Source organism: Lepidochelys kempii, chromosome 3 (genome assembly GCF_965140285.1).
Source record: "Lepidochelys kempii isolate rLepKem1 chromosome 3, rLepKem1.hap1, whole genome shotgun sequence".
NCBI lineage: Eukaryota > Metazoa > Chordata > Testudines > Cheloniidae > Lepidochelys > Lepidochelys kempii.
In genome coordinates, this window is record NC_136382.1 from 3228646 (window position 1) to 3763491 (window position 534846).

General features: G+C 50.3%; 5 protein-coding genes, 1 long non-coding RNA gene and 1 pseudogene across 14 annotated transcripts; 4 read left to right on the plus strand and 3 right to left on the minus strand.

Moving 5' to 3' along the window:
• Positions 1 to 29716: 29716 nt before the first annotated feature.
• On the plus strand, positions 29717 to 212128 carry LOC140908271 (exostosin-1). The gene is made up of 11 exons (XM_073335225.2): positions 29717 to 30510; positions 196880 to 196973; positions 197167 to 197274; positions 198747 to 198866; positions 203289 to 203421; positions 205547 to 205665; positions 206376 to 206471; positions 206872 to 206961; positions 207869 to 208029; positions 208650 to 208821; positions 210986 to 212128. The coding sequence occupies exons 1-11, from the start codon at positions 29717 to 29719 to the stop codon at positions 211169 to 211171; spliced, it is 2073 nt and encodes a 690-aa protein (XP_073191326.2). The 3' UTR covers positions 211172 to 212128.
• Positions 212129 to 228007: 15879 nt separating this feature from the next.
• On the minus strand, positions 228008 to 263801 carry LOC140908429 (interferon-induced very large GTPase 1). 2 transcript variants are annotated; one of them, XM_073335498.2, is made up of 3 exons: positions 263735 to 263801; positions 241124 to 241359; positions 228008 to 237418 (listed from the first exon to the last, which is right to left on the minus strand). In XM_073335498.2, the coding sequence occupies exon 3, from the start codon at positions 237357 to 237359 to the stop codon at positions 230088 to 230090; it is 7272 nt and encodes a 2423-aa protein (XP_073191599.2). In that variant the 5' UTR covers positions 237360 to 237418; positions 241124 to 241359; positions 263735 to 263801; the 3' UTR covers positions 228008 to 230087. The 2 variants fall into 2 exon arrangements, with proteins under 2 accessions (XP_073191599.2, XP_073191600.2); XM_073335499.2 differs by lacking the exon at positions 241124 to 241359.
• A 21124-nt stretch (positions 263802 to 284925) lies between these two features.
• On the minus strand, positions 284926 to 330923 carry LOC140908431 (interferon-induced very large GTPase 1). The gene is given in 4 exon segments (XM_073335505.2): positions 284926 to 292345; positions 292348 to 293754; positions 305516 to 305601; positions 330887 to 330923. Coding segments are annotated over 2 exon segments (7320 nt in total). The 5' UTR covers positions 293753 to 293754; positions 305516 to 305601; positions 330887 to 330923; the 3' UTR covers positions 284926 to 286430.
• A 14663-nt stretch (positions 330924 to 345586) lies between these two features.
• Positions 345587 to 369006, minus strand: LOC140908430 (interferon-induced very large GTPase 1). Of its 5 annotated transcripts, XM_073335501.2 has the most exons (4): positions 368836 to 369006; positions 364985 to 365359; positions 355290 to 355443; positions 345587 to 354913 (listed from the first exon to the last, which is right to left on the minus strand). In XM_073335501.2, the coding sequence occupies exon 4, from the start codon at positions 354909 to 354911 to the stop codon at positions 347583 to 347585; it is 7329 nt and encodes a 2442-aa protein (XP_073191602.2). In that variant the 5' UTR covers positions 354912 to 354913; positions 355290 to 355443; positions 364985 to 365359; positions 368836 to 369006; the 3' UTR covers positions 345587 to 347582. The 5 variants fall into 5 exon arrangements, with proteins under 5 accessions (XP_073191602.2, XP_073191601.2, XP_073191604.2 ...); XM_073335500.2 differs by lacking the exon at positions 364985 to 365359; XM_073335503.2 differs by lacking the exons at positions 364985 to 365359; positions 368836 to 369006 and adding an exon at positions 364437 to 364967.
• A 10021-nt stretch (positions 369007 to 379027) lies between these two features.
• On the plus strand, positions 379028 to 437797 carry SELENOI (selenoprotein I). 4 transcript variants are annotated; one of them, XM_073335506.1, is made up of 11 exons: positions 379138 to 379218; positions 412508 to 412680; positions 413431 to 413499; positions 413854 to 413962; positions 420960 to 421034; positions 421585 to 421847; positions 423308 to 423416; positions 424871 to 424919; positions 426010 to 426190; positions 427136 to 427318; positions 431376 to 437797. In XM_073335506.1, the coding sequence occupies exons 2-11, from the start codon at positions 412522 to 412524 to the stop codon at positions 431490 to 431492; spliced, it is 1314 nt and encodes a 437-aa protein (XP_073191607.1). In that variant the 5' UTR covers positions 379138 to 379218; positions 412508 to 412521; the 3' UTR covers positions 431493 to 437797. The 4 variants fall into 4 exon arrangements, with proteins under 4 accessions (XP_073191609.1, XP_073191611.1, XP_073191607.1 ...); XM_073335508.1 differs by lacking the exon at positions 412508 to 412680 and having other exon boundaries at positions 379028 to 379218; XM_073335510.1 differs by lacking the exons at positions 412508 to 412680; positions 413854 to 413962 and adding an exon at positions 407785 to 407855 and having other exon boundaries at positions 379132 to 379218.
• A 4249-nt stretch (positions 437798 to 442046) lies between these two features.
• Positions 442047 to 446784, plus strand: LOC140908091 (uncharacterized). The gene is made up of 3 exons (XR_012157747.2): positions 442047 to 442143; positions 443896 to 443953; positions 446714 to 446784. It is a non-coding gene; the product is annotated as an uncharacterized LOC140908091 (long non-coding RNA).
• Positions 446785 to 479691: 32907 nt separating this feature from the next.
• LOC144930375 (uncharacterized) lies at positions 479692 to 489773 on the plus strand (annotated as a pseudogene).
• Positions 489774 to 534846: the final 45073 nt, after the last annotated feature.

Sequence of the window (534846 nt, forward strand, 5' to 3'; positions counted from 1 at the left end):
CCCCACCCCAGCCCTGGTGCGCTGTCACACGGCACCGGCCCTGTGGAGCAAGGATACCCTGGCCTGGGCATGGGACCTCAGCCCCCCGTGGGGCTTGCAGCGTGTAGCAGACGGCCTGGGGCACAGGATCGGGTGGCCCAGCTGTTAGCACATTAACCAGGGACATAGCAAAGCCAGGGCACTTCCTGTCTCTGCCAGATGCCCTGAGCGAGTCCCCCAGCACCTGCCTCCCTGGAGAAATACACGAAAGACCAGACACCAGGCCATGCAGGGGCCATAGACACACTCTAGACAGACCTCCCCCCTTCTTGGATCTTGAGTAGGGCGCAACCTAAGCAGATGCACCCTGTATCCTCCCTGATGCTGCCCCGCCGGGCGTGGTCTGGGAAGGCTCTGTGCCGACGGGCCATTGGCCCAGGTGCCCGCCCAGCATGCCACTGCTGCAGCTGTGTGTCGGAGGACGGAGGGTGCACGTGTGGGCACGGTGATTCGGCACCGTGTGTGTGTCACGTGGACGTTGCAAACCAGGTGCACGCGGCTCGTGATCCTACTGCGTGGGTGCGGCACGTGGCTATACGGGGTCTGAGTGTGCAGCGTGTAGGCAGAGGCATCAACTTCCCAGGGGGTCCTCAGTCCCGGCTCCACCCCTGGCCTCCCCACCATTCCCCTCCTCCCCCCAAGTCCCCACCTCGCCTCTTCCTGCCCCTGCTCCTCCACGGTCCTGTAAGCACCCCCTGAGCAGCTGATCGCGGCAGGCGGGAGGTGCTGGGGGGAGGGGGAGGAGCCGATCCGCAGGGCTGCTGGTGGGTGCTGAGCACCCACTCATTTTTCCCATGGGTGCTCCAGCTGTAAGTACAGTGCATGCGGCTGTCAGGGAGTGTGGGGGAGTCCGGGCCCTGCACCCCCCTTCCTGGGATTCACTGAGACTCTCAGCCAGCCAGTAAAACAGAAGGTTTATTAGCCAACAGGAACACAGCCCAAAACAGAACTTGTGGGGTACACCCAGGACCCCTCAGTCAAGTCCTTCTGGGGGAGCAGGGAGCTTAGACCCCAGCCCTGGGGTTCCCTGCGTTCCTCCACCCAGCCCCAAACTGAAACTAACCCCCCCCCCCCCCCCCAGTAGGTTCCTTGCTGCAGCCTCTGTCCACATTCCTGGGCAGAGGTGTTACCTCCCCCTCCCCCTCCTGGCTCAGGTGACAGGCTCTCAGGTCTCCCATCCCCAGGGCCCATTCCCAGGTCAACACTCCCCCCTCCCTGCTGCTTCACAGCGGCACAGGGCCAGGGGAGGCAAGATCAGGTGATCCTGATGCAGCTTCTGTGCATGGCCCATGCTGCTGGCTGGCAGAAGAATGGAGGGACCTGGCTGGCAGGAGATTGGAGCGGATCTGGGCCCAGCAACCCCCACGTGAGGCCAATGGCCCGTCAGCACAGATCCTTCCCAGACCACGCTCGGCGCCAGGCTGGCTCTGTCTCCTGAGGACACAGCGTCCAAGCTGTGCAAACCCTAGGGAGCAAACAACCTTTCCTTGATCGTTTCCATGTGTCAGTTCCAGCTGCCGGGAGGGTGAGGACCTCATCTGCTTGGGAAACTCGGTCCCTGGCGAAACCCAGGGCACCTGGGTTTAAAGGGACAGGCCTGGGCTAGCCCCAAGGTGCCAGGCATTTCCAAGCCGGTCCTGATGGAAGCAGCTTCTGCTCCATCCGGTACCTGAGGCCTCTCTCACATCATCCAGCCTGTCCCAACATAGAGGAAACCAAAAATGCGCCAGGGGAAGTAACCAGGATTCCTCTGTGAAAAGCACCCCAGGTATGGGACTGGGAGCCAGGAGTTCCTATGCTCTGACCCCGATGTGGCACCTGCCTCAGTTTCCCTTCTGTGAAACGAGGCTTTTCCAGTGGGGACAGAAGTGAGCGCCCTGACCTCCCCGGGCACAGGCCTCCGCATGCCCAGCCGACGGGACCGAGTTGTAGCCCCTCGACTAGATGTGAACTGGTGACCCGGAGGCAACAGGCTCCCTCGCTCCCTCGCCCTGTTGGGGCAAAGACCAAGACTGGCAAAGGCACCCTCAGGGCTGTTGGGGGCCATCCCAGCCTTCCCATCACCCCCTGCCCTCTGAGGGTGCCTTTGCCAGTCTCAGCCCAGGGCTCAGTGCGCGGTGGCGTGCTGCATCTTCCCCACTTCTCCAAAGGGCAGAGCACACGGCACTTTTCTAGATGTTTAAATACTGATTGCTAGTCAGGCGCGCCCCCTGCCCCCCAGCCAGCTTCTCTGTCTGCTGTGGTCTATGGATGGGCCCGATTCCTGGGGAGGGAGAGGATCCTGGAGCTCAGAAGAAAGGCGGAACTCACCGCGGCTGGAGCGTCTCCGAGGTTTTCCTGCGTGTGGAGCTGGAGGCTGGGGCCCAGGACCAGAAGGCAGGGCAGCGGGATGCCAGAGCAGCCCATCGTGAGTCTGTGGTGGGGCTCCCCTGGCAGAATGGCCTCTGGGGAGCTGGGGCCGAGGCGTCTGGCTCAGAAGTGCAAATTTCCTTGGGGCGAGTTCCAAGATAAAAACAGGATATGCCGCAGGGGCCGGTTTACACAGAGATCGGGGTGAGCTGCTGTTGGGAATCAGGGGTTAATCATCTCTTCCTCTGTGGGACTGGGGGGCCAGGTCTGGCCTGGGGCCAGCCAGGCCTGGTCATTAACCAGGTACAGCTGATGCGGGCAGGTGTTCCCTTCCCTGTACATCAGGTGTGCAGAGCTCAGAGGAGAGCAGGGAGGGGTCCCGGGAGACGCCTGTGAACCCAGAAAGACCTGGGAGCCTGTCAACCCCTAGGAAAGGGCCAGCGAAGCCTGGAAAGAACAGCCCACAGGGATCTGTATGTCCTGTGGGTTGGGTGCATAAGGGCCATTTACATTGTGTGGGACACCAAACCAGTCCCAGGGAGGGGTGAGATTGGCCATTAATGAATGTGAGCTGGAGTCTTTTAAAGCACCGGAGAGGGGAAACTGAGGCAAGCGGCCCAGCCGTGCTGTGGTGCTGCCATCAGGGGGTGCCCCATCCAAGGTTGCCCCAGCTCAGATTCCAAGCCCCACTGAGACTGTAACATGAAAGCAGCTGCCCACGTTAGCAGCACAAAGAACTTCCCAGGCGAATCAGGATTCGTGGGAGTCTGTTCATTACTGGTAACTGGTTGAGGGGGTGGGGGAACGAGGGGCTGAGAGGGGTGCGGGGAGAGGAGCTGTGGGGCTGTCAGGGGGAGAGGGACACGGAGCAAGGGGCTGTGTGGGAAGTGAGCGAGGGGCGGTGGGGCTGTCGGGGGTGGGGGAATGAGGGGCTGTTGGGGGTTGGGGGAGAAGGATGTGGGAGCGAGGGACTTGGGGCTGTCGGGCAGGGGTGAGGGGAGAGGGACACGGAGCGGGTGAACAAGGGGCGGTGGGGCTGTGGGGCTGTCAGGGAGCGAGGGGGAGTGAGCGAGGGACGTGGGGCTGTCGCGGGGTGGGGAGAGAGGTTTGGAGAGTGAGGGGCTGTGAAGGGGGGTGAGCAAGGGGTGGTGGGGCTGTCGGGGGCCATTGGAGGCGGGGGGCTGGATGGATTTGAGGGCTCAGGGTTGCACCGTACCCACGCGGGGCAGAGCAGGCTGGGAGGAGCAGCGCCAAGAGGGCTGATTTCCCCTCCAGGATCCGCGTTGCATGCTCTGCCTGAGGAGCTCTGCCCCCTGCCCCGGTCTCTGGGCACCCCCCAGGTACGACCAGGCTGAGGAAGGCGCCTGGGGCCCCCCCGTGCCACTCCCTGCGGGTGGGTGGGGCTCTGCTGGGGCCCTGCTGGCTGTAACAGGGAAGCAGCAGTGGGGGGTGGGCTCCAAGGGGGCAGAGCCCTGGGGCTGGGCTGCTGCAGAGTGCACGTGGGGGAGGGGGGGGACTGGAGGGCTGTACAGCTGTGGGGGGGGCCCACTGGGCACCCAGCATGGCCCTGCTGCCTGCCCCCAGAGCAGGAGCCCCTGGCCCAGCTGGGCGTCCTGTCTGGGCCTGCTGGGGTGGGGCAGGGAGGGCCGGGGGAGGTGGTGGCGAGCCAGGGAGCTGATGTCATTTCCCAGGTGTGTTCAGACACTGCACAGGGCCCAGGAGAGCTGGGGCATGGGGGCCTCTCCTGGGGCAGAGCCTTGGCAGGGCAGAGCCCGGGTAATGCCCAGCCCCTGAGCAAAGTGCGGCCAGCCGGCCGGGACAGCCCACCCCGGGGCGTGCACCTTGGCGGCTCCCTCACTCCCCGCTGGCCTGCAAACCGGACAGGTGAGCAGCTCCTTCCAGCGGTGTCCTCCCCACTCCTGGCAGCATGCCCGCCCGGTGCCACGCAGCGGGTGAGGGCTGCTTTGATTGCTGATTGCTGGCCCAGCAAGGGCGAGACACGGCCCAGCCTGCTGTGGGATCGGCCGGCCTGCTCCGTGCCCCAGCCGGACAGGGCTCTGCCAGCAAGGTCCTTACCCAGCCCCTGCCTGCCAGCCAGCTCTCTGTCTGTCTGGGCACCTGTGCCAGGCTCATGGGGGGGGGGGGCGATCCCAGCTCCCTGACATGAAGGAAATGTGGAGGGCCTTGATCCCTCACTCCCGGGCTCAGCTCTTACATCCAGGTGGGCAGGGGGGCCAGGGCGAGGGGAAATCTTGCCCCCCTGCTACCCAGGGACGCCAGTCTGGCACCTCCTACTGGCATGGCACAGCCATGCTCTCCCATCCCAGCGACCGGCAGGACAGAGGGTGATGGGCTGCTCGGTCATGCCCCAGCGTCCCCACATCTGGTCCCCACGCGGTTGTGCCAGGGTGATGCGGTGCCAAGGCATGCCCTGCCTGGGGGCTCGTGCCAACGGGGGGCTCTGGCAATGTGGTGCCAGGTTGCTGAGCTGCAGTGCTGTTATGCCAGGGCGCATCAGCACCAGGGCGGGAGCCCCACAGGCGTGGCCTGTCATTTCCCTGAGGGCTGGTGCTGCATCTGGAAGTGGCCCTGAAAAGTGGGCTGAATATCAGACCAGCCAGTTCCTCTGATGGGGGGTCGCTGGCAGCTCCGAGGGAGGGACCTGCTGGCAGCTCTTGGCCAGGAGTCCTGCTGCGGGGTGGGGTCCTGCCAGTGGCTCGGGGTGGGGGGTCTGGCTGGCAGCCCTTATGGGGGTCTGGCTGGCGACCCAGAGCCTCCCCAGTTAACTGGCTGGCATGTTTCAGGTCTGGCCAGAAGTGGCCCCGTCTCCGCTGCCCCACATGGAGAGCTGGGCCCACAATGGCACAGAGGTGAAGCCCGTGGGTTCCCCCTTCACTGAGATCGTGAGTCGGGGGGGGGGAGTTTAGAGGCCCTTGATGGGCTCCCCCCATGTGGAGGGCAGCAGGGCAGAGCCAGGGCAGTTGACTTCTCCCAGGGCATCACGGGCAGAGGCCTGGTGAGCAGGGGTCCCTGGCCAGAGACCCATGGACAGGCTGGCACAAGGGAGCCCCCTCCAGCCCTTGGGGGAATGGGAACAGGGCCCAGCCGCTGGAGGGCAAGGGAGATTCTGGGGAGGAGGGGTTGGGAGATTCCAGAGGGGGCCAGCTGGGGGGTAGGATTGTGGGGCTGCACGCTGGGGCTGGGTCGGGTGGGTAGCCTGGGGACACCGGGGTTGGCTGTGGGGGAGGGAAGAGTCACAGGAGGGCCAGATCGGGGGTGGGGTGAGAGATCTGGGGCCGGCTCAGGCCATGGAGGGTAAAGGGACGGGGCTGGGGCTGAAGGGACAGGGCTGGGGGGTGTCCTCGGGGAGCGGAGCCTGTGGGGTGTGGTGCCCAATCCCCCTCCGCATGTGGAGGTCACGGCCCGCAGGCCCTGTCCCTGCCCACGGCACTCACCCCCTCCCTGGTGCTTTGCAGGACGCAGAGGGGGCCCGAGCGGCTGGGCCACGGGCTGGCCGGGGGCAGGAAGCCGGGGGCCCAGTGGACGGTGCCTGAGGTGTGCGCCTGGCTGAGCAGCGGGGCGTTGGGGGCGCAGGGCCCACTGGTGCAGGTGGCCCGCAGCCACGCCATCTCGGGGAGGGTGCTGCTGAGTGGACGGAGGGGGCGCTGCCCAGGGTGGGAGTTGCGCCCGGGCGCCTGCGCCGGCGGCTCCTGCAGGAGGCGCTGCAGCTGAGCATACAGCAGGAGGGTGCAGGAGCTCCTGGACATCGCTGATGGTGAGGGGCTCCCCTCGCGGGGGGTCCGCCCTGCAGGGAGTGGGGGTCTCAGCCCCAGCACTGACGGGAGGGGCTCCCCCTGCAGGAGACGGGGGGCTCTGAGCCCCAGCACTGCTGAGAGGGGCTCCCCTGCGGGGGGATTCTGAGCCCCAGCACTGCTGAGAGGGGCTCCCCTGCGGGGGGCTCTGAGCCCCAGCACTGTTGGGAGGGGCTCCCCTGTGGGGTAGGAGGGCTGAGCCCCAGCACTGATGGGAGGGGCTCCCCTGTGGGGTAGGAGGGCTGAGCCCCAGCACTGATGGGAGGGGCTCCCCCTGCAGGAGACGGGGGGCTCTGAGCCCCAGCACTGATGGGAGGGGCTCCCCTGTGGGGTAGGAGGGCTGAGCCCCAGCACTGATGGGAGGGGCTCCCCTGCGGGGGGCTCTGAGCCCCAGCACTGATGGGAGGGGCTCCCCTGTGGGGTAGGAGGGCTGAGCCCCAGCACTGATGGGAGGGGCTCCCCTGCAGGAGGTGGAGGGCTGAGCCCCAGCACTGATGGGAGGGGCTCCCCTGTGGGGTAGGAGGGCTGAGCCCCAGCACTGATGGGAGGGGCTCCCCTGCGGGGGGCTCTGAGCCCCAGCACTGCTGAGAGGGGCTCCCCTGCGGGGGGGCTCTGAGCCCCAGCACTATGGAGGGGTCCCCCTGTGGAGGAGGGGGGGCTGAGCCCGGCCCTCGGGGTCAGGGGCCGTGGGTGAGGGGAAGCAGGCCCCCCAGAGCCTGGAAAGGCCCCAGCGAGATGAGACCTCTCACACAGTCCCCATCCCTGCCCCCGCCATGGAGGCCTAGCTCCGTAGCGGTGCGCAGGGGACGCTGGCAGAGCCGGCTGTGCCCAGCTCCTGGCAGGCCCGTCTCAGGATAAACCCTGATAGCCCTGAGCTGGGGAGGTGCCAGGGCTGGCTGGCCTGCGCCCGGGGTGCCCTGCTCTCAGCCCCACTGCAGGTTCTCCCCGAGGCCCCTCCTCAGCCCCAGTGGTTACAGCCCGGGTGGCGTTGCAGCAGGATTTGTTCTCCCCAGAGTGACGAGCCGAGTCTGCGGCCCCGTGGGCACAGGAGCCGGGCCGCGGCGGAGCAGGACAGGAGCAGCGGCTCGGTGCGTGGCCTGGCACTGGGGTGGTGTCATGTCCCCAGGACGGGGGGCTCAGCTGGGCTGAGAAAGGACCATGAGGCAGCTGGGATCAGAGCCCGGGCTGTTGTCCGTTAGCAATGGCAGGAGCGCTGGAGGGGACTCAGACTCTGCCTGCATTAGGTGCCCTTTGCTCTCCGGCCGTACACGCTCCAGGGCTGCAGAGGATGACACAGCATCAATGCATGCAAGGAGCTGCAGCCTCTCCAGGGGGACGTGGGATCCCACCGCTGGCAGCAACGCTGCTCGGGGCCCGCAGGTTTGGCCTCAGCGTGCTTGGGGGAGGAGACCCGGCTGGATGCTGAATAGCGGCTTCCCATGCTCGTTAACTGTGGGGTGTGTCGGGCTGTGCCCAGGGCCCCAAGAGACGTGGCCCTGAGCAGTGGGTGGGGTTCAGAGAGGCTGTGTTCATGCAGGGCTCCCCCTCCACACCCTCGCATTAGAACTGGGCAGGCTCAAGGGGCTCATGCAACCTCACTCGATTTATTCCACCTGAAACCCCCTGGCACCCCCGTCCCTGAGATGTGAGTCCAAAGACCAGGCGTGCTTGCCACACTGGCCAGCCCTCCTGGGTGACCCTACTGTGACGGTATGAGTATAATATAATCTCTCATTGCAAGGTGACACAGGGCCAGAAAGAGTTAATGAACTCCCAGAAAGAAAAGGAGTTCTTGTGGCACCTTAGAGACTAACCAATTTATTTGAGCATAAGCTTTCGTGAGCTACAGCTCACTTCATCGGATGCTTATGCTCATGAAAGCTTATGCTCAAATAAATTGGTTAGTCTCTAAGGTGCCACAAGCCCTCCTTTTCTTTTTGCAAATACAGACTAACACGGCTGTTACTCTGAAACCTGAACTCCCAGACTGACCTGACCCAGGGCCGAACTTTAAAGACTTGTCAGGAGGATCTGTAAATGAACAGAGCTGTGAAAAGCAGCCGGCATTGTTAGAGAGAGAGGGGGAGCTGTGCGCTCAGGTCTTGTGATGTCAGCAAACAAGTCTTGTCTATTGCTATGGCTTTGATTCAAAGATAAAAAACAAGAAGTATTAATATTTAGGAAGACACTTGAGTGAAACAGTATTATTGGCTATATGGCTCTTTGAAGGTTGTGCTCACCGGTATCTGAACTGTTTAATGGATAAATTACCCTATGCTAAGTGCCATGTTTGGGAGACAGAAAGTTAAGCCTATTGTTTTCTCAGGTCAAAAGGCTGCTGGAAATGTATAAAAACCCGGGGACAGGATCCTTCTTCATCTCAGATTTGCTTTGGGTTTCAAGAAGGGGAAACCCTAGGCCATAAGAATTGAGATCCCCAGTCACTGACTGGCGTCACCCTGAATATGGACATTGGACAATAACCTATGGACTATTTCTAAAAGGACTTTGGGCAACTACAAACTCCCCATCTCTGCTAGGTATCTGGACCTCAAGAAATTGAACTCAAGTCTGTATGTAAATTGATCTTTCAACCAACTTTCCCTCTTTTCTTTTTTAATAAATTTTAGTTAACAAGGATTGGCTATAAGCGTGTATTCTGAGTAAGATCTAAGTTATAATTGTACCTGAGTGTCTGGCTGATCCTTTGGGGTTGGGAGAACCTTTTCTTTTATATGATGAGAGAAGATTTTCAGTAACCATCATCACATCTGACGTGTGTGTCTGGAGGGAGGCCTGAGGCTGGGCCCTTGAAGGGCACTGTGTTGTTTGGACTTCTGAGCAATGCTTCTATATAAGCACTGCTGGGAATTTTTCACCAGATTTGGGAAATTTTTAGGTTGGGAAAAGTTGGCATCATGCTATAGAAGTACTGCTTCTGAGTAACCAGGGAGGTACTATAGAAGCTGTTTTGGGCTGGCTGGGTAAATCTAAGTATTGGAATATCCACCAGCTTTTGGAGTGTGTCTGCCTCGTTTTGTTTGCAGTTCACCCTAATTGAGTGACCTCAGCTGGCTCCCACAGGCAGCATTGTTACACCTACAATAACAAACCACTGTGCGCTCTGCAGCCCTCCTGGGTGACCCTACAATAACAAGCTGGATATGAGTCAACAGGGTGCCCTTGTTGCCAAGGCCAATGGCATTTTGGGATGTATAAGTAGGGGCATAGCGAGCAGATCGAGGGACGTGATCGTTCCCCTCTATTCGACATTGGTGAGGCCTCTCTAGAGTACTGTGTCCAGTTTTGGGCCCCACACTACAAGAAGGATGTGGATAAATTGGAGAGAGTCCAGCGAAGGGCAACAAAAATGATGAGGGGTCTGGAACACATGACTTATGAGGAAAGGCTGAGGGAACTGGAATTGTTTAGCCTGCAGAAGAGAAGAATGAGGGGGGATTTGATAGCTGCTTTCAACTACCTGAGAGGTGGATCCAAAGAGGATGGCTCTAGACTGTTCTCAGTGGTAGCAGATGACAGAATGAGGAGTAATGGTCTCAAGTTGCAGTGGGGGAGGTTTAAGTTGGATGTTAGGAAAAGCTTTTTCACTAGGAGGGTGGTGAAGCACTGGAATGCGTTACCTAGGGAGGTGGTGGAATCGCCTTCCTTAGAAGTTTTTAAGGTCAGGCTTGACAAAGCCCTGGCTGGGATGATTTCGTTGGGGTTGGTCCTGCTTTGAGCAGGGGGTTGGACTAGATGACCTCCTGAGGATCCTTTCCAACCCTGATCTTCTATGATTCTATGAAACCACTGTGCTCTCTCCAGCCCTCCTGGGTGACTCTACAATACCAAGCGTGTACATGTAACAACCAGGTTTGCTTTGGAAACGGCCGGCCTCTAAGGGACCTTTACAAACCACGTTAATGCTATTTTAATAAAAAGAATTTAAAGAGAAGCTTGCCAGGGTCCTGTGAACAGCCCCGTGTGCCAGTAGGTGGCGCCGTGGCCTCCTGCTCCGTGGCCCTGCCTCTCCCAGCAGACAGGGCCCTGGGAAGTGGAAAGTGACCCCAGAAGGCCGGGCCAGGCTGGGCTGCTACTCACAAGGGGCACAGCTGCCTCACCTGATCGCCTCTAACCCCTCCGCTTGCCCCAGGCCCGTCCCAGCTCCTGATCTCCCTCATCCCTCCCCCTGCTCGTCTCCTTAACCTCACTCCTCTGGCTTGGAGCCCCATCCACTCCCTCCTGTCTAAGGGATACCCACCCCACCCAGACCCCACCGGCCTCTCCACCAACGGCCCCATCTCCCTTCCAGCTCGAAGCTCATCGAGCGCTGTCTACCATCACCGTCCGAAGTTCCTCTCCTCCAACCCCATCCTGCGCCCCCCCCTCCCCGCCCCCAGCACGGCCGCAGTCCACTGACACCGCCCTCCCCAGTCTCCGGTGACCTCTTCCTCACTATAGCCGAGAACCTGTCCTCCGTCCTCCTCGACCCGGCAGCCGCCTTCACCACCATGGACCACGCTCACCTTGAAACCTTCTCCTCCCTTTGGCTGCTCCTGGTTTTCCACCTACGGCCCCATTCCCATCGCCCTCTCAATGTGTGTGTGAATTTCCTGCCCCACCCAACCCATCATTCCTGTACAAAGGGGCTATGGCCCCCACACCTGAACCCAAATTGCTCTGCTCCCAGCCTGGATCCCCTGGCAGGGGAAGAACACCCTACCCCTCGGGTCCAGCTCTCACCTCTTCCTGATGCGGGTCGCCTGTGGGAGGAGAGGGGACCAGGCAGCGTCCCTCCGCCGCACACCAAGCATGGCTGCTGCTGGGGGCTGCGGCAGCCTGGTGCATCTTGTGTGCTCCTCTCTGACGGCTCCATGCACCTGTTCCACTTCCCCGAGCGGCGCCCTGCCAGCAATGCCAGGGCCACCTCCTGGAGCTTCCCTCCTGCCCTGGTGCCCAGCTGCCCCTGCCCTGCACTGTGCACCAGCTGCACGGTCACCTCCCCACTCACTGCCAGCACTGGGGAGTCTCTGCCCCTCTTGGGCTCCCGGGGGGCAACGGCACTGCTGGAAGGGGGCGCTGGCGCTGCTGGAAGCACGGCGGGGGGTGGTATCCCTGGCCCTGAAGGACTCACTGCCCAGGACGCGGGAGCTCAGCTTGCGCTGATTCAGCTACAGCGACACCCGCTGGGCAGTGGGAAGGCTCAGCGTCCTGCTGGCCTTGCCCAGGGGCCAGCTGGTCATGCTGGAGCTTGTGGGCAAAGCGGCTGCAGCCCCAGGGGTGCTCTGCGGCTAGCATGAGCCTCCTGCTGCCCACACCAGGAACTGACGTGTCAAGCCCAGGGGTGCCAGGGCTCAACCCTGGCAAGCCCCAGCAGAAGTGACGCATTGCCCAGGGGTGCCAGGGCTATGATCTGGATCAGGGCACCTGCATGACTGGAATCCCCTGGGGGAAAGAGCAGCCCATCCCTCGCGCCAGGGGATCCAGGATTAGGCCCAGCTCTCACCTCCTCCCGGGAGGGAACTCAGCGGAGATGGGTTTGTTACAGGAGTGGGTGAGTGAGGTTCTGTGGCCTGAAATGTGCAGGAGGTCAGGCCAGACGATCACGCTGGGCCCGTCTGGCCTTATAGTCTCTGAGGCTGTTGCCACCCCTGCAGTATTTGCTAACTCAACAAAGTCACAGGCCAGAGGCCAGATGCTGCCCCAAGTTACACAGCTGGAAACGTGCCCTCCCGTGTCACCGACAGTGGAATCAGGTCCTGCAGCCCTGCGGGCCCATTGGAGCCAGCCCATGCCAAGGCGTCTCCCTCCATGCGCCTCTCCCCAGCTATACAACGAGCTCATAAAAACGGCCAGACGGGGTCAGACCAAAGGTCCATCTAGCCCAGTATCCTGTCTTCCGACAGTGGCCAGTGCCAGGTGCCCCAGAGGGAATGAACAGAACAGGGAATCATCAAGAGCTCAGCAGCTAATCGGCGCATTCATTACTTTGTGTATTAAAGTGTCAGGAAAGTTCATTAACAATAATGACTCTCAGCAAGGCCTCGTTCATCAAAGTGCCACGTTAACCTTTCCCAGGGGCTAGCGACCAGTTCTTGCCACACCGCCCGGCGGCCCATTCTTCTCCTTTCCCAGCACTTTGCACTGAGCTTTCCCATGGCTTGTGAAAGCCTCGGAGTCCAGGGATCATGGCCTAAGGCTCAAGTAGCATGGCCAGAGGCTGGGTGCTTCCCCGCGAATTCTCACCCACCAGTATTTCCTGATGCACCCACACTTCTCACCATGGCTGTTCAGAATATTGGAGCAACAGCTGGGCCCCGACCCACATCCTCACGGCCTCTCTGTGGGGCCTGTCTGCCACTCGAGCACCACGAGACTCTCCGGGGGCTAGCAGTATAGTGTCTGTGACACGCAGTTCTGATCCTGTCCCGTAGCTGGCAGCGGGGCACGCACACAGTGCGTTACATTGCCCCAGGTTTGGATGGACTCTGGGCTAGCAGGGGAATGCTATCGGTGCAGCTAGCCGCTCCATGCTCTGTGGGGAGGAGAGCGTTATAGGAGTGGTGTCTTCCCTCCCACCGCAGAGCCCCCAAGCGCTTTACAGCCCATCTCACAGCAGTGAAATGCAGCCCCTTCTGGGGCGCAACACAGCAGCTGTTTAACCACCCACAGCAACGCAGCACAGTTTAGGATAGAAACTGAAGACGAAGCCGCATCCATTTGGAAGCGGCGTGTGTGTGTGTTAGCTGCTGGAGGCAAACTGAGTTGGAATTTAGCCCGACACCAGAGTTCTCACCTGTGCCCATGTGACAATGCCACAGGATCCCCACAACTGGAGTGGGGTTTGAGGAAGGACAGCTGGGGGTAGCACATGGGACCTTGCAATGGGGCGGTCAAGGTCAGAGCAGATACCACAGCCCTCTGGCTCGATGCTCAGGGGGATGCTGGGATTTTGGGCAGCACTATCTAGGGGAGATTGCTTGTATTTTGCTCCATCCCAGGCTCTCTGCACGTGCTCCCTGGGAGCTTCTCCTCCTGGAATGGATCACTTCTTGCAGACCAAAGAGGCCGGTTAGCTCCCTCGGGACACCCCTTTCCTGGCCAGTGCAGGAGCAGGCCTGGATGAGCACCCCCAACTGGTGCACAATCACCACCAGGCTTTCGATGACCTGTATGTTTGACAGGATCTGCTGCCACATACACGCCCCACTCCATTCGCTTGGCAAGGGTGCACATGGGGCAGGATCTGGGCCAGGGGTGGGTCCATCAGTCCAAGCAAAATACAGACTGCAGAGTAATATGGTAACGAGCAGGCTAGTGTGATCCACTGCCCACTAGTGGAATCAGGCTGCCTCTGCCCAGTCATTGCTCTGTACCCCAGTTCCCAGTTGTAAGATGCGGGTGAGGATGCTTCCTGAGCGGCTCAGACAGGATGCTGCTGGGGGCCACAGAGGCAGCTAGCCAGACAAGGCACCCACTGGTGCTCAGGTAGCGAATGGTCAGTAGCTAGATGCTGCCTCACATTCCAAGCAATGGCTCATTTCCATAAGCCACAGCAGCACCTGGGGTTGGAAATGCAAAGGGGCCTGTCTACACTGCAGTTAAACACCCACAGCTGGAGCATGGCAGCTGGCTGGGGCTCAGGCTTTGGGGCTGTGGTCACTGGGCTCAGGCTGGAGCCCCAGCTCTGGGACCCTGCGAGGGGGGAGGGTCCCTGGGCTCCAGCCCCAGCCCCTACACTGCAATTTTATAGCCCGGCAGCCCGAGCCCCCATGAGCCTGAGTCAGCTGACATAGTGTAGACATACCCCCAGGGTGTCCTGGCTCTCTTAACCTTGTGTTTTAAACTCCAGGAGAGGGGCAAGGCAGAAGAAACTAGACCTGAGGGGCTAAGGAGGGAAATCCTGGTTTCGTTTCCAATGTCATTTGCATCTTGGACCTGGCATCAGCTACACGAGGGTAACAGATCCAGGGACATCTAGGAATGCTGCGGTTCTGTCATTGCTCCATGCCATGGCCTTGCAGGATTTCATAGCAACAGTGGGGCTAGAACTGGGATCCTCTGGCTCCAACAGCCCCAGCAGTTTAATGTGTAACGAAAGAGGTGCCGGGGCTGGAGCAATTTTTTTTTTTTTTACTTTCCTAACTTACACGGCAGAGGTGCCAGGGCCATGGACTGAGCCCAAGCCCGCCACTTACATTAGTAGAGGGCTTATGATTAAGGTGCAGATTTTGTCACAGTTATTTTTAGTAAAAGTCATGGACTTCTGTGAATTTCTGTTCGTTGCCCATGACCCATGTGACGAAGTGGGACTGTTTTTAATGTTTCCTCTGAATAGTGTGGGGGTGCCTCAGTTTCCCCTAGGCAGTTCTTAAGTATCTAGGGGGTGGGGTAAGGGTGTATGGTCGTTGCAGAGCCCTAGAGGGCAGGTGTGTGCAGGAGTCTGGACACAGAGAATGGCCGACACCCCATTTCCTGGCAACTGATGGCCTGGGCCCTTCCCCCCTGCAAGGTGAGAGCTAAAGGGTTGGAGAACAAAGGAATCAGGTGACCTCCTGGCCCGGGAAAGGAACAAAGCTAATAAACCTTCTGTTTTACTGGCTGGCTGAGAGTCACGTCTGACTGCGAAGTTGGGGGGCAGGGCCCTCTGGCTTCCCCAGGACCCCGCCTGGGCGGACTCGCTGTGGGAAGTGCACGGAGGGGCAGAGGATGCTGAATGCTCCGAGGTCAGACCCAGGAAGGTGGAAGCTGTGTGAGCTGTGTGTCCTGAAGACAGTCTGCTCCCAGAGAGGAGACTTCCCCAGAGTCCTGACTGGCTTCATGGGGAGCAGTTCCAGAGCATCGCCAGGGACTCCGTGACAACCCGTCCCTGACTTTTACTAAAAATAACTGTGACCAAAGGCAGGGGGTCCAGTACTTACCGCTGCTGCAGCTCTGGGGTCCTCCAGGTGCCCATGGCAGCTCAGAGCTCCGGGGCCATGGGAGCTGTGGGGCCCCTGATCACGGCGCTGAGCTCCAGAGGTCTCCTGCTGCCCGGGATGGCTGGGAGCTCTGGTGCGGCTGGCTCGGAGCCGTGGGGGCCCCCTCCGGCTAACAGCTCCAGCCTCACCGCCAAAGCAGAAAACGTCATCTGGAAGGTCTCTGGAAGTCACAGGTTTTGTGACATAGTCTTAGCCTTACTTATGCTGCACAGGTTTCAGGGTAGCAGCCGTGTTAGTCTGTATTCGCAAAAAGAAAAGGAGGACTTGTGGCACCTTAGGGACTAACCAATTTATTTGAGCAAATAACCAAATGATTTGAGCTGCACAGTTTGAACTGCACAGTTCTGATTCCACCCTGCAGAGGGCAGTGGCCCCCCCCACACACAAGGCCAGTGAGTTGCGCGCAGTTGTGAGGTTAAAAGCTTGTCCCGGAGGTTTTAGCAGAAGAGGGCACATTGCATGTGCAATTGGGGACAAGAGCTTAGGTAGACGAGCCAGAACAAGGAAACACCTGGTTTCTAGCTTCAGTTGCATGTGTGAAAGTGATGGTGTTTATTTGCAAGCATGACCCACGTGTTCGCATTGCAGCATTTAGAGGTGTAAATACAGGAAGAAGCAGTGGGCACTTGGGAAGGAGACAGTTTTTGTTTTGGGGGAGTCTGTGGCTGCAGACTTGCTTGACTAGGGTGCAGTGATGGCTGGATGGGCCAGTCATTCGGTATGGCAGGCTCTGGACATACTTATCTGTTTGGAGCTATGTGGGTGATTTCCATTATGGGCAAGCAGTCTGGTAGGACCTGGGCAGCATGGCTGTCTGAGAGTGGAATTGTAATGGTGTGGCACCCACCTCTCACGAGCACCCCCTTCTGGTCAGGTGTGTCCGTGGTGTTTAAACAGTCCCAACCCCGGTATCGGGCTAACCCCCCCAGGGCTTCCTTCTTTGGGGCAATGGCTTTGCCCGCTTAGTCTGTTCTGGCCCCAACTCTCCAGCTGGGCCGCTTGACAGTTCAGTCCCGTTGGGGGTAGGGGTTTACTCCTGTCCAGTTGTAGACCCTTCCCCAGTGGTCTAAGGGGGGTAGGGGGAATCCAGGCCCACCCACTACTCCGGGTCCCAGCCCAGAGACCCTAAGAATAGCAGCTGTGCACCATCGGGTCCTCTAGCAAACCTGCCTTCAGTTCCCTGGGCCGCTTTTCCACCACCCCAGCCGCCTTACCCCTAGCTTGGGGCTCTTCTAAGTTCAGGTCCAGCAGCCAGCCAGGAGCTCTTCCTCGGTCCCTACTAACGCTGAGCTGTCCGTGGTGCACCCACCGCACACCACCAACTCCAGCAAGCAGCTGCCTCTGCAGCACTCCAGCTCCTTTTATTAGGGCCCTCCTGGGCCCTGATTGGCTGCTCCCTGCAGCCTCTCCGATTGGCTGCTTCCCCTGCAGCCACTCTAGCCTGCTTGGAGGACCTCTCCACTACGTTCCCGGGGAAGTGTGTGGCAGGACCCTGAGGCCTCCAGCAGGGGTCTCTGGGCCTCCTCCAGTCGCTCACAGGAACCAAGGGGAACTCAAGGGGTGGGAGAGGAGTTTATAAATAGGCGGAGTGGGAACCAGACGATTGAAGGACTCAGTGGTAGATAGAAAAGGAGTACTTGTGGCACCTTAGAGACTAACCAATTTATTAGAGAATAAGCTTTCGTGAGCTACAGCTCACTTCCTCAGATGCATATCGTGGAAACTGCAGCAGACTTTATATACACACAGAGAATATGAAACAATACCTACTCCCACCCCACTGTCTTTATCTTTAGATATCTTATCTTTAGATAAGCTATTACCAGCAGGACAGTGGGGTGGGAGGAGGTATTGTTTCATATTCTCTGTGTGTATATAAAGTCTGCTGCAGTTTCCACGATATGCATCTGAGGAAGTGAGCTGTAGCTCACGAAAGCTTATGCTCTAATAAATTGGTTAGTCTCTAAGGTGCCACAAGTACTCCTTTTCTTTTTGCGAATACAGACTAACACGGCTGTTACTCTGAAATCAGTGGTAGATGAGTGCAAGGACCAGCGGGGTCAGCTGCAAGCACCGTGTGCCAGGCACTTTGCCAGTTTTGTTGGATTTAGACTACAGGCTGCCTCCCACCCTGGCCCACTGGAGAAGAAAAGGGGGATTAGCCTTTCTGCAGGCTGTGCAAATTGTGGTATGTCCTTTCAGAGACCCCAGGGGAGCTTGGTAGAGACTGGGGGACAGTCACTTATTTCCCAACATAAGGACCCCACGTGTCCTGCCGGGAGATTGAATGCCATTCCCCTGAGAGGGGGAAATCCTCCCAGAGAGGAGCCCTAGGGGAGGGTACGTTTGTACATACTCATAATTACACATTGTATTTGACTTGCAGAAGTAACAAGTATTAAAACATAGGGACAATGCCCTGTCAGTGGTATCTGAAAGGGATAGTTACTGACCAGAGTCACAGTTGTTTCAAGGGTTTTAAGTCAACTGTTTGGCGTTCGTATACAAAGATTGTCTACGTTTTCTTTTAGAGATGGTGTCACTCCCCTAGCAGAGATCTAACACTCTCTCTCTCTGTATCTCAAAGTCCTACCACGACTAGACTGGTTTCAGAGTAGCAGCCGTGTTAGTCTGTATTCGCAAAAAGAAAAGGAGTACTTGTGGCACCTTAGAGACTAACCAATTTATTTGAGCATGAGCTTTCGTGAGCTACAGCTCACTTCATCAGATGCATGCCGTGGGCACTACAGTGCTAATAAACAATGGTCACATAAACACCACCCTATACCGGAAACCTACTGACCGCTATTCCTACCTGCATGCCTCCAGCTTTCACCCTGACCACACCACACGATCCATTGTCTACAGCCAAGCTCTACGATACAACCGCATTTGCTCCAACCCCACAGACAGAGACAAACACCTACAAGATCTCTGTCAAGCTTTCTTACAACTACAGTACCCACCTGCGGAAGTGAAGAAACAGATTGATAGAGCCAGAAGAGTTCCCAGAAGTTACCTACTACAGGACAGGCCTAACAAAGAAAATAACAGAACGCCACTAGCCGTCACCTTCAGCCCCCAACTAAAACCCCTCCAACGCATTATTAAGGATCTACAACCTATCCTAAAGGATGACCCAACACTCTCACAAATCTTGGGAGACAGGCCAGTCCTTGCCTACAGACAGCCCACCAACCTGAAGCAAATACTCACCAACAACCACATACCACACAACAGAACCACTAACCCAGGAACTTATCCTTGCAACAAAGCCCGTTGCCAATTGTGCCCACATATCTATTCAGGGGACACCATCACAGGGCCTAATGACATCAGCCACACTATCAGAGGCTCGTTCACCTGCGCATCTACCAGTGTGATATATGCCATCATGTGCCAGCAATGCCCCTCTGCCATGTACATTGGTCAAACTGGACAGTCCCTACGTAAAAGAATAAATGGACACAAATCAGATGTCAAGAATTATAACATTCATAAACCAGCCGGAGAACACTTCAATCTCTCTGGTCACGCAATCACAGACATGAAGGTCGCTATCTTAAAACAAAAAAACTTCAAATCCAGACTCCAGCGAGAAACTGCTGAATTGGAATTCATTTGCAAATTGGATACTATTAATTTAGGCTTAAATAGAGACTGGGAGTGGCTAAGTCATTATGCAAGGTAGCCTATTTCCCCTTGTTTTTTCCTACCCTCCCCCCACCCCAGATGTTCTGGTTTAACTTGGATTTAAACTTGGAGAGTGGTCAGTTTGGATGAGCTATTACCAGCAGGAGAGTGAGTTTGTGTGTGTATGGGGGTTGGGGGGATGTGAGAAAACCTGGATTGTGCTGGAAATGGCCCACCTTAATTATGCACATTGTAGGGAGAATGGTCACTTTGGATGAGCTATTACCAGCAGGATAGTGAGTTTGTGTGTGTGGTTTTTGGGAGGGGGGTGAGGGGGTGAGAGAACCTGGATTTGTGCAGGAAATGGCCCAACTTTATTATCATGCACATTGTGTAAAGAGTTGTCACTTTGGATGGGCTATCACCAGCAGGAGAGTGAATTTGTGTGGGGGGGTGGAGGGTGAGAAAACCTGGATTTGTGCTGGAAATGGCCCACCTGATGATCACTTTAGATAAGCTATTACCAGCTGGACAATGGGGTGGGAGGAGGTATTTTTTCATATTCTCTGTGTATATATAAAGTCTGCTGCAGTTTCCACGGCATGCATCTGATGAAGTGAGCTGTAGCTCACGAAAGCTCATGCTCAAATAAATTGGTTAGTCTCTAAGGTGCCACAAGTACTCCTTTTCTTTTCACGACTAGACTGTGATCTGTACCCCAGCAGAGAAGTAAGCTGAGGTACGGGAAAGGGGAAAGATACGGCACACCTGACATTAGCACAGTGCTTGCCCCAACCCTTTTACACAGGCACAAGCCACGATTTCTAGCTGGCCCCTGTGCTCACTTGTACTGATGGAAATGATGGTGTTTATCTGCATGCCTACTTGCTCCTGCCGCATGCTTTGGGAACGGGAGTCCTGCTTTCCAACCTGCTATGGAAGAAGTCTGTAAGCTGCTGTCCCACAGCCAATCCAGACGAAGCCGAGGCCCTGTCATAGAGAGGGGGCGTTTGAGAAGGGCTATTCCTCTGCTTCAGAAAGCTGAGTTCGTGGAGGGCGATATCAGGGGAGGGCTGCTGCAAGCCAGGGCCTGGGACTAACGGGGTAATTGTCATGTGCCTATTAAATACACACCGCTTATGGAGGCCTATTTAGTGATCTAGAGATCTGCAGCTGTTCAATCTCCATGAATATGTATTTATCCTGCTCCCAGTGATTGCCCCATTAAATGGAGCAGTTACATGCAAACAATTATTTCCTATAGGACAGAGCAGCGTGAGACTCCTAGGGACTTCGCTGACTGAGCTGAAGTTACTCCTAATTTACACTGAAGCAGCCCCAGTAAATTTCAGTCCTTCAGGTTGAAGCTTCAAACTATGAGGCAAGGAACGTATTCCGGACACTCATTTGCCCTCATCCCCCACAGCCTGGCTGTGTTAACTAGAGCTGAGTTACTGTCACTTACGGATTGCTAGATTTTGAAGGGTTGGGGTACGGTAGGGGTTGGGTTTAGGGTTTTTAATCAGTACATGTCAATTTCAGCAGATACACATGAACTGACGACAAAATATTTCCATCAATAATTATCAAAATGTTCATACAGGGCAAAGTAAGACAAATTCTGCTTGAGAAATTAATAGTTTGATTTCAGACTAGTTACCTGGTATATGTTGACATGTGAAGACGTCAATGTGTGTTTTAACAGCTGTAAAGCTTTATCTTTATGAATCTCACCATCTGCTGTCATTAAATAATTATCATCTGATTTTCCCCCCATTTCCTGCAACTGTGAAAATTTAAATCAATTACAAATAGAAAAATGCAAAAAAATAAACACGGATATGATCTGTCAAACTAATAAAACAATAAACTGACTTCTGCAGAGCCTGTGCCCACGAGAAGCGATTTCAATGATCGCGTTGCCCTACATTGCATTTGTATGGCAGAGGGTTTGATTCTGATCACACCTACGCAAGTATAAACCAAAAGCAACTCCGCTGGATTCGGTGGAATTGCCCAGCTGTAAAACTCGTGTGAGAATGTGCCCCATTGATAGCGCAGGATGGATCTCTGTCCCCCTCGGGTGGGTGGTTTGTAAAAGGAGCTTGCTCTGGGCTAATTAGGGCTCGTAGACTTTCAGCTCCAGTGGCAGAGGCTTGTGCTTTCAGTACCAAAGGGCCCGGGATTCAAACTCTGCTCTCAGTCTAGTTGGGGTCAGTAACAAGCTCAGGATGACAAATTATGGCAAGTGTTTACAATGGGCAGGGGTAATTTAAAACAAATTTTAGGATGGTAAGACCTATAAAAGCAGCTCTCGCACCACCAAGTATGCATTTTCAATTTACAGTTATAAGAAACAGAAGCTGCTTAGATTTTTAATTTAATATTTAACCCAAGAGCTTCCAGGATTCAAGATAAATTCATAGAATCATAGACTTTAAGGTCAGAAGGGACCATTATGATCGCCTAGTCTGACCTCCTGCACAACGCAGGCCACAGAGTCTCACCCGCCAACTCCGGTAACAAACCCCTAACTTATGTCTGAGCTATTGAAGTCCTCAAATCATGGTTTAAAGACTTCAAGATGCAGAGAATCCTCCAGCAAGTGACCTGTGCCCCAAACTGCAGAGGAAGGCAAAAAAAACCCAGGGCCTCTGCCAATCTGCCCTGAGGGAAAATTCCTTCCCGATCCCAAATATGGCCATCAGCTAAACCCTGAGCATGTCATAGAATCATAGAATATCAGGGTTGGAAGGGACCTCAGGAGGTCATCTAGTCCAACCCCCTGCTCAAAGCAGGACCAAGCCCAACTAAATCATCCCAGCCAGGGCTTTGTCAAGCCTGACCTTAGATATTTTTAAGGAGATTCCACCACCTCCCTAGGTAACGCATTCCAGTGTTTCACCACCCTCCTAGTGAAAAAGTTTTTCCTAATATCCAACCTAAACCTCCGCCACTGCAACTTGAGACCATTACTCCTCGTTCTGTCATCCGCTACCACTGAGAACAGTCTAGAGCCATCCTCTATGGATCCACCTTTCAGGTAGTTGAAAGCAGCTATGAAATCCCCCCTCATTCTTCTCTTCCGCAGACTAAACAATCCCAGTTCCCTCAGCCTCTCCTCATAAGTCATGTGCTCCAGTCCCCTAATCATTTTTGTTGCCCTCCGCTGGACTCTCTCCAATTTTTCCACATCCTTCTTGTAGTGTGGGGCCCAAAACTGGACACAGTACTCCAGATGAGGCCTCACCAATGTCGAATAGAGGGGAACGATCACGTCCCTCGATCTGCTGGCAATGCCCCTACATATACATCCCAAAATGCCATTGGCCTTCTTGGCAACAATGGTACATTGTTGACTCATATCCAGCTTCTCGTCCACTGTAACCCCTAGGTCCTTTTCTGCCGAACTGCTGCCGAGCCATTCGGTCTTTAGTCTGTAGCTGTGCATTGGGTTCTTCCGTCCTAAGTGCAGGACCCTGCACTTATCCTTGTTGAACCTCATCAGATTTCTTTTGGCCCAATCCTCCAATTTGTCTAGGTCCCTCTGTATCCTATGCCTTACGTCCAGCGTATCTATCTCTCCTCCCAGTTTAGCGTTGTCTGCAAACTTGCTGAGGGTGCAATCCACACCATCTTCTAGATCATTTATGAAGATATTGAACAAAACCGGCCCCAGGACCGACCCTTGGGGCACTCCACTTGATACCGGCTGCCAACTAGACATGGAGCCATTGATCACTACCCGTTGAGCCCGACAATCTAGCAAGCTTTCTATCCACCTTATAGTCCATTCATCCAGCTCATACTTCTTTAACTTGCTGGCAAGAATACTGGGGGAGACCGTGTCAAAAGCTTTGCTAAAGTCAAGAAACAACACGTCCACCGCTTTCCCCTCATCTACAGAGCCAGTTATCTCGTCATAGAAGGCAATTAGATTAGTCAGGCATGACTTGCCCTTGGTGAATCCATGCTGACTGTTCCTGATCACTTTCCTCTCATGTAAGTGCTTCAGAATTGATTCCTTGAGGACCTGCTCCATGATTTTTCCAGGGACTGAGGTGAGGCTGACTGGCCTGTAGTTCCCAGGATCCTCCTCCGTCCCTTTTTTAAAGATGGGCACTACATTAGCCTTTTTCCAGTCGTCCGGGACTTCCCTCGATCGCCATGAGTTTTCAAAGATAATGGCCAATGGCTCTGCAATCACATCCGCCAACTCCTTTAGCACTCTCAGATGCAACGCATCCGGCTCCATGGACATGTGATCGTCCAGCTTTTCTAAATAGTCGCGAACCACTTCGTTCTCCACAGAGGGCTGGTCACCTCCTCCCCATGCTGTGCTGCCCAGTGCAGTAGTCTGGGAGCTGACCTTGTTCGTGAAGACAGAGGCAAAAAAAGTATTGAGTACATTAGCTTTTTCCACATCCTCTGTCACTAGGTTGCCTTCCTCATTCAGTAAGGGGCCCACACTTTCCTTGACTTTCTTCTTGTTGCTAACATACTTGAAAAAACCCTTTTTGTTACTCTTAACTTCTCTTGCTAGCTGGAACTCCAGGTGTGATTTGGCCTTCCTGATTTCACTCCTGCGTGCCCGAGCAGTATTTTTATACTCTTCCCTGGTCATTTGTCCAATCTTCCACTTCTTGTAAGCTTCTTTTTTGTGTTTAAGTCTCACCAGCCAGACACGCAGGAAAGAATATTCTGTAGTAACTCAGATCCCACCCCATCTAACATCCCATCCCAGGCCACTGGGCCTATTTACCACTAATAGTCAAAGATCAATTAATTGCCAAAATCACGTTATCCCATCATATCATCTCCTCCATAAACTTACTGAGCTTAATTTTGAAGTCAGATAGGTATTTTGCCCCCACTACTTCCCTTGTAAGGCTGTTCCAGAACTTCACTCCTCTGATGATTAGAAACCTTCGTCTAATTTCAAGTCTAAACTTCCTGATGGCCAGTTTATATCCATTTGTTCTTGTATCCACATTGGTATTGAGCTTAAATAATTCCTCTCCGGTATTTATCCCTCTGATATATTTATAGGGAGCAATCATATCTCCCCTCAGCCTTCTTTTGGTTAGGCTAAACAAGCCAAGCTCCTTGAGTCTCCTTTCATAAGACAGGTTTTCCATTCCTCGGATCATCCTAGTAGCGCTTCTCTGTACCTGTTCCAGTTTGAATTCATCCTTCTTAAACATGGGAGACCAGAACTGCGCACAATATTCTAGGTGAGGTCTCACCAATGCCTTGTATAACGGTACTAAAACCTCCTTATCCCTACTGGAAATACCTCACCTGATGTATTGTGGCTATTGCTACTCATGTTGTTGCTTGCGGTCTATATTCCCAAGTAGTAAGAAATCTCCCCCCCCCCCACACACACAATATGAAATGCCTGTTGAAGGAACCTTGTTTCTAATCTATAGATCACCACAAGTCATGCAAACAATGTTACAAGAGTCCCTCCAAGACCCACGTGCAGTATTTACAAGAGATAAATGAAGATCTACATCAAAAACATCCAAGGAGACATTAAAATGATTAAAACTGTTTGTAGAGAAATAATTAATGTTATACAGAAGGCCAGTTGGGCCCTAGAATAGAAGGTACTGCACTCCACAGTGAAACACAAAGTGAAAATGGATAATAGAAATATTAGTTAACATAACAAACAATTAGCTTGTGGAACTCACTGCTACAGGGTATTATTGAAGCAAATATTACTACAAGGGCTATCAGTCCTTGTATTTTAAGACATAAAATGATAACTGGCTTGGGTCAAGAACAGCATCCTCTCCCAATAATACAGAATTGCACAATTAGGTATATTTGCTCCCCCTCCACCCCATATTCACCCCTGGAGGTGTACGGACAAGAGGACATTCACAAGTGGAGCAGGGCCCTCATGGTAATGGGGCCATGTTCCAAAATCAAATAAGCTAATCGGTGCTGCATGAGCGGGGTGTGCGGCGGTGTGTGAGCCCTCACATCAGGCTGCGTCACTCTAACCCTCTCCAGGGAAAGGAAGGGCTGCAGAAAAGCATTAAGTGGTGAGCGGATGCAGTGCGCCAACACCAGCAGGCTGCTGGGCCGGGTTACCCCTGTTTAACACATTCCGCACCGCGACTGCCCGCAGGGGTAGCCACGGTGCACTTTCTGCTGTTCTCGGCACAGCTGCTCAAATAATGAAGTTTTATTTCCAAATAATTATTTGACCCAAAGGTGCCAAAATCCACAACAATTATTATTCATAGCGAAGGAGTGGACCAGCTCTCATTCTCAGAGCTGGTTGGGCTGTCAGGCAGAATTTCCCTTTTGGTAACCTATCTGCAAGGCTTGTCTTTTAACTGGAGAAACCCCCGTGGTACAGCACCATCATGAGTTGCCCAAGAGCACAATGACTTGGAAAAGTTGCTGATCAGTGCATGAGTTTACTCATCCATAACATGGGCCTAACAAAAGTGTACCTACCTCCCGACTTTTCCTGTGTCGATTCTTGAGGCTTATTGAATTAATATTGGACATCTCAGCTCAGATTCCTCATACGCAGATGGCACGAAGCATCACTAACCTTCTCGTGCTTTTTCTGGTGGCTCCCCATCAGTGCTTGCCCCTTGCTCATGGTTGGGCTGCTGATCTTCGCAGGGCTTTTCTCTTCCACCGTGTCCTGTTGTAGGTCAAATGGCTCTGCTAGAAGTCCATATTTTTCCTACATCTTCTAGTCTTCCTTAAAGCCACGTTTTCCCATCCCCTTCATATCTATCCTGTCTGGTCTCTCTTCTAACCCTTCCTGCTCCATCCAGTCTGGCGCCCTTGATTTCTCTCAGCAATTTACACCATTGCCTGAGCCCTTCTGCAATGGAAACGAGTTTCCATTCTGCCCCCATGTAGCCCTTTTTGTCTTTGTTCATAAACTGGACCAAGGTTTCTTCTGTTATTATTTCTTACTTAGAGGGGGTGTCTTCCTGTGTCGGAAGCTGTTAGTGTCTGCTAGATCAGGAACAGGAAACTGCTAAAAGGATTTTGCTAAGGACTTTCAGAATGTCCTTTTTTCCTTCAAAAGGAACCACTTACCTCTGTTTATCCACCCAGCCTTTAGCTCCCATTCCACTCAAACTTCTTATTAGGAGGCCCTCAAGTTTCCTCTTCGCTTTATAGCTGCCTTCCTACAACCTGCCTCTTGAAGCTTATTGGGGGGAAAAACTGCTAGAGAAAAGTATTTTTATTATGTTGTTGTAGGACAGTCAAGTATTTGCATGGGCAATTCAAGTTCTTAGTCAAATATTACACAGTGTGTTTTAGTTGTGAGATGATTGTCTAAACAACAACACGGAAATTATATATAACTATGCACCTTCTTTAAGGTTCATCTACATTGTACAGCCATGCATTGCCACTGAAATAACTAAAATACTGCTTTGGGGATCCACTGAGAAAGGAAATGCCTTTGCTAAAAGGGACTGTCAATCAGAAACAAATAAAAAAGGGTAGAAGGACCTTGCCACTTGGGTAATACTAATCCCCCTTCCCAAGGCAGTCCTGTTTCTCAGAAAAAGACTTAATAGCAGAATGCGGAGGTGAGGTTTCATATCACTAAAGTGTTCATTACTTTTACAAAATATACTTCAGACAATTTGCTATGAATTATTAGAATAAATACCAAATTGGTTGCCAGTTAAGTGATCAGAGCACATAACATGCCTTCTCATTGCTACCTGAATTTACTTCACATTTGAACTTGCAGGGTCAGCAATTTGTACTGGGTCTCCCTAGCCATCAGTGCACAGTAGTGAATTTTTGCCATGGTTACAGGCAGCTGACTTTGAGGCAGGACATCTGGATTCTAGTCTTGCAACTTCCACAGATGTTATGTGAGACACTGTCAGTGAATCAGTTAACTTTCCCCACCCCCATGCCTCAATTTACCTACCGCATCTGTAAAAATGAGGGTAGGAATACCTATCTCATAGGCATCAGGAGGTTTATTTCATGGAAGTTGGTAAGGTCCTTTGAGATCCTTAGATGAGAAGTGAGAGAAGGGCATAGCATTATTAAATTACTCTGTTGGCTCTTCATTGGTTAAATGAATGCTTGCTTCAATGTTCTGTATTTTCTTTGTTTAGCTGAAAACTTTGCAATTATTGTTACAGTAAAACCATTTGGAAAGCCACCTTTTCCCCTAAATGCCTCTGGATTTTCATGTTCATAGTCTTGTCTTACATTCACGTCTCAAAATGCACTTCCTTACAGGAGAGGTGGAGACAAGACTATGGTGTACAGAGGTGACATTGCAGAGGTGGGCTTGCTGTCACGGAAACGGGAGACAGAAGAGTTCCAGCGGCAGCATAGGATCCCAGTGACAAACAGGAGCTCTGACTTAAGGAGGGATCCAGGGGAGATGGATTTATGCTTGAGGATGCTCATTTTGACCCACAGACACTCTTCCCCCAGAAGCATTTTGGTGGAGATGAAAAACAAAAGCTAAATAAAGCAGCATTCGTTTTTCTAATACCCACCAAAACCCACCAGGCTTGTCTCATGCCATGGCAGTGAAGTAACAGCAGGACGCGCTTTCCCTTCTCAGAACAAAGGGACTAACCCAGCACTTCTAGGCACGTGATCCAGGCGATGTTTAGGACCGATTGCATTGCACTGCACCCTTCCAGCACCGGCCTGCTCCAAAGCTGTGTTCATCTCACATTGCCTGTGGTGAAAACGTGTGTCTGTCCAAGTGTGATTTTTACCACCACAGACTCAAACGGGTCCCCTCTCCTGAATTCCTGACATGGCTCAGTTTGTCTTCTCCTGCCGAGCTGTCCAAAAGACATGACAGAACCATTCTACTTCAGACATAACAATTGTAACAGTACTGGGAATAACGAGAGGCAATTAATTGTCACTCCACTGAGTCTCCATTGGTGTTTAATGACTGGAAGATGTCACACGCTGGCCAGTCATTAGCTGAAAGGAGCCCTGTGATTGGCCACCAGACAGCTGGCATTCTTTCTTTTTACAGAGTAGAGTCTTTGAGTGATTTTTGAGATATTTTCAGCGTCGAAGGGACGATAAGTATTATTCCTCTGTGAGGGCTGAAGAAGAGAGAGTGTTATTCTCTCAGCTAGAGCGACTGGCTCTTTCCACCTGCTTGAAAACAGCAAGCTGACTAAACAAGCAAAAAATTAAAGGGACCAGCTGTGTCCTTGCTCCTGGAGTGCTGGCGGGCTGCACGGGTGAGAAGCTCAGAAACCAAGGAACTGGGTGGGTATGGTACAAGAACTTGAACAGAAGGGAATGGAAATGCAGGTGCAATGTCATAAGAGCCACTGGCGAAGCGTGTGTAGCCGGGGGAGGGCAAGCACCCTCTAGCTGGGGATCCAGAGGATGTATGAGAGACAGGTACAGCTCTCCTACAGAGCACTCAGCCCGTTAGCACTGCCAACCCCACGGGTTCAAAGAGTCATGAGACCGGCGTACAGAGCATGAGATCAACACCTACCATCTTTAGATGCCTTGAAGAATCTGACCCCCCAAAATCACAACTGGTCTAAGTCATGATATTATTTTCCAGAAACAACAGCTGTTGGGTTCTTTTTCTTTGACTTCTGGTTTCGGCGCCCTCGGAGTAGTTTGCATTTTCAGGCTTTTCGCTACAACAACACAAGGCTAAAAACTTAAAACAAACAAAAAACAAAAGCTGAGATCCTAAGGAAATCATTTGCCTGCAGGAAGTGGGGCTTTAAGAACACCAAATACCACAGGAGCTGGCAAGCCTGAGGCTCACGCTTCGGCTCTGGGTCAAATCGCCAGCAAAGAGCAAGCTGACTGTCACCCCCCACACTTGTACTGTTCACACCTGCTAGTGAAAAGCGTGACAAATGCCCCGGCCAGCTGCAGCGTCCTGCTGCGGCAGCAGACTACTAGCCAGGCCCACAACATCCTAATCCACACGGCTCCTGAGGGACAGGGGTGCACGTGCGGGGCACGGCCTTCCCCCTTGTACCCACTTGCCCCACCTGCGCAGGGTAAGTTCCCTGTGAAGAACGTTTTCCCCTCCTTATGGGCGAGGAGGGCTGATCCACACCTCACAGGACAGGAGTGAGCTGTGAACCCCACAACAGATCCAAGGAGGGGAGCCCTCTTTCTCCCTACAAATAGCTGCCCCCTGCGGCCTTTAATCTTCCCATCCCCTTTCTTGGCCATAGAAGGATCAATGCTGCACAGAGCCCCCCCCCCCCATGGTCGGAAGAAGCCGGGCTGCCTCTAGAAGCCAAAGTCTCCAATGTCAGCCTTGTTTTACAGCGGGGGGACGGGGAGGGAGGAGAAAAAAAGAGGACGGGCAGAGAAGGAGGAGGGGAGGAAGACGGGCAGAGGGGGGATTAGTGGGGGGAGGAGGATGGCTCCCCTGCCCCCGAGCTAGGCTGTGGGATGTGAATGCGGCTCCGGTAGGATCTGCCCGCCTAGGGCTCCCTTGGGAGAGAAACCCCCAGAGGCTGTGTGGCTCTGGGATCCCGCTCCCGGCCCCGGCAGACCGAGGGACCACTGACGCCCCTTCCTCCCCAGACCGGTGCGGGCAGCGGGCGGGGACCCCCCGGTGCCCGGGCTGAGCCTGGCCCCCGGACAAGGGGGCGGGCGGGTCCCCCTGCCCCGACTCCCGTGGGCTCGCCGTGCAGCCGGGATCCAGCCGCGGGCAGGAGGGAGGAGCCGCCGGCGCCCGGGACCCCCCGCGGGAGGCGGGGGCAGGGCTCACTCCTCTCCGGCACGGACGCGGGGCCGGACGCGGAGCCGGGGCAGCGGGACCCCCCCCGCTCCGGGGCGATGAGCCGGGCGGCGCAGGGGACCCGGCTCCCCGCAGGGGCGCGTCGCTGAGCCAGCCCGGCCGGGAGCGGCGGCGGCCCCATGCAGGCCAGGGGCCGGTACCTGCTGGCGGGGCTGGCCGCCTGCCTGCTGGCGGGTCTCTACCTGCGGCCGGGGCGCCGGCGGGCGGCAGCCGCCTCCCCGCCGGAGCCGGAGCCGGAGCCGCGCCGGGGCAGCGCCCTGGCGGCGGGGCCGGCGGAGGCGGGCGGCGGGCGGCGGGCGCGGGGCGGCGCGGGGCCGGCGGGCGGGCGCTGCCGCATGGAGACCTGCTTCGACTTCAGCCGCTGCCGGCGCCACGGCTTCCGCGTCTACGTCTACCCGGCCCGGGGCCGCCTCTCGGAGCCCCAGCGCCGGGTGCTGCGCAGCCTGCGGGGCTCCCGCTTCTACACGCCCGAGCCCGGCCGCGCCTGCCTCTTGGTGCTGCCGCTGGAGCGCGGCCCGCGGAGCCCCGACGCCCCGGCCCGCCCGCCCCACTGGAACGGCGGCCGCAACCACCTGCTCTTCAGCCTCCACCGCGACGGGCCGCTGGGCTTCGAGCCGGGCCAGGCGCTGCTGGCCCAGGCCGGCCCGGGGGCGCCCGGCTTCCGGCCCCGCTTCGACGTCTCGCTGCCGCTCTTCCCCCGCCGGCTCCCGCAGCGGGGCGGCGCCCGGGCCGGCCCCTTCCCCGCGCCCCGCCGCTACCTGCTGGTCTTCGAGGGCCAGCGCTCCCCGAGCGGCCTCGGCGCCCAGACCCGCGCCGCCCTGCACAACGGCCGCGACCTGCTGCTGCTCACCGCCTGCCGGCCCGGCCCGGGCGCCCGCTGCGACCGCCCCGCCGCCGCCGCCGACGACGCCCGGTGAGCGCCCCCTGCCCGGCCGGGCCGCCCGCGCTGCGCTTCGGGGAGGGGGGCGGCTTTCTCCCAGCTCCCCGGCCCCTTCGCACTTCCCCACGTCGGGGAGTCGCTCCCTGCTGGCCAAAGCAACGAGGAGCCCTTGTGGCGCCTTGGAGACTCACACCCTTGTTTGGGCACAAGCTTGGGTGGGCTGAAATTCCCTCCAGAGCTGGGTTTTAGCCCGCCAAAGCTTATGCTCAGATAAATGTTTGTTCGTCTCTAAGGTGCGACAAGGACTCCTCCTTGTTTTTGCTGAAACAGACTCACCGGCTTCTGGTCTGAAGCCTGCAGGCCCTTCTGCCTGGCTGGGCATTTGCTCCCCCTGGACTCCACCGGGGCAGGGTTGTTGACAGACCAGGTTTAACCAGCCCCCACCACGTTAAGCCCATTTTAGCAGCTCCTGTAGATGGGGCAAGTGGTGTTTAAACACAGGTTAGCTTGAGGTAGCTGTGTTTAAAACCCTCTTAGGTTAAGTTTAGTCATGGTTAACAGTCACCGCTTGCAAGGGGGCTGGAACCAGGGTGGCTGCCGCACCCTGTGGCTTGAAGTGGTTGCCGTCCTATCCAGGGTTTACAGGTTTGTTCAGTGGCTCTCAGCCCCTCTCTGTAAAAATTGTTCCAACCCACTGCCCACTAACCTATTTGTAACACCCCAGGACTTGTCCACCCCAAGGGAAAATAGTGTTTAACATCTTGTTAAATGCCCCCCATTGCAGACAGGTGAGGCATTTCTGTCACTTCACTTTGCAACTCAGGCGAGGTGGTGTTCTTGGAGGCTTGGAGCGTGGCAGGCCGAGAAAACAAACCTGTGAAAGGAGCACTTTGGGAGGGGTTATTTTTCTCCTGATCAGCTGCATGGCTGTCAGCGGAGATGATCCAGTGCTTCTAAGCCCCAACGACGCAAATTCAGTTAAAGCTCAACCCGGAGTTGTGGGGAGAGGGAAAGACGCTATTAGATTCAAAGTTACACATAATGCACCCAAAGAAAGGGGAGCGCTGATAAACCTGGAAAGCCAAGCTCTCCCAAACACGCTAGTATGAGAGACCCAGGAGCTTTAGGCAGTTCTTTGATTTGAGTTTGAATCTAAACTTGACATCAGAGCTGTCAAAAGAAATTGCATTGAATTAAACAGATACACTGATATGTGTTAATTTACAAAGCGGAGACTCTCTATGCTTAGTGTCCCATCCTGTTGAGTTTTCTAGTTCATTGAGTGGTCTCTGGTGATAAATTTCCCTGGTAAACTCCTGCTGTGTGTTGGCAAATTTAAAAGGAATCAAGAGAGCTGACTGGTGGGGAGAGGGAACGGTTAGAGGTCAAAGAATATTCAAACGGAATTTCTAGTGTGATATGCGTAGTGGGTCTGTCTACAGCTACACACAGCATCTACACAGTCTGTTTCTAATGCTTTATGGCTATAGCCAAAGGCAGAGTTAGCTGTAAAAGGATCAGAGCTCTTGCCCTTGTGAAAAGTTGCTTGCAAATAACATTGAGAGCACTTGTGGGTTTTTTTAAATAGTCATCTAATTATGTGGTTCTTTGAGAACTTCCCCTCACAGATGCTTTCTGCCGTTGGCTGCAATCTGTGACCTGGTTGCTAGCAGTGACCAGTGGAGCGATGAGCTCTGCATGCCTATAAAGGGTGCGTGGTTCCCAAACACATCAATTCCTTTCCACTGCCCGACCCCTCCTGGCTCGGGATTGTCCTGCACTAGCCTTTGTTTAAGGTACTTTTCATGTCTGCTAGCATTGGTGTTGTTTAATTGTGGTTTGTAGCTTCAGGTGTCTCTCTGGTGCAGTTTATTAGGCTGCCAGAGCCTGGTCTCAGGTATGGGGGAGTGCTGGGAGTCAGATTCGAGCTTTGGGAGTCCTGTAATGCCGCTCTCAGCGGAGGAGCCAGAGGTCTAGCTGCCTCTGCTGGGTTGGAGAGGGATACGCCCAGTGATGAGCTGCCAAAATCTGAACAACCGGTTCCCTCCTCACCCCACGAGGGGGTAGTGGCCCGCCCCCCTGGGACTCCTGCCCATCCAACCCCCCCCCCCCGTGTTCCTTGATGCCACCCCCCCCCGGATCCCTGTCCCCTGACTGCCCCCAGAACCGGGCAGGAGGGTCTCGTGGGCCACCGTAGTGGGTGCCCACCCCGCCCCTAAGAGCCAGAGGGACCTGCCAGGGGCGAGGTGGGGAGTCCTGGCGGTGCTTACCTGGGGCGGCTCCCGGGAAGCATCCGACAGGTCCCTCTGGCTCCTGGGGGCAGGGTAGCATAGCTGGGGGGGAGCAGGGGGAGTGGCTGCTCCCCCCACTGATCACCTCAAAAGTGGCGCTTTAGGCAGAGCCCCCATCGGCAGCTCCCCGCCCCAGCTCACCTCCGCTCCGCCTCCTCCCCGGAACGCGCCACCCCGCCCTGCTTCTCTGGGCCCCCCCCCCCCCCCGGCTTCCCGCGAATTAGCTGTTGGCGTGGGAAGCCGGGGAGGGCTGAGAAGCAGGCGGCAGTTTCACACTCAGGCTGAGGGTGGCAGAGGTGAGCGGGAGCAGTTCCCCTATGCCCCCCCCCCCCCGGTTACCTGCTGCAGCACGGGTGGCCCTCCTCATGCCCCCCCTGCCCCAGCTCACCTCTGCTCCGCCTCCCTGGGCCTGAGTGGGAAGCCACCGCCCGCTTCTCAGCCCTCCCAGGCTTCCTGCGTGAACAGCGGATTCTGTTTTTCCCTTGGGTGCTCGAGCCCCGGAGCACCCACGGAGTCAGCACCTAAGGTGCCACTTTTGGCCGGTTGTAAGGGCTGCTAAATTTAACAACCGGTTCCCGCGAACTGGCTCCAGCCCACCACTGGATACGTCGCTAGCCCTTGCTCTGCCTATGTTGCAAAGGCACTGGAGGATAGAGCCGGCCAATGAGATCTAGAGTAGTTCCCCTCTGAGACGTCCTTTGTGTCCCCAGCAGGACCCTGTAGCTAAAGAGAGCTGATAAAGGGCACATGAGCCCAACTGGGGAATCCTCTCAAAACAGGTTCAAGGCTCCTGGTACCCGGAAGCATTCAGTTCTCTGTAAACCCACAGGCCTGAGCCAAGTACGCTGTTGGTGCCAGATCAGCATTTAGTGTCACAGAGGGGCTTTGTCCTGTATCTTACTCACATAGTGATAGGGGCTTTGTATCCCATAGTCCCAACGCCTCCCTGTCCCTCTCCATCCTTATGGACCCAAAGTCCTTGGCTTTGGCTCTGGACTATTTCTGAGCCTGATGCCCCATCTCTTGGGTCCCTTGGAGAAGCTGGCCTGGGAAGAAGTGCAGACCCCATCACTAACGCACTAAAGGACAACTTGCTTTCTTGTTGTCACAAGTGTGTCCCTGACTGTGCTACCAAAGGATCCTTTGTAGTCTCATGTGAAATTCTGTAAGGTGTAGCTCATGACTGCAACAGTCACTGCTGGTAAATGGCCCTGGACTTGAGGCAAGACATTTGTCTCCCAAAGTGGGGGGGTCTGTGAGGGCAACACGCACAAAGATGATCAGTTAGTTCCCTATCCTGCAAGGAGTTCTGTCAAGTGGTGAGACCTGGCCATTCAGAGCTCACTGCAGGATCAAGCCTTCAGTAAGTAACTTCTCCTTCTATAGCTGACACTGTCCATGCACTATATGCATGTTGTCTAGTGGTGCTTGTTTGTGATGCTTGTGTTCGAATTTAGTAATGTGGATAAAGTTGGGTGCATAGATTCATATTGTGAGCATACTGACATATGTCTGACTGTTTCTTGAGTTTCAGTATGTGATGATTTTGAGACCCATTTCTCCGGAGCAAGTGGGGGTGTCATTTAGCAACAATAATTTTTAAAAGCGTCTTTAAATAGTAGTGTTTTTCCTGAATCGTTTTAAATATGAACTTGGTATTTTATATTGAATGGAAATCAGAAAGACAGTTATTCTTTCAGTTATTTTATAGTTGGGTACGGATAGAAGTTGTACATTTTTTTTAAGGGGAAAAAAGTGTTTATTGTTCGTTGTTGAGGACTCGGTCTGAATTTGTGCTTCTTAAAAGGAGAGCGACTCTAGGCAATAATAGCTTTAGGAAGAGTTTAAAATGACTTGCCAGTTGTTCCCACATCTGGAGAGAATAAAGGTTCATAGGTTGATTTTTAGTATATGTAAAGCTGTGGACATGTTTCCTATTTGCCTTAAACAGGAATGGATTGCAAAATTGGGTACATATATATTACATTTCTCTAGTACATTTTCCATTATAAATTCAGAAAGCCAGTTTGATAAATAATGTGGGTGGCTAACTTTTTACCTGCTCTTATCAATAAAATGAGACACATGGAAATGAAGATGGAACAAAAGTATGGAGGGGGCGATACAGATACTTACTGGGAAAAAAAAAATCTTGTTTTCAGGCAACAAGATTGGGCAATGTAGAAGAGTTGAGACTCACCGGTGTGGCGCCTCCTGCTGGTCATCTGGGAATTAGCTCTTTCCAGCCTCAGAGCACCTCCTTCTGGCTGGTCCCTCACCTGCTTCAGGCCCCGTGTCCCTCCCGGACCCCGGTGCCCCTTTACCTCAGGGTTCTGCCCCAGCAGTAACCCCACGCTCTAGATCTCCCATCCCAGGGGAACCCCCAACTCTCTAACCCCCACCTTGCCTCAGTGGCTACTGCCAGTCATCATCTAGCCCCCTCTCCCTGGGGCAGACTGCAGTCTGTAATGGCCACTCATCACTGGCAAGGGGGGTAGGACCTGCTGCCTTTGCCTGTTCTCGGGCAGCCCCAGTACCTTTCGTAGGCCTTCACCAAGGCCTCCAGCCTGGGAGTTTACCAGGCTGGAGCTCCTCAACTCTGCTTTGCCCTTCCCCAGCACTGCTCCGCTTCAGGTACCTTGCTCCCAGGCAGCTAGGTTCATCTCTCTCCAGAGAGAGAGAGACTCTTCCCAGCCCCTCCCTGGGCCCTTATAACAGGGCCAGGTGTGGCCTGATTGGGGCGTGGCCCCAGCTGTGGCTGCTTCCCCAATCAGCCTAGTCTTCTTTTCTTTCAGGAGGGGGGTAACTGCCCCGCTACAGGCAAGCATTCAAAAAATGCTACCCATGTCCTCTTACTGTGTGCATCTTCAACCTTATTGTAAGTGTATTTTTTAGAGTTCAACAATTGATTTTACAGTATGGAAAAATTAAACCCTGTTAAAGATGGAGCCATTCTTGCACATGAATATATATTGAAACAAGACCAATCTGTTTCTAATAATACTGGTTCTGTTGCTGAAAAACCTACGGTCCTTTGAAGGTGAGCACTTAACAATAAATTCTGTACCTGGGGCTTTCATTACCTCTGTGATTGAAAATTGCATTCCAAGCGTAGGTCTTATTTACTGTAGGACACCTGGAATGATAGAAAGGCTGTTCTTGTGGAGAAGATGTCCTGGAAGAGGAAAGAGATCCATGAGTAAAACCATCAGAGATGTATAGGAGAACCTCGGCGTTATGAACACCTCTTGAATGGAGGTTGTTCATGTCACGGGGTCCCCGGGCGATGCTCTGGAACTGCTCCCCATGAAGCCAGGAAGGACTCTGGGGAAGTCTCCTTTCTGTGAGCAGCCTGTCTGCAGGACACACAGCTCACACAGCTTCCACCTTCCTGGGTCTGACCTTGGAGCATTCAGCATCCTCTCCCCCTCCATGCACTTCCCACAGCGAGTCCGCTCAGGCAGGGTTCTGGGGAAGCCAGAGGGTCCTGCACTCCAACTTCGCAGTCAGACGTGACTCTCAGCCAGCCAGTAAAACAGGTTTATTAGACGACAGGAACATGGTCTAAAACAGAGCTTGTAGATGCAGAGAACCGGATCCCTCAGCTGGGTCCATTTTGGGGGCAGTGAGCCAGACAACCACGTCTGCACTTCACTCCATGTCTCCAGCCAGCCCCCAAACTGACTCTCTCCTGCCCCCCCCTCCTCTGGGCTTTGTCCTTTCCCAGGCCAGGAGGTCACCTGATTCCTTTGTTCTCCAACCCTTTAGCTCTCACCTTGCAGGGGGGAAGGGCCCAGGCCATCAATGGCCAGGAAATAGGGTGTCGGCCATTCTCTGTGTCCAGACCCCTGCACACGCCTGCCCTCTAGGGCTCTGCAGTGATCATACACCCTTACCCCACCCCCTAGAGACTTAAGAACTCCTAGGGGAAACTGAGGCACCTCCACAATATTCGGAGGAAACATTTAAGAACAGTCCCACTTTGTCACAGTTCATTACTCTGAAATGTCCATAATTCTGTTCTTTCAAAAGTTTACAACTGAACAGTGACGTAATTCAACTTTGAAACTCTACTGTGCAGAAGAAAAATGCTGCTTTTAAACCATCTGAATTTAAATGAAACAAGCACAGAGACAGTTTCCTTCCCTTGTCAAATCCTTATTTTTAAACTTTCCCTTTATTTTGTTCATAGTTTATACTTAACACAGCACTGCACTGTATTTGCTTGTGTGTGTGTGCGTTTCTCTACTGCTGCATGATTGCGTGCTTCCGGTTCCAAATGCGGGGTGGGGTTGACCGATCAGTTCGTAACTCTGGAGTTCGTAACTCTGAGGTTCTACAACCCCAGGTATCTGGATTTCTTGCGATCCATCAGACTTTTGAATCCTGTTGCCTTTTTAGATTCACCCCACTTGCACAAAGAAGAAAAATGCACTTACATGTATTTGTTAGACAGGCAAATGTTCCTAGATCGCTCCTTAGAAAGGCATTTGGCAACTACCGTTGAGTAATACTTTTGTTTTGAAAAATTCTTCTTGTGACCGTTGCTCAGTTCATTAGCGAATATTTGAACAAGTGCTTTGAAATATAAAGCCCTCTATGTATTATCGCCATTTTAAGTATCCGTGTCTCATGCTGTCTCATGGCATTGATGGAGCATGAGATCTTGTACCCCACTTGTCTCTTAGGGAATTCCCCTTCAGGCCTACCGTGCCATCAGGTAACTGGTTTGGTAATTGGTGGCATTCTGCATAAGTCCTTCGTCCTTTGAAGCTCTCCTAGCGGGATGGCTGAACACACAATGAGAGATTTAACCTGTGTTTATGGGCTTGATAAATGGCAGTTACTCTGGGTAAACAATTGTGTTAACTCGGTAAACAATTTTTAATGCCGGTCTTTTTTGCATGTTAAGAATGAGCTCTGTCAGGAAAAACCTTAGTGCATACACGTAGTTATTGCTGAGCTTAAAATATCAGTATCCACATTTTATTATGAACTTTTTCCAAGCTAACAATTTACCATATAATCGTGCTCTTTTATAATCAAGTTAAAGTATAAGAAGGTCTCAAAAGTGGGAGTCTTTTTTTTTTTTTTTTTTGGTTATCAATTTTTGGGAGGGAGGAAAATTTCCATTTTATCTACACTGTGACTTTGGCCGCTGTGTGCCTCAGTTTCCCATCTGTACAATGGGGATAATAGCACTGCCTGCCTAATAGGGGTGTTGTGACGATAAATTCATTAAATATTGTGAAGCGCTCAGATAGTACAGTGATCGGGCCAGATAAGCACCTAAGATAGTTAGAAGGCCTGGTCTAAACACAAAGATGCCCCAATTAAAAAGTGTGACTTTAAACTGATTTAGTTAAACTGGTGCAGTTCTTTGTGTGGATGCTCTTAAATCAGTTTAAGTGTGTCCACATGGGGGGGGGTTGGACTGATTTAACCTAAATAGTTTTCTAAACTAGTTTACTTCCATCAGTAGACAAATTGTGTGCAGCCAAGCCGGAAAGGCAGGGTTGTTATTATTTAACCTTAAATGCACCAACAACTTTACAGTTGAATTTAGTGGTGGTGAAAGGTGCTGGATTGAGAAATCATAAGAGTCTGAAGCCTTCTGCTCATGGAAGAGGTACAGCACAGACACCGGAAATGCAAACTGCACCTCACATGGCCTCATCCTCAGTAGCTGGCAGCCCTGACCTGGGAGGGCTGAGGCGGGATTTGGTTTCCAGGCCTAGTCACCTCTGGGCACCTCTTTGGAGTCTTCTGACAAGGGGCACTGCCATGTAACGTGAGCCTCTGCAGGTTAGTGCGTGGCTGCTTGTCAGCTAAGAACTGGACTGAGAATATCCGTTCATTTCAAGCAGGCCATCGAGCAGCCATCGGATGGCCCTAACCTTTGGTCACTGGGATGGATGATCTAGCAGGGATGCAGTGTATCCTGTCCTCCCAGTCTGCTGGAAAGCTTGTTTTAAAATTCCATATGGCCAAGACAGAGTGTCATGAATGTAACGACTGCATTTGTAGAGTCTCTGCTGTCTATAGAGCTAACACTGGTTTTAAAAAGGCAGAAATAACAGCATATGAATGTTGCTACATGGGTTAAAACCCCTGATTTCAATTTGATCTAATTGAGCTACAGCTTGTAATCGTGTTTTTCTGAAATGATTTTATTTTTTCCTATCGCAGATGAAAATGTGAAGCATTTTTCATTAGCAGAACCTTACTGAGCTTCCACAGCTATCTGGGGCTCCTATAAGATGATTGAAATTCTGGTATTTCTCTGTCAGTCGGGAAGGTTAATGCCTGATGATTATATTCATTGTTTGATGTCTCGGCCGTGCCAAGAACTAGTAACGGGAAAGTTTAGAATTCTTCCTCCACCTGCCAACGAGGCCCTGGGAATGTTTCCAGTTTTACATTAGTACAGATAGTAGTTCTAAATTTAGAACACTTTCCCTCCAGTTACCGTGGGAATTTAGGACTTGATGCAGCAAGGTGCTGAGGTACTTTCTCTCTTGACAGCAAAACCAAACAGTTCCCCCTCCCCCATGTCTTTCCTTAATGGGTTCAGCTTGTCCTCTTCCATCCTGGAACTCTTTGGCTCTCAGGACAGATCGGGGCCTCTAAACCATCTCTAGGCTAAACGTCTCATTCTTCATGGTCATTACGCCAGCTAGGAGGGTCTCAAGTTTTAGGAACTAATGGCCAATCCACCATATTTCACAAAGACTAGGAGGTATTTCAGCCTCACCCCAGATTTCTTACCCAATGTATATCAGACTTTCACTTCCGACAGCGTATACCACTGCTTGTGATTTTTCCCCAAGGCCCCATAACTGTTTTGGGGAGGCGAGGTTTCATATTCTGAATGTTAAGAGCTGTTAGCTGCTACCTAGATGGACCCGGACCATTTAGAGAGTTAAACAGACTATTTATGGCCTTTGAAAGGAAAATCTAAGGGTCAAGTCATCTCAGGTCCATCACAGTGGCTACAACTGTGCATCTGCTGGTGGTCTGAGCTAGCTTGTACCTTGGTGCTTGACTGCCTCAGTGTTTGCTCAACTCGGCTTTAATGGCATGTATACACATTGTACCTCGTAGGGTTGCTACTTGGAATTTGTGAACTACTGTCTTCTCGACTCTGCATCAAGGCCAGACGCTGGGTCTAGGAGGGCTAGTTCTTCACTCGCCGTTCAGCTAGAGGAGTTCCTCAGCCCGCCTCTTCAGGGAGGTCACTGTTCACTAGTGTCCTACCTTGGGGCTTGATGAAGGCTGTCAGGAAGGAAGGAACAGGGTTACTCACCGGGAGGCGCTCTCGCTCTCTGAATCGGTTGTCTCCACAGAGTCGCACTCACTGCTCCCCTCTACTTTGGAGGCCAGCTACTCACAGGGTTTCTGCGGATGGAAAGGAACTCGGAGGCTGGTAGAGTAAATGGGGTGTTTCTACCCTCAGTCTATGGAGTGTGAGTGTCCCCCCCCCCCCGCCCCCAGCTGCCACTTCTTGCTCAAAAATGATTCCATGGCCAGCCACGACACCTGAAATATGGCTCTGTGGAGCCCGTACTCTCGGAGAAGAAGAGTTACTGCTGGTAAGTAGCCCATTTCCCCCTTCTCTGTTTAACTTGTTTGTAGCACTCCTTGGTTTCGATCTTTTCCCCTTGGCAAACGCTGATTTATTTTTCCCTCCTTCCCTTCCCAACGATGCTTTGTGCTTGACTTTTTTTTCTTTACTTCAGTATTTTCCGTTTGTTTTTAAGAAAGGGCAGTGGTAAATGGTGGTGCAAAAATTTTGCACTGGTCCTGCCCTGGAGTTATTTGGATGGGCAAGAGGTTATTTAGGATGGGTGACATCAGTGACTACTGATAGCCTGACATCAGCCTGCAGTGACAGAAAAGTCTCTAACACAGACTCCCTTTCAAATATTCTCTGGCTTTTGAGACACCAGCAAAAGGCAACTGGATCTATAACAAATCTAAGTGAGTTAGGTGACCTTTAAATGTTAACATCGCACTGTCTTTTTGACCAGACAAAACATGATGGAGTCATTTCCTGACATTCATTTTACAAAATTATTAGGTATGAGTTAGACTTGAAAGACGGGTTCAATAATCCACCAAGCCACCTTGCCCTTAAGTTTGAATCTTTACTGCAAATTGTATTATAAGCAATGATTATCTCCTGAGAAAAGAAAAGGAGGACTTGTGGCACCTTAGAGACTAACCAATTTATTAGAGCATAAGCTTTCGTGAGCTACAGCTCACTTTATGCATCTGAAGAAGTGAGCTGTAGCTCACGAAAGCTTATGCTCTAATAAATTGGTTAGTCTCTAAGGTGCCACAAGTCCTCCTTTTCTTTTTGCGAATACAGACTAACACGGCTGTTACTCTGAAACCTATCTCCTGAGAGGTGCTAAATCAGTGGAGTTGATTGCTCACCACCTTGCTTAGCAACGATTTCATAAGGTGTGTGGGCATGTGCTAAATAATGTTTTAAAGTTTCATTGGGCATAAGTGTTCATATTTAAAAGGGAAGGAGTACTTGTGGCACCTTAGAGACTCTAAGGTGCCACAAGTCCTCCTTTTCTTTTTACGGATACAGACTAACACGGCTGCTGCTCTGAACCCTATTTAAAAGGGGATACACTGAAATGTTGCACCCAGTGTTCACTTTCTGCGTGTGATGGAATTATAATTGAGTCTCAAGGTCTCTGTCCCGCATTACTGGAGAACTTGGCAGGCTCTGTTTATGCTGACCTGCCATGCAGACCCATCACAGTACTGCACTAGATGCTAATGATCAGGTGCCAAAGTAATAAGAGAGGAGGAGATTTTTTTGTGACTGAAATTGTTGGAAGTTGATGTCACACTGCATGGTGTGGTGGCTTACACATGCTGACATGCACATACTGAAAGCTTACATGCATTCTCCTTAAAGGACTTACGGTGCGATTGAGCGGTGCATAATTGGTTTGCTGGCCCTCTGCATGGTGTGAATTTCACCCTGCAATGGTTTAGAGCAGTGATACTCAGACTGAGCCGTGCGAGCCGCAAGTGGCTCTTTAATGTGTCTCCTGCGGCTCTTTGCAGCACAAGTATTAAAACACGGTGTGATTGAATTATTAACCAATCAGGATGCTTATTCTATGTCGTCAACCAGTTGTAGTTGATAAAATAATAATACTTGGTCATTTCGTGGTGAGAATTAAATCTATATATAAACTAAACATTTCACACTCCTGGGGCTCTTTTGGTAATGTCGATCGCTAATTTGGTTCCTGAACCACTGAGGTGTGAGGAGCACTGGTTTTGAGGATCTGTAATTGGCGATAGTGAAGCCTTTCAGTTTGAAGTTACTGGTTTGAATCTGGACTAATCCAGTGTTGGTTGCGGATTGTTACTATCCGACAGTTAGTTAGAGGTGGATGTAGAAAGAATCGATGTTCTCAGTACAGTTGCTAGTGGCATCTGTGTCACATGTGACCATTATTATTAATTTGTATGGTCCTAGTGCAGACTCATTGTAGAGGCCAAGGGCTGACTGGGTCTGGAATGCGAGCTCATTGACTGGCTCCAGGTGGTCCTTCGGGTCAGAGGTGATAGGGCAGGATAGGAGATATTTGTGCTGCTCTTGCTTGCACCAGTTCTAGGCGTCGTCTCTGTAGATTGATACAACAGAAAAATGAAGCAATTTGGTACCTTTCACCAGCACACAGATCCCACTCCTGCCCCACAAAATATCAAACCCTGTCGGCTTGGCTAGCTGGCCGGCCTCTAAGCAGATGCTAGTTCAGGTTTAATGCTTTTGCAACTGGGGAGACAAGTGTCATTTTAAGAGTGATGCTCATTGTTTTTGGAGACTGTCTGTAAGACCATTTTCTAGAATTTCTCTCTTCCCCACCCCGTGTCTGTATGTGTTCCCAGGCTCCCACAAACTATAGGATGGATGCCTTTCAGGTGCTAGTCCTCCCTTCCCATTAAATTAGGCAAATATGCCTTTTTTTTTATAGTGACAAACCGTATAGCAGGAATTTTCTCACACCTGCTCTCCCTGAGTCATTTGAGTGGCATTGTGTGCGCAGCGGGAATTGTAACCAGTTAACAAAAAAAATTGTAAAATACTGCAGCACAAAATTTGAATCCGATGCAACTAATCAAGCAAGAGGCAACTGCAGAGTGTGGTGGGGAAGGGAATTTTGCCACTAATGGGTGTTTTTACAGAAAGAGAGGAGCTAAGATCGGGGTCTGAGACGTCCATAAAATTCCAAGACCCTGTCTAAGCTGGCCTGAGAGAGCTGCTCGTGGCAGCAACAGTGGAGGTGTCAGTGGAGATTGCTGGGCAGAGCTGCCCTGAGCAGGAGCTGATGGCACTGCGTAAATTGCTGGTGGCTGCCTTGGGCCCCGTCTGCACTATGTTTGTTCAACTCTTGCCATTCGTGAAGTGGGGTGCTTTTCAGAAAAAAGGCTGGCGGGGGAGACTCTCTTAGGGGGAAAGTTTTAGCCCTGCCTTCTTTTTTGCACCCGCTATTTTCCGGTGCAGGTAAAGCCACGTGGATGTTCAATTACTTCCATTGCATCTCAAAATGCAGATGCAAAAACAGAGACCGTCTGAGAATCTGACCCTTAAATGAACCCTTGGCAGGGTTTTTCTCTTTCGGTGCACAATACCGCTCGCTAACGTATGCTGTAGTTTCCTTGTGACCGTGTAATTAAGGCTGTTTCAATATATTTAAAATAATTTTCATTAAGCAAAACAAGACAGGCACAATTATGGTTTATAAAAATGGCTTCGTTTTCGGATAATGAGGAGATGGGATGGAGCATTTTTATTATGCTCAGTTCTAAAAGAAGCCAAGTAGCTATTGAGGAGTTAAAGGGTTTAGTTAAACTGCTTGAAGTTACAAGCAAGATCTGTCTTTGCACTGTCTCTTACACAGTGTTGTTTGATCTATAAAACAGCCTAAAACGATAACGATAACTGTGGCATTCTAAAGTTGGTTGCTTTTAAAGTTTGAGAACGAGGTTCCCTTTGCAGAAGGCAGTGGAGCCAAAGATAAGAAATTAAGCTGTAGTGAAGCATTTTAAGAGTAGTGTAGTGTATTCTAATGTATGGTAATACCTGCTCTTATCCCCGTTCTGCCCAAGGGGGGAAAATCAGCATTTTCCTGATGACAAGTTGTGTAACTGAACTCACGTGGGTTTCTGACATTTGTGAGATTTCATGCTGCCATTCAGGCTTCTGTCAGGCATGGGGAATTGTCAGGGGGGTGATAAAAGGTAGAAACAACTTTCTTCGTCTTTTATGGCTGTTATTTTCAGTGTTAGAGGTGGGAGAAGGCGTTACATGTTTCAGGCTTTATGGATGGTGACAATTTTAATGAGTGCAGCATGTTTCCTAGCAAATTTCCTGCTGTATCGGATGAAGTCCTTTGTCAATTAAATAATTGGCTAAGTTGTTCAAGTGCTTATTTTTAGATCTAAGAAACTGAAAGCATTTTGATACTTAATTGCAGATGTTCTGTAAAAAAAACAAAACAAAAAAAACACCCCAAACCCTTCAACTTAATTCCTTAGAACGCTTGTGGGTGTTCCGTGGCACACAAGCGAAAGTGAATCAAGATGCATCCAAACCAAGAAATGTTGCAGCATTCACATGGATTCAAAAAGCACCAAAACACGTTTGAGGAATTGTGGGGATATGAAGCTATTAGCCCTGTTTCGTAGGGCTATGACCGTGCTAATTGGGTTTATTTTTCAGCCACACCATCTGATAAAAGTTACCTCTTTCTTGTATGCCAGCTCTCCTAAACTTATTGGCCTAGATTCATTTCTGCCATTGGTATGTGGCCAACAGACCCTTAGCAGTCGAGTCACTGTGGGGTAGGCTGTCCAGAGTTCCCGCTCCATTGGGCTACCTAGAATTCGCTGTGCTTCCCAGAATGAAGTTGAGGCCAGGGCACCTGAAAGATGTGCCGTCTCCTGGGGTAAATCAAGCCCCTTGCTTTCTGTGCCTCTCAGGGTGATGCGCTGTCCTTAGTGCTGATGACATGTCCAGAGCTTCCAAGGTACCTCAGGAAAACCTTTAAGTTGGCTCAAAATTCAGAAAATGCTCAAGTGAACGTTGCATCGGAAACCGTCGCTGAGTCCCCGTATGATTCTACGTCCTACATAGGAGGTTGGACTGGTTGATCAGAATGGTCCCTTCTGGCCTTGGAATCTATGAATTTACCATGATCTTTAAGTACCTCATCATGTACTTTTAAATAAATATGACAATATAATATCATACACATTTCCCCATGAGACTTGATTGCTAGGTATGTGTTCTGGGCCAGATTCTGATCTCTGTAACTCTGGTGTAAAGCTGGAGCAATGCCACTGAAGCTGGAGATGGCCAGAGAATAGGTGGAGGGGTGCTATGTAAATGCTTTAGCTAGAATCTGGTCCAGAGATGACCCGGACCTGCCGATCTTGGGGGATAGGGCAGTGGTTTCAGCAGATCATAGAATCATAGAATCATAGAATATCAGGGTTGGAAGGGACCCCAGAAGGTCATCTAGTCCAACCCCCTGCTCAAAGCAGGACCAATTCCCAGTTAAATCATCCCAGCCAGGGCTTTGTCAAGCCTGACCTTAAAAACCTCTAAGGAAGGAGATTCTACCACCTCCCTAGGTAACGCATTCCAGTGTTTCACCACCCTCTTAGTGAAAAAGTTTTTCCTAATATCCAATCTAAACCTCCCCCACTGCAACTTGAGACCATTACTCCTCGTTCTGTCATCTGCTACCATTGAGAACAGTCTAGAGCCATCCTCTTTGGAACCCCCTTTCAGGTAGTTGAAAGCAGCTATCAAATCCCCCCTCATTCTTCTCTTCTGCAGGCTAAACAATCCCAGCTCCCTCAGCCTCTCCTCATAACTCATGTGTTCCAGTCCCCTAATCATTTTTGTTGCCCTTCGCTGGACTCTCTCCAATTTATCCACATCCTTCTTGAAGTGTGGGGCCCAAAACTGGACACAATACTCCAGATGAGGCCTCACCAATGTCGAATAGAGGGGAACGATCACGTCCCTCGATCTGCTCGCTATGCCCCTACTTATACATCCCAAAATGCCATTGGCCTTCTTGGCAACAAGGGCACACTGCTGACTCATATCCAGCTTCTCGTCCACTGTCACCCCTAGGTCCTTTTCTGCAGAACTGCTGCCTAGCCATTCGGTCCCTAGTCTGTAGCTGTGCATTGGGTTCTTCCGTCCTAAGTGCAGGACCCTGCACTTATCCTTATTGAACCTCATCAGATTCCTTTTGGCCCAATCTTCCAATTGGTCTAGGTCCTTCTGTATCCTATCCCTCCCCTCCAGCGTATCTACCACTCCTCCCAGTTTAGTATCATCCGCAAATTTGCTGAGAGTGCAATCCACACCATCCTCCAGATCATTTATGAAGATATTGAATAAAACCGGCCCCAGGACCGACCCTTGGGGCACTCCACTTGATACCGGCTGCCAACTAGACATGGAGCCATTGATCACTACCCGTTGAGCCCGACAATTTAGCCAGCTTTCTACCCACCTTATAGTGCATTCATCCAGCCCATACTTCCTTAACTTGCTGACAAGAATACTATGGGAGACCGTGTCAAAAGCTTTGCTAAAGTCAAGAAACAATACATCCACTGCTTTCCCTTCATCCACAGAACCAGTAATCTCATCATAAAAGGCGATTAGATTAGTCAGGCATGACCTTCCCTTGGTGAATCCATGCTGGCTGTTCCTGATCACTTTCCTCTCATGCAAGTGCTTCAGGATTGATTCTTTGAGGACCTGCTCCATGATTTTTCCAGGGACTGAGGTGAGGCTGACTGGCCTGTAGTTCCCAGGATCTTCCTTCTTCCCTTTTTTAAAGATTGGCACTACATTAGCCTTTTTCCAGTCATCCGGGACTTCCCCGGTTCGCCACGAGTTTTCAAAGATAATGGCCAGTGGCTCTGCAATCACAGCCGCCAATTCCTTCAGCACTCTCGGATGCAACTCGTCCGGCCCCATGGACTTGTGCACGTCCAGCTTTTCTAAATAGTCCCTAACCGCCTCTATCTCCACAGAGGGCTGGCCATCTCTTCCGCATTTTGTGATGCCCAGCGCAGCAGTCTGGGAGCTGACCTTGTTAGTGAAAACAGAGGCAAAAAAAGCATTGAGTACATTAGCTTTTTCCACATCCTCTGTCACTAGGTTGCCTCCCTCATTCAGTAAGGGGCCCACACATTCCTTGGCTTTCTTCTTGTTGCCAACATACCTGAAGAAACCCTTCTTGTTACTCTTGACATCTCTGGCTAGCTGCAGCTCCAGGTGCGATTTGGCCCTCCTGATAACATTCCTACATGCCCGAGCAATATTTTTATACTCTTCCCTGGTCATATGTCCAACCTTCCACTTCTTGTAAGCTTCTTTTTTATGTTTAAGATCCGCTAGGATTTCACCATTAAGCCAAGTTGGTCGCCTGCCATATTTACTATTCTTTCGACTCATCGGGATGGTTTGACCCTGTAACCTCAACAGGGATTCCTTGAAATACAGCCAGCTCTCCTGGACTCCTTTCCCCTTCAAGTTAGTCCCCCAGGGATGTTACTGAACATGCTCAGTCCAAGCCAAGCAGCAAATCTGGGGGGCACATGACCCTGCGTGCTCCTCCCCCCGTGTGTCGCCTCTGATCTGGTCCTTTAACTTTAGCTAACGAAGGTACTGATCCTACAAAGGCTTCCACGTGTGAGTAGTCCCATTGAGTTCAGTGGGGCCATGCACACAATTAGAGCGAAGCTTGTCTCTGTGGAATAAGGGCCTACTTGTGCTCTGAGATACTCAGACTACAGCTGGGAGTTTGTCTCTTTGACAAGGTGAGCTAAGGCTCCAGAGAATGGGACGTGGAGCAGCTGAGAGGTAGAGCTGGCAGATGCCATGGAATGCAGGTCAACAATGCTTCATCTCTCAATGGGACAGGGAGCTGACTACTAATTTTCCTCTTTCTCCAAGCCAGCAGGAGAGTGGTGGGTGCAGAATGAGTCACTTCAAACAAGGAACTGCAGAAGGTGCTAGTGTCACAGAGTCCCCGGGCGATGCTCTGGAGCTGCTCCCCATGAAGCCAGTCAGGACTCTGGGGCAGTCGCCTTCCTGTGAGCAGCCTGTCTGCAGGACACACAGCTCACACTGCTTCCACCTCCCTGGGTCTGACCATTCTCTGTGTCCAGACTCCTGCACACACCTGGCCTCTAGGGCTCTGCAATGATCATACACCCTTACCCCACCACCTAGATACTTAAGAACTGCATAGGGGAAACTGAGGCACCCCCACACTATTCGGAGGAAACATTAAGAACAGTCCCACTTCGTCACATCTCTCCCCCCTTCGAGATTGAACTGAGCGGGGTCACTTTACCCGGTGACCTGGGGAAGTTCGAAGCCACCAACGTTCCCATGGATGCCCCAGCGTCTCTCCCATTCCTTGGTAGGAGTTACACCAGGCCCTTCCAGTTTCACGCCCTCCCTTAGGTCGGGGGTGGTCGATAGCACTAGCAGGCCGCATGTGGGAAGGTTTCTGCGGCCCGTGCCCTTTGGCCACCCCAAAACCCCAGGGGGTCAAACCGGGATTGGGTCTTCTCCCCAACAAGCTGGCCAAACACAGCCACTTGGTTATAGGACTGTTTAACTTTCTTAACAGCTTTCACTTCATCTGAGACCTTCTCAAAGCTCTCCACACTGGGTCTTTCAACAGGACAGTCAGTGGATCCATTCACAACAGAAAATTTCTGGCTGCTAGGAACTGAAACTTTCTTGATTAAATCACTTTCACACCCTTCAGTTGCAGTAAACTGCTTGCAAAGACTCCATGAGGATTCCTTTCCCGAGGGCTTTTCTATGCAACAATTCACCCCTCCCAAAAATTCTGCTCTTACCCTCTTTACCTAGGGCTTGCTCTAGGGGAACACTTTCCTGAGCAACAACAGACTTTTTCTGGGTCTCCCTTACATCCAGAATCACCTCTGGCCCATCAGGCGGATTCCTACACAATCCCCTTTCAGGCAAACTTACAGACTTCTTAGATAAAAGGTTAGAAGCATTCTCCTTCCCTTCGCCACACACAAGTTCAGGAATCTTTTCCTTCTTGCTACAGGTTTCCACACCCTCAGTAGGTAACACAATCACACACCTTCATGCTCTCCTTGTGCCCTGGCTAGGATCTCACCCTGATTAGACAGAGTTGCTCCACCCTTTCCAACAACACACTAGCAACAGGCAAAATACAAGCACCAAAATTGTCTGGTCTCGGGGATTTTACATAGACCCTAACTGGATGCGACCTAGTTACCGGGCCATTCTCCCGAGCAGACACAAACTTAGGACCATTCCCTTCCTGGGCTTTAGCTGAATCGAGAACAAACTCTGAGACAAGGACCTAGACCAATTGGAAGATTGGGCCAAAAGGAATCTGATGAGGTTCAATAAGGATAAGTGCAGGGTCCTGCACTTAGGACGGAAGAACCCAATGCACAGCTACAGACTAGGGACCGAATGGCTAGGCAGCAGTTCTGCAGAAAAGGACCTAGGGGTGACAGTGGACGAGAAGCTGGATATGAGTCAGCAGTGTGCCCTTGTTGCCAAGAAGGCCAATGGCATTTTGGGATGTATAAGTAGGGGCATAGCGAGCAGATCGAGGGACGTGATCGTTCCCCTCTATTCGACATTGGTGAGGCCTCATCTGGAGTACTGTGTGCAGTTTTGGGCCCCACACTTCAAGAAGGATGTGGATAAATTGGAGAGAGTCCAGCGAAGGGCAACAAAAATGATTAGGGGTCTGGAACACATGAGTTATGAGGAGAGGCTGAGGGAGCTGGGATTGTTTAGCCTGCAGAAGAGAAGAATGAGGGGGGATTTGATAGCTGCTTTCAACTACCTGAAAGGGGGTTCCAAAGAGGATGGCTCTAGACTGTTCTCAATGGTAGCAGATGACAGAACGAGGAGTAATGGTCTCAAGTTGCAGTGGGGGAGGTTTAGATTGGATATTAGGAAAAACTTTTTCACTAAGAGGGTGGTGAAACACTGGAATGCGTTACCTAGGGAGGTGGTAGAATCTCCTTCCTTAGAGGTTTTTAAGGTCAGGCTTGACAAAGCCCTGGCTGGGATGATTTAACTGGGAATTGGTCCTGCTTCGAGCAGGGGGTTGGACTAGATGACCTTCTGGGGTCCCTTCCAACCCTGATATTCTATGATTCTATGATTCTATGAACTGCACGACAACCATCACAGGCTGAAAGGCCCCTTCTGTCTGCTCCACAGACCAAGAAGAGCCAGACACACTTTCTCCTTTACCAGACTCACAGCTTGGGATCTCATTCCCCTTGTCTCAGCACACAAGGCTGGTTACAGACACCTGCTTGGAGATCGGGGTAGCTCCCTCCATAGGCAAGTCAATACCCCTGTCAAGGTTCCTCCCCCACTCTGAACTCTAGGGTACAGATGTGGGGACCTGCATGAAAAACCTCCTAAGCTTATCTTTACCAGCTTAGGTCAAAACTTCCCCAAGGTACAAAATATTTCACCCGTTGTCCTTGGACTGGCCGCTACCACCACCAAACTAATACTGGTTACTGGGGAAGAGCTGTTTGGACGCGTCCTTCCCCCCAAAATAATTCCCAAAACCTTACACCCCACTTCCTGGACAAGGTTTGGTAAAAAGCCTCACCAATTTGCCTAGGTGACTACAGACCCAGACCCTTGGATCTTAAGAACAATGAACAATCCTCCCAACACTTGCACCCCCCCTTTCCTGGGAAATGTTGGATAAAAAGCCTCACCAATTTGCATAGGTGATCACAGACCCAAACCCTTGGATCTGAGAACAATGAAAAAGCATTCAGTTTTCTTACAAGAAGACTTTTAATAAAAATAGAAGTAAATAGAAATAAAGAAATCCCCCCTGTAAAATCAGGATGGTAGATATCTTACAGGGTAATTAGATTCAAAAACATAGAGAACCCCTCTAGGCAAAACCTTAAGTTACAAAAAAGATACACAGACAGAAATAGTTATTCTATTCAGCACAGTTCTTTTCTCAGCCATTTAAAGAAATCATAATCTAACACATACCTAGCTAGATTACTTACTAAAAGTTCTAAGACTCCATTCCTGGTCTATCCCCGGTAAAGACCAGCATATAGACAGACCCACAGACCCTTTTTTTCTCTCCCTCCTCCCAGCTTTTGAAAGTATCTTGTCTCCTCATTGGTCATTTTGGTCAGGTGCCAGCGAGGTTACCTTTAGCTTCTTAACCCTTTACAGGTGAGAGGAGCTTTCCCCTGGCCACGAGGGATTTCAAAGGGGTTTACCCTTCCCTTTATATTTATGACAACCCCTGACAGACACAGGCACATTTCCTTCACTGTCCCAATTCTCCACCCAGCTAACAGGTAAGGTCCAGGGACTCTCATTTCCACTGTCCTCGCCTTCCCACCCTGCTGACTGGACAAAGCCATCAGATCACAAGGCTGCCTAGGCTCATCCAAACTTTCCTTACCAAGCACCTTGCCACTCCCCACAGATCCCCTGCCCTGCCTGTGTCTCCTCACACTCAGCTGGGGTCTCAGCTCAGCACTGCCCTTGCTGTCCCAGTGGGGGCAGGCCACTGCTTTCCTCAATGCATCAGAGTCAGCGAGAGTCCCCACTCTGGTGTGCAAGGGGGCAGGGAGCATCTCTCTGTCCCACCCAGCCCCAGGGGTCTGGTTACAGGCAGGCAGGTAGCCTGAGCCTAGCCGCTCCTCCCCCCTGCCAGCCAGGTCATCTGCATTTTCACTGACCATTTCCCTCTCCACCGATTGGTTCCCTGGATTCAAATTCAAACCCTTGGCAGTTACAGGAACAGGGCCTGGATCCTGTCCCAAAGAGACACAGTCCCCCCACAACACGGTCTCGCAGCTGGTGTCCTGGAGAACCCCAACGACCAGCCAGCCCCACCCCTCCTGGGTCTGCACAGGGATCTGGGCCATAGGCAGGGCGAGGGGCTTCGTCCCTGGGACCCTCACCCAGCTCACACAGCCTCTCAGCATCTGAGGCTGCACCACCCAGGGCCTGACAACCATTCTCTCTGTCCCAGGATCTCGCCACCCCAGGAATGTCTCCCCATTGACCATCACCTTCCGCTCCCACTGGAGGTCCGAGGGGCCTGGCCGCAGGAAACTCCACACAGACATATAGGTTGGGGTCAGGAGTGGGAGCCTGTCCACACCCCCAACCATCTGGTTGACGGAGTCTATGGCCTTGGGACCCAGCAAGGGAGCTAGACACCGGGGCTTTTCCGCAGGGTCCCCCTGGTTCAAATCTCCAGCCTGCTCAAAGGCAGTGAGGTGGGCATCCACATCCCCCCCCCCCTTAACTAGGGGCAGCAATTTAGTCTCGAGGTTCCCTGCGGAACTGGCCCCCCGGGATCTATCCCCACTCACCCCGGGGAGGTCCCCTAGGCCTCTCCGCTCCCCCACCGCCAGTTCATGCTGCTGCTGCTTCTGCAGCTCTTTCTCGGGCTCTCGCTGTCTCCCACAGTCCTCTTGCTCTCTCGGACTCAGCTCCAATCCCGTCCGTCTCCGATCCCCCGATGGGGAACCCGATCGTGAAGACCCTCGTCTGGTCAGGGACAGGAGTCTTGGCGATGCCTGGCTCCCGCTCCAGCTGCTCCCAGATCCTGCTATAGCCCCATTTGGGGTCAGGAATCTGCTCCTTAGAGCGGTCATCCTCCTCCAGCTGCATGATTAACTGTGCTTTGGTGAACTTTCCAATGCGCAACCCTCTCTTTTTGCACAGGGTTACAATGTCCTTCTTAAGGAGACGGTGACAGACCATCACTCCGCTCCTGCCAAGTTGTTGTGGACTTACAGGCCCGTGTGCTCTCAGCTCCTCACGGTTTCCAGGGAGAACATCTCGTGTGCCAGCCCTTCTCGAGGTCACCTCCTCTTTGCCAGGGTCGAGCTGCAGACTCCTCCGCCCCTTGGACTGCTCGCTGCAATCCCCAGGGGAACCCTGTTACTGCAAAAGTCCTTCTCTCTCCCCGGGCCAAGCTGCAGGCTCCTCCGCCCCTGAGACTGCTCATCGCAGTCCCCAGGGGGACCCCATTACTGCACAGTCCTTCTCGCTGGTCACACACTCCCAGGGGTTAACCGCCCCCCCGAAACTGCTCCTCTCTGAGCCTTCAGCATGCCTGGGCCTCGGCGATCTCCCTTCGTGTTACTGCTCCCCAGTCACTTCCTGCAGGAAGCGCCATCCACGGGGTGCAGTACATCCCACCGCTGCCACCAGTTGTCACGGAGTCCCTGGGCGATGCTCTGGAACTGCTCCCCATGAAGCCAGGCAGGACTCTGGGGCAGTCGCCTTCCTGTGAGCAGCCTGTCTTCAGGACACACAGCTCACACAGCTTCCACCTTCCTGGGTCTGACCTCGGAGCATTCAGCATCCTCTGCCCCTCCGTGCGCTTCCCACAGCGAGTCCGCTCAGGCGGGGCTCCTGGGGAAGCCAGAGGGTCCGGCACCCCAACTTCGCAGTCAGATGTGACTCTCAGCCAGCCAGAAAAACAGAGGTTTATTAGATGACAGGAACATGGTCTAACACAGAGCTTGTAGGTGCAGAGAACAGGACTCCTCAGCTGGGTCCATTTTCGGGGGGGGGGGGCAGTGAGCCAGACAACCACCTCTGCCCTTCACTCCATGTCCCAGCCAGCCACAAACTGACACTCCCTCCAGCCCCTCCTCCTCTGGGCTTTGTTCCTTTCCTGGGCCAGGTGGTCACCTGATTCCTTTGTTCTCCAACCCTTCAGCTTTCACCTTGCGGGGGGAGGGCCCAGGCTATCAGTTGCCAAGAAACAGGGTGTTGGCCATTCTCTGTGTCCAGACCCCTGCACACACCTGCCCTCTAGGGCTCTGCAATGATCATACACCCTTACCCCACCACCTAGATACTTAAGAACTGCATAGGGGAAACTGAGGCACCCGCACAATATTCGGAGGAAACATTAAGAACAGTCCCACTTCATCACAGCTAGGGATAGGATACAGAGGGCCCTAGACAAATTAGAGGATTGGGCCAAAAGAAATCTGAGGTTCAACAAGGACAAGTGCAGAGTCCTGCACTTAGGACGGAAGAATCCCATGCACCGCTACAGACTAGGGACCGAATGGCTCGGCAGCAGTTCGGCAGAAAAGGACCTTGACAAAGCCCTTGCTGGGATGATTTAATTGGGGATTGGTCCTGCTTTGAGCAGGGGATTGGACTAGATGACCTCCTGAGGTCCCTTCCAACCCTGATATTCTATGATTCTATGACATAGGGGTTACAGTGGACGAGAAGCTGGATATGAGTCAACAGTGTGCCCTTGTAGCCAAGAAGGCCAATGGCATTTTGGGATGTATATGTAGGGGCATTGCCAGCAGATCGAGGGACATGATCGTTCCCCTCTATTCGACACTGGTGAGGCCTCATCTGGAGTACTGTGTCCAGTTTTGGGCCCCACACTCCAAGAAGGATTTGGAAAAATTGGAAAGAGTCCAGCGGAGGGCAACAAAAGTGATTAGGGGACTGGAACACATGAGTTATGAGGAGAGGCTGAGGGAGCTGGGATTGTTTAGCCTGCAGAAGAGAAGAATGAGGGGGGATTTGATAACTGCTTTCAACTACCTGAAAGGGGGTTCCAAAGAGGATGGCTCTAGACTGTTCTCAGTGGTAGCTGATGACAGAACAGGGAGTAATGGTCTCAAGTTGCAGTGGGGGAGGTTTAGGTTGGATATTAGGAAAAACTTTTTCACTCAGAGGGTGGTGAAGCACTGGAATGCGTTACCTAGGGAGGTGGTGGAATCTCCTTCCTTAGAAGTTTTTAAGGTCAGGCTTGACAAAGCCCTGGCTGGGATGATTTAGTTGGGAATTGGTCCTGCTTTGAGCAGGGGTTGGACTAGATGATCTCCTGAGGTCCCTTCCAATCCTGATATTCTATGATTCTATGATTCTTGGTCAGGTCTGTCAGTCCGTTGCTCAGGGGATGAACCAGGGTTGGTATGCTTTCCGTGAGCTCTTGCTAAGCTGCAGTAATTCAGCTCATTTGTGATGTGACAAATACAGAACTTAGAACTTCACTTGAAATGCTGTTGTGGCATTGCTCTCCTCGGGAGCATAGAATATTGATGGAAGGGACCTCAGGAGGTCATCTAGTCCAACCCCCTGCTCAAAGCAGGACCAATCCCCAATTTTTGCCCCAGATCCCTAAATGGCCCCCTCACGGACTGAACTCACAATCCTGGGTTTAGCAGGCCAATGCTCAAACCACTGAGCTATCCCTCCCCCCGTCATCATCAGGTGCCTGCAGAGGTGAATGTGGTGAAAGAAATAAAACGAGGGAAACATTCAAAGTTGAGCTGGTGGCATGTTCCTCTGCGTGCGTGGTTCCTTGACATACACGTCTCTAGGATGGAGTAACTGCTTTGCATGAGAACGGTGCTTGACTGAGGGGAGCCTCCGTCCCCATGCTAAGAGCAGTTCTAGTACTCACCCTGACGGCCTGAATCAGTTGGGCAGTGCTCATTGTCCAGGGCCTAATGTGACCTCTGGCCATACTCAGCCATTGTTTTGTCATGGTGCAATCATCCTATTTCAAGACCAGTCGATGACGTAGGAGAGGGACTGTGCCCCATGGACACAGCAGTCGCTTTCACTCACCTTTCTCTGTCTCCCAAATGTCATCCCTCCTGACCTCTGTCATTTACATTAAAGACCCAGGGGAAAGAGGAAAGATATTTATCTAACAAATTTGATAGAAAAATGATTGTCGTCAACATCCTGATTACAATCCTCCTCCCAACCTGGCAGTCTGTAATTAGTGCTTTCTCCTTCCCCTGTCTCTACGAGTGTGGAGTTCAGATTTTCTCTTTCTTTCTTTCTGGGTAGAATCCATCTAGTTGGAAGCCTCTTCTATCGCTTGGGGACCTTGGCTTGTGCCCCAACATTTCCTTGGCAAAGAGGATTCACCTTCTCGTGGGAGAACATGAATTTGGGGCCGCGCCATGGTGCCGGTCGGCCATGCTTTACTGGGTTTGAAATTGGATTTACATTGTGGCTTTTCCTGTATGTTAAACTCAGCACATCTTGCTCTTAAAACCTTTTAGTATTTTTATTGGGCAGGTGAGATTAAAACCGCAAGTATAAATTCTTTCCCCATTTAATTAGTGTTTCCCTCTTTCATTCAAACCACTTGGCACAATTAGAGCAGTCCCATGCTGGGGCAAAAGGAAATGGGAAAGAATGGACACGGGAAAGAAGAAAAAGGAAGTGGAGAACTTTCTCTTGTCTGTGCTTTGAGCTGGAGATGCAATTTCCAGCTTGAGGAGACACATTCCTGCTTGCTTGCTAAAAATAGAAGCGTAGCCATGCTGGTGCGAGCGGCTAGCCGCCCTGTGTACATGTCGGAGACCCTACCTACGTACTCATGTGGCTTGCCTCTCCTGTCATCTGTGCCACCATAGCTACATTGCTCTTTGCAGCAGGCTGGCTCAGCCAGAGCTCTTGTAGGGATGTCTGCTGGGGCTGGAATTCACATCTTCAGCTGGGAGTGTAGCTCTACCCTCTGACTGGCAAGCCGGCTCCTCCCTTCTTCCTTCCTCTCTTCCTCCTCAATCATCCGTCTAGGTGGCTCCTCTGGTACTTTCTGAAAGGGCAGATGGACATCCAAACCGCGTTGTGTCAAAAGGAAGCCGTCCTCGTTCAGCAGCGAGGTTGCTTTACAATGGCCTCAGGCAGTTTCACCGTACCCACCCATTGAGCGTCTAGTAGACCTCACCGGTCCGCAATTATCTCTCAAACGATCCTTTCCAAGAATAAAGGCTCAGGGTAACGTTTACGAAAGCACCCAAGTATCGGCTTCAAACGTGGCTTATTTTCTATTCATATGAAGTGTTTAAAAATAGAAGTTAAACCTGTTATCTTATCGGTCCTTCCGGCCGCACCTGCTCTGCTAGCAGAACTGAGGGATTTGTGGTGCTGCTCAAGGACCATTTCCAAACGTCCCGTCTCCTGTTCCAGATACCCAGAGCGTGGAGCTGGAGCACCAGAGTGTAACCAGGGCTGCGCTGCCCCTTCCATGACCCTTGAAACCTTAGTTATTACTTTTGCTTTCTGTGTAATTTTACAAGAACGCTGTGCTCCTCCTTCCGTCTGATTGCTGTTAAATCGGCAGATCTTTGTGGAGAAAACAGCAGTTACAGAGTGGGATGAAAATGAAATGCCAGGCCTGAAGAAGAGCTCTGTGTAAGCTCAAAAGCTTGTGTCTCTCACCAACAGGAGTTGGTCCAATAAAAAATGTTTTCACCCACCTTGTCTTTCAAATGTCAAACCTGAGCTCTCCAGAGATTATAGTTTATTATATGCACTTTGCTGTAACACCAGGAGCGTCCATTGCTAATGGAAATTAAGATTCCTGGCTCCTGTGTGTGGACTAATGTATTCAGAATCCAAACGCAGCCACTCAGTGTGTGTCCCAGAGTGTTACATCAGTGTGCAGGGCTTCCTAGGGAATGGATCTGTGACTCTGCATGTTTTCTAGCTATTTGCCTTCCTGGGGTTTAAAACACCGGCCTTGTTTAGCATAAAAGCGTATTAAAACATCCCAGTATCCAAGGCAAATAAACCATAACGTAATTTAGATGTGAAGCAATTCACTTAAGTCTTTCATCAGCCTAAATTTTAGTAAATAAATAGAACTTTGTAGGCTGAATTTATGGGCAGCGTTTGTCAGCAGAAATGTAAATTGTATCCGTTCATTTATTTTAATAACAGCTGCAGATAATGGTAGCTTAATTCACTCTCAGTCAGGTAAAGGGATGTCACAATAATTGACCTTAATAGCTTGCTGAAATGGTACAGGGAGGAAGCGCTAATTCATCTTACTGGCTGGGGAACAACAAATTAAGTAGATTTTCCATACCACCTACTTCCATCAAATGAAAACAGAAGATGTTCAACAGAACCATATAGGGCATGTGGCCCTCTGCCTGTGGGGACAAAAGAACTAGGTTGTCTTCTCGTCTCAGATAGTCTCCTCTTTGGAAGAAGGTGAAAGCTCCCATGGGGTTTCCTCAGCTGCCTCTTCCTGAGGTTCCTGAATTAGAGATGTTTCCGAGTAGCAGCCGTGTTAGTCTGTATCCGCAAAAAGAAAAGGAGGACTTGTGGCATCTTAGAGACTAACTAATTTATTGGAGCATAAGCTTTCGTGAGCTACAGCTCACTTCATCGGATGCATTCAGTGGAAAATACGGTGGGGAGATTTATATACACAGAGAACATGAAACAGTGGGTGTTACCATACACACTGTAACAAGAGTGATCAGGAGAGCGGGGTGGGGGGGTGGGGGGGAGGGAAGCTTTTGTAGTGATAATCAAGGTTCCCCCTCCCACTCTCCGGCTGGTAATAGCTCACCTTACCTGATCACTCTCGTTACAGTACGAGAAAGATGCACCTTTCCGCAATCTACACTGCTCCAGTGCACTGGTCCGATTAACCCATAATAATACGGAGATAGTGAGTCATGCTGAAGGCGGGAAAGGTAGATCTCGTTTAACAGAATCATGACACATCTTGTAGGCTCTTAGAGAAGCAATCTTTATGCTTTGCTTTTATGCCTAACCAAGTTTGGTATCTCAAATGAAGCACAAAAGGGGTAACGCTGAACTTTGGGATTAGGCAGTTCTGCACAATTCTTTTGATTGATTTCTGTAATCTATAGCCTGAATTTACCTTTTTGTTTTTGCCTTTGCATCTGACTATTGAACACAGCAGGGTCAGCTATGCAGAGCAAGATATAAATGGTAAAATCAGCATTGAAGCAAATCAAAGAGTCCCTAGTGTGGCGTACATTACTGGGATACCAATGGCTTGGTTTTCCAGTACAGCATATATTTATAAAATACATAGAACAGCTACAAATTATTTTTTGTTGAGCCTTTCTATTCTCTAGTTTCCTAAGGAAACTGCATTTAATACAATTGAATTCAAAGTGTGGGTCATACAAGTAACTCAGACCCTACATTGTGGCAGGTCACACATTCTGTAGAGACATTGTTGGATGTAATTCACTGGAGCATTACTCCAATTTTACATGGGTCTAGCTCTGTTGAAATCAATGGAATGGGGTAAAACTGGAGTAACATACTGGTGAATCAGGCCCATTGGGACCAACTTGGCTTGTAAGAGAAAGTAGCAACATGCAAAAAAGACTTCAGAAACCTGACTTGAAAGCATTGGGTTAGTAGCTTCACATGGGGACTCAGATCTGTCTGTGTCGCTCGTACAGATCCTACATCTCCCCAGATCCAATACCCCTAGAGTCTACAAGAAATAGAAGGGTGCTGGTACTGTGTTTTTTCAAACTCTGCAAATCCCAGCCTGCTGTGGTTTTGTTTTTACCACGAGGATCTGGTTCAGAAAGCATAGTTTTATACAGGTTTTTCCAGGTTCATGTTCTCATATCTTCATCTCATTTTTCATAAGAGAACTCCACATGTTTCAGTCTCCACTTTTAAATGAAGAGGGCTCTAGACTGTCTCGCCTGTCTGAAAGCTTGTGCTTAATTTAAATTAGCTTGGAGGAAGAGCTGGTAAATATACCACAGGGAACATTCTTGCCTTGGCTGGGTGGAAAAGATGACCTAGTAAGGTTTTTCTGTCTCTACATTCTTTTGTTAGTGCAGAAGCTCCATGCACTCCAGGCAAACCAAGGTTTGCTTCACCCTTTGGATGACAGAGTACTGAAAATCGAGGAGGGCTACAGTTCAGAATAATAGCGATGATGATTTTTAGCACTGAAAGTGCATGCCGCTGACAGGCAGCAAGCTGCAGCGCGAGGGGCTCTGCACAGCAAGACCCGTAGGGGGTGTGCGTGCTGCAGCTGGACGTGGCATTTCCAGCTCGGGCAGACGTACACACGCTAGTTTTCGCTGAGCGGACACGCTAAGGATGGCAGCGTAGCCACGGTGATGTGGGCGGCCGATCTTGGGTGGGATCGTACTCCGGCAGCGAGCCCGCGGTGACGACGCTGCTGTTTCTGGTGCGCTCGCTCAATCAAAGCCAGCACGTGTAGGTCTAGGCAGGCTGGGAATTACACCTCCAGCTGCAGGGTAGATACCCCGATTGTGCCGTCAACCCCTCCCCCCCCCACAGTTCAACATGAAAACGCTAGATGGCAGGGGTGCCGGTGGGGAACCGAGTATACGTTAGAGGGCTTGCCAAGGTTTTGACTTGCCTCTTTCCGTTTTTAAGGCTGCTATACCAGGGGTGCTGGAACAGTTTTCATAGCAGGGGTGCTGAGAGCCATTGAACCAAACTGTCAACCCCCAAAATAATGGAAACCACTTCAAGGCAGGGGGTGCGGCAGCCTTCCTCGTTCCAGCACCTCTGTGCCAGACCCCCGTAGCAGCCTTCGAATGCAAACCGTGTAGCTGAATACACATCTTCCTCCCCACCTCCCCCGGGGAGCTAGCTGCCTGCCCGCCCGTAGCGGAGAGCTTCTGCGCCCTCGGAGCTTGCCCTAGCTCTTCTAAAGTGTTGTACAGATTTCTACTAACACAACCCTGGGGGAGTCAGCTCTTTGGAAGTCCCCATACAGAGTTGTGGGTGCTCGGCCCATATGAAAATCTTGCCTTAGCCACATCCAGTGGGTGCCCCTAATTAGAGCTCGCTCATAAAACTGGAGGCCTAAGTGAGTTCTCCAAGGCCACAGAGCTAGTCAGTGGTGGAGCACAGCCCTCAGGAGTCTCTGGCTTCCAGCCCTGCGCTGAATCCAGCTGCCTCCCTTAGCTCGGAGTGTAAGAAGTCACTGCCCTCCATTAAGAAATAGATGCTGACCTGAGCTGCCAAGAAAACATAGACCGGCGTAATTGTTAAGAAAAGTTCTGTGCGTGGCATACCCTAATGGATGGAGTGGTGTGTCCGGTCTGGCGCGCTCCGTTTTTCACAGGCGAACTCACTCGTTCCCCTTGCTCGGTAACATTTACGGCCCTCGGTTGCCCTAACAACCTGTGATTAGCACGTTGCTGATGCCCTACGTCTGCATAAATCCCCAAAATATCCTCATCAGCTTTAAGTGGTGCATTGCAATATATATTTCCCAAACATCAGCTTGTAACACTTCTGTTACTGGAAGTGCTTAATCTTGTGACATAGGGTCACTCCTCAGTTAGGCTGCCGTGAGTTGCTATCAAGGCCTAGGGCCTTGTTTGGCTAAGCTAATGGTGTTATAGGCCCGAGACCCATAGACCCTGTGTTACAACATTAATTGAAACTTCTCTTTCCCTTCTGTATCCAAACTACACCCGATATCTTTTATCCTTGGCTGCGGTAGCCTAGAGATGCCTAGGGGTACGTTGAAATTGCAGCCACACGCTGCCCAGGAGCACTCCCCATAAGCACCAGCAAAACAAGCTACTGCTTGGGGCTCTTCTCTGTCATTCCGTGCAAGCTCTGCAGCTCCCGGGCCAGTCCCATGAATCCCCAGATGATTTGGGACTATCGCCTTGGGTGCGTTATTAGTCTTTTCCATTCTCCAGAGCTTCTCAGATGACACTCATCACCACAGCATCTGAGCTCTATGAAAACTTGTTAGTCTTCTCCTTTGCCTCCTTTCCTCCCTGCTTCCTTCCTTTTGGTCTCACACTTGTATGTTACCTTACATTCGCCTGAAAGCTCTTTAGATAGAGTCCGCCTTACTCTGTGTCCGCATAGCGCCTAATACAACAGGGCCTGGATCCTGACTTGGGCCTTCAGATGCTACTGCAGTGAAAATGACAATTATCCCACCTCTTGGCTGTTCAGTGTCCTTTAAGCCTTTTTTCCCTTTGTTACGACCCTGTGGGCTAGCAATCCAGGTGTCCGTGACTGGGGTGGTGGCCGTGTCTCTAAGTTCCCTGCGGATTGTGAGACCACGGTCTGCTACTAAGTGAGATCAATACAAGGTATTCATTTCTTTATGCTTGTTAACAGGTTCTTGCGGCCACCCTCTCTCGCAGGCTCTTGCTAGCCGTCCATTTAGTTTTTGTGCCAACCAGGAATTGATAACACAGTTTAAAGGTAATGGCTAGGAAGAAAGGCAAACTTTATTTCTGCATTGCATGACCGATGAAATGGCCCCTCCCCAAATGACATCGGTAAAAATGTTTAAAAATGTTGACTATGATGGCTATTGTACAGCTACACTGGTAACATTTTTTAAAAAAAAATTATGGCACATTTTCTTCAACATTTTAGCAGAAGCCTGGGCGTTCTTGGTTGCTTGAATTGTCTGAATTTAAAAAATAAAGCCCTTTAATCAAGATGTCAGTGAGCTTTAGGTACGTGATAAGTTGCCCCTGAAGTAGGTACCTTTCTACTTCCTGGTTTGAAAAAACCCTTAAACGTTGCACATTGTGCTGAAGGTCTCGTGAGACTTTTGTGTCAGATCCCGGCATGGAACCCAAGGGGCAAGTCTGCAGCTGGTGTCAGCTGTCACAGCCCCATTGACGCCAGCTGAGCATCTGCTCCACGCTGGTCTTCTGACTCTTTGTTCTGATTCAAAGCGTTGCCAACCCTCCAGGATTGGCCAGGAGTGTCCCACAATCGGCATTGATCTCTCGGTGGCTACTGAAAGCAATCCAGAAGATTAATAGGATAGTTCAAGAAAATGACATTACATCATGTTGGGGGGGAAAAGTCTCCCAGAATAGCTTCAGTCAGAGTTGGCAACCCTAGTTCTGAATCCTAAAATGTAACTCCCCCATCTGGCTGTGACGGGACAGACGTTCTCTTCTTTTGGGTGGAGCTGGCACCAGTGTGGAACCCTGTGACTGATGGAGGTTGGGGGGAAGGAGCACAGCCCAGGCTCAGGGGGATGGGGAGCTGCTTAGGGATCAGGTTGTCCTTTCCCTGGAGGTCATTCCACCACCCCTGGTCCTGAGAGTGCTCAACCCCATGCAGATAGGCCTCTGCTCAAGGCAGTTTCCACTGCAGACACCCTACATCAGTGCAGGCCTCTCCTCGCTCCTTTCCCGTTTGGAAGAACGTCGCCTGTGGAATTCCTGCGCTCAGTATTCGCATCCCGCTCATGTCTGCTGTGATCGGTTTCACCAGTATTTCTGCCACTGTACTCCGTGGGCCTTTTGTTCCAATCACCTGCCCTATGATTCCATTGCCCTAGGAGCTTGCCTCGTATCTCCTGTGCTGTCTTCCCTTTTCCTTTTCTCCCTCCTGCCATTTTTCTGTCTCATTTCAGAAGCTGACACAATCACCCCTTTTGTCTCTGTGGATGCACAGTGTTTATAGAATTGCTGGTAAAAACCCCTCTGTTCTCCTCAGGAGCTCTGGATCTGCTCTCAGTTACCGAGTCCTAATGCTCCCTGGGAGAGCACACCTGCTGTTCTCCATTTGTCCTCTGGTCTTCTGCTTGCTCCTGTTTCTCTTTGGAATGTTCTGGGTCATGGTAACAAGGCATTTCCCACGCCCTCCTGGGAATCTCTTTCGGTAATAACTTCCCCGGTTCGGTATGTTTAACGCTTTCCGTGCTGTCCTCTCTCTTCAAGCTCGCCTCCTCTCTGTTCCCGTTTGTTTTAACCAAACACTGCGTGGCTTGATCCCCCTGGTTTCGGGTACTCTCGTTGGGTCCTTTGACTCACCACTCAGGTTTAGTTTTCACAATTCTACCTAAGCTTGGAATTGTTCATCTGCAGATTGTCATGTCTTCCTGGCAGAGAGCAATATAAAGGTAGATGGCTCAGACCAGCAGAAATAATGATATCCACGCTGTGGGAAAACAAGTCCTGTTTGTTTTCCTCGAGCAGGTCATTAACAATGCCTAGCAACCTCTCCACGCCTGAGGCTGGAAAGATTGTCTAGCTGCCCTTCAGTCTGTAGAGAGAAATTTCATTTCTGCTGCTGACTCCCCCCTTTCGCTATTCAGTCTGAAGCTGCCCATCAGAATGGTTATTATGAAGGTAAATGTTAGACAAATGTTTCTATTTTTTTTCTTTTACAGCAGTTTTGCAATTCCCTCCAGAGCTTCAGTGTGGGTACAGCTGCCACTCTGGGACAGGTTTTGTGCACTTCCCACTCCCTAGATACCTTTTTCTGCACCTCGGAAGACCTGAGGTGCTTCTGCCTTGGTTTATTTTTAAGGAATCACATGCTGCCTTTTTTGCAGCTGCATCATACTGATGATTCCAATTCAGTGTGCGATCCACTGTAACCCTCAGATCCTTTTCAGCAGTATTTCCACCTAGCCAGGTATTCCCCGTTTTGGAGTTGTGCATTTGATGTTTCCTTGCAAAATGAAGTCGTACAAGGGCTTTGCGATTTGGGAAAATTCTTGAACGTACCTTCAATAGTAGATGAAGAAGCCTAGCAGCTTGCAAAGTTCTCCTCTGGTTGGTTTCTGTGCAAGAGCATGAACAGCCATAGTATCCACTGGATACATCTCATAACCTTCAGCAGACTCCCTCATTCCCAAGTAATGTCTGTCTGTCTCTCAAAGAGGTCACATTTTAGATGCTTTTGGATTAATTCCAAGAATCTGTAACTGTTGGAATGTTCTCCTTACATTCTCCACGTGTTCTTCCAAAGTTCCTCTGCACACAAGGACATCGTCCAGGTAGGGAACTGTCCACCTCTGCAAGGTGCTCTTCCGTATGCTGCTGGAAGGCAGCAGGTGCATTTGTTGAAGTGAATGGGATTCTAACCCATTCATATAGACCTCATAGAGAGATGAAGGTTGTGAGGTGACGCCTTTGTTCAGTCATGATAGTGCCTTGGTGATTGTCTTAGATCCAGCGAAGGACTGAGAACCAAGATTCCCATCCTAACCCATTCAGAACATCTTGGATTCAAGGGATGGGTTGTCTTTTTGGTATAGTAGAATCATGTGACTGGAAGGGACCTCAAGAGGTCATCTAGTCCAGTCCCCTGCACTCATGGCAGAACTAAGTATTATCATGTTTTAATTCAATTCCTGATCGCCTGCACAGACTACTATCTCTCTTCCAGACACATACCACTGGTGAGGAATAGGATCTCTGTGACCCCATCCCCTGTTTAGGAGACCTTGCAGACTTTCCTTTCTCTCTCCATATGGTGGATGAGTCCCTGAGAAGTAAGTTTTCTGCACAGGCTGCAGATCATGTAACTTGATATGCATTTGCAGACTAGAGATCTGTCCCAAGCCTCCATCATCTCTGGAGAAAGCTTTGGTCTCCTGTTTCAGCATTTGCTGGGCCATTTTCCTTTGCGTTTTTGATAAATGGCTCAGGTTTACTGCTGATTCAAACAGGTCTCAATCTGCTTCGAGGCCGTTCTCCACTTTGTTGACTTAGGGCAGGGGTCGGCAACCTTTCAGAAGTGGTGGGCCGAGTCTTCATTTGTTCACTCTAATTTAAGGGTTCGCGTGACAGTCATACATTTTAACATTGTTAGAAGGTCTCTTTCTATAAGTCTTTAATATATAACTAAACTATTGTTGTATGTAAAGTAAATAAGGTTTTTAAAATGTTTAAGAAGCTTCATTTAAAATCAAAGTAAAATGCAGAGCCCCCGGACCGGTGGCCAGGACCCAGGCAGTGTGAGTGCCACTCAAAATCAGCTCGCGTGCTGCAGGTTGCCTACCCCTGACTTAGGGTATGTCTACACTGAAACCGCTAACGTGGCATAGCTGTAGCACTTGAGTGTAGATGCTATCTACGCCGACGGGAGGGGTTCTTCCGTCAGCATAGGCAATCCACCTCCCGGAGAGGTAGTAGCTAGGCTGAGGGACGAATTCTTCCGTCGACCTCGCGTGGTCTACAGGTCGGCACAGCTGCGTCTCTCAGGGGTGTGGATTTTTCACACACCAGAGAGATGTCGAGATGCTGATGTAAGTTCCCAGTGTAAACCAGCCCTCAGTCCTTGATCCTTGGTGCGACCGTCTCTCTCTTTTGACACTGATGCCGTCTGTGTGGATTTTATTTGCTGAGTATCCACTGGAATTTCAGATTTAATCTGCTGCAAATTTCCCCGCACCGTGCATCCTTTCAAAATGGTGTCATGTTCTGATGGGTACTCACAGGTATGTTTCTCTGGCAAGATGATCCTTTAGGTATTTTGACAAAGTGCTTTTTTATATCTAAACCTTCAGGCCACTGAGCAGTGGCATCTGGCTCAAATATTGCTGTTAAACTTTCAGTGTCCCGGCCTGCGTGAGCCCAACATATTACACTGGTGGTTTTTCCTTGGGGGACAATTGCATCCCTTCTCTGTACTTTAAACATGCCCAGGTTGTCTGAATTGTTCTGAAGAATTTCACATGAGCTTCCACTTTTGCCATGCCAACATGAGGAAATGCATGTTTCTATGATGAATGAGGTTAGGTGCTGGTGCCTCATCCCGTGAATGCAGCCATGGTGTTTGAGTATCACCTCAATGCCACTGGGGTCAATGATCAAGTTCTCCAATTTGTGTGGACTCAGCAGCAGTCCAGATGGCACTCTCTTTGTCTAATTGGAACTGGACTTCAATCCACCCTTTGTCAGGGATTTGAGTTCCACTGGCAGCTTTAAGATCAAGCCCATCTTTGACTTCCAGGTTTCAGAGTAGCAGCCGTGTTAGTCTGTATTCGCAAAAAGAAAAGGAGGACTTGTGGCACCTTAGAGACTAGCCAATTTATTTGAGCATGAGCTTTCGTGAGCTACAGCTCACTTCATCGGATGCTCACGAAAGCTCATGCTCAAATAAATTGGCTAGTCTCTAAGGTGCCACAAGTCCTCCTTTTCTTTGATTTCCAGTAATCCTTCAAGCTTTCTAAGATGTGTCCCTGGCAGCTTACTTCTTGCAAACAGTTAAATCTTCCCTGGCAGCTTTTACTGGAGCAGTCTGCAGCAGCTTCTAGGTAGGTTTGTCCTTTGAAGACATTGGATCATTGCAATTCAGCCTCTCCTGCCTGGCTCGCCAACGTTACATTACCAGAACAGGGACGATTTTAAAACTGGAGTTTTATTAAACTTAGCGTAGAAAAAACAAACCCACCCAGGCTGCCAGCTTGCACAAACCCCATTGCTGCTCTGGTCTTTCCGAGCACACCCAGCTCTGCTGAGGCTAGAGTTGTCTCTAGTCAGCACCTTAGCAGACCTTCAGTTCTTACAGGGAGAGGGCACAGGTAAGTCAGTCTAACCCTGACGTTCCCTTTTGAGCACTACAAAAGCTCTTTCTAGTCACATAAATATAGGGGAAAAAATTAGACAATCTTGACGCTCCCCTGATTCCAAAGCCTCTCAGATCCCCTGAAGGCTGTAGACGGTCCCTCGGGATGGCCCTCAGGGGTGGGGCGCAGCACCTGGAAAGCTTGGTTGATTGTACCTCGGCTCAGGGAGGTTACTAAACGCTCCAAGGTTAAAAAAAGGAAGTCTAAAATCTCTCTTAACTCGATCCCCTAGATGTTGTCATCTTAAGTGATACAGCAACCGAAGTTCTTTCTTATCCCAGAGCACCCCTGTTAATGGGGTACCAAGTCATACGTTGTGCCTCAAACCCTGGACTGGGAATTTAGCATTGAAGCAGAGATGGATAGCTTTGTCCTTCCACGGTCATAAGCTGTTGGGGCCGCAGCTGGGTGCCATTCTTAAAGAAATGGGTGCTCAGTGAGTAGTTCTCTCGGAGAGCCGGGAAGCAATGCCTCGGCACCCACACTTCACCGAGCCAAGATTTTCTCAGGGAAAATATTTCCAGATGGTTTTCTTTACAAATCCAAGTGCACCAGAAGCTATTCCAATAACTATTCACTAGATGGGACAGGTGGGGGGACATGTGTTTGTGAGAGAGAGAATCCATTTCCTTTCCATTCTTCCCATCAGCCCAGAGAGAACTGACGAGACTGATTTCCTGCTTCCGTTCAGTGGTCGCTTTCCTGCATAAAGCGATGGGAACAGAACGCTGACAACAAACGGGCACGGCCCATCAGGACAGGTTATTTTCTGGAGTCTTTCCTACTCAAAAGGATGCTTATATCCTATTTCAAAAGACATCCAATAATGGGAAGCACTGTGACTCTCAGTACAGCATTAGGTAGATTGAAAAGCAGTGGTCCCGCTCCCAGAATCCCAAATAGGGCTGGGAGCTTATTCTCTGTACTTTCTAGCCCAAAGGGAAACCAGAGGAATCAGGCATATACAAGATCTTATATGGATCAACTACCGGGTCCTTGCTACAAACAAGTCCAGTTAGACACTTATGCTTCTAACAGTGTTATTGCAGCAGCAGAAGTAAGATGTTCCTTATTAGCGTCTGTTGATTTATGAGGTGCTTCTTACTTGTCTGTTCCTGTAGCAGAAAGTCATTGTCACATCTTTTGCTTTGCAATGCCCACTGCAGTCCTACAGTGATTGAACCCACGTACTGGTCAGCACCCAGGAGCTCTGTCTTCATTTCTCTTCAGAGCCTTTTGGGCTCACATCTGTCCCCCCACCCCACTTGTGTGGAAATTCTCAGTGAGTCAGCAGTTAGCAGAGGGTCTGAAGTGAGAGCTTTCCAAGGCTTCTGTCTGCTCTTTGGGCCCGTGCAGAGTAACGTTCTGAGATTTACGCTTCCCTGGTTCGTTTGATGAAACAGAAAAGTTTTGAATTTCTCCTCTTCATCCCGAGTCAAATATTCTTCTGTCATCTGCTTAGCTGAAGGATGTGGGTGACTCTCCCACCTGCTCGGATCTTTCCCTTTTGAAACCCAGGTTCAAGTCGTGCTTAGATCGGAACCATTCTCGCCATCCTTCACGTGGATTCAGAAAGAGGAGGGGGGAGTAGCCAGTACGGAGCAGGGGCAAGGTTAAGTAGCTATGCCTGGAGTCTTGGCAGGTGCTGCGGGCACTCCTTGGCTGTGCCCCCCGTCCCCCCCCGGGAGCATGTTCTCACCAAATTGGCCCATTCCTAGCACTCATTACAGCTTAGGCCTCACGAGCTCACCCTGGGACTCCCCCATGTCGGCATGGAGTAGGGGGGTTCCGCTGCACAGACAGACCTTTCCAGAGTAGTGTGTACGTGTCTGGTTTCCTAATGGGTCATTTGCAAAGTCTTCAGCTTCTGTGAGAGAGGAGTAGGGCTTGTGGCCTCTTGGAAGAAGTGTGTTCTTAAGGTGCCTTGTGTTTGTGTGTGTGTGGAGGGATGGGAGTGGGGACCTACAGGACAGGCACGGCCAGGTAGGTCAGGGAGACGGTTCCAGCATAAGGGAGCCCTGTGGAAGACGGCAGAGAGAAGACCATGGCAGAAGGACTGGAAGGAAGAGGTTGCCACTTGTAGTCTAGAGTCCCGCTGGACCAGTGTTTTCTAAACTAAGTTGATATCTGCACCAAACTCCATAAGCCTGGATATAAGATTTAGAGTCCTAGTACCCAGGCTTCATACAGTCCTCATTTTCCTGGGTTTCCTGTCCCCTTATAAATGTGGCCAGCGAGTACTGGCTCCAGGTATTGGTGGTGGTCCTGGGATGGTGCAGGGCTCACCAGCACTGATGTGCACAGCTCTGTCTGTGGGGTAAACTGCGTGGCTTGCGCGTAGACAGTCTACTTCCGGGGTCCCAGAATAGCTAGCGGGGGAGGGCAGCTTTGATGCATCATCTGAGTTCAGCTGCAAGAGAAACCCTTGACAGCTCTCTTCAGTGGGGAGGAGAAAACCCTTTGGACTTCCTGGGACGGAAGGGGAGAAAGAAACTGGGGTCTGCCTGGAAGATTCAGTAGAAACACTGTGGGGCATGCCACCTGCTCTTCTTGCCATCCTTATTTCAGTTGTTTAGTACTTAGCAAACACACATTCATTCGTGTTCAGACTCCTGGGGGACTGGGGGCATTTCTGCACTTTGTCCCAGGCCCTGTAATGCCTGACTACAGCCCTGGAGGAGCAGGCAGAGTGCAGGTTAATAAAGCCCGATTCACCCTATCTTTTTGTCGCTGGGTCGTCGCTTGGGGAACTTGTGGCCTCTGTTTCAGGCAGAGAGTCCCTCTTTTCCTTCCTGTTTCAGCTCAGCAGGACAGGGGTAAATTCAGCAGTGGTGGCATGGAATAAAAATCAAGGTTCAAAATAAATTCCACAATCTGGAGCATCAGGATAGAAGACACAGCTGCAGTCGGCAGCAACACTTGCTGAACAGAAATGTTGGAGCCAGAGTTAGCCTGGTCGTATGGCTTAGCCCTGACAACCCCCAGACTTTCTCTGCATGATACCGCGAGGCCAACGGGCCAAATGCACAAGATTTCCTTTTCCAGCTGGAGCCCCGATAATCCCAGAAACGCGCTCAGGGAACTGAAATTAACTCCAAGCGGGTCTATCACCGCTTCGTGCACCACGTTTAATTCATAGTCTGAGTTGACTAGAGATTTCATTTCCTTGAAGGGTTTTCTTTTTCTTGTGTTTCTTCTTGCTGCTGCTGAAGCATCCGCTCAGAATCGGAGAGCAAACTGTAAACTACTAGCAACGGAAACAGGGGCTGCCCTTGAAGGCTAATGTGGAGATCCCGACGGAGCTTGGGGCGGAGCTGGTTTCATTAGTTGTTGTCATAACCCCAAACCAGGAATTTCATGGGTGGGGGTTGGCATTTTGTGTCTAGCTTTTGTTTCCTAGATTGGTTATTGCAAGGAGATGGCTGGAGCTGCTAGACAAGGAGCTCTCGGTCAACTGAGGGTTATTTGGGAACCTACTGTGACGAAGCGGGACTGTTCTTAATGTTTCCTCTGAATATTGGGGGGGGGGGGGCTCAGTTTCCCCATGCAATTCGTAAGTACCAAGGTGGTGGGATAAGGGTGTATGATCACTGCAGAGCCCTAGAGGGCAGGTGTGTGCAGGGGTCTGGACACAGAGAATGGCCGACACCCTGTTTCCTGGCAACTGATGGCCTGGGCCCTTCCCCCCTGCAAGGTGAGAGCTGAAGGGTTGGAGAACAAAGGAATCAGGTGACCTCCTGGCCCTGGAAAGGGACAAAGCCCAGAGGAGGGGGGGCTGGAGAGAGTTTCAGTTTGGGGCTGGCTGGGGACCTGGAGTGAAGTGCAGATGTGGTTGTCTGGCTCACTGCCCCCCAAAATGGACCCAGCTGAGGGGTCCTGTTCTCTGCACCTACAAGCTCTGTTTTAGACCATGTTCCTGTCATCTAATAAATCTGTTTTACTGGCTGGCTGAGAGTCACGTCTGACTGCGGAGTTGGGGGGCAGGACCCTCTGGCTTCCCCAGGACCCCGCATGGGCGGACTCGCTGGGGGAAGCACAGGGAGGGACAGAGGATGCTGAATGCTCAGAGGTCAGACCCAGGAAGGTGGAAGCCATGTGAGCTTCTTGCCCTGCAGACAGGCTGCTCTCAGAGAGGAGACTTCCCCAGAGTCCTGCCTGGCTTCCTAGGGAGCAGTTCCAGAGCCCAGGGACTCCGTGACACCTACCGTGCAAGTATTATGATTAATTCTGTTTATTCCAGTAGTACCTGAAGACCAACCACGAATGGGGCCCCACTGTGCTTGGCCAGGGGCTCTTGCAACAAATGTTTTGATGGCCTCAGAGTGTGGCCACCAAGTCTTGCTGGTAGCCGCACTGACACTTTTAGCCTGAAGTTATTTATTTTACCTAAAGTTAATAAAGTAGTATGCACATCTGTACATCCAAATCATGGTAATTTATTGACGTCAGGTTTTGGGTTTTTTTGCAGACTCAATAATAAAAGTCATGCACAGTTCTCTCTATTCTTTCCTGGATCTAACAGAATAGAAACACAGATCAAGTGCTTTGCACGTTCTTGTCTTTTTTATTATGGATTCTTTGGTTTTTTTGGTAAAAGTGGTCGTGGCTTCTCTGGGAGGGGGGTTTGTGGCTCCAGCCGCAGGTGGGGCAGGGGCTCCGGCTGCTGGGGTGTGTGTGGGTGGAATGGGTGGAGTCGGGGGCTAGCCTCCTCCTCCGCTGTCCATGCGCACAGTGCTTGCCTCCTCACCCTCCTGCCGCAGACACCCCCCTGCAAGAACCCCGCTTGCTGGTGGCTCACTGCTCACCTCCTCACTCCCCTGCTTGCAGCCAGACCCCCCCACCCGCCTGCCTCCTCACCGCTCGTCTCCTTACTCCCCTCACCAGGCTCCCCCCCCCCGCCTGCCGCTCACCTCCTCACCCCCCCCACCTCAGGCAGTGTGTGTCTCACCTGTGTCTCCAGAGAGGCTGCAGGAGCGTTGGGGAGGAAGGGGAAGGGCTGATGCTCCCCTCCCCGCCCACTGCCCAGGAAACTGCCCTGGCCGCATGGAAACCCCTGGTGCCTGCATTTGAGAAACGGTGGGCTCGGCACTGTGAATACCAGGTGTTTCATTCGACGACACTCCCAGATTGAGCTCTGAGTGTGCTTTCCTGGCATGGTCGTTAATGGTCACAGGTGAGGTTAGAAAATGAATAAAGAGGAGTTGTTTTTCCCCCTCCAGATTTACTGAGCCTTCCCACTCATCACGGGGGCACAACTGCCCTGCAGTGCCCCCTCCTGGTTTCCTCAGTTTCCTCCTCCTGCCTCAGTTTCCTCCTCCTCAGGGTTTTCTGTGGCTCAGACCTCCATCTGGGTCACCTGAGTTCAGTCCCCTTTTGGGGTTACAGGAGTCTAAACAAAACCAAAAGTACTTTCTCCCCCTTTGGGCTCCTCTTCAGACCACCTGGTGGGCTCAGTTCCAAGGCTCTTCGCGGTTACCATTCAGCGTCTCTGGGACAGAGCCCTGATTGCCAGGGTTCGTCCCTGAAATTCCCTTCCAATCTCCTGTCCCAGAGGCCTGCCTGCCTGCTCTCTGTTGGCCCGCTCTCCAACTGAGTTCTCAGCCCTTTTTAAAGAAGTCACCCAGCTGATCAGGACCAGCGGGGGAGGGGGGGAATGTAGCCAATCTGACAAAAGTGTGGGTGGGTCCACCCCCCCCTTTAAAGAGCCAGGCAGCCTGTGACACCCCCAGTTTTAAAACACCGGTGTGGTGAGTTCCTGACATGCCCTTTGAAGGCACTGGGAGGGGCAGCTGAGTTGAGGCTTAGAAGTGGCTCCTAAAATTTGACTTTGTTGTGGGAGGTGGTGGGTGCGATAAGAAAGCAACGGTGGAGGCTCTGGAGACTATAGAAAACTGGGCCAGGACCTGTGGTAGGAGACTTGAAAGATAAGTTTTCAAAAGAGCTTGTTCTCGGCCCGTGGCCATCAGCGATTGCAGAGCGCGTTAGGTGCGACGCGGGCAGGGCTGAGCTTGGAATGAAAGGGGGGCGCTGGGGCTCGAGCAACCGGTTTACTTTCGTAACTGACACGCCGGGCCCAGGGGCGCCAGGGCTCAGCCCTGGCACGAATCAAGCACTGGACTCGGGGTATATTTATGCTGGAGCTGGAAGTGTAACTCCCACCGCAGGTCGATGCGCCCACCTAGCTCTCTTGCTGGTCACTTGCTGGAGGATTCTCTGCTCCTTGAGGTCTTCAAACTACAATTTGAGGACTTCAATAGCACAGAGATAGGTGTGAGGTCTTTTTTAGGAGTGGGTGGGTGAAATTCTGTGGCCTGCGTTGTGCAGGAGGTCAGACTAGATGATCATAATGGTCCCTTCTGACCTAAATATCTATGAATCTATGAGCTCTCAATGGACTAGCATGTGACTCACCAGCGCGGTGCCTCCTGCTGGTCACCCTGGGAACTAGCTCTTCCAGCCCAGGGCGCCCTCTGCAGGACGGTGTCTCGCTTGCTGCTGGCCCCCGTGTCCCTCCCAGACTCCAGTGCCCCTCTATGTCAGGGTTCTGCCCCCAGCAGTAACCCACAATCTGGGTCTCCCCACCCAGGGGAACCCCCAACCCTCTATCCCCACCTTGCCTCTGTGGCTACTGCCAGTCACCATCTCGCCCCTGCTCACGGGGGTGGACTGCAGTCTGGAAACCACTCATCAACGGCAAGGGGGTTGGACCAGTGGCCTCTGCCTATTCCCAGGCTGCACCTCTGTAGCCCCAGTACCTTTCCTGGCCTTTAGCGAGGCCTGCAGCCGGCGGGGTTTCCAGGCTGGAGCTCCCCAGCTCATCTGGCCTTCCCCAGCCCTGCTCCACTCCAGGTACCCTTTTCTCCCAGGCAGCCAGTCCTTCTCTCTCAAAAGCTAGAGAGAGTGTCTGCCTGAGCTCCTGGCCCACAGCCCTTTTATAGGGCCAGCTGTGGCCTGATTGGGGCGTGGCCCCAGCTGTGGCCGCTTCCCCAATCAGCCTAGCCCCCTCCCAGGGGCAGCCCTTTCCCAGGGCTGTTTTAACCCCTTCTGAGCCAGAGCTGGGTGACTGCCCCGCTACAGCGGGCTAAAACCAGACGTGTAGCCGCAGCAGTGTGAGCACTAAGATGGGCAAACCGCCCCAGCTACAACCCTCACTACATGATCTGGCATTGTGGCTGACGACTATCATTAGCACGCTAGCTGGATCAGAGCAAGTGCGGGTACATCTGTTCCACCCGGAAATCGCACCTTCCAGCTGCAGTGCAGACAGACTCTAAGATGGATGTTTTTAACAGTGGTTCTGGATTTGGAGTTACTGGGACTGGAATTGCAGGGGGACTTTTTAAAACCTTTGAACTCTTCTGGTTTGCAGATGAAATATTGCTGTGCATAACAGTTATACCCTAAGCTTAGCCACTAAGATACTGTAGATAGCAAGGAAGATTTATATCCTTGCAGCAGAAGGCCAGAGGGTATGTGCTTATTAGCCCATTGGTACGGATGATTTATTGCTGATGACCAGGAAATCCCAGACTGGAGCACACTGGGGTTTTGGTTTTTGATTTGATCGTTGCGGGAAGGGGTACTGTGATCAGTTTCAAGCAGGTGGACCTTGTCTTCATCTTGATCTGAAGGTATTGCAGATTCCTTGGCTGCAGAGTACTTCAGGCTACCAGACAACGGCTGCTGCCCCAGAAAATAACCCAGATGGTTCCACAACCTCTTCCTTCCGGAACCCTTCTGCCAGCTGGAGCCAGCAGCAAACAGGGCCGGGTCCAATGGCTCCGGGTTCCTTTCCATTGATACAGCACAGAACCGGCTCGAGCCCCCACCCAGTAGCCTGGGAAATGTACACACCACCCCTGGGCGCCTGTGCGAGGCGATAGATCCCCACTCACAAGCACGGAGTCTGAAAAGAAACGTTTAATTAAAGGAGGGAGGTAACTCGGCGTTAATTTGAGAACACACTGAAACCAGGGTTCATAAACATAAACCACACTTAAAAAACCCACCCCCTAGTAGACTGGGCAGTGTCCTTTTCCCCTCAGGTTCTTACGTCCAGCAACCCAAAAGTCCCTTTCACGTGCCCGACCCTTCTCTGCACCCCACTCACAGTTGCTGTCCTTGGTCAGTGCAGACCCAGAGTTCAGGGGTGCATCTGCAGAGTGCCACCCTGCCAGCTGCCTGCTCGCTGCTTCCCCTGTCCACCTGCTCACTGCTCTCGCCGCTGCCCTGCTGGCTGCCTACTCACTGCTCTCATTGCGCCTCTCCACCAGCCGCCTGGCTGGCCGCTCATTGCGCCTCTCCACCACCCCAGCCAAGTGTCAGTCGCCTTCTGCCTCTCTGCTGTGCCCTCTGCACATCAGTCTCTTAGTGATTTTCAGCTCTTTGCCAGCTGGGCAGAGACACTGCCCCATCTCGGGTGATTTCAGCTCTGGGCAGGCATGGCTGAAACACCGTCCTACCACAACTGGTTTCAGCTCTGATGGAGCAAATAAAATAACAAAGAGGCTCCTAATGAAGCCTGTTTAGCTCGATTGGTTGAACAGTGGGGAGGAACAGGTTAAACCAGTCTAGGGAGGACCCTTGAGCACGTGCAGCCTTCTGGCTGGTATACCTGCTCCCACCACGCTTACTTTCACAGGGCTCTGACATTCGAGCCCCTGGCTTAACAACGTTCTTTCAGCTGAAGGTGGTCCCCTCATTTGGGACAGGTTAAGCACAATCCTGCTTTCCTGTATTCCTACAATAATTACAACATTCACAACCAAATTTCACTGCCCCTGGATTCAGTACTAAGGTCATTTGTACCCAACACCAGCCAAAGTTGATCACTTTAGCACTGCTGAGTCTGCTGAATATATAAGCAGAGCAGGAGCAAATTGTATTTACATAAATGCACCCAAGTCTCTCCCCCTCCCAGCTAGCTGTCAGGGAAGCATTTGTTCAGACCCTGCTTCCACTTCAGCCTGGACCGAGATGCGCAATAATGACTTGTCTCTGGAACAATGGGACTCGGGTTCCCCGAGGGCAGGCTCCGTTGACTGGAAAGTCTCATCAGGGACATGTGGCACAGGCTTTGAACATAACTTGAACATCACATTTCATGGCTCATTTCCTGTGGTGTATTCCTGGGGAGCTACAGCCTTCTCGCGGGAGGTGCAGCCTGTGTCGTGTGCAGCATTGTCAGACTAATTGTCTGCTTCTTGAGGGGAGCGATGCATCTGTAACGCTTTCATGGACTTGCAAACCAGTCTCCTGCCACCAGCATCCTAGAGGAGGAGCCCAAAAGGATTAAGCAGGCCCTAGAGCTACAGTGAGTGTCTTATTTGGATGATCTTTTCCATCTGGGCCACATTCTGTGATACCTGCCAATGAGAGATGCATCTATGGTGCATATGAACATTATTGTATATGAAGCTCCTCCCCTTCTTAGCTGGTTGCTTAGAGCTTCATGCTGATCCAGCTTCCTCTGTAGAAATCCATGGAGTAATTTCTGATTTATATTGTGTGTGTGAGAGCAGAAACAAGTTCCCGTGATACACAGCTGGGCTTTGCCAATGCTGCTGTTTGCTCTTCTGTGCCGGTTTCTGTTGCATTTTGCAAACTGAGCTAACACCTGGGGTTACAGAGCTCCTATTAATACCAAAGACATCACAAGCTCCAAGGTGTCCCTAAATAAGGGGCATTTGACCTTGGGAGACCTGCAAATATTCCAGCATCAGGGAAGTGTCTCAAGAGTGTCCTATGTAAGGTAATTGTCCTGTTCTATTCGGCACTGGTGAGCCACATCTGAAGTACTGTGTCCAGTTCCAAGTGCCACACTTTATGAAAGATGTGGACAAATTGGAGAGAGTCCAGAGTAAAGCAACAAAAACTGATCAAGTTTTGAAAACCTGATCTATGAGGAAAGGTTAAATAAATAGGGCATGTTTAGTTCTAAGAAAAGACAACAGAGTGGGGGGGAATGGATAACAGCCTTCAAATACGTGTAAGGGCTGCTATAAAGACGAGAGCGATCAATTGTTCTCCATGTCCATTGGCAGTAGGACGAGAAGTCAGGGGCTTAACCTGTGGCAAAGGAGATGCAGGTTAGATATTCGGGAAAGCGTTCTAACTCCAAGGGGAGTTAAGCTCTGGAACTGGCTTCCACAAAAGGCTGTGGAATCCTCGTCACTGGAGGATTTTCAGAACAGCTGGACAAACACCTGTCAGGGCGGGTCTAGGTTTCCCTGGTCCTGCCACAACGCAGGAGGCTGGACTTGATGACTTCTCAGGTCCCTTCCAGCCCTACGTTGCTATGATTCTACGATAAAAGACATGAGCCCAGAGGGGTCAAAAGCAAGGGCCAGGCTCAGTCGTGGCCTGCCTCTGAACTTCCACCCATACAGCTGCAGTGACTTCAGCGTCCTTATTCCTGTTTTCTGCTGACGTCAGGAGAGCAGAATCAAGGCCATATTGCTATTCTTCTCCCACGTTGTTTCAGTTCCCTCAGAGCGTAAGCAGGTCTTGTACCCTCTCCTCCTTCCCCTGCTGTTCAGTATTGCTTCAACCTGGCTAGTGTCTGCCCCTTCCCTTGCTCCCCCTGGATTGTCTCTTTCCCCTGTGGGTTGCCCTGAAGGCAGAGCCGAGCAGCTGGAGAGCAGCAGCTGCTGGCTGGGAGCCCAGCCCTGAAGGCAGCGCTGACTGACGCCAGCTGCAGTGCAGAAGTGAGCATGGCATGGCATGATTTCGCTGGGGATTGGTCCTGCTTTGAGCAGGGGGTGGGACTAGAGACCTCCTGAGGTCCCTTCCAGCCCTGATCCTCTATGATTCCATGGTCTGGTGTTGCCACCCTTACTTCTGCGCTGCTGCTGGCCATGGCACTGCCTTCAGAGGTGGGTGCCCGGCCAGCAGCCGCCCTCCGACTGCCCAGCTCTGAAGGCAGCCGCACAGAAGGAAGGGTAGTAATACCGCAACCCCCCTACAATAGCCTTGCGATTCTCCCCATTGAAATTTACGATTTAAAAAATCCTGTGACTATGAAATTGACCAAAGTGGACGTGAATTTGGTAGGGTCCTAGCCATGTGTAAGAAAGATGAACTCAGACTGGAATAGGTGCAGAGAAGGGCTACTAGGATGATCTGAGGAATGGAGAACCTGCCTCATGAGAGGAGACTCAAAGAGCTTGGCTTGTTTAGCCTGACCAAATGAAGGCTGAGGGGAGATACGACTGCTCTCTATGAATCCATCAGAGGGATAAATACCCAGGAGGGTGAGGAGTTAAGCTAAGCGCCAATGTGGAAACAAGAACAAATGGCTATAAACTGGCCATCAACAAGTCTAGGCTTGAGATTAGGCGAAGGTTGCTAACCACCAGAGGAGTGAAGTTCTCGAACAGCCTCCCAAGGGGAGCAGTGGGGGGCAAAACACCGAACTGGATTCAAGACTGAGCTTGATGAGTTCATGGAGGGGATGGTACGATGGGACTGCCTATGATGGCATGTAACCACTCTGCGACTCCTAGCAGCAAATGCCCCCAACGGCTCAGTGATGGGACACTAGATGGGTCGAGCTCTGAGTTGCTACAGTGAATTCTTTCCCAGGGTCTTGTCCACATGCTCAGGGTCTAATTGATCACTAATTTGGGGTCAAGAAGGAATTTCCCCCTGGGTCTAATGGTAGAGACTCTGGGTTGTTGGTTCTTTTGCCTTCCCCTGCAGCATGGGGCACGGGTCACTTGTAGGTTTAAACTAGTGTAAGTGGTGGATTCTGTGTAACTTGAAGTCTTTAAATCATGATTTGAGGACATCAGTGACTCAGCCAGAGGTTGTGGGTCTATCACAGGAGTGGGCAGGTGAGGTTCTGTGGCCTGCAATGTGCAGGAGGTCAGACTAGATGATCACGCTGGGCCCATCTGGCCTTAGTCTATGATGTGGCGATGCCCTGTGCATCTGTGGAACTGGGCTCTGCAATGTTCAGTGGGTGCCCCCCATGTGCGTTGGTGTGTAGAATTGTGCCCACTCCTTGGGGCTGTGCTGGCTCTGTGTGCCCACATAAGGACTTGGTCATCAAACTGTATTTTTTAAAATTAAAAGCGAGTGCGTTAGTTCCCTGTTTGTTGCTTTAACAGCAGTGCCAGAAAAAACATTTAACAAATGTGTGAGCTATACTTTCATGGATCCCAACCCAGTCACTTTGTGTATTTTTCTCAGGGAAAATAAATCTGGAGCTCCTTCCTGCTCTTCCAGTTGTATTTTGGGTGACGTGGATTTTCACGAAGCACGTCCATTCTGCTCAGCCGAAAATGGCAAATCAAGTCTTTCAGGAAAAAGCTGAACTTCATTTGTTGGGCTTTTTTTTATTTATTTACTTACTTATTTTCCATTCAGCAGTAAAATGCACAAGGAACCTGTGAGACTAGTTTTGGTTCTGCACCAGTTCTGCAAGAAAGGATATTAAACCCAGCCTGGGGCTATCCCTGGGCGCTTTGAAATAGAATGTAACTCACTGCTAATTGATTTTCTGAAGGCTGGCTTTAGAAAATCTTTAATAATTTATCGATATAGTGTTTGCCTTTGAACTCAGCTTGAAGGAATAATACTCGCCGAACCCAATCGCTCTGCCACGCAGAGCTAATGAGTTATTGGATTTTACACGCTCGCCCTTTAGGAGGATTTGTACGTTTCCTTTCCTCGGCTCGCTTATGACCTAGCTGTATTCGGGTGCAGACTGCATGCCCTTCGGGGTCAGAGCATGGCATGTTGCAGACAGGTCACCAGCAGCCAGACGCAGGGTGTTACGGGATGGCCAGGAAATCAAACATCATCTTGCGCGGGCCTTTTTCTGACAGTCCCAGCACTGGCAGGCAAGGAGTGTGAATCTGTTACAGCCGCTCTACATTACCCATAACAGGATTGCACTTTAACCCATTTTCATTTAATGATTAGCTGCCCAGGTGCGATAGGGGTAAGAAACAGGGAAAAGATAAATGAGCGTACGGATGACCAAGAATGAAATGTCAGCACTCCCGTTTGATCAAGATTTACAGTTTACCGGCATTTCTAATAGAAGACATGCTGAGGGCTGCAGAAATACCTCACACGGTTAATGACGTTGTTCCGTATTCGTTGTCTGTGTCACATCTGTTATTTTTATGGGCTGTAATTCCATCATCTGCTCTGCTGTAAACAACCTTTAAAGGGGGAATTTCTGTTTTCGAAACTTACTCGCTTGCATGTTTTAGAATCCACTGTGGAGACTTTATAATAAAAACCTTTGCCTCTTATTTGGGCACCCTGGGATGACCCCGCTGCTTGGAGAAAGGCCTTTCGGCTCGGTGGCATTTGAGAAAATGTACCGAAGTATCAGGGCGGTGAAATGGCAGGAAAATCTTACGAAGGGCCCAATTTAAATCTCTACCAGATAGTAGCTTTGGAGTTAAGGCTGCTCGTTCATCTTCTGCTCAGCCTCATGGTGCCCTGAGCTTGGTGTTTGTTTATGGTGCTGGTGAGAACCTTCCAATGAAAAATGGGGTGTGTGTGGGGGTGTGGGGGTGTCCTCCCTCCCTCCCCCCCTCTCTGGTCCTGCAGATAACACCCTAGATCGGTTAGTATTCCTCTGACTGGTACTGTTACTTAGCAGCTGTATAGAACTTGGTGGCCAGATTCGCTGGTTCCCTCTGGCTGCTTTGAACTGCTCTGGTGAAGGCCATCCATAAATGCAGCTTTAGTTGTCAGAGTGGGGCCGAACAGCCCGATCATACTGTCCCAAGGTGCTGCAGCGACATCAGTCTTGCATTGCCTCTAGCTAGGGGCGCTTAGAAAGCCGTGTGCTCTGGGCCCTTGTGACACTTGGCGGCGTTCCCTGTGAGCGCAGTTGATAGGCCGGGAATGGAGCACTGTCCAACTACAACACAGGGCCTTTAGATGGGAGTGGGACAGACTGGGGAGAGCCCCAGAGCACTGTCCCTTAGGCAGCAAATCATTGTTATAAAGCAGCAGTTCTCAAGCAGGGGTACGCGTACCTCAGGGGGTGCACGGAGCTCTTCCAGGGATACATCCACTCGTCTAGAGATTTGCCTAGCTTTACAACAGGCTACATAAAAAGCACTAGCGAAGTCAGTACAAACTAACATTTCATACAGATGTAACCCTTCTGCCCATCAGAGCTGGCAGCAACAAGGGCCGGGTTCAGGATCTAGGGGTTCCATTCCAATAACACAATGCAAACCGGCTCGAGCCCCGACCGAGTGACCTGGGACAAATATATACCACCCCCGCTGGGCGCCTCCAAGAGGCAATACTTCCCCTCTCGCAAGCACAGAGTCTGAGTGTAGCAAAAACCTTTTAATAACAGAGAGAAACCATGTGGCATTATGCTGGGGAAACACCACCAACAGGATTCATAACACAACCCATGAGCAAAAAACACACCCCAAGCAAATTGGGGCATGTCCTTTCCCTTTGGTTCTTGAGTCCCGCAAAGTCACCCGAAGTCCAACAACCCAAAAGTCTCTGTCCCTGGTCAGTGCAGCACCAGAGTTCAAAAGTTTATCTGCAGAGTTTTACCTCCCAACCTGGGTGGAGAGTTAAGGGGCACCTTACATGGTCCAAAGCCAATTGCCCCACCTCTCCATGGGGCTCTGCTCCACCAGCCATCCCACAAATCGCTCCACTCTGCCAGCCGCCCCCATGAGCCACTCCAGCCGTGCCACAAACTGCTCTGCAATATATCTCCAGGCTCCCCCTCTATTTAATACAACACTCAGAGGAGGAAGTGCAATTAGCATGTAAGACACTCCCCTGGGGGCCCATACCACCAGATATTAATACCTGTCCCTAACCTCTCTCAATTCACTGAGTTTTGGAACCCATGTCCCTTGCCTAGCGAGTGCTACTTAGTTGATGGCGAGTCTCCCTCCCACATCATAACAAAAGGCCAAGTACAGTTCCACTGTCCTTGATTCACATAATCAGGGTAATAACAATTTATTCTTCCTGCCCCAATAACAGAGACACTGGGGATCCTACAGCAGCCAAAGTGACCATTTGGGCAGCTATGGCCTCATTCTAGGCGGGGTGGGTGTGCCTATGCAAATGAGATCAGCCCCTGAAATTCTTTTCCACAACTTGCCACACCTCACCACCAGATGTCAGGGTGGAGCTCATCCTGACTCTGCTTACACAGGGAATGACTTGTTTGTACTGCTCTGGGTACCGTAACCTGAAATGTAAGTACAAGAGTTGATGTATTTTATAATTATATGGTGAAAATGGGAAAGTCACCAACAGTGGACTGGGACACTTTTGCGTTTTTATGTCGGATTTTGTAAGCAAGTCGTTTTTAAGTGAGGTGAAACGTGGGGGTCCGCAAGACTAATCAGCCTCCTGAAAGGGGCACAGTAGTTGGGAAAGGTCTAGAGCCACTGGTGTCAGGCACTTTGCTCAGACTTTGCCATGGGTCTCAGAAGCCCTTGAGGAATTCCACCATGATTTCAACAATTTCCATCCCACCATCAACCTCAACCTGGACCAGTCCACACGAGAGATCCACTTCCTGGACACTACGGTGCTAATAAGCAATGGTCACATAAACACCACCCTATACCGGAAACCTACTGACCGCTATTCCTACCTACATGCCTCCAGCTTTCACCCTGACCACACCACACGGTCCATTGTCTACAGCCAAGCTCTACGATACAACCGCATTTGCTCCAACCCCTCAGACAGAGACAAACACCTACAAGAGCTCTATCAAGCATTCTTACAACTACAATACGCACCTGCTGAAGTGAAGAAACAGACTGACAGAGCCAGAAGAGTCCCCAGAAGTCACCTACTACAGGACAGGCCCAACAGAGAAAATAACAGAACGCCACTAGCCGTCACCTTCAGCCCCCAACTAAAACCTCTCCAACGCATTACCAAGGATCTACAACCTATCCTGAAGGACAACCCATCACTCTCACAGATCTTGGGAGACAGACCAGTCCTTGCCTACAGACAGCCCCCCAACCTGAAGCAAATACTCACCAGCAACCACATACCACACAACAGAACCACTAACCCAGGAACCTATCCTTGCAACAAAGCCCGTTGCCAACTGTGCCCACATATCTATTCAGGGGACACCATCATAGGGCCTAATAACATCAGCCACACTATCAGAGGCTCGTTCACCTGCACATCCACCAATGTGATATATGCCATCATGGGCCAGCAATGCCCCTCTGCCATGTACATTGGTCAAACTGGACAGTCTCTACGTAAAAGAATAAATGGACACAAATCAGATGTCAAGAATTATAACATTCATAAACCAGCTGGAGAACACTTCAATCTCTCTGGTCACGTGATTACAGACATGAAAGTTGCAATATTACAACAGAAAAACTTCAAAACCAGAGTCCAGTGAGAGACTGCTGAATTGGAATTCATTTGCAAATTGGATACAATTAACTTAGGCTTGAATAGAGACTGGGAGTGGCTAAGTCATTATGCAAGATAACCTATTTCACCTTGTTTTTTCCTCCCCCGCCCCGTTCCTCAGACGTTCTTGTTAAACCCTGGATTTGTGCTGGAAATGGCCCACCTTGATTATCATACACATTGTAAGGAGAGTGGTCACTTTAGATAAGCTATTGCCAGCAGGAGAGTGGCGTGGGGGGAGAAAACCTTTTGAAGTGATAAACTCCCATTTTTTCATGGTCTGTGTGTATAAAAACATCCTCACTGCATTTTCCACTTTTATGCATCCGATGAAGTGAGCTGTAGCTCACGAAAGCTTATGCTCAAATAAATTGGTTAGTCTCTAAGGTGCCACAAAGTCACCTTTTCTTAGAACGTTCTGGAAAGGCTGCTCCCCCCCCCCCGCCCTCAGCTGGTGCTGCTGATTGAGAGAAGGCTTGGCACCTCCCTTTCCCAGCGGTCCCTGAGGCACTCTGGGAAATCTCCCCTGGGGTGTCTTTGGGCCAAATGCCAGTGATGCAGGAGGTATAAAAGGTCCATGGATGTGCATGCCCCTCGCTTCCCCTAGACAAGCTGACGGCGTGTTATGTCTCCTGAAAGTGGGGTCATGGCGAGCCAGTCTGTATCGTGCTGGTGAGCAAACTTTATTAGACCCCAGAGTATCTTGTTAATTAAGTCTAGTCTCTGGAATGCGTGTTGTGATTTTATATGTAACCATTTGTTTTCCATTCTTCTGCTTGCTATCACGTAGAATCTCTGTGCTTCGTGAAACACACCGATCTGTGATTTCACTGTAAATGTATCTAAGTGCTGTGTGGGGAACGGAGCGGTGACCTGAGGTGTCACTGAGATTGGGATGATGTTTCTTTGGAAGCAGTGGAACTGTGATCGCTGTGAGTGTCCAGTGGAACAGGAGCTGGTCACTCCAGGGGGACACTTAGGGGTGGCAGCGTGTCTGTGGGTCCCCCCTGAGGGCATCACTTGGACCATGGGCAGTTCTTTCCTGACTCCTTACTCAGCGTCTGCATGATGCTATTCCCCAGCCCCTGGGTGCCCTAGGTAGCATGTGGGCCGCCTGGAATGTGACTGTGCCCCTGGAAATGGGCAGCAGAGACTCGGTCATGCCTCGGTTGGGTCCTGCGTAATTGTAAGAGTCATTTCGCCGCCCTCTGCAGTAGCTGTTTAATGATGCCCAGCAATAGCTAAGGTCAAGAAGTGCAGAATGCTCTCTCCGGTGGGAAGAGTGTCATTTGGTTTGCAATTTGGAGCCAGGCTTTGCACCTCTACCCTTGTGGCAAGGGCCGTGGGATGTTTAATTACCATGAGTCGCCAGGACCTAGGTTTTATGTATCAAATAGAAAACAGCACGTTTAGCAGCCCGGTGCCCCACCACACTCACCTGGAGGATCATTTCAGTCATGCCTCAGCAACCAGTCCCACCTACCACTCCATGCAGCATCCCTAAGTTTTCGTGGGAGGTCTCTCATCCAAGTACTAACCAGGCCCAGCCCTGTTTAGCTTGAGAGCTGAGCAGGTCGTAGACCAAAGCGGATCACCTGCTACCCACTGGGATAGAGAATCTGACAGAAGGCCTTCCCTGGGGAACACCAATCAAGGCATGCTGTACTCAGATTAACGGGGTGGCAGCTGGCAGCCTGGGCCAGAATTCTGAGCCATGAGCATCACTTGAATACAATAGGGACCAATGAATGCAATTAGAGTTCCAGTATTTCTCGGTGATTTCTGAATGTGCACTAGTTCCCTGTCACGTTTAAGCTGATGGCTTAGGAAGGAAGGAAGGAAACCTGCACAACACCTTCAAAAGATGAGCCTGGAAGCTTAAACTGAAAACTCTGCTAGACACCCAAAATTGTGGACTCAATAGAGACACCAGTTTCATGTCTCCTTACAACAATCTGTAACCCACTAGCTCTCCTTTGTCTTGGGACTGTAGGGGTGTTAATTGCCCACCTAATTTGGAATGGTTTCTTGCAACTTATCATCTCCTTAAGCTTAACAATCTGTTCTGTCTTGTATTTAGCTGTGATACTTTGAGCATCTTTCCCAGCCCCAAGGAAGATCTCTCTGGAGCTCGAAAGCTTGTCTCTTTCACCAACAGAAGCTGGTCCAATAAAAGATATTCGCTCCCCCACCTTGTCTCTCTCATAGGCTGAAGGAGGCTGTTTAACTTGGATCACGGAGAATTATTTTTCTGCTCTACCTGCAAAAATCACCGTTTTGTCAGGGGAGAGAGTCGACGGAAAGCAGTGGTTTTCACGACTTAGAAACGCAGGGTTGTTTTCACCTGTAAACTAGAATGAAAATTGTGCTTTGGGGGAATGACGCCTTCCTTCCAAGTCTGTAACTAGAAAAACCAGGCCCTCTGATCCATCACTGAATGGCAGTGGTGCTTCCCATGTAGGCTGCACACAGTGTGAAGAGTTCTGACTGAGGAGGCAATTTCACTTTAAGCCCCGGTTCTCAGGTGTTTATAACTTTCCCAAGAGGATTACCCTCTGCGCTAAGGTGTGACAGGCTTGTTCTCAGGCCAGAGGTGAATTGTTGTGGAAAATTTGATAATATGCTGGCTGGCCACTTCGTTTAGTTCTGTTTTTTTTGTCATCTCCAAGCATGAAAACTCCCTGCTTTCCATCGGTTCAGAGTGAGTAAATCACTCATTGATCCTTGTTTAGTGCAATTTTTCAAACCTGTAAATGGAACTGAGTGAGCCCCTGGCATTGTTTCCTGCTGGTTTTAAAGGTCCCAAGGCAATTTTATATTTAAACAACCTGCCATGCTTGATGTAAAGAAAAATGCAGTCGGAGACGTGTCTCTGTCCTGACGGTTTAGCAGTTGCAATAGTCTCAGCTGAGTTTGCTGGTACCCAAAGAGTAATAAAGCAACAAGATAAGATATGTCACAGCCAAGCAATCGTAAAATGGATTGGCACATCCTGGAGGTGTCACATGATTACTTGTATAGTAACTCAGTGTAATGACCTGCACCAGGAGTTGTCATCCGAGTTTGATCCTGTGACCTTCAGCACCAAAGCAGAGACCTCCTGCTGCTTGGGCTAAAGGAATAGCTCCATCAGCTGGCAGCAGTAGATTCATAGAGTCCGAGGCCAGAAAGGTTGTACTCCTAGTCTGAGCTCCTGGATAGCACAGGCCAGAGAACTGCCCCAAAATAATTCCTAGAGCAGAGCTTTTAGAAAAGCATCCAGTCGTGATTGAAAAACATGTCAGTGGTCAGAATCCACCACGATGCAATGGTTAATTATTCTCATTAAATTATTCTCATTAAAAATTTACACCTTATTTCCAGTCTGAATTTGTGTAGCTTCAACGTCCAGCCATTGGATTGTGTTAGACCCTTTTCTGCTAGACTGAAGAGCCCCTTACCAAATGTCTGTTCCCCATCTGGGTACTTATAAATTGTGATCATGTCACCCCTTAACCATCTCTTTGAGCACCTTGAGTCAATATAGGTTAACGATGAAGTGAGCTGTAGCCCACGAAAGCTTATGCTCAAATAAATTTGTTAGACTTTAAGGTGCCACAAGTACTCCTTCTCTTTTTGCGGATACAGACTAACACGGCTGCTACTCTGAAATCTATTACTGTAAGTCATGCTTTTTATTCCTTTAGTCATTCTCGTGACTATTCTCTGAACCCTCTCCAATTTATCAACGTCTTTCTTGAATGGAAGACACCAGAAGTGGCCATAGATGCTTCAGAGGGAATGAACACAACAGGCAGTCATCAAGCAATCCATCCCCTGTCGTCCACTCCCAGCTTCTGGCAAACAGAGGCTAGGGACGCTCAGAGCATGGGGTTGCATCCCTGCCCATTTTGGCTAATAGCCATTGGTGGACCTAGCCTCCATGAACTTATCTGCCTCTTTTTTGAACCCTGTTATAGTCTTGGCCTTCACAACATCCCCTGGCAAGGAGTTCCACAGGTTGACTGTCCGTTGTGTAAAGATGTACTTCCTTTTGTTTGTTTTAAACCAGCTGCCTATTAATTTAATTGGGTGACCCCTAGTTCTTGTGTTATGAGAAGGAGTAAATAACACTTCCTTATTCACTTTCTCCACACCAGTCACGATTTTATAGACCTCTGTCATATCCCCACTTAGCCATCTCTTTTCCAAGCTAAAAAGTCCCAGTCTCTTCAATCTCTCCTCGTATGGAAGCTGTTCCATACCCCTCGTCAGTTTTGTTGCCCTTCTCTGTACCTTTTCCAATTCTAATATCTCTTTTTTTGAGATGGGGTGACGAGAACTGCTTGCAGTATTCAAGGTGTGGGTGTCCTGTAGCTTTATATAGTGGCATTATGATATGGTATGGTTCTCCTGGTCATCACAAACTGAACTATCTATATTTCTAATGATCAAATCCCCCATTCCTATTACCTGCCTCCTCCTAATAACAGGGGTTCCTTCCCCCGGAGGGGTATTCTTAGGGCGAGAGAGGGGGAGGGATAGCTCAGTGGTTTGAGCATTGGCCTGCTAAACCCAGGCTTGTGAGTTCAATCCTTGCGGGGGCCATTTAGGGATCTGGTGTAAAATTGGGGATTGGTCCTGCTTTGAACAGGGGGTTGGACTAGATGACCTCCTGAGGTCCCTTCCAACCCTGAGATTCTATGATTCTATGACATCACCTGGAAGGAAGGTCCCAACTATGGGATCATTTCCTTCTGCTGCAGCTTGGTGTTCTCCTTCCCCAAGACTTTCATCCTCCTCAACAGCACAGAGGCTGTCAGACCGGGGGTGGGACCATGCTGCCATGTCCCAGAAAGTCTCCTCTGTGTACTGCTCTGTCTCTCTTACCTCCTCCCATTCAGCCACTCTGGTCTCAAGGGCCCATGCTCAGTCTCTGAGGGCCATGAGTTCTTTGCACTGAGTGCACACATATGCTACCTGCCCACAAGGCAGGTAATCATATATGCGGCATTTAGTGCAATAAACTGGATAGCCCCTGCTCTGCTGCTGGACTTCTGCCTGCTTTAGTTTTACTCTTGCTGGGTTTTTTTTGTTTGTTGTGTGTGTGTGTGTGTGTGTGAGTTTGCTGCACCTGTTTGCCAGCTTTAATTCCATTGAATGTGTGCCATGTTAATTCGATATTCTAGTTTTTAATCAAAATGTCAGGTGGCACCAAGTCAAACATACTTACAGAAGTCTAAGTATATTACATCAACACTATTACCTTTACCTCCCAAATTTGTAATTTCATCAAAAAAGCTATCAAGTTAATTTGATGGGATCTATTTTGCATAACCCCATGTCGATTGTCATTAATTATATTACCTTCCTTTAATTCTTTATTTATAGCATTCTGTATCAGCTGCTTCTTTATCTTGCCCGGGATGGATGTCTGACTGACAGGCCTATAATTACTGGGGTCATCCTGTTTATTCTTTTTAAATGTTGGCAAAACATTAGCTTTCTTCCAGTCTTCTGGAATTTCCCCAGTGTTCCAAGACCTATCGAAAAAGCAACATTCATGGTCCAGTGAGCCACTCGGCTAGCTGTTTTAGAACTCTCGGGGGCAAGTTACCTGGACCTGCTGATTTAAAAATGTGTAACTTTTGTAGATGCTGTTGAACATACTCCTGAGAACTAGTGGAATAAAAAGAGTATTATCCTATGGTATGAATACATCATCTGTTTTTTTTCCCCAAATACAGAAAAGAAATATCTATTGAACACTTCTGCCTTTTCTTCATTATTGTTGATAATTCTATTATGTCCACCTAGTAATGGATTGATACCATTGTTAGGATTCTTTTTGTGCCTTATATACTTAAGAACAGAAGAATGGCCCTGTTGGGTCAGACTAATGATCCATCTAGCCCAGTATCCTGTCTTCCAACAGTGGCCAATGCCAGGTGCCCCAGAGGGAATGAACAGAACAGGGCAATTATTGAGTGATCCCCTGTCGCTCATTCCCAGCTCCTGGCAAACAGAGGCTAGGGACACCATTCCTGCCCATCCTGGCTAATAGCCATTGATGGACCTATCCTCCATGAATTTATCTAGTTCTTTTTTTAACCCTGTTATTGTCTTGGCCTTTACCACATCCTCTGGCAAGGAGTTCCACAGGTTGGCTGTGTGTTGTGTGAAGAAATACTTCTTTTTATTTGTTTTAAACCTGCTGCCTATTAATTTCATTTGATGACCCCTAGTTCTTGTGTTAGGGGAAGTAGTAAACAACACTTCCTTATCTACTTTCTCTACATCAGTCATGATTTTATAAACCTCAGTCATATTTCCCCTTAGCCTTCTCTTTTCCAAGCTGAAAAGTCTCAGTCTTATTAATCTCTCCTCATACGGAAGCCGTTCCATACCCCTAATCATTTTTGTTGCCCTTTTCTGAACCTTTTCCAATTCCAATATCTCTTTTTTGAGATGGTGCGACCACATCTGCACGCGTACCATGGATTTCTGTCCTATTATCTATCCTTTTCTTAATTATTCCCAGCATTCTGTTCACTTTTTTGACTGCCGCTGCACATTGAGAGGATGTTTTCAGAGAACTATCCACAATGACTCCAAGATCTCTTTCTTGAGTGGTAACAGCTCATTTAGACCCCATCATTTTATACGTATAGTTTGGATTATCCTTTCCAGTGTGCATTCCTTTGCATTTATCAACATTAAATTTCATCTGCCATTTTGTTGCCCAGTCACCCAGTTTTGGGAGGTCCTTTTGTAGCTCTTCGCAGTCTGCCTGGGTTTTAACCATCTTTAGTAATTTTGTATCATCTGCAAATTTTGCCACCTCACTGTTTAGCCCTTTTTCCAGATCATTTATGAACATGTTGAATAGGACTGGTCCCAGAACAAAGACTCCTGGGGTACACCACTATTTACCTCTCTCCATTCTGAAAACTGACCATTTATACCTACCCTTTGTTTCCTGTCTTTCAACCAGTTACCAATCCATGAGAGCACCTTCCCTCTTATCCCATGGCAGCTTATTTTGCGTAAGAGCCTTTGGTGAGGGACCTTGTCAAAGGCTTTTCTAAAATCTAAGTACACTATATCCACTGGATCCCATGGGTCCACATGCTTGTTGCCCCCCTCAAAGAATTCTAGTAGATTGGTGAGGCATGATTTCCCTTTACTAAAACCATGTTGAATCTTCCTTAACAAATTATGTTCATCTATGCGTCTGACAATATTGTTCTTTATTATGGTTTCAACCAGTTTGCCCAGTACTAAAGTCAGGGTTACAGGCCTGTAATTGCTGGGATCACCTCTGGAGCCCTTTTAAAAAATTGGTGTCACATTAGCTATCCTCCAGTCATCTGGTACAGAAGCTGATTTAAATGATAGGTTAGAGACTACAGTTAGTAGTTCTGCAATTTCACATTTGAGTTCCTTCAGAACTCTTGGGTGAATCCCATCTGGTCCTGGTGACTTATTGCTTTTTAATTTATCAATTCATTTCTAAACCTTCTCTAATGATACCTCAATCTGGGACAGTTCCTCAGACTGTCACCCAGAAAAAATGGCTCAGGTTTGGGAATCTCCATCACATCCTCAGCCGTGAAGACTGATGCAAAGAATTCATTTAGTTTCTCCGCAATAGCCTTATCATCCTTGAGTGATCCTTTAGCATCTAGATCATCCAGTGGCCCCACTGGTTGTTTAGCAGGTTTCCTGCTTCTGATGTACTTAAAAAAAATTTGCTATTACTTTTTGAGTCTTTGGTTAGCTGTTCCTCAAATTCTTTTTTGGCCTTCCTAGTTGTATTTTTACACTTCATTTGCCAGTGTTTATGATCTTTTCTATTTTCCTCACTAGAATTTAACTTCCAGTTTTTAAAGGATGCCCTTTTGCCTCTCACTGCTTCTTTTACTTTGTTGTTTAACCACGGTGGCTCCTTTTTGGTTCTCTTACTATGTTTTTTCATTTGGGGTATACATTTAAGTTGAGCCTCTATAGATTCCGCCGTGTGTCCCTTTACTTCCCTTATCAATTTTCTATAATTCCTAGCTTCTGATTTATATGAATTACTGTCAACTTCCCCTTTCTTCCCTTTGTTTATATATTATTTTTTATTTTTTTGTAGCTGCCTTCACTTCCCCTCTAAACCAGGTTGTTATTTTTAACCAATATGGCCTTCTTCCTCAACTGTAGGATTGCTGCTGATCTTGTCTATGTGGATTATCCAGTAGATGGGCATGACTCACACTTTGACTTTAGGGAAGTGCTATGCCAGCACACTATAGCCCTAGTTATTGATCACTCTGAATGGGTTTGGCTTGGCACAGTGCCCCAATAAAACTCTTCCTATGCAATTCAGCAGGGTGTAAGTTGGAGGAAGGCATTGTGGGATAAAAAAACATGCATAGCCAGCAAAGTTGTGTATGCATGAAGGGGAAGCCAGGGAGAAAGCCTAATAAATATAAACATGCCAGGGGATTTGGTACAGCAAACTGGGTTTTGGGGCCGCTCAGCTGGGCTGAGGGCTGATGGAGTATGTGACTTTAAAACCCCCAGTTGAGAGCTACTGTACCGGGGACAAGAGAATCACTAATGAGTTAAAATAGCAGAGGATCTCAATGGGCAACTCTCAGGTGTTAACTTGACAGACCATGACCTCTTCCCTGCAGTGGCTTTGCTGCAGTGACTGGAAGATTTTTTGCAGTAAATCTGGCATCTTTACATGACTGGCCCATGAGCAGAGAACGCATGTTGTAGAGGGGTAAAAATACTGAAGCTGGCATTTGCCTAGAGGCACCTCTCTCTGTCCAGGTAGCTTAGTCTCTGACGACTTTTTAGTGGTTCTGATTTTTGCTCCGTTCTTATTTGTACAAATCTATTCCATGGGGAATATTATGGGCTCTACAGTGAGGTCAGCGTTAAGTACTCTACTGATCCCATCAGGAATGATTCTCAGGTCTCTGAACATTCTTGCAATTCTCCTACAGCGCCGTGTGGCTTTGCATTTTACAGTTCAAGCAATAACGGTTTCCCTTAACGCCTGCCCTTTGGTGGAAGTTAAAGCTAGAGAAGACCTGTTCAGTCAGTGCTCCATCTCCGCCCTGCCCGGAGAGGGGGCTCTGCAGAACTGCTCCCGACTGTGCATTCATTTCTGTTCTTCTTGGCAGCCCTTTGTATTGAGTTAGTTTTACTGAGATCACTAATGGTTTTAAAACATTCATAGAAATCTAATCCCAATTCTTTTAACCTCAAGTCTGATGCCTGGATCTTAATTCCAGACGGGTCTCAAGCGTTATCACTACGATAATTCTAGAATGGGTGCAATTGGAAATGAATGTGTCATTTTCTCTGCTCTGATAATTCCAGATAGTTTAGAATTGGTGTATGTCCTGGGGTGCATGACTCCGATTTAGAACAACCGTTAACTGTATTGTGTTCCTCAGTCACAAGTATTTCCACTAGACTTCATGCAACGTGAATGCATGTGGGTAATTTCATAGCTCATATTCCTTTCTGTTAAACTTATTACTTAAGAATGGCTATACGAATAAATTAGTTGTTTTCAGACTTTTAATGCATTATTTTAAAGATATTGGTGTAAATGTAGAGTAACTGCACTGACAGAGGGGTGCTGGAACAGGAGGGGCCAGGGGGCCATGGCTTCCAGCCCTTTCTACTGGCCGTAAGTGTGGACGACGGGGGGAGAGGGGGCAGGGACAAGTGAGCGGGGGGCGGGGTCTTGAGGGGAAAGAGGTACTGTGGGAGGGGGCCTTGGGGGAAGGGGTGGTGCCAGGGCGGGGCCTCGGGGGAATGGTCAGCATGGGGGGGTGGGGCCACGGTTTGGACTCCGGTGACCCCCCCCACCTTTAAGGGACCTTCCATCGCTCCTGCACTCACAGCACTGGGATTACTCCAGATTCACATCTGTCTCAGTGTCATAGTGTTTAAGGCCAGAAGGGCCATTAGAACATCACATCCGACCACCTGCCAATCACAGGCCATCGCATTCCACCCTCCGCTGAGCCCAGTGACTTCAGATGAGCCAAAGCGTTTCAGCCCTCAGGTGGCTCAACTGGTGTGAGCCGCAGGCAGAGACTGAGGCCCCTGCCGTGGCCGTGAATTGACCACGTGGCCGTGAATTGAGTAGGTGACACGTACCCAGATGATTCCAGCAGGCAAACCATGTCCCATGTGTTACAAAAAGGTGAACCCCCCCGCCCCAAGTCCCTGCCAGTCGGCCTGGTGTTCATTCCTTCCCAAGCGCAAATCTGGCACGATCAAGAACCGAATTTGGCCCAAACGCCATGGAAGTAATTATTTATTGGGGAAGACAAAATTCAAGTATTTTTAAAAGAAATTCCATCACTTTTTTTGGTTTGTTAGATAAATTTTGTGTCCCAGAACTGAATGAGCTCTGCTCTTCCCTTCCAGGAGCACCCGACTAAGGCCGTGTTACGCTGCAATATTGTGTCGACCTACCTTATGTCAGCCTTTGGTCACCGCAGTTGTTCTATCACGTGTGCGTGCACACTGGGCGCCTTGCGTCCATGGTGCGTGTCCTCACCAGGAGCGCTTGTATCGATTGTGTTGTCAGTGGGGGCATTGTGGGACGGCTCCTAAAAACCAGTCACAGTTGATGTAAGCAGCTGTCTACACTGACACTGCGTCGACCTCACTACGTTGACCGTGGCTCTACGCCACTCGGGGAGGTGTAGTGACTAAATGGGCGTGGAGAGGCACATGCGTCGGCGGGAGCCAAATTGAAGTGAAGACACAGCTAGGTGGACGCAAGGCAGCTTACGTCGACCTAACTGGGTAGTGAAGACCAGGCCTTAGTTCTTATTTCTGGCACTAACTCTACAAGGCTTGTAGCATGACTCACATCTGTCCCATTCTCAGTCTAGCATACCTCAGCGGGAGCCCCTCTCGACATGCGGTTTCCCCTTGATACGCACTGCATGACCTCTGTTAACTCCAGAGCGGGCCCATCTCAAGGGAGGTGCGGCCATGGGCTGCCGCTCTGTCCAAGTTCCCAGAGCTTGCCCATCTCTGTGTTGTGTGAGGCTAGAGTGCAGGAGATGTAGGCCGAGTTCCCAGGCCTCCTTCCCTGTACTGAACGTCTAATAACCATGTGTCCTCCTTTTCTCATGCACAACACCAGTGAAGGTTGCTAAGGGACCTTACACTTGCCACCTCATTTACGAAATCCAAGCGTCTGTAAGCAAGGAAACGAATTGTTAAGGAAATCTGAAATCTTACCTTGCCCACTAGCTAGGTATCAACATGTTGGCCCTGATTCTCCAGACCTTCCCATCTGCTTTCTGCTGCTCTTGTGGCCAGAGCAGCCCTAAAACCAGCAGATCTGGCCACTTGCGGATTCCCCGCTACGGTGCTACCTCGAGGAACCCTCAGTTTCCTCAGAGCTGCTGTCGTGCCAGTCTGCCTGCTTCCTGGTTGCTGTCATGGCCATGCCCTTGGAGACTATTGACAGCTGGTGCGAGATACAACAGCTTCTGGGCTGCTGTTCTTTGCACCCGAGACTGGTCACGCAGTCGTGCTAAGATCAAGGAAATGCCTCCCCTTTCCCTCCTCCTGAGAACTCAGGCAGGTGCTGCGACTCTAGCCCAGTGCGCAGAAATGCACGTGTGATCACGCCACGGCAGCTTTGACTCTGACCCAAAATAAAAACTTCCTGCATCAGTTATCTCAAAACGCCCCGCACCCCGCAGCGCCTTCTGGAAAGGAACCGCAGAGCTCCTAGGGGCCGTACATATTGTGGCAAGAGCAGGTTGGAGCGCTTTTGCAGAAAAGCAGTTTTGCTGAAATATGCTGTTGTGTTGAAATGGAGCTGTCTCTCTGAAATTTTTGTGGAGGGAGCCAGGGAAGAGGAGAGAAAGAGTGTGTGTGTGTGAGACAAAGAGATCTGGAGCAATCTGAATCAGACCGACCAGGGCCTTGAACCCAGGCCTCGCCCCCCTGCGTGCACGTGTTCTCACCCAAACGTTTTTAAGCTTCCCTTTGCTTTCCATCGCAGAACAAAAAGAAACGTGGAAACTTTGGCAGCTGCCATGCCACGGAACGGTTGTTGTCCGCCGTGCTCATGACCGTGGCATACACAAGCCCCCACCACGCGCACGGTTTTCCCTACGTGGGCACCGATTGGCAGCTTTCCGGTTAAACTCCTGCCCAGCGCTGGGCTCCAGAAACAGCAGCTAGAAGTGTATCCACAAACCTGGACTGTGGATTGCTGAATACGTTGCGACAGGGTTTCTCATGGAACCACGTCCCTTCGAAGGGAAATATTTCGGCCCCAAAATCACGGAGTTGGGGCCGGGGGCTGGAGATCACCCCTTCCAGAGCTGCCTTTGGGGTGGGATGGCTTTGAAATGCCCCGCAACAGCGCCCCACTGTCTTTAAAAGGACAGTCTAGCCCTAGACCACCCTGGTTGCTCTCTGAAGGCCCAGTGGCCGTGGAGCACATCTGCCCAAGCTGTGCCTTTGAGCTGCTCTGCTGGTTTCTTCTGTACGCTGCAAGGCAGGTAATCTGCCGTGCTCTTCGAGCAGTGCCTTGAGCTGGCGGCCAGAGGCCTGGGGCGGCCCCTCCTCCTGGCTCAGGCGCCGGGGAATGATCTATAGTTCTGACCTGGGATCTTTCCGCTCTGCAATTGAAAATCCACCAGGCTGTCAGCGCGCTGCGACACGGCCATCGATTCTCCTGTAATTGAACGGCCTCCACAAAGTGCCTGCAGCCTTGCTGGGTCATTTATTCAGCACGTGTTTAATGCTCTGTTAATTTGTAGCCGATAGCAGGAGCAGGGATGGTGCTTCGTTAACAGCCTCGAACTTACCTTTACGTAAAAAGCCCATCAGTTCCAGTTGAAGGGCTGTCTCCTCCGCGCACTGCGTTGAGAGAGATCGCGGGCACAGGCAGCTTGCAGGAAATTCTTCTTAATCCTCCATGGAACGAAGGTGCACAGGGCTGGCTCATGCTTCACCCATAGAAGGGACACCCTTGCATAGATCTCACCTTCTCCAGCCAAGGGAGGCCTGGGGGTCTCTGCAGGGGTCCTGGAGGGGTGGCACTCCAGGAATGCCGCTCATTCCTCCTCCCACCCCATGGAAGTTCCTTGCAAAGGGTAACAAAGCTAGGGTCCCTGGGCCTACCTTTTCCTTGGAGACCCCACCCTGGGGCTGCCATGGACGTGGGGGGGGGGGCGTATCCCTGGCATTGTGACTCAGGGGTACCGGAACTGGGAGGCCAGAGGGCCATGGCCTCCCCACTTTTTAACATGGGCGTGGTAGCCTTGGGTAGGTGCGGAGCTGATACGGTAATCAGCTCCCCCACCACAAAGCACAGCCCCTGCTGGCAGTGCCAGCCTCTTCCCGATGGGGGGCTGAGGTGGGTTGTAGCCCCCTTCACCACGAGGCCCCACCCCCTGCTCCTCCTCATCCCCTTGAGGCCCTGCCCCCGGCCAGGCTGGAAGCCAGAGCTGGGCCATGGGAAGAGCCACCCAAGGACCACAAGCCCCTATGGGGAGCCCCAGACCCTCCACCTGTCCCGGGGTTGTGCACTCTGGGGGGCCGAGACATGGGCTGGGGGCTTCTCTCAGGCCCCTCAGCCTCCCACCCAGGGCAGGTGGAGGGTCCAGGGCTCCTGTCATGACTCCAAAGGAGCTGTGGTTCTAGGGACCTTAAGTGGCCAGCAAGGGCCAGAGCCGATGTGGGGGTACCGGCTCCGTGGCGTGTTTGGGGCAGGCCTTTCCCTGGGGCTCCTCATGCGGTGGGACAGTCTGGGCCCAGTATTCCCCTTACCGAGGGGTGGAGTCTGTAATTCTGCCTCCTCTTGCCCCAGTTATCCCCAGATCTGGACCAGTGCCGGTATTGTGACCCCACATCCCCATGCACAAGGCTGCGGCGAACGCCCCTCGCCTGGGCAGAGCGGCTCCGAGAGCAGTTCGTCCAAATACAACGTGGCTCAATTCGATCGTGAACGGAGCCCGCAGCACGCAGCCTGCGGCAGCTCCGGGGGCACGGCTGGGTTAGCAGCTGGGCAGGCAGGTGTGGGTCCTTGGTGGGCAGAGGCATAGCCCTCGCCCGACGGCCTAGTGCACCCCTTGCCCAGGACTCTGCCCAGCCCTGTGTGCCGGCTGGAGTCAGAGCCTTCCCAGCATGCCTGCCGAGGAGTGTGGGCTGACTCAGTGCTGTACTGTTCTGGCGGACTGCTCCACAACGGGGCTGGGGAGAAGAGGTGGAAGCCAGCTAGGTCCAAGCTTCCCTCTCCTGACAGACGTTATTCCCCAGGGAAGGGTGTTCTGGCCCTGCTCTCCCCTATTGGAGCTGCGGGGGCGGGAGGAGGGTTACTGTGCCCCGGCGGGGTGAGGGTGGATCAGTATAACCCAGCTAAGAGGAAAAGGGAGCTTGAGGGACTGAGTTGCCTTCAGTCTTCCGAGCATCACACCCACCCGTTCCCCACGTCCGTCCCCAGGAGCAGTCAGCCCAAGGGGCTCGTTTACATTTCCTGGGTGCTGTGCCCAGGTACTGCCCCTAAACCAGAGCCAGGGGCCACCCCGTGAAATCTGTTGTGTAGATTTCACACCTCCTTCCTCACCGTAGGATCTGGCCCCTGCTGAGCGAGTTAACATCTTTCCTTGGTGGCGTGTCCGTTCTCTGCGTACGGGTTACGGCAGGGCTGGCAGAGCTGTTAGCCCCGTGGCTGAGCCACATCAAAGCCCAGAGGCAGGAGGGAGCATTGTACAAGGTGCCGCTTTGTCTTGGGGCCTAAAGCCACGTGGAGCTTAACCAACCGCGGTGCTGCCTTGCCGAGGTTCAGGCTGGCTCGTTACCAGGGAGCTGCTGAAGAACAGGTCGGAGAGGATTGTAGAGCTGCACGGAGATGGAAGCGAGCAGCAGCAAAGAGAGTAACCTCTGCATCCAACAGTGGTGACACCTTATGTCTATCACAGTAGGGCCCAGAGGCCCCCTTGTGCCGTTATAAGACAGGCGGAGGAGCTCTGCAGTTACATGGGAAGAGAGCTGCAGCCACATTGCCCTTGTGACCATGTAGCTCCCACGGAAACCGAAGGAAAGTGGTTTAATTACTTGCATGGCAGGGGTGAGTGGCACCAATATAGCACAGCAGGTGGGTGGACCCCCGGCACTGGCGGCTGGAATAAGGAGAACTCTGCAGCTGAGTAAATCCCATGTCCGTAAACACTGATTTGTTTGCCCCTTCCCCTGATAATTATAACTACACCGCCTGAGTGCCAACGTGCCATCTGCCGCTGTTCCGTGCCGCCCTCCTGCAGGACCGACGCCGGGAGGAATCTGTGGTATTGCCCCAAAGAAACCGAGCGCTTATGTTTATCCTTTAATGTGCTTGCACAGACCTCGTCATTTCACAGCCTGCACGAAACCCGCCCGCTGAATAGGTGCCCTCTTTGGACCTAGGTACTGCCGAAATATTGGGAAGTTCTCTCTCTCTCCTGACTTATCCCAGCTAAGGGAGCGGGGCCCCTGGAACTCCAGCCTGGTCTCCGTGACGCTTTCCATCTCAAGCTCACCTGCTGAGGTTCTTGTGTGACCCTCGTCGCTGTCGTGATTTGAGCGTATGTACTGCCTGATTCCAGAGGCCCACCAAAATCAGCAGAAAGAATCCCGTTGGCTTCAGTGGGCTTTGGATGAGGCCCCCAATGCTGGGATTTAGGGGACGCATTTGGGGTGAAATCCTGGCCCCATTGGTGCGAATGGCGAAATGCTTGAGTTCACCCCGGCAGCTTGAGAGCCCTTCTATTGAAATTTTGAATTGCTGCATTTTCTCATCCGTTTCAGTGTGTCTCTGGTCAAGGCTGGGAGAGGATGGGACTGTGAACTCTCCCTCCGTGGTTAAAATAATACCTCCTGCAGCTGCCAGCTGCCATGGCATGTCTGCACAGCAGATGAGAGGGTTCCTTCTCAGCATAGCTGGACAGACGTGGGCTAGCTCTGCCCAAGCGAGCGTGCTAAAAATAGCAGCGTGCCTGCGATGCCAAGGGCTAGCTGCCCATGTGTGTGCCCAGGGATCTGGTGGTTTTGTACTAGGCAGCTCGCCGGTGCAATGCCGTAGCCACGCTGTGATTTTTAGCACGCTAGCTGGAGCTGAGGTAGTGCATGTCTGCCTGCCCAGGCTGTGTAGACGCACCCCGAGTGGCTAAAGTACCGGCGACAGCCAGCAAAGCCAAGGGGCGCAAATCCAGTTGGGATAGTGCATCTGCGAACCTTGCCATTCGCGCTTTTTTTCTAAACATCCGTGTGGTGACGGATGGATTGACTCTGCCCACTCTTCTTATCTCCTCCCCCAGCAAACAACAATACGCCTAGACAGCGGAGAGCCATAGCGCTGAGTGTCCAGGACCACACTGTGTGGCTTTATTCCAGGTGTGTCTAGCTGCAATTAAACAGCCCCAGCTGGCCCGCGCCAGCGGACTCAGGCTTGTGGGCCTGGGGCTGCAGGGCTGTTTAACTGCAGTGTAGACATTCGGGCTCAGGCTGGAGCCTGGACTCCAAGACCCCATGGGGGGAAAGGGTCCCGGAGCTCGCACTTGGTCCATTAGCCTGAACCCCATGAACCAGAGTCAACTGGCACGGGCCAGCCGCGGGAGTTTAATTGCAGACTAGTGTAGACGTAGCCAAAGAGCCACAGAGGTTTATTACAGATCTAGTGCAGCCAGGTTAATCGCAGGCGCCCACGTGACCACCGCCAGTCCAGTGTCCCCTCCGGACCTTCAGCCTGATCTTCAGCACTTGGTGCTTGGGGACTTTGTCTCCGAGGCGGGCAGCATGCTCAGGAAGGGCCAGCCAGTGGTGGCCAATGATGACTTCAGGCCTCTTGAGGCCAGTTCTCCATGATACATCCCTATTGCAGATAAAGTCAAACCATCTTATAGCCAGTAGCTGCTGCTGGCAGTGCATATGAAATGCCTCCAGCCTCCTGGTGGCTTAAGCAACGTCCATGTTTCAGATCCATACAAAAGGATTGGACGTAAAGATTTGATGAATCTGTGCCTTTGTGCATAGCTGCCCCTTCCTAACAGTCAGGGTGGTTCAGCACTGGAATAAATTGCCCAGGGAGGTTGTGGAATCTCTGTCATTGGAGGTTTTAAAGAGCAGGTTAGACAAACACCTGCCAGGGATGGGCTAGATAATCCTTAGTCCTGCCCTGAGTGCAGGGGACTGGACTGGATGACCTCTTGAGGTCCCTTCCAGTCCTATGATTCTATGATTCTTTTGGCTCCAGGCCCAATGTAGGTCCTTCACAGCCGAGGCTGCTAGACCAGTTCTCAGGGTGGCCAGAACATTTCTCATGTATTACTAAATAAATAAAAGCCGAGTGATTCCTTCCATATTTCAAGCCAGTTCTTTTGAATTTTTCCTGAAGTGGCCCTGTCCTGTGTTCTGGGCGCAGGTACAAACACTCGAAAAACGTAAACTGGAGTAACCTGAATAGCACCTCTTCCAGAGTGCCCCAGAACGAGTAACTTACAAGCCACCAAAGAAAGCCCAGGGAAAACCAGAAAGACGTGACCGCTATAAAAGCAGCTATGTAAAGAGAAGCTAGCTTGTTTCACTGTCAGCTTATTCACCCTTTTCCCCTGTTACAGAACTGGGGCCATGTTAATCAACAAGCATAACCGCTCTTCATCTGACGCTTTCTCCACCAAATCCTTTTTAGTGGCTTTGAAACAGTGCTGGAGCTGCTCCAGAACTATTTGGCAAAAACATCCGTTAATGTACACCTGTAAAATCAGTCCTATAATAGCGCTAAGAATTGCTTTTCTTCTCTTAGCCGAGTGCCAGCGGTTTAAATGACATGTAAAGGGTGAAATAAAATGTTAATGTCACCAGTGAATACAGCATGTGCTAGACAGCACAGGCTGGGTGGCTTGAGTGTGTGGCTAGTCTCTGGGATTTTCAGCAGGGCTAGGAGGAGTTGGGTAAGTGTTTCAAACCCTGCTGGGACTCTCTCTTTATTTTCCTGTTCTGTCTAGGTCCCTATACTGTGCCCATCACCGTGGTATTTCGGCACCTTCCCAAAATGCTCTAATTGACGAGTCTGACGTCTGTGGCTGATGTTCCTCTCCTCTCTCCAAGGGGCTTTGCACCTCTCCTCTTGCCAAAAGTGGGATCTTTCATTGCCCTATGTGATAAGGGTCTTGCTTGTTCCCGTGTCCTGGGACGTGATGTCTCCAGCAGCCTGGTGCGCTTCTATCGCAGACGTGGGCGCAATTGTTGGCTAGCCCCGGGGGGAGAGGGGAGAGGAATGCCCCCTATTGAATCGGAGACACTGCTTCTTGCAGCGCTGTGGCTGTTCTTCCAATTACTGACCAGGCCTAACTCACTTAGCGTCTGAGCTGTGATAAGGTCACAGTACAGACAGCATAGCGGTGGGAGGCCTCATTAAAATGAAATTGCTCCCCGAGCAGGAGCTGGACTTGGTGTTTTCCTGTATCCTTCCTTCTATAAACATGACCTTTCTTTTCTCCAATCCTTGTCCCGTACTTCCCCTTCCAGCACTTGGCCGTGATGGGGTCTGTCAGAAGAGCTGGTCCTGTCTTATAATGAAATGTCCCCATCTTGCATTTTGATAGTGAAAGAATGATTGTTTTTAGTCGGGGCTTCAGGAAGTGGATCCCAGAGAATCTAGTTTGTTACACTGTATTGAGCTCTTGTCCCTGGCACTCATTAGCTTCCACATCTCCCTCTCTTTTTCTTCTCTCTTCTCCTGATTGAATTTACAGGGTCAAAGTGAGATCCACCGGGCCTCATAGCATGTGCCACTGTTCTGGTGTAATTAGGTTTCAGCAAAAGGTGCCAGTCGGCAGTGTCTCACTGTGAGGCTGGAGTGAGAGATTGTGTTGACAAGACCCTCTGGGGCACTCGACGTGAGACAGAGGTGGAGGGCCATGGTGCCATCCTGGCCACGATGGCGCTGATAGGAAGGGACAGTGATTAATTTTCTGCCATCGCCTCTCTCCAGTGTTCTTTGCCGGGTGAGATTTGCCCATGGCTTCTTTTGGCACGACAGATGAAATTTACACCACTGTGGAAGAGATCCTAGTTTGGGGCCCAGCACAGAAGTTACTTTTCTAACGCAGAGAGAGCCTGGCTTGTTATTATTAACTTGTGACCTCTCATGGGATCTTCAAATGCTGAACGGGGGCTGTGTGGTGAGAGGCAGGAATGCAGGATTCTGGGTACCATCAATAACAGCGTGTCTCCTACCCTCTCTTGCTTTGCTTTTGTGCTCTTCTGTTTTGGAGACCTGGCCCCCCAGTGCATTGGGTGCATGACCGGTCATGGATCATTCGATAACTGCCCTGTTCTGTTCATTCTCCCTGAAACACCTGGCACCAGCCACTGTCAGAAGACAGGACACTGGGCTAGACAGGCCATCGGCCTGACCCACGGTGGCCATTTGTGACAGGACGTCATCACTCCTTGTCTCTGGGAGACCACCTGGTCCAACGCCTTGTGCAGGTATTGACGGTGTTCCCCCACCACCCTTACAGACTGGTACAGTTCTGCATTCACAAGCAGCCAACCCTCAGCTCACTCAGCCAAGAAGCGGGGAGCCAGATGAGAGATCTCTCCTGCTCTGACTCTCTAGCTCCTGCCAGTCTCTCTCCTTCCTTCCTGAGCCTGTTCTACTTTCTGTGAGGAAAGCCGGACAACTAGGTAGGTTGGTTGGTAGGCTCACGAGAGCCCAGGTGCCTTGCCTGAGAACTGCCCTTCGACTGCGAGCTGGCCCACGGGCACTGAGCGAGTGTTAAGGGAGCCCAGGGTGCTAGGAGAAGATGCTAAGGGTACCAACTCGGCTGTCACACGGCTGCGGGCTTTGGGGTAGACCTGCTCATTAAGAACTGCTTTGAGACTGCCAGTTCATTTTGCATACTCTGTGCCACAGGACAGCCCTCCGATGGCTGTGGGTTTCGGTCTCGGAGCCAGCCAGATCGCCTCATATGCTGATATCTCAAACGCCCTGGCTTACCAGAGGTGCCGGGGTGCCTGCCCCGTTAACCACACGCGAGCGGGTTTCTCTTGACTACGCTGAGTTACTGGGTGACCGAGTTGCTGTGTCCTTCATCCTTTCACACCCCTTCCTCTCCCTCGGTGTGTCCCATCCAGAACTTTGACTGTAGGCTCATAGGGCTGGGGATTTTCTGCATCTTCTGTGATGCATCTAGCGCAGTTTGGGTGCTGTAAAATAACAGCAACAATGACCACAGAAAGCCAAGGATTCAAAGTGGAGTTTTCCGGGGCTTCCCCAGACAGCCAGTGAGGGGGTGCAGAAGACCGGGCGCGGAGGAAAAATACGGACCTTCCCAATGGCCACAAACAAGAATGGAATGGCTGTTACCTAGCAACCAGGGTTCCACTCTTCATGGCCTAACCCAAACTCAGTCCGCATGCCCAGGGAATTGGATCCATACACAGATCAGCTAGATGCCCTCTCGAATGGACAGATGGACTGTACCGTGGCCTCAAACCAGACTCCTCGGTTCATAGGAGGGAAGCCAGCTAGCTGCCGGCCTGCACGGGGAAGGAAGCGACAAGTGAAGAAGAGAGAGGCTGGAAGCCTTTGCGGCGTGCTATCGAACCCGCTCTGTGGAGCAAGAGTCCCCTGGAAATCAATTAGCATTATTATTATAATTCATACAGTCCTGTCCAAGCACTGCTGCAAAACTCCTCGCCATGGCTTACCGCTCTGACCACAGCACCCCCCTTTGCATCCCTGCATTGCCTCCCCCTTCTTCGCTGCATCAGGCACAAACAACTTGTCTTCACTTCCAAGGCCCTTCATGGCCTAGCCCTGCTCACTGCTTATGGCCCATCAAGCCATGGATTCCCATCTCTGATTTGCCTTGATGCCAGCCCAGTTGTCAGTTTTTCCAACAAGCACCTTTGTGCTTTCTCCCATGCTTAGCTGCACAGATGTTAAGGCGAGATGTGACCATTAGATCGTCCCCTCTGACCTCCCGTATAGCTCAGGTCATAACATTTCATCAGTTACCCCTGTATTGAGCCCAATGTCTTATGTTTGACTAAAGCATCTTCCAGAAAGCCCAGTTCTGCCCCTTATGCATTGAGGAACTTAGTGTAAAAATCCACAAGGCTGCAACACCCTCCTTTAAATCTCTCCTCATAACCCACCCGCAAAACACTCAACAGCTCGGCAGCGGGTGAGCCGTGGCTGCTGCGTATTCCACTCGTCCTAAATATCTGATTGCTGTTCGCATGTTCTCTCCCTGTCTGTTTGTTGTATCCACTTAGCCTTTGTCTACACTACAGACCACTTGGGCTACGTCTACACTACAGACCACTAAGCCCTGGTCTACACTAGGTGGGGCGATTGAGCTAAGTTACGCAACTTCAGCTACGTGAATAACGTAGCTGAAGTCGACGTACTTAGATCGACTCACCGCGGTGTCTTCACTGCGGTGAGTCGACTGCTGCCGCTCCCCCGTCGACTCCTCCTGCACCTCTCGCGGCGATGGAGTACAGGAGTCGGCGGGAGAGCACTCGGCGGTTAATTTATCGTGTCTAGACTAGACACGATAAATCGATTCCCGCTGGATTGATCGCTGCCTGCTGATCCGGCGGGTAGTGTAGACTTACCCTCAGGCTGTGTCTACACTGCAGACCTTCCCTTCTGTCAAAGAGCACAAACACCCCAGGATCAAGCTGCTGAACTCCGGCTCCCAGTGCTCATACAGTCGTAGCGTTGCCTGCGGGTGTGACGGGAAAGGAAGGGCTCCTAACGGCACCTTTCCTTGGATGGGAAAACCCAGCACTGCCATTTTTTGCTGCTGAAAATCATGCTAGAAACGTGGTGGGGCTTGCAACCTACTCTGCAGCGCTCTGCAGCGGGACTGGGATCCCATGGGTCCCGCAGGACCCACTGCCATTAGCAGCGGGAGCGGGATAAAATGTACTTTGTTAGGGGCAGGATTGGGTGGGCAGAAAAACCAAACTGTGAGAATTTTCAGGAAAACACTAAATGGCTTGTCAGTTTGTCCTAAATAGAATTTCAGCAGTGTAAAGCACGTTTCTTTTTTAAAAAAGAAAGGTTTTAATACTTAAATTTAAGTGAGGGATAGAAAGAGATTTGATGTCTATTATGACAGGAGTTCAAGTATTATTTTACATGGGTTAAGCAAAGTTTGTCTTATTCTTTTAGTGGTAAAACTTGTCTGAATTCCGTTTCTCTCTCTATATTATTTCTATATCTATATAAACTGACTTTTAGGTGGTTTGGTTTTAGTAGCATAGGGGAATGTGTCTCTCTTGTGGGATTTGCAGGCTCTATGGTTGATGTGGGAGGGAGCGGGTGGCAGTGGGTATTGTGGGGGGGACGGGAGCGGGATTAAAAACCAGTCCCACGCAGGGCTCTAAAATACGGTGGTCTTGCTTGGGGCTCTGCTGGCCTACAAAGCTCTCAGACCTCCATTTCCCCTCTTACCACCCGAGCCCTCAGTCACTTGTTCCTTTGGCGTTCTGGGGGATACCTGTGGCCCTAACTAGGCTGGGAGCAGCAGGCGTCCTGATTAAAACTGTGGAAAGGCAAACGGGAGACGGCTGAAATTAGTACTAAGGCAGAGCAGAAGGACATAACTGACCGTGCTCCGGGTAGAGCTTATCAAGGGCGACACAAGACACAAGCCTGTCTTTGATGAACAGTGCTTCCCAGTCATCAGTGTATCTGCTGCACCGGCTTCGACCTGGAAGAGGTGGGGCGCCTGCCCCCTCCCTGAGGGAAGCGCTAGGGTTGGAGGGTAGCTTGTGTAACAAAGAGCTTTCGGATGAACGGGCATTGCTGGAGCTCCGAGATGTTTGCTTGGAACAGGCCCCTGTTCTGCGGACTTGCGGTTCCAGTGATATTTATTGTGTATTCAAATTTTAAAAAAAAGAGATTATGTACGCACAGCTGTGCCTTCTGTTCTCCCCGTTATTCTTGGCCTAAAAGTATCAGGTGTTCCATACGCAGTTCTCAAAGCATGAAATATTGCTTAGCTAACTGCTGCAAACCCTGCTGCTTCGCTGGCAGAACAAGCCCTTCTGTGTAGTGAACGATTCAGCGCATTCGCCATGGCGTGCTAAACAAATGAGAAAGCAAGAGCTGCAAATGCACCCTGGGACAGAGGCCAACTTGATGATCTGCTATCTCGCATAGTGCAGGCAGCAGGACTCCTTGACTTTTTTCAAGTTAACAGCAAATTAAGACACTTTGGTCTGAATGTTTCCTGAGTGGAAAGATGGTGGAGATGGAAGTGGTTTGAGAGAGGAGCAAGGAATCTGTTGCATCTTCTTCTGAAACCAGCGTCTTCTTACTGACGCCAGTGTTCATCCTCTGCCGAGTACTAGCAGATGTTCGAGGCCTTGCAGGTCTGTTTCCCAGTGGAGAAGAAATCAGTGATGGAGAGTGTGGGTACTAAGTGTAACATGCTTCATTTACACACATGCTCTAGTCCTGGAACACAAGTGGTCACAAACCTCATGCAGATAATCCCCTTATCCAGAAATCTCAGCCCACGCGCCAGTGACTGGCTCCCAGGAAGCAACTCTGCACCAAGAACTGTCTCTAGAAGAGAACAAACCCTCTAGCTGCTTGCAACAGCTTCCTCCATGCAGAATGTTGCATCATCAACCCAACAGCGATGCTGGCATTTCTTCCAAGACAAAAAAAAAAAAAAGCTGGCAAAGAACTTGGAAGTCTGCATGTAACAGCACCCCCTAGTGATGCCTGCCGTAACAGCTCAAAGCCAGTGCCACAAGAGAGTCCCGGTGGTATTAATAGGGCTTTCAACAGCCTGGTTAACATCACGGGGAGCCCAAATCCAGGCACAAAGCCTCCACCGAACTAAATTTAAAACAGGTTAGGAAGGGGTATTGCTAAAAGTGTAACCAACAGAATTTGACTCTGTCACAGAGTCCCTGGGCGATGCTCTGGAACTGCTCCCCATGAAGCCAGTCAGGACTCTGGGGCAGTCGCCTTCCTGTGAGCAGCCTGTCTGCAGGACACACAGCTCACACGGCTTCCACCTTCCTGGGTCTGACCTCAGAGCATCCAGCATCCTCTGCCCCTCCGTGTGCTTCCCACAGCGAGTCCACTCAGGCGGGGCTCCTGGGGAAGCCAGAGGGCCCTGCCCCCCAACTTCGCAGTTAGACGTGACTCTCAGCCAGCCAGTAAAACAGAAGGTTTATTAGACGACAGGAACATGGTCTAAACCAGAGCTTGTAGGTGCAGAGAACCGGACCCCTCAGCTGGGTCCATTTTGGGCCCAGTGAGCCAGACAACCACGTCTGTACTTCACTCCATGTCTCCAGCCAACCCCAAACTGAAACTCCCTCCAGCCCCTCCTCCTCTGGGCTTTGTCCCTTTCCCGGGCCAGGAGGTCACCTGATTCCTTTGTTCTCCAACCCTTTAGCTCTCACTTTGCAGGGGGGAAGGGCCCAGGCCATCAGTTGCCAGGAAACCGGGTGTCAGCCATTCTCTGTGTCCAGACCCCTGCACACACCTGCCCTCTAGGGCTCTGCAATGATCATACACCCTTATCCCACCCCCTAGATACTTAAGAACTGCCTAGGGGAAACTGAGGCACCCCCACACTATTCAGAGGAAACATTAAGAACAGTCCCACTTCGTCACATCCTCCACTTGCAGTTTGTCATTAAGAACGTGCAAGAGCCCAACTAACCATGCATAGCCAATTTATTATTCCAGGTAAAGTAGAACAATATGAAAAGGAGACACACATACCACTTCTTTCGGGAGGCGCATAGAGTCATAGACTAAGGCCAGGAGGGACCATCGTGATCATCTAGCCTGACCTCCTGCACATTGCAGGCTGCAGAACCTCACCCACCCACCCCTGTGATAGACCCTTAACTTCCAGGTGCTTTCTTATCTTGCAGCAGGTTCACCTTACACAGGAGGTGTGCTTCAAAGCTACACCTTCAGAATCACCTCTGTTTATAACAGGGTTGTTTAGAAGCTAAACCCCTCTGTACCTCAGCTAAGATTCAGCCCCGCCAGTTTTGACCTGTTTCTCTGGTACCATGATGGTACCACTCTGAGCTTTTGGTTTGAACACAGCAGTCCAGGTACTAATAGGTGGGAAGACACCTCCTAAGCTTGTACCAAGGGCAGAAACTCACTTGTCTTGGGCAGGTTTTACATTCGCGAATGCCAAAAGCTACATTCCACTTTGCAGAGCATTGTGGGATCTGTGTCTCTTGACGTAAGTGAGGGAAAGTGCCCACATAGCTGCTCGCCTGCCGGACATAACACACTGTGAATGCTGTGTGCCCTGTACCTAACACATATGGATTGGCCAACTCAGAGAGACACTCACCAACTACCTGTGCACAGCACTGTTTCTTACGGTGGTTAGCAGTTTCTTTGGCAGTCTGCAAAGGTCCTGACCAAGCCTGCTCAGCTCACGAGAGTTGCTACGTCCACATACTCTGCGGTAGTGTGACCCACAATCACAGAGTTCTCGTTCCATATTGGCAAGGGAACCAGAACAATGCCAGAAAGGGATGGAAGGGGACGGCAGAGTGCATCTGACGTGGGGAGGGGAGACCGCTGGGGAGGAGTTAAGCAGCACTGCCGGAAGGTGGAGGAGGGTGACGCATGTGAACAGGGCCGTGGGGAGAGAGAGGAAAGCAGGTTGTAGATACACAGATCTGCCCTGTGGTCGCAGTAGGTGGTAAGGTGACATGATACGTAATGGAGAGTTAAAGGAGCGAAGGAAATGAACGTGCTGATTGCAGTGTTAGCAGGGGGGATGGACGGCAAGAAAAGAAACAGGAAAATGTAGTCCAGAACTGGTGTATTATGGACAAGGATTGATCAAACCTTGGGCCTGGTCTACACTGGGGGGTGGAATTGTTCTAAGTTACGCAACTTCAGCTACGTGAATAACGTAGCTGAAGTCGACGTACTTAGATCCACTTACCACGGCGTCTTCACTATGGTAAGTCGACTGCTGCCGCTCCCCCGTCGACTCCCCCTGCGCCTCTCGCCCTGGTGGAGTTCCAGAGTCGACGGGAGAGCGCTCGGCGGTCGATCTAGACGCGATGAATTGATCCCCGCTGGATCGATCGCTGCCCGCCGATCCGGCGGGTAGTGTAAACATACCCTAAGAGTATAATGAAGAAATAGCTGTCCTTTTCGACAGTTCTCGCTGTTTTCTGCAATCCATATGCTGTGCTTAGAATATTGCTTTAGAAATGCTGACAGAGAGCAGATGAAACAGATGGACAGACAAGGTATTGACAGAAGCAGAAGCTTGTTGATTTTATCTACATCTTCATGTCCATTGTAGATTCAGAAGAACCAGAGCTTGGCAGGGTAAATAAAAATCAGTGTTGTGAGGTTTTCCTTTCCCCTCCCCTCTCCCCCCACCCAAAACCAGGTGGTCTTTTTTATTTAAATAATTTCTTGATTTTTAAATCAGATTTTTAAAATTTGTTATTTAAAAGTAACTTAGCAGAATGTCTCATTTTCAGGAGAATTGAGTGAGTAGGAACTAAAGCTCCAGTCACGTTCACTTAGGCACATTTGAAAATTTTCCCTGGGTGACCTGGAATAACCAGTTTAAGTCACTGACTACAGTTAATCCCTCCGTTTACTACATCATTTAGTTGCAGATGTGAACCATATGTTGATAAGAGCAGTTTATGTATCTCAGCTAAGATTTTGTCTAATAGAATAAATTGTATTTGCTGTTTTTGTGTGTTTAAATTCTAGTTACCGTCCTAATGCAGCTTGACACGTGTCATGAGCAAAAACTTATCTAGTAAAGAAGCAATATATCTTTCCGTATTTTCTAGCATACTAAAAATGTACAATTAAGACAAATCTGAAAATATAAAGCTATCTACTTGATTTAATAAGTGTGTATAGTTATAGTGTACACTCCTAGGCAGCAAAGAGATGTACCACATGGAGTGTAAAGTCTTTATTTAGTTGTAAATCGATATGTTTTAATAGTTCTATCAATCAAGGAGAATGCACCTTTCTTTAGAAAATTACTGAAGTACAAAAGGAAAAGTTGATTAAAATCCATGATTTAAATGGAGGCTTTCCGCTTGGTGATTTAAATTACCTTGATTTAAGTCAAATTGATTGTTTAATAATTTGTTCCAGTATCTTTCCAGGTATTGAAGTCAGACTGCCTGGTCTGTAATTCTCCATGTTCTCTCTGTTCCTGTTTTTTAAAGACAGGTCCTGTGTTTGCCCTTCTCCAGTTCTCTGGGATCTCACCCGTCCTCCAGGAGTTCTCAAAGCTAATTGCTAACAATTCTGAGGTTGCTTCAGCTGGTTCCTTAAATACCCTGGAATGAATTTCATCAGGCTGTGCCAACTTGAATACATCTAACTTACCTCAATATTCTTTAAGCTGTTCTTTCCCTAGTTTGGTTTGCGTTCCTTCCCCCTTGCTAGTATTTATTGTGACGAGTACCTGGTCACCATTAACCTTTGGAGTTAAGACTGATGCAAAATAGGCATTAATCATGTCAGCTGTCTCAGAGTTCTATCCATTATTAACTCCCCTTTCGTGCTCTGTGCCCCAGCTTGTTCCCTTTGTCATGCTGTTCTTGTTCCTATTCATGGATATCCGCACATATCGGCCCGCGTTAGTTGTTTATTTCACCTGCTGTCTCATTCAATAGAAATTAGTCAAGTTTTTGTCTTTGTCACTTAATGTTGCAGCAGAATTTCTCCTACTCGCTATTGACCGTAGTAAATTAAGGAAACCCCAGGGCATCCTTAAGCCTTCTTCTAATCGTAGTTAATCACAGCAGAAGATGTACAGGAGATTGTGCTACATTTGACAGCCCGGGTGACTAGTAGGAGGAGCTGGCTGAGTCTCTGGTGTAAGGAACGTACTGTTGTTTCCATGTGCCAGTGAGTTGGCTCGTGGAACAGGTGGCTTTCCCGGGGGATGGAGAGCCTAAGGCAGCCCTGGGAAGACGAGGAATCGGGGGATTCTCGTATAAAAAGGCAGCAGGAAGCTGCAAGGGGGGGTGATTGAGAGAGCTGCTGAGACTGCCAGATCTTCCACGCTGTCACTGGGACATCACCATGGCAATTCCTTAATTGGAAAGCTCGTGAAAGGGGCAGGAGGAGCCACCCTGGGGAGGAAAGATGGGCTGGTGGACATGGCGTCAGTCTGAGCCTCAGAAGACCTGGGCTCAGTTCCTAGCTCTGCCAGGCACTTCCAACGTGATTTTGGGAAAGTCACTCAATGTCTCAGTTCCTCAGTTTTCCATCTGTACTAAAGGGATAGGATAACCGTCCTGCCCTACCTCCCAGGCAGCCGTGAGGATAAATTCACTCAAGTTTGTGAGGCTTCCGAGACAGTGCAGTGATGGGGCCATATAAATAGCTAGGGAGAAATCTTGTTTAGCAACAGCTCAAGCAGAGGTAGTGAAAGTGTAACGTTGCAAAGTATATGCTGTGTCTCCACTAAAGCATACCAGCCTACTACTGCTGCCAGCTAATGGAGTTAGTTCTTTAAGCTGTACTGGTAGAGGTCTTTGCTTTGGTGCTGAAAGTCTTAAATTACAAGATCACTTGCTAATTTTTACATGGGCCCCTGCTTCATTCAGGGGAACAACTTGAGATCAGGAGACAGTCTCCTTGCTTTCCGTTCCTGTGTCTGGCGCCACAGCATCCTCCTGCAAAAGGGCAGAGGAATTGAAGGGAAAGTCCTGCTCAGCCCCTGCAGCTCTAGGATGGAGCATGCTCAGTCACTCCACGGGGATGGCCGTGGGTAGTCCAGTCGCCATGTAGCAGCTGTGAGGGAATGGAGCATGCCCAGTGCAAATGGCATCTTTGGAGATTTTAGCTGCCCAACAAGTCTCTTCTGAGCATGTGCAAACTGAGATTCTTTTAGAGTTATAAGCAACGGAAAACAGGGTCTCGTAATGGAAACTGTTGGGCAACAGCAACTAGAGGTGTCACTTCTTGCACCCGCTTATAATTAGTGTGTGTGACACTGCTAGAAATTGTGCCGGACACTGCCCAGATACAGAGAAAAAGACAAGGGGCCAGATTCTGGTCCCATTTCCCCAGCAGTAAATCTAGAATAATTCCATGGTAGGGGTTGCACCTGGAAGGGGTGCGACCTGGTACTGTAACATTTCTGCCTTAATGCCTGATGTGCAGGGCAATTGCCCATGTACTCCAGGGGCCTGTGAGAGCCCAACTGCTCCCGGATGGGGACCCGTCCCCATGCACACAGGACCGTCCCCACTCCGGCAAGGCTAGAATGCTGACGGTTACCAGAATCCCGGACTTCGCTCGGCTCTGTGGCGGGGCAGTCGGGACAGTGCAGTTCTGCTCTGTGGAGCAAGGGCGATCTATGGCAGTGGTCCTCGACCTTTTTTCATTTATGGACCCTCTAAAACCATAGAATCATAGAATATCAGGGTTGGAAGGGACCTCAGGAGGTCATCTAGTCCAACCCCCTGCTCAAAGCAGGACCAATCCCCAATTAAATCATCCCAGCCAGAGCTATGTCAAGCCTGACCTTAAAAACTTCTAAGGAAGGAGATTCTACCACCTCCCTAGGTAACGCATTACAGTGCTTCACCACCCTCCTAGTGAAAAAGTTTTTCCTAATATCCAACCTAAACCTCCCCCACTGCAACTTGAGACCATTACTCCTTGTCCTGTCCTCTTCTACCACTGAGAATAGTCTAGAACCATCCTCATTGGAACCTTTCAACATTTCAAACATTTCAAATGGAGGTGCAGACCCCTTTGGAAATCTGTTGTCTGTATAGAGATTTGAATTCTGTTCAGTCCGTTTTCAGTCCAAGACTTTCACAGACCCCTTAAATCGAATCTGTGTACCCCCAGGGGTCCGCGGACCACGGGCTGAGAGCCGCTGCTCGATGGGACACTCGCTGGCAGTCTGTGCTGAGCTGCCCAGCCACCTCTTGCTGGCGCTCTGGTTCATTTCCAGCTGTGTCTCTGAAGTAGAGCCTGAAGCCCAGTCCAAGTAGCAAGAAACGAGGAAGAGAAGCCACCATGGGGACATTCTCCAGGGCCAGAACCGCTAGGGGCTGGAGCTGTCCGCCCCGGCCAGGAGATACGTCTGTAGGGGAGTCCAGAGGGAGGTAGCTGGGCCACATGGGCAGAAGAGCCTGGAAAGAGACAACCTGGGAGAAGGGAAACAAGCATCAAGGAAGCTGCGGAGCGGGCAGAGAGGGCCAGACAGGAGGAGAGCATGGGTCTGGGGAGAAGCCATCAACCCTTGACCTTAGAAAAGCCACTTTGCCTGTCATGTGCCTCAGTCACCCCGGTGAGATAGGCGCGAAGAGGTGCCCCTCAGTTGGGACCAAGCAGAGCCCACCTGGGGTTATGGTCTGATGGCAGCTGGACAGTTGCAATCGCAATTGAAGCCCTGGTAGGTAGCGTCTGCCCTCCCCCCCAGCCCCAGTGCACACACACTGGAATCCCACTCCCCAGGGGGAGTATTATCAGAGGGGTTTGTTTTTTAACAACTGCTGGCCCCCAGTCTGACTCCATGAGCCAGTGGTCCCCAAACTGTGGGGCCCGCACCCCTAGGGGGGCCCAGAGGAACATTCGAGGGGGGTGCGTCAGGCCTGGGCAGGCAGCGCCACCCAGCCCTGCTCTGCTCCCAGCTCTGCTCTGGCTCCAGCCCCAACTTCGGCTTCTGGCCCCGACCGTGGCCCAGCCCGGCCTCGGCCCCCGACTGCAGCCCGGTTCTCGGCTCCAGCCCCAGGTACACCCTGGCCCTGGCCTTGGCCTCCAGCTCCTGGCCCCACTCCCGGGGGGTTGGGGCGGTGGTGGTGGCAGACAGATTATGTTACAAGTAAGGAGTGGGTGTAACATAAATGTGGGGACCACTGGGTTAGGACCAAACTAAAAGCTGGTCTTCAGCCTAAAACTAAGCAAATTCGCTTGTTTTTTTTGTTTTTTTTAATTTGGTCTCTTTTAGTAGATTAATTAACAAACAAAAATGGAAAGCAAACAGACTGATAAGAACGGCCACACTGGGTCCGACCAATGGTCTGTCCAGCCCAGTATCTTCCAACCGTGATCGGTGTCAGATGCTCCAGAGGGAATGAACAGAACAGGGCAATTACCGCGTGATCCACCCCCTGTTGTCCAGCCCCAGCCTCTGGCCGTCAGAGACTTAGGGACACCCAGAGTGTGGGGTTGATCTTGTTTTTACATTTTACGAACAGCCTGGATTATGTCGTTTCTTTCTTTCAAAACGACGACGACAAACTCTGGGGCTTGAAAGTGCAAACGAGAGCCTCGCTGTTAATATGGGTAACAGCAAACATCCACCAAAAGCAGTGTGGTTCCCATCGGCGGCGAGATGAATGCATCTTGCTTGTTTACAAGCCTTTCTTTTCTCCACTGCGGGCACCAGAGCGAGACGCTTCCTGCGACGGGAACTGGAGCCTCCTTCCAAATGTCCTTCCAAGACAGCTTGGCTTTCGTGCCACATGTAGGAAAATACTGGCGATGTCTCTGGCAGTCTCTCTTCCCAGCAGCTTGCATGAAATTCTTCCAGGGTCCGGTTAGGCACCTGCGACTATTCGTTAAATATGTAAAATGATTCCATGGAAGTTCCCTCTTTGACGATCCCCGTGCGACTCCCGAGGCCTCTCTTGCCGGATTTCCGCTCTTGGGCTGTGCTCCTGAAGCTCAGGGCCTGGCCAGTTCTGTGCTCCCCAGGGGTGGGGGCTGAGCTCCCCAGGGGGACGTGACCGGCCGCTCAGCTGTCGGTCGGGGGCCAGTGCAGATCTTGGGGGCTGAGAGCAGACCCTGCTGCCCTAAGGCATGGAGCTCTGGTCTCACAGCCCTGGGCAGGAAAAGGGGGTCGGTGTGGGTGTGTCTGCCCTGCACTGGGAACCCGGGTCTGTGGGAGCCGGGTTCATGGCCTCGGCGTGTCCAAGCCCACAGCTGAGCATCCACACAGCATCCTAAACCTGGGCCTCACAGCCATGCTAATGCGTCCGTGCTGCACTATGCCGACCTGACTCCGGTCCGCGGCTTCACCCTGCGTCTACACTGCAAAGTGACAGAGCTTGGACCCGATCCCCAGTGGGACGTGGGCTCTGACACCCCACCCCACCCCCAGCAGGGTCTTGGGTCCTGAGTGCAGCTGACCCAAGTCAGAGTGTGTGTGGAGTCAGGGCCCAGGCTTAGCGTCCAGGGTAGCCAGACCCCAGGTTTGCTTATAGGGACCCTCTAAAGTAACTAGCTGGGGAAACTGCCAGCTCCGAGATGGTCGCTTTCAAGTTGTCCTGCATCCCCATTGCCTCAGCTCTCACACGAAATGTATCTCTCCCTCCCTCGTCAATCGCACATCGTCCAAGTCTGACATCTCATTACGGGAAACACCTGGCTATTACCCAGGGGCCCAATTCTCAGCGCGCATGCTGGGCTGATAAGGTCAATCAATCCATTAAGTCCCATTCTCGCTAATTGGCTCGGTCTGGCCTGTTCTCCTCACCGGTCCCCTATAATTTACACTCCTTGTTACTCCCATTAGTGCTCAGGGAAGGGAGATCAGGGAGGGAGGGGCGAGCAGTGAGTAGAAGCCACATGGTCCCAGCAGGCTCGCTGGTACAGTGATTGGTGTTGGCCTGGACACCTGCTTGAGGAGCAGTGGGGTTGAGGTAAGCTGGCTCGGGGACTGGTTGGATTCACGCTCTGTTGGCTCAGGGCCGATATCCTGCCCGTATTCGCTAGATCGCCTCAAATCTCCTGGAGGACGCTGCCCGTGGCGTGTCCCTCTCCCTCCCTGCAGGACTCGCATCCTCGGAGTCAGCTGAGCTTTAGAGCAGAAAGATTCGGTAAGGGGCACGGGGGAAAAAGGGGCAGGGCCACGGTAGCCAAACTGTCCCACCCTCCGTTTCCTTCCCCCGGACTCTGCATCCCGGAGGGTCTCTGCTTTCCCTGCCCTGCCCTCCCCTGTTCCATGGTCTCGGTCTTTGTAGCCCTTGTGAATTGGGTGAGGCTCTCTTTGGCGCCTGCAGGGGTCATGGCTGAGCCAGGCTATGCACACCCCCTCCCTGCACTGAGAGGAGCCCCTCCCTGCCAGCGAGAGTCACACACAGGTCTCCTGCCACATGGCCGTGAGCTGGGCCTGCCGCTTGCCGTGGTGTTCCCCGGGCCGGGGGTGATTGTTGGAGTCATGGAGTACTCGAGTGGCTGACGGGCAAACAGATTGACTGACTCACCTCAGCTTCCCACCCTACCTCGGCCGTGTTCCAACCCAGTCTTGTTTCACGCACTTGCTTCCCTGTCGCTGCTGCCTTCCACAGATCCCATCGTCTCGGCAGAGCTGCGGCTTACCTGGACGCTGCAGGCAGGGCTGCACTCTCAAGTGGTTCCATTTGGATATAGGATTTGCTCTCCTGCCTAAGCTGTTGGGAAGTGTTGCTTTACACTGTGAATCAGCTGCCACTTTTCACCTCAGAGGGGGCTGCATTGTAGTGGTGGGTGATAAGATTAATCTTATTTTTGATGTATAAAATGCATCCTACTGTCCATGTCTCAGGGGGGCTTGTGCATAATGCAGAAAGCACCCGGGCTTCCTTTTGGGTGAGATCGAACTGGGAGTTAATGGACCAAAGTCAACCCACAATTGTTTGTTACAGTTCTCTCCCCGTGCCGCATTGGCCCAGCTAGGGAGTCTGGCTCTTTACCTCAAGCTGCAGCAGGTTACATGTTTAGCTCTGTAGGTCGCAGGTTCAGTCCCCCAACCTGGCGGCTGTCAGATGGGGTTCTTGCCGTGTTTCTTCTTTCCGTGAACTGTCTCTTGCTAAAGCAGTTGTCCCCACAGTGTGCTGGGCCATCCACAGACAATATAGCCCAAAGCACGCCACTCGCAGAACGAGACCGGATGTATTTCTAGTGTCCCGGACTGCCTGAGATCTGCTTCTCTGCTGTAAATCCACATGCCCCAGCTCTGCTCTCCCACCAGTGTAAATCAGGAGTGACTCCGTTGGGTTCACACCGGCATTGCTGAGGTTAGAATCTGGCCCCTAATTTCCCACCACCTTGTTGAAAATAAATCTGTCTCCGTGGTGCTGGGATTAGTGTCTTCAGCAGTTTGTTCTGGGGCCGCTGCCTCGTCCTGGAGGTTTGGTGATGGAAAGGGGAGGGGGGCGTTGCTGCGGATCCACCAGTCAAGGGGATGCGACTCCAAGGCAGGCAGGTAGACGAGCCGCCCCAAGGAGTGGAGGTTTTCGAGAGCCCCCGGTTCGGTCTGAGGTGCCGCATTGCGGCTCCCTTCAGAATCCTGGCGAATGAAATGGAAGAAAGTGATTTTATTGCTTCATAAAGTGCCCTGCACCGAGGCGGGAGGTTTCCTGGTTTACGGAGGCGATAAAGCAAACCCGGGCGAGCTGCTATAGTGCGTCCCTGAGCAGTGAAGTGGGAGGCCTGCGCCAGCTCCAGGGCGTCTCGGGAACGAAATCCAAGCGGTGGCACCGTGCTGGGTTCTCTGGTGGAGAGCGGCATTGTGGGGGCGGGCGGGCAGCGTCAGCACAAGCTGGTGGGGCTGAGAAGCAGCCCAGAGATTCATGCTCCTTTGTGTGAAATGAGGCTTTCGGCTCACCAGCTGGCCTTCAGCTCGGGTGCCCAGACTGGGCAGAGGATGAAGTCATGGTGATGTCGTGGTGGGAGTCTGCTATAGGCCACCGGACCAGGGGGATGCGGTGGACGAGGCTTTCTCCCGGCAACTCACAGAAGTTACTAGATCGCAGTTAAATCCTATTGAGGAAAATAGAAAGGAGCATAAACTCTGGCAACTGAAGTGTAAAAATATAATTAGGTAGGCCAAAAAAGAATTCAAAGTTGATAAATGCTAAGTAATGCACACTGGAAAACATAATCCCAATTATATATACAAAATGATGGGGTATAAATTAGCTGTTTCCACTCAAGAAAGAGATCTTGGCATCATTGTGGACAGTTCTCTGAAAACATCCACTCAGTGTGCAGCGGCAGTCAAAAAAGTGAACAGAATGTTGGGAATCATTAAGAAAGGGACAGATAATAAGACAGAAAATATCATGTTGCCTCTATATAAATCCATGGTACGTTCACATCTTGAATACTGCGTGCAGATGTGGTCGCCCCATCTCAAAAAAAAGAGATATTAGAGTTGGAAAAGGTACAGAGAAAGGCAACAAAAATAGAACAGTTTCCATATGAGCAGAGATTAAGAAGACTGGGACTTTTCAGCTTGGAAAAGAGACAACTAAGAGGAGATATGAGAGAGGTCTATAAAATCATGACTGGTGTGGAGAAAGTGAATAAGGAAGTGTTATTTACTCTTTCACATAACACGAGAACCAGGGGTCACCCAATGAAATTAATATGCAGCAGGTTTAAAACAAACATAAGGAAGTACATCCTCACATAACACAAAGTCAACCTGTGGAACTCCTTGCTGTAGGATGTTGTGAAGGCCAAAAATATATCTGCATTCAAAAAAGAACTAGGTCAGTTTATGGAGGATAGGTCTGTAACTGGCTATTAGCCAAGATGGTCAGGGATGCTACCCCATGCTCTGGGTATCCCTAATTCTCTGACTGCCAGAAGCTGGGAGTGGATGACAGGGATCACTCAATTGCCTTGTTCTGTTCATTCCCTCTGAAGCATCTGGCGTTAGCCACTGTCAGAAGACAGGATACTGGGCTAGATGAACTGTTGGTCTGATCCAACATGGCCATTCTTAAATTAATTCTGATTAGTTTTCCTGAGAGCTTATCTACACGGTGGATACTGCACTTCACAGGGGGTGTGATTGCTTAAGTGCATTTCCGGCCCCAAACATTTGAAATGCCATGGGTCAGGCCCGCCAAATGATGAGATTAGCTAAAGAGTTGTGTGATTTTAGAAGCAATTCACCTTCTGACTTTTGTGCCTTGCGGGGAATCATGTTTTCAAGCTTTTCTCAGCAACCGCCAGAGCTAGAACGGTCCTTGTTTTTAAATGAAAGCAGATCTATGCATGTATCCACATGACTCCAGGAGCTGGGGATTTATAAATCGCTAGACCTTAGCACCAACCCCAGAACGAGGAGCCGTGAAAGGCAGAGCTGTACCCTGCAGCTTGCAGCTCCTGAAATTCAACAGAGAGGCTTCATGTCAGTTTGCTCCAGCCAGGTTTGTTTTTGAGGCTGGCCGATCTCTGCATCTTCTAGTTGCCTAGCGGCACCGCGCGAATGAATATGTACAACTCTCTGAAGGTGATTTTGTGTGAGGTCTGGGGAAGATCATCTCTGGGAGTTCAGCGGGATTGCATCCATAACAGAATCCTTCTGCAGTCTCAGGAACCTGAGAATAATGAAAGTTGCAGGCCGCTGCACTGCCAGCTTGGAAGTTCAGCCCAGTGTGCAGGGCTAGGGGGAAGTTTGAAGAGGAGCAGCCCTGGGGAAAATGGCTTGCTTTCTGCAGGTATTCCTCTGGCTAACCCAGCCTGAGGCAGACATGCTGCAGATGCCCACAGCCATATAACCGGCTGCGCACGGCTGATTTCACATGACACATGGAGACCATCTAAGCAGAAATAGACCATGGGTCACATTCATAGAACCATAGGGCTAGAAGGGACTGCAAGGGGCATCTAGTCTGACCCCCTGCCAAGATGCAGGATTTGACAAAGCCCTGGCTGGGATGATTTAATTGGGGATTGGTCCTGCTTTGAGCAGGGGGTTGGACTAGATGACCTCCTGAGGTCCCTTCCAACCCTGAGATTCTATGATTCTATGATTCTATGTTGTGTCTAAACCATCCCAGAGAGACGGCTCTCCAGCCTCCTTTTGAAACCACATTTTGGGGGGTTTAAACCTCTTGTTCTCCCCCGGGGGAGGGGTGAACCCTGATTGTCCCTGCAAGATGAGTAGTTCAGGATGATTGGAAGGGAACGGAATGGGGCAAAATCCTACTTGATGCCGTTGTCCCTCCCGGCTCCCAAGAGCTTTGATTATTTCAAGATAAATTACGAGTGTGTTTCTTCTTTCCCAGCAAGTGTGTGTCTCCCCATCTCACCTCCCCCAAGGTTCCCTGGGTCCTCCTAGCCTCGAGGCACTGGGCGGGAGAGTCGGCAGGTGCCATGGTTCTGTTTTCCTTGGTGCTGCGCCAACAAGCCAACCTGAATGCGTGGCTGGGTGGAGCTGCTGGCTCTGAGGCTAGGGCTGTTTCCCCTTTTCTCTGGCTCTGAGGTGCAGCAGAGATACCTTCTGGGAGCTGCGTTAGCATCGCTAGTGAATAAACCTGTCCTGACGGAGCAGCCTGTGATAAAGCTTTCTCCAGTACCTGGATCCTAGCGGTGCTAAAAGCCCCTGACAAAGGGCGCTTCGCGCTGTTCCTTCAGCGTGATAAAACGCCGCTGCCTGCCAAAGCGCTTGGGGCAGCTGGCGCCCCGCTCCGAAGATGCTTTTCCCCAGCTGATGTGCAGCCTCGCACAGCCATGCTGTGGCTGTGACAACTTTTGTGACGGCTGAAATCCGCTACATGCAGCACCCAGGTTCTGTGCATATTCATCCGCGCCGGGAACTCCGGCAGGTAGCTGAGCGGGCGTTACTTAAAACATTCATCAAACGCTTCAACTCTGTGGTCCTCGGAGCATCAGCTGCTTCTGCTGCGGCTGGAAAACCAGGGGCTCTGTAGCCTTCCCCTATTCTCCGGGGTGGGGCCGGCGTGTCTGCCTGTGGGTCTGTGCGGCGCCCAGCACAAGGGTCTCCTCCAGACTCCACCGTAAAGCAAAATCACCACCCCGTTCCAAAGGACGACATCAGAAGACCATTAAGGTTGCAAAGTCCAACACCCTGAAAATAGGAAAGGCCAGTGAAGGTTGCCTAGGCAGGCCATTCCGGTAGGCTTTCTGTTCGACCCTATCACACACACGGGCGAGCCCCACCACGTCCAGTGAAATGGGGACGAAGGGACGAGTGTGAGAACTGTCCTAGGTCTCTGTAAGATGTAAGCCCCCCAGAAGGGGAGGTCTGTGGTGAGTGATCCACAGGGGTATACGCAGGAGAAATGGGATGAAATGAAGGAAGGAGCAATATAGGCTGGGTATGATAAACCCTTTGTGACGCTGGCAGACCGGGTGCCAGCTCAGGCCAGAATCCCCATGTGGCCACTGAACACTGCCGATCCCTCGCTGGGACCAGTCTACCCTCGCCCCCCATGCGTTAGTGTCGTTAAAATAGATATAGAATTATAAGGATGTGTTTAGTGTTCAGACTTGGTGGAATGCTTGTGGCTGGCGGCTGGCATTCGTCTCACCCGTAACATCGGCATCCCATAGCGTAAGGTGATATCTGCGCGGCGGTATTGTGAGCCCCTGTGATTGTGCAGAACACCAGACAGGAGAGAGCCATTAACTGGTGGGAAGATGCTACGTCCTGCCCATCAAGGAAGGCCCATTAACCCTGACGGGCTGTTGTGGAACACGTCTTTATGCTGCTTGGATGCTGAGGGGCAAGGATTGCTAGGCACAAACAAAAGATTCCCAGTGCTTGGCCTGGGTGAGCCCTGAAGGACACACCGAGCTTGCTTAGTACAGAAGCTTCTAGTACTTTCTGAAACTTAAGATTGGAGCTCATTGATGTCTATCGGTGTTTACCTGCTTTAACCTTCTAAATAACCCTCTTGTCTCCGTTTCCTGGATAATACATTTTTAGACAGTTTATTATAGGATGAGCTACAAGTGTAGATTTTGGTGTGAGATCTAAGGTCCAGTCAACCTGGGGTCAGTGACTGGTCCTTTGGGACTGGGAGTAACCTGAATATAGCTGTGATCCTTGCCGTAAGGGACCCTCTATCACGAAGGCAGGCTCACCTGGGTGGCGAGACAGGTCTGCGTACCCAAGGGGACTGCCTGGGACTCCCTGTGAGGGCTGTTACAGTGTCTGGGGACTTTACACTTGACCACTGGTTGGTGAGATCTAAGTATAGAACTCACAGCCAATGTGGGGTTTGCGCCCCGGTTCCTAACAGTCGTCCCTGAGGTTGGTATTCGGGCTACTGAGCCGCTGCAGGACAGCTTGACACCCTTCCCTTCTTCAGTGCCTTGGTCAATGGAATGGGTCTAGCACAGGTGGTGGTGGGGGCCTCATTGCTTGGGAGGGGCTGGAAAAAGCCCTGGGGACTGTGTTCTCGGGAAAGACCCTGCACTGCACTGCGTGCGCTCGCATAGAGCCCAAGGCCGGAAGGGAGAGAGACCAGCCTGGTTTCACAGCCCTTCGAGGAGCTGCCTGGCCCTGGGGGCAGGGCAGCAGGAGCAGGACACTCCTGCCTCCCAGCTGTTCGTCTTCTGGGTTCAGCAGCTGCCCGGGCTGAGCCCGGGTGTACGTTCTCTCTCACCACTGGCTGGCTGGGCAGGTTCTCCCGGGAGGGGCAGCCCCCCTGCCTGGCTCCCCGTGGAGGGGATTGCCCCCACTCCGTGCCTGACTTAGTGTGGGGAGGTGACCATCACACAGGGCTTGGCTTCAAGCTAGGCTTGCAGACCTCACCTCAGTCAGATCAGCGACTCTCCCTTCAAAATGAGCTGCTCGGCTTTTCCCCACCCCTTCCTTTAGCCAAAGGGGTCCCCGAACTTTGGGGTCATTCAGCGGCATCCTCTCACTCTGGGTCTGAGCTGGTCTGACTGTGCCTCTGTGCAGGGATCAGCTTTCCTCCTATCTCTGCAGCTCTGAGACCGTTATCAGTGCGCAGTAAATAAGTCTTCCCCCACGGCCATCATTTCCTCCTTGGGGTTGAAGTTCTCCAAAATCTCCTGTTCTTCTTTGTTAGGGGGCTTATTCCTTCACCCGCTTACTTCCCTGGTCCTTCTCGCATGAACAGAGAGTAACAATACCCAAAGTCCAAAGGTGCAAACAATTTGATGTTGTCACGGAGTCCCCAGGCGATGCTCTGGAACTGCTCCCCATGAAGGCAGTCAGGACTCTGGGGAAGTCTCCTTTCTGTGAGCAGCCTGTCTGCAGGACACACAGCTCACACAGCTTCCACCTTCCTGGGTCTGACCTCGGAGCATTCAGCCTCCTCTGCCCCTCCGGGTGCTTCCCACAGCGAGTCCGCTCATGCGGGGCTCCTGGGGAAGCCAGAGGGTCCTGCCCCCCAACTCCACAGTCAGACGTGACTCTCAGCCAGCCAGTAAAACAGAGGTTTATTAGACGACAGAAACATGGTCTAAACCAGAGCTTGCAGGTGCAGAGAACAGGACCCCTCAGCTGGGTCCATTTTGGGGGGCAGTGAACCAGACAACCACATCTGCCCTTCACTCCATGTCCCGGCCAGCCCCAAACTGAAACTCCCTCCAGCCCCTCCTCCTCTGGGCTTTGTCCCTTTCCTGGGCCAGGAGGTCACCTGATTCCTTTGTTCTCCAACCCTTTAGCTCTCACCTTGCAGGGGGGGAAGGGCCCAGGCCATCAGTTGCCAGGAAACAGGGTGTCGGCCATTCTCTGTGTCCAGACCCCTGCACATACCTGCCCTCTAGGGCTCTGCAACGATCATACACCCTTATCCCACCCCCTAGATACTTAAGAACTGCCTAGGGGAAACTGAGGCACCCCCACACTATTCAGAGGAAACATTAAGAACAGTCCCACTTCGTCACAGATGTTTATTGGGGTGAACTTCCAGCAAGCATGATTCCAGTTTCCTTCCTTAGTGTCCCCCTTCCCAGCTCTGACACCACAGAGTCTTACCTGTGGCCCTGTTCCCATTCCCCCCACCTAGCAAAACTTGATTCCAATTTCCCCACCCCCATTCCCTGTTCCCATTCCCCCCACACACACTTCCTGATTGACGGCAGCCTATACAGTAAAACTTGAGTTCTGCTTAGCTATACCTTAACCAATCATTTTCCTGAAATTTAACTAACCAATCCTAACATATTGTAACATGATTATTTAGCCAATTATATCCCACCACCTTCATTAGTTTGCACCCAGCAAAATTAATTATACAGCAGACAGGAACAATCACAGAACCAGACAGGTTTCAGAGTGGAGGCCGTGTTAGTCTGTATTCGCAAAAAGAAAAGGAGTACTTGTGGCACCTTAGAGACTAACCAATTTATTTGAGCATGAGCTTTCATGAGCTACAGCATCTGAATGCATCCGATGAAGTGAGCTGTAGCTCACGAAAGTTTAGAACCAGACAGAGATTATACAACAAAACAATAGGGAAATGGGGACTACAGGGATAGAACAAACACAGAAGTGAGGATTTCACATCCCAGCTATTGATAAGTGAGTTCTTGCCAGACAGGATGCTATCAAACTAAGTTTCCTTTTACATCTTCTAGGCACTTCCCTTTCTCTGGAGGCGATAGGCACTAACAGGACAGGATTGTATCCTAACAGCCCAATAGCACCTTATTTCAATGTGACTAGTCTGGAATGGGAGGATGTGACCAGTCGCTTCCCAGCTTATGGCTGCCTCTGCTGCTTAGCCAAAGGCCTTAGCCTAAGCACAGGGCCTCAGACTGTCACAGTAAGAGACGGCCCTTACGCCGTCAGACAGTGATTTTGATTCTCTCTTTTATACCTCTATAACTAGCCAAGTGAGAAGAATACACCTACATTCTTAGAGTCTAGGCCTTTACAGACAGGCCTGAATATCTATATCCTAACACTCTTAATTAGGAGTTTCGATTTCATCTCCCAGAGCCCTCCCTGCTTCCTGCCACCCGCAAATGTAAATTCCACCTAAGAGAGGTGTGTGTATGAGAGAGAGAGAGAGAGAGAGAGAGATCTGATTCCATCTCTGCTAGGAACAGTAAATACATCCTTAAATCAGGGGAAAGGAGATAGCAATGGGTTTTTAATCCCACGGTATAATCTGATCGCCAGCATTACCCAAGAGGCATTTTAAGCCTCATTACATTGCACCTATTTTTAAATTAAATTCTAAAGTAAATGAACCACAAATGTAAACCTCCCCAAGGAGGATCCGAAAGTGAAACCAAAAGGTAGGTTTTGAAACTCTTGATCTTCTACCGGTAGGTTTCCATAAATAGATGTTCCTCATGAGAGTTTGGGCCCTCGCTGGACCAGCTCACTATCCAAGAGGCTGGGATGATCTGCTTTGTATAAAGAACAGGAGGACTTGTGGCACCTTAGAGACTAACCAATTTATTTGAGCATCAGCTTTCGTGAGCTACAGCCCACTTCATCGGATGCATTCAGTGGAAGATACAGTGGGGAGATTTGTATACACAGAGAACATGAAACAATGGGTGTTACCATACCCACTGTAAGGAGAGTGATCAAGTAAGGTGAGCTATTACCAGCAGGAGAGTGGGGGTGGGGGAGGGCGGGGGGAAGAAAAGCTTTTTGTAGTGATGATCAAGGTGGGCCATTTCCAGCAGTTAACAAGAACCTCTGAGGAACAATGGGGGGTGCAGGGGGGAACAAACATGGGGAAATAGTTTTACTTTGTGTAATGAGCCATCCACTCCCAGTCTCTATTCAAGCCTAAATTAATTGTATGCAGTTTGCAAATTAATTCCAATTCAGCAGTCTCTCGCTGGAGTCTGTTTTTGAAGTTATAATGTTATAATTCTTGACGTCTGATTTGTGTCCATTTATTCTTTTACGTAGAGACTGTCCAGTTTGACCAATGTATATGGCAGAGGGGCATTGCTGGCACATGATGGCATATATCACATTGGTAGAGATATATATATATATAACATTTGTATGTTAGGGTGAAATTGAAACCCTGTGCAGAGCCAGTGCAAGGCCTATGCTCTCCTGTCCTACTTAAGCCCAGGGCTGATGCAAAAACCTTGTGCCTGGCCCTTTGCCCTGGGGTCAGATTCACCCATGGAGCTTAGGGAAGTCCTTGCAAGTGTCATGATCTTAGCACCAGCCCATTTCCTGCTGTCGGATCCCAACCCCCAATCACTGTCTGTCTGGTGCTGCTTCCAGTGGACGGCCTATTCCCCACCCTCCAGCTACTCAGCTGAGGATGTGACTGTGAGGAAGGGCACTTGCCTTACCTTTCTCCGCAGGCCTGGACACTTGTGCTTGGGATGTGGGGGCCAGTCCTGCTATCAGTGACACCAGTGTCAATCCGGAATAACTGCACTGAAACGACGAGTGTTATGCTGGTGTAAATGTGAGCAGAATCTGGCCCAGTGGGGGTTCTCCATAGACAAGGCAGTAGTAACCCCGGGACAGTCCAAGGCAGCATTCCCAGGGCTTTTGTGGGGCTAGTGGACATGGTTGGTTCACTGGGAAACCCCCAGCACTGCAAAGTGACAGCTAACGGGTGATTCTCCATTCCGGGGCGCGGGATCATTTCATGCGTTCCAGGGAGCGACAGCTGCTCAGAGTCGGTTGCAGTGTGATTCACTGGTGGCATCTCTCCACGTCTGTTGTCCCGGTGGAAGCAGTAATAGCAATCCCAGGTGTCAGGGCATGAGAGCGCTTGAGGGGGTGAAATATGTTACAGCAGAGACAGCCAGCTGCTAAACGGAAGCTATTCCGCCGCTAATCCCCTTGGTCCATCAATTCATAATCCACCAGTAGCTCTCTCTGCTGTGCGGTAGCAACCCAAAGCATTCCTATTACCGCTGTCGGGGGGGGTTGGGTTCTTACACTTTTGGAGCTGTAAAGGGCTGAGTGTTGCCGTGCAGTGTTGTGGAGGGGCTGGGTGCTGTACAGCTGGCTAGTGGCTTCCAGAACCTTTTGCCCTCCGATTTCTCTTTGGCGACCTGTGCAGAGCTGGTTGGAAATTGACATTCTCGTCAGTTTCCTGGCTGCTACTCTCTGAATTTCACAGACTTCTTTTGCAAATGCCAAGTTTTTCTGTTTCCGAAATGGAATTTCCGGGGGGCTTCAGTTCATGAGAAATTTTAGCAAATTGCAAAATTTTGAAATTGCTTGTGCCCCCCCCCCGAATTTCGGCCAGTTATAGAAATGGGCTGGTGTCAAACGGCAGTTCCTGTCGGAGGGGAATCTGCGTCACAATTGGCACTGATTATCGCCGAGAGACCAAGTGTGGACCCAGCTCCGCTCTCACCCCCAGAAGTTGGTCAGGGCAGAGAAGCTCTGGGAGTGGCTGCTTTTGCCACATCTGCCCCTGCTTTATTTGAAAGAGGATCCTGGATTCTTTCCTTGTCCAGGGAGGGTGCGGGGCACTGGTTGTCAGAGCCAGATGGGAGCGCAGGCTCGTTCTCGCCCTGCAAGCCCTTGGATCTCAAAGCAGCATAGGCATCACTGTGTTTGGCAGGGGTTTCTCTTGCCCGAGTTCATTAGGGTGGTTTATGGGCAAAGCAGAGACTGACTCAGCACTTGGCCCGTTCTTTGTCATCAGCAGGGGAGCGTGACTGCCGTATGCTTAGCCAGATCCCAGATTCACTTTGTTCTAATGTCAGAGCGAAGCGGCTGAACAAATGATCCAGGAAGCTGCTGATTTGCTTTTCCATTAGCCCAGGCACTTTGTGCAGAACAAATGTATGTTCGCTTTCAGAAAGTTCTCCGGGCTAGACAGCAACAAACAGCTCTCTGCCAGGGCCATTTTTCCAGGCCTCAGTGGCTTTTGCTTGTGTTCACTGCTGAGGAGCACGATCTGCTGTGTAATGAGGCCCCATGGGAAATGGCTTGCGTCAGCGTGCCCTCACCCCGACCTCAGACGGAAGGAGCGTGAAGGGAGTTCGGTCTCGTTGCTCAGTCAGTCCTTGGTCCCTCTGTTGGGGCTGCCAATGCAGCAACAGTTCAGGACAGTGGCCTTATCTTGGGGACATGGGTCCATTAGACTCGGGGCTGAGGTACCCAACTCTTCTCATATAAGCCACCAACCCCAGACGTCCAAAAGCGACTGCCTCTGGGGCTTCCGTGTATTTTCCATCGCACCGGTATCTCTGCGGCTGGGTAATCCGGGATTCCTAGGTAGCTGACAAAGAAAATTCAAATGGATTTTCTCTGCATTTCCACCCCCTGAGAGTTCATTTCTTACAGCCCACATGGCTTGGCTTTGCTGTTTGTTGGAAGACGAGTATTTATTTAGCTGAGCTGCTCTCCCAGTGCGGCACCATCCTGGGCAAATAGTTAGAGAAGGTCCCTTCCCCAGGGAGCTGGCAATCAAAACTTGAGACAGAGGCAGGGAAGACAAATGAGATGGTGCCGCTGGCGGGCAGTGATCACGATGGTGGGCAGCGTGACACACCACAGATCATAGGGGGCTCAGAGGGTTCGTAACGCACAAGGGGTCTTTCAGGACAAGTTTCCCCAGGCCGTGGTGATGAGCACACTGCTTGTGGGTTTCGCTGCAGATGTGAGGAGGGATGTGAATGAGGGAAGAGGAAGGGCTGGTGTTCTGTGGCATTTTCTGGTCTCTCCTTTTATTTCCCCATTTACCAAAGAGATTTTTCCATTGTGGAACTGGAAATGCACGAAGGGTCCGTGCGCAGCTGGACAGACCGGCCCAGAAGCGGAGGGGGAACGACGGAAAGGAAGAGAGAGAGAACACGGGTGGTCCTCGTGTCCTGCACAGCTGAAGCAGCGGAAGGCCGGCCCCCTTGCCCCAGAGGCCTTGGGCATAGCTCTGCCCATGCCCGTCCGTGACGCTGTCCCCACGACAGCTACCCAAGTGCTGCGAAGGGCCCTCGGGGATCTGGCGGGGGCCAGTCCAACCCCCCGTGGGCTGGTCACACACTGTGTGCATTGTCCATTCCTGACCCAGGGGCAGGTTGCTCTATTGGGCAATGCCACCTCTGCCATCACTCTTCATTTCCCAGGGTCAGGTGTGGTTCTTCCTCCCCACTTTTCAGTGAGGTGGCTTCTATCCTACCGGAGGATTGTACAGCCTCGTAGGGTTTCAGGGCAGAAGGGAACCTTAGATGATCTAGTCTGATCTCCGGAATAGCACAGGCCAGAGAGCTTCACCCAGTCACTGCTGTGTTGAGCCCAACAATTTCTGTTAAACCAGAGCATTTCAGTCCTCAAGAGACTAAACTACTAGATTGTAAGACCAGAAGAGCTGCCATTCTGGGTCAGACCAATGGCCCATCTACCCAGTGTCCTGTCTTCCAACTGGCCAGTGCCAGAGTGTCAGGGGGAGTGTGCAGAACAGGTCAGATGGAATAATCCACCCCATTTTCCCTTCCTGCCTTCTGGTAGTCAGAGGTTAAGGATCATCCCGAGCATGGGGTTGCATCCCTGACCATCTCAGCTAATAGCCATTGATGGACCCATCCTCCAGGAACGTATCCAGTTCTTTTTTGAACCCAGTTATACTTTTGGCCTTCACAACATCCAATGGCAATGAGTTCCACAGGTTAATTTTTGCATTGTGTGGAAAAAGTATTTCCTCTTGTTTGTATTAAACCTGCTGCCTATTAATTTCATTGGGTGAATTTCATTCACGTTTCGTATTGTGGGAAAGGGTAAATAACACGTCTCTTTTTCCACATCGTTCATGATTTCATAGATCTCTGTCATATCCCTCCTTAGTCGTCTCTTTTCTAAGCGGAACAACCCTCATCTTTTTAGTCTCTCCTCAGATGGAAGCTGTTCCGTACCCTTGATCAGTTCTGCCATATCCTTTCTGAGACGGGGCAACCAGAACCGGACAAAGCATTCAAAGTGTGGGCATACCGTGGGTTTCTACTGCAGCATTGTATAGTGTCTGTCTTATTGTCTGTCCCTTTCCTAACAGTTCCCAGCATTTCTGTTTGCTTTTTTGACCGCTGCTGTGCATTGAGCTGGAGTTTTCAGAGAACTATCCCCAGTGACTCCAAGATCTCTCTCTCGGGTGGGTCCAGCTAATTTAAAACCGTATCTGTGTAGCTGGGATTCTTTTTTCCAGTGCTCATTACGTGGCACTTATCTGTGTTGAATTTCATTTGCTGTTTTGTTCCTCAGTCACCCAGCTTAGTGAGATCCCCCCTATTGTGTGTGATGGGCAGAGAACAGGAGAAACCAAGGTGCCACCTATGACTGGGGCCCTCGCAATGGACAATTAAGGAAATATCTTTCTTTCACTTCCTGACATGTCGGACATTGGAGTAGAAAATGCCTCTCGATCTTAGCGTATCCTCACTCATGTTGAGCGGCGTGCTACGTATGCAATGCATGGCCCAGCAGTGGCTGTGGCTGCAGGACCTTTCCGACTGGCCCCCGAACGCGTGTCGAGGATGCCATTTTGTTCCCCGCGAGGTCACCGCCTCCTGTGGAAGTTCAGCGTTGCACGCCTCCCTAACAGTGCCCCGGCGTGCCACAGCCGGTTACTCCTCTTGTTTGGCCTGGGCCCTGGGCCCCCCGTTCCCACCTCCCATGTCTGGGCACTGGCCGAGTCCGGCTGCATTTTGCATGCCTCCCCGCAGTGAGGTATCTGTATGGGGGGTAGGTGGGGCCGGGAACTGGAGCAGTCTGGTTTATTGCTGCTTTTGCCTGGCTCGTCCCTGTGACTCAGTGATGAGTGTTTTAAGCGCTGATGTGGCATTTTGAACCATTGTGCCCTGGGAGGGATGTTTACCCCACTGCTCACAGCTGAGAGAGATGAGCCAGAGATTCCTAGGTTCCAAGGCCAGCAGGGACCATTGTGGTCAACTAGTCTGACCCCCTGTACAGCCCAGGCCAGAGAATAATAATAATAATTAATAATTGCCCCACAATAACTCCTAGAGCAGAGCTTAGACAAACGGCCAGTCCTGATGTAAAACTCGCCAGCAATGAAGAATCCACCACGACTAGGGTGACCAGATAGCAAGTGTGAAAAGTTGGGACAGAGGGTGGGGGGTAATAGGAGCTCATATGAAAAAAAACCCCAAATATCGGGACTGTCCCTATAAAATCGGGACATCTGGTCACCCTAACCATGACCCTTGGGAAATCTTGGTTTACATCAAGCAGCTCAGACCCCGCAGAGATCCAGTTTGGGTCTCCGCCCGGAGATGATGCCTGGATGAGGACAGATGGAAGGGCAGCACGTTCGCTCTTTGCGACCCTGCAGGGCCCTGTGGTGGAGGGCGCGTGCTTGGCGCTTTGGTTGAGATGGCGGCGGTGGGGGGATATGCTGACAGCACGTTGCTTGTTTCCCGCGGCCACTCGGGCGCTGCGGGTCCAGCCACACATTACTTCTCCTCCCGGAGGGGAAGCTGGTTCCCGATGTCTCTTTTCGGTTTTAAGAGATTTTCAGGCTCCCGAGAACACTTTGCACCAATCCCAGCGGTTTAGGAAGGACACTAAATGGTCGTCCAGCTTTCTTTGCTCTGGAGCATTGACTAGGTAGGAAATGTCAGGGTTTGCCCTTTCACGTCTCCGGCTGTCAGTTTAAAGGAGAGTTGCGGTCTCAGCATAGTTCCCCCCCTCCCACCCCCCCCCATCTTGTCGGCATCACAAGACCACCGCACAAGTGACTGTGATTCTACATGATTTGCCGTGTGCTTAAGAGAAGCCCAGGACTGCAGCTCAGGATTGCGGGGCGTCAGCAGAGCTAGGCGGGGAGCCCAGGGCCGGACAAGCAGGGGATATTGCAGCTCGGCACATTGGCAGAGCTGGCGGGGGTGGTCCCAGAGCTAGAGGAGCAGGGAGGTGCTGCGGGTCGGGATTGGCGTGCTCAGAGGGTGCTGTGGGCATGAAAATCTCACCCGGGGGGATGCTAGTACTTTGCCTGGCTCTGGGCGTTCCTCACGCCTGGGAGCGCTAAATCCCTCACGAGCTGGAACGAACCAAAAGCAAATCAGCAGCTGAGACTGCCTTGCGGGAGCTCCAGGGCTCATCCCAGCCGGGGAAAAGCGCCCCTTCCCCCTTCCTTGGGCGGCCCTTTGAGATCACAGTGGGTGGCTCTCTGTTCTCCATGTAACATGCCCAGCTCACAGGCCTGCAGCAAAGGGAAGCGTCCTGCTGTCTCCTTTCCTGCTGGCACCATGAGAGCATTTTCGCGTTTCCATCGGCTGGTACCTAATGGCATGATTGTAATTTACTCCCCTGACATTTTCTGCTGCCTTTGGCAGCTCTGCTCACTCTCCTGCGCCCCTCCTTGTAGTTGTGTTTTCTCAGTGCTTGGATTGCTGGGGTCTGGCAGGAAAAAAACGTCCTCTGGCTTTGTTCCTCTCTCGCCTGCTTTATTCACCTCTCCTTTAACCACCTGAGAACAAAGCCGAATCCTAACAGCAGCTGTCGAACCACCCCATGCGGAGGAGAGGGAGTGTCGGGGACGGGGACGCAGGCCGTCTGGCCTAGTAGTCAGAGCAGGAGGGGAGGGATAGCTCAGTGGTTTGAGCATTGGTCTGCTAAACCCAGGGTTGTGAGTTCAAACCTTGAGGGGGCCATTTGGGATCAGAGCAAAAATTGTGGATTGGTCCTGCTCTGAGCAGCGGGTTGGACTAGATGACCTCCTGAGGTCCCTTCCCACCCTGGTATTCTATGATTCAGGTCTAGTGGGTGGAGCAGGCGTCCGGGTTGCGGAAGGAAGCTGAAGGTGGGCACCAGAGTCAGAACCAGGAATCGGAGCCGAGGTCAGATACCAGACACCAGAGCCAAGGCTCTGGCCGGAGTCAGGCTCAGAAATCAGAGGCCGGGGTTGGAGCCAGGACAGGTCGCTGAGGACTGGAGGCAGGAATTGGAGCAGAGGCCAGGGTCAAGCATGGAACAGGAGCACGGTGGGAACAGCAGCGAAGGACAGGGGGGGGGCGGGGGGAGACAGGACCCGGGAATTGGGAACCGTTCCCATTGGCAGCAGAGCCGGAGCTCAGGGAGAGGTGGGGCGGCAGTGGCTCCCCGGCTGCATGCAAGGCAGAGCCCCCCAACCCCCATGCGGGCCCTCTCTAACCCTCCTCCCCTCTCTGGACTCCCAGCCCCATGGGGAAGGCAGCGACCCCACAGGTCTGGGCCCTGTCTGACCTCCCCTCCCCTCTCTGGCCCTCCAGCCCCATGGGGAGGGCAATGACCCCACAAATCTGGGCCCTGTCTGACCTCCCATCCCCTCCCTGGCCCCCCAGCCCCGTGGAGAGTACAGAGTCTTGGAAGGGTGGGGGCCTCAGTTTCAGATTTTGCCCCAGGCCCCCCAGAACCCGTGTGCAGCCCTGCTGCTGGTGGGGTTGAGGGCCGGATGCCACACTGGGGTAACTCGGCACAGCCCCCCAGGCGTCGGGTGCTGCGGTCAGAGAGTCGAAGGGCAGGAGCGCGGTAGGTCGTCTCCGCTGACCCGCTGTCCAGCACAGGCCAGGCACCGTCACACACTCACTGCTGATCTGCACCGCCGAGGGGCCGGCCCCGGCAGACACGCATCCCCAGTGATTTGTAAAGCGGCAGACGTGATTCGGAAATGCTGATGGAGGGGAATGGAGGAGGGGAGGGCACCATAATTACAGGCAGCTTCGCAGCACTTGGCCAGAATAGAAACTCAGTCTAAGGATGGCGCAGTGGAGAAGGCGCCTTTTGCTCTCTGTTTGTACAGCGCCTGGCACGGTGGGGTCCTGGTTCTAGGACAACGGCTCCTAGGAGCTGTGGTCACACAAGTAATAAATAATCCTGATCGCCTGGGACTCGGGAGCAGTGGTGAGCTGGAGCCGGTTCGGGCGAAGCGGTTGTTAAATTTGGAAGCCATTTTAGAACCGGTTGTTAACCCGCTTCCCTGCAGGGGGTGCTGAGGCTTGGATGGGCTCCGGCCGGGAATTGATGTAATTCCTCCTTCGGCCACCAGGGGCGCTGCGGGAGCCACGTGGGCTGCCACCTGGCCCTGGGCACCAGCCCTGCTGCTGCTCCCCTGGCCCCGGGGCTCCCGCTGCTGCCTGGTGGGTCCCCGGCTGCTCTGCTGGGCCGGGGCTGCGTTCTGCTGCTCCCCCCATGAGCACCCACCACCCTGCCCGCAGCCACCCCCTGCCTCCAGCCACCCCCACACCCCCTGCCTGCAGCCCCCCCTGCCCCCCCCACAGCCAGCCTCTGCCGCACCCCCTGCCCTGCCCGCACCAGCCCCTGCACCCCCTGCCTCCAGCTAGCCCTGCCCCACGCCCCTGTCTGCAGCTGGCCCCACGTCCACTGGTGCCCTGCAGTTCCCAGGGCAGTAACCCTGCACACCTGCTTCAATGAGGGGGGCAGGGAGCAGCTGGGACCCACACATGTGCACACCCTAGGGTGACCAGACAGCAAATGTGAAGAATCAGGACAGGGGGTGGGGGGTAATGGGAGCCTAAGTAAAAGACCCCAAACTCGAGACTGTCCCTATAAAATCAGGACATCTGGTCCCCCTAGCACACCCCCAGGGCGTGGCAGGGCCCCACACCTGGGAACCGGAGCTCGTTTCTTGCTCAGGCCCATCTTTTTAAAACAGAACTTTCGGCAGGGTCGACACACACCCGTGTTTTCCCAGGCAGGTCAGGCCTTTTGGTTCTTAAATCGCCGTCTGGGAGGAATTTTTTAAATTTAAAAATTTTTTCCTCCCGGGAAAATAGGGACGTATGGTAACCCTGTTGGTACAAAAAGTACATACTGGGGCACATCCCTTACACCAGAACTTTTCATAGGGAACCGGTTGTTAAGATTTTGGCAGCTCCTCACTGCTCGGGAGGCCTGGCTCCAAGTGCCTACTCCTCCATTTCTTAGCCGGTTTCCCAGCTGTGCAAGGGGGTGACAGCCCTGCCCTGCCTCGCAGGGGTGTTGTGAGGAGAAAGACCGTAAGGACGGGGAGGTGCTGGGGCCATAGAAATACCCGAGAGGCAAGATCGTGGGTGGGTTACTCACGTTACTTACGTGGGTGGGAGCCCCTTTGAGAGGATCCTGAGTGGTCGGCTGTCCGTGTGGAGAGAGCAGTCAGGCTCTAGGCCCTTTCACGGAGGGCACAAATTAGAGCAGCGCTCAGGTGGCTCAAGTGTCCGCCAGGGGACTGGCCCTGCCCGCAGCAGTCCTGGGGTCAGAGGAGAGCAAAGGCGAGCTCTGCCCCACCATCGCAGACATGGCACCATGGGCGTTTCAGCCAGGCCCCAGGATCTAGCCCTCTGCCTCTCTCTGCCTGATGACAGCCTGTGGGAGTCCCCCGTGCTCACTGCTCAAATGCCGGGGCTTATGCTCTGGTTTGACCCTTCGCTAGCTCTGGTCATGCAAAGATGGCAGATGTCTGCAGTGCCATTGAGCTGCCCCTGCTATCCCTGCACCCACAGGATGGGGTAGAGGGGTTGTCGCAGGGCACTGGTTCTTACTCCTGGTTCTGCCATGGGCTGTGTCCTTGGGCAAATCACTACCCCGCTCCGTGCCTCGGTTTCCCCATCTGTCAAACAGCGATGGTGCTGCTTACCCAGCTCGGCAGTGCTTTGAGATCCTCTGTTGGAATGCACGCTGGCAGTGCCAAGCCATGTTAGTGCTGGGCCACACCAGAGGGACCTGCATGTTGGGATTCTTATTCAAACTTAGAAAGTAAGAGTGGCCAGGCTGGGTCAGGCCAATGGCCCCTCTAGCCCAGTATCCTGTTTTCCAACAGCGGCCAGTGCCAGATGCATCAGAGGCAGTGACAGAACAGAATTTATAGAGTGATCTGTCCTCTGACATCCAGTCTCAGCTTCTGGCAGTCAGAGGTTTAGGGACACCCAGAGCATGGGGTTGCGCCCCGAGCAGCTTGCTAACAGCCATTGGTGGACCTGTCCTCTAGGAACGTCTCTAGTTCTTTTTTGAACCCCGTTATAGTTGTGACCTTCACAACATCCCCTGGCAAGGAGTTCCACAGGTTGACTGTGCATTGGGTGAAGAAATACTTCCTGGTGTTCTTTTTAAACCTGCTGCCCATTAATTTCCCCAGCTAACCCCTGGTTTTTGTGTTATGAGAAGGAGTAAATAACACTTCCTTAGTTACTTTCTCCACACCAGACATGATTTTATAGACCTCTATTGTATCCCCCCTTAGTCGTCTCTTTTCAAAGCTGAAAAGTCCCAGTCTTATTACATAAGAACATAAGAACGGCCACACTGGGTCAGACCAAAGGTCCATCCAGCCCAGTACCCTGTCCCCCGACAGTGGCCAATGCCAGGTGCCCCAGAGGGAATGAACAGAACAGGGAATCGTCAAGTGATCCATCCCCTGTCGCTATTCCCAGTTTCTGGCAAACAGCGGCTAGGGACACCATTTCTTAGCGCTGTTTGTCAGAGGGTGGAGATAGATGGCAGGAGAGAGATCACTTGATCATTACCTGTTAATCTCTCCTCATATGGAAGCCATTCCATAGCCCTAATGATTTTTGTTGCCCTTCTCTATATTTTTTCCAATTCATATGTATCTTTTTTGAGACAAACCTCTGATGTCTGCAACTCTGAGCAGCGACCTGCCTCCGTGCTGGGCTGGGCATGTGACGAGAGCACCTGCCGAGGGTCTCTCTCCCATCTCTGCTCGTGTGCGTGGGACATGGGACATGGGTCTCGGGGCCCCTGCACACAACAGCTGTAGATTTCCCCGGCGTGGGTCACTTGCCGCTCGGCTGCCGCCCAGATGCCTGAACACAAGACTGCTCCACACCCCATCTTGAGGCACAAATCCACACCCGGAGCCCGGCTGCCTTCCACCAGGAGCTGCAGAGCCCCCGAGCTCCCCCACCTTTCCTGCACACGTTCGGCTGTTTATTCCTTTGACACACATAAAAGGTTGGAAGCGCTGTCTTGTAAAACAGGCCATTAATTTTTAACTTGCTTGAATAAGCAATTGCAATCAAAGTGTCAACGCAGCCCGCTCCGGGGGCTGAAGGATCCCCTCTCCCTTCGCAGAGCAGTGGGGTGGGTCCATGGGGATTGCACGGGGAAGCTGGCACCTGTGTTGGCAGAAACTTTCTGGGGGGAAGGGGAAGCGGCTCCCGGGGAGTGAGGATTCGAGTGAGATTCCCTTGGCCCGAATAGCCCCTGAGGCTGGACTGTCACCTCCTTAGGACAACACCAAGCTGCCACTCCCCAGCCTTCCTCAGCGCCCGCAGGTCACTGGGGCAGGGGCTGTCTGCTCTGTGTTTGTACAGCACCTGACACAGTGGGGTCCTGGGCCAGGACTGTGTGTGCTACAGGCACTAGGGTTGCCAACCCTCCAGGATTGCAAGATGAGATCAGGTGATGAAACCTCCAGGAATTTGTTCAACCAAAATTGGCAACCCTAACCAGCGCTGGCTAGCCTCCCTCAAATAGCGCCTGGAACTCAGAGGCAGTTTGGGAGCTAGGAGGCAGCCGTGTGGTGGAGAAAACTGTGGCCACCAGGGAGAGGGGACCCATTCGACTTTTCCTGTCCCGCTCTGAGCCTGGTCGCCCTTCTGCTTGAGCCCTGCTACGGTAGCACAGAAGCAGGGGCAGCAGGGTGCAGCAGCTTGTTTGCCAGCCTTGCCAGGGTGTGCCCTGGGATGCCACCATCCCAGCAGCAGCAGTGATAAGGATAACCTCTCCCCAAAGGGTCTCGGGTCATGGGACTCCAGGAGCAGAGACGGTCGTCCCCCTTATACGCATGGGGAAACTGAGGCGCAGCAGCAGAGGCTGGTGTTGGCAAACCCACGTGTCTGAAAGGTAGTGCTGAAATCCGTATTCAGGCCTCCACATAAAATTGATCTGATCGCTGGGGGCTTTATGCCTGCACAGCCCCTGCCACCTTCACTGGGAGCCCAGCGGGGCTGAAAGTCACACTGCAGAGCCAGGCGTCCGCGTTGGGAAGTGCAGCTCTCCTCCCGCAAAGCCGAGCGCTTCCCTGGCGTGGCGGGGAGCGGCTGGCGGGGCTCCTCCGGATTAGCTGCGTCCGTCGGCCTCACGTTGGCAGGTGTTTGGACAGGCTGTCATCTCAGCCCCGGGCACGTCTGCAAACGTGGCCGTCAGGCTGTGCCCTCCCTCCTGGCTCGCCTGCTCCACCGCACGCAGGACACAGAGCCAGGCAAGGGAGCCCGGTCGCTGCAGGGATTTCGAATAGCGCGTGTGCAGCTGGGAGCTGCCAGGCCCCCGGCCGACGAACACGGCAGCATCCGCTCTGACCGTCTTCATCGGCCATGCCAGAGGGAGGCAACACTTTGCCTGGGGTGTGCTCCATATCCCCGCCCGCTCCTCAGGGCCCAGCCCGGTGCAGATAACGAGGGTACTTTCCTTACCAGTTTCCTCAGGGAGTTTCAAGCGGCTTATAAGTACTGTATTCTCTGGTGGTTGGAACTGGGATTCTGGGCTCCTGGGCTCTGGCCCCAGCTCGGCGTGAGTCTGGGTCCGTCCCTTACCTTTCGGAGCCTTTGGAACGTGCGGCTTTTCACTCTCAGTTCTCCCCGAGCTGGGGGGTGGTGGAATGAAGGGCCGGGGGAGGGAGATGGAAAGTTGGAGGAAAGAAGACGAGGGCGCTCAAAGCGCTGTAATTTCCTGTTCTGGAGCAGGAGCAGACAGCCCCGTGGTGCGAATGAGGGCATTGGCAGAGGAATTGTTCCCATAATATAAGAAACTAGGGGCCACCAAATGAAATGGATAGGCAGCAGGTTTAAAACAACTAAGAGGAAGTTCTTCTTCACACAGCGCACAGTCAGCCTGTGGAACTCCTTGCCTGAGGAGGTTGTGAAGGTCAAGACTATAACAGGGTTTAAAAGAGAACTAGATACATTCATGGAGGTTAAGTCCATTAATGGCTATTAGCCAGGATGGGTAAGGAATGGTGTCCCTAGCCTCTGTTTGTCAGAGGGTGGAGATGGATGCCCACCTCCTAGATACTTAAGAACTGCCTAGGGGAAACTGAGGCACCCCCACAATATTCGGAGGAAACATTAAGAACAGGCCCACTTCGTCACATCTCTCCCCCCTTCGAGATCGAACTGAGCGGGGTCACTTTACCCGGTGACCTGGGGAAGTTCGAAGCCACCAACGTTCCCATGGATGCCCCAGCATCTCTCCCATTCCTTGGTAGGAGTTACACCAGGCCCTTCCAGTTTCACGCCCTCCCTTAGGTCGGGGGTGGTCGATAGCACTCGCAGGCTGCATGTGGTAAGGTTTCTGCAGCCCATGCCCTTTGGCCACCCCAAAACCCCAGGGGGTCAAACTGGGATTGGGTTTTCTCCGAGTGCTCCAGTCTGGAGGGCTGCAATTCGGGCTCTCTTGGTTAAGGGCCCCCATCTTGACCTGGGCCACATACTGTTCACTTACAGAACTAGCATGGAGACATCCCTTTCTCCACAGCCTTGTCTCCCCAACAAGCTGGCCAAACACAGCCGCTTGGTTAGAGGACGGTATACCTTTCTTAACAGCTTTCACTCCATCTGAGACCTTCTCAAAGCTATCCACACTGGATCTTTCAACAGGAAAGTCAGTGGATCCATTCACAACAGAAAATTTCTGGCTGTTAGGAACTGAAACTTTCTTGATTAAATCATTTTCACACCCTTCAGTTGCAGTAAACTGCTTGCAAAGACTCCATGAGGATTCCTTTCCCTAGGGCTTCTCTATGCAACAATTCACCCCTCCCAGAAATTCTGCTCTTACCCTCTTTACCTAGGGCTTGCTCTAGGGGAACACTTTCCTGAGCAACAACAGACTCTTTCTGGGTCTCCCTTACATCCAGAATCACCTCTGGCCCATCCGGTGGATTCCTACACAATCCCCTTCCAGGCAAACTTACAGACTTCCTAGATAAAAGGTTAGAAGCATTCTCCTTCCCTTTGCCACACACAAGTTCAGGAATCTTTTCCTTCTTGCTACAGGTTTCCACACCCTCAGTAGGTAACACAATCACACACCTTCATGCTCTCCTTGTGCCCTGGCTAGGATCTCACCCTGATTAGACAGAGTTGCTCCACCCTTTCCAACAACACACTAGCAACAGGCAAAATACAAGCACCAGAATTGTCTGGTCTCTGGGATTTTACATAGACCCTAACTGGATGCGACCTAGTTACAGGGCCATTCTCCCGAGCAGACAGAAACTTAGGACCCTTCCCTTCCTGGGCTTTAGCTGAATCCAGAACCAGCTCTGAGACAACTGCACGACCCTCAACCATCACAGGCTGAAAGGCCCCTTCTGTCTGCTCCACAGACAAAGAAGAGCCGGACACATTTTCTCCTTTACCAGACACACAGGTTGGGATCTCATTCCCTTTGTCCCAGCACACAAGGCTGGTCACAGACAACTGCTTGGAGATCAGGGTAGCTCCCTCCATAGGCAAGTCAATACCCCTGACAGACAGAGACCCATTTCCTTCACTGTCCCAATTCTCCACCCAGCTAACAGGTAAGGTCCAGGGACTCTCATCTTCCACTCTCCTCGCCTTCCCACCCTGCTGACTGGACACAGCCATCAGATCACAAGGCTGCCTAGGCTCATCCAAACTTTCCTTACCAAGCACCTTGCCACTCCCCACAGATCCCCTGCCCTGCCTGTGTCTCCCCCCACTCAGCTGGGGTCTCAGCTCCCACTGTGCTCAGCGCTGCCCTTGCTGTCCCAGTGGGGCAGGCCACTGCTTTCCTCAGTGCATCAGAGCCAGGGAGAGTCCCCGCTCTGGTGTGCAAGGGGGCGGGGAGCATCTCTCTGTCCCACCCAGCCCCAGGGGTCTGGTTACAGGCAGGCAGGTAGCCTGAGCCTAGCGGCTCCTCCCGCCTGCCAGCCAGGTCATCTGCATTTTCACTGACCATTTCCCTCTCCACCGATTGGTTCCCTGGATTCAAATTCAAACCCTTGGCAGTTACAGGAACAGGGCCTGGATCCTGTCCCAAAGAGACACAGTCACCCCACAACAGGGTCTCGTAGCTGGTGTCCTGGAGAACCCCAATGACCAGCCAGCCCCACCCCTCCTCGGTCTGCACAGGGATCTGGGCCATAGGCAGGGCGAGGGGCTTCGTCCCTGGGACCCTCACCCAGCTCACAGCGCCCCTCAGCATCTGAGGCTGCACCACCCAGGGCCTGACACCAGTTCTCTCTGTCCCAGGATCTCGCCACCCCAGGAATGTCTCCCCATTGACCATCACCTTCCGCTCCCACTGGGGGTCCGAGGGGCCTGGCCCCAGGGAACTCCACACAGACATATAGGTTGGGGTCAGGAGTGGGAGCCTGTCCACCTCCCCACCCATCTGGCTGACGGAGTCTATGGCCTTGGGACCCAGCAAGGGAGCTAGACACCGGGGCTTTTCCGCAGGGTCCCCTTGGTTCAAATCGCCAGCCTGCTCAAAGGCAGTGAGGTGGGCATCCACCCCGCCCCCCTTAACTAGGGGCAGCAATTTAGTCTCGAGGTTCCCTGCGGAACTGGCCCCCCGGGATCTATCCCCACTCACCCCGGGGAGGTCCCCTAGGCCTCTCCGCTCCCCACCGCCAGTTCATGCTGCTGCTGCTTCTGCAGCTCTTTCTCGGGCTCTCGCTGTCTCCCACGGTCCTCTTGCTCTCTCAGACTCAGCTCCAATCCCGTCCGTCTCGATCCCCCGATGGGGAACGTCTGGTCGGGGACAGGAGTCTTGGGGATGCCTGGCTCCCACTCCAGCTGCTCCCAGATCCTGCTATAGCCCCATTGGGGGTCAGGAATCTGTTCCTTAGAGCGGTCATCCTCCTCCAGCTGCACGATTAACTGTGCTTTGGTGAACTTTCCAACGCTCAACCCTCTCTTTCTGCACAGGGTTACAATGTCCTTCTTAAGGAGACGGTGACAGACCATCACTCCGCTCCTGCCAAGTTGTTGTGGACTCACAGGCCCGTGTGCTCTCAGCTCCCCACGGTTTCCAGGGAGAACCCCTAGTGTGCCAGCCCTTCTCGAGGTCACCACCTCTTTGCCAGGGTCGAGCTGCAGACTCCTCCGCCCCTTGGACTGCTCACTGCAATCCCCAGGGGAACCCTGTTACTGCACAGTCCTTCTCGCTGGTCACACACTCCCAGGGGTTAACCGCCCCCCGAAACCGCTCCTCTCCGAGCCTTCAGCAGGCCTGGTCCTCGGCAATCCCCCTTCGTGTTACTGCTCCCCAGTCACTTACTGCAGGAAGCGCCATCCACGGGGTGCAGTACATCCCACCGCTGCCACCAGTTGTCACGGAGTCCCTGGGCGATGCTCTGGAACTGCTCCCCATGAAGCCAGTCAGGACTCTGGGGTAGTCGCCTTTCTGTGAGCAGCCTGTCTTCAGGACACACAGCTCACACAGCTTCCACCTTCCTGGGTCTGACCTCGGAGCATTCAGCATCCTCTGCCCCTCCGTGTGCTTCCCCCCAGCGAGTCCGCTCAGACGGGGCTCCTGGGGAAGCCAGAGGGTCCTGCCCCCCAACTCCGCAGTCAGACGTGACTCTCAGCCAGCCAGTAAAACAGAAGGTTTATTAGACGACAGGAACATGGTCTAAAACAGAGCTTGCAGGTGCAGAGAACGGGACCCCTCAGCTGGGTCCATTTTGGGGGGCCGTGAGCCAGACAACCACGTCTGCACTTCACTCCATGTCCCAGCCAGCCCCAAACTGAAACTCCCTCCAGCCCCTCCTCCTCTGGGCTTTGTTCCTTTCCCGGGCCAGGTGGTCACCTGATTCCTTTGTTCTCCAACCCTTCAGCTCTCACCTTGCAGGGGGGAAGGGCCCAGGCCATCAGTTGCCAGGAAACAGGGTGTCGGCCATTCTCTGTGTCCAGACCCCTGCACACACCGGCCCTCTAGGGCTCTGCAATGATCATACACCCTTACCCCACTGTGACGATGTGACTCAGCAGGGAGGGGGGAGTGTTGACCTGGGAATGTGCCCTGGGGATGGGAGACCTGAGAGCCTGTCACCTGAGCCAGGAGGGGGAGGGGGAGGTGACACCTCCGCCCAGGAATGTGAACAGAGGCTGCAGCAGGGAACCTGCTGGGTGGGTTTTTTCAGTTTGGGGGCTGGGGAGAGGAACACAGGGAACCCCAGGGCTGGGGTCTAAGCTCCCTGCTCCCCCAGAAGGACTTGACTGAGGGGTCCTGGTTGTACCCACAAGCTCTGTTTGGGACTGTTCCTGTTGTCCAATAAACCTTCTGTTTTACTGGCTGGCTGAGAGTCTCAGTGGATCCCAGGAAGAGGGGTGCAGGGCCTGGACTCCCCCACACTCCGTGACAACTGGTGGCAGCGGTGGGATGTACTGCACCCCGTGAACGGCGCTTCCTGCAGTAAGTGACTGGGGAGCAGTAAAACGAAGGGGAATTGACGGGGACCAGGCGTGCTGAAGATTCAGAGAGAGACGGTTTCGGGGGGCGGTTAACCCCTGGGAATGTGTGACCAGAGAGAAAGACTTTTGCAGTAACAGGGTCCCCCAGGGGATTGCAGCGAGCGGTCCCAGGGGCGGAGGAGTCTGCAGCTCGACCCTGGCAAAGAGTCGGTGACCTCAAGAAGGACGGGCACACGAGGGGCTTTTCCTGGAAACCGTGGGAAGCTGCCCGGCCTGCGAGTGGCCAGCAGGGAGATGTACGCTAAACGCCTGAAGAGCGACCTGGTGGAGCTGTGCAGGCAGAGGGGGCTGCGCATCGGGAGGTCCACCAAGGAACAGCTGATTGCCCAGCTGGAGGAGAGGGATCGCTTGGATGACCCGATCCCTGTCCCTGAGGGAAGCTGCCCGGGGGACGCAGCGTGGGCCCTGGGGCCTGACCGGGCTGGGAGGGGTCAGACTGCTGCTGAGGACATCCCGAGACCCTTCCTACCTATGTCCGGGGGAGGGGTTGGGGGAAGCCCAGCGAATACCGAGGGCACCCTGACCCCGGCACCCAGCAGGGGATCCTCCCGGCGGAGCTCCCCATCCCTGGAGCGGAGGCGGCTGGAATGGGAGAGGGAGATGAAAATGAGGGAGCTGGAGGATCATGAAAAACAACGTCAACATGAGCAGGAGGAGAAGGAGAAACAACGTCAACATGAGCGTCAGGAGAAGGAGAAACAACGTCAACATGAGCAGGAGGAGAAGGAGAGGGAGCGTCAGGAGAAGGAGAGGGAGCGTCAGGAGAAGGAGAGGGAGCGTCAGGAGAAGGAGAAACAAAGACAGCATGAACTGGAGCTGGCCAGGCTGAGGAGCAGTGGGGCCCCGGCTGCGGCTGCGGTGAGTGTGGGGGGACCCAAGACGGCAAGGAACTTTGATAAGTGCTTCCTGGCCCAGCGGAAGGAGGGGGAGGACATAGATAGCTTCCTGACGGCCTTTGAGAATGCCTGTGAGCTGCACAGGGTTGACCCTGCAGACAGGCTCCAGTTTCTCACCCCCTTACTGGACCCCAAAGCCGTGGAGGTGTACAGCCGGATGACAGGGCCGGAGGCAGGGGACTATGAACTGTTCAAGCAGGCCCTGCTCCGTGAGTTTGGGCTGACCCCCGAGATGTACCGGAGAAGGTTCCGGAGTCAGCGTAAAACGCCTGAGGTCACCTACCTACAACTGGCCAACCGGATGCAGGGGTATGCCCGCAAGTGGACAGCTGGGGCCCGAGCTAAAGAGGACCTGCTGGACCTAATCGTACTGGAGCAGCTGTATGAACAGTGCCCTTCCGACCTGAGGCTGTGGTTGGTGGACAAAAAGCTCGAGAACCCCCAGCACGCAGGGCAGCTGGCCGACGAGTTTGTGAACAGTCGGTCAGGGGGTAGCCGGGAGGAGCCCCAAAAGAACAGGCCCCCCCCGATGCAGAGAGAGAGTCACCAGGGGGCCTCCCAGCGGGGAAATAGGGAGAACCCCCTCCCAAGGGGAACGCCTGGCGTCGGGCCCCTCCGACCTGCTCGAGGGGACCAACGTGACCTGAGCTGCTATCACTGTGGCCAGAGAGGCCACGTACGGTCCCAGTGCCCCGGGCTCGGGGACAGACTGAGCAGACCCAACCTACCCAGGGTTAACTGGGTAGGGACCCAGCTGGACGAGGGGCAGACGACCCAGGAAAGGGGGCCTACCAGTTTACCACCTGCCCCGGAGGGAAGAGTACCCCAGGCCAGCTCCACCAGAGGGCTGGAGGCTCTGGACTCAGGGTGCTCAGTTTACAGGGTGGGCGCGGGGCTGTCCCTCCGGAGAGAGTGCCTTGTTCCCCTGGAGGTGGATGGGAGGAAGGTCAATGGATACTGGGATACGGGCGCGGAGGTGACGCTGGCCCGGCCCGAGGTGGTGGCCCCAGATCGGGTGGTGCCCAACACCTATCTGACCCTGACAGGGGTGGGCGGGACCCCATTTAAGGTGCCCGTGGCAAGGGTACACCTGAAATGGGGGGCCAAGGAGGGCCCCAAGGATGTGGGGGTACACCACCATTTGCCCACTGAAGTTTTGATGGGGGGAGACCTAGAGGACTGGCCAAGCAAGCCCCAGGCCGCCCTGGTTGTGACGCGTAGCCAGAGCCGGCGAGGGGCACTGCGCCCTGACCTCGGGGAGGGTATCACACCGGAGGCGCAGGACCCTACCCTGGTGGGGAGGGAGGGCCGAGGGGCACGGCTTAGAGAGGCGGAGGCCTCAGACCTGGCCAGCGAGAGGGAACCGGGCCCCGTCCCTGCCCCAGCTGCTGAGTTCCAGGCCGAGTTGAGGAAAGACCCCTCCTTGCGGAAGCTCAGGGACCTGGCCGACCTCAGGGTGGTACGGACCATGAGGAGAGGCTGCCAGGAGAGGTTCCTGTGGGAGAAGGGGTTCCTGTACCGAGAATGGGCTCCCACAAGGGAAGTAGAGTCCTGTGGGATCAGGAGGCAGCTGGTGGTCCCCCAGAAGTATCGCCGCAAGCTCCTGCACCTGGCCCATGACATCCCCCTCGCAGGGCACCAGGGAATCCGGCGCACCCGGCAGAGGTTGCTACAGAACTTTTACTGGCCCGGGGTCTTTACCACGGTCCGGCAGTATTGCCGATCCTGTGACCCCTGTCAGAGGGTGGGGAAGGCCCGGGACAAGGGGAAAGCGGCTTTGAGACCTTTGCCCATCATAGAGGAGCCTTTCCAGAAGGTGGCCATGGACATCGTGGGGCCTCTCAGCAAGACGACCCGGTCGGGGAAGAAATACATTCTGGTGGTGGTAGATTTTGCCACCCGCTACCCCGAGGCAGTGCCCTTAGCTTCCATTGAAGCAGACACCGTGGCCGATGCGCTCCTGACCATTTTCAGCCGAGTGGGGTTCCCCAAGGAAGTCTTGACAGACCAAGGCTCCAACTTCATGTCGGCCCTGCTCCGGTGCTTGTGGGAGAAATGTGGGGTCCGGCACGACTGGGCCTCAGCGTATCACCCCCAGTCCAATGGGCTGGTGGAGAGGTTTAACGGGACGCTAAAGATGATGCTGAGAACCTTTATGAATCAGCACCCGCAGGATTGGGACAAGTACTTACCTCACCTGCTGTTCGCGTACAGGGAGGTGCCCCAGGAGTCTACCGGATTTTCGCCTTTCGAACTGTTATATGGCAGGAGGGTGAGGGGCCCCCTGGACCTGATGAGAGACGAATGGGAGGGGAAGGCCACTCCCGATGGAGAGTCAGTGGTGGAGTATGTCCTGATCTTCCGAGAGAGACTGACTGAACTCATGGGCCTGGCCAGGGAGAATCTGGCCAGAGCCCAGAGGAAGCAGAAGGTCTGGTATGACCGCACGGCACGGGCCCGTGCCTACGCCACCGGGGATCAGGTGATGGTTCTCATCCCAGTGAGAAAGAACAAACTACAGGCCGCCTGGGAGGGCCCTTTCAAGGTCGTCAAGCAGCTCAATGAGGTAAACTATGTGGTGGAGCTGTCAAACCGGGCGCACCACCGCCGGGTGTACCATGTGAATATGATGAAGCCATATTATGCCAGGGGGAATGTGGTGTTGGCCGTGTGTGGACAGTGGGAAGAGCAGGGAGATGACCCTTTAGTAGATCTATTCCCTGGGACCAGAGCTGGTTTCCCCCTGGAAACAATTCCCCTCTCGGATCAGCTAACCCCTGCCCAGCAAGCTGAGGTCAGGGAGGTGCTGCATCCGTACCGACAGCTGTTTTCCAACCAGCCTGGACGCACTAATCTGACTGTCCACCGGGTGCAGACAGGGTCACACCCGCCGATAAGATGCTCCCCCTTCCGAGTCACAGGGAAAACTGCTCAGGACCTGGAAAGAGAGGTCCGGGACATGCTGGCTTTGGGGGTGATCCAGCCATCTGCCAGCCCTTGGGCCTCGCCGGTGGTGCTGGTCCCCAAAAAGGACGGGTCGGTCCGGTTCTGTGTGGACTATCGGAAGCTCAATGCCATCACTGTATCTGATGCCTACCCCATGCCCAGGCCGGACGAGCTCCTAGACAAGCTGGGAGGAGCTCGGTACCTCACCACCATGGACCTTACAAAGGGCTACTGGCAAGTGCCGCTGGATGCAGATGCCCGACTGAAATCGGCCTTTATCACCCCTCTGGGGCTCTATGAGTTCCTGACCCTGCCTTTCGGCCTCAAGGGAGCGCCGGCCACCTTCCAGCGCCTAGTGGACCAGCTCCTGAGGGGGATGGAGAGTTTTGCCGTGGCGTATATTGATGACATCTGTGTCTTTAGCCAGACCTGGGAGGACCACGTGTCCCAGGTTAGACAAGTGCTGGACCGACTCCAGGGGGCTGGGCTGACTGTAAAAGCGGAGAAGTGCAAGGTGGGGATGGCGGAAGTATCTTACCTGGGCCATCGGGTGGGGAGCGGCCGCCTAAAGCCGGAACCAGCCAAGGTGGAGGTGATCAGAGACTGGCCCGCTCCCCACACCAAAAAGCAGGTCCAAGCCTTTATTGGGATGGCAGGATACTACCGAAGATTTGTGCCCCACTTTAGCGCCATCGCCACCCCCATCACGGAGCTATGCAAGAAGGGGAAGCCAGACAAGGTGGTCTGGACCGAGCAGTGCCAGGAGGCTTTCCGGGCGCTGAAGGAGGCTCTGGTCAGTGGCCCAGTTCTGGCAAACCCAGACTTTGACAAGCCCTTTGTGGTGTTCACCGACGCCTCAGACACGGGACTGGGGGCGGTGTTAATGCAGGAGGATGAAAAGGGGGAGAGACACCCCATCGTGTACCTGAGCAAGAAGTTGCTACCCCGGGAGCAACACTACGCGGCCATCGAGAAGGAGTGCCTGGCCATGGTGTGGGCCCTCAAGAAACTAGAGCCCTATCTCTTCGGGCGACACTTCACTGTCTACACCGACCACTCTCCCCTGACCTGGCTGCACCAGATGAAAGGAGCCAACGCCAAGCTCCTGAGATGGAGCCTGCTCCTGCAGGATTACGACATGGACGTGGTCCACGTGAAGGGAAGTGCCAACCTGATAGCGGATGCGCTGTCCCGGAGAGGGGGCCCCGAACTTCCCCAGGTCACTGGTCAGCGTGACCCCGCTCAGTTCAGTCTCGAAGGGGGGAGAGATGTGACGATGTGACTCAGCAGGGAGGGGGGAGTGTTGACCTGGGAATGTGCCCTGGGGATGGGAGACCTGAGAGCCTGTCACCTGAGCCAGGAGGGGGAGGGGGAGGTGACACCTCCGCCCAGGAATGTGAACAGAGGCTGCAGCAGGGAACCTGCTGGGTGGGTTTTTTCAGTTTGGGGGCTGGGGAGAGGAACACAGGGAACCCCAGGGCTGGGGTCTAAGCTCCCTGCTCCCCCAGAAGGACTTGACTGAGGGGTCCTGGTTGTACCCACAAGCTCTGTTTGGGACTGTTCCTGTTGTCCAATAAACCTTCTGTTTTACTGGCTGGCTGAGAGTCTCAGTGGATCCCAGGAAGAGGGGTGCAGGGCCTGGACTCCCCCACACTCCGTGACACCCACCCCCTAGATACTTAAGAACTGCCTAGGGGAAACTGAGGCACCCCCACAATATTCGGAGGAAACATTAAGAACAGGCCCACTTCGTCACACTTGATCATTACCTGGTAGGTTCACTCCCACTGGGGCACCTGGCATTGGCCACTGTGGGAAGACAGGACACTGGGCTGGATGGACCTTTGGTCCGACCCAGCCTGGCTGTTCTTATGTTCTTATGATCGGGCAGCTCTCTCCTCTTCTGAAGCCAGCCTGACATTTCTATGGTCCTGCACTGGAAACCTGCTGCCAACACCTTCCTACAACACGCAAGAATAAAACTCTCGAGTCTCACTGCAGAGATGCCAGGCTGCAATGCTGCAGAGCCTGGGAATCCAGGATCCTGGCTGCAGAATTTGGGCCAAACTCTCTTCAAAGAACAGCAAAGGAAGGCTGGGCCTATGGGAAAGGCACCGGGCTGGGACTCAGGAGATCGGGACTCAATTCCCAGCTCAGACACAGACTCCCGGTGGGACCTTGCTCAAGTCATGAAATCACTGTGTGCCTCAGTTTCCCCATGAGTAGAATGGTGAGAATCGCCGTTCCCTAGCTGCCAGGGATGTTGTGGGGCAGATTTCTGAATGCTGTGAGGTGCTCAGTCCTGCATGCCGAGGGGCAGAGCGGTTCCATGGGCTTTTCCTATCTTCTCCTCCAGGAGTCGGAGATACAATAGGTTTGTTCTCTTGGCATTGGTATCCCCAGCTCCCAGAAACTGTGAGAAAATCACCCTCCAGGGGTTTCCGCTGAAGCAAGAGTCTGGGCTGAGGGGCCCAGGTGGAAGCCCGGAGTCCCAGATCCCATTGCCCACTGTCAATGGCTTTGCTACCAAGACACGCGATGGCTGAGGCCAGGAGATAACTCTTCTGCACGATGAGCCAGCCTACACCCAGATGGTCCCAGCAGCCCCAGCTCCCGAGTGCTCGGCTGGCTCTAGGCGGCACCAGGGCAGCCCTGCGCGGGGAAGGGGTTTCAATGGGCGGACAGGCTGATGGGAGTTTGATGAGAAGGACTTTAGTGGGGGCGGGGGGACGACGGCAGCACCAGGGGAGAAAGTGTCTTCCCCTAGCTGGGCGGAGACCTGGGAACAGCACTCCCGAGACCAGGCTCTGAACTCGATCCCGCTGCTCCTTTACCCCCGGGAGGGGTCGAGACAGGCCAGGTGGCCCCTTCTCTCCCACTCCACTGGAGGATCTTTGGAGGTGGTTAGTGCCCGGTTGACAGCTCTAGGGACTTAGCCCAGCCGTGCAGGTCCCGCCCCCATCCCCGTCCCCCCGGCTCCCTTTGCAACGTGCCTGAGCCCTGGCTGTGGCCGAGCTCCGCGGGGGTGTGGGGGGAGGAAATCAGTCGTCATGGCCCATCCAGTCCCAAGCCAGCCCTGATGGTGGGTTTGTTCCAGGGACACCTGCCCTGCTGGGAACGGCACGGCGCGCCACAGAGGGTCGCTCTGAATGATGGAGAGCTGTACAGGCTGGGGCGGGGGGGGCTTGTTCCTGGAATTAAATAGGAGCCAAATCCTCCCCACTAGTCCTTTATCTCAGTAGCTCCCGCTCACTTGTCTGCCCACTCTCCCGCTCGCTTGTCTGCCCGGCTCCTGCTCGCTTGTCTGCCCGGTGTACCGCTTGCTTGTCTGCCCGGTGTACCGCTTGCTTGTCTGCCCACTCTCCTGCTCGCTTGTCTGCCCGGTGTACTGCTCGCTTTTCTGCCCGCTCTCCCGCTCACTTTTCTGCCCGCTCTCCCGCTCGCTTGTCTGCCCGCTGTACCGCTCGCTTGTCTGCCTGCTCTCCCGCTCGCTTGTCTGCCCGCTGTACTGCTCGCTTGTCTGCCCGCTCTCCCGCTCGCTCGTCTGCCCGCTCTCCCGCTCGCTCGTCTGCCCGCTGTACTGCTCGCTTGTCTGCCCACTCTCCCGCTCGCTTGTCTGCCCGGTGTACTGTTCACTTGTCTGCCCTCTCTCCCGCTCGCTTGTCTGCCCGCTCTCCCGCTCGCTCGTCTGCCCGCTGTACTGCTCGCTTGTCTGCCCACTCTCCCGCTCACTTGTCTGCCTGGTGTACTGTTCGCTTGTCTGCCTGCTCTCCCGCTTGCTTGTCTGCCTGGTGTACTGTTCGCTTGTCTGCCCGCTCTCCCGCTCGCTCGTCTGCCCGCTGTACTGCTCGCTTGTCTGCCCTCTCTCCTGCTCGCTTGTCTGCCCGCTCTCCCGCTCGCTTGTCTGCCTGCTCTCCCGCTCGCTTGTCTGCCCGCTCTCCCGCTCGCTCATCTGCCCGCTCTCCCGCTCGCTCGTCTGCCCGCGCTCCCGCTCGCTCGTCTGCCCTCTCTCCTGCTCGCTTGTCTGCCCGGTGTACTGCTCGCTTGTCTGCCCACTCTCCCGCTCGCTCTGCCCGCTCTCCCGCTCACTTTGCCCGCTCTCCCGCTCGCTCGTCTGCCCGCTCTCCCGCTCGCTCGTCTGCCCGCTCTCCTGCTCGCTCTGCCCACCCTCCTGCAAGGCGTAACCGACATGAGCCAGAATCGGACGCGGACTCTGCGCGCTACAGGGCCCTCTGCTCACCATCGAACCCCGTGCCCCCGGGGAGCAGGCGGAGCTCAGCCCTCCCTTGCCAGGCCGGCTGGGTCCACCGCTTCTCAGAGGGCGTGAGGGCCTGGGCCGGCTCCTGGTGAGGTCAGTGGGAGCTTGCCGTTGACTCCCGGGAGCGGGACAGTGCCAGCACAAGGGCTGGTCGATTTGCGTCCGGCAGAGCCTGGCGTCTGCATTCGCAGCCGCCTCTTGTCTCTCCACCGGCTGTTCCTGGGGCCGGGCACAGAAATCTCCCACCCAAGTGACTCCTGGAGCCAGCAGCCGCCTGACCCTGCGACTTGCCACCGTCGTCCCGCTGGTCCGCGTGAGCGAATACGGCCTGGCTTCACAGCGGCCGTCCCAGGCGGGTCCGCGGTTGGCCCCATCAGCCGCGCCGCGCCAGGCGGGGCGGCTGCTGCCTCGACCCGTCTCCAGTCTGCAGGCTGGCCGGGTGTTCTCCTGGCGGCCGCCGCACGGCAGGGCTGACGGGGGCTGCTGGAGCTAGTGGCAGAAATGTCAGTACAATGTAATTTCGGCGTGGGGGTGTAACGAGGCGGGTTCTGCCGGGACCCCACGGAGAGCGCCAATTCAGGACAAACTGCTGACAGCAGGGCAGTTACAGCCCAAGGCCCACCGAGGCAAAACCAACCAGCCAGACAGAGAGGACTTCGGTCTCACCCCACTGGCTAGCCACAAGTCACACAAGCAATTCCCTCAGACACCCCGGTTTCCCAGTATCCCCACCAGTGCCCCTCGTTGTGGGGACAAATGGTTATGAAAACCAACACCCCAGTAAAAGAGAAAAGGTTCCCTCGATCCCAAAGGCCCAAGCCCCAGACCCAGGTCAATATACAAATCAGATCTTACCCACAAATCACGCTGTTGCCAATCCCTTAGAATCTAAAATCTAAAGGTTTATTCATAAAAGGAAAAGATAGAGATGAGAGCTAGAGTTGGTTCAATGGAATCAATGACACACAGCAGTGGCAGAGTGCTTGGTTCAGGCCTGTAGCAGGGATGGAATAAACAGCAGGTTCAGATCAGGTCTCTGGAGATCATCCCCAGCTGGGAGGGGTCATTCAGTCCTTGGGTCAGAGCTTCCGTTTGTAGCAAAGTCCCTCCAGAGGTATGAAGCAGGACTGAAGACCAGATGTAAGAAGACCAGTCTCCTCCAGATGTAAGAGCCCCTCTTTGTTCTTACTGTGGAAAGTTACAGCAAAATGGAGTTTGGAGTCACATGGGCAAGTCACATGTCCATGCCTGACGCAGTTCTTTACAGACGGCAGCCATTGCTCACATGCTATCTTGAAGGTCCCCAGGAAGACTTCTTATGTGGATTGGAGTCTCCCAAGGTGTGTATATAAAGTCTGCTGCAGTTTCCACGGTAAACATCTGATGAAGTGAGCTGTAGCTCACGAAAGCTCATGCTCAAATAAATTGGTTAGTCTCTAAGGTGCCACAAGTACTCCTTTTCTTATTGTCAGTTAAGTGTTTCTTGACTGGGCACTTAACTTGCAAATTCCTTTCTCAAGAAGCTGACCAAATGCTTTACTAAGGCTTCTTAGAATCAAAACTCATTGAGACACAAGTACATCACCAATATTTATAACTTTAACTACAAAAATGATGCATGCACACAGATAGCATCATCATAATTAGCAAATCACAACCTTTCTATGGACAATTTAACCGACAACCTTTGTACCATATTTGCTGCAAATCTATAACTGTGGTTGCAGGTTATGTCAGTAACATCACAGGGGGATCTCGGGAAATTAGCGGCGTGTTGCTGAATCTGCTGCTCTTCGGGCAGGGCTGGGGGCGTGTGGCCGGGATTCCCATTTTGGGCTGTGGCTCTCCCTATGCCAATGGAAGCTCTGGTGACTTGCCGAGGAGCTAGGTCTCCCTTGGCAGAGGTCCCAGCAAGCGCCCCTTCCTGGCCCCCCACTAGGGTTGCTGGGAGGGCTCTGGATCCCCAGGGGGTTTCAGGCTCCTGGAGCAGGGATGGAGTCTGGCTGCTTTGCCAATCTCCGGGTCCATAGGCACATTCTCACAGTGCGGACCTTCCGTCTGCCCCTCACCGCCGAGTGCTGGAATCACTGGCTGGCTGCCTAACCCCTCTGGGCACAACCCCTTAGCCGCCCCAGGACTTTAAACACGCCCCTCTACCAAAACACCACCCCAAAGGTCATCTGTCCGTCCAGCGGGGTCCTCCACCCCCCCACAGGAGTCTCCCTTATCTTAACCCGGTGCAGAACGGCTCCCCATCCCGCCCCTCTCTGAGTCCCTTTACAGACTCCCGCTGCAGTTCACCTCCTCCTTTTGTTCTCCTCCTGGGGACTTCCAGGACTCCCAGCCGCCCTCCCTCAGGCGAGAGGAGGCTGTGACCTCTCCCAGCTTGAACAAATCCGTGGGCCTGAGGTGTTTTACTCTGAGCAGATCACTGGCTGCTGACAACTCCCCGTTGTCTCAGGCCTGGCAGACACGTGGGGGCAAAGTCAGAACAGAAAGGGGGCGGCATCCCTGAGAAGGGGTCCCCGAAGCCAGCTGAGCACTCTGGGGCGCTAAAGCCTTGTATTGCCTGGAGGGAGCCGGCAGACCGGGTGAAGGTTTCCCTCTGTTATTCGGGATGCACTCTTGTCCCTACACAGGCCTGTGGGTTCAGCACCCTGGGCAGCGTCCACCGGCTGTGTCCCGGCCTCCCCGCTCGTCTCACTCATTTCCCCCGTGTACTGACTGGCAGCACGCTCTACCTGATGCATCCACGGGGCACTTCCTTCCCAGACCCTTCCCAGCACCCAGGAGACTCAGCCGAGTGCTGGCAGACGAGGCAGGGGTGCTGCTCCTCCATCCTTTATGGCCTTTCCAGCCCCAGGAACCATCTCCGCAAACCACCGAGGGAATCTAACGCGCCCCGAGCTGGGAAGGACGCTGGAGAGGGCTACGTGTGACCGGCCCCTGGCCGCATGGCTGTGGTCGAAGCAAATGGCAACAGGCTCCAGGGCCTGGCTCTTACGCAAGGACCAACCGTCTTTGGGAATGGGCCATAGCAAATAAACACAGTGACACCTGAGAGGAGCATTAAATCCTTCCCAGAGCGGAGCAGTGAGCCCCGGGCGATTAAAGAGTCCTGGTTAAATGCAGGGGACAGTTACCATGCCTGAGTCCTCCAGAGCAGCGTTGTTAAGTGAATGGCAAACCATGGCTGGGGCCTGGCTGCTGGCTCCGAGGCTGGGCCAGGAGCTTCGGGCCATTGGGTGTTTCTGAAACAACGTCCCACCTCTGTTTGCGGGTGGTGGAAGGTGCCAGGCTGACGGGTAAAGGACCCAGTATGCCCACCACCGGATTGAGCACAGGCCGGGGCAGGGCAAGCCTCAAGGGAGGCCTTCATCTGTCAGAGCAGAACTAGAGTGAGACCCATTGGTTCATTTTGCGCAGGCCACGGAGCCGCCCTTGGTCACCACTGACCTGGGCTAGCTTTGAACCAGGGACCTTGTGGTGAAAGGCTCTGTACCCCTGAGCCCTGGGACCCAACTCTGTGTTGTCCAAAGGGCCTCGCTAAGTGAGCTGTAGTGGGGAACTCAAGCTTGCTCCCAAGACCCCCGGGCACCTCCGAGCATCTCAGCATGTCATCGACGGCCCTTGTCCCTGCTCCCCAGAGCGTTCCAGCTCACGGTGAACTCACAGCTGGCTACCTCTGCTCCGTGGCTCCGGCCCTCCAGCGGATCTGCGCAGGACGGAGGAGCTAGCGAACGTTTGCGTCACGCTCGGAAGAAAGGGGGCACTCTAGCTTTGCAGCTGCCAGCTCCGGAGTCGCCCTGGAAGTGCTGAGCGCTTTGGGGGGTGGTTGTTAGTACCCCACGACTCATCCCCTTGCCAGGCGTTGCTCTCCCCAGGACGGCAGCTTGAGACAGAACCTGCCTGACTCTTCACCATCCGGTACCAGCTGGGGCTGCTCTGGGCTGAAGGAGGCTTGTAGAGCAGTGGCCTGAGATGACCTCAGGCTCCCAGCAGGGAATAATTTGTTCTGAGAAGGACAAGAGCTGGGGCATCTGGAGAGAGGTGAAAACCTTTCGGGCTTTTCCAGACCATCGGCTCACGCAACAGCAAAAATGCCAGGCAGCGCCTGCTCCTTCCCGCCCTGCAGATTGTTTTTCCGCGAGTAGGTTCTGCCAAGCCTCGCCGGGCGCCAGTTAGTGTCAGACCAGCTCAACTGCCAGCCAGCGGGACCTCCCTGGGAGGGGGTGAAAGTGGCCTGGCCTGGAGTCCCCCCCCGGGGCATCAGGAAGGGAAGGGAGCCTAAGGAATTCAGCAGAAATAAAACACCGAGTGAGATGTTTATTTAAATTAGAGCCCAGTGGGCCTGATCCTCGGGGGGGGGTGCTTCAGGGGAGCGCCGTTGGCCCCCACGCAGCGGTGCTGATTGACACCATCTAGACTGTTCTCAATGGTAGCAGATGACAGAACGAGGAGTAATGGTCTCAAGTTGCAGTGGGGGAGGTTTAGGTTGGATATTAGGAAACACTGTTTCACTAGGAGGGTGGTGAAACACTGGAATGCGTTACCTAGGGAGGTGGTAGAATCTCCTTCCTTAGAGGTTTTTAAGGTCAGGCTTGACAAAGCCCTGGCTGGGATGATTTAACTGGGAATTGGTCCTGCTTTGAGCAGGGGGTTGGACTAGATGACCTTCTGCGGTCCCTTCCAACCCTGATATTCTATGATTCTATGATTCTATGATTCTATGATCTGGGCCTCAGGCTGAATGATTCCGGCTCCGATCATTAAAAGACGTATTTCTGCTAGTCAGTGGAGATGAGCAGGCGACTCCGTGCAGAGGTCACCTTGTTCTTGTAAGTGAGCTCCTGGAGGGGTTGGAAATGGCATGAAAACTGGCAGCTGGTTCATTGCACTCAGGGAGTTGTGGCTGCCCGGCCGTCGTGCTGGGTCGTCCTGCCATGCACTGAACAGGCCCCTGGTAGTTTCCTGACCGATTATGGCATCTGCAGCTCTGCGGGTGTAACCCTCCCAGCTAAGGGGTAAGCAGCTCCCATCCTTCATGGCCAAACGGACCTGGTTTTCGAGGCCAGGAAGGAATGTCTCTCCTCCCATCCGTGGACAGTAGTGATCCAGTGGCAGCCAGCTGCCTTAGGGGGAGTTTTCCTCTTCCCGCTGCAGCATCAGGTTCTGCCCCCTGCTGGACATCTGACCCAGAGGCTCAGTGATCTGCCATGCTAGGGCAGTTCCTGCATTTCAGCTATGAGGAATCGTGCTGTAGCCAGCTGCAGGCAGAGCCTGAGTCCGGGACTTCGTAGGTTTCCTCCTACATAAGGCACAGACGTGAAAGGCCCTGGGGTGTGCAGAACTTCCGGATAATGTCGCTGGGCTGCTATCGACTTAATGCACGTAACATGGACTGATTGCAATAGCATCACTCGGGGAATTTCCCTGCGTTCGGGTGCCACGCTGCAGCCAAGGGGAATGCACCACTGCGCTCTCTTCCCATGGTTCCTGTGTCCCAGGGGACAGGTTAGGGGGTAGAGCCCCCTGCATCCCCCCCTTTTGCCCAGGTGTGTAAACACAGCCTCCTGTGCGGGCTTCTGTCCCCCAGATCACCCCTTTGAATCCTCTCCGCTCCTTCCAAATGGGAGGGTAGGATGCCGGGTGTCCGTCCCTGGCTGCTGTCAGTGGGATGCTCAGAGAGCTAAAGGGTGGTCTAACTTTCCCCTCTCCATGCTGTGTTCAGCCATGGTGCATTGCTGTACACGGAGAGGAACTCCTTCCTGACCCCTGTGGCAATCAGCTGACGCCCTGAAGCATGAGGCTGGATGATCACTAACAATAGGTCGCACAGCGTCAGCACTGCTGTTAAAGCCATAACTGGGGAGCAAGGTATCGTCACCCGACCACGGCTGAACGTGGGCCGCTCGAGCCGAGACGCTCCGGGCAGGAGGAGAGCGGGCGGCAGGCTCCGGCAGCTGCACAAAAGCGGCTTGTCCGGGAGTGCCGGCTTAATTAGCAACACATTTTTATGCTGTAATTAATTTTTAATGGCAGCTTTCCCAGAGTGCAGACACAGGCTTCGCCCCTCTGACCTTGAGCCAGTGCGGCCCGTGCTACCTCCGGCTACTCATTCAGGCCGCTGAAACCGGCCAGTCTCACACAAGGGAGACGAGCAAAGCCCTCCTCCCAGTGCAGCGGGACTGCAGCCCGGCACAGGGGCTCCCTGCATGCGGTGCCTGTTCCCAGCCAGCCTTGCCAGTCCCCAGGGCTGACTGTCGGCTGCTGGCAGGGGCTGGAGGCTCTGCCGTGGCTGATACTGTTACCCTCCAAAGCTCTTGTGAGACTCAGTGCAGGGCCTGAGAATTAGCTCTTGCCCCACCTGGCGCCCCCTGCTGCCCGGTGCTTGGACTGTGCCCTCTTTTCTCTCCACGACTCAGCGTGCTCCCTCTTCACGCCTTGGCCCCCCGACCAGGTCGCTATAGAGTCCCCTAGTCCCTTCCCCCATGCCGGGGTGACAACGTCCCGCGGGGTGCGCTGTCCAGAGGCCGTCACGGAGAACTGCCGGGCCAAGCACCCCTCTACCTCCTCGCCGAGCTCTGCTTCCCCACTGGAGATTCCTCTGCTCCCCGTGGCTACTTCACCCCCTAGGCCTCCGGTCGGACTCCCTAGGCCGGGGCAGGATCCCAGGGCTTACTGTCCCCCTGGATCTCCTCCTTGTCCCTGAAACTGCACCCACAGATGGAGAAAATCAACCCCAGGATGTAAAAGGGCCAAATGTTGGGATCCTTACTCAGTTCTTTCTCAGCTCAAACTCCCACCCATTTCCATGACAGCTGCGGTGCTCACCCACAAATCATGGACACCTGAAAATGCAGGTCTAAGTGACTTGCCCAGAGACACACAGTGACTCAGTGGCACAGCCAGGAACAGGAGTTGGGAGCCAAGAATCTGCCATTTTCCTGCTCTAACCACTAGACAGCACTACCTCGATCTCCCCCCCGGGAGTCCTGCAGCAGCATCTCCCCATTACAAAGCGCGCTGCCCGACTGGTTCCCAATCCCAGGCCCCGGAGGTAGGTTTATTACCTCTCTCCCATCTGGCCTGTCAGCATCCTGGACTCACCCTGGTCTCGAACCGCTCATGAACCCTGGTGGGCTGATGGGGCCATTAGTTTCCGGCCGGCGGATGTTTCCATCTTACCAGGGGGAGAGCGGGGAGTTCTCCCCCAGGTGACGAGGAGATCAATAGAAAGGAAGGCGGCGAACACCAGCTCTGCAGAGGGGAGAGGATCAAACCCCTGTGCTTTGAGCTGTGTGGCTGGGCAGACCTGGTCTCGCTTGTGGGGCGGATGCTAGAAGCCAGGGCTCTCAAACCCCCCGGCCCGCGGGCCGAGAACCTCCCCAATGTGGCCTGTGGGGCTCCAGCAGTTTTGGGGCCGGGTCTCTCCCTTTGCCCCACCTGCCGCCCCCGGGCGCTCCCCCCCCCAGCACGCCTTCCCCAGGTGATTTACAATGGCCCAGGGCCCCCCTCTGCCTGCTCACGCCAGGGGTCTGCCAGCCCCTCCCTGTGGCCCCGGGGCGGGGCTGTGCCCCTGCAGGCTGCCCCCCTGCCCGCCCCCGAGTGCCCCTGCGGCCAATGGCAATCTGCAGGGACAGTGCCTGGGGGCAGCAGCGCGTGGAGGCTCCCCCCACACGCCCCGCCTAGGAGCCCCAGGTAAGCACCGCACCCCCTGACTCCCTCCCAGAGCCTGCACCCCCACCCCCTTCCCACACCCCCCTCCCGCCCCCAAACTCCCTCCCTGCACCCCCTTCCCACACCCCCCTCCTGCCCCCAAACTCCCTCCCAGAGCCTGCACCTCCACCCCTTCCCACACCGCCCTCCTGCCCCCAACCTCCCTCCCAGAGCTTGCAACCCCCACCCCCTTCCCACACCCCCCTCCCGCCCCCAAACTCCCTCCCTGCACCCCCTTCCCACACCCCCCTCCTGCCCCCAAACTCCCTCCCAGAGCCTGCACCTCCACCCCCTTCCCACACCCCCTCCTGCCCCCAACCTCCCTCCCAGAGCCTGCACCCCCACCCCTTTCCCACACCCCCCTCCCACCCCAAACTCCCTCCCTTCACCCCCACCCCCTTCCCACACCCCCTTTCCGCCCCCAAACTCCCTCCCAGAGCCTGCACCCCCACCTCCTCCTCCTGCACAACCCACCCCCTGCCCCAGCCCAGAGCCTGCACCCCAGACCCCCTCCCCCACCCAAACTCCCTCCCAGAGCCCAACCTCTCACCCCTTCTGCACCCAAACTCCCTCCCAGAGCCTGCACCCCAATCCCCTACCCCAGACCTCCTCCCCCATCCAAACGCCCTCCCAGAGCCTTAGACAGGTGGGGGGCAGAGTTTGGGGGGGCGGGTTCTGGCGGCATGAGTGACATTATTGGCCCACTGGGAGGATTTGAGGACTGACACTGGCCCGGAGGTAAATGGAGTTTGAGACCCCTGCCTCACGGCCTCCTCTGCCTCACCCTTCCCACTCCGCTCTGCCTGTTTGCGGAGGGCTTGGCCCTGCGGGATCCCAAAAAAAGGGCAGCTCACTGCAGACTTGATTTAATCCTGCTGGTTTAACTAAAGGAGCGACCACGCTCTGTTAAAGCCCCGAAAGCACGCCAGCTGGGCACAGGCCCCATACCGAGCTCTGATCCATGGGGGCAGTGGGGAGAGCAGATGACCAGGCACCAAGGCTCCCGGCATCTGTTCCTTGGTCTCGCTGCTTGAGGCAGGAAAATCCGCCTCGCCTTTCTGTGCCTCGGTTTGCCTGTCTGCGAAATGGGGATATGAATAGGGGTATTGTGAGCTGAGATCTTCAGACAGACGGACCACATGGCGTTGATCATTTCTGTGCAGGAGCCACGCTGGCAGCTGCAGGGCCCTCTCCTGCTCTGCTCCTACTAGAGAGGAATTGATGAGGGTCGTTTCTGGAGACGTTTACTTTCTCTCTCTCTCGCTAGGAGGGGAGTTTTCTGAAAGTTTCCTCCTTCGTCACCTGCCTCCAATGGGAGCCTGGTGAGCAGATTGTCCTGAAGAGGCTTCTAATTAAATGCTTCTGGGAGGTCTGGGCTGCCATCTCGCCAAGCACAGAGAGCGTTCACTGAGATTTCTTATTCACTCCCTGCAGCTGTATTAGAATGTGATGAAAACCATTATTGGCTTTGCCTGCACTTGGCTCATGGGCCCACCTGGGGAGGCTGGCAAACAAACGGCCTCACAGAGCGTAAATGCTCTTGTGAGTCCCAGCCCCCTCTCCCGCCGTCAGCCCTCCCATGGCCCCAGGCAGCGGGATTTCAGTCGATGAACCTGAGAATCTCTCTGGCGGGAGGCACGGTCTGCGGCCATGGTGCTGGTCCAGAATCCAGCCAGACCCGAACATGCAGCCCCTGGGAAGACCTTGCCAGGGGCCCTCAGTGCCAGGCACCCTGTGTTAATGACAATGAGAGAGCAGAGGAGCCATTGTGTTTCTGGATCCCAGCCCCGTGGCTGGTTTCCTTCAGGGTGAGCCACGCGGCCAGTCCTGAGCTGGTCAGCGCTGCTCCGCTGTTCGTGCAGCCCCCTTGGACTGCCGCTGGGCTGAGTCCTGGGGGTTACAGAGCCTCTCCATCTCCAGGGAAGCGGTTGTGGGGAGTGAGGGGATGCTGCATCCAGATGGAGCGGGGATCTGAGCTCCAGTGTCCAGGGGGAGAGGTGCTGGGAAGGTGGGATCCGAGTCTGAACTGTCCCAGAGTTCAGTAGGTGGCAGAGGGCAGAACGAGGAATAATGGTCTCAAGTTGCAGCGGGGAAGGTTTGGGTTGGATATTAGGAAAAACTATTTCACTAGGAGGGTGGTGAAACACTGGAATGGGTTAAGGCCCAGCTTGACAAACGCCCTGGCTGCGATGATTTAGTTGGGGTTGGTCCTGCTCTGAGCAGGGCGTGGGACTAGATACCCCCTGAGGTCCCTTCCAACCCTGATACTCTATGATTCTAGGGACGTGTTCCGGGCCTTGGGGTGTAATCGCCCGTGAGCGACCGGACGTGAAGCTGACCAGTCTCCTTTGACAGGGTCCTGGGAGCAGCTGGCAGCGCGACCAACCTACTGCAGTATGGGAGCGATCCCATTGCTGGTACCTGCCAGCTGCCATGTCGGTCCTGCTGCCCCTTCACCTCGCCCGGGGACTGGGGGTGTTGCTGTTCTTTGATCTTCCAGAGGAGTTGAGCCCAATTAATAATGTGAGGCGTCTGCATGCCCAGCTTCCCCCGAGCTGCCGCAGCCAGGCTGTTTGCGTCTCCTTCTCCCGGCGTCGGCAGCTAGCCCCTGCCCCACGCAGCAGCTGGGCGCGGATTTATTGAGCCAGCGTCAGGGGCCTCTGCCTCCTTCACCCCGGCCAAACGGCTGTTGTAAATCTCGGCAGCAAGGCCAGTCTTCCTGACGGCTGCAGCAGGCTCCCCAGGAGGCCCTGCTCTCCGGGTCAACCCGTTGAAGCAAAGTCCAGAGGGAACGAACATTTCAAACAAAGCGAACTGGAGAAACACCTTCCAGACTAACGCAAACCAGGGCTCTGTACCAGCCTCCGACAGCCCTGCCCTGCCGTCCCAAATCTGCCCTAGTCTGACTTGTGGTGTGTGTCTAGGCGCCATGGGGTCCGTCATGGTCAGGTCATTTCCTCCCCTCCCCGGGCAGCCTGCTCCCCAAATGGCCTCCCACGCTAACCAGGCAGGGAGAGGAAGGTGTTCGTGAATGTTTCACTTTGTGAGACTGAACCAGCCCTCTGCTTCACCACCTCCTTGTGGGATCTAGCTGACTAAGCTGAGATCAGGGTCCCGTTGTGCCAGGAGGTGAGGCACAAAACCGGGGGACGAGGTTGTCTGTGCCCTGTGGAGCGTGCAGTTTGAAGAGGCAGGACGGAAAGGCAGAACAGGGGAATGAGGCACAGTAAGACTAAAGGACTCATGCAAGGTCCTGCATGGCAGAGCCAGGGAGTGAATGCAGGGTCTGAGAGTCCCAGGTTCTGCTCCCAGCTCCGCCGCTGCGTGCCTGCATGACCTTGGGCAAGTCCATTTGCCTCAGCAGTATGGCGTCATGGGGCTGAGCTCTCTTGGGTGGGTAAAGCACTTGCCGATCCCTGGCTGGAAGGCAGAGAGAGGGCAGCATGGGCTTTGTGTCTCAGGCAGGCCCTGCAATCCAGTAGTGGGGAGCAGGCAGGCTCAGGGGGCTCAGTCAGGGTGTTCCCCGGGGAGCAGTCACAGAGGAATCACACGTGGTGCCCTCAGGGCTGGCTTCCGCCATCTCTGGGTTGCCCTTTGTGCCCCCTGCCCTGTTGGGGACTCTCTGGTGTGGAGAAGCACTGAAGGGATTCATGTCAGCACCGCTAAGAAATCAGCTATTGGTGGCAGCTCACACGGGGCCCTGCCAGAGCACGGGGCAGCTCTGACCAGAGGGCAGGGGATTCTGGAGCCCCCTACCCAGGTCTCAGGCCTCCCGAGCCTGGCCTGGGCCTGCTGGCAGGGTTTACTTAAGGCTAGGCTGCATGATGCCATGTTGGTGCCAAGCGATGGCTTTTGGAAGCAGGCTGTGAATAGACACCGAGCCTTGTTAGGGTGATTGCTGATGCCAAGAAAGTCTGGTGTGCGACTCTTTCCTGATCAGACAGGGTGGGAACTCCAGCACTGGGACCCCAGCCTCCAGGACACCATAGACAAGTCCTACCACTGAGGGGCCCGGGCCCTGGCTCATGCCAACCCCCCAGGTGAGATCTAATGCTGAGGGACAGTGGCGAGAGGGAAGTGGGACTTGATTAATAAAGAATGAAAGGAGGGTAATGTAATTCCTGTCAGTCAGCGCGGGGTTCTGGAAGATAGATCCTCTTAAACTAGCTTGCGATGTTTTGTTGCTGGGGTGACAGGTTTGATTGATCCAGGCAATAGTGTTGATGTAGCAAACTGCTGTAAGGCATTTGACTTGGTGCCACACGACATTTAGACATTTAAATTAAAAGACCAGGATGGTGTAAAATGAACACGGCACACATTAAATGGATTAAAAGCTGGCTAACTGATAGGTCTCGCAATGTAACTGTAAATGGGGAATCCTCACGGAGTGGGTGTTTCTACTGGGGTCCCGCAGGGATCGGTTCTTGGCCCTTTGCAATTTAACACTTTTATCGATGACCTAGAAGAAAACGTAGATCCCCCTTGTCATGTGTTGAGGATGCTCAGTCTCCCTGTCCAGCACCTGCCTGTACCCCGCACCCGGAGCCCGCTGTGGTTCCATGACCGACCTGTGGCTGGTATCACCCCAAATGGAGCCAGAAGGCAGGTGAGGGGTACCGGGGGGCAGCTGTGAGTTGTCGAGTGCTGAAGAAAAATCCCACCTCTGAAAGGAACGGCTCAGAAATTCAGCAGGGTCTGAGCGCCAGGGGCGGGGCGGAAATGAGCACTGGTGGCCTGTAGGCAGCTCAAGCGGGCGGGGGCTGCTGCCTGGCGCTCTCTGAACGTGGCACTTTCAGAGCGTGGAATCAGGATCTGAGGCGCCCGAATGTGTGGACGGGTCCTGCCGCTGGCAATGGGACCGGCAGCTTTTCACACCGAGGGACGAGTCCTCAGAGCAGCGCTTTGATCTCTGGAAGGAGCGGAAAGGGGCCTTTTCAGTGACAAAGGAAACGCTCCCCAGACCTGACAGCTGGCCGAACCACAGGCCTGCCAGTGTCACCCGCGCCTGCCCCCACGGGACGCCCGCTCCCCAGTGCCTCCAGGGCGGCACCTCAACCGCAGGCAAAATGCACGGAGACCCTGCGTCCCGGCGTGCAGTGCTGCCTCTGAGCAGTGTCGAGCCCGGGCCCCGGGGCGTCACGCACCGGCCTGGAGGAGCACGGCCTAGTGGTCGGAGCAGAACCAGAGGGCAGAGCTGGAGTCATGGTCAGGGGACAAGCCAGTGGCCGGAGCCAGGAGTTGTGAGGGAGGTGGGGGTCTAGGTCCTGAAGGGGGCTGAGCCTGGCGTCGTGGAGGTCGACAGATGGATCCGAGCCTGGCTCTTCAGGCCACGGCGTGTCCTGCCTGCTCAGGCTGGCATGGCACGTGCTCTGTGCCTGCCCATCGCCCTGGGCGCGAAGCTCCCAGACCTGTGGTTGCTTTGATCCAGCTCAGCAGATCCAGGAAGGGCGGCTGTGAAGGGCTATTTGAAGCCAGTCCTTTGAGTAATTAAAGCCAGGCTGGGTTCTGGGCAGCAAAAGGAAAATGTTGCAAGATCCTCTTAGGGGACGTTGGTCTATTTAAAGAGGCTCTTTGGGAGCTGGTGAAATGGCTTCTTGGTGTCTGGGGACAGGCTGAAAACGGCAGATTTTCCAAGTGGCACTTTCACTCCTGAGCGAAGTCGAGGAGAGCTCAGGATAGTCTGTACAAGGAGCCAGGGTCCCGCGGCCCAGCTCTCTTCTCCCTGAGGTTTAATGAGGGCTCCCCTGCCCCTCACATCGACCAACTCAGACCCCTCTTTCCTTCCACAGGAGAGCAGGGCTGACCCCTGCCGAGTTGGGATGCAGGGTTTTGGTTCAGCCCGTCATACCAGCAGGAGCCAAGTGGGGCCGTTGTCGTGGGAGAATTGTGAAGCTCTGGATTCAGGTTTGGATCCTGCCCCCCTCCCAGCACTGGGGAGTTGGGAGCCAGGGGCGTTTGTGGGGTGGTTCGAGAGCATATTGAGCTGCTCTGAATGTGACTGTGGCCTCACAAACCCCTCTGCTCCCCTGCATGTCGCACTGCACCCAGCTGCCCTTCCCCACCTCCTAGTCCCCCATCTGTCATTGTCGTTTTATGAGGTTAGATGCCCCTAGGGGAGGAGCTGCATGAAACCCTCTTGGGCCCCAGTCCTGCAGTTAGACTCACGAGCGTGCACCCTTCTGGATTGACATTCACGTTAGTGGCAGAGCCCTCCCCTGAGTCCCTGGGGGAGGCTGTTCCTGGCCCAGGAGATCTAGTAACAAGACACTGACTAGCTAATTACAAGTGTCATGAGGAACCTTTCCTGGAGGCTTCCTGGGAAGGGCTGCAAGGCCTAGGCTGTGCTTTTAGGGCACAGCTGCGGGGTAGGTCGAGATCGCACCGGCTCGCTGTCTCGACCAGCATCTCCTGGAGATGTTCGCCAACATTCCCAGTTAGGCCCCAAAAGCCAGATTTGGGCATGTAAGTGGCCTGATTCCCAGCGGGACTGAGCTCTCCACAATTCCCATTAAAAGCCGGGCCCAGCCCCTCTGGAAATCTTTCCTCGGGGCAGCGTGCTCTGGGACTGGGGCTCGTGCCGGCACGGCGAGCGCTTAGCAGCATCTGGCCCTGGAACCTAGCTCCCTTGCCTTCACCCGTCTCGTCTCGGCGGAGCTGGCCCGAGCAGCGTTGCTGTCTGTTCCTAGTCAGTTCCGCTGTTGGGTTCTCCTGCCCTGGGAGGCGCCCCGCCTGCCAGGGCCTCTCCAGAAAAGCTGAAGAGCCCCACTGAAACGGACAAACCAAGCCGGGGATTATTCTGATTCCCAGCCCGGAAGGTTGGGTCTCGTGTGCTCAGCCCTCGGCGCTGACAGAGCCCCGTCTAACCGAGCCGACCTCCCGTCCCCTCTGCACACAGGCTCCTTTACCTGTGCGTCTGGGACTCCAGCGGCCGTGTCGCCGCCCGAAACGGAGGTGGCTTTCCTGCCGGGCGGCCTGCTCGTGCCAAACCCAGCTTGGGACGCTGCTGCAGGCAGGTTTCTGGCTGCCCCCCGGAGCGGCTCCTGGACCGTGTCCCTTGGCAAACGCCCTGCGTTCTCAGAGAGACAAGGCGGGTGAGGTATTCGCTTTTATTGCCCCAGCTTGTGTTGGGGCGAGAGAGACGGGCTCTGTGTACGCTCGACAGCCTTTCTCTCTCCCCAGCAGAGCTGGGTCCAGGGAGAGGTGTCACCTCCCCGCCCCCACGTCTCTCTCGAATACCCCAGGAGCAACGCGGCTCCGAGGACTCTAGGTCCGGCTTTCTCAGAGTCCGCTCCCTCGCCCAGCAAGGAGCCAGTCCGCCCTGCTCCCCGCGATCTCTGGGGGCCGTGGGGAAGCAGCTTCCAAATCACCTAACACACTGCGGGGGGGGGGGGGCTGTTCCCTATCAGCACGGAGGCAATGCCTGAGGGAGGGGCTGGGGGCTGGGGGGCTGCGCCGCAGGAAGTGGTATGGGGCTGTGGTAGGGGTCTTTTCCCTGCGCGTCCCTGCAGGCTCGGTGCCTCCCGTGTCTGGCGTTGGTGCTGCGTGGCAAGCAGTGACGTTAAAACTCCTCCTCCCCGGCCCCACCCCAGAGTCGGCACCCCCAGCCAGAGCCCTCACCCCAACCCCCTGTCCCAGCTCCCTCCTGCACCCCAAATCCCTCATCCCCGGCCGCACACCAGAGCCCGCACCCCCAGCCAGAGCCCTCACCCCCTCACCCCAACCCCCTGTCCCAGCTCCTTCCTGCACCCCAAATCCCTCATCCCTGGCCGCACACCAGAGCCTGCACCCCCAGCCAGAGCCCTCACCCCCTCACCCCAACCCCCTGTCCCAGCTCCTTCCTGCACCCCAAATCCCTCATCCCTGGCCGCACACCAGAGCCCGCACCCCCAGCCAGAGCCCTCACCCCCTCACCCCAACCCCCTGTCCCAGCTCCCTCCTGCACCCCAAATCCCTCATCCCCGGCCGCACACCAGAGCCCGCACCCCCAGCTAGAGCCCTCACCCCCTCATAGAATCATAGAATATCAGGGTTGGAAGGGACCCCAGAAGGTCATCTAGTCCAACCCCCTGCTCAAAGCAGGACCAATTCCCAGTTAAATCATCCCAGCCAGGGCTTTGTCAAGCCTGACGTTAAAAACCTCTAAGGAAGGAGATTCTACCACCTCCCTAGGTAACGCATTCCAGTGTTTCACCACCCTCTTAGTGAAAAAGTTTTTCCTAATATCCAATCTAAACCTCCCCCACGGCAACTTGAGACCATTACTCCCTGTTCTGTCATCTGCTACCATTGAGAACAGTCTAGAGCCATCCTCTTTGGAACCCCCTTTCAGGTAGTTGAAAGCAGCTATCAAATCCCCCCTCATTCTTCTCTTCTGCAGGCTAAACAATCCCAGCTCCCTCAGCCTCTCCTCATAACTCATGTGTTCCAGACCCCTAATCATTTCTGTTGCCCTTCGCTGGACTCTCTCCAATTTATCCACATCCTTCTTGAAGTGTGGGGCCCAAAACTGGACACAGTACTCCAGATGAGGCCTCACCAGTGTCGAATAGAGGGGAACGATCACGTCCCTCGATCTGCTCGCTATGCCCCTACTTATACATCCCAAAATGCCATTGGCCTTCTTGGCAACAAGGGCACACTGCTGACTCATATCCAGCTTCTCGTCCACTGTCACCCCTAGGTCCTTTTCCGCAGAACTGCTGCCGAGCCATTCGGTCCCTAGTCTGTAGCGGTGCATTGGGTTCTTCCGTCCTAAGTGCAGGACCCTGCACTTATCCTTATTGAACCTCATCAGATTTCTTTTGGCCCAATCCTCCAATTTGTCTAGGTCTTTCTGTATCCTATCCCTCCCCTCCAGCGTATCTACCACTCCTCCCAGTTTAGTATCATCCGCAAATTTGCTGAGAGTGCAATCCACACCATCCTCCAGATCATTTATGAAGATATTGAACAAAACTGGCCCCAGGACCGACCCTTGGGGTACTCCACTTGATACCGGCTGCCAACTAGATATGGAGCCATTGATCACTACCCGTTGAGCCCGACAATCTAGCCAGCTTTCTACCCACCTTATAGTGCATTCATCCAGCCCATACTTCCTTAACTTGCTGACAAGAATACTGTGGGAGACCGTGTCAAAAGCTTTGCTAAAGTCAAGAAACAATACATCCACTGCTTTCCCTTCATCCACAGAACCAGTAATCTCATCATAAAAGGCGATTAGATTAGTCAGGCATGACCTTCCCTTGGTGAATCCATGCTGGCTGTTCCTGATCACTTTCCTCTCATGCAAGTGCTTCAGGATTGATTCTTTGAGGACCTGCTCCATGATTTTTCCAGGGATTGAGGTGAGGCTGACTGGCCTGTAGTTCCCAGGATCCTCCTTCTTCTCTTTTTTAAAGATTGGCACTACATTAGCCTTTTTCTAGTCATCCGGGACTTCCCCGGTTCGCCACGAGTTTTCAAAGATAATGGCCAATGGCTCTGCAATCACAGCCGCCAATTCCTTCAGCACTCTCGGATGCAACTCGTCCGGCCCCATGGACTTGTGCACGTCCAGCTTTTCTAAATAGTCCCTAACCACCTCTATCTCCACAGAGGGCTGGCCATCTCTTCCGCATTTTGTGATGCCCAGCGCAGCAGTCTGGGAGCTGACCTTGTTAGTGAAAACAGAGGCAAAAAAAGCATTGAGTACATTAGCTTTTTCCACATCCTCTGTCACTAGGTTGCCTCCCTCATTCAGTAAGGGGCCCACACATTCCTTGGCTTTCTTCTTGTTGCCAACATACCTGAAGAAACCCTTCTTGTTACTCTTGACATCTCTGGCTAGCTGCAGCTCCAGGTGCGATTTGGCCCTCCTGATAACATTCCTACATGCCCGAGCAATATTTTTTTACTCTTCCCTGGTCATATGTCCAACCTTCCACTTCTTGTAAGCTTCTTTTTTATGTTTAAGATCCGCTAGGATTTCACCATTAAGCCAAGCTGGTCGCCTGCCATATTTACTATTCTTTCGACTCATCGGGATGGTTTGTCCCTGTAACCTCAACAGGGATTCCTTGAAATACATCCAGCTCTCCTGGACTCCTTTCCCCTTCAAGTTAGTCCCCCAGGGGATCCTGGCCATCCGTTCCCTGAGGGAGTCGAAGTCTGCTTTCCTGAAGTCCAGGGTCCGTATCCTGCTGCTTACCTTTCTTCCCTGTGTCAGGATCCTGAACTCAACCAACTCATGGTCACTGCCTCCCAGATTCCCATCCACTTTTGCTTCCCCCACTAATTCTACCTGGTTTGTGAGCAGCAGGTCAAGAAAAGCGCCCCCCCTAGTTGGCTCCTCTAGCACTTGCGCCAGGAAATTGTCCCCTACGCTTTCCAAAAACTTCCTGGATTGTCTATGCGCCGCTGTATTGCTCTCCCAGCAGATATCAGGAAAATTAAAGTCACCCATGAGAATCAGGGCATGCGATCTAGTAGCTTCCGTGAGCTGCCGGAAGAAAGCCTCATCTACCTCATCCCCCTGGTCCGGTGGTCTATAGCAGACTCCCACCACTACATCACTCTTGTTGCACACACTTCTAAACTTAATCCAGAGACACTCAGGTTTTTCTGCAGTTTCGTACCGGAGCTCTGAGCAGTCATACTGCTCCCTTACATACAGTGCTACTCCCCCACCTTTTCTGCCCTGCCTGTCCTTCCTGAACAGTTTATAACCATCCATGACAGTACTCCAGTCATGTGAGTTATCCCACCAAGTCTCTGTTATTCCGATCACGTCATAGTTCCTTGACATCACCAGGACCTCCAGTTCTCCCTGCTTGTTTCCAAGGCTTTTTGCATTTGTATATAAGCACTTGAGATAACCTGTTGATCGCCCCTCATTCCCTCACCCCAACCCCCTGTCCCAGCTCCCTCCTGCACCCCAAATCCCTCATCCCCGGCCGCACACCAGAGCCCGCACCCCCAGCCGGAGCCCTCCCCCCCACACACCCTCCCAACGTCCTGCCCCAGCCTAGAGCCTCCTCCTGCATCCTGAACCCCACATTTCTGGCCCCACCCCAGAACCTGCCCCCCCCCCAGCCCCGAGCCCGTACCCACTCCCACACCGCAACCCCTTGCCTCAGCCTGGAGGTGGAGAAACAATCCCTGCAAACTTCAGAGAATGCATTGGTAGGATGGTTGGTGGGGAGGGGGGGCAGGGGCGGCTGGATCATTCTCCTTCCTCTGGCTCCTCTAAGCAACTGAGTGCGATATGTCCCCCATTTCCCCAGCCTCACCCCCATGCCCCTCTGCTGCTCCAGCACGGATCTGTCCCTGGACTGCCCGCAGTTCACGGCTCTGCCCCCCCCCGACCCCCACCCCAGGCCTACTGTGAATACCCAGCCCAGTTCCCTGCCTGGGCGTCACTCCAGGGGAGGATGGGCTTAGGGTTTGTGGGGAGGCCGAGTGGTCAGTGGGGGATCAGGCCAGGAGTAGCTGGTCATCTCCCTGGTTGCTGAAGGGAGATTCCCTGCAGCTTGGAGTCTGGGCCAGACCCCGAAGGACGGCCCCACACGCAGCCATGGTCACGGCTTATGTGTAAACCCAGCACACTGAGTATGGGGTGTCTGCTGCCTCTCTGGGCACGTGTCACCTCTGAGATACCCCCAGCACCCACTGGGCAGGGGGCCGGTCTCCTGGTCACCTCTCATCTCAGCCTCTCATCTCTGCCTCTGTCAAGGTTCCTCCCCCACTCTGAACTCTAGGGTACAGATGTGGGGACCTGCATGAAAAACCTCCTAAGCTTATCTTTACCAGCTTAGGTCAAAACTTCCCCAAGGTACAAAATATTACCCCCGTTATCCTTGGAATGGCCGCTACCACCACCAAACTAATACTGGTTACTGGGGAAGAGCTGTTTGGACGCGTCCTTCCCCCCAAAATACTTCCCAAAACCTTGCACCCCACTTCCTGGACAAGGTTTGGTAAAAAGCCTCACCAATTTGCCTAGGTGACTACAGACCCAGACCCTTGGATCTTAAGAACAATGAACAATCCTCCCAACACTTGCACCCCCCCCTTTCCTGGGAAATGTTGGATAAAAAGCCTCACCAATTTGCATAGGTGACCACAAACCCAAACCCTTGGATCTGAGAACAATGAAAAAGCATTCAGTGTTTTACAAGAAGACTTTTAATAAAAAATAGAAGTAAATAGAAATAAAGAAATTCCCCCTGTAAAATCAGGATGGTATATATCTTACAGGGTAATTAGATTCAAAAACATAGAGAACCCCTCTAGGCAAAACCTTAAGTTACAAAAAAGATACACAGACAGAAATAGTTATTCTATTCAGCACAATTCTTTTCTCAGCCATTTAAAGAAATCATAATCTAACACATACCTAGCTAGATTACTTACTAAAAGTTCTAAGACTCCATTCCTGTTCTGTCCCCGGCCAAGACGACTACAGACAGACACAGACCCTTTGTTTCTCTCCCTCCTCCCAGCTTTTGAAAGTATCTTGTCTCCTCATTAAGAAGAAAAGGAGGACTTGTGGCACCTTAGAGACTAACCAATTTATTTGAGCATGAGCTTTCGTGAGCTACAGCTCACTTCATCAGATGTTTACCGTGGAAACTGCAGCAGACTTTATATACACACAGAAATCATGAAACAAAGGTATTGTTTCATGATTTCTGTGTGTATATAAAGTCTGCTGCAGTTTCCACGGTAAACATCTGATGAAGTGAGCTGTAGCTCACGAAAGCTCATGCTCAAATAAATTGGTTAGTCTCTAAGGTGCCACAAGTCCTCCTTTTCTTTTTGCGAATACAGACTAACACAGCTGTTCCTCTGAAACTTGTCTCCTCATTGGTCATTTTGGTCAGGTGCCAGCGAGGTTACCTTTAGCTTCTTAACCCTTTACAGGTGAGAGGAGCTTTCCCCTGGCCAGGAGGGATTTCAAAGGGGTTTACCCTTCCCTTTATTTTTATGACACGCCCCCCAAATCTCAGCTAGGGTGAAACACTGGCTGGGATTTCTTCCTGGAGCTCTAGGAAAACAGAGTTAATAAGACACATGCATCTCTAAATATACTACCAAGTACATAAAGACTAACAATATTTTCCACATCTCAAGGACGATTTTAACCAGTTGATTCTGGGAAACTTTCACGGGAGAGTGCATCAGCCACTTTGTTAGAAGCTCCTGAGATGTGTTGGATGTCGAAATCAAAATCTTGGAGAGCTAAACTCCACCGAAGAAGTTTTTTGTTAGTTTCTTTGACGGTGTGAAGCCACTTTAGTGCAGCATGGTCGGTTTGCAGGTGGAAACGCCGTCCCCAAACATATGGGCGTAGCTTTTCCAGAGCGTAGACAATGGCATAACATTCTTTTTCAGTGACTGACCAGTTGCTTTCCCTCTCAGACAGTTTTTTGCTGAGAAACACTACAGGGTGGAATTCTTGATCAGGTCCTTTCTGCATTAAAACTGCTCCCACACCACGCTCGGATGCATCTGTGGTTACTAGGAACGGTTTGTCAAAGTCTGGGGCCCTTAGTACAGGGTCAGACATGAGTGTCGCTTTAAGCTTGTTAAAGGCCTTCTGACACTTTCCGGTCCACTGAACAGCATTTGGCTGTTTCTTTTTGGTTAGGTCTGTCAGTGGGGCAGCGATTTGGCTGTAGTGTGGTACAAATCGTCTGTAATAACCGGCCAAGCCTAAGAAGGATTGAACCTGTTTCTTTGACTTTGGGACAGGCCACTTTTGGATAGCATCCACTTTGGCTTGTAGGGGGCTGATAGTTCCTTGACCCACCTGGTGTCCAAGGTAAGTCACTCTGTTTAGGCCTATTTGACACTTCTTAGCCTTAACAGTTAGTCCTGCCTCCCTTATGCGCTCAAGGACTTTTTGTAGATGTTCCAGGTGGTCTGCCCAGGAATCCGAAAATATGGCCACATCGTCAAGGTAGGCGACTGCATATTCTCCTAATCCCGCTAGGAGACCATCTACAAGTCTTTGGAAAGTGGCGGGTGCATTTCGCAGCCCGAAAGGGAGTACATTAAATTCATACAGCCCGAGATGTGTGATGAAGGCTGACCTTTCCTTGGCAGATTCATCTAGCGGTACCTGCCAGTACCCCTTGGTTAAGTCCAAGGTAGAGATGAACTGGGCCCTTCCCAGTTTCTCTAATAGTTCATCTGTGCGTGGCATTGGATAGTTGTCTGGGCGAGTTATAGCATTTAGCTTACGGTAGTCCACGCAAAAACGTATTTCCCCATCTGGTTTGGGAACTAGAACCACTGGAGATGCCCATGCACTTTCAGAGGGGCGGATTACACCCATCTGTAACATATCCTGGATCTCCCGTTCTATAGCAGATTTAGCTTGAGGAGACACCCGGTAAGGGTGGACCCTAATTGGGTGAGCATTACCTGTGTCAATGGAGTGGTATGCCCGTTCAGTCAGTCCTGGGGTGGCTGAGAACGTTGGCGCGTAGCTAGTGCACAGCTCCTGGATCTGCTGTCGCTGCATACGCCCAAGGGTCATGGAGAGGTTCACCTCTTCCACACCACCAGCACTTTTCCCTTCGTAGTAGACACCTTCAGGCCACTCAGCGTCGTCTCCTCCCTGGGCTGTAAACTGACAAACCTTTAATTCTCTGGAATAAAAGGGCTTTAGAGAATTAATATGATACACCTTAGGCTTTCGGTTGGAGGTGGGGAATGCTATGAGATAATTAACAGCTCCCAGGCGCTCCTGGACCACGAATGGCCCTTCCCACGATGCTTCCATTTTATGGGCCTGGAGCGCCTTTAAGACCATGACCTGGTCTCCTACTTTGAAGGAACGCTCTCTGGCATGTTTATCATACCAGGCTTTTTGCTCTTTTTGAGCATCCTGTAAGTTTTCTCTAGCAAGGGCTAAAGAGGTTCGGAGGGTGTTTTGTAGGTTGGTTACAAAGTCCAGAATGTTAGTTCCTGGAGAAGGTGTAAATCCCTCCCATTGCTGCTTCACCAACTGCAATGGCCCCTTAACCTCACGGCCATATACAAGTTCAAATGGGGAAAACCCTAAACTGGGATGTGGTACAGCTCTGTAGGCAAAGAGCAACTGCTGCAATACTAGGTCCCAATCATTGGAGTGCTCATTTACGAATTTACGTATCATGGCCCCCAAAGTTCCATTAAACTTCTCCACCATGCCATTTGTTTGATGATGGTAAGGAGTGGCAACCAAGTGATTTACCCCATGAGCTTCCCAAAGGTTTTTCATAGTTCCTGCCAGGAAATTAGTCCCTGCATCTGTGAGGATGTCGGAGGGCCAACCTACCCTGGCAAAAATGTCTGCTAGTGCCTGGCACACACTTTTAGCCCTGGTGTTGCTTAGAGCTACTGCTTCCGGCCATCGGGTGGCAAAATCCATGAAAGTCAGTATGTACTGCTTTCCTCTGGGTGTCTTTTTCGGAAAAGGACCCAGAATATCCACAGCTACTCGCTGAAATGGAACTTCAATGATGGGGAGTGGCTGGAGAGGAGCTTTGACCTGGTCTTGGGGTTTTCCCACTCTTTGGCACACCTCACAAGACTGGACATAGGTAGAACCATCCTTGCCCATTCCCTCCCAGTGGAATGACCCCCCCAAACGGTCTTTGGTCCTGTTCACCCCAGCATGGCCACTAGGGTGATCATGGGCTAAGCTCAAGAGCTTGGCCCGGTATTTAGTTGGAACTACCAACTGTCTCTGAGGATGCCAGTCTTCCTGGTGTCCCCCAGAAAGAGTTTCCTTGTATAAAAGTCCTCTCTCTACAACAAACCTGGATCGATTAGAAGAGCTGAGAGGCGGTGGGTTGCTCCGTGCCGCCGTCCAAGCTCTCTGGAGGCTTTCATCTGCTTCCTGTTCGGTCTGGAACTGTTCCCTTGATGCTGGAGACATCAGTTCCTCCTGGGATTGTGGACCTAGGCTTGGTCCCTCTGGAAGCGATATAGGGGATGGAGCTGTTTCTGTTGACTGTGAACCGCTCTCCGCTGGTGCACTATGTTGGGATTCAGGCTCCGGCTGAGCCTCTTGTGTAGGGTTATCGGCTGCTGCCAGTTCAGGTTCGGTGGGGCCCTCTGGTGTTGAGGTTGCAAGTACTGGATTCAGTGCTGACACGGGGTCTGGTGTTGGTTGTTTGGCTGGTTCCGGTTCTGGGACTGGTTCCGTCTGGGTCTCTGGGACTGGATCCACTACTGCTGTTGCAGACATTGGCCTGGGGTCCAGGTCCATCACCTCTGACTGGGTCCTGATAGAAGTTTCCGGAACAGAGCTAGGCCTCACGGCTTGTTTAGCCTGGTTGCGGGTGACCATTCCCACCCTCTTGGCCTGCTTCACATGATTGGCCAAGTCTTCCCCCAACAGCATGGGGATGGGATAATCATCATAGACTGCAAAAGTCCACATTCCTGACCAGCCCTTGTACTGGACAGGCAACTTGGCTGTAGGCAAATTGAAAGAGTTGGACTTGAAGGGTTGAATTGTCACTTGGATCTCTGGGTTGATTAAATTGGGGTCCACTAAGGAAGCATGGATAGCTGACACTTGTGCTCCGGTGTCCCTCCACGCGGTGACCTTCTTCCCACCCACACTCACAGTTTCCCTCCGCTCCAAGGGTATCTGGGAGGTATCTGGGCCTGTGGACCTCTGGTGTGATTCCGGTGCAATGAACTGTAATCTGTTGGGGTTCTTGGGGCAGTTGGCCTTTACATGCCCCAGCTCGTTACACTTAAAACATCGTCCAGCTGACGGGTCACTGGGGCGAGGAGGGTTGCTGGAGAACGGGGTGGTGGGACGATAAGGGGTCTGGAGGGTTCTTTGGGAGGTAGGTGGGGCTTTGGGCGGCCCCCGGTAATAGGGTGTGGTCTGGGGTGGTCCCTTCTGGTCTCCGCTCCAACTGCGACCAGTTTTCTTCTTCTCTGCCACCTCCACCCATCTGGCTCCAATCTCTCCTGCCTCAATTACAGTTTTGGGTTTCCCATCTAGGATGTATCTTTCTATTTCCTCAGGAACACCCTCTAAGAATTGTTCCATTTGCATTAGGAAGGGCAAATTTACTGGAGATTCAACACTTGCTCCTGATATCCAGGCATCCCAATGTTTTACAATGTGGTAGGCATGTCGGGTAAATGACATGTCTGGTTTCCACCTTAGGGCTCTGAACCTCCGACGAGACTGCTCGGGTGTTATCCCCATTCTGACTCTCGCCTTGGATTTAAACAGTTCATACTTGTTCATGTGTTCTTTAGGCATTTCAGCTGCCACCTCAGCTAAGGGTCCACTGAGCTGCGGCCTCAGCTCTACCATGTATTGGTCAGTAGAGATGTTGTACCCAAGGCAGGCCCTTTCGAAGTTTTCTAAGAAGGCCTCAGTATCATCACCTGCCTTGTAGGTGGGGAACTTTCTGGGATGGGAAGTGGTACCTGGAGAAGGATTGCTAGGGTTTGTTGGTATATTCTGCTGGGCCTTTATCCTCTCCATCTCCTCCACATGCTTCCTCTCTTTTTCCTTCTCCTCCTCCTTCAGCTGCATGAGTTCTATCTGTCTTTCATGTTCCCTTTGTTTTTCCTCAGCCTGAAATTTGGCTAATTCCAGCTGTAGTCGAGCTGAGGATTTGGCCATTCTAACCTCTCTGTTTTTAACTAACTTTACACCCGAGGTTTAGAAATAAACAAACAAAACTTGGCTGTAAAAATTTGCTGTGCTGGAATAGAATACCTATTCTCTGATAGTGATTGTCAGCCTACAGAAAAAGACAATTCCCTTGTCTCTGCTCTGGGCCCAAATTAAAGCAAAAAACCTCCAACTACTTGGAAACCTGTTTACCCAGCCCAAAGAAGAAAAAAAATTTCTTTTCAAACCTGTGCTCCTTGTAAAACAAAAAAAAAATCAAAATCCTAAAAAAAACCCTGCCACTTTTGTCTCCAGGCAAATGGGTAGAGCACACACCCCCTATTTACTTTTAGGAAGAAAAGAAAAAAAAAAAAAACCTCTGGGTTGGAAGACTGTGAATTTCCCTGCAGGAGTTAAGTACCCTGCCTCCAGGCAAAGAAAACCTGCAATTCACAAGATAATCCCCTTTTGTCTCTGCTTGGCCACAAAGCAGAGAGAAACCAAGCTGCTTTCAGTTTCAAAGCTGCCTTCTGGACTTCCTAAAAATTCCTTTTTAAAATCTGTATTTCTAGTTCAAAAAATCTCAACTGGATCTCAAAATGATTTCAGGTTAATCCCACCACTGTGCCACCATGTCAAGGTTCCTCCCCCACTCTGAACTCTAGGGTACAGATGTGGGGACCTGCATGAAAAACCTCCTAAGCTTATCTTTACCAGCTTAGGTCAAAACTTCCCCAAGGTACAAAATATTACCCCCGTTATCCTTGGAATGGCCGCTACCACCACCAAACTAATACTGGTTACTGGGGAAGAGCTGTTTGGACGCGTCCTTCCCCCCAAAATACTTCCCAAAACCTTGCACCCCACTTCCTGGACAAGGTTTGGTAAAAAGCCTCACCAATTTGCCTAGGTGACTACAGACCCAGACCCTTGGATCTTAAGAACAATGAACCATCCTCCCAACACTTGCACCCCCCCCTTTCCTGGGAAATGTTGGATAAAAAGCCTCACCAATTTGCATAGGTGACCACAAACCCAAACCCTTGGATCTGAGAACAATGAAAAAGCATTCAGTGTTTTACAAGAAGACTTTTAATAAAAAATAGAAGTAAATAGAAATAAAGAAATTCCCCCTGTAAAATCAGGATGGTATATATCTTACAGGGTAATTAGATTCAAAAACATAGAGAACCCCTCTAGGCAAAACCTTAAGTTACAAAAAAGATACACAGACAGAAATAGTTATTCTATTCAGCACAATTCTTTTCTCAGCCATTTAAAGAAATCATAATCTAACACATACCTAGCTAGATTACTTACTAAAAGTTCTAAGACTCCATTCCTGTTCTGTCCCCGGCCAAGACGACTACAGACAGACACAGACCCTTTGTTTCTCTCCCTCCTCCCAGCTTTTGAAAGTATCTTGTCTCCTCATTGGTCATTTTGGTCAGGTGCCAGCGAGGTTACCTTTAGCTTCTTAACCCTTTACAGGTGAGAGGAGCTTTCCCCTGGCCAGGAGGGATTTCAAAGGGGTTTACCCTTCCCTTTATTTTTATGACAGCCTCCTTTGCACGATCCAGCCCCATGCTGGGCCTGGAAATGGGAGCCTTCACTCGCGTCTGTCCTTGGCCAAGAAAGCAGGTTCCCTTCCTCCCACGCCCTGGTCTGCACAGCCCCCCTGGGGTGTCCCCTCCCACCCTCTGGGCTGCCCAGCCCTCCTGGGTGTCTCCTCCCATACCCTGGGCTTGCACAGCCCCCTGGGGGTGCCCCTCTCACCCTCTGGGCTGCCCAGCCCTCCTGGGTGTCTCCTCCTACACCCTGGTCTGCACAGCCCTCCTGGGGTGTCCCCTCCCACCCTCTGGGCTGCCCAGCCCTCCTGGATGTCTCCTCCCACGCCCTGGGCTGCACCCCCCACGGGTGTCCCCTCCCACCCTCTGGGCTGCCCAGCCCTCCTGGGTGTCTCCTCCCACACCCTGGTCTGCACAGCCCCCCTGGGGTGTCCCCTCCCACCCTCCGGGCTGCCCAGCTCCTGAGAGCAGGAGGGCATTGTGAGCTCGGGGTGGTGCGAGCCGCCCTTTGGGAATGCTGCCAGGTAGCAGCAGCACGAGGTCTGGATTATTGCAGCCCTGGAGCAGCTGGTTATTTATGCACCAGCTTTTACTTCAGCCTTAATCATCTGTTTACTCTGCTCTCGGACAGACGCTATGGCGCACGGGCCGCCTGCTCCGGGCTCGCTCAGCTGGCGTGGGCGGGCGGATGCCCTGCCCGGAGTCTCTCTCTCTCTCTGTGATTTGTCACGGCAGCTCCTGCATGTTTTAGTGCTTTAATTAAAGGATAATGTCAGCAGCATCATACCGGGTCACCAGATCACTGTCTGAGCTGAAAGATAAATGCAGCCAGAAAGTCCCGGCATGAATGGAAAATAAACCTCCAAACTGAGTATTGGCAAAACATCTCGCTCTCTTTCGCTCACTGCCAGCCCCCGTCCATGCCATTCCTCTCCAGGTCTCTTCAGAGTTTGAAATTATTCTTTCATCTCTGGCATCCATAGCCTCTCCTTCGGGCAGGAGATCACACAGCTCCTCTGGGAGACGCTTTCCCCTTTAGGAAGCATGTTTGTGGAGCTAGCTGCTAATCTGCCTTGAGATGGACCTGGCTTGTTTGGGGGGTGAATTTGCTCGTTTTTTGCACGGGTGTCAGGGACTGGTGGCGAGCGCCTGGCCTGGGAGCCAGGAGCCCTGGGATCCACTTCTGCCCCTGACCTGCTGCATGCCTCAGTTTCCTCCTCTTTTAAAATGGGAGCCATGACAGCGCCCCCCCTTTCTGCTTTGCTGTGGATGGCTGGAATCGCACTGGAAGTGCTACGGATGATGGGTACTGGGACCGCATGGCTTAGGTGAGTCAGGCCTGTCCGTTTCACTCCTTCAGCAGAGCCAGCATCCCGCTGGGGTAGCCCCAGGTGCTAAGCTACACACCTCCTGCAGGGAGCCGCCTGTCCGCACAGCCCTAGCAGGCAGCAGAGCCCGGCAGGGACGAGAGGCGCTGGGTGGTATCTTCAGAGGAGCTTATGTGACCTAAGCCCCAGGAATGCGAATCAGGCTCCTGGGTCACTTCTGAAAGTGGGAATTCGGCACTGTTGAAAATGTCCCGCTGCGTGTATAAATCCCTTGGGGAAACACAGGCCTCTGGCATCCACACATGCACTAGGGCTGCCAGGTTCCCAGTGTGAGAGTCGCAGCTGATGGAACCAGTGCGAGAAGAGGCATGCTCTAAGGTAGCCAGGACCCAGGTCGTGACGGTTTTGGAAGATCCAAGTGGGTGCCCTGCATTCACCTGGGAATTAGCTGGAACCACAGGGACTCCAGTGCTGGCCCCCTCTGGCTTCCCACCACTGGGGCTGAGAGCAGGCTTTGTTCCTCGGTGCCTGAGGTCCACGTCAGAACTCCTCGAATCTCAGAAGTTGCCCGGTGGTCAGTTGCAAAGCCCCTGGATTTCGCCACCAGCCTCTTGGGGTCAGGCCGTCGCGCTGGCGAGCGTGGCGGGTGCTTTGCAGCATCAGTTCTCAGGCCACAGCAACGCTGGCTGAGCGAGTGTGCTCGTGAGTGGTGCTTGCTTTCTGCTGGCTGGTTTTCACATCTCTCTTCAGTGTAGAATCCTAGAAGATTAGGGTTGGAAGAGACCTCAGGAGGTTGTAGTCCAACCCCCTGCTCAAAAGAGGACCAACCCCAACAAAATCATCCCAGCAGGGCTTTGTCAAGGCGGACCTTGAAAACCTCTAAGGAAAGAGATTCCACCCCTTCCCTAGGGAACCCAGTCCAGCGTTTCCCCACCCTCCTGTCACTTGTCAGAAAATCAGCCTCACGCTGGCTGTCACCGCCCTGCTGGGGAAGCTGAGGCGACTGGCTGGGGAGAACAGAAAGAAGCCAAGTGTTACGATTTCAAATCCCAACAGCTGCGGTTTGGCATTTCAGCCGCCCACCGCCAGCTCCACTTGCCAGCAACAGGAAAGAGATGGTCCCGCCTCAGCTGTGGCAGGTTCGAGGGACAGGACCGCTTTGGTCAGGGGCCGCGGGCTCCACCTGGAACAGAGAGAGGGCCAATGGAGAGGCCATGGGCCGTCTGTTAATTGGCTTGGCAGGACAGGACCAAGCCTGGAGTGTGCGCTGGCAGGTGTTTTTGTCCCAGGTTGATCTCGGTGGTTCAGAAGAGCCCGGTGCTGCTCAGTCCAAAGCAGCTCCGTAGGGGTAAGTTTTCAGATCATAGCTCGGGGACTGTGCGCTCTGTCCCCAGGGGCGTTGCACAATGTGTGGCTGGGGGACGTGCCCGCAACAGCCGGCGTCTGGCTGCATAGAATCATAGAATATCAGGGTTGGAAGGGACCCCAGAAGGTCATCTAGTCCAACCCCCTGCTCGAAGCAGGACCAATTCCCAGTTAAATCATCCCAGCCAGGGCTTTGTCAAGCCTGACCTTAAATACCTCTAAGGAAGGAGATTCTACCACCTCCCTAGGTAACGCATTCCAGTGTTTCACCACCCTCTTAGTGAAAAAGTTTTTCCTAATATCCAACCTAAACCTCCCCCACTGCAACTTGAGACCATTACTCCTCGTTCTGTCATCTGCTACCACTGGGAACAGTCTAGAGCCATCCTCTTTGGAACCCCCTTTCAGGTAGTTGAAAGCAGCTATCAAATCCCCCCTCATTCTTCTCTTCTGCAGGCTAAACAATCCCAGCTCCCTCAGCCTCTCCTCATAACTCATGTGTTCCAGTCCCCTAATCATTTTTGTTGCCCTTCGCTGGACTCTCTCCAATTTATCCACATCCTTCTTGAAGTGTGGGGCCCAAAACTGGACACAGTACTCCAGATGAGGCCTCACCAATGTCAAATAGAGGGGAACGATCACGTCCCTCGATCTGCTCGCTATGCCCCTACTTATACATCCCAAAATGCCATTGGCCTTCTTGGCAACAAGGGCACACTGCTGACTCATATCCAGCTTCTCATCCACTGTCACCCCTAGGTCCTTTTCCGCAGAACTGCTGCCGAGCCATTCGGTCCCTAGTCTGTAGCTGTGCATTGGGTTCTTCCGTCCTAAGTGCAGGACCCTGCACTTATCCTTATTGAACCTCATCAGATTTCTTTTGGCCCAATCCTCCAATTTGTCTAGGTCCTTCTGTATCCTATCCCTCCCCTCCAGCGTATCTACCACTCCTCACAGTTTAGTATCATCCGCAAATTTGCTGAGAGTGCAATCCACACCATCCTCCAGATCATTTATGAAGATACTGAACAAAACCGGCCCCAGGACCGACCCTTGGGGCACTCCACTTGATACCGGCTGCCAACTAGACATGGAGCCATTGATCACTACCTGTTGAGCCCGACAATCTAGCCAGCTTTCTACCCACCTTATAGTGCACCCGTCTTTCAGTTTCATTCGGAGGTTTCCGTTAACCAGAGATTCCCAGTAAATACGATCTGGTGAGTGGGTGTCCGCAGGGGCCTTTCCCAGCCTGCACCGGAATGGTCCCCACACTGTGGAGAGTCCCAATCAAACCCCCTCCCCACCTCATGCCTCCTGCCTGTGGCTTCATTAACAGGGAGATCAGTGATAATGCAGCAAAGCTCAGCTTGACCTTTCTCCCGAAGCTTTCACCGAAGTTTGCAGGGATTGTTTCTCCAGCCGAGCTGCTGGAGCCCCAGGCTAGCAGTCTCTGCACAGATGTCCGACCCCAAAAGAGGATGCCCGGGCCAGGCAGATAGCAGCCGTGCGGCAGCCCCAGAATCTGGGCTTCTAGCACACGTCTAGGCACCCACTGCTCCCACCAATTTCAACAGCTCTCAGACCCAAAGCAACTAGTGGCCTTGGGGGCCCCGCTTGGGATACCAGGAAGGGGCCTGATTTTCAGCGAATGCTGAGCACCCACCCTGTGAAAACTTGACCTCTAACGTGTCACAAAGTCTCAGCCTCCCACATCACGAGTCACTCTTGTCCGTCTTGGCCTATGTGTCCTGCCACTGAATCAGTTGCAGAGCCAGAAGCAGAACCCAGGAGTCCTGAGCCCCAGTCCTGTGCTCTGACCACTGGACAACACAGCCTGTTTAATCTGTCCTGAGCCAACAGAAGCAAAGATCCTCAGCGTCTGCATTCAGCGATCCAGCCAGCAGTGCAGTAAGCGCTGAGCCGCCGGGTCTGGCCCGGAGCTGCCATGCCAATGGCGCGCTGCCATCCTGCCGGCTCATTACCGACGCGGCCGCTAGTTCCAGGAAAAGCCAGAAGCAAATGTTAAAAGAGCAGCACAAAATCTTCCCCCAGGAGAGGCCGCAGCTTGTCGGAAAGGAATGGGCAAGTGAGACAAAAATATCCCTGATCAATCGCCTGATGCCGCCTCCGCCCCTGCCGGCCCAGCCCGCGGTTAATTCGCTCTGTGGAGCCCGGGCTGGGGGCGGGAAGGTGTCTGGGAAGAGCTGCTGAAGGAGGGGCATAGGCAGGTCTGCAGCCACGCACCAGAGCTGCCTTATCACCGGGCAACTTGTGGGTAGCTAGAAAACCCAGGGCTCTGCTCCCTTGGGTTTAACTCCTGCAGCGCTGCACGGGGGATGGATGTGGCCTTGGACTTCAAGGGAGACTCACTCTGACCCAGGCCAGCAGTGAAAAATGGGGGCAGGAGTTCGAATCCCCAGGTGAGCCATTGTCCCGCCTGGTCCATCACCAAAGGCCACTTTCCTTGGCCTGGTCTAGACTGTGGTCAGGAAGGTGTTAACACCTAGTGTAGACAAGGCAGCGTGTCTCCGTCACCTAGGAGACTTGTCGCATTAAAGCCGCCAGCTGAGGTCTGCCCCACCCGGGGCCAGGCTGTGAAAGAGCCCCCTGGACAGCAGAGCAGGGGGTCATAGAATCAATCAGAGAATCCTAGAAGATCAGGGTTGGAAGGGACCCCCGCTGTCACTGCCCCTCGGACAGGCTGAAGACTGGTGTCTCTGTGCAGGGGCAGAACTCAGAAGAAAGCAGCCCCATGGGCCAGCACAGCGGGAAGGGCATGTGCATGTTTGCCGTGGGGAAACTGAGGCAGAGAGGGACTCATGTAGGATGCAGAGCTGCCAGGAAGGGAGAACTGCCGCTGGGCAGGCCAGGGAAGGGCGTGGCAGGTTGGAATCCATGCCTAGGGAGTGGCGGGATGGAAGAAATCTTTGCTCCTCTGTGCTGAGCAACACGGGATTTCACCAGGAGAGACCGGGAGAGAATTGCCTTTAGCTACTGAGTCAGTGGTGGTAGGTCTTTCTCAGAGCCGCCTCCAGCCACCACGGGGCGAGGGGCGAGCTCACAGATGTCGGGGGAACAGAATTCGCCGTTTATTTTGTTGCAGTTCTGATGGCTGGTGTTGCGGGTCGGTTTGGTTCTATAGCTGTTTAGTTTCACAGGTTGGCAGAACTGTGGATTTTATTATTTAATGACAGTAGATGTCGAGATTCCAAAAATCAAAGCTTCCTAGCAGTTAAAACGCAAACTGCCAACGTCCCATATCAAACCAGACCAAGTACATGTGCGTAGGGCAAACGCTCCTAAGTGCTCCAGCAGCCCTTCCTTACGTTGCCTCTGTACATCTCAATGAGTGTTGATGGAAATCTTTTGCCGTGGGTTTGTGGATGTGGGGGGAAATCCATGTGTCCTGACATTCCCCGATAGAAATTGAATCCTGCCAATCCTCCAGGTACGTGAGCAGGTCTGAGTCTGTCCAGCCGGGGGCAGCAGTGCATGGCCGGACAGAGCAGCCTTGCAAAACTAGCGTGAAAATGTGCCAGGCCCAGGACAAAGTGTCCTTGCCTGCCCTTTCCCCGGAGCTGGCGATGGAAAGCCAGATGGATATTAATTTCCCATCGGAACAGAGGCTCTCACCTGGGAGGGTTTTTCAAGGCTGCCTTAACACAGCAGCATCTCTGCGTTTGGGGCAATGGTTTGTCAGCAGGATCTCCAACCCCGCGGCACAGACCTCCGCCAGGCCTACAAGAGTGACTCCTTTAGCTGGTAGCAGTAGTAGACTATTATCCGATAGTGGACTAGCCACGAGAGGGGGCTGTGACACCCTTAACTATCATGTTACACAACCAGCAGAACCACAGTTGGTGTTTGTTCCACCTAGCACTATGTCTCCTCCCCAGAGTCAGTCCATGGGGCATAGCCCTGCCTCTGGGCTGCCCCTGCAAACAGTGGTGGAAGTTGAGAGAGCTGCTTTTGGGGTGGAGTGTCACCCTGTACGGCCCTTACTGTGCTGAGGAGTCATTGGAGGGTTAGGGCTCGCATGTGAGGAGGGCAGATACCCAGTGCTGTGCCCAGCATAAATACCCGGGGACGCAGTAGGGAGAGAGTTTGGCAGGGCTCAGAGATACTGGAGTAGCAATCCCTCCCATGGACCATTAACAGGCCTTCAACACAGGACTTGGAGCACAACAGCGCCAACCTCTGTCACTTCAGCTGAAGGAGTAACCCCGTTCACGGGCAGCAGTAGTAGGCTGGTATCCGCCATAGGTTCCCCACTAAGAAAAACGATGGTTTCTTCCCATGAGTTGGTCGTGTTAAATCCAAGCGAAGACAAGGCCTCTGTGGAGACACCCCAGGATAGGAAAGTGACACACACTCGAGCAGCGGGTCATGCTAGCTGGAGCATGGGCTGGGCTCTGCACCATCCCCAGACAGGTCCATGGGAGCTCAGGGCAGAGGCTGGGCAGGCGTTTCTGATCATTGCGAGCTGCTCTGCCCCTTGTCTCACTCTCCTTTGTTCTTCTTGTGGGGCTGGGTAGGGAGCTTTAGGCAATCAGCCTGTTCGAGCACAGCCTGGAGCCGACGGTTCTTGGACGGGGTGGGAAGGGTGAGAGAGAGAGATACAGACAGGGAAAGGGAGAGAGAGGGATGCCCTGTGTCTAATCTACAGCTCTCAGCCCCGCTAAGGATACGTCTACACTGCACTCTCAGCCCGGGTTCTGGCTCACATTGGAGCCCAGGCGTCCCTTCCATCCACGCACCAATGAGTCTGACTTGGTCAGCCTGGGTCCTCGGCCCCTGCTAGGGGCACGGGTCAGAGCCCGAGTCCTGCTGGGACTCCGCTCCAAGCCCTGTCCTCCAGCAGTGTGGACGCAGCTCCTGCCGCAGACCCAAATCACATCTTCCTCTGCAGAGTCTCGCATTGGCCAGGAGGCTGCAGTCGGTGGGCCAAGGGTCTGATCTGGGATGATAATTTCTCTGCTCTTTGCTGGGGGATTGTGGGGTGCAGCTACTCGGGGGTTCATCTTACAGGGAAGATGTGAAAACCCTGCAGTCAGCCTCCCCCAGGGGCAATGCCCCGGCAGTCAAAGGAAACCCTGTGTCTGGAAGCACGAAGATGTGTCTCCCTTCCAAACAAGTTAGCTTTGGTTTGCTTAAATCCTTTCTGCTGGAACTCCAGATGTTCTCCTTTGCCACAGTCCAGTCCTTTCCCAAATTGTGCTGGATTCCTGGCCGCGACCCTGTCTTGTGGCAGGGAGTTCCAGAGGCTATGCGTGCATTGTGTGGATTTCTGTTGATCCTGTTTTGCTGCCTTTCTCAGCACATGCCCTTGTTCTTTCATTATGAGAGGCTGAACCGGAGCGCCGGAGTTGCCCGCTCTACGCCATTCATTAATTTGTAGCTCTCCATCGTGTCTCAGCCCCACACCAAACAGTCCCAGTCTTTCCAAGAGGGCTGCAAACTCCACTGTCATGGTGTTTAACACACACACCCTGCACCTTTCCCCACTGTCCAGCTCCTTTTACACGGGATAATTCATTGCACATATGTTCCCTACACTCACCCCTGCTTAATAGGGTCTCTGGTTCAGCGGCAGCTGTTGCCAGAAGTAGTCCCAGTACAATGATAATACACTTTTAAATTGCCTGTTGCCTTTTAATGACTTAATGGATTGATGCGCTGTTCATGCTTCGTGGCATAAACGGGCCTAATGAGATAGTCGAAAATGTAACTAATTTGTTTACTTGTTACACAGGCAAAAAACAGGTGGGTAGCGGGAGCCGCTTGCCAGCTAATCCGCTTAGAGGTGAGATTGGGGCTCAGAGGAAAGGGGCTTTCAACGGCACTTCTAGGCTGGTTTGGAATCGTGGGGTGCGGCCACCCCCCCGGGAGAGATGGGAAAGTCGGGGGCTGCCCAGAGAAAGCTGGCTTTGGCCTCCCACTGCTCCCGCCTGAGTCAAGCCGACGTCCGGCCCGCAACAGGAGGGGGAGATTCTCTGCCTGCCCCTTGCGGCTAATTCACAGCTTGCTCTGAAAAGCCGGAAGAGTATTTCAGGTGCTAATTAGAGCCACACGGGGGATGCTGGCTCCGTTACTGGGGCTGGGGCAGGTGGGTCTAGGGCCTTTTCTTCTTCCCTTCTAATCAGGCCTAGTTATTGCCTTGCTGATGTCCCCCGGAGCCCCTTAACTGGCTGAGAGCAAGGTGCAGGCTCCGGCCGGGAGGCGCTTACCACAGGTGGCTCCCGGCGCAGCAGAGTTCAGGCAGGCTGCCTGCCTTCCTGCCATAGCCCCATGCTGCTCCTGGAACTGGCCGGCTGCTGGCACTTTTCTGGCGCCCTTTAAAGAGTGGGGCAGCGTGTCTCCGTGCACTGTCTGCGCTTGCAAGCTCCATCCCCACAGCCGGCCACTTCCAGGAGCAGCGTGGGGCCACGGCATGCAGGCAGCCTGCCTGAGCCCTGCTGCGCCGATGGGCTTTTAGCAGCCCAGAGATTGCGATCGACTGACAGAGGCTCCAGGGTCGACCAGTCGATCACGATCGGCGGGTTGGTGACCACTGGATCGTATATAATTATGGATTTATTTTTGCGGGACCCCCTTAGCCCGAGGCCCTAGGCTGCAGCTCCTAAAGCCCCTGTGTTAATCGGGCCCTGCTTGCGGACTGTGGTCGGACAGAGCCCTGTGTTGGAAGGTGGGCCCGGACCGCGTGGCTGGGTTGACCAGAGCCTTGGTTCGGGCTGTTGCCAGCCATTGTAGCTGGTGCCTGCCCCTGGGAAGAAGGGGGTGGGACTCTGACAGGGTTGGGCAGGGGTTGGAATGCAGTAACATGGGCACAAAGAAGACAAACGGCGACGTAAATACATTGAAGCGCGTTAGGAGAGCCTGGAAGCCACCTTCGCTTCGGACCCGGGCTGCTCCAGCCTGTGGGGGTCCGGCAGCGAGGCGAGCCAGCGCTGTGATCTGTCACTGTCCCGCGCTCCGCCAGCTGTCATCACTACTGTACAGCCTTTCCCCTCCAGTATCCCTCTGACAGCCTAAAACGCCCTGGACCTTGGGTAATTAACACCAAGCAGCACGACAATTAACTAATCCGCCCTAAATGCTGGGCTCCTCGCTCAGCTGCCCCGTTCACTCCTGGCCCTAGCGGGGTGCCCAGGGGGCTCATGCCAGGGATGTCTCCCCGTAGGAGGCAGGCGTTAATCTACTCATAGAGCCGGGGGGGGAAAGGGGGCAGGGGCTTGGATCTCTCTGCTGTTCAGTCGGAGTCAGGCAGCCGGCTCCCCGACAGCCCTTTGAAATCCCAGCCCGGGGGTCCACGGCACATTTTGTCCCACAGGGGCCCAACCTGCCCGGAAAGCGCTAGACCCTGCTCCTGTGATGCGGCCACCTCTGGGGTGGAACGCAGCAGCTGTTCACCGCAGCACGGCCTCCCAGCAGGAGAACTGGGGACAAAGGGACACAGGATGTGGCTGACCGTCCGAGGGGAGGGGTTGGGAACGTTAAGGGTGGGGGGACAGTGTTCTAGAGCTCGTCCTAAAGGCAATACAATGGCAACCCCCCCTCCCCCCCTGGGAAAACACGCCGCCACCAGCATGGCGACCTCCAGCACCTGGCAGGGGCCGCTCCCTCCTGCTCTCCTGAGGCTGCCCACGCCCCGAGCCGTGCGGCTACCTGCTGATCGGCCTGGTGGGGGGGTCGTATTTAATTCATGGGCCAGCTGCTGCCCAGGGGGTGTCCTTAGGGCCAGGCCATTCCCAAGGATTCTTGGCAGCGGGGATCGGTGCGGGCAGGGCACTGGGCTGGGAATCAGGAGGGCCCAGCCCCCCACTCTGTGTGACCCTGGCGCAGCGGTCAGTCTCTCTGGGCCCCCGGCTCCCCTCTGTGGCTGAAGGGGGGAATATTTCCCTGCTGCCCGGGTGCTGTGAGGCCAGGTTCATTCATGCTGGTGGGGCGCTCACATGCTGCAGCGATGGGGGCCCCAGAAATACACAGAGGCCCTCCGCTATGTCTCTGTCCTGTGACCGGCCTTCAGCTGCTCCCTATCTCTGCCCTAGCCGGAAGTCAATGACTGCCCTCCTCTCAGGGGTCCCGAAGCGCTCTGCGGACGGCCCAGACGGCTGCCCGCCACGGACATGCAGCCGCCTCTGGAGCGGGGCGCAGTGCCTGTGAAAGAGGCTGCCATGTAAAGAGTCGGACAGGGAGGGTAGATGGATCCTGTTTGCAACTGAAGCTGCCTGGACAGAGTGAAAGACTGGCAAGATCCGAAGGAATTTAGCCAGGGCAGCGGGGCTCACGCCCTCCCCCCGCTGAATTCAGAACCCCTCAGGGGTTCCAACGTGTAACCCCCACCGAGAACTTGTTAACTCCATCCTCTGCCCTTTGTTAGCCCCATCAGCCTGAGGTTCTCCAAATGCTTTCCCCACTTGGGAGATGATGGGTTGGGGGGGCAGCTGGAAGGAGGCCCTCGCCCCTTGGGAAGCAGGTCAGCTTTAGCCTCATCTACAGATGGGGAAACTGAGGCACAGCGGGTATGTGGCTCAGTAGCAGAGCCAGGAATAGAGCTCTACTCCTGGCTCCCTGTATTTTAACCATGACTAGGCCTTTCTCCCTCCCCACCCCCAGAAAGGCGAGTCAGGGTTCCAGCAGCCGAATTGGACAGTGCCCCAGACTCCACCTGCACCGAGGGGCTGGATCTATTCTGTTGAGGGGGGAGAGCAGCTTAGACATCAGGGCTCCGTCCCTTTAAACAGCCGAGGTCCTGCCCACAAGCCCTGCGCAGTTCGGCTGAACGCAGAGCGAGCACCTGGTGTCCACGGGGTGGGCGGGTGGGGGGCACTTGGACCATCGATCTCTTCTGCGGTGGCTCAGGGCCACGGCCCGGATGGATGGAGGCTTTCCGCACCGCGGAGGAATGGGAGCGCTCCCCTTCCCAGGGTTCATATTTACACTACGGCACTGGGGAGAGACTCCGGGTTCAAAGTTCAGTGGCATTGGACCCTCTTGGGACGGCCGGGTTAGTGCTCATTGCATCAGAGGGCAGCTGTGGGTAGTGGTTAGAGCATGGGGGGGTCAGGCTGCTTGGGACCTGCTTCCGACCCGCTGCATGACCTGTGGCGCATCACACTGCCTCTTATTCCATGTGTCTGTGCAGCACCAAAGGCTGCTGATCCCGGACTAGAGCCCCCCGGGCTCCTGCAACCAGGGGCTCCGGAACAGCTGGGGTCCGTAAGGGCGCGCGGCAGGGGGGAAGGGAAGGGGAGGAGCAAGGGGGCGGGGCCTCAGGGGAAGGGGCGGCATGGGGGCCAGGCCTTGGGGGAAAGGGGTGGGGTAGGGGCAGGGCCACGGTTCGAGTGCTGGTGCCCCTCCCACCTTCTGTCACTCCTGACTGCGAAATAAATCAATCCCCCTAACGGTGGGAGGGATCACTCCATGGTTCCCTGGTCTGTTCATTCCTGCTGGGGCACCCGGCACTGGCCGCTGTCGGCAGACAGGACACTGGGCTAGATGGACCTTTGGTCTGAACCCCCTGGCCGTGCTTATGAGGCTAGAGGGATCACGCAGACTGTGGCTTCCAGCGCTTGGCCTGGGGATTTCCATTCCCGTCGTCTGCCCCGGCGTCTCCGGCTGCTTGTCCATGTTCACGGCCTGTTGCCTGTTGCTCCCGAGAGTTCGTTCCCCGTTGAGCCGGCAGGCAGGCCTGGCGCTCCAGATCTGGGCGTGAGCCCCAGTTCACCGCCCCGGAAGCTTGTGACCTGAGTTAACAGTGACTTGGAAACAGGGAACGCTATTTGTGACGTACAGTGCCCCTCTCCTCTTGCCCTGAGTGGGTCATAACCATTGATTTCAACATTCAGGTTTCAGTGATACCAACGAGTGGCGTAAGTGATCAACGCCAGGTCCTCTTGTCTGTTCCCAGGCTCCTAACCGTGGGATGGAGGCAATCCGCAAATGTCTTCGCTGCAGGTCCTTTTGGTTCCTTGATTGATTTTCTTCTCACCCTCTCGGTTTCTGTGCTGCGTGCTCATTTATTCTCTCTTTTCACCCCCTCCTGACTACCCTGGCCAGTCTGCCCCTGGGAGGTTGATCCCCCTTCTGCTGAGGTGGAGGCCATCCCGGCTACACAGCCTCCTCTCCGCAGAGAAGGTGGGCCAGCACTCCCTTCCAGAGCACAGGCCAGCCGCCAGTCGTGGGCATGTTCCCTGGGCCCATGCTGGCTGGGGTGGCAGGGCGAGGGGTAAGCGCCTGCCCCATACGGGGGGCTGCAAGGTGAGGGTTGCGGTCCCAGCCCTGGGGGACAGTGTGGCAAGGGGGCAGGCCCGCCCTATGGGGGGTGCCAGGGTGAGAGGTGTGGGCCTGTGCTGACAGTCTTGGGTTCGATCTCTGCTGATGACTCCGGAAGAGAGTCCTTACGGATGGGGCCCCAAATGTGGGGCGGGAACTCCAGTCGATTTCTGACAGGCAGCTGATCCTAGAGCCAGGACCATCACCCCTCCTCTGATCTTGAGCCCAGGGACCCACAGACCTTCCCAACTAAGCCCTGTGCTGGCATCTCCCCGGGCGCCTGCAGCCCCAGCTGCTTTGCATGCCCATTTACATAATCCCCTTTAGTCGAAAAGAAAAACACCCTGGCTCGCCGGGGAAGGATGGAGAACACGGGCGCGCGGCGAATGCCAACGAGCGCGTGGAGATGTGCTGCACGTCCATGCCAGCCTATTAAAGTGTCACGTCAGCATCTCTGCTGGAGGGAGCATGTCTAAGGGTAACGGTGCGGCCGCTGACATATCAGCGACAAGCAGCAGCATCCCCGTGAGTGACAGCCCATTCAGCCTTCAGGCTGGTTTTAATAATTCTGTCAGAAGCGCGGGGAATTTTCATCAACATTCATTTATTTATTACATGGGTGCCTCCTGCCTGCAAAACCACCGGGACTCGGGGGACTGCGGGAAAGCCATGCAGCTCTGGTGGACTCAAGTCGGATGCTGCTCATCCTGTTTGATCATCATTACCCTTTCCTGGAGTGAAAGGCCAGAAAGGATCCTTAGATCCTCCGGTCTGACGGCCTGGATAGCACAGGCCAGAGGTGCTAACCCGGTTACATGCGTGCTGCGCCCCGTAACTTGTGTCTGACTGATGTGTGAATGGTACGAAATGGAGTCAAGTATTAGGGGGTAGCCATGTTAGTCTGTATCCACAAAAACAACACGGAGTCCAGAGGCACCTTAAAGACTAACAGATTTATATGGGCATAAGGTTTCGTGGGTAAAAAACCCACTTCTTCAGATGCAGCTGAAGAAGTGGGTTTTTTACCCACGAAAGCTTATGCCCAAATAAATCAGTTAGCCTCAAATGGAGTCAGTGACCTGTTCGGTGATGACCTTCACAGGGATGGTCGAAGAGTCATGGTGAGGCCAATGTGGGCCAAACTGCGGAAGTGTTGGGCGAGGGTTTTGAGGGGGGCAGAAGATCCTAAAGTGCCTTGGAAACATGATTAGATGAGCCTGGCCCTGTCAAACCCCGGGAGGAGGAGGTCCCGGGACCCCGAGACAATCACCTGGTGGTTGGTGGCCTGGCTAGCAAAGCTGCACCCTCCTGCCTGCTCCCTCTCTCACTGGCCCTGCCTGGGAGATGACTCTTGTCTGAGCATCGCCCCACTGCCAATGGAAACCCTCCTCTATCCGATGGGATTGGGGAGTCGCTGTTAAGTTAGCCTGGGCCGTCTCTCACTGACTCGGCTGCCTCTCTCGTGGGCCTGGAGAAAAGCAGCCCGCGGGCAGCGGTGGAGTTGGGCTCTCAATTCCCAGGGATGTTTCTAGCCCATGTAACCCTTCTGCCCGTCAGAGTTGGCAGCAACAAGGGCCGGGTTCAATATCTAGGGGTTCCATTCCAATAACACAATGCAAACCGGCTCGAGCCCCCACCCAGTGACCTGGGACAAATATATACCACCCCCGCTGGGCGCCTCCAAGAGGCAATACTTCCCCTCTCGCAAACACAGAGTCTGAGTGTAGCAAAAGTCTTTTAATAACAGAGAGAAACAATGTGGCATTATGCTGGGGAAACACCACCAACAGGATTCATAACACAACCCATGAGCAAAAACAACCCCACCCCAGGCAAACTGGGGCATGCCCTTTTCCCTTTGGTTCTTGAGTCCAGCAACCCCAAAAGTCCAATGCCCCAAAAGTCTCTGTCCCTGGTCAGGGCAGCCCCAGAGTTCGAAAGTTTATCGGCGGAGCTTTACCTCCCAACCTGGGTGGAAATGGGACGGGGGTAAGAGGCACCTTACGTGATCTGAAGCTGACCGCCCCATAGCTCCATAGCGGCGCTCTGCTCCGCTCCGCCAGCCGCCCCACGAACTCCTTCGCTCAGCTGCGCTCCGCTCCGCCAGCCGCCCCACGAACTCCTTCGCTTAGCTGCGCTCCGCTCCGCCAGCCGCCCCACGAACTCCTTCGCTCAGCTGCGCTCCGCTCCGCCAGCCGCCCCACGAACTCCTTCGCTTAGCTGCGCTCCGCTCCGCCAGCCGCCCCACAAAACTCCTTCGCGCAGCGGCACTCCGCTCCACCAGCCGCCCCACGAACTCCTTCGCTCAGCTGCGCTCCGCTCCACCAGCCGCCCCACGAACTCCTTCGCTCAGCTGCGCTCCGCTCCGCCAGCCGCCCCACGAACTCCTTCACTCAGCTCCACGGCCCACAAGCAGCTCCTGCCATCCACACACTGCTCCACGTCGAACTGCTTCACCAGCCCTCCCGCAAACTGCTCCACAACATATCTTCAGGCTCCCTCACTACTTAACACAACACTCAGTGATTTCAGCTCTTAGGTGAATTCAGCTTATAGTAGGGGAGCCCCAGTGCTGGGGCACTGTCAGCCCAAAGTGAGCTCAGCAGCCTATAACTAGACTTCTAATGAAATCAAAATTAGCTCTGATATTCCACAGTGGAGAGAGGAGGAAGTGCAATCAGCATGTAACGCCCTCACCAAGGGGCCCATGCCACCAAGTATTAATACTTGTCCCCAGCCCCTCTCAATTCAGAGAGTTTTGGAACCCATGACCCTTGCCTAGCGAGTGCTACTTAGATGATGGTGAATCCCTCCATCGTAACAAAAGGCCACGTACAGTTCCAAGCACAGTTCCCATAATCAGGGTAATAACAATTTATTCTTCCTGCCCCAATAACAGAGACACTGGGGATCCCACAGCAGCCAAAGTGACCATTTGGGCAGCTATGGTCTCATTCTAGGCGTGGTGGGTGTGCCTATGCAAATGAGATCTGCCCCTGAAGTTCTTTTCCACAACTTGCCACACCTCACCACCAGATGTCAGGGTGGAGCTCATCCTGACACTGCTTACACCCACTTAAGGCTGAATTACGGGGGGGCCCAGAGTGCGGAGGCTGCCCACGAGGGTCAGGTCTCTGCAAATGGGAACAGAGGGGCTTTAGTCCCTGGGCTACTGCCCTGCTGAGCCAGTAAGGGTGTCATTGGTGCTGGGAGCCCATATTCTTTAGCATACAATAAATGGGGTGGGGGAATCTAAATTGCCCTGGCTGCATCGTGTGTTGCTAACACAAGGCTTTGCAGACTTGCTGAGAGGACCTGGGAAGCCTCTGCAGGGGGCTCCGTAAAACACAGGCCAAATCTGTCACTGAGTTTGAGGCAAGACGGGTTTAAGGATCATCCAGACCAGCTGTTCTCAACTCGGGTACGTGGACCCCTAGGACACACAGAGCTCGTCCAGGGGCACATCAACTCACCTGGAGATTTGCCTAGCTTTACAGTAGGCTACATAAAAAGCGCTAGGGAAGTCAGGACAAACTAAAAGTTCTACAGACAAATGAGGAAGTCAGCAATTTGTCAGCTCTAGTGGGCTGGGACACTTTTGTATTTGTATGTCTGATTTTGTGAGCAAGTTGTTTTTAAGTGAGGTGAAACTTGGGGTAAACAAGACAAATCAGCCTCCTGAAAGGGGGACAGGAGTCTGGGAAGGCTGAGAACCATCTGACCTCCAGCATGGCACACAGGCCAGGGGACTTCATTCTGTGACTCCCGCCTCCGCTCCCTCGGGCTGGGCCCAAGAGAGAAGCAGCTTGTTATTGCCATTGCTGGGAGGAATTTGGATGAGGTCTCAGAGTAACGCACTTGCCCAGTGCATGTTGTACCCTAACCTAGGGGCTGGCTCAAGTAGGAGGTAACAGCCCACTATTGCTGCCAGCTGATGGGAGTTACTTCTTTAGCTCAGCTGCAGCCCAGTCCCCTGGAACCTCCGGCCCCCACTTCCCTCGTGTTGGTGACGTCATGCCCCAAACGCCTGACTCGGCTGGCTGGCCTCTCCCACCCATCGGCTGTGGGGTCACAGGTGTAAAGGGCTGGGCCCCGGCCCCCCTGCTTGTTGATGGTGAAAGGAGCAAAGCAAGTTGAACTCCCCCGACAGGGTTGAGAAACAGACCTGGACTGTCTCCAGGGCCCCATGGCCCCTCCACTGCGTGGGGCTGGGGAGTAAGAGGAGCTGGGCTCCAGGGGGCAGGTGTTTTGCTCAGGGCAGGGTGGCAGCGTGCAAGAACTCTGGGTTCAGGGGGCAGCGTGTGAGGGCTCTGGGTTCAGGGGCAGTGTGCGAGGGCTCTGGGTTCAGGGGGCAGCGTGCGAGGGCTCTGGGTTGGGAGGGCAGCGTGCGAGGGCTCTGGGTTCAGGGGCAGCGTGCGAGGGCTCTGGGTTCAGGGACAGTGTGCGAGGGCTCTGGGTTCAGGGGCAGCGTGTGAGGGCTCTGGGTTCAGGGGCAGCGTGCGAGGGCTCTGGGTTGGGGGGCAGCGTGCCAGGGCTCTGGGTTGGGGGCAGCGTGCCAGGGCTCTGGGTTCAGGGACAGTGTGCAAAGGCTCTGGGTTGGGGGCAGCGTGCCAGGGCTCTGGGTTGGGGGGGCAGCGTGCAAGGACTCTGGGTTCAGGGGCAGCGTGCAAGGGCTCTGGGTTGGGGGGGCAGCGTGTGAGGACTCTGGGTTCAGGGACAATGTGCGAGGGCTCTGGGTTCGGGGAGCAGCGTGCCAGGGCTCTGGGTTGGGGGCAGCGTGCGAGGGCTCTGGGTTGGGGGCAGCGTGCCAGGGCTCTGGGTTCAGGGACAGTGTGCAAAGGCTCTGGGTTGGGGGCAGCGTGCCAGGGCTCTGGGTTGGGGGGGCAGCGTGCAAGGACTCTGGGTTCAGGGGCAGCGTGCGAGGGCTCTGGGTTGGGGGGGCAGCGTGCGAGGGCTCTGGGTTCAGGGGCAGCGTGCGAGGGCTCTGGGTTGGGGGGGCAGCGTGCGAGGACTCTGGGTTCAGGGACAATGTGCGAGGGCTCTGGGTTCGGGGAGCAGCGTGCCAGGGCTCTGGGTTCAGGGGCAGCGTGCGAGGGCTCTGGGTTGGGGGGGCAGCGTGCGAGGACTCTGGGTTCAGGGACAATGTGCGAGGGCTCTGGGTTCGGGGAGCAGCGTGCCAGGGCTCTGGGTTCAGGGGCAGCGTGCGAGGGCTCTGGGTTGGGGGGGCAACACGAGGACGTGGAGCCCTGCCTGAGTCACGCCAGCTGGGACCGGCCGAGCTCGTCAAACCCCAGCGTGTGGGCTCAGCTCCAGCTGGCGCCTGACTCCTGTCTCCCCGCCCCGCAGGTACGATTCCCAGGAACTGATGCAAAACTCCAGCTTCTGCCTGGTGCCGTGGGGCCGGCGCTTGGGGTTCTTCCGTTTCCTTGAAGCTCTCCAGGTAAGCCAGGCCCCGTGCCAGGCCTCCTCCTCTGCCCGACACCCCGTGCTGCTCCCCCGCCCCGGTGCCCAGCCACGTGGCGTCCAGCAAAACGTGGCGCCGTCTGGCCCGGCTGCTGTGTGCGCCCGCTGCTGGACGGACAGACGGACGCACACCCCTGCCTGGCTCACCCCGCCCTGTCCCCCCTTCGCAGGCCGCCTGCATCCCCGTGCTGCTGAGCAACGGCTGGGAGCTGCCCTTCTCCGAGGTCATCGACTGGAACAAAGCTGCCATCATTGGGGACGAGAGACTCCTCCTCCAGGTAGGGGCCACGTGCTCGCTGCACATCCTGCGGGGGCCGCCTGACTCCCCGGCCCCTCTGAGACACCCCCCACCCACGTGGCAGGAAGGCCGCCCCTGCTCACGGCTCCGTGGGCCTGACGCCGGGGTCTGGCCGGGCGGGTGAGGTGGGGACCAGAACCACAGTGAGCTGCATGGGGCACTAATGAGACTCCCCCCGCTTCCTCCCTGCAGCGGGAGCCCTAAACCCCACAGCACCCCCATCAACTGCAGCCCCCAGCTGCCGCTCCTCAGGGCCCACCCTTTCCGAGGAGAGCAGGAGCGAGAAGCAGCGTGCAAAGGAGGCAGGATTGGGCGCTGTGCATCCCCCCCAACCCTGGGGGAAAGGGACCTGCCTCTGGTGCCAAAGGGCAGTGCCAGGCTGGGCTTGCACCCAGACCAGCATCATGGGGACCTGCGGGGCACCTCAGTGACTGGCACTCAGCCAGGCCTGGCTTCTAGCTTCCTTGGCACCAAGGCACAGAGGGTCCTACAATCCCAGCTCTGCCCTCTGAGCTCTCTGCCCCAGAGGCACCGGCAGAGCTAGGGGAGGGGGGCCCAGGGCTGGGGTAGCAGGGGGCTGTGAGGTGGGATTGGGGGCACCGGCAGATCTGGGGCTGGGGTAGCAGGGGGCTGTGGGTCGGGATTGGGGGGCACTGGCAGAGCTGGGGGAGGGGAGCCCAAGGGTGGGGCAGCAGGGGCTGGGCGTCGGAATTGGGGGGCACCGGCAGAGCTGCATACAGGTGAAACATGCCAAGCTCCTGCCTGCATTGGGCCAGCCAGATTAATGCTGCCTTTACATTGGCTTAGAAGTTGCGCCCCTCCCCACTGGCCGGCTGGGCCCTCTCTTGGGGGACACTCCTCCCCCCCTTCAGGCCCCTGCCAGGCCCCTGCGACTATTCCAGCCCAAACTCCTGGGAATGTGGCACCGTCCCCAGGCCATGCGGGGGTCTGAGAGCAGTATAGGGGGCGGGGCGGCTGTCCCACCCCAAACCCAGCCTGCTGCCGGAGCCGGGGCATGTATCTGGGGCAGCAGGACCCAGGGCTGGGGCACGGCTCCGGATAGTCCTGTTCCCATCTCCGCCACTGACTCACGGGGCAGGTTCAGGTCGCTCAGCGCCTGCCCACCCTGGGCCTCCCTTTTCCTCTCTGTGAAATGGGCACAATAAGACCAGTCGTGGGCGGCCACCTAGTGAATGGTACAAAGTGTGATCGTCGACTCTGTGGGCCAGATCTTCAAGGGCTCAGCTCCCCCAGCCAGGGTCAGATTCCCTGGCCATCTCGGGGCATTGGCTGCTGAGCCCTCCCTCCCCACGCCAGCCTGTGTCCCCAGAGCTGCACTTACCCAAGAGAGACCCTGGCCAGCTGGCCCCGTCCCTGGCTCTGCGGGGAGGCTCTGGGGGTCATCTTAGCCGACCTTCCCTCACCCCCCCCCCCCCCGCGGCTCTCTTCCAGATCCCGTCGATAACCCGCTCCATAGACCACGACAGAGTCCTGGCCCTCCGGCAGCAGACCCAGTTCCTGTGGGAGACCTATTTCTCCTCGGTAGAGAAAATCGTGCTGACGACCCTCGAGGCGAGTGCTCCCGGCTTTGTGGGCTCCTCGGTTACAGCCCTTGTCCCCTCACTCAGGATGGGGGAAGGGCTGGTGGGGGAGACAGTGGGTCTGGTTGGTGCACCGGATCGTGGAGGAGGGCAGGATATTGGCTGGAGTGGGAGAACAAGAGGCGCTCAGCGGGGAGGAGAGGATGTCCCGGCTCCTTGCTCCTTCCCCTTGGAGCATGGTGGAAGGCATTTAGGGTCTGCCCGAGACCTAGGCGCTGCCTACATCTCCCCTATGTCCTCTGAGCTTTTCTCTCAGAGGGGAAGGGGGGTCGACAATGCTGACACACCGCTGCTGGGTCAAGGGAGCTGCCACCCAGGTCAGGATCTGTGACCTGTGTGGAGGTGCAGAGCTCATTTGCTGACTCATCCTGGCCATCGGAACAAGTGGCTCCTATGGGCTGTCAGATGGGTTGAGTGTCTGGGAGGGGGGGCTTGGCGATCCCTGCGGGGAAATATTCTAGAGCAGCCAAGCCCAGGGGACGGCTGAAGCTGAGGTTTCGGTGATGAAGTTGTGTAACAGTAACGACAAACCCCTGGAGGCACCACCTGCGTACAGGGGAGTTCATGCAGCCATGTGCCCCTGCCCCAGGGCACCGCTCCACAGCTGCGAGTGTGGAGGCTTGGGCAGGGCCTTGGGGAGCCAGGACAGAGGTGGCCAGGACTCAGACCCTGCTGTGGATTTTCTGGCCTGAACCCAGCAGTGCAAGCTGTCTGAAAAGCACATTGGGATCCTCTGGGCTGGGAGGTTGTAACAAGGCTGGTTCTGGTGGGACCCCACTGAGAGTGCCAATTCAGGACAAATTGCTTAAAGCAGGGCAGTTACAGCCCAAGGCTGGGGTTTCTATGCACACCAAGGCAAGCCAAACCAGCCCAACAGAGCAGACTTTGGTCTCACCCCACTGGCTGACCACAAGTCACACAAGCAATTCCCTTAGACACTCCAGTTTCCCAGAATCACTACCAGAGCCACTCGTTATGGGGATGAATAGTTATGAAAACCAATACCCCAGTAAAAGAGAAAAGGTTCTCTCGATCCCAAAGGACTAAACCCCAGACCCAGGTCAATAAAGAAATCAGATCTTACCCACAAATCACGCTGTTGCCAATCCTTTAGAATCTAAAATCTAAAGGTTTATTCATAAAAGGAAAAGATAGAGATGAGAGCTAGAATGGGTTCAATGGAATCACTGACACACAGCAATGGCAGAGTGCTTGGTTCAGGCCTGTAGCAGGGATGGAATAAGCTGCAGGTTCAGATCAAGTCTCTGGAGAACATCCCCAGCTGGGAGGGGTCATTCAGTCCTTGGTTCAAAGCTTCAGGGTAGCCAAGTCCCTCCAGAGGTCGGAAGCAGGATTGAAGACCAGATGGAGGAGCTGCAGTAGCTTTTTATAGTCTCTTGCCGTGTGGCGTCTCTTTCTGTGTCCCAAGGACAAGCTGCCCCTCACATGGCCTGGAAACACCTCAGAGTTTGGTCCCTAGGCAGGTCCCTGCACACCTGGCTGAGTCCCCAGGCGTGTCTGCCTTCTCTCAGTGGGTCAGTTGTGTCGCAGATGGTCCTTAATGGGCTAGGCAGAGCTGACACCAACTTGTCTGGGGTGTCCCCCGGAAGCAGAGCACAAGTTTGAAATACAGACAGTCTAGAGCCAATACTTACAACTTTAAATACAAAAATGACACATGCAAACAGACAGCATCATCCTAACCAGCCAACCATCACCTCGTCTGAGTCGCCTCATTTGACCCCCTTTATACAAGACTTGGTCCCACTACACGACCTTGGTTGCAACAATGTTCTATACAGTCCCAGTTCAAGTCAATAACGTCACAGAGGTGCACCGGAAATGCAGCTGTTCTCTCCAGCAAGGGCACTGGAAGGAGATTAGGAGGCCAGGCCCTTGTCTAACCTCTCCCATCCCAAGTGCTGCCACACGTGAATGAATAAAGCCTCCTCATCATCCCCATTGTGCCGGTGGGGAAATCGAGGCACGGAGTGACTTGCTCAGGGCTGCCTGGGGTCAGCGGCAGAACCAGGAGAGAGGCAGCGCCCTGGGCCCAGCCCGCACTCTCTGAAGAGTTGCTGGTCTGGTCTGTGCCTCTCCCAAGCTCACCCTGGCCCAGCGAGAGGCGGGTGAGGCCGGCGGTGGCTCGCTGGGATGCGGTCTGGTCTGAGGCGGGAGGGGAGAGGGCTCCTCGGGGAGTGTGAAGGCCGCTACAGGCCGATTATCTCTGTGCTTCATTCATCGGGCAGTTGGGGGCCCAGGCTGCACTGCGGGGGCTCAGTGGCCTTAGGAAGGAACTTTGCAGATTCTCAGCAGTGCAGAAAAGGTCCCCAGCAGCTGCCAACCCAGCTGGTGTGTTCACGGCCTGGAGCATCGTGGTGCCCAGGGAGATCAGGGTACCAGGCCGTGGTGTTACCGCCGGGCTGGGAGAGGCCAGGCTGGATCCGCACGACAGGCTGAGGAACTGGCACAGGGGGCCGGGCGGTGGGGGGACCTTGGTTGGTTGGTAGCTGCCATGGGTACACCCTGTCACAGGCTAGGGCCACCTCTGGCCCCCAACCCCAGGCCTCAGGGTGGGCTCCTAAATCTGGCATGCGGCCATGTCCCGGCTAGTTCGTCTCGGCTGCACCAAGATGTGATCAGAGCCCTTGGCCCTGTGTAACGGCTCCTGCTTGGCTGGGGCCCTGCACTGGCAGATCTCAGTGGGGGCTTGGGGCCTTGTGCCGGGTGCGGTACAGACCTTTCAGGGAGAGACGCAGGCCCAGGCCCACAGAGCTCCATGCAGACACAACAGGGAGCGGGGCCAGCCGGAACTGGGCGGACGACAAGGGCCCAGTGGCGCAAGCAAGCGTGGCCCTGTGAGCAGTAACCGTCGCTCGCTGCCAGCCTGACCGTGGCTGTGCAGCTGTTTGGAGATCTGGGAGACCCGGGTTTGATTCCTGCTCCCCAGCCACCCAGTGTGACCCTCAGCAAGTCCCTTAGCCCACCGAGGAAGAGAGGAAGGCTGGCCCAGTGGTTAGGGCATGCCCCTGGGGCTCAGGCGTCCTGGGTTCTGCCCCAGACTCCACTTGTGATCCTCGCCCAGTCGTGCACTGGGGATCATAGTGCCGTCCTGCCTCACAGGGGGCTGGGAGGTGCTCAGATACCATGGTGATGGGCGCCTTGGAAGTGCCTAAGACAGACGTGTACAGATCAGTCCCAGGTGGGCTGGCACTCGGCGGCTAGCCCAGGCCACCACGTCTACCCTGCTGCTGCTGCCCGTGCTGGCTAATGGAAGCTGGCCCGGCACAGCTACACCGGCTGCATGGACCCACCTCTCGAGGGGCTTGTTAACAACGCCTGGGCCTGTTACGCCAAATGAGGGGGCTCAGCCCAGCATCTGCTGCCCCGGGGCGCTGCCGCCTGGAGGAGTCTCAGGTGCCCAGTGCAGGAGCCGTCTTGGGGAGCTCAAGGCAGGCTGAACAAACCCCTTTGACATGCGGACGGAGCAGGTTTGCTCTGGAGAGGAGACGTTTGTTTCATTTTGGGCGTTGAGTTGATAAACCAGCCCCTAAGCCTGGCTGTTGGGTTGGACTGGAAACACCCCAGTGGGAGTTTAATCGGGATCCACGAAGGGAAACTGAGGCGCAGCCACCAGGGGGCGCAGTCAGGTGGCCACTCATCTGCAGGCTCGTTAGAGCGAAATGAAAGCATGGGGAGCCCTGAATTATGGGGCAACGCCTTGGAGCAATGCAGCAGCTCCCCCAACCCCCGCAAAGTTAGGGTGGGTGCTGGGGACGCCTCTCTCCAGTGCAGAGCCCAGCCTTGCTCCCTGGCATGGGAGCCTCACCCACTGCCCTGGACACTCTCCCCTCCGTGGCACCGGGTAAGGTGTCCCGGGCCATGGGGCACGTTGAGTTGTTCATGGTGTGTGCCTGGTCCCCGGGGCACGATGGTGAGCACAGAGCCTGCTGCCAGCTCTCCGCAGGGCCTTGAATCCCCAACGCTCGCTGCTCCAACTCGGTCCCTTGGTGTCCAGCGGCTGACCGGCACCAGCTGGCCTCCCCTCCAGCCTAGGCCCCTCTAGGATCAACCTTGCCCAGCCGACTGGTGACGAGAGGGGTTAACCTGCGTCTACACTGGGGAAAGGTCGTGGCTGTGCTGGGGCCAGGTGACACGTGTTCGCTAACCCCACCTCTTCTCCTAACCTAGACAAACCCAGTGCGGGGCAGGAGCCCAGCCCTCCAGCCGCTAGCAGAGATTGCTGTGGTGTATGGCCCGGCCTGCTGGTTCCCGCCCCGGGGTATATGGGACAGGGCCGGAGGCCGGGGCAGTGCAGCGTCCACGCCTGAGCCTCGCAGGGCCCAGCCCAGGGTCAGTAACGCAGCTCCCCCGGTCCCCTCGTCATTTTCAGATCATCCAGGACCGAATCCAGGCGCACATCAGCAGGAACCACGTGATGTGGAACGCGCAGCCGGGCGGGCTCTACGTTCTCCCCCAGTTCTCCACCAGCCTCGCCGACTTCCCCTTCTACTACTGCGCCCTGGGTAGGTGGCAGCGATGGGGAGGGGCCAGGCTCTGGGAATGGGCCCCCGGGGGGCCTCAGGCCCGGCGAGGCGTCGGAGCTGGCCCTGGAGTCCCTGGTCGCCCAGGCTGGGCTGGGAGCTCCCGATGGAGTAACAGCCCGTGGGCTGGACAGAATATGCAGGGTTCCTGGATATTTCTCCTGGAGGGGCCGTGGTGCCCTCATGCTTTGGTGCAGTGAGTTACAGCGGGTGGGGTTCGCTCGGGAGTGGCCAGGACAGCGATAGCAGGGTGAAGGGGGGGCTGCTGGTCAGGACGGGGCATCGGAGGGGGAAGATCAGTGGGTCACGCACACAGCTCTGCTGCTGCTCCGGGATCCTGAACCTGCAGCGCCCCCGGCTGTTCCAGCCCAGCCTGTGGCAAACGGGCTTTTCCCGCTGATCGCTTGGGAGGAGCCGGCTGGAGACTCACTCCTCAGTTAGCCCCACCCTAGAGCGCCGGGTGGGAGGGGTGGTCACGGCACCGGATCTGGCCCATTTTACAGTGTCCAGCTCTGCCGGCCCCCTCAGTCCCAATGTGCCGCCCTCCCAGTCATCCCAGCCCTGGGCTCCCCATACACAGCTCCGCTGGCCCCCTCATTCCTGACCCGCAGCCCCCCATGTTATCCCAGCCATGGGCTCCCCCCATCTCTGCCAGTGCCCTTCAATCCTGGCCCACAACCTCTGCTATCCCAGGCCTGGGCTCCCCACACCCAGCTCTGCTAATGCCCCTCAATCCCCCCTGCTACCCCAGTCCCAGGTGCCCTTCATACTGACTTGCTCCCCTTCCTATCATTCCTTTCTTGCTGTTCCCTTTATCTCCCTTCCTACCCTGCAGCTGCTGGCCAGCCCCGCCTGGAGCGGGGGCTGCTCAGTTGGTGGCAGGCTGCGGATTGACGGGAGGGGATTGTTTCCTGCAGGGATCTCTGGAGAGCAGGGTTTGCTGGCGTCTCCGCCTGGTGGAGATCCGCCCTTCCACCAACTCACTGATGCCCTTTGCAGAGACACTGACCTCCCGGCTGCACCTAACCCTGCATCAGCCCCGGGGGTGGGGTTAGAACTTGTACGGTGGCGCCACATCCCCCTCGAGTTGCCGGTCCCGTGAATGGCGTTACTCCTTTAGCTAAAGTGGCAGAGGTCTGATGCGGAAGGTCCTGGGTTCAAACCCAGGAAGTGCCTGGTGTCACTCTCCGATTCCCAGCATGGAGGCTCCTGGTTTGTTTCAGGATCCCGCTTAAAATTTCCGTCCTTATTTCTAAACCAGCCCATCAAAGGGAGGCAAAAATAGGGGCCTGCCTTTTTTGTGTGCTGTGTCTATCTTACAGTTTAATCGTGTGGCCCATCACCCTAGTATCTGGGCACCTTCCACATAAAATCTATGGCACTAGTGCCATTCCTGTTGGACATCAGTGAGTCCCTGGCATGCTCCCTTTTCAGAATTAGACCTTTGCTGGGAGGGGGTTAGTTTTGTTTTCAGATTTTATGAATTTTCCCTTTTTCCGCTGACATATGAAGAAGACCAGAAAGTCTTTTTTCCTGCTTCGTTTCCACTAGAAAGCCAGGTCTTGTCTAGCTGGAACTCTACGGGCATCACAGGAGAGTGAAAGCCGAGTGATTGGGAGGGGAAGGGTGTTTTAGTCGGATTGGTCCAGACTTGGTTTTTATCACCCATCCATTGCCCAGCCAACACTTGGGAGAAAGGATGTCTCTGGCAAAGAGTGACCTCTGGTAAAGACGCCCTGGGGGGTGAAAGAAGAGCTTGACAGCCCGACCACTCCGGCTGGGAGAGCAGGGGGTGCAGAGCCCAGCCCAGCGCTGAGGATTGTTTTAAATCTCTGGATTTTGAAGCCAATCTCCTGATTGTGGGGGCTGACTCCTGAGCGCACAGAGCCAGCGATGCTGCGGCCCCCTTGGCTATTCCCCGTCCCCCATGGCCAGGCCCCGAGAGCGCTATGAACTCCTCTGTGCATCATCTCCGCCCCAGCCCTGCCCAGCTGCTGGCCCCTCCCGGGCTGTTCCCCTTCCCATCCTGGCTGCCGTGGGCCCCCTGCCCCTCAGCTTGGCCGGAGAGCGCCCGGGCCAGTCCGAGCCGGGCCGTGTGTCGTTGCAGGACGCAGCCCAGCCAAGGAGTTCACCGCCGTCATCCAGGCCGCGTCGCCGCTGCTCTCGCAGTCCCAGCCCATCGTCAGACTCATCCTCGCGGTGGCCAAGTCCAAGTATTGTACCCAGGTACGGGCCCACCTGCCAGGAGACGCTCCTCCTCCCGGTCCCTTGGGCCTGGGCCTCTGGTCTGATCCCTGAACAAGCCCCTGGCCAGCCACAGTGGGAGCTGTGCCTCTGCACCCCAGGGTGGGGCTGGGAGAGGAAACCACGGGGAGCGAGCCCAGGCTGTTCCGGGGATGGAGGCTGAGTGGTAGGGGATGGGTCCAGCCGTTCTGGGGATGGGGGATGGGCGGCGGGTTCGGTCAAGGCCGTTCCAGGGATGGGGGCTGGGCGGTGGGTTCGGTCAAGGCCGTTCCGGGGATGGAGGCTGGGTGGCAGGGTCGGTCAAGGCCGTTCCGGGGCTGGGGGCTGGGCAGTGGGTTCGGTCAAGGCCGTTCCAGGGATGGGGGATGGGCGGCGGGGTCGGTCAAGGCCGTTCCGGGGATGGGGGGGTGGGTGGTGGGTTTGGTCAAGGTCGTTCCGGAGATGGGGGATGGGTGGCAGGGTCAGTCCAGGCCCGTCCCTCCAGGGCCCTGGGTGGGTCTGGCTGAGGTGCTATCCCCGTGGGCGTCTCTGCTCGGGCCATGCACCGTGCTGACCGGCGTGATGGTAGCCCCGGCTCTGGCCTTGGGGTGGCCGAGGCTGGTGGTGCTGGCTGGCCGTGGCTGACGGTTGGCTAAGGTCTGAGTCTGGGGCTGGTCGGGGCCGTAACCCGGCCCTGCCTGTCACCGCTGCAGATCGTGGTGCTGTGGAGCTGCGAGAAGCCCCCGCCCCCGAGGAGCTGGTGGCCGTCCGTCCCTGTGCCCTTCAGCGTCGTGGAAGGGGAACACAAGGTAGGGGGGCCCCGGGGCTGCGGCACTGCTGGAGGTGGGAGGGCAGGGAGGGGAGCAGTGGCTGGGTTTGGGGGTGGGGGTCGCACTGCTGGGGTTTGGGGGTGGGGGTGCATGGTCGCAGTGGCTGCGGTTTGAGGGTGGGGGTGCGTGGCCGGGGTTTGGGGGTGTGCGGTCGCAGTGGCCGGTGTTTGGGGGGTGGCTTGCTGGGATTAGGGGACGTGGTCGCAGTGGCTGGGATTTGGGGGTGGGGGTGCATGGTCGCAGTGGCCGGGGTTTGGGGGTGTGTGGTCGCAGTGGCTGGTTTTTGGGGGGTGGCTTGCTGGGATTAGGGGGCGTGGTCACAGTGGCTGGGGTGGGGGCGCGTGGCTGGCTGGGGTTCAATTGCTTTCTCTTTGCACAGACCATGAGCAGCCGTTTCTTCCCCTACGACCTCATCCGGACGGACGCCGTGCTGAGCCTGGACGAAGACACTGTCCTATCAACCAATGAGGTGAGGGCAACGGGGGGGGTCCAATAATCCCCATTGTCCCTCCCTGCAGGAAGGGGGCACATCTCATAGCTGGGGGGCCAGGGGCCAGGGCTCGGATAGCCCCAGGGGCTGGCTGGGGGCAGCTTCAGTCGAGCGGGAGAGGTGGGAGGAGGGGCACCGGCAGAGCCCAGCAGAAGAGTCGGGGTCCGGTGCCGTTTGGCTGTGTTCTCGGTGAATAAAGCAGCCTGGACCCTCAGGGGCAGGAGAGGTTGGCGCTGGGTGCTGGGTGCGTGGCTGCTTCCATGCAGCCCCGGTTCCCAGCTGCCCCCTGGCTGGCCCTGTGTGCTGGGCACTGCTGTCAGGCCTTCTTCATAGAGCCTGGTGTATGGTTCACAAGAGAACGGGCCAGGTTTCCCCTCCGCACTCTCCCGGACCCGATGGGGAATTACAGACACCAAACCTCCCCGAGGCCGGCGGGGGACTGTCCCTGTCGTGGGCAAGGGGCAGATCTGGCTCTGGGTGTGCCAGGGGAAGGGGAGACACCGGGTCCCTGAAATAGGGGGCAGGGGGTGCAGTGTTTCCCCTTCTGCATTATTGTAGCCGGGGAGCTGGGGCAGGCTGACTCGGTCACAGCCAGCACGAGAGCTGGGCAGGGGAGCTGGGCGCCCTCCTGGAGGCACCATGTGGCGGTTTGGGGAGAGGGGGCTGCAGGCTGAGGCTCCCAGGCCACTGCCCCCCAGGGCTAGGCAGAGCCCCAGCCAGAGGTTCGGCCCAGGACACCGCGGGCCGGGCGGACCCAGCTGTGTTAGCCGCGGACGGTGGGGCAGGGTCAGTGCTGGGGCTGCTGTGCCGAGCCTGGCTTGTTAATCCTGGTTTTGTTCCTTTCCTGTCTCCCCCCCGACCTGCCCCCTGCCATCGGGGACTCCAGGTTGACTTTGCCTTCACTGTGTGGTGCAGCTTCCCGGAGCGCATCGTGGGTTACCCAGCCCGGAGCCATTACTGGGACAGCAGCAAAGGCTGGTGGGCCTACACCTCTAAGTGGACCAACGAGTACTCCATGGTGCTGACGGGGGCGGCGTTCTACCACCGGTGAGCCGGGGCGGTGCACGCGGCCGGGAACCCGGCTCCGGGCAGGAAATCCCATGGCACTGGGGGCTGCGTGCGACGTGCCGCTGGCAAGGCAAGGCACAAACGTTCGCCCTGCCTGGCAGAGCACCGGGCAGCCTCCTGCAGGCACCAGCCACGAGCGCTGGCTGTACAGCGGGGCCAACGTACAGAGAGACTAACGCGAAGCAGTGGGGTGCTAGCGGGGCTCCCCGGGGACACCCCTGCAACCTCAGCTCTCCTCTGGCGGAGAGCAGAGCCTTCTCTGTAACCTCCCGCCCTTTGCAAGCCTTGTCCCTCCATTGCCACCCCCGCCCAGCTAACGGGGAGCCCCGGTGCAGACAGGCCACTGGCTTTGCAGGCTCTCGCCTCTCTCCCCGCTCAGAGCAGGTCTCCCTGATGTGCTGTACCCTCGTCCTAGCAGCTCCAGGAGCATCTCTGGGCAGAATGACTCTTGGTAAGACGATGGGCCAGACCCATCGCTGGCGCGTCTCTGTAGCCTTGGGAGGAGCCCCACCAGGGCCAGTTTGGCCTGGGGTCTCACAACCCCCTCCCTCCCCGCCGGCACTCGCTGAATGCTGCCTGTTTGCCCTCTCCTTTGGCAGGTACTATCATTATCTGTACACCTTCTACCTGCCGGGCAGCCTGCACAGCATGGTGGACCAGATGGCCAACTGCGAGGACATCCTGATGAACTTCCTGGTTTCCGCAGTCACCAAGCTCCCGCCCATCAAAGTCACCCAGAAGAAGCAGTACAAGGAGACCATGATGCAGCAGGTTGGCTTCCCACCTCTTCCGGCTGCCTCGAATGCATGGAATTGGGGAAGGTCCTCGGCACAGAGAGCCCAGGGGGCCGGGGGCTCAGCTGCCCCTGTGCCAGGCCTCACCCACCTCCCCAGATGGAGGGGATGGCTGCGAGGGTCGGGGGACTAAGAATCGGTATCTGGCCTCTTCATCGTAGGACTAAGAACTGGGCTGGGCTATGGGGGCAGCCTGTGGCCAGTCAGGGGAGCAGACCTGGAGTGAGCGTGCCATTGAAGAATGAGAGACCCGCCGGGGAAGGGCCAGTGAGCAACCCGGAGCTGAGTAGTGTACGTCTACACTGCATTGTGACAGGTTTCAGAGTAGCAGCCGTGTTAGTCTGTATTCGCAAAAAGAAAAGGAGGACTTGTGGCACCTTAGAGACTAACCAATTTATTTGAGCATGAGCTTTCGTGAGCTACAGCTCACTTCATCGGATGCATGCAGTGGAAAATACAGTGAGGAGATTTATATACCCAGAGAATATGAAAAAATGGGTGTTATCGTACACACTGTAAGAAGAGTGATCACTTAAGATGAGCTATTACCAGCAGGAGAGCAGGGGGCGGGGGGGAACCTTTTGTAGTGATAATCAAGGTGGGCCATTTCCAGCAGTTACCAGGAACGTCCTGACGTCCCCAGTGCCCAGAGGGGTTCGGAGCTGGAGTCCCTGTTCACTCTGCGTGTGGGATGAAAGTGAAGAGCAGAGCCACCATCTTCCTTATGTCCCCCTGCCTTGTCCCAGCGGGTCCCCAGCTCCGTCAGGACACGGGGGCCCTGGTGTCGCTCCATTGCCCCCTGCTTTGATCCCCATCCGCCCTCCCCACTGCACAGCGCAGCCCTGCTCCCCTTCGTGAATGCAGTGCCCTGGGCAGTCCCTCAGGCCCAGCCCCCCCAAGGTATCCCGGTGCCTAACTCCCCGTGGTGCCTGTCAGAGCCAGCTGCCCAAATACCGCTGAGACTCTGGGCCTTCGGGCCTTGCTTGTTCCTCCAGAGGGTTCACTGGTGCATGGTGTGCACGCCCCGTAGGCTGACTGCGGCGTGGCCCTCAGCTGGTGCCAGCCTGGGGAGCCGGCGACTGGCGCAGGGGATCCAGCCGGAACCTCCCTGGTGCAGCGGAGAGCCCTGCCCCGGCCCCGGCCCCGGCCCCGGCCCCGGCCCCGGCGCGCCCTGGGACGAGGGCGATTCCCGCGCTGGGTGGGGAGGGGCTTGGGGCTGGCGCGGGGATCAGAGTCCAGCTCTCCCCTGCTGCCGTTACTTTTCGGGTCCCTGCGCTGACCCCTCGCGGCACCGGCCCGGCCCTGCACCGCCCGCTGCGGAGCGGGAGCTTGCAGCACATCGAAATGTCGCTACCAAAATGTCGTTTTCCAAAGCGGCCTCGGATTTCCGGGTGCCACCTGGGGGCACCAGGGGCCTGATTCTCAGCGGAGCTGAGCACCCACCGGAACCTGAGGCTCAGGCCCAAGCTGCCTCCAGTGGGCACCCCAAATCGGAACCTGCTGCTGAAAACACTGGCCACAGCCTCAGCCAGCTCAGCTCCCGGTCCTTCCCGACTCGTGCTGCTCTCAGACCCGGTGAATTACCTACCGCCCAGGCAGCCCGTGGCTGAACAGAAGGGCCGATTTCTGGGGTGACAGGGGCAGGCTGCATTGTGCTGAATGTGTTTGGGGCTGGTTGTCAGGACGCCTGGGTTCTGCGCCCAGCGCGGGGGCTGGTGTGTTGGGTGAGCTCACCTGGCTGCACCTGGTTCCCCGTGTCTGGGATGGGGGTGGTGGGCAGTGCGTTGCACAGCTGTGCAGTGAAATCTGTCTAGATAAGATTCGTATCTGGCCCCTTCACCGCAGCCTCTGAGCTCCTTGCTGTATCTCTGTCCAGCCCCCTGAGGTAGGAAAGTGCTGTTCTCCCTTGTGTGCACATGGGGAAACTTAGGCAGAGAGACTTACCAGAACAGGGAATTAAAGCTGGGTCTCCTATGGCCCTGTCTAGCGCCCCCCACTGGGCCACCCTTCCTCTAACGGGCTCCGTTATCCCTGCAAGGCTGCCGTGCCCTGGGCGTTGGAGTGACGTCCCAGAGCTCCAGCACGGTGGGTGACCTCCCGCCTCTCGCGCTCAGGGACCCTCTCCCACCTTCCCTCCCCAGGGCTCTAAGACGTCCCGCTGGGCCGACCCGGAGCACTTTGCCCAGCGCCAGGCCTGTATGAACTCCTTCGCCAGCTGGTTCGGCTTCATGCCCCTCGTCCATTCGCAGATGCGGCTGGACCCCGTCCTCTTCAAAGACCAGGTCTCCATCCTGCGCAAGAAGTACCGGGACATCGAGAGGCTGTAGAGCTGCCGAAGCCACTGACGGAGAGTGAGAAGGGGGTGAGGACCCCCCAAAGAAGACTGCGGAGAAGGGACTCCCTCTTGGGAGCCACGGAGGCTTGGCCTGAGGGGCAGGGCCGGGCTGTGGGGCACAAGCAGGGGAGACGGCCGCTGGGCCTGGCTCTGGGGTTAAACCTCTGGGGACAGCCGGAGGCTCGGGATGCAGAGCACAGAGTCCAGGGGCAGTTCTGTGACTGCTCGCTCCGTGGCTCCTGTCGCTGATTGGTTCTGGTTTGATCCCACTTCCAAGCCAAGAATCGTGTCTCCTCTCTGGGCCCGCGAGCTGCGAGTGCAGACGGAGCCGCACCGAGACGCCCGCTCAGCCGCTCCCTGATTTTATCTTTAGCTGCCTTTTACCTTGGTTGCCAGCAAGGGCTCAAAGTCGAACACAACGACGTCCCCACCCGCAGGTCTGGCCCGCCAGAGAGCAGCCAGGGGCCGAGCCTCCCTGCCGGGCGAGCATGGGAGCCCAGGGAATCCGAGGGAGAGCCGAGTGCGCTGCCCTGTGGAGGAGGGAGAGATCTGAGTGGGGCACATGGGGCTGCCACGCACTGAAGGGGGCAGGGAGCAAAGCCTCAGGGGTGTCAGCCCCAGCAGATCCCCCGCCCCGCGCTCGCAGGGGTGGTAGAGAAGAGTCACACCGCTCCGTGTCTGCACCAGCTCAGGGCTTGACTGCGGAGCCCCGGCAGGTCGTTCTGTGTCTGGACTAGGCAGAGGGGACATCTCCCCTCCTGCCCCCTTCCAACAGGTGTCCCCAGTACATCCCGCCAGCCCCTGGGCGTGGGGGATCCCACGGCAGCCCCCAGCAGATCTTCAGCACCCTGCTCAGGCCAGAGCCAGCTCCCCCGTCTGAATCTCCCCTGGAACGGACGGGAGGAGGGCTGGCGAGGGTGGCTGAGCTGCAGGCGTGCGGGCGGGTGAATGGGGTCTGCGTGGGAGGGCAAGGTTGCTGAGGGGGCAGGGTGGGAGCAGGCATGAGGAGGGGGGCAGAGAAGTGAGAGGCCCCCAGCAGGTTCTGATAAGCTGCAGAGAAGCCGGGAGCTCAGAAGCCGGGAGCTCTATGGGACACATCGTCCCAGCCGTGGTGAGTCAACTTCGTTTCCTCCTCCTCCAGGGAGCTGCCCCTCCCTCCGTGGGGGGATCTGGATCAGGGGCAGGGAGAGCTGGTTGGGGGCTCTCTGCAGAGCTCATCGGGGGCAGAGGGAGGTGCAGAGGAGAGGAACTGTCAGACATTCGCTCAGAGCCTGGAGCGCAGGCTTGCCATGGCCGTACTTGGACACTAAGGCAGAGGTGTGGGTCCATGGTGGGTGTGCGGGGTCCCACGTGGTCTCCAAGGGCCAGTGCAAACCCTCCCCATTGCCGCTTTATCCCTGTATCGGGGGTGGGCTGCAAAGGCATCGTTCAGGGAGCGAGTCACTGGCTGGCAGCGATGGGCCGGCGAGTCGGTCCCGAAGCCAGGGAGGAGCCCGTGAACTCCTCATCGTCACCCCCAGAGGTCAGTAGCTTTGTTGCTCCAGCCGCCTCCGGCATGCACAGCGATGAGATGACGACGGACTAAGGAGACCGAGCCGGAGGGCCGGGGAGGCAGGTGCCGGGGAGAGACCTGCTCCCGCCCGGGAGCCACCTGATGAAGAGTCAGACAGGACAGGCTAGAGCCCTGGGAGCCAGACGCCAGGTTAGTTACAATGAAATAACTGAGGCCTCCAGAGAGCAATAGGCCGCAGGTGCCTGCAGGAGAGGGGGAGGAAAACCTCTTGCCACTTGCCCCTCCCCTTCTCACCAGCTCTGTCCGGCCCGGCTCCCTTTTGATCCCTCAGCAGGTCAGGGTGGAAGTAGCAAGGGGCTGGCTCCAGGTGTCCTCGTTCCCACCTGCCCACGGTGCCGGCTGCCATGTCTCCCTGCCCCAGTTCAGCCAAAGGTGCTGGCTGGAGGTGGGCTTTGAGAAAGGCGATGGGCTCCCCGCCCTGCCCCAACGCTCTGTTCGAATGTGTCTCATGCAGCAGCAAAATCAGAACGTTTTATGGCGACTCAGATGTAAAACCCCCTCCTAGGAACACCTGTAAATGCCCATTTTGTATCTTGATCTATGCAGGAAATAGCCCGACTTGATTATGTAAAGAGTTGTCACTTTGGATGGGCTAGCACCAGCAGGAGAGTGAATTTGTGTGGGGGGGTGGAGGGTGAGAAAACCTGGATTTGTGCTGGAAATGGCCCACCTGTTGATCACTTTAGATAAGCTATTACCAGCAGGACAGTGGGGTGGGAGGAGGTATTGTTTCATGATTTCTGTGTGTATATAAAGTCTGCTGCAGTTTCCACGGTAAACATCTGATGAAGTGAGCTGTAGCTCACGAAAGCTCATGCTCAAATAAATTGGTTAGTCTCTAAGGTGCCACAAGTACTCCTTTTCTTTTTGCGAATACAGACTAACACGGCTGTTCCTCTGAAACCTGTCATTTTGTATCAGGATTTGTTGAATTAAACTGAACCGAGACTTTGTCAAGGGGCCTGTGCTGTGGTTTCTGTTCAGGGCACGGCCACGGTGTGTTTGACCCCAGCCCCGTATTGCCCTGGTCAGCGAAAACCTCTGGAAGCTGTGTGGGAGTGGCAGACTCGGGCCAGAGCAGTGACGTCAGAGTTTAGCCTGGTTCTTGCCCTGCCCCAATCGTCACAGAACCACCCAGCCCCTCCACGAGCGCAGGGAAGAGACATGAGTCTCACAGGCCGGAGCTGAGCCCTTGGGGCCAGCTGCACGTTTCCTTGGTTCTGATGAAGGTTAGCTGTGCCGTTGAGCTCCAGATCCTCCTGTCCGTAGTTAGGCAGAGCTCCCTGGTGAAGGGCTGCAGGAACCAGCCCTGAGCAGGGCCCCATGGCTCAGCAGCAGGGGCGCTGTGTGATTTAGGCCTCGTGTATGCTAGAGAGTTTAAATGGCAACAGTTCTGCCAACAGAGGGCTACTGTCAAGGCTATTTCAGCAGAGGGCATTCACATGGCATCAGATTGTAGCTGCAAAAGACATGTGGCTCCGTGGGCTGGCATCCCAGTGTCCCCTGTGCCACCTTCTGACACCTTGTGGGGAATTTTGGCTGTGTCTTGTGGGATATCCTCACTCCTCACAGGGAATTTGGGACTGTGGGGTCGAATTCCCATAAATCCTTCGGTTCCATCCCATAATCTACTCTTATGCGCTCTGTTTTCAGCTGCACTGCTGAAACCATGGATGCAGCACTGAGCAGCAATGCTCTGGGGTCCATTTTAAGGCCGGGACAAGGCATTCTCTCGTATTTGCAAGCCCACCGTGTTCAGAGACATGGTACCGAGGATGAGTGGGCAGCAAAAGACATTGTCCAGCCGCGATAAGCATTTGCCGACCAACAGGCGCTGAGCGGTGGCATTGGGGTGTGATGCAGAACTAGGCCGACCAGCAGAACTTTTGGACATGGGAGGCCACATCCCTGGAGCTATGTGCCAGGCTCGCCCCGGCCCTGCAGCACCCAGGCACTGAGACGGCAGCTGCCCTGACTGTGAGGAAATGGGTGCTGAGAGCCAGGTGGGAGCTTGCAGCCCCACATTGCTATCGGGCGGCAGGCAAGGAGTTTGCTGCTGGGAAAAGCCACAAGGAGGGTGATTGTCATCCAGGTGCGCAAGGTCAGTAAACGTGTCCAGCTGCACAGCAATGTGACCAGACAGTGTGCAGGAAATAATAGATGGAGTCAATGAACTGGGCTTCGCTGGCTGGGCAGGGGGTGATAGACGGGCTGCACATTCCGATCCTGCCTCCTTCCCTACTTGCCTTTGAGGGGGACTCCTCCATGGTTGAGCAAGCTTTGGTGGAGCACCAGGGATGATTTACTGAACAGAGCATAAGAGCAGCCATACTGGGTCAGACCAAAGGTCCATCCAGCCCAGTATCCTGTCTTCCCACAGTGTCCAGTGCCAGGTGCCCCAGAGGGAATGATCAGAACAGAGAATCATCAAGTGATCCATCCCCTGTCGCCCATTCCCAGCTTCTGGCAAAGAGAGGCTAGGCTACTGACACATTGGCTGGGGTGGGAAGGTCCATGGTGCTTTATCTTTAGGAACACAGCACCTCTTGACAGGTTGAAAGCAGGGACGATTCTCCCAGACAGGCCTATTGGCATTAATGGGTTCCAAAGCCCACTGGGAGTCTCAGGGATCGAGGCCACCCTTTGCTCATGAAGCCTGACACCAAGCTGGTGGTGGATTCTCCATCTCTGACCATTTTAAAATCAAGATTAGATGTTTTTCTAAAAGATCTGTTCTGGTTCAACCAGGAATTAATTCAGGGCCATTCTCTGGCCTGTGCTATACGGGGCGGGGTGTGTGTGTGTCAGGCTAGATGGTCACAGTGGTTCCTTCTGGCCTTAGAATCAATATCTTTGTGACGGGTTGTCACACCCGGGGTGCAGGCTGGGAGCTATGGGGACTGCTGTGCTCCTTCATTCTCCTAGCTGGGTTGGCCCTTTTTCACACTGCTTGGCTGGAGATACAACCGGCCTCCACAGGCCCTGTTATCACCCAACCTGACAGTAGGTGGTACCACACCCCCAAACTGAGCTATCTGAGTGCAAACAGCAGACACCAGGCAATTTCCCAGCTCCCCAGGCTCACCTCCCCCTCTCCCCCCGGAGTATAAACCCAAAATTATACCGTCTTGCACTGCACAGGGATGTGTACAATGTAAGCTTATTAATAACGTTCGCCTTCCCCTCAATGTGGGAGGGATATGCAACAAGCCTGTGTTAACCAAGCTGAGATTTTCCCCAGACACTTCAGTCAAAGGTACTGTAGTTTAAATCAGGCAAAAAACAAGTTTATTAACAACAAAATGATAGATTTTAAGAGATTATAAGCGATAGCAAACAGATCAAAGCAGATAACCTAATAAACAAAACTGCAAACTAATCCTAAAATATCGGAAAGATTGGCTATGAATTAGCAATTTCTCACCCTGGCTGATGATACAAGCAATCCACCGGGTTTCCATACACAGGGTAGAAATCCTTTTAGCCTGGGGTCAGCACTTCCCTCAGTTCAGTCTTCTTTCCTCAGGTGTTCCCAGGAGCGTCCTTGTGTGGGGAATGAGGCCACTAGATGATGTCACACTTCACCTTGTATAGCTTTAACATGTAGCAGGAACCCCTTGTTCCAAAAACTGTTCCCAGCCCAGTTTGTGGAAAAATACAGGTACCCAAAATGGTCTTCAGTGTCACATGGTCTGGTCGCATGCCCTTGCTGAGTCATAGCAGCTCATACTTACTGGCTAGCTGAAACGTTACAGGAAGGCTAAATTCTCCCATAGCCCATTGTCTTTGCTGATGAGCCATGAGCACTGTCTGGCTTCCTCATTGTTGTGCCCACTGTGGGTGTTTTCCAGAGTAAGCACATTTGAAATACAGATACCTAGTTAACATACATAACTTCAGGTACAAAAATGATACATGCATACAAATAGGATAATCATATTTGGCAAATCATAACTTTTCCAATGACACCCTAGATGACTCATCTTGTACAAATTGCATCATAATTATTGTCATTAGATGCTACCGGTGTGGTGCTCTGCTCTTGTTCGATGATGATAACAGTCTGCTGCGTGTGTGCTCCCTCTGTGTGCTGCCCAGGCTCTGTGCAGATCGCTGACACAGCAGACCCCGAGAGAACCCGCAAAGACCACAGACTCTGATAAGGTACGAAGGCACCCGGCCACGTTTATTGTCCAACGAAACACAGTCTCTAGCTCATCGGATTAGATATCAATGGGTCTGCTAGTACTTATGTGCTCCCTGACAATGGACACAGCTCAGTCAGTGGTGGGACTTTCCACTGCCCCCTAGGCCAGACCAAGACACCGCCCCAGGGCTGTATTCTTATACACAGGTACAAACAAGTTACACATCACTCCTGACGTATCGAGGGGCAACCCCTCTACGTAACAAGGTGCCGCCTCTCTCCTGGTTCGAACAAAACAACTCTATCCATCTTTTGCCCCTGTCTTTAGGATGGGTCCACCTGTTCCTTGTTATCTGTGTGGAATGTACAGTGTTCTGGTACCGTTTAGGTTTGTGTACTTTTGCAACATCAGCCCTTTCCTTGCCAGCTTCTGTGAGCAGGGCCTGCCTCTGGCTCACAGCTTAACTTTGCTTTATGCTAGCAAAGTCTTGACTTTACTTTTAGCTCAGGCCTTAGGCCTCATACTGGGCCTCTGATACAAGGGTTTATGTTTCAGGGCCTCATCTAACTACAATTATATCATAATCATATCATAATTATACCCCTATAATGAATATGGGGTGTACTGTCACAATATTAACCCAATAACTTGTGTTTGATATAAGAATGAATGGCAGGGCAGGGGCAGGATCAACGTTATGACTTTGCCAATGTGCCAGTTAGATTTAAAGCTGAAATTTAACAAACTAGCTTTGCCAGTGGGGTCAGTGGTATAGCCAATATTGGAATGGAATTTAATTAGGGTAACCCCTCTATATTGAGGCCAGGGAGAACTAGCTATTAACCTGAATACCGGGTTCTTTCCAGGTCTACTTGTACCTTGAACGGCACTTTCCAAAACACTCAGTTCTTAACCAGTCAACAAATGTATTAATTCACAAAGGCCCACAGAGGTCTCTAATCTGCAGCATTATAGAGCAAGTGCAGAGTTCAGAGGCGCAAGGTGGGTACTCAATACAAGACTGTCTTGTAAGCGACTGACACAGACAGGATTGAGGCCGAGCAGTTACACCACAGAGCAACAGGAATCACCAAAGTTTCTCATTACATTTATTCATCACCAGTTACCAGTGCTTTAGGATGTCCAGTGCACTTATCGTGCTTTAGGTCAGTCTCCAAGGAGTCGGGATGCTCTTGTCTTAGCCTGGAAGCTCTTTGGGGCAGGGGCTGTCTTTCTTTTGTGCTTGTACAGCTCCTGGCACCATGGGGTCCTGGCCCATGACTGGGGCTCCCAAGCGCTGAGAGAATTCAGGCAGGTGATTAATCCGAACGCACAGGTGTGAATGTGGTCCCGGCTCTTTCCAGTCTTTGATCTGAAAGGGACTTGGTTAAAACACCAAAAGCAAGTGTTGAACATTATGGTGTGATGTTCTCTTAGGCCAGCTACGTAGCCTTACAAAGGAGAAACATGCACACAGCGTTGCTCTGTTAAAAAGCAGCGTATGGTTACTTCTGGCCTCGCTAGCCAAAGTGCAGCCTCCACAAGGGACCTTCCAGTTACTTCTGTTAAAGAATACGAGGAGAAATACAGTCACTTACATAAAACTCACCACAGTAACCCGGGGAGAGGGCAGAGCCTTTCATGCAGCGGGGTCAAGTATCCAGCAGCCCGTCTCATTCCACAGCCTTTTTGTGGGTTCAGCCGAACTCAGGATACCACCTGGAGACCTCAGGTTTTAGGGTTTGCTGTAGGACTCCTGTCAAATGGGCTCAGATTTCAGAACTCTGTTTCTCTGCCACTTCTGTTAATGCCCAGTAGATGGCAGCAATGTGTAAAAAATGTCTCTGATTCATTCTCACTGCAGGTTTCAGAGTAACAGCCGTGTTAGTCTGTATTCGCAAAAAGAAAAGGAGTACTTGTGGCACCTTAGAGACTAACCAATTTATTAGAGCATGAGCTTTCGTGAGCTACAGCTCACTTCATCAGATGCATCTCACTGCATTCTCACTGCAGAGACTATTGCATGGGGGGCTATTTGAATCATACGATAAATAGCTTTATACCCTGGGGGCCCATTAGGCCTGACACAAGTTCTCCCCAGGACACACAGTTCCTTGCCTGAAGCCCCTTATGTGGAGTGTGTTACAGTCTCCCTTGAAGTACCCCAAAGCTTCTGCCTGCTTCTGCTGTAATACAGAGCCCAACGGAGACCATTCAAAGGCCACACTCTATATTTATGCCAGGGATTGAGAGGGGAGGGACGCAGGCTGCAGTCACACATTTATTTCTTAGCTAGTTTAGTTGGCTCCTGATGAGCTGCCTCATTGCAACGTCATAAAGGATACCCAATTCCAACAGAAGAAAACCATGTGGGCCCTCAGGGCTCAGTGATCAGGGGAGGCAAATATCCAGAGAGGGTCTGTTGGGGGAAAGGCTGCCCAGGCTGGTGGCGGGGGGTGGGGGGATGAAGATCAGCCAGTGACATGTGGTGGCCAGCAAGCAACAAATGATTTAGATTTTCTCTTCTGGGTTGAAATTAATAATTAGCCCAGCTGCAGGTGAAGGCCCTTCATTACCTAGAGTGTCTCCTGGCTTAGTGACCCGATTTCCTTTCAGAATCTGCAGCCAGTGGTCAGGACTCCAGGACTTACCCTCTCCTGGACACTCTATGTTGGTTCATTTTTAGCCTGGCTGTAAAGTACGCACTGAGACCAGCTTAGCTCTGTTCCTACAGGCTCAGAGAGGGTGTCCCAGATCCACGTGGTGCAGGCAGATGTAACACGCTGTAGGGCTACAAGCCAGCTCCTGCCATGCTAAAGCTACAGGCCCCTGCCAGCTGGGTTAATGCAGCTCTCCTTTGCTTGGTGGAGAAACCAGTGAGGGCTTCTCCTAATATCTTTCATGCATGTGTGTCTCCTCCTCCATGCATCCCTTGCTCATGGGAGTGAGGCCCACCTGCTCTGAAGGACAGGGTCTGAATCCCAGCTCTCTCCGCACAGCCCACAGAAGCTGAGAAAGCAGGAAACTAGCTGCACCACAATCCAAGCTGTCTCCAGAGGTGATAAAAACAGTGATTTGGGGTGAAGGCTCTGGCGTAGGGGCTCAGGAGACCTGGGTTCTGTTCCTGGTTCTGCCACAGTTTTCCTGTGCCTCAGTTTGCCTATCACTATAAAGGGGATAATACTTCCCTACCTCATCGTCTGTGCAATCTTTTTGATATAGCACACTCAGATACGTCAGCAATGAGTGCCATAGAAAGTATAAATGAGTCCCTCCCCCTGCAAACCCTGACCTGCCTGGATTTTCCCCTTTATGTAGCAGATTTAACAAGCTTAAACCCGGCTCAGTGGGAGATTTTTGCTTGAATGTATTGAAGTCTAAGCCCTGGGGAAAGATACCCTAGAGAGCAGGGAGCTCACTATGGACACCTGTTGGTGAACAGGGAGAAGTGCCAGCCCAGAACCCCAGGTTGACAGAAGCTCCCTGAGGGATGGAGGTCTTTGCTGCCATCTGCTGCTGAGCAGGAGGAAAAGACTGAATGGGCTGGGCCTCATTTGCATTTCAGATGTGTGACAGTTTGGGGCATTTTGGTCAATATGCAGGTAAGTTTAGAGTTCAGGGGTGATCAAACATCATTACCTTGTCAGGTAACAAAAGGGCAAGAGAACTGCACCAAATATGCCTGGGGTGTGGGGTCACCCTAACCATACCCCACTCTGGTATAGTTGGGCAGCAGAGTGTGGAATTAAAAACAAATGAAAGAAAAAGAGTGTTTGTTTTTTTCTCAGGAGAGTGCATCCCTGGTGGTAGGGGTTCTGCTCTATATGCCACTGATTTCTCTGAAGATTTTGTAAAGCGATGTCTTTGTGTAAGCCCCAGAAGCTAGCAGATTAGGTGAGGGTCTCCTGCCCAGTACTATAACTTGTAATCAGCTGGGTCAGGTGGAAGAGCTCCCCACACCAGCCCAGGCAGCACTTCCCTTAGGGGCTGGAGATTGACTTGCCCAAACTCAAGACTTTGCTAACCCTGGATGATAAACAGTGAGTGGGGGTGCAGCAGAGGAGGGAGGTGGCTATTTCAGAAACAAATTGTTTTACTGGACACTCACTGATAGGATGAGGACTGAGTTTGACTAGTGACAAGATAACTTCGTGGGGGGATCTGACTTATTGGTATGTACAGATATTATTTATTTATTATAGCTGGCTTACTCAAGTTTATTCTGCGTCCCCTTTTCTCTCAGTAACGTTCTTTGTTTTGTGGCCTTGGTGCGTGAGAGGGGGTAGCATTGCCTATCTAGGGTGCCCAGAGGGGTATTTAATTTTCCCAGGCTTCTGGGTAGAGGCTCAAGCCAGTGTTAATTATTTAGAAGGAACCCCATGATATCCAGCCTTGGCCCTGTTTCTTGATGCCAAAACCTGGCTGAGGGGATACATAAGAAAACTCCATTCTGCACCTAAAGGGAAATGCTTCGGGGGGGATAAGCTGGCTCAGAAGCTGTGTCCCACAAAGGGATTAGTTTTGGTCCACTCCTATCTTGCCTCTGTTTGACTAAGGATGCGCTGGCTAACCAGGCCGTGGTTTGGGGCACTGGAAGTGCATTTGCTGTTAGGCCTCTTGCGGCTTGTGTTCACTAGGAAACAGATGCATTTTAAAAACTTGAGGCCAACTCATGTAAAAAATCCTAGTATAGATGAGGCAAGATGTAGTTTTAACGTGTGTAAGTGGGAGAATGGTCCCACTATTATGGGGAATCTTCCTGGCTTCTGTATGTCGGTGGAATCAGATAATGAAAGGATCTGAGTCCTCGCTCCAGCTACCTTTACCCACAGGCTTCCCTGACCTCAAGGACTCTCCTTCTGCTTTCCCATGCAGCAGAGTCCTCATAACCCTGACAAGGCTGGGCCCAAAATTCCTTAACACAGTCTTGTCATGGTCAATTAGGACAGGGACTAGAGCGGCCCCACTCCAGGGTACTCTCTCTGCACCGGCTGCTTCCTTGACCCACTGATCTCTACATTAAGTTCAAGCCAAATACAATTTATTAGACAGCAACTATAAGAAAAATAAGGGAAAAACGGAAGAGGGTTAAAGGAAACAAGTAGTCCTGCCCTGCGGGCTCGGGGGCACCAAAAATGGCTGTCACTGGGGCATAAGGAAAGTTCACAGTCTGTTCCTCACACATCCCAGCCTCCCTTCCAGGCCCTGGTTGGACTGCGGTGACGCTGCATGTCAGACACTGCTCTGGCGGCCACATGCCCTCAGGCTCTAGGTGTCAGGACCCTTCTCCCCAGCATCCGCCCTCCGAGTCCGGCCTGCAAGTTCTCTTGTCTGGTGACATTTCCTTGCACCAGGCCCTCTGCTGAGGGCCCCCCTTGGTCTCCCCAGCTGCTCACCGCACTTGGCTGCAGTGTTACTTGTGGGACGGCGGGCACCAGCTCTAGTCCCACAGCTCCCTCCTTTAGCTCACCCCTGGCTCTAGGGTTGCCAACTTTCTAATAGCAGAAAACTGAACACCCCTGTCCCGTCCCTTCTCCGAGGCCCTGCCCCTGCCCCCTTCCACCATTGCTCGTTCTCATAGAATCATAGAATCATAGAATATCAGGGTTGGAAGGGACCGCAGAAGGTCATCTAGTCCAACCCCCTGCTCAAAGCAGGACCAATTCCCAGTTAAATCATCCCAGCCAGGGCTTTGTCAAGCCTGACCTTAAAAACCTCTAAGGAAGGAGATTCTACCACCTCCCTAGGTAACGCATTCCTGTGTTTCACCACCCTCTTAGTGAAAAAGTTTTTCCTAATATCCAATCTAAACCTCCCCCACTGCAACTTGAGACCATTACTCCTCGTTCTGTCATCTGCTACCATTGAGAACAGTCTAGAGCCATCCTCTTTGGAACCCCCTTTCAGGTAGTTGAAAGCAGCTATCAAATCCCCCCTCATTCTTCTCTTCTGCAGGCTAAACAATCCCAGCTCCCTCAGCCTCTCCTCATAACTCATGTGTTCCAGTCCTCTAATCATTTTTGTTGCCCTTCGCTGGACTCTCTCCAATTTATCCACATCCTTCTTGAAGTGTGGGGCCCAAAACTGGACACAGTACTCCAGATGAGGCCTCACCAATGTCGAATAGAGGGGAACGATCATGTCCCTCGATCTGCTCGCTATGCCCCTACTTATACATCCCAAAATGCCATTGGCCTTCTTGGCAACAAGGGCACACTGCTGACTCATATCCAGCTTCTCGTCCACTGTCACCCCTAGGTCCTTTTCCGCAGAACTGCTGCCTAGCCATTCGGTCCCTAGTCTGTAGCTGTGCATTGGGTTCTTCCATCCTAAGTGCAGGACCCTGCACTTATCCTTATTGAACCTCATCAGATTCCTTTTGGCCCAATCTTCCAATTGGTCTAGGTCCTTCTGTATCCTATCCCTCCCCTCCAGCGTATCTACCACTCCTCCCAGTTTAGTATCATCCGCAAATTTGCTGAGAGTGCAATCCACACCATCCTCCAGATCATTTATGAAGATATTGAATAAAACCGGCACCAGGACCGACCCTTGGGGTACTCCACTTGATACCGGCTGCCAACTAGACATGGAGCCATTGATCACTACCCGTTGAGCCCGACAATCTAGCCAGCTTTCTACCCACCTTATAGTGCATTCATCCAGTCCATACTTCCTTAACTTGCTGACAAGAATACTATGGGAGACCGTGTCAAAAGCTTTGCTAAAGTCAAGAAACAATACATCCACTGCTTTCCCTTCATCCACAGAACCAGTAATCTCATCATAAAAGGCGATTAGATTAGTCAGGCATGACCTTCCCGTGGTGAATCCATGCTGGCTGTTCCTGATCACTTTCCTCTCATGCAAGTGCTTCAGGATTGATTCTTTGAGGACCTGCTCCATGATTTTTCCAGGGACTGAGGTGAGGCTGACTGGCCTGTAGTTCCCAGGATCCTCCTTCTTCCCTTTTTTAAAGATTGGCACTACATTAGCCTTTTTCCAGTCATCCGGGACTTCCCCGGTTTGCCACGAGTTTTCAAAGATAATGGCCAATGGCTCTGCAATCACAGCCACCAATTCCTTCAGCACTCTCGGATGCAACTCGTCCGGCCCCATGGACTTGTGCACGTCCAGCTTTTCTAAATAGTCCCTAACCACCTCTATCTCCACAGAGGGCTGGCCATCTCTTCCCCATTTTGTGATGCCCAGTCTCCCCCACTCTCACTCACTTTCACCAGGCTGGGGCAGGGGGTTGAGGTGCGGGAGGAGGATGAGGACTCCCGCTGGGGGTGCGGGCTCTGGGGTGGGGCCAGAGATGAGGGGTTTGGGGTGCACGAGTGGGCTCAGGGCTGGGGCGGAGGGTTGAGGTGCGGGAGGCGGATGAGGACTCCGGCTGGGGGTGCGGGCTCTGGAGTGGGGCCAGCGATGTGGGGTTTGGGGTGCAGGAGGGGGCTTAGGGCTGGGGCAAGGAGTTGGGGTGCGGGAGGAGGATGAGGACTCCGGCTGGGGGTGCCGGCTTTGGGGTAAGGCCAGCAATGAGGGGTTTGGGGTGCAGGAGGGGGCTCAGGGCTGGGGCAAGGAGTTGGGGTGCGGGAGGAGGATGAGGACTCCGGCTGGGGGTGCGGGCTCTGGGGTGGGGCCAGGGATGAGGGGTTTGGGGTGCAGGAGGGGGCTCAGGGCTGGGGCAAGGAGTTGGGGTGCGGGAGGAGGATGAGGACTCCGGCTGGGGGTGCCGGCTCTGGGGTGAGGCCAGCAATGAGGGGTTTGGGGTGCAGGAGGGGGCTCAGGGCTGGAGCAGAGGGTTGAGGTGCGGGAGGAGGATGAGGACTCCGGCTGGGGGTGCAGGCTCTGGGGTGGGGCCAGCGATGTGGGGTTTGGGGTGCAGGAGGGGGCTCAGGGCTGGAGCAGAGGGTTGCGGTGCGGGAGGAGGATGAGGACTCTGGCTGGGGGTGCGGGCTCTGGGGTGGGGCCAGGGATGAGGGGTTTGGGGTGCAGGAGGGGGCTCAGGGCTGGGGCGGAGGGTTGAGGTGCGGGAGGAGGATGAGGACTCTGGCTGGGGGTGCGGGCTCTGGGGTGGGGCCAGCGATGTGGGGTTTGGGGTGCAGGACGGGACTCTGGGCTGGGGCAGAGTGCTGGGGTGCGGGTGAGGGGTCCCGGTGGCACTTCCTGCAGCTCCCGGTAAGCGGCTGCCAGGTCCTTGCAGCCCCGAGGCCCATGGGTGGCCAGGGAGGCTCCGTGCCCCCACAGCCTGGCACTTTTCAGACACCTCAAGGCTCACGCCTGAACCGTGGGATGCCCTCGTTGGAAGACAGGCTGCCCGGCTCCCCCCCACATCCCTTCCTGCCCCACATGTTCCCCAGAAACGCTCCCCCCTGCACTCTCCCTTTTGCTGGGCTGGTGGCAGCCAGGGCTGGGCAGCAGGAGTACGCAGGAAGCAGCCGGAGCTGGCAGATGGACAGTCGGCCCAGCAGCGGGGCCGGGGTGGGGTGCTTGTGGCCTGGCTGAGGGGAGAGAGGGGCCGGCTGGGGTTACGGGGCAGGGCTGGGAGAGCGAGGGAGGCAGAGGGAGCTGAGCAGGGGGCTGGGCGGGGCTGGGGTTGGGGAGAATAGAGAACAAGAAGCTGGAGGGGAGAGCAGGGGGCTTTAGGGGTGGGGAGGTGCAGAGAGGAGGTGGGGAAGCAGGGGGTTTGGGGCTGGGGAGAGAGAGGAGGTTGCAGGGATCAGGGGGCTTTGAAGGGGAGGGTGGAGGTGCCTGAGGGCAGGAGTTGCTCAGGGCCAGTGGGTGCCTGGGGCAGACGGCTAATCCCGTTAGGATCCCTTGATGAGGGGGCAGGGCTAACTCATTGTGAACAGGGGGTTAAAAAGTCCACTTGTGAAGTGACCGGGGGGCCAGCAACCAGGGGAGTTTTGCAAGGGAATTTCAAGCGGGAGCGGGAGCCAGCTATTCCTAATAAACATTGTCTGAATTTATGCCAATAACTGCTCCCCCCCAGTAAAACACACACACACACAAAGACCAAACAAACAAAACACCAGCAAGAGTAACACGAATTCTGGCAGAAGTCCAGCAGCAAAGTTGGGGGGGGTGTGTGTGTGGTGGGGGGGAATCCAGTTCATTGCACCCCATGCAGCGTGTGTGATTACCTGCCCTGTGAGGTTCAGTGCAAGCCACTCCTGGCCCTCAGAAACCAGCTACAGGCTCTGGAGAGCAGAGGGGCTGAACTGGAGGAGGGAAGGGAGCCAGTGAGCAGGGGTGGAGGGTGGAGCTTCCCCTTGGGGAGCCTGGCCCCCTGCCCTGCCTCCTTCCGGCTGAGGACATGCCTCCGCTTGCCGCTCTCAGTGGAGGCCTGAGAGCTTGGCTCCTCTCTCCCATGGCCCTGGCTGGGGTGGGGGGTCGGGGCTGAGAGCTTGGCTGGGGCCACGGGGGCAGGAGGGAGGGGCTGAGAGCTCGGCCCCAGCCAGAGTCAGGCTCTCAGCCTCGACCGGGACTGCGGCAGAGCTCTTGGCCCTGGCTGGAGCTCCGAGTCTGGAGCCCCTCCCCAGTTCTACCCCTTCCACCTGTGGCCCCAGCCATTGCCCCACCCCACCCCATTCCTTCCCTTCCCCTGCAGTGCCACCCCTATTCCACCCATGGACCTGTCCCCGTTCTGCCCCTTCCCCTATGGCCCCCACTCCGCCTCTTCTCCCCCGAGCCCCCTTCCCCTGCTAGCTCCTTCACCTCCCCCAGCCCCCGCTGCGGCCCCGAGACCGGACAAGCTGGAGCCTTGGCAGGGAGTGAGAGCTCCTCCACCCCCAGGGCTGTGGCAGGAGGAGCTTTTTCTGGGGGCCCCAAATCTGCTGCTGCCTCCCCACCCCCGGCCACGCAAGGTTTACCAGCCTACATTACATGCCGCCAATGATTGTACATAGAGGAGACTTTCCAGGGTATACCACAGTGGTCCGACCCCCGGTCTGACAGCCTCTGTGCTGTTGAGGAGGATGAACGTTTTGGGGAAGGAGAACATCACGTTGGAGCAGAGGGAAATGATCCCATAGTTTGGACCCTCCTTCCAGGTGATGACATGGTAGCCTCACACTGAGGATACTGTCTGTGAGAGGGGGCCCATGTTATTAGGAAGAGATAATAATAGTAGTGGGGGCTTCAGTGATTAAAAATATAGATAGTTTGGTTTGTGATGACCAGGAGAACTACATCTGAACATATATAAAATAAGCTTTCAAATGATACATGATGTGGGTGTGTGTTTGGTGGGAACATTAAACTCCAAAACTATGGCCCTTTTTGGAGAGTTGCTGCACACCTATTTTAGGAGGTGGGGCATTTCTCTCCTGTAGTCCTTTAAATTACATGTAGTGACTTGGGACATTACAGACCCAGGACTACTATTACCAGTAAGGTTGTGAAAATAACTGGATGCATTTTCCAGAGATATGTCACCTGATATGGTGAGTCATGCACAGGGCCGTAGGTGTAGCTGAGCATCCAGAGCCCCCTTGGAAATACGGCCATGTGTGCCAAATACTGCCAGGGTGCATTAGAGTCTTCACACTTTACAAGGGTCAAACTCCTATTAACCGCAGCCTCCCAGCCATTGATTTCAATGCGCGCTGCAGGTGCGCCTCATCTCTCAGAATTTGGCCATTCCATGCAAGCCGGCTGCCTTTGCTTGGTGTTCAGATAGATTTGATGGGAATCGGTACGATGGGTGACCAAGTTAGGGGCTGTCTTGGGATCTAGCAACTGAGATCCGATGGGTCATGAGTGTAAGCCTCCTACTATCTAGCGGTCAGTAGCTCTGAAGAGCAGTTTGGATATTTTATTTGTAATTAAATGGAAAAGTGAGTTTGAGGTCTAGGATTTTGATAAGGTCTGTTTGATAGAAACCTGTTTTATTTCAAGGATGTAATTTTTATGGAGAATGAAGAAAACGTATGAGACAGAAATGTAGTGATAGTCTTTCTAGCTAAACACAGCTTTTCATATTTCCGTTTTTTTCTGTCTATCTTGTAAGCATGTGGTTGAGAAGTTGTATAGACTGACTACGTAGCCCTAATAAATGATGACACGGTATCATTTTTTCACATTGATAATGTTTAATTGAGCATCATGCGTATGTTTTAACAATTAACACAGGTTCTTTCCCAAAATGAGCTATGCAGAAGTTTCTCCCAGAAGCTCCTCTCTTTCATTCAGGGATTGATGTGATCTGCAGTAGAGCTGCCTAGGTTCAATTATAACCTTACAAAGACACCAAATAATTGTACTACACAAAATTACTAAACAGCACAAGCCTGTTGAAATAAGCAACCCATGTACCCCAAGCTGCAGGGCTAATGAACACATTTCATACTTACAATCTAAAAGTTAGGATTACAGGGATGAAGAATCAGTTAGCGGAGCACCTCAGAAGGCCACAGATCCAGCTGATACAAGTTCAAGAGTCCAAGAGAACCCAAAACAGGGCAATAAACAGGATCTTTTATATTCCACCTTTTGTGACTTGTTGGATATATAACTATATTGACCACCTTCCTTGACCATAATAAGATAAGATTGATACCCGCCTATTATCCATATGTGGCCTTTTGGGTTTTCATAACTACAACTTAATCATTAATATTAATAAGCTACCTCATTCATTTCTTAATAATCTCGTAATAATTCCAATACATAAATGCAGTCCAACTTCCTAGTTACTGCACAGCAACCAGGTTGCTAATGCTCCCCAAAACTCCCTGCCATGTACTGGCCCTTTCATGATCATTTGTTTAACTTCCCAGAATGAGAGGGCAGAATTTGTGTTTTGCGGTTCTCATTTAATCTAAAATTCCACCTTTAACATAACTACTGCCACAAGGCCTCACACCAATACAACAGGCCTGTAAGCATAGCAAGCTTAATAAACCGGTCAGTTATGTTCACCTACTTGCCCCAATGCACATTCCAAGCCAATAAGCAATATATACCCATCGATTTTGTACCGCTATAACGTCATTCTGCCTATAGCAAAGCAAAAAGTCACTCACAAGATGTGGCAGGGTCATAGGTCAACAAATAGACACACACACTTTCTGCTAACTGCAGCTATTACAAGTTTAGATAAACAAGACTCCCATACTTCAATGATGAAAAACTGGAATTTAATGTTAAAGTAAATGGTTCTTGCATACAAAGTACTTCTCTATCCAGATATACAGAACAAGGAGCAATGGTCTCAAGTTGCAGTGGGGGAGGTCTAGGTTGGATATTAGGAAACACTATTTCACTAGGAGGGTGGTGAAGCACTGGAATGGGTTCCCTAGGGAGGTGGTGGAATCTCCATCCTTAGAGGTTTTAAGGCCTGGCTTGCCAAAGCCTTGGCTGGGATGATTTAGTTGGGCTTTGAGCAGGGGATTGGACTAGATGACCTCCTGAGGTCTCTTCCAACCCTAATCTTCTATGATTCTATGATACCAGAATATTATAAATTTAAAAAAAAACTGTTGACCATAATGTAACTGTACCCAGATTGTGCATGTAAAATCAAACATGGCAGTGTACATTAAATACTTCTGCACTTTAGTTAGCTCTCATGCTGTCTGGGCATGATGGAGCCCACCAAATGTGTTATGCGCCTCTATGATGTTCTGTCGTGAACCAAATCTGGCACATTCTGAAGTAGGCTGCCCATAATGGACAGGTATCTGATGCCATCCCACCATTGTGTTTTAGGTCTTCCAGGTTTTTTTTTTAATATCCTGCTTTCGTTGGGTTAAAGTCAAAGATAATTCTCACAGGGAAATTGGCATCAGATCATAACCTTTTATAAAAATGGTATTTACTAATGCGTTTCTTTGCTCTTCATCTGGCTATTTCTTGCTGAGCGAGTTAATCTTTCATAATATGCTCACACCAGGGAATTTTTTTCTTTATACGCTAACACACAGGCAGGTGAATTATATCACTGTAGTTAGGAAAGCTACAGGGCTCTGACGTTATAATGAGGCAACTTCACTACTGTACACTGATATGAATAGTCTTATATTTCTCTGAGTTCTATGAGAGATTAAATATAGTTTACCTTGGATGATTATCTTCCTAAATCAAAATACAAGAATAATATTTGAAAATACAGTTGTTTCATACACTTTCAAATTAGAACAACGAATTTGCTATCAGGCTTAGAATCTTTCATTCTGACTAACTTAGAACTCCTTTTCCAGCTCAGAGAGGACATCCTTTTTCGTAATTTGTTTCCACTGAGAAGGGATCTCCCCTTTGCCTTCAAATTTCCCACTGTGCCAACTCTCTAGCTCTGCCCTGAAATGACACACAAACCATTTCCAGTAAGGCTGCACAGAGGTGTCAGGTGTGATGCTCCATTTGGAATAACAAGGTCCTGCATCCCGATAATTCTTGTATGGAATTTTACGGTCTTCATCCAGCACTAATGAGCAATTACTTGCGACAAGACTTGAACAAATGTCAGTAACTAGATGATTTGTTTTATGCCACTGAATGCCAGTTGTAGCTTGAGGACGATGGAAAGAAAGACTGTGATCTCCATCATGGTTCAATATGGTATTTGTGCAAAGAGCGTTGCAAAAGGGACACGGCTCCCAGCACCCACAGAGCTGTTCAGCTAATATTTTGTGTGGTTTTCTTTGAAATGGTTCCATGTCAATGACAGCAAAGTCTTTTTTCAGATTTTCTAGCACAGGATCCAATGCTTTACTCATTGCTTCCTTAAGAAATTCTACATCTGTCGTCTCCTGATGTTCAATGCTTTTCAGATCACTTCTGGGAAGGTCTAAGACATCTCCCAGTCTTCTGCAAAATTCATCTAACCATAAGGATACATTGCCACTTCTGTCTTTGACAACTTTAGTTGAGTCACGAATAGCTGCATGAACAAGATTCTGGAAATGATCAAGGGAAATATCCAAGAAATCCTTCAATCTTTGATCTTTCTTGTCTAAACAATAATCATCAACACACTTCTTGATAAAGTTCTCAAAAAAGTCCTTTGGGAAATGAATGTACTGCCTGTATTTCTCAAAGTTTTCCTCCTCTGCCAGGGATTTCAGAATGTAGATTTCTAGTTTGAATCTATTGGCATTGAGGGCAGGATGGTTAGACCGCATCTCACTGGCTACATTAATGGCAGTCTTGTCATAGACTGCCTGGCGGACAGCTTTAGAAAGCTTGGTGCATAAGAAATCAGCAAATGTTGTGATGGATGTGGCTCCTTGACAGGAAATCTGAAAACATTTAAAGAAATCTTCTCTTTTACTTTCCAGATAGATGGTTGGATCATTTGCTTTTTTAAATGCTGTGTGCATGTTTTTAAATCTTTCTGCTGCCATTTTACACAGATACAAGGATAAATCTATCTTGTAGTCATCATTAAATGTGTATTTTGATTCATTGGGTGCAGATGGTTCTGTACCTCGCCTTACTTCCTGCAATATTTCATGAATGTAACTTCGATTGTAATCCATTTTCTGCTGCTCTTTCTTGTCAATGTTTGCTATGACAGCCTGAATGATGCCATCAGTAACTTGCTGAATGTTGCTTTTGTCGCATTCATCTAAACTGTGGCTGAAAAGGAACATTTTTTTCTTCATGCTGATATGTTTAGAAAAATCAACAGAAAACGTATTCTTTTTTGGGAAATTCTTAATTTTTCCTAATAAATTAGTCTGTTTAAAATGCTCTAGAAGGATATTTTCTACATCAACATTAATATCAGACTCTTCAGCCTGTGGAGCATTTGAAGCCACTTCAGTCACCCACTCGATCCACAACAAGTTAAAGTTCGCTCTCAGTTCTGCTTCACCTAGTTCCTGGCCTTTTAAAGACAGAGCCAACTCTTTGCTTCTTTTCAGAAGCTCATTTTCATATTCTGACTTCTTTTCATCCAGTTTGCTTTGGTTCCTCTTTAGTTCAATAAGTTCTTCAGACTTCCTCTTAGTTTCAACAATGAGTGACTCTTTCAGATCTCTCAGTTTCAGTTCAATACTTCCTTTCCACTGAATCAACATTTCAGAGTCTTTGTCTTCACTGAAATACTTTTCTAGACCCTTCATTATGACACCATAATTTCCTTGAATTTGCTCTTCAAGGTTTCCTTTGGTGACTGAGTGCACTTCTCCATTCCTAATTCGATTCGTAAGTTTCATTTGCAAATCTAGTACGTGACTTCTCAACTGCCAGGTCCATTGGCTAAACATTATTTCTAGCTTCTTGTACGTTGCAATCTCCAGTGTATTCTTGAAGCTGAAAATAAAATTTTCATTTAACAAAGCATTCCACAGATCACTAATGCGGACTTTTAAACCTGACAGCCTTAAAACACTGCCCTGAGATTCTTTTTTGGCAGCCAAGAGAATCTTGCTTTTTAGTTCCTGCACATTTTTGCTGTAGCTGGGGTTTGGAGGTGCCATTGGTGGGTTCCCTTCCCAGAGGTGAGCAAAGTAATGAATGTGGGTGTTCACATCAAATCGGATAACGTCACTAAAGCAAGTTACATCACAGAACTCTTGCTGAGCTGCTGTAACAGTCATTTCATCTAGTTTTTCCTGGAAGCGTCTTTGTCCTTCCATATTCTGTTCTTTTGCAGTTATTTCTCCAACATTCTGGTGCACAAACAAACAACTTGGGGAGAGCTTTACTTGCTTCATTCTCAGAAATGCCTGGACAGCGATCTGCAGGACATCTTGCATTTCTGAAGGGTTTTCACCAAAAATATTTATCACAGTCATATTACCAATACCAATAACGAAGGTGGCTAGCTCGTTATCATGATTAAATGACTGTTTATTAGCCATCTCCATAGCCCGGAGCCCTTCTGTATCAATGACTAGTATATAACTAAAGTTCAAATCCTGTTTGAGGTTCTCCTCCACTTTAATCAGTTGCATGAATGCTCCTCTGGTGCATCTCCCTGAACTGACACTAAACTGAAGACCAAACATGGCATTTAGCAATGTTGACTTTCCAGTGCTCTGGGTGCCAAGCACTGAAAGAACAAACACTTTTTCGTCTCCTAACTTCTCAATTAATTTGTCCAAAACTGCTCCAACCCATTTTAATGGCACATATGACGCATCACCATCCATCAGCTCAATGGGATACCCTGAAACCATCAGGTCAGCTGCAATTTGAGGTAGTGCAAGAAAACATTCATCCTGTTGTTTCATTGAATCCAGAGCCTCATAAATCTGAGCTACCTCTCTCAAAATGTGTTCAAGGCCAATTGTAGAATCAATTATCGTATTTGAGAGTGTTTCTAATTTATTTAGCAAAGCATTTTTCAAGTAATCATTTTCTCCTTTTTTCTTTAGTTCCAGGACTTGAGACCACAATCTGTGGTATTCTTGGTGAAGTTCTGTAAGGCAGTCAGAGGACAAGTCATCCATAAATACTTTCATCCACTGCAGGAAATATTTTTTGGTGGCTTCTGGATGTGACTGGAGAAATTCAAGCACTGACTTCATTAGATCATTGAGAGGGAATGCTTTTTTTAACTGATTGCTTCGTATTTTATGCTTGTCTGACTCAACTTGGCCCCGGTGCTGCTCAATGCTTCTGTTTCTTTTCTCCTGCAAGCGGGTAAGTTCCTTGTCCTTTTGACACCACTTTTGCCACAATTCTCCTTGCAGAGGCAACAGTTTTGACTTTATCTCATATAAATTAGTCTTGTTCAAGAGCGTCATCAGAACCCGTGCCTTTGTCTTGGCTTTCGTGCACTCTTCTTCATCTTCATCAATGACAAAACCTTGCTGGCGAGCAATATTTGTACTGTTCTCAAGACTGCAAGTTATGTTTGAACCTGCTAGTAAATCCTTGATTGTTGTCATCAGTTCATCTATTAACTCTGCTTCATTTCTGTTTTTGATGGCTATTTTTATGTTCTGTCTGGATTTGCCAGCAACAACGTTCTCTTTTTCAGCAAAAAGACAGATCAAAGGTTTTTGAGATTTCCAGAGGTCATGTATAATTTTCATGCCTCTCTTATCATTTTGATCAACATTTGATATGAGAACCACATTAACAGAAGAAATTTCCTGTAAAAATTTGACCTGCTGTTCATGCTGCCTTGCATCTCCATGCAGATTAGTGAATGCGACGCAGTTGTCAAATCTGTCATCGTCTCTCCCACCTGGACAATACCAGAAGATTTCCACAACCCCATTCATCAGGAGACAATCTTTGCTGCTGCCTTTACAATGACGGTGGAAAAAGATGTCATGTTTGTGATTACACAGCAGAGCATTCAGGATCTGGGACTTTGAAGAAGAAGAATGACCAATCCGTATGAAGGACACCATGGGCATAGCTGCCTGATAAATCATTTTTTTATAATTTTTAAACCTAGTCTCCGTTCCTGTTTTCTCAGCACCCTTCCAGCTCTTTGTCACTTGGCTAAGGGACCAAAGAGGGAATTCTATTTGTGAAGTACAAGGATTTGGCACCAGAAGTGGGAGTGCAAACTGGCAGAAAGCGAGCTTTGTTGAAAGATATTGTCTCATGAAATCATCTGCACAATGAAAAATTGCCATCTGGATGTCCATTGGGTGTATGTGTGCCTGATCTGTAACAGATTCATTGGTTCCATGACTGATATAATTAAAAAAGTCATCAAATGTATCTGAGGATCCACTCTCATTTTCTAGGGTGGTCAGTGTATTTGTTGTTCCTTGTTTAGATTTTATGTCATCTTTGTAAACGAGGTATCTTACCCGATAGTCCACCATCAACAGCTTTTGCAAAAAGTAAAATGGCAGCTCACATTCGGTGCTGGGCTGGCTGTCATGTAAAGAGGTCTTGTAAATGACATGGAAGTCTGCTGTCCCCATTTTCTTTGGATAGCAACTTTCAAGTCCAAGTCTCTTCAGTAAATTGAGAAACTCTTGGTTTTCAATAGCTTCATACATTTTAACATTGCTAGATTTCACTTCAGGTTTTGATTTTGGTTGATTTGAAGGTTTTGTTCCTCGGCAGATGCCTTCTAATTCTTTTATTATACCCTGTTTCTTCAACTCATCATTTGTGGCTTCAAAGTCCCCATTTTTGAGGCAATTCAGGTCTGTTTCCAGTATGTCCCAATCACTGCATGCACTGTGCTTTTTAAGGACATTTGACATTTCAGTAGACAATGAGTTTCCCATTTGATGTTTCATAAAAGCTAAACGTCTGTTCTTTTCCTCTGGAGACGTGTCTTTACATTCAAATGTTACAGTCAGACCCACCAACAGCAGGAAAGCCTGAGCTCTGGAAACATCCTGAGCCCTAAGCGTCAAATATTCCTCCTGTGCTGTTTGCATTTCCTGCAATATGAAGTTAATTTCTGGGCACCCGAGGAGATACTGAAAAGTGTGACTGTCCACCCGGTATCCTGCGCTGGCTGCAATGGAGAGCAATAACAGCTCAATATCTGTCTGCTCTCTCTCCCTTAGAGCCTGCAGAAAGGAAGACAAAGCTAAGCTCACATTTAAGGTGGCCTTTACCTTTGCTACTTGCACTGCTTCTGCAGAGGACATAGGGTCATAAGTAACTTCCTGTATGTAATTCTTCATTTCCTGTAGGACTTGAGTAAAATCAGCAAATTCAGAGAGAGAGGTATTTTTTTGCTGCTTTTTTTCTTCATGAAAGATCCACTGCATAATGGAGGAAGATTTGGGGAAATTCTTAACTGAATAGACATGAGGGTCCAGAAGGCAGCGCAGTAGAGATTTGATGTATTCAGTATTTTGTGCAGGCGAATCTTTGCACAGTGAAACTGTATTTTCCAGGAAATCTTGAAGCACCTTATCCGACAGGCAAATGTTAATCCATGTACTGTAGTTCTTAGTTTTTGCAGTCAGCTTTTGTTTGAAATTGTTCAGTGTCACTAGCTGCTCTTCATCCCCAGTGACTTCCCAGGTCTTCATTTCCTCTAAGAATGATCTGGCCTCATCCACTGCACTGACTAATCCCTCTCCAAACAAAGTACCGACCCTTTGGTTAGTTAGGACTTCATAGGCATCTCTGAGGCTGCTGCTGACTTGATGAACATCACTAAAATCTTGTCTGTGACTGGACAGGACTATCTCCCACACAGGAATTAGCTGAAAGCCTCGGTCAATGACACTCCAGGTTTTGTTACTGGCCAATAGTCCAGATTTCCATGCTGTGAGTGAATCCACTCCAGGTGGGCCTCCTGTCTTAGTCACAAACATCTGAATCTCTGTTTGGATTTGTTTTCTATCTGTGCCCTGAAATGAGGCTTCAGAACCTGATTTTGATGCGGTAACACCAGCTGCAACGCCCCAACCGAAGCCACTATAGCTGCCCCCAACATAAGAGCTGAGCGCATCAGATGTTCGTTTCTTCACCTCGTCTAGCTGCTCTGCCCGGAATCCCTCAGAAGACGCTTTCCACCAGAATATCCCACCCAAGTGAAGCGGACCCTGGTTTACGTGAGACCCGAATCGGTTGAAGAATCTCCCGCCCCTGCTCTTCAGCATGTTGAGCTTGTCCGGCTCTGGGGTGTGACTCAAAAGCTGCTCGATCTCTTTTAACTCTTGCAGTGCTGCACTGGAAAGTCGAAGCTGAGCCTTGGGGAAGTAGCCTGAGGCCAGTGGGATGTAGTTGTACTTGGTGGTGCAAATGTAGGTGTGTTCTGAGCGGGATCTGTGGGTTTGTTCAGACCCTGAAGAGCTGCTGTAATCTGTGCTGGTTTCAGCACTAAACCCCCAAAATCCACCCTTGGCTGTGACGCTAATGCTGAAACCCAGCTTTTCCATGGTCCTGGTGAACGAGGACTCTGCTTCGGCAGATGAAAACTCCTTCTTCTCAAACAATGGCCCTTGCTCTGGACCAAAGAGCTTGAACCCTTCTGGGATGTCTATGAGCTGCTCTCGCTTCTCCACCATCTCTGCAAGCTTGTTGGTTTTGTAAATGCCCTGCAGGGCCAGCCCTCCTGATGCCCATCTCAAAAGGTCCTTATCAGGGAAATTCTCGCTCTGGGACACCGTCTCCTCCAGGAGGTCTAATTGTTTGTGCACATTCTCTATCACTTCCTTCAAACACTTCTCAGGTGGTGCCCAGTACTGTGGTGCTATGTCCATAACTCCCTGCAGCTCCTCCTCTTTCTTTCTTACAGCTTCCTCATGGCGGCTTCTGCCTTTCTCCTGCATTTCTTTCAATCCCTGAAGTGCCAATGTAGCCTGCTCCTGCTTCTTCTTTAGCATCTCCAAGCGCTCCCCCTGCAGCTGCTTCATTGTTGTCTTGCTCTCTGCTATGTTAAGTAGGGTTCGGAGAGCCTGCTTTTCCCATGGGTGCTCTACTTCACACTCCAGCTTTAAGTAGTCTTCATATCTTAGGTGTTTCAAAGCATGTGCGGAGGTAATCCCCAATTTGTCTTGTAGTTTGGGCAGCCAGTACTGTGTACTCAGTCGCACTTCATCGAGTCTCTGCCCCAGTTCTTCCATCTTGGTATGTGTTTCCTTCACAGGGGTGCCCTGAACTGGATCATCGTGGTTTATCTCCTCTGCAGAGACGGATTTAAACATAGAGAACATATTTCTGTCAGTTCTTCATGAAAACATTTACCCTCCATCAGATCATATCCTGAATCTTGATGTACTGAAGTATTCTGACATTTTACCAGCGCTCACCCTGGAAAAATTAAAATATTGCGATCCCTATCCTATCCCCCAAACCCAAATACACACTGCACTAATCCAAACCACTGTCTATGCACTCGCCCCATAGGACTAAGGGTGGACTGGCCATTCCTTGTCAGTAGGGTGACCAGATGTCCTGATTTTATAGGGACAGTCCCAATATTCGGGGCTTTGTCGTAGATAGGCACCTATTGCCCCCCATCCCCTGTCCTGATTTTTCACACTTGCTATCTGGTCACCCTACTCTTCAGCAAAGTCTATGGTCCTTAATTGTCTATAGTTTTGCTCTATCCACCCATGCCTGTTGTTTTATTAATTTCTCCAACATGCAATCTTTCCTTAGACTTCCATTTTCTTTTTTCTGGTTATTTTATCCCTCTTTCCTCCCTTTTTAGTGACTTTCCTTTTATTTTTTTTAAAGAATTCACTATTCTATTTTGTTAACTTCCTTTTTTAAGTAGTACTCTCTCCATCCCTCATTTGATTTTCCTATTAAGTTGTATTACACTGTACCTAGAAGCCCTAAGCAAGTTCAGGTTCCAATTGTGATAAGAGCTTGTGTGTGGAACTCAGGCACAGACAGATTAAATGATTGCCCCTTACTGAATGAGGGAGGCAACCTAGTGACAGAGGATGTGGAAAAAGCTAATGTACTCAATGCTTTTTTTGCCTCTGTTTTCACTAACAAGGTCAGCTCCCAGACTGCTGCGCTGGGCATCACAAAATGCGGAAGAGATGGCCAGCCCTCTGTGGAGATAGAGGCGGTTAGGGACTATTTAGAAAAGCTGGACGTGCACAAGTCCATGGGGCCAGACGAGTTGCATCCGAGAGTGCTGAAGGAATTGGCGGCTGTGATTGCAGAGCCACTGGCCATTATCTTTGAAAACTCGTGGCAAACCGGGGAAGTCCCGGATGACTGGAAAAAGGCTAATGTAGTGCCAATCTTTAAAAAAGGGAAGAAGGAAGATCCTGGGAACTACAGGCCAGTCAGCCTCACCTCAGTCCCTGGAAAAATCATGGAGCAGGTCCTCAAAGAATCAATCCTGAAGCACTTGCATGAGAGGAAAGTGATCAGGAACAGCCAGCATGGATTCACCAAGGGAAGGTCATGCCTGACTAATCTAATCGCCTTTTATGATGAGATTACTGGTTCTGAGGATGAAGGGAAAGCAGTGGATGTATTGTTTCTTGACTTTAGCAAAGCTTTTGACACGGTCTCCCACAGTATTCTTGTCAGCAAGTTAAGGAAGTATGGGCTGGATGAATGCACTATAAGGTGGGTAGAAAGCTGGCTAGATTGTCGGGCTCAACGGGTAGTGATCAATGGCTCCATGTCTAGTTGGCAGCCGGTATCAAGTGGAGTGCCCCAAGGGTCGGTCCTGGGGCCGGTTTTATTCAATATCTTCATAAATGATCTGGAGGATGGTGTGGATTGCACTCTCAGCAAATTTGCGGATGATACTAAACTGGGAGGAGTGGTAGATACGCTGGAGGGGAGGGATAGGATACAGAAGGACCTAGACCAATTGGAAGATTGGGCCAAAAGGAATCTGATGAGGTTCAATAAGGATAAGTGCAGGGTCCTGCACTTAGGACGGAAGAACCCAATGCACAGCTACAGACTAGGGACCGAATGGCTAGGCAGCAGTTCTGCGGAAAAGGACCCAGGGGTGACAGTGGACGAGAAGCTGGATATGAGTCAGCAGTGTGCCCTTGTTGCCAAGAAGGCCAATGGCATTTTGGGATGTATAAGTAGGGGCATAGCGAGCAGATCGAGGGACGTGATCGTTCCCCTCTATTCGACATTGGTGAGGCCTCATCTGGAGTACTGTGTCCAGTTTTGGGCCCCACACTTCAAGAAGGATGTGGATAAATTGGAGAGAGTCCAGCGAAGGGCAACAAAAATGATTAGGGGACTGGAACACATGAGTTATGAGGAGAGGCTGAGGGAGCTGGGATTGTTTAGCCTGCAGAAGAGAAGAATGAGGGGGGATTTGATAGCTGCTTTCAACTACCTGAAAGGGGGTTCCAAAGAGGATGGCTCTAGACTGTTCTCAATGGTAGCAGATGACAGAACGAGGAGTAATGGTCTCAAGTTGCAGTGGGGGAGGTTTAGATTGGATATTAGGAAAAACTTTTTCACTAAGAGGGTGGTGAAACACTGGAATGCGTTACCTAGGGAGGTGGTAGAATCTCCTTCCTTAGAGGTTTTTAAGGTCAGGCTTGACAAAGCCCTGGCTGGGATGATTTAACTGGGAATTGGTCCTGCTTTGAGCAGGGGGTTGGACTAGATGACCTTCTGGGGTCCCTTCCAACCCTGATATTCTATGATTCTATGATTCTATGATTTGCCCAAGGTCCAGAGGTGAAAGTAAGCCGGTATGGTCTGGCACGGCGTATCAGCAAGAGCCGGTACACCATCGACCGTACTGGCTTCCCCAGGTTGGTGATTTAAAGGACCTGGGGCTCCCGACAGCGGCTGGAGCCCTGGGCCCTTTAAATCGCTGCCAGAGCCCTGCTGCTGAAGCCCTGGGGTACTGGCAGCAGCCGGGAGCCCCCAGGGCTCTGGCGGGAATTTAAAGGGCCCTGGGCTCCGTTGCGGTGGTGGGAGCAGGGAGTCTCTGGTCCTTTAAATCACTGGCAGAGACCTGGGCCTCTGCCACTACCCGAGGGCTCTGGCAGCGGAGCTGGGCTGTGATTTCAAGCAGTGGTTCTCAAGGCCAGTCCGCCGCTTGTTCAGGGAAAGCCTCTGGCGCGCCGGACCAGTTTGTTTACCTGCCGCATCCACAGGCTATGCTGATCGTGGCTCCCACTGGCTGCGGTTCGCCGCTCCAGGCCAATGGGGGCTGCGGGAAGGGCAGCCAGCACGTCCCTTGGCCCGCGTCGCTTCCCGCAGCCCCCATTGGCCTGGAGCAGCAAACCCCGCCCAGTGGGAGCCACGATTGGCCGAACCTGCGGACATGGCAGGTAAACAAACCAGTCCGGCGCGCCAGGGGCTTTCCCTGAACAAGCAGGGGACTGGCTTTGAGAACCACTGATTTAAAGGGTCTGGGGATTTAAATCAAGATTTAAAGGGCCCGGGGCTCCGGCTGTGGTAGCAGCCGCCGGAGCCCCGGGCCCTTTAAATCTTGATTTAAATCCCCAGACCCTTTAAATCAGTGGTTCTCAAAGCCGGTCCGCCGCGTGTTCAGGGAATCTTGATTTAAAGGGCCCGGGGATTTAACGATTCCGCCTCTTTTGCTTGAGGCCCTGCCCACTGCTCGGGACTCCAGTGTACCGGTAAGTCCTTTAAGTTACTTTCACCCCTGCCACGGTCACACAAGGAATTAAACCCAGAACTCTCAAGTCCCATGCTAGTACCTTTACCAGAAGCTCATCCTTTCATTCCTCACTTGTCCTTTCTTTCTTATTTTCTGGTGTGCCCGTGTCCGTCCTCTCCTCCCCCCAACAAATTTCTATTTGGTCTTTTATGTTCCTATTTTTGTCTCTGGTGTTTCTATTTCTCTTTCACTTTCCCATTCTCTTCTGTTTCTTGGCCACCCCTCATCTGTCTTCCCCCTTAGTTCTACCTCCATCAGTCGCCTTGTCTTCCACAAAGGACCACAATTTCTATTCCCTCCTTCCAGGGCACTCAAATTCTGCTGTGTCTCATTCTGTATCCATCTTCATTCTTTCCTTCTCTTCTCTGGGGACAAGTGTGGTGCAAAAAGTGCCACATTTCTCACATCCCCTCTTCCCTTCTGGTCCCATGGGAAACACAGACATTCCAGAAACTGGTTTACATGGGCAGTAAGTATAGAAGGTGCTGAAATAAATGCAGGAGAGAAGTATCATCTTTCATTCAGTATCAAAAGGTTGAATCCCACCCCCAGCTGACCATGAAGTAAGCCTCTGTCACCCACTTATTACATTTTGAAACACCTCTGTGCTTTCCCCATGCTGTGCCACGCACTTGGGAAGCATTTCCCGTAAACATCAGCAAACCTAACTCACTAGCCTCCTTCAGAACCCTCCTTTGCCATGAGGCCCACAAAAACCGTGACAATGGGTAGGGTGCTGGTGTGCTGAAACCGCTGCCTGTCGTAGTGACTAATATTGTCTATGTTTCCTTGTGCTCCCCCGGCAGCCTGTCGGTGCCCATCTGTTGTCTCTTGTCTTCCACGTAGATTGTCAGGTGTTTGGGGCAGGGACTGTCTTTTTTCTCTGTCTGTACAATGCCTGGCACAATGGGGCCCTGGCTCATGCCCAAAGCTCTAGGCACCATGATCACACAGCTAATAAATAATAATAAAAGTAAAGCCTGTCATGAGGAAACTGTTCAGAAAAACCAAACCAGTAAACTGTGGCTTTGAACATGACTCATTTTAGTCCCAAAACTGCCTTTGTTCCACACAGCATCGGCTTCCCCTCACTTCTGCTGCAAATTACTCACATCAGAAATGAAGGATCAGATGGAGGTAATAGAAAGAATTATCTACAGTACAGGACAAATCCTGCATTTAAAGCTTCCCATGAAATACTTTATGACCTTTGTTTTGGGTCATTGTCACCCTTTTGTGCCATGGTGGTTTCAGACATAGGCACCAACTCTGTCGGGTGCTCCAAAAACATTAGTGGGTGCTTAGCACCCACCGGCGGCCCCACCGATCAGCTCCTTCCCCCCATCCCAGCGCCTCCCACCCACTGCGATCAGCTGTTCTGCTGGAGGGAGGGGAAGGAGCAGGGATGGGACGCGCTGGGGGAAGAGGCGGAACTGGGTGGCAAGAAGCGGAGCAGGAAGAGGCGGAGGGTGGGGGATTGAGGGAATGGGTGAAGTAGGGGCTGGGCCTGGGGCGGAGCGGGGATTGAGCACCCCCTGCACAAGGAGGCAGCTGGCGCCTGTGGTTTCAGGAACTCTCAAATTATTAGGAGTAGACCCAGAAGCCGCCTCAGCAGGTCCGACTCCTGCAGCATTGCAGGGGTAGGAGGAAAGATGGGACCCAGCTGGGTCATCCCTTCTCGCAGCACCCCCTGGAGCCAGAACCATGCAAGGGTGTCCTTTGCAGTGCCTCCCCCTTACTCTTCCCTCCCAAGCGATGAAGGCTGGAGAATTAAAATTTCAGGGAGGAGCCAACCCTTGGAAGCCAGAGAAACTAAACCTGGCAGGTGCAGACATATCAAGAGCCTTAGCAGGTCTTGAACCAGGCACCCTCAGACACTAGTGATGTCATCAGACTGGTAGTCTCTTGCACCAACCCACTCCAGCCTGTCCCTCCCAGTCACTTCACCTCAGCCTCACTCCACCTGCCTTCCTTGAACTCCGCTTCTTCTCCCCGGCCCTACTTCCCTTCCCCATCTCCTTTCTGGATCACCTTTCCACTCCTGTGTCCTTTCATCTAGCTAATTTCCTCCTAACTGGAGGCCTTGGATGAACAAGGAAAGAAAACAGAAGTAAGGAAACAGAGGTTAACAATGGACAAAGTGTGAATTCACAAGTGGCCTTGTAAATAATACATAGCTAGTAAATAAGAATTTAAGAATGGCCAGACTGCATTGGACAAATGGTCCATCTACCCCAGTGTCCTGTCTTCCAACAGTGGCCAGTGCCAGGTGCCCCAGAGGGAATGAACAGAACAGGGAATCATCAAGTGATCCATCCCCTGTCACCCATTCCCAGCTTCTGGCAAACAGAGGGTAGGGACACTTCAGATCATGGTTTTGCATCCCGGTCCAGCCTGGCTAATAGCCATTGATGGACCTATCCTCCATGAACTCACCTCGTTCTTTTTTGAACCCTGTTACAGTCTTGGCCTTCACAACATCCTGTGGCAAACTGCTACAGGGTAACTGTGTGATGTGTGAAGAAATACTGCCTTTTGTTTGTTTTCAATCTGCTGCCTATTAATTTCATCTGGTGACCCCTAGTTCTTGTGTTATGAGAAGGAGTAAATAATACTCCCTTATTTATTTTCTCCACACCAGTCATGATTTTATAGACATCTATCACATGCCCCCTTAGTCATCTCTTTTCCAAGCTGAAAAGTCCCAGTCTTATTAATCTTTCCTCAGATGGAAGCCGTTCCATAACCCTAATAATTTTGTTGCCCTTTTCTGAACCTTTTCCAATTTCAATAGATCTTTTTCTTGAGATGGGGCGACCACATCTGCGCGCAGTATTAAAGATGTGGGCGTCCCATGGATTTATATAGAGGCAACATGATATTTTCTGTCTGATCATCTCTCCCTTTCTTAATTATTCCCAGCATTCTGTTTGCTTTTTTGACTGCCGTGGCACATTGAGTAGATGTTTTCAGAGAACTATCCACAGTGACTCCAAGATATCTCTCTTGAGTGGTAACAGCCATAGGTACCGACTCCCTGGGTGCTCCGGGGCTGGAGCACCCACGGGGAAAAATTAGCGGGTGCTCTGCACCCACTGGCAGCCAAGCGCCCTCTGCCCCGCCTCTACCCCGCCTCCTCCCCTGAGCACACCGTGTTTCCGCTCCTCCCCCTCCCTCCCAGCACTTCCGCCCCGCTGCCCAGAACGCTCCAGGAGGGAGGCGGAGGAGCAGGGAGGAGGCAGGGAAGAGGTGGGGCGGGGACTTGGGAAAGGGGGTGGAATGGGACGGATCGGAGGCAGAGTGGGGGCAGGAAAAGGCAGGGCAGGGCTTTGGGGGAACAGGTAGAGTGGGGGGCGGGCACCCACTGGCGGGAGCAGAAGTCGGCGCCTATGGTAACAGCTAATTTAGATCCCATCATTTTATATGTATAGTTGGGATTATGTTTTTCAATGTACATTACTTTGCATTTATCAACTTTGAATTTCATCTACCAATTTGTTGCCCAGTCACCCAGTTTTGTGAGGTCCCTTTGTAACTCTGCACAGTCTGCTTTGGACTTAATTATCTTGAGTAGTTTTGTATCATCTACAAATTTTGCAACCTCACTGTTTACCCCTTTTCCAGATCATTTATGAATCTGTTGAACAATAGTGATCCCAGTACAGAACCCTGGGGGATACAACTATTTCTCTCTCCATTCTGAACACTGACCATTTATTTGTATCCTTTGTTTCCTATCTTTTAAACAGTTATTGATCCAGAAGAGAACCTTTCCTTTTATCCCATGACAGCTTACTTTGCTTAAGAGCCTTTGGTGAGGGACCTTGTCAAAGGCTTTCTGAAAACCTAAGTACGCTGTATCCACTGGATCCCCCTTGTCCGCATGCTTGTTGACTCCCTCAAAGAATTCTAGTAGATTGGTGAGACATGATTTCCCTTTACAGAAAACCTGTTGACTCTTCCCCAACAAATGGTGTTCATCTATATTAGATAATTCTGTTCTTTATTATAGTTTCAATTTATTTGCCTGAAGTTAGGCTTACCAGCCTGTAATTGCCAGGATCTCCTCTGGAGTCTTTTTAAAAAAATTGGCATCACATTAGGTATCCTTGTCTTCTGTTACAGAAGCTGATTTAATTGATAGGTTTCATACCACAGTTAGTAGTTCTGGAATTTCACATTTGAGTTCCCTTAGATCTCTTGCATGAATACCATCTGGTCATGGTGACTTATTACTGTTTAATTTATAATTTTGTTCCAAAACCACCTCTAATGACACCTCAATCTGGGATAGTTCCTCAGATTTGTCACCGAGAAAGAATGACTCGGGTTTAGGAATCTCCCGCACATCTTCAGCCGTGAAGACTGATGCAAAGAATTCATTTAGTTTCTCCGCAATGGACTTATCTTCCTTGAGTGCTCCTTTAGCATCTCGATCGTCCAGTGGCCCCACTGGTTGTTTAGCAGGCTTCCTGCTTCTGATGTACTTAAAAATTTTTTGCTATTACTTTTTGAGCCTTTGGCTAGCTGTTCTTCAAATTCTTTTTTGGCCTACCTAATTATATTTTTACACTTCAGTTGCCAGAGTTTATGCTCCTTTCTATTTTCCTCAATAGGATCTAACTTCCACTTTTTAAAGGATGCCTTTTTGCCTCTCACTGCTTCTTTTTACTTTGTTGTTTAGCCACGGTGGCTCTTTTTTGGTCCTTACTATGTTTTTCAATTTAGGGTATACATTTAATTTGAGCATCTATTATGGTCTCTTTAAAAAGTTTCCATGCAGCTTGCAGGGATTTCACTTTTGGCGCTGTAACTCCATCATATCCCCCCTTACTAAAGAAATAGTAAGAAGAAGAGTAATGTGTGATAAGATTGCAGCTGTAGTTTTGTATTCTAGCACACTTTGTAGCTCACGGACAGCTTGTGATCTATACAGGGCTTGATTCACAAGATTAGAAGCCAGTCATAAAGCGTGTGATACGATGTGGAAAGTAATGTGCGTGTGTTGGTGTGTTTTAGAATATGTACCTAATCTCACAGGTGCCGACTCTATGGGTGCTCCGGGACTGGAGCACCCACGGGCAAAAGTTGGGTCCTTTGATCAGCTCCTCCCCCTCCCTCCCAGCATCTCCCACTCGCCGCGATCAGCTGTTCAGCAGCGTGCAGGAGGCGCTGGGGGAGGAGTGTGGGTGGAGCACGCTTTGGGGAGGGGGAGGAATGGGGTGGGAAGGGGCGGGGGTGGGGATTTGGGGGAAGGCATGGACTGGGGACAGGGCCTGGGGTGGAGCAGAGCAGAGGTCGAGCATCCCCCTGGCAAATCAGAAAGTTGGCACCTCTGCCTAATCTGATTGGTAATGATGTATTTTGGAGTTGTGGTGCATCCCAACCCACTGCCCTACCCCGGAGCCTGGTCACCTCAGGTGTAGCTTTATGAAATGCCCAAAAAAAGAACCCTCAGTGACAAGCCCACATTCGAACGGAGGGTTTGGATCCCAGAGAGCTGGATGAAGTGTCTCCCAGAACTGAACGAGGTGTTCTGGATTAAGCTGAGTGGAAAAGGTCTCGGAGGGAATCCCCAACTCTAAATTCCACCCAAAGAATTTTAAAAAAATGTGGCACTAATGACATTTGCAGCCCTTCACTGTGCTGGTACGTTCTGCCCTGTTCCCACAGGGCTGGTCTTGTTAGCTCTTCGGGGCAGGGACTGTCTTCTACTCTTTTGTTCAGTGGCTGGTACACCAAGTCTCTCTTCTCAGCTGGCCCTCAGGCACGGCCATGTCATCAAAATAAATAATAAGTTGAGAGGCGTGGAACCAGCTAGACACTTTCACAAGGCTCTTTGCGAGGTGTCATAACTCTAAAGGAAAGGGTAACCACCTTTCTGTATACAGTGCTATAAAATCCCTCCTGGCCAGAGGCAAAACCCTTTCACCTGTAAAGGGTGAAGAAGCTAAGATAACCTCGCTGGTACCTGACCAAAATGACCAATGAGGAGACAAGATACTTTCAAATCTGGATGGGGAGGGGGACAAAGGGTTCGCCTGTCTGTGTGATGCTTTTGCCGGGAACAGATCAGGAATGCAGCCTTACAACTGTTAGTTAGTAAGTAATCCAGCTAGAAATGCATTTGATTTCTTTTTGTTTCATGGCTGGCAAAATAAGCTGTGCTGGATGGAATGTATACCCCTGTTTTTGTGTCTTTTTGTAACTTAAGGTTTTGCCTAGAGGAATTCTCTATGTTTTGAATCTGATTACCCTGTAAGGTAATCCTGATTACCATCCTGATTTTACAGAGGTGATTCTTTTACCTTTTCTTTAATTAAAATTCTTCTTTTAAGAACCTGATTGATTTTTCATTGTTCTTAAGATCCAAGGGTTTGGGTGTGTGTTCACCTGTACAAAGTGGTGAGGATTCTTATCAAGCCTTCCGCAGGAAAGGGGTGTAGGGCTTGGGGGGATATTTTGGGGGAAGACATCTCCAAGTGGGCTCTTTCCCTGGTCTTTGTGTAAGACGCTTGATGGTGGCAGCATAGGGTTCAAGGACAAGGCAAAGGTTGTACCTTGGGGAAATTTTTAACCTAAGCTGGTAAGAATAAGCTTAGGGGGTCTTTCATGCAGGTCCCCACATCTGTACCCTAGAGTTCAGAGTGGGGAAGGAACCTTGACATGAGGGGAGCTGCTGTGGCAAGAGATGCTCATCTCCGGCCCTGCCCAACCCCTTTCGTGGGGTAAAGGGATTTGGGAACGTGCTCAGCCCTGTCCTGCCAGGCACAAGAACGAAAAGATCATGAGAGAGATCCCAAAAATTCATGTGATGGGTCCAGTAATCATGACTGTTTAAAATGATCAGCTAGTCGGGTTTTCTTTGTTGTGGTTTTTTTTGGCCTGTCTTCTGACTTTTGAACTTCCCCTGGCCACTCCCAAAGTGTGGGTGACAATTCGTCCTGCCGACTGCTGTAAATTTAAAAAAAAAGAACGAGGAGCACTTGTGGCACCAAATAAATTTGTTAGTCTCTAAGATGCCACAGGTCCTCCTCATTCTTTTTGCTGAAACAGACTAACACGGCTACCACTCTGAAACCTGTAAATTTAAAGCAATTTTGTCCCCTGCCGAACAAGGTGTTGCTAGCAAAGCCACCTGAGATCGGGGCCCCGTTGCGGTAGGCACGGTACAAACGCATAGTAAGAGACCGACCCTACTCTACCCTGAAGAGCTACAGTCCAGTGCAAAGAATAGCGATGGGTTTGTGACATGGGAGCTGGACCTGGGACTCACCAAACTGGTTATGTAGAGAGGCTATCAAACATCCATTAAGTGGAAGCCCTTTATAATTCTTGCTGAGCTGAGCTGGATTCAGACTGACAGCCTCCATAACCATTAATGTGACACCTGTGAGAATGGGACTTGCTTTCTGGAAAGAGAAGTTTAGTAAATGAAGTTCTGACCATGTTGATGCTCACAAGCAGGGTTTTCTCCCATTCTCTGAACAAGGCAGCAAAATCTTCCACATGTTGCTCTCAGTTTCAAATATGGTGTAAGCCTGCCACACCTTGTTCTTAAAGGGACAACTCCCATTAACCAAATAATTTTTTTATAATTTATAACTGTGAAACAATACGAACACTACATCCACCCTCACTTCCAGATGCATTGTTTTGCGGTACAGAGGCACCACTTACAATTACTCCAGGATCCTTACAGTTCCATAGTTAGGGCTGAGTTCAGATTTGCACTTAAAGCAGGGATTCCTTCACCTGATTATGTATGAAACATACAGTGTGTGCTCTCCAAAGCTATGCCACTTGTTGAGTTCAGAATGAATTTTTCTGAAAATGTACAAGTAAATTGAATAATGTGTTCATGAGTTAAATTTGATTTTAAAATGGTTTTTTAAAATAAATTTAGCACAGGTGCCATAATATTTAAGAACATAAGAATGGCCCTACTGGGTCAGACCAAGGGTCCATCTAGCCCAGTGTCCTGTCTTCTGACAGTGGCCAATGCCAGGTGCCCCAGAGGGAATGACCAGAACAGGGAATCATCAAGTGATCCATCCCCTGTCGCTCATTCCGAGCTTCAGGTAAACAGAGTCTAGGGACACCATTCCTGCCCATCCTGGCTAATAGCCATTGATGGACTTATCCTCCATGAATTTATTTACTTCTTTTTTGAACCCTGTTATGGTCTTAGCGGTCACAACATCCTCTGGCAAGGAGTTCCACAGGTTGACTGTGCATTGTGTGAAGAAATACTGCCTTTTGTTTGTTTTAAACCTGCTGCCTATTAATTTCATTTGGTGACCCCTAGTTCTTGTGTTATGAGAAGTAGTAAACAACACTTCCTTATCTACTTTGTCTACACCAGTCATGATTTTATAAACCTCAATCTTATCTCACTTTAGCCGTCTCTTTTCCATGCTGAAAAGTCCCAGTCTTATTAATCTCTCCTCATACGGAAGCTGTTCCAGACCCCTAATCATTTTTGTTGCCCTTTTCTGAACCTTTTCCAATTCCAATATCTCTTTTTTGAGATGGGGTGACCACATCTGCACACAGTATTCAAGATGTGGACGTACCATGGATTTATATAGAGGCAACATGATATTTTCTGTCCTATTATCTCTCCCTTTCTTAATTATTCCCAGCATTCTGTTAGCTTTTTTGACTGCTGCTGCACATTGAGTGGATGTTTTCAGAGAACTATCCACAAGGACTCCAAGATCTCTTTCTTGAGTGGTAACAGCTAATTTCGACCCCATCATTTTATATGTATAGTTGGGATTATGCTTTCCAACATGCATTACTTTGCATTTATCAACATTAAACTTCATCTGCCATTTTGTTGCCCAGTCACCCAGTTTTGGGAGGTCCTTTTGTAGCTCTTTGCAATCTGCCTGGGTTTTAACCATCTTTAGTAATTTTGTATCATCTGCAAATTTTGCCACCTCACTGTTTAGCCCTTTTTCAAGATCATTTATGAACATGTTGAATAGGACTGGTCCCAGAACAAAGATCCCTGGGGGACACCACTATTTACCTCTCTCCATTCTGAAAACTGACCATTTATACCTACCCTTTGTTTCCAATCTTTCAACCAGTTACCAGCACCTCGATCGTCCAGTGGCCCCACTGGTTGTTTAGCAGGCTTCCTGCTTCTGATGTACTTAAAAAAAAATTTGCTATTACATTTTGAGCCTTTGGCCAGCTGTTCTTCAAATTCTTTTTTGGCCTTCCTAATTGTATTTTTACACTTCCTTTGCCAGTGTTTATGCTTCTTTCTATTTTCCTCACTAGGATTTAACTAACACTTTTTAAAGGATGCCTTTTTGCCTCTCACTTCTTCTTTTTCTTTGTTGTTTAGCCACATGCTCTTTTTTGGTTCTCTTACTGTGTTTTTTAATTTGGGGTATACATTTATGTTGAGCTTCTATTATGGTGTCTTTAAAAAGTTTCCACGCAGCTTGCAGAGATTTCACTTTTGGTGCTGTTCCCTTTAATTTCTATTTAACTAACCTCATTTTTGTGTAGTTCCCCTTTCTGAAATTAAATGCTACAGTGTGGGGCCACTGTGGTGTTTTTCCTGCCACAGGGATATTAAATTTAATTATATTATGGTCACTATTACCAAGCGGTCCAGTTATATTCACCTCTTGGACCAGATCCTGTGCTCCACTTAGGACTAAATCAAGAATTACCTCTCCTCTGGTGGGTTCCAGGACCAGCTGCTCCAAGAAACAGTCATTTAAGGTATCAAGAAACTTTATCTCTGCATCCCGTCCTGAGGTGACATGTACCCCGTCCATATGGAAATAATTGAAATCCCCCATGATTATTATTATTGAGTTTTTTTATTTTAATAGCCTCTCTAATCTCCCCGAGCATTTCACAGTCACTATCACCATCCTGGTCAGGTGGTGGGTAATATCTCCCCACTGCTGTAGTCTTATTATTAGAGCACTGAATTTCTATCCAGAGAGATTCTATGGTAAAGTTTGGTTCATTTACGATTTTTACTTCATTTGATTCTACGCTTTCTTTCACATATAGTGCCACTCCCCCACCAGCAGGACCTGTTCTGTCCTTCCGATAGATTTTGTACCCTGGTATTACTGTGTCCCATTGATTATCCTCATTCCACCAAGTTTCTGTGATGCCTATTATATCAATATCCTCATTGAATACGAGGCTCTCTAGTTCACCCATTTTATTACTTAGACTTCTAGCATTGGTATATGAGCACTATAAAATCTTGTCTCCTTTTAGCTGTCTGTCATTACACCATGTAATTGAATGGGACTCTTTTTCATTTGACTGTTTCTGATCAGACTCTGCCTGTATTTTATCATTTTCCATCCTCTCGTCCTCACTAGGACATAGAGATTCTCCATTAATAGATCCTCCCCGAAGGGATGTTCAAACCACATATTCCTACACACCTGTCGGCTTTCCCCCAGCCCTTAGTTTAAAAACTGTTCTACGACCTTTTTAAAGTTAAGTGCCAGGAATCTGGTTCCATTTTGGTTTAGGTGGAGCCCATCCTTCCTGTATAGGCTCCTCCTTTCCCAAAAGTTTCCCCAGTTCGTAATAAATCTACACCCCTCCTTCCTATACCATCATCTCGTCCACATTTATTTTGTCCCAAATCATCTTAATAATAGAATAGTGCAGACCTTTCAAACTGACCGGATAGTTCAAAATCATTTATGTATTGGTTACATCTGATGGTTTGGGGTTTTTTTTAGGATTAATGGTCATTTTTTGCTACCATTCTTCACAGTAAAGTTTTCCCCTTCAGCCATGGCTGAAGAATGATGCTGTACTACAGATCGTTCCATGGCAAACTGACCCCTTTCAAAATGGCCGCCATCTCTTATTCTCAGTGGGACGGAAGCCAAGCAGTTCTCAGGGAACATAGTCGTGTTGACAGCATATGTGGCCAGGTCACCATCTTCCTGAGAACAGTTTGGCATTCAGTCTCATTCACTCTCAAACTCTTTGGTTTCATGTTTAATTTTCACATCGGAAATTTTAATCTGGGAATTTCCTTGTTTTTTAAAAACCATGTAACAGTTTAACAGAAAGAACATTATAGCGATGTTTTAATGATCCCCAAAGAAGCATTACAGATCTAGAAAATTCAGAGGTAAGGTTAAACTTAAAAGAAATCCAAACATGTCAAGGCATGGAAATGCACAGATACCACATGTACTGGTTACATCTGAAGGCACAGGTTCCCTCTAGAGCTAAGGTACAGAGTACCGAGCAGTAATTTAGGTTTAAATATTTTTCAGACATATTATAATTATCCCCAGACCTAATATACTAAACATGCTGTGACACATGGCTGGAAAGGGTAGTTTTTGCAAGCAGTTTGCTGCAACTGATGGGTGTGGAAGTGATTTGATTGAATTAACTCAGGGTGAATCACTGTATAGAGAAAGAACAGGAGTACCTGTGGCACTTTAGAGACTAACAAATTTATTGCAGCATAAGCTTTCATGGGCTACAGCCCACTTCATCAGATGCATGCAGTGGAAAATACAGTTGCATATACACACACACACACAGAGAACATGCAAAAATGGGGGTTGCCACATTAACTCTTTAACAAGACCAATTGATTGAGGTGGGCTACACTTCAACCTCCCTGGACACTCAATTACAGACCTAAAAGTCGCAATTATTCAACAAAAAAACCTTCAAAAACAGACTCCAACGAGAAACAGCAGAACTGGAATTAATCTGCAAACTGGATACCATTAAATTAGGCTTGAATAAAGACTGGGAGTGGATGAGTCATTACACTAACTAAAAATTATTTCCCCATGCTAATTTTCCCCCTACTGTTACTCACACCTTCTTGTCAACTCTTAAAAATGGGCCATCCTGATTATCACTACAAACGTTTTTTTTCTTCTGCTGATAATAGCTCACCTTAATTGATTGGTCTCGTTAAAGAGTTGGTATGGCAACCCCCATTTTTTCATGTTCTCTGTATATCTATATCTATATCTTCCTCCTGTATTTTCCACTGCATGCATCTGATGAAGTGGGCTGTAGCCCACGAAAGCTTATGCTGAAATAAATTTGTTAGTCTCTAAGGTGCCACAAGTCCTCCTCGTTCTTTCTGCTGATACAGACTAACATGGCTACCACTCTGAAACCTGTATAGAGAAAGCAACAGTTTGTTTGGGAGACTTGTTCCAGTTCCTAACTGCCAGAGTCTTTGTGAAGTGTATGGATCCACTGACGTTGCTTTAGAAAGACCTAGTGTGGATACCTTTGAAGAGATTTCAGATGGAATACAAATTGTTAGGGAGTTCAAACATCCCTATAAGCTTAACCAGCTTGTCGGGGAGACAGTGTTGTTGGGACAGGACTGTCTCCATGTTGATTCTTTGAGTATACAGTATGTATCTCAGGTTCAGAGGGAAGACTGGACAGCTAAAACTGCAGAGCAGGCGAACAGTTGTGCAGTTAATCTCTTGAGAATATAGGGGATGGCAGGTAAACTCTCATCTCTAGATATTTTGGATATGACTTGTAGTCTCTTAGTGGACTTGACATCTGATTCCATGTGGAAGCAGAGGTTGGTAATGGAAGGACAACAGAACTTTGAGTCTAGCTTGTTAGTGAAAATGGATGGTATCTCTTTAAGACAGAGGCCAGCCTTGGAATTGGTAAAGCTTGAGGATTTGAAAACTAGTAAACAAGCTAGTGTCTGTGTTGATGCAAATTACCTGACTGACTGGGGGGAGAAAGACTTGCCACAGTCATTAGCAAAGAGGATGCACCCAGCCAGCCTATGGATTCTGTTACACAAAAGAGTTCAGATTTTGACCCCACTGGACAGAGAGAAAGGGAAGCATTGAACCTTGCAAATAAAAGCTACAGGTTAACTCTAAAATACCAAAACCCCAAGGAAGTGGTTAAACTAAAAGTCTATGTTAAGGAAGATCCCGAGTTCAAGAAAAAGCTACAAAGGTTCAAAAGGGTTATTGAACAAGGTGACCTAAATAATGATTTGTCTAAACCAAAGGCTTGGCATGACAAAAAATGATTGTAAACGTTCACATGTGATAAACCTGATGTTATGATTGTAACTAACTTGTTGCTGATACTAAAAACTGTAAGACTGTACAATGTGCATGCCCTTTTGGAAAAGCCCTTGAGCATGTTAGGAGTGGTACATAATAGAAATCCGCGTGACTATGCCGTTTGGTTCAACAAGAACACACTTTGTGTTAAAAAGCCTCATTATGTTGAAGTTTCACAGCTGATGCATAGACACATTTCTAAAACTTTCCACAGCAGAAAAACTACTACAAGCTTGAAAGGCTGCACAAAAGGGGAAACGGAGGTACAACACCTCACAGCCTTCATGCTGAATACCGGACTAAGCGCTCTCTGAAGAACATTAATGGCTATGTTAAGTCAACACATAGAACAAACCCTGGAATCACTAAAGTGTTTCACAAAGTTTGGACTAAGTTTTTGGCTGGGGCCAAAGCATGCCTCAATAATTTGGCCTTACAAAGAATTCAATGTAAACACAGCTCATATCAATGTTGGAAGGTTCTTAAGGTGTATCCAGGAGCTCTAATTTCTCCCTTCAACACCAGTCTCACACTGCGGGAGTGATCCGTGGCTAGAAAGGGTTAAACAGTTTGCAGTCTGAATGACCCAAGCCCACCTTTAAAGTCATGTTAGAAAGGTCTGGGAATGATAATTAGGGCCATTCATGCTAAATAGGCTAGAACTTTGAAATGCAAACCTATATTCACAAAAAGAAAAGGAGGACTTGTGGCACCTTAGAGACTAACCAATTTATTTGAGCATGAGCTTTCGTGAGCTACAGCTCACTGCATCGGATGTGATGAAGTAGCTCACGAAAGCTCATGCTCAAATAAATTGGTTAGTCTCTAAGGTGCCACAAGTCCTCCTTTTCTTTTTGCGAATACAGACTAACACGGCTGTTACTCTGAAACAAACCTATATTGTTAGAAGTAATACTAATTGTGTGTATCTCAGATGCTCCCCTAAACAGACAGTTCCTGTCTGTCACTATAACTACTGATTCAGAGATCAAAAGGGAATATTAACATTTGGATGAATTTTGGGTAAAATAATGTCATCGTCTATATGTCTCTTTGAAGTTTGTAATAGACTGCCTAATGGACAAATTACCCTAGGTTAATTTGTGTAACTAATTACTGGTGGTGTTTAGAAAGCAAAAGCCTATTGTTTAACCAGGACTGTGTGGTCAACTGGATGCTAGAACACTGATTAAAAAGACCCTTGGGTGCTGATTCTGTCATCTCAGATCTGCTTAGACTTCATCAGGGGAAGTTTGAGTCGCAAGACTGAGGTCCCAGTTATGCTAGTACGCCCTGAATATGAGATTTGGACATTGGACTATGACCTATGAACTATTTCTGAAAGAACTCTTTGTAACTACAACGCTCACCATCTCTGCTATGAATCTGAACCTCAGTGAATTGAACTCATGTCTGTCTGTACATTGACCTTTTAACCACACTTGCTCTCTTTTGTTTTTTAATCAATTTTAGTTTAGTTAATAAGAACTGGCTGTAGCGTGTATTTGGGTAAGATCTGAACCATTCACTAACCTGGGAGGTGACGTGTCCGATTCTTTGGGATTGGTGGAACCTTTTCTTTTATAGGATGAAATAAAATTTACAGAAATTTTCATCATATTTGATGTAGGTACCTGGAGGCCTGAGGCTGGATCACTTTAAGGGAACTGTGTTGTTTGGACTTCTGAGTAACCAGCGCGGTAATAAAGAAGCTGTTTTATGCTGTCTTGGTAAATCTAAGTATTGGAATATCCACCAGCTTTTTGTGGTTTGGCTGCCCCATTCTTTGCAGTTCACCCTAATTGAGAGACCACAGCTGGGTCCCCACTAGGACCCCAGTCACACATGCATAATTAAAGTACAGTAAAAAGAAACCCAAACTTATTGTGGTAAGGACATGCACAGTGAGGGCACCCAAACAAGGTCCCTTCTGTCCTTTAGTGACACCATGAAATAACTGCATGGCTTCAATTAAGGTATTTCCATGTGTGTGGCCCCAGGTGAGATTAAACTGATTGGTAAAGACTTTTTTTTCTTTATTTTTCTTTCCCTGTATCCCTAAAAGGCAAATATAAGGTGGTTTGGGTCCCCAAATTGTGCATTTCCGTAACCCAATTTGTTTGGATTTCTTTTAACCTTAACTCTGAATTTCCTGGGTTTATAGTTGGGATAATTATAACATCCCTGTAATGTACATGTAACCCACACATCTTTTGGGTGTGGGGTTCTGTCCCCTCTAGTGGCACCGAGACCACTTAGAGAGAGAGAGTGAAATGAGTCTCCTCTACAGCCTTAGCTACCAGCGAGTTGGCTTTTAGCTCATGCGGTAGAAGCTCATGCACTAAGCTCCAGAGGCCCCAGATTCGATCCCGCCCACCAACGACTGGGGTCTGTTGGTGTTACATACACTCAATCTTAAATCCCCTTTAACATGCATTTTGCCTGGGAATTTCCTTGTTTTTTAATTAAAAATATGCTACATGAACATTGAACAAGAAACTCAAAGCAAATGCTACCATGCGATATTTCTAATGATTTGAAGTCATTTTAAAAATGTAAATGTTTAGGGCCAGATTAATCAGTATGCCGGGGCTGCTTTACGCAGCTCTGGAGCCACAAAAATCAGCCAGAGGGTACACCCCAAATTTACACTGCCTCATGCATTCCCCCCGCCCCCTCCCAGACACTCTCGCTCTCCTCCTCCCTCTTGTCCTCTCTGTTCAGTAAATGTGGTGCAAAGAGTTGCTTAGAAATCATTCGGATTAATGGCAATTTTGGCCTTCATTTTTCATAACTGAAAATGTATCTGTTGCCAGGGTAAAGCATTAAAAAGTCTCTGAAGAAACTCATGAAGAGTTGACCACTTTCTATCAAAGCCCTGGGACAAAGTGCACCAACAAACACTAAAAGCTTAACCCAAGCTACTTCCTGATATGCCTGGTCCCAGGGCTTTCCCAGCCATACATCCTGTTCCCCTCCACTCCCCGCTCACTGGGTCTCAGAGCCCAGGCTGCAGCCCAAGTGGGAATGTCTACTCTGCTATTTTTAGTCCTGTGTGCAAGCCCATGCATCCAGGGCAAAATGGCTGCCATCTCTCATTGTTACCAGTGGGACTGAGCTTACTGGCTGCACAGATTTAAGATGCCCTCTTTCAAAATGATTGCCAGCTTCCACTGTTTCCAAGGGTAGTGAATCCAAGTTGCCCTCAGGGAAGATGGTAGCTTCCTATGCTGTGAAGAAGAACGAGGCTCAGGTGAATGGCAGCAGTGGCTTTCCTTGTTTAGGAAAGCCTGCGGCCTCAGTCTAATTAAGAACTGATGACCGACATTTCGAAAGAGGGCAGTTCTTGTGGAATGAAGATTATTCCCCAGCCCCTGCTGAAGGAGAAAATGTCACTTATGAAATATAATAGCAAAAAATGACCTTAAATCTAAAATAAAATCTTCATATGTAACTTATGCATAATATTTCAGTAAGTTTTAACTACATGGGAAGTTTAAAGAATCAGTATTATTTGGTTACTGAGAACATTAGGGACAAATGTGTCTGCCACCCGGTGGTAATGTCTTTAAAGGACTCACTTTAAAATTTACTTTAATTTAAATGAATTAATTGTTTTACTTGCATATGCTCGTAAAAGTCATTCTATACTCAGAGTCAATGCTATGAGTTTGGGGCGTATATGATGTATTTTTTCATACATTAAAAAAGGATGAATCCCTGCTTTAAGTGCAAAACTCACTTCAATTCTGGAGCTGCAACTGATGCCCCCAGAAGAAGCAGGAGTTCTCAACTCCCCGTGTGCCTAACTATTGTCAGTTAAAATTCAGGATCATTTGGAATCCCAAAGAAGGGGGAAAACTCTTTATGCATTTAATTTTAATAACGCAAAAGTGGCCTATTTCTGAGATGTTATCAAAGTGTGTGCGACATTTGGAGTTTGTGGAGACTGTGACTGATTTTGTCACAGGATCCCAACAGAATGGTAGGAAAATAGTAAAATTTTAAGAAGGAGAATTTTTAAATGTTTCCTCTGCACCCATTTGTCAATGTTTTTCTAAAAGTATTACATGGGAAATTAATTTGGTCTATGAAGAGTCACAAGGCCAAGTTTGTAGACAGAATTTAATCATTTAAGTGTGAACCAGACAGATTTTCATGCAAATCCTAACCGCGGAGACACTACTGATGTCCCCGTCGCTGTCATTTGTATTTCAGTGGTCGGGGCAGCTGGTCCTTAGGGAACAATGGGGCTACATCCCACCAATATCAGCTCAGGGGTACAGTGTGGTTGGGGTACCCCCTGCTGCCACTGGGGAGCGCCTGGTGGACTCTGGAGCTGTTCCAGCCTCTGGAGCAGCGGCGTCCAATAGAAATTCAATGCTAGCCACCCTTGTGGTTTTGAATTTTTCTTATTAGCCACATTATAAAAAAGCCACATTATAAAAAAATCACATGCATTAGCCACAATTCAATAGCCTATTAGCCACATGTGGCTAGTGGCGAACGGACTGGACACCGCTGCTTTGAAGGCTGCAGGACACCTCTGTGAATAAAGAGCCAGGCACAGAAAAAGGAATTCAAGCTTCTGTGGGGCTATTTCAGATCACAGACCCACGCCTCCCCGGTTCCTGCTTTCCCAGCACAAGCAGGGGGTTTCTGAGCTTAGTGGTGGTGGGTGTCAGGTGGGCAGAGGAAGAGTTCTGCACTTGGGGGTGGGTTTTCTGTGCCTGGGGGGGGGTTGTAGTTTGTCTGGAGGAGTTGGGTGCGACATGGCTCAGAGCTGAGGGGTGGGTGTGCGCTGTGGGGAGATTGGGTAGCCAATGCTAGGGGCCTGTGAGTGTGTGTGACGAGACAGAGGGAATGATGGAGTTTGGGTGGTTCTGAGGTAGGCAGGAGGTGGTTGAGTGGTCAGGGTTTAGTGCCGAGGGGATGGAGTCATGTGAACGAGGCTGTGGGTGAATAGCTGGTGGTGCAAGAGGAGAGGGAGGAAGAGACGGTAGGAGGAGATGGGATGGTAGAGGGACATTGGAGAGGAAGAGGCTGGGATCTGGGGAGCACAGGGAAAGGGTCCCAGAGCGTTAAATTATTACTGTTGTTATCCCCTGCCCTTTACAGTGACATGTCCCAGGTTTCCTTTCTGAAAAGGAAGGCAGAATGGAGGCATGGGAGACCGCCTCTCTCCACTGCCGCTTCCCACCAACCTCCCTGAATCGCCATCAGAACGGCTCCCTTCGACACCCCAGCCACATTGTCCCAGTTCGTCACTTTGAAAAGGGGGCCAAACTGCAAGGGGGGAGGAGATGGCAGCCGGCAGCCCCACCAGTCATTCTGGGCACCAGTTGCCGACAGTGCCCACGATGTGCCAAGTGCTCGCCACAAACGTGCAAAGACACTGTCTCTGCCCCACTTCCAGTTGAAGGAGACAAGTAATCGACAAAGTCTGTTGGGGGCAGGGGGGGAACAAAACACAACCACCAGAAAATATAAACTGTGTTTTTGCTATCAACTATCCCAAGTGCCCCTCAACCCAGCCCAGAGGAGCCTCTTGTGGGTGTTGTGGCCCAGGTGAGTCTTGAGGAGGGCGCTGAAGGAGGAGAGGGCCGTAGGCTGAGGCAGGGCATGCCATGTGGAAGGGGCAGCGTGGAGAAACAGGTGTTAGAGAACTGGACAGATGGGGGATGGAGTTTGCCGTTGCCGGAACAGTGGAGGGGAGGGACAATGCGATAAGAGCCAGGAGCAAATAGGAAGGGAGAGCAGAGTGTGAAAGATTTAGACAGCAAAGGGTTTGTATCAGCTCAGACACAAGGGAGAGAAGGCAGAGTTTCTCTAACCATTTGTAAGCAGGTGTGCAAAATGATTTTTGTCCCCATCCCCCACTGCAGCTTAGCAGACTCCTGTCCGGGATTATCAGACTGCTGTATCCTGAGCTGGCCTGAGGGTTTTGGGAAGATCAGTCATATGGTGGAACACAGCTCATTTCCCACAGCAAGTGAGTACAGGGGGTGTTTGTGTGTGGGATCTCTAGGGCCCCGTTGCCTGCCACAGGAGCGGAGTCCAGCTACGAGTTCCTTGCAGCCCCAGTGATTGCTCTGCGTTGGTTTATTTGCTTTATGTTTTCAAGGCTCCTTGCAGGGATCTGCCTTTTGATTTTTAAAATGAAACTGAGATTCTCCTTTACATTTGTGGCTCCTCCAGAGCCGGGTGGCTCACGGCACCAGGGGCCCAAAGAAAACTTTGTAGGAAAAGCACGTGGGGGACCCCCCTGAAGACACCCTGTCAAGGTTCCTTCCCCACTCTGAACTCTAGGGTACAGATGTGGGGACCTGCATGAAAACCTCCTAAGCTTACTTTTACCAGCTTAGGTTAAAACTTCCCCAAGGTACAAACTATTTTACCCTTTGCCCTTGGACTTCCACTGCCACCACCAAACTTTATCTGGGTTCCTGAGAAAACATAGTTTGGAAACGTCTTTCCCCCAAAATCCTCCCAACCCTTGCACCCATTTCCTGGGGAAGGTTTGGTAAAAATCCTCACCAATTTGCATAGGTGACCACAAACCCAAATCCTTGGATCTTAGAACAATGAAAAAGCATTCAGTTTCCTTACAAGAAGGCTTTTAATAGAAGTAAAAAAGAATCACCTCTGTAAAATCAGGATGGTAAATACCTTACAGGGTAATTAGATTCAAAACATAGAGAATCCCTCTAGGCAAAACCTTAAGTTAAAAAAAGACACACAGACAGGAATATCCATTCTATTCACCACAGCTATTTTCTCGGCCATTTAAAGAAATCATAATCTAACGCATCTCTAGCTAGATTACTTACTAAGTTCTAAGACTCCGTTCCTGTTCTGTCTCCGGCAAAAGCATCACACAGACAGACACAGACCCTTTGTTTTTCTCCCTCCTCCCAGCTTTTGAAAGTATCTTGTCTCCTCATTGGTCATTTTGGTCAGGTGCCACCGAGGTTACCTTTAGCTTCTTAACCCTTTACAGTTGAGAGGATTTTTCCTCTGGCCAGGAGGGATTTTAAAGGTGATTACCCTTCCCTTTATATTTATGACACACCCATAGGGAACAGATCTGCTCTCCTCCCCTAAGAAATCCCTACAGCCAGGGTTGGGGGTGGGGTCTTTGTGACAGTGGATCATTTCAAACCTCACAGGGAGAGGAAGGGGACCCATACAGTCTGATAAATATCCAGAGCTTGTAAGCTTATCCAAGCTGCAGAAATAACTGTATCAAATCCTGATTCATATAAAAATAACCTAAAATCCACTAGATTTTGTACAGCCCCCGCAGTGGCTGAATAACCCACAAACACCTGGTTTAGTTGTAGGATTGTCCCTGGGAAATTCTGGGCCCCTGCTCACTTTTGGCTACTGTCCTGTGCCTGATCTCAGGTCCAACTCCAGTCCTGCCTGCTCAGGAATGTGGGCTCCCCATTCCCCGTTGACCCTGCCAGCCAGTTCAGATACTAGGAGCCCCCCACCGTGACCATCCTGAATCCACAGCCTGCTCCTGAGCCCAGGTGTCCCCCTTTGCCCGACCAGATCATCTCTGAACTCTCATCTTCCCATTGGCCCTCCTGGTCAGCTGTTGAACCCAGGTCACTGCTCTCTTTTACACAGTACACATGGGTGATTTTAATAGTTTTCTTCTCTAATTTCACTCAGGCCGCCCATTATCAGCAAAGCAACAGGAAAGTGGATAACACTGCGGCAAGCGTTGCCTGATGTGGGGAAAGCCCCAGCACCGCAGAACCATTCGTGCAGTAGGGCAGTGGAGGCAAGTTATATGGGCTCCTGGTGCCCAGGCTCCAGCAATATTCAGGGCCTGTGGGCCTGGCTCTACCAGTGCTCGGGGCCAGGCCTTCCCCACCCCCGACCCCACCTGCCGCCCCCACGTGCCTCCCCGCATGTGGCCACCGGCCTCCCCTTGCTGCCCCCGCACACACCTCCCCGGAGCAGAGCGTCCCTGCCTCTCCCCTGCAGCTCCATGCTGCCTCCCTGCATCAACTCCCGTCACAGGTGCCCTAGTGCCCCCCATCCAGACTGCCCCTGCCCTTCCCCCTCAGACCCTTCCCTTTTCCGGTGGGACCCTCCACCAGCACAGTCCCCGCCCCCGCCCGCAGTCACCGCTCCTGCCCCACGCTGGGCAAGGGGCAGCCCAATCCCCCACCCCCAGTGAGGGGTAGAAGCAAGCAGGGGAGGAGGCGCACGTGTGATGGCAGCCCCCCCCCCGCCCTCCGGCACCCACCACAGCGGAGGCGAGGGAGATTCCTGGACCTGAGAGGGGCCCTAGCAGCAAGTGCAGTGACAGTGCTGGGGGCGAGTGTGCTGCTGGGGGGAAGAGGGGGCCCCTACCCCAGAGCTCGCTGCTGCCAGCAGGGAGAGGGCTGCGGGAGTCCTCCTCTCTGGCTCCAGTCCCGGGGCAGCCTGCCTGCACCCCAAACTCATCCCCAGCCCTGCCCCACCCCACATCCTCAGCCAGAGCCCTCACCCCCTGCACCCTAACTCTCTGCCCCAGCCCTGAGCCCCTCCAACACCCCAACCCCTCATCTCCAGCCCCAGACAAAGCTCTCATCCCCCCACACCCCTACTCTCACCCTGAGCCCCTCCCACACACCAAAGCCCTCATCCCCAGTCCTAGACAGAGCCCTCATCCCCCCGCATCCTAACTCTCTGCCCCAACCCTGAGCCCCCTCCTGCATCATGAACCCCTCATCCCCAGCCCCACCCCACAGCCCTCACCCCACACCCCAACCCTCTGCCCTAGCCCTGAATCCCCTCCCATGCCCCAAACCCCTCATCCCTAGCCACACCCCAAACCCATCCCCTGCCTCACTCCACAACCCTCACCCCTGCACCTCCTCCCATCCCCAAACTACCTCCCAGAACCTGCACCCCCTCCCTCTGCACATCCCATCCCCAAACTGCCTCCCATAGCCTGCACCCTGCACTCCTCCTGCACCCCAATCCCCTGCCCCAGCCCAGGTCCTGCACCCCAGACCTCCTCCCCCACCCAAACTCCCTCCTAGAGCCTTGCACAGGTGGGGGGCGGAGTTTGGGGAGGGGCAGGTTCTGGGCAATACCAAAATTTCTACAAACCTGCCACCCCTGCAGTAGGGAAAAACAAAGGTGGGCAAAAAACAGATTGCAAAACACAGAGAGATCAATCAGAACCCTCGGCGCTGTTGAAAATCCCCCTACGCATCTAACTGCATCTTTAAGCATATAAATACCTTTGAAAATCTGTCCCCAGGAGCTTAGCAGCACTCAGAAAAGATCTGGACAATTATCTGGGTGATGAGAACTTCCAGCGTTACAATAGCAGGGGTTTTAAAAACAAAAGTTTGGAAGGGACAAGACCCTCCTATGTCAAGGCATGAGCCAACCTCTAACTGCCTTGCTGGGGATTAGGAAGAAATTTATGCTACAGGCAGGGGTGGCAGGTTTGACTGGCCACTGTCAGAGACAGGAGACTGAACGGGGTGGGTCATTGTTCTCATCTAAACCCTGCCTGGGGGCCCACATCTTGCAGGGTGCCCACAATATGTGAGGGATAGCTCAGTGGTTTGAGCATTGGCCTGCTAAACCCAGGGTTGTGAGTTCAATCCTTGAGGGGGCCATTTGGGATCAGGGCAAAAATTGGGGATTGGTCCTGCTTTGAGCGGGGGGTTGGACTAGATGACCTTCTGAGGTCCCTTCCAACCCTGGTATTCTATGATTCCTATGTCCCTAAAAGCCAGCACTGTACCTTATGTCGCCAGCGTTCTCCAGCTCTCTGGTTTGCTCTGCACTTCCTCTGATTTTTCCTCTGTCTCAAGCCGGTGATTCTGCAAGGCTATTTATACAGCACAGTTTCAGTTTCAGTTTCAGTTTTGGTAGCTTGCCAATAACTTCCCCTGATTTCCTGTAAATCACAGAGTTTTTAGAAAGGGTGAAAAAAGTCACCTGTTGGCTAAGCAAAGTTCTGACCGGAGCGAGCAAAGTGAAACCTGGCAGGGTCTGGGACACACTCTCAGCCCTGGTCTACACTACAAGTTTAGTTAGAATTTAGCCACGTTATTTCGATTTAAGCCTGCACCCGTCCTCACGACAGAGTCGTTTCTGTCGACGTAAAGGGCTCTTAACATCGATGCCGGTACTCCTCCCCGGCGAGGGGATTAGCACTGAAATCGACATCGCTGGGTCGAATTTGAGTTAGCAAGGACGCAATTCGACGGTATTGGCCTCCGGGAGCTATCCCACAGTGCTCCATTATGACTGCTCTGGACAGCACTCTCAACTCAGATGCACTGGCCAGGAACCCAGGAAGAGCCCCGGGAACTTTTGAATTTCAATTTCCTGTTTAGCCAGCGTGGCGAGCTCCCCTGCACAGGGGACCACGCAGAGCCCAGCAGCACAGGAGACCATGCAGTCCCAGATGAGCAGATGAGCTCCAGCATGGACCGAACGGGAGGTGCTGGATTTGATCGCTGTATGGGGAGAGGAATTCGTGCTGGCAGAACTACGGTCTAAAAGACGAAATGCCAATACGTATGGCAAAGTCTCCAAGGCCGGGATGGACAGAGGGTACAACAGGGACCCGCAGCAGTGCTGCGTGAAAATTGAAGAGCTCAGGCAAGCCTACCAAAAAACCAAAGAGGCAAACGGTCGCTCCGGGTCAGAGCCCCAGACATGCCGGCTCTATGCGGAGCCTAATGCAATTCTAGCGGGGGCTGCCACCACTACCCAACCCACGTCCGTGGACACCAGCATTGGAGGACTCTCAGTGCACGGGGATGGGAAATTTGGGGACAAGTGTAAGCAGAGTCAGGATGAGCTCCACCCTGACATTTGGGGGTGAGGTGTGGCAAGATGTGGAAAAGAACTTCAGGGGCTGATCTCATTTGCATAGGCACACCCACCACGCCTAGAATGAGCCCATAGCTGCCCAAATGGTCACTTTGGCTGCTGTGGGATCCCCAGTGACTCTGTTATTGGGGCAGGAAGAATAAATTGTTATTACCCTGATTATGGCAATCAAGGACAGTGGAACTGCACTTGGCCTTTTGTTATGATGGAGGGACTCGCCATCAACTAAGCAGCACTCGCTAGGCAAGGGACATGGGTTCCAAAACTCTGTGAATGGAGAGAGGCTGGGGTTAGGTATTAATACTTGGTAGTATGGGCCCCTCTTGTGAGGGCCTTGCATGCTAATTGTACTTTCTCCACTGTGGAATATCAGAGCTAATTTTGATTCCATTAGGAGTCTAGTTACAGGCTGCTGAGCTGAATTCACTTTGGGCTAATGGTGTACCAGCCTTGAGGCTCCCCTCCTACAAGCTGAAATCACAAAGGAGCTAAACTTACTAAGAGCTGAAATCACTGAGTGTTGTGTTAAGTAGTGGGGGAGCCTGAAGATATATGGTGGAGCAGAGCAGAGTGGCTGGTGGAGCAGAGCAGTTTGTTGGATGCCTAAAGCAGCCCATGGGGCGGCTGGCAGAGTGGAGCCCCATGGAGAGGTGGGGCCATCAGCTTTGGACCACGTAAGGTGTCCCTTAAAACCGCCCCCCCCCAAATCTCCACCCAGGTTGGGAGGCAAAACTCTGCAGATAAACTTTTGAACTCTGGGGCTACCCTGACCAGGGACAGAGACTTTTGGGTTGTTGGACTTTTGGGACTTTGGGTGATTTGGGGTTGCTGGACTCAGAACTAAAGGGAAAGGACATGCCCCAATTTGCTTGGGGTGTGTTTTTTGCTCATGGTTGTGTTATGAACCTGTTGGTGGTGTTTCCCCAGCATAATGCCACATGGTTTCTCTCTGTTATTAAAAGGCTTTTTGCTACACTCAGACTCTGTGCTTGGGAGAGGGGAAGTATTGCCTCTCGGAGGCGCCCAGCGGGGGTGGTATGTATTTGTTCCAGGTCACTGGGTGGGGGCTCGAGCCGGTTTTGCTTTGTGTTATTGGAATGGAACCCCTAGATACTGAACCCGGCCCTTGTTGCTGCCAACTCTGACAGGCAGAAGGGTTACACAAGGAAGATGAGAAGGACAAGGATAGCGCTGCGCGGGGAAGCGGAGAGACCGTGATCGTCCCCCTCTATTCGACATTGGTGAGGCCTCATCTGGAGTACTGTGTCCAGTTTTGGGCCCCACACTACAAGAAGGATGTGGATAAATTGGAGAGAGTCCAGCGAAGGGCAACAAAAATGATTAGGGGTCTGGAACACATGACTTATGAGGAGAGGCTGAGGGAACTGGGATTGTTTAGTCTGCGGAAGAGAAGAATGAAGGGGGATTTGATAGCTGCTTTCAACTACCTGAGAGGTGGTTCCAGAGAGGATGGTTCTAGACTATTCTCAGTGGTAGAAGAGGACAGGACAAGGAGTAATGGTCTCAAGTTGCAGTGTGGGAGGTTTAGGTTGGATATTAGGAAAAACTTTTTCTCTAGGAGGGTGGTGAAACACTGGAATGCGTTGCCTAGGGAGGTGGTGGAATCTCCTTCCTTAGAAGTTTTTAAGGTCAGGCTTGACAAAGCCCTGGCTGGGATGATTTAATTGGGGATGGGTCCTGCTTTTGAGCAGGGGGTTGGACTAGATGACCTCCTGAGGTCCCTTCCAACCCTGATATTCTATGACTCTATGATTCTGTGATTCCTCAACAGCCAGGATCTGTTTATAACCCTGGAACCAGTGCCCTCCCAACCCTCCCCAGGCCATATCCCAGACCGTGATGCCGGCGAAGGCACCTCTGGTGAGTGTACCTTTGTATATATAATACGTGGTTTAAAAGCAAGCGTTTGTTAAAAATTTATTTGCCCGGAGGACTTGGGATGCATTCGCAGCCAGTACGGCTACTGGAAAAGTCTGTTAACATGTCTGGGGATGGAGCGGAAATCCTCCAGGGACATCTCCATGAAACTCTCCTGGAGGTACTCTGAAAGCCTTTGCAGAAGGTTTCCAGGGAGAGCAGCCTTATTGCGTCCTCCATGGTAGGACACTTCACCACGCCAGGCCAGTAGCACGTACTCTGGTATCATTTCATAACAAAGCCTGGCAGCATATGGTCCCGGTTTTTGCTGGCATTCAAGCAACATCCGTTCTTTCTCTCTCTGTGTTATCCTCAGGAGAGTGATATCATTCATAGTGACCTGCTTGAAATACGGGAATTTAATTAAGGTCCCCTTAATTCAGAGGTGGCCGTTCCTAAAGTGCTGCTTGCCTGTGGCTGAAAAGAAATCATCCCTGCATTTAGGCAAGTGTTTGGGGGGGAGGGGGCGTTGGCGCTGAGCTGTTCCCTGGGATTTTCCCTGATACCAGCCATGTGGTGGGGAGGGGAGGTGATGAAACGATCATCCTAGAGAATGGGAAGCGTTCCGGGGAGGGACGGTGGCACTGAGCTGCTCGCTGGGATCTTCCCTGATACCAGCCACGCGGTGGGGGACGGGGGGTGGTGTTCAAGCTGAGCTGTTTGCGCTTGTCTATCCAAAAGGATGCAGGGGGGGGTTAGCTGGGTTTCTGCTGCACGTTAATCCCATAACCACAGCACCTCCTTTGAAATGGCCAGCTCAACAGGCTTTGCTTGCTATGGGAAAGGAGGGCGCTGCTGTTATGGAGGTTGAAGGGCTTACCATGGCTGCCTGCAAGCCGAAATCTGTTGACTGGCCCAGCGTGTGGGATCTCTCACACCACACCTGCAGGCACGGACACTCAACATAAGATGCAAAATGCGACCTTGTACCGAAAGCACATGTGCTATGTTCTGTGAATAGTTTTGTTCACCGTGAAAGAGTCTACGCGTTGTTCTGTAAAATGTGTCTTTTTAAATAGTACTCTCCCTTTGTTTCCTCCCACAGCTGCCAATGTTTCAACCCCAACCCAGAGGCTCGCACAGATAAGGCAGCAAAAAAACCGCACACGCGATGAAATGTTCACTGAGCTCATGCAGTCCTCCCGCACTGAAAGAGCTCAGCAAAATGTGTGGAGATAATCAATATCTCAGTCCAGGCAAGCGGCCAATGAACGGGAGGACAGGAGGGACAAGCGCGAGCAGAGGAGGGACGACTGAGATGATAGGTGGCGGGAGCAAGATGAGAGGCGGTGGGAGCGCGACGAGAGGAGGCAGGAGGCAATGCTGCAGCTACTGGGGGATCAAACGGACATGTTCCGGCATCTGGTGGAGCTGCAGGAAAGGCAGCAGGAGCACAGACAGCCACTGCAGCCCCTGTGTAACCAACCTCCCTCCTCCCCAAGCTCAATAGCCTCCTCACCCAGACGCCCAAGAACGCGGGGTGTGGGGCTCCAGGCACCCAGCCACTCCACCCCAGAGGACTGCCCAACCAACAGAAGGCTGGCATTCAAAAAGCTTTGAAGTCCAGTGTGGCCTTGTCCTTCCCCCCTCCGGTCATCCATCAGCCCACCCAGTGCTTCCCTAATCCCCCACCCCTCCCGGGCTACCTTGGCAGTTATTCCCCTATTTGTGTCATCATCAATTAATAAAGAATGTATGATTTTAAAACAACTTTGACTTTATTGCCTCTGCAATCAGTGCTCGAAGTGGGGAGGGTGGTAAGGGGGGAGGGCGGTAGGCTTAAATTGAATTGGAGTGGACCAAGAGGCGGGTTTTCATCAAGGGAAAGCAAACAGAATTGTCATACTTTTCCCTGGCCAGTCATGAAACTGGTTTTCAAGGCTTCTCTGATGCGCACCACGCCCTCCTGTGCTCTGTTACTCGCCCTGGTGTCTGGCTGCGCATAACCAGCTGCCAGGCAATTTGCCTCAACCTCCCACCCCGCCATAAACGTCTCCCCCTTACTCTCACAGAGATTGTGGAGCGCACGGCAAGCAGCAATAACAATGGGAATATTGGTTTCGCTGAGATCGGAGCGAGTCAGTAAACTGCACCAGCGACCCTTTAAACGTCCAGATGCACATTCTGCCACCATTCTGCACTTTCTACCACATTCTGCACATTCAGCCTATAGTTGAACAGCTCCTGACTACTGTCCAGGCTGCCTGCGTATGGCTTCATGAGCCAGGGCATTAAGGGGTAGGCTGGGTCCCCAAGGATAACTATAGGCATTTCTACATCCCCAGCAGTAATTTTCTGGTCTGGAAAGTAAGTCCCTTCCTGCAGGTGTTTAAACAGACCCGAGTTCCTGAAGACGTGAGCATCATGAACCTTTCCCGGCCATCCCACGTTGATGTCGGTGAAACATCCGTTGTGATCCGCCAGTGCTTGCAGCACCATTGAAATGTAACCCTTGCGGTTTTATGTACTGGCTGCCCTCATGGTCCAGTGCCAAGATAGGGATATGGGTTCCGTCTATAGCCCCACCACAGTTGGGGAATCCCATTGCAGCAAAGCCATCCACTATGACCTGCACATTTCCCAGAGTCGCTACCCTTGATAGCAGCTGCTCAATGATTGTGTTGGCTACTTGCATCACAGCTGCCGCTACAGTGGATTTACCCACTCCAAATTGATTCCCGACTGACCAATAGCTGTCTGGCGTTGCAAGCTTCCAGAGGGCTATCACCACTCGCTTCTGAACTGTGAGGGCTGCTCTCATCTTGGTATCCTTGCACTTCAGGGCAGGGGAAAGCAAGTCACAAAGTTCCATGAATGTGCTCTTATGCATGCAAAAGTTTTGCAGCCACTGGGAATCATCCCAGACCTGCAACATGATGCGGTCCCACCAGTCTGTGCTTGTTTCCCGGGCCCAGAATCGGCGGTCCATGGCATGAGCCCGCCCCATTGCCACCAGGACATCCAAAGTGCCGGGGCCCGTGCCTTGAGAGGAGTCTGTGTCCATGTCCTCATCACTCTCATCATCGCGCTGCCGTCGCCTCCTCGCCTGCATTTGCAGGTTCTGGTTCTGCACAAACTGCACGATAATGTGCGAGGTGGTTAAAATGGTCTTAACGGCTGCGGTGAGATGAACGGGCTCCAGGCTTGCCATGCTATGACATCTGCTCGGGCAATCCGGGAAAAAGGGTGCGAAATGATTGTCTGCCGTAGCTTTCACGGAGGGAGGGGCGGCTGACGACATGTACCCAAAACCACCCGCGACAAATTTCTTGCCCCATCAGGCACTGGGAGCTCAACCCAGAATTCCAATGGCCGGCGGAGACTGTGGGAACTGTGGGATAGCTACCCACAGTGCACCGCTCTGCGAGTCGACACTAGCCTCGGTACTGGGGACGCACACCGCCGAATTTAAGCGGGTAGTGGGGACGCACGAAGGGACTGTACAAAATCTGTTTTGAGAAATCGACTTCTAAATAATCGACCAAATTTCATACTGTAGACGTACGCACAGATCTACCTCCCAACTCCAGAGCGGTCTCCTTCCATCCAAACAAAATTTTGGCCCGTCCATCAGACATCTCGTGATGTCTAGCCATCAGCTGAATCTCAATATGGCTAAAACAGAGCTCTTTCTTGTGACAACAGGAGACTGCTTTGCATTTGGTTCTTCTCGTGGTGTGGCATTTTGAGAGTCTGTTCCAACAGCCATTAGTCACGTAGGGTTGCCAGGTGTCCCTTTTTTGACCAGAACGTCCGGTCGAAAAGGGACCCTGGTGGCTCTGGTCAGGACCACCGACCGGGCCGTTAAAAGTCTGGTTGGCAGTGCTGCGGGTCTAAGGAAGGCTAGTCTTCTTGATCTGGCACTGGGCTGTGCCCTGGCGCTGCCCAGTGCCAGGTCCAGCTCCTAGGCGAGGGGGCCACAGGGCTCCACGCGCTGATCCCGCCCTGAGCCCCGGCTCCGCACTCCCATTGGCTGGGGACCATGGATAATGGGAGTTGGGGGGGCAGTGCCTGTGGGCGAGAGCAGCACATGAAGCCCCGTGCCCTCCCTCCCGCCCCCCCTGCCTGGGAGCTGGACCTGGCAGCCGCTTCCGGGGCACAGCATGGTGCCAGGACAGGCAGGGAGCCTGCCTTAGCCCCACTGCACCGCTGACTGGGAGCTGCCTGAGGTCAACCTGCACCCCAACCCCAAACCCCAACCCCCTGCCCCAGCCCTGAGCCCCCCCAAACGCGGAGCAGAGCCAGGGGTTTGCCCCTTCCCCACACATTCCAACTCAGATGCACGGGGTGGGGGGCTATAGGGACCCCGTGGAGCCTGCTCTCTGTGCAGCTCCCCATGGTATGGATAAGCCTGCGGAGGGGAGGTAAGGGGATGCCTTATGCCCCCTTATGCCTCCGCATGGGCCTGCAGGGTAGGCCCCAGTCTGGTCCAGTGAAAATAGTTGCTAAGTATCCCAACCACAATGGAGAAATCTCTTCTCGGGCATTGGCCACTGTCAGAAGACAGGATACTGGGCTGGATGGACCGTTGGTCTGACCCAGTCTGACTTTGTTCTTGTTATAAACATTAACAGATACTTCCAAAGGGAGGCCTCAGAATGAGTGGTGTGGGCCCAGTCACTGTCCCCTTTTCTGCCTCAGTTTTCCTATATGTAAAATGGGAGTGATTATGGTTATGAAACTCCATAAAGGGCTTTGAACTCTGTGCACGAAAAGTGATATACACAACCGAACTATTAATTTTTATTATATATACTACCTTGTAATTTCCAGTGAAGTACTGATGTACCATTTTTACGAATGACATAGAGGATTCAAAAGTGATTTGCACACACCATGTAATGAGTCAGTTCCCCTCAGTCAAATGTTGGCTGTCATTAATTATTTTACTCTTATTTACCTTGTTTAATCCATTTAGATTGATTACCAGAGCTTCATGTGATGAAAAACACTGGAAAACTGGGCTTTTACATGTACTAAAATCAGTCTCTTAAATTCAATTAAATCCCTGTTTAATGTGGATAAAATTTCAGATGTATGAATGAATACAGCAACAATTTAAAAGAAACCAATCAAATAATGGATTTTTTAGTGATATGATGATGATCATAATTGTCGTGTTGCTGTAACATGGAATTTCACTCTTGTAAAATTACTTTTTTTTTCTTTTTGTCAGTTATTGTTCCATTTGTTTTTCAACAAAAGTGCTCAAGTTCCGGTGGTTTATAGGACCAGTCCTGCTGGCATGCTGAGTGAAATCCTGGCCCCACTGAAGTCAATGCAAGATTCCACTTCTGAGCGGTGTTGAGTATTTGTCATTCCAAGTGGATGATTTCAAAGGGGTCAGACTATCACCGTCTTCTCCAGAGATCCCATTGCCTTCAGAGGGGTTTCTAATTTGAGGTAGCTACAGCACAGGGTGACCAGATAGCAACTGTGAAAAAAACGGGACAAGGGGTGGGAGGCAATAGGCACCTATATAAGGAAAAGTCCCCAAAAATGGGACTGTCCCTATAAAAACAGGACATCTGGTCATGCTACTACAGCATGAAGCCCAGTATTGTGAGAGGCACTGTATGGCTTCATTTCCATTACTCAAAACAGACAGATATTTCCCTCAGTTATGGATGAAAAAACGTAGAGGTATTTAATTGCACAGGAGGTATCTAATTACACAGATTGGTCTCATTTTAATGGATTATCCTGATTAGGACTTGCATTCTGATTATGATCTGCAATTTTGTAATGTTATTTACAATAGCATATGTAAATTATAAACAGGTAATGGATAACGGATGGCTGTCTGCAACAGACATTACATTTTGGGATTAAACTCTTATTTTTAATCATTCACGTGTGAACGACTTATTTGTTTAGTTTTTTTTCACTGTAAATGTGTAAACTGAATGATTAGAAAATGATTTTGGGGGAGGGGGAGTGTCTGGGAGGAAGATGGGGGGTAGGGAGGGTGGGCTTTGTGGGAATTGGGTGGTGTCTGGGGGGCAGTAGCCAAGTAGGTGGCTGAGGGCTGGGTGGAAGTTGGAGGCAGCTGGGTCCTGTCTTGGCCAGAGATCGGGGGTGTGTCCAGTTGCCCCGAGCTATGCATATAGGGCAGGGCTTTGTTACTGTCCCAGGAGCAGCCTAGGAAGTATATCAGTGGTGCTGAACTAATTTGTAACAAAAGGGTAACAAGTCAGTTTGGAGTATCCTGAAGTAGAGGCACCCTCATCTCTGCCCAGAGTTGCATACGGAGAGACTGAGGGTCACAAAAATGCTCCAGGGGCTGGAAAACAAGCCTTATGATGTGAGCCTGAAGAAGTACAATGGATTCAGCTTATTGAAGAGAAGGTTAATAGGAGGTAACTTGATCACAGCGTATTGGTAAGGACGAGAGATCTGATGGTGGTGGGACTTTTCACCCTTGCTGACAAAGGCATAACAAGATCCAGAGGCTGGAAGTTGAAGTTAGAGAAATTCAGTCTTGAAATAAGAAGCACTTTCTTAGCAGTTGTAGCCTGATCAATTATTACACATGGGTTTATTTCATGGGATGCAACATGCACTTGTCGCACATGACAGGTACTTTTTCAGGTGGCTATTTAGAGTTAATTGAGAAGATGAAATTCGGTGAAACACACAGAGAAACTTTGAGCTCTAGTTTATACAGACAAGTATAACTGAAATCATAGAAAAGTCAATATACATAAATATAAAGATAAGATCAGCACAGTAAAGTGGTTTCCTGCATTGCTTATACTTACAATCTTGCCTTGTGCATATTTACAACTTTATTGAGACCACTGGAAAGAAAGATAGAAGGAAAAGTAAGTGGAATCCGTCAGAAGGAAGTTTATAGAACCTGAAATCCAGTGAACCTGAAAAATGAGGAACTAGACTGGATCTTTTCTACCTTTTCTTTATGTAACTTATAGACTTATATCAATTTCAGCAACCATAACAAGACGAATACGTGGCAATTATCCATATATGGCATTCCAGGTGTTTCTAACCTTGCCTCGAATCATTAATATTAATGACCCATGTCACTCATTTTCTAATAATTCATATTGGTTTTTGTAGTCTAGCTGCCTAGTAACCAGATTTCAAAAGCTCCCTTCCTGTGGAATTCTGCAGCGTACTGTACTTTTTTGTGGTTATTTGTTTCTTTTACCAAAAGAGAATGCAAAATTTATGACCTGGGTATTGTCTTAGCCCTGCTGCACTTTTCTCAGCTAAAACACAGCTTCAAGCATAACTACTTCCACAAGGCCTTTAACTGTAGCAAAGCCTAATAACCCAATGATTTGTTCTCCTATTTACTGTTACAACTTCAATAACTTCCATTATTATTCTATAAGCATGCTTAGCAGATAAATTATATTTTCTTCAAACATACAGCACCTCCACGATCAGCTCAGGGGTCAACAGAGTGAAGGTGAGTAAACATGGGAACAGCTTCCCAGGGGAGATGATGGACTCACCATCTCTTGGAGTCTTTGATGCAGTATTAGATATACTCAGAGCTCTGAGATGGTATAGAGAATCCTCTTTCTGACTATCTGGCTGGTTCTTGTTTGGCTGATACTGATCACCAGATCTCGGGTCGGGATGGAGTTTTCCCCCCAGGTCAGACTGGCAGGTAGTTTTGTGTTTTTTCCCCTTGCTCTGTGGCATGGGGAGTGGTTCGCCTGCTGGGATCCTCTGCTGCTGCCTGAGTTGACCTTCTGGCTCTCAATCAAATCACACTTCTGTTCCTCTTCTGGATCTCATTTAATACCATAAATATAACACTCAAAACAAGCATTCCAGCCTTCCTGCCCCGGCTCAGTTAGTTGTTTCAGCTTATAACTGACTTCATTATCTCTAAAGCCCTCCCTCTAGGCTCAGATATCTGTCAGCAAATACAGCACCTGCATAAACACATTCCTTTGCATCCTTCAGAGTAGCCATCTACTCTGTGGTCATGACTCCTTAAAGGCCTAAAGTATTCTGTATGAATTCAACTAATTGAGAGCAGACAATGGAAGGGCAATGGGAATTTTCCAAGGGGCATGAATTATGGGGCAGTTGGGAAGCTCTCAGAATACAACTCTCTTCAGTAGTCCTGTGCCTGGAAGGCATCTTCAAACTCTTCCTCAGTTGTCTTGGTCCCCTGTGTGGGCCTTGCGGGAGCCCTAGGCATAACTAACCGTGTGACCCAAAGGCTCTGCATCAAAGTAAGCCCTGGCTTGGCAAAATAACAACACACTAGATATTAGCTAACACCAAGTAAGCACATTCCTGACCTGAGAGGATGGTACAGGATGTTGTTAAGTGCTGAAGAATGTTGTTACTGTGGCAACACTGTCCCGGCTGCTAAGCTGCTCAGTGCTTCTCCCCCTGGAGCTCCAGTGTTCTCAGCGCTAGCAGAGCGTGCAGGCTGCTAATCCAGCAGAGCCTGACGTTACTCAGGCTCGCTTTGGTGGCGAAGATGCGCGGCCAGGTTTATTGCCAACGAAGCACGGTACCAGTGCCCTGGCTTTGTAGCTACAGGTGTGCTCACACGTCTGTGCGCTACCAGTTCATTCAGGGCACCAAGACGATGCCCGATAGGCTGCGCAAAGGTGACCCTCCGGTGACTTTTCTTTTTTATAAACTCTTACAAAAGTTTTGCGCTCCGGATATGCTCCGTTACCACTGTTATCCTTGTACCTGCTTGTTTGAACAAAACATCCTTATCCATTGTCCTGTCATCCCATCCTCCTATTACGAAGGGTCGGTGTGTTCCTGTACCATCTCTTATGAATACGTTTACACAGTTACTTGAGAACTCTGGGTGTCCTCTACCAGCCTCTCTGGTACAAGAATGTGTTCCTAGCTGGCTGCCTGTGGCAGTGCAGTGGGCCCGCATGGCATCGGATTGCCTCAGCAAAAGACGTGGCTCTGTGGGCTTCTATCCCAGTGTCCCTTGCGCAACCTTCTGATGCACTGCCTTATGGGGAATTTTTGCTTCGTATTATGGGATATCCTCACTCCTTGCAGGGAATTTGTGATTGCAGGGGGTCGAATTCCCATAAATCCCGTGGTACTATTCCATAATCTACTCTTATTTGCTCTGTTTTCAGCCGCACTGCTGAAACCATGGACGCAGCACTGAGCAGCAATGCTCTGTGGTCCATTTTAAGGCCGGGACAAGGCATTCTCTTGTATTTGCAAGCCCATCGTGCTCAGAGACATGATACCGAGAATGAGTGGGTAGTAAAAGACATTGTCCAGCCGTGACAAGCATTTGCTGACCAACAGGCGCTGAGCGGTGGCATTGGGGCGTGATGCAGAACTAGGCCGACCAGCAGAACATTTGGACATGGGAGGCCACATCCCTGGAGCTATGTGCCAGGCTCGCCCCGGCCCTGCAGCACCCAGGCACTGAGATGGCAGCTGCCTTGACTGTGAGGAAATGGGTGCTGAGAGCCAGGTGGGAGCTTGCAGCCCCACATTGCTATAGGGCGGCAGGCAAGCAGTTTGCTGCTGGGAAAAGCCACAAGGAGGGTGGTCGTCAGCCAGATGCACCAGGCCAGTAAACGTGTCCAGCTGCACAGCAGTGTGACCGGACAGTGTGCAGGAAATAACTGATGGAGTCAATGAAATGGGCTTCCCTGGCTGGGCAGGGGGTGATAGACAGGCTGCACATCCTGATCCTGTCCCCCCACTTGCCTCTGAGGGGGCTTCTCCATTGTTGTGCAAGTGTTGGTGGATCACCAGGGATGATTTACGGACACATTGGTTGGCATGTGTAAGTCCTTGGGGGGAGGGATAGCTCAGTGGTTTGAGCATTGGCCTGCTAAAGCCAGGCTTGTGAGTTCAATTCTTGAGGGGGCCATTTGGGACAAAAATTGGGGATTGGTCCTGCTTCGAGCAGGGGGTTGGACTAGATGACCTCTTGAGGTCCCTTCCAACCCTGATATTCTGTGATTCTATCTTTAGGAACACAGCACCTCTTGACAGGTTGAAAGCAGGAATGATTCTCCCGGACTGGTCAATTGGCATTAATAGGGTTCCAATGCCAGCTGTGAGTCTCAGGCAACCAGCCTACCCCTTTCCCCTGGCTCATGAAGCCTGGCACCAGACTCCTGGGCAGCAGCAAGGCAAGCTTTAACTATCTCCTGCCAAGGTTGGGGAGTGCATGGATAGGCTGTCTGCTGAACACGGGGCAGCTGAAAATAGGATGTTTAAGGCCAATTTCTGACCACAGGAACAACCAACAAGAGTGTCATGGCAGGTACATGAACTACATCTGCAGATAGCTAACAACAAGAGGGCCATGGTAATGAATTGATGTATGCAATAATAAGTTAAGATCAGTGATATGCTAATCTATAGAAGGACAGTCCAAAATTAGTAAATTGAGGTGTGACATTATTGGCATGAACTGTGACCGTATAGATCATTGTTGCAACCAAGGTCATATAGTTGCGCCGAATCTTGTACAAAGGAGGTCAAATAAGGTGCCTATGAAAATATTGTAATTTGCTGGTTATGATGATGCTGTCTGTATGTGTGTGTCATTTTTGTAGTTGAAGTTATGAATATTGGCTATGTACTTATATCTCAATGTGTTTGATTCTACATAGCATCACTGAAGCATTTGGTCAGCCTCTTGAGAAGAGATTATTCTGAGTAAGTGCCCAGTCAAGAAACACTTAACTGACTATGGACCTTGGGAGGCTCCAATCCACATTTGAGGAGCCTTCCTGGGAACATTCAAGGGAGCATGTGAGCAATGGCTGCCGCCTGCAAACTGAGTCATGCATGGACATGTGACTTGCCCATGTGACTCCAGACTCCATCTTGCTGCTGTGATTTTCCACAGTAAGAACAAAGGGGTCCTTCCACATGGCAGAGGATATAAAAGGCCCTGGAAACCCCTCCATTTTCTCTTTAATCCTGCTTCTGAACTCTGGGGGGACCATGCTATAAACTGAAGCTCTGAGCAAAGGACTGAACGACCCATCCAAGCTGGGATGTTTGTACTCCAGAGACTTGATTGGTTTAAATCAGCAGTAATCCCATCAGGCCTGAAACAAGCCTGAACTAAGAACTTTGCCATTACTGTATGTATTTGATTCCATTTAACCAGTTTTAACTCTCATCTATATTTCTTTCTTTTTATGAATAAATCTTTAGATTTTAGATTCTAAAAGATTGGCAACAGCGTGATTTGTGGGTAAGATCTGACATGTATATCGACCTGGGTCTGGGGCTTGGTCCTTTGGGATCGGGAGAACCATTTTTCTTTTACTGGGGTATTGGTTTTCATAACCATTCATCCCCCTAAGGAGCGGTGCTGGTGGGGATACTGGAAAACTGGAGTGTCTGAGGGAATTGCTTGTGTGACTTCTGGTTAGCCAGTGGGGTGAGACCGAAGTCCTCTCTGTTTGGCGCCTTAGTAGTGAAGGACCCCCAGCCGTGGGCTGTGACTTCCCTGCTCTAAGCAATTTGTCCTTAATTGATACTCTCAGTAGTGTCCTGCCAAAGGCCACTTTGTTACACCCCACAAGAGCAAAGCAGGCTAAACTGGGGACCCAAACCCTTGAAGAGAGAAGCAGGTTGCTTCAAAGATTGGAGAGCCTGCAGCAGGAGCAACACCGCCTCCAGGCCCTGCTGAGGCAAAAGCTGGGGCGATAGAGCCCCCCCCCCACCCGAGAGTGGTCTTAAGGGGGAGGGTGTGTCGTGGGGCAGCTGCCCCACTTTGGCACAGGAGGGGTTAGAGCAGGCTGGAGGAAGCCTGTGCAGAACGCAGCTAATCAGGGACAGGCTTATTAGGAGTCAATCAGGAGGCAGGTTGCCCCGTAGCCCTGATATAAGGGTCTGCTCAGCAGAACAGAAGGCAACCTCTCCCTGAAGGGCAAGAGAGAAGGACTGGCTGCCTTAGGGAGCACAAGGACAGAACAGCGCTGGGCAAAGTCAGGGGATCCAGAGGGAGCTCCAGCCTGATAACAGCCAGAGTGGGCCCCTGATACAAAGGGCGGAGAGGGTGCGAGGGCTATGGGGAAGTGGCCCAGGCACGGCAGGCGGGACAGGGGAGTGGAGGAGGGCAGTAGGTGGCTATTGCTCGAGGTTCCCTGGGTTGGGGCCCAGAGTAGTGAGCGGGCCTGGGTCCTGTCGCCCACCCCGCCTTGCCCCACTGGCCTCTGAAGGAAGTGGCCAGCAAATGACTGAACTTTGCCCCTGAGGGAGGAGCTAGACTATGGGCTGCAGTCCGCCACTGTGGGGCTGGGCAAAGGGCTGCTGGTTCCCCTGGAAGGGGGAGAACGGAGTTGGGGAACAGCTGGAGGGCCATGGCCTGAAGATGATGCCGTGGTCCGGAAGCGACGTGGATCCAGGGAAGGTGGAGAGAGCAGTGTGACAGTGGGCGAGACACCACTTGAAGAGGGTGCACAGGGACTGGATTGAGCTAATTCCCAGAGTGACCAGCAGGAAGTACCACAGTGGTGAGTCTGACTCTGTTACACTGTGCATGGTGTTTCTGTGCTGATATTCATTTGGGGGGAACTCGCCATAGCTGCTCTTACCATGGCTCATGAAGCCTCGCTCCAACGTCGCTGACTGAAAAACAAGGGAATTCAATAGACTGAGTAGCTGCAGAATGGTGGTGGCATGCACCCTTGGTCATCTAAAAGCCCGTTTGTGATGCATCCAGACCTGTCTGGATGCCAGTGTGGCCAACGTGGTTTGGATTATCATGGCTTGCTGTGCTTTGCATAATGTATGTGGAGCTAAAGGGGAATACTGCCACAGCAAGTGGGCACAGAACAGAATTGCTTTGCAAAGTCTGTACAGACAACTTGACCTCACCCATGTGCACACTGCTCCTGGTTCCTGGTGGCCAGGGAAATTCATGAGGCTGTGTGCTCACACATAGTGGAACAGCAGGGAGCCAGAAGGTGCATTGGGTTTGTGCTGAGGTACAGTATAGTGACGCTTGGTACTGTTAGACAAGCTCCATATTGCATTGTGACATATTTATGTTGTGAGATACCTGGGTGGGTTTCAGACAGCTGGAGGAGGACCCACAAGGATAACTCATTTGGCCCTGGTTTTGTGATGTGGAGACTGTTAATGCACTTTAATTGAATCACTGAGCAATATTTAATCATTTTAAAAAGAAAAATAAACAAACATGGGCACCAGGTTTGAATCAGAGATTGCAAAGTGACTGTGACTACACCCTGGGTGATACAAGCAAAATGAAACATGCGAAAAGTGAAAACCAGACTATACACCATACTGCATTGCACTGCTCCTAGTTATGTTAGTGAAGAAATGCATATTGCCAGAGTGGACAGGCTGTGATGGACCTTATAGAAAACTGTGACTTAATTTAGGTAACAAGGGGCACCATTTCAGATTTTGGTAGGGGAGGCAATTTTAACCTTGATATCAAGGACTACTTAGGCACCTGAAAACTCCAGGTTTTTGGCAGATAACTTAGCAATTATCTGACAGGAGCACGGTATCTAATTCCTATATAAAAGAAAGAAAAATTAAGTAAAATATTAGACCCACTCAGCTCTAATACTAACATGTTCTGCCATTGTGGCAAGTCATTTAAGGGACCCTGGTTAGGTTTAAAACTTTAATGTATATTCTTACTTTGTTAACTCTGAGGAGAGAGAGAGACCCCATCAGGATTGCTGGGTTCTATCTCTGCTCTGGGAGAGGAGTGGGGTCTAGTGGGTTACAGTGGGGGCAGATACATTTGGGTTATATATAAGAACATCAGAATGGCCATATTGGATAAGACCAATGGTCCATTTAGCCCAGTATCCTGTCTTCCAACAGTGTCCAATGCCAGGTGCTTCAGAGGGAATAAACCTCACTGTTTACTGCCTTTTCCAGTTCCTTTGTGAATATGTTGAACTGTACTAGTCCCAGTACAGACTCCTGTGGGGACACCACTATTTACCTCTCTTCATTGTGAAAACTGACCATTTATTCCTACCCTTTGTTTCCTATCTTTTAACTGGAGTGCCTGGCAATGCTTTCAGGATCCTTAATTTAACTACAATCCTTTAACAGGTTTCAGAGTAACAGCCATGTTAGTCTGTATTCGCAAAAAGAAAAGGAGGACTTGTGGCACCTTAGCGACTAACCAATTTATTTGAGCATCAGCTTTCGTGAGCTACAGCTCACTTCATCGGATGCATACCGTGGAAACTGCAGAAGACATTATATACACAGAGACCATAAAACAATACCTCCTCCCACCCCACTGTCCTGCTGGTAATAGCTTATCTAAAGTGATCATCAGGTTGGGCCATTTCCAGCACAAATCCAGGTTTTCTCACCCTCCGCCCCCTCACACACAAACTCGCTCTCCTGCTGGTAATAGCCCATCCAAAGTGACCACTCTCTTTAAAATGTGTATGATAATCAAGGTGGGCCATTTCCAGCACAAATCCAGGTTTTCTCACCCCCCCACCCCCCTCCAAAAACCACACACACAAACTCACTCTCCTGCTGGTAATAGCTTATCCAAAGTGACCACTCTCCTCACAATGTGTATGAAATCAAGGTGGGCCATTTCCAGCACAAATCCAGGTTTTCTCACCCCCCCCCCCACCCCCATACACACACAAACTCACTCTCCGGCTGGTAATAGCTCATCCAAAGTGACCACTCTCCCTACAATGTGCATGATAATCAAGGTGGGCCATTTCCAGCTCAAATCCAGGTTTTCTCACCCCCCCACCCCCATACACACACAAACTCACTCTCCTGCTGGCAATAGCTCATCCAAACTGACCACTCTCCTTACAATGTGCATGATAATCAAGGTGGGCCATTTCCAGCATAAATTCAAGTTTAACCAGAACGTCGGGGGGGTGGGGGGTAGAAAAAAACAAGGGGAAATAGGCTACCTTGCATAATGACTTAGCCACTCCCAGTCTCTATTTAAGCCTAAATTAATAGTATCCAATTTGCAAATGAATTCCAATTCAGCAGTTTCTCGCTGGAGTCTGGATTTGAAGTTTTTTTGTTGTAAGATAGCGACCTTCATGTCTGTGATTGCGTGACCAGAGAGATTGAAGTGTTCTCCGACTGGTTTATGAAATGTTATAATTCTTGACATCTGATTTGTGTCCATTTATTCTTTTACGTAGAGATTGTCCAGTTTGACCAATGTACATGGCAGAGGGGCATTGCTGGCCCATGATGGCATATATCACATTGGTGGATGTGCAGGTGAACGAGCCTCTGATAGTGTGGCTGATGTTATTAGGCCCTTTGATGGTGTCCCCTGAATAGATATGTGGGCACAGTTGGCAACGGGCTTTGTTGCAAGGATAGGTTCCTGGGTTAGTGGTTCTGTTGTGTGGTATGTGGTTGTTGGTGAGTATTTGCTTCAGGTTGGGGGGCTGTCTGTAGGCAAGGACTGGCCTGTCTCCCAAGATTTGTGAGAGTGATGGGTCATCCTTCAGGATAGGTTGTAGATCCTTAATAATGCGTTGGAGGGGTTTTAGTTGGGGGCTGAAGGTGACGGCTAGTGGCGTTCTGTTATTTTCTTTGTTAGGCCTGTCCTGTAGTAGGTAACTTCTGGGAACTCTTCTGGCTCTATCAATCTGTTTCTTCACTTCCGCAGGAGGGTATTGTAGTTGTAAGAATGCTTGATAGAGCTCTTGTAGGTGTTTGTCTCTGTCTGAGGGGTTGGAGCAAATGCGGTTGTATCGCAGAGCTTGGCTGTAGACGATGGATCGTGTGGTGTGGTCAGGGTGAAAGCTGGAGGCATGTAGGTAGGAATAGCGGTCAGTAGGTTTCCGGTGTAGGGTGGTGTTTATGTGACCATTGTTTATTAGCACTGTAGTGTCCAGGAAGTGGATCTCTTGTGTGGACTGGACTAGGCTGAGGTTGATGGTGGGATGGAAATTGTTGAAATCATGGAGGAATTCCTCAAGGGCTTCTTTTCCATGGGTCCAGATGATGAAGATGTCATCAATATAGCGCAAGTAGAGTAGGGGCGTTAGGGGACGAGAGCTGAGGAAGCGTTGTTCTAAGTCAGCCATAAAAATGTTGGCATACTGTGGGGCCATGCGGGTACCCATAGCAGTGCCGCTGATCTGAAGGTATACATTGTCCCCAAATGTAAAATAGTTATGGGTAAGGACAAAGTCACAAAGTTCAGCCACCAGGTTAGCCGTGACATTATCGGGGATAGTGTTCTTGACGGCTTGTAGTCCATCTTTGTGTGGAATGTTGGTGCAGAGGGCTTCTACATCCATAGTGGCCAGGATGGTGTTATCAGGAAGATCACCGATGGATTGTAGTTTCCTCAGGAAGTCAGTGGTGTCTCGAAGGTAGCTGGGAGTGCTGGTAGCGTAGGGCCTGAGGAGGGAATCTACATAGCCAGACAATCCTGCTGTCAGGGTGCCAATGCCTGAGATGATGGAGCGCCCAGGATTTCCAGGTTTATGGATCTTGGGTAGTAGATAGAATATCCCAGGTCGGGGTTCCAGGGTGTGTCTGTGCGGATTTGATCTTGTGCTTTTTCAGGAAGTTTCTTGAGCAAATGCTGTAGTTGCTTTTGGTAACTCTCAGTGGGATCATAGGGTAATGGCTTGTAGAAAGTGGTGTTAGAGAGCTGCCGAGCAGCCTCTTGTTCATATTCCGACCTATTCATGATGACAACAGCACCTCCTTTGTGAGCCTTTTTGATTATGATGTCAGAGTTGTTTTTGAGACCGTGGATGGCATTGTGTTCTGCACAGCTGAGGTTATGGGGCAAGTGATGCTGCTTTTCCACAATTTCAGTCCGTGCACGTCGGCGGAAGCAGTCTATGTAGAAGTCCAGTCTGCTGTGGCCCACCTTGATTATCATGCACATTGTAAGGAGAGTGGTCAGTTTGGATGAGCTATTGCCAGCAGGAGAGTGAGTTTGTTTGTGTGTGTGGGGGGGGGGGTGAGAAGGCCCAACTTGATGATCACTTTAGATAAGCTATTACCAGCAGGACAGTGGGGTGGGAGGAGGTATTGTTTCATGGTCTCTGTATATATAATGTCTTCTGCAGTTTCCACGGTATGCACCCGATGAAGTGAGCTGTAGCTCATGAAAGCTCATGCTCAAATAAATTGGTTAGTCTCTAAGGTGCCACAAGTACTCCTTTTCTTTTTGCGAAGACAGACTAACACGGCTGTTACTCTGAAACCTGTCATTGTAGGGAGAGTGGTCACTTTGGATGAGCTATTACCAGCAGGAGAGTGAGTTTGTGTGTTGGGGGGTTGGGGGGTGAGAAAACCTGTATTTGTGTTGTGTATTTTTGACATTTGTATATAATGTCTTCTGCAGTTCCCACAGTATGCATCCGATGAAGTGAGCTGTAGCTCACGAAAGCTCATGCTCAAATAAATTGGTTAGTCTCTAAGGTGCCACAAGTACTCCTTTTCGTTTTACAAGCCTTTGGTTATCTTAATCACCTTGCCTCTGTTTACAAAAAAACTCCCTGCCCCAAGGGTGGAAGCTGGGAGCAGTGCAGAAGCAATCACAGATAACACTCAAGCTGTGTTGCAGTTAAGAGCTCCGTCTGGGTCTAGGGTGTCAGCAGATCTGGGAGCAGATCTCTGGTATGAAACCAGGTGGGGAGCAGGAGCCCCTTCCAGCCTCCCCAGATGGCACCCCTGGAGCACACAGTGGACTCACCTGTTTAAAGAAAAGCAGGCAACATCTCTTAAAATATTTTGAACATACATGTATTTGCTCATCTCTTATAGGTATGCATCATTGCATTCATGAGGTAATGGTAGGTAGCAGAAAAAATTGTTTATTCCTTATAAATGACATAATGTATTGCAGTAAAATCTTAATACAGAATTAACAGTAAGAAAAAGAAAAGCTATTTGAGATCATTTTTAAAGCATCACAGTCTGCACTAAGATGAGTGGCCTGTGAATGAGGGCTGACACCTGGGCTCTTGCATTTCCTCCTCTTCTCCCTTGAGGTTGATCAGGTCTTGTTTTCTTTGACTGTTGGCCAGGCTGATTTGGTCCAGGTCCAAAGTTAAAGTTGCTTCTCAGTTTGCTTTTCAGGTATAGCACAGTAGGGCATGAACTCTCTGAAATCATTGTTCAAAAGTCTGTCTCTTGGGGTATTGTTCTTTTCTTCCTCTTCTCTCTCTCTCTCTCTCTCTCTCTTATACAACCATTTTAACTTGGATGAGACAACTAGGTCTAAATTTTCAGACCTGGTCTCAATGTGCATGTGACATTACCCAGGGTACAATCTGGACTGTTGAACAGCTGTGTCCCCTTAGTTCTCCAACCTGGGGTGCTTTTTACACTGCTTTACTGTGAGAATAACCTCTCCTGTCTGTTCACACTGTAGCCCATAAGATCAGTTTGCCAGCCTGCTATATTACATAATGTTTTCTTCATTGGGTTGATTCATACTATTTTGTTATCATATCTTACTATTGCTGAATCATACTTTCAGGGGTTGTTTATAAATTTCAGTATATGTTACTCATAAGAGTTATCCATGGTTATCCATAATAGTTGGCTGTAATGCAAGGAACCTGCAGGCCTGTATTCTATATGATTAGCTAGAGCAAGTTAGTATGGGTATTTGTAATCTTTGGCATAGATAAATGGCCTATTGGTTTCCCCTCTTGACTTTGGGGAACTGAATGCAGAACCGAACAAAGAACTGAATATGTTTATCATATGTCTTGAACAGACGAGTAACTTCAGGGTACACCACAGAACATGGAAGTCACAAGTGAGGCCAAAGGTAACCGTTTCAGGAGTGAGATAATCAATATTAATACATATGAATATGTGTCATAATATGCTAGCCTATAGAGTAAGTGTACCTGAAGATCTGTTAGGGTGAGGAAATAAGATTTGGGCATGGTAGGTTGGGCCTGGATAAAGCAGTACCAAGACCTATAAAAGGGGCCAACAACCATGCAAGAGGGTCATTCATTCACCGTGCTTTTCCTATCTTTTATCAAGCTATTAGCTCAACTTTGCAATACAGCTTAGCTACTCAACACTCGAATGAAATCCCTACCAACTGGGGAAGCCTGGACCATCAAATTCATCAGGCATGCCAGGGGTAAGGCTGGTCCTCCGTCTCCTACTACCAGGCCTTCGGGGAAGGGTGTGAGTATGTTAGGCTAAGTAGTTCTCTATAATAGAGATGTTACCATCAGGAGTCACAGAGTTGTGTTATTGCTTTGTAACTCTGTGTTTCATAGCATTTGTTGTTCTTTCATTCATTTTAATATAGACCTTATCAATTTGGTATTGTCCTCAGTTTAAGTGTCCTTGCCACGTAACCCGAGAGTCCTCTTCCAACGTTGAACTTTCTGTGTTCTTGCCATTGTTGCTACCAAAGAAGACCCACTGCCTTTGAATTAATTTTCAGGAATGGCTTCTCCAAGTGGAACAAAGCATGATGGAACTGGTGATTTCTGTTATGAAGAAGGAAGTTTCTTTTGGAAAGTTTCACGGCAACTTCTCCCTTGAGCCCTACAAAAAATACTGTTGGGTTTTTTTTCAGTAAAATATGACAAACCCTCCAACACACTTCACTTTATTTTTGATAGAAAAAGTTCCTTCTTAAAGCTATTCAAGCAATATTAATTGCAAATATTTTTCAGTATCCTTTTCAAAACATAAATTTCTCACATCCGATTGATTCTTCCATCAAAGATGGTCATCATTAACAACATCTCATCACATACTTTGTCCTTGTTTAAGTCATTCCAATCAGTCGGGATTGCCCCCTTGCCTTCAAATTTTCCATTATGGATTTTTTCTAAGTCAGATCTGAAATGACTGACAAACCATTTCCAATAAGACAGTTGTGAGGTATCTGGTTTGATGTCCCAATTTGCATAGTCAGGTCCTACTTCTCGATAATTTTTGCACAGAATTGTTTTTCCATCAAGCACTATCTTGCAGTCACTTGCTACAAGGCTGGTACAAATGTCAGTGACCAGATGATTTGTTCCTTCCCACTGGATGCCAGCCAGGGCCTGAGGACGATGACAAGAAGTGCTGTGATCTCCATCATGACCAGGAATTGTGTTCGTGCAGACAGCCTTGCATAAGGGACATTGCTTCAAACACCCACTGAGCTGCTCAAATAGGAGTTGATGGGGTTTTGTGACAAACGGATCCGTATCAATCTCGGAGAATGTTTGTTTCAGCTGTTCTAAGGCAGGGATCAGTGACTTACTCACCTCTTCTTTAAGAAATTGTATGTCTTTTGTCTCTTGATGTTCAATGCTTGTCAGATTGCTTCTGGGAAGGTACATGTCATCTCCAAGCCTGGTACAAAATTCATCCAACCATGAGGCTACGTTGCCATGTTTATCTTTAACAACTTTAGTTGATTCATCAATTGCCAAAAGAACAAGAGTCTGGAGAGAATCAAGATTTAAATTTAAGAAATTTTTTAATTTTGGATTTTTTTTGTCTAAACAATACCTATCAACTTCTCGTCTGATAAAATCCTCCATATAGTAACTTGGGTTATAAATAAACTCCTGGTATTTTTCAAAATTTTCCTGCTTTAAAAGATAATCCAGCATGAACAATTCCAGTCTGGTTCTATTGCCATTAAAGGCTGGATAGTGAGACCTCATTTCATTTGCTATATCAACGGCAGTCTTGTCATAGACTGCATGGCAGATAGCAGATTTAAGATTGCTGCACAAAATATCAGCAAAAGTTGTGATGGATGTTGCTCCTTGGCAGGCAATTTTAAAAGAGCTAAAGAATTCCTCTTTCTTACTTTCAAGATACCGGACTGGATCATCTGATTTCTGGAATGCTTTGAATGTCTCTCTAAACTTTCTTGTGGCCATTTGGCATAAATATAGAGATACATCCACTTTGTATGAGGGTGTTAATGTAAAATTGTTATCCTCTGAATCAGATTCCAACTTTCTGCTTATTAACTCCACTATTTCATGAAAGTAACTGGAACTGTAATTCATTATCTCTCTCGCTTTGTTCTCAATGTATTCATAGATATGCTGCTCTAGGTGTGCTGTCCTTGTCTTTAAATTCTCAACATCACATTCTTTCGTAGTCTTCCACAGCATATACCATCGTCTCTTCATTGAGATGTGCTCAGTAGGGTTCAGAGGAAAAACAGTCCATTCAGAGGATATTGTAATCCTGTTTCTTATATTGTGTTCTGATCTAAAATGATTGAAAAGGAAAATCTCCATATCAGCATTAAAATTGGGCTCCTCAACACAAGGGGCAGCAGGGGACACCTCAGTAACCCATTCATTCCACATTCTGATAAAGCTATCTCTAAGTTCCCTTTCACTCAATTCCTTATCTCTGAAATGTCGGGCCAACTCCTGGCTTTTTCTAAGCAAGTCTTCTTTATAAGTTGATTTCCTTTGGTCAAAACTACTTTGACAATTCTTTAGATTGATAAGTTCTTGACCCTTTTGACACAGTTTGTCAATCAGTTCTTGTCTGAAAAAGTTCATTTTTGTTTTAATATTTTTTTCCCATTGAATCAGTATGTTACAGTCCTTGTCTTCCCTAAAATACCTTTCAAGGTCCTTTTCAGTGGCATCATATTTTTCTTGAACTTTTTTTTCAAGATCTACTTTATCTATTTTGGAGATTCTCCCATTCTGAATTTGGATGTTCAGCTTGTTCTGCAGATTAAGCACGAAACTTCTCAGTTCCCAGGTCCATTTGTTATAGTTGTTTTCCAGTCTGCTGTATACAACAATCTCCTGTGTATTTTTAAAGCTGAATACAAAATTCTCATTTAACAAAGCCTCCCACAGGTCCTGAGTGCGTGTTTTTAATTCTGACAGTTTTAGAAACCTATGTTCAGATTTTTCTTTGGCAGCCATGAGAATTTCCCTCTTTAGTTCCTGCACTCTTTGGCTGTAACTGGGGTTTGGAGCTGCCATCGGTGGGTCTCCTTCCCAGAGATGAGGAAAGTAATGAATGTGGGTGTTCACATCAAATTGGATAACGTCATTAAAGCAGGTAACATAATTGGACTCTTGCTGGGCTGCAGTAACTGCCATTTCATCTAATTTTTCCTGAAGACGTCTTCGTCCTTCCATATTCTTTTCATTTGCAGTTATGTCTCCAACATTTTGATGCACAAACAAACAGCTTGGGGAGAGATTTACTTGTTTCATCCTCAGAAATGCCTGGACAGCGATCTGTAGGATATCTTGCATTTCAGAAGGGTTCTCTCCAAAAATATTGATCAAAGTTGTGTTGCCAAGACCAATGACAAAAGTGGCTAGCTCGTTATCATGGCTGAGTGCTGATCTGTTTTCTAGCTGTATTGCCCGCAGCCCTTCAGTGTCAATAACCACCATAAAGTCAAACTTCAGCTCTTTTCTGAGCTCATCATCCACCTTAACTAGTTGCATAAATGCTCCCCTCGTGCACCTCCCTGCACTGACATTAAACTGAAGTCCAAACATGGCATTTAGCAGTGTTGATTTTCCAGTGCTCTGGATGCCAAGTACAGAAAGAACAAACACCTTTTGGTCTCCTAATTTCTCAATTAACTTGTCAAAGATGGCTCCAACCCACTTCAATGGCACATAAGAAGTGTCACCATCCAGCAGCTCGATAGGATACCCTTCAACCATCAAATCAGCTACAATTTTTGGTAGTTCATGATAGCATTTATCCTGTTCAGGGTGTGCATCCAAAGCTTCATAAATCTGACCCACCTCTCTCAAAAGATGCTCGAGACCAAAAGTCGATTCATTTATTTTATGTGATAATTTTTCTAATTGTTTTTGCGAGTCATTATTTTTTCCCCTTTGGTTTTGTGACCATAAATCAGGGTATTTCTGGTGAAGCTCTGGAAGATGATCAGCAGGCAGATCAGCTATAAATACTTTCAGCCACTGTAAAAAGTACATTTTGGTTTTGTGGGAAGGTGAAGTCAGAGCTGAAAGCACAGACTTCATTAATTCATTCAGGGGGAATGCTCTCTGTAATTGATCCTGTCGCAGCACATGCTTTTCTGATTTTATTTGGCTTAGGCGTTGTTCAATGCCCATGTTCTGATTGTCCTGCAAACGGGTACGTTCTTTATCCTTTTTACACCACTTGTGCCACAACTCTCCTTGGAGAGGTAATAATTTGTCCTTAATATCTAAAATATTTGTCTGTTTCAGAACACCCATTACTTTTTGTGCCAGTTCTTTGCCTTCCATGCACTCTCTTTTGTCTTCGTCAACATGGAATCCATGCTTTTGAGCAATGTCTGCACATTTACCAAGACTACAAGGAATATTTGAAGTTTCTACAGCACATTTAATTGCAGTGGTCAGTTCCTCCATTAATTTTGCCTCATTCTGGTTCTTAACAGCTATTTTTACTCGCTTTTCATACTTATTAACTGTTATTCTCTCTTTGTCAATACAGAGAAAGATGATAGGTTTGGAGGATTTTAGAAGGTCTTGTAAAACCTTTGTGCCCGTTTCATTCCGATCAGTATCTGACAAGAGCACCACATTGACAGAAGCTATTTCCTGTAAAAATTTGATTTGTTGCTTATGTTCTCTTGCATCTCCGTGAAGATTAGTGAAGGCAATGCAATTGTCAAAACTATCATCATCTCTACCTGGACAATACCAGGCGATTTCTACAACACCTTCCATCAAGAGGCAGTTTTTACTACTGCTTTTACAGTGACGATGGAAAAAAATATTATGCCTTTGCTTACTCAACAGTGTATTTAAGAGCTGAGATTTAGAAAAAGAAGATGCACCAAATCTTATGAAGGACACCACTGGTAGATCTGCTTGATAAATCAATTTATCTGTACATTTCCTAATCCCAGTCCTGTTTTGAAGTTTCTTGTAACTCTGCCATTTCTTGTTAACTTGGGCAAAGGACCAAAGAGGGAATTCTATTTGTGAAGTGCAGGGATCTGGCACCAAAAGTGGAAGTGCAAATTGACATAAAGAAAGCTTTGTTGAAATATATTGCCTCATGAAATCATCTGCACTGTGAAAAATTGCCATCTGTATGTCCATGGGATGCACCTGATCCTCATTACTTTCAGCAGATTCATCAGATTCCTGCTCATCGTCATTAAAAATGTCATCTACATTATCTGTGGGTTCATTCACATCATCGCTGGTGGTCAGTGTATTGGCTATACCTTGTTTTGTTTTACAGTCATCGTTGCAAATCAAATATCTTACCCGATAGTCCATCATCAACAGTTTATCCAAAAAATAAAATGGCAGCTCACTTTCATTGCGGGGGTGCCTGGCATGTAAAGATGTTTCATGAATTTTCTGGATGTCTGCCATCCCCATTGTATTTGGATAGTAATTTTCAAGTTTAAGTCGCTGAAATAATTTTAGAAACCCTGAGTTTTGGGGAAATCCGTATGTCTTAGTGTCTCTGGATTGCACTTCTTTGGATGTTGACATTGGTGAATTTACCTGCTTGATTTCTTGAAAAACATTTCCTAGATCTTTCTTTATATACTCCTTCAGCTGATCATCATTTGTGGCTTCAAAATTTCCATTTACAAGGGAATTCAAGTCTCTTTCCAGTGCCTTCCAGTCAGTGAGTGCCCTGTGCTTTGTAAGGACAAAAGTAACTTTCTGTGACAGCGAGTTGCCCATGTGATCTTTAATAAAAGTCAAACATTTCTTCTCTTCAGGGGCTATAACTTTATATTTAGCTGCTACTGTCAGACATGTCAACAACAGGAAAGCCTGAGCTCTGGAAACATCCTGACCCCTAAGAGTCAAATATCTCTCATGTACCCTTTGCATTTCCTTTAACATGAAGTTAATTTCTGAGCACCCGAGGAGATTCTGAAAAGTGTGACTGTCCACATGATATCCTGCGCTGGCTGCGACTGAGAGTAATAACAGCTCAGGCTCTGTCTCAGCTCCCTGTCTCAGAGCCTGAAGTAATGAATGGAAGGATAAACTGAGAATCAGAGTAGCTTTTCTTTGTGCTTCATGCTCTGCTGCTGGAGAATTCATCGAGGCAGCGGTAGCTTCCCTGATGTCACTTTCCATTTGTTGTAAAACTTTAATGAAATCTGTAAGATCTGAGCTGCAGATCCGTCCTGCTTGTTCTTCTGCTGACTGGAAAATCCATTGCATAATGAAAGAAGATTTGGGGAAGTTCTTAACTGAATAGATATAAGGACCCAGAAGGCAGTGCAGCAAAGATTTGATGTACTTCTCATTTGGGGCAGAAAAATCTTTGCACAGAGAAACTGTTTTTTCCAGGAAATCTTGAAGCACCTTATCTGATAGGCAAATGTTGATCCATACATTAGGGCTTCTTGTTTTTTCATTCAGCTTCTGTTTGAAGTTCATCAGTGTCACCAGCTGTTCTTCATCCCCAGTGACTTCCCAGGACTTCATGTCCTCTAAGAATGATCTGGCCTCATCCATTGCACTGGCTAACTCCTCCCCAACCAATGTACTTGCACTTAGCTTTGTTAGGGCTTCATAGGCCCTTGTGAGGCTGCTCCTCATTTGATAAACATCTTTAAAATCTTGTCTGTGATTGGACAGGATTATGTCCCACACTGGAATCAGCTGAGACCTCTGTCAATAACAGACCAGGTTTTGTTACTGGCCAGTAGCCCAGATTTCCATGCTGTGAATGAATCCACTCCAGGTGGGCCGCCTGTCTGGGTCACAAACAGCTGAATCTCTGTTTGCATTTGTTTTCTATCTGTGCCCTGAAATGAGGCTTCAGAACCTGATTTTGATGCAGTAACACCAGGTGCAACGCTCCAACCGAAGCCTCTATAGCTGCCCCCAACATAATTGCTGAGTTCATCAGATGTTCGTTTCTTCATCTCGTCCAGCTGCTCTGCCCGGAATCCCTCAGAAGACACTTTCCACCAGAATATCCCACCCAAGTGAAGGGGGCCCTGGTTTACGTGAGACCCGAATCGGTTGAAGAATCTCCCGCCCCTGCTCTTCAGCATGTTGAGCTTTTCCGGCTCTGGGGTGTGACTCAAAAGCTGCTCGATCTCTTTTAACTCTTGCAGCGCTGCACTGGAAAGTCGAAGCTGATCCTTTGGGAAGTGGCATGAGGCCAGTGGGATGTAGCGGTACTTGGTGGTACAAATGTAGGTGTGTTCAGAGCGGGACCTGTGGTTTTTTTTGGATTCTTCAGATTTGCCATAATCTGAGCTGGTTTCAGCACTAAACCCCCAAAATCCACCTTTGGCTGCGGTGCTAATGTTGAAGCCTAGCTTCTCCATGGCCTTTGTGAATGTGGATTCTGCTTCAGCAGATGAAAACTCCTTCTTCTCAGACAATGGCCCTTGCTCTGGACCAAGGAGCTCAAACCCTTCTGGGATGTCTATGAGCTGCTCTCGCTTCTCCACCATCTCTGCAAGCTTGTTGGTTTTGTAAATGCCCTGCAGGGCCAGCCCTCCTGATGCCCGTCTCAAAACTTTCTTGTCAGGGAGATTCTCACTCTGGGACACCGTCTCCTTCAGGAGGTCTAACTGTTTGTGCACATTCTCTATCACTTCCTTCAAAGGCTTCTCAGATGGTGCCCAATACTCTGGGGCTATGTCCATAACTCCCTGCAGCTCCTCCTCTTTCTTTCTTACAGCTTCCTCAGGGCGGCTCCTGCCTTTCTCCTGCATTTCTATTAGCTCCTTCTGCGCCGACTTAGCCTGCTCCTGCCTCTTCTTTAGCATCTCCAAGCGCTGCTCCTGCAGCTGTGTCATTGTTGCCTTGCTGTCTGTCTTAAGTAGTTCTTGGAGGGCCTGCTTTTCCCATGTGTGCTGTACGTCGCATTCTAACTTTCGGAAGTCTTCATATCGCAGGTGTTTCAAGGCTTGGATAGAGGTAACTCCAAGTTTTTTGTGCAGTTTAGGCAGCCAGTACTCTGCACTCAGACCCGCTGCTTCCAGTCTCTTGGCTAGTTCATCCTTGGCAGCATCTCCCTGCCCTGAATTCTTGGGTTTTTCCTTTCCCATAGACATGGCTGTGAAATGGAGTAGAAAAATAATATCACACTCCAATGAAGATGGCCCTCCCTTCCTCCCTCCGCCAGCTTCACTCCCGGCCTTATATAATATACAATGGGCTACACCAGTGGTATTCACAGTTATGTGATTCGGGAGCCACATTTGCAACCACCATTAACCAAAAGAGCCACATGACTTCTGTATGCCCTGCGCACCACCCCACCAAACACACGCATACAATAATATTAAATATATAACTATAAATATAACCAAATTTTCAAATACATTTTCAATAAAACGAAAACTAAGTTCAGCTAACTTATTTATTGCATGAGGGGTTCAGAATGCAGGAGGGGGCTCTAGGCTGGGGCAGAGGGTTGTGGTGTGGTAGGAGTGAGGGCTCCAACTGGGAGGGCTCTTGGGGATGAGGGTTTTGGGGTGCAGAAGGGGGCTCCAGGCTGAGGCCAAGGGGTTTGGAGTGCGGGAGGGGGCTCAGGGCTGGGGCAGGAGGTTGGGGTGCAGGGTCTGGGCAGAAGTTAGGGTGCAGGATGGGGCTCAGGGCTGGGGCAGGGGCTTGGGATGCAGCGTGCTTACCTTGGGCAGCTCTCGTTTGGTGGCGCAGCAGGGCTGAGACAGGCTCCCTGCCTGCTCTGTCCCCCCGCCATTCCTGGAAGCAGTCGGCAGGTGGCTCCACGCACTGCCCTTGCCTTCAAGCACCACCCCCGCAGTTCCCATTGGCCGCAATTCCCAGCCGATGGGCTCTGCGGGGGCAGTGCCAACAAGCGAGGACAGTGCGCAGATGGAGCATCGGAGCTTCCCCTGATTGCCGTGCAGCTCCAGGCCAGCGGGAGGGTCGGCGGGGAACTAGGGTGACCAGATGTCCCAATTTTATAGGGACAATCCCCATTTTGGGGTCTTTTTCTAATATAGGCTCCTATTACCCCCCACCCCCGACCCGATTTTTCATACTTTCTATCTAGTCACCCAAGGGGGAACAGCAGCACACGGATCTGCTTCCCGTGCCCGGCCAGCTGGATTAATGCAGGGACTTTAGTGGCTGTAGTCCTGGGCTAAGGGGGCCCCCGCAAAAAGATCTAGACTGGAAGACCCGGAGAGCTTTTTGCTGGCCCCCCTTAGCCCAGGGTCCTGGCCTGCAGCCCCTAAAGCCCCTGCATTAATCCGGCCCTGCTCCCTCCAGGAGTGCCATGAATCAGCTGTTCGCGGTGCTTTCGGAGGGAGCCTTGAAGAGCCGCAGGCTATGCTTCAAATAGCCACATGTGGCTCGCAAGCCGCGGACTGAGTATCACTGAGCTACTCTGTGACACTTTGCCACAGCCAGGGTGGATAAAAAATTATGACTTAAAAATAAAATAAAATTAAGGATTTTTTTGTGTTTAAACATATTTTTCTTTTTAAAAATAAACCTACTTGAAATTATATTTGAAAGTATTACAATATATGTTAAGGCCTAAACTTACTGCAAGATATTAAACAGAGTTTTAAATTAAATTAAATTATGTTAAACAGTACGTTCGCTGCCTACGTTTTTAAAAAAGTCAAAGCACTCAATGGCTGCAAATCATTATCTAAGCACCTGGAACCAGAGTTTGTTGAAGGGCTAAAGCAGCTTTTGACAGCGGTAGCTTCTTCTGCAGGTGCAGAAAATCATAGAAGCATGTTCTGTTTCTATCAAGGCTCAAAAGCAGGACCAAATCCTGCCTCTCGCCTCCTTGTCTCCTACCGCACTGCTGCCTTACTTCAGCAGGACACAGCCCTCAGGACCTCTCAGCAGGCACTGAATATCTTATAGGGTTGGGTCCACAATTGTTAAGGATTACTTAAATCAGACTGGCACAAGCAAGCTCACCATGTACACAAGTACAAACTGCTCCTAGGAGAAAATGGTTGCTTTAAAATGACATGGGTATCTAGCTGCCCCAAGTATGGATGGTGCGAGGAGCCTTCCCTCCCCGCTGGCTCCTGCAGGAAGGAGCCAGTCACAACTGCAGTCCTTGCAGTCACTTGAAAATAATGACTGCACACGGAGCTAGCAATGCTCACAGCAGTAGGGGGTGGGGAGGGTAAGGGCCATGGGCCCACACCTGCCAGCAAGACTCCTCAGCCATGAAGGAGAGCCCACACTGAACTCTCTAACAGAGCAGAGGAGCTGGGTTCCCACTGCCCAGGGAGGCGCTCTGGGAGGTATTTCACAATGCCTCCCAGGGTTCCTACCGAGGTGACTTTGCTGTGCTTCACCCTCCAGCTCAGGCCAGTGCAATCACCAGACACTCCTTGGAAGCTTGAAATCTGCTTTGTTAACAAGATTTTATTTCCAGTGCACAGGCGTTGTTCTCTGTTATAGGGCTGCTCATCAGCGCTGATCTACTGCCATCCAGGGCCAGATTCTACTACCTTTACAGACATTCATAGATTCCAAGGCCAGAAGGGACCAGTGTTTCCAACTCCCATGATTTTGTCATGAGTCTCATGATAATCATTGTTTTCCTTAAAGCCCCAGCTCTTGGAGTCAAGTGATATGTGATGATTTCAGCCGTCATTCTTAAAGAAAATAAAGTTTCTAGCCCTTGTGGCTGTGGAGAAAGCTCCAAAATGTGAACCCCATACGCCCTAAAGTCTCAAAAAGCAGAGAGCAAGTAAAAACAACATCATATCTAGCTCATGATTTTAAACCCAATCTCATGATTTTTGGTGAGCCTGACTCATGATTTTTGAACATTTGGGGTTGGCAATACTGTTCTTTTAACATAATTTGTGTATGTGCCTGCATGTAATTTCCTAAATTTTTAAAAAAGGAAACTGAAAAACTAGAAGTTCCATCATGTGGCATCATATTGACAACCACAAGGTGATCAGCAGGGTTGAAACTTTAGATCCACCGCACAGAATTCTGCCACTTGAGGTAACTGAGTAACTGATAGCAGTAGCAGGTTGTTACCCAGTCTCCTTGCCCACCAAGTCCTAGTCTCACCCCTCCAGATTCCTGAACTTGGGCCTGTCGCCAACACCGCCCCCTTACATTGATCCATCCCACTCTGGTCCTGCAGCTCCCGCCCCCCTTTCCCTCCTGATCTGATCTTAAACCCAGCCCCCACCCAACATTTATCCCCCAACCTGCTTCTGAACCCAGCTCTCCCCATATGCCCCCCCCACAACGTCCTCTTGAACCTGGAGCCTCCCCCTATTTATCCCCTGACCTGATCCTAAACCCAGCCCTACCCCAAAAACATTTCATTCCCCAACCTGCTCCTAAACTTAGGGCCCCCATAGCTCTGCCAACCTTCCTCTGTACCTGCCCCCACAATTTGTCCCCCAGTCTGCTCCTGAACTAGATGCCCCCCCATATTTGTCTCCCCTGAGCTGCTCCTTAACCTAGATCCCCCTCAGCCCTGCTGACCCACCCCGACCCGACCCGACCCCAGGCCTCCATCCTCAGCCTTGACAGCTGGCTTGGGGACACAAGACACTCCCCCTCCACCCGCCAAACCATAGCTCTTTCAGCTGCTGCTTGTTCCCCGCATTTAGCCCTGCCAGTCCCGCACCAAGATCTCCGGCACCTCACCCTTAGCCCTTGCAACCTGTCCCTGGTACCCCTTCCTGACAGTTTAATCTCCCCAGACTACTCCTGAACCCACCCCCCGTCTGTTCCTGAACCCTGCCTGCCCCACACCCTACCCGCCTGCCCAGCATCTGCCTCCTTAACACCACCACTCTTGCTCCTGGGCCCAGGCCTGGCTTTGCTCCACTGAGCTCATGTGAGCACTGATTTCTACACTGAATTTGAACAGCTATTTTCTCACACCTGAACTGCAGAGGAAAGGCCCCGGGCTCCCTGCTTCGCCTCCCTGAACCCAGCAGAGAGCTCTGTGATGGATCAGCAAAGCAGAGGACAACAGCTCCCATCAGTGCCCTCCCCACGGCACATCCCCTTATTCCTGGCCAGGGAGGGGAAAGGTCCTAGCCTGGGAATTGTCCAGGCTCTCTTTGGAAGCGGCGGCTGCATGGTGAGCCAGAGACTGCAGAGAAACCAAAGCAGCAGCCACATGGCAAGCAGGGAGCTGGAGAGAAGCTGAATTCAGAGTGGAAGCCCAAGGACTCATATACCGAGCCACGTGTGGGATGGGCTGTGTGTGCTGGACATCACAGCTGGGTGCAGGGCTCTGTGGGACTTATGGGACAACAGTAAAGTTGCCAATTTTCTAATTCCAGAAAACTGAACACCCTTGGCCCACCCTCTCCCCAGCCCCTTCCCAGAGGCCCTGCCCCCTGTCCCGTCCCTTCCGGAGGCCCTGACCTTGTTCACTCCATCCCTTCTCCCTCCTTCGCTCACCCTCACTCATTTTCACTGCAAGGCCCAAACAGGCAACAGGAGAAGGCCAGGAGCTGCAACAGTCTGACTGTGGGAGATGCACACACCTGCCTACACAGAGACTCTTTTTCCATGTGTAACCCACACACCTCCTGGCTGTGGGGTTCTGTCCCATCTAGTGGCACTGAGACCACTTAGAGAGAGAGAGAAAGAGAGCAAAGGAGTCTGCTCTACAGCCTCAGATAACAGCCTTTTAACTCGTGCAGTAGAGGCTCCGTGCACTAGGCTCCAGAGGTCCCAGGTTTGATGCCACCCCCCGCTGTCTGTTGGTGTTACACATACACTTTCTCGGGGCCCTAGGAGGCAGGTGGTGCAGAAGTCACACAGGGCCCTGAGATGGGCAGTCTTGTGTCAGGGCTGGCCTTAGGGAAAATGGCACCCTGGGCGAACTTGCATTTTGGTGCCCCTGGCCCCCATGGGCGTGGCATGCCCTCACCCCAAGTGCCTCCCCACCCTCCCTTCACCCCTAACCCCTGCACTGTGCCCCCTTTGTCCCTAACCCCTGGCCCCTCCTGCACGCTAACTCCTACATTGTTCCCCCTTCACCCCAAATCCCTACACTCCCCTCCTGTGCCCCTAATCCCTGCACCCCCTTCACTCCCACCCCTGCACCTCCCTCCTGCACCCTTAACCCCTGCGCTGTGCCCTCTTCACCCCAACCCCTACCCCCCTCCTGTGCCCCTAACCTCGGCATCCCCTTCCTGAACCCATATGGGGAAACTGACCTGCGTGCAGTGATGGAGCAGTTGGCATGGCTGCTCCCCTGACCCATCCCCGCGCACCCCTAAGGGGCTGTGAGGCGGGGGGAGGGGGCAAGGAGTGAGGTCATGGCTCCCTACATCCAGGTCATTTTCCCTGCTTGGGCTGCGTCAGGAGAGGGCAGGAGAGCAGCAGCTCCAGACACTGACCTCGCAACTCTGTCTCTTTAAGGAAGCGCTCAGGGTCGGTCAGGGGCCTGAGGGCTCATTCAGACACAAGCAGCTGCAATGCCAGCAGCTCCTTGCCCAGCACAGATTCCTCCTGTCCTGTCACCCCAGCTCAGTGGAAATCAGGCACACGGGCAGGGGGAAGGGGACACCCTTGTTGCCAAGAAGGCCAACGGCATATTGGGCTGTATTAGTAGGAGCGTTGCCAGCAGATGGAGGGAAGTGAATATTCCCCTCCATTCAGCACTGATGAGGCCACACCTGGAGTATTGCGTCCAGTTTTGGTCCCCCCACCACAGAAGGAATGTGGACAAATTGGAGAGAGTCCAGGGGAGGGCAACAAAAATGGTTAGGGGTCTGGGGCACATGACTTTGAGGAGAGGCTGAGGGAGCCGGGGTTATTTAGTCTGCAAAAGAGAAGAGTGAGGTGGGATTTGATAGCAGCCTTCAACTATGCGAGGGGGGTTCCAAAGAGGATGGATTTAGACTGTTCTCAGTGGTGGCAGATGACAGAACAAGGAGCAATGGTCTCAAGTTGCAGTGGGGGAAGCCTAGGTTGGATATTGGGAAACACTATTTCACTAGGAGGGTGGTGAAGCCCTGGAATGGGCTACCTAGGGAGGTGATGGAATCTCCAGCCTTAGAGGTTTTTAAGGCCTGGCTTGACAAAGCCCTGGCTGGGATGATTTAGAATCATAGAATCATAGAATATCAGGGTTGGAAGGGACCCCAGAAGGTCATCTAATCCAACCCCCTGCTTGAAGCAGGACCAATTCCCAGTTAAATCATCCCAGCCAGGGCTTTGTCAAGCCTGACCTTAAAAACCTCTAAGGAAGGAGATTCTACCACCTCCCTAGGTAACGCATTCCAGTGTTTCACCACCCTCTTAGTGAAAAAGTTTTTCCTAATATCCAATCTAAACCTCCCCCACTGCAACTTGAGACCATTACTCCTCGTTTTGTCATCTGCTACCATTGAGAACAGTCTAGAGCCATCCTCTTTGGAACCCCCTTTCAGGTAGTTGAAAGTAGCTATCAAATCCCCCCTCATTCTTCTCTTCTGCAGGCTAAACAATCCCAGCTCCCTCAGCCTCTCCTCATAAGTCATGTGTTCTAGACCCCTAATCATTTTTGTTGCCCTTCGCTGGACTCTCTCCAATTTATCCACATCCTTCTTGTAGTGTGGGGCCCAAAACTGGACACAGTACTCCAGATGAGGCCTCACCAATGTCGAATGGAGGGGAACGATCACGTCCCTCGATCTGCTCGCTATGCCCCTACTTATACATCCCAAAATGCCATTGGCCTTCTTGGCAACAAGGGCACACTGCTGGCTCATATCCAGCTTCTCGTCCACTGTCACCCCTAGGTCCTTTTCCGCAGAACTGCTGCCTAGCCATTCGGTCCCTAGTCTGTAGCGGTGCATTGGATTCTTCCATCCTAAGTGCAGGACCCTGCACTTATCGTTATTGAACCTCATCAGATTTCTTTTGGCCCAATCCTCCAATTTGTCTAGGTCCTTCTGTATCCTATCCCTCCCCTCCAGCGTATCTACCACTCCTCCCAGTTTAGTATCATCCACATTTAGTTGGGGTTGGTCCTGCTTTGAGTAGGGGATTGGACGAGATGACCTCCTGAGGTCTCTTCCAACCCTGATATTCTATGATTCTAATTGTCACTAAAATGCTTAGGTAAGAGGAAGTGAATTGGCACCTGGGCAAAAGAGCCAAAGGGAAGACTAGAAACTTTCAAAATTGAGAAAAAACTTCTCTTCTTTGTGAGGGTTGTGGTTCTCTCTCAGCTGGAGAGACAGAGAGCAGCAGGTATGCTGTAAAGCTTTGGCCAAGTATGAAAAATCATCACCATTTATACCTAGAAATTACTTATTTGTAACTACAGATATGTAAGTAGAACAGGAAATGTTTAGTTAGACACGATCAGGTTTATCTCTTTATTCTGGGCTTGTGGATTCCTCTGTGCTAAACACAGGAGCTTTTGTTTTCTTTGTAACCTTTAAGCTGGACCCCAAGGGAGGGGTGGAAAAGCCGAGGGCCTCAGGGAAACTTCCAAGTGAGTTTTCCTGATTCTCAAGAGGCATTTTTTTCACGTGGGTGGTGGCAGCACTACTACCAAGGCCAGGGGGATCTGTAACCTTGGGAATTTAATACAAGCCTGGAGTGGCAAGGTATTTTTAAAGTCTTTTGAGGGCCCCCAGCTTCTGCACTCGAAGTGCCAGAGTGGGAAATCAGCCTTGACAGATGGCTACTTTTAAATCTGTTAGTGAATGTCCAGGGGGATCGAAGTGTTCTCCTACTGGTTTTTGTATGTTGCCATTCTTGATGTCTGATTTGTGTCCATTTATTCTTTTACGTAGAGACTGTCCAGTTTGGCCAAGGTACATGGCAGAGGGGCATTGCTGGCACATGATGGCATAGATCACATTAGTAGATGTGCAGGTGAATGAGCCCCTGATGGTGTGGTTGGGTCCTCTGATGGTGTCACGAGAGTAGCTATAGGGACAGAGTTGGCAATGGGGTTTGTTCTAGGGATTGGTTCCTGGGTTAGTGTTTCTGTGGTGTGGGGTGTAGTTGCTGGTGAGTATTTGCTTCAGGTTGGGGGGCTGTCTGTAGGCAAGGACTGGTCTGCCTCCCAAGGTCTGTGAGAGTGAGGGATAGGTTGTAGATCACTGAGGATGCATTGGAGAGGTTTTAGTTGGGGGCTGAAGGTGACGGCCAGTGGCATTCTGTTATTTTCCTTGTTGGGCCTGTCCTGTAGTAGGTGACTTCTGGGTACCCATCTCGCTCTGTCAGTCTGTTTCCTCACTTCCCTGGATGTGTATTATAGTTTTAAGAATGCTTGATAAAGATCTCATAGGTGTTTGTCTCTGACTGGAGCTGATTGGAGCAAATGCGGTTGTAGATACTCACCAGCGACTACACCCCACACCACAGAAACACTAACCCAGGAACCAATTCCTGCAACAAACCCCATTGCCAACTCTGTCCCTATATCTACTTTAGCGACATCACCAGACTCCTCGTTGCTCTCAGTTTCAAATACGGTGTAAGCCTGCCACAGCCTATTCTTAAAGGGACAGCTCCCATTAACCAAATACACATTATAAAAAATTAACTGTGAAACAAATATTAACACAGCATCCACCTCACATCGAGATATGTTGTTTTGGAATGTATAGTCACTACTACATTTACTCCAGGATCCTTATGGTTCCATAGTTGGGGTGAGCTCAGATTTGCCCTTAAAGCAGGGGTTCACCCTCTTTGCTATGTATGAAACATACAGTGTATGCCCTCCAAAGATATGCTACTTTTTGAGTTCAGAATAAATTTCTCTGAACATTTACAGGTAAATCTATTAATGTGTTCATGAGTTAAAATTCATTTTAAAATGTTTTTAACAAATTTAGCACAACTGCCAGAACAGGTATTTTGTCCCAAATTATCTTAAAAACAGAATAGTGCAGATCTTTCAAATTGACCATCTAGTTAAAAATAATTTGTGCATTGGTTACATCTGAAGTTTTTTTTTTAGGATTAATGGTCATTTATTGCCACCATTCTTCACAGCAAAATTTTTCCTTTCAGCCATGGTTGAAGAAAGGGGTAATTCATCATGGAACTTTCAAAATGGCTGCCATCTCTTGTTTGCAATGGGACTGAAGCCAAAAAGTTCTCAATCGTTTCTTGTAGGTTATGTTTTCTAGACTCTTAATCATTTTTGTTGCTCTGCTCTGGACTTTCTCCAATTTGTCCACATCTTTCCTGATATGTGGTGCTCAGACCTGCCATGAGTACTCCAGTTGAGGCCTTGTCAATGAACCCCATCTTTCAGGTGGAATCGACAGCAACACGGTTTGATCTCTATAGGGGGAGTTAAGCTCTGGAATAGGCTTGCAAGGGAGGTTGTGGTGTCACTATCATTGGAAGCTTTTAAAAACAAGTTGGACAAACACCTGTCAGGGATGGTCTAGATTTACTTGGTCCTGACACAGTGCGTGGGGCTGAACTTGAGGACGTTGAGGTCCCTTCCAGCCTGACATTTCTATGATTAGCAGGGTTTGAACTGACAGTCTTCAGATTCACATTAAAAACCACTTCTACATCAGTGATAGTGGTAACCAGCAGGGGGGAAATATGCTGTCACAATGTGGTCCAGCCCACACAGGGAGATATACAGGGGTAACCAGAGAATGGTTCAAGTAGTGGGGAGAGAGTAATGGAACGCTGGGTATCAGGATTCTTGGTCTCCATTCCTGGCTCTGGGAGCAGATTGTGAGCTAGTGGTTACAGACAGCAAATCCAGCTGTAGCCAAGCCCCTGTTTGAATCGGCTGTGGGGACTAAAGACCCGAGTAGTAAAATCACGAGCCTCTGCTGCTTCCGCTAATGAACCAGACCTCCCAACCTGGAAGTAGTAGCAAAGTCATAAACTTCTGTATGTGGGCTAGCTGCTAGAATATGACACCGGGTCACATGCTGTCAGTGTCAGGCATCTAAGGGTTATTTAGTATTTCACGCTTTGGGTATCTGAATGTTTCTATAAATTTCAACATCTTTTTAAATAAGGACTAGAGAATGTGACGGTGGGCTGTGGTACTGGCAGCCAGAACCAAGATAGTCAGAAAAGACCCCGGGTCCTTTTTCAGTAATGAAGCAGCAGCTAACAGAGCTGCAGGGGAAGAATGCAAAATCAAAAAGACAATGCACCTCTGGAGCCATATAAGCCCCCTTAATAGGGGGTTTACAGAAACTCTGTCAGCACAAGCAAACAGTGCCGCTTCACGGGAAAACTGATCTGGCTAACACGATTGTACGGCAAAAAAGGGGCAAAGGCTGCAATATGGAAGAAATATGTATTCCCACGGAACATGCAGTGTGTACCATTAAAAGAGGTAAAAGAAGTAAACAAGACATGCTATTTAATTATAATTCTACAGAGGCTCCAAAGAGGAGTCAGAATGGATTTGTGTTTTCTTTTTCAGATGTCCGTATGCTTTGAAAGAAACCAGCTCAGAACCAAGGAAGATCAGTGAATATAAGAAATGGAGACTAACTATTGAAAATCCTATCCAAAAGTTCGGTGCAACTGGGATATAAAATCTATATGGTGGTGTTTTGTAAACGGGAATAGAATAATTGTATTAAAACTAAGCAATTGTATAAAACCCCCCTGAAATGCCCTAAACTGGAAACCAATTGAAATAATCCGTTCAATCTACACAAGCAAAGGGATCTCATCTTTGAATTTCACCCCTCACAGTACTGTAGTTCCTGTGAAACAGGGGTCTAAAGGAAATGTGAGACACTAGAAAAAAATGTAATCATGTGCCCCTTTTTAAAAAACTCAAAGCAAACCTCAAATGATATTTTCCTCACCACCTGGTATAGAGAAATCAAGCAGTGCACAAATGACAACGAACATTTACAAGGTGATACTCTAAATCAAAAGACATAATGCCATAGACCTTGTTCACCCAAGTTAGAATTGCAGTCCTGACATCATCTTACCAATGGCAGGGCTCAGAAGTGCTGATGGAGACAGACTGTAACGGGGTGGTGAGGAAATGGGCACCTTTTTCTTGCAGTGAAATGCTTGTGGGGGAGGGGAAGTAGTTATCCGTGCCCTGCCTCTCCTACAAATACCCCCATCCCTCAACATTCCCCCCAGGGCTGCACCACCAAGCTAAGTGGGTGAGCTCCCGTTCCCTCCACTGCGTCCCAACTGGGGAAGGAACCCAGCACTCCTCTTCTTCCCCATGCTTCTGGGTAGCTCCTCTGCCATGCCTGACCTAAACCTGTTTGGCTGTAGCAGGCACAAGGTGTTTTATCCTGTAGGACTCATGTGCTCTGGTCCCACAGTGTTCTGTAGCCTCTGTAAGGGCAGAGTGTTAATGTGTGTGTGTTACTGGCACATTAAGACACCTCTCAGGGTTAAGGTTAAGCATTACAGCGGTAGCATTCACCTTCATTTTGTATTTCCTGGAGTTCAGAGGTTTAATTTTAGCCACTCTTCACATACTGGATGGGCACAAGGCAGCACTAGACAACCTGAGCTCTGTGTTAGCAAAGAGTTGGGCAGTTAATTGGTTTATGAAGCTTCGGATTTTCAAGGCCGTTTGCAGAGAAAAGCCCTAAAAAGTTACTTTTAAAAAAATTAAAGGGGAGATTCTCCTTTTGAGAGAATCAGGAAATCAGGAACGTCTGCTCTTCCTGCCTTATAACACAGGAACAAGGGGACAATCAATGAATTTAAAAGATGGAGAAATTTACAGCTGAAAAGGGAATATTTTTTCACACAGTGTTAATTCAAATGTGGAACTTGCTACCACGGGAAATCATTGGGGCCAAGAATTTAACAAGCTTCAAAAATCAACTGGACAAGTTCATAGAAAAATATTCAGAGTTATCATAATTCATAACAAAGTTTGGAAGGAATATAAAGCTTACCTTGATAAGGAGAGAGATGAAGCTCAGGATATATAACACTTCTGTGGTCAGTACTGCGACATACGGGACCGGAACTTGGCCGCTTACTGTTAAGATTGAAAAGAAGTGGGACACTGTTCAGATGAAGTGTCTCTGATTTTATTTGTGAGTCACATCCTTCCTTAGCTCCCCCAAATAACATTCTTGTTCTGGGCTTCAGCCTGCCCCTGGCTGAGATGGGTCTCCTCTTCATCTAGGGACCCGAGCAGGAACTTTCTACTCAGCGGGGTTCCCCAGCTCTGGCCAGTTCTGTCCCCAACTCCCTTCACCTCCGGCTCTGCACCAGCTCTCCCACCCAGCAGCTCCCAACTACTGCTCTCTTGGGGCGCAGGCAGCTCTCTGCAGGGAACTCCCACCAGTGCCCTGCTGCAGCTTCCTGATCTGCCCTCAGCTGCTGCCAGGTGTCTTCTGTCATGTCCCATCAGGAGGCAACTAACTAGTCAGGTGACCTAGACCCATTCCCTTTTAAAGCGGCCAGTCACCCTGGGACAGGGTCCTATAGACAACAGCCCCCTTCGGTGCACAACCCTGAATTATCCTGAGAGCAGCAGGTCTGTCCTGCGTACCGAATGAGGCAGGAGTCCTGCTGGAAAACAGTACGTGATCACGTAAAAACAGACTGTGTCATAAAGCAAAAGAGGCTGAATTTAGGCTGCAACCTTAATTCTGGCATTTCCTAACTTTTCAGTGGTTGACTCTGCAACCTTAATACTGTTCTTTTAGCAGAGGCTTTCTATCTGTAATCTCCTACTCAATTGAAAAACAGTAGTTCTATCATGTGGAATCATAGTGGCATCTACATGGTTCATCAGCAGGGTTGGAACCTTTAGATCCATCGAACAGACCCCTGCCCATGAGCGAACTGAAAACGGAGAGCAACAGCAGGTCCTCACCTACTCTGTGGGCCAGCCCTAGAAGGGAACAAAACATACATTTCACCAGTGGGTTCCCCAGGTTATTTGCTGACAGCAGAGCAGTGGTGAGTCTCAGGAATCATGGGTTCCAGTCCAGGCTCTGGAGGGGCGTGTGTCTACAGAATCAGATTCTTCTTCCATCCCCCCACAAGCTCGACCCCTTTTGTCCTGTCCCCTCCAGCCTGTACTTGTCCCGGTTCTGTCTCTTCACCAACCCTGGCTCCTTGTGCCATTCTCCTCACCTACCCAGTCCCAGTCTCCATGCCTCACATTTGTCATCCTAGTCTCTTTGCCCAGCCAGTCCTCGTGTTCTCATCCTCATTCTTGGCTGCTCAACCAATTGGTTTCTCTCCTTCAAATCCCCCATTCTTCTGTTGTTCCCCCCTTCCATCATTCCTTCCCCGACACTGGCTTCCAGTTACAGTCTCCTCATCCGGTCTCATTCTGCCCCCTTCTCTGTGGATCCTTGTTCCAGTTTCCTACCTCCCCAGCTCACGTCCCAACCTCATTGCCCAGCTATTACTCGTTCACTGTCCACATCCTGGCTCCTCTTCAGATCTGTCTCCATTCCTCCTCTGGTTCTCTATCCCCCTCCTCTTGACCAGCCGGTCCCAGTCCCTCCTACTCCCCCAGCTCTCAGTCCCCGTCTCCCAGCCCATTTAGTCCTAGTCTACTCCACAACCGGAGTTTCATTCTCCTTGGCTATCCAGTTCCAGTCTCCCCATTCCACCCAACTCCCAGTCCCCGGTTCTCTGCAGCCTTCAGTCCCAGTCCCCATCACTCAAGCTCATTTCTCAACCTACTCCCCCCACATCCCTGTTCCAGTTTTTGTCTTGTCTACATTTGATTCAGGCCACTTCCTCCTCCAGCCTGCCTTTGCACCAGCTGGGGAGCCTTGAGACCCCAGGAGAAAGAGGCCCCTTGCACTCAGTTTCTGTGCCCAGCCCTGGCCCAACCTGGAGGATCCAGGAGCAGCAATTTCAGGAAAACTCCTGCTTGGCCCCTGCAGCCCCAGGCTGGGTCATGCTTAGTGCAGATGGTATCTGGGGATAATTTAACTGCAAAGCTCCAGCGAGTCTCTACTGAGAACTAAGATTTTTCAAAGGCTTCTGACTTGACCAAATTTGGGAGAAATTTCACAGGGGTGGCAAGAAGCGCATCATTGATGCCAGGCTGGACCCCCTGACACAATTCAAGTTCTTACTCCCAAGCCTGGGGCCACGAGAGCTTCTCAAGGAAAAAGCTGGACAGTGTTTTAACAAGGGCAACACAAAGTATTTTCCCCAAACCTGTTCTTGGCAGTGGTGAAGTGCTTTCGCTGAAACTTTCCAAACCTGAACCCAGCACTGACACCAGCGTGGAAAGTTTCAGCCCAAACTGTGAAAGTTTAGCAAAGTGAAAAGCAACGGACAACAGGGCTCTTTCAATGGAAATGTTAGGCACCTTAGCTATAGGCATCCCACCTGTGCTATCTGTAAGACTAGATTGTATCGTCTAATCTCCTTAGTCCTACCAGCAGGCTCTTGAGTATGGTCTCCCCGTCCCCTTGGAATCTGCCTTCCTCTTCTAACTCCAGAGTCTTCCCACCATTAGCATCCTGACCTACAACCTGCTGCTGGACCCAAATGTCCCCTCAAATGTCTGCCTGATCTGATCTGATGTTCTCAAAATCCAAAACAGAACCGTACATCTCCAAAGTTTTCCAGCTCTCTGCGTTGCTCTGTCCTTGCTCCACTCTTTTGTCACTCACAGAGCAGTGACTCTGCAAGGCTGTTTATACAGCAAAGGCTCAGCTTTGGTAGTTAACCAATAACTCGCCCCTGATTTCCTGTAAATCACAATATGAACAGAAAGGGTAATAAATACCATCACTGGCTGGGCAAAGTTCTGACTGAGGTGTCAGGTACCATAACGCCCTATAGAAGTAAGACAAAACTCAGACTGGCTGGGATGTGGCAGTATGGGATAGACTCTTAGTGGGATTTTCCTGGTTAAAATCAAAGGGGAAAAGTTAGTAATTTAGGCCCAGATCCACAACCGTATTTAGGCTCTTAACTTCCATTGGTTTAGGAGCCTAAATCCCATTGAGGGTCTAGGCCTTGCCATCTAAAGAAGACATTTTTTATAATGTTTTGTAACAGGGAAACCTGATTGATTGGCAATGGAAATATTCTATTGCTTCTTGCTATAGGCACTGAGCAACCTCCCAATCCTGGTCAGAGAATATAAATGTAAGCTTTCTACAACAATTCATCTAACAGGAGAAGGATAAAAAACTGTCAATTCAACCCTCAAAGTGCTGTAACTTCCCTGACAAAGAAGACTGAAGGAAATGTCAGACACAAGAAAAAACGTAGCCATGTGGAGTTTTTTAAAAATGGCCCTAGCAAAGCTCAAATGATATTTCCCTCCCAAGCTGCTAATAAAATTAACAATTGCATTTAAAAATGATGTTTTAACCCAAAAGACACATAATGTCAGACCTAATAATGAGCCGTGATAATTATTTATTATTTATTATTGTCATAGTACCTAGGAGCCCAGGACCAGAACCCATGGTGCTGGGTGCTGTACAAATAACTCTGTATCTTTCGCAGGGGTCCTGGCTCTGCAATAGTGCCCCAATTTCCACCCCTTCCGGGGTCCGTAAGTGTCATTTTTGGATGTGTGCATTTATGGCACTGTCAGCCAGTTTTTGTGACATTTTTTTTAAATCTATTTAATTTGTTCTTATGAGAATTTCATATTTTAGAGGAGAAAGTTCTGTTGTGCATTTACTCCTAATCCAGACTGTTGCACAATTTGTTGATTCTTCGGCCCAGCTGTACACCCAATGAGAGAGCAGCATATTCAGCTGCTGCCTCTGATAGCTGTATGCAGCAGCAGGGGGTGTCAGAGAGATTCCTCTGCCTGCAGACATTTGGTGGTGTGTGGGGATGTGCAAGGTGTGGGGACCTGGAGGGGGTGCAGAGACAGGGATCGGTAGGGGTTACAGATTTCCTCCAACCCCTGCACTCAGAGCTGCTTTGTGCTTTACCCTCCAGTTAGTTCTTAGCCTCCCCTTCCCACCTGATCCCAGAAGTTCACACCTCCCATTCCCAAAGCCTCTTTTACCTTCCCCTCCCCAGACCTGGTTGGGAATTGTTCCCTGCATTCCCCTGCCCTGGGGCCCTTCTCCTTCTACAGCCTATATACACTAAGACTATGGAAGAGCTATCTCTCCTAATGAAAATGGAACAATTCCTAGAGGGTGTCCCTGAAGAGATACAAAGATACATCCTAGATGGGAAGCCCAAAACCCTAACGGAGAGAGATCGGAGCTAGGTGGGTGGAAGTGACGGAGAGGACCAGAACTAGCAGCAGGTTGGGGGGATACCAGAAGGGATGCCCAGAGATGGCATACCACCACTGGGGGCAACTCAAGGGCCTACCTCACGGGCAGGAGCCCTCTCCACCACAAGGGAAACCCCAGATGCCCTCTCATCCCACAACTCCATTCTCCAGCAACCTACTTCGCTCTAGCGACAAGCCAGCTGGGCGATGTTCTAAATGTAACGAGGTGGGGCATGTGAAGGCCAACTGCTTCAAGACCACCAGCAGAGTGCAGTTCATTGCACCAAGGTCTCAGGCCCAGATGCCCCTCAGATACCCCCAGAGCGAAGGGAGACCATGAGTGTGGGCAGGAAGAAGGTTATCCCATGGAGAGACACTGGAGCACAGGTGTCAGCTATCCGTCGGTCCTAGTGGACCCCAAACTCATGAACCCAGAGGTCCAAGTAACAGTTCAATCCTTCAAGGTGGATTCTTTTGACCTGCCCAAAGGCGCCGACTCCATGGGTGCTCCGGGGCTCAGCACCCACCAGCAGACCTGCCAATCAGCTCCTCCCCCCCCTCCCAGCACTTCCCACCTGCCGCAAGGGGGAAGCATGGGGCGGGAAGGGGCAGGGGTGGGGATTTGGGGGAAGGCGTGGATTGAGGACAGGGCCTGGAGTGGAGCAGAGCGGAGGTCGAGCGTCCCCCTGGCAAATCAGAAAGTCGGCAGCTCTGCCTAATCTGATTGGTAATGATGTATTTTGGAGTTGTGGTGCATCCCAACCCACTGCCCTACCCCTGAGCCTGGTCACCTCAGGTGTAGCTTTATGAAATGCCCAAAAAAAGAACCCTCAGTGACAAGCCCACATTCGAACGGAGGGTTTGGATCCCAGAGAGCTGGATGAAGTGTCACCCAGAACTGGACGAGATGTTCTGGATAAGCTGGGTGCAAAAGTTCTCGGAGGGAATCCCCAACTCTAACTAAACCCCACCCAAAGAATTAAAAAGAAATGTGGCACGAATGACATTTGCAGCCCTTCACTGTGCTGGTACGTTCTGCCCTGTTCCCACAGGGCTGGTCTTGTTAGCTCCTCGGGGCAGGGACGGTCTTCTACTCTTTTGTTCAATGGCTGGCACACTAGGTTCCTTTTCTCAGCTGGCCCTCAGGCCAGGGACCAGCTAGACACTTTCACAAGGCTCTTTGCTCTTTGTGAGGGGAGCTGCTGTGGCAAGAGATGCTGACCTCCTGCTCTGCCCAATTGCTTTCGTGGGGTAAAGGGATTTGGGAACGTGCTCAGCCCTGTCCTGCTAGGCACAAGAATGAAAAAATCATGAGAGAGATCCCAAAAATTCATGTGATGGGTCCAATAATCATGACTGTTTAAAAAGATCAGCTGGTGGGGTTTTCTTTGTTGTGGTTTTTGGCCTGTCTTCTGACTTTTGAACTTCCCCTGTCCACTCCGAAAGTGTGGGTGACAATTCGTCCTGCCGACTGCTGTAAATTGAAAGCAATTTTGTCCCCTGCCGAAGAAGGTGTTGCTAGCAGACCCACCTGAGATCTTGGCCCTATTGTGGTAGGCACGGTACAAACACATAGTAAGAGACCGACCCTACCCTACCCTGAAGAGCTACAGTCCAGTGCAAAGAATAGCGATGGGTTTGTGAATGGCAGCTGGACCTGGGACTCACCAAACTGGTTATGTAGAGAGGCTATCAAACATCCATTAAGTGGAAACCCTTTATAATTCCTGCTGAGCTGAGCTGGATTCAGACTGACAGCCTCCATAACCATTAATGTGACACCTGTGAGAATGGGACTTGCTTTCTGGAAAGAGAAGTTTAGTAAATGAAGTTCTGACCATGTTGATGCTCAGACAAGCAGGATTTTCTCCCACTCTCTGATAGGGTGACCAGACAGCAAGTGAAAAATCGGGATGGGGTGTGCGGGGTAATAGGAGCCTATATAAGAAAAAGACCCTAAAATTGGGACTGTCCCTATAAGATCGGGACATCTGGTCACCGTACTCTCTGAACACATCAGCAAAATCTTCACATGTTGCTCTCACTTTCAAATATGGTGTAAGCCTGCCACACCCTGTTCTTAAAGGGAAAACTTCCGTTAACCAAACGCAAATTATAAAAAATTAACTGTGAAACAATACGAACACTACATCCACCCTCACTTCCAGATGCATTGTTTTGCGGTACAGAGGCACCACTTACAATTACTCCAGGATTTTTACAGTTCCATAGTTAGGGCTGAGTTCAGATTTGCACTTAAAGCAGGGATTCCTTCACTTGGTTATGTATGAAACATACAGTGTGTGCTCTCCAAAGCTATGCCACTTGTTGAGTTCAGAATGAATTTTTCTGAAAATGTACAAGTAAATTGAATAACGTGTTCATGAGTTAAAATTCATTCTCAAATGTTTCTTTAAATAAATTTAGCACAGGTGCCAGAACATTTATTTTGTCCCAAATGATCTTCTTAACAGAATAGTGCAGACCTTTCAAACTGACAATATAGTTAAAAATCATTTGAGCATTAATTACATCTGAAGGTTTGGGGGAGGGGGGCGGGTTAAGGATTAATGGTCTTTTTTTTTTTAACCATTCTTCACAGTAAAGTTTTCCCCTTCAGCCGTGGTTGAAGAATGATGCTGTACTACAGATCGTTCCATGGCAAACTGACCCCTTTCAAAATGGCCGCCATCTCTTATTCTCAGTGGGACGGAAGCCAAGCAGTTCTCAGGGAACATAGTCGTGTTGACAGCATATGTGGCCAGGTCACCATCTTCCTGAGAACAGTTTGGCATTCAGTCTCATTCACTCTCAGACGCTTTGGTTTCATGTTTAATTTTCACATCGGAAATTTTAATCTGGGAATTTCCTTGTTTTTTAAAAATCATGTAACAATTTAACAGAAAGAACATTATAGCGATGTTTTAATGATCCCCAAAGAAGCATTACAGATCCAGAAAATTCAGAGGTAAGGTTAAACTTAAAAGAAATCCAAACATGTCAAGCCATGGAAATGCACAGTTACCACACGCACAGGCTCCCTCTCGAGCGAAGGTACAGAGTACCGAGCAGTAATTTAGGTTTAAATATTTTACAGACTTATTGTAATTATCCCCAAACCTAATATACTAAACATGCATAATTAAAGTACAACTAAAAAGAAACCCAAACTTATTGCAGTAAGGACATGCACAGTGAGGGCACCCAACAAGGTCCCTTCTGTCCTTTAGTGACACCATGAAATAACCGTGTGGCTGCAATTCAGGTATTTCCATGTGTGTGGGCCCAGACGAGATAAAACTGATTGGTAAAGACTTTTTTTTTCATTATTTTTCTCTCCATGTGTCCCTACAAGGCAAATATAAGGTGATTTGGGCATTTCCATAACCCAATTTGTTTGGATTTCTTTTGGATTTTCCTGGGTTTATAATGGGGATAATTATAACATCCCTGTACTGTACACTCAACCTTAAATCCCCTTTAATGAAGTCCTGTGGCACATTAGAGACTAACAAATTTATTTGGGCATAAGCTTTCGTGGGCTAGAACCAACTTTGTCAGATGTGGATTCCAGGATTCATGGTAATTTTGGCCATTTTTCATAACTGAAAATTTATCTGTTGGCAGAGGCTGAAGCATAAAAGTGTCTCTGGAGAAAGTCATGAAGAACTGACTGCTTTCTATCAAAGCCCTGAGACGAAGTATAGCAACAAACACTAAAAGCTTAGCCCAAGCTACTTCCTGATAAACCTGGTCCCAGGGCTTTCCCAGCCATACATCCTGTTCCCCTCCACTCCCCCCTCACTGGGTCTCAGAGCCCAGACTGCAGCTCAAGTGGGAATGTCTACTCTGCTATTTTTAGTCCCATGTGCAAGCCAGGGCAAAATGGCTGCCATCTCTCGTTGTCCTCAGTGGAACTGAGGTTACTGGTTGCACAAATTTAAGATGCCCTCTTTCAAAATGATCAACACCATCCACTGTTTCCAAGGGTCATGAAGCCAAGTTTGCCCTCAGAGAAGATGGTAGCTTCCTATGCTGTGAAGAGGAATGAGGCTCAGGTGAATGGCAGCAGTGGCTTTCTTTGCTTAGGAAAGCCTGCGACCTCAGTCTAATTAAGAACTGGTGGCCGACATTTTGAAAGAGGGCAGTTCTTTGTGGAATGAAGATTATTCCCCAGCCCCTGCTGAAGGAGAAAATGTCACTTATGAAATATAATAGCAAAAAATGACCATGAATCTAAAATAAAATCTTCAGCAATAACATACATAATATTTCAGTAAGTTTTAACTACATGGGAAGTTTAAAGAATCAGTATTATTTGGTTACTGAGAACATTAGGGAAAAATGTGTCTGCCATACCGTGGTAACGTCTTTAAAGGACTCACTTTAAAATTTACTTTAATTGAGATTAATTGTTTTACTTGCATATGCTCATAAAAGTCATTCTATGCTCAGAGTCAACGCTATGAGTTTGGGGCGTATATGATGTATTTTTTCATACATTAAAAAAGGATGAATCCCTGCTTTAAGTGCAAAACTCACTTCAATTCTGGAGCTGCAACCGATGCCCCCAGAAGAAGCAGGAGTTCTCAACTCCCATGTGCCTAACTATTGTCAGTTAAAATTCAGGATCATTTGGAATCCCAAAGAAGGGGGAAAACTCTTTATGCATTTAATTTTAATAGCGCAAAAGTGGCCTATTTCTGAGATATTATCAAAGTGTGTGCGACATTTGGAGTTTGTGGAGACTGTGACTGATTTTGTCACAGGATCCCAACAGAATGGTAGGAAAATAGTAAAATTTTAAGAAGGAGAATTTTTAAATGTTTCCTCTGTACCCATTTGTCAATGTTTTTCTAAAAATATTACATGGAAAATTAATTTGGTCTATGAAGAGTCACAGGGCCAAGTTTGTAGACAGAATTCAATCATTTAAGTGTAAGCCAGACAGATTTTCATGCAAATCCCAACACAGCCCTAACCGCGGAGACACTACTGATGTCCCCGTTGCTGTCATTTGTATTTCAGTGGTCGGGGGCAGCTGGTCCTTAGGGAACAATGGGGCTACATCCCACCAATATCAGCTCAGGGGTACAATGTGGTTGGGGTACCCCCTGCTGCCACTGGGGAGCGCCTGGTGGACTCTGGAGCTGTTCCAGCCTCTGGAGCAGCGGCGTCCAATAGAAATTCGATGCTAGCCACCCTTGTGGTTTTGAATTTTTCTTATTAGCCACATTATAAAAAAGCCACATGCATTAGCCACAATTCAATAGCCTATTAGCCACATGTGGCTAGTGGCGAACGGACTGGACACCGCTGCTCTGGAGGCTGCAGGACACCTCTGTGAATAAAGAACCAGGCACAGAAAAAGGAATTCAAGCTTCACAGACCCACTCCTCCCCGGTTCCTGCTTTCCCAGAGCCAGCAGAAGTAGGGGGTTTCTGAGCTTGGTGGTGGTGGGTGTCAGGTGGGCAGAGGAAGAGTTCTGCACTTGGGGGTAGGTTTTCTATGCCTGGAGGGTGGGTGGGTTGTAGTTTGTCTGGAAGAGTTGGGTGTGAGATGGCTCAGAGCTGAGGGGTGGGTGTGAGCTGTGGTGAGATTGGGTAGCCAAAGAGGGACTCTCAGCCTGTGCCAGACGGTTCTTGCCAGACAGGATGCTATCAAACTAAGTTTCCTTTTACATCTTCTAGGCATTTCCCTTTCTCTGGAGGTGATAGGCATTATCAGGACAGGACTGTATTCCTAACAGCCCAATAGCACCTTCTTTCAACGTGACTAGGATGTGACCGGTCGCTTCCCAGCTTATGGCTGCCTCTCTTGCTTAGCCAGAGATCTCAGCCTAAAGAACAGGGCCTCCAACTGTCACAGTAAGAGAAGGCCCTTACACCGGCAGACAGTGATTTTGATTCTTTATTTTATACCTCTAGAACTAGCCAAGTGATAAGAATACACCTACATTCTTAGAGGCTGGGTCTTTACAGACAGGCCTGAATATCTATATCCTAACACTCCACCCCTTTTTTTTCTTTTTCTTTTGGGATCCTCCTGCCCAGGTATCCCTGGAGAAGCAGAGGACATATGGCGACACATTTCCTGATAGGGCCAGGCATCAAGGGGGAAGGTGTCGATATTCCATTTGTCCCACTGCCCCGTGTGTAGTATAGTGCCCTGCACCTTCTCTCGTATGGGCATACCACACCTATTCCAATTAGTGTTCCAGACTTCCCATTAGAGTGGGCCCGAGAAGGTTGGGTCCGGGTTGTCTAGTACACTGCAGGGTTTGGAGGGCTTATTACTTATAGGTTGTCTCTATATGCAACGTAACACAAGTACAGTTAACAATACAAAATCCACAGCAACACCGAGTCCTGACCACTGCAGTATGGTCCAATATCCAAGACACCCCCAAAACACTGCCTCTCCTCCTTCGACGGGTCACGATCTGATGTGACCAGTTGCTGGCAGTTGCAACAAGCTGCCCCTGCAGGTTTTGCTTGCTTTTGTCCATATCATAAGTCCATTGAATGTTCACAGAGAAATGGGATATTGTCCAAACTAGCTTGACCACTTGGTATGGAATCAGGCAATAGGCCCTGGTTTGATTATTCACAGCAATAAGATTCACAGATCCATTTGTGCACCAAAGTCCAGATAGCAGCATATAGATGGGTGTAGTTTAGTTATGGGCTGGTGTAATTGTGCCCCCAGTAATATGTACATTCCCAGCAAAATACCTTATACACAATACACCCAATTGTCCACCCTTGCATAGGCCATTGATCCTGCTCCTCCATAGTCATAGGAGAAGGAAAAATCAGTCCCCGGAAAAATCGTGGAGCAGGTCCTCAAGGAATCAATCCTAAAGCACTTACATGAGAGGAAAGTGATCAGGAACAGTCAGCATGGATTCACCAAGGGAAGGTCATGCCTGACTAATCTAATCGCCTTCTATGATGAGATTACTGGTTCTGTGGATGAAGGGAAAGCAGTGGATGTATTGTTTCTTGACTTTAGCAAAGCTTTTGACACGGTCTCCCACAGTATTCTTGTCAGCAAGTTAAAGAAGTATGGGCTGGATGAATGCACTATAAGGTGAGTAGAAAGTTGGCTAGATTGTCGGGCTCAACGGGTAGTGATCAATGGCTCCATGTCTAGTTGGCAGCCGGTGTCAAGTGGAGTGCCTCTGGGGTCGGTCCTGGGGCCGGTTTTGTTCAATATCTTCATAAATGATCTGGAGAATGGTGTGGATTGCACTCTCAGCAAATTTGCGGATGATACTAAACTGGGAGGAGTGGTAGATACGCTGGAGGGCAGGGATAGGATACAGAGGGACCTAGAAAAATTGGAGGATTGGGCCAAAAGAAATCTGATGAGGTTCAGTAAGGATAAGTGCAGAGTCCTGCACTTAGGACAGAAGAACCCAATGCACAGCTACAGACTAGGGACCGAATGGCTAGGCAGCAGTTCTGCGGAAAAGGACCTAGGGGTGACAGTGGACGAGAAGCTGGATATGAGTCAACAGTGTGCCCTTGTTGCCAAGAAGGCCAATGGCATTTTGGGATGTATAAGTAGGGGCATAGCCAGCAGATCGAGGGACATGATCGTCCCCCTCTATTCGACATTGGTGAGGCTTCATCTGGAGTACTGTGTCCAGTTTTGGGCCCCACACTACAAGAAGGATGTGGATAAACTGGAGAAAGTCCAGCGAAGGGCAACAAAAATGATTAGGGGTCTGGAACACATGACTTATGAGGAGAGGCTGAGGGAACTGGGATTGTTTAGTCTGCAGAAGAGAAGAATGAGGGGGGATTTGATAGCTGCTTTCAACTACCTGAGAGGTGGTTCCAGAGAGGATGGTTCTAGACTATTCTCAGTGGTAGAAGAGGACAGGACAAGGAGTAATGGTCTCAAGTTGCAGTGGGGGAGGTTTAGGTTGGATATTAGGAAAAACTTTTTTCACTAGGAGGGTGGTGAAACACTGGAATGCGTTACCTAGGGAGGTGGTAGAATCTCCTTCCTTAGAAGTTTTTAAGGTCAGGCTTGACAAAGCCCTGGCTGGGATGATTTAATTGGGGATTGGTCCTGCTTTGAGCAGGGGTTGGACTAGATCATAGAATCATAGAATCATAGAATATCAGGGTTGGAAGGGACCCCAGAAGGTCATCTAGTCCAACCCCCTGCTCAAAGCAGGACCAATTCCCAGTTAAATCATCCCAGCCAGGGCTTTGTCAAGCCTGACCTTAAAAACCTCCAAGGAAGGAGATTCTACCACCTCCCTAGGTAACGCATTCCAGTGTTTCACCACCCTCTTAGTGAAAAAGTTTTTCCTAATATCCAATCTAAACCTCCCCCACTGCAACTTGAGACCATTACTCCTCGTTCTGTCATCTGCTACCATTGAGAACAGTCTAGAGCCATCCTCTTTGGAACCCCCTTTCAGGTAGTTGAAAGCAGCTATCAAATCCCCCCTCATTCTTCTCTTCTGCAGGCTAAACAATCCCAGCTCCCTCAGCCTCTCCTCATAACTCATGTGTTCCAGTCCCCTAATCATTTTTGTTGCCCTTCGCTGGACTCTCTCCAATTTATCCACATCCTTCTTGAAGTGTGGGGCCCAAAACTGGACACAGTACTCCAGATGAGGCCTCACCAATGTCGAATAGAGGGGAACGATCACATCCCTCGATCTGCTCGCTATGCCCCTACTTATACATCCCAAAATGCCATTGGCCTTCTTGGCAACAAGGGCACACTGCTGACTCATATCCAGCTTCTCGTCCACTGTCACCCCTAGGTCCTTTTCCGCAGAACTGCTGCCTAGCCATTCGGTCCCTAGTCTGTAGCTGTGCATTGGGTTCTTCCGTCCTAAGTGCAGGACCCTGCACTTATCCTTATTGAACCTCATCAGATTCCTTTTGGCCCAATCTTCCAATTGGTCTAGGTCCTTCTGTATCCTATCCCTCCCCTCCAGCGTATCTACCACTCCTCCCAGTTTAGTATCATCCGCAAATTTGCTGAGAGTGCAATCCACACCATCCTCCAGATCATTTATGAAGATATTGAATAAAACCGGCCCCAGGACCGACCCTTGGGGCACTCCACTTGATACCGGCTGCCAACTAGACATGGAGCCATTGATCACTACCCGTTGAGCCCAACAATCTAGCCAGCTTTCTACCCACCTTATGGTGCATTCATCCAGCCCATACTTCCTTAACTTGCTGACAAGAATACTATGGGAGACGGTGTCAAAAGCTTTGCTAAAGTCAAGAAACAATACATCCACTGCTTTCCCTTCATCCACAGAACCAGTAATCTCATCATAAAAGGCGATTAGATTAGTCAGGCATGACCTTCCCTTGGTGAATCCATGCTGGCTGTTCCTGATCACTTTCCTCTCATGCAAGTGCTTCAGGATTGATTCTTTGAGGACCTGCTCCATGATTTTTCCAGGGACTGAGGTGAGGCTGACTGGCCTGTAGTTCCCAGGATCTTCCTTCTTCCCTTTTTTAAAGATTGGCACTACATTCGCCTTTTTCCAGTCATCCGGGACTTCCCCGGTTCGCCACGAGTTTTCAAAGATAATGGCCAGTGGCTCTGCAATCACAGCCGCCAATTCCTTCAGCACTCTCGGATGCAACTCGTCCGGCCCCATGGACTTGTGCACGTCCAGCTTTTCTAAATAGTCCCTAACCGCCTCTATCTCCACAGAGGGCTGGCCATCTTTTCCGCATTTTGTGATGCCCAGCGCAGCAGTCTGGGAGCTGACCTTGTTAGTGAAAACAGAGGCAAAAAAAGCATTGAGTACATTAGCTTTTTCCACATCCTCTGTCACTAGGTTGCCTCCCTCATTCAGTAAGGGGCCCACACATTCCTTGGCTTTCTTCTTGTTGCCAACACACCTGAAGAAACCCTTCTTGTTACTCTTGACATCTCTGGCTAGCTGCAGCTCCAGGTGCGATTTGGCCCTCCTGATAACATTCCTACATGCCCGAGCAATATTTTTATACTCTTCCCTGGTCATATGTCCAACCTTCCACTTCTTGTAAGCTTCTTTTTTATGTTTAAGATCCGCTAGGATTTCACCATTAAGCCAAGCTGGTCGCCTGCCATATTTACTATTCTTTCGACTCATCGGGATGGTTTGTCCCTGTAACCTCAACAGGGATTCCTTGAAATACAGCCAGCTCGCCTGGACTCCTTTCCCCTTCAAGTTAGTCCCCCAGGGGATCCTGGCCATCTGTTCCCTGAGGGAGTCGAAGTCTGCTTTCCTGAAGTCCAGGGTCCGTATCCTGCTGCTTACCTTTCTTCCCTGCGTCAGGATCCTGAACTCAACCAACTCATGGTCACTGCCTCCCAGATTCCCATCCACTTTTGCTTCCCCCACTAATTCTATCCGGTTTGACCTCCTGAGGTCCCTTCCAACCCTGATATTCCAACCCTGATATTCTATGATTCTATGATTCTAAGGGCACATCCAAACATCTTCTGTTGATTTACACTATTTTACACACCCCTCCATTGATTCCCAGTGAGCTCCTCCCCTTCTCATTATTTCCATAGGGCTTATGGGGACCACCTTAGTTGCCATTCCATTTCCAGGTACCATGGTAGCTATTACACAGGTGCTGGCCTCCTAGCTGAGCATTTTGCATTCCCATAAACATCTTCCCCCCCCCCCCCAGGTTAGCCTTTTGAAGCCATCCCCCACCCACATCATGAGATTTTCTGTTCATTGAAACACAACAATGCTAGCAACAAGACAAACACCACAGAGAAACAGAAAACACAGGTCCATTGTATTGTGGGTTATTTTGCCCACTGGCGCCAGCTTGCTTGTAGAATGTCTGAAAAACAAAAGAAACCATTTCCACCCCCCTGGTGGGGACAGACTATTGCTTAATAATAATACCACTTTCTTTTACAAATTTCCTTGCTAATTGCAGGAAAAACAGAAGAATTACCGCCAGGCTGTCCTTATTTTGTTCTATAGTCAGGCTAGTGAATTACACCACTCACTGGTCATTTACAAAATTCATGAGGTGGTTTACCTCACTTTCCCCTCTTGTACAACAGACCATGTTTGCAATAGTTTCTCTGCTGTACCAAGCTTTAAGTTTATTCTCAGGTAATAGCTGAGACACAGCTTCAGATTTTAGCACTGTACACACACACAAAATTCTTTTTTGCCTAACATCCCTTGCATTGTGATTACTCTTTTTTACACAACTGTACCCTGATTACACTTCCATCTTGTACAACTAGACACAACCAGGGGCAGCCAAGTTAAGTTCCAATAGAAACCCCTTCCATCCTTTAGTGATTTTGATTACATTACCCAAGTCAAATAATTTTGATCAGATTCTCTCTCCTCCTGCAGCAGTCCCTTATAGACCATTTCTGTGGGAAAAGGGCCCATTTTCCCTCAGAATAGCTGTAAAGGCTTCTGGGGACAGAAGCATAGTGGTGGGAATAGTCACTCTACCTGACCCCCTTGGATAATTTAAGTACCAAGCTTCCATCCAATGTGACTGCACAGAGTTGCACATACAGTTACATTTATATAACTGGGTTTGATCATTAAACAAAAACTTCCTTCTTGTAACACCACAACTGTTACCTTTTATCATTTCCACAACTCCCAAAGGTTTACTTTCCTGCAAACCCTGTAGTATCAATTTTTGCAAAAGCTATTTGTAACTTTTCACTCACTTCTTTAAATCACTTACTCCTACATTTAGTTCTTTAAGGGAGTGTAATTTGTCTGTAACAGCTTAGCCACCAAGTACAATTATTGCCACACAGCTGCCTTAACCTGTGCTGTCTTTACCCTGAGACTGTTCAAAGAGGCAGTAAAACATTTGTCTCCATGGATGCCCATGGATCTTTTACTTCCAAAATTCCAGTGGAGTACAGCAGACCTCCCTCATACTTTGTCCAAAATAACCAAAAACATCTTACATAAGTATCCAAAGTACCCTCCATTAAAACTTCAGAAAAACAAAAGTGTGGAAAGGCAGGGGGAAAGAGATGGAAAGAAACCAATTAAGCCTGCCAGGTCAGTTTAAAGTATAGGCTACCAGCAGCAAATTAAGTAAACCGAGAAAAAGAAGAAGAAAAGGACATAGTTAGCTCTGAGCCAAGAGTAGGCTCCTTCCCCTTCTTTCTCTCCACTCCCCCAGGACCAAATCCCAGCTCTAGTCTCTAAAGGTAGTCTGTTAACTCTGCTTTTGACTTGAAACCCTGTTCTGCCAAATCATCTTTCACTACCCCTAACTAATTTACAACCCTTCAGCAGCCCTTGCTGAAGCAGCACCAAACTTGAAAGATTCCTGGCAGCTTCCCATAATGCTGCCCTTACTTCAAACCTCTCACAAGCGGACTGAAGTGCCTCCTTTCCCTGGAAGGCATTCAGTCCCCATGGGCAAGGACCTTCTTCCACTACCCATATACCAAGGAGGGTGGGCTCCTCTGCCACCCCCAATCCCTCTGGGTCCACTAACACTTCCTCCATCTCCTTTTTAATCTCATCCCAGGTTGACCCCAGAACCTGGTATGGGCCCTGGTTCTTCCTTATCCATTTATCCAAAAAATCCTTTACCCTGGCTTGCCAGAACCCGCAACTACCATCACGAGAGTTCGCGAGACCCCCTCCAAGCAGCTGCACGGACTGTTGGGGAGAGGGACTTACAGGCTGCCACTCACCTATACGATGTGATGCATCCGAGTCATGGCACCAAGATGTTAGGGGGCTCATTCCTTCACCCACTTACTTCCCTGGTCCTTCTCGCATGAACAGAGAGCAACAATACCCGAAGTCCAAAGATACAAACAATTCAATGTTTATTGGGGTGAACTTCCAGTAAGCATGATTCCATTTTCCTTCCTTAGTGTCCCCCTTCCCAGCTCTGACACCACAGAGCCTTACCTGTGGCCTTGTTCCCATTCCCCACTCTTAGCAAAACATGATTCCCATTTCCCCACCCCCATTCCCTGTTCCCATTACCCACACCCACACCCTCCCCCTCACTTCCTGATTGACTGCAGACTATATAGTAAAACTTGAGTTCTGCTTAGCTATACCTTAATCAATCATTTTCCTGAAATTCAACTAACCAATCCTAACATATTGTAACATGATTATGTAACCAGTTATATCCCACCACCTTAATTAGTTTACACCCAGCAAAATTAATTATACAGCAGACAGGAACAATCACAGAACCAGACAGAGATTATACAGACAAACAACAGCAAAGTGGGAACTATAATGACAAAACAATGCAGAAGTGAGGATTTCACATCCCAGCTATTGATAAGTGAGTTCTTGCCAGACAGGATGCTATCAAACTAAGTTTCCTTTTACATCTTCTAGGCACTTCCCTTTCTCTGGAAGTGACAGGCACTATCAGGACAGGATTGTATCCTAACAGCCCAATAGCACCTTCTTTCAATGTGACTAGTCTGGGATGTGAGGAGGTGACTGGTCGCTTCCCAGCTTATGGCTGCCTCTGCTGCTTAGCCAAAGGCCTTAGCCTAAGCACAGGGCCTCAGACTGTCACTGGGAGAGAAGGCCCTTACACCGGCAGACAGTGATTTTGATTCTTTCTTTTATACCTCTAGAACTAGCCAAGTGAGAAGAATACACCTACATTATTAGAGCCTAGGCCTTTACAGACAGGCCTGAATATCTATATCCTAACATCTATCTGTATTTGACTTTGTGTGTGTGTGCCTACCACCCCCACACCCTGCCCCAGCCATGCTGAGAGCTGACAAAACTAGGCTTCAATCCCACTTCCTGGGATAGCTGCCTGGGGAGAGGAGTTCCAAATAACTGCCCCTTTCCTCCCCCCAGGTAGAAGCGGGGGGGCGGCCTGACTCCATTGCTTGTGCCCAGGACAGTGGGTCGGAGGCTCCTGAAGGGGAGTGGGGCTCTCCCGTGAGTCACCAGAGCAGGTGTCCTGTCCTAGAGGTGAGCATTTCTTAGAAGAGCCTTGTGCTTTCTCCTGGCCCAGGAATAACCAGCTCTGGAGTATTCTGTCCCTGAATCTGTGATCTGCAGGAAAGTGGGGTTTGCTGCCTGCTTGAATGGCAAACCAGCAAAAACCGTGGCCAATGGGAGCTGCATGGGGGCAATGCCTCCGGCGAGAGCAGCGCGCGGAGCCCCGTGGCCCTTCCCAGTTCTGACGCCGCAGAGCCTTACTGCGTCCCTGTTCCCTGTTCCCTATTCCCGTTCACCCCCTTAGCAAACATGATTCCGACTTCCCTTCTCCCCACTTCCTGTTTGACCCCAGTAATATTCTCAGCTATTCCTTAACCAATCATTTTACTGAAATTTAACATATTTAACGAACCAACCCTAACATATTGTAATACTTGTTGTATCTCTATAACAAGCTAAGTGATAAAAATACACCTAAGTTCTTAAAATATAGACCTTTACAGACAGGCCTGAATATCTATAGCCTCACAACACAGCAAAGTTTCAGTTTCAGTTTTGCTAGCTTGCCAATAACTTCCCCTGGTTTCTTGTAAATCACAGTGTTTTTAGAAAGGGTGAAAAATGTAATCTGTTGGCAAAGCAAAGTTCTGACGGGAGTGTCAGGTCAGGCATGTAAATACTAGGCAAAGGGAGACCTGGCAGGGTCTGGGACAGATTCTTAGCAGGACTTTCCTGTTTAAAATTGAATGGGAAAAAGGTTGTAACTTAACATCACAGAAACACTTATGTTTCATAACACGTTCTAATAGTGAGAGCCTATTGAGCAGCTCGGTTTCTGCTTCTTTTCTGTTTCTCCTTGACTCTAAGCAAGCCTCCTTATCCTGGACTACCAAGCCACTCCCTGTTCTCATTTAAATCCTGCATCGGGACCCACATCTACCAGGGTGCTCAGAATACGTGGCTCAGTAATATCTGCTAGCCTCTTCATTTTTTTTAATATTAAAAACGAGCAACAACTTAAATGACCCATTCAGACATGCACGTGCCAAAGTGGGATCGCATGGCTGTAACCTGTGTCCTTTCCTCACCCCAGCCTCTCCCTGCTGTTCATCACCCTCACTGGTGGTGTCTTCTCGAAATCCTGTCCTCCCTTGGTTTTGTGAGTCTGTCCTCTCTTGGTTCTCCTCCTACCTTTGGAATTACTTCTTCAGTTTGTCCTTTGGAGAAACAGCCTTATTCCACCCACCCCAGCCAGCTTTCTGCAGGGGTTCCACAGAACTCTGTCTTAGGTCCCCTTCTCTTCTCTCTCCACGCATTATCTCTGGGTAATCTCCTCTGCAAACACAAATTCCACTACTATCTCCATGCTTATGACTCACAGATCTACCTCCCAACTCCAGAACGGTCTCCTTCCATCCAAACAAAATTTTGGCCTGTCCCTCAGGCATCTTGTGATGTCTAGCCATCAGCTGAATCTCAATATGGCTAAAACAGAGCTCTTTCTTGTGACAATAGGAGGCTGCTTTGCATTTGGTTCTTCTCGTGGTGTGGCATTTTGAGAGTCTGTTCCAACATCCATTAGTCACGTAGGGTTGCCAGGTGTCTGTTTTTTTACCAGAACGTCCAGTCGAAAAGGGACTTTGGTGGCTCTGGTCAGTACCACCAACCAGGCCATTAGAAGTCTGGTCGGCAGTGCTGCGGGTCTAAGGCAGCAGGCTAGTCCCTACCTGTCCTGGCACCAGGCTGTGCCCCGGAAGTAGCTGCCAGGTCGAGCTCTTAGGCGAGAGGGTCACGGGGGTCCACGCGCTGACCCTGCCCTGAGCCCCGGCTCCGCACTCCCATTGACTGGGAACCATGGATAATGGGAGCTGGGGGGGCGGTGCCTGTGGGTGCGAGTAGCGCACGGAGCCCCGTGGCCCCCACACCATGCCTAGGAGCTGGACCTGGAAGCTGCTTCCGGGTTGCAGCGCGGAGCCAGGACATGCAGGGAGTCTGCCTTAGCCCCACTGTGCCGCTGACCAGGAGCCACCCGAGGTAAGCCTGCGCCCCAACCTCGAGCCCCAACCCCCTGCCACAGCCCTGAACCCCCCCAAAAGCAGAGCCCCCTCCTGTACCCCAAACCGCTCATCCCCGCTTATCACCCATGTCACTGAACACATGGCAAAGAAATCTTAAAGGAGAGAGGAGCAAAGAGGGTTTTAAAATTTTAGAAAAAATCAGGTTATTTTGAAATAAATGAAAGAAAAGCAAAAGGGTTATTAAATAAAACGGGTAAAAATAAAGGTAGGTTAATGAAGAAAGAGGAAAATGCAAGATTCTTTTGTTAGGCAGAGAGAGAGAAATTAAAGAAAAGGAAAATTAATGAAAATAAAGATGTCTTTGATAGGTAAGTTTAGTGAGCACATGGTAGAGAGATTTTAAAGGAGAGAGAAGAGAAAAGAGAGGGAGCACATGGTAGAGACAGGAATAAGGAGGGTTTTAAAATTTTAGAAAAAAATAAGGGTTCTTTTGAAATAAAGTTTGAAAAATAAGCAGCAAGAGAGCCTGTGTCACTGAACACACAGTCATGAAAGGAGCAATGAGGATTTAAAAAAGTTTATTTAGACAAAAAGAAGGGTTAATTTGAAATAAAAATAGAGAGAAATTAAAGAAAGAAGATTTTAAAGAAATTAAAAAATAGAAATAAGATTGTTTCAAAGGTTTATTAAAGAAACGAGTACAAAATAAAGAATCTTTTGTTAGTCTGGGGGAGAAATTAAAAAGGGTTATTTTGAAATAAATTAAATAAAAGCAAAAGAGTTATTAAATAAAAGAGGAAATATAAAGGTAGGTTAATAAATAAAGAGAGGAAAATTAAAGCATAGAAAGAGAAATTAAAAAGGGTTATTTTTGAATTAAATATTTCTTTGTTAGGTTGACAGAAACTTTAATAAGCACATGACAAAGAGAGGAGAAAAGACAGCATATGGCAGAGAAAGCGAGAGAGAGGAGCAGATTACCGAGCAGCTGCCTGCAGTGAAATGCTACCAATTCCAGGGGCTGTGAGCCCTGGGGGCACGCCAGCACCCCCCGCCCATAGCTGTCCCCCACCCCTGCTCATCAGCTGCCGCCGCCACCCAACAGCTGACAAGGGGCAGCACCACTGCCAAACAGCTTTTGGTGGCTTGGGGAGGGGTTTGGGGGGTGTGGAGAGCAGCAGCTAGGCAGGGGCCTCAGGGAGAGGGCGGGGTGGGGCGTCGAGGCAAAGTGTGGGTTGAGCACCTCTGGGGAAAAGGAAGAGCCGGGGCCTGTACGCGCCGGACCAATCAAAAGCTCTTCTACAGCTACATCCTAGAATGTGTCGTCCTGTACCAGTCATACCGTACCAAGAGTTTAAAACAAGAGCTCCCTCCCTTCTAACTGTCTGAAGATGTAAGAGGAACACTGACCCTGAAGAAACAATCCCTTTTCTTAATTCTTTTGCTAAGAGTGAAAAAACAGCACTGGTCATTTTTGAATGAGCTGTAACATAACAAGTCCTTTTGAAAGGTTGTTTTGTAGGCAGTGGGAGCTATTCGGGGCAGCAAGGTTTTTGTTTTGTTTTTTAATGCTGGTGAAAGAGTTAATGCTTTTTTTAAACCAGAGATAAGGAGACTGTTTTTCCCCACCACACCCACTTTTTTCTTTCCTAACTTTGTAAACGCTGTTAAAGTTTTAACAAATGCCCCAATCTTTAAAGTTTTGCCTAAAGGTTTTAGTATTTATACATAACATGAACACCACTGAATGTATATCCCCTCATTTACAATAAAAGTTATGTCAAACTGATGTAAGCAGTGTCAGGATGAGCTCCACCTTGACATCTGGTGGTGAGGTGTGGCAAGTTGTGGAAAAGAACTTCAGGGGCTGATCTCATTTGCATAGGCACACCCACCCCGCCTAGAATGAGACCATAGCTGCCCAAATGGTCACTTTGGCTGCTGTGGGATCCCCAGTGTCTCTGTTATTGGGGCAGGAAGAATAAATTGTTATTACCCTGATTATGGGAATCTAGGACAGTGGAACTGTACTTGGCCTTTTGTTATGATGGAGGGACTCGCCATCAACTTAGTAGCACTCGCTAGGCAAGGGACATGGGTTCCAAAACTCTGTGAATTGAGAGAGGCTGGGGATAGGTATTAATACTTGGTGGTATAGTCCCCCTGGTGAGGGTTTTGCATGCTAATTGCCCTTCCTTCTCTCTCCACTGTGGAATATCAGAGCTAATTTTGATTCTATTAGGAGTCTAGTTACAGGCTGCTGAGCTGAATTCACTTTGTGCTAATGGTGCACCAGCACTGAGGCTCCCCTCCTACAAGCTGAAATCACAAAAGAGCTAAACTTACTAAGAGCTGAAATCACTGAGTGTTGTGTTAAGCAGCGGGGGAGCCTGAAGCTATATGGTGGAGCAGTTTGCGGGACAGCGAGCGGAGCGGCTGCGGGAGCAGAGTAGTTTGCGGGATGGCGAGCGGAGCGGCTCGTGGAGCAGAGCAGTTTGTGGGACAGTGAGCACAGCGGCTGGTAGAGCACAGCAGTTGGATGCCTAGAGCAGCCCATGGAGTTACTGGCAGAGCGGAGCCCCATGGAGAGGTGGGGCCATCAGCTTTGGACCATGTAAGGTGCCTCTTAACCCGCCTTCCCCCCCCCCCCAGACTCCACCCAGGTTGGGCGGTAAAACTCTGTAGATAAACTTTTGAATTCTGAGGCTGCCCTGACCAGGGACAGAGACTTTTGGGTCGTTGGACTTTTGGGACTTTGGGTGATTTGGGGTTGCTGGACTCAAGAACTAAAGGGAAAGGACATGCCCCAATTTGCTTGGGGTGGGATTTTGCTCATGGGTTGTGTTATGAATCCTGTTGGTGGTGTTTCCCCAACATAATGCCACATGGTTTCTCTCTGTTATTAAAAGGCTTTTGCTACACTCAGACTCTGTGCTTGCGAGAGGGGAAGTATTGCCTCTTGGAGGCACCTGGCGGGGGTGGTATATATTTGTCCCAGGTCACTGGGTGGGGGCTCGAGCCGGTTTTGCGTCGTGTTATTGGAATGGAAACCCTAGATCCTGAACCCGGCCCTTGTTGCTGCCAACTCTGGCAGGCAGAAGGGTTACACTTACTTATTTTGTTTACTGGAAATTGAATTTAGCTGTCCTTTTAATGTAAGCTTTGTAAAGGGAAGAATGTCATATCCCCAGCATTTAAAATAAAAGTTTAAAAGGACTGAAAACTGCATGATAGGAATAAAGCTTTATTAGCAGGTTTTGTACTGGCCGACACAAAGAAAGCAGCTTCTACAAAAAAAAAAGAGAGAGAGAGGCTACTTGTTTAAATTTAAAAGGAAAACCTTATATTTTACAGCAAGAGTCCCCCACCCCCTGCTGTCTGAAGATGTAAAATAAACATTGACCCTAAAGAAACAAACCCTTTTCTTAATTATTTTGCTAACATTGAACTAAAGATGCATCTTTTAACAAAGGATGTTCTACCCTCATAAAAAATGCACCAGCTTTCTTTTTAAAGTTTTGCCTAAAGGCATTAGATTTATACAAAACACACACAAAAGAAAAACTAGCTAATGTAAAAGAGTTAGCACTTTTTTTTTTTTCCACCAGAGATAAGGAGGCTGGTTTCCCTCACCACACACACTCTTTTCTTTCCTAATTTTTTTTAAATCTAAACCAAGGACAAACAAACTTTTAAAACATTAATTAAAGGGAAGAGGCATGTAGATTTCTTTATTTAATTTTGTATCAGGAGTGAAATTACATTGAAAGACACTTGTGTAAGTTATATTAAACTTCCTTATTTTGTTTACCGGAAATTGACTTTAGCTGTAAGCTTTGTAAAGGGAGAATGTCATAGAATATCAGGGTTGGAAGGGACCTCTGGAGGTCATCTAGTCCAACCCCCTGCTCAAAGCAGGACTGAATCCCAACTAAATCATCCCAGCCAGGGCTTTGTCAAACCTCACCTTAAAAACTTCTAGGGAAGGAGATTCCACCACCTCCCTAGGTAATGCATTCCAGTGTTTCACCACCCTCCTAGTGAAAAAGTTTTTCCTAATATCCAACCTAAACCTCCCCCACTGCAACTTGAGACCATTACTCCTTGCTCTGTCATCTGCTACCACTGAGAACAGTCTAGAGCCATCCTCTTTGGAATCCCCTTTCAGGTAGTTGAAAGCAGCAATCAAATCCCCCCTCATTCTTCTCTTCTGAAGACTAAATATCCCCAGTTCCCTCAGCCTCTCCTCATAAGTCATGTGTTTCAGTCCCCTAATCATTTTTGTTGCCCTCCGCTGGACACTTTCCAATTTTTCCACATCCTTCTTGTAGTGTGGGGCCCAAAACTGGACACAGTACTCCAGATGAGGCCTCACCAATGTCGAATAGAGGGGAATGATCACGTCCCTCGACCTGCTGGCAATGCCCCTACTTATACATCCCAAAATGCCATTGGCCTTCTTGGCAACAAGGGCACACTGCTGACTCCTATCCAGCTTCTCATCCACTGTCACCCCTAGGTCCTTTTCTGCAGAACTGCTGCCGAGCCATTCGGTCCCTAGTCTGTAGCGGTGCATGTCATATCCCCAGCATTTAGAATAAACGTTTAAAAGGCTTGAATAACTGTATGATCGGAATAAAGCTTTATTAGCAAATTGTTATGCTGGACGGCACTAAGAAAGCAGCTTATACCAAAAAAAAAGGCTACTTTTTTAAAATTTAAAAGGAAAACCATATATTTTACAACAAGAGCTCTCCCCCCCATTGTCTGAAGATGTCAGATAAACACCCTATCCTTTTAAAAACAGTGTTTTACAGTACCAAAACAACAATTGAGTATACTATGAAAACTGTCAAGTGAGGGGAGTTTACATACGTGTTTCAGTAAATCACTTAGCATGCAGTGAGGCCTATTTGAAGCAGCATGTTTTTTTAAAAGCTGTTAACATTTGCAGCAAAAGCACAGGCTTAAAATTAAATAAAGTGATTAAGAGTGATACTATCACAAATTTTTAAAATAATGGAAGCATGTTTTGACATTTGAAAAAGATGCTAACTTTACTCAAATTCCATAAGCAAACAATTATCATTTCTGCGACACAAAGATTTTAGTCCAAATGACTTACCTAATAAGATCAACCCCTGTTTACAGGAATGTAAACTGTGAAGAAATAAGTTCCTGGTGTTACGAATTACACTCGTAGGTCACGTAAAAGTTCGCTCTGAGGGTGAGGCGCATTAACCAGACAAGTAAAATGCAGAGTATTTCTCAATGAGACAAGTTTAATAACTCTTAAGTGTGGTACCCCCTCGCTAGCCGGGGGGGGACCCCAAAATGCCGATTTACCCTTTCTTATATACACTGACTCATTACGACCCATCCTCGTGCCCAATCCTTTACATCTAGTCATGTTACAGATCGTTATCTTCCACTAACGGTGTGTCGCCTTCATACTCATGTTCAGATCCTGCTTAGTGCATACCACAAGCACAGGATGTATCTACAATAGCATGTTTTTCTCCACTGCCTCAAAAGGTCAAATTACGACCACAACAGCCTTGTTACAAAGTTCACCTTACATACAGACTATTATGCATCAAGTATCGAATCACATGCTGAGACCCATTAACTTTTCCTTAACGCTGGGGAATAGGAATATTTACAAAACCCTCATGTAAAGGATAGTTAGTGGTTCTGTTGTGTGGTATGTGGTTGCTGGTGAGTATTCACTTCAGGTTGGGGGGCTGTCTGTAGGCAATACCACACAACAGAACCACTAACCCAGAAACCTATCCTTGCAACAAAGCCCGTTGCCAACTGTGCCCACATATCTATTCAGGGGACACCATCACAGGGCCTAATAACATCAGCCACACTATCAGAGGCTCGTTCACCTGCACATCCACCAATGTGATATATGCCATCATGTGCCAGCAATGCCCCTCTGCCATGTACATTGGTCAAACTGGACAGTCTCTACGTAAAAGAATAAATGGACACAAATCAGATGTCAAGAATTATAACATTCATAAACCAGTCGGAGAACACTTCAATCTCTCTGGTCACGTGATTACAGACATGAAAGTTGCAATATTACAACAAAAAAACTTCAAATCCAGACTCCAGCGAGAGACTGCTGAATTGGAATTCATTTGCAAATTGGGTACAATTAACTTAGGCTTGAATAGAGACTGGGAGTGGCTAAGTCATTATGCAAGGTAACCTATTTCCCCTTGTTTTCCTAACCACCCCCACCCCCTTCCTCAGACGTTCTTGTTAAACCCTGGATTTGTGCTGGAAATGGCCCACCTTGATTATCATACACATTGTAAGGAGAGTGACCACTTTACATAAGCTATTACCAGCAGGAGAGTGGGGTGGGGGGAGAGAAAATCTTTTGTAGTGATAAACACCCATTTTTTCATGATTTGTGTGTATAAAAACAAACATCTTCCGTATTTTCCACGGTATGCATCCGATGAAGTGAGCTGTAGCGCACGAAAGCTTGTGCTCAAATAAATTGGTTAGTCTCTAAGGTGCCACAAGTCCTCCTAAACAGTTAGAGGGGGTCTTTAAAATATAGTGTTTGTTTGTTTGTTTGTTTTTGAAAGTTTTGCCTAAATGAATTGCCCAGAATGCGAAAAGATAACCAAACAAAAAACGCTGTACCTGAAAACTGTCAAGAAAGCTTTAAACATCCAGGGTATAGTTAAACCCCTCCTCACACGAGATGGGTTTTACAATAGAAAAGAATTAAAAAGACAAAAGCCACAGAGAACATGACATGGGGATAAGAGAGCTGTCCTGAGTTTTAGGGGAATATTGATAACTGATTGAAATCTCTTTTAGTGAAACAGTTTTGTAGGCAGCCATTCTTTGTTAGTTGTTATGCTTTAGCACGGGCAAGCGTTTGCCATTCAGAAACACTTTCTCACTTTATGAGGTATTATCTCCCCCCATCCAATGGACTATCAGAAGTAATGAAGAAGATTAACAAAACCATTGCGGGATTATATACTTGGAGATGCGATGCAGCAATGCCTGCTAAGCAGCGATTACAGTTTTGTTTATTATTACCTTGTCTAGGGACCCTAGAATTTTTTGTTTGTTTTTATTTTATAACACTTTTATACAAACTGTAACCCTAGATGTTTTACAGCATTAAATAGTATGAACTGGTAGATGAGAGACCTGAGACATTGCTGAAATCAGAAGTGTCATGATCACTAAAGTCCTAATGCAGCGGGCCTGGGGGGAAATGAAAAAGTGCAGCTGAAGCGGAAGATGGTATGATTTCAGAGGGGTTCTGGGGCTGCTTTGCAATGGCCCAGATGCCCCAACAGCCTATATCCCTCATGAACAAGCACCCGGGGGCCCTTGTTAGTGGAACAGGCCATCCATATACCTCTTGTTGTTGTTGATAACCCATAACCTAACTACAAGTATACTATGGGTGCAACCGTCTTCCCTTTTGACATCCACCCACTGCCATCCCGACCCCCCCTTGAGCTCCATAAAAACATGCTTCATACCATCATTTTCAACTGACATTTTATTTAAAACACGCATCTTTATTTTATTTTTAAAACACACCCTGCTTTGTTCCCAAACCACGCTCTAACTTTTAGGGTTTTTTCTCAGCAGGATTTTGTAATTTGTTGAATGAAGAAGACATTCAGCATTTCTCTGTTGGTTTGATTATTTCATCTAATGCTCTATCTTGGTCCTCTGCCTCTGTCACCTTGTCCACCAGCTCTGCCCTTGGAGATAAATGTTCCTGGGTTAAACAGAGGCACTGTAGTGCATATCCCAACGTGGTGAGGATATTTAAAACACTCTCCATACACAAATTACCACTAATTTTCTTTAATTTTACAGTTCACCTCATCTACAGACCAGTTGGCACAGCCGTGACTGCTCTGACCGGGGGCATCTATGGCGCACCCAGGGCAATCTTCAATTTGCTTCTCTCTCAGGCAGTGCTTGAAGATTCTGTGCACTGCAACTCCTACAATTGCACGCATCCTGGTTTTATGGTTATGAATTTGCACAGGCTCAATACCATATTGCTTCCTCACTGTTAGATAGCACAGGTCTGTAGAATAAGCATCCCCCTCTCTTTCGGCATCCTGTGGAGCATCTGCTTTTGGATATACTTCATGTGAACAAAAGGAAAAGGAGGACTTGTGGCACCTTAGAGACTAACCAATTTATTTGAGCATGAGCTGTCGTGAGCTACATGCTCAAATAAATTGGTTAGTCTCAAAGGTGCCACAAGTCCTCCTTTTCTTTTTGCGAATACAGACTAACACGGCTGCTACTCTGAAACCGTTCATGTGAACACTGTCCAACTTCTTTTCAATCTTGACAGTGAGGGGCCATGTTCCAGTCCCATCTGTCAAAATACTGGCCACCAAAGTGTTATATATCCTCAGCTTCATCTCTCTACTTACCAAGGTAAGCTTGATATTGCTTCCAAAATGTGTTATAAATTATGATAACTGTTTTATTTGTGCTGACCTGTATGTAATATGTTATGGATAAGCGATGGAGAACATTATTTTTGTTATATGGAGGTACAAGATAAAAATTCTCTGAAAACTCCCAAAGATCTAATTTCACCTTATTATCAGGCGCAAGGCCATTTTGACATCTACATGTACATAGCGTGCGGGAGCTGCATTGTTATGGCAGCAAGAGACTTCTACTGCGTCCCCAGTAGCAGTAGCCGATGTGACAGGCGCATTAAAAAGAGCCACTAGCATAAGAGCCGACCGGATGTACACTTTCAAAAGCTACCTGAGGCGTCGACATGGATCTATACTGACCTGGATTTAACACCTGTTCTGAGGCTATAAAGGTTCCAAACTCCCAGATATGTGTGAGCCTAAAATAAAATCAGATCTTCCGTCCCAATCAATTGTGAGAGTGTTAACAGTAAGTGTGACCTTGTACATGCCAAGTGGAAACTAAAGCAGTAAAGGTTAAACTCCACACCCCTTCCTGTACCTACATAGGTAATATGACTTGTTACAATAGAAACAAAGATACCTGTGAGTCAGGAAATGTTAACTCATTTTGTTCAAATGACAATAGCAGATGTCTTGTTTTTTGCTACAGTACCACCAAGGTGAATGTTAGTCCAGAGGACTCAGGCATTTTGGAAAATAAGAGGCCTATTTGGGGCTCATAGAAGGCAATCTGTCACAATAATACCAAAGCCTCTTTTAGGTTATGTGGGCCCGGTAGTTGTAAAAGAAAATGCAGAACGTATGGTGTTAGTAGGGCCTACATACTCACTGAAGCGAGTTTCCCTGTCACTGCAGTTAAACATCAGTAAAACAGAAAGTAGGTGCATGCCCTTCATAGGACCTCTGTTAGAAGGATGGCAAGCGTGGATTAAATCCATCCTCGCTGAGGGTGCAAAGGCCAAAAGAGATCTAACTGCATCCATACTTGGAGTGCTGGTAGAGGTCTAGGTGTTTTAAACACCATTGATATGGATATATTGCCAGAAAAGTTAAGTGGCATGGGACATGATGTGTCCACGCTAAAGTCAGCCTTTAACGGACTCATTTAAGCAATTTAGCAATCTAGAGTATGAAATTGTAAAAACCTGTAACCGTCTCTTAGTGGGTCGTAACTGAGAATGCCAAATTCAGGACAAATTGCTGAGAAATAGGGCAAACAACACAAAGCTGGTGGCTATTCTTTTATAAAATATACCTGTGACGGGTTGGGTCACAGAGACCCCCTTGGGAACGGCCACCTGATGTGCTGTGGCTATTTCTGAGCCCATTTTCCCTGCCAGCTTGGGGCTTCAGAACCTGCCTGGTTGAGCCAGACATGCTAGCCTGCTGCAAACACAGACCCAGGTCTGAACCACGTCCCCCAAAAGCTGCAGACTTAACTGAAAACAGCTTAGAAAGTGTTCCTGTCTCCAACACCCAGATACCCAGTTCCCAATGGGATCCAAACCCCAAATAAATCCGTTTTACTCTGTATAAAGCTTATACAGGGTAAACACATAAATTGTTCGCCCTCTATAACACTGATAGAGAGAGATGCACAGCTGTTTGCTCCCCCAGGTATTAATTATGTGCTCTAGGTCAATTAATACGCAAAACGTGATTTTATTAAATATAAAAAGTAGGATTTAAGTGGTTCCAAGTAATAACAGACAGAATGAAGTAAGTTACCAAGCAAAATAAAATAAAACACGCAAGTCTAAGCCTAATACAGTAGGAAACTAAATGCTGGTAAATCTCACCTTCAGAGATGTTCCAATAAGTTTCTTTTACAGACTAGACTTCCTCCTAGTCTGGGTCGAGCAATCACTCTCACCCATGCAATTACTGTCCTTTGTTCCAGTTTCTTTCAGGCATCTCTTTGGGGTGGAGAGACTACCTTCTGAGACAGCTAAAGACAAAATGGAGGGGTTTCCAGGGCCTTTTATATTCTTTCTCTTGTGCAACATCACAGCCACAAGACGTGGTCTCTAGCCACCTGGGCAAGTCACATGTCTATGAATGATTCAGCTTTTTGCAGGCCAACGCCATTGTTTACATGTTAGTTTGAATGTTCCCAGGAAAGCTCAGATGTGGATTGGCGTCTCCCAAAGTCCATTGTTATTTAAGTACTCCCAATTACTTGAATAACCCCTTCACACTATGTTGACCAAATCTGTCTCATGTGCTTCCTACAGCAAACACTTTAAATATAAGCACAGAGCCAATGCTCATAACTTCAGATATAAAAATGATACATGCTTACAAATAAGATGAATATATTCAGTAGATCATAACTTTGCAAAGATATGTTACATGGCATATCTAGCATAAAACATATTCCACTTGTATCATACTTACACTCATAAGCGTATTTCTATAAAGCATTATGGGGTGCAACGTCACAATACCAAACCAGCCACAAAAGTAAACTCCTGTTTCACCAGACTGAATAACAAGAAAACATAAAGGCAGTTTCCTCAGGCATTCCAGTTCTTATATCACGACCAAAAACACTGGATTCAGAGAGGAGTCATTCTTTACAACTGGTCTCATCAAATAATAGGTTCTTCTAATCCCAAAGGACCAGCCACATGCCCAGGTCAATATATAACTTAGATCTTACCCAAAAATCACACTGGTGCCAATCCTTTAGTATCTAAAATCTAAAGGTTTATTCATAAAAAGAGAAAAAGAAAGGTGAGAGTTAAAATTGGTTAAAGGAAGCAAGTACATCCAGTAATGGCAAAGTTCTTGGTTTCAGCTTGTAGCAGTGATGGAATAAACTGATGTCTTAAGTAAAGTCTCTGGAGTACAACCACAGCTTGGATGGGTCCTTCAGTCCATTGTTCAGAGCTTCAGTTTGTAGCAAAATTCCTCCAGAGGTAAGAAGCAGGATTGAAGACAAAGTGGAGGTGTTTCCAGGGCCTTTTATAGCTTTTGCCATGTGAAGGGCATCCCATTGTTCTTACTGTGGAAAATTACAGCAACAAGATGGAGTTTGGAGTCACATGGACGAGTCTCATGTTCATGCCCAATTTCCGTCAGTCATTGCAGGAAACCATTACCTACACTCCAGATAGCACGTTTACATGACAGTCCACTCAGTGTAGATGGGCGTCTCCCATGCTCCATTGTCAACCAAGTATTTCTTGATGAGCCACTTAATTCACACAGTCCCTGCAAGATGTGCTGGATGTTACCTTAGAATCATAGAATATCAGGGTTGGAAGGGACCTCAGGAGGTCATCTAGTCCCACCCCCTGCTCAAAGTAGGACCAATCCCAACTAAATTATCCCAGCCAGGGCTTTGTCAAGCCTGACCTTAAAAACCTCTAAGGAAGGAGATTCCACCACCTCCCTAGGTAACCCATTCCAGTGCTTCACCACCCTCCTAGTGAAAAAGTTTTTCCTAATATCCAACCTAAACCTCCCACACTGCAACTTGAGACCATTACTCCTTGTTCTGTCATCAGCTACCACTGAGAACAGCCAAGCTCCATCCTCTTTGGAAGCCTCTTTCAGGTAGTTGAAAGCAGCTATCAAATCCCCCCTCATTCTTCTCTTCCGCAGACTAAATAATCCCAGTTCCCTCAGCCTCTCCTCATAAGTCATGTGCTCTAGCCCCCTAATCATTTTTGTTGCCCTCCACTGGACTCTTTCCAATTTTTCCAAATCCTTCTTGTAGTGTGGGGCCCAAAACTGGACACAGTACTCCAGATGAGGCCTCACCAATGCCAAATAGAGGGGAATGATCACGTCCCTTGATTTGCTGGCAATGCTCCTACTTATACAGCCCAAAATGCTGTTAGCCTTCTTGGCAACAAGGGCACACTGTTGACTCATATCCAGCTTCTCATCCACTGTAACCCCTAGGTCCTTTTCTGTAGAACTGCTGCCTAGCCATTCGGTCCCTAGTCTGTAGCAGTGTATGAGATTCTTTCATCCTAAGTGCAGGACTCTGCACTTGTCCTTGTTGAACCTCATCAGATTTCTTTTGGCCCAATCCTCTAATTTGTCTAGGTCCCTCTGTATCCTATCCCTACTGTGATGATGTGACTCAGCAGGGAGGGGGGAGTGTTGACCTGGGAATGTGCCCTGGGGATGGGAGACCTGAGAGCCTGTCACCTGAGCCAGGAGGGGGAGGGGGAGGTAACACCTCTGCCCAGGAATGTGAACAGAGGCTGCAGCAGGGAACCTGCTGGGTGGGTTTAGTTTCAGTTTGGGGCTGGGTGGAGGAACACAGGGAACCCCAGGGCTGGGGTCTAAGCTCCCTGCTCCCCCAGAAGGACGTGATTGAGGGGTCCTGGTTGTACCCACAAGCTCTGTTGTGGACTGTGTTCCTGTTGTCCAATAAACCTTCTGTTTTACTGGCTGGCTGAGAGTCTCAGTGGATCCCAGGAAGACGGGTGCAGGGCCTGGACTCCCCCACACTCCGTGACACCTACCCTCCAGCGTATCTACCACTCCTCCCAGTTTAGTGTCGTCTGCAAACTTGCTGAGGGTGCAGTCCACGCCATCCTCCAGATCATGAAGATATTGAACAAAACCGGCCCCAGGACCGTCCCTTAGGGCACTCCACTTGATACCGGCTGCCAGCTAGACATGGAGTCATTGATCACTACCCGTTGAGCCCGACGATCCAGCCACCTTTCTATCCACCTTATCGTCCATTCATCCAGCCCATACTTCTTTAACTTGCTGGCAAGAATACTGGGGGAGACCGTATCAAAAGCTTTGCTAAAGTCAAGGATTAGCACATCCGCTGCTTTCCCCTCATCCACAGAGCCAGTTATCTCATCATAGAAGGCAATTAGGTTAGTTAGGCATGATTTGCCCTTGGTGAATCCATGCTGACTGTTCCTGATCACTTGCCTCTCAATTTCTTCAAAATTGATTCCTTGAGGACCTGCTCCATGATTTTTCCAGGGACTGAGGTGAGGCTGACTGGCCTGTAGTTCCCAGGATCCTCCTCCTTCCCTTTTTTAAAGATGGGCACTACATTGGCCTTTTTCCAGCCATCCGGGACCTCACCCGATCGCCACGAGTTTTCAAAGATAATGGCCAATGGCTCTGCAATCACATCCGCCAACTCCTTTAGCACCCTCGGATGCATTAGATCCGGCCCCATGGACTTGTGCTTGTCCAGCTTTTCTAAATAGTCCTTAACCTGTTCTTTTACCACAGAGGGCTGGTCACCTCCTCCCCATGCTGTGCTGCCCAGTGCAGTAGTCTGGGAGCTGACCTTGTTTGTGAAGACAGAGGCAAAAAAAGCATTGAGTACATTAGCTTTTTCCACATCCCCTGTCACTAGGTTGCCTCCCTCATTCAGTAAGGGGAACACACTTTCCTTGACCACCTTCTTGTTGCTAACATACCTGTAGAAACCCTTCTTGTTACTCTTAACATCCCTTGCTAACTGCAACTCCAAGTGTGTTTTGGACTTCCTGATTACACTGCTGCATGCCCGAGCAATATTTTTATACTCCTCCCTGGTCATTTGTCCCATCTTCCACTTCTTGTAAGCTTCTTTTTTGTGTTTAAGATCAGCAAGGATTTCACTGTTAAGCCAAGCTGGTCGCCTGCCATATTTACTATTCTTTCTACACATTGGGATTGTTTGTTCCTGCAACCTCAATAAGGATTCTTTAAAATACAGCCAGCTCTCCTGGACGCCTTTCCCTCTCATGTTATTCTCCCAGGGGATCCTGCCCATCAGTTCCCTGAGTGAGTCAAAGTCTGCTTTTCTAAAGTCCAGGGTCCGTATTCTGCTGCTCTCCTTTCTTCCCTGTGTCAGGATCCTGAACTCGACCATCTCATGGTCACTGCCTCCCAGGTTCCCATCCACTTTTGCTTCCCCTACTAATTCTTCCCTGTTTGTGAGCAGCAGGTGAAGAAAAGCTCTGCTCCTAGTTGCTTCTGTGACGTTGCACCCTATACAATTTTATGAAAATATGCTAATGAGCATGAATATAATGTAACTGGAATATGCTTCATGCAAAAGGTCTCTTGTAAGGTATCATTACAAAGTTTATAATCTACTGAGTGTGGTCATCCTATCTGTATAAATGTATCATTCTTGTATCTGAAACTAGAAATATGAAAAAAGAAAAGGAGTACTTGTGGCACCTTAGAGACTGTCATAAATATAAAGGGAAGGGTAAACCCCTTTGAAATCCCTCCTGGCCAGGGGAAAGCTCCTCTCACCTGTAAAGGGTTAAGAAGCTAAAGGTAACCTCGCTGGCACCTGACCAAAATGACCAATGAGGAGACAAGATACTTTCAAAAGCTGGGAGGAGGGAGAGAAACAAAGGGTCTGTGTCTGTCTGTAGTCGTCTTGGCCAGGGACAGAACAGGAATGGAGTCTTAGAACTTTTAGTAAGTAATCTAGCTAGGTATGTGTTAGATTATGATTTCTTTAAATGGCTGAGAAAAGAATTGTGCTGAATAGAATAACTATTTCTGTCTGTGTATCTTTTTTGTAACTTAAGGTTTTGCCTAGAGGGGTTCTCTATGTTTTTGAATCTAATTACCCTGTAAGATATCTACCATCCTGATTTTACAGGGGGGATTTCTTTATTTCTATTTACTTCTATTTTTTATTAAAAGTCTTCTTGTAAAACACTGAATGCTTTTTCATTGTTCTCAGATCCAAGGGTTTGGGTCTGTGGTCACCTATGCAAATTGGTGAGGCTTTTTATCCAACATTTCCCAGGAAAGGGGGGGTGCAAGTGTTGGGAGGATTGTTCATTGTTCTTAAGATCCAAGGGTCTGGGTCTGTAGTCACCTAGGCAAATTGGTGAGGCTTTTTACCAAACCTTGTCCAGGAAGTGGGGTGCAAGGTTTTGGGAAATATTTTGGGGGGAAGGACGCGTCCAAACAGCTCTTCCCCAGTAACCAGTATTAGTTTGGTGGTGGTAGCGGCCAGTCCAAGGATAACGGGCGTAATATTTTGTACCTTGGGGAAGTTTTGACCTAAGCTGGTAAAGATAAGCTTAGGAGGTTTTTCATGCAGGTCCCCACATCTGTACCCTAGAGTTCAGAGTGGGGGAGGAACCGTGACAGAGACTAACCAATTTATTTGAGCATGAGCTTTCGTGAGCTACAGCTCACTTCATCGGATGCATACCGTGGAAACTGCAGAAGACATTATATACACACAGAGACCATGAAACAATACTTCCTCACACTCCACTGTCCTGCTGGTAATAGCTTATCTAAAGTGATCATCAAGTTGGGCCATTTCCAGCACAAATCCAGGTTTTCTCACCCTCCGCCCCCCCACACACAAACTCACTCTCCTGCTGATAATAGCCCATCCAAGGTGACAACTCTCTTCACAATGTGTATGATAGTCAAGGTGGGCCATTTCCTGCACAAATACAGGTTCTCACCCCCCCCACCCCCTTTTTAAAAAAAACCACACACACACAAAAACTCACTCTCCTGCTGGTAATAGCTTATCCAAAGTGACCACTCTCCCTACAATGTGCATGATAATCAAGGTGGGCCATTTCCAGCACAAATCCATCCGCACAGACACACCCCTGGAACCCGGACCTGGAATATTCTATCTACTACCCAAGATCCATAAACCTGGAAATCCTGGGCGCCCCATCATCTCAGGCATTGGCACCCTGACAGCAGGATTGTCTGGCTATGTAGACTCCCTCCTCAGGCCCTACGCTACCAGCACTCCCAGCTACCTTCGAGACACCACTGACTTCCTGAGGAAACTACAATCCATCAGCGATCTTCCTGATAACACCATCTTGGCCACTATGGATGTAGAAGCCCTCTGCACCAACATTCCACACAAAGATGGACTACAGGCTGTCAGGAACAGTATCCCCGATAATGTCACGGCAAACCTGGTGGCTGAACTTTGTGACTTTGTCCTTACCCATAACTATTTTACATTTGGGGACAATGTATACCTTCAGATCAGCGGCACTGCTATGGGTACCCGCATGACCCCACAGTATGCCAACATTTTTATGGCTGACTTAGAACAACGCTTCCTCAGCTCTCGTCCCCTAACGCCCCTACTCTACTTGCGCTATATTGATGACATCTTCATCATCTGGACCCATGGAAAAGAAGCCCTTGAGGAATTCCTCCATGATTTCAACAATTTCCATCCCACCATCAACCTCAGCCTGGTCCAGTCCACACAAGAGATCCACTTCCTGGACACTACAGTGCTAATAAACAATGGTCACATAAACACCACCCTATACCGGAAACCTACTGACCGCTATTCCTACCTACATGCCTCCAGCTTTCACCCTGACCACACCACACGATCCATCGTCTACAGCCAAGCTCTGCGATACAACCGCATTTGCTCCAACCCCTCAGACAGAGACAAACACCTACAAGATCTCTATCAAGCATTCTTACAACTACAGTACCCACCTGCGGAAGTGAAGAAACAGATTGATAGAGCCAGAAGAGTTCCCAGAAGTTACCTACTACAGGACAGGTCTAACAAAGAAAATAACAGAACGCCACTAGCCGTCACCTTCAGCCCCCAACTAAAACCCCTCCAACGCATTATTAAGGATCTACAACCTATCCTGAAGGATGACCCAACACTCTTACAAATCTTGGGAGACAGGCCAGTCCTTGCCTACAGACAGCCCCTCAACCTGAAGCAAATACTCACCAACAACCACATACCACACAACAGAACCACTAACCCAGGAACCTATCCTTGCAACAAAGCCCGTTGCCAACTGTGCCCACATATCTATTCAGGGGACACCATCAAAGGGCCTAATAACATCAGCCACACTATCAGAGGCTCGTTCACCTGCACATCCACCAATGTGATATATGCCATCATGTGCCAGCAATGCCCCTCTGCCATGTACATTGGTCAAACTGGACAGTCTCTACATAAAAGAATAAATGGACACAAATCAGATGTCAAGAATTATAACATTCATAAACCAGTCGGAGAACACTTCAATCTCTCTGGTCACGCAGTCACAGACATGAAGGTCGCTATCTTACAACAAAAAAACTTCAAATCCAGACTCCAGCGAGAAACTGCTGAATTGGAATTCATTTGCAAATTGGATACTATTAATTTAGGCTTAAATAGAGACTGGGAGTGGCTAAATCATTATGCAAGGTAGCCTATTTCCCCTTGTTTTTTTCTACCCCCCACCCCCAATGTTCTGGTTAAACTTGGATTTATGCTGGAAATGGCCCACCTTGATTTTCATACACATTGTGAGGAGAGTGGTCACTTTGGATAAGCTATTACCAGCAGGAGAGTGAGTTTGTGTGTGTGGTTTTTGGAGGGGGGTAGTGGGGTGAGAAAACCTGGATTTGTGCTGGAAATGGCCCAACTTGATGATCACTTTAGATAAGCTATTACCAGCAGGAGAGTGGGGTGGGAGGAGGTATTGTTTCATGGTCTCTGTGTATATAATGTCTTCTGCAGTTTCCACAGTATGCATCCGATGAAGTGAGCTGTAGCTCACGAAAGCTCATGCTCAAATAAATTGGTTAGTCTCTAAGGTGCCACAAGTACTCCTTTTCTTTTTGCGAATACAGACTAACACGGCTGTTACTCTGAAACCTAGAAATATGAAATATAGCTCTGAGGGCCTATTGTAATTATGCAAAATGTGGGCCATTAATGGTGATTTGGAATCTTGATGGCTCCCATTAACCAGGACAATTGACTGTAGATGGCTCTGTTTCACTTGTAAGTCTTCCTGTATACATGTGTGCTGGCAAGTGGGTAATGAAGTCTTACAGTGACATGTGATCATGTCACCTGAACTGGAATCCATCTTTAACCTGGTGCTTTTCCATTGAGAAGGAGGGGTGGGAACCCAGAGAGGGACAAAGGATTCCCACCTTATGCAAAAGATATATAAGTGGGTGGAACAGAACAAAGGAGGTTGCAATCATGAGAAATCCCCTAGCTACCACCTGAGCTGGAAGAAGGGCTATACCAGGGGAAAGGATTGTGCCCAGACTAGGAAGGAGTCCAGTCTGTGATAGAAGCTTATTGAAACATCTGAGGGTGAGATTTTATCTGTATTCAGTTTTCTTACTGTATTAGGCACAGACTTGCAGGTTTTATTTTATTTTACTTGGTAATTCACTTTGTTCTGTCTGCTATTACTTGGAACCACTTAAATCCTACTTTCTGTATTTATTAAAATCACTTTTTACTTATTAATTAACCCAGAGTATGTATTAATACCTGGGGCCGGGGGGGCAAACAGCTGTTCATATCTCTCTATCAGTGTTATAGAGGGTGAACAATTTATGAGTTTACACTGTATAAGCTTTATATAGGGTAAAACAGATTTATTTGGGGTTTGGACCCCATTGGGAGTTGGGCAACTGAGTGTTAAAGACAGGAACACTTCTTAAGCTGCTTTCAATTAAGCCTACAGTTGTTAGGGGACGTGGTTCAGACCTGGGTCTGGGTTTGCAGCAGGCTAGCGGGTCTGACTCAAACCAGGCAGGGCACTGAAGTCCCAAGCTGGGAGGGCAGGGAAAGCAGGGACAGAAGTAGTCTTGGCACATCAGTTGGCAGCTCCAAGGGGGTTTCTGTGATCCAACCCATCACAGGTTCCTCCAGCACTTGCACCAGGAAATTGTCCCCTACACTTTCCAAAAAGTTTCCCAGGGGATGTTTCATAAAAGCTAAACATATGTTCTTTTCCTCTGGAGACACGTCTTTACATTCAAATGTTACTGTCAGACCCGTCAACAGCAGGAAAGGCTGAGCTCTGGAAACATCCTGATCCCTGTGCTAGTTGCCTCTCAGGAAGAAAGTCCTTTTATCTGGCCTGCTCCTTCTGTCTGGCGGTTGGGGAAGATACAAAGAGCTGAGCTGGGATGCTGAGAGAGGTCCACATGAGGGCTAGGATGAGATTTTTTTTGTTTCAAAGTCTCTTTTTAACCCCCTCTAATCCTCCCAAGAGTTTATCCCCTCATTATTTTGTCCACCAATTAGTCCTAATAGCTGCTATACCATTTGGGAGCCATTAATTTCCAGTTTCATATTATCTTGTTTACCACACATAATCTCAGTATAGTCCTTGTACCATATCAGTTGGCCTTTTTTATTTTTTGGGACTAATCCAGTTTCTCTCTGGTTTTCTTGCACTTATTGATAACATTCATTATTGAAAACAACTTTACCTACTTTTTATGATTAATTTTCAAGCAGGCAAAAAGTTATAGTTTAGTGTATCATCTTATGAACCGTCACATGCCTTTTACATTTGAGATTACAATTGAGGTAGTTTTAGGCTCAATAATCACAACAGGCCCCACTCTAATAATACCATAAAATCACTTTATTATCAAAATTTGCATCTTTCAGGTTCTGTAGGATTTAATTTGCTTTATTTTCCATGAGGACAGCTCAGCCATGTTCCAGGACGTCAGAAAGAAGCTCTCAATGCTGTTGAAGAAGAGTTAAGTGAATTATTCCACCAGCTCCAATAGAAATAATCACTCTTCCACTGTCTATAGTGCAGTCTTTTTTTAATTTAAATTGAATGTAGTGATTTGGTATCACGCTCCAATGGGTTCAGCTCCTGTTGCTCCAATTTCAAGCTCAACGGAGTGAAAAATCACCAAATTTTTCTCAAATGTGGAGTCTCCAGGAACACACCAAGACCAAGGATAGTGACCACGAACACAATCATAAGTACAAAGTCTTATCTGTACTGCAAATTTAATTGAAGCAATAATTAAAATTACAATTACCCATTGTGATGGACTCGGACCAGAAGGATATAAGAGAGTGATGGGAGGCAGGTATATCAGCCTCAGGATGAGCAGGTCCCTGCTCCCTGGATAGCCAAACAAAGGCTACTCCTGGTCAATTAACGCACCTGATGCCAATTAACCAGTTAAAGCCGTTAGGCTAATGGAGACAGCTGGAACCAATCAAGATCTCACTCATACTGCTTAAAAGCTCTTCTTCCAGTTCCCTCAAGGGAGCCCCAGTGAAAGGAGCTAGAGAAGAGGAAGCGTTGCTGAAGCCTGAGGTAAGGGTGAAGCTAGAAAAAGGGGACCACGGGGAAGTGGCCCAAGGAATCAAAGCAGCTCCAGTGGTGAAGGGGAAGCCGCCAACCACTGCTATCATTAGGGTCCCTGGACTGGAACCCGGAGTAGAGGGTGGGCCCGGGTTTCCTCCCCCCCCATGCTCTATGGAGACCCTCTTGAGAGGGGAAGCAGGCCTCGGTCCAGGCAGGAGGCTGAACTGCGCCGACTAGCTCAAAAGGAGCAACAGAGGCTGTGGGGTATCCCCCCTTCCCACCTCCCATACTGGCTTGTGATAAAGTAGTTCGGGAGGTGTGACCCTTGCCACTACACTGAGAAAGGGAGGTCACATTGAGGGCCTTAGCAAGCTTCGGAGGCCACTGAATCTGCCCGGAAGCACATGACCCACCAATGCAGGCTCAGAGCTTTGTCACACCATGTCTATACAAATCATACAGAAACCCATGCAATAACTTCTACAGACATACTCACATCCTCAAAGATATTCTAGGGTCTGATGGATCTCTCAACAGACAATCATTGATAGAGGGATGGTTCCTGCTGGGGTTTCCCTTGGGGTCTTCCCACTTTTACCCAACCAAGGAATCTCTTTTATATTGTAGTTCTGACCACACCTAACACCTTATGCATATGCATGAAGGTTTCAGCCCTCTTTTCCTTATCTGTACTTCCACACCCCATGAATATTGGGGTGCCCCATTTTTCAAAGGCTGTTTCTTAGTTCTCCTTATTCTCATTTGCATCTTCGCATAACATGTGTCTATGGCAACTTGTGGTCAGGACAGGACTTTCCATGATGTTACAATCAGGGATCTCGTGGTCTTGGACAATACATTGCTGTCAGTTGCTGTTTTTCCGTGACATGACCTATTGGCACATCTTTTACAGTAATCTTGTGACCTTACTGGCATGGAGTTACCTGTAGGTCACCCACTCCTGCCAAGCATTCCTAAGCCTATGGCCTAGTCTAGCTAAGCTAAAATCTTACAGGCCTCAGTCTGTCGGCCTTCCATACCAGCCAGGCTTCACCTACATGTCTAATACACACACAACACTCCTAAATACTGGTTAATCTTACACCGTCTATAACCCTACAATTTAAATCTACTATGCATACATTAATTATAGAAAAAATAGCATATAAATTATCCATTACACTAAATAACACAATAATAAATGGCTGATAAAATAAACTAATTGGCTACAATAACAAAGTCTGGTACATTAATGTCCCCTTTTTATATAGGGGATGCTATACTAATGTTACAGCTGTTTCAGCTCAGAGATTACGGTCTTCTTTTCAATCTGGCCCCACTCTGGAGGGATTGCTCCTTTGCCCTCAAATTTTGCACAATAATCTTGTTCCAGTATTGACCTGAAATGGGACACGAACCATTTCCAGTAAGACTGTGCTGAGTTGTCTGCTGTGATGCTCCAATTGGCATAAGCAGGTCCTGCTTGTCTATAATTTTTATATGGAATTTGATTCTTTTCACAAAGCACCATGAAGTAGTCACTTGCCACAAGACTAGAGCAGATCTCAATGACAAGCTGGTCTGTTCCATACCACTGGGTACCATTCAGGGCCTGAGGACGATGGAAATGAACACTGTGGTCTCCGTCATGACCAGGTATTGTGTTTATGCAAAGAGCCTTGCAAAAGGGACACTGCTCCCAGCACCCACAGAGCTGTTTGAATAGTATTTTATGAGGCTTCACTTTAAGTGGCTCCATATCAACCACAGCAAATTCCTGTTTCAGGTTTTCTAGGACCGGGGGAAAAGATTTACTCATTGCCTCTTTCAGAAACTCTATGTCCTTTATTTCCTGATGTTCAATGCTTTTCAGATCACTTCTGGGAAGGTCTAAGTAATCTCCAAGTCTGCTGCAAAATTCATCCAGCCACAAGGATACGTTGCCATATTTATCTTTGACAACCCTAGTCGAGTCATGAATAGCTGAAAGAACAAGAGTCTGGAAAGAATCAAGGGAAATATTTAAGAAATTCTTCAGTCTTGGATTTTTCTTGTCTAAACAATAATCATCAACGCATTTCTTGATAAAACTCTCTAAGAAGTCCCGTGGGAAATGAATGTATTGTCTGTACTTCTCAAAGTTTTCCTCCTCTGCCAGGGTTATCAGAATGCTGGTTTCCAGTTTGGATCTATTGCCATTGAAGGCTGAATAGTTAGACCTCATCTCATTGACTATGTCAATGGCAGTCTTGTCATAGACTGCTTGGCGGAGAGCTGCAGAAAGCTTGGTGCATAAGAAATCAGCAAATGTTGTGATGGAGGTTGCTCCTTGGCAGGAAATTTGAAAACATTTAAAGAAATTGTCTCTTTTATTTCCAAGGTAGACGGTTGGATCATTTGAATTCTTAAATGCTCTGTGCATGTCTGCAAACCGTTCTGCTGCCATTTTGCACAGATACAGGGATAACTCTATTTTGTACTCATTATTAAATGTGTATTTTGAGGTTTTGGCTGCAGAGTCCACCTCTCTTCTTATTTCATTCAATATTTCGTGAATGTAACTTTGATTATAATCCATTCTCTGCTGCTCCTTCATATCAATGTTCATCTTAACAAGCTCTATGATGTGAACTGTAACCTGCTCTATGTTCTTTATATCACAGTTATCCAAAGTCTTATGGAAGATGCCTAGTGTTTTCTTCAGGACAATATGCTTGGAAATATCGACAGAAAAACTATTTTTGCAGGAGGAACTTTTAATTTTCTCTGCTATATTGGGTTCCTGTTTAAAATGCTGCAGAAGAATGTTTTCTACATCCATGCTAATGTCAGGTTCCTCAGCAGAAGGGGCATCTGAAGATACTTCATAGACCCATCGTTTCCAAAGGCCATCAAAGTTTTCTTCCAATGCTGCTTCACTTAGTTCCTCGCCTTTTAATCTCAGAGCCAACTCTTTGCTTCTTTTGAATAGCTCATTTTCATATTCTGACTTCTTTTCAACAAGTTTGCTTTGGTTCTTCTTCAGTTTGATAAGTTCTTCAGACTTCCTCTTAGTTTCATCAATCAGTGACTCTTTCAGATCATTCAGTTTATTTTCAGTACTTGCTTTCCACTGAATTAATATTTCACTGTTTTGATCCTCAGTGAAGAATCTTTCTGTGTCATTCATGATGGCATGATATTTTTCTTTAACTTCTTCTTCAAGGTTTCTCCTGGTGACATGCTGAATTTCTCTCTTCTTAATTCGATTGTTCAGTTTTGTTTGCAGCTCTAGCATGTGACTTCTCAGCTGCCAGGTCCATTGGTTAAACATTGTTTCTAACTGGTTGTACGCTGCAATCTCCAGCGTGTTCTTGAAGCTGAAAACAAAGTTCTCATTTAATAAAGCCTTCCACAAATCACCAATTCGGACTCTTAACTCTGACAGCCTTAAAACACTGCCCTTGGATTCCTTTGTGGCAGCCATGAGAATCTTGCTCTTTAGTTCCTGCACATTTTGGCTGTAGCTGGGATTCGGAGGTGCCATTGGTGGGTCTCCTTCCCAGAGGTGAGCGAAGTAATGAATGTGGGTGTTCACATCAAATCGGATAACGTCACTAAAGCGGTTTACATCACAGAACTCTTGCTGGGCTGCAGTAATTGTCATTTCATCTAACTTTTGTTGGAGGCGTCTTTGTCCTTCCATATTCTGTTCTTTTGCAGTTATTTCTCCAACGTTTTGGTGTACAAACAAACAGCTTGGGGAGAGCTTTACTTGCTTCATCCTCAGAAATGCCTGGACAGCGATCTGCAGGACATCTTGCATTTCTGAAGGGTTTTCACCAAAAATATTGATCAGAGTCATGTTGCCAAGACCAATGACAAAGGTGGCTAGCTCGTTATCATGATTGAGTGTTGATTTACTGGTTAGTTCCATGGCCCGAAGCCCTTCAGTATCAACGACTAGGATATAATCAATGTGCAGACTTCGTTGGAGATTCTCATCCACTTTAATTAGCTGCATGAATGCTCCCCTGGTGCATCTCCCTGCACTGACACTAAACTGAAGACCAAACATGGCATTTAGCAATGTTGACTTCCCAGTACTCTGGATGCCAAGCACTGAAAGGACAAACACCTTTTTGTCTCCTAACTTCTCAGTCAACTTGTCAAAAACTGCTCTCACCCATTTCAGTGGCACGTAGGAAGCATCACCATCCATCAGCTCAATGGGATACCCTGAAGCCATCAGGTCAGCTGCAATTTGTGGAAGTTCAAGAAAATGTTGATCTTCTTGAGGCAAAGTACCAAGAGCTTCATAAATCTGAGCAACCTCTCTCAAAATATGTTCAAGGCCAATCGTAGAAGCAGTTATCTCAGCTGAGACGGTTTCCAAGTTACTTTTCAATACATTTTCTGAGTCACCATTTTCTCCTGGGTCTGTTTCTTCCAGCAGTTGTGACCACAGGATATGATATTTTTGGCGAAGTTCTGCAAGGCGGTCAGAGCTCAAGTCATCCATAAATACTTTCAACCACTGCAGGAAATATTTTTTGGTGGTCTCTGAATGGGACTGGAGAATTTCCAGCACCGACCTCATTAAATCATTGAGGGAGGATGCTCTCCTTATCTGATCATGTCGTATAGCATGTTTCTCTGATTCAATTTGGCTCCGGTGCTGTTCAATGCTTCTCTTCCTTTTATCGTGTACACGGGTAAGTTCCTTATCTTTCTTACACCACTTGTGCCATAATTCTCCTTGAAGAGGCAATAGCTTCTCCTTCATGCCCAGTAAGTTATTCTCCTTGAAGAGGGCCATCACTGTCTGTGCCATTAACTTGGCTTGCTTACACTCTTCTTTGTCTTCATCAATGAGAAAACCATGCTGGTGAGCAATTTCTACACAGGTTTCAAGACTACAAGTGAGGTTCGAACCAGCCAATAAATCTTTGATTGTTGTTGACAGTTCATCAATTAATTCTGCTTCATTTCTGTTCTTCATGCCTATTTTTATGTTTAGATTGGATTTACCTGCCGCAATGTTTTCTTTTTCAGTAAAAAGACATACAAAAGGCTTTGGAGATTTCAGGAAATCACTTACAATTTGCTTGCCTATTTTGTTCTCATCAGAAGTTGTAAAGAGAACCACATTTATAGAAGCTATCTCCTGTAAAAATCTGACTTGTTGCTCATGCTCTCTTGCATCCCCATGAAGATTAGTGAATGCGATGCAACTGTCAAATCTGTCGTCATCCTTTCCACCTGGGCAGTACCAGGAGATTTCTACAACACCGTTCATCAGGAGACAATCTTTGCTGCTGCCTCTACAATCACGATGGAAAAAAATGTCATGCTTGTGCTTACTCAGCAGAGCATTCAGGATCTTAGACTTTGAAGAATGAGGTGAATTACCAATCCGTGTGAAGGACACCACAGGTGTATCTGCTTGATAAATCAGTTTATTTTTATAATTTTTAATGCTAGCCTCCTCTCCTGATTTCTCAACATGTTGCCAACTCTTTTTAACTTGTGTAAGGGACCAAAGAGGGAATTCTATTTGTGAAGTACAAGGATTGGGCACCAGAAGTGGGAGTGCAAACTGGCAGAAAGCGAGCTTTGTTGAAAGATATTGTCTCATGAAATCATCTGCACAATTAAAAATTGCCATCTGGACGTCCATTGGGTGCACGTGTGTCTGCCTTGGTGTAACAGACTCATTAGTTCCCTCATCGTCATTTAAAAAGTCCTCGTAGATATCTGAGGTTGCCTCTGAGGATTCGTTCACCTCGCTTGACGTGTTCAAGGCACTTGTTCGTTCTTGTTTTGTTTTACAGTCATCTTTGCAAACCAGATACCGTACCCGATAGTCCAGCATCAACAGTTTTTGCAAAAAATGAAATGGCAGTTCACTCTCAGTGCTAGGCTGGCTGTCATGTAAAGAGGTCTTGTCAATCACATGGAAATCTGCCATCCCCATTTTCCTTGGATAGTAGTTTTCAAGTCCAAGTCGTTTGATCAAATTGAGAAAGTCTTGAGTTTTGAATCCTTCAGATATTTTACCATCATTTGGTGGCGCTTGGGGCTGTGGCTTTGGTAGGGTTATCTGCTTAGCCCTTTGACAGACATTCTTTAGTTCTTTTTTTATATCCTGTTTGTGCAGATTGCTACTGGAAGGTTCATATTCTCCTTTTACAAGGGTATTTAGGTCTCTTTCCAGGGCATTCCAGTCATCACATGCATTAGGCTTCATAAAGACATTAGCTACATCACCTGACAACAAGTGTCCCAGGTGACACTTCATAAAAGTAAAACGTTTGTTCTTCTCCTCTGGAGACACATCTTTGAATTCAGCTGCTGTCACTGTAAGACCTGTCAATAAGAGGAAAGCCTGAGCTCTGGAAACATCCTGACCCCTAAGCGTCAAATATCCCTCATGTGCCTTTTGCATTTCCTTTAACATGAAGTTAATTTCTGGGCACCCGAGGAGATACTGAAAAGTGTGACTGTCCACCCGGTATCCTGCGCTGGCTGCAATGGAGAGCAATAACAGCTCTATGTCTATCTGCTCTCGGCCCTGTAGAGCCTTCTGCAAGGAACCCAAAGCTAAGCTCACATCCAAGCTGGCCTTTACTTTTGCTTCCTCCACTGCTGCTGCAGAGGACATAGGGTCATAAGTAACTTTCTGTATGTAATTCTTCATTTCCTGTAGGACTTGAATGAAATCAACAAATTCAGAAACACGGATAGATTTTTGCTGCTTTTCTTCAGCATGAAAGATCCACTGCATAATGGAGGAAGATTTGGGGAAATTCTTAACTGAATAGACATGAGGGTCCAGAAGGCAGCGCAGCAGAGATCTGATGTATTCAGTATTTTGTGCAGGTAAATCTTTGCACAGTGAAACTGTGTTTTCCAGGAAATCTTGAAGCACCTTATCCGACAGGCAAACGTCAATCCAGGTCCTGCTGTGTTTTGTTTTTTCATGTAGCTTCTGTTTAAAATTGAGCAGAGTCACCAGCTGTTCTTCATCCCCAGTGACTTCCCAGGTCTTCATTTCCTCTAAAAACAATTTGGCCTCATCCACTGCACTGACTAACTCCTCCCCAACCAATGTACTTGCACTTAGCTTTGTTAGGGCTTCATAGGCCCTTGTGAGGCTGCTGCTCATTTGATAAACATCTTTAAAGTCTTGTCTGTGATTGGACAGGATTACCTCCCACACTGGAATCAGCTGAGAGCCTCTGTCAATGACACTCCAGGTTTTGTTACTAGTCATAAGCCCAGATTTCCATGCTGTGAGTGAATCCACTCCAGGTGGGCCTCCTGTCTTGGTCACAAACAGCTGAATCTCTGTTTGGATTTGTTTTCTGTCTGTGCCCTGAAATGAGGCTTCAGAACCTGATTTTGATGCGGTAACACCAGGTGCAACGCTCCAACCGAAGCCTCTATAGCTGCCCCCAACATAATTGCTGAGTTCATCAGATGTTCGTTTCTTCATCTCGTCCAGCTGCTCTGCCCGGAATCCCTCAGAAGACGCTTTCCACCAGAATATCCCACCCAAGTGAAGCGGACCCTGGTTTACGTGAGACCCGAATCGGTTGAAGAAACTCCCGCCCCTGCTCTTCAGCATGTTGAGCTTGTCCGGCTCTGGGGTGTGACTCAAAAGCTGCTCGATCTCTTTTAACTCTTGCAGTGCTGCACTGGAAAGTCGAAGCTGAGCCTTGGGGAAGTAGCCTGAGGCCAGTGGGATGTAGTTGTACTTGGTGGTGCAAATGTAGGTGTGTTCTGAGCGGGATCTGTGGGTTTGTTCGGACCCTGAAGAGCTGCTGTAATCTGTGCTGGTTTCAGCACTAAACCCCCCAAACCCACCTTTGGCTGCAACGCTAATGCTGAAGCCCAGATTTTCCATGGTCCTGGTGAATGAGGACTCTGCTTCGGCAGATGAAAACTCCTTTTTCTCAAACAACGGTCCTTGCTCTGGACCAAAGAGCTTGAACCCTTCTGGGATGTCTATGAGCTGCTCTCGCTTCTCCACCATCTCTGCAAGCTTGTTGGTTTTGTAAATGCCCTGCAGGGCCAGCCCTCCTGATGCCCATCTCAGAAGGTCCTTGTCAGGGAGATTCTCACTCTGGGACACCGTCTCCTTCAGGAGGTCTAACTGTTTGTGCACATTCTCTATCACTTCCTTCAAACACTTCTCAGGTGGTGCCCAGTACTGTGGGGCTATGTCCATAACTTGCCGCAGCTCCTCCTCTTTCTTTCTCACAGCTTCCTCAGAGCGGCTCCTGCCTTTCTCCTGCATTTCTTTTAGCTCCTTCAGTGCTGACTTAGCCTGCTCCTGCCGCCTCTTTAGCATCTCCAAGCGCTGCTCCTGCAGCTGTGTCATTGTTGCCTTGCTGTCTGTCTTAAGTAGTTCTTGGAGGGCCTGCTTTTCCCATGTGTGCTGTACGTCTAACTTTCGGAAGTCTTCATATCGCAGGTGTTTCAAGGCTTGGATAGAGGTAACTCCAAGTTGTTTGTGCAGTTTAGGCAGCCAGTACTCTGCACTCAGACCCACTGATTCCAGTCTCTTGGCTAGTCCATCCTTTGCAGGATCTCCCTGCACTGAATTCTTGGGTTTTTCCTTTCCCGTAGACATGGCTGTGAAATGGAGTAGAAAAATAATATCACACTTCCATGAAGCTGTCTCTCCTTCCCTACCTCTACCTGCTCCATTCCCAGCCTTATGCAATATATAATGGGCTACACTGTGGTGCTTAGCCACAGCCAGGGTGGATAAGAAATTATGAGTTTTAAAAAATAAAATAAAATTAAGGATTTTTGTGTTTAATTTAAATATATATTTTTCTTTTTAAAAATAAACCTATTTTAAATTATCAAAATATATTTTAAGGCTTAAACTTACTATGATGTATTAAAATCATTTAAACACAATTAATATTAAGCAGTACATTTGTTGGCTAATTTTTAAAGAAAGGTCAAACCACTGAATGGCTGGAAGTCATTATCTAAGCACCTGGAACCAGAGTTTGCCAAAGGACTAAACCAGCTTTTGACAGCAGTAGCCTCTTCTGCAGGTGCAGCGAACATTTTCTTCATCTCAGTTCATTCAAAGTTAAGAAACTAACTGGGAATTGATGAAGCAGGAACTCTTGTTTTTCTCTTCCAATCTATGAATAAAAGTTAAGTGTGAGAGAATGAGATCTACTAGTTCTAAAACCCTGAAGATTGGGATGAACAGAAACAATCTTTCAATTTACTACCCACAGATAATGCTTCCTTTAATAAATCTGTCAGTTTTAAATATGAAATATGTTTTAATAAATGTTTTTCTTATATTCAGCACATTTAAGGTAGTTTTATTTAACTAATAAGAACAAAACTTTAAATGCACTTTTTGCACATTTTCACATGAATTCCAATTTCCATTAAAACAGAGCTTGACACAAATCATAAGTAAAAAATTAAACATAATTTCAGAAATAAGAAATTCATCATTCACCATTTTCCTAATATAATAAAGAAATGTAAAAATTAAGAATCCAAATAAATGTATGTTAGGCTACGTAATTATTTAAATAAATTTGTATAGATATAGTGTATCCTCCTGGTTAGCAAAAAGTACCACCAAATTTAGTGTGAAGGCTCTAATTCATTGCAAATCAACATGTTTTTCATAGTTAGCAACCACTGAGACTCAACATTTCTTTACATAAGTATCTAAAGGTACAAATGCAAAGCAAGATTAAAATTATTTAAATCAATAACTCCTGCTTGCTGATTTAAATCAGGATTAAAATCAGTTATTTAAATGGCTTTGATTTAAATCAGTGCACCCTGGCTACAGCGCTGGGTAGGGTGTGATGTGGTGCTGTTGAGGTGCTCTGGGAGGCGTTGTGTCAGGGGTAGGAAAACATAGTATGTGATCATGTAATTAAAGGCTGTACCATTAAGGCTGCGTGGCAACCTTATTTCTGGCATTTCCTACCTTCTGAGTGCTTAACTTGGCAACCGTAGTAATGTTCTTTTAACATAGGTTGTGTGTGTGCACGCAAGTCATTTCCTAAGTTTTTTTTAAAAATGTTTTTCAACGGCAATTCCATCATCTGGCATCATATTGACGACCACATGGGTCATCAGCAGGGTCAGAACCTTTAGAGCCGCCGCACAGACCTCTGCCACTTGAGGTAACTGAGTAACTGATAGCAGTAGCAGGTTGTTACCCAGTCTCCTTGCCCACCAAGTCCTAGTCTCACCTCTCCAGATTCCTGAACTTGGGCCTGTAGCCTAAACATTTATCCCTCTCACTCTCTGCTCCTGCAGCTGCCCCCGCACTTTCCCTCCTGATCTGATCCTAAACCCAGCCCCCACCCAACATTTATCCCCCAACCTGCTTCTGAACCCCACCCTCACCTTTAGCCCCACTAAGCTGCTTCCAAACCTGCTCCCTCCCCCTTAGCCCTGCTGACCAGCCCCTACCCAAGGCCTCTATCCTAAGCCTTGACAGCTGGCTCATGGACACAAGACCCACCTCCCATACCCTAGCTCTTTCAGCTGCTGCTTGTTCCCACCATTTAGCCCTTCCAGCCTGCACCAGGATCTCCAGCACCTCACCCTTAGCCCTGGAACCCTTTCCTGACACTTTAATCTCCCCAGGCTGCTCCTGAACCCACCCCCCATCTGTTCCTGAATCCTGCCTGCCCCCAACACCCTACCTGCCTGCCCAGCACCTGCCCCCTTAACACCACCAGTCCTGCTCCTGGGTCCATGCCTGGCTTTGCTCTGCTGAGCTCATGTAAGCACTGATTTCTACACTGAATCCCTGAGGGGATGATCCATTAATAGAGAATCTCTATATCCTAGTGAAGATGAAAGGATGGAAAATGATAAAATACAGGCAGGGTCTGATCAGAAACAGTCAAATGAAAAAGAGTCCCATTCAATTACATGGTGTAGTGGCAGACAGCTAAAAGGGGACAAGTTTTTAAAGTGCTTATATACCAATGCTAGAAGTCTAAGTAATAAAATGGGTGAACTAGAAAGCCTTGTATTCAATGAGGATATTGATATAATAGGCATCACAGAAACTTGGTGGAATGAGGATAATCAATGGGACACAGTAATACCAGGGGACAAAATCTATCGGAAGGACAGAACAGGTCGTGCTGGTGGGGGAGTGGCTCTATATGTGAAAGAAAGCGTAGAATCAAATGAAGTAAAAATCGTAAATGAACCAAACTTTACCATAGAATCTCTCTGGATAGAAATTCAGTGCTCTAATAATAAGACTATAGCAGTGGGGAGATATTACCCACCACCTGACCAGGATGGTGATAGTGACTGTGAAATGCTCGGGGAGATTAGAGAGGCTATTAAAATAAAAAAACTCAATAATAATAATCATGGGGGATTTCAATTATTTCCATATGGACGGGGTACATGTCACCTCAGGACGGGATGCAGAGATAAAGTTTCTTGATACCTTAAATGACTGTTTCTTGAAGCAGCTGGTCCTGGAACCCACCAGAGGATTTAGTCCTAAGTAGAGCACAGGATCTGGTCCAAGAAGTGAATATAGCTGGACCGCTTGATAATAGTGACCATAATATAATTAAATTTAATATCCCTGCAGCAGGAAAAACACCGCAGCGGCCCAGTGCTGCAGCATTTAATTTCAGAAAGGGGAATTACACAAAAATGAGGTTATTTAAATAGAAATTAAAGGTACAGCGCCAAAAGTGAAATCTCTGCAAGCTGCGTGGAAACTTTTTAAAGACACCATAATAGAAGCTCAACATAAATGTATACCCCAAATTAAAAAACACAGTAAGAGAACTGAAAAAGAGCCACCGTGGTTAAACAACAAAGTAAAAGAAGCAGTGAGAGGCAAAAAGGCATCCTTTAAAAAGTGTTAGTTAAATCCTAGTGAGGAAAATAGAAAGGAGTGTAAACACTGGCAAATGAAATGTAAAAATACAATTAGGAAGGCCAAAAAAGAATTTGAGGAACAGCTGGCCAAAGGCTCAAAATGTAATAGCAAATTTTTTTTAAGTACATCAGAAGCAGGAAGCCTGCTAAACAACCAGTGGGGCCACTGGACGATCGAGGTGCGAAAGGAGCACTCAAGGACGATAAGGCCATTGCGGAGAAACTAAATGAATTCGTTGCATCGGTCTTCACAGCTGAGGATGTGAGGGAGATTCCCAAACCTGAGCCATTCTTTTTATGTGACAGATCTGAGGAACTGTCCCAGATTGAGGTATCATTAGAGGAGATTCTGGAACAAGTCGGTAAACTAAAGAGTAATAAGTCACCAGGACCAGATGGGATTCACCCAAGAGTTCTGAAGGAACTCAAATGTGAAATTGCAGAACTACTAACTATAGTCTCTAACCTATCATTTAAATCAGCTTCTGCACCAGATGACTGGAGGATAGTTAATGTGACGCCAGTTTTTAAAAAGAGCTCCAGAGGTGATCCCAGCAATTACAGGCCTGTAACCCTGACTTCAGTACTGGGCAAACTGGTTGAAACTATAATAAAGAACAATATTGTCAGACACATAGATGAACATAATTTGTTGAGGAAGAGCCAACATAGTTTTAGTAAAGGGAAATCACGCCTCACCAATCTACTAGAATTCTTTGAGGGGGTCAACAAGCATATGGACCAAGGGATACAGTGGATACAGTGTACTTAGATGTTCAGAAAGCCTTTGACAAGGTCCCTCACCAAAGGCTCTTACACAAAGTAAGCTGCCACGGGATAAGAGGGAAGGTGCTCTCATGGATTGGTAACTGGTTGAAAGATAGGAAACAAAGGGTAGGTATAAATGGTCAGTTTTCAGAATGGAGAGAGGTAAATAGTGGTGTCCCCCAGGGGTCTTTGTTCTGGGACCAGTCCTATTCAACATGTTCATAAATGATCTGGAAAAAGGGCTAAACAGTGATGTGGCAAAATTTGCAGATGATACAAAATAACTAAAGATAGTTAAGTCCCAGGCAGACTGCGAAGAGCTACAAAAGGATCTCTCAAAGCTAGGCGACTAGGCAATAAAATGGCAGATGAAATTTAATGTTGATAAATGCAAAATAATGCACATTGGAAATCCCAGCTATACGTATAAAATGATGGGGTCTAAATGAGCTGTTACCACTCAAGAAAGAGATCTTGGAGTCATTGTGGATAGTTCTCTGAAAACATCCACTCAATGTGCAGCGGCAGTCAAAAAAGCTAACAGAATGCTGGGAATAATTAAGAAAGTGATAGATAATAGGACAGAAAATATCATGTTGTCTCTATATAAATCCATGGTACGCCCACGCCTTGAATACTCTGTGCAGATGTGGTCGCCCCATCTCAAAAAAGAGATATTGGAATTGGAAAAGGTTCAGAAAAGGGCAACAAAAATGATTAGGGGTCTGGAATGGCTTCCGTATGAGGAGAGATTAATAAGACTGGGACTTTTCAGCTTGGAAAAGAGACGGCTAACAGGAGATATGATTGAGGTCTCTAAAATCACGACTGATATAGAGAAAGTAGATAAGGAAGTGTTGTTTACTACTTCTCATAACACAAGAACTAGGGGTCACCAAATGAAATTAATAGGCAGCAGGTTTAAAACAAACAAAAGAAAGTATTTCTTCACACAGTCAACCTGTGGAACTCCTTGCCAGTGGATGTTTTGTAGGCCAAGACCATAACAGGGTTCAAGAAAGAACTAGATAAATTCATGGAGGATAGGTCCATCAATGGCTATTAGCCAGGATAGGCAGGGATGGTGTCCCAAGCCTGTTTGCCAGAAGCTGGGAACAGGCGACAGGGGATGGATCACTTGATGATTCCCTGTTCTGTTCATTCCCTCTGGGGCACCTGGCACTGGCCACAGTCAGAAGACAGGATACTGGGCTAGATGGACCTTTGGTCTGACCCAGTAGGGCTGTTCTTATGAACAGCTATTTTCTCACACCTAAACTGCAGCAGAAAGGTCCAGGGCTCCCTGCTTTGCCTGCAGAACCCAGCAGAGAATTCTGTGATGGATTAGCAAAGCAGGGGACTACAACTCCTGTCAGCGCCCTCCCCACGGCACATCCCCTTCTTGCTGGCCAGGGAAGGGGAAGGTCCTGGACCATGGATTGACCAGGCTCTCTTTGGAAGCGGTGGCTGCATGACAAGCCAGAGGCTGCAGAGAAGCCGAAGCAGCAGCCACATGGCAAGCAGGGAGCTGGAGAGAAGTTGAATTCAGAGGGGAATCCTCAGGACCCATATACCGAGCCCTGTGTGGGACAGGCTGTGTGTGTTGGTCGTCACAGCTGGGTGCAGGGCTCCACGGGACTTATGGGGCAGCAGCAGTGGGTGGGCAGGGAGCCTGTGCAGAGGGGCCCCAGTGAGAGACACTGACTGAATCTAGCCTGGAAGCCTGCAAGCTCCTACTTGCTGGACAGGAGGCTGGATGGGAGAAGGCCCCCCCAGGCACTAGGCCTAAGGAGCCCTGACTTTCTGGACGGCCCCAGGGACCCAAACAGGAACCGCTGGAACTGGAACTGTTGAAGGCTCTGTATCTAGGGTACCTGCAACCTTCCCCTTTCCTGCCAGCCCCAGTAAAACACCCTTTCCCTGAGCCATGTGTCTGAGTGGCTCCTGGGACCCACCAGGGCTAGCGCCTACACGGCCTAGCTGCGTATGGGGCTTACCGCTGAGTCCCGGTACACCAGGCATGGTACTGGCCCCTCAGGGTTTGGGGTACTGAGCAGTCCCAATAAATACTGTACGTTAGAAAAAGGGCCAGGGACAAACGAGACTCCCAAAGGGACAAACAAGACTCAGTCGGAAACACCCCCCCCCGCCTCAGGGAAAATCACCAGCATTCAAGGACTGCACCTTCCTTCTCCAACACCTCACAGCTCCCTGCTCTGCTGCCACACCCGGCTCTTTCTCTTTACACAAAATAACTTTTTCTTTCACTCGGCCTATTGCTTCCTGGGCACACAGTTGCTATCTCAGCTGGCTCCTGCTTTTATAGAAACCACCCCCACTGTCCACTGAGCTTCCATGTGTAACATTAACTGTTTCCCACAGCCCAGCATGCCATTCAGCCCAAACATATGGACGCTGGACATTTCGGCAGGGGTGAGGTTGGAGGAAGGGGCTACAGTTTGCTCCTAAGCCCCGTCCGCACATGAAGCCAAAAACAAGATGCCACATGCTGTAGACTGTGGAAACCTGCATAATAGGATCATCCCTTTTCGTTCTGACCTGCTTTGATCAGAAGAACTAGTGAACGATGCAGACATCTATGTTGCTGTCATTAGGTCTCAGAGTTAACTTTCCACTGATGAATGGGGCAGTTCATGCCTGTCAGAGATACAGTTTCAAGCTGTCTCCAGCCTCGGGGAGATATCGCTGCATTGGTTACACTGGGTCACATTTTAAAGTGTTTTTTTCCCAGCCATGTAAGTTAGAGCAGCGGTTCTCAACCTGTGGTCTGCGGACCCCTGGGGATCAGCAGACTGTGTCTAAGCCCTGGTCTACACTAGGAGTTGAGGTTGAATTTAGCGGTGTTAAATCGATTTAACCCTGCACCCGTCCACACGACAAAGCCCTTTTTTTTTACTTAAAGGGCTCTTAAAATCGATTTCCTTACTCCACCCCCGACAAGGAGATTAGTGCTGAAATCGCCTTGCCAGGTCGAATTTGGGGTACTGTGGATGCAATTAGACGGTATTGGCCTCCGGGAACTATCCCAGAGTGCTCCATTGTGACCGCTCTGGACAGCACTCTCAACTCAGATGCACTGGCCAGGTAGACAGAAAAAGGCCCGCAAACTTTTGAATTTCAATTTCCTGTTTGGCCAGCGTGGCAAGCTGCATGTGAGTGCAGAGCTCATCAGCAGAGGTGACCATGATGGAGTCCCAGAATTGCAAAAGAGCTCCAGCATGGACCGAATAGGAGGTACGGGATCTGATCGCTGTTTGGGGAGAGGAATCCATGCTATCAGAACTCCGTTCCAGTTTTCGAAATGCCAAAACGTTTGTCAATCTCCCAGGGCATGAAGGACAGAGGCCATAACAGGGACCCGAAGCAGTGCCACATGAAACTTAAGGAGCTGAGGCAAGCCTACCAGAAAACCAGAGAGGGAAACGGCCGCTCTGGGTCAGAGCCCCAAACATGCAGCTTCTATGATGAGCTGCATGCCATTTTAGGGGGTTCAGCCACCACTACCCCAGCCGTGTTGTTTGACTCCTTCAATGGAGATGGAAGCAACATGGAAGCAGGTTTTGGGGACGAAAGAGATGACGATGAGGATGATGATGAGGTTGTAGATAGCTCACAGCAAGAAAGCGGAGAAACAGGTTTTCCCGACAGCCAGAAACTGTTTCTCACCCTGGACCTGGAGCCAGTACCCCCCGAACCCACCCAAGGCTGCCTCCCAGACCGCCAGGCAGAGAAGAGACCTCTGGTGAGCGTACCTTTTAAAATAGTATACATGGTTTAAAAGCAAGCACGTTTAATGATTAATTTGCCCTGGCATTTGCGGCTCTCCTGGATGTACTCCAAAAGCCTTTGCAAAAAGTTTCTGGGAGGGCAGCCTTATTCCATCCACCATGGTAGGACACTTTACCACTCCAGGCCAGTAGCACGTACTCGGGAATCATTGCAGAACAAAGCATTGCAGCGTATGTTTGCTGGCGTTCGAACAACATCCGTTCTTTATCTCTGTGTTATAAAGTCCCTTCCTGCAGCTTTTGAAACAGACCAGAGTTCCTGAAGATGCGAGCGTCATGTACCTTTCCCGGCCATCCCACGCTGATGTTGGTGAAACGTCCCTTGTGATCCACCAGAGCTTGCAGCACTATCGAAAAGTACCCCTTGCGGTTTATGTACTCGCCGGCTTGGTGCTCCGGTGCCAAGATAGGGATATGGGTTCCGTCTATGGCCACACCACAGTTAGGGAATCCCATTGCTGCAAAGCCATCCACTATGACCTGCACATTTCCCAGGGTCACTACCCTTGATATCAGCAGATCTTTGATTGCGTGGGCTACTTGCAACCCAGCAGCCCCCACGGTAGATTTGCCCACTCCAAATTGATTCCCGACTGACCGGCAGCTGTCTGGAGTTGCCAGTTTCCACAGGGTTATTGCTACTCGCTTCTCAACTGTGAGGGCTGCTCTCATCTTGGTATTTATGCGCTTCAGGGCAGGGGAAAGCAAGTCACAAAGTTCCATGAAAGTGCCCTTACGCATGCGAAAGTTTCGCAGCCACTGGGAATCGTCCCAGACCTGCAACTCTATGTGGTCCCATCAGTCTGTGCTTGTTTCCCGGGCCCAGAATCGGGGTTCCACCGCATGAACCTGCCCCATTAGCACCATGATGCCCGCATTGCCAGGGCCCGTGCTTTGAGAGAAGTCTGTGTCCATGTCCTCATCACTCTCGTCACCGCGCTGATGTCGCCTACTCGCCCGGTATCGCTCTGCCAGGTTCTGGAGTTGCATATACTGCTGGATAATGCGCGTGGTGTTTAATGTGCTCCTAACTGCCAAAATGATCTGAGCGGGCTCCATGCTTGCCGTGCTATGGCGTCTGCACAGAAAAAAGGAGCGGAACGATTGTCTGCCGTTGCTCTGACAGAGAGAGGGGCGACTGACGACATGGCTTACAGGGTTGGCTTACAGGGAATTAAAATCAACAAAGGGGGTGGCTTTACATCAAGGAGAAACAAAAACAACTGTCACACAGAATGCCCCCCTCAAGGATTGAGCTCAACCCCCTGGGTTTAGCAGGCCAATGCTCAACCCACTAAGCTATCCCTCCCTCTGGTATCTCAGGCAGGACTGAATTAAAGTTTTCAAGGTGCCCCTGACAGACTTCACCAAAATGATTGTCGGCCGTTAATTTCACGGAGGGAGGGAGAGACGGGGGAGCAAATGAATACAAAACAAATCTGCTCTATTTCTTGTTTTGATCCACTCCATCTATCTTTTACATCTTTGGCTGGCAGAAGATGGTGCAGTAGGACTGCAAGCCATCCACATCTCCTGCCTGCTCACCATAAGATGGTACAATAGGACTGCCTGCAGGACTAAAGAGAATGACCGGGTCGAGTCACTCCTATGTTAGTCCCTGCACCCATGTCTGCCCAGGCGTTCCTGACCGACCTTACCGCAGCGGCCAGGAGCACCTCGGACACGATGACGATGGTTTTCGGGCCTATTGCACTGTCTGCTGCCACAAGGCAATGGGTTGCTGCTGCTGTGTAGCAATGCAGTACCGCGTCTGCCAGCACCCAGGAGACATACGGTGACGGTTTGCTGAGCGGGCTCCATGCTTGCCGTGATATGGCGTCTGCACAGGTAACTCAGGAAAAAAGGCACGAAACGATTGTCTGCCCTTGCTTTCACGGAGGGAGGGAGGGAGGGGGGCCTGAGGACATGTACCCAGAACCACCCACAACAATGTTTTTTGCCCCATCAGGCATTGGGATCTCAACCCAGAATTCCAATGGGCGGCGGAGACTGCGGGAACTGTGGGATAGCTACCCACAGTGCAGCACTCCGGAAGTCGACGCGAGCCTTGGTACTGTGGAAGCGCTCCGCCGAGTTAATGCACTTAGAGCATTTTGTGTGGGGACACACACAATCGACTATATAAAAACGATTTCTAAAAAACCAACTTCTATAAATTCGACCTAATTTCGTAGTGTAGACATACCCTAAGGTGTCCGCGAAAGACTTGGACCTAACACTGACTGAACAGAATTCAATTCTATATACAGACAATAGATGTCCAGAGGGGTCCACGCCTCCATTTGACATTTTTTAGGGGTCTGCAAATGAAAACAGATTGCGAAGCTCAGAGTGAGAGGCAGAATTTTGCTTTAAATTAAAACTTTGATTCTGGAGCACGAGATGTAGAAAACCCCCGGCTACGTGTTGGGGGCGGAGCGAAAGCTGCATCTGCCTGTTCGCGTCGGGCACGTGCTGAGTTTTGAGTGCATCATTGTGCAGCCCAAATCTCCTCTCCAAGGGGCGCCCTTTGAACGGCAAACGGATTTTCTGGTCCAAAGCCAAAGGAGGGAGGGTTGCCCTAAGAGGAGAGAAGAGCCAACGCTGAACCACGCTTTACCATGTGCACTTTGCCTGGCAAAGACGAGAGCAAATGCTTATTCCGTTAAAAGATGCCACTCTCCCCGCTCCCCACAGGGCGACCGGTGCATTAATTAGCGGGCTGCAGGATGGAGGTGCCAGCCTCAGGCCCGGCTCTCCCCACCCCAGAACCATGGGGTTGTTCCTTCAGCCCTGGGTTACCCGGCGGCATTTCCAGAGCTGTGGGGAGAGGCTGAGGCAGCCCCAGAGGGTGAAAACCGGAGGTGGAGGGTAAGTGGTGCCGAGGGCCTGAGCCTGCCCCGCTGGCAGGGGAGAATCTCACTGGGCGGGACCCATCCCCCCTGTAGCTGCAGCCTTTGTCCGAGCAGGGAACTACCTGCAAACGGACTTGGAGAGTTACAAGTTCACTGGCAGCCGCCGATTATCGGGGACACGTTGTCCTATGAAACCAGGGGCAGCGGGTTTGTGCCATTTTTGGTGGTGCCCAGAACGGGTCCAAGTCCCACCCTTACACTCCTCACACGCACCTGCCTATGGCTCTGGGAGGGGGTTTGGGGTGCGGTCTCTGGGACAGAGTTTAGGTGCTGGGTGCAGGCTCTGGGCTGGGGCAGGGGGTTGGGGTGCAGGACGAGATGTGGGGTGCGGGAGAGAGTTTGGGTGCTGGGTGTGGGCTCTGGGCTGGGGCAGGGGGTTGGGGTGCAGGAGGAGATGTGGGGTGCGGGAGAGAGTTTGGGTGCTTGGTGTGGGCTCTGGGCTGGGATTTGGGGTGCGGGGGGTGCGGCGTGCTGGGTGTGGGAGGGGGTTGGGGAGCAGGGTGCAGGCTCTGGGCTGGGACAGAAGGTTGGGGTGTGGGACGGGGTGCGGGGCATGGGGCTGTGGACGAGGAGTTTGGGGTGCAGCAGGCAGGCTGCCCTGGGGCTGGGGTGGGGGGCCAAAGAGGAGGACTCCCCCCAGCCCTCTCCCTGCCGGCAGCAGCGAGCTCTGGGGGGGGCTCTCCCCAGCCCCCCCAGCATGACACTTACCCAGGTCCCCTCAGGCTGCTGCTTAGCAGGTCCAGCCAGGGTGGGGGCTGCCATGTGCCTCCTCCCCCCTCCCTCCGCAGTCGCCGCAGCCTGCCGGCTGCACCGATCCCGTGTAGCTGGCGAGGGAGCTGCAGGGGGCAGCCGCCCACTGCCCAGGTCAGGCACGCGGGGGCAGTAGATGGGGCCAGGGGAGAGACCCGGCCCCAAACTTTGGTGGAGCCGGGCCCCCCGGGCCCTGAATTTGCTGGAGCCCGGCACCACAGGCCCATATAACTCGCTGCCCCTGGGTGCAGCCAGCTAGGGACACAGACACTTTTCCATTTGCTAAAGCTACTAATTTTGTTTCCTATGTAGCTGTTGGGCCCAATGCAGCCTGGGGTAAATGGACGTGGCTGGGCCACGCTCAGCAAGGCTATAAATGGAGGGGAAGGTGACAGGTTGGGTGGCTGCTGGTCAGAAACCAGGTGTAAATGGTATGGAATTAGTGCAATTTGCATTGATCTGGCACCCAGTGCATGTGCACAAGGCCTCCACGCCCACTCCTGGTGTAACTCCACCGACACCGATGGGCTACTAGGATCTTAGCGATGCCTTTGGCCCTCAAAATGCAAGACAAACGCTGACAATAGGTCTGAGACCCATTCAATGAACCCTCCTGTGTCCCTGGGGGGACCTCGCTCCAGCCGCTGAGAGGACAGGAATACAAAGACTCTACGTTGTACTGGGCAAAATCCTGGTTCCATGGAAACCAGGGGCAAAGACCCCACCCAGCTGCCCCTGAACCCAGGGCCCCACCTTTATCCCCAACCTGCCTGCGAACCCACAGCTCCCATATTAACTCCCCACAACCTGCTCCTGAACCTGGGGCCCCATATTGATCCCACTTGACCTGCCTGAACTGGGACCCCTCCTTTAACCCCCCCAACCTGCTCCTGAATCTGCCCCCCATGTTTATCTCCCCACCTGCTCCTGAGGCCTCCCCACCCTGCTCCAGACCTACCTCTTGGCCCTTAGCCCCACTAACCTGCTCGCAGCTCTGCTCCCACCCCCCCAGCTCTGCCAGCCAGCTGCTGGATGCATTTTCTGCCGGTCAGCCCATGATCTCAGGCAGGAGCCGTGAGGTGTATGGGCCTGTGGTTCCGGGCTCCAGCAAATTCAGCTCCCCCAGAGCTTGCTGTTGCCAGTGGGGAGAGGGCTGGGGGGAGTCCTCCTCTCTGGCCCCCCCACCCCAGCCCTGAGGCAGCCTGCCTGCTGCACCCCAAAGTCCTCATCCCTAGCCCAGCCCCAAGCCCCGTACCCCCTGCCGCACCCCAACCCTCTGTCCCAGCCCAGAGCCCACACCTAGCACCCAAACCCCCTCCCGCACCCAGCACCCCAAAACCCCTGCCGTACCCCCAACTCCCTGTCCCAGCCCAGAGCCTGCACCCAAAACCCCCTCCCAGAGCCCACACCCCGCACCCACTCCTGCACCCCAACCCCCTGCCCCAGCCTGCACCCCAAACCCCCGCCTGCACCCAAACTTCCTCCCAGAGCCTGCAGTCCGCACCCCCCCGCACCAACCCAGAGCCTGCACCCCCTCACACCCAAACTTCCTCCCAGAGCCTGCACCCCAAATCCCCTCCTGCACCCAACTTCCTCCCAGAGCCTGCAGCCCGCACCCCCTCCTGCACCAGCCCAGAGCCAGCACCCCTCTCACACCCAAACTTCCTCCCAGAGCCTGCACCCCAAATCCCCTCCTGCACCCAACTTCCTCCCAGAGCCTGCAGTCCGCACCCCCCCGCACCAACCCAGAGCCTGCACCCTCTCACACCCAAACTTCCTCCCAGAGCCTGCACCCCAAATCCCCTCCTGCACCCAACTTCCTCCCAGAGCCTGCAGCCCGCACCCCCTCCTGCACCAGCCCAGAGCCAGCACCCCTCTCACACCCAAACTTCCTCCCAAAGCCTGCACCCCAAATCCCCTCCCACACCCAAACTCCCTGCCAGAGCCTTAGGCAGGGTCGGGGGGACTTGGATCCGTTCTGGGCATCACCAAAAATGATACAGACCTGCCTCCCCTGATCTCAGGGCCATCCCCCCCAGCCCGGCCCTAGCACCTTTCCCCAACACTTTACTCCTCCCACCCAGTCTGCTCCTGAGCCCTGACCGCCCCTCACCCTCCCAGCCTGCCCCAGCGTCCGTCCTGCTCCCAGGGCCTGCTCCTGGGCCCATGCCTGCCTGTGCTCCGCTGAGCTCCTGTGAGCACCGATTTCTTTATTGACTCTGACTAGCCTTGTTCTCAGGCCTAAACTGCAGCAGAAAGGCCACGGGACCCCTCCCCAGCCCCATTAACCCAGCAGAGAATACCTGAGAGAAAGAGCAGGGGGCAAACAAGAACCCCATAGGCACAGGCATGAGAACCTTCCCCCTCCCTCCCCATCCCCAGGGGAAAATACCTGCATTAGAAGACTGCACCCTCTTTCTCCAGGGCTTTGCATCTGCCTCCTCCCTCCCGCTCGCTTTCCACAGTGCAGCTTGTTCACTTTCACTTTCTCTCTGACTGCAGTTGCTTCTAACTTCAGTTGGCTTCTGCTTTCCTAGAAACTGCACCCATTCTCCATGTAAGCAGAATCAGGATGAGCTCCACCCTGACATCTGGTGGTGAGGTCTGGCAAGTTGTGGAAAAGAATTTCAGGGGCTGATCTCATTTGCATAGGCACACCCACCCCGCCTAGAATGAGGCCATAGCTGCCCAAATGGTTACTTTGGCTGCTGTGGGATCCCCAGTGTCTCTGTTACTGGGGCAGGAAGAATAAATTGTTATTACCCTGATTATGGGAATCAAGGACAGTGGAACTGTACTTGGCCTTTTGTTATGATGGAGGGACTCGCCATGAACTAAGTAGCACTCGCTAGGCAAGGGACATGGGTTCCAAAGCTCTGTGAATTGAGGTTGGGGTTAGATATTAATATTTTGTGGTATGTTCCCTTGGTGAGGCCCTTGCATGCTGATTGCACTGCCTCTCTCCACTGTGGAATATCAGAGCTAATTTTGATTCCCTTAGGAGTCTGGTTACAGGCTGCTGAGCTGAATTCACCTTGGGCTAATGGTGTACCAGCCCTGAGGCTCCCCTAGTACAAGCTGAAATCACAAAGGAGCTGAAATCACTGAGTGTTGTGTTAAGCAGCGGGGGAGCCTGAAGCTATATGGTAGAGCCGTTTGTAGCACGTGGAGCGGCTGGCGGAGCAGTTTGTGGGACAGCGAGCGGAGCAGCCAGCAGTGTTGGACCATGTAAGGTGCCCCTTAACCCCCCCTCCCCTGCCCCCCAATCTCCACCCAGGTTGGGAGGTAAAACTCTGCAGGTAAACTTTTGAACTCTGGGGCTGCCCTGACCAGGGACAGAGACTTTTGGGTCATTGGACTTTTGGGACTTTGGGTGATTTGGGGTTGCTGGACTCAAGAACCAAAGGGAAAAGGACGTGCCCCAATTTGCTTGGGGTGGGTTTTTTGCTCATGGGTTGTGTTATGAATCCTGTTGGTGGTGTTTCCCCAGCATAATGCCACATGGTTTCTCTCTGTTATTAAAAGACTTTTGCTACACTCAGACTCTGTGCTTGCGAGAGGGGAAGTATCGCCTCCTGGAGGAGCCCAGCGGGGGTGGTATATATTTGTCCCAGGTCACTGGGTGGGGGCTCGAGCCGGTTTTACTTTGTGTTATTGTAATGGAACCCCTAGATATTGAACCCGGCCCTTGTTGCGGCCAACTCTGACAGGCAGAAGGGTTACATTTTAAACTGTACCCATTCTCCATAAGGGCTGAGATTTCCTGTAGGGAGTCAGCTGGTTTCTGCAAGCCTGCATGCAACTCAATTCAAATACATAGACACTTTAGTGCTGGAGATTTCGGTAGGGGGTTAGCTTAAGTGGGGCTACGGTTCGCTCCTAAACCCCATCCACACAGAATGCCAAAATGAGATGCCACTTGCTGTAGACTGCGGAGACCTTCATAATAGGTTCATCCCGTTTCTTTCTAACCTGCTTTGATCAGCAGAAATAGTCAACAATACAGACATTTACAACATTGTCATTAGGTTTCAGAGTCAACATTTCATTCAGATAAATGTGGCAGTTCATGTCTGAGGGAGATACAGTTTCAAGCTGTCTGAAAGCTCCGGGAGACCTCCTGCACTGCTTACATTGGGCCACTTTTAAAGGGGGTGGATTTTATTTTGGGAGGTGGGTTGTTTTGTTTTTTCTGGGGAGGGGGGCGGGAAGGTTGCAACCGTGTGAGTTAGAGACTTAATTTTGTTTTGAATTGGAACTTTAGATTCTAGAGCACAAGCTGCAGCCAGGATAGGAAAATCCAGGATATACGTAGGGAGCAGAGCTTAAACCCGCACCTGCATATTTATGCTTGGCACATTCTGACATTGCAGCGTCTCACTGTGCAATCTACATCGTCTGTGAACATGGACGGAAGAGCATCTCTCCGATACAAAGGCAGTGGCAGGAGGCCTTACCTTAGCACGAGAGAAGAGCTAGCTCCGAACCAAACTTTCCCACCTTCAGTTTGTCTGACAAAGACTCGAGTCAGAGCAAAAGATGATTCTGCTAACAATGTCATTCTCCCCTCTCACCGCAGAGGGACAGCTTTACCCTGGGCATTAATTAGCCAGCTGGCATTGATAGAGATGCCCCTTCAGCCATGGCTCTCCCCCTCCCAGAGCCAGGGGGCTTTTCCCTTCAGCCATTGGTTACCACCCTGATGGGGTTCCTAGAGCGGCTGGCGGCTGCTCACGCAGCCCAGGAGGAAGACAGACGGATGGACGTGGAGAGCTTGTGGGGTCCAGGCCTTGAGCCTGCCCATTGCCAGGGGTGAATTTCATGCAGACGGAACCTCTGACCTCACAGCCGCAGCCATTTCGCTATCCAGGAATTATCTGCAAACAGACCTTCACTTTGACGAGTTTATTGGCAGCAGTGGACTATCAGGGACATGTGATTCCATCTTCTCCCCAGCCCCTCCCCACCTACACTTCCCTTCTTTGTATCGACTGCTTCCAAACCTGCCCTCTGGGACAGAGGGAACATGAAACCCACTGGGGCTGCAGGTGCTTTTCCACGTTTTTTATTTGCTAAAGCTCCTAAATTTGCTTCCAGTATAGCTCTTGGGCCAAATGCAGCCTGGGGTAAATGGACGTGTCTGGGCCAGACTCAGCAAGGATATAAATGGGGGGGAAGGTTACAGGTTGGGTGGCTACTGGTCAGAAACCAGGTGTAAATGGTGCAACTTAGTGCAACTTCCATTGATCTGGCATCCAGTGGAGGTGCACAAGGCATCCACATCCACTCCTGGTGTAACTCCACTGACACTAATGGGATACTAGGATCTTAGCGATGCCTTTGGCCCTCAAAATCCAAGACAAAGGCCGACAATAGGTCTGAGACCCATTCAAAGAACCCTCCTGTGTCCCTGGGGGAACCTCGCTCCAGCCGCTGAGAGGACAGGAATACAAAGACTATACGGTAAAAGCTTTGTTATCTGGTGTATTGGGGGGGATGGGGGGTGCTGGTAAGTAAAACATTCCAGTTAACTAAGAGGGAGGGAGTTTGGGTGTGGGAGAGGGCTCAGGGCTGGGATTTGGGGTGCAGAAGGGGATGCGAGGCATGGGCTCTGGGAGGGTGTCTGGGTGCGGGAGACGGCTCAGGGCAGGGGATTGGGGCACGGGTGGGGGTGCAGGGAGCCAGATCCAGGCAGTGCTCACCTTGGGTGGGTCCCCGCAAGCAGCAACATGTCTCCGCTGCTCCTAGGTGGAGGCGTGGCTAGGTGGCTCTGCACGCTGCCTCCACCCACAGGCACCGCCCACGCAGCTTCCATTGGCCACACTTCCCGGCCAATGGGAGCTGCGGAGCCAGGGCGCAGGGCGGGGCAAGGCGGGGGCAGCACGCAGAGCTGCCTGCCGCGCCTTCGCCTTGGAGCAGCAGGGACATATTGCCGCTTCAGGGGAGCTATGTGGAGCCAGGTAGGGAGCCTGTCGGCCCCACGCCAACCGGACTATAAACCGGACTTTCAGTGAAGATCAGAAATGCCAGTTTATAGAGCTTTCTGGTTGGAAAGGTGCTGGATAACACAGCTTTTACTGTACACTGTACTGGGCAAAATCCTGGTTCCATTGAAACCAAAAGCTGTCACTGAACTCAGGGGAGGCAGGGTTTGTCTCTGCAGTGAAGTGTTCCACTCATCACCTGGTTCCAGCCAAAGGCTCCCAGTTACAGCCAAAGTGGCTGCTTCACACAGCTATTAAACCTGGTTCCGTTCCCTTCGGAATGCCTGAAAGCGGGCCTTCGGCAGCGCTTTGTAGGAATCTGAGCCCAGTCGGTGGTACTGTCATTATCATGACAGGTACTGTCCCCAGAATGGGTCGTACGTGAGCCACGGGGCACCCAGTCACGCATTGGTTATTGATCCTTTTACTAGTAGTGTTTGCCTAAGAAAGGGAATGAACTCGCTGTCTGTAAAACAATACAGGAGGGAGCAGATGGTGGAAATGATAAGAATGGGTGATAATGACCTCTTCCAAAGCAATTTCCTCACTGATTGTATGACTGACTGTCTCTGTTATATATAGTGTATGTGTATACATACACTGAAATTAGTGGCAGCTATTGGGTACTGATCACTTGAAATCAGGCAGTTTATTTAGGTGCCTTAATCTGGATTTATGCACCTAACTTTAGGCCCCAAAGTTTGAAAATCTGGGCTTTTATTTTTTTGCTTGGCAGCAGAGCTCTCTACTGATGCAGGGATGGGCTCCTGCCTGCTCCCAGGGGTAACTGTATTATTTATGAGTGTAGTTTTTAATCATGCTGCGGTGCGTGGATGCTCCAATGATGAAAATTATGGATGGGTTTGGATAAGTAAATAAATACAGGCCGGGATCAGTATGGACGGTTCCTTAGTCTGCACAGAATAAGAATAAAATAATTCCACATCATCGGGATGCATTCAGCCAATGCTCAGCAATTAAGTGATGCTTAACTAAGTGTTGAATAGGAGTCGAGTCCAGAGCTGATGGGAAAGGGGGAGAGATTCTGATCTCCGTGACCTCAGTGCAAGGCCCTGGCCACATAACAGCTGCTAACCAAGCGTGTAACTATTTCATGGACTGATTGGCTCAAAACATGGTTTGTGTCTACACAACCAACACCTGGTAAAAACATGGTTAGTAGCTATGGCAGCTAACAGCGTTTCACACCTGCCTATGTGACCACCCTATAACTTGGCTGCGACACTGTGATTATGATGCGGACCGGGCCCCCTCCCCACCCCGCACCAATCTGGCAAGTCTGTTTTTCTTCCCAGTTCTCTGTGAGCTGGGCTATCCCAGAATGCATTGCTCCATGGGCTACTGGTGCTGCCCTCTCTGCATATCCTTCAGCCACTCTGTTCTCCATTGAGGTGCTATGGAGAGCTGCCCAGATTTTCCCAGTAGACACTGATACGAACAAGGTTAGGCAGCATGTTAAGTGTGGATGCAATGACAAAAAAGCTGGGTGTGACCAATAACAGAATCACGCAGCCAACAGTAACTAACTGGCTACTCCCCTAGCTGGTTACAAAATCACAGTTAATAGGTTCAGTATAGACTGGATCTAAATCTGAAGCAACTCCACTAAAGTCAATGGAGTTAATCCAGAATTACTCCAGTGTAACTGAAAGCAAAATTTGGCCAGGGTCCTGCCAAATAAATATTAAAAGAAGAAAGGGGGGACAGGGAGAGGGGATCAAACAAAGGTGAAGTGAGTTACAAAGATGCCAGAAATCACCTTTCTCAGAACAGGGATCATGTACTCCCTGATCCCAGCCTTCCAGAGAAGGGCTGAGCTGGTGAATTGCAGCAGGTAGGTTAAATTCAGGGGATCCCAAGGCCCTGGTTTTATTGGGAAGCCAGAGCAAAGAGACAGACTTGTCTCACACCTCACTCTGAAAGTGGCCAGGTTTGGGCTTAGGAATAGCTGCTGGGATTGAATTTCGGAGGGGCAAACCCTGACCCTGAGAATGCCCTGCCCTCTCCTCCCACAAACATCATCCCTAGGGCAGAGAGCCAAAGCCCGTATTCTGAGCACACATGCTGTGGCAGGGGATAGGGAGAGAGCTGAGCTAACTGGGGCCTAGACAACTTGCGGTCTGGTTTTCACTTCTAGATCCCTTTCACTTCATGTGGAGCTGTGGCTGCTCAGCACTTGGGAAGTAATTAGAGCTCTATCATTAGTAATTTCATTTGGAAGTGAGCTGGCAGGCAGAGCAGAGCACAGGTGTCATATGCTCTGGGCTGTCTGTCCTACTCAAAAGGCCATATTGCCCGCTAGCTGAAGCTTGAAAGAGGCCTTGGGCATTACCCTAGGGAAAGCACATTGCAGTGATCTAGATAGAGGTCACAACGGTCCAGATGATCACGGTCAGGTCTGAATCTGAGAGGAACAGCCAGCAAAAAATGAAGAAAGCCTCTGGCCATTGCCACTGTATGGGAGTCCAGAACAGACAAAAACCTAGGAGAAACCCAAGACCTCAGACTACTTTGACAATAGATAGGGCAGGGCCTTCAGCCGAGGGAGCAGGCTCAGGCTTTGGCAGTTCCACAAACTGCTTCCTCTTGCCAAACAGCATTGCTTCCCTTTTATCTGAGCCGATGCCAGCGTGTTTCCAGCCAGGTCCGCTTCTCTGCCGGACATTGACAAGGCAGGGAATTGGTCCCAGCCCAGATCCTGGGGAAGGAGCCGTAGAGCTGCATGTCCACCGAATAAGCACTGCAATATTTTATTTCATTTTCAGCCTTTTCCCAAAAATGTCTAATTGCCTTTTAGAGAGACAAGGTGGGTGAGGTGTTGTCTTCTGTTGGGCCAACTTTGGATGGTGAACAAGACAAGCTTTCGAGTTCTTCTTCAGGCAGTTGCCTTTTGTTAATGAGGTTCACGGGCCATTTATCAAGGTAAGCAGATGCTACAAGAAAATGGGAAAACGTTATGTAATGAGTGGTGATCATGTACCCATGTGTAAATCAGGAGTAAGTCCACTGAAGTAAATGAAGTTACACGGATGTAAAACAGCATGAGCGGGAGGAGAATCAGGCTCCTTTGGACAGGTATAAATCCGGAGTAACTCCACTGAGTTTGATTTACACAGTCGATCTGAGTTGACTGTACCCCACTGTATTGTCCCGGGAAAGGGACAAAGCCCAGAGGAGGAGGGGCTGGAGGGAGTTTCAGTTTGGGGCTGGCTGGGACATGGAGTGAAGTGCAGATGTGGTTGTCTGGCTCACTGCCCCCCAAAATGGACCCAGCTGAGGGGTCCTGTTCTCTGCACCTGCAAACTCTGTTTTAGATCATGTTCTTGTCGTCTAATAAACCTCTGTTTTACTGGCTGGCTGAGAGTCACGTCTGACTGCAGAGTTGGGGTGCTGGACCCTCTGGCTTCCCCAGGACCCTGCCTGGGCGGACTCACTGGGGGAAGTGCATGGAGGGGCAGAGGATGCTGAATGCTCCGAGGTCAGACCCAGGAAGGTGGAAGTTGTGTGAGCTGTGTGTCCTGCAGACAGGCTGCTCACAGAAAGGAGACTTCCCCAGAGTCCTGCCTGGCTTCGTGGGGAGCAGTTCCAGAGCATCGCCCAGGGACTCCGTGACAGGGGTGTGTTGCATGTGGTCTCTATGGGGAAGCTAAGCTGAAGATGTGTTGTACGTTTCGTCATGGAAGTGCTGAAGTCCATGGTTGTTCTGATGTAACCTGAAGGCAAGCTCCCCAGTTGTGGCCTAGCTGCTGGGAAAACTCACTTTCCATTTCTCAGAAGTGCATCGCCTGTTGAATCGTTGGCCTCTCCTGTGACTGTAAACAGTAACAATGATGGAATTTGTGCTGTGGACATTAATAAAGGGGTGGTACCCAGGAGACCTGGTAAGAGACTGGTTTTCACTTTCTTGGCCCCAGTCACCTGACAGAGTAGAGGCCAGCTCAGGTCACAGCCAGGTCAGTTCACTTGTGTATCAGTATAGATCAAAGCGATTGTTAAATGTATGAGTGCATTTGGCATTTAAACCGTATTAGCATAGATCAAAGCAATTGTTATATGTCTAAGTGTGTATTCAGATGTTTAAACTTCATGAAAACTAGTGGAATGTTATTTGTATTGTTTTCAGTAACGGTTCCTGTTGTAATCTAACAGCAAACATTGACATTATGTACCCCCCTGTATCTAAAAGGCCCCTCAAACGACAAAGAAGCCTTGTGAAATGCAAATGAAGAACTTTAGTGGTCAGGTTGCGTGGTGATAGGTTGTCAAAAGACTCCAAATTCCTTCCTCACTTTCCCTCACCAAAGGAAAAGCTCACGTGGGTAGAGACCCTGTCAACTTGTTTCCTGTCAGAAGAAGCTTTAAATGTGGATACCAGGAAAGATCTTTTTTCTCTGGACTGTTTTGGACTCTGACAGGGAAGTGTACCAGATGCAAAGTGGAGATCCCCAGAGAGTATCTGGGTTCCCTGAAAAGATTTTTGGAAAACTGGCAGTTTATTACATCTCTGCCACCATTTGGAATTACAAACTGTGATGCACCTATTAATATATTTCACCTGCTTTAACCTCTCAATAACTCTCATTTATTTTTCTTTTTTTAACTAATAAACTTTTAGTTAGTGTATTAGAGAATTGGCTGCCACTGTTGTCTTTCATGTAAAATCTGATTAGTAGCAATTAATCTGGGGTAAATGACTAGTCTCTTAGCACTAGCAGCAACCTGATGTGGTGTGATTTTTGGTTTGAGTTACCTTTTATTACACAGTCCAGTTTGTCTGGATGGCAAGATAGACTGGAGAGTCTGAGAAGACTATCTGTGATTCCATGGTGAGATTGTTACAGTGATCCAGGAGTTCATATTTGTCATGGGCGTGGTGAAATCTAAGCATAGTACACACCACCAGTTTGGGGTGTCTGCCCTGTTTTCTGCCAGTGGAACCTGAGAGAGGCATTCACAGTTGTGAGCCACTCCATCGAGCATGACACATAATTTGTTAGTCTCTAAGGTGCCACAAGTACTCCTTTTCTTTTTGCAAACAGTTAATACCTTTGTCATGTGGCAGGGGTCAGCATCCAATGGCTGTAGTTACAGACACCTACACTCCGACCATTGGAGTGAGACATCCCAATATAACCCACTAGCCAGCCACCAGATGAGAAAAAGTTTTAATCATTATCAACCCGGATTAGATTTGCACCGGTGACTCATAAGTGATAAACCCTATTATCTCATTAGTCTTCCTCTTAGCCTCTAGGACTTGCTATCTGATACAGCCTTTGAGAATGCCTGGTGCAACCACCCTGTTACCAAAGGTAACGATCACTGTCTATTTTTGAGCAATGTAGAACTGTGAGTGATGGATAGCAGCAGTTTACCGTGTTAGATCCTTTGAACTGAAGACTGCTTTACATTGACCAACAACCCCGACAGGTCATTTCACCAGCAGGAATCACCAGAGCACACGGACACACCCTTGTTTCCTTGGCCAAGCTGTCTGCAGCAGGGATTGTGGGGCGATGGTATACTGCCCCTACACCAGTCAGCAATTCCTCTACAGAAGGGAAAGGAGTACTTGCGGCACCTTAGAGACTAACAAATTTATTAGAGCATAAGCTTTCGTGAGCTACAGTTAGTCTCTAAGGTACCACAAGTACTCCTTTTCCTTTTACAGATAGAGACTAATACGGCTGCTACTCTGAAACCTGTCATTTTACAGAAGGGGAATCCTTAGCTGGGTTTATGGCTGCTTGGTGCGGGCCATAGTGGGTCTGACATCAAAGCACACAGAGGGAGCGTGAAGCGCAGCATGCAGCTGGCTCTCCCCAGCCTTACAACGAGTGGGGATTTTGTTACTACCGTGGAGCTGCTGGGCCCAGTCCCACATCCAGGCTTTCCAGCCTCAGATGCGGTAAAGTGGCGTTGTCACCGATACCCGTGTCATTTTACAACCTCTGATTTACAAACGGCTACTTCCCCTCAAGGATTTATCTGTAAGGTCTCTAGGTCCAGTTGGCTCCCGCCGGCAGCCACGGCACCTCTGTGGCTGCAGCCTACGCGGACAGACCATCATAGAATATCAGGGTGGGAAGGGACCTCAGGAGGTCATCTCGTCCAACCCCCTGCTCAAAGCAGGGCCAATCCCCAATTTTTGCCCCATATCCCTAAATGGCCCCCTCAAGGATTGAACTCACAACCCTGGGTTTAGCAGGCCAAAGCTCAAACCACCGAGCTATCCCTCCCCCAGCCAAGCAGGGTCCCAGGCGCACAGCCCCCGGGCGCTACAGCACTGCAAGTCTCAGGGCTGGCCACAGGGGACCCCCACCACCCTTTCGCTAGGGTGCCTGGGATTCTGCCCCCATTGGCCCCCTTGCACCAAGGAGCTCCCTTCTCCCCCTGTAGGGGGCAGCCTTGCCAGGCCCCAGGGTGACCCTGCCTCAGGGCCACCTGCTGCATAGCTGGGAGGTGCCACGTGATCACAGGCAGGGCCTGCCCCTGCCTGTCCCAAGATGGCGGCAGCGGGAGGGCCGACGCGGTGACGTCAGCAGGCACGCCAGGTGGGCTGATGCCGAGCCCGGGGAGGGCCTGAGCGTGATTCGGGAGGCGGCTACGGCAGCCGGCGGGGGACAAGTCAGGTCCGCTCCGCGCCGCGCCGCCAGTCCCCTCGCGGCTGCTGCTGTCAGACCGGCCGCTTCCTCGCTCGCCCCGCCGCCGCCATGGCCGGCTACGAGTACGTGACCCCCGAGCAGCTGGCCGGCTTCGACAAGTACAAGGTGCCTGAGGGCTGGAGGGGGCGTGCGGGGAGCCCCGGAGGTGATGGGGGGGGCGGGCGGGGGGGTCCGTGTGGGGAGCCCGGGGGGGTTCATGGGGCGGGGAGCCCTGGGGGGGGTTCATAGGGCGGGGGGGTCCGTGTGGGGAGCCCGGGGGGGGGTTCATGGGGTGGGGGGGTCCGTGTGGGGAGCCCGGGGGGGGTTCATGGGGCGGGGGGGTCCGTGTGGAGGGTTCATGGGGCGGGGGGGTCCGTGTGGGGAGCCCTGGGGGGTTCATGGGGCGGGGGGGTCCGTGGGGGGAGCCCGGGGGGGATTCATGGGGCGGGGGGGTCCGTGTGGAGGGTTCATGGGGCGGGGGGGTCCGTGTGGGGAGCCCGGGGGGGATTCATGGGGCGGGGGGGTCCGTGTGGAGGGTTCATGGGGCGGGGGGGTCCGTGTGGGGAGCCCTGGGGGGGGTTCATGGGGCGGGGGGGTCCGTGTGGGGAGCCCTGGGGGGGGTTCATGGGGCGGGGGGGTCCGTGTGGAGGGTTCATGGGGCGGGGGGGTCCGTGGGGGGAGCCCCGGGCGGGGAGGGAGGGGGGGGGCTTTCCCGAGGCAAGGCGCCTCAGGCGGCGGCCCGGCCCCTCCCCCCGCCGACGCACCCCGGGGCGCCGTGACAGGCGGGAGGCGCCCCGGGCACGCGCGCGGTGGGGGGCGTCGGTGCCTGCCGCGTGCACGGCGCCTTCCCCGCGCGCGGCTCGCGCCCCGCCCCGCCCGGCTCCTGCGGCTGCCGCCGGGGATCCGGGACGGCCCCGGGCGCGGGGCGGCGCGGCCGCGTGGAGCCGGCTGGAGCCGGCGCGGGGGGAGGTGCGATCCTCCGTCCGATCCGGGGGGCACGTGCCTCTGCATGAAGCCGGCCAAGTGTAATAGCCGCGGCCGGCTCCTTCGGCGTCCCCTGAAGGGCTCTTCCCATGTCCAACGTCGAGGGTGTGATTAAGGCATAACGGAGCCCCCGGGAAAAGCTTTCACCTTGATCGTGGTCGGGGCTGCTTTGCTCCTTTTAAACGGGTGTGGGTTTTTTGTTTTGTTTTTTGTTTTTTTTTAAAAAAAAAGCTTTTGCTGCCTGACCCTCACTTTCTATGCAGTCTTTTCCCAGGCTGAGAAAATCCTTCTCTGCCTAATCCAGGGGTTTGCAAACCGGCGGTTGGGACCCATCAAGGGGTCCCAAGGTTATTACATGGGGGGGTCGCGAGCAGTCAGCCTCCACCCCAAACCCCACTTTGCCTCCAACATGTATAATGGTGTTAAATATATAAAAGCGTGCTTTTAATTTATAAGGGTGGGTCGCACTAGGAGGCTTGCTCTGTGAAAGGGGTCACCAGTACAAAAGTTTGAGAACTGCTGGTCTAATCAGACTCATTTGGGCAGCAGCAGCTTTTGTAACATGACTGAGTCAACTAGGGATGACACAGGATGGGGTTCTCGCACTATGTTCTGAATACAGCGGGTGTCTACACCTGGCTGTTTGTGTTCCAGTGTTGCTGACTGGGCTTGTGGCTTCCCACAGTAGGAGTGTGCTGTCAGCTTGGTGCATGGGGTCCGTTAATGGGAGTTGTGGGACTAGAGCTGTGTTCGGCTGCAAATACCTTTATGGCTTCAACCATGTTAAATACGTGGGTGCACGTTGCTGTTTATCGTGCAAAACTGATGGATGTTCTTATACAGAAGCTGATCCTCTGCTGTAGATAATACAGCTTAAAATGTATGGGAACAATGAGTAAGTCTACATCGATGAAACCTATTTAAGGAAATGATTGTAAATACAAGTAGACTTTTTGGGGGTATCCAAATTTCAGGTTACAGAAGCAGATGTTGTACCAAAACTTGTGGTCCCTTTTATAATGTTTTAGGGACACTTGAAATAAGAATCATATTAAAATAATATTTTCTTTATCTGTGGTACTAATAAAACTTCACTCAGATCAAAATAACTTTTAAAATTGGATTTTTTTTTTTATAATTGATATTCATGCCCCGGCTCCCCCCATCAATAGTGAAACTAGACTTGTTAACTTCACCTTCTGCTTAGTTTCGCTGTCTGTGCTCCTGTACTAGCATGGTATTATACCCCATTTAGGTTTTTTCATACAGCACTTATCACCATGGTATCTGAGCACCTTCAGGAGTTAAATCTAGTGATTAATACCAGTCAAGTGGGGTTCCTCTGTTCCTCACACAAGGGGAATGATTGTGTATGGATGCCTTTCCAAACCCATGGCACGTCAGGTTAATAGAAAAGCAAGGGGGAGGAACTGTGCTTTGTGCATGGGCTGGAAATGGTGGATAAGGGAGTGAGTGCCACAGTCTTGGGCCATCCCTCGTGAGAGCCAGGTCTCCTGAGCAAACCAGCAGCAGAGGACTCTTGTGCCCAAAGACCAGAATTGCTCTACGTATTGTAGGTACTTACATGGCTTCCATTATCCTAGCAATTGCTTATTTATTCTCACCATACCACGTGGAGAGAGGAGTGTTCTTATCCCCATTTTACAGATTAGGAACTGGGATAGACTGGTTTAAATCACTTGGTTTAAAAAAAAAATCAAGTCCTGTTCAGGCTTTGAAAATTTGTGTTAATGCAACTTTATATTAAAATTTATTTGTTACATTTTAAATTGCTGTTTAAAAAAATGCCCCAGTGGTAGGGTATCTTCCTTGAATCTTCTAAAGCTGATATAGGCAAAAACCACATGATTGAAAATGTAGCCCGTGATCCTGCAAATACTTATTTAAGCAGACATGTAGCATTAATCATATGAATAGTCTCTGACTTCCTTGGGACTGCGCTCATGCATAAGTGTTTGCAGCTGAAGGGGCTAAAATTGTATCTTTATCTTAATTCCTCAGGTCTCCCGTTCCTATAGATTATGTCCCACAACCTTGAAATGTGCTTGTCTTTATAACACTCCTCTGAGGTAGGGCAATGGAGGGTAAAATGGAGATAATGATTCACTTCCCCAGGTTTGGAAGTTGGTGGCTGAAAACCAACTGGAAAACTGCATAGAACAGATGGCTACCTTTTTTGCTGTTCTCTCCCAACTCTCCTGGCCAATGCTGTCTGTTGAGAGAGCAAATTCTTGGGTGGATATGGTGCCCACCTCAGTGATGCAGACAGTGGGACCTCAGTCTTGATTGGGCCTTTGGACACTACAGCAACTCTAATCACAGTAAATTTGAGTGGAGGTGGCAGGAGAAACGTGGCCTACTTTTTTTTAATCTTATTTCTAACTTCTGATTCTGCATATGTATCTCAGCATCCCATCTTGTGACACGTGTCGGTGTGCAAATTATTTCTGCTACTGAAAGGATGGAGGTTTGGAATCCAAAGTAAAGATTTCTTGTTCAAGGTCATGTGCAAGCCCAGTGCTAATTTTACTGCATGTAAAATTCTATGAAGTGCAGCCCTGTATTATTAAAGATGGCAAAGAAACCTGAAAAGTCTGAAGGATATAATATGGGGTCTGCTCAAGCACACTCATTTATTGCCTCCAGCATCCAGAGCACTATCTTGAAGGATGTATTCTGTTTAAAACTTTCTGCCATTGAAAGGAGAATAGTTGTGTAGGTACGATTCTCCAGAGGTACACAAGCTTACCAGCAAACAGTTGTTTAACCATAAGCATTGTTGTACGGGGCCATAGGCATACTTGGTGCTTCACAGTGATTGTAGACAAGGGCTCTGCCATGAGGTACTTAGTCTGGTTCCCTCCAATATTTTAGGGACGTATACAATGGGTGCAGGCTAAGAAGTGGTCTCAATGTGTACTCCAAATAGGGTGGATAGGTAAGAAAACACAAACAAATTACTACTTCAGGTCTTCGTGTTGGAGAGGCTTGAAGGAAACCCAGCCCTTCCTGCAATAACGTATTCACTACTTAGTTACAGTAATGCTGATCTCTTATATAATGCATGTTTTTCATCCATAGGCCTCAAAGCACTTTACACAGGCAGTTGGTATACTTGTTCCCATTTTACAGATGGGGAAATTGGGCAAGTCATTTCCCTGCGCTTCAAGGTCTCCCAGCAAAGAAATGGCAGAGCTGGAAATTGAACCTGAGTCGTCTGAGTCCCAGTCCTGTGCTCTGCCCAGGAGAGGGGAAAAAACGACCCAAGCCCTCTTCTTGTCAGCAAAGAAGGAAGTGAGAAATATTGTAACTTTTTACTCGTGGGAGCTACTTCGATATTGCAGTGATGGGGCCATATAAGTACCTAGACAGGGAATGCTGGTCGCTGGCAGGCTCAAAAATGAAAGCATACTGAGGAGTTCACCCCTATCATTTTGGGGTGTAATCTTGGTAATTTTTAATAAGCCAAAAGCAAAAGCTGGTTCTTAAAAAATGCCACAGTGGGTGGCTTTTTATAGCATAACTATTGGGTCATAAAATCTCCATCTTTAGCTTGCTTTTCTCTTGGAATTATCAATGACAAGTAGCTTTCTATTCATTCTCCTTCTACAGTCACTTCTTTCCTTATTCTTGAGACAAACAAAATAGTGCTGTGAATAAAGCATCCTAAGATTCAAAGTCTCACTATTAGTTATGTGAAAGCTTCATTCTGTTGTCTTGTAACACAGGTACCTTGGTTTTAGTTGATTTGTAAAGATGCAAAGTCCTGCTGGTTGTTAGTCTCTATGACTCCAAGCCTCCAGCTTGCAAAGAGCTTGCAGATTCCTGATCTGTGATCTTCAGCTTAGGCTCTAGAAGAACACTAACACGGCTGCTACTCTGAAACCTGCTTATTTCAGTTAGTCTGTATCCGCAAAAAGAACAGGAGTACTTGTGGCACCTTAGAGACTAACAAATGTATTTGAGCATAAGCTTTCATGGGCTACAGCCCACTTTATCGGATGCATAGAGTGGAACATACAGTAAGAAGATATATATAAACACACACGCGCACACACACACAAAACATGAAAAGACGGAGTAAGAGGCGAATTAAGATGAGCTATTGTCAGCAGGAGAAAAAAACTTTTGTAGTGATAATCAAGATGGGCCATTTAGACAGTTGACAAGAAGGTGTGAGGATACTTAACATGGGGAAATAGATTCAATATGTGTAATGACCCAGCCACTCCCAGTCTCTATTCAAACCCAAGTTAATGGTATCTAGTTTGCATATTAATTCAAGCTCAGCAGTTTCTCCTTGGAGTCTGTTTCTGAAGCTTTTCTGTTGCAAAATTGCCACCTTTAAATCTGTTACTGAGTGGCCAGAGAGGTTGAAGTGTTCTCCTACGGGTTTTTGAATGTTATGATTCCTGATGTCAGATTTGTGTCCATTTATTCTTTTGCATAGAGACTGTCTGGTTTGGCCAATGTACATGGCAGAGGGGCATTGGTGGCACATGATGGCATATAGTACATTGGTAGATGTGCAGGTGAACAAGCCCCTGATGGCATGGCTAATGTGATTAGGTCCTATGATGGTGTCACTTGAATAAATATGTGGATAGAGTTGGCATTGGGTTTTGTTGCAAGGATAGGTTTCAGAGTAACAGCCGTGTTAGTCTGTATTCGCAAAAAGAAAAGGAGGACTTGTGGCACCTTAGAGACTAACCAATTTATTAGAGCATAAGCTTTCGTGAGCTACAGAACTGAAGAAGTGAGCTGTAGCTCACGAAAGCTTATGCTCTAATAAATTGGTTAGTCTCTAAGGTGCCACAAGTCCTCCTTTTCTTGTTGCAAGGATAGGTTCCTGGGTTAGTGTTTTTGTTGTGTGGCTGCTGGAGAGTATTTGCTTCAGGTTGGGGGGCTGTCTGTAAGCGAGGACTGGTCTGTCTCCCAAGATCTGTGAGAGTGAGGGATCATTTTTCAGGATAGGTTGTAGATCTTTGATGATGCGTTGGAGAGGTTTGTGTTGGGGGCTGAAGGTGACAGCTAGTGGCGTTCTGTTATTTTTTTTTGTTGGGCCTGTCCTGTAGAAGGTGGCTTCTGGGTACTCTTTTGGCTCTGTCAGTCTGTTTTTTCACTTCAGCAGGTGGGTATTGTAGTTTTAAGAATGCTCGATAGAGATCCTGTAAGTGTTTGTCTCTGTCTGAGGGGTTGGAGCAAATGTGGTTGTATCGCAGAGCTTGGCTGTAGACAATGGATTGTGTGGTGTGTCCTGGATGGAAACTGGAGGCATGTAGGTAGGCATAGCAGTCAGTAGGTTTCCGGTGTAGGGTGGTGTTTATGTGACCATCGCTTATTAGCACAGTGGTGTCCAGGAAATGGACCCCTTGTGTGGATTGGTCTAGGCTGAGGTTGATGGTGGGATGGAAACTGTTGAAATCATGGTGGAATTCCTCAAGGGCTTCTTTTCCATGGGCCCAGATGTAATAAGCAGGAAGTTCTGCATGTACAGATGCTGCAGGCAGAATTAGATATTATGCATCAGGAAGTGCTGATTTTTCTGGAATCTCCCAGTTGCCATATGGCATATGGAGACTCAGTACTATCCTCCCACTGAGGATCTGTTATAAACAGGAAGGTAATACTGAGATCTGGGCAGGAGGCATTGTCTATCTTAAGCATTTCTAATGTGCTTATTATGATATCTGCTTGTTACATACAGTAACAATGAATTTGCCCATAAGAGAGCGTATTCATAGTCTTTCTTTGCTGCAGCTGGTGTTACTTAAATTCCTCCATCTTCTGCTTCTCATTCCTCCCCCTCCCCCATGAGAAATAAGTGTTCTTTAAAGCATATTATTGGGGAAGGGTGGAGAAAAAGGGGTTGGGGGGGTGTATCTTGCTTCATGCTTTGAAAATAAATGGGCCTGATCTCATTCTGGTTTGGTCTGGTTAGGAGCTGCAGTCAAAGGATCTCTGCAGAGCTTCACTCTGAGCAGATTCATCTGCAGCAGTATTCCTGTCAAGCACAATTGTCTTGTGGTATGAAACTGTGAGGTGGCTCACCAGAAGAGAGGCTTTACCCCAACCAAGTCTTCACAGATTAGACACAAGGTATGGTTGGAAAGCATGGCATGGTTAGAATTTATTTAGACTTTATTTTTAAGACCTAATTAAAAACATTGGCCTGATCAAAACCACCCAGTGCAGAGAGAGCCATATCTTAGGCTGCACCCATGTGCTAAATTGATCTTGCATGTGAATATGCTATAGGCAGCTGTGGAACATCTGCATTACCTTGGTAGTATTGAGTAAGTTGACTTGTGTTGAATTTTCTAGCTACAGCACCTCTACTGTGACACAGTGCACCAGGTACTAGACGTCCAAATATTCTGTTGATTTTTTAATAGCATGTTAATGGGTGACAGTAGCAAAAATGATGTGGTTGAAGTCCAGAGATTAAAGGGTGCTGGGTGGATGTGGCAAACTGCTCCTAGAGGCCTATTACTATATTGGACAAATCAAGTGGTGGTTGCAACCCTTTTTGTCATTACACTTCACACTTTCTAGGTTCTTCTGGTCTCCAGAGTGCTTTTTAGATATTTTCTGGCTTTCTTTCCACGCAACCTTGGGCTGCTGATTTCTTAGCGTTGGCTTCAGAATGTGCTCTATTCCAGTCCTGAGCACTCCAGAATTCTCTAGGAGTCTGTAGACTAAAAATAATGTGTTCTCCATCATGTAGAATGCTGCTGTCATGAATTAATTGAAAGTGTCTGTGGCACACTCTCAGCTGCTGTTTCTGAAAACACAAGCTCCTCAGAAAATTAGGATTTGCTTTTCAGAATACTGATAGGGCTTAGTGTGCATTACTGACTGACTACAAGGTCTCATTTTTAAAAATTATCCCCCCAAAAGTTAAAAATTACTTCTTTATTTCTCCAACTCAGAGGACTTTCCAGTGCTTTTCAGTTGGTGCTAACAACTTGCATATCAGGTTTGAAGCCAAAGCAGTTGAATGGCCAGTTCCTACCACTCCCACGAAAATAGTCTGCATTCTTTTTCATTCTCCCTCAAGATGGAAGCTGTGGGTGTGTGGAGAAGGGGAAGCTTTGGCAGGATGTTCTTGAATCTCAAAGAGTGAGTTTAGTTAATCTCTGGAAAAATGGTGTAAGCATTTTAAAATACTGCAGTGTTGTTTTTTAAAGCGGAGTGGGGCATACCACCATTGTGATTAACAGGATTTTGTAACGAATGCTGTCAGACCTTTACAGCATTACTAATGGTCCTGCCTGTTACGACGATTGTAGGATAGAGTGACTAGTATCTGCCAACGCACATTATTTTTCTTATGTCCTTGTTGAAGGTCTAAACCTGTTTCCTAATAGATCTGCTGTGACATGTGCTACAGTATCTGTTACAGTCTTGTCGGACAGTGCAAGGTAGCTTTCTGAAATTTAGCCTGGGATAGCACGTTGCTCTCTGCTCCTTTTGGGTACCAAGTTTTTGAAATACCTGTCCAGTGTCTTCAACATGGCCCTATTGAACAGTGAACTTCCACAGCAGGCCAAATGACTGGCCTATTACAGATATGCTATACCTCCAGGGTGGGAAAAGGGTTGATGGCTACTTTCTAATCTAAGCAGTGAAGTGAGGTTAGGAGTTTTGGATTACTCTCCAGAAAAATTTCCAGAACACATTCGGCAGAGGCATATGCAGCTTACCTACTCGTTCAGTCCAGGTCTCTAACCTATTTGTGCCTTTAAGGGACAGCTGAGATCTTGCTAACAGTTTGCTGGTAGCTTATACCATTAAAGGCAAGCAGCTGGGTCTTGTGCATTGTGTTCTAAGCTATTCAAGTCTGAGCTGTCTCCAGCATGCCTAAGAACAAGGTCGCTTGGTGGCTTCTCATTGAATGTTGCTGCCAAACTGCATGTCTCCATTCATCTCTCTAAAAGGACATCTGGAGGCTTGTAGACCTCTCGCTCTACTTGATTAGCGTTAGCTCTTGATAAGGCACTTCTCCATTTGGCTAAACCCTGACACTTTATACTCTAGTGGATCCTTCATTGCTTTCTAGAAGAACTGTCAAACCTTTTCCTCCAACTTCCGTACGAGAAAGTAACTCTTGCATTTCAAGATGTTTTAACTGTGGTTGGAGCTTTGCAGTATTTACTGTCATAGCAACAGATTGTCAGCGTGATTACAAAGGAGAGGTTACTGCTCTGTGCAGTACTAATCAAACTAAACAGATATGTTCATTGTAAAACTACCAACCTGTCATTTTCACGGCTACCAAATGACCTGTCTGTCCTGTGTAGTCATTTAGTATGGGTGACTTGGATTGTTTGTAACTGCATGGACCATGGCTAAGGTAGCAAATAGAATGACTGTCAGGGCTTGTCTACATTACCAGCTGGATCGACAGGCAGTGATTGATCCAGTGGGGGTTGATTTATCTTGTCTAGTCTAGACACAATAAATCAACCGCCGAGTGCTCTCCTGACCCTGGTACTCCACCAGGGCGAGAGATGCAGGCGGAGTTGACGGGGGAGCATTGAAGACACCGCAGTAAGTAGATCTAAGTACGTTGAATTCAGCTATGTTATTCACGTAGCTGAAGTTGCGTAACTTAGATCAATTTCTCTTCTCTCCCCGCCCCTTCCCCCTCGGCCAGTGTAGACAAGGCCTCAGATTGCTGTTGCTGACTGTAATGGGTGTGTAGGTAGGCCTACACAAGAGAGGACAATTTACTGTTCGTGCTGAGAGCTTTACAGGGAAGATGGCCAAAGATGTTTCTGAACTCTCTGTAATTTACAGATGTAACTCACAGCACCTGGTATCCAGCGCGTGATTTAGATCTTTCTGTGCCAACAATTGGTATCACTCTATCTGTAGTAATGTTCTGGGGCTGAAGACTGCAGCCTTCTCTGTCCTTGTTCTTGGGCAGCTAACTACCCTGTTCCTTGTTTTTCATTTGATCGACCAGATAATTTTTGCCCCCCTCATAAATCGGAGTTCTGATTTTGGGTGACCTGAATTGATTGTGAAAAATCCTCTACTAGTGAGTGGGTAGCTTTCCCTTGCTAGAGTTGGTAGCTAAGCCACCAACTTCTGCAGAATATAAACTTTCATCTGATTAAATTATAACTAGCCCTAATGGCTGTGACGTTAACCTCTGGTGTAATTACACTGTTGTAGTTCTACTGGCATAACTCCCAATGTAGACGTTCTTATTCCAGAATTAGTGCTTCTTACTGGTTTAGTTTAAGTTGCTAAGAATGTTCACACAGGGATTTATGCTGGTATACCTCGTGGTCTGCTAATACAAATAACAATAGCATGCTGTAAATGATATGTGAGGCTGGTATAAGTGTACAGATAACCTTTTCTGTTTAGACAAGCTCTGAGCATGAAGAAAGTTGGTTCTGCCAAGGAGAGGCACTGGAGCCACAAGCAGCAGCAGTGTGAAATCAGGACATCTGGTCAGTTTTTCTGCTGCTATTTAGAAACCTGTGGGCAGCTGTGAAGCTGTCAAGAATAGTCCATTTCACACTAGTGCTCCTTAGGGATGCTGCGTGGAGCTATGGAATTAGGCACAGCAGTTATTCACAGGGTACTGAGGGAGAGGGGTGGAAACTACCCCCCATGTCTGCAGCAGCCGTTCAGACACCTTCATAACCACGTTCACGTTCATAACCGGAGGATATGAAAGAGGATGCCTCCAAGTAGAGTCCATGCCAAAATCCTTATGCCCTCCCCAGTAGGTGTTTGGGGGGCAGGGTGAAAGCTGGGCTACTCAGCAGAGTCTTGCCCTAGCATCTCCCTGTTGGAGCCCCCACCTTCTTCATTTTACATTTCTGCCTCTGGGCTAGTAGGTTGGGTCCTCCGGCTGTTAGGTGTCTGGTAAATCTTCAAGCCCCACGCATGACGTGCATCTTGTAGAGTGTCTCTGCATTGCTCTGAAAGGGTGAAGGGCTAGCATGAGTTGTGTGCTTGTCATGAGCACTTCCTCTAGCCTATATGCAAGAGACATAAAACAGGGCTGGCTTTGTTTGTCCCTCGCTTTCAGAGCTGGCATTTAGATTCTTGTCGATTTGGGGTTTTGGGAGCTTCTATTGAAGAGGTTAGGTGACGTTCATAATTTAAACAGAAGGATAAACGGGTGAGAGAGTATCCACGTTGGTAGAAGACACACCCTCCTGTCACAGAGGAGCCTTCCTAGCATGGGGTAGCCTTCCAGCTACTTAAGAACTGATGGACTCGGAAGGGAGATCATTTGCTTCTCCTCCAGGAGGAGAATGGATTTAGCATGGCCCTCAGAGTAACAAAGGTATACAATCTTCACTGCAGAGTTTATGCAGGTTGGCTTAGCTCAGGTGTAAGCGGCTGTAGTCGAGTGTGTCCACTCCACTGCATCCATGCTAGTGCTTTACTGGGTCGTGTGAGGCGGTAGGACTTCTGGGGGGATATCCCAAGGTTCTAAGCACTACAGAAACCTGAGCTGCTCTGACTCCTTCTCAATGAATTGTGGGAGAACTTGACTGTCCTTTTGAGCACCCAGGGAGCAGGAGAGATGGAACAATTGGACGGCATTAGCAGGATTTACCAACCCTAGTGTAAGCAATGCTTGGGCTTTAGCCTATATCCCAGTATTTGCTGGCTAGGCAGCCCCACCATGCTCCAGTGAGACATCTGTGTGTGTGGATGGGAGCTGGGCTAGGGGCAACACCCAGAAAGGAGTCAGAGTTAACTTTGCAGCAAAGATATAGCCCTAAAGGGATGCTGGAAAAATGATTGCCACACTTGCAAAAGAATATTTTTTCAATTGTTATTTTATCCAAGGCTAGCAGCTCATGAAGAGTGGGTCTCCTCCTGTACACTCCCTCTGCTGCATAGTTGTTAGTGCATGAGATGCTCTGATCTCATGAAGTGTCCTTCCTCTCATAAGGCATTTAAGTCAGGAAATTACTGTAAGGAATTGGCCCTGTCAGCTTCACATGGAGGTTCCCAGAGGGATGCATTGTAATAGGGAAAATGACCTGTGTTCTGTTGACAGGTACGAGAAATTAGCACTCTGATCACCACACATGTTGAGTTTTTCTGATGGGATTAAAACTACGACAACAGCCTGTGGCTGTTTTGTATCTCTGCTACAATAAATCCCATTATCAATGTTCTCTGCTGACTAGCACTTGGTGCTTGGCTTGCTGGGACTGTTTGAAAAACTACTTCAGCTCATTATAGAAATCTAATTATTGTTTCCAGTCCCTGGCTCAGAAAATGGTTACACAATTAGGCCTTGCCCAGTTGACTTGGCTCAATGTACCACTATACTGTTTTGCTTTTTAGGAGTCTCAAGACTTTGCTTTGTGTAGGATACTTGTAAAGAATGCTGTTTAACTGTTATTTTCCCACACCTCTGCTAATGGAGAATGACTCAGAGTGAGCTGTAGCAGGGTTGGGAGGGGTGAACACACACAGTACAGCCCCAGCCTTGTCTGTACAACAGCATCTCTCTCCTTCAGATAAAGGCATTGCTTGAATTACAAGAGAATCTTCCTGCAGTTCCTGGCTCCTGCTGAAATCTTTCCTTGTGTTTGCTTTGGTAGATTTGTTTAAAAGAAGGTTCTGACTGTTTCCTCTTTGCATAATATAATGAGCTTCTCTTCTCTCATGTGGAATAATCAAGTGTTTTTTTTCTGGTTTTAAAAAAGAATTGACTCTGTGCAGAGGGTGTACTCAGTACTGTACTGTCCCTGCCCATAAGAGCTAATTAAGGCCTTGTCTACAGGGGAAGTTCGATCTAAGCTACACAATTTGGGTTACGTGAATAGTGTAACTCAAATTGACATAGCTTAGATCTACTCTACCGTGGGGTCCACACTACTCAATGTCAACGGGAGATGCTCTCCCACCGACTCCCCCCTATTCCTCTTGATCCAGTGGAGTGCAGGAGTCGACCAGAGAGTGAGCTGCGGTTGATTTAGCAGGTCTTCACTAGACCTGCTAAATCAACTACCGATGCATTGATCGCTGCTCATGATCCCCCAGTAAGTGTAGACATGCCCAAACAGTTCAGTATGTACTGGGAGACTCAGAGGAAAGTCGTGACTTACGGCATCTCCTCTTTCGCCTCTGTCTCTCTTTCCTTCAGCGTTTAAAAACTCTACCCCTGCTAACTGGAGTTGCAGCTAACAAGGGATGTGAAGGGTAACAAGAAGGGTTTCTACAAATATGTTAGCAACAAGAAAAAGGTCAGGGAAAGTGTGGGCCTCTTACTGAATGGGGGAGGCAACCTAGTGACCAGCTTTTTCCACATCAATGAAGTACTTGATGCTTTTTTTGCCTCAGTCTTCACAGACAAGGTCCCAGACTGCTGCACTGGGCAGCACAGTATGGGGAGGAGATGAGCAGCCCTCAGTGGTGAAAGAACAGGTTAAGGACTGTTTAGAAAAGCTGGACATACAGAAGTCCATGGGGCTGAATGCAATGCATCAGAGGGTGCTGAGGGAGTTGGCTGTTGTGATTGCAGAGCCATTGGCCATTATCTCTGAAAACTCATGGCGACCTGGGAAGGTCCCGGATGATTGCCTAGCTTTAAAAAAGGGAAGAAGGAGAATCCAGGGGAACTACAGACCAGTCAGCCTCACCTCAGTCCCTGGAAAAATCATGGAGCAGCTTCTTAAGGAAGCCATTTTGAAGCACTTGGAGAAGAGGGAGGTGATCAGGAACAGTCAGCATGGATTCACCAAGGGCAAGTCATGCCTGACCAACCTGATGGCCTTCTATGATGAGATAACTGGCTCTGTGGATATGGGGAAAACGGTGGACATGATATATCTTGACTTTAGCAAAGCTTTTGATACGGTCTCCGACAGTACTCTTACCGGCAAGTTAAAGAAGTATGGATTGGATGAATGGACTATAAGGTGGATAGAAAGCTGGTTAGATCATTGGGCTCAATGGGTAGTGATCAACGGCTCGATGTCTAGTTGGCAGCTGGTAGCAAGCAGAGTGCCCCAGGGGTTGGTCTTAGTGCCGGTTTTGTTCAACATCTTCATTAATGACCTGGCTGATGGGATGGATTGCACCCTCAGCAAGTTTGCAGATGACACTAAGCTGGGGGAGAGGTTGATACGCTGGAGGGTAAGGATAGAGTCCAGAGTGACCTAGACAAATTATAGAGGATTGGGCCAAAAGAAATCTGCTGAGGTTCAACAAGGACAAGTGCAGAGTGCTGCACTTAGGACGGAAGAATCCCATGCACCGCTACAGACTAGGGACCGAATACCTCGGCAGCAGTTCTGCAGAAAAGGACCTGGGGGTTACAGTGGACGAGAAGCTGGATAGGAGTCAGCAGTGTGCCCTTGTTGCCAAGAAGGCTAATGGCATATTGGGCTGTATTATTAGGAGCGTTGCCAGCAGATCAAGGGAAGTGATTATTCCTCTCTATTTGGCACTGGTGAGGCCACATCTGGAGTATTGCATCCAGTTTTGGGTCCCCCACTACAGAAAGGATGTGGACAAATTGGAGAGAGTCCAGCGGAGGGCAACGAAAATTATCAGGGGGCTAGGGCACATGAATTATGAGGAGAGGCTGAGGGAACTAGGCTTATTTAGTCTGCAGAAGAGAAGAGTGAGGGGGGATTTGATAGCAGCCTTCAGTACCTGAAGGGGGTTCCAAAGAGGATGGAGCTCGGCTGGTCTCAGTTGTGGCAGATGACAGAACAAGGAGCAATGGTCTCAAGTTGCAGTGGGGGAGGTCTAGGTTGGATATTAGGAAAAACTTTTTCACTAGGAGGGTGGTGAAGCACTGGAATGGGTTACCTAGGGAGGTGGTGGGATTTCTATCCTTAGAGGATTTTAAGGCCTGGCTTGCCAAAGCCCTGGCTGGGATGATTTAGTTGGGCTTTGAGCAGGGGGTTGGACTAGATGACCTCCTGAGGTCTTTTCCAACCCTAATCTTCTATGATTCTGTGCTATCCTGACATGCACAACTCCTTGTTCAGGCCTTAATCATCTCCCTCCTCAGCTATTACAGTCTCTTTCTCTTGGGTCTTGCTAAAACACTCTTGCTTCAACAGTGTCATTCTCTTCCCCTTGCCCTTTTGTTTCTTATTTTTCTACACATCAAGTTCAGGCTTCTAATTCGTTCTTTCAGGGTACCCCATTTTGCAGCCCTTGCCTCCATTTCTGACCTGGTCTCATTTCATGTTCTTCCCTCATCCCCACACCCTGCAGGACCCACTCTAACAGTTGTGCTAACCTCTGTGCCCCTTTTGTAGCCTTCTGTCTGAGACATCTCTTGTTCTTATTCCATGCTTCTTCCTGTGCAGGATATGTTTTCTGAAATCTGTCAGTTTTCCACCTCTGCCTCATTCAGATGGCTACTAAAACCATAATTCTGCAGCATCACCAATACAAATATTTGCATTAAATATATATTGAGGAGGGAACAGCAAGCCATCAAAACACATAAATTTGTTAGTCTCTAAGGTGCCACAAGTACTCCTTTTCTTTTTGCGAATACAGACTAACACGGCTGCTACTCTGAAACCTACCTAATATGAGTTACTGAGACCATCTTTCTTTCATTCCCCTATGTCCCCTGCTGAGGTCTGATTATACCCCTGCCTGGCTGTTATGTTCATCACTTAGACTGTAAGCATCCTGGGGCTGGGACCAGTCATATACACTTTCTATAATGTGTCCAGCACGCATGAGGATGCCACAAAATAATTAAAACTAATGCTTAAGGATGGTGTGTGGCTTTTTTTGGGGGGGGGGTAAACTATTATTTCAAAGCACGAAATTATTTGGGCCATCTTGATTATCACTACAAAATTTTTTTTTCTCCTGCTGATAATAGCTCATCTTAATTAGCCTCTTACTCCACCTTTTCATGTTTTGTGTGTGTGTGTGTATTTATTTATTTATTTGGGCATAAGCTTCCGGGGGCTACAGCACACTTCATCGGATGCATAGAATGCAATATTGCAATGTAATATTCTTACTATATGTTCCATTCTATGCATCCGATGAAGTGGGCTGTAACCCCTGGAAGCTTATGCCCAAATAAATTTGTTAGTCTCTAAGGTGCCACAAGTACTCTTCATTCTTTTAGTTTATAAATAGTTATAATAAAACCCCCCAACTTTTGATGTTTTTATCCTGTTTTTTTTTTAAAAAAAAAAGATTTGTGATACATGCCCCAGGGAATCCTGATCCCAGACAGAAACTCTGAGGCCATAGTTAGTCTATTCCAGATTGCTTCTGTACAAAGGACTAAGGAGAAAACATTTTAGTTTAAGATTGGGATGAATCAAGAGGATGCAGCTGCATTTTACAAGTGCCTGTAAATCCAATTTACAGGTAAAGTAAACCAGCTAGAAGAGCCACGCCAAGACAAACAAGCCCATTTGCTCCATGTCCACATGGAAGTGGTGAGTTGGAAGCAACTTAGTACTTGTGCTTTTAAAGCTGGTACTTATTAACTTGGCCTTGTTTTCCCCTTTGCGCACTTTTTGTGCCATCAAAAAATAAGTTTACCACTTATCAATGATCTGCATCTCTTGTTCACCAGGGAAGGACTTACCAGTTCTGCTTCAACGTGAGTAGCACAGCACTGATAGTCCCTCATGAGTGTGATCTCCCAGCAGAGAGCACTGCGTGCAGGGAGGTTATTTTGGTGCGGGAGAGGGGAAGAAAGGCAACAGACTGGAAAGTAATAGTGTCTCCAGCCTGCCTGTCAGTGGCACAGCTTAGCCCTGCTGTGTCAAACCACCTTCCTTCTCCCCCCCCCCCGCCCCAACCTATTTTAAACAAAGTACCTACTGAATGGTGTTGAAGTGCCTTGCAACATGGGACACCTTGAAGAAGAATTTTAGGATAAATGCACCACAAAACCAGTGAAATCCCTGAGATACATCAACGATCTTTTCGTTCTCTGGACAGACGACTTAAACTCCCTCACAGATTTCTACCACTACATCCACCACCTGATCTGGTGGGTAGTGTAGACATACCCTTAGACACAGCTGCTTGTAAACTTATTTTAACCCACCTGCTAAAATAATGTAATTTTGTTTTAATCTCCACTTTGTAACAAGGTTCCATTGGGGCTTCTTTACTAACATTTATAATGCTCTGCCTCTGCTAATAAATGTCCAACATGCAATTTTGGAGGTACACCTCTATGAAAGAGTTAATGCCTTCAAGTACAGACTGCATTCTCCAGTTCCTGTTTAGAGGAGAAGGAAATATACTAAACTTTGTGAATTTATCTCAAATGGGCTTTGGGAATTAACTAATGACCAGTAAATAAGTGGAAAATTGTTTCTCTGAGGCACCATTGTTTTACCTCTGAATACTGATTTTCTCCTTCAGTGGGAAGTGGTTCAGAGCAGTGTTGTGAATATACTCTGTTCTAAGGAAAAGTTCCGTTTGTTCTTGCCGCTAGAAAATTGGCTTTGAGGTGAGGATTTTTTTCATAAGTAAAGTTATTAATGGTACCGCTAACCTTTTCCTGGTGATGCAGGTTTGTGAAGTTAGGGGACGTAATATTCAGATTAGATGTAAATGGGGAAGGAATAGCTTGGGCAGAACTACTTCACATTATTGGCAATATAATCACTAGTCTTGTGATTATCAGAATGCATTATCTGAGGTGTGGCCTACACTACATGGTTAGGTTGACATAAGGCAGATTATGTTGGCCTAACTATGTCAGTGTACACACTACAGCCTTGCTCCCACAGATAAGTGCCCTACTCCCCAGAGGTGCAGGGGCTTATGGCGGTGTAGTTAGGGGGACGCAGTGCCCGTGTAGATCCTGCATGCCTTACATCTGCTGTTGGCGGTCTTGTCAAGTTCAGGGCTCTGCTGGAGCCCTGAAATTGACAAGAAAGTCTAGCTCACCAACTAGGCTGCTGCTAGGGACCCCAGCTTCACGCTCCCCAGTGGGAGCCCTGCTGCACTGAGGCTCCCGTTTTTAAAAAACAAACACACACACAAAAACAGGTAACATACAGTCCAGTTTTCAAAGACAGTCTCTAATTCTGGGTGCCCAGCTTCAGACACTTAGGGTCTGATCTCTGGGGATACTAAACACCACAGCTCCATTTGAAGCCACGGGGAGCTACAGATGCTTACCACCTTTGAAAACCAGGCTCCTTCCCTCCCCCTTGTTTGCTGCGGGGAGCCCCTCACTAGTTGGTGGAAACGCTCTGGTGAGGACGTGTACCACTATCAGAATGAGGGTAGTCTGGACGTAAGCCACTGCCATAATTACTGTGGTGGCTGTAAATTGACCTAACATAGGTTGATTTGAGGTGGTAGTGTAGATATGCCCCAGAGTGACTTGTAACTGAATTCCTTCAGAGCAGCATTGGTTTTCTAGACATGGAAGCCATCCATAGAATCTGGACTATAAATCTCTATATCTTCCTACTCAAATACACAATCAGCTCCTCCTGAGATGTCCCTGTTGTGTGACGAAAAGAAGTGCTGTATGAGCCCTTCACTTCTCATTGTGAGCTAAAAACAGCAGTCAGTTAGGAATCCTGTACAGAGCTTGTTCTTGGCAGCTGAAACGCTGTCCATTGTCCTGTTAGCATGTGTTAAGTCAGTGAATGTGGGTTAGAGCATTTCACAAAAGGAAAAACACTACATCACTTGGGGACGTGGTTCAGCTTTTCCTCAGGTGCTTGTGAGCTGAGTTGATTCCTGGGATTTTGAAAATTTAGTTGTCTTCCTGTGTCAAATTGGAAGAATAACTTCTGATACTGTTTGTAACATAAGTGGCCCAGATGGGGTAATTTTTAAAAAACCACTTGAGACCAATAATTCTTTGACTTTTATTGTGCAAGTAATGAACATTGATAGGTGCTGACACACAATTTAAATGCACACTGACTTGCCTTGAAATGACTGAATTCTTCATCTTTAAAAACTTCTCCCTTCCTCTCTGAAGAAACTTTAAAGTTATAGGCTACCAATAAAAGTGGTGATTTCAAGTGTGCATTACCTTGAATGCACCTTCAAGGTGCATTACCTTGAAACTGGCCCAATGGTCCCTAATTCATTTGGTGGTGTGTCTGTACAGTCCAATTTAGGTTGTAGGCCCTTCAGGAAGGAATAGTCTTCCTCAGTATTGTAAGTGATCCCATTGCAGGTATTACTGTTTGTTGTAGAAGTCTCACTTAAGCTAAATTGATAGCAGATACTCTTAAACTGATTTTAAGAATGTCTGTCCAAAGGAGTTGCACCAGTTTCAATTGGTTTCTAAATTGATTTAGTTTAATCAGTACAATGTTTGTGTCTAGACGAGGCCTAAGTATCTGTGTCTCATTCCTGCTCAGAGTAATGGCCTGATCACCAGAGATCCTCACTGGCACATCCAGCAGGCCTGCAAAACTGAGCCAAGTAGTAAAAAGCTCTTATCCCAGGGCTTGGATATTATAGTACCTTAGAAATCCTAAAATAGATTCCTTGCCTTCCCAGCCACGACTGTCCTATAATGCATCCGATGAAGTGAGCTGTAGCTCACGAAAGCTTATGCTCAAATAAATTTGTTAGTCTCTAAGGTGTCACAAGTCCTCCTTTTCTTTTTGCGAATACAGACTAGCACGGCTGCTACTCTGAAACCTGTCCTATAAGAATCTGCTGTATGTATGGGCAGGTGTACCTGATTTACAAACCATTAACCCCATCTTGTTAAATCTGGTTTGAAAAAAAGAAATTGTACCTGCAGAGTTGTCCACAACATTTGCACTAACCTGTTGAGGATTGGGGCAAGTTTTTTTTTCTTTTTCTTCAAAAGGGCCTTAACTTTGCAGAGCAAGCAATGGTAAGTGAGAAGGTGGTGGCAGCCATACAACAATTAAATATTGTAAGCACTCTGCTTTGTCTTGTATTGACAGGCTCACTCTCGGAATGTTTCTTCTTGAGAGAGAGAGAGAGAGAGCACTCCAGATTCTCTTTTAGGCTGGCTACTGTAGCATTTTTGGGAAATCTACCAACAGTGGGAGCACTAGTGTAGAAACAGGTAGGGTTAGAGGACTGTGTAGGGTTAGAGGATTGAGACCGTGCTGTGTCTACATTGTCGCTACCACCAGTAGGGCTGTGCTGGGGTAGATATCCCCCCAAAATGCTAGAGTATCAAAGGCCCTATTGTTCTTTTCCCTTTTGGTATGCTGCTGGAAGAAAGTGAAATGAACCAATGGTTGTGGTAAGTTCCACCATGGTGTGTGCATTGCAGGCATTGCAATGGAGTGGCAAGGAGAGACAAACTCAGAATGGGCAGTTTTAATATGAAAAGCGATTCTGTAAAAATGTCACTGAATTGCATTTTTGTTCTGATTTATAGTTTACTGTGATACAAATTTTATTTTATTTTTTTTAACTGCTAATCCTGGAAACACAGCCCGGGATCTTAGAGTCCTGCAGGCTCTTCCTTTTCATGAATACCTGTAACAAAAGGTGGCTGAGCCAAATTATGTTCTCATCGACACCTTTGCAGCCCCTCTGCCTTTTGTGGGTTTGCACAGGGGTAGCGGATTGGAACTTAGTCAATTCTGATGCACAAGAAGAAGCTGAATTATATTCCTTCTCTTAGCTGTGTTGGGTCTGCAGGACTAACAGGAGTGTAAAGCAGTGAAAACTTTAATTGCTAAGATCAGTCAAGATGATGGAATATATGCAGGAAGCAAACCTGTTCAGTCAAACGTTGAGTTTTAGCTTTGAACTCCACTTGAAAGTAGTAGTTTCCCAATCCATTTTTAGTTCCATGTAGACTTTCAAAGATAATGTTCCTATAAGTTGGATCAGTGGTTCTCAATCAGGGGTACGCATACTCTGTGGGTACGCAGAGGTCTTCCAGGGGTACATCAACTCATCTAGATTTTGCCTAGTTTTACAACAGGCTACACAAAAAGCACTAGCAAAGTCAATACAAACTGAAATTTCATGTAGACAGTGATTTGTTTGTTTGAAATGTAAGTACAATATTTATATTACAATTGATTTATAATTATATGGTAAAAATGAGAAAGTAACCAATTTTTTAGTAGTAGTGTGCTGTGACGCTTCTGTATTTTTGTCTGATTTTGTAAGCAAATAGTTTTTAAGTGAGGTGAAACTTGGGGTCTGCAAGAGAAATCAGACTCCTGAAAGAGGTACAGTAGTCTGGAAAGGTTGAGAGCCACTGTGTTAGATTATTAGTGAAGCTACTATAACGCAAAAGAGTACAAGTGTATGAACTGTGGAACAGGAGTGAGTTGGTGCTTTTACCAAAGCAAGGCCTTCCCTTTGTTTCTTAATGTAAGAACAATCTGTAGTTTGTAAAACTCTCCTTGCTCTAGTATGTGAAATACGTATTTCTGTACAGGTAGAGCTAGGGTCAGCTGGTTTGTCTGTGACATTCTATTTCTATGCCACTTTTGTGTGCAACAATTATAAATAGATGAGAGTTTTGGTGTCGTTTCACTGGTGCTTCACATTGTGGGCCCAGTCTACAGCTTCACTGCTTGTGGGAGGGCTACATTCAGTTAAGATGCCTGCAGAATCAGTATGCAGCTCATAGGTGTCTGATGTAAACACTACTTCTGCTGCACAAAACATGCCTCCCCTCTCTGACATACAATGGCAAAACGTAATTGGCTAGTGTGTATGAGATGCAGTATCTCCTGTTTTCAGTCAGGGCGAGTCTCAGTGGATAGTTTGAAGGATAAATTAATGGGTATTAGAGTAGCAGCCATGTTAGTCTGTATCTGCAAAAAGAAAAGGAGGACTGTTGGCACCTTAGAGAGGAACAAATTTATTTGAGCATAAGCTTTCGTGAGCTACAGCTCACTTCATCGGATGCATTCAGTGGAAAATACAGTGGGGAGATCTATATACACAGAGAATGTGAAACAATGCGTGTTACCATACACACTGTAAGGAGAGTGATCAGGTAAGGTGAGCTATTACCAGCAGGAGGGGGGGTGGGGAAGACCTTTTGTAGTGATAATCAAGGTGGGCCATTTCCAGCAGTTGACAAATTGCTGCTTCATAGGTGGGCTGCATTTCAGTCATTAGTGCAGTGATTATACCAACTACAGGAATCTAAAAATGCCTCTCTAATCTCCATGGTAATTATTAGGTTTTGTGACTGTTTTGAGTATTAATGTGCAGAAGGATCCAATTGCATGAAAGGTGCTATATTAAAACAGAATCACGATTACAAATATTTGTATGCTTGGAGTGAGAGTTTGCTGTGTGCGTGAGCTACTTGCCTTATATTTTACCCACCACTCATTTGCCCTGCCCTTGAAAGATGCTGGTGAACCATTGTCATAACTGGTGCTACTCATAATCTACAGAGCAGTACTTTGAAAGAGCAGGACTCTGAGGAGTGTAATTTGTGTTTGTTGCATATTAGTTTTTTGCACGTGGGCCCGGTGGTGTTGGAGGTCCTACTAACTTCCATCAAGAAGTAGCAGGATTGAAGTGACGGAATAGCAAGATTTTTAACAAGAGAAGAAGCTGGAATCTGAATCTTTTGGGCCTTAACAATTCTAAGAAAAAAATGGTGCTGGATTTAAACCTGCCACTCTTCATTTGCTTCACCGGTTATCAGGAGACACTGGAGCCAAGGAAGGCGATGCCTGAGACAGGCTGGCCAGATTACCCAATTGGAATACTTTTGTCAGTTAAGAATTATGTGCTAAACTGTAAGACGAAACGGTCTACTCTGGGATTGCAAAAGAAACGGGGTTTAAATCTATGTGCCAGAAGAGCATGCTGTGTACTGTAGCTGTGTTCCAGATGTATCCTCCCAACGGCCCGCTTTCATTCAGAGTAGCTTGCAGTATGGAGTTAAGGTTACTTGTAAACCATGAATTGTGGCGTCTGCTCCCTAGAGGTCCATCTGACTTTATGAATGGGGGGTAGCTCTTAAGTCTTCATCCTGGTGGAGATGTTAATTTACCAGAATGATATCTCAGTGCTTGGAAATGTGATCTCCAAAAAGCAACTTTACACACGCAGCCTGGCCTGGAGGCCTGATGATGTGAGTTCTTCCAGCCAAGAAAGATTGGATGAGGGCTCCTTCAAGCCATGGCTACTCACTCAACTAGACAAATTGTGTGCAGGTCGTTTACCTGGATCATCTGGTCCCTCCTAGTATCTGCCTGTGGCACATAATAATTTAGCGACCCGTAGGCTATAATACTTTGGTCTAACTTTGCTTGTTGGGTTTAGTGTGCGGGTGCTGGGTGGCATTAGTGGCCTGTGATCTATGGGCAGTCAGATGAGATGAACTGTTGGTCCCTTCTAAGTAGCTTATAACATGTGTTAGGGAGGTTGTCAGTGTGCCGAGACTAGCGCGTAGGCATTGCTGTAAATTTCCCACAGTGAGGAGAAGGAAGTCGTGTGTCAAAACACAGGCCTGGAATCCAGGAGTTCTGGGTTCTGTTCCCAGCTTGCAAACTGATTTCCTGTGTGACTTAGGGCAGGTTTGCTTATCACTGCTAGTTTCCCTGTCTGGAAAATGGAGATAATATTTGCCCCACCACTAGGGCTTTGAGATTTCATTGAAACTTGTAAAACACTTTGGGATCCTTTGGCTAAAAGGTGGCAGAGAAGTGTATGTAGTTGAAGCTGTCTAGAAAATTTTTCTACCTAGGGTGTGTCTCTTTTTGTCCCAAACTGTTTAGTTGCTTTCTAATTCCAAGTGGTTATGGGGATAATGAGATTGTTTGAATCTCTGTCTCCTTCTCTCCCCCCCGCCATCAGTTTAAATCTCATTCTCTCTTAAACCACTTGGAATTCCGTGCTTTAAAATTACAGTAAGATGGGTGCTGAAACTCCTAGTAGTATAAGGAGATGAGATTTATGTTAGGGGGCTATTCCTTCACCCATTTACTTCCCTGGTCCTCCTTGCATGAACAGAGAGCAACAATACCCGAAGTCCAAAGATGCAAACAATTTGATGTTTATTGGGGTGAACTTCCAGCAAGCATGATTCCAATTTCCTTCCTTAGTGTCCCCCTTCCCAGCTCTGACACCACAGAGCCTTACACCTGTGTCCCTGTTTCCATTCCCCCCCTTAGCAAAACATGATTCCATTTCCCTAACCCCATTCCCTGTTCCCATTTCCCCCACCCACACACCTATTTCCTGATTGACTGCAGACTATATAGTAAAACTTGAGTTCTGCTTAGCTATACCTTAACCAATCATTTTACTGAAATTTAACTAACCAATCCTAACATATTGTAACATGATTATTTAACCAATTATATCCCACCACCTTAATTAGTTTACACCCAGCAAAATTAATTATACAGCAAACAGAAACAATCACAGAACCAGACAGATTATGCAGGCAAACAATAGGGAAATGGGGACTACAGCGATAGAACAACAAAGATATTCTATTGTAAGGAGAGTGGTCAGTTTGGATGAGCTATTACCAGCAGGAGAGTGAGTTTGTGTGTGTGTGTGTGGGTGGGGGGGGAACCTGGATTTGTGCTGGAAATGGCCCACCTTGATTTTCATACACATCGTAAGGAGAGTGATCACTTTAGATAAGCTATTACCAGCAGGAGAGTGGGATGGGAGGAGGTATTGTTTCATGGTCTCTGTGTATATAATGTCTTCTGCAGTTTCCCCAGTATGCATCCGATGAAGTGAGCTGTAGCTCACGAAAGCTGATACTCAAATAAATTAGTTAGCCTCTAAGGTGCCACAAGTACTCCTTTTCTTTTTTCGAATACAACTAACACGGCTGTTACTCTGAAAGAAATGAGGATTTCACATCCCAGCTATTGATAAGTGAGTTCTTGCCAGACAGGATGCTATCAAACTAAATTTCCTTTTACATCTTCTAGGCACTTCCCTTTCTCTGGAGGTGATAGGCATTATCAGGACAGGATTGTATCCTAACAGCCCAATAGCACCTTATTTCAATGTGACTAGTTTGGAATGGGAGGTGACCATTTGCTTCCCAGCTTATGGCTGCCTCTGCTGCTTAGCCAAAGGCCTTAGCCTAAGCACAGGGCCTCAGACTGTCACAGGGAGAGAAGGCCCTTACACCGACAGACAGTGATTTTGATTCTTTCTTTTATACCTCTAGAACTAGCCAAGTGAGAAGAATACACCTACATTCTTAGAGGCTGGGTCTTTACAGACAGGCCTGAATATCTATATCCGAACAATTTAAACCATCAGAGTTTAAGATTTTAATGCTGTGGCACAACTTTGCGAATTGTCTGGGGTCGTTGATAGCTATGGGCTTGGGGAAGTAAATACAGTATATCAGTTTGCTGAAAGCCACAGCTGTGTCCATCACAGAATGCAGAATAATCTGTCGTTGGGGTATGCAGCAACAATATTAAAGAAAAATAAATAGAAAATGGGATATTGAAATCTCCAAATAAAGAACTGGAGTCAGCTCTTATTTTAACATACTTTACATAGAAATAAATTATAATAGACAAGGTAGATGGATTTTCGCCCACCTGTTTGAGAAGGATCGTTTTCCAGTCTAATATTAAGGCCCTTTCTGCCTTCTCAGATTCCTGTTCTGTTAATCCTGGTATTTGCTCCCTCTCTTACAAGAGGCTTATGTAGGTTTGATTTGCGCCTCTTGTCACAAACTACCTTATTCGGGTGCACAAGCACGTTATCCCAAAACAAGTTTGTCTGGGCATGCCAGCATCTAATGAAAGAATAATTCTATTAGTTTTAGAGTAACAGCCGTGTTAGTCTGTATTCGGAAAAAGAAAAGGAGTACTTGTGGCACCTTAGAGACTAACCAATTTATTTGAGCATGAGCTTTCGTGAGCTACAGCTCACTTCATCGGATGCATACCGTGGAAACTGCAGAAGACATTATATACACACAGAGACCATGAAACAATACCTCCTCACACTCCACTGTCCTGCTGGTAATAGCTTATCTAAAGTGATCATCAAGTTGGGCCATTTCCAGCACAAATCCAGGTTTTCTCACCCTCCAACCCCCCCACACAAACTCACTCTCCTGCTGGTAATAGCCCATCCAAGGTGACAACTCTCTTCACAATGTGTATGATAGTCAAGGTGGGCCATTTCCTGCACAAATCCCGGTTCTCTCACTCCCTCACCCCCCTCCAAAAACCACACACACAAACTCACTCTCCTGCTGGTAATAACTTATCCAAAGAGACCACTCTCCCTACAATGTGCATGATAATCAAGGTGGGCCAGTTCCAGCACAAATCCAGGTTTTCTCACCCCTCCCACCCCCATACACACACAAACTCACTCTCCTGCTGGTAATAGCTTAATGGCATAACTTTACATTAACATATGCTCTGACGAATTCTGCATCTTTTCATAGACAGGTTAGTGTAAGACTTCTCATGGGTTGTCTGAGTCTCATCGCTGCAGAGTGCTGGGAGCATGGAAGAGACTGTATTATTTCGAAGCCATATCTGACACTTTGGTGTCTTGTCTCTGCCTCAGTTACTTCCAGTGATTCCCTGTCATCATCTTGTCCTTCATAACCTCCGCTTGTGTGTTCCTAGACTGTGTTCTCTCCTTGTGGAATACATTTTAATCAGGGAGTGAAAATAAATATCTTCTCCTGGTCAATAACTTGTGGGCTGGAGGTTCGAGACTGTCTTGTTTTGATGTCTGTAGCTGCCTTCTCTTTTCCTTGTTCCCCTCTATTTCTAAAAAGAAGGCAAATGGACATGGCTATTGTCTTCATTTGCAAATGCAGTAAAAGAGATCACTTAGAGTGGATGGCTTTTAGAAAGTGACTTTTCTTTGGTTGTAGTTGGAGAGGGGAGCTTTCCTTCGGGAGGGGGTAATTACCAGATGTGCTTGGTGTGTCCTGGGGGCACTTCACCGGGACGAAGCACATGGAATTATGAGCGGAACAATGAAATGACAGCCAAGTCACGCACTCTTCAGCACTAAGTAAGTCAGCCTAGGCATTTATATCCTCTGAATTTTTTCTTGGGATTGTATCAAAACGTCACCTTGGAGGAAGGACTTTACACAGGATAATCTTTGTACCTTTGTGCTGGATAATAGTTCTGTTTATGAGGTAGAGAGCAGATAATGTGCACCGTTATTTAGAATTAGATAGTGTCTGGCTTACTGATTTGTAAAGGAAGCATTTCCAGAGGATTTGAAAATTCCACTGGCCCCAGGAGAGTAGGGATTTTTCTAAAGAGAATACTAGCAACCTCTGCAGAACCTAAGCTTTAATTAAAGTTAAGTACACTTGAGGACCATGTCTCCTCATGTCCAAGCACTATCCTGCACTGATTAAAGAAGTGAGCATTGGGTGCTTTCACTGTGCTTGTTTCATTTCTGGAACTGTGCAGATTTCAACTCCAAAAGAAATGAGTCAGACCTTAGATATCTGGGTTTCAGGCAATTCATGACATCCCTGTCTTCAGGTAGCCTCTGTTAGAAGCTGCTGGGGTGAAGCCAGGTGGAAGCCATGGTGTCTGACCACAGCACACACAATTATTTCTCTTCATAAATCCTGCAGCCTCATAAAACTTCTTTCTCATGTGCCTGGGGTGAGTAGATGGGGTCTTGTTTAGACTGACATGGAAAACAATAGTTCTTGATCATGATGGTGGACGTGGAAGAGTGGCTTTTGTGCCTTTGCTTGTGTGGGACATTATCAGTGCCTGTCAAGTGAGAATTTCTGCTCCATTTATAATTCCTGGTTCTATGCCAACTTTGGTGTTGGCACACTTGGCTTTTTACAGTGTGCTGCACCAATAATAGCCTAAGGAAATTGAAGGGTTTGGTTCTTATACACTGTAGACCCATGGGGAAAGAATTGTAAATGTAGCCCATCTATACTGACTGCCTTCACACAGGTTTCCTTGTTGTATGTCTGGCTGAATACTAATACTGCACAGTACCTTATTTATGTTAACCCAGGCCAAGATTTTCAAGACCTACTAGTGTCTTGAGAGTGCAATTTGAGACACATTTAAGGGGCCTAATTTTCAGGGAGAGGGTGTTGTAAGATGTCTCAATTTGTGCATTAAGAAGTTCTAGTCAACTTTAAAAATAGTAAAGGAGGACTTGTGGCACCTTAGAGACTAACCAATTTATTAGAGCATAAGCTTTCGTGAGCTACAGCTCACTTCTTCAGATGCATACCTGCTGCGATATGCATCTGAAGAAGTGAGCTGTAGCTCACGAAAGCTTATGCTCTAATAAATTGGTTAGTCTCTAAGGTGCCACAAGTCCTCCTTTTCTTTTTGCGAATACAGACTAACACGGCTGTTACTCTGAAACCTTTAAAAATAGTGTCCCTCTGCCTAGGAATTACCCTGCAGTAAACGGCTGATCTTTTACTAAGAGGACAGAAGCTACCCAGTGAATTGCTATTTAATGTATAATTTTTATATCCTCTGCATGGTTGTAATGAATGCACTGTCCAGTTGCCTAGAGCTCAGGGTCCTAACTATTGGGTGCCATATGACATTTTCTCTGTTTCCTCTGTTCTTTCGGACTGCAACACATAAGCTAGATCTGTTCATTGTTCTGAGACAGATTATAGGTGTGGTATTTTTTGTTGAGGGTTTTTTTTTTTTTTTTTTTTTTTTGACAACTGGTACAACTTCTAGCAAGTATACCCATATCCCTCCTCCTCCTCCCCCCCCCCCGTTTTTTGCAATGTCATATTTCTCTTCGTAGATATATGGCAGTCTCTAATACATCAACCAGAAGAACAATCCAGTCTTGTACAAGTCCTGTCACTGAAGGAGGTAACTTTGTTTTAGATTTAAGGCATGTCTGTGGTCTTAACAGATCTAAAACTGCTTTGTTTAGACTACGTTCTTTTTGGGACAGGGCTGTGTCAGTATTTTAACTTACCGCTCCAAGCACATCATCAGCACTCAAATAGTTGTATACTAATAACTAATCTACTAAATGCTCAACATCTTGGCCTCCAATCTCTCACTACTGGGGGAATTTTGCGCTACTGCGCGTGCGTGTATGTAATGAGCCCTGCAGTTTTCTAATTTATTGGGCAGAAAAAAGCTTCTGGCCAAATGTTGCTTGCAGTTCCGCCTTTTGCCCACCAGAGAGCGCTGTGGCGCAAGAACAGCAGTAGCTCCCTGTCACTGAGGGAAGAGGGAGAGCTGCCTTCGCAGCAGGTGTCAGGCCAGGTCAGCAGACAGGGGCTGGGGTGATGGGTATGGGTGGGTGGGTGTGCGTGTGTCAGACAGGGGCTCACAGACACATGGGGGTAGGGGTGCAGAGCTACATAGGGACAGGGCAGTGGCTGGTTGAGGGCACAGACACACATGGGAGCAGGGGCAGATGTGCTTGTTTGAATGGGAGAGGCTAGGGGTCAGCCAGGGTCTGCATGGGGGAAGCTCTAGTGTGGCTAATTTTCACACTTCCAGCTCGAGTGTAGACATATATCCCAAGTGTTTGTACAGTGCCTAGCACACCAGGGTCCTGGTCTGTGAAAGGGGTTCCTGGGTGCTATTGCAATACAAATAGTAATAATTATTCACTTTGCCTGTGGATGAGACACAATGAACTTCCACTCATGTCCCCCCACTTGTCGGCCATAATCAGGAGAGAGCAGGATTCTGTGTAGGAACTTGAAACTAATATTCATAGAAGCAAACCCCACAGGGCTAGAAGGGATTGCAAAGGTTATCTAGTCCGACACCACCACCACCCCCCCCCCCCCCGGCTAACATGCAGGATTTGTTGTGTCTAAACCATCCAAGGCAGATGCTCTCCAGCCTCCTTCTGAAAACCTCCAGCGAAGAAGCTTCCACAGCCTCCCAAGGCGTCTGCTCCGTTGTCCTACTGTTCTTACAGTGAGGAAGCTTTTCCTGACATTTACTCTAAATCTGCCATGCTGAAGTTTGAACCCACTGCCTCTTGTCCTGCCCTCTGTGGCAAAAGAACAATTTTTCTCCATCTTTCTTATGGCAGCCTGTCAAATATCTGAAGACCACTATCATGCCTCTCTCCCCCCCCCCCCCATCTCCTCTTTTCCAAACTAAACATACCCCACTTCCTTCAGCCTTTGCTCATACGGCTTGTGTTCCATCCCTTTGATCATCTTTGTCGCTCACCTCTGGGTCCTTTCCAGTTTCTTCAACCTTTCCATACAGCGGTCACCAAAATTGGACACAGTCCTCCAGCTAAGGCCGAATCCGCATCCAGCAGAGGGGTGATGTATGTGCTGCTCCAGTAGCTTCCCAGCTGTCGCGCTCAGGCTGACTGGCCTGTACTCCCCCAGCTCCTCCTCTTCCCCTTTTTGAAGACGGGCACCGTGTTAGCCCTTCTCCAGTATTCCGGGGCCTCACCTGCACGTAAGGGAATCATCCAGCGATCCATCCCCTGTCGCCCATTCCCATTCTGGCAGACAGAGGCTAGGGACACCATCGCTGCCCATCCCGGCTAATCGCCGTTGTTGGGCCTATCCTCCATGAATTTATCTAGTTCTTTTTTGAACCCTGGTATGGTCTTGGCCTTCACAACCTCCTCTGGCAAGGAGTTCCACAGGTTGACCATTCGTTGTGTGAGGAAATACTTCCTTTTGTTTGTTTTAAACTAGCTGCCTATTCATTTCATTTGGTGACCCCTACCTAGTTCTTGGGTTTATGGGAAGGAGTAAATAATGCTGCTTTATTTACTTTCTCTACACCAGTCGTGATTTATAGATGTCTATCCTATCCCCCCTTAATAGTCTCTTTTCAAAGCTGAAAAGTCCCAGTCTTATCTCTCCATGTGGAAGCTGTTCCATACCCCTAATCATTTTTGTGGCCCTTTTCTGAGCCTTTTCCAATTCCAATAGATCTTTTTTGAGATGAGGTGACCACATCTGCACACAGTATTCAAGATGTGGGTGTACCATGGATTTATATAGAGGCAATATGCAGTGTTCCCTCTAATTTTTCCCATCCACGTACGGAATGAATTTTATGTGCACCAATAGGGAGTCCTATTGTTGCACATAACAAAATTCATGTGGTGCTGGGGGGAGGGGGGGCGGTGAGGGAGCTTAGGGCTAGGGCAGAGGGTTGGGGTGCAGGGGTGTGAAGGCCCCAGCTGGGGGTGTGGGCTCTGGGGTGGGGTCAGGGATGAGGGGCTCAGAGCTGGGGCAGAGGGTTGTGTTACCAGATTTGTCCATTACTTTGGGGTATGCTCCTTCATTAGGGTTACTGTTCTGGGGGAAGGGGGGGGGGTCTGTACTTCTATCCATGTACTGCTTGTGTCACTTGTGTTCTCACATGGAGCTCTAATTCTCCCTTCTGCAAGTTCCCTCCCAATGGAGCTATCCTGCAGGACCGGTTCCCCAGGGCTAGGTTCCTCCAGCCCCAGTGTCAGACCAACACACACATTAACAGAGCACGTCTGAGAGGACCAGGTTAATCAGCGCTCCCAAGCTGATCCCTTATACGTCCCTGGACTCAGCAGACTGGGTTGAACAGCACTTCCAAGCTGCCACCCTCATACGTCCTAGGTTCAGCACATCCCTATCCCTACTTTCATGTTACAATTGTTCTAGTAATAACCCACTCAATGAGCAAACCCCTCAGGATTTTTGGGTACTGCAGGGATCTTTGCTTAGCTGCAGAGCAAATGGGGAAGCCAAAAAACACACATGGGGTGCGGGGGAGAGAGAAGCAACCAGCTTAACCATGAAAGTTATTTATTGCCAAGTAAACCATACAAGGGGAGCCAAACAAAACAGTTAAATTTAAGTTAGATTTAATATTATGATTACAAAAGTCAGGTTTAGAAAACTGTAACTGATCCCACAAGTCAGGGTCAGAAGGCTATACCTAGAGAGAGAGAGAGAAGTTCTCACCACTCCATGAAGCTTGAATCGATCGGGTTCCCAGGTGGTGGTGGTGGTGGTTGAGGGTCCGGAGTGCTGGAGACAGGCAGAGCCCCCAGCACGATCAGTCAGGAGAAGATGAAGTCCCAATGGAACTGATGCGGATTTTGGATCCAGGCATCAGAACACTTACTTGAACATGGGTAGGGGTTTTTGTAGGAAAGAACAATGGTTCAAGGGAGAACACCAGATTAGTTTGTGAGTAAACTGATGGCTCAAGGGAGTATACCAATGTTGTTTTGTTCAGGCTAGACAATAGGAGCTGATCATTCCTGGCTATGGGCGGTGTTCCTTCTAGGGAGCTCACAATGCAATTAGGCAGCTTTAGTATTTTGGATACCAATAAAGGATTTATTACTAGAATTGATCTGATAACTACTGAGCTGGGCAGGCTGGGTTCATTAAGCTTTGGAGCAGAGATTCCCCATCATGCAGTGCTTTTCTGGTCGCAAAGTTCAGTGCGGTTCTTGCCTTGGAATCTCTGTTCTCCATTCTGTATGCTAATGGAGATGCCTCCCTGTCCCATCTTTGATGCAACTGAGAGTGAGTTTGTGTGTGTATGGGGGTGGGGGGGATGTGAGAAAACCTTGATCTATGCAGGAAATAGCCCGACTTGATTATGTAAAGAGTTGTCACTTTGGATGGGCTAGCACCAGCAGGAGAGTGAATTTGTGTGGGGGGGTGGAGGGTGAGAAAACCTGGATTTGTGCTGGAAATGGCCCACCTGTTGATCACTTTAGATAAGCTATTACCAGCAGGACAGTGGGGTGGGAGGAGGTATTGTTTCATGATTTCTGTGTGTATATAAAGTCTGCTGCAGTTTCCACGGTAAACATCTGATGAAGTGAGCTGTAGCTCACGAAAGCTCATGCTCAAATAAATTGGTTAGTCTCTAAGGTGCCACAAGTACTCCTTTTCTTTTTGCGAATACAGACTAACACGGCTGTTCCTCTGAAACCTTTCTTTATCTGGTGATCTTGGGGGCCATTAGGACGGGGTCTCCTTCTTAACAGCCTGATATTACATTGTTCTAATGTAATTTAGATGGAATGTGAGGATGTGACTTTCTGCTACAGATTTTTTTTAAATCTGGCTGCATACTAAGGCCTTAGGCTTTAGGCCTTACAATATGGTTGCAGACAAAGGCTTTATCCTTACAGCACAGCTTATAGGGAACTTAGGCAACATGATATTTTCTGTCTCATTATTTATCCCTTTCTTAATGATTCCAAACATTCTGTTCACTTTTTTTGGCTGCCGCTGCACATTGGATGTTTTCAGAGAACTATTCACAATGACGCCAAGATCTCCTCCTTGAGGGGTAACAGTTAACTTAGATCCCCATCATTTTTATGTATATAGTTGGGATTGCTTTCCAATATGCATTTCTTTGCATTTATCAGCATTGAATTTCATCTGTCATTTTGTTGCCCAGTCACCCAGTTTTGCGAGAGCCTTTTGTAGCTCTTCAGTCTGCTTTGGACTTAACTATCGCCATTCTGAAAACTGACCGTTTATTCCTACCCTTTGTTTCCTATCTTTTAGTCAGTTACGGACCAATGAGAGGGCCTTCCCTCTTATCCTATGACAGCTTACTTTGCTTAAGAGCCTTTGGTGAGGGACGTTGTCAAAGGCTTTCTGAACATCTAAGTACACTATCCACTGGATCACCCTTGTCCACATGCTTGCTGACCCCTTCAAAGAATTCTAGTAGACTGGTGAGGCATGATTTCCCTTTACAAAAGCCATGTTAACTCTTCCTTACAAATCATGTTCATCTATGTGTCTGATAATTCTGTTCTTTACTGTAGTTTGAACCAGTTTGCCTGGTACTGAAGTACTGGGACTGTCATCCATGAGTTTGCAAATATTATTGCCAATGGCTTCGAGATTTCTTCAGCTAATTCCTTCCACACCTTGGAATGAATAGCATCAGGCCCTGCTGACTTGATTTCATTTAAATTAGTTAGAAGAAATCTCTGACGTGTTCTGTACTTATTCTGATCTGCATCCCTTCCCCTTTATTGTCTATGCCGCTAGTCGTCCGGTCACGTTATTTTTCATGTTATATTCATGGGGTTTTTTTGTAAAGGCGTTTTTAGGGGCCAGAGGGGTTGAGGTTTTGAAAATAAATTCAGTAGTCAGACTTTTCCTGAAATATGATAACTTCTGGGCAGGAGTTCCATGAGCATGGAGACTGCAGTGTTCCCAGCAAAGGTGGCAGAGTTTGCTTCAGATTTTCCCATTATCTTTAAAATGTTACTTTCCTATAGAGCAGGGAAACTATGACATCCTTCTTGGGTATGACATACGGTGACTTGTTATCTGACACGCAGCACTGTGAGAACCCCAGAACCAGGGGATGCTTGATCTCTTTGAGATAATTTGATATTGTGTCTAGTCAGTATGTTTATAGGAGACCTGCTGGAGCATTCATTTAACCATATTTCTCTTCCTCTCCTTCACAGTACAGTGCGGTGGACAGCAATCCTCTCTCTCTCTATGTTATGCACCCGTTCTGGAATACTGTCGTGAAGGTGAGAATTCCTGCTGGTCATGTGGTTCTGTGCTGGAAGTAGAAGTGCTAATTTTCTGTCATGGCATAATCTCTTAGACAGGACTGCCTTTTGGTTGAAACAAACTCTGCTTTGTTAATTCCATGACAAATGCCAACCTTCGTCCTTCAAGAAGGACAATAACTGTGAGCGCGATTGCATATTGCATAACCGTCTAAAACTTTATGCTGCAGAATCATAAATGTCAAAAGCCTCTTATCACTGTCTAACACCAGTAAGTCATAACCTCCTCTCTGATGTAGTTAAAAGCAATGTGTAGTGCCTATTGCGTGCGCTAATGTGATTCCTTGTGTGTATTTTTGCCGCTTTCCATAGATTTTCCCTACATGGTTGGCTCCAAATCTGATAACATTTTCTGGCTTCCTGTTGCTTGTCTTCAACTTCTTCCTCATGGCATACTTTGACCCTGATTTTTATGCTTCCGGTAAGACTGCTTTTTTTTAAGTGTACATTTTAGAGCATGTGAGTAATAAAAGATCGGATTCTCATGTCTTCCTATACCATAGTTTTGCAATTTCATGTGCTGACTGATATGGCTTGCTTATCTACTGCTCTGGAGTGTTCTTTGGTTTTGAAATATCTATGTGGCAAGAAGTCAAGGACAGAAATCGCTGGGTGATACTACACTAACGCAACCAAAATGTGACTCATTCCTTCCAGTTTTGTGAGAGGGAATAGCCAATGTTAAAACCAAACCCCAAAATTTGAGTTCTTTGTACCTTTTAAAGTCAAGATGAACTTTGACACACACAGTCAAAAAAATATAAAACAACCCAAACAAACTCCCTTATGTTATTTATAGCCTCGAGGAAGAACAATAATACATTTGGGTGCCAATAACCTGCCTTGCTGATAAAATACCAATTTTAGGTTGCTGGCCTGCTTGTCTTTGTCCAGTTCATTTATTTTTACAGTGCTGTGTGTGCACCAGTGCTATATAACTAATCGTGTTCTTTAAAAAGGTAAAATTTGCCACTGGTACCTGTTTTTTGTTGGATTTAGAGTAATCTAAATTGGATTTAAATACACCCAAACACTACATGCTACATGTGTGTACCTTTATCTCCCTCTTCTGATGGATGACAGTTCAGTCTTTTCACAGTCTGTTACAGTCCTCCTTGTCATCATGCTAAAGGATGGGCAAGCAGACTTTATATCTGGGCTAGTAAATTTATATGGCAGTCTTGAAAGGCTGTTTTGACATTAAGGGCTGATCTGCACTGAAAACTTACATCAGCACAGGTACATCTCTCAGGTGTGTGAAAAATCCACACCTCTGGAGAAACGTAGCTATTCTGACTTAACCCCTGATGTAGAGGGGGCCAGGCTGATGGAAGGAAGAATTCTTCCCTTGACCTAGCTACCGCCTCTTGGGGAGGTGGCTTAACTACAGTGAGAGGAGAACTCTCTCCCATCGTAGTACTGAGCATCTACGCTGGAGTGCTGCAGCGGCACCCCGCTGCGCTCTGACGTGTAGACCAAGCCGACGTTTCTTTTGTCTGCATTTGTTCAAGAGAGAATCTAAAATGATTTGCTTTCTGGAAGTCTTTGTAGTATACCCCATAATCTCTACGGCAGGGCTTGCCTGTGTCTGTCCGGCATCCCATGTTGGAATGGCTCTTCCTAAACATCCGACTAAATACTTGATGAGAGAAAAGGCATAAGAAAGGAATAAGAAGGTTTGTAACCAAAAAAAAAAGGAAGAAGTTTGGCCCTTTATCACTTGCCCTTGCACCTTTGTCTTGTCATAGATCTGGGTGTTGGCTCTAAAGCTGTGCAAATAATGAGGCTTAACAAACTGTGTGTTGTTCTGGGCACTTTTGTAACTTTAATAGTGTTCGAAGGCACAGAAGTGAAGGCTATGAGAATCTCCCCTTTGAAGGATGTGCAATCTCCCTTGAAGTGTTTTTTGTCTTCCTATCCTGTAACAACCTTGCACTTGGCTTAAGTAAATGTAAAATGCTACCATTTTGATTTGGTGGTAGTGTTTTGCATCCGCATTGTACTAGGGTAAATGACTAGACACGTGCTGGGTCAGAGAATTGGACCCTGAATTAATACTGAACATTATTAATCTGAGGTCTAATTTGTGTGCCCAGTTACATGCCATCATATAATCCCTTCTCATGGCTAATCTCGTGTAAAGAACAAAACGAGATGGCTGTTATTGATGACAGCAAATGTAATGTCTCTTCAGATTTTGTTTCACGTGTCAGCTAGCTAGGATCTTGTTGGAAAAAGCAATAGCTGTAATGGGTCAATCACCAAAATCCAGCTGGAGATCTGAGAAGCACGAGTGAAGCTGCAATTATTAGCAGCTGAGAGGGAATTCTGCACATTTTGTTCCTTGGAGCAACTGGCAAATTTCACTAGCAAGAATACTTCTGTGCTGTAGTAATCATACACCGCCCTGGAAAGCTACAAATTTAAAAATGAATAACTCTTTTAAGATGGGGGCGCAATTCCCTGTTTCAACATTTGTCCAATCGCAGGTTCATGTTGGCTGCTTATGCAGGGAAGATACGTTGTGGTGTCCTCCATCTAGGAGAGCTAGTTATGTCAAGCTGTTGACTGCCCGAAAGGGCTTGGGGGCACAAAGTGCTGAACTAGCCTTTCATCTTGAAGACATGTACAAATGTTTGTGGTTTGCAAGTGAAATGAGCTCAGTGATCTCATCCCACTCCACAGAATTCTGTTAACGTTAGTGCTGTACCGTTATTCTGTCCCCAGTAGGGAGTCAGCTGAATTTCAGAAAGGTCTGGTACTCGCCAAAAAACTCCTGTAACACTGGATTGCTAGGAGGAGGCGGTGCCAAACCATGGTACCTTTGGCATGGCCATCATCTTTCCTCTTCCCAATGGATAGTTGTGACCGTAGGCAATAGAAGGTCTGCTTCCTTCTGCTCCCTTCTTCCAGCACTGCCCTCACTGCTCCCCTTTGTCTAATGGACTTTTGTATCAGACCTTCCTGCTTCCATCATTGCAGTTTCCTTTCTCCCTCAGAGACTGAAGTCATGAAACGTGGCAGGCAGCAGGTTTGTCTCATTCCTCGGTCTTATGATCTGTTTTTCATAGTACCCGTGAATCATACAATCCAATGGAGAAGCCCCATCAGATCGTCCCGTCCATTTCCCTACTAGAGCAGGCTTGTCCTCTGCAGGACGTTCTCAAAGTGTTCAGGCCTAAAGTTCCAAAGGATGGGGTTTGCATCATCTCACTTGAGAAACTAGTGCATCACCTGGGCATGATTCTTATGATTGGATCTTGTGCCCTGTGCTGAGAGACAGGCAGAACACCCCACAATCCAACCCTTTGGTCTGTAAGAGCAGTAGAAGTAGGTCAGGGTGTGAACCCACCAGGGGAAAGTTCTCGAGTTCCAAAGCTTCAGTCTCTGATTTATTTTCAGGATTTCATCAACTGCTATGACCAGTGAGGGAGGGAAGCTTCAAGCAATGTGCATGTGGCAGGATATGGTCTGTTGTAGATGACCAGATACACTGTCTCTTCTGCCTGGGCATCAGACATGCTAATGCTCTCAGCATATGTCCTTCCTGAATGGGTTTTTCCTTTAAATTACTCCAGGCCGGCCATAGGCCAGATTTATAGGGAAGGGTCTGTAAGTCAACCCCTGGATCATGTTGTTGAACGTCTCCTAACACCTTTTCACCTTTCTTATGTCTGTTCGGTAATGCAGTTCCTATAACTGATTTGCTGTACTGATTTGCCACTATCCACAAACTGTGACTCTTAATACAAACAAACAAGAACTCTCAGCAAAAGAGCTGCCAGAATTAGGTCTCTAAGACCAGAGTGTATAAGTCCACTTCTAGTTTTTTAGAAACTAATTAGTCATTTTATTAAAGTCATTCTTGACAGAATCAGTATAATTTCCGAAATATCATTGGAGAAAAAATGGAAAGAACACTTATGGCTTTGTATTGCAATTCCCATAAACCAGATATTTGATCTGCAGTGTTTCTTCTCATAATATGCAGCAGTAGCAAGTTTAAATTGGAGAAAAATAATATCTGTTAAGTTCACTATCCGTGTTAATATCCTGCTGAAATGAACGTTTAAATGTTTACTGGATCTGATATTTAGCTCCAGTCAAATGGGATTTCCAGGTATTTGGCCAAATACTAATAATACTTGGCACTTATGTATTGCTTTACATATTCAGAATACTTTTTGGATATTAATCACCAGATTACAGGGACAAAGAGAGACAGTGGTAGCAGGGCCCTAACTTATTCAGGAAGTGGTATATTGCTGCAGACAGGAGAATCAGGTGGACGGGGAGGGTGGTGTGGGTACCCCTACAACCTTATCTCAGATTTCATCTCTCCTGTCCTTGGCCAGAAACCATGCCCTGCAGGTGGAAGGCTGGTTGCTACCTCAGCTGTCTGTCTAGCACACATATAAAGCCAAATGCCAGCCTGAGCTGGTGGTGTTGGTCAGGATTTAGGTGCACTGGCAGAATGTGCGGTGTATGATAAACTTACACTGAGCTTGCTTCTAACTCTTGGTTTTCATCAGTGGCACTGATGGAGGTTGGGCATCGCTTGAGGTCTAAATCACCAGAGGGTAAAATTCTGGCCCTATTGAAGGCAATGGCAAAGCTTCCATTGACTTTTTACCAAGATTTCACCCAGAATTTTTAGGGGAAATGGGCACATCCTACTTGGGCATGGTGTGGAAGAATGTCGTCCCTACTCTAGCTGCGGACTCTGGAGAGCATTGTGCTCCCTATGGAGTAACGTTCCATGTTGCAGGCGTGACTAACTGTTTAACGAGTTCTTAGAGATTAATAACCATAACTGCAACCCCCTGATCGTCTTACTGCTTAGAAAGTATGTCAGTCTGGTGTCCCCAGTTTGGAGTGAGGAGAACGGGTATACTTTAAGTGTAATCTCTGTTCATCCAGCAATTTAAACTATTTACAGGAAGCAGACTTTAAAATGCTCTTGCTATGATACCCCTAGAAAAAGTGTCGGGCATGTTTTAGGGCTGTGACTCATGGGGTAAGGTGAAGATTTTGTAATGGGTATTTTTAGTAGAAGTCATGGACAGGTCGCAGGCAATAAACACAAATTCATGGAAGTCCGTGACCTGTCCCCGGCTTTTACTAAATACCTGGGGAAGGAGTTCTAACAGGGATGTCAGCTGCTGCTCCAGCCCTGCCACTGTTTCTGCAGCAAGGGCCAACCACAGCTGCTCCAGCCCAGCACCTGGGGGGGGGGCTGCTCTGGTGGGGGCTGAAGTCATGGAATTCCATTAAAGTCAGAATCTGACACAATCCTATCGTTACTCAAGGGGTTTTGAAAAGTCCTTACTGGTCCTCTGTCATCCTAGTGAGGAGGGATAGCTCAGTGGTTTGAGCATTGGCCTGCTAAATCCAGGGTTGTGAGTTCAATGCTTGAGGGGGCCATTTAGCGATCTGAGGCAAAAAAAAATTGGGGATTGGTCCTGCTTTGAGCAGGGGGTTGGACTAGATGACCTCCTGAGGTCCCTTCCAACCCTGATATTCTCTGATTCTATGATTTCGGCTGGGGAAAAGATAGTGAAAGTAAGGAACAGCGTACCTGGTGTGGAGGATATATATTGTCTGTCCAATGACTCCATATGTAAGAACAGCCTACCTTCTTTAGTTCCTAGATGTATACATTTACATTGAGGTTAAATATAAATGTATACATCTAGGAACAAAGAATATAGGCCATACTTACAGCATGGGAGACTCTATCCTGGGAAGCAATGACTCTGAAAAAAGATGGGGGGGGGGTGTACTGGATAATCCACTGAATTTGAGCTTCCACTGGGGCCAAAAGACCCTGGGAGGCATAAACGGGAATCTTGAGTTACAGCAGAGAGGTTATTTTAGCTCTGTATCTGGCCCTGGTGTGACTGCTGCTGGAATCCTGTGTCCAGTCCTGGTATCCACCGTCCAAGAAGGATGTTGATTGATTAAAGAGGGTTCAGAGAAGAGCCATGAGAACGATTAAAGGATTGGAAAAGCTGTCTTATAATGATAGACTCAAGGAGCTCAATCTATTGGACAAAGAGAAAGTTAAGGGGCAACTTGATTACAGTCTATATGAGTATCTACATGGGGAACAAATATTTTAATCATGGGCTCTTCAGTCTAGCAGAGAAATGTCTAACACGATCCAATGGCTGGAAGTCGAAGCTCAGTAAATTCAGACTGGAAATAAGGCCTAATTTTTTAACAGTGAGAGTAATTAACCATTAGAACAGTTTACCAAGAGCTGTGGTGAATTCTCACTGGCAATTTTTAAGTCAAGTTTGGATCTTTTTCTAAAAGCTCTACTCTAGGAATTATTTTGGGGCAGTTCTCTGGCCTGTGTTATACAGGAGGTCAGACTAGATGATCACAATGCTTCCTTCTGGCCTTGGAATCTATGAATCTGTGCATCCCCCCTGTTTTCATGCAGTCCTGTCTCAGAATAGAATCATGCTTTGCAGCTGTTTTTGCTCAATTTTGTCATCAGTAAGTAAGCAGTTGGGAACTTCTATCTTTGCCCACCTCTGTTTCCATGACAGGAAAGCATCTTCGCTTTCAGTGACAGGATCGTGATTCCATGGCACGCGGCTCATGAACTCACCCTGTCCTGTCATCGCTCTTAACTTCTGTGACTGCAACCTGCCACAAAATAAATACGTTAAAAATGAAAGCTCCCCCATGTGGAGACAGAATTTCATCTTGCCCACAATGGTTTTCTCACAGCACAAAGATCTGGAACTCTTGCTCTGTGTCCCCCGTAAGGGTGAATGTGGGGGGGTGCAGAAGGCAACAAAGCCATCCTAGCAGTGAAATCCAGGATCATGGTGTACCGTAACTAGGTACTTTAAGTATCAGAGGGGTAGCCATGTTAGTCTAACTTTAAAGTTAGGTACTTTTAACTTTCATCCCAGGAAATGCAGATCTATCTAATTACAATCTAGAATTTATCCTGTGCTCTAAAGTCTTCGACTTAAAATAGCGCATGAGTAAACATTTCAAAAGTGCCTAAGTTCCATTGAAAATGTTGCATGTTTTAGGGTGTGGGGAAAGGAGGCAGATGCTGTATTTGAGCGTGTGAAACTTGAGTGTGTGCCCAGATCTTTGACAAATTCAGCAAAAAGCGTGATCTTCAGGATCTACTGGATGCCTTGCGGAAAGAAGCGTAAGATAATGCTGGTAGGAACTGAGCAGGTGAAGGCTGATGTGATGCATCTCCTTTTGGTAGTAGAAGCACATTGAAAGAATTTAAAGGAGCCTCCTCATGACAGTGTGATGACCCACAGATTTGGATGGAATCTTGTTGCAATTAATTGCTAAAACGATTCTTGTTGAAAGCATCTCTTGTACCAAAGCATAACCTGCTGATGTGTCTGTACTCATCTTCTTTCCAATCTTGACAGCACCTGATCGTGAGCATGTTCCGAATCGAGTGTGGATCATGGTGGGTCTCCTCAACTTCGTGGCATATACACTTGGTAAGACTTAAGATTCTCATGATGTGTCTTGGATTTCTAATGTGCCTATCATCATAATGACTTTAATTAGTCAAGTGAACTGTTGTCATAGTTCTGTGTTTCCCAACCCCTTCCCTTCAGCCCCCCCTCCCCTCCCCCCCCCAAAAAAAGGGACCAAAACTCTGATTCTGGGTAACTCCTCAGTTCCCTGCCACCCCTTGCTCTGGGGTGTTGTGAATGATGTATCGCTGGCTGAGATGCCTCTGGAAACTGCCACTCGTTCCAGGGAGGAACGTAAAAGTAGATGTCTCTTCCTATCAGAACTGACTTTATGGGGTTACTTGTGAAATATTGAATGCAGATTGTTGTTAAATATTTAACATAGACTCTTCCGAAGGTGTTTTGTGTTTTTTATTTATTTATTCAGTCTGTGCACCCCCAGGGACAGTGCTGGATCCTGAAGCTGGTTGCTGACTTCTCAGCAGTGCACAAATTATCTGGCTGCTGCAGAGGAGTCCCTCGCTTTGCATGGGGATGTTTAACTTTGCCTCTCTGTGCACTTCCCTTCCAGATGGTGTTGATGGGAAGCAAGCGCGCCGAACGAACTCCAGCACTCCCTTGGGGGAGCTCTTTGACCATGGCCTGGACAGCTGGGCCTGCATGTTCTTCGTAGTGACCGTTTACTCCACCTTTGGGCGGGGATCCAATGGTGTCAGCGTCTTCATTCTCTATCTGCTCTTATGGGTGGTTTTGTTTTCCTTCATCCTCTCCCATTGGGAGAAATATAACACAGGGATTCTCTTCCTGCCCTGGGGATATGACATCAGCCAGGTGGTAAGTAGCCCTTCTGCCTCTTGATTTCAAAATACTAGTTTAGAAAACAGTGGGCAAGCTTTGGTGAATTGCCAGAACTATTTGCGTAGTGTGTGTAGGGGCCTGTGCTGCCCTGGCATCTTTCCCTTGGTGACCTCTGTCCAGGTAGTCATAAAGTGCCCGTCGCCAGACCTAACCCTAACCATATTCTGACCTCTTCAGGGGGGAGAACTTTCTGGCAGAGGACAGAGAGCTTGGTTGCAGGGTGCAATAGTGGGAACTGTATCATCAGTGCTGGTTTATGAAGCTCTGATTCAGCAAAGCAGACTGTTCACATGATTAAAGTAAGGTTTAATGAATCAAGGAACAAGGGAGGAAGTTATAATGAAACTTTTACTGCATAATTAGATTGGGACAGATCTAATTTCTCTTTAGCAGAGAGGTGATGTGTGTGACAAGTATCTTTATGTTGCCATAGGTTTTTGCATTAGCAGGAAATGAAATGTCTTTAAAAATTGGATACTAATAATTGTTGGTTGTCCAAAACTGACGGGGCCTGGGATTCTGTTGGGGCACTAGTGTAACAGTACCGACTTAGCGGTTTATACTTGTGTGCGATTGAATCAGGTCCAGTGGTTGTAGAAGCACTGATTGCCACGAGTTCAGGTATCTACTGAATCGTTGTACAACACTAGAAATTCCCTTGAAAGCTGCCCCTTCTGTCAGGAAAATCATGGTTTCTCTAGTCCTTTGCAATCAGTCATCCTCTGGCCTGTGTCTCCAGTTTCTCCTAACCTGGCACTAATCCATGGTGCATTTTCCTGATCATGCATCAAACAATTCTAAGATACCATTGTTTGGTTTGCTACAGGAGGCGGTTAGACATGGGTCTGGCGGCTGGTGCTGGGGTGCTGTTGAAGTACAACCATCCTCTGTTTGTGCTGGTCAATCCAGTAGTGGGGTGGGGCTATCCCCAGGTGCATGTGCAAACCCCATTGGCTGCAGATAGCTCGGGCAGGGGGGCAGGGCAGGGCATCACAGGCCCCTCTCCTTGCTATCCACTTTCCGGACTGGCCTTAAAACTCACAGTGACCAAGCAGCCTTTGCCTCACCCCAGGTCTCATTGACCTCCCTTTCCAGACTAGCAAAGAGGCTTCCTTGGTCATGTTGCCGGAAGCAGAGGTAGGGCTGGTTCCTGACATGCAGTCAGCGTAGGCACCTGGGAATGGGGGCATATGTTTGGGGCCCCAAGTAGTTCCGAAAGCTGCACTCGGGTACTGGGGTTGCATCTGACCTGGAGATACAGGCTTCCTCTTGTTTTAAAGCTAAAGCTGGGTAGTGAAAATCTGATTGGAAAGCAACGCTAGCAGCTCCTGGAGCTGCCTGGTGAGGAATGGTCACCCCACCAAAAGCACATTTGGTCTGACCCGTCTTTCCAGCTGCTAATACTTGTCTGCGCTCTCTCTGCATTTCCTTTTCAGACCATTTCAGTTGTCTACATAGTGACAGCGATTGTGGGAGTTGAGGCCTGGTATGCACCTTTCCTGTTTAATTTCTTATATAGAGACCTATTCACTGCAATGATTATTGGTAAGAAGCTCCATGTTGAAGCCTATTTTTAACCACCTCCTCTTTACCAATAGCCAGTGTTTCACTTTAAAAACCCGTCCACATCTGTTTATATTTTTAGCAAAGAGAAACTTAGTAAAATATCTCTGTAGAAAACTTGCCTCAACGAGTCTTGATCTAGATTGAAAGCAACAAAATGCACAGGGTCTGATGCTAAGCCAGTTCTCACCAAAACCTCAATGGGACAAGTCGCCATGGGCTGCCTCTAACTTATATACAATAGAGAAGATTGCAGCCAACTTCCTCCTTTAATACAAACAAAGCTCCAGGAGGGAGGTGGTCCCAGTATGCAATGCTCCATGCTGCTTAGCTTAGTATGGAAGTAATACATGCTAGGACTTGTTTCCAATCTGCACCCTCTTACTAAACATCAAGGGTGGCTGTGAACGGCTCTGCGGCTGCAGTCTGTCCACCCCCTGAGCTAGATAATAGGTCTGTATTTAGAAGCCTCAGCCACTCTGGCATCTATCTAGCTGTTGCAGTAGATTGGTCTGTAGTTCCGCAAGAATGAGTTGAGCCTCGAGTGTGAGAAGATATAAATCTACAGCATTATTCTTCTCCACAGAGTTGTGTGTCAAACTTCCCCTTCACGTCAGCCTGAGAGCTGAAAAGCGTTCAGGTTGGCTGGCCCGGAAGGAATTGGGTGGCTTTACTGCTGTCTTGTTTTGAATGTATTTATGTTTCACCCTTTGGAAAGAAAAGTAATTTGGTACCACTAGCCTTCAAAAGATGCCTTCTGAGGCAGCTTTCCTGCTGGGAGGTCATGGGCGAACTTCAGCTTTATTCTATTTAATCTCTTAGCTGCTGACCACCCTGGCAGCTTTCAAAGTGCGTTGGGGTTTCATGGAACTTTGGCCCTTCAGGGAGGTCCATGAAAGTTAGTCAAATGACTAAAGCTTTTGTTAATGGCAGTTCTCCATGTCCTAAATGGTGCTCATTAAATATAGGTAGTTTTTGTTTACATCTATCCTTATAATAACCTTACTGTGTCTGAAATATGTCCTCGCATGAAAAAGTGAAACCATTGATGATGCTTTCTCTGCTGCCCACTAGGTGTCTTGTTGGGAATTATGGTCAAAACGCAGATAAATATGTTTTCACTAAAATAAATAGTTATTTCCATAAATGCATTTATTGGCACTTCACTAACCAAGGCAGTGCTTTTCCTGAAGAGCTGAGTCAAATATACAAATCATGTTAGTGGCCATTAAAAAAATCTGAGCAGCAGTGGGGTGACAGTGGGTTTAAGTAAGCCTTTTAGCTACTGTAATGTTGCAAATGACTGTTAAAAAAAAAATAATAAAAAAATGCATGATGGTTAGGAGACTGTCACCACCAATGCTTATAAAGGAGTTTGGGGATTGCGTTGGACTCTGAATTACTACGCTGCCTGAACTTAGATCTTTCTCTTTCAGGGTGTGCGCTCACAGTGACTCTGCCTATGAGTTTGATTAACTTTTACAAGTAAGTTTTCCAAAAATCATGTGAACTAACTAATTCTGTAGGGTTTGAGGCACCGCATGGGATGATCCTCTTCTGCTAGGCGTTAGCCATGCAGAATACTACAGAAGGAAGTAGATGGAGAGCACGTTGTATTGGTGGCCCAGCACTGCCCAGGCTGTAATAGGAGAGCCAGGACTGGGTGTAGCTTTCTGTAAACTAGACTCCTTATAAACTTTCCTTACCTTCACTGGCAGCTTCCCTGGAGCCCCAAAGGCACTCCTGATTAAGATGGAGAAGCTGTTAAGTTGCTGCCCTTATGAATACACTAATACAACTTGCTGTGAGCACAGGTCCCTGCATGCAGGCCAAGCAGCTCAGATCAAGTGGAAGCAGTTCATTTTGGGATCTCTGGTCTCTGCTGCTGTATTAGCGGCATGTCTAGCTCTATAGTCAGAGAAGAACAGGGCAACCTGGGAAGTCGCCCCTTGGGGGATTGAGTTAGGGGGTGGATTCCAAAATGCAATCCTCCCCGCTCCCCACACTTTACTTATTTTAATAACAAAATCCTGCATTTCCCATACAGATTTCCTGATTTGCAGACGTTAACAGGTGACCCTGATAATGGCTGCTTTGAATATTGAACTAGCCATGAATCGCCTGGCATAAATCTGGATGATCTGATTCTTTGATCAACCTACTCTGACGATATAGCCTCTTACCGGCTCTGCAAGAAGGAAGTTGTGCAGGAAACCTTGTCTTTCTCATCTGAATTGTTTCCTGAACCCAGGCCCAGTGTCGTAGTCTGAACTCCATTTGGGAGCCCCTGTTCTCCCCTTTGTTACCAGCTCCCTAAAAGCTGCATCTGAGATTGGCCAGTTATTACTTCCATTTTGAAATCCATCGCCCATTTTCTCATACAACAGCTAAATTCCTACTGCTGGGCTCTGCTCAGCCTGTTGCATGCCTTACTCCACTTCAGGAAAGGTGCCCAAGGCTAGTTGGGCACTTACCTGGATTGGAGAGCTCCCTGAGGAAGGCTTGTGCCTGCCTCTGTTAGAAGCTGTGGCTTCCAAGAGTTTGACGTAAGATTTGTGTTCCTTTTGCCTTTCAGGGCCTATAAAAGTAACACTCTGAAGCACAGGTCAATGTATGAAATCATGCTGCCGTTCTTCTCGCCAGCATTGCTGTTCATTCTGTGCATGATCTGGATCTTCATGTCACCATCAGACATCCTGGAGGTCCATCCCAGGCTCTTCTACTTCATGGTTGGAACAGCCTTCGCCAACATTTCAGTAAGAGTGCTGTTTCTCCGCTAAAATGCATGTGAACGGGGGTCGCTGATTTGAATTAACACAATGGTGAGGCCTAGCAGTTTGTCAGGCAACATTGTATGAACTATCCAGTCTGCTCATGAGGTGGAAAGGCAAGTCACAAACCCAGAATGAAAATGCCAGGAATTGTGGATTGGATCCATTATAAGGGCAGGCACTGAAGTGGGCAGGAGAGAAAGGCGGACTCCTTTAGAGGTGAAAAACGTTCCCTATAAACCAGATCTGACTTTTCCCAAACCAGAGAAATCCCAGCATGTGCTTTTTTTACCCTTCCCTGATACTAGATAACAATACACTTAACTGAGTTCCTGCTCTCTCAGCTTTAACATGGCCACTCGCAAGGTTCTTGGTGAAATTGGTTCAGCTGTGTGTTGTCACATCTGCCTGCGTACGTGAAAGCCCCCTGCCCTCATCCCCCCAAATCATGACTACTGTTAAGCTGTGGAATCCGTGTCTTGCATGACAAACGGGCCGCCGTAGTGGTGGTGTTTAGGAAGACGTGCAGCTTTATTCATAGATCTGTCACTACCCTCGGACTGTGCCCAGAAGCAGGGCTTTCTGTCTTTCTCACTCTGCAGAGTTTTTTACTAACTTTCCAGATAAGTTTGGTCAGATTTGACCAGAATGGGCCAGTCAATGCAAATCAATCCTTGTGATGGTCTGCTCTTGATGTGGACTTCTCTGGTTATATGCACAAGAGGAATTCATGTCAAAATGGAAACTTTCTCAGTATTTGGGAAACTTTAGAGCAGATGATTGTCCATGATTTAATAAATATCGTTCTAGATAAGTACATGGCCCTCATTGCCATATTCTGAGTGAGTGATTCATGGGTTACAGAGGCTCGCGTTGGAAGGAAACCAAAGCATATCTAACAAACTTCTTTCCCCCTCCTGCCCCCACCAGTGCCAGTTGATCGTGTGTCAGATGAGTAGTACCCGGTGCCAGCCTCTCAACTGGATGCTGCTGCCATTAGCCCTGGTCATCTTTGTGGTGATCTCTGGAGTTGCACCCCATTGGGAAAATCATCTTCTATACCTACTGACTGCTCTCATTACCCTGGCGCACATCCACTATGGAGTAGGAGTGGTAAGTCTGCCTTTGGGCTTGGGGTTTCACTGTAGCGGCTCTGCTTGTAGAATTTACTGTGTTCCATTGCTGTTCAGTTTTGCAGGGGGTGTCGCATTTAAACCCTGGAATACTAGGTGGAATACCTCTGATCCAAAAGCATTTGCCAGGCAGATTGAGGCATTTATATAAAATGTGAAAGGAAGCTAAATAGGTGGCATCTGAAAGCTCTTATTTTGTATACCAGGAACCGACAGCCTGGCTGCAGCAGAAATTCTTCTAGTCGTTTAATTTAAAGACTGGGTCTGATCCAAACCCTGGATCCACATCCTGTTTTAGATCACAGTTTGCAGCTTAAAACATAGGAACCACACACTGGTGAAACATGGATTTAATGCTCCCAAATTCCAATGTAGTTACGGTTCTATTGGTCAGAAAAATGCCAAGATCATAGAATCATAGAATATCAGGGTTGGAAGGGACCCCAGAACGTCATCTAGTCCAACCCCCTGCTCGAAGCAGGACCAATTCCCAGTTAAATCATCCCAGCCAGGGCTTTGTCAAGCCTGACCTTAAAAACCTCTAAGGAAGGAGATTCTACCACCTCCCTAGGTAACGCATTCCAGTGTTTCACCACCCTCTTAGTGAAAAAGTTTTTCCTAATATCCAATCTAAACCGCCCCCACTGCAACTTGAGACCATTACTCCTCGTTCTGTCATCTGCTACCATTGAGAACAGTCTAGAGCCATCCTCTTCGGAACCCCCTTTCAGGTAGTTGAAAGCAGCTATCAAATCCCCCCTCATTCTTCTCTTCTGCAGGCTAAACAATCCCAGCTCCCTCAGCCTCTCCTCATAACTCATGTGTCCCAGTCCCATAATCATTTTTGTTGTCAGAATGGGATCCAGAGACTGGGTTGGGCAAATCTCTAATTTTAAATAAATTATTCGGGGACTTAGCTAGGTACCATTCGCTTCCTAACATTTCACCTTACTTAGAACTTATTTTCTGTAGGCTGCAGCTGCTGGTGGGTAGCACATGACTGTACACTCGAATCAGTCTGACCCTGACTCCGGTAGGGGGCACTGCTTGGGCGGACAGCCTTAATGTGTTAACCCGAACACAGTGTTTCTGCCCTGTATACAGATTTATAATCTTTCCCATAGGTGTTAGCTGATTTTTTTCATACTGCGCCTTTTAAATATTGCTTTCAGATGCCCCAGGCATACTGTAGCTAGAACTCTGTCTGAAGTGCAGTGGTTATGTCTGGCTAACTAAAGAGTGAACAAAATTACTAAAGAACCTGAATCACTGATGTAGAACCTGCCATATTTCAAGCTTCTGGGAGGAGTTCATCTGCTGGGGAGAATCTGGGAAGGGAGAGCACCGTGGAATAGTCTCCCCTGTATACAGATGCCTTCAGGGATCAAGGAAGCACTGTAGCCAACTGTGGGAGACTGGCACTGTGTGAAGGAATTGGCAGGACACAGAACATCTAGGCAGTGGGAGTGCTGCTCAGTGGGAAAAGCCCAGTTGGGTTGTCCTAGGTCAACTGAACAGGAAAATGACCAGCTCGGCAGCCAGAGTGGGAACCCAAGCACTTGTTGCTTCAGGCCAGCTCAAAAATATGTACGCTAGCTGCTTACAAGATACGGGTTTGACGCAGGACTCAGTGGGTGACGTTCTTGGGCCTGTTACGCAGGAGGTTGGACTGATGGTCGTCATGGTCTCCTCTCGCCTTATACTCTATGAAAACCCCACCCATTTGAACCCCTTTGTAAGACACACCAGTGGGTGAGAGTGAGCCTGCAGTTTCTCCTCCTGAGTTGCGGGTGAGCAGGCCTTGGGTGATGTGGTTGCTTAGCTGCCATGCTGTATGTGTTGGTCGTTTCCTGCCAGCCGTATGAATGGCTTTAAAAACAACTCTGAAATTTCACAAAAAGAAAATTTGTTAGTCTCTAAGGTGCCACAAGTACTCCTTTTCTTTTTGCGGATACAGACTAACACGGCTGCTACTCTGAAATCTGAAATTTCAGCCAGCCTAATGACTTGACATAGCTCTCTGCATAATCACATCAAAAAGCAAATTTCCTGAATGCAGCCTTTAAGTCTGACGTGGCTTTCCGCTGTCTGTCGAGAGGAAACGAGCCCTTTCTGCCTTTTGAAGGTCACTGCGAGAGGAGGCTTCTCAAGGATAATTAAAAGCGGGTCTCCAAATCTCAGACATACTGTCTCTTGGCACAGTTACATACCAATGTCCTGTTTTTACTGTCATCTGGTGGGAGTGGCGAGGCAGGACAGTCTAGTGCCGGCACTGTTATGAGAGGGTGCTGTGTAGCTGCTTTCTGACTACCGCGCTCTGGAAGCGAGCTAGCCTCTGCTCTTTGTTTTTGCAGTTCATGTGTGACTAGTATTCAACTGAGTGACTTACATATGCCCTTGTTACTTTTTTAGCTAAAGGGGGCGCGGGGGGAGGGATAGCTCAGTGGTTTGAGCATTGGCCTGCTAAACCCATGGTTGAGAGTTCAATCCTTGAGGGGGCCATTTAGGGATCTGGGGCAAAAATTGGGGATTGGTCCTGCTTTGAGCAGGGGGTTGGACTAGATGTCCTCCTGAGGTCCCTTCCAACCCTGAGCTTCTATGATTCTATTCTACGATTCTATGAGCATCGGCTTCACAGCTCACAACAGGCCAGACGCATTCAAGAACAAGTGCATGTTCAGTGAGGAAAGGCAGTAAACTTAAAAACTGATCAAAGGAAATGCATTTGGTGTGCAATGTGCAATTAGCCTTAGAACTCACTGCCACAAGATACCATTTGAGACCAAGAGTGTAAGATTCCATAAAAAAGTGTAATGAAACTATCCAGCTACTTTGGGTAGGCTACAAATCTCTTGGTAAGGTGTAGAAACCTTAATGCTTCAGGGCTAAAACCAGCCACTAACAGGTGAGGAGGGTTAGGGCACAAATTTCCTTTGGAGAAGCCTGCCCAGAACTGATCCCCTTGGGGGTTTCTTGCGCTTGCCTCTGGTCATAGAATCATAGAATATCAGGGTTGGAAGGGACCTCAGGAGGTCATCTAGTCCAACCCCCTGCTCAAAGCAGGACCAATCCCCAATTAAATCAAATTGGTCGCCGTGCAGCAAAGCACAGCACTGCATTAGATGGACTGTTGGGAATTGCCAGACCAGAGAAGTATTTGATTAGTCACAACCTCTTAGACGGTCAAATGCTGGACCCCACAGTGCAAACCCCAGTGGCATGCTTTGAAGGAGCGTCAGTCTTCCCCCCATCTGGTGGAGTGCAGAGTTGGTGCAGCTGCTCCACCCCAGTCTGGACTAGTGGCTTGTGGGCTCTGTGTACCAGAGGCTTTGGCCTGGAGGGAGCCTGCCGGCATTATCACAATCCATCCTGTCAGTGGAGAGAGGGGTATTTCAGAGAAGTACTCCAGTTCGCGAAGTGTCCTGAGTGGCAGGCCTGGCCATGCACAGCAGGAACATGGTGTTCCTGTGAGACAGGTCTCGTGCACCCATGTGGGGTGATTCGGCCTTTTTAGCTGCACATGCGGCTTGCTTGGTCTGTCGTGTGGTGCATACGGTGATGTCTACACTGCAGTGAAACACTGGCAGCTGGCACGTCATCAGAGTCAGCTGATCCAGGCTCACGGGGGTTGGCCTGTGGGGCTATGAAATTGCAGTGTAGATGTTCAGAGTCTCTGAGACCCTCCCTCCTTCGTGGGGTCCAGGCTACAATGTGAGCCCAGAAGTCTACACCACAGTTTTACAGCCCCACAGCCCAACCCCTGCAAGCCAGAGTCAGTTTACCACTGTTTAAGCCCCAGTTTAGGGGCTTCTGTAAGGGAGTGACTAATAGCCCTGGCTGGGGATGAGCATAGTATGGGCAGGTACTATGCATCCTTCCCATACATACAGCACTCTGCCAAATCCCTATGGTCCTGGGCCCGAATGCTGAGCTGCTCCGTTTGTCCCCTGGATTGTTTGAGGCAGAGGTGGAAGGCATGTTGGCGGATGTATTGCTTGCAGTTGATGTCTCTCTCTCTCTCTCTCTCTTTCTCCCAGGTAAGCCAGCTGAGCAAACATTTCAACATCCGGCCTTTCTCGCTAAAGAAGCCCAGTACGGATTGACTGGAAGTAGAAGAAGAAAAAAGCAGCCTGCAGTCTGCACAAGTACTGTAAATACCTGCTGGAAATAGCCTGAACTTCAACCATCACCACAGACCTACATCGATCTTCTGGACAGACGCTGGGGCTGGTACTGGGGCTAGATCCCCAACTGCCATTGAGAAAACACATACCGCCCTATGGTGAAACCAGATGAGGGGAGTAGCCTTTCCAATTATTCCTGTATATTAGACTAGCTGAACACCCTCAAGCCCCAACTCTGCACTGGTAGAGCTGGTTTGGGAACATGGATGGCATCGCTCAGAACGCAGAGCGCCTAAACCTGTCATGGTCACCAAAAATAGTCTGGCAGCTGAGTTAGTAGCAGTGGCCTCAACACATCTGTAACGGAGACGTTTGAGCTGCAGGGTCGGTGAGGAACGTCTTCGTCGCACACGCGGCTGTCTAGTGTTAGACCCTGTCAGATGACCTTTCTCCCTTGATGCTAGAGCAGTTCCCCGGCGTGCAAGCACACGTCCATTCATGCAAAATGTTTGTTTAGAAGCTTCAAATGATATTCCACTAGGATGATTTGGAAATTGAGGGGTTTGACTAAGTGGTTAAGGCAGCTTTCCCCCCCATCCCCCATTTTTCCAGCTGTGGGTAACTGGGACCATATCTTGACAGTATCCTTCTTGTTAACCATACATTGGCCACATGCATTCTTTAATCACGAGTCCATGAAGGGAACTTGAGCTCTTAGGAGCAATGTTATTTTGGGGTGGAGGGTGGCTTATAATCACCTGCAAGAGCTAAAATAGCAGATGGCCAAATTCTCCCTTCTGATAAATCAGTGCAACCTCATTTAATGCAAGAGGGTTGGCTTGCAGGGGAAAGGGGGGTCATTACATGCTACATGGAGCTTGTCTCATTTCAGACTTGCAGTATGAACTACAAGTTGTGTGCACGTCCCTCTGAAGGGTGGGACGATCTCTATATACGCAGTCTCTCCGCTCCAGATAACTGCATTGTGGCGCATCCCACAGTTTGGAAAAGCACCTGAATAGTTCTTACAACAGCTGACATGCATATACACTTGTGGATATTTTATTTGGGGAAAAGTAGAGGTGATTTTTTTTAATATATTCTCATTTAATTTAGGTCACACCTGTCCCGATGACTAGGCAACACATCTCATCCAGTGAGATCTTTCTGTTTACCATCTGTTAAGCCGTTTGTGTTCAGTGGTTTTATTTTTTTAATTCATTTAATTGAGTGGTGGTGAAGACTGAGTGCTGATTTTTCTTTTCTGTTCCTTGTATTTAATGAAGATTTGTGCTTGAATGAAGAGTGCAACCTAAACCCAGGCTCTGGACAGGCTGCACTCGGAAGCGAGCAAGCACAACGAATGTTCATATATAATGTATTGTGGGAACAAATTCATTCATACCTGGGGAGTAATATCTTGGTCATGGTGTATTCCTTCTGTGGGTGAAAAGTCTCCTGCACTAGGAAAACGTAACTGTAATTACTATTTAACGCTTTTCTTTTGTAAATTTAAATCATTGTCATGCAAGTTGTATGAAACAAAACATCCAGAAGTCAGTTCACAGCATTTCTTGTAAATAGGTTGGTTTTAATTTGAATTCGAATTCTCACTGTGGTGTCCTGTACAAGATCATAAGTGACGGGTAGAGGTACACCCTGCAAGACACATGGGGGAGAATTTAATTTCAAGTGGGAAAATATCATCACTGCTTCCATCTCCAGGTGTTCCCATCATGTGTTTTGGCTGTGGGGGCGATTGGACTAACCACGTTTTAGTTGTTTTGTTAGTGTGTCATGACTGTATGTCAGGAACCGGAGGAAGGTGTTCATCTGGGAGAGGAAAAAACCTTTTATTCCCCCCTCGGAGTTTATTAAATAAGTAGCTTACTCTCTCTTATATATATAATACTGACATTGTACAGAAAAAGCTTAGGTGTACAGAGGAATTGGGTTGTGCTTGAAGTTTTGACACTCGTAACTGTTGAATTCAATATATAATTATGGGCAAATTAACTTAACTTGTAGTTCACAAGAAACATTAAGAATTTGAAACCAGCCGTTGAAAATGGGGCGCACAGTTTAACTATCTGTGGAACATTTTCCTACTGCAAAATCCACCTTTGCGGCAGCGATGTTGCTGAGCTTGGGTTTTTCCGTTTGCATGCTGATGGATCATGGAATACTTGGGCCAGTTCCCCATGACTAGTCACGCGAAGACATTTCAGGGTCCCAAGCATGAAGCTGAATGTTATGCATTTCCTTTTATCGCAGGTGCCATTTCCTCTCCCCATCCCCACTCCCCCGGCAGCACTGCTGTGTTCGGACTTGGGTGGCATGAACATTGCGAGTGTTCAGACTGCAGTGGCTGCTCAGTTCCCTAATGCTCTGTTCCTCTGGCTGCAGAGTAGTACATTGAACTGTTCCTTTAGGTCGCGCATGGAAACAAACCCTGCAAAAAACACCCTGTCAGTTGTGTGGAGGCTGGCAGCTAGAGCAGGACTTGCAATCTAAACGCCTTCATGCATTTTATTGACATGTTCTTAGGCAGGATGTCTCAAAACCTGGAGCTGCCTTTTACGTGCACAGGCTTATCTTTGGGGAGTCATGGAATTTGGTGCCTTAACTTATTGCATGTTGGGGCTAGCAAATCATCTACTATCAAGGTATGCTAGAAACAAGTTTTTGCTGCTTGAGTTCAGGCAGATGAGGGCAGGATGAACTCTAACCTGTCCGATTCTGCTCTCTGGGCACGTTCTGCCCCCCAACACAATAAACGGTTTTCATTTGCGCAGTTTTTATCTGAATGTAGTGACTGATGCGCTTGATGTCATGGATTCTGGGGAATTACATGTTCGATCAGAAACAGACAAAATCACAGTCACCCCACCAAAAGTGTGTGTGTGAGGGAGCAAATCTTTTGGGTTGGTTTATTTTTAAAGAAAACTGTTGTTTTCTCCTAATTCAGTCATTAAAGATAAACTCGTTCTCTAGTGAAGGGCTGGATTTGGTCATCCTTGTTCCAATCTCTGAAATACTCAGTGAGGTAAATTGTACCTTAGCCTGGAATATTGGCAGGAAGAGCTGAGACTTGGGGAATAACACCTCTAGGCTGTCCATGTGCCCGAGTCAGGTAGTGTACATAAGTGGCTTCAAAATGGACTGTTCCATGTCTTAACTCGGTTTGTCTTTAAATCTCCACAAGCCGGTTGCCATAATGTCCTGCTCCTGTTCCTGTGCTAGAGACTAGCCGGAGCACTGAAAATAGACCAGTGGCTTGCTGAAGACACTTGGACCCATCGCGTTCCTGCAATTAGGGGTCTTTGGTTGAAGTAAGTGTTGGAAGCCTTGGGAGTGGACACAAATGCCATCGCGTGGCTTCTTCCACTCAGAAAAATGGTTCGTTACACATGCAGCTTCATTTCCATGCTGTTGTCTTGAGCGTGTGGAATGCAGGCTTGCACTTTGCCCCAAGCCTGCAGTCCCGTCCTGCCCAAATCCCATGCAAAGTTTTCTGCCAACCCCCAGAGTTCACCCTCATGACTGTAAAATCTGGCTCATGGGACATGCATTTAGCTGGGGTGCATACGTGCAGGTTTAACAGCTCTCTGAAGTCACTGGTATGTTAATGAAAGTAGCTGTTGTGGTCCAAGTTAGCGTCCCTCACAAGCATTTCTGTTGCAGTTGGTCCATTGGGTGCAAACAATAGGGAAAGCAGGAACTGCAGTGTTGAGATTGTACCTGGCCTTCCCATGCCTGTTGTGCCCTGTATGGTGGCTGATCTGTGAATTTATCATGCTCGCTGCCTGATCTAGGGTACTGATGGGGAATCAGTCAACACAGAATCTCATGGCTTTTTTTGAAATGGATGACTAATGTAATTCATGCAGTTTGGGGGGGTTTGGTCACTATGGCAAAAATATTCAGATCTTGGGTTTCCAGAGTTAGGCTCCTGCAGTCCATACTGAAGTTCCTAGATAGAACTGGCCTCTAAAAATCCGGTGTCTTCTGTCTGGGCTCCTAAGCCTTAGCCCCCAGATGAGAATGTTTTGGCCTGTTGTGACTTTCCAAAGTGACCCATCAGATTTGTTGTATCTTTATAAATGTTGCATTTTTGGAAGCTGTGGCCCAGTGGAATTTTCCTACATGCTGAGGACTGGTCTACGCTACTGCTTAAGTTGATGTAACTTACATCGCTCAGGGGTGCGCAAAAGACACCCCCACCCCCGTGAGCAACACCAGTGACATCGACTTAAGCGCTGACCACTCTGGCGCTGTCAGTAGGAGACACTCTCCCGTCGGCATAGTGGGTCTTCCCCAGACGCGCTACAGCAGCTCGGCTGCATCGGTGTAGCCTCGTAACGTAGACTTGCCCTTCAAAGATACACTCAGCACTGCCGCTTCCTAGGCACGTACCTTGAACAGCTGTGAAGCTCTTGTGGTGAACAGTGGCATAAAAAAACAACTTGGATTTAGGTGATTTGGTTTGTTTGTAAAGGAGACCTGCTCCTCTTTCCTTGTGCTGCAGCACTGGGATGATGGTAAATCATCTGCCTGCTGAAAGCCACTGGAGAACCTTTCTCTGCCATGGGTGGTGTTCGTTTTATGTGGTGTGCCCGCTCACTGGGGGCATCTTGGGCTGGTGGGCTGAGATCAGCTGGGCTATCTTAGAGCTCGTTTGCGCTTTGCTGAAATGCAGCTGGACAGCAAACCAGACAAGGGCTGTAGTAGCCAAGGGAAGCCTTTGCTAGTACCCTGCTTGCCTCATGTACCCAGTCTACCTCACAGCATTGTATTGGAGGTGGCAGCAGGCCAGGGCTGCGGTGACCGTGGTTTGTGTGTGCTGACTTGGAGCATGGTTGCCACAGAAGTTTGTTTAACCTCTTTGCTGCTGACCAAGGTCTTGATTAAATCAGAAAAATCCACCAGTGCAGCGGGACTTGTCAGTGCCACCTGTCTCCTGTCTTATGGCAGCAGCGAAAAAACGTAACAGAACAGGGAGGTATCACTTCGCATCACGTTCTTAGCAGACCTGTGTCCCAGAGGAAAGCTGTTTGCTACCTGTACCTCAGCCAGCCACCATCCTGGCGTCTTACGGAACATGCTCCAGGAATAAAGATCTATTAATAGGTAGTGCTAGTCGTTACTAACCCGTTAATTGTTCGGGTGCATTTGGTTTGGAGTGATGGTCTCGTTTCCAGATATAAATCTGCCTCATTCGCTCCATTCTGCCAGGACCTATTTGTTATTACTTGACAGCTGGTCAGACTGGTCCAGTGTGACATGCTTTTTGGGCAGCAAGAAGTTCTTTCTGACACCGCATCCCCTGCCAGGGCAGCCTTTAACTGAGTGCAGAGTCAACTAAACCGAATGGTGTGCTTTGGGGGCAGGTGGGCGGGAAGCCCGAGCTGAAAGTGCTCTGGAAGGGGACTCTGTAACAATGACGTTGTGGGCTCCGTGTTTGTATCTCCCAGGCTTCTAGATCAAATGGATCTTCTACCTGCCAGCCCTGCTCATTCAATCTGAGAGTCGAGCTGGGCTCTTCCCGGCTCATCCCCAGCAATGGAGACAGTGCAGGTCACACCCTATCCTCAGTTACGCCCATACAACGGAAGGCAAAGCAGAGCAGAACCCTCCTCGTTCGGGCTCTGCAGGGCTAATGGCGTTGGAATGGAAAAGGCTCACGCTAGTAGCTGTGGGTGGGATTTTCCAAAGTATCTGACTTTCATTGGGACTTGTCACTTAGGTGCAGGTCTGTTGAGTAAGAAGGGGGCATCTTAATTGACTCTTAGCATACAACTGCCTGCTCCTGCTCCCTTCACTCTTTGGGCTAAGGGGGAAGTAACCCCCATGACACTCCTCACCGCCCCGCCTACAGAAACAAACACTTCTGGGGCAAGTAACTGTAATGTGGACCCATCGTGCTTCCTGAGCCTGGCCCTGTGTGACTGGGGCCTGCTATCACTGCTCAGAGCGCCTCTGCGTGCCCTTTCACTGCAGTGAGTGGGTCTGCCAGCACATCCTGTCACATCCCACCCAGGTGAGCCCATAGCCTGGCCGGGACCAGTCACCGCTAAGCAGACTGATTGTACAGAGCTTTAACTAAACAGCAAAATACAGTATCAATATTGTCTTGTCAATGCAGAATTCTGCCAAACCTGCGTTTCTCATCAGGATCCGTGTCTGTCTCTCCCTCCCTCTCGTTGGGAGCTTAGAGTACTGCCGTGGATTTGAATGCCAACCTGTTAAAGGCGGTTGCTGATAAATATTTATTGTAAAAAATAAATAAATATTGAAAATAAAACTTCAGTAAAGAATAAAATTTTCCAAGCCTTTTAGTGGTTTTCTCGTCTGTTTTTGCTGGTTTCAGTAGAACCCGTTGTCCAATTGCCTTGAGAGAGGCGGTCTCATCCTTTTAACTGTAGAATCGGTTTGAGGGTCGTTCAGTCTGGTTGGGTCAGATCATGCACCCTCCGTGGGAGATGCTTCGTTGGGGCTGGCACAACATCAGACAGCCGGCGGAGGTTCCTAGGTGCACGTCTCCAGTGCATGCACGCCCTTGGAAGTGACCAAAGGAGCCAGCTGTCAAGTAACCGAACACACAGACACACACAGAAAACATGGGCCCAGCCCCCCGAAGCTCTCAATGAACCAATTCCACAGCGTGCTGTCCAGATGGAAGAAAGCGTTGCATGCTCCCAACTCATGATTTTGACTTGCGGCATATGCAGTCCAATGGTTCCATTCAGAAGGTGGGCGCCTTAGGCATGTCTCCAGCAAGTGCACGGAAACATCACACTTGTGAGAGCCTCAAAGGTGGTGGTGATGCAGTGCAACACGCTGCACGAAGCCTAGTTCTAGTGCAGTCCAGCTGCTATAAAATCCTGCAGTTCAAAAGTCAATTGCCCTAAAATTCCCCCAACCTCCCAGAACTTTAGCTGAAGAATGTGAGTCCTGTCCAGCTAGCTCGTATTACATGACCATTAAAGGTTCCCTAAAACACCCACGGCCGGTAAAGAAATGTATCCCTCTGTTGTGGGGGGAGACTGAGCCACAGAGGGTAAGGGACTTGCCCAGCTGTGTCACAGCAAGTCTAGGGTGAGATGAGAGCAGAATCCAGGAGTCCTGACTTGCCTCACTAATAACCCAATTACGCTGCTGCTTCTACATTCCCCATGTATGAGGCAAATTCTTCCTTTCCCGTCGCACGCATTACACCAGAGGAGAATGAATCCGCCCGCTGGATTTTCCTTCACCCTCGCTAATGTTTACTGTCAGAAAGCAGGCTTCCCCTCCTCCCCTCTGGGAACAAGAGCCAGGCTTGGGAGCAGACCTGACTGCCCCAGTTTGCTGAGTTCCAAACAGTGCCAGCAATAATCGGGCTTGCCGTAATTAGAGATGCAAATGACTTTGTGCCTCGAGCACAGTCACCTGCAAAACTGGGTCTTAGCCCAAAGCCATTCACTCTTTACTGCTGCTGTTCTCTGCTTTTTCTACCCAGCTTCAGATCCTTTTCTCTTCCACCCTCCTGGCCTTGGCACTCCCCTCTGCACTGGCTTCCAGTTTGGGGTTCCGCCCTGATATTCAGAATGCTGTGAGCCACCGTACCCCGTGCTGGGAGCCCGGCGGCCATGGAGCTCCTGACCCCAAGGAGATCCCCCAGAATGGGAGCTGGGCCTGGCCTGGGGGGAAGGAGAACCATGTCCCGTGAGAGGGGCGTTGATACCCTGCTCCCAGCCCCCTCGTGGCCAGGTTTTCCCGGCCACTGGCAGTGAAGCCTGATATTTTAAGCTGAAGTTCATGGTTGTACGTTAACTAGGTAATTTGCATAACACATCGGTGCAGGAGCAGCGAGCAACCCCAAGAGGTGGAGCACGGCTCGCTCCCTGGCTGCCACTATCAGCCACCAGCCGTGGTCTCTTCGGCTCCCCTGCCGGCAGGGGCAGGGTGTGGGTCCAAGGCGAGGGGCAGCAGCTCATCCAGGGCAGCTGTGGTGTTTCGGTGCAGAGGGCAAAGAGGCCTGGACCCAGGCCCATAACCAGCCACCCGCTCTGTGGAAGGAGCAGCTGGTGCAAACCAGGGAACAGAGCTGAGCGGTGGGGCCTAGTGCATAGAGAAATGGGCGACGGAAGACCTAGGTTCTGTTCCTAGGGTTGCCAACTATCTAACCGCACAAACCCAAACACCCTTGCCCTGGCCCTTCCCTCAGGCCAGGCCCTTTCTGTGAGGCCCCATCCCCAGCTTCCTCAGTCACTCGCTCTCTCCCACCCTCACTCACTTTCGCTGGGCTGGAGTGAGGGAGGGGGCTGTGGGCTGAGCCTGGGGCAGGGGGTTTGGGGGCAGGGGTTGGGGTGCAGGAAGGGGTACGGGAGGGGGTTTGGGTGCAGGAGGGGCCTCACGGCTGGGGCAGGGGGTTGGGGTGCAGGAAGGAGTGAGGGGTGCGGGCTCTGGCTGAGCGGTGTTTATCTCAGGCAGCTCCCAGAAGCGACCAGCTGGCTCGTAGGCTCAGCGGTGGCCATGGGGGCTCTGCGTGCTGCCCCTGCCTGCAGGCACCGCCCCCACAGCTCCCATTGGCCGTGGTTCCCGGCCAGCGGAAGCTGTGGAGTCCGTGCTTGGGGCGGGGGCAGCGTGTGGAGTTCCCTGGCTGCCCCTGTGCCTAGGAACTAGAGGGCTGTACCGGTCGCTTCTGGGAGCCATGCTGAGCCAGGGCAGGAATGGAGCCTGCATTAGCCCCTGGAACTTTTAGCCACCTATTAAAATCTCCCGGCTTGCTTTCAATAGCCACCGGGAGACCGAGGCCGATTGCGGGAGGCTCCTGCCAATCCAGGAGGGTTGGCAACCCTATGACTGTTCCTGGCTCCCGCACTGACCTGCTGGCTGACCTTGGGCATGGAGGGCCACTCTCTGTGCCTCAGTTTCCCCATATGTATAATGGGAGTAATGATCCTGACCTCCTTTGTAAAGTGCTCTGAGAGCTATGGATGAAAATCCATGTGCAGCCGGGGGCTGAACACAGACCTCCCTGCAGCTGCTCTGAGCAGAGCTGGCGGAGGGGCAAACAAATGCCCTCCTCTCCTGCGAGCAACTAACTCCGCTCGGCGGCGGTGGCCCCACTCTGCCCAGGGCTGGCCTGAGGAGTGCGGGGAGGGCCAGTGCAAGCAGAGGGTACAGCCACATGCTCCCTGCCCAGGGCTCCTTGCAGTAGGAGAAGTGCGCCCCTGGTGCTTGCCCTGGGAACTGCGTGGACGCTGACTGCTTCGCAAAGCTGCCGGGTTTTGCGGCCGTTTGGGTGAGTCTGAGTGCGGGGTGCTGCTGTTTCCTGTGAGAGGTGATGTGCAGGTACCTCGGGCGTTGTATGGTCCGTGACAGGGCAGTGCATGGACAAAAGCTGGCGTCGCACGGGGTCTGTGGAGGGGCAATGCACGAGCAGAGGGTGTCTGGCGTCGCACGGGGGCTGTGGAGGGGCAATGCACGAGCAGAGGGTGTCTGGCGTCGCACGGGGTCTGTGGAGGGGCAATGCACGAGCAGAGGGTGTCTGGCGTCGCACGGGGGCTGTGGAGGGGCAATGCACGAGCAGAGGGTGTCTGGCGTCGCACGGGGGCTGTGGAGGGGCAATGCACGAGCAGAGGGTGTCTGGCGTCGCACGGGGGCTGTGGAGGGGCAATGCACGAGCAGAGGCTGGCTGGCGTCGCACGGGGGCTGTGGAGGGGCTTTGCACGAGCAGAGGGTGTCTGGCGTCGCACGGGGGCTGTGGAGGGGCAATGCACGAGCAGAGGCTGGCTGGCGTCGCACGGGGGCTGTGGAGGGGCAATGCACGAGCAGAGGGTGTCTGGCGTCGCACGGGGGCTGTGGAGGGGCAATGCACGAGCAGAGGGTGTCTGGCGTCGCACGGGGGCTGTGGAGGGGCAATGCACGAGCAGAGGCTGGCTGGCGTCGCACGGGGGCTGTGGAGGGGCAATGCACGAGCAGAGGCTGGCTGGCGTCGCACGGGGGCTGTGGAGGGGCAATGCACGAGCAGAGGGTGTCTGGCGTTGCACGGGGGCTGTGGAGGGGCTTTGCACGAGCAGAGGGTGTCTGGCGTCGCACGGGGGCTGTGGAGGGGCAATGCACGAGCAGAGGGTGTCTGGCGTCGCACGGGGGCTGTGGAGCGGCAATGCACGAGCAGAGGGTGTCTGGCGTCGCACGGGGTCTGTGGAGGGGCAATGCACGAGCAGAGGGTGTCTGGCGTCGCACGGGGGCTGTGGAGGGGCAATGCACGAGCAGAGGGTGTCTGGCGTTGCACGGGGGCTGTGGAGGGGCTTTGCACGAGCAGAGGCTGGCTGGCGTTGCACGGGGGCTGTGGAGGGGCTTTGCACGAGCAGAGGCTGGCTGGCGTTGCACGGGGGCTGTGGAGGGGCTTTGCACAGCCGTGCGAGGCTGGACGCTCTGTCTGCCCCCCCCCCCAGAATCACGCTCGCTGCTCAAGTGCGAAGGCTTCGCTTCTGCCGCGGTTGCTCCGCCCTCCCCCGGGAAAGGGATCTGGGGCCGGGGGGGCAGGAGCAGGGGCCGCCCAGCCGCGGGCTGTATTTGCAGGGGAAGGGAGAGCGGAGGAGTTTGGGGCCCCTGCAGCCCCTTGCTCCCAGCCCCCCGGGAAAGAGACCGTGCGCCCCGGGGGTGCCCCTTGCAGCCAGGGCCTGCGGAGGTAGGTCCCTTGGGTGGTGGAGCCGGGGGGGTGGGCTGCGGCTTGGGGCCCCTGCAAGGAGCTTTGAATCTGCGTTTGCAACGTGCCCCGGGCAGGCTGGCCCCGCTTGCCTTGGGCCTGACCAGGTCCCCCGGAGAAGCCCCGTGAGGGCCATGCCAGCCCCCCAGCAAGCAGCCCCCCCCCAGTGTCGTGGCAATTAGGACGGGGTGCTGGGAGGACGTTTACCCCAAACCCGCAGGGAGTCCCGCAGGTGCGGGGAGGCACTAGCAGAGGCAGAAATACTCTCCAAGAAAACAAGAGCCGGTGCAAAGAGCCCTGTTGAGCGCGGGTGGGGGAGCAAGGGGGGGCATTGCAATGTAAGGACCCCCCTCCTTGCAGAACAGACCCCCCGGGGAGAGCTGGCTGGGGGTTATAAAAAGCTTGTGCTAGTTGCAGAGAATCCCGGGGAGCACCTATTGCTGCGGGGGGGGGGGGTTGCCCCCACTGAACTTAGATTAAAAACAACAAAAGTTTATTCCAGGAATAGCTGCTGCAATTGTATTGGGCACATGCTCAATTCCCAGCTTCTGTAGCCCAACCTCTGGTGGGTTTTTGTAGGGGTCCCCTAGGGCCCCGCGCTCCCGGATTCAGAGGTCGGCACTAGTGACAGTCCGGTCCCTTGACGGGATCGCGGATTGGGCCTCCCAAAATCACCTGGCCACGTGACAGGTTAGGCCTTGTACAGGGTGAATTGATTTTAAATCCAAGCAGTTGAAAGCACCAATTCTGATTAGAGTTTAAATCAACAAGCAGGGAACTTTGTTTTAAATCACTGATTTTAATCTTGGTTTGCATTAGGGACTTCAGTTATTTTTCCTACGGGCAAATTGATTAAACCATTAAAACGTGTGGATTTGCAATTAAATAGAGCCTTTACACTAAATTTGGTCCTTTTTTTGCTACCCCTGTATCTACACACATTTATTTAAGGATTTACGTAGCTTACATTTGTTCAATTCATAGTGTTTATATCTTTTATTACATTAGGAAAATGATGAATGGTGCATTTCTTCTTTACTAGATGATTGTATTATTTGGGTTTGTTTCAAGCTCTATTTGGATGGAAATTGGAATTCTATTACAAATGTGCAAAACCAGCATGTAAATTATATTTGGTCTTATTAGTTAAATAAAACGACCTCAGATGTGCCGGACACCTCAGAAAAAGAGAATATCAAACCACATTTTACATTTAAAACTAACAGATTTATTAAACAAAAGAATATTATCTTCAGTTAGTGAATGGAACTGTTTCTGGTCGTCCTGTGTGTCCAGATTTTAGAACTAGTGGTTCTCATCCTCTCACAGCGAGTTGTTAGTCATAGGTTGGAAGAGGAAAACAACTCCCCAGTGCGTAACTTTGCATGAACTAGTCACTGAACTTCCCTTGTTGGCTGAACTAAAATGAAGGAAATATTCTCTTTGCACTAGCAGAAGAGGCTACTGCTGTCAAAAGTTGGGGTTTAGCACGTCGACAAACTCTAGTTCCCGATGCTCAGACAGCGACTTCCATCAGTTCAGTGATTTCACTGTCTCTAAACATTTGGTAGCAAACCCTGTAGGGCCTAACGTTAATTGTTTTTAATTTAATGTAAATGATTTGAATAGACTGTTGTAAGTTTGTGCCAAATGGGTTTATTTTAAAACAGATGCATTTAATTTAAATACAAAAATCCAAATGAACTACAAATCTGATTTATTTTTTAAACATAGATTTTTGTCCACTCTGCCGGTGGGGCTTTGGACACCAGCCAGGAATGAGTGTGTACATGTAAGTCAAAGAGTTGTTATAGTTGTTGATGTTTAAAATCAGTGGAAAGGAGACCAGGCTTTAGGCAACCTGGAAAATAAATGAGGGTGGAATGTTATGGGAGAGACAAGGTGGTGAACTGTTATCTTTTACTGGACCACATTCTGCTGGAGGAAGGTGCAAGGTTTCGAACTACTCACAGCTCCTCTCCAGGTGTGGGGAAAGAAATCGGGGTGTTTGCACTCAGTATGGGTTGGGACAGATACTTCAGCACAAGGGTTAGGCTGGTATGCAAAAGGGGTTTCAGGTGGGCCCTCTGCAGGCTGGTGTCTATTATGAGAGTGGCTTGTAGCCAGGGGGAGTTCAGCTCGTGCTACCTGTATTGGTCACAGGCTTTGAAATTCAGCGGGGAACAATTGTGGGGAGAGCAGCTCTGCACAGAAGAGGCCTGGGATTCTGCGTGTTAGGAGCTTTCATTGCAGAAGGAGCTGGTCAGGCCTTGGGCCGGTGGGGGGTGTGGTTCAGGTGCCACCTTTGATTGTCTGTGATGTGAGACCTGGTGGTGGTGGTGTCTGGTGACGTGACCCTTGGATTGTGACCAGGGCAGTTGAGAGAAGAGGGGCTGATGCAGAACAATCTGCTTCTGAGCTGCTGGTTCTCTTGGAGCTTTACGCGGAGTTGGAGTCCCATCCTGGGTCTAGGCTGCATGCCCAGGTTTGCTCCTGGACTGTGTCCTGAGTGCCATGGCGGATGTTATAGTCGCTTAAAAGCCCTGATTGCTTGTATTCAGTTTCAGGAGACAGCATGCAGGGCTCAGCGAGGTCTCCGGGCTTTGCTTTTCACTCTAGAATACAGACTCCAAGGAGGTCTGTGCACAGTTGGCTGTGAAAGGCCCATTGAACAATCCCTTGTCCTGAGTGTCTGCTTGGAAATGCCATGGGTGGACCAAGAGATCAGGCAAAAGATTGCAAGGCTGACTTTCCAGATCTGTACTGTGGCACTGCTGAGCCTGGCTGCCTCTACTAATCCTTTTGCCAATACATTTTAATCTAGTTCATTCGTTCATGTTGCTCATTCCCTGGGCCTCAGTTTCCCCAGTAGAAAAAACCCACCTTTATGGAGGAAGTGTGGGTAGATTGGGTAAAGTTTGCACTTTCCTTTGGAAAAGCTCATTGCTAGGATTCTGAATTTGGGTTCTATCTCTGAATGCCCAAAGCATGTTATGTGCTGCCCGCAAAACAAGTTAAAGACACGATAGGTGCCCTGGGAAGAGTAATTGAAATTGCCTGTTTTCTCCAGACTGAAGGAGCTCGAAGGCTTGTTGCTTCCTCCAACAGAAGTTGGTCCAATGAAAAATATTATGTCCCCCAGCTTGTCTCTCTCTAAAATTACTGCCCCTTTCTATTCCAGGAGGACCTTCAGATGTTAACATAAGAACGGCCATACTGGGTCAGACCGAAGGTCTATCTAGCCCAGTGTCCTGTTTCCCCACAGTGGCCAATGCCAGGTGCCCCAGAGGGAATGAACGGGCCAGGGAATCATCAAGTGATCCATCCCCTGTCACCCATTCCCAGCTCCTGGCAAACAGAGGCTAGCGACACCATCCCTGCCCAGCCTGGCTGATAGCCATTGATGGACCTGTCCTCCATGAACTTATCTAGTTCTTTTTTGAACCCTTATTAATATCTTGGTCTTCACAACATCCTCTGACAAGGAGTTCCACAGGTTGACGGTGCGTTGTGTGAAGAAATACTTCCTTTTGTTTGTTTTAAATCTGCTGTCCATTCATTTCATTGGGTGACCTCTAGCTCTTGTGTTATGAGGAGGAATAAATAACACTTCCTTATTTACTTTCCCCACACCAGTCATTATTTTACAGACCTCTATAATATCCCCCCTTAGTTGTCTCTTTTCCAAGCTGAAGAGTCCCAATCTTCTTAATCTCTCCTCACACAGGAGCCGTTCCATACCCCTAATAATTTTTGTTCCCCTTTTCTGTACCTTTTCCAGTTCTAATATAACCATGTCTCATTGTGCCAGGCACTGCCATAAAAATACAGACACAATGTCAAGCTGTCTAGAGCTCATGAATATGAGTGCCAACCTCAGAGCAGACTGCAACGAACCAGGGCACAAACCCCAACTAGCTGTGTTTTTTTGTACTTAGATTTCACCAACCATCACATGTGAGCTCCTGGAGCCCTATAACAGCCTAACCATGGAGCCCCAGACAGTCCCCCTGGGAATCGGGTCTATCATGCCACCCAGTGAGCCTGCCTTTGTGATAGATGGTCCGTTACATCAAGAATCACAGCAATATTCAGGTCAAGTATTTCTTCACACAACACACAGTCAGCCTGTGGAACTCCTTGCCAGAGGATGTTGTGAAGGCCAAGACTATAACAGGGTTCAAAAAAGAACTAGATACATTCATGGAGGGTAGGTCCATCAATAGCTATTAGCCAGGCTGGGCAGGGATGGTGTCCCTAGCCTCTGTTTGCCAGAAGCTGGGTGACAGGGGATGGATCACTTGATGATTCCCTGTTCTGTGCATTCCCTCTGGGGCACCGGGCACTGGCCACTGTTGGAAGACAAGATAGTGGGCTAGATGGACTGCCGGTCTGACTGAGTACGGCTGTTTTTATGGCCTTTGGGGCTAACTGAAGGTAAACAGACAGGGATCTCTTGCTTCTGCTTAGAAGTCTTACCCACTCCTTGAAGTCCTGCAGTGTAGGAATAACAATGTCTTCTTGACAGGGATTTTTATTCCCTTCCCCCCAGAGCTCACGCTGATGGGACGAGTGTTTGTGCGGGTCTCCTCTTCGTGGGTGTGGTGGGAGCAATCAACCAAGTCCTCGGCCCACTGGTGGTCCACAATGGCTTGCCTAGTGTCTGTGGCCTTCTTGTGATGGAGAAGAGATGACACCTCTTCTGGTAAGCTAGCACTTCACACTTGGGAATGCTTCTCTCCTGCCCGGGGGCGGGGGGGGGGGATTCATAGTTTTAGAGCAAACACGTAAATATTCACTTACAGCGTGGGATACAGAGATCATGAGCGAGATTAATACAGGCAGCCGCTCACAAGCATTTCAGAAACACTAACCACATTGTTATAACCCTAATACCTGGTTTAGCAATGCTAACAAACAGGAGAGCCAGACTGGTTTCCAGCTCTGCATTTCAGTGTGGCCAAGGGGCCTTGGCATCAGCTGGCACCTGGTCTTCCAGCGTCACAAGCAGTCCTGGCCCCGACGAGTTTGCCATCTGTAGATGGAGGGTGGGGAGGAAGGATTGCAACGGACAAAGGATTGGTCGGGGGTTGTTTGGCTCATGGCATGATGGGTCCATGGTGTGGTTCTGTGGTTGGGGGTTTTGTTGTGTTCCCCACCCACCCCCTGTCCTGATCAGATCCTGCGGCTTTGTGCCTCTGTGCTTTTGCTGCAGAAATTTGGAGACAGTCTCAGAATTGTTAGTCAATTTCCCTCCCAGGCACTGTTAGGACCGAGGGGAATTGGGAACAGCTCGGGCATTGGCTTTTGTTTTTTTAAGAACAGATGTCGAGTCTGACCCTGAAGAAGAACCAGAAGCCGGAGTCCCTGTCCCAGGGGCCTACAATCCGACCGGCACAGATGGGACCTGCTGGGGAGCCCGAAGGAGGGAAGAAGTGAGTCTTCAGGGGGGACTGAGCTGCAGGGACGGCGTTTGGGGGTGGGAGGCGTAGAAAAGCCCGCAGGAGTGGGAGAAGGAGGCGAGTGGAGCATGGAGGAAGAGCAGAGTGCATAAAGTCAGCGTCGGGGGCGCGAGATGAGAGACGGGGCGGGAGATGAAGACCACAGGGCAGGATGCCTTTGGTTGGCGTTCCCAGGTTTAAGGAGGAAGAGGCAGTTGCTCTCCTCCCATTGTACGTGCGTGTGGCCTAGACAGACACGGGCGGGACGCTCCAGTTCATGGACACATGTTTGTCTGCGTTTAACTTACATTGAAAAACCAGTCAGGTGTGCAGGCCCGTGGTGGGGTTGGTTTGCCTCGGGCTCAGTATCTGCCTAAGCAGGCCAGCCCATTGGAGAAACCCAAATGTTAGAAACTTGGCCCTGATCACAAGAATTGATCCTTAGGCTTAGAACGGCACTTAAAGCATTTGCCCTTATTACAGAAACTGGTTTAATTGGGCCTGGAGAGAAGATGCAAGGCTGCTTTTCGCCAGGCTTCTGTCCACACGGGATCAGACATGGCGCTTTCAGGCTTCACTGTCAGGGCCCCCAACTTTAAGGGTCAGATGCTGTCTCCCTCCTGGAACTGGCAGCCTTGGGTTACTGGTGAAGCCCATTTCTCTCCAGCATCTGCTCCTCACTGAACCACTGTGCGCAGAGACATTCCACCTGGATGCTCTCGCGAGGCTGAGACGGCAGAGGGTCGGGCTGAGAGCCCGAAGGGGGTCGCCCACAGAGGGGAAGGGAGAGGAGGCCCACAGCCCTGACTGAGCTCTCTGCAGCGAGGAACCGGAGCTGACACGTCTGTGCCCCGGTCATGCCAAACCCACAAAAAGATGCAGGAATTGGGCTGTTTTTTAGCTTAATTGGCTTGTGAGTTGCTTGTTGGCTAGTTTTTGGCTTGTGGCTTTTTGCTTGTTTGGCTTGTAGCTTGTTGCTTCTGTTTTTTTGATCGGTTCCCGGCAAGGAGGGGCAAGTGGGGGAGAGAGTCGGGGTGCACAGCGGGCCCACCACAGTCCCAGACTGCAGGCCGGGGGGATCTAGCTACACAGGGTGTTGGGGTTCTCAGGGATTGCCTTGTTCTGAAATGGGATTAGCTTGTATTTTGGCTTATTGTGAAAGTCGGGGTGCTTATTTGCTGCGTGTGCTGTGCCCCCGGGAGCGCAGGGTAGCCCATGCCTCCTGGGTGCCATCAGGGAAGTGACAAAAGTGCTTCTCAGCCACTGCTGGCCATCGTGGCTAGCTGTAGGTCACATGCAGCAGGGGAGTGGGTGGCCGACAGAGCCCTGCATCAGTCGCATGCCCTGGTGGTGGCGGTGCTCTGGGGGCAGGTTAGGAACTCTTCCAGCACGCCTGGAGGTTGTGGGGGATTAGCACAGTGTACAGATGCCTGCCTGACCCCCAGCTCAGCGAGCGCGTGGGGTTCTGGAGCGCTGCATGAGGCCTGGTGAAGGGGCCGGCCATTGGCAGCGATTAGCCAGGGACCGGACCCTTCTCCCAAGCCTGAGCAGGTAAGTTCCCTAACCTGCAGCTCCAGTTCTTTGCTTGCTCTTCAGCACCGTGGCCAGAGGCAGGTGGGGTGGGCTGGGCTCATGCAGATGGGCCTGGAGGGCTGAGATGGGATGGACGGGCAAGGTGTCAGAGCTGCCTTGTCCCTCATACCTTGGGCCCAACACGGCTATACCTACGCTGCAAACGACAATGGCAGGCAGCCTGTTTCTGAAGTCAGCTCCATCGGGTGCTTTGTAAAGCTACGTAGCTAAATAGCGGGGCAGTTCTTGCATTTGGGGGCTGCTCGCTAGGTTCTCCTGCCTGCACTGCTGGGTCGGATGGCCCTGGCTGGGCTGACTCTGTGTACGAGACCCTTGGTAGCCGGATGCACCGGTGCATCCTCTTGGATGCCTGGCTAAGTCTCTCATGAGCCATGTGATTTTTCCCAACCCCCTCCTGCGTGCGGGAGATGTACAGAGAGGTAGCTGCAAGATGGGGCTTTGCTGAGCTGACAACGGGCTGCGGGACACCATCTCCCCCGGCGCACTCCCAGGGCAGAGGCTGGAGAGCAGACCGGGAGCAGCGGGGTTTGTGGAGAGACTTGGAGGAGTCCAGGGAGGATGCCCGCTAGATAGGTGGGACCATCCCACACCTGTGGGGTTGGCATGGAATAGATGCAAAGCCAGGAGTGGGAGGAGGCAGCCAAGGAGACAGGATGTGAAGGAGAAGCCGGAGGGGCTCGGCGTGAGCTGTGATGGGGAGTCCCTATTCGTTCAGAGCCGGGGGGGAGAAGGTTGATGTCAGCCTACAGGAAAGGGGTGAGGCTGTGTATCAGTGAGATGTTGGGGATCCAGAAGGGGAGGAGGTTACGAGAGTCCTGGGGAGCAATGAGCAAGGCTCGTGAAGGAAGGAGAGTCCCAGGAGTTGGCCATGCCTAGATGGTGGGGGGCAGAGGTGGAGAGGGGTCAGAGTGTGCTTCAGTCCAGTACCCCCCATTCCTCTGATACAAGCACACAGACATGCCATTTATTGCAGGATCCCTGCCCGCAGCAGGACAGAGCAGCCTCCCGGAGGGGAACGGACCGGGCCCGGCAGCGCCGTGGGAGAACCGTGAGATAAGGACTGTCTAATAGCATTGTGTGTCGGCCATCTGGGGGGTGCGGAGCTGGGGCAGAGGCAGCGAGAGCCCTCTATCCAGGACAGCCGGGATGGCAGCTCCTGCGTGGCTACGTTCGAAGAGCTCAGTCGGACGAGAGGGGTTGAACCGGAGCATCAGGGAGGGTTCTCAGGGGAGAGGCTGCTCTCTCCTGGAGGGAGGGGAGAATGGAGGAGTATGAGCAAGGCAGGGTCACCCTATAGCTGCCCTTCATTCAGAGGGAGGAAGGGGAAGCCAACGTGGGATACGGCTATTTCTTAGCTGTCCTGTTGCCATAACACTTTGCTGCTAATCACCTGATACAGGTACCACAGAATGCTCACAACCCTCTGTGAAGCAGCAGGTAGATGCGTGCTGTCTGTTGTACAGGCAGGGAAACTGAGGCACGGTGACTTGGGGGTGGGGCTGGGAACAGAACACAGGAGTCCTGGAGCTCAGTCCTCTGCTCTAACTTGCTTCTTGCTCAAATGTAGCCTTTTTAAACAAGCCCCCAAAATGTACTAACCGTGTCTCAGGGCCTTTTTCTAAAGTATGTGTGATGCATGAAAGGGATCGTTAATAATGTAAATGATGATAGCATTTCCGTAGCACTTTGCATGTTCAAAGCACTTGGCAGACATTAACTAATTAGTCCTCAGAGCACCCCTGTGAGGAAGGTAGGTTTGTATCCTCATTATACAGATGGGGAAACGGAGGCACATACTTGCCCCAGGTGCATCAATGTCAGAATCGGCTATGACGTGACACAGAAGAGTGCAGGTAAGAGGCTGAATTGTATTTACTGTCCTTAGTAAAAGGACCCGATTCAGGGAGACGAAAAGTCCGTATTTTGGTCACCTGAGGGGGTTGGTATATGCTGCTTCCAGAAGTTGCTGTTACAGCTTCAGGCTTTTTGGGATGTTCAGTGCAAATAAAGTATCATGCAAGCGCTTAATGAACCCTGTAGCAGTAGTCTATGGTGGAGGTTGGGGGAGGCAGGTTGGACCCTCTGAGAGGAGGTTATTCCGTCTGTTCCTGTACGTCTGCCTGTGTCTGCCGCCTCCGAGCCTTTCCGGTTACACAGCCGCTTGTTCTCACGGTGGGTCTGTGGCAGGAGCTTGTCTGCTGCTGAGGTGGGTCTGTCACCTGGACCCTGTGCTGGACTCCTGGTGTTCTTTGTCAGTGACTACGCGTGCCTTCTCCGAGCACACAGGTCCTCTCAGCCCTTGTGCTTAGGCTTAATTGGAGGTCTTCTGTCCTTCGTGTAGGGCTGACCCTGGGGGTGGGTAGGATCCATATGACCTCAGTGCATACTTAGTAATTGGGGTAGCTGGCCACTTTGTCCTAGGACTGTGGAAGAGCACCAGCTGTCTCGGATGGACCCTTCCACTAGCTGCCCCCGGGCGTGTACCACAGCTCTGCCCCAGCCCTGATGAGGCTCAGCGGCGTCCCTAACAATCTCAGGATTCATGTTCTAGCACGTGGAAAAACCAGTCCTGTTACAGAAAACACAACTGCATATTGCCTGGACCGGCTGCGAAACTTCCAAAAGCAGCCCCTTAGACCAGTGGGTCTCAACCAGGGGTACACATACCCCTGGGGGCACGCAGAGCTCTTCCAGGGGTACATCAACTCAGCTAGAGATTTGCCTAGTTTTACAACAGGCTACATAAAAAGCACTAGGGAAGCTGGTACAAACTGAAATTTCATACAGACAAATGAGAAAGTCGGCAATTTTTCAGGAACAGTGGGCTGTGTTACTTTCGTATTTTTATGTCTGATTTTGTAAACAAGTAGATTTTAAGTGAGGGGTAACTTGGGGTTACGCAAGACAAATCAGGCTCCTGAAAGGGGCACGGTACTCTGGAAAGGTTAAGAGCCGCTACCTTAGACCAAACAGGATGCAGGTGGAGAGCAGTAACATACGCAGTTCTCAGAAGTGGCCCAAGGATGGGACTAGAGCCCTGTGCTGGGCTGTTTTTTAATCCTGCTCCAGTCTTGCCCTGCAATACCCCTGCCCCCCGCTCCTGTGTTGTTCCGTGCATTTTTATCCTGCTCCCACCTCCCAGAAAAACCCAGTTACTGCTGACCTGAATTTATGGGCTAGTGTATTACGGCTCGCCAGTGATCTGACCAGAAGATATTTAGGTTCTTGTCTCAATTCGGGCTAAAGGATTAGGGAACTCGGAGAGTTCAGTGTCCTGAGTAGACCCTCGGGGTGTGTGGCAAGGACACTTATCCTGAGGACAATACCAACGTTTCAAGATCTTTATTAAAATGAATGAAAGAATAATCAAAGAGATAAAACATGGAGTCACAAAGAAGTAAACAATTCTATGGTCCGTGGTCCCTTATTCTAAAAGACTATTGAGGCCTGGTCTGCACTAGCGGGGATGGTGAGCTAAGTCGGTCCAAGTTACGCAACTTCAGCTACAAAAATAGCGTAGCTGAAGTCGATGTACTTAGAGCTACTTACCGCGGCGTCTTCACTGCGGTAGGTGGAGTGCTGACGCTCCCCTGTTGACTCCGCCTACGCTTCGCCTACACTTCTCGCTTCGGTGGAGTACCGGGGTCGACGGGAGAGCGCTCGGCGGTCGATTTATCGCATCTTCACTAGACGTGATAATTCGACCCCTGATGGATCGATCGCTCCAGAGGTAAGTGTAGACATGCCTGTAAACTAGCATGCTCACACCCTTCCCGGAGACTTGGTAGTGAGAGTCAGGACCAGCCTCGTCTCTGGTGTGTCCAATGAATTCGATGGTCCAGGCTCCCCAGGTTGGTAAAGATCAGGTTGGAGTGTGGCATAGCTAAGCTATATTGCCAAAGTGGAGATTGGCCGACCCCTCATGCATTCGGCCAAGCGATGTACAGCTGCGAGGGCTTCCTGAACGGCCTAGTCCGCTCCAGGTAAAAAGTCAGAGCCTGTCTCCCATCCAGCATGTGGAGGCGGCAGTCCTCACTGGACGCACGGGGCTTGGACAGAGCACCAGCAGGAAAATTTCCTGGCCCAGTGATGAGCTGCCAAAATCTTAACAACTGGTTCCCTCCTCACCCCCCCACCCCGGGACCCTTGCCCCATCCACCCCCCTCCTCTGTCCCCTGACTGCCCCTGGAACCAGGCAGGAGGGTCTTGTGGGCCACCATAGTGGGTGCCCACCACGCCCCGCCTCTAAGAGCCAGAGGGACCTGCCGGGGGGTGAGGTGGGGAGTCCTGGCGGTGCTTACTTGGGGAGGCTCCCAGGAAGCATCCAGCAGGTCCCTCTGGCTCCTGGGGCCGGGGTAGTGAAGCTGGGGGCGGGGCGGCCGCTCTCCCCACTGATTACGTCAAAAGTTGCACCTTAGGCACCGACTCCGTGGGTGCTCCGGGGCAGGCGGCAGCTTCGCACTCAGGCCTAGGGAGGCGGAGGTGAGCTGGGGCCAGGAGCGGTTCCCCTGTGCCCCCCACTCCCCCGGGTTACCTGCTGCGGCGCGGGCGGCCCTCCTCGCACCCCCCTCCCCGCCCGAGCTCACCTCCGCTCCGCCTCCCTGGGCCTGAGTGCGAAGTTGCCACCTGCTTCTCAGCTCCCCGGTTTCCCACGCCAACAGCTGATTCGCGGGAAGCCGGGGGGGGGGGCGGAGAAGCAGAGCGGGGCGGAATGTAACTCAGGGGTGGAGGCGGAGCAGAGGTGAGCTGGGGCCGGGCGTGGGGTGGGGAGCTGCTGGTGGGTGTTCTGCACCCACCAAATTTTCCCCATGGGTGCTCCAGCCCTGGAGCACCCACGGAGTCGGCATCTAAGGCGCCACTTTTGGCTGGTTGTTAACTTTAGAAGCCCTTTTAAAACCGGTTCTCCATTGTGGGACAACCAGTTCTAAAAGGGCTTCTAAACTTAACCACCGGTTCTCGTGAACCAGTGCGTACCGGCTCCAGCTCACCACTGTCCTGACCCGTATGGTAGGCGGAGACCACCTTGAGGGAGGAACGAAGGATGTGGTTGGAGCTGGACCTTATCCTTATGGAATACCGTGGATGGGGGCTCAGAGCCTGGCACTCCGAGACCCTTCTGGCAGACATGAGCGCCACCAGGAGGGCTACCTTCCACGAGAGGTGCAACCAGGAGCATGTAGCTAGCGGTTCAAACGAGGGACCAGTCAACCTGGTCAGCACCAAGTTCAGGTCCCACTGCGGGACTGGGGGCCTAAAAATGGGAAGAGATGATCCAAACCCTTAAGGAATCAGCCAGTCATGGCATGGGGGAACACTGTGTGGCCCTGCGCCGGCGGATGGAAGGCCGATATGGCCGCCAAGTGCACATTGATGGATGAGGGCACCAGGCCCTGGGCTCTAAGGTGAAGGAGGTAGTCCAAAATGAGCTGAATCGGAGCAGCCACAGGCGAAACACCCCCATCAGCTGCCCACCAGGAAAACCAAGACCACTTTGACAGGTAGGCCCGAGTCGCAAACAGGTCCGCCTGGGGAGCGCCCCATGTTTGGAAAAGCCTGTGTGTCACTCCTGGGTGAAGAGACCACTCGTGCTGAGAGGAGAAGTGTAAGCAAATGTCGTGGGCTATACAGAAATCCCACAGCCTGAGGGCTTCCTGGCAGAGGGCTGAGGAACAGGCCCTGCCTTGCCTGTTGATGTAGAACATTGAGGCCGTGTTGTCCGTGAGAAGCCTGACATACTCTGCTCTCCAGGTGCAAGTGGAAGGCCGCGCATGCCAGACGGACCGCCCTGAGCTCTTGACGTTTATATGCAGGGCAAGGTCCTGCGTGGACCACAGACCTTGGGTCGGAACATTCCCCACATGGGCTCCCCACCCCAGATCTGACGCGTCGGACACCAGTTCTACGGATGGGGGCCGGCCCGTGAACGGGACCTCATGGAGCATGTTCCCCAGGGAGGACCACCATCGCAGAGAGGCGATCACCGGTTCGGGCACAGTGACGACTTTGTCCATCCTGTCTCTGGACTGGGAGAACACTGAGGCCAACCAGAGCTGGAGGGGCTGCATCCTGAGTCTGGTGTGGTGAACCACATATGTGCACGCCGACATATGACCCAGGAGGTGGAGGCATGCTCTGGCTGTGGTCACGGGGAACCTTCTGACTGTGCTGATGAGCTCCTTAGGGTCTCGAACCTGTCCGGTGCGAGGGAGGCCCTGGCCGATGTCACGTCCAGAACTGCCCCAATAAACTCTATGTGCTGCACTGGGACTAACGTGGACTTGGTGTTGTTTACCAACAGGCCCAGAGTGGCACATGTGGACAGGAGGAGTGCCACGTGATCCTGCACCTGCGACCTGGAGCTGCCCTCGATCAGCCAGCCGTCGAGATAGGGGAAGATCTGGATCCCCCGATGTCTGAAGTAGGCCGCTGCCACAGACATACACTTTGTGAATACCCTGGGACCAGTGGGCAGACCAGATGGGAGGACTGTAAATTGGTAGGTTTCCTGTCCAACCGTGAAATGGAGGAAATGTCTGTGTCCCTCCAATATATGAATGTGGAAGTTCGCGTCCTGCAGATTGAGGGCAGCGTACCAGTCCCCGGGATCCAGGGAGGGGACGATGGAGGCCAGAGAAACCATGCGGAACTTGAGCTGCACCATGTACTGGTTCAGGCCTCGCAGGTCCAGGATGGGCCTGAGCCCCCCCTTTGGCCTTCGGGGTAAGGAAGTAGCGGGAGTAGAACCCCTTGCGCCCGAACTCCACTGGCACCACTTCCACCGCTCCTAGGCCAAGGAGCTGTCCCACCTCCTGCTTGAGCAGGGTCTCGTGAGAGGGGTCCCCCAGGAGGGACGGGGAGGGAGGGTGGGTGGGCGGGCGGGGTAGAGGTAAACTGGAGGGTGTAGCCCCGGGAGATGGTCTTGAGGACCCTTCGGTCCGAGATCAGCTGCGACCACTCTGGGAGGGAAGCACGCAACCGGCCGGTGAAGGGAAGCTTTATTGCGGGTGGATCCCTGGTGTGACCTGTTAAGTCGCCCCTGGGCATCCCGTCTAAACGGATGTTTTCCAGCCTGTTTACCCTTGGAGGGTCCAGGCTGGGGCGCAGACCGGGACTGCCTCTGCAGGCGTTTCTTGTAGTCCCTTGACTTTTTATAAGGGGGAATGGGTGGCCTGGGTGGGAGTCTGCTGTGGTTTAAACTTGGTCCTGGCTGGGACATAGAGAGCAAGGGTCTTAAGCGTCGTACGGGAATCTTTCAGGCTGTGCAGTTTCTCATCCATTCTGCAAACAAAGCCATGCCATTGAGTGAAAGGTCCAGTAACGAGTTCTGCGCCTCGCTGGGCAACCCAGACAGCAGGAGCCACGACGCCCTCTTCATGGACACCGCGGAGGCCATGGACCTTGCAGTGGTATCCGCAATATCGAAGGCTGCTTGAAGGGCAGCCCTGGCAGCAGCTGTACCCTTTTCCACCAGAGCCTTGAACTGCTTTTTGTCACGCTTTTGAGAAAAGTCCTTGAGTTTGGGCACACGGCCTGACAAATTGAACCCCAGGAGAGCTTGGTGGTTCGCCACCCTTAGTTGGAAACTGGAGGATGAATAAACTTTTCTACCAGCTGGATCCAGCCTCCTTGAGCCTTTATTTTTAGGGGCTGGTTGGACCTGCCTTTCCCTGTGGTTGACCAACTTGACCACCAGGGAGTTGAGGGCAGGGTGGGTGTGCAGGAATTCATGCCCCTTGGCGAGTACAAAGTATTTCCATTCTGTCCTCTTAGAAATGGGGGGCAAAGAAGCCAGGGTTTGCCACAATGTGTCGTAAACTTTTGCCACCCCTTCATGGAGTGGAAGAGCCACCCTGCCCGGAGCCGAAGCTGAGAGGACGTTGAAGAGGGAGTCCAAGGGTTCCTCCACCTCCTCGGCTTGAAAGTTGAGGCTTGATGCCACCCTTTTCAGCGATTCTTGGGATTTAGAGTCCTCCTGTGGGACAGGTGGAGGAGGGACTGTGATTTCCTCATCCGGGGAGGATGAGGGTGCTGTACTCTCTACCCACTGGTGCCGCCGGTTCCACCACTGGGTCCCCTTCTGGGCATGGGACCAGGGATGAGCACCCCACCAACTCCTTCCTGGGAGACTGTGATAGAGAGGCCGTCAGCCTTTCCGAGGCTCTGGCCACAGAGTGAGCCACCACCAGGGACTGCATCAGGGGCAACGGAGCCCAGTGGTACCACGGTGCTGGCCAAGGAGTCCAGTGCTACTGCACCAGGGGAGCAGGCTGTCCAGCCTGACTAGCCTGTCCCAATGACTGACTATTGCGAAGGGAGGCCGGGCTGGCATACGACCTGCTGCTATCCTGGGATCAGGAAGAGTGGTGGCATTGGGAGCGGTGCCGACCATGATCCTGGCGTGGAGGAGCAGGCGTACCGCTGGTAGCAGCTGCTCTGCGATCGGCTCCGGCGGGCAGATCCGTGATGGCGAGGTGCCGGCGATGGACGCCTGGGACTGCGGGAGCGGTGCCACAAGGGGGACCTCGAGCGAGATGAAGAACGGTGTTGATGCCCATACCGTGATGGGCTATGGTAGCCTCCCAGAGACGAGGACCTCCGGTGCCGACTGTCCCGGTGTCGGCAGGACATGCTCTTCTCACGAGGTCTATGGTCCCTCGAGGCAGAGCAGTGCCTGGAACCCCTGACAGTTGGTACCCAGCCAGACAACCTGGTGGGGATCGACAAGGACCAGCACAGACTGCGCACGGGGCGGTCGCTGAGCGGGGAACGATGGCGGGAACCTTCCCTAGACTGTGAGCGGTACCGACCAGGCGACGACTGCGGGGGTCTGAGCGGTGTTGCCTCTGGACCAGGGAGCCAACGGTGGCAGTGTCCCTGGTACCGGCAGAGACATAATGTCCCGGGCCGCCTGCAGGGCCTCCGGTGTGGAGGGCACACGGACATCCAGGGAGGTTGGCTCAGTGTGGGCCGGGCTACTCCGCTCAGCTTGAGTCAAAAGCTGGGAGGCCAGTGAGGACCAAGAACTGCCCAGCGCGGGTCTAGTCTCTTCCCTGGTCTTGCTCCGGTGTCTCGGCGGAGAAGACCTCTTCTTAGCCTTCTTGGAATGCCCTATGGACGGGGAGCGGTGCCGGCTGGTGGAGGGCACCGAAGGGTTGCCACGCACCAACGCTGTGGTGCTCGGTGCCGACTCGGAGTGATGCCGGAGTCAGGGCCGACTCCGTCAGAATAGCTCGGAGCCGAATGTCCCGCTCCTTCTTGGTGCGAGGCTTGAAGGATCTGCAAATCTTGCAGCAAGTGGTCTCTCCCAGACTGTGTAAACAGTCCGCGTGCGGCTCACTCACTGGCACTGGACGTTTGCACGTGTCGCGCGACTTAAAGCCCGGGGCGCACTAAACTAACCCTGAGCCAACCCAAACCAACTTTGACTATAGGTACTCCTAGCTATGAACTAGCAAAGTCCAAGGGGGAAGCTACGGCGAAGCTGGAGCAGGGCAGTCCCGATGCACCTTCGCTGGCGGCAAGAAGGAACTGAGGGTGCGGGGAGCACGCAGGGCCCCTGACTCCGCATCATGGCTGCGCCACTCCAGGGGTCTCTAGGGGCACTCCCCTATGGGTACCTCTAGGGGAAAAACTTCCGGGACCACTGCACGTGGCGAGCACGCACACCTATTGTGGAACACACGTGATCAATCACTGGAAGAAGAACTGTCTGTTACGTGACATAATTCCACTCTTCCTGTTATCTTCACATGTGCGTAATGAGTCCCTAGTACATGGGGGAAAGTTATTACCTGACTCCTTCATGAGGACAATTGCTATTTGTCTTCTAAACACGGTATTAGCCTCTTGTGGTGTTCCTACCGTACTGACGTCTTTCTGCTGCAAAGACGTTTCTGCAAAGTAACGCTTGTCTTTAGAGAAAGCATCGTAGGAACCAGAGGTGAAAGTGGGCCGGTCCAGTGTGCCGGTAAGAACCGGGCACCTGCCCGAACGCGTCTGACGTTACAGTGGTGCTATGGCAGTGCTTTATGCTTTAATATCGCTGCCCCCTCTACCTCCCCCTGCTTCAGCGGCCCTGCCATGGGGTCCGGCGGCGCTGCTGGATGATACCGGCAGGGCTGCCGACAGTGGGGGAGCAAAAGGGGCAACTGCTCTGGGGGCCGGCGATTTACAAGAGCCTGGTGCTCCTGGCCACCGCAGCAGCAGCTGTCAGGAAGGGCTGGCTGGGGGAATCTGGCCTCCCCGCACCTTCTGCCCGAGACCCCACCCTTTCTGGTGGCCCAGAGCCCACCCCACACACCTTGGCAAGGATACCGACGCAGGGCATACTGGTAATCTCCGGCATTTACTTTCACCCCTGATAATTACACAGAAATAACAAATGATAATGGCAATTTGGAATTCAATATCTTTAAGGTGAGTGATCTGCAGTTGTGGTCATCGCTTTGTCTGGTATGCTGAATCTCCAATCAGATGAGGATTTGCTAATTAATCATTGGATGAAGTATCTGAAATTCGTAAAGAGTACAGTAGTGGACTGTATTAATGAGCTTTTCTTTTCTTTTCTTTTCTTTTCTTTTCTTTTCTTTTCTTTTCTTTTCTTTTCTTTTCTTTTCTTTTCTTTCCTTTTTATATTTTACAGTTTCTGTACGAGCTTAGAAATCCTTTCTCTCTCTATTTAATGAATGATTGCCATGTCTTATTGCTCATATATAAACACACTTGCTTTCATATTATTGTCTCGCTCTTACGCTGTGTATCACCTGCTGTGCTGTGCCCCATGTTGCTAATAACACCTTCGCCCTCATGCAACGTGCTACTGTTTCGTGTCCGCGTTCTGTGACGTCGTTAGCCAGACTCCGATCACACAAGTTCACTCAAAGTCCATCAGGAAGCATATTCAGTACCAGTACCCGCTGTTTTCGTTTTTCTTTGTAGCTAACAGGAAGGTATAAGTCTCATTGTTGTTACATTTCCTGAAAATATTTTCACAGTAACCGTTATTAACAGTTCTTTTGTTTTCATCAGTGCTGTCTGTAAGTGTAAATATATGTACAAATTCTATTGGTAATGGGATGATTTCAACAATTTTACAATGATTTCTCCAAAAACATTCCATTGCCATATTCTCATTTCTAGTGTCTCACTAACACACCAGAGAAAAGCGTATTGTGAATTCATTGATCAAATCATTACGGCATTTCACAGTCTTCCCAGTAGCATTTTATTTTTTAAAACTCAGTTCTCGGCATGTCAAGAGTTACCTTCACATTCCACTTTCCTTTGCATGCGCGGAACTCTCTGAAAAGCCACAAAATGGAAAATTATATCCCTGCTTCCCACAGGGCCGGCCCACAACATTTTGGCACCTGAGGCGGGGAGCTCAAATGACGCCCCCATACCTCCTCGCTTGGGCCAAAGCTTTGAAAGTTCTCAATTCTGCCTTCTTCCTGTTCTACTCCTCTCATGGTACGGCTCTGCTACCTGCCCCAGTAAAGGAGAGCTAACCACTTCAAATGCCTTGTTCAAACATTTTAAGTAACACTTAACTTTCAAACGCCTGAAAAGCAAATATAACTTTTCTTGTCTGCATAGTAAACATTGGCATTTGTATCTGTTTGAATAATCAAAGTGGTGCTTTCCCTGCCTTCTTGGTTGCAAAGATTTGAACTGCTTCCTGCTGAAGGTCCACAGTCTGGGCCAGCTCATGCTCTGGTGAGATGGTTGCAAGGCCGACCACCCTCTCCTGTGTCACTGTGGAGCGTAGATGTGATTTTATTAACTTCAGCTTGGAGAAGCTGCGTTCTCCACTGGCAACTGTTACAGGAAGTGTTAGAAGTATGCAAAGAGCAACAAAAGAGGGTGGTCATCTTATTTGTGCACATATATTCCAGAACAGCCTTTGGAGTTGATCCTGCTGAAATGTGTCTTGAAAGGGCTTTCAGTTCATCACCTAAATCACTCCCATCAATATTGCCCGTGTCATCAAGTGTCAACACTGTCTCTAGTGCCCTGCATTGCTGGTGTAGGTCATCTTCAGGTATAGTGATGAGCTTTGGAATATCATACAACATCCCAAATATACTGCTGTGTTCCTTGAGCTGCATGAAACGTTCTTCAACTGACTGTATTGCACAATCTAGCACCTGGTTAAAGAATTCAACTTTGAATTGTTGTTTGGGGTCTCTTATGGGATTATCCCGTGCCTCATAATCAAAATGTCGTCTTCTTCGGTGACTCTTGTATTCTTGAATGGGTTGGAAAATAGCTTCAGTGTGAAGTTCCTCTGTCAATTTGTGTGCACTCTTCAGAATGTTTTGAAATCCCTCATCTGACCAGTAAGACCATAGGTGTGACTCTGCTCTGTCCAGTTGTTCCATTGCTCCAGATATATCAAGGTCAACACCTTGGAATCCCTTGCTTACAACATTTATTTCAAACAGTATGTAATGCCTCTACACTAGGCCTTTAGGTCGAATTTAGCAACGTTAAATTGATGTAAACCTGCACCCATGCACACAATGAAGCCCTTTATTTCGACTTAAAGGGCTCTTAAAATCGATTTCCTTACTCCACCCCTGACAAGTGGATTAGCGCTTAAATCGGCCTTGCCATGTCGAATTTGGGGTATTGTGGACACAATTCAACGGTATTGGCCTCCGGGAGCTATCCCAGAGTGCTCCATTGTGACTGCTCTGGACAGCACTCTCAACTCAGATGCACGGGCCAGGTAGACAGGAAAAGAACTGCGAACTTTTGAATCTCATTTCCTGTTTGGCCAGCGTGGCAAGCTGCAGGTGACCATGCAGAGCTCATCGGCAGAGGTGACCATGATGGAACCCCAGAATTGCTAAAGAGCTCCAGCATGGACCGAACGGGAGGTACGGGATCTGATCGCTGTTTGGGGAGAGGAATCCGTGCTATCAGAACTCTGTTTGTTTCAGTTTTCGAAATGCCAAAACCTTTGTGAAAATCTCCCTGGGCATGAAGGACAGAGGCCATAACAGGGATCCGAAGCAGTGCTGCGTGAAACTTAAGGAGCTGAGGCAAGCCTACCAGAAAACCAGAGGGGCGAACGGCCGCTCCGGGTCAGAGCCCCAAACATGCCACTTTTATGATGAGCTGCATACCATTTTAGGGGGTTCAGCCACCACTACCCCAGCCGTGTTGTTTGACTCCTTCAATGGAGATGGAGGCAACATGGAAGCAGGTTTTGGGGACGAAAGAGATGACGATGAGGATGATGATGAGGTTGTAGATAGCTCACAGCAAGCAAGCGGAGAAACCGGTTTTCCCGACAGCCAGGAACTGTTTCTCACCCTGGACCTGGAGCCAGTACCCCCCAAACCCACCCAAGGCTGCCTCCTGGACCCGGCAGGTGGAGAAGGGACCTCCGGTGAGTGTACCTTTTAAAATACTATACATGGTTTAAAAGCAAGCATGTGAAAGGATTAATTTGCCCTGGCATTTGCGGCTCTCCTGGATGTACTCCCAAAGCCTTTGCAAAAGGTTTCTGGGGAGGGCAGCCTTATTGCGTCCTTCATGGTAGGACACTTTACCACTCCAGGCCAGTAACACGTTCTCGGGAATCATTGTAGAACAAAGCATTGCAGTGTATGTTTGCTGGCATTCAAACAACATCCGTTCTTTATCTCTCTGTGTTATCCTCAGGAGAGTGAGATATCATTCATGGTCACCTAGTTGAAATAGGGTGCTTCTCTTCAGGGGACACTCAGAGGAGCCCGTTCCTGCTGGGCTGTTTGCCTGTGGCTGAACAGAAATGTTCCCCGCTGTTAGCCACGCGGTGGGGGGAGGCAAAATGTGACCTTGTCACGAAAGCACATGTGCTATGTATGTGATGTTAACAGCAAGGTTTACCCTGAAAGAGTGTAGCCACTGTTTTATAAAATGTCCTTTTAAATACCGCTGTCCCTTTTTTTTTCTCCACCAGCTGCATGTGTTTCAATGATCACAGGATCTTCTCCTTCCCAGAGGCTAGTGAAGATTAGAAAGAAAAAAAAAACGCACTCGTTATGAAATGTTCTTTGAGCTCATGCTGTCCTCCCACACTGACAGAGCACAGACGAATGCTTGGAGGCAAATAATGTCAGAGTGCAGGAAAGCACAAAATGACCGGGAGGAGAGGTGGCGGGCTGAAGAGAGTAAGTGGCGGGCTGAAGAGAATAAGTGGCGGGCTGAAGACAGGGCTGAAGCTCAAATGTGGCAGCAGCGTGATGAGGAGGCAGGATTCAATGCTGAGGCTGCTGAAGGACCAAACCAGTATGCTCCAGTGTATGGTTGAGCTGCAGCAAAGGCAGCTGGAGCACAGACTGCCACTGCTGCCCCTCTGTAACCAACCGCCCTCCTCCCCAAGTTCCATAGCCTCCACGCCCAGACGCCCAAGAACGCGGTGGGGGGGGCCACCGGCCAACCAGCCACTCTGCCACAGGGGATTGCCCCAAAAAAAGAAGGCTGGCATTCAATAAATTTTAAAGTTGTAAACTTTTAAAGTGCTGTGTGGCATTTTCCTTCCCTCCTCCACCACCCCTCCTGGGCTACCTTGGTAGTCATCCCCCTATTTGTGTGATGAATGAATAAAGAATGCATGAATGTGAAGCAACAATGACTTTATTGCCTCTGCAAGTGGTGATTGAAGGGAGGAGGGGCGGGTGGTTAGCTTACAGGGAAGTAGAGTGAACCAAGGGGCGGGGGGTTTCATCAAGGAGAAACAAACAGAACTTTCACACCGTAGCCTGGCCAGTCATGAAACCGGTTTTCAAAGCTTCCCTGATGCGTACCGCGCCCTCCTGTGCTCTTCTAACCGCCCTGGTGTCTGGCTGCGCGTAACCAGCAGCCAGGCGATTTGCCTCAACCTCCCACCCCGCCATAAACGTCTCCTCCTTACTCTCACAGATATTGTGGAGCACACAGCAAGCAGTAATAACAGTGGGAATATTGGTTTCGCTGAGGTCTAAGCGAGTCAGTAAACTGCGCCAGCGCGCCTTTAAACGTCCAAATGCACATTCTACCACCATTCTGCACTTGCTCAGCCTGTAGTTGAACAGCTCCTGACTACTGTCCAGGGTGCCTGTGTACGGCTTCATGAGCCATGGCATTAAGGGGTAGGCTGGGTCCCCAAGGATACATACAGGCATTTCATCGTCCCCAACAGTTATTTTCTGGTCTGGGAATAAAGTCCCTTCCTGCAGCTTTTGAAACAGACCAGAGTTCCTGAAGATGCGAGTGTCATGTACCTTTCCCGGCCATCCCACGTTGATGTTGGTGAAAAGTCCCTTGTGATCCACCAGAGCTTGCAGCACTATCGAAAAGTACCCCTTGCGGTTTATGTACTCGCCGGCTGGGTGCTCCGGTGCCAAGATAGGGATATGGGTTCCGTCTATGGCCCCACCACAGTTAGGGAATCCCATTGCAGCAAAGCCATCCACTATGACCTGCACATTTCCCAGGGTCACTACCCTTGATATCAGCAGATCTTTGATTGCGTTGGCTACTTGCATCACAGCAACCCCCACAGCAGCTTTGCCCACTCTAAATTGATTCCCAACTGACCGGTAGCTGTCTGGCGTTGCAAGCTTCCACAGGGCTATCACCACTCGCTTCTCAACTGTGAGGGCTGCTCTCATCCTGGTATTCATGCGCTTCAGGGCAGGGGAAAGCAAGTCACAAAGTTCCATGAAAGTGCCCTTACACATGCGAAAGTTTCGTAGCCACTAGGAATCGTCCCAGACCTGCAACACTATGCGGTCCCACCAGTCTGTGCTTGTTTCCCGAGCCCAGAATCGGTGTTCCACAGCATGAACTTGCCCTATTAGCACCATGATGCATGCATTGGCAGGGCCCATGCTTTCAGAGAAATCTGTGTCCATGTCCTGATCACTCATGTGACCGCGCTGACGTTGCCTCCTCGCCCGGTATTGCTCTGCCAGGTTCTGGTGCTGCATATACTGCTGGATAAGGCATGTGGTGTTTAATGTGCTCCTAATTGCCAAAGTGAGCTGAGCAGCCTCCATGCTTGCCTTGGTATGGCGTCCACACAGAAAAGCGCGGAACAATTGTCTGCCGTTGCTCTGATGGAGGGAGGGGCGACTGAGGACACGGCTTACAGGGTTGGCTTCAGGGAGCTAAAATCAACAAAGGGGGTGGCTTTACATCAAGGAGTATTTCAGGCAGGACTTCACGGAGGGTTCCAATAAGAAATGGTGCACCTAAGTTATTGTTCTTATTGGAACAAGGAGGTTAGTCTGGCCTCTGATTGATAACATGGCTAGATTTACCTCGCTGCACCTTCTCTATGAGTGACTGCAGTGTGACCTAGAGGAATGAGTCCCCTAGACAGGGGACGGGGGGGGGGGGAAGCAAATGAGTACAAAACAAATCTGGTCTATTTCTTGGTTTGATCCACTCCATCTATCTTTTACATCTTTGGCTGGCAGCAGACGGTGCAGAAGGACTGCATGCCATCCACATCTCATGGCTGCCCGGCAGAAGATGATGCAGTAGGACTGCTAGCAATCCGTATTGCCTGCCTGCTCACCATAAGATGGTTCAATAGGACTGACTGCAGGACGAAAGAGAACGACCTGGTCAAGTCACTCCAAATTTAGTCCCTGCGCCCATGTGTGGCCAGGCGCTCCTGGCCAACGTGGCCAGGAGCACCTCGGACATGACGATGACGGCTACCAGTCATACTGTACCGTCTGCTGCCACAAGGCAAGGGGTTGCTGCTGCTGTGTAGCAATGCAGTACCACGTCTGCCAGCACCCAGGAGACATAGGGTGACGGTTACCTGAGCGGGCTCCATGCTTGCCGTGGTATGGCGTCTGCACAGGTAACTCAGGAAAAAAGGCGCGAAACGATTGTCTGCCCTTGCTTTCACGGAGGGAGGGAGGGAACGGGGGCCTGACGATATGTACCCAGAACCACCCGCAACAATGTTTTAGCCCCATCAGAGTGCTCCATTGTGACTGCTCTGGACAGCACTCTCAACTCAGATGCACGATTGTTTGCCGTTGCTCTGACGCAGGGCGGGGCGACTGAGGACACGTCTTACAGGGTTGGCTTCAGGGAGCTAAAATCAACAAAGGGGGTGGCTTTACATCAAGGAGTATTTCAGGCAGGACTTCACGGAGGGTTCCAATAAGAAATGGTGCACCTAAGTTATTGTTCTTATTGGAACAAGGAGGTTAGTCTGGCCTCTGATTGATTATGGCTAGATTTACCTCGCTGCACCTTCCCTGTGAGTGACTACAGTGTGACCTAGAGGAATGAGTCCCCTAGACAGGGGGGGAAGCAAATAAGTACAAAACAAATCTGGTCTGTTTCTTGGTTTGATCCACTCCATCTATCTTTTACATCTTTGGCTGGCAGCAGACGGTGCAGAAGAACTGCATGCCATCCACATCTCATGGCTGCCCGGGAGAAGATGATGCAATACGACTGCTAGCCATCCTCATCTCTTGCCTGCACGGCAGAAGATGGTACAATACGACTGCTAGCAATCCGTATCGCCTGCCTGCTCACCATAAGATGGTTCAATAGGACTGACTGCAGAACGAAAGAAAATGACCTGGTCAAGTCACTCCAGATTTAGTCCCTGCGCCCATGTCTGCCCAGGCGCTCCTGGCCAATGTGGCCAGGAGCACCTCGGACATGACGATGACGGCTACCAGTCGTACTGTACCGTCTGCTGCCACGAGGCAAGGGGTTGCTGCTGCTGTGTAGCAATGCAGTACCACGTCTGCCAGCACCCAGGAGACATAGGGTGACGGTTACCTGAGCGGGCTCCATGCTTGCCGTGGTATGGCGTCTGCACAGGTAACTCAGGAAAAAAGGCGCGAAACGATTGTCTGCCCTTGCTTTCACGGAGGGAGGGAGGGAAGGGGGGGCCTGACGATGTGTACCCAGAACCACCCGCGACAATGTTTTAGCCCCATCAGGCATTGGGATCTCAACCCAGAATTCCAATGGGCAGCGGAGACTGCGGGAACTGTGGGATAGCTACCCACAGTGCAGCACTCCGGAAGTCGACGCTTGCCTCGATACTGTGGAAGCGCTCCGCTGAGTTAATGCACTTAATGCACTTAGAGCATTTTCTGTGGGGACACACACACTTGAATATATAAAACCGATTTCTAAAAAACCGACTTCTATAAATTCGACCTATTTCCGTAGTGTAGACATACCCTAAGCTACACAGAAATTTGAAATTGTGTGTTTCTGATGGTTCCATTTCCCTCTGCTACTGTTCTCCCACAAACAGTTCCTGTCCTAGCATTATCCTCCGTATTGGCAACTATGGCATCATCTAGCTTCCCAATTTGGTGTTCAATAGGCTTTATCGCCTCCACTCGACTTTCCCATCGTGTGGCACTCAGTGGTTTCAGTGTCAGAGAGGATGTTCCCAGATGTTGCTTCAAAATTTGCCATTGATGAGTTGATGCAGAGAAGAATACAGAGATGCTTTGAATTACATTAGAAAATTCAGCAGCCTCACGAGAAGCTGATGCTGCATCATTGACCCCCAAGTTCAATGAATGAGAACTGCAAGGGATAAAAAAAGCTCAAGCGTTTAACTCTCGTATCCATGTCTGCACTGCTCTGTTCTTTCCTCTCATGTTGGCACCGTTATCGTAGCCCTGACCTCTCCTGTCAGCGATCGCAATTCCCGTCTCTTCCGGCTTTTTAAGAAGCACATTTGTCATAGCAGCTCCTGTAGTATCATCAATGTCAATAAAGTCTAGAAAATGCTCTCGGACCGTCACCACTGCAGGGACATTTTCACGAGGTTCTGTTGTTGTTACAAAATGCACCATTAAAGTCATTTGTTCCGTATGGCTGATGTCAGGTGTGCCGTCCAGAATAACAGAGTCATATCTTGCTGACTTCAGATCTGCCACAATCTGCTGTTTGACTTTTGTTGCCAGGAACTGTATGATCTCATTTTGAATTGTTTTTCTAAGGTAGTGGTGTGTGTACATATTTTGGTTGGTGACTCTTCTTAGATGCTCCTGGAGCACAGCATCAAACTCAGCCATCAGCTCCACAGTTTTAAGGAAGTTTCCATTGTTTGGCACATACAGCTGATCTGAAGTGCCACGCAGGGCTAGGTTTTGGGTCGCAAGCATTCTCACCATGGCAACGAGCCTTTTCAGAACATTTTGCCAGTAAAGAGACTCTGAATCTTCTCTTGATGCTGATGATCTGTGGTGGCCTTTAACCTTAGTCTCATCTCAAGCTCTTTCCACCTATGGAATGCTCTCTGGTGATTTTCTGCCTTCTCATGGCATGCCAGATTTCTAGCCAGATTTTTCGAGTCCTTTGTTCCTGTAGACCCCAATGTGGCGGGAACATTAGACTGGAAGAGTTTGCAACAAAAACAGTATGCAGCATTCTGGGTTTTTGAGTACATAAGCCAGGCCTCTCCACTTTGTCCCCATTTGGGATTTCACGCCAGTAATGTGTTGGATGGAAACTTCTGTTTTCATTGTCTTTGGGGAACATGAAGTTTTTCACTTGCTGTGGCCCATGCAGTACAAGGAGGTGCCTCAGGCTACTGCTCAAGTGGGTCCACAGTCCTGGATCATCTAGACTTAAGGAACTAAACTCAACAGCCGCTGTTTCTTGCACCTCCACCACACTCTTCTCTGATCTACACTCTTCTTCGGGAATGTGCATGGCTACATCCATTTGAGATGGAGATATGGATGCTGCAGTAGCTGCCAGGTCACCGCTCTCTGACTGACTGGAAGATCAGGCCTCTCCTCACCACTCACATCCTCCCTGGGGCGGGAAGGCTCACCGTGAACATTTGTGTCTGTCTCTCAGGAGAGCTCCTTCCTGCTTAGACAGGAAAGCTTCCTTTGCTTGCTTTCTTTTTCTGAATGCTGCCCCCAAGGGGCGTTTTCTTCTTTCACTCCTAGCTGCTGTTCTGTGCCCGCAATAGTGTGTGTCAACACTCAGCTGAAGGGGACAAATAGGCAGGCTGGTAGCAGGGCCTGAGCGAGGGAAGATGTCAGCGTCTTAAGGGCCTAACTGGCTCCTACTACTTCAGCTGATGGCCTGTTCTCCTCAAGTGGGTCCGGGGAAGCAGCAGGACACAGGAAGCTCCCTGAGAAGCTGGGGTTAACAGTCCAGGCTCCTGCGGGTGCTAGCGAGGTACATAAGAGGCTCCTCCTCCTCTCTCTCCCTGCAGCTCCTGCTGCTTTCTATGATTCTCTCCCCTTTTCTCCTGCTTGCCTGTTCCGGCTCTTGTGCCCTCCTCCCTCCAGCCCAGCACTCCCCCCTTTCTGTGCGTCTAGAGCAGAGAGAATCCAGATGCATCAGCAGCAAAGACAATTTTCTACATTCTGGGTGCTAGTGTGGCCCTTAGAGGTTTTTAAGGTCCGTCTTGACAAAGGCCTGGCTGGGATGATTTAGTTGCTGTTGGTCCTGCTTTGAGCAGGGGGTTGGACTAGATCAGGGGTCTCAAACACGCAGCCCGCGAGGCTATTTCCTGTGCCCCCCCCGGCGGCCTGCGCGCCGCCCTCCCGGCCTACCTCCAAGCCAGGGGTGGGCAGCCCATGGGCCGCATCCGGCCAGCGGGATTGCCTCCCGTGGCCCCACGAGCCCTGCACCGCTTCCTGAAGCGGCTGGCATCACGTCCCTGTGGCCAGGGAGGGGCAGAGGACAGTTTGTGTGTTGCCCTGGTTTCCAGGCATCACCCCTCCCGCTCCCACCCCCCCCGCAGCTCCTGTTGGCCGGGAACGGGGAACCGTGGCCAATGGGAGCTTCGGGGAGGTACCTGGAGGAGCGGCAAGCAGCGCACGGAGCCCTGTGGCTCCCCGCCAGGAGCCGCAGGGACATGGTTCCAGCTGCTTCCCGGAGCGGCGTGGGGACAGAGCCAGGGCGGGCAGGCAGGGAGTCTGCCCTGGCCCTGGTGCACAGTGCTGCCACCCCAGAGCCACTCTAGGTAAGCAATGCCGGGGCAGAGCCCGAACCCCTCCTGCACCCCAACTCCCTGCCCTGAGCCCCCTGCTGCACCCTGACCTCCTGCCGCACCCCTCACCACAGCCCAACCCCCTGCCCTGAGCCCCCTGCCGCACCTTGCACCTCAACTCCCTGCCCTGAGCCCCTGCCACACCCTGCACCCCTCCTGCACCCTCTGGGGGCAGGGGGGGCGGAGTTGGGGTGGGGACTTAGGGGAAGGGGTTGGAATGGGGGCAGGGAAGGGGTGGGAAGAGGCGGGGCGGGGTTAGGGCCTTATGGAAGGGGTGGAGTGGGGACGGGGCTGGGGGCAGCGATGGGGGGTTTCAGTGATGCGGCCCTCGGGCCAATGAACGAGTCCTCATGTGGCCCTCGTGGTCATTTGAGTTTCAGACCCTTGGACTAGATGACCTCCTGATGGTTCTTCCAACCCTAAACTTCTATGATTCTATGAAAACTTAGCCTTACTCAGAAATATTGCTATGGAAATGTAAGAAAGTTGTAAGAGACAAGAGTCTGAAACCCAGTAACACTACTTAGTTGTTCTCTGACTGCAGAGGTGTTAACAGGGCATTGCACATGAAATGATCTTTAACAATATGTTGTGACTACTTCCATTAAAGAAATCCATTCCACCTTGGTTTAGGAGAGAGACCGCGGATTGACCAATAAGAATCTGGCGTTGCAGGTCCCCATAGTGCAGTCTATATTTGCTTCTCCATTGTCAGTGCAGGTTTTATTTTGGTGAGTTTTTCCTGCACAGATGCAGGAATGTGGCCTTGCGCAGCCAAAAGTTCTGCGGCCACTGCTCATGAGCCCAAGCCTTCATTGTTGCAGGAGATTTTTGCCCTGGGGAAGGATGTAAGATGACACCAGATAGTACACTTACTGGATATTTGTGAATCCGCTTCTACACGCAAGCAATGACGTGTGAACATGGGACACTGAGGGCTGGATTCACAGGCAAGATAAGTGCAGCAAAAAGCAGTCCTCATTGGTGGATCAAATGCAAAGGAATTGTTGAAAACAGGACAGGAAACCAGTCATACCGGAAGTCACATGACCCAACAAAATAAACTTGTGCTATAAAAAGCTTCTGGTCAATCTGTTCCGCTCCAGCTTTCTTTTCTCTCTCTGCAGCAGTTTGTCTTTGGTTTCTTCATGCACCGCTACAGACTAGGGACCGAATGGCTTGGCAGCAGTTCGGCAGAAAAGGACCTAGGGGTGACAGTGGACGAGAAGCTGGATATGAGTCAGCAGTGTGCCCTTGTTGCCAAGAAGGCCAATGGCATTTTGGGGTGGATAAGTAGGGGCATTGCCAGCAGATTGAGGGACGTGATCGTTCCCCTCTATTCGACATTGGTGAGGCCTCATCTGGAGTACTGTGTCCAGTTTTGGGCCCCACACTACAAGAAGGATGTGGAAAAATTGGAAAGAGTCCAGCAGAGGGCAACAAAAGTGATTAGGAGACTGGAACACATGACTTGTGAGGAGAGGCTGAGGGAACTGGAATTGTTTAGTCTGCAGAAGAGAAGAATGAGGGGGGATTTGATAGCTGCTTTCAACTACCTGAGAGGTGGTTCCAGAGAGGATGGATCTAGACTTTTCTCAGTGGTGGCAGATGACAGAGCAAGGAGTAATGGTCTCAAGTTGCAGTGGGGGAGGTTTAGGTTGGATATTAGGAAAAACTTTTTCACTAGGAGGGTGGTGAAGTACTGGAATGCGTTACCTAGGGAGGTGGTGGAATCGCCTTCCTTAGATATTTTTAAGGTCCGTCTTGACAAAGCCCTGGCTGGGATGATTTAATTGGGGATTGGTCCTGCTTTGAGCAGGGGGTTGGACTAGATGAGCTCCTGAGGTCCCTTCCAACCCTGAGATTCTATGATTCTCTTGCTGTCTCTTCCTGCACGGCTCCCTTCTTCTCAGATGCAGCTTCTGGACTCCAAAATTGGTGCTGCCGGCAGCTGGCCTTTTCTCTCTCTCTCTGTACCTTCCTATAGCTGCGGTTACCTCACTCGCATGTGCGCCATCTTGACCATTACCTCAGCATTCTGATTGACAAGTCTGACCTTTAAAACAACGTGTGACTGGTATGAGTGGTTCTGACCAGCAAGAGGCTTAACTAGTGACCTGTCACCCCTTCCTTTACTGCAAATGCTCAGGAGTATTATACTGTTGGCTGTCAGGTCTTTGCCTGGGCATGTTCGAAACTGAAAGTGGTCTTTTAAAGCTTTTTAGCTCTGTGCATATGCGCACAGCAGAGGATTGCGCAACTGAGAGCCAATCATGCTCTCCAGTGGGAAATTATCGTTCGGTCTTTGCCAAGGGTTGCCAAGTCTCACAAGATAATAAAGCTGCACTGCCTTTCAAAACAAGCCAGTCCCATTTCAGTTGGTACCCTGTCTGCCCCGCCAGGTGAGACTCGGTGGGGAACCTTCTTCTCGTCCCCTTACTCCAGCATCGCTTGTTCTGGACCAAACAATCAGTGCTCCTCCGGCGATACCAGGCTTTTAAAAATACAAGAACATAGACGGTACCAAACAGCAATCCTTACCTATTTTGTGAAAATACTCTGACCCGTAGCTGAATTTTAATGCACTATTCCATAAACATAACGTCTATTAAATGTTTCAGTAAAGAATCTCTCTAAAAATCATACTTGCCAAAGAAAATCCTGTACAAGCTTATGTTTAGACAGACTTTGATGGCTAACTGGGTCTTTAGGGAATCCATTTTAGCAAACAAGGTAGAGTACCAATCTTTAATATTCATTTCACATACCCTGGCCACCCCGCCAGGCAAGCCTCCCCCATCACTGCCCTTGGACTTTTCCCCCTTGCATGCTTGCACCGGGGTGTGCAGGAACCGCTTTGGCCTGGTGAATCATGAAGAGCTGGGCCGGGAAGGGAAAAGCAAACTATGGGAGATCAGCGAGGATGCGTAGAGTGATGGGACGCCAACTTCAGTTAAAGGACTTCCTCGTTCTCTTCATCATCTGTTGCCTCACTGTGGTACATTCCCGTGTGAAACGGTTGAAGCATATCCTGGGTTGGAACAAAATCCTTACAGTACGGCCCCAGGCTTCTTAACTGGTACCGGATATGCAGTATGCTGCTCAGAGTCTTGTGACCCATCCTGTTCCGGTGCTTGGACTTCACTATGTGCATCTGAGAGAACACTCGTTCCACATCAGCACTACTCAGAGGCATGACAAGTAGGGAAGGCACAAACAGGGCTAGCTCTTTAAAGCACCGTTTACTGCTGCTGGCTTCAAAATTGTAAACCTCCACCCAGAACTGCTCTCTGTGTGTTTGTCCTCCATTTCTGGCAGCTGATGGCTTGATACTGGTTATCAAAGGCCCCCAAGTGACCTTTGAAAATTTTCATCATGGAGATGTTCACTGCTTGAGGTTTTGCCAACGGATGGACTGAACACTGACATAGAGTTCCACAGATTAATATTTGCTGGTAGTCTCGACTGCACTTGTTTAGCAGCTTCAAGAAGGAAGTCTCGGCATCTAGTCTTTGTAGTCTCTTCAACAGCTTTGTCAACCTTTGCATCTCCTAAAGCGATAGTGAACATGGCGCCGAAGTTAACCGCACACAGCAGCAGGTGGCTGGCTGGGTCACTCAAATCGACTTCAAGGAGTTTAGCGTCCGATACAGCGATCCTTGTGGAAACAATACTCCAGATAAAAGAGTACGAAAGAAAGACTGGAGGGTGTCCAGCATCTTGAAGGCATTACCACCAGATTACAGTTGGAACAGTTTGTTGATTCTGGAGCAGGGGTCGGCAGCCTTTCAGAAGCGGTGTGCCAAGTCTTCATTTATTCACTGTAATTTAAGGTTTCACGTGCCAGTGATACATTTTAACCTTTTTAGAAGGTCTCTCTCTATAAACTACTGTTGTATGTAAAGTAAACAGGGCTTTGGAGCTGTGCTCCAGCTCCAGGCAAAAACCTGCAGCTCCACTGCTCCGGGCTCCAGCTCCGGGCTCTGCTCCAAAGCCCTGAAAGTAAACAAAGTTTTTAAAATATTTAAGAAGCTTCATTTAAAATTAAATTAAAATGCAGATCTTATCAGTTTAGTGTGATCCTTGCCCTTGCTTTTCCTTGCTGAGTTTTCTAGTGTCTGGCACATGTTTGGATACCTTAAGCTGCACACAGGCTTCTGAGTGATCCGTTGTTAACCGGCTCCAAGAGGGACAGAGGACAGATTTCATGTGTGAAAATACCTGTTCACACAGGTATGTGGATCCAAATGCTGAAAGCATTGCAAACGCAATTTTCTTCAAACAGTTAAATTTCACTGGCAGGGACGTCCAGCAGGTCAGAATAGAGGCCCCATGATCTCTCTCGGTAGCTTCACATGCACTCTGTCCACAATTCTGAGCTCTTTAACTGAATGAGCTGCATTTTGAAATCTTCAGCACCCATCCACTGAAATAAAGTCGCTTTCGTTGAACTTTTCAGGTTAAATTAGAAAAGAAAGCATTGGGCCAAATCGCTGGAAATCTTGAAATCTGTCAGAAAATTCTGATTCCAGTTCTTGCACGTACATTCTAATCTCATCGACACGGACAGTGCAACGTGTCGACAGCACTTTTATGTGTTGGAAGTAGCGGAGAATTGAAGTTCGAATATCCCAAGAAAAAACTGCTAATTTTACAACAAATGCCTTCCAGGCTTCATAAAGATCCAGAACCGTTTGCCCTGCACCCTGGAGACAGAGGTTGAGTTCGTTTAGGTGAGCAGTGATGTCAGTTAGAAACATGAGCTTACACAGCCATTTGTCATCATCCAGTTCGGGGTAGTTTTGTCCCTTTTCTGACAAAAAAGCCTTGATTGCATCAAAACAGTTTACAAAGTGCACCAAAATCTTGCCATGACTTAGCCACCGACTGTTGCTGTGAAGTGGAATGTCATTATCAGCACTGTCCATCTTTTCTAGGTGTGCTTGAAACTGTCTGGGAGTCAAAGCAGATCAAGCAACAAGGAAATTCACAGTTTGCACCACTGTATTCATTACATTATTAAGCTCTGAATTAGAAATTTTAGCACACAGGTTTTCTTGATGGATGTATACAGTGAAATTTGACTGTCAGGCAGCCAATTTGATCTTCAGGTAACTTTACAAATCCCTTCTGTCACCCCACCATGGCCGGAGCACCATCTGTTGTCACACAAAATATTTTTCTGATGTCAACTCCTTGTTCTTCAAAATGGTTTACAAAACTTTCCACTATATCTTCCCCCTTTGTTGTGCCAGGCAGGGGTTTTAAGCAATAAAGTTCCTCTTAGATTTCATCGGAAGCACAATGTAACCTTTCTGCCTTTTTAAGGTAGGGGTGCTGAGTTGCGCCCCCTCTTGCCCCTGTCTTGACCCCTCACTGCTAGGGCCAGTGGCCCAGAGCTGGGGGTGGCTGCAGAGCTCCGGGCTGAGGCCAGGAGCAGAGCCCCTGGCTGGTATCCCAGGCCGGCAGCGGGCTAAGCAGGCCTGGCGGCCAGGACTCCAGGCCAGCAGCGGGGCTGAGCAGGGCTGGCGGGGCGGCCGGGACCCTGGCTGGCAAGGGGCCGGTGGCCGGGACCCTAGACCAGCAGCAGAGTGCCACGGAAAATCAGCTTGCGTGCCACCTTTGGCACGTGTGCCATAGGTTGCTAACTCCTGTTCTAGAGAATTCCTGCAGAATTGGTGTTAGAAACTGTAAATACAATTTATTCACAGGCCTGGGCGCCAGGTTTGTATCATATTTGGTGGTGCCCAGAACAGGGCCAAGTCCTGCCCCCCACACCTTCCTTGTAAACCTATATGTATTTTTTTAAATAATGTAAGAACGGACTGGAAACAGTAAGTGTGTAACAGTTTCTCTATATTGCACAATATCACTATCATAAGAAAACTTTATTTAACTAAGAATATCAACTGAAAGGGGAACTGTCAGGGTGGAGGGAGGTTACCAGTGGAGTTCCTCAGGGATCGGTTTTGGGACCAATCTTAGTTAATCTTTTTATTACTGACCTCGGCACAAAAAGTGGGAGTGTGCTAATAAAGTTTGTGGATGATACAAAGCTGGGAGGTATTGCCAATTTAGAGAAGGACCAGGAGATCATACAGGAGGATCTGGATGATCTTGTAAACTGGAGTAATAGTAATAGGATGAAATTTAATAGTGAGAAGTGTAAGGTCATGCATTTAGGGATTAAATAACAAGAATTTTTGTTATAAACCGGGGACTCGTCAGTTGGAAGTAACAGAGGAGGAGAAGGACTTCGGAGTATTGGTTTATCACAGGATGACTATGAGCCGCCAATGTGATATTGTAGGCATATTTCTAATATTTGTAATTCTGTTTATAATATTTGTAACTGTCCTATTTGAAATAATTGTAATTCTGCAGTATTGATTTGCGGCTCTCCATAGGTGTTGACGGTGTCTGTGTTAAAGCTTGCAAACCGTCAATTGACTCTAAGTACCTTGTAAGTCGTTAATTAACTCTAAGTGGTACTATGTGATTAAGATGGACACTTGCAAACCTAAACCGCTCAATTAACTCTACTCTCTCTCTAAACTGATATTTTTGTTTGTAAACTGATACCTTGTTACTGAGATTGACACTTATAAACCTAAACCGCTCAATTGACTCTACTCTCTCTGAGTTGATACTTTCTCTTGCTTGTTATTGAGATTGACGCTTATGAACGTAAACCACTCAATTAACTTTACTTTCTCAAATGGATCTGCTCAATTGACTGTACTCTGTAAACTGATACTTTGAAATGGAGATTGACGTGTTTTTTGTAACAACCGCGGAAAGCCGTTAATTGGCACGACGCTCATAGAAATATCACATCAAGACTCCCACCCCCTATAGTTTGTATCAGGAATGTTAAAAAAGAATGTTAAAAGACAGGGAGTCACAAATAATATAACACCTCTTTATTAGAAAGATTAAAGGAATGTTAAGAGACAGGGAGTTTCAAATAAATAACAATACTCAGTGAAATGATAAATGTGTTTTTATCAAAAGTAAAGAATGTATGTGAATGAATTATTGGTTTTGAATAATCAGGGAAGTGCTAGCCTAGGAATTTGGTGTCAATCGGCTGAAGAAGGCGCCAGGTGGAAACAACCAGAGAACCCCCGGAGGGCAAACTGGAATCCACCCGAACGATTCAAAGGATGAAGAAAGCTGATGAACACCTGACAGCTGTCCTGGAGCCGTCATGACTAACAATGTGATGAAGCAATTTCCATGGACTGGCATAGGCATAAATTCCTATAAAAATGGACTCTAAGAACTGAGAACTTTGAGTCTCCAGTTCATAGAATATAGAATCTCAGGGTTGGAAGGGACCTCAGGAGGTCATCTAGTCCAACCCCCTGCTCAAAGCAGGACCAATCCCCAATTTTTGCCCCAGATCCCAAATGGATTGAACTCACAACCCTGGGTTTAGCAGGCCAATGCTCAAACCACTGAGCTATCCCTCCCCCCCCCAAAATATTATAAATATTGAGATTGGCCTAGAATCATAGAATCTCAGGGTTGGAAGGGACCTCAGGAGGTCATCTAGTCCAACCCCCTGCTCAAAGCAGGACCAATCCCCACTTTTTGCCCCATAGCCCTAAATGGCCCCCTCAAGGATTGAACTCACAACCCTGGGTTTAGCAGGCGAAAGCTCAAACCACTAAGCTATCCCTCCCACCCAGTTCTGCCACCACCCTCCAGGAGCATCGGATGAGCATCTAACACGGACTCGGCTCCACTCTCGTCTACAGGCTACCAGGCCAGTACTCTGTCATGAGCAACTTCTAGGCTGCTAACTATAACCCCTATGTAGAACTTGTATGAATGAATGTGTATATCTATAGATAAGTAAGGAATAAGTAGTGACACGACAGTGTGAGTTTTTTATATATATATTTTTATTATATTTACAATAAATGTGGCATTTTGCCTTGTCCCTTTAATGAGATCCTGCTGGTTTTTATTTTCTTGGTATAACAATGTGGCAGTGAAAAAAGCGAATGAGGTCTTGGGATGCATCAGGCGAGGTATTTCCAGTGGAGATAAGGAGGTTTTAGTACCGTTATACAAGGCAGTGGTGAGACCTCATCTGGAATACTGTGTGCAGTTCTCGTCTCCCATGTTTAAGAAGGATGAATTCAGACTGGAACTGGAACAGAGAAGGGCAACTAGGATGATCCGAGGAATGGAAAACTTGTCTTATGAAAGGAGACTCAAGGAGCTTGGCTTGTTTAGCCTAACCAAAAGAAGGCTGAGGGGAGATATGATTGCTCTCTACAAATATATCAGAGGGATAAATACCAGGGAGGGAGAGGAATTATTCAAGCTCAGTACCAATGTGGACACAAGAACAAATGGATATAAACTGGCCATCAGGAAGTTTAGACTTGAAATTAGACGAATTATTAAATTAGATGGTTTCTAACCATCCGAGGAATGTAGTTCTGGAATAGCCTTTGAAGGGGAGCAGTGAGGGCAAAAGACATATCTGGTTTCAGGACTAAGCTTGATAAGTTTATGGAGGGGATGGTATTACGGGATAGCCTAATTTTGGCAATTAATTGCCGTTTGACTATTAGTGGTAAAAATGCCGAGTGACCTGTGATGGGATGTTAGATGGGGTGGGATCTGAGTTACCCAGGAAAGAATTCTCTATAGTATCTAGCTCGTGAGTCTTGCCCACATGTTCAGGGTTTAGCTGATCGCCATATTTGGGGTCGGGAAGGAATTTTCCTCCAGGGCAGATTGGCAGAGGCCCTGCGGGTTTTTCGCCTTCCTCTGCAGCGTGGGGCATGGGGTCACTTGCTGGAGGATTCTCTGCACCTTGAAGTCTTTAAACCACGATTTGAGGACTTCAGTTGCTCAGATATAGGTTAGGGGTTTATTACAGGAGTGGGTGGGTGAGATTCTGTGGCCTGTGTTGTGCAGGAGGTCAGACTAGGCGATCATAATGGTCCCTTCTGACCTTAAAGTCTATGACTGTATTGTTCCTGTCTATACATGATAATGACCCAGCTCTTTTGAATATGGAAACAACCAAGCACTCTTGGATCAATAACCCTCAAAAGCAAATATTTTCTAAAATTAAAACAAAATATAGCCCCTTCTTTTGCGATGTTCTTCTAAGGCCTGGTCTACACTACGAGTTTATGTTGGTTTTAGCAGCGTTAAATCCGAATTAACCCTGCACCCGTCCACACAACGAAGCCATTTTTTCGACATAAAGGGCTCTTAAAACAGATTTCTGTACTCCTCCTCAATGAGGGGATTAGCGCTGAAATCGACATTGCCGTTTTGAATTAGGGTTAGTGTGGACGCAATTCGAAGGTATGCAAGATAGCTATTGGCCTCCAGGAGCTATCCCACATTGTGACCGCTCTGGACAGCACCCCAAACTTGGATGCACTGGCCAGGTGTACAGGAAAAGCCCCGGGAACTTTTGAATCTCATTTCCTGTTTAGCCAGGCGAGCTCATCAGCACAGGTCACCATGCAGTCCCAGAATCGAAAAAGAGCTCCAGCGTGGACCGAACGGGAGGTACTGTATCTGATCGCTGTATGAGGAGAGGAATCCGTGCTATCGAACTACGTTCCAAAAGATGAAATGCCAAAACATTTCAAAAAATCTCCGAGGCCATGAGGGACAGAAGCTACAGCAGGGCCGCATCACAGTGCCGAGTGAAACCTAAGGAGCTCAGACAAGCGTACCAGAAAACCAAAGAATCAAACGGACGCTCCGGGATAGAGCCCCAGACATACTGCTTCTACGCTGAGTTGCATATGATTCTAGGGGGGGCGGCCACCACTACCCCACCCCCGTCTGTGGACTCCGATGATGGGGTACTCTCCGCCATGCCTGAGGATTTTGAAGATGGGGAAGATGAGGAGGATTAGGACGAGCTTGGGGAGAGCACACAGTACACCGTTCTCCCTGACTGCCAGGATCTTTTTATCACCCTGACTGAAATACCCTCCCAACCCAACGAAGCCGGAGAAGGGACCTCTGGTGAGTGTACCTTTTTAAATATAATACATGTTATAAAAGCAAGTGTTTTTTAATGATTAAGTAGCCCTGAGGTCTTGGGATATATTTGTGGCCATTAATACTACTGGAAAAGTCTGTTAACGTGTCTGGGAATGGAGCGGAAATCCTCCAGCGACATCTCCATGAAGCTCTCCTGGAGGTACTCTAAAAGGCTTTGCAGAAGGTTTCTGGGGAGAGCAGCCTTATTCCGTCCTCCATGGTAGGACACTTTACCACGCCATGCTAGTAGCAAGTAATCTGATATCATTGCATGAGAAGGCCTGGCAGCATATGGTCCCGGTGTTTGCTGGCATTCAAGCAACATCCGTTCTTTCTCTCTCTGTATTTTCCTCAGGAGAGTGATATCATTCATGGTAACCTGGTTGAAATAGGGGAATTTGATTAAGGGGACATTCAGAGGTGCCCGTTCCTACTAAGCTGTTTGCCTGTGGCTGAAAAGAAATCTTCTCTGCAGTTAGCCATGCTGCGGGCAGTGGGGGGGTGGGTGGGCATTGGCCCTGAGCTGTTCGCGTTTGGCTAGCAGGGATCTTCCCTGATACCAACGAGGTGGTGGGGGGAGGGGAAGAGCGATCATCCCAGAGAATTGGATGGAGGGGGGTAGTTTGGTTTCTGCTGCTGCACGTTAACAGGAAAACTGCAGCTGTAAATGGCCAACTCAACGGGCTTTGCTTGGTATGGGAGAGGAGGGTGCTGCTGTTATGAAGGTTGCAGAAGCTGAAAGACTATGGCTTACCTTGGCCGCCTGCAAGCCAAATTCTGTTGCCTGGCCCTGCATGCGTGATCTCTAACACCAAAGCTGTAGGCACTCAATATAAGATGCAAAATCACATGTGCTATGTAATGTGAATAGTGTTGTTCACCGTGAAAGAGTATAGCCATTGTTCTGTAAAATGTATCTTTTTAAACACTTCACTCCCTTTTTTTCCTCCCACAGCTGCAAATGTTTCAAGCCTCCCTCCTCCGTCCCAAAGGCTCTCTCAGATAAGGCGGCAAAAAAAACGCACGCGCGATGACATGTTCTCTGAGCTCATGCAGTCGTCCGGCACTGACAGAGCTCAGCAGAATGTGTGGAGGGACACAGTAGCAGAGTACAGGATGGTGGCCAATGAACGTGAGGAGAGGTGGTGGCAGGAAGATCAGAGGAGGCATGAGGCAATGCTGTGGCTACTGCGGGATCAAACGGACATGCTCTGGCGTCTGGTGGAGGTTCATGAACGGCAGCAGGATCACAGACTGCTGCTGCAGCCCCTGTTTAACCACACTCCCTCCTCCCCAAGCTCAATAGCCTCCTCACCCAGATGCCCAAGAACGCGGGGTGGGGGGAGGCTCCAGGCACCCAACCACTCCACCCCAGAAGGCTGGCATTCAACAAGTTTTAAAGTGATCTTTTCCTTCCCTCTTACCCTCCTAACCTCCTTCCACACCCCACCCAGGCTACCTTGTGAGTTATCTCCCTATTTTTATACATCAATTATTAAAAAATACATGTTTTTTAAACGATAGTGACTTTATTTCCTTTGCAAGCAAGCTGTGATCGAAGGGGGGAGGGCGGGTGGCTTACAGGGAATTTAGAGGCAACCAAGGAGGCGGGTTTTCATCAAGGAGAAACAAAACAGAAATGTCACACAGTACCCTGGCCAGTCATGAAACTGGTTTTCAGAGCTTCTCTGATGTGCAGTGCTTCCTGCTGTGCTCTTCTAACCACCCTCGTGTCTGGCTGCACATATTCAGCGGCCAAGCGATTTGCATCAACCTCCCACTCCGCCATAAACGTCTCCCCCTTACTCTGGCAGAGATTGTGGAGCACACAGCAAGCAGCAATAACAATGGGAATATTGTTTTCGCTGAGGTCTGAGCGAGTCAGTAAACTGCGCCAGCGCGCCTTTAAACGTCCAAATGCACATTCTACCACCATTCTGCACTTGCTCAGCCTGTAGTTGAACAGCTCCTGACTACTGTCCAGGCTGCCTGTGTACGGCTTCATGAGTCATGGCATTAAGGGATAGGCTGGGTCCCCAAGGATAACTATAGGCATTTCAACGTCCCCAACAGTTATTTTCTGGTCTGGGCAGTAAATCCCTTCCTGCAGCCGTTTAAACAGACCAGAGTTCCTGAAGACGTGAGCGTCATGAACCTTTCCCGGCAATCCGACGTTCATGTTGGTGAAACGTCCCTTGTGATCCACCAGTGCTTGCAGCACCCACTGAAAAGTACCCCTTGCGGTTTATGTACTGGCTGCCCTGGTGGTCCGGTCTCAAGATAGGGATATGCGTTCCATTTATAGCGCCACCACGGTTAGGGAATCCCATTGCAGCAAAGCCATCCACTATGACCTGCACATTTCCCAAAGTCGCTACCTTTGATAGTAGCAGCTCAATGATTGTGTTGGCTACTTGCATCACAGCAACCCCCACAGTAGATTTGCCAACTCCAATTTGATTACCGACTGACGGGTAGCTGTCTGGTGTTGCAAGCTTCCTCAGGGCTATTGCCACTCGCTTGTGAACTGTGAGGGCTGCTCTCAGCTTGGTATCCTTGCGCTTCAGGGCAGGGGAAAGCAAGTCACAAAGTTCCATGAAAGTGCTCTTATGCATGCGAAAGTTTCGGAGCCACTGGGAATCATCCCAGACCCGCAACATTATGCAGTCCCACCAGTCTGTGCTTGTTTCCCAGGCCCAGAATCGGCGTTCCACATCATGAGCCTGTCTCCAAATTGCGGGGGAACGCGGTTTTAGAGAAAAGTGTGTTCATGTCCTCATCACCGCGCTTCCATTGCCTCCTCGCCTGGTTTTTCAGGTGCTGGTTCTGCATAATCTGCACGGTAATGCGCAAGGTGTTTACAGTGGTCATAACTGCTGCGGTGAGCTGAACGGGCTCCATGCTTTCTGTGCTATGGCGTCTGCTCCTCCTCGGGCAATCCAGGGAAAAGGGCGCGAAACGATTGTTTGCCGTTGCTCTGACGGCGGGAGAGGCGACCGACAACATGGCTTACAGGGTTGCCTTACAGGGAATTAAAATCAACAAAGGGGGTGGCTTTGCGAGAAACAGAATGGACCCATCAAGGATAGAATTCTAAACCTCAAGGATAGAACTCAAAACTGGGTTTAGCAGGCCGTTGATTTCACGGAGGGATGGAGGAAGGGAGGAGAAAATGAATACAAAACAAATCTGGTCTATTTCTTGTTTTGATCCACTTCATGCATCTTTATACATCTTGCTGGCAGCAGACTGTGCTGTACGTCCGCTAGCCATCGTTATCTCCTGGGTTCTCAGCAGAAGACAGTTCAGTATGACTGCTGGCCATTGTCTTCTCCTGACTGCTCATTAAAAGTCGGTGCACTAGGACTGCCGATAGGACTGAATCGCCATGAGACGAAACTTAAAAGGGTAATGACCTGGCTGAGCCACTCCCATGTTTGCCCAGGCACCCCTGACCTCATCGAGGTCGGTTAAAAGAGCACCCTGGACTACGTTAATGTTAGCTACCAGTCATACCGCACTGTCTGCTGCCAAAAGGCAATGAGCTGCTGCTGTGTAGCAATGCAGTACCGCGTCTGCCAGCACCCAGGAGACATATGGTGACGGTTAGCTGAGCGGGCTCCATGCTTGCCGTGGTATGGTATCTGCACAGGGAACCCAGAAAAAAAGGCGTGCCGTTGCTTTCATGGAGGGAGGGAGGGAGGGAGGGAGGGAAGGGGGGGCCTGACAATATGTACCCAGAATTGCCCGCAACAATGTTTTAGCCCCATCAGGCATTGGGATTTCTACCCAGACTTCAAATGGGCAGCGGAGACTGCAGGAACTGTGGGATAGCCACCCACAGTGCAACGCTCCAATAGTGGACGGTTGCTTCAGTACTGTGGACACACTCCGCCGACTACATGCACTTGGAGCATTTGTGTGGGGACACACACAATCGACTGTATAAAAACGATTTCTACAAAACCGACTTCTATAAATTCCACCTAAGTTCGTAGTGTAGACAAGGCCTTTTAGTTTTCAGGTAAAATGACACAGTTCTGTGCCTGGCTGCACTGACTGTGCAAATACTGGATTTAAATAATTAAACTAGCATTTAAGTGCAAAACAACCAGGAGCATTAACAGTATTTAGAGCAGCAACAAAGACAGACCATGAAATGAATTATATGATATACAATAATGAATGGCAGTTATAGCCCCATAAATAAAAAGAATAAAAGCAATAAATAAAATGAATAATATGTGAATAAATTAAATGATCGACTGCATATAAACGTGGCATATGATCAGATACAGCTTGAAAGTGTACACCAAAAGAATTTAACTTGCATGCAGACAAAATTTTAACTCCAAAATGCACACTAATATTATAAAGCACATGAATAAAGCTCGTATATTTCAGCAGAAATACAATTTAGCACTCGGGGCAGCAAACACTTTTCATCGTTGTTCGGTTCTTGAGATTTGCAATATCCAATTCAGAGGTAGAGTTCTTATGAGTGTGCAGAAAGGTCAAGTGATCTATACGTTCTTGGCTCATTGTCGTTCGCAAACAAACTTTCAGTCTGCACAGGCACCGGAGTGATGGCTCAGCGGTGCCGGTTGTAGTCGGAATTCTGTAAAACAATTTCAGGGGAATCGTAACTTCTCACAACGTGTCACTCAGGCCTTCGGTTTTTTTTCAGAAATTGCTTCACTTCACTCACCCAATTAAGCTGGCCATTTCTCGATCTGCAAATATCACTCAGCATTTCTAAATGAAGAGAGAGCCTCTCCGTGTTAATGTCACCATGGAAAGCTTCACTTATTGGGACGATGTCCTGTGTCGAGCCGTTTACTCCATTAGTTACATGCTTCTCCAATTCTATGGCGAATGTACAGCTGTCAGTTGAAAACCTCTGTTCAGTGGCAGCTTTGCAAGCATCAATGATCCCGACATACATTTGATGAAAATACTCTTTGGGGTCACTGTAGGTGTGAGAACGGCTTCCGTGGTCGAGCCGTCTCCGTGGCTTGCGTTTTCTTGGGAGTGTAGGATCATCCAAATAAAGATTTCTTGCCTTCTCTACTCTACCACGGTGTCGGTGAGCTGAGCTGAGTGCACTGCACGCTTGCCGTGGTCTGGCATCTGCACGAAGAAAAGGCATGAAACGATTGTCTGCCGTTGCTTGCACGGAGGGAGGGGCGACTGATGACATGTACACAAAACCACCTGCGACAATGTTTTTGCCCCATCAAGCATTGGGAGCTTAACCCAGAATTCCAGTGGGCAGCAGAGACTGCGGGAACTGTGGAATAGCTACCGATAGTGCACCGATCTGTAAGTCGATGCTAACCAGGATAGTGAGGATGCACGCCGCCGACTTAATGCGCTTAGTGTGGACATACGCAATCGACTGTATAAAATCGACTTCTAAAAATCAATTTCTATAATATCGACCTAATTTCGTAGTGTAGACATACTCTGAGAATGTTTCTCCATCAATTGATATAGAAATTCACGCGCGCTGCACATCAGAAGTTTCACATGATAGAGAAGAAAACTCAATTTTTGTTTTTACCCCTCTAATTGGAAGAAAATAGCTCACGAGAACAGGGAATAGCTTTTGGTCCTTTTGGTTTGATGCATCCATGCTAAGCGTGATAAACGAGCACTTCTCTACATCACACTGCAGTTCTTCTGTTGATAATGGAGCTAATACATTGCAGATTATTCCCTCAGATTTTGTGTGCGCAGACGAAAACTTGGGTTGGTAAAGTTTTTTAATCAATTGTGAGGTACAATCACTAGATCTGAAACTGTGTCCTTGGTGCACAGAATGGTAAGTAAACAGTCCCTCACTTGCATGTATTTGATCAGCTTCTGTGTTTTGCTTAACAAAAAATTCGGAAACACTTGAGTTGCACTTAGTTTGTTCGGCGCCCGAGTGTTTTTTTGTTTGGAGATGCTGAGTAATGTCATTACGGCTACCGTGAGCAATGGAAAACTCGGCTCCGCATGTCTGACCTATAACCTGACTGTTGTCAGCTACTGAAGTCTTTATTTCAAAGACATGAATTGTTTTTGTAGGTCATCAGTAAAAGAACATACACACTTCTCTGACATTTCTGGAGTAAAGATTGAACTAACTTCCCATGGCTGCAGTCTAGCCCTGTTTCAGGTTGCTCAGAGCAATTGCCACCACCGCTCCCTGTCGTAAATTTGACTGCAGAAGAATGTTCTTGTGAGCACAGTAAGATTTTGTAGTGTACATGGGTTGCAAAATCTTAATCTACCCCATGTTTACCTTTAGTTTTGTTTCAGAAAGAGAAGTCATTTGGAGAGGCAGGGGGGTAGGTAGGGATTGTGTGCGGGCAGGGGGTAGCTCAGGGTGCAGGCAGGGGGGCACCGAGGGGCTGTGTGCGGGCAGGGGGTAGCTCAGGGTGCAGGGAGAGGGGTCGCTAGGGGCTGTGTGCCAGGAGGGCTCTCCTGTGGTCCCTGTTCCCTGAGGGCTCTGCCAGCCCTGGAGCCGGGTCCCCCAACCCGGCAGCTCTTACCAGCTGCTTGAGCAAAGGGGCTGGGAGCTAGGAGCACCACGGCTGCCTGCTCCATGGCTCCAGCCAGAGGAGCAGCTACCCTGCATGCACAGCCTGGCACCAGCTTCTTGCCTCTGATCTGGTGGGTGGGGGGAGAGAAGGAGCAGTGTGTGTGTGTGCGGGGGGGTGGAGCTGCCCCCTGGACTTCCCTGCACTTGCAGTGCAGCTTTGGGGGTGAGCAATTCTGCCTGGGGGAGCACCAGGGATCCAAGATTTAGCCCTGGCTCTTGGCTTCAAGTCCCACCGCTCATGGCTTGGGTGGGGTCAAGGATCAGGGTTTCAGCCCCGGGATCTGGGCTTCAGCCGGCGGTGGGGGTGCTAGGGATGGGGATTCAGCCGGGGAGGCAGTGCTGGGGCTTCAACCCCGCAGCAGGCTGCAGGGATGGAGACTTCAATCTGAGGGGGTAGGGTTAGGAAAAACTTTTTCACTAGGAGGGTGGTGAAACACTGGAATGCGTTACCTAGGGAGGTGGTGGAATCTCCTTCCTTAGAAGTTTTTTTAAGGTCAGGCTTGACAAAGCCCTGGCTGGGATGATTTAGTTGGGGATTGGTCCTGCTTTGAGCAGGGGGTTGGACTAGATCCTGAGGTCCCTTCCAACCCTGAGATTCTATGATTCTATGGTGCAGGGGCTTCAGCGGGGGGTGGCGCCGGGGAAGGCCTTAGCCCCACATGCGGGAAGGGGCACCTGGACTCGGGGCTTCAGCCCCACAGCCTGAAAGGGCTGGCAGTGGTGAACCCCATTGAGAAACCCAGCTTTAGGTTTCACAGGGGGAGGGGTGACATACACCCCTTCCCTGCCCCCTACAACCCCTTACCCCTCTATCCCACAGGGCTGCCTCTCCTACCTGGCATTGTGCCTTCCCGCCTCTGCGCGCGGCCTGAGGATACCACGTGCTCACCCGCCAGCCAGCCGCAAACAGAAGGCAGCTGGTGCTGCGCAAACCACTGACAGACTGGCAGGGGGAGCGGAAAATATGGGACAACTTGCCCATTTTTTAAGAAGAGGCGGGGCCCTCGCAAGAGAGCTTAAATAAGGGACTGTCCCGTTAAAAACGAGACTGATGGTCACCCTCCCTCTGCCCACCCTTCTGCAAGGGGTGTGTGTGGGGGGGTCCTGCAAACTATTTCCCTGCACCAGCCCCCCATGTTTCAGTGTCTGGTACACAGGGCAGTGTCACCAAGCCATTCATTGTCCGTATGAAACTGTAGTTTGTAGAGACGTCACTCGAGCTTTCTGGGTAGCCTGTTGGAAAACGAGGCAGCCAGGCAGGCGTGCCAGCGTCTGGAGAGGGTGGACGGACCGAGCTGCGGGGGGGGGGGGGGGCAGCTGCTCCAGCCCGGTAACTGCTCCGAAGCTGGGGTGCCCCTCCTCCCCCACTGCCCTGCTCCATTGCCGTCTGCAGCCCCCGCGGCTCCTGCCTCCCCGCAGCCCCTGGAGCCGCCCCCGGCTTCTGTCTGCTGTGCAGGGGTGGGGGTGCTGATGTTGGGGTGTCCCCCTCCCCCCACCCGTGGACCCGGTCTCTGCTGAGCTGGGGTGGGGGTCAGGGGGAGCATGTCTGTGCTGGTGCCTCTGGGTCTGGGGTGGGGGCTCCTGAATGCCCTTAAAGAGACAGCGCGCTGACATGCTCGCTCAGGCGCACACACACTCCCCCCAAACAGGGCCGGTGCAAGGATCTTTTGTGCCCTAGGCGTGTACGGTAACCCCCACTGTTTCATGTTCTGTGTGTATATAAATCTCCCCACTGTATTTTCCATGGCATGCATCCGATGAAGTGAGCTGTAGCTCACGAAAGCTTATGCTCAAATAAACTGGTTAGTCTCTAAGGTGCCACAAGTCCTCCTTTTCTTTTTGTATAGTCTCTGTTAAGCTAGCTTCTGCTTCTTCAGGATACTTGTACTGTTTTTGAGGTGCAGGATCCGGTGCGGTGATAAGAACCTCTGCCGCAATTTTTCCACGCTCAATTTTACTGGTAGCCCAAACATCCTTGTGCTTTTAGGCTATTTCTAATATTTCTGCAGGCCATTTGAGCCATTTTATTTCTTCAGCAGCCTTGAAGGCAGCTAACAAATACCCAGCTTCAATAATAATCAGCTTCTTTACATAGTGTACTATAAAGTTCTGGAGGCATTTTCCATAATACTTTATTTACTAAATTGACTGTTACTTAGAGGTCTTTTAGTACCTCCATTCCTACAATACCATTATCATTTACCTCTATTAGACCAGTGGCTCTCAACCTTTCCAAACTCCTGTCCCCCTTTCAGGAGTCTGATTTGTCTTGTATACCCCAAGTTTCACCTCATTTAAAAACTACTTACGAATAAACTGCTTACGAATAAAAATAGAAAAGTGTCTCAGCACACTGTTCCTGGGAAATTGCTTTTACTTTCTCATTTTACCATATAATTATAAAATAAATCAGCTGGGATATAAATATTGTACTCACATTTCAGTGTATAGTGTATAGAGCAGTACAAACAAGTCACTGTCTGTATGACTTTTTAGTTTGTACTGACTTCAATAGTGCTTTTTATGTAGCCTGTTGTAAAACTAGGCAAATATCTAGATAAGGTGATGTACCCCCTGGACTACCTCTGTGGACCCCCAGGGGTACAAGTACCCCTGATTGAGAACCACTGTATTAGACCAAACTGCTCTATTCCTTGTTTTGTCCCTCTCCGAAATTGAATTGGAGGGCTAAATGGGACTTTGCTTTCTGCCTCATTAAATCCTTGCGACATTTTTGTTGTTGCAGATAGTCCAAACAAATTCTGGTTCTTAGTGCTAATTAATGAATACGTGGCACCTGTATCCACCATCTTTTGTCCCAATGCTCCCTTATTAAACTCCACATAAACTGTGGGTCTTCCCCAGGTATCTTGATCTAAATGTGTCATCAAACCAGCAGGATTTCGTGCTGATGCTGGGGAAACTGAGAGCGCCCAGCCTCCCTAATCTGAATCTTTAGGAGGTGCAGGAGCCCTAGGTACCGTCCCCTCATGACTTGCCAATTCTTGGAGCAGTTCTGTGGTAGGCAGCCGGTTCCCCTGATCCCTAGGCTCATATTGCAGCAATTCTCTCCACAGCCAATTCCTGCCTGGGTCAAAAGCTTTTCTCTGTTCATTGCGATAGGGGACAACATTGGTACCTTTCCCGTCCTCCTTATTTTGTCTGTCCCCTTTCTGTCTACCCCGCTGACCCCTTTTCCCTTTGGACCATCGCTCGAGATGGTCACTGCTGACGCCGTCTCAGGGTTTTTCTTTGGGGGTAGAGCTCGCTCTCTTTCTGTGTTTCGTAATCATGGGCGCCAACTCCGTGGGTGCTCAGGGACTGGGGGCAAACAGGGGTACAGGCAGCTTCTCTGGCTGCAGGGGGTGGGGGTGGGGCTGAGGCAGCTTCTCCGGCTGCAGGGGGCACAGAAAGTGCCCCCCTCCAAAAGCAGCCAAATTTCTGTGAGCATGGAGCTGCTCGGTGCTGCCTGGGTGGGGGCAGGTCTGTCCTTCCACACTGTGCCTCTCCCCCTGCATCTTTCTGGCTCACTCAGTCCCTCCCCCCTGCATGAGGGTCGCTGCCTCCTGCAGGGCTGGGGGGAAGTAGTGGGGAAGGGGGAAGCCATTTCTCTTCTCCCCCAGCCCCTTTGCTTTGGAGACCCACTGGATGGGTGAGGCCGGGGGGGGGGGGCAGCTCACTTTTATTTAAACCCTCACCATTCTCCAGCGAGGCAGAGGGATTGCAAGGCTAGAAGGGGCAGAGAGATGGTATCTGCCAGGATCTGAGCTTGCCTTCCAGCTCTCACTCTCGCTTCAGCCTCTGAGCATCCATGGAGTCGGCGCTTACGATGCTGAAAATTGCAAAACTGGCAGAACCCCCCACCACCACACACCTCGCTCTTAAGGCAGGAGGGGGCAGAAAGGCACGAGTAAGTGGGCAGGAGGCGTTCAGGGGAGAGGGGCTAGGGGGAGGGGGCAGAGTGGTGGGCGGGAAGAGGTGGAGTGGGGACAGGGCCTCAGGGGAGGAGGCAGACCCGGGGTGGGACACCCGCGGGCAGAACCAAAAGTCAGCATTTATGTTTCGTATACGTTCTTTGCTTTCTCTACTGTGTCACGAAAAGAAGTAATAGGGTGATCAGAGCCTTTCTTATAACTGGATTGAATCCTACCTCTTAAACTGCCTCCATCATACACTTGTCTGCCTATCTGAGTGAGCCCCAAATGTTTATACACTAGATTTTTCCTGGTTCTGGTCATTCCCCTGGTCCTTGTTTTTCCCTCTGAAACCACATTACAGGGTTTTCATTTGCAAAGAAAAGCCTGAACACCCTTTGTTCTATGTTGTTATTAATTATTATTACTTTATTTCTTTCTCACCCAACCTGAATTGCATAGGGGAGTCTGGAAAAATCCCCTGGGCTCATTCACTCTTCAGTCATAGCTGCAGTATCTGCCCCTGGCATTCCAGGCGTACTGGGTGAGTTGCCAGCACTCACAAGATTAAAAAAAGTAAAACAAGCCCAAAAATCATGCCCAAAATGAGCTTGCATCACCAACAACAAACAAGCCCCAAACAAGCCCATTCCCTTTTTGGTTGGCACTGCCCACTCCCAACAAACGAGCCCCAAACAAGCCACACTTCAAAAGGGGTGTTTAAAAAAGATTCTGTAATTTATTTGTAACCCTTCTGCCTGTCAGAGTTGGCAGCAACAAGGGCCGGGTTCAGGATCTAGGGGTTCCATTCCAATAACACGACGCAAAACCGGCTCGAGCCCCCACCCAGTGACCTGGGACAAATATATACCACCCCCGCCGGGTGCCTCCAGGAGGCGATACTTCCCCTCTCGCAAACACATAGTCTGAGTGTAGCAAAAAGCCTTTTAATAACAGAAACCATGTGGCATTATGCTGGGGAAACACCACCAACAGGATTCATAACACAACCATGAGCAAAAAACACACCCCAAGCAAATTGGGGCATGTCCTTTCCCTTTAGTTCTTGAGTCCAGCAACCCAAAATCACCCAAAGTCCCAAAAGTCCAACGACCCAAAAGTCTCTGTCCCTGGTCAGGGCAGCCTCAGAGTTCAAAAGTTTACCTGCAGAGTTTTACCTCCCAACCTGGGTGGAGATGGGGGGGTGGGGTTTCAGGGGCACCTTACGTGGTCTAAAGCGGATGGCCCCACCTCTCCATGGGGCTCCGCTCTGCCAGCCGCCCCATGGGCTGCTCTGAGCATCCAACAAACGGCTCTGCTCCCCCAGCCGCTCTGCTCTGCTCGCCGTCCCGCAAACTGCTCTGCTCCCGCAGCCGCTCCGCTCGCCGTCCCGCAAACTGCTCTGCTCCCGCAGCCGCTCTGCTCGCTGTCCCGCAAACTGCTCCCCCATATAGCTTCAGGCTCCCCCGCTGCTTAACACAAAGTGATTTCAGCTCTTAGTCAGTTCAGCTCTTTTGTGATTTCAGCTTGTAGGAGGGGAGCCTCAGTGCTGGTGCACCATTAGCCCAAAGTGAATTCAGCTCAGCAGCCTGTAACCAGACTCCTAACAGTGGAGAGAAGAGAGGCCTTAGCATGGAAGGCCCTCACTGGGGAGCCCATGCCACCAAATATTAATACCTGTCCCCAGCCTCTCTCAATTCACAGAGTTTTGGAACCCATGACCCTTGCCTAGCGAGTGCTACTAAGTTGATGGCGAGTCCCTCCATCATAACAAAAGGCCAAGTGCAGTTCCACTGTCCTAGATTCCCATAATCAGGGTAATAACAATTTATTCTTCCTGCCCTAATAACAGAGTCACTGGGGATCCCACAGAAGCCAAAGTGACCATTTGGGCAGCTATGGGCTCATTCTAGGCGTGGTGGGTGTGCCTATGCAAATGAGATCAGCCCCTGAAGTTTTTTTCCACAACTTGCCACACCTCACCACCAGATGTCAGGGTGGAGCTCATCCTGACTCTGCTTACGTATTGTTAGCAATAATGTAGAGTACACACAACGAAAGGGTATATTATAACTTGTAACCGTGCCCGATAGAGACTGCAGAAAACAGGGACAGGTTCAATCATAGAATCATAGAATATCAGGGTTGGAAGGGACCTCAGGAGGTCATCTAGTCCAACCCCCTGCTCAAAGCAGGACCAATCCCCAACTAAATCATCCCAGCCAGGGCTTTGTCAAGCCTGACCTTAAAAACTTCTAAGGAAGGAGATTGTACCACCTCCCTAGGTAACCCATTCCAGTGTTTCACCACCCTCCTAGTGAAAAAGTTTTTCCTAGTATCCAACCTAAACCTCCTCCACTGCATCTTGAGACCATTACTCCTTGTTCTGTCATCTGCCACCACTGAGAACAGTCTAGAGCCATCCTCTCTGGAACCACCTCTCAGGTAGTTGAAAGCAGCTATCAAATCCCCCCTCATTCTTCTCTTCCGCACACTAAACAATCCCAGTTCCCTCAGCCTCTCCTCATAAGTCATGTGTTCGAGACCCCTAATCATTTTTGTTGTCCTCTGCTGGACATTTTCCAATTTTTCCACATCCTTCTTGTAGTGTGGGGCCCAAAACTGGACACAGTACTCCAGATGAGGCCTCACCAATGTCGAATAGAGGGGAACGATCACGTCCCTCGATCTGCTGGCTATGCCCCTACTTATACATCCCAAAATGCCATTGGCCTTCTTGGCAACAACGGCACACTGTTGACTCATATCCAGCTTCTCGTCCACTGTCACCCCTAGGTCCTTTTCCGCAGAACTGCTGCCTAGCCATTCGGTCCCTAGTCTGCAGCGGTGCATTGGATTCTTCCGTCCTAAGTGCAGGACTCTGCACTTGTCTTTGTTGAACCTCATCATATTTCTTTTGGCCCAATCCTCCAATTTGTCTAGGTCCCTCTGTATCCTATCCCTACCCTCCAGTGTATCTATCAGTCCTCCTAGTTTTAGTATCATCCACAACTTTGCAGAGGGTGCAATCCACACCATCCTCCAGATCATTTATGAAGATATTGAACAAAACCGGCCCCAGGACCGACCCTTGGGGCACTCCACTTGATACTGGCTGCCATCTAGACATGGAGCCATTGATCACTACCCGTTGAGCCCGACAATCTAGCCAACTTTCTACCCACCTTATAGTGCATTCATCCAGCCCATACTTCTTTAACTTGCTGACAAGAATACTGTGGGAGACCATGTCAAAAGCTTTGCTAAAGTCAAGAAACAATACATCCACTGCTTTCCTTTCATCCACAGAACCAGTAATCTCATCAAAGAAGGTGATTAGATTAGTCAGGCATGACCTTCCCTTGATGAATCCATGCTGACTGTTCCTGATCACTTTCCTCTCGTGTAAGTGCTTCAGGATTGATTCCTTGAGGACTTGCTCCATGATTTTTCCGGGGACTGAGGTGAGGCTGACTGGCCTGTAGTTCCCAGGATCCTCCTTCTTTGCTTTTTTAAAGGCTACATTAGCCTTTTTCCAGTCGTCCAGGACTTCCCCCGATCGCCATGAGTTTTCAAAGATAATGGCCAATGGCTCTGCAATCACATCCGCCAACTCCTTTAGCACTCTCGGATGCAACGCATCCGGCCCCATGGACTTGTGCACGTCCAGCTTTTCTAAATAGTCCCGAACCACATTTTCCTCCACAGAGGGCTGGCCACGTACTCCCCATGCTGTGTTGCCCAGCGCAGCAGTCTGGGAGCTGACCTTGTTTGTGAAGACAGAGGCAAAAAAAACATTGAGTACATTAGCTTTATCCACATCCTCTGTCACTAGGTTGCCTCCCTCATTCAGTACGGGGCCCACACTTTCCTTGGCTTTCTTCTTGTTGCCAACATACCTGAAGTAACCCTTCTTGTTACGCTTAACATCTCTTGCTAGCTGCATCTCCAGGTGCGATTTGGCCCTCCTGATTTCATTTCTGCATGCCCGAGCAACATTTTTATATTCTTCCCTGGTCATTTGTCCAATCTTCCACTTCTTGTAAGTTTCTTTTTTATGTTTAAGATCCGCAAGGATGTCACTGTTAAGCCAAGCTGGTCGCCTGCCATATTTACTATTCTTTCGACACATCGGGATGGTTTGTCCCTGTAACCTCAACAGGGATTCTTTGAAATACAGCCAGCTCTCCTGGACTCCTTTCCCCCTCATGTTATTCCCCCAGGGGATCCTACCCATCAGTTCCCTGAGGGAGTTGAAGTCTGCTTTCCTGAAGTCCAGGGTCTGTATTCTGCTGCATACCTTTCTTCCCTGTGTCAGGATCCTGAACTCAACCAACTCATGGTCACTGCCTCACAGATTCCCGTCCACTTTTACTTCCCCCACTAATTCTTCCCGGTTTGTGAGCAGCAGGTCAAGAGAAGCTCTCCCCCTAGTTGGTTCCTCCAGCACTTGCACCAGGAAATTGTCCCCTACGTTTTCCAAAAACTTCCTGGATTGTCTGTGCACCGCTGTATTGCTCTCCTAGCAGATATCAGGATGATTAAAGTTGCTCATGAGAACCAGGGTGTGCGATCTAGTAGCTTCTGCGAGTTGCCGGAAGAAAGCCTCATCCACCTCATCCCCCTGGTCCGGTGGTCTATAGCAGACTCCCACCACTACATCACTCTTGTTGCTCACACTTCTAAACTTAATCCAGAGACAGGTTTTTCTGCAGTTTCGTACCGGAGCTCTGAGCAGTCATACTGCTCTTTTACATACAGTGCAACTCCCCCACCTTTTCTGCCCTGCCTGTCCTTCCTGAACAGTTTATATCCATCCATGACAGCCATCCAGTCATGTGAGTTATCCCGCCAAGTCTCTGTTATTCCAATCACGTCATAATTCCTTGTCTTCACCAGGACCTCCAGTTCTCCCTGCTTGTTTCCAAGGCTTTGTGCGTTTGTATATAGGCACTTGAGATAACCTGCTGATCGTCCCTCTTTCTCAGTATGAGGCAGGAGCCCTCCCGTCTCACACACTCCTGCTCGTGCTTCCTCCCGGTATCTCACTTCGCCACTTAGTTCAGGGCTTTGGTCTCCTTCCCCCGGTGAACCTAGTTTAAAGCCCTCCTCACTAGCTTAGCCATCCTGCTCGCAAAGATGCTCTTCCCTGTCTTTGTTAGGTGGAGCCCGTCTCTGCCCAGCACTCCTCCTTCATGGAACACCATCCCATGGTCAAAGAATCCAAAGCCTTCTCTCTGACACCACCTGCCTAGCCATTGGTTGACTTCCACGATTCGACGGTCCCTACCCCAGCCTTATCCTTTCACGGGGAGGATGGACGAGAAGACCACTTGCGCCTCAAATTCCTTTATCCTTCTTCCCAGAGCCACGTAGTCCGCAGTGATCCGCTCAAGGTCATTCTTGGCAGTATCATTGGTGCCCACATGGAGAAGCAGGAAGGGGTAGCGATCCGAGGGCTTGATGAGTCTTGGCAGTCTCTCCATCACATCGCGAATCTTAGCCCCTGGCAAGCAGCAGACTTCTCTGTTTTCCTGGTCAGGGCGGCAGATAGATGACTCAGTCCCCCTGAGGAGAGAGTCACCGACCACCATCACCCACCTCCTTCTCTTGGGAGTGGTGGTCGTGGAACCCCCAACCTCAGGACAGCACATCTCATGCCTTCCAACCAACGGAGTCTCCTTGTGCTTTCTGCCCCCAGACGTATCGTCTGGTCCACTCTCCGCAATGGTACCTGTGGAGAGAACATGAAAACGGTTACTTACCTGTGTCTGCGTTGCTGGTACCCAGACATTCCTCCTTCTTCTTCTGGAGGTCACATGTTGCCAAGCTTCTTCACTGGCCTCTTGGCTCCGCTGCGCAATCTGCTCTAAATCTTTAGAGCTTTGTGCCCGTAGAAGCATATCCTGACTTCTGTCCAGGAAATCCTCAGCTTCTCATATGCAACGCAGGGTCGATATCTGTTGCTCCAGACCTTCAATCTTCTCTTCCAATCTGGATACCAGCTTGCACTTTGTACAGACAAAGTCGCTTCTGTCCTGTGGAAGAAAGACAAACATGGCACATCCAGTGCAGGTCACAATAGCTGAACACCCCCCCTCCATATCACCTTGCTACTATGAGGTTCCTCAGCGAAGCTGGAAGATGTAAGCCTCACTGGGCTCAGCCCAGGCGAACTCCCAGGCAAACTCCTGCTGTGTGCTGCTCTGCTGTTCCCCGCCGCTCAGCTGGTTCGCGGAGCTCTGGCTATTTTTAAACAGCCAGGCTTCCCTGAAACAAACAAACAGACACCCCCAATATCCGCCCTCTTCAGGCTACCACCCAATCAGGCACTTGCTCAGGCTTTCAAACTGCCCTCCCAGCAAACACACACTCGGATACTCACTCAGCAAACACACACTCAGATACTCACCAGTCCCAGGCAAACTCCTGCTGTGTGCTGCTCTGCTGTTCCCCGCTGCTCAGCTGGTTCGCGGAGCAATATATAGGGTTATTTTTTTCCTTCAACAACACTTATGGTGGGAAATTATACATCTATATGTATAAAATAAAACATTTTGAGTGAGTTTCAAGGATTTACAGAGAAAAACCCAACCCTTTAAGAGACTGGCTGTGAGATTGCTCTAGCTTTTCTACAACATCCAGCTCCGCCACCCCCACCATCACTTCCAATTACACAAAGGCAGAAGATAAGTTTTCTCAAATGTAAGATGACGAGTAACGCACCGAAGTGTCAGGTCACAAATGCAAGGAGTTCATAAAATAACCAAGAGGAGCTGGAGCTTATGCTGAATGATGGAGACTAAAACCATGTGGCCATGACAGTGAGAGGTTGATTTTAACAACTGATTGTTAATATAGATGTGCAATTTATACTGCAGTGGCCGGGGCGGTGAGTTATATGGGCCCGTGGTGCCCGGTCTCCAGCAATATTCAGGGTCCGAGGGCCCGGCTCCACCAATGTTTGGGGCTGGGTCTCTCCCGCGGCCCCGCCTGCCGCCCCCATGCGCCTCCCCCATGTGTCCCCTTGTAACGATGCTGGTTCTGGTCGGACCCCACTGAGAGTGCCAATTGAGGACAAATTGCTTAAAGCAGGGCAGTTACAGCCCAAGGCTGCGGTTTCTATGCACACCAAGGCAAACCAAACCAGCCCAACAGAGAAGACTTTGGTTTTACCCCACTGGCTAACCACAAGTCACACAAGCAATTCCCTTGGACACTCCAGTTTCCCAGAATCACTACCAGAGCCACTCGTTATGGGGATGAATAGTTATGAAAACCAATACCCCAGTAAAAGAGAAAAGGTTCTCTCGATCCCAAAGGACCAAACCCCAGACCCAGGTCAATAAACAAATCAGATCTTACCCACAGATCACGCTGTTGCCAATCCTTTAGAATCTAAAATCTAAAGGTTTATTCATAAAAGGAAAAGATAGAGATGAGAGCTAGAATGGGTTCAATGGAATCACTGACACACAGCAGTGGCAAAGTGCTTGGTTCAGACTTGCAGCCGTGATGGAATAAACGGCAGGTTCAGATCAAGTCTCTGGAGAACATCCCCAGCTGGGAGGGGTCATTCAGTCCTTGGTTCAGAGCTTCAGTGTAGCCAAGTCCCTCCAGAGGTCGGAAGCAGGACTGAAGACAAGATGGAGGAGCTGCAGTAACTTTTTACAGTCTCTTGCCATGTGGCATCTCTTTCTGTGTCCCAAGGACAAGCTGCCCCTCACATGGCCTGGAAACACCTCAGCGTTCGGTCCCTAGGCAGGTCCCTGCACACCTGGCTGAGTCCCCAGGCGTGTCTGCCTTCTCTCAGTGGGTCAGTTGTGTCGCTGATGGTCCTTAATGGGCTAGGCAGAGCTGACACCAGCTTGTCTAGGGTGTCCCCCAGAAGCAGAGCACAAGTTTGGAATACAGACAGTCTAGAGCCAATACTTATAACTTTAAATACAAAAATGGTACATGCCCAGAGACAGCCTAATCCTAACCAGCCAACCATCACCTCATCTGAGACACCTTTTTTGACCCCCTTTGTACAAGATTTGGTGCCACTACAGGACCTTGGTTGCAACAATGATCTGTACGGTCCCAGTTTATGTCAGTAACGTCACACGCCTGGCCCCCACTTGCTACCCCCTGAGCGCCTCCCCCTGGCCCCGGAGCATCCCTGCCTCAAACGGGTGGCTGCCCCCTGCAGCTCCACGCTGCCTCTGCTCTGCTGGCTCCTGGCATCAGCTGCCACCGCAGGGTCCTAGTGTCCTCCCCCATCCACTAGTGCCAGGGCAGGCTGACCCTGCCCCTGCCGTTGCATCTGGGACCCTTCCCTTTTCTGGCGGGATCCTCCACCAGCACAGGGGCCCCCCCAGCCCGCAGTCACTGCTCCCGCCCCACACTGGGCAAGGGGCAGCCCCAGCCCCCACCGCCAGCGAGGTTACAGTGCGGGGCAGCAGCAGGGGAGGAGGCGCGCGTGTGATGGTAGCCGCCCCCCTGGCACCCACCGCAGGGGACAGGGCCGTCCTTAGACATAGTGGTGCCCTGCGCAGCCCCCCCACGGGGAGGCAGGCTGGCCCCAGGCCTCCGCGGGGAGGGAGTGTCCCCAGGGCTCCAAGGTCTGTGGGGGGGCAGGAGCAGGCTTGCGGGGAGGGGGGAACCGCCGCCCAGTACAAGCCGGCGGGTGCAGGGTGAGCAGTCCCCTGGGACGTAGCTCGGGGAAGGGGTGGAGTGGGGGTGGGGCCGGGGCGGAGCAGGGGCGGGGGCTATGGGGAAGAGGCAGAGCAGGGGCGGGGGCAGCTTTCCTGGCCGGCTCAGCCCCAAATTTTCTGGTGCCCTGCGCAGCTGTGTAGTTTTGCGTGTGGGTAAGGATGGCCCTGGCAGGGGAGGTGAGGGGGCTTCCTCGACCTGAGGGGGCCCGAGGAGCGTGTGCAGTGAGAGTGGTGCGAGGTGAGCGTGCTGCCCCTCCCCCGGAACTCGCTGCTGCTGGCGGGGAGAGGCCCCGGGGCAGCCTGCCTGCACCCCAAACTCCTCATCCCCAGCCCCCCCGCACCCCAGCCCTCTGCCTTAGCCCTGAGCCCCTCCCACACTCCAAACCCCTCATCCCCAGCCAGAGCCGTCACATTTTTACATTATTTTAAAATATATATGCATCCGTTTACAAAGCAGGTGTAGGTGGGTGGGTGGGTGGGGGGAGACGGGGACTTGGACCTGGTCTGGGCGCGAGCAAAAATTATACAAACCTGCCGCCCCTGGCAGTGGCAGAAAGGGAAGAGGAGATGGAGGAGTTTCGCGCTTTACAACAAAGGAATCTATAATGTCCGCAGGGTGCAATTTGACAGTGAAGTGTGCATTGTCAAAGTTCTATAAATGACATTTTATAGCCAGCCAGCCAGTCAATTACTGTGCTCTTATTTAAGGGATCCATGGATTTACCCAGATGCTCTAATTCGCTCTGGAATGTAAGGTCTTTACTCTGTCCTTTCCTCCTGTCCACCGTGATTGACCTCCACAGTCGTTTTAGTGACTGTGGTGGTGGTTATTGGAGCCGTGAGAGGTGGTCTTTGTAATTCCTCTAATTGTTCTCTACGCAGACCATAAGAGCCTAAGAGAAACTCCTTGGAATATTCGTAACAAGGGGGATCCAGATCTAGTAGATTCTCATCACCTGTCCCCATTTCTTTACTAATTCAATGACTGTTTCCAGATTTTACGGCTGCTATCACTGCCTTGGTTAGTTTTAACTCAGTTTTTAAGGCACATGTCTGGCACCTGTCCCCTGTGTCCGTAGGTAGAGCCCTCACTTCAGCTTGCCCATCTGATGCCTTTTGCTTCCATTCTACAACTTCTTGAGTTATCTTTTCCCGTTCTTTTTTCTCTTCATCTACCTCCTTCTGTGAATCAACAATTTGAGCTGCCTGTATCAGATTAACAGCTCTTAAAGTGTCCTCCCTGCCTTCACATTAATTAATCCTTTGTCCCTCTCTTCTTTTTCTTCTTTTAACCTTTGCACCCCTGCTTTTAGCCTATCTGTTTCTGTATCCAGAACAATTACTACCATTTGCAAGCCCTGCAAAGCAGCCTGCTTCTTTGCCTTTTCACATGGAACCACTAAAAAAATTGGTTTTTCTTTAGGCTGAATCCATTGTTCCCATTGCTTTGCAGGCTGTAATAGACGCTGTAACAAAGGTAAAGAGATTTTACCAGACAGCTGGTACCCAGTGAATTGCAAAGTGGATGTACTGTTTCCTCCATTGAAGAGACAGTCTTATCAGTGGAGCTGTCATCCCCTGCACCAGATGCTGAAATCTACAGCATCATGGGACAGGGATGTAGCTGAAGTACCTACAGTCTCCTCTGGAGAAGTTTGAAAAACGGTTGTTCTTTGAGATGTGTTGCTCAAATCCATTCCCATGTGTGTGCGTGCCGCGTGCACCATCGCCGGAAGGTTTTTCCCTCAGTGGTGTCCGTCGGGTCGGCTCTGGTGCCCCCTGGAGTCACGCTCTCAGGGTGCTGAATATAGGGGCCTGCCGATCCACTGCCCCTTCAGTTCCTTCTTTCCGGCAACTCCCAACAGGAGGGCGGGTTTGGGAACGGACATGAGAAACACATCTCGAAGAACAACAGTTATGGAAAGGTTAGTAACTGGTTTTTCTTTTTCGAGTGCTTGCTCATGTCCATTCCCACGGAGGTGGTTCCCAAGTCAAATCAGGAGGTGGTTCAGAGTTCAATGACAAGCAATTTTAATACTGCTCTGCCAAAACCCGCATTGTCCCTGGCCTGCTGAGTGACGGTGTAATGGGTTGCGAATGTGTGTAGCGAAGAGTCTTGCCACTCTACAGATATCCTGGATGGGGATCTGTGCTGTGAAAGCTGCTGAAGACACCTGAGACCTTGTGTAATGTGCCTTCAAAGCCGATGCTGGGATCCCCGGTAGGTCATAACACGTGCGAGTCCAAGAAGTAATCCAGGAGGAAATGCTCTGTGTTGAGACCAGGAGGCCCTTCGTCGTATCAGCAATTGCTACAAAGAGCTGCGTAGTCTTCCTGAGTGGTTTGTTCCTTTCGACGTAGAGAGCCAGCGCTCACCTGATGTCTAGCAAATGAAGTCTTTGCTCCCGGTCAGTGTCATGCGGCTTTGGGAAGAAGACGGGGAGGAAAATGTCCTGGTTGTTGTGGAATTGTGACATCACCTTAGGAGGAAGGTTGGGTGAGGGCACAGCTGGACCTTGTCCTTGAAGAAGACGGTGTATGGGGGTTCTGAAGTAAGAGCCCTGATTTCTTGTGACTGTCCAATCTCCCTTCTGCACTGAATGTGTTTGTTATAGGGCTACATTAACCAAACACCCAGGGATGTTACCCCAAAAACAGGCTTTGGGTTGCCCTAGAATAACCTGCCTATCGCCCCCTTAATCTGTCCCTCCTTGGGTATGGGTCTCCAGGGTAGTTAAGGAATACTTCAAGGACACAGATACACCTTTCAATAAGTGACTGACACAGGCAGTATTCTTTCCAAAACAAAGTATCTTTTTATTAATGTAACTAATAATCCCTAATACAATATAATCCAAAAACACGAATTAGACACAAATCCCTTATTATAAATTACACAGCACTTGATAGTATATTGCCTTATACAGGCAGTCCTCAGACTTCCAACACAATTGGTTCCTGAAAATTGCATCTTAAGTCAAAATGTCACAACTCGATTTTCCCCTAGGAACAATGTCGGATCGAGTATCGTAAAGTCAAAACCAACGTTGTAAACTTTTTCACTAGGAGGGTGGTGAAGCGCTGGAATGCGTTACCTAGGGAGGTGGTGGAATCTCCTTCCTTGGAGGTTTTTAAGGTCAGGCTTGATAAAGCCCTGGCTGGGATGATTTAGTTGGGGATCGGTCCTGCTTTGAGCAGGGGGTTGGACTAGATGACCTCCTGAGGTCCCTTCCAGCCCTGATCTTCTATGACTCTAAAGTTAAAACCGATGTCATAAAGTCGAAACAGGATGTCAATGTATAAACATCGTAAGTACCGTTCATCGTAACTCGAACGTCATAAAGTTGAGGGCTACCTCTAGTTCAAAATGATTGTAAGTGGTTGCGGTCTATTACAGGTGGCCAGTCTGCAACAGATTGCTGACAGCACTTCTTAAATTATACTTCGTTTTACACAGGTAAATTACAATTAACACACACATCTCAAACATACACGTACTATACTGTAGTATAATGAGGCGTAGCAGGCTTCTGCTGTCTGTTGGTTGTTGTCGTTGGTTGCTGGTGTTGCTTCTGTCGGCGCTCAGCTTGGTCAGGTCTCTTCAGCAGCTGTACGCGTCTTCTGTCCTCTCGGAACTGTCCCTCTCAGCTTCCTTAACTGCCTGTCTTTTATAGCTGTCCTGTTGGCTCTTACGCCTCTACTGAGCGTGTTCGCTTTCTGCTAAACATTACCTCATCCTTCGCTACCAGAAAAAAACGCCTTAAACCGGCCCAGGCCGGAGCTGTTTGACTTCTCCTTACCCTTGTATCACACGTGTTCACTTGGGTTGTTTTACCTCAAAGTCGTGATTACCTCATCCGACCTTACTGCCCATGCTCCAGATCTGACCTACTTCATGGCTGTATCTCATTTTACTCCTACTCTGTGGGGTTACCCCCAGGGGCGTAGCTAGGAGTGGAAATTTGGCCCCGACTTTCAGGTGGACGGGCAATGACAGACTGTGCTAGCTCATAGACGCCGACTTCTGCTGGCGCCCGTGGGTGCTCGACCCCCCTCTGCCCCCGGCCCCGCCCCTACTCCACCCCTGCCCAGGGAACTTGTAACCATTCTGCCCGATAGAGAGTGCAGCAAACAGGGACAGGTTAAATATGGAGGGGGTTTTTTCTTCAGCAGCGCTTTGGTGGAAAACTATAAATATATCTGTGTAAAATAAAACATTTTGAGTGCGTTTGAAGGATTTACAGAGACACAATCCCCCCCCCAACCTCAACCCCTCCCCAAACCAACAGGCCACCCCCCTGTACCAGAGGCAGGGGCACATCACGTGGCAAGCTGAGGCACAGGGGCAGGCAGCTGTCAGCAAGAAAACATGCAATCCCCCCCCCCCCCAAAAAAAACAAACCCTGGCCTGTATCCACCAAACCAGCCCCCCCATCACAACCCCCCTCCCCCCCACTTCCCCTAGTAATAATAGTAGCTCCCCAGGCAGGAGAGAAGGAGCATGGGACCTAACAGATAGCTCTTCTTACTGGCACAATTCCTCACCATCCTTGATTCTCACTGAAGTCACACTTCCTTGTCTGCCATTACAGTGTCTCTTAAGGCTTGGGGACGGTACATGCTTTAGTTGCCTAAGTTTCTGCCTAGTCCAGCGTACCAAGACAAAAAGCATAATTTGCCATTACAACTTGAAATGCCAAGACTATCACAACAGGTTGTAAAATTGTATTAAAGAATCCTGCCGCTGTAGGAGACCATCTCACCAACTATGTTTCGTGTCACCTTTTATACGCTCAGTTGTTTGCTCAGTTTTCTTAGTGGAGTGGTGAACAGTAATCATAACCTTTTGTGCATTTTCCTGAGCTTTTTGTAGTTGTCTTTGCCATTCAGGATGATCCATCAATTGCTTAACTAAACTTATATTTAGTCCCAAAGCTATTGGGTCAATCTTTGTAGATATTTGATACAGATCTCTAATTTCCTCATTACCAATTTCTGGTAGCATGAATTTGAAATCTCAACCAATCATTGAGGAAATATTAAAAAAAACATTTGTTTTCAGAAGGATTATGAGTTATGTTGAACATGTGATTAACTTTAAATAATTTACACCAACTTCTAACACATTAACACTTCATACACATTTATTTCCAATATATACAACAACTGATCCATTAAATGGGAAAAGATCTAATTGATAATGGCATTTTTCTCCTTCCTCATTTAAAGATACATTTTATGGCAGGTTTGCATCACTATTACAAATATATCAAATTCCATGTTCTTCCATACAAGCCTCAAGTTGCAGTTTTCCATGTAAAGTTTTGTCTTATGGCCCATAGTTTATGTTCTATTGGTTGTATTACACGGTTGTTAACATTTAAACCCAGTACTACAATAGGAGATATCCATTCACTTTGGGCATCAGACACTGTGACTGTGTATGTGGGAATTTGATTTAGTTGAGGATTGTATGTGAAATTTACCATTTTCCACCAGGATTATAACTTTTGTTCAGCCCTAGTGGCATGTTTCCACATTATACTTAGAATCATAGAATATCAGGGTTGGAAGGGACCTCAGGAGGTCATCGAGTCCAACCCCCTGCTCAAAGCAGGACCAATCCCCAGTTAAATCATCCCAGCCAGGGCTTTGTCAAGCCTGACCTTAAAAACTTCTAAGGAAGGAGATTCCACCATCTCCCTTGGTAATGCATTCCAGTGTTTCACCACCCTCCTAGTGAAAAAGTTTTTCCTAATATCCAACCTAAATCTCTCCCACTGCAACTTGAGACCATTACTCCTTGTCCTGTCATCCGCTAACACTGAAAATAGCCTAGATCCGTCCTCTTTGGAACCCCATTTAGGTAGTTGAAAGCAGCTATCAAATCCCCCCTCATTCTTCTCTTCCACAGACTAAACAATCCCAGTTCCCTCAGCCTCTCCTCATAACTCATGTGTTCCAGACCCCTAATCATTTTTGTTGCCCTCCTCTGGACTCTCTCCAATTTTTCCACATTCTTCTGAAGGGTTTCTTCAGGTATGTTGGCAACAAGAAGAAAGCCAAGGAATGTGTGGGCCCCTTACTGAATGAGGGAGGCAACCTAGTGACAGAGGATGTGGAAAAAGCTAATGTACTCAATGCTTTTTTTGCCTCTGTTTTCACTAACAAGGTCAGCTCCCAGACTGCTGCGCTGGGCATCACAAAATGCGGAAGAGATGACCAGCCCTCTGTGGAGATAGAGGCGGTTAGGGACTATTTAGAAAAGCTGGACGTGCACAAGTCCATGGGGCCGGACGAGTTGCATCCGAGAGTGCTGAAGGAATTGGCGGCTGTGATTGCAGAGCCACTGGCCATTATCTTTGAAAACTCGTGGCGAACCGGGGAAGTCCCGGATGACTGGAAAAAGGCTAATGTAGTGCCAATCTTTAAAAAAGGGAAGAAGGAAGATCCTGGGAACTACAGGCCAGTCAGCCTCACCTCAGTCCCTGGAAAAATCATGGAGCAGGTCCTCAAAGAATCAATCCTGAAGCACTTGCATGAGAGGAAAGTGATCAGGAACAGCCAGCATGGATTCACCAAGGGAAGGTCATGCCTGACTAATCTAGTCGCCTTTTATGATGAGATTACTGGTTCTGTGGATGAAGGGAAAGCAGTGGATGTATTGTTTCTTGACTTTAGCAAAGCTTTTGACACAGTCTCCCATAGTATTCTTGTCAGCAAGTTAAAGAAGTATGGGCTGGATGAATGCACTATAAGGTGGGTAGAAAGCTGGCTAGATTGTCGGGCTCAACGGGTAGTGATCAATGGCTCCATGTCTAGTTGGCAGCCGGTATCAAGTGGAGTGCCCCAAGGGTCGGTCCTGGGGCCGGTTTTATTCAATATCTTCATAAATGATCTGGAGGATGGTGTGGATTGCACTCTCAGCAAATTTGCGGATGATACTAAACTGGGAGGAGTGGTAGATACGCTGGAGGGGAGAGATAGGATACAGAAGGACCTAGACCAATTGGAAGATTGGGCCAAAAGGAATCTGATGAGGTTCAATAAGGATAAGTGCAGGGTCCTGCACTTAGGACGGAAGAACCCAATGCACCGCTACAGACTAGGGACCGAATGGCTAGGCAGCAGTTCTGCGGAAAAGGACCTAGGGGTGACAGTGGACGAGAAGCTGCATATGAGTCAGCAGTGTGCCCTTGTTGCCAAGAAGGCCAATGGCATTTTGGGATGTATAGGTAGGGGCATAGCGAGCAGATCGAGGGACGTGATCGTTCCCCTCTATTCGACATTGGTGAGGCCTCATCTGGAGTACTGTGTCCAGTTTTGGGCCCCACACTTCAAGAAGGATGTGGATAAATTGGAGAGAGTCCAGCGAAGGGCAACAAAAATGATTAGGGGACTGGAACACATGAGTTATGAGGAGAGGCTGAGGGAGCTGGGATTGTTTAGCCTGCAGAAGAGAAGAATGAGGGGGGATTTGATAGCTGCTTTCAACTACCTGAAAGGGGGTTCCAAAGAGGATGGCTCTAGACTGTTCTCAATGGTAGCAGATGACAGAACGAGGAGTAATGGTCTCAAGTTGCAGTGGGGGAGGTTTAGATTGGATATTAGGAAAAACTTTTTCACTAAGAGGGTGGTGAAACACTGGAATGCGTTACCTAGGGAGGTGGTAGAATCTCCTTCCTTAGAGGTTTTTAAGGTCAGGCTTGACAAAGCCCTGGCTGGGATGATTTAACTGGGAATTGGTCCTGCTTTGAGCAGGGGGTTGGACTAGATGACCTTCTGGGGTCCCTTCCAACCCTGATATTCTATGATTCTATGATTCTTGTAGTGTGGGGCCCAAAACTGGACACAGTACTCCAGATGAGGCCTCACCAATGTCTAATAGAGGGAAACGATCACATCCCTCGATCTGCTGGCAATAGCCCTACGTATACATCCCAAAATGCCATTGGCCATCTTGGCTACAAGGGCACACTGTTGACTCATATCCAGCTTCTCGTCCACTGTCACCCCTAGGTCCTTTTCTGCAGAACTGCTGCCGAGCCATTCGGTCCCTAGTCTGTAGCGGTGCATTGGGTTCTTCCGTCCTAAGTGCAGGACCCTGCACTGATCCTTATTGAACCTCATCAGATTTCTTTTGGCCCAATCCTCCAGTTTGTCTAGGTCCCCCTGTATCCTATCGCTGCCCTCCAGCGTATCTACCACTCCTCCCAGTTTAGTATCATCCACAAATTTGCTGAGAGTGCAATCCACACCATCCTCCAGATCATTTATGAAGATATTGAACAAAACCGGCCCCAGGATCAACCCTTGGGGTACTCCACTTGATACCGGTGCCATCTAGACATGGAGCCATTGATCACTACCCGTTGAGCCCGACAATCTAGCCAACTTTCTACCCACCTTATAGTGCACTCATCCAGCCCATACTTCTTTAACTTGCTGACAAGAATACTGTGGGAGACCGTGTCAAAGCTTTGCTAAAGTCAAGAAACAATACATCCACTGCTTTCCCTTCATCCACAGAACCAGTAATCTCATCAAAGAAGGCGATTAGATTAGTCAGGCATGACCTTCCCTTGGTGAATCCATGCTGACTGTTCCTGATCACTTTCCTCTCGTGTAAGTGCTTCAGGATTGATTCCTTGAGGACTTGCTCCATGATTTTTCCGGGGACTGAGGTGAGGCTGACTGACCTGTAGTTCCCCGGATGCTCTTTCTTCCCTTTTTTAAAGATGGGCACTACATTAGCCTTTTTCCAGTCGTCCGGGACTTCCCCCGATCGCCATGAGTTTTCAGAGATAATGGCCAATGGCTCTGCAATCACATCCGCCAACTCCTTTAGCACTCTCGGATGCAACGCATCCGGCCCCATGGACTTGTGCACGTCCAGCTTTTCTAAATAGTCCCTAACCACTTGTTTCTCCACAGAGGGCTGGCCACCTACTCCCCATGCTATGTTGCCCAGCGCAGCAGTCTGGGAGCTGACCTTGTTTGTGAAGACAGAGGCAAAAAAAGCATTGAGTACATTAGCTTTTTCCACATCCTCTGTCAGTAGGTTGCCTCCCTCATTCATTAAGGGGCCCACACTTTCCTTGACCTTCTTCTTGTTGCCAACGTACCTGAAGAAACTCTTCTTGTTACTCTTAACATCTCTCGCTAGCTGCAGCTCCAGGTGCGATTTGGCCCTCCTGATTTCATTCCTACATGCCCAAGCAACATTTTTATATTCTTCCGTGGTCATTTGTCCAATCTTCCACTTCTTGTAAGCTTCTTTTTTATGTTTAAGATCCGCAAGGATGTCACTGTTAAACCAAGCTGGTCGCCTGCCATATTTACTATGCTTTCGACACATCGGGATGGTTTGTCCCTGTAACCTCAATAGGGATTCTTTGAAATACAGCCAGCTCTCCTGGACTCCTTTCCCCCTCATGTTATTCCCCCAGGGGATCCTACCCATCAGTTCCCTGAGGGAGCTGAAGTCTGCTTTCCTGAAGTCCAGGGTCTGTATTCTGCTGCTTTCCTTTCTTCCTTGTGTCAGGATCCTGAACTTGACCAACTCATGGTCACTGCCTCCCAGATTCCCATCCACTTTTGCTTCCCCCACTAATTCTTCCCGGTTTGTGTGCAGCAGGTCAAGAAGAGCTCTGCCCCTAGTTGGCTCCTCCAGCACTTGCACCAGGAAATTGACCCCTACGTTTTCCAAAAACTTCCTGGATTGTCTGTGCACCGCTATATTGCTCTCCCAGCAGATATCAGGATGATTAGAGTCTTCCATGAGAACCAGGGCCTGCGATCTAGTAGCTTCTGCGAGTTGCCGGAAGAAAGCCTCATCCACCTCATCCCCCTGGTCCGGTGGTCTATAGCAGACTCCCACCACTACATCACTCTTGTTGCTCACACTTCTAAACTTAATCCAGAGACTCTCAGGTTTTTCTGCAGTTTTGTACCGGAGCTCTGAGCAGTCATACTGCTCTCTTACATACAGTGCTACTCCCCCACCTTTTCTGCCCTGCCTGTCCTTCCTGAACAGTTTATAACCATCCATGACAGTACTCCAGTCATGTGAGTTATCCCACCAAGACTCTGTTATTCCAATCATGTCATAATTCCTTGCCTTCACCAGGACCTCCAGTTCTCCCTGCTTGTTTCCCGGGCTTTGTGCATTTGTATATAGGCACTTGAGATAACCTGCTGATCTCCCCTCATTCTCAGTATGAGGCAGGAGCCCTCCCCTCACAGACGTTCCTGCCTGTACTTCCTCCCGGTATCCTGCTTGCCCACTTACCTCAGGGCTTTGGTCTCTTTCCCCCGGTGAACCTAGTTTAAAGCCCTCCTCACTAGGTTAGCCATCCTGCTCGCAAAGATGCTCTTCCCTCTCTTTGTTAGGTGGAGCCTGTCTCTGCCCAGCACTCCTCCTTCATGGAACACCATCCCATGGTCGAAGAATCCAAAGCCTTCTCTCCGACACCACCTGTGTAGCCATTGGTTGACTTCCACGATTCGACGGTCCCTACCCCGGCCTTTTCCTTCCTTGGGGAGGATGGACGAGAAGACCACTTGCACCTCAAACTCCTTTATCCTTCTTCCCAGAGCCATATAGTCTGCAGTGATCCGCTCAAGGACATTCTTGGCAGTATCATTGGTGCCCATGTGGAGAAGCAGGAAGGGGTAGCGATCCGAGGGCTTGATGAGTCTCTGTAGTCTCTCCATCACATCGCGAATCTTAGCCCCTGGCAAGCAGCAGACTTCTCTGTTTTCCTGGTCAGGGCGGCCGATAGATGACTCAGTCTCCCTGAGGAGAGTCCCTGACCACCACCACCCGCCTCCTTCTCTTGGGAGTGGTGGTCGTGGAACCCCCAACCTCAGGACAGCGCATCCCATGCCTTCCAACCAGCAGAGTCTCCTTCTGCTTTCTCCCCCCAGACGTATCATCTGGTCCACTCTCCGCAATGGTACCTGTGGAGAGAACATGAAAACGGTTACTTACCTGTGTCTGCGTTGCTGGTACCCGGACATTCCTCCCTCTTCTTCTGGAGGTCACATGTTGCCAAGCTTCTTCACTGGTCTCTTGACTCCGCTGCGCAATCTGCTCTAAATCTTTAGAGCTTTGTGCCCGTAGAAGCATATCCTGACTTCTGTCCAGGAAATCCTCAGCTTCTCATATGCAACGCAGGGTTGATATCTGTTGCTCCAGACCTTCAATATTGTCTTCCAATCTGGATACCAGCTTGCACTTTGTACAGACAAAGTCGCTTCTGTCCTGTGGAAGAAAGACAAACATGGCACATCCAGTGCAGGTCACAATAGCTGAACACCCCCCCTCCATATCACCTTGCTACTATGAGGTTCCTCAGCGAAGCTGGAAGATGTAAGTTGCTGTGTGCTGCTCAGCTGGTTCCCCGCCGCTCAGCTGGTTCGCGGAGCTCTGGCTATTTTTAAACAGCCAGGCTTCCCTGAAACAAACAAACAGACACCCCCAATATCCGCCCTCTGCAGGCTAACACCCAATCAGGTACTTGCTCAGGCTTTCAAACTGCCCTCCCAGCAAACACACACTCGGATCCTCATTCAGCAAACACACACTTGGATACTCACCAATCCCAGGCAAACTCCTGCTGTGTGCTGCTCTGCTGTTCCCCGCTGCTCAGCTGGTCCGCCGCTGCTGAGCAAATTAATGGTTACTTTTATTTGTTCGCTTCCCCCCTTTTGTTCTCGTCAATTTGTCTAACTTTTACTCATGTGCATTCCATAGTACCCTACTATTTATTTAATCAATCAGACATTCCGGCATTTTTTTGACATCTATCCTGATAAATCCCTGGCCATTAACCTCTAAATTTACTAGGTCAAACCTTACATGATTTTCTTGTCTTATTCCTATATTTATGGCTAGAGGGACCCTTAACAGAATGTGTATTTATTCCCCCAATACTCCTGTAGTTACATACGTATCTTCTGATAAATACTGTATGATATGATGGGCGGAGACAGCGCACGGAGCTGGGAGCTGAGGGAGCGACATGTTGTCGCTTCCAGGGAGCCCGCCAAGGTAAGTGCCACCCAGAGCCTTCACCCCTTCCAGCGCCCCAGCCCTGAGTCCCCCACCCAAACTCCTGCTACTGCTGTGGTGGTGGGGAGAGCAGTGGCCCGAGACTGCTTGGGCAGCCCCGGAGCCAGCCGCACTGGATGCTGCAGAAGTCACGGAGGTCACACAAAGCACAGAATCCGTTACTTCCGTGACAGATTTGGAGCCTTAATTATTCAGTACTGAATATGTGGATCCCATGTTTAAATAGCATAGTTAACAGATCTTTCCGTTATCTATGCTTATGTTAGCTATTGGTCTTCCATATTAGTCCTTCCATAAAGGAGTTATCATTTACGGTGGTTTCTCCACTATCTGATTGATGGGTGCTATTGTTTGAGATGGTTGGTCTACCATTGGATTCAGGTTAGTTGTTTCCACAACAGGTAGACTTTCAGAGAAGTCATTGAGATCTTTTTCTGTAAACTCTGGGAGTTCATACCGTGCTCTTTCATCCCATATTTCTTTTTGCACTCCTCCTTTCTGCATTTTTCTATCGGATTCTTTTTTTTCCTGTGAGAGAGACATTATTATTACTATTTTGATTCTCCCTTCCACGTTTTTAATAGTGACAAATGGAACCACTTGGATATCTTTCTTTTCCCTTGTCAGATAGCTAATTGATACACGGTAGGACTCACGTTATGAACTGTTCTTACTGGTCCTATCCATATTGGGCTAAGCACATGACCCTTCTTTTTAACTTGTCTGTACATCACCTATTTGCCATTCCTGTGGGTGCAGGATTGGTCCAATTTTCCTGTCCATTTGCTGGTTATTGCTTTAAGTCCAAGTGCGACTTGTCTGTGCATCTCAGCAATGGATCTTAACAATTGTTGCATCCATTGATCGGTTAGCACTTTAGGTTGCAACCAGGGATGAGCTGCCAGAAGCTGAAGAACCGGTTCCTTCAGTCGCTCCGGGTCTTCGGTGGCTGTTTGGCGGCATGTCCTTCAGTCGCTCTGGGTCTTCGGCGGCTGTTCGGCAGCATGTCCTTCAGTTGCTCCAGGTCTTCGGCGGCATGTCCTTCAGTCGCTCCGGGCCTTCGGTGGCTGTTTGGCGGCATGTCCTTCAGTCGCTCCGGGTCTTCGGCAGCTGTTTGGCGGCATGTCCTTCAGTCGCTCCAGGTCTTCAGCAGTTGTTCGGTGGCATGTCCTTCAGTCGCTCCGGGTCTTCGGTGGCTGTTCGGCGGCATGTCCTTCAGTCGCTCTGGGCCTTCGGCAGCTCTTCGGCGGCATGTCCTTCAGTCGCTCCAGGTCTTCAGCAGCTGTTCGGTGGCATGTCCTTCAGTCGCTCCGGGTCTTCGGTGGCTGTTCGGCGGCATGTCCTTCAGTTGCTCTGGGTCTTCGGCAGCTGTTCGGCGGCATGTCCTTCAGTTGCTCTGGGCCTTCGGCAGCTCTTCGGCGGCATGTCCTTCAGTCGCTCCAGGTCTTCAGCGGCACTGAAGACCCAGAGTGAGTGAATGACATGCCGCCGAAGTGCCGCCAAAGACCTGGAGTGAGCTGGAGCAACTGAAGGACCTGCCGCCGAAGTGCTGCCTAAGGACTGCAGGGCCGCCGGGTGAGTAGAAATTCTCAGGGGAGCCTCCCCAGCTGAGAGCTCAGGCGGGACGGACAGGACGGTCCCGTGGGGCGCATGTGGCCCACGGGCCGGAGTTTGCTGAACCCCTTTAACAACCGGTTCTAAACCAGCTGCAAAATTTAACAACCAGTTTGCGTGAGCCGGTGCGAACCGGCTCCCGCTCACCACTGGTTGCAACCCATCTGGAGGTTTTCCAACCACCCACCATTATCCAGGCAATCTCAGATCTTGCCCAGTCATGACTCTATATTGAGTTACTCCATGTGATGCTACCCTCAGAGGGTCAGGTGGCAACCTGGAAGTATAAAAGCTCGCCCTCAGAGCTCACTGGGGGGCCCAGCCGCCGGGGAGGCCAGATGCCTCCAACCTGGCTCGCGACCGGGGGCCCCCCACGGCCCAAGGTGCCCGCCAGGACTGGCCCTACTTGCCCTGCGGCCGCTACCCTGAGGAGTTGCCGGACCTGCCCTGCGCCTGCTACCCTGAGGAACCCATGGTGCTGGACGCCCCAGAGGACGCAGCCTGGACCTAGGTCCTCCAAGAGGAGGAATCAGGGAGTAGCCCGGGGGCAGCTGACCATAGTCTGTAACACTGCCGGAGCCCATGTCAGTGTGTTGCGGCCAGGAGCCCCACTGACACAGCAGTGGGTCCTCTACTGCTGCTAGGGCCCCGGGCTGGGACGCAGTGGAGTGGAAAGGCCTGCGTCCCCCCTGCCACCCAACTTGTGGTGGCCGTCTGCTCCTCCCCCAGGTCCTTTAGAGGTCTGGGACTACTAACATTGAACCGTTTGCTCAGCCCCTGCCTGAGGGCCTGAGCTACTGATCTGGTTGTCCCGCCCTGACCCAGGGCCTGGGCCTATTTCTATACACTGCTTGCTAGTGCTCAGCCCCTGCCGGAGGGCCTGAACACCTGACTTATTGTTGCCCCGCCCTGACCTAGGGCCCGGGCTTACAGTGCTTGTTTCAGTTGCCACAAGGTCCGCCGAGGGAGACTCCCACGACTGGACTAATTTCCCCAAACGTTATCTGTGTGTCGTGAGCCGGTGCGGCTCCCCACCGCCCCGGAGAGGGTCGAGCTTCGGCTAGCCGCTTTAAGGTTCTGTTTAGTTCTTTCCACTTGTCTGAACTCTGGGGATGTCCAGCTACATGCAGTCTTTGCTTGATACCAAAAGCTTGACATAATCCCTTTGTAATTTCCCCTTTAAAGTGTGGCCCCTGATCTGAATCTCTCTCTTTAGGGATCGCCCACCTTGTAATAGCCTGATCAGCCAAACCTCTGGCTGTAGCTAAGGCAGCAATATTTCTCGTGGGCATTACCTCGACCCATTTAGTAAAAGGCTTTACTATCACCAGGCAATATTGATTTCCCTTTGCAGTTTTTGCAAGTGGACCAATGAAATCAGCGTGCAACCTGCCCCATGGACCCTCTATCAATTGGTGCCCTAATGGTCCTTTCACTACTTTAGTATCTGCATTGTTAGCTGCACGGGGTAAGCAATGGTTCACATGTTGTTCCACATCTGCTCTTAGATTTGGTCACCATCCTGCCATTTGTAGCCTATTAAGAGTTTTGTCTACTCTGAAATGTCCATTATCATGAACTAAAGGTAAAGCTGTCATTTCAGATCTAATCTCTGTTGGAAGCACCTAAACAGACACCTTATTATCCGTTTTAGTAGCTAACGCCAATCCTGTCTCATGCTGCCAAATTTTCCATCCCTGGTACCTTTCTTTTGACACTGACTTCTTTATCTGAGGGCTGGTCTTCACTACGGGGAGATTGTCACTGTTGCAGTTGATGCAGCAGGGATCGGTTTAGCGGCTCTAGTGAAGATCCGCTAAATCGACGGCAGAGCGCTCTCCAGTTGACCCCGGTACTCCAGCTCTCCGAGAAGAGTAAGGGAAGTCGACTAGAGAGTGTCTCCCATCGACGCAGCGTAGTGAAGACACCGGGGTAAGTTGACCTAAGCTACGTCGACTCCAGCTATTCCTGTAGTGGGAGTAGCGTAACTTAGGTCGACTTACCCCCGCAGTGCGGACAAGTCCTCAGGATCTTTTCTGTGTCACGCTACTAAATCAATGTGTTCTATCTTACCTTCCTCTACTGTAGTTATTGGGGCTGATTGAAATTGTGGTCGCCATACTGTCCCCTCCTTGGCTCCTTTTTCATCCTGTTCATCGGCCTTGCTGTTCTCCTGAGCTCCCGCTGCATTTTTGTTATGAGCTTTTACTTTGCCCATCAATACAGGCTGTGCTCTTCGCAGGACTGGTGCAAGGATGTTTTGCGTCCTAGGCGAAACTTCTACCTTGCGCCGCCCCGCCCCGCCCCCCGGAGCCCTGCGGCAGCTCCCCACCCCCCCTTTCCGCCCTGAGGTGCCCCCCCCCCCGCGGCAGCTCCCAGCTGCCGCCCCCTCCGCTCCCCTCTCCTCGGCCCAGGGAGCCACGCTTGGCCACTCCCTGCCGTCCCCTCCCTCCCCTTGGCCCGGGGAGCTGCGTGTTGCAACTCCCCGCCATGCGGCAGCTCCTCTCCCCTTGGCCCGGGGAGCTGTGCGGCAGCTCTCCGCCCCGGCTCACCTCTGCTCTGCCTCCTCCCCGAGCACGCCACCGCTTCTCCCGCCTCCCAGGCTTGCGGCGCCGATCAGCTGGTTGGCGCTGCAAGCCTGGGAGGGAGAGAAGCAGAGCGGGGCGGGGCTCAGGGGAGGAGGCGGAGCAGAGGTGAGCTGGGGCGGGGAGCGGTTCCCCTGCGCGCTCCCCTCTCCTCCGTTACTTGCTGCAGTCGGCCCTCCCCGCGCCCCCCTGCCCCAGCTCACCTCCACTCCACCGACTCTCCGGAGCACGCTTTTGGCCACCCCCAACCACTTTGCGCCCTAAGCGACCGCTGTAGAACTGATTTGTAATTGTTCATTTATTAATATCTTATGAGACTTCATTCATTCATAAAACCAGGTACCCCAATAACTGACTAATTGACAATTAAGCTGCTTTTTAAGAACCAGAGCTGGTCAAGCAGCTGCCCTTGTAAGTTTCACTTTCAATCTTATTGCTGCCTAAAGTGCTGTAATTTACACTGCGTCAATATTGTAACTTCTGCTCACTGTTTATCGTTCCTTATGCTTGTCCACATTGTAACTCAAACTCCATTTTGAAATGCTCACTCCATTTTGTAAAAGCTCACTGCAGCCTTCTGTGACGCAGCAGGGAGGGGGGAGTGTTGACCTGGGAATGTGGCAGGGGAGTTTCACTGGGGATGGGAGACCTGAGAGCCTGTCACCTGAGCCAGGAGCGGGAGGGGGAGGTGACACCTCTGCCCGGGAAACTGGACAAAGGCTGCAGGTGGGAGCCTGCTGGGGGGGGGTTTGGTTTCAGTTTTGTGCTGGGGTGGTGGAACGCAGGGAACCCCAGGGCTGGGGTCTAAGTTCCCTGCCCCCCAGAAGGACTTGACTGAGGGGTCCTGGGTGTACCCTCAAGCTCTGTTTTAGACTGTGTTCCTATTGTCCAATAAACCTTCTGTTTTACTGGCTGAGAGTCGCGGTGAATCCCAGGAAGAGGGGTATAGGGCCCGGACTCCCCCACACTCCATGACACCTTCATTTTTGCAAAACCCTGCTGTAATCTTATTAGTTTGGTTTAAATGTGTGAATGAGGTATGTATGGTGTGACAGGGTCGGGCCAGATGGCTACAGGAGAATAATAGAAGGCAGATATATTAGCCCCAGGTTAAGTAGGTCCCTTTTCCCTGGGTAAGGTAACAGGGAAGGTTTTTTTTTTTGAAGCAGAAAAGAATTTTATTTACATAACACTTGCAAAGAATCACCAAAAAGGATAAAACAAAACTATGCAACAAAACAAAGCAAACACAAGGTATAACACAGCAGCCTTCAGGAGGAAGAAGTGTTCAGTCTAGCCTGGGCCCAGAGCGGGGGGGCTTCCTCGACACTCATGATCTTCCACCCTCCTGAGTTACCTGGTGGCCTAGAGCGGGGGCGGCTTCCTCAACACTCATGGTCTTCCACCCCCTGAAGTTACCTAGTGCCACGCCCAGTGTCACCGATTATTTCTCTCCTAAGAGTGCCCGACAAGATTGGCACAGCTGTGGGGTGGGCAGTTTGGGGGGGGGGGACGTACACCCACGTGTGATAGGACCCCTCCTAGGTGACGGTGATGATGGTATCCGCAGCGGCAATGGCTGGGGCCTCTCGCTCTTCCCCTCAATCAAAGGATCAGATGGAGGGAACCGGACAGGGTCACCAAGCAAAGAACCTCGGACAGCACCCACTGCTCCTCAAAGGCATCAAGGGAGTCAGTGGACTCCTCCCAGAGGAACTCTGCCCAGATACGTGAACAGACGGAGGATCGGAAATAAACCCCACAGTCACAGGAGACTCCATCAGCCAACCTCCTCACTCTGGTTTTATAGATGGCCATTTTAGCCAGGGCCAGGAGGAGATTGACCAGGAGGTCCAGTGACTTTGTGGGGCCACGGATAGGGAATGCATAAATAAGAAGGTTACAGGAGAGTGATTTTGAAGCAGAAAAGAATTTTTATTTGTGTAACACTTACAAAAAATCACCAAAAAGGATAAAGCAAAACTATGCAACAAAACAAAAGCAAACACAAGGTATAACACAGCAGCCTTCGGGAGGGAGAAGTGTTCAGGCTAGCCTGGGCCCAGAGCGGGGGGGCTTCCTCAACACTCTTGGTCTTCCACCCTCCTGAGTTACCTGGTGGCCTAGAGCGGGGGGGCTTCCTCAACACTCATGGTCTTCCACCCCCTCGAGTTCCCTAGTGCCACACCCAGTGTCACCGATTATTCCTCTCCTGAGAGTGCCCGACAAGATGGGCACGGCTGCGGGGTGGGCGGTTTGGGGGTGGGGGGGACATACACCCATGTGTGATAGGACCCCTCCTAGGTGACAGTGATGATGGTATCCACAGAGGCAACGGCTGGGGTCTCTCGCTCTTCCCCTCAATCAAAGGGTCAGACGGAGGGAACCGGATGGCATCACCGGGCAGAGAATCTCGGACAGGGCCCACTGCTCCTCAAAGGCGTCAAGGGAGTCAGTGGACGCTGTCCAGAGGAACTCTGCCCGGATACGTGAACGGACGGAGGATCAGAAATAGGCCCCACAGTCACAGGAGACTCCATCAGCCAACCTCCTCACTCTGGTTTTATAGATGGCCATTTTAACCAGGGCCAGGAGAAGACCGACGAGGAGGTCCCATGACTTTGTGGGGCCACGGATAGGGAGTGCATAAATAAGAAGGTTACAGGAGAGTGATAGAAGGCAGATATATTAGCCCCAGGTTAAGTAGGTCCCTTTTCCCTGGGTAAGGTAACAGGGAAGGTTCCAGAACAATCAGGAACCTTCTGGAGACAGTTAAGACAGGCTGATTAGAACACCTGCAGCCAATCAAGAAGCTGTTAGAATCAATTAAGGCAGGCTAATCAGGGCACTTGGGTTTAAAAAGGAGCTCACTTCAGTTTGTGGTGCGCGTGTAAGGAGCTGGGAGCAAGAGGCGCTAGGAGCTGAGAGTGAGAACGCGGACTGTTGGAGGACTGAGGTGTACAAGTATTATCAGGTACCAGGAGGAAGGTCCTATGGTGAGGATAAAGAAGGTGTTGGGAGGAGGCCATGGGGAAGTAGCCCAGGGAGTTGTAGCTGTCGCCCAGCTGTTCCAGGAGGCACTCTAGACAGCTGCATGCCACAGGGCCCTGAGCTGGAACCCGGAATAGAGGGCGGGCCCGGGTTCCCCCCAGACCTCCCAACTCCTGGTCAGACACAGGAGGAGTCGACCTGGACTGTGAATTCAGAAAAACGGCCAAGCTGAGGGCTGCCGTGGAGCTCCAAGGCGAGCAAATCCGCCAATAAGTGCAAGACCCACCAAGATAGAGGAGGAACTTTGTCACAATGGATAATGGAATCAACCTCCAGCTCCAGCCTGTCCTGATGAAATAAAGTTCAAACACCAACGGCTGAAGATGCAGACAACAGCCCTAACCAAGTAAGAAGGGTCCACCCTAAAAAGAAAAGAATAACAAAAGTACAATGGAAGGAAGATCAAAGTCAGGTTCCAGGCTGAAAGCCATCTCTGCAATTGATGGGTGATCAATCACACCGAACCCAGAGGCAGCATGACACGGCAAAACCTATAGACTTTGGATTCAAACTAAAAACCTATAAAAAAGATGGGTGAGATGGAAGACTTTGGGTAATGTTCTGCTTCCAGCATCAAGGGGCATCGGTGCGCGCCCGACAGAGACCCAGCCCTTCCTCGTGCCCGGCTTTCCTGGCCAGTTAGCTACCACGAGCTATGATCCCAAGCTGCAAAATCAAGGCACAAACTCAAGCTACGTTCAGGACGGATAAACTATCTAGCAGCTGCAGAACACTGTGTGTGGGGGCGGGTGTGTGTGTGTGTGTAGGTACTAGATATTAGTTATTGGTCTTAAATCAAATTATGTTATTCTAATAAACGTTACGTCTTGTCCCCTGAAACGATCCTGTGTAGTTTTATCTGTGTAACACCACCTAGTTTGCCTAGTGGTTGCACTGGCCCTGGCTCTTTGCTGTGCTGAATCCCACAAATAAAATCATTTTTCAGCATGCACAATGAGTTTACCATCTGCTGATTTCATCCCCCTCTTTTCCCATTGAGGCATCCAGTCTACTATAGCTTGTCAGATCCATTCGGGGTCTGTGAAAATAGCCACGGTCTCATCCATTGGTGTATTTTCCAGTGCCGAATGTGGTTAGCATTGTCCCTTAAAACCCTTCGCATCGGAGATCCTCACGGCTGCACATCCAGTAGATGGTTTACCTTCCTCTGCTAACCAAACTACATCTGCATTTTCTGCTGTGTCATTTAATATTTCTCCATCTTGGAAGAATATAAGTCCTTCAGGAGGAATTTCTGGTAAGGGACACTCGTGCTGTTCTCCTTCAATGATGAGACCGTAAGGGACTGGGGATAAACTTGGGACCTTTTCCATTATCACATTTTTATTTAGTTAAGGCTAATGTCCCTTTTGCTAACCTAGGACTATAGATATGCCCATCATCAATTTTCCCTGTCAATACATATTTTACAGGGGAATGGGAGTTTTTAGGAGCACTGGGGATAGTCCCACTAAATATTCCCAGTGTTGCAAAGCCCAAACCAAGGCTAACGCCTTGTTTTCACAAGGAGTGAACCATTGTTCTACTCTATTTAAAATTCTAGAAGCATACGCCACTGATCGAAGACCTGTACCATGATCTTGACTAAGGACAGTGTTCATTCCAGTACTGGTGGTAGCTAGTTGATGTACAAAGGTTGTCCTGCCTTTGGGTATGCTAAGGATAGGGCCTGTGCTAATGCTTGTTACTCTTGTTACTCTGGGCTAATATTGTTACTCTAATCCCCATTCCCATTTATTAACTTTCTTTAATACCTTAAATAGTGGACTGGTTTTTTCTGCTTAATATTCTATAAAATCTCTTGAGAAATTAATCAGTCCTCAGAATGACATTAAAGTTGATATATCTGGGGGGGCTGGTAATTTTTGCAGTAGTTCTTCCCTTTGTTTATCTGGTGACCGTCCTTCCTGCCCTAATGTTACTCCTAAGTAATTTACTTGTTGCTGACATATCTGGGCCTTTTCCGGGCTAATCTTAAATCCTGTTTCCTTTATTTTTTCTAGAACCTGGTATAATATTTCCAGATTTTCTTCTTTAGTTTTTGTACTCATAAGGAGGTCATCTACATATGATATGATGTTATCCTTATTGGGCATTTTGTCCCACTTTTTAATCATATGCATATGACCAATAGCAGGGCTCTTACGGAAACCTTGTGACCCTTCCACCAGTCCTAATTATTATTCTAGGCTCCCTAATTTTATTAGAGTGATCGGCTCCCGCCTCAGTTACCCTACTGACCCTTCTACCAGCTTTCAGCCATTTATCTGGGCTTCCTAATTTCTTTTAGGATTATGGTTCCAGCGTCAGTATAAATAGCAGAAATACCTCTTTAAATCGTATAGCAAAAGTTCTGGTCTGAAATCAGTGGTTAACCTCCAGGTTTTATCATCTGCTTTCAGAACCAGCCAAATGGCTGCATTATTTGTGCTCTGTTGTTATGTTATGACCCCTTGCTCCAAAAGACCTTGAATGGTTTTCATTAGACTAGGTTCTGCGTCTTTGGGGGATCAGGTCCAGTAATTAGCATTTCTGCATCAGTTTTCCCACATTCTGCTTTATTGATAGCCCAAATATAACCCTTCTGCCTGTCAGAGTTGGCAGCAACAAGGGCCGGGTTCAGGATCTAGGGGTTCCATTCCAATAACACAAAGCAAAACCGTCTCGAGCCCCCACCCAGTGACAAATATATACCACCCCCGCTGGGCGCCTCCAAGAGGCAGTACTTCCCCTCTCCCAAGCACAGAGTCTGAGTGTAACAAAAAGCCTTTTAATAACAGAGAGAAACCATGTGGCATTATGTTGGGGAAACACCACCAACAGGATTCATAACACAACCCATGAGCAAAAACCCACCCCAAGCAAATTTGGGCATGTCCTTTCCCTTTAGTTTTTGAGTCCAGCAACCCAAAATCACCCAAAGTCCCAAAAGTCCAACGACCCAAAAGTCTCTGTCCCTGGTCAGGGTAGCCCCAGAGTTCAAAAGTTTATCTGCAGAATTTTACCTCCCAACCTGGATGGAGATGGGGGTGGGGGGTTTCAGGGGCACCTTACGTGGTCCAAAGCTGATGGCCCCGCCTCTCCATGGGACTCCGCTCTGCCAGTCACCCCATGGGCTGCTCTAGGCATCCAACAAACGGCTCTGCTCCCCCAGCTGCTCCGCTCCGCTCCGCTCCGCTCGCCGTCCCGCAAACGGCTCTGCTCCCCCAGCCGCTCCGCTCCGCTCGCCGTCCCGCAAACGGCTCTGCTCCCCCAGCCGCTCCGCTCGCCGTCCCGCAAACGGCTCTGCTCCCCCAGCCGCTCCGCTCCGCTCGCCGTCCCGCAAACTGCTCTGCTCCCCCAGCCGCTCCGCTCCGCTCGCCGTCCCGCAAACGGCTCTGCTCCCCCAGCCGCTCCGCTCCGCTCGCCGTCCCGCAAACGGCTCTGCTCCCCCAGCCGCTGCGCTCCGCTCGCCGTCCCGCAAACGGCTCTGCTCCCCCAGCCGCTGCGCTCCGCTCGCCGTCCCGCAAACGGCTCTGCTCCCCCAGCCGCTGCGCTCCGCTCGCCGTCCCGCAAACGGCTCTGCTCCCCCAGCCGCTGCGCTCCGCTCGCCGTCCCGCAAACGGCTCTGCTCCCCCAGCCGCTCCGCTCCGCTCGCCGTCCCGCAAACGGCTCTGCTCCCCCAGCCGCTCCGCTCCGCTCGCCGTCCCGCAAACGGCTCTGCTCCCCCAGCCGCTGCGCTCCGTTCGCCGTCCCGCAAACGGCTCTGCTCCCCCAGCCGCTCCGCTCCGTTCGCCGTCCCGCAAACGGCTCTGCTCCCCCAGCCGCTCCGCTCCGCTCGCCGTCCCGCAAACGGCTCTGCTCCCCCAGCCGCTCCGCTCCGTTCGCCGTCCCGCAAACGGCTCTGCTCCCCCAGCCGCTCCGCTCCGCTCGCCGTCCCGCAAACGGCTCTGCTCCCCCAGCCGCTCCGCTCCGCTCGCCGTCCCGCAAACGGCTCTGCTCCCCCAGCCGCTCCGCTCCGCTCGCCGTCCCGCAAACGGCTCTGCTCCCCCAGCCGCTCCGCTCCGCTCCGCTCGCCGTCCCGCAAACGGCTCTGCTCCCCCAGCCGCTCCGCTCCGTTCGCCGTCCCGCAAACGGCTCTGCTCCACCAGGTGCTCCCCCATATATCTTCAGGCCCCCCCACTACTTAACACAACACTCAGTGATTTCAGCTTGTACTAGGGGAGCCTCAGGGCTGGTGCACCATTAGCCCAAAGTGAATTCAGCTCAGCAGCCTGTAACTAGACTCCTAATAGAATCAAAATTAGCTCTGATATTCCACAGTGGAGAGAGGAGGAAGTGCAATTAGCATGTAAGGCCCTCACCAGGGAGCCCATACCACCAAGTATCCATATCTGTTCCCAGTCTCTTTCAATTCACAGAGTTTTGGAACCCATGACCCTTGCCTAGCGAGTGCTACTTAGTTCATGGCGAGTCCCTCCATCATAACAAAAGGCCAAGTACAGTTCCACTGTCCTTGATTCCCATAATCAGGGTAATAACAATTTATTCTTCCTGCCCCAATAACAGAGACACTGGGGATCCCACAGCAGCCAAAGTGACCATTTGGGCAGCTATGGGCTCATGCTAGGCGGGGTGGGTGTGCCTGTGCAAATGAGATCGGCCCCTGAAGTTCTTTTCCACAACTTGCCACACCTCACCACCAGATGTCAGGGTGGAGCTCATCCTGACTCTGCTTACACAAACCTCTTTATGCTTCTTTGCAGTTTCTAGTCCCTCTGCTGGCCAGTTGGGCCATTTTATTTCCTCAGCAGCCTTAAGAACGGCTAGCATGTGTGCTGCTCCAATAACAACTAGGTGGTCTAAGATCTTTGTTTTGTTGGGGACATTTCCGATAACACTTTATTTACCAAATCTATTGGTAGCTGAAAGTTTTTCAATATATCTAGACCTATTATTCCATTGCCATCTGAATTCATCACAGCAGAGGTGCCGACTCCGTGGGTGCTCTGGGGCTGGAGCACCCACTGAAAAAAACCGGGGTGCTCAGCACCCACCAGCACCAATCAGCTGTTTATGGAGTCCCGTGGGCCCCATCAGGTGTTTCGGCGGGGCCGCAGGGAGGGCTGATCAGCTGTCTTGGCAAGGCCGGGAGCCGCTGATCAGCTGTTTCCAGCAGCGTGGCCAAAACAGCTGTTTCTGGCCGTGCTGATCAGCTGTTTTGGCCACCAGCCAATCAGCTGTTTCGGCGACTGGGACCCTGCTCCTGTGGGAGGGAGTGACTGACCCCACCACCCAGCACTGCTGTCTCCCTGCCTCCTCCTCCTATCTGCTTCTTGTGGGCAGGCGTGTTTGGTGTGACTGCAGCTCCCAGTCTGGCTTCGACCTCCCCCAAGTAAAGGCGGCAGCAGCAGCTGGCAAGTGTATTTCAGCCAGGCCTCCGTGGGGGAGGCAGGAGCCTGCTTGGGGGGCAGGAGGAAACCCGCCCCGCCAACACGAGCTGGCAGAGCGGAGCAGGTTGGGGCCGGGTTCATAGGCGCTGACTTCTACTGGCGCCATTGGGCGCTCGACCCCTCTCTGCCCCGGGCCTCACCCTGGCTCCACCCTTTCCCCACCCCCTCCTGTCCCCACTCCAACCCCTTCCCCAAAGTCTCCGCCCCTCCCTGCCAAATCTCCACCCCAGCCCCGCCTCTTCCCCTGGGCGCACCATGTTCCCACTCCTCCCCCCTCCCTCCCGGAGCTTGCTACAGCTGTTTGGCGGTGGCAACTGCTGGGAGGCGGTGGAAGAGCGGGGATGCAGTGCGTTCGGGCGAGGAGGCGGAGGTGAGGTGAGGCAAGGTGCAGGGCCGGCTCTAGGTTTTTTGCCGCCCCAAGCAAAAAAATGGTTGGCTGCCCCCTCTTTTTTTTGGCTTTTACATGTTTGCACTTTGCAATGTTTTTTGTTTTGTTTTGTTTTGGCTGTTTAAAATTTAAAAAAAACGAGAACAGAGAATTTGTAGGTAGTGAACTAAAACGATTTCCCACTCGTGTACTCATTTAATTTTAGCAACGTCACAACTACAAACAATTTGGGTTCAGCTAGACACTGTAATGAAAAACGTTAGTGTCTTCCGGTGCCAGCAGTTTTTCCTAAATGAAAAAAAACGTCTATGCACTGAATGTTTCTGGTTTTTCTACTTGCGTCGTCTTTTAATAATTCAGTGAAATCTAAATTTTTTGCAGTGGTCCTTTCAACTGAAATGAATGCGAGAACTGACAAACCATTTTGAGACATTTTTGAGTAATTTCAGCTTTGAGACACTGCGCTCACCAGAAGCCACTCGTCCTGGTAATGTTAAACAAATGCATAATGCTAGAGCAGTGTTTGGAGTGAGGTGCTGGGGGCTGTACATCCCGCCCAGGGGCCCCCAGCCCGATCTCAGACCCGTCCCCACCCCCGCAGAGGGGACAGTAACCGACAGAGCGGCTGGGGGGCGGCTCAGCCGCGGGGAGGGGGGCGGACCAAGGACGCCCGCCAGTGCCGAGCCGCCCGGGGCAGCGGGTCCCTTACTGGCCTCAGGTCCTGCCCCGATCCCGGGTTTTGGGCTTCTCCACCGCCTGTGACACGTGCGGCAGGGGCAGGCGGGGGGGAGGAGCCGCATCGCCCAGCTCTCCCGGCGACGGGAGGCCAAGGCAGGGACCGCCCCCAGGCTGGGACCCCTGTGCTGAGCCTGCTGGCCTGCCCCACGCAGGGGCTCATTGGTTGAGTGAGCGGGGCCGGAGGAAAAAAAAGGGTGACCGGAACGCCGCCCCTGGAAATGTGGAGCCCCAAGCACATGCTTGCTTTGCTGGTGCCTAGAGCCGGTCCGGGCGGGGCGTGGAGCTTGGCTGCCAGTGGTTGCACAGTACCCACTAATTTTTCCTCGTGGGTGCTCCAGCACCTATGGCCGGGTTGCTCCGCTTCTTGCCGCCCGGTGATTGCGGGGCGGCCTCAACCCTGCGCTCACGGGGCGGCAGGAAGTGGAGTGACCCGGCCCCAGCCTGCTCCGCTCTGCTCCCCTGGCTTCCAGCCTTGTGACTTGGGGGGCAAGGGGGAACCGCCCCCCAGCACTCACCAGTGGCACGGTTGGGAGCGGGCTGGGGCCGGGATGCTTCACTTCCCGCCGCCCGGTGAGTGCAGGGCACGCCCGACCCCTGCTGCAGTCCCCTGGGATGTAGCTCAGGGGAAGGGATGGAGTGGGGGCGGGGTTGGGGTTGGGGCAGAGCAGGGGTGGGGGCTTTGGGGAAGAGGCTGGGGCAGCTTTCCTGGCCGGCTCAGCCGGCCAGGGGATCGGGCTGGGCAATGGCATAGTGTGTGGATCAGCCCAGTGGTATGCCTAGCTGGTGGTTTTTTCATGCCCATATGTCTGCAGCTTCAAGTGGCAGGAATGTGTATCTCTGCTTCTCCACCCCCCACCTCCCCGGCGTCTGGGGAGGGGCGCGGGATGCTTCCTGCCCCTACCTAGCATCGCCTCTGGTCTTCACTCGGCTTCAAGATTTCTTCCTCTAGCATATCTTTATGTCTTTGACCTCCATCCTGTATTTCATAGGGAAATCCAGCAAATTCTTCTGGATTTATGCATTCTTTTATTAAAGCTGAGTGGTCACTCCCTGTTAACCCAGCATTCCTGATGCCTGGGCTAACCATCCAACCACTGGACTCCTCTTTAAAAAAACCATGGATTTTCCTAAGGCCCTAATTTGTTCCAGGGTATACGGTCTTTCTTCTCTTTATTCCTCTCCTCCTTCCTGATTTCCTTGTGCAGTGCTTTTAGTCACTGTAATGGTAATGATTGGAGCCAGAGGAGATGGTCTTTGTAATTCTTCTAATTCTTTTCTTAATGAACTAGAACAGGGGAGGGAAAACTACGCTCCCTGCAGCTCCCATTGGCCGGGAACAGGGAACCGTGGCCAATGGGAGCTCTGGGGGAGGTACCCGCAGGCAAGGGCAGCCTGTGGAGCCCTCTGCTCACCACCCCCCCCTCCCCAGGCCACAGAGACGTGGTGCTGGCCGCTTCTGGGAGCGGCGCAGGGCCAGGGCAGGCAGGGCGCCTGCCCTGGCCCCTGTGCATGCTGCTGCTGCCCCAGAGCCACTCCAGGTAAGTGACGCCGGGCCGGAGCCCCCACCCCGACCCCTTCCTGCACCCCGCACCCCAATCCCCTGCCCTGAGCCACTTCCTGCACACCGCACCCCCTCCCACACCCCAACCCCCTGGCCTGAGCCTCCTAGCCCTCTGCCGTGTCCTTCCTGCACCCCAACCCCTTGCCCTGAGCCCCTTCCTGCACACCGCACCCCCTCCCGCACCCCAACCCCCTGCCCTGAGCCTCCTAGCCCTCTGCCATGTCCTTCCTGCACCCCAACCCCTTGCCCTGAGCCCCTTCCTGCACACCGCACCCCCTCCCACACCCCACACTCCCTCCCGCACCCCAACCCCCTGCCCCAGCCCTACATTCATGGCCTTGCATGCAATTTCCCCACCCAGATGCGGTCCTTGGGCCAAAAAGTTTGCCCACCCCTGAACTATACGGTCATGGGAGAAGTTCCTTAGACTAGTCATAACAACAAGGAGAATCTAGATCCTCCTCATCTGACTCCACTTCTTCACCACTCCCAGACTTTACTGTTGCTATTTACCCCTGTACTTGCTCTTAATTCCTCTTGTAGTGCACCTAGTTGTCTTTTACAGGCTGCGTGAGGTATATCTTTTTTTCATCTGCATCTGAGATGCAGCTCTCATTGCAGCTTGCTTAGCTTTTGTTTTTTTGTGTCCATTCTTCTGTTTCTTGAACCAATTTCTCCTGTTCTCTTTTTATTTCATTCAGCTCACTTTGTGAATCAGTAATAGTCACTCTTAATATATCAGCTTCTGCTTTTAAAGTAACTACATCTTTATCCTTTGTCCTTTGTCTCCTTTTCCTGTCTTAATTCCTGTATTTCTTTTATTAATTGATCTATTTCTACATCCAGGGTCTTGGCTAGAAACTATAGCCCTTATAAAGCAGCTTGCTTTTTTTCCTCTTTACTGGGTTCTCCTGAGAAAATTCCTTTTTTCTTAGGTTGGACCCATTGTTTACACAGTTGCTGGTAAGCACCAGGCCCAATGAACGTGCCTCCTTTCCAAGGACCATGTTCTGTCTTTTTAATAAAATCTTCTAAGTTGTTTCTCAACGTTATTTCTAAAGTGCTATCCTGCCTCAGTTTCCCTTTTGCTGGCATATTAATTTCTATTTAAACCACTTTCGCTAGGTGGAAATCTAGGTTGCAATCCTTGATTTACACCGTCTACAAAGCGTTTTTATTCTAAAGTTCGTACAGAAATTTTTTTTTTCCCTCTTGGGATAAAATCTGCCTCCCTCTAGCCTCTGCCTTTGGTGCCCGATTCTGTTTCCCATGGACCTCCTTCTTTGTTTAATCCTAAGGATGTTTTTTTTAAAAATTACTGACCCTTCCACCAGTCCTAATTATTATTCTAGGCTCCCTAATTTTATTAGAGTGATCGGCTCCGGCCTCAGTTACCCTACTGACCCTTCTACCAGCTTTCAGCCATTTATCTGGGCTTCCTAATTTCTTTTAGGATTATGGTTCCAGCGTCAGTATAAATAGCAGAAATACCTCTTTAAATCGTATAGCAAAAGTTCTCACCTTGAGTTACTTCCCCTTCGCGTGCTTTATGAAACTGGTTTTCAAAATAATTCATTAAAATACTGTAAACAAAACCACAAATTTTACTGCTTAGTGTCAATCGTTCTCTTATCCAGTGGGGGAACTATACCTTCCTTTAGGCTTTAAATAGCGCCTCGAGCCCACCCAGGGACACCAAGCTGTTACCCCAAAAATTGCACCCAAGGCACCCCAATAAGGGCCAGCCTATAACTGTAAACTAATTGTCAATTTGGCCCATTTCAGTGGGAAACAAGGGGTGGCCCGCCTTTGAGGAATTGCCCGCGTTTTACTAGGGAATTTGTCTCTGAACCTCAGAGGACTCCCCAGAACAGACTATTTCTGTTAACCCGTGAGAGGACATGGACACAGCCTTCTGCTCAAACAAGCCTTCCGCTCAAACGGTCAAACAGTAATTCTTTGAAAACAAAATAATCTTTATTTAAAGGAAATAATCAGTTACAAAATGTTTAATAATCAAGAAAGACTACACTGTAATACATGACATGTAACAGAATTGCTTTGCATTTAGGAATCATATATTAAGGCGATGCAATAGACTACACAGACTACTGCCGGAGACCGGGGTCAGGGTGCCAGGGCTTCCCCTGCCTGGTGCTTTTGACAGTGTACGGGTCGGGGCGCGGGGGCTTCCCCCACCGTGCCCACACGGCGCTACTTCCGGGAAGCGGGGGCTTCCAGGCCACGGTGCTTGTCTGCTGGGGGTGGGGTGCCCATTTTTCCAGGGCCCCCCAATTGACCAGGGCCCCTGGGCATGGGTCCCGTGGGCCCATTGTCTAATCTGTCACTGGTCACGCCTAGTTTTGTGGGAGAGCCCCATGCTGGCTTCCTTCAGGAAACCCAACTGAAACCTTCTTGGTCTCTTGCAACCTATGGTGTCTCATGGACCCGTATGGCCAGCGTTCCCCTTTCCCTGGGACCACCATGTTTGAAAGGACGTTCAGCAAGGTCTTTTGGCAATTTGGCCTTTTGTAGGAGTCAGGAGTTCTGCATGGTCTGCCAGTAAGTGATACAGAGTAAGTCACCTCCCCTTTCTGTCCCTTGGTTGTACTGTCTGTAGAACAGGGATGAGGATACTGACCTACCTCACAGGGGTGTCGTAAGGTCTAATTAACCAACGTGTATTTCATCTTTTGGTGAAAGCTGCTCTAAAAGTGCAAAGTCCTGTATTATTAATTATTATTTATTTGTTGTTATTTATTCATCCCTGTTTTATTTCATTATATGCCTGTAGTCTGATGGGGAAATCCTTCCAGAATCGAAGGACCAAATTCAGCCCCCACTGAAGTCAATGGGAGTTACTACCACTTACGCTGAGGCTAAATACAGCCCTAAATGAGAAGGGATTTAAGCATTTAAACCTACCACCATATCATGGAAAAATGTTAAAATCCGAAACACTTGCTACTACATTGGGATCCTCTGCCACCAGCGCAGACGACTCTGTCCCCTGCATGGCGTGTTTGGGAGAGTTATAGTCTGGCAATCTGAGCACAGGACTGGGAGCCGGGAATGCCTGCGATCTGATCTCAGCTCTGTCACTGGCTCTGTGTGTCCCTGGGAAAGCCATTTTTGCCGCTCTATGCCTCAGTTTCCTTGTCTGTACAGTAGGAATAACAGTGACATCACTCCAAGGGGTGGATGTAATGACTGATGGTTTGTTTGTAAAGCAGAAAAGCAGATTGTGCTTTTGCCATGGCACATGTGGGCACAGTCCCTGCTGTACCCTGTTCTCCAGGCTGGCGGGCCTTGCCATTAGCCATGGTGCAGCTTTTAGGTTGGCTGGCTGACAGACATCCTTTGGACTCTTTTACAGTCTAGGTCAGAGGTGGGCAAACTACGGCCTGCGAGCCACATCTGGCCCGCGGAACCGTCCTGCCCGGCCCTTGAGCTCCCAGCTGGGGAGGCTCGCCCCCCCCGCTCTCCCACGTCCCTCGCCGCCTCAGCTCGCCGTGCTGCCAGCGTTCTGGGCGGCGGGACAGCGTGGCGGTGGCTGGCTCTGGCCGGGGGGACGCGGTTGCCAGTCCTGGTGCTCTGAGCAGCATGGTAAGGGGGCGGGGAGCGGGGAGGTTGGATAAGGGGCAGGGAGTCCTGGGGGGCAGTCAGGGGACAGGGAACAGGGGGCGGTTGGATAGGCGTGGGAGTCCCGCGGGGGCCTGTTGGTGGGCGGGGGTGTGGATACGGGTCGGGGCAGTCAGAGGACGGGGGGGACGGGACGGGGGGAGTTGGGAAGTGGGAGGGGGTGGGTAGGGGGCAGGGGCCAGGCTGTTTTGGGGGCACAGCCTTCCCTACCGGGCTCTCCATACAGTTTTGCAACCCCAATGTGGCCCTCGGGCCAAAAAGTTTGCCCACCCCTGAACTGGGTGCTCCCAGCATCGCCCCACACTTTGCCGGGTGCGGTACTCGGTTTATCATGGTGCAAGGGGCACCATGGTGCCGGGCTCATGCTCGAAAGGGGCCCTGGCCTGGCCAGGCGCTGGTGCTGCAGCCGAGCCGGGGTGCTGGTTCCTCTTCACCCCGTCCCCACCCTCCCTCCCTTCCCCGCTCCTCTCGGCAGGCCAGCCCAGGGCTCCCCCCTGGCCTGCCCCCTCAGCCCGGGCACCCAGCGCTCCCTCCCCGCCGCCCGCCTCGGCTCCGGGGGAGCCGGGGCTGGGCACGGGGCTGGCATCTACAGGGGGAGAGGCGGTGGGAGAGCGATCAGCGCGGGGGGGGCGACCCCAAGCCCGGCCCCCCTCCGCCCGGCCGCCTCCCACCTGCGAGTTCGTCGCCGCTCGACCGGCCGGAGCCCTTTTTGGCCCCCCCAAATCTTGGCGCCCTAGGCGGCCGCCGCATGGTTCCACCGGCCCGGGGTGCCCCCAGCCAGGATTTTCACTCCTGCCCCATCTCCGCCACCGGCGCCCACCCATGGGGGAGACCCAGCGCCCCCTGCCCCAAAGGTGGGGAGGTTCAGGTTGAGAGGGGCTAGTTCAGAGAGGGGTCTGATCCAGTTTGGGCTGGAAGGAGGATTTGGTCCAGTTTGGGGGCTTTGGTCTGCAGAGGGATGCGGGTCTGGTCCAGTTCGGGGGGTTCAGTCTGGGGAAGGATGTGGGTCTGGTCCATTTTGGCCTGGGGAGGGACGTGGGTCTGGTTCAATTTGGTCTGGAGGGGGACACAGGTGTGGCCTGATTTGGCGGGTTGGCCCAGTCTTTTGGGGGCGCAGCTGGTCCTGATCCTAGTCTCTGTGCCTCTCTGCCGGGAGGGAAGGAAGGACTAGCACGACTAGTATGAATAATGAATAATGCTGTAAATAAAATGTAATACAAGTTTTTTGTATTTTTATTGTTGAAATGTTTGAAACAGTTTTTTAAATTGGCCTTAATTTCATCCAATAATTAAATTCAAGCCCTGGTAGTTCATACGAGAAACATGAAGGATGAGCTAGTCTGACGGTTCCCGCTTAGTGGGAGCAGCACATAGCTCGTGGTTTGCCCAGCTTTGGCTTTTGTTCGCTCTTTGTACCCTCCGTGTTTTATTTTGTATTTTTTTCTTTTAGAATTTATTTGATGTACACTTCTGTGTATCTGTTTGCCTTGGGGCTGCCATTGCTGGTACCCTAACGGCAGCTACCTCCGCCTGCAACTTAAACTTGTAAATAAAATCTGTGCAGCTCTGTGCTGTGTCAAAGACAACTCCCGTGTTGATCTCCCGTCTTCTACGCCTGTTCCCCAGGGGGGCCCACAAAAATATTTGGAGCTGGGCCCACAAAAAGTTAATCCGGCTGTGATAAATGAAGGGAAGGAGGGGTAGCTCACCCAGCCAGCCAGTTAGCTATCAAATCCCTGTTAGTAGCTATTCTCTACTTGCTTTACCTATAAAGGGGTAACAAGTCCACAGGTAAAAGGAAGGGACTGGGCACCTGACCAAAAGAACCAATAGGAGGGCTAGAACTTCTTAAAATTGGGAAAAAACTTTCCCTTTGTCTGTCTGTTGTTGTTCTCCGGAGAGAGGAGACAGAGCAGCAATGCTGTAAGAAGCTAAACCAGGTATGAAAAATCATGAAATCATACCTAGGAATTGCTTATCTGAAACCCCAGATATGTAAGTAAATCAGGGAATTTCTAGGAAGATGCAATTAGGGTTATTTCTTTTATTTCTTATTGGCTTGTGGACTCCTCTGTGCTGTGCCTGGAGGATCTGAGGGTGGCAGTGGGTGAGGGGCTTCTGAAAATATTCCGGTTCAATGAGGCAGCCACCTGCCACTGCTGCCTTGGCAGGCTGGTGAAGCCAACCTGGTCTGGATACAATTAACTTAGGCTTGAATAGAGACTGGGAGTGGCTTAGTCATTATGCAAGGTAGCCTATTTCCCCTTGTTTTTTCCTACCCTCCTCCCCCCCGATCATCTTGTTAAACCCTGGATTTGTGCTGGAAATGGCCCACTTTGATTATCATACACATTGTAAGGAGAGTGATCACTTTAGATAAGCTATTACCAGCAGGAGAGTGGAGTGGGAGGAAGTATTTTTTCATGCTTTGTGTGTATATAATAAGATCTTCTACACTTCCCACAGCATGCATCCGATGAAGTGAGCTGTAGCTCACGAAAGCTCATGCTCAAATAAATTGGTTAGTCTCTAAGGTGCCACAAGTCCTCCTTTTCTTTTTGGTTAAAAGATAGGAAACAAAGGGTAGGAATAAATGGTCATTTCTCAGAATGGAGAGAGGTAAATAGTGGTGTCCCCCAGGGGTCTGTGCTGGGCCCAGTCCTATTCAACATATTCATAAATGATCTGGAAAAAGGGGTAAACAGCAAGGTGGCAAAATTTGCAGATGATACAAAACTACTCATATAGTTAAGTCCCAGGCAGACTGTGAAGAGCTACAAAAGGATAAAATGGCATCCGATGAAGTGAGCTGTAGCTCACGAAAGCTTATGCTCAAATAAATTTGTTAGTCTCTAAGGTGCCACAAGTCCTCCTTTTCTTTTTGCGGATACAGACTAACATGGCTGCTACTCTGAAAAATGGCGGATGAAATTCAATGTTGATAAATGCGGAATGCACGTTGGAAAACATAATCCCAGCTATATATATAAAATGATGGGGTCTAAATTAGCTGTTACCACTCAAGAAAGAGATCTTGGAGTCATTGTGGATAGTTCTCTGAAAACATCCACTCAGTGTGCAGCGGCCGTCAAAAAGCGAACAGAATGTTGGGCATCATTAAGAAAGGGAGAGATAAGAAGACAGAAAATACTATGTTGCCTCTATATAAATCCATGGGATGCCCACATCTTGAATACTGTATGCTGATGTGGTCGCCCCATCTCAAAAAAGATACATTGGAATTGGAAAAGGTACAGAAAGGGCAACAAAAATGATTAGGGTTATGGAACAGCTGCCGTATGAGGAGAGATTAATAAGACTGGGACTTCTGAATTTTGAAAAGAGACTAAAGGCGGATATGATAGAGGTCTATAAAATCATGACTGGTATAGAGAAAGTAGATAGAGAAGTGTTGTTTACTCCTGTTCATAACACATTAACTAGGGGTCACCAAATGAAATAAATAGGCAGCAGGTTTAAAACAAGCAAAGGGAAGTATTTTTTCACACAATGTTAAGTCGACCTGTGGAACTCCTTGCCAGAGGATGTTGTGAAGGCCAAGACTATAGCAGGGTTCAAAAAAGAACTAGATAAGTTCATGGAGGATAGGTCCATCAGTGGCTATTAGCCAGGCTGGGCAGGGATGGTGTCCCTAGCCTCTGTTTGGCAGGAGCTGGGAATGGGGAACAGGAGATGGATCACTGGATGATTCTCTGTTCTGTTCATTCCCTCTGGGGCACCTGGCACTGGCCGCTGTGGGAAGACCGGACCCTGGGCTAGATGGACCTTTGACCCCGTATGGCTTTTCGCATGAGTTGTTGGGGTAGGGGAAGTTTGCAGTTGTGTCGCAGGGCCAGGCAACTGGGGCTTATGGTGCCACCATCACCAGACAGGAGTGGGGCGCAGCAGAGGGTTCCCGAGTAGATGCCTTGGGCATGCACGATTCGGTTTAGAGTGAGCCGCTGCCTTGCTGACTCCACTAAGGCGCGCCACAGACTCCCTGGCGCATTGGCTGTGCCATGGAAGGCTTGGGCTGCAGCACTCAGGTGCTGTCCAGCCGGCTGCTGTTCTACGCTCACGTGCTCTCGGTTCCCCTGTACGCTGGTGAGCGCCGGTTGTGGCGAGCAGGGCAGAGAGGAACCTGAGTGCCAGCTCACCAGGGTGCAGCGTTACTAAGGGCGGCATGGATGCGTTCCCTGGCGCTTTGGAATCCGTGACTCCCCCTCCTGCTGGACTCGCAGACGGAAGGGCTGCAGAAGGGCCTGTCCAGGAACTCTGAGGAGCGGATCACGGCCTGGAGCCTCTGCATCG

Excerpts from the sequence above, each read along its gene's own strand:
- LOC140908271 (XM_073335225.2), top strand. The coding sequence starts at position 29,717 with ATGCAGGCCAGGGGCCGGTACCTGCTGGCGGGGCTGGCCGCCTGCCTG. Across the intron at positions 30,511-196,879 it reads GCCGCCGCCGACGACGCCCG|GTACGATTCCCAGGAACTGA; the intron begins GTGAGCGCCCCC and ends CCCGCCCCGCAG. Across the intron at positions 198,867-203,288 it reads TCGTGCTGACGACCCTCGAG|ATCATCCAGGACCGAATCCA; the intron begins GCGAGTGCTCCC and ends CGTCATTTTCAG.
- LOC140908429 (XM_073335499.2), bottom strand. The coding sequence starts at position 237,359 with ATGGAAGAACTGGGGCAGAGACTCGATGAAGTGCGACTGAGTACACAG.
- LOC140908430 (XM_073335500.2), bottom strand. The coding sequence starts at position 354,911 with ATGTCTACGGGAAAGGAAAAACCCAAGAATTCAGTGCAGGGAGATCCT.